The 489,742-nt window shown below is 48.1% G+C and overlaps 8 protein-coding genes and 2 long non-coding RNA genes across 26 annotated transcripts; 8 read left to right on the top strand and 2 right to left on the bottom strand.

Annotated features, from left to right (window-relative positions):
- Positions 1-4,956: 4,956 nt before the first annotated feature.
- On the top strand, positions 4,957-18,512 carry LHX4 (LIM homeobox 4). Of its 2 annotated transcripts, XM_065672611.1 has the most exons (6): positions 4,978-5,150; positions 11,575-11,746; positions 14,912-15,114; positions 15,305-15,459; positions 15,981-16,152; positions 16,243-18,512. In XM_065672611.1, the coding sequence occupies exons 1-6, from the start codon at positions 5,075-5,077 to the stop codon at positions 16,638-16,640; spliced, it is 1,176 nt and encodes a 391-aa protein (XP_065528683.1). In that variant the 5' UTR covers positions 4,978-5,074; the 3' UTR covers positions 16,641-18,512. The 2 variants fall into 2 exon arrangements, with proteins under 2 accessions (XP_065528684.1, XP_065528683.1); XM_065672612.1 differs by having other exon boundaries at positions 4,957-5,150; positions 15,981-18,512.
- A 1,497-nt stretch (positions 18,513-20,009) lies between these two features.
- ACBD6 (acyl-CoA binding domain containing 6) lies at positions 20,010-109,528 on the bottom strand. Of its 3 annotated transcripts, XM_065674046.1 has the most exons (8): positions 109,294-109,528; positions 102,929-102,993; positions 102,340-102,436; positions 82,873-82,955; positions 73,265-73,370; positions 66,808-66,897; positions 26,529-26,559; positions 20,010-22,362 (listed from the first exon to the last, which is right to left on the bottom strand). In XM_065674046.1, the coding sequence occupies exons 1-8, from the start codon at positions 109,486-109,488 to the stop codon at positions 22,208-22,210; spliced, it is 822 nt and encodes a 273-aa protein (XP_065530118.1). In that variant the 5' UTR covers positions 109,489-109,528; the 3' UTR covers positions 20,010-22,207. The 3 variants fall into 3 exon arrangements, with proteins under 3 accessions (XP_065530118.1, XP_065530120.1, XP_065530119.1); XM_065674048.1 differs by lacking the exon at positions 26,529-26,559 and having other exon boundaries at positions 22,234-22,362; XM_065674047.1 differs by lacking the exons at positions 20,010-22,362; positions 26,529-26,559 and adding an exon at positions 37,373-37,522.
- Positions 109,529-121,557: 12,029 nt separating this feature from the next.
- XPR1 (xenotropic and polytropic retrovirus receptor 1) lies at positions 121,558-234,021 on the top strand. The gene is made up of 15 exons (XM_065674045.1): positions 121,558-121,832; positions 129,072-129,123; positions 192,490-192,591; positions 198,180-198,403; positions 202,194-202,343; positions 202,715-202,798; positions 203,063-203,144; positions 206,690-206,877; positions 207,111-207,290; positions 211,188-211,353; positions 213,048-213,239; positions 225,626-225,792; positions 226,074-226,213; positions 226,974-227,195; positions 228,440-234,021. The coding sequence occupies exons 1-15, from the start codon at positions 121,764-121,766 to the stop codon at positions 228,498-228,500; spliced, it is 2,079 nt and encodes a 692-aa protein (XP_065530117.1). The 5' UTR covers positions 121,558-121,763; the 3' UTR covers positions 228,501-234,021.
- Positions 234,022-235,237: 1,216 nt separating this feature from the next.
- On the top strand, positions 235,238-244,263 carry KIAA1614 (KIAA1614 ortholog). Of its 6 annotated transcripts, XM_065674037.1 has the most exons (10): positions 235,775-235,992; positions 236,761-237,384; positions 238,002-238,065; positions 239,248-239,397; positions 240,031-241,280; positions 241,357-241,483; positions 242,196-242,400; positions 242,900-243,003; positions 243,108-243,292; positions 243,642-244,263. In XM_065674037.1, the coding sequence occupies exons 1-10, from the start codon at positions 235,800-235,802 to the stop codon at positions 243,833-243,835; spliced, it is 3,096 nt and encodes a 1,031-aa protein (XP_065530109.1). In that variant the 5' UTR covers positions 235,775-235,799; the 3' UTR covers positions 243,836-244,263. The 6 variants fall into 6 exon arrangements, with proteins under 6 accessions (XP_065530113.1, XP_065530109.1, XP_065530107.1 ...); XM_065674041.1 differs by lacking the exon at positions 235,775-235,992 and adding an exon at positions 235,238-235,257 and having other exon boundaries at positions 243,108-243,730; XM_065674035.1 differs by having other exon boundaries at positions 243,108-243,730.
- An 891-nt stretch (positions 244,264-245,154) lies between these two features.
- STX6 (syntaxin 6) lies at positions 245,155-259,559 on the bottom strand. The gene is made up of 8 exons (XM_065674042.1): positions 259,452-259,559; positions 256,987-257,156; positions 256,294-256,388; positions 254,523-254,585; positions 252,256-252,378; positions 250,846-250,952; positions 249,129-249,223; positions 245,155-247,505 (listed from the first exon to the last, which is right to left on the bottom strand). The coding sequence occupies exons 1-8, from the start codon at positions 259,484-259,486 to the stop codon at positions 247,429-247,431; spliced, it is 765 nt and encodes a 254-aa protein (XP_065530114.1). The 5' UTR covers positions 259,487-259,559; the 3' UTR covers positions 245,155-247,428.
- LOC136011756 (uncharacterized) lies at positions 247,392-254,860 on the top strand. The gene is made up of 3 exons (XR_010611460.1): positions 247,392-247,545; positions 250,863-250,987; positions 254,543-254,860. It is a non-coding gene; the product is annotated as an uncharacterized LOC136011756 (long non-coding RNA).
- Positions 259,560-259,672: 113 nt separating the features above from the next.
- LOC136011755 (uncharacterized) lies at positions 259,673-262,738 on the top strand. The gene is made up of 2 exons (XR_010611459.1): positions 259,673-259,969; positions 262,192-262,738. It is a non-coding gene; the product is annotated as an uncharacterized LOC136011755 (long non-coding RNA).
- A 5,998-nt stretch (positions 262,739-268,736) lies between these two features.
- Positions 268,737-270,297, top strand: IER5 (immediate early response 5). The gene has a single exon (XM_065674043.1). It carries the CDS (start codon positions 268,879-268,881, stop codon positions 269,623-269,625), a length of 747 nt encoding a protein of 248 aa, XP_065530115.1. The 5' UTR covers positions 268,737-268,878; the 3' UTR covers positions 269,626-270,297.
- A 28,644-nt stretch (positions 270,298-298,941) lies between these two features.
- On the top strand, positions 298,942-437,238 carry CACNA1E (calcium voltage-gated channel subunit alpha1 E). 4 transcript variants are annotated; one of them, XM_065674034.1, is made up of 49 exons: positions 298,942-299,016; positions 323,553-324,003; positions 340,642-340,908; positions 349,202-349,307; positions 349,752-349,891; positions 360,342-360,445; positions 361,190-361,342; positions 361,645-361,826; positions 375,939-376,042; positions 390,451-390,566; positions 391,197-391,250; positions 391,625-391,759; positions 392,062-392,271; positions 393,520-393,632; positions 393,894-394,006; positions 394,114-394,245; positions 394,583-394,655; positions 395,025-395,142; positions 395,468-395,535; positions 396,917-397,014; positions 400,000-400,056; positions 401,296-401,904; positions 402,001-402,275; positions 402,877-403,036; positions 403,553-403,682; positions 404,240-404,299; positions 405,427-405,533; positions 411,297-411,393; positions 412,525-412,685; positions 413,110-413,247; positions 413,807-414,008; positions 414,208-414,372; positions 414,787-414,897; positions 415,918-416,001; positions 416,085-416,210; positions 416,412-416,477; positions 418,458-418,549; positions 418,995-419,160; positions 419,316-419,443; positions 426,623-426,719; positions 428,450-428,555; positions 429,702-429,809; positions 430,286-430,386; positions 430,672-430,778; positions 431,296-431,404; positions 432,673-432,801; positions 434,337-434,517; positions 434,628-434,821; positions 435,395-437,238. In XM_065674034.1, the coding sequence occupies exons 2-49, from the start codon at positions 323,585-323,587 to the stop codon at positions 435,932-435,934; spliced, it is 7,311 nt and encodes a 2,436-aa protein (XP_065530106.1). In that variant the 5' UTR covers positions 298,942-299,016; positions 323,553-323,584; the 3' UTR covers positions 435,935-437,238. The 4 variants fall into 4 exon arrangements, with proteins under 4 accessions (XP_065530106.1, XP_065530104.1, XP_065530103.1 ...); XM_065674032.1 differs by lacking the exon at positions 400,000-400,056; XM_065674031.1 differs by lacking the exons at positions 400,000-400,056; positions 426,623-426,719 and adding an exon at positions 422,027-422,123.
- A 33,221-nt stretch (positions 437,239-470,459) lies between these two features.
- On the top strand, positions 470,460-483,806 carry LOC136011750 (zinc finger protein 501-like). Of its 6 annotated transcripts, XR_010611456.1 has the most exons (6): positions 470,460-470,785; positions 471,485-471,590; positions 472,975-473,048; positions 480,581-480,633; positions 481,911-482,038; positions 483,138-483,806. XR_010611456.1 is itself a non-coding variant. In XM_065674030.1 (2 exons), the coding sequence occupies exon 2, from the start codon at positions 477,652-477,654 to the stop codon at positions 478,828-478,830; it is 1,179 nt and encodes a 392-aa protein (XP_065530102.1). In that variant the 5' UTR covers positions 474,520-475,772; positions 477,552-477,651; the 3' UTR covers positions 478,831-481,339. The 6 variants fall into 6 exon arrangements, 1 of the variants encoding a protein (XP_065530102.1); XR_010611455.1 differs by lacking the exons at positions 470,460-470,785; positions 471,485-471,590; positions 472,975-473,048 and adding an exon at positions 474,520-475,772 and having other exon boundaries at positions 477,552-480,633; XR_010611454.1 differs by lacking the exons at positions 470,460-470,785; positions 471,485-471,590; positions 472,975-473,048 and adding an exon at positions 474,520-475,772 and having other exon boundaries at positions 477,552-480,666.
- Positions 483,807-489,742: the final 5,936 nt, after the last annotated feature.

Below are 489,742 nucleotides of genomic sequence, written 5' to 3'. Positions count from 1 at the left end.
TTTTCCAGAGCTAGGGCTGGAGCCATCTGCTCTCCCAGCGCTGCCTAAATCCCCCTGTAACAAATTCATTGGGATTATGCTGCCCTCCCTTAATCCCAGCCCTTCCCCCCACACGGGGGATTTAAAAGGATTAAAGCCTCGCCGATAATAAACTTCATTAAGAGGGAGGGGGGGTGTCAATCCGATTTGGAGCCTTTTTCTTGATATCTTCACTTTGCCCAGGTGGGAGGCGAGGGCTGGCAGGATGGGGAAGGAGGGCAGCCAGCTCTGCTGCTGACCAGACACTGCGATCTCTGGCTCCTCTGGCCCTTCCTTGCTCCCTTACCTGCTCTTGAAATAAATTGTCTTGCTCTGGCTTTTCTTCTTCCTTGGTGTCTGTGCATGGTCACACCTCCATGGGACATGGGGCTGGTGCCCCTGCCCTGCCACTGGTGACCCACTTGGCCTTGGCCACATCCCTTAGCCAGGTCCTCAATGGCCTCAGCACAGCGTGGAGGGGGCCTGTGTCCCCCCAGCCGGGTGCTGGTCCTGCCCACTGCTGCGTGATGGATGGGGAAGGTCTCATTGCTGCAGCCCTGCTGCCTCCTTCTCCTTGATTTCCCAGGGGGGTCTATCCCCAACATGAATAACCTCGCATGCACACCCTCCCCACCAGCTGCTCCCCTCTGTGGGCTTGTGATGAGGGGCTGCCTGCTGCTACTCCAGCCCCAAAATCTCTCAGTGGGCTGCTGAAGCTGTGGACAGGCTGGAGGATGTGTTAGGGAGATGGATGCGGTAGGTGGGTGCATTGGGGGGATGCAGCAGGAGGGTGCAGGGGCTGGTGAGGAGGAAGCTGCAGGCAGGGCTGCCCAGATTAGCATCTCCGACAGGCCCGCAGCCTAAAGCTGCTGTGCACACAGGAAAAAGTCCAGTAAATGGACTTTCTGTAATCCTGTTTGGTGCAGTCCAAATCCTCCTGGCCCTGGCTCTCCTGGGCTGTAGCACCAGGGTGTGCCCTCAGCACCTGGGGAACACCAGTGCAGGGCACAGATGGGCCAGAGCAGGCAGCAGTGCAGGCAGGAGGCTGCTGCAGGGCTCGGTGCTGCCTGGGGAGGATCCTCCTCATCATATCCCGCAGGATGGGGTCTTCGGGATAGGCCCGCAGACAAGCCCTGGCACAGAGGGAGCATCAAACCGTACCATGGCCACACTCATGGGTGGGATGGGCTGTCTAAGGTGGGGGACACTCCAAGCCCCCCGAGGTGCCCTCCCTGGTGGGGGTTACCCCTTCCCAGCAGGAGCCTGGGCGTCCCCGAGGCTAATTACCCAAATGGCCTGGGGCTGTGTGCGGCGGCTGCTGTTCCCTAATACAATTTACCCTCAAGTGCAATTCAATTTTCCCCGAGGCCGGTGGCCGGCCCCCCGCGCACCAGCCACCTTCCCACCCCTTTGCGCTCGCTCCCTCCCGCCTGGCCCCTCTTCCCTTTCCCTCCTCAGCACGGGCGAGAGCCGTTCTCCATCGGCATCCCCCCTCTGCCCGTGCTCCGGCCATAAAAGCACCGGGGGTTCGTTCAGCAGCCATTAATTTTCAATTACAATTAGCAACGCCCCACTCGGCAGTGCCTGCGAGGGGAGAGGCTTCCTCCGGCCGCTGGTGAGTACCTGGGTCTCACTGTGCTTGTCCTTGCTCCAGGGGACCGCTGGCAGTAGGGGTGTCTGTGGGATGGGGTCATGCTCAGCTATCTGGGTAATTAACAAGTGGGGAGCAGTAGGGGCTGTGCACATGGGCGCTTGGGGTGCACTGCTCAGAGGGTGGCTGTGGCAGCTTTGGCCCCATAAGGATGTCCCCACCTCGGGCTGGGCGAGCTGGTTTTGTTATGCGAGGGGACTCTGGGAGCTGGGATGAGCCCCAGCAATCTCGCTGCATGGGGGCACAATGCCTTGCTGTCAGCTGAGCTCCTGGCACCTCCAACCCCGCTCAGGCTTTGCTGATAAGGGACGTGGCTGGGCTCACACCCACCAGGCATGAACCAGGCATGGGTCTTCCTTGTATTCATCCCCTAATTTTGCCTTGGAACCCTGCTGTTGCACCTGAACAATGCACTGATGTCCCCCTCAGTGGCATGCTGCCCAAACCAGCCGCAGTTCCTGCATGCCTGGGCTGGGGCACACCAAAGGGGGCTGGGTCTCAGCAAAGGCCCTGGGGTTTACCTGGTTTTTTATTATTAATACTGGTGGGGAAGGTGCTGGGAGCACTATCCCTGCTTGCCTGTGGGGTTTGCATCGCATTGCTTGTGTCTTCATCTGGCTGCAGAGGGGGTTCAGGCAGTACCAAGGAGAGAGCAGGATATCTGTATGGTGCCAGAGACCCCCAAAACTGCTCCAGAAATAGAACCTGATGAAAATCGTGGCATTCACCCTTCTGCAGGCTGGTCACCGCCGCCCCTTAGCTCTGTTTTAGCTCCGGGAGGAGGAGAAAGCCTGGAAGGGGATTTCACACCAGTGACATGCAACCACCGGGTCTTTGGGCAGCATCTTGGGTAGCACAAAGGGTGTTTGCTGGGCAAGAGGCCCATGCCCACCTCCCCACGTGCCAGGATAATGGGTTGTGATGGAGAAAGTTAACCTAAAAGAGACCAAAAAACCACAAAGCAACCAAAAAGAAACCCCAGAGATTAAAAACAAAACAAACAACAACAACGAAACACACACACACAAAAAACCCACACCAAAATGAGGAACAGAGAGAAAGCAAGAAGGATGGAGGGCAATGCCACAGGGGATGAAGGCTCTACTGGGAAGATATGACAAGCCAAGAGTGAGCGGGGAGGAAGATGCTGTTGAGGGTTTATTTTTAGTGGACACTCGGACACTCGTGGTGGCAGCGCGCTGGCAGCACGATGCTCCCCGAGGTACAGGCTCAGCACTCCCTTTGCCTGCTCGTCGCTGCCCTGAGTGAGCAGGGCAGTGGGGCCTGGATCAATCTGGTAAAGCAGAAAAATGAATGAAAATTGAATTCCCCAAGGAGAAGGGATGGGGGGAGCTGTTATCCCAGCTGAGAGATAAATCAGAGCGTGCAGGAGAGCGGGGGATGGAGACGACTCCTAACAGTGGCGGAATAATTAAGGAAATAGGTTGGAAAAGCAAAGCGGTGGGGCAGGGAGGCCACCGGGCAGGGTCCGTCTGTTCGTCCGCACATCCGGCTAAACTTGTGTGAATGGGCCTTAGGGACCTGCCTTCCTGCACGCTGGGAGCCCCGCTCCGCGCTGCCGGCTGGCTGGGGACCGAGCGGGGGGACGGGACAGCGGCCCCTGCCCCAGGGGGCTGTGGAGCGCAGGTGGCCGCGGCAGTGGGGGCCGGGTTGTGCTTAATGCACTTAAGAGCTGGTGCTTGATTTAGGGGAGAAGGGGAGGGGAAGGGTTGGGATTCATCTCCCCCAGTGGTGGGAAGCCGATTCTAGCGCTTGGTGGACTGGAGGGGGCTCATTCCTGCAGTGAATGTGCATTGATCTCTGCCCAGAGATGGGCTGGGGTTTTGCCGGTAAAATAAAACTTTGGGGTTAAAACCTGGCAGCTTATTGACAATTGTAGTTTTTTTCCTGAGCAACCATCGGGCTTAATACATTTCTTAGGTTTTATCACTTTTATTTTTAATCAAGTGGTTTTGTTTTTTTCCAGTTGCTGGTGTGTCCCACCTGCACATTCCTGAGGGGACAGTTCAGGGTTTCTTTCAGGTGGGAAAAGCTCCTTCCTGGTTTGCATTTCGGTGCGGGTATGAAGGCACAGAAAGGGCATAGGTGAGCTGATGGTGTCTGAGTGAGCATCCTGCCATTCCCTCCCAGTGCTGCCTCAGAGGCGTCACCTTGCTTGGGCAGGCTCAGTGCTTAAAGCGCTCCTTACCCAGGCAGCGTGGATGTCACAGCCACATCAGGGCCATTTGGCATCGTTGTCCCCGAGCTGGGTGATGTGGTGACTACGAGGAAGGGTGATGCTCAAGGCACCCTGGCTGACTTCAGCTGCATTTTGGTGTGCTTCACTCAACCCTTTGCTGCTGGGTACTGTCAGATACTGCTGTCTCTCAACACACTGGCTTCACTCTGGTGTCACAGGCCAGGTTGCCCCAGTGTTTTCCCTTGGCAAAACCCATGGGGATCCTTCTGGAAGCTGCAGTCACACCAAGCTTTTTGACTTTGGCATCACCACCCTTGCGCCACAGCAGCCCGTGGACTGCTGGACCAGGTGTGCTGCAGCACTGCAGAGTTGGCTTGTCTCTTTCCATGCCCAGATGCGTCCGTGGGGGAGCTGCTGGTGGAGCGGGCCTTGGGGCATGGGTGTGCTACAGCGCCCTGTTGGAACAGAGCTTGCTGGAGCTGTGCCTGGTACTGGGGCTGACCGTGGGGATTAACAGCCACTGGGAAATAACTCATGTCGCTGTGGCAGCAAGGGGATGGGGACATGCTGGCTTCTGCCAGAACCAGGGAAGGAAGCCGCCTGGCTAGCCCCCATTCTCAGTGGCAAGAGGGACAGGAGGACTCAGTACTCGATCACACGGAGTAGAAGAAGGTCCCAGAGATCCAACAGCGGAGACTGGGGCCTTTGAGTCTTCACTCTCCCCAGCCAATGGCAGAGTCGGACAGCGCTCCCTGGTCCCGGACAGCATCCCCGGTCTCGACAGCACTATGTCGGGACAGCTCCAGCCGCTCGAGGCCGGGCCGGGACCCGGCGCGCTGCGAGGCCGCAGGACGTCCCTAAGCCCCGCCCCTTCCCCGCAGACCCCGCCCTCAGGCAGCAAGCCCCGCCCATCCTGCACTCAGGCCACGCCCCCTCCGTAGCGAGGCGGGCGTCGATTGGCCCCGGGAGGTCCGCTCCGCCCCCGCCCCCCTGCGGGCAGTGACGTCAGGCGCTCTCCCCGCAGGGTGAATGAATGGGAGGCGGGCGGCGCTGGTGGGCACAGCTGCGGCACCGCGCCCGGGCCGGCACCGGCACCGGTACCGCCCGCGGGACACGGCGCTGCCTCCCGCCGCGGGGCTCCGCCGGCCCGGGCCGCATCTCTCCCTCCCCTCTTCTTTCCCCTCCGCCGCCCCCGGGCCAATAAAATGATGCAAAGCTCCGCTCTCGCTGCCGAAGGGGCTGTCAAGGGGTTTCCCGAGATCCTCGGTGTGCCGGTGCAACGTAAGGACGCTTTTCTCTTCTACCTCCTTCGCTCCCTGCCGCAAAGGCGTCCCCGGGCCAGCGGGGCAGGGCGGGCAGGGGCTGTGGCGGCAGCGCCCTGAGGGCTGGGCAGGTGCCTGCCGCTCCCGCCCGGGCGTGTTTTTTGTTCTTCCTTTTATTTTTCCCCCGTGTGTAGCGGCGTCAATGGACGTGAAAATCCGGAGCGCACGGAAGGGGCAGCGGTGCCCCGGGGCGGGCGGGCGGGCGGGCGGGCGGCGGGAGCCTGGCCCCGACGGGGAAGTCGGCGCTGCCGCGGCTCCGGCTGTGCTCGTGCAAGTGCGTGTGTGTGCGTGTGCGTGTGGTACCCCGGTCCGCCTTACTCCCTGCCCACAGCGCACGACTCCCCGCTTACATCGGTTATCGCGACAGGCAGCGCCTCACGGGCTACCGGCAGCGGTGGGAAGGGACCCACGGGCGTGCGGACGTGTTACCGGGACGGCGAGCCCGGCTCGGCTTTGCGCGGCCAGTGGAGAGATGCCGCCGTCTCTGCGCCTGTCCCCCGAATCACCTATAGATCTATACGTGCACATACATGCTCTGCAGCTACAGGTAGCATGTTCCTGCGAAAGCACACGCTCGCGAGTGCTGGGGGTGTGCGCAGTCCCGTACGCGGGTGCGCGGATCCCAGCGGGTCTCGGCGGAACGCACCTGCCGGCAGCCGGTGGGGGCCGTCAGCCTCCTCGTGGGGCCGAGCTCCTGTGCTCGCACACCTCTATGGATTCGGGTACCGGTGCTGGGCGGCTGTGCCCCTGTGGGCTCCTGCCCAACCGCAGCGCTGAGCGGCCGGGCCGCCAGCCGCGCCGGTTGTGTTATTGTTATTGCTATTAGTATTGTTGTTGTTGTTGTTATTATTATTTTCTCTTCGTTTACAAACGGTTCCCAAGAATCGCGGCGTCCCTGCGGCCCGGAGATGGGAGGAGCCCGCCGGGGGCAGCAGGGCGATGCTCTGCACCCCTCCACTCTTCCCGGAAAGTTGAGGGGGGGGAGCCCCGACGGGGGGGGGGTGAGATGGGCCCAACTCCAGGGAGAAATCGGCCGGGCGGGCAGCAGTGCCTGGGGGTTGGTAGCATTTTGGGGGGCACACCAGAGTAAGGGGGGGGGAGCACCCGGGCGCCTACCCGCTCCAGGCCAGGCCTTGCGCCCTCCCCCCCAACTCGTCCTTGCCCCCAGGTCATTCCCTGCCGTTCCGCGCCCCGCACCAGCATCCGGCCCCCCCGGGCGGCTGTAATTCGTTTTCCTCAGGTGTTTCTGCGGGGAGCGAGGCAGGTGCCTGCCCGCTGCTGCCCAGTTTGGCGAGACGCGGCCAGTCCCCATCCTGCTTGCGGGGGTTGTCCCCGTTATCCCCCGTTTCTGTCCATTTGCCAGTGGTGCAGGAGGGCGCCTTTAACAGTGTTTCACTGAAGGAAAGGGGAAGAAAAGTCCCCGTCGGGAGCGCAGAGACAGGTGGGGGCTGTCCCACGGCCGGATCCTGACCGTCCCCTGCGACTGAATAGCGCGAATGTCGCCCCTAGTTCTCAGCCGTGGGGCCACTTCGATGGCCCCGAATCCCGGGGATTTAAGGAGAAACGAGGTGCCTCAAGCACCCAAGAGCTGCCGTCGCCCTAGCAAAGCTCCGTGGTTTGGCCTTTCTGGGGGCCGCCAGGCTCTTTGCCGCCCGTGACTTTGCCATTTCGGTACCGACTGACGCGTATCGGGAATTATTAGGAAATAATCCAACGAGGTACGATGAATATTTATTGGCGCACAAACATTAGTGGCAGGAACAGAATATATGAAGGTGGCTGTTGTCAAAGTTCCCACCGCCCCGCAGTCCCCCGGCGGCTGCGGCCGGGCCCTGCCGTGGGGCCTGATCCTGCTGCGGTCACATATCTGCCCGCTCCCCAGGGCCAAGGGGAATTGCCCCTGGGCAGGGAATGCCTTCTAGAGGGGAATTCTGCCCGCAGCCTGCGCCGGGGTCACCCTCCCAGCAGCACCTCGATATTTCATCGTGTGTGCGATGAAGATGCGTGACATTTTCATTTCTAATGGCTATTCAATGAGAGCTTTCCTTCTGATCAAGCACTGCACAACCTCCTTGTTTTAGTAGAGACCGTGTCCTGCAGCATCCCCTTCAGCGAGGTTTTGGGGAGCAGAGACAAACCTAGCTACAGCTCAGCTTTGCAGACGGGATTGTTAAAAAATATAATTCCGAGTATTATTTACGAATATTGTTTTACAAATCTCACCGAAGGAAAAACTTCTGCCAAAGCCTGTGGGAATGGTGCCGGGTGCCGTCAGCCTCTGGCCAAGGGTCTTTAGTGGGGGTGATTAATCGCCGCTGGGAAAGTCGTTTGCACGCTGCAGATAAATGAACAGAAGAGGTTTTTGCATGTGAAGGAATGGGGTTTCCTCCCCGCAGAAATGGATATTTTTAAGGAGTTCCCGACTTGGTGCTTCCCTCGGGGCGGGTGTTTGGTGCCGGCTCCGGTACTGGGAGGACCGGACGGTCTTTGTGTTCCGGCTTCCCACCCGCACTGCCGAGACACTGATTCTGCAGTGCCTTCGTCTTCGTGGCTGGCGATCCTTTCCTCTTACAACCAACCAAACCCCAGACCCCGGAGAGAGGCTGTTTGCCAGGGGGTGCCCGGGGCTGGGCTGGGGGAGCGCGTCCTCCCGACCGCTGCCCCCGCTCTCGGGTTTGGGGGTTTCTGCTGTCTGAGGGATTCCTGAGGCCACCCGCGAGTTTCTTTCGTTTCCATCGTTATTTCTTTATTTATCCGTCGGGGAGAGACAGGGACGGAAGGATGGACCCGGTGCCAATAAATCACGGTAACAGCGGCCGGCGGGGGCCGGAGCTCAGCGAGGCTTGCCGGGCCGCCCCTCGGTTCCCCGGCATGTGTAGGGGGTGGGGGCGGGGAAGGAAAAGGGGGTAATGCAAGACGACACTGCAGATTTGGCTACGGGTTTTAATGGGATACAGCCAAATCCTGCCCGGGCTGCGCCGGCGGGAGGCAGGGATGCGCTCCGCTGTGAGGTCCCCTCTCGGGCACATCACCACAGCGGGGGGACCCCAGCCTAACACCCCCCACCCGGGGAGCGGCTTGCATTGAGGCTGCTGCGCCAGTTGGGGGGGATTCCGGTGGGGGAGAAGAGGGGGCCGTGGGGCTGGGCCCCCCAGGAGCACCTGCCAAACTCCCCTGCACACAGAGCCAACCTCGCGCTGCTGGCGGGCAGAGGCAGCGACGCCGTTAGCATCAGTCCTGTTCTAGCCAATAATTTAGTTGAAACAAGTGAAATAAACGCGAGGCTTTCCGTAGGCAGGGAGGCAACGCGGAGCCGGCCCCGGCGCAGCCGTCGGCGCTGCAAAGCACAAAGCAGAGGGCAGAGATTATGCTTGGGATGTTTTCTCTCTGCACGCATAGGGCAAACCGGAGGGTTGACTGAGACATCTCCTGGTACCCCGGCAGCTCGTCGTTGTCTTTATTATTATTATTATTATTATTATTATTATTATTATTATTATTATTATTATTATTATTATTATACAAAGGGGAAAGCAGCCAAGTGGGTGCGAGTCCTGCATATTTGAGTGTGCACACACCAACCTGTGTGCGTTCGGTCCGTGCCGTACATCTACAGGCAGATCAGAAGAAAGGAGGTCTCGTTAAAAAAAACCCCAACTGAATCTTTTTTTCTCTGGAGATTTGGAGGAAGATATTGTATTATCTGTTGCGGTTGTTTGCTTGTTGGAATGAAGCTGTGTTGCTGTCTTTAAGAAGGAGAAAGCTGTATTGGTTAGCTTGTTAGTATGTGTATATACGTATATATGCGTATGAGTACGTGTATATGTATGTATATGCATACACGTGTTTATATAAATAACCATTTTTACATAAAACAGGCTTCACAAACGTTCACGCACGTTTGTGAAACAAATGGCAAGGATTTACTTTGCAATGACACCGAAGGTAGCTCCGCTCGGGCCCGATGCTCTGCTGGTGCCGTCGTCTGTGCCCGCGGCTTCCACGTTGCTCTAAAATAGGTTTAGCGAATGAAATGTGGAAAATGTGGCCAGTGCCGACCTGCAGCCGTGGTGCTGCTGGGAGAGGGGAGCAAAGCGTCCAGGTGTTTTCAGAGCAAGGAGAAGCAGAGGGACCTATGGAAGCTGTAGAGGTTTTTTTGGTTGGTTGGTTGGCTATTTTGTTGTTGTTGTTTGATTTATTCTACTCTTGTTAATGCTTAAATGCCAGCAATAAATACGGTCTGAAGGGCACTCGGATGGCAACTGCCTAACCTGGAGAATGACAAGCTGCGTTCACCTGAGATACGTGTCAGTACCCCGAAGAATATTTAAATAATGTTTAAGGCTGTAGCAATGCGGTCCTCTCCCATGCTCTTTTCCTCTTTCCCCTCCTTTCTTTCCTTCTTCCCCCCCTTCTTTCCTCTTTTTGTTGAGCTTTTTTTGCTCTTTGTTCCCTTCTCTTTCTTTCGTTTCTTCTTCCCCGCTTTTTTCCTCCTTTCCCTGCATTTTTCCTCCTCTTCCCCCATTTTTCCTCTTTTCCCCCTTTTTCTCTTTTCTCCCCCTTTCTTTCATTTCCCCCTTCTTTATTCCCTTTTCCCTTAATTTTCTTTTTCCTTTTCCTTTCCCCTTCTTTTTCCTTTTCCCTTCCCCTTCTTTTTCCTTTTCCCTTCCTTTCCCTTTCCTTTTCTTTTCCCCGTCATTTTCTTCCCCCTTTTTCTTTTTTCCCCTCTTTTTTCCTTCTTTTCTTCCTTCTTTCCTTCATTTCCCTTTTTACCTTCATTTCCCCCTTTTCCTTCACTTCCCACCTTTTTCCTTCGTTTTCCCTTTTTTCCTTCGTTTCTCCTTCCCTTTTTCCTTCTTTCCTCTCCCCTCTTTTCCTTTCCCTCTTCGCTTTTCCTTTCCCCCTTCCCGGTAGCACCCAGCCCAGGTGCAGGGGTCCCCTCTCCCCCCGTGGCCGAGCCCCCGGCAGGCCGCCTTCCCGGGCAGGGCTGCTCCCGGAGCGGGCGGTGGGAGCAGGTTTCCAGCCGCCCCGGTCCTTTGGTCCCTGACCCGGGGCAGCCCGGCTGTGCCGCGCCGCTGCGCGGGGGGAGCGTTTTACCGCGGGTCAGTGAAGGATCCCCCCACTCGGCTCGGCCACTTCGGCTGGGGACAGCAGAGCCCCCGCTGAGCCCCGCACTGCGAGCAGCGTAGAGAAACACCCCCCACACACACACACAACCACCCTCTTATTTACTGTCAGCCCTCTCTGGCAGGAGAAGCAGGCAGCAGTCCTTGTGCATAAACATCTCTCCTACTCGTATGCTCCAGCTACGGGCATGGCAGTGCTTTCTTCGGCCTCCCCGCTCGCCCCCCCAGTCAATCTGCTTTCATGCTTGTGTGTCCGCAGTGTGTATCTCGCTTTTACCGGGCACTCTCCTGCAGACTTCTACGGCATCTCCCATTCATTCGAACTGTGGGCAGACAGAGACAGAAATATCCAGCTCTCCAGATGGACAGAAGCTGTCCATCTATAGACAGATATTGTAAAAGATGGCCAGGGGTACATCTTCCCTTAGGAAAAGCCCCTAAAGCATCCCCCCACAGCATGGGGGCTGTTGGGGGTGGAGGGCTTGATGGGGCTGGACACACTACTCCTTGTTACTACTGCTGCGCTCCAGAGTGGCTTTGCTTCAGCCCATTTTACCCAGGCATTTCCAGTGACGGGTCTGTAACACCCCAGCTGGATTGGAGGAAGTGGGCAGAAACCTGCTGCTCCTGGCTATCCAAAGGGGCTGTGGGCCACGGGCGATGCAAAGTCACCCGGTGCCCTGGCACTGCAGCTGCTGGTGGGCCACAGGGGCTCGTGGTGCTTGGGATCCAGCGGGAGCAGATGGGAAAAGACATTTGCCCGTGTTGAAAATGCCTCTGTGGGTGGGGTAGAGGCAGTTGGTGTCCTGCACCCCTGGGTCACAGCCCGGACACCGTGGGTGACCCCTGGGTCTTCCCAGCAGCCTGGCCCTTTGGGGATGGAGAGGCTGCGGGGAACAGCAAGCCATGCCCCTGGCTGGGGGTTGCAGGCTGCCATCCCAGGGGGACCGAGAGGCAGGCAGGGGTATGGGTGGCAGAGAGCATGACATGGCCTGATTCGGCACGGGAAATCATCACTGTGTACAGTGCCTGGAGGAGCCGGTAGGGCTGTAGACTCAGCTGTCCTGGAGGATTTTGGTGAAGGTTTGCGAAGGAAGATGTGCCGAGAGCGGCAAGGCCAGGGGTGGCAGCTAATCACCCGCGAAGTGCCAGCACGGGGCTTGGCCGGTCCTATCAGCCGGGTGGGAGCACGGCCGGGATGAGGCGGCTGCCGCGTTTCACACTGCTCTTCCGTGCTTCTCTCTCCTCCCGGCCCAGAGATCCCCCAGTGCGCCGGCTGCAACCAGCACATCCTGGACAAGTTCATCCTCAAGGTCCTGGACCGGCACTGGCACAGCTCCTGCCTCAAGTGCGCCGACTGCCAGATGCAGCTGGCCGACCGCTGCTTCTCCCGGGCCGGCAGCGTCTATTGCAAGGAAGACTTCTTCAAGTGAGTACCACTCGGGGGCACAGCCCCCCAAAAGCGGCGTCTCCCCCTCCCACCCCGCACCTCCACCACCCCACCCCATCCCCTCGAAGAGACAAACGAACAACCTATTTTTAAGCGTAATTTCTCCAGACTCTTCATCTAGCCCGTTTGTTTGCTGTGGAAATAAGGGAAATGCTGCCGCAGGCTGGATGCTGCTCGTGGGATTAACTTCCTGAGAGCTCCAAATCTCGGCGATGCTCCTGTCCCTCCCCGGGCTGGTTTCAGCACGGGATGGCAAGCGGCGGTGGTTTGGCAGTGGCCCTGGCTCTGCTCAGAGCTAGAGGGCAGGAGAAACCCGTGCAAGGCAGCGGCAGCTCCGCCTGCCCCTGCCCGAGCCCCGCTCGCCGCCCGGGTTTGCTGATGCCGGTTCGCCCCCTTCAGCTCTTTACATTCTCTTTAATTATTATTATTATTATTTTCATTTTCTCCCGGTGCTGTGAAAGCCTCATTTGGTTCTGCTGTCAGCTGCCTCCGAGCTGCGCGATGCCCCAGCCCCAACGTTTCCCTGCTCCAGCAGGATACGACAACCTGCTTCCCGGCAAAAACGGACTTTTCAGCGGGGATGATTTAGCCCCAGGCTGCTGGCGAAATGTGGGCGTTTTCCCAAGGGATGGAGGGAGCGTTGCACTGGGGCTGGGCACAGCTCTGCCGGCGGCGCATGGCTGCGGAGCAGAGGGGTGCTGGAGGGGTGCTTCACCCCTTCTGCAGAGAGGAGGGCCAGAGGAGGCACACGCCTGGCCTGGAATCTCCCTGCCTGCCCACCCGCAGGCTCTCGGGCCTCCTGTGCCCCCCCCTGCCAGGCTTCAGGGCCGAAGATGCTGCTTGAGTTTCTCCCTCCCAGCTGCGGAGGGTGCAACAATCAAAGCGGCAGCTACAGCCTGAGTAATAACACTTCACTTCTGATATTTTCCAGCCTATTAATCTCCAAGTCATTTAAATAGTCGCCCAAAAGGTGCGGGTAATCAATGTTAATTAGAGTTGAAAGATCAGCGACTTTCTTAGATGAGGTCCTGCCTGGATTATTTGGTGCCAATCAATAGCATCTCGGCGCTCGCTGGAGCACTCACCTCACCTTTCTTTCAACCGCTCATTGATTTCAGGGTAGGTAACCTGCAGAGGACGTGAGGATCTAAGGCCAGCTTCACGGGCAGGTTTGCAAGGCAGGAAAGACCGGATTCTCTGATTTTGATCTTGTTCTTCCTCCCACCAGTTGCAGCCCTCGCTCCTCGGCTCCTGGGTCTGGCTGTCCCCAGGTGGTGCAGAAACACCCCGGGATGCTTTGTTGGGGGGGGGGGGTAAAATTGCCTTAATAGTGTTCTGGAGGGTGGTGAATGGGTGAAGGGAAGATAAGGGCTGCAGAGCCTGCACTGGCTCAGCCTTGGGCACAGACAAGCTTTGTTTGTTAATCCGTCCTATCCCTCTCTGTCTATCCCTACATCCTCCATTCCCTCCCTCCCTCCTTTCCTCCTTCCATACCTCCCTCCAAGCTGATTCCTGGAGAGCTGAGATTTCCCCAGCAGATCCAAGGACTCTCCCTTTAGGATACCAGCCCAGAAAATGAGACAAAACACGTTTTCCTCCTTGCTTTCTGTTTCCAGCACCTCTTTGGGCAGCTGCTGAAATTGCACCAGCACCACTCGTGCCCAGTACCTGTTGCCCACCACTGGTGACCCCTTTGTGACTAGGTGACCCAGCTTTGGTGGCCATGCCCTGGCTCTCCGGATGGTGTGAGGTCAGGGGCAGCCACGGGCTTTGTGGTAGGCAGATGTTCAGCCCTCAGGGGTCAGTGGGAGGTGTTTGGGGTGGCTGTACCCCCTATGCACCTGTCCTGCAGCCTTGGGGATGGGGGCCAAAGGGTTTGGGTTTTCCTGAACTGCCCCCTTCGAGGCAGATGGCTCTGTTTAAAGTGTAGGGGAGAGATTATTCTGGTAGCTTTGCTGCCTGGGCTGCTGCTGCAATGCTAGGATGGCTCTGTGGAGTCCCAGCACCCCGCTGATGGGGTGTTATGGGGTGCTGGGGAGAGCAGGGGAGACCCAGCAGAGCCCTTGTGGTGCTGGTGGGAGGTGAGCATCTGCCCCATGTCAATCCTGAAGCTCACAGTATCTGTTGCTGAAAACACCCGTGGAACGTCCACTTACTTGCTTTTTACTTCTTCCTGTGCTGCCACCACCTCCTGCAACATGCTGCCTTTCCTCCCGTAATTCAGTTTCTACCGGGGTTATCCGGGTGTTATCTGAGCGTTAGCCTTCATGTCTGCACAGGGCAACTGCACTCCACCACAGCTCGTGGGTGCACTCCAAGAGATGGGCATCCCCGAAGCTCTGCATCAGGGTGGCTGTGATCCACGGGGCTCTGGGTGGGACACACACTCCTCGCATGCTCCTTTTATGCTCCTTCTAGTCTACTTACTTACACCGTTCTTACATGCTCCTTTCCACGCTTCTTGTCCCATTCCTGCATGTTCCTTGCGTGCTGTTTTCACACTTGTCGCATGCTCATCACAGAATCAGCTAGGTTGGTGAAGACCTTTATGATCATCAAGTCCAACCTTTACCCCAGCACTGTCAGGACTATCACTAAACCATGTCACTAAGGGCCTCATCTGCATGGTTTCTGAGCACTTCCAGGGATGGTGATTCCATCACTTCCCTGAGCAGCCTGTTCCAACACCTCATCACCCATTTGGTCTTTGCACGCTCCCTGCAGCTGTGCTGGAGGGCTTGCTTGGCCCCATGCCTGCCCCAATCCAGCACACCCACTGCATCCATTGCACTGTCATTGTGATATAAGAGCCCCATCATTCTCCATTAATCTGGGATTCACCATGCTAGTGAGGAGGTGTAATTAATTTATTTGGTATTAATGTGGATGAAATATGTACTGTCCTTGCAGGGGAAAATCAGGCAGCCTATAAGCATTAGTTAAAAGAACCATTAAAATCAAACCTTCCTCAGCTCCATTAGGCCACTCTTTCAGGCTGAAGAAGATAAACCCCTGCCGTGTGAAGTGTCATGCATAATAAGGTTGTTTGCTGGTTTAAACTCTGCCCTGTCTCCCGGGCCCCACCTCATCTCCGGCAAAGCCCACCTAGCAGAGGGGCTCAGGGGTCTTTGATTCTCCTCGCAGGCGTTTCGGGACCAAATGCACGGCCTGCCAGCAGGGCATCCCCCCCACCCAGGTGGTCCGCAAAGCCCAGGACTTCGTCTACCACCTCCACTGCTTCGCCTGCATCATCTGCAGCCGGCAGCTGGCCACCGGCGATGAGTTCTACCTGATGGAGGATGGGCGGCTGGTCTGCAAGGAGGACTATGAGACTGCCAAGCAGAACGGTAGGCACCCTGAAGGGGTTAAGAAGTGGGACATCACACTGAGGGGTGGCCATGGCTCGTGTCCCTGGCGTTGTACCTCTGGGCTCTAGGCAGGTGGTTTTGGGGAGCTTTTCCCCGGTGGTGTGTGCTGGCCGTTCAGGGCTGCTCATGCTGCTGCGGTTGGGGCTGGTACCGTCTCCTTCACTTGCAGATGACTCTGAGGCGGGTGCTAAGCGGCCCCGGACCACCATCACGGCCAAGCAGCTGGAGACACTGAAGAACGCCTACAAAAACTCCCCCAAGCCTGCCCGGCATGTGCGGGAGCAGCTTTCATCTGAGACAGGGCTTGACATGAGGGTGGTGCAGGTGAGGCCACGGGGAGGTTCCTCTTCACCCTGCCCCTAGTGAAGGTGGATGCAGGGGTCCCACTGGGGTGCTAGGTTGCAGGGGTACCGGGCTTCAGGGGATGCAGGGGTGGCAGAGGTATTGGGTGGCATGGGCGCTTGGGAGCTGGCTTGCAGGGGTGCTGGCATGCAGGGTTTTGGGGTGCTGCGTTGCAGGGGTGTTAGCATGAGGGGTTGCCGGGGTTCCTGGATGCTGAGTTACAGGGTGCTGGTTTGCATGGGTGTGTGGGAGCTGGGTTGCATACGTGTTAGCATGATGGGTTACAGGGGGACTGAGTTGCATGTGTGCTGGCATGTGGAGTTGCAGGGTGCTGGTGGTGCAGAAGTACAGCAATGCTGGCATGCTTGGACGTAGGGGTACCAGGCTGCTGGCGTGCTGGCCGACTGGATTGTATGGGTGCTGGTGTGCTGGGTTGCAGGGGTGCTGGCATACAGGGGTCCAGGGTGCCACGGTGCCCTCAATGTCCCCGCTTCCTGCCCCAGGTGTGGTTCCAGAACCGCCGGGCCAAGGAGAAGCGGCTGAAGAAGGACGCGGGGCGGCATCGCTGGGGGCAGTTCTACAAGAGCGTCAAGCGGAGCCGCGCCGGTGGCAAGCTGGAGAAGGAGAGCTCAGCCGAGGACTGCGGCGTCAGCGACAGCGAGCTCAGCTTCCGTGGTGAGCGGGGATCCGGCACAGGGCAGGGGGGCCGCGGGGCTCCCCCCTGCGCTGACGCTTCCCCTCTGCTCTCCCTCCTCTCCCCGGCAGAAGATCAGATCCTCTCCGAGCTCGGCCACACCAACCGGGTTTATGGCAGCGTGGGGGACGTGGCAGGAGGACAGTTGCTGAACGGCAGCTTCCCCATGGAGGGGACGGGACAGTCGTACCAGGACTTGCGGGACGGCAGTCCCTACGGCCTCCCCCAGTCGCCGTCCTCCATCTCCTCCCTGCCGTCCCACCCGCCCTTGCTCAACGGGCTGGACTACGCCATGGACGGCAGCCTGGGGCTGGTGGCCCACGGGGCGCAGGGGGTGAGTCAGACGCTGCGGGCCATGGCCGGGGGGGGGCCCACCTCCGACATCTCCACGGGGAGCAGCGTTGGGTACCCAGACTTTCCCACCAGCCCGGCCTCCTGGCTGGACGACATGGATCATCCCCCTTTCTAAGCGCCGCTCGCCCCCCCGCTCCGGCCCCCCTCGCTCCCCCCCCAGCCCGCAAGCATAGCACTGAGGGCGCCTGCCGGCAGTTGACCTTTCCAGGATTTCCCATGGGAATCTGCCCCGGAGGGCTGGAAGGAGAGGGATCAGCATCCGCGATGGCCCTGGGCGGCTGCGCTTGGGGTGTGTGTGGGGGGCACAGATGCCTTTGGGTGTAAGCACAAGAGAGGTGTCGGCGCACGGGATGCATGGCGAGGACCCTGCGCAGGGCTGGGCACAGCGGGGTGCTGGTGATGGTGCGGGCCGGCGGGAGGGAAGGACAATCACGGATGGCAGAGTCCGTCCCGGGGCCCGCCCAGCCCCGCACCCCTTCTTTTGAACACCGCTGCTATTTTCAAGAGTTATTTTTCGATATGGAGTTGAAACGCGACTTGGCGCTGCCCGGAACCTCAGCGGAAAGAAAAGTCTATATTGTAGAAGGGTTTATTTTAGCGAGGCCGGGGACCTGTCCAGGCAGGGCCACTGCCCTGCTGCCCGGGGGTGATGCTGCCGTGGGCGGCTGTGATTTATCCCCGGCACACAGGAGCACTTACAGCGCATCCCTGCGGGGTTTACCTCGGTCATGTGGCAGGGAAGGAATTAAAACAGAAAAAGCCTCTCCCTGGAGATGCTCATGGCCAAGCAGCGCTGTGCCAGGGCCTGCCGTGGTGCTCGGGGCTGGCACATGGAGAGCACCTGCAGGTGCTGGAAAAGGGTGGCAGGGAGAGGTGGGGAATGTTTGCTCTCAGGGTATTGCAATTCCCCCCCAAAAAGAAGGGAAAAAGGCATTTCATCAGCTGCAGAAACACCCCCGTGGTGGGGAACGGAGGGGATTGTGCTGTGACACCCCCCTGGCATAGGCCAACAACCTCCTCTGGTGCTGTGGGGCTGACTGGGCCGAGGGTGGGTGCAGGCAGCTGGGACCCCACGAGGTCTGCTCCTGGCTGGGTCCACCCAGCACCACCCCCTTCCTCAACCCCCCCACCCCGGGCGTGCAATGGCCACTGCCCATCTCCCACACCCATCCTGGCCAGGCTGAAGGCATTCAGCCCGGTGACAAATCCAGCTCCACGCTCATTGCCCAGGGTGCGTGGCTCTGCCCCAGCCCCACAGGGGTGCCCTGGCTGCGGGGTCCCTCCCCGCCATCTCCCCCCAGCTCTGGGGTGATGGCTGATGATCCCAGGCTGCCCTTCCAGGAAGGGTTGGTGGCGGATCCAGTTGAGTGGCTGCTGCCAGAGGCTGGAGGGGAGGCGGGGGAGGAAGAGCTCCAAAAGGAAAGGAGAAAAAAAGAATAAAAATGGGAAAAAAGAAAAAAAAAAAGCCACATAAGAAAGCACATCACTGGTATGTCCCTGTCCCTCCGTGCCCCCCAGCTGGGTGTGTTGGTGCTGCAGGAGCTGCACCCATGTGCCTCCCCTCCCAGCCTTGGGTGCTGCTTTGTGCCAAGCTCCCGGCCTCGCCGGGTACCGCAGGCAGCTGGTGGGGAGGTGAGCAGGGGGAAGCTATGCCTGCTGCTCTCCATCCCTCTTTCACAAGGCCAAATACCCCCTCCCCTCACAGTGTAAATTTTGTACAGTTCCAGAAGGTGAGAGTCTTGTTTCCTGGGGGAAAAATGAAAAAAAGAAAACCCAACAAAAATAGTAATTAAAAAAAATATCAAAGAATAAAACCTTATTTATTGCCATGTGTCTGGGGAGAAAGGACCCCTCCCTCCCCTGAATTTGGGCCCAGGGCATTGCTTTTGTATCCTGCCTCCGGTGCATTGGCATGAGATGTGTACAGTCACACCCTCCGCCTTGAGGGAAAGCGATGTCTAATAAACTTGGGATGCTGTTTAGCCACTGCTGTCTTTGGGATTTTCTTCCTTAGGGAGGGATGGCAGCAGCCACCACCAGCATCGCCTGCTCCAGCACCATCAGCTGTTTGGGATCAGGATCCCCTGCGTGTTGTACGGATGGAGGAGCCAGCATCCCCCTGGGGTGGGGCAGGATCATTATGCGCTGGCTTTTTTCGGGCACGGGTGTGGGGGGTGGGTTTGGGGTGGGTATTGTCATCCCTGCCACATGGCACCCCAAGATGCCAGCAGCTTTCCTGACACCATGCGGTGATGGTGGTGCCGCTGCCATTGCCTGGCTGTACCACCACAGCACTTGGTAGGCACAGGTGAGGTGGAAGAGCCATGCCAGGGGGCCCAAGCTCCACCACGGGCACCGGTGTGTTGGCTTTCAATATTTTAATCATTTTAACATTTAATGCTTCTCAATTAAAGTGATTTCCTGGAGTAGATGCCAAGCTTAGAGCAAATGCACATTAACCACTTTCTGTATCGGTAGTTAAAGGCACCAAGGGATTTAAACAGCAATCCGCAGGGCTGCTGGGGAAAGGTTTGGCTGAATAAAGCAGATTATAAACAATAATATATGTCTTTCTTTCCCACCCCCACCCTCTTTTTTTTTTTTTCATTTTTTTGGAAAGGCTCCAGCCTCACAAACAGACCTAAAGTGCTATAAACATCTCCAGGGCTGAGCGCTCAGCCCCCAAATGTGCTCCCTGAAAGCACAGGGATCACAGCTACCGCTTTTCATCCCTGCTTTAAGAGAGATCTTTTATTACCCAACATGTCCATCAAGCCAGGCAGTGGCTGTGCATTATAGCACTGCATAAGGGTGGCCTCGCTTGTCCCTAACCTTGATGCCACCATGTCTCTGTCCCAAAACGAGTGGAGTGGCTCCATGCAGAGCACTCCAGCACTGGGGTTGGCATCTTTGCTTCATTCACATCTGGGTGCAAAAGTGACCATCACTGCTGTCAGCACCCATCACATTTTGACTGCATAAGCCGTGTTTGTGGTGAGACCAGGTACTGCCAGCCTGCAGGTGCCCTTGGCAGGGTGAAGGTAAGCAGAAGCCATTGCAGGCCCTTGCTCAGGGGTCAGGGGGCTGCCGCATTGCTTCCATCAAATAAGCACTGTCCCGCAGGGACCCTAAATGTTGAAACCTGACATTCTGTATAGAACATTGATGTTTATCAGCAGCAGCTTGCTTCACACCACTAAGGAGACACATCTCTATATCCTCGGTATTCAGCTCCCTGCCAGGCAGCTGTCAGCTTGTTTCACCAGCCCCTTGTCACAGCTGGGTAGCAAAAGCGCCGGTGCATGTGTGGTGGCTGCAAACGGATGCACAATGCGTATTTTACTTTTGCCATCCACTCTCCAGCTAGTGTCGTGGTTTAAAGCCAACCACAACAGCTTGTTCACTCCCTCCCCCCCCCTTCTTGCCCTCCCCCTGCTCCTGGAGGGACGGAGAGAAGAATTGAAAAGAATGCAACTCCCACGGGTTGAGATAAGAACAGTTTAGTAACTAAGGTATAACACAAACCACTACTGCTACCACCAATAATAGTAATGATAAAAGAAATAACAAGAGGAAAGAATACAACACCTCAACACCAGCTGACCAATAACTCGTCCCACTCCCCACAGGCGAGCACCGACCAATACCTCATCCAACCCTGCAGTCCCCAGCCCTTCCAGGGTAACTCCCCGTTACATCCTGGGCATGACGTGCTGTGGTATGGAATACCTCTTTGGTCAGTTTGGGTCAGGTGTCCTGTCTCTGCTTCCTCCCAGCCTCCCCTCCTCCCTAGCAGAGCATGAGGCTCAGAAAGTCCTTGGCCAGACCAAACATTTGAGCAGCAACTAAAAACATCAGCGTTATCAGCTCTCTTCCCAGGCCAAAAAATGAAAACACAGCACTGCACTAGCTACTAAGGAGAAAAATGACTGCTACTGCTGAACCCAGGACAGCTAGGAAGGCAGTTTCTTTGGGACAGTCAGAAGAAGCAGGCTTAGAGCTCGTTTCCTACCTACTTCACAAAAAGCCCTAAAGGGCTACTTTAATTTTTTACCCAAAAGCACAGAGACCACCGCAGCTCCCCAGCCCATCAGACCTTTCCAGTATGAAGGTAATGGGAAATAATTTAGCCCGGTCAATCTAAATATGACCTAATAATATAAATGGTTTAGTGTGAGGTGTCCCTGCCCATGGCACGGGGGTTGGAACTAGATGATCTTGAGGTCCTTTCCAACCCTAACTGTTCTATGAGTCTATGATTCTATGATTCTAAATGCCCGTACAGTCCATTAACTTGCCTACTACTGAGCTTGGCGTGTGAGCTATGCAGTAGTGGTGCTGTGGCTGCTGGTGGCATTCAAGCCAGTGCAGCAGACTTAGTATTAGCAAATGCTGGCAGGAGTCAGCTGCCATGAGGGGCTGAAATACACAAATGCCTTCTGTCCAGCCAGTTCTTAGTGGTGGGAACATTCCCATTTATTTTCCTGAGGCTGGAAGGACTCGATGGCAAGTAGCCCATCACAACAAGGAGGTTTCCTATGCTTTCCCCCAAGCTGTAGATCTCCTTCTCCAAGGAAAAGCAAGCAGCATGGCAACGCCCTGCGGGGAAGCTACAGTCTCCTCTTGCTGTGTACACCCACCCCATGCAGCAGTCGCCCTCCCAGACAGAAGTTTTAGCCCAAAGCACAAACCCATGCCTGGTAGCCTCCCTGTACGATGGCTGATCCACTGGAATAGCCCAGTGGGGATTCCGATAAGCAAGCAGTAAGCCCCATCACCATCCCACCTCACTCCAGCACCTGAGCCATCCCTACAAGGCACATCTTTCTCACCTCTTAGCATTTAGTCAGCTGAGCCATTCCAGAGACCAGCATGCAACAGGAGGACCTGGAGCTGCTGATGGAGGTGTGGTTTTAACACCATTTAATTCAGCAAAGCAGTTCTGTGAAGTGGTAAGAGTCCTGTTGGCTTGGAAAGGTTGGTTAGCCATAAAGCATTTACTTGTCTTATATATGTTAGGTAAGAACTCGAGGGATGCACAAACAGTTGTACGACCCCACTGTTTGCAGCCTTCTCCCCAGGACGCGAGCTTTAATAGAGCTTTCCAAGGGCTATGACAGTGCTGTGCTGCCTCCCATCCTTATTGCTTCTAAGGAACTAAGTGACTCCCATTGAAAAAAAAACCCCACGACACTCTGTCCCCACGCTGTGCTTTTATTTATGACATTTTGCTTGGACCCAGGAAAGAAAACCCAAACAACTGAAAACAAACCCCCAAAACTCAACCCAAACGGCAGAGATGAGCATCTCACCTGGCCCAGCAGCCATCCCCTCCCCATGGAGGAGCTGACCAGTCAGCACAGGCTGCTCTGGTGAGACATCCAATGCAGTAATTGTATTTAATACATTAAAACAATATTTGAGGCCTTCTCCAGACTCTCTTTCCCCTCCCTTGCTCCCTCCCCCCCAATACTGATAAATGTCAGAGCATGCAAAACCCTGATCCCATCCTGCCCAGGATACACTCTTGGCCGGCCAGCCCTGGTGCTGGAGAGCCCACCCAGACCCTGTGCTCTAAAAGTTCCCCTTCAAGCCCCCAAGGCCTTTTGGCAGGCACCAGGGGAAGAGAAGGGGCATTGTTGCAGAGCGTCTCTGTCCTCCCTGCCACGTGTGGCTGCGGGGTTAGGTCTTGCCAGCGGTGTGCTGCTGCAGAGCTGAAGTGATGGCTTTACAGTCTGTTACCTCCTCTGGCAGGCAGCCCTCCTGGTCCCGCAGTGTGGGGTTGGCACCCGACTTCAGCAACAGCTCCACGATGTCCAGAAATTCACAGGCGGCAGCTGGAGGGCGAAAGCAAAGGGTTAGTCTGGGTATCCTGACCTGAGGTGGTGGTGATGGGCATCTCTGGAGCAGTGCTGTAATTGGTGATTTCCCATGCATGTACCAGAGCAGGAAATGCTGTCTCAGCACCTGGCCAGGCAGAGCAGATAATTTTTCGGGGCTGTGTTCTGTACTCAATGTATTATATGCCTTTGGATTAAATAGTGCAAAGGAAAGAGAAAAGACAGAGAGACGAAAAGCCACAAATCCTGTGGGAGTCCAGAGTCTGCAGCCCAGCCATGGAGCCACTGGGAGATGGTGGTTTGTGGGGCATCACCCAGGATGATGCACAAGGTACCTAAGAGCAGTTTGGTTCATGTTTCTTCACGTCCAAGACTGGAGATAAACCCAGAAATGGCTCCAGACCTCTAATGCAGCACCACACAAAGCCCCAAAGTGCCACCTGGGAAAGCATTCCCTGCTTGCTTTTGTACTCAGAATTTATAATGCATTTATCATTTATAACACATTTATAAGCCCCTCACCTGCCTCCTGAACCTCCCAGGGCTCCACGCTGCTCCCAGGCAGCATGTCCCAGGCAGGACATCATCAGCACTACCTTGCACCTGGCTTTCATTTATCATTTCTCCTTGCAGAATATTTGGGTGGTTTTTATCTGCCAGCTGGCCCTTCCCTGAGCACCAGCTCCAGGGCAACGTGCCTGTGCCCATGGACAGCCGGTTACAGCACACTTCTACGCACCATTATTTCTAACTCACACCTCTAGCAACTATTATTTCAACCCCGATTTACTCTGCCAAGATAGAACCAAGTTTGACCTGAGCTCTTCTCTGTCCTGAGGATGTAACAGCCTGGCAGCTTTCAGCTCCCCCTCCAATCTTGCCTAAGGATGTTAAAAAACCCAAACAAAACAGAACCAGGAAAACCATTAAAGCTCTTAACACTGAAGGGCAGGGCTCAGCTGACGTCAGCAGAAGACCCTGGATGTTTCCTTAAGCCCACGCAACACAAATCCTAGTGAAGCCAAAAAACTGCCTCAGCCCCCATCTGCCTTGAGACCGTGAAGTCATCAGCTACTTCTCCCACTGGCAGTGATTGGTTTTAACTATATTTCAGGTGCTTTTACAAAATAACTAGCTCTTTTTTGCTGTTAAATGTCGTAGAGTGTCTTTTGCATTACTCTGCAGTTTCCTACTGACCCAAAGGGACAAGAAGCAATGTTTAGTTAAAATTAATTTGATGTGTGATTGGAGCTTATGCAGAAAGAGATAAAAAAAGGTGAAAAAAAGTGAAAAAAGGAGGAAGGGATTGGTAAGGAAGCAGGTGGGGGTGTGGGTAAGGCTGAGCTGAAGGGCTGGGAGGGCACGTCCTGGGGATGGCACAGCACCCTTGCAGAGAGCAGACATCCAGGGGTGCCATGGAAGCCATGCTGGCAGCTCCTTGGGATGGGGAGGTGGTGCCCACACAGAGAAAGGTGGCTTCCTGGTCTGGTGCTGCTGGTGGGCACAGCCCATGACCTTGAGCGGGCTGGGGATGTCCCCAGGGATGAGCACAGCTGCTGGATTTATCGCACCCTGGGACCCTCGATTTGTCAAGGGCCGGAGCGGCAGCCCTGACACTGGCACGGGTGAAGATGAATTTCCATTCAGCGCAGTTTGCCTTCCGACTCCATTAATCCTCAGGGTTCGGATGATGAATTTCTTTTCTTTCTTTTTTTTATTATTTATTTTCCCTCCAGCGTCCCCTCCCACTGCCCTGCCACAGCACAGACAGAGCTGAACAGATGGTGCTTTGCAGGGGAGTTGGGGCGCCCATGAGGACACAGAGCCTGCCCACTCCGTGGCCACGTGGCCACCAGTGCTCAGAGAAGCCTTGATTTCCTCTGGGAGAGGCAGTGGCAATGATTTTAGTATTCCCTGCGGGTGAGTGGGTGGATGGATGGATGGAGAGGAGCTGAAGACTAACAGGCCATTTAGTGGGGAGACCGTGTTCATACTGATCATACATGGCACTGACTGCTGCCTTCAGTCCGGAGAAGAGGGGTCCGATGGCAGCTACCACTGGTGAGCCAGTGCCTTTGGACCACGCTGCCGGCTGGCCTCCACTTAACCTCCAATTAAACCCGGGTTGGCGCTGATCGGAAAGAGGCAGGATTTATAACCCGCAGCAGGATGCAGTTTGACACCAGCTGTAATCAGGAGAGCTGTCACCACAAGGACAGCTGTCTGGCCATGCCAGCTCATAAAAAGGGATGGAGAAAACCTAAAAGCAGTGGCTGCCTTGCTCATGGGATTTAACCCTTCCCTGAACAGCTTGTTACAAAAGGGAAAGCCTTGTAAAGACACTGCTTGGCTCAGCACCACCAGAGACAGTTTTCATATGAGCTCTCACGCCTCTCCACTGCAATTAATGGCTTGGTTACTAAGTGATAACTGAGACGGCATCAGGAGATTTTCAGTGAGTTCCAGTTCCAGGCCAATAGCCACTTGTATCAAAACCATTCACTCATTTAACAAGCTGTGTTCAAGATCAGAGTGATTTAAGTAAGCGAATGAGGACAGCCTGGGTGCAGCGATGGTTACCCAGGGACAGCAGGGCACCTGTGGGCACATCAGACCTGTGTGCCAGTGTCCCAGATAGGCTTATCCAAAGATGATGGAGAGGGAGGGGATGTAGGATAACGCTCAAGGGGAAAAAAAATTTAAACTTAAAACATTCCATAAAAAAGCCCTGGTAAGCTGTCAATTATTGAAACATCTGAGCTGGCAGGGTGGATCACAGAAACCATTTATGATTTAATGCTAAATGAATTAGTTATGTTTGTTTGCTTGTGTTAAATAACTCACTTCTGTCACCAGCCAGAGGGATCCACCTGCACATAGTTTACACTGAGGTGATGCACGCACCCTTCACTTCTGTACAGTGGACTTGCCTGAAATAGTGCTCTTGGACAACTTACATGTATGCTGTGTTTTTGTACAATCAGTGACAATCCTACCCTCAATAGGCAGATGCCAGTGCTGGAGCTGGGGACAGTGTCTTCCCAGGAGAGAAAAGGTCAAAATGTGGAAGGATCTGGGCAGAGAAAGCAGCAACGTGGCACTAAGTGCTGTCACTCTGTGGACACTGCTGCACTAAGCAGCAGATTTGCTACTCCAGTCAGAATGGTAAGATTTTGAAAAATAGAGTATCCTACAGGAAAGATCATATGGAGAGAAATAATACATTATTGTAATTACAATCCTGGTTCAGGGGCTCTGGAATCTGGTGGTTTAGATCCAGATCCAAATGCTGTCTGTGGCTTGGACTGATGTTCTGTAAGGCAATTTTTCCATCCTGCTAAAGTCCTTGTGGAGAGATCAGAAAGAGAGAAAGATACAAACACTTTGGAATGACAATTGTGCTCTTAATTACACAGTGACAAGCATTGAGAAAGAGTATAAAACAATAACTGGATATGTCTTAATTTTGGAAAAAATTATGATACAGAGTTAATCAATACTTTTTTCCTATTCCCCACACATCAGTACCGCATGCGTCACTTTAGTCTCTACTTTTCTCATGTGGACATAGAACAATTTTTCTACTAAAGGTTGCTACAAAATTGCATACCTAATTAGCATGTAATTGTAGGAGGGACACGAACTGTCACTTTGTTCTGCTGAATTTGGTAGTAGAGAAGCTGCTGCTCTCCTAGCTGTGATCAATGTCTCCAGGACATATGGAGGTGAAGACCTTGTCCCCTTCTCTTCACCTGTATAATCAGTTGAAGCTAGTACAGGCCCTCCTCTAAAACCCCTGATGTCTAGGGGACATCCCCTAACCAGAGCCATTCCTGGGTCTGGAGATAGTACAGCTGTGTCCCAGAGACACAGAGGTGCAGAGGAAAAACTCTGCAGGAAGTGCAACATTGGTGGAAAAGGAAGGCTTTAAGGTGATATTCACAGAGGAGAATGAAGGGAGAACAGCAGCCTTCTTCACTGCTTCTCCCAGGGCTCCTATTCATACTGTGCTGGGACTTGCTAGTGGAGGTAGCCGCTGGTTAATCAAATCCAGTTTCCCTGCTCATATTTCTGCTGAAATTTGCTTTCTGTACATAGACCATTTACTCCAGCTGCAAATCCATTCTGTTAAAAGGGAATAACCAAGCAGAAAGGCAGCTTACCGTAATGGAGTGCAGTCTGGCCTTCCCCATCCTGAAAAAGAGACTTTATTTTAGAGGTATAGGAAACGTCATGGGGATACAAGTAAATCCCAGTTTAAAATGAGTAAGCTGAATCACAACAATATTTTAATTGACTAGATAAACAGCCCAGGACATGCAGGTGCCTGGCAATTAGGCTTTGAATCATCATCCACCATCAATCAGTATTGATTGATAATCAATATCCATCCACCCATAAGAGTGTGTGGATCACATAATGACATGAGTATAATTCAGTTCATACCGTTATCACTTCCAGCCCATAAAAATGAAGAATTTCCAATCCTATGGCCTTACTTTGGAACCTTCACTAATCCTGAAGCTTTAGTGCACGATACTTCTGTGCAAGCCCATCCTTGGCCCCCATGCTTTACTAAAGACAAGGGAAAAGCACAGGGATGTTGGTACAGCTGAGTTTGCTGCACTCTTCAGCACACGGGAGCACATAGGGGAAAAAAACAGCACTTTTCTTCCACCTGAATAAATCTTAGGTCCCTGCTCTTCAGTACTGAGGTATGACCAAAGGTGGACCCAAAGCCCAGTTAAGTTGTGTTAGGCTGCTGGCATCCCTGCAGGATGAGGGTGAGGAAAGGGCTATGTGCAGTGCTTGGAAGTGAGAGCTGCTTGCCAAACTCATGCTTGTGAAACACCTGCAGCAAGGCAAAGGCAAAGCAAGCCACATGATTTGAAGATGTTGGCACACAGCTCCCTCTCCAAGCTAATACATATGCCACTGCGTTAGCTGCAATGGTTTGGGAAGCGTGTCCTCTTCCCAGACTCTGCAAGCATGACCAGGGCTTTGCTAGTGAGCAGTTGATGCTCATCCATCCACAAGGCACATCCCAGGCACCTCCCCATGCTGCAGCCTTGTCCTGCCACAAGAACAGGTGAAATAACAGAAGGGAAGAATTACCGGCCCCTTTGCTTTCACTACCCCACCAGGATTAGCCTCTAATTCAGTTCTTTGCCTCCTTAATTTATTTGCATCTGTTTATGGAGACTTAGGTTTTTAATTACCATCATCTTTAGGATTAAGGTGCAAATTCTACAGTCTGCTGTGGATTCTGGAGCAGGCAGAAGGGAAAAGAAAAGGAAAGCAGGTAGAAACCCCACTCATAGCTGTTTGAAGACTTATTTTGAACCTTTGAAGGTTTCCCAGCCTGTTATTCTGTTTGATATCAACCCTGTTGAGTTGAGGAACTAGGAATGACCTGTGTTTCAGGGTGGGAGATCCCACGCTTTGCTCTGGGACATCACACCAACAGGATAATCACAGGAGCAACAAGGACAAAAGACAAAAGCCAGATAAAGCAGGCATTTGCTGCCTAAACATCCACTTCACATCTTTTCTGAGCAAAAGATGGGGGGTTGAATTTTCCCTTCCATGCGCTGCTATGCCTCGTTCGTGGAACTCACACCAGTGTTTTTGGAAGTGCCTCATTTTCAGGACTCTATTTCTGCCAAAACTGTGAACAGTACAATGCAAGTGGGTATCATTAAAAGATACTGCAAACTAAGGAACTGAAGGAATCAGGGACAGCATTCATTGATTATTCCACATTAATAAGGTAACAGACCTGAGCCAGAGGCCCTGAGCGGTCCTTAAGCACATGCCTGCTCAGAGGAGTGACAGGGCAGGCAATGACTTCAGCAAAACATGGAGCAGGGCTGGGGAAGAACAGGCGTGAGTGCTATGAATGAGTTATTGGAAAGGCAGGCTTTCAAATATGCGGGTTGTGTGTGGGATGGGGGATGGGAAGCCAGCTCCCCTCTGCATCACTGCCTTCAAAATTGTAGCTGACAAGAATGGGATTGGAGACATGCGGCAGAAATCCCTCTTCCCTTGCTGCAGAACTCCTTATAAAATACATAAGACTGCTCCAGGAATAGTGCAGCCATTTGTTCCTCTTCCAAACGCCTGTGTAAAGCACTGCTGCTTCAGCAGGAGGCTGGGGGCTAACGAGACCTTTTAGTTCCCTTACATGTACTTTCCGGCATTTATTGGGCTAAGAAGGGAGTGCAAGCCCCAGCATACGAAATGTGTCTCTTTCTTCTCCAAGTGGTTTTTAAAAAGAACTGTTAATCTAATGTTATGCAAACATTGTTTACCCTTTATGTGGCTTGTTTTTTCCGCTTTCGAGCCTAACAGTTGGCCAAATGCTATTTGTTATACTTCTCAGATGCTGTGTTATTTGCTTGCATTTTCTCTGTGACAAATTTTAATCCAGGTAAATTGAAAAAGCTCTAGTGTGGTCACTCACGAGAGGCCTTGAAATGTCCTCAAGATGCTGCTGATCCCAATCCCTCTCTGATTTGGCTTTTTAGAGCACCATGCCTAATCAGAGCCTGACGTGCCCGGCTTGGCTCCAGGTTTGGCAACACTGAGCCTTCAGCGTGAAACAGTCACACCTGGAAACTAGTCAAAGATGGGCTGTGAAAGTGAGGATTACAGCTCCCGTTGTGGAAATTACGTGCAATGAATACTGCCTACCACGCACTGGAAATGTTTGTTTTGCAATGAAACAAGACATGAAGAAGTGCTCTTAAGATGAATTCTAGCTGACCTTGGTGAAAGGGATATTTCCTTTTGTGAACAGAAAGCAGCAGTTTCTGGAGCACACTAGGCAAGGTGTGGTGTGTCCTTCTCCCAGGACGTGCCTCTGTTGGGATGAATTACCCCAAAGGGCGAGTGGACAAGAACAACCTGCCACAGCCTGTTCTCACCCCACTGTACCCTGCCCAGGGCATGGTAAATGTCACCGCCCAGCCAGGGATTACTGGCACCAGCCGGGAGAGGAGCACCCAGAGCACATCCTCTGCAGCCAGGAGAAATGCATTGATGCCACTGGTGATCACGTGGAGTGGTGATCAGATGGACCATTTTGCTCATCTGGCTTGCAAGCAGGGGCATGTCTTGGCTTAACTCCAGCCAACAACTAAGTTCCATGCAGCTGCTTGCTCACCCTCCTGCCAGGTGGGATGAGGATGAGAACAGGAAGTAGGTAAAACCCGTGGGTTGAAATAAGAGCAGTTCAATAACTTAAATGAAGTAAAATATAGTAATACTAGAAATAATAACAAGTATGATAATAATAATAGGGAACAACAAAAAAAAAAAAAACAAACCAAAAAAAAGAAAAAGAAGAAATAAAAATTCTGAAAACACAAGTGATGCAAAACCGAGTTGCCCACCACTCACTGATGCCCATCCCATCCCCAAGCAGTGATCAGTGGCTCATGGCCAACTTCCCCCAGTTTCTGTCTTGAGCATGACATGCTGTGGTATGGAGTATTCTTTTGGTTAGTTTTGGTCAGCTGTCCCGGCTTTGTGCACTCAGTCACTAGCAGAACATGAGAAACTAAAAAGTCCTTGATTTAGAGTAAGCACTACTTGGCAATAACTGTGCAATAACTGCTGTGTTACCAACATTATTCTCAGACTAAAGTCAAAACGCAACACTGTACCAGCTACTAGGAAGAAAATCAGCTCTATCTCAGCCAAAGCCAGGACAGGACAGCTAATATGAGCTTCCGCAGCATGACAGAAGCACAAAGGTGTTGAGTAGGGGAGTTGGGGACTGCAGAGGAAGAGATAGATAGCTCTGGAGCCAATGCTGAGCTCTGCTCTTTGCAGGATGCCTAAGAAAAAAGCCCTTTCATCATAATGCGTTAGTTGGAATAATGTCAATGTGACATGTTAAAAAGGAGGAAATCAGTGCTCTGACGCAGTGAACTTCAACACGGAAGTGTGGAAAGGCTAGGCCCAAAACAGTAATACATGTTTCTGTAAAGCTTTGCTTTTGGCTTGCAGGCACTGACAGGTACCTCTCCCAGAGCCCTTTTAGCAATACCCTGCCTATAAAAACAAGGAGTTCATGGAAATGGCAGAACCTGTACAGGCAGACAAAAGACAACCAGAAAGGAAGGAAAGACCATTACACACTCAAATGCACGAGTGCTCAGTCCCATACACATAAGTTACCAACTAACAACAGATCAGTTGCAAGCTTTACTCTTGCCTCCTAATGGCATGCCTTTTACAGCCTCCTGGCACATCTGGCCATGGTAGGATGACAGCCAAGCTGTATGGCCTTCAAGGGAGATGAGAGCGTTTCCTCATACTTCAAAACTAAACCCAAACGTCCACATCTACCAAGCTCATCAAAACTAAGGTGCTACAAGATCACTGGTACCTCCTACATCCATGGTCTGCGACAGATGTCACTCAATGTAAATCCAGCTACCAGTGGGTAACTTATTGGATAACAGGATTTTGTTCTGCTCCTGAGAAATTCAAGCAAGAGAAATGAGAGAAGATGGACCGAGCGCAGATGGACCAACTGTCTTATCCGTTAAGTGGTACTATGGCTACTGCACATCAATTTTATCTTACAAGTGATAGGATTATAGTGGTCTTGCCATCCCATGTTCATTCCTTGGGAATTTCTGTACCCTGCTTAACCTACCACAAGGTTTCTGGACCGAAGAGCAGGGACATGGAAATAGCTTGGCTAAGCTGAGCTGAGAGGCTGCACATGCTATAAAATATGACTGCCACTGCCCATCATGGCAAGGAGACCTTGACATACCAGTGTTTGACTGTGCTGGTTTCATTGGGCAGTTTTTAAACCAGAATATATACATAACACTGATCTTCCAGACCTGCATCATTTGCTCTCCAAGCTGCACACAGAAACCGCTGTGAGTGGGAGAGCAGCCTTAAGGGGAACATTGTTTCTTCCTCCATCTCACATGTTTTATTTAGTAGAGAAAGAGGAAAACCAAAACCATGATGGTTATCTGTGTGAGTTTGGTCCAGCTAGACCGTGTATCGGCAATGAAACTGGGGCTAGACAGCCCTCCACACCAGCTCCTTGAGTGCTGGTCCACACTGAGACCTCATCTCTGTGCCTTCAATCACATTTCCAAGCAAAGACATTGTGAGTGTGAAAGGCATAGCAGAAAATATATACCCTAAACTTGCTCTTTTGAGGGATAGCACATGCAATCTTTATTTTAAGGTATCTTCCCCTGTGCCACCTCTTCTTTCTGTTCATTTTTGGCACCTTTTAAAGTGCACGCTTGCTCCCATTGACAGGCTCCAAATGTTGGCAGGGATCACAGGAGATAAGACCGATGAAGTGATAAGAGTGTTTAACAGTGCTGGATCCTGGGCAGCATGGATGGGCCGGAGGGAAGATAAATATTTACACTACATCTTTATAAGGCGAGTGAATAAAAAGGGCTAGAATAATACAGCCTCTGAACAAGCAGTAGTGCTTAGGAGATATAAATATAAATCTCTGTAGCCTCATGACACACACTCACTCAAGCCAGGAATATGAAAAATAGCAAGAAAATACTTCCCTCCACTTTTAAAAAGGGTTTTATTTCTCATTTTTTTCCACTTTAGACTTCAACTTTCCAACAATTTACTTTAAACTCATCATCTTCTTTTTCTCTCTCTGAAATTTTATCCCCAAGATGACTGAGAGTGAGACTACAGCTAAAAGCATATCAGAATTTACATGCTAATGCCCACCAACACATAAAACCAGGCAATGCGGGCTAATATAACCAGTCTGAACTCTACCAGATACTTCAGTAGATTCTCCCAGTACAGCCTTTATTTTCATTGACATGCTGCTTTTGCACACAGCAGCTTGGGTTTGGACACATACATTAATATATGTAAAATGAATGCATGTTCAGTCGAAGCAGATAGATGAGTGGACTGCTGTGTCTGCAAATGCTGGCATAGAAAAGCAATGGTTTAGTCTGAATGTGATCCTGTTCTTTTAGAAACCCTACCTTAGACCTCGGATGCACCCACATGCACACAGACATTTGCTTTTAGTTGCCTCCTGAGCTTTAAACAATATCAACAGTGCACCTGAGAAACAAGACCATCTAACAGCTTTGTGTCAGAAGAATCCAGAGTCCCAAATAGTTCTGACCCTTGAAAAATAAAGCAAATCTTTACGTTTTCTCCCCACTTTTTAGCTTTTTATTATGCTAAAGCAAAATACACTTCTGACTGTTCACCTTTGCCTGCTATTTTAGATAGTGTGGCCCATACAAAGGTAATTAATTAGCTGATGTTTGTGAAGTGCTTGTAAAGTTATGATTGTTAATGCTAAGTGTAGGCTGTTGTGAGACATTACCCAGTGCACCCTTGGTACTGAAACAAAGGATACAGAGCAACTTCCAGCAGAAGCAAAACCAAATTCCATGCATTGGCAATGGGGACTGCAGATAGCCTAGATTGAGAAGTACAGGGCTTGGGTATCCTGTAAGTTTGGTTCCTCAACTAACTCTTCCACCTCCCTTGCATGTGGGTAGGCTTGGCAGGGACTCCTCTGTTACTGAGCCGTCCCCCTTTAGGAGCTCTCTCCTGTGTCCTCTTCTTCCTATTCAGACCTTTTCCTGCACTTTGCCAGGCAGATATCCACAAGGATGGAAGGTGCTAGACAGATCTTTATCATCACCTCTCAGGCCCTTCTCCAGAGCCCACTGCCAGGCTATCATTTGGCCTATCTTCTAAGTGCCTCACAGATAAATTAGATCTGCACAGAGAAGCAATTATTACATTTCTAATGGCATGAACCCTTACAGCACAATCTGCTACTGAAAGGCAAAGAAAATTGCATTAACTTTTGTTTGATTCAAAATTATGATCAAGGGAAGAGTGATGCTGAAGCCCTTTAAAGCCAAGCCTCTGAGCTGGGGATCTTTCTGTCTGGGGACCTCCCTTTTAATTTTTGCTGCCTGAGCTCATACTCAGTTCATTTAGGTGCAGTAATTTGGAGGAGCCCTCCACTTGCAAAGCTGCTGTTAAAACCAGAACTAAGAAAGCTCAGAGAGAATATGATGCCCAGGAGCCACTCATTCCCTCACAAAGCCTGCATCTGCTAATGCACTCAAACGCCACTGGCCTGAGGAGTTCAGTGTGCCAGGGTTACGCTAATCCCTCATCGCCCTAGTTTCTAACTGGTGGTGTACCTAAATTTCCAAGTGCAATTTCAATGGGATTTATTACATCTACTGTCATCAGCATGTAGTGCTGCTGGCACAGATACAGACTCTCAATATTCCAGCGCAGACATGGCTGTCTTTAATTGCAGAACAAACTGATTTCTGAATTTACTCAGTGGCTCATGCAGCAACAGCAAAACTCTCAGGGCTGTATTCCTGTTGAGCACTGTCACCCCAATTTACAGCCGGCATTCTGTGCACAGCTGTGTTACTTGTACATGCATATTCATAGGTTGCTCCAAGAAATATTTGCTACTGCCTGTTACTTCCAGCACCAAGTATTTTTCTGGTCATCAAACAAGTGTGTTGATGCAATATAAAAGCTGCCAGGAAGCTGCAGGTTTCCTCAGGCCAGGGATCAAAAGTATGTTTGGAAAGAGCCAGTGCCGAGAGCTGTAACAAGTGTTAGAGCACTGCAGCTGAGCCAGCCACCAGTTTAACCATGCAAACACAATCCCAAGCTGCAAATAGGACAATATTCCTAAGGGCAAGACACTAAAATCTCTCTTTTCAGGGTGCTTCCCTAGCCCCTCCCTGTGTAAAAGTTAGTAGCTCTTGTTCTGCTTTATTATTTTAGAGTGGCTGAGGCAGATACCTGGCTATTTAAGGGGCAGGATAAATGGGCTGAGATAGCTTTCCCATCCCAATTCACTAGGGAATGCTTGGAAATTCCACCTGACACCGGACCGTGCTGTGCTCTTAAACAATCTCCCGTCTGATCCGATTGTTCCCCAGTGGGGAGGCAGGCTGCAGCTAGCTCAAGAGTCATTGATTGGATTAACAGCCTAATTCCCAACAGATGAATAGAATACTGATGTCTTGTCAGCCCACATCATAGAAGGAAAACACAATCTGCTTCTACAGCCCCGAAATTTAACCCTTTGTTTCCACATTTCCCCCTCCCCAGGCACAGGGCTGAATGCACTGGTCCAGCACTTTCAGCTCAAGATCCTACCCTTTTGAATGAGAAAAGATATATTAACCTTTGGGACACTTTGCCTAATCACCTACATGCCATGGGATCATATGCTATTTTCCATAAGGTTGGTTTTGTAAGAAATAATCTTTTTATCCTTTCTAGACAGAACAGATTTATACCAGGGACCTTAATTTTTCTTCTTCTTCTCTATTTTACTATTTGCCTTTAAAGGAAATACTGCAGGCTTCACAGCAAGCAGCTGAAAATTCATTAGCTTAACAATATTTATTCTGAAATATACAGATATTGAAGGTTTTCCCAGTCTATAATTTGATTAGTAGGACAGATCTTCCTAGAGAGGAGCATCCAGTCGCGTTGCAGGAGAGGCACTGCTGCAATGCCCTCTCCCTCCAGCAGCTGTTGGCAAGCTGTGGGGCAAGGGAGAAAAGCTGGGCACATCATTTGCTCTCAGAGATCACCCATTCTCCACCTCCTAATGGAGACACTAATGTTGTCTTACCTCATAGAAAGACTGTGATAAGAAATTAATTGCTACTGGTCAAATGTTCACTACTACAGAAGCAGGACCGTGTGCATATTAAAGAGATTCCCCAAGAACAAAATTTATTTATGGACTCCTTGGCACTGTCTGCATTTATTTCCTTGCTCAGGAGACAAGAATAAATAAAAATAATCTGATTTTAAGGAATGTATTCAAAATTACTTATTTTTCTCTCAGATCCATTGGGGTTTGTTTCCTTCTAACAGCTACCTTTTATACTTGCATTTACAAAATAGGCAAATACACATTTGAATAGTATTTTTTTCAGCAGCAATCCTAGAATACACACAGAGAGTTACAGCACTCAGGCCAGGACTGTAATCCATACTGAGAGGTGGCCTCCATTATTCCTTAACTCTAAAAAACTAATTAGCCCAGCACTAACTAACATGACGAATAGGAGAGCAAGCATGAAAAGATGAAGGTGCAAACCCTTCCCTCCGCCCCCTTTTAACAGTACCTGCTAGCCATGACAGTTTTCCAGACTCCACATTTTCACAACATTAATACTGATACAAAAAACTTGCTAAAAAACTGAAAGAAAGAAACAGACCTTCCCTCTCCTGGCTGACAATACATCACCTCTTCAGGGAGCCCTGTCTTCAAAGAGATGCATGGTGCTCCATGTTCAAAACACCATCAGTGGGCAGGCAACAGTGTGCATTAATGTCAGAGCTGCCTTAACAAAAACAATTAGTGAGAGATGCTGCATTGACTCAAACAATTCAATTAATGCAGTGCTAGTGCTAGTATTTTAAAGTCATTTGAATTATTAGCTCCTTTTACAATTTGAAACCATAACGTTTCATTTTCATTCCAGGTGTGAATTGTTCCAGAATGGCAATAAATAAATAAGTCAAATGACCCCTGTCCAGTCCATCCGCTGTCCTGTAATATGGCTGCATTGTATATTCATGAATCCAGGTTAAGAATGGGGACTGAGGCAGTTGTGCCCTGGAACTAGCAGACTGCAGGTTTTATAAATACATACAGAAATAATTAAAATCTAAGGGGTTTAGAAGGGTTAATCTCCTTTAAATAATCTCTGCCACAAAGCCTGTAAAGTCACTGCTGGCACCATGCCCGCATGGGACCGGCTGTCGGATATCAGGGCAGCACGTGTGGATGGGAGCAGAGAGATTAAGTGGAAGCACTGCTGTGGTGGCGTATCAGACATGCTGCTTTCCTGCATACAGCTCCTCTGGTCACTACTGAGGGGCTGGAAATGCTGTGAGCAGGATCAGATCCAGCATCAACCAGCAAGTCAGCATGCCACTTGCTCCACCTGATTAAAGAGAGAGAAAGAAGCTTGATCAGGATGCTAAATTTAGCAGGTTGGATGGGAGACAGTAGGAGTCAAAAGCACTGTGGCCACTGCTCAGTTCACCTGAATCCTTTCTGACTTCAAGGCAAATGCTGGCTTATATTTATTTAAAGGGATTCAGGACTTTGGAAATAACCTCTTTTCCTACACTGGCTTTGAACTCACAGGCCTGGGTGGCCAAAGAGTTTTTGCACTTTTAATTGTCAGCTGCAATGGACTCCAAGCTGCCACTCCGCTTTTCAGGACACCCTCTTTGTACGAACTGTCATTCTAAAGCCAACAACTGAGTGACCATTAGAGGTAAAGATACTCAAAAGAAAGCAGGGAAACCACCCCTGTGTGGGCCAAAGCAGTGTGCCCCACCCATGGCTGAATCCATGAGTTTGATTTCCACTGGTCTGAGCAAAGGCAAGGTCAACTGAAATGCCCAAGAACTCTGCTGTAGTGGCTGGAGCACTGGCAGGGAAGCTGCAATACTGTGACAACTGCAGGCATGGTTTCAATGCGGCACAAGAGGAGCAGAGGTGCTGCTAACAGCCCAGGGATATTTTTCTCTTTTAACTCTAGTGAGGATGAAGACTCTGGAGACTCTGTTTTGGTCTCATAAACCTTCCTTGGCCTGGTGTGCAAAATTAAAACTTTCCATGTTGAGATGGTCTGAACCACCCTCTGAGCTCATTAAATGAGATCTGGATTTTATTAAGCCAAGCTTGGGGAAGCCTGGGCTAGCAGGGGAGCTGAGTTTTAGTGGTCCATGGCCCTCATCTTGAAAGACACTTTATTTTCCTCTTCTTTTACAAAAACCCAATACCTGGGATATCACAAAGCATCTCAGGATAGTGCTGCGCCCTGCAGCCTCCAGACAGCCTTTTCTTCCCAGGCATGACTGTTTCTTAAGGACAAGGACTCCTCTTTGTGGCTAATCTGGAATTAGAGAGATTGTTTGCACACTTACAGACGTCTGCCAGAGGGGGAAGGCATCAGAGCCTGGATCCTGCCCCATAGTGGACCACTGCCAGGGAGAAGCTGACTGCATGTGTTGACTTAAGAAGCTCCGGTCTCATCACCTCAAAGGGTGGCTGTTTTTGTGACATCCAGCAGTCTTTCAGCAGCCTCTGTGAATTGTATTAGTAGCTGATTTACCATTTTTTATTTTATAAGGAATGAAGAAGCTACTCTTTCATTTGATCAACCACCACCAAGTACAACTACACATCAGACTCTGAAAACTCGCCTCTCAAGTCTGTGATTGTTAAGGCTGTTTCCTGATGGAAGAAAGGAGAAATAAACAGAGAGGGAAAAGGCTTATTGGTACTGCTTATTCACAGACAGTCAGGTTTCCAAACAGCTATTAATAAAGTGCCAATGCTAAAAAAGAAAAAAAAAGGAAAAATGTCTGGAGGAAACTGCCTCAAGACATCAAACTACATCAGTAACTGGGACTTCTCGATGGAGCCACTGTGCTATTAAAATAAAGCTGAACTAAGTACTTGCAGTTTGATCTGTCATTACTTATTTAGTGAGATGCAAAATTGATCTTTGCTTTGAAGTGCTCTTTCGAGTCTAGAGGCAGCACTTTCTCTCTTCTTGTGCTCTGTAATAGAGGTATTCCTAATGAAATTCAGCAGGAGTTGGAGGCAACCAGGCAAAACTGTGGCCAACTTTATAACAGACAGATTTATGTTCAGGGGTGTCCTGCTTTTTGAATGAGTTATTCTGCACAGGGCAGGAATAACTGGTTCACCATTCATGGGTCATGCAAGCGCAGCAGAAGGTCAAGTTCCCTGGTGGTGCTCAAGCTGAGCTGAAGGCTAGGGCTGCTGTCACGTCTGGGGCTGAGCTGAGTAGGTCCATCCCATTTCCTACTAAAGCAGCCCAGGGAGTCTGCTGGGACCTGGACATCTGTCCTCAGCACTCAGAACTGGACCAGCCTTTTTGCACTGGGCGGATGTCTGGGGAGGAGCAGATGGCAGGTACTGGTGGCAGTGACCGACGTGGGGCAGAGCTGAACCAGTGACCTTGAGGTGAAAGGCTTCCTATTTCCCATTATCAATCCCCAGAGCCCCTTCCAAAGTAAGTGTTGATACATTAATCTTTGTGACTGATGGAAACAAACTAAAAATATAATGTTCCATAGGGGAATCTTTATTTATTTTGAACCAAAATTATGCCTAAAATATAAAGTTAAGGGCATGCTTAGGTTTTCATCAAAAATATTACTAGTTAAATGCCATCCTTTTTCTCTTCCACGTACCAAATCTGAAGAGCACATCATCACACATTAGTCTCTGAGCCCAGCCTGACTGTGGATTGCTGCAGTAAATAATAAACTTTGTGTTTCCTGCTGTGCTGCTCTCTTCCTACATAGTTTAATAACAAAGGAGTATATTTAGAAGTGCTGCTGGAGTGCCTCGATGAAGCATGTTGTGTAGGATAAATACCTCCACATCAGGACACTTTTCAAAGCCATCAAGCAGAGGGGTCAGTCTGTTGCCTTTTTTGAAAAAAAAAAAACGAAACAACAAACCTGCACAAGCTAATGCTTTAAGAGTGTCTTGATGGAATCAGGGAAATTGGATTGTCCCCCCATTTGCTGGCCTAAAACAAGTCTTTTTTTTTATTTATCCCATTAGAGGAACACAAGAGAAACCTTTTAAATGTCACTAAAATTTTCCCTGAATTGCAAAACCCAGTCGAAAGGGTTTTAATTTTCCCGGAGACCTCTTAAGTAATACAGTATGTCAAGGTTTAATACACAGCTTGTAAGGGATTTTCTATATTCTGTGCTGTTTCACCAGGGTGACCCTGTAGGGTCGGTCCTGTTTGCTAGGTTCAGTCCCTGCCAGCACTGAGCTGCTCAACTAGCCCACACCACTTTAGATCATTTTTGTTGAAACAAATAGAGGCAAGTGATAAAGAGATGCAGCTTCCCCTGGATAGGTCTGGGATTTTCAAAAATTCAGTTGTGCCGGTCACTCTCCAGTAATTTTATTCTGTGACTTGGAACTCTGTTTTTGTGAGAGCCTGTAATTTATAGGCTTTATTTACTTATATATAGGAGGACTAGAGAGACTTGGCAAGAGGCACCTATGTACAAAAGGCTCTAATTCCCCTTGAGTATTGAGTATGACAAACACAAGTTGCATACCAGAGGGGGAGCCCAGCATTTTGCATGGAGCCCATGCAAAACTGGCAGCACACAAAGCGCTAAAGCACACTAGCTAAAGACAGCAACACAGTCACACACCCTTTTAGGGCTGGGCTAGTCCTCACTCAACCCTTGTTGTCCCAGTGGCTGAGGGTATTAATGACAAAAAAGCTTCCCCTGGACCACCTTGCTTGTCAGCCAGACTGTAAACTGGAAGCCATGGGTAATCTGTTCTTCCAAGTAATCCCAACTAGTAATGTTTGCTACTAAAATAAACCGTTATTTTACTTTGATAGGATAAGGGAGATCACTATCTATGCTGCCCCTGTTTCTTTTTGCAAATAGTGAACACATTGTCATACCACAGCAGAAGAGGACCTTGGATGCCAAGTCATTTTAGCCTGACTGCATAATTCTCTCCAGTCCTGGTTTTGCAGGGACAGAAGGAATTGGAAGGCGATGAGCATCCAAGCTGGAGTACATCAGTCCTCAATCTCTTGTTCCTGAACTCACATGCACACTAAGAACAGGGAAAGGTGCAGAGCCAGGGAGAGCTAGGAAGAGGAGCCAAATCTTAGCCTCTCAACTAGTTACAATAAAACACAGCCCTGAGACTAAGACACTGTCTCCTGATCTTCCCTACAGGAGTATATAATCTATTTTACAAAATGTCAAAATTCAGTATGAAAATTGGAAAAGCGGGGTAAAAGAAAAAAAAAATCTGGCTGGTTATTGGACCAAGGGCTGTGTTAAAAGGATCAGGAGGTGGTGGGCCAAGTGGTGGGGGAGGGAATGGGATAAAGTAGTGGGTCTAATCAAATCAGTTTAAAAAGCTGCAGCCTCTCCGAGTTAACCTTGCCAATCAGAGAGTGAGCAGGAGCATGTCTGTGCACATTAAAGCAGGAGTGTGTCCTTGAACCCACAGCACACTCCATCCTCCCCCCAGCAGCCCATGCAGGCTGTGTACCCAGCTCTGTTGGCAGACAGCAGGAGAAAACCCCAGGATTAGGCACCCTCCTTAGCTCCGCTCAAGTGGAAGTGAACACGGCAAAGGCAGCTCGGATGCTTCCTTGTGATTAGAGGTGAGCTCACGGGATTAAGCCAGCAGGAGTTGGAGAAATGTTAAAAACAAACAAAAAAAGGAAACAAAAGGAGAAACCCTCCCACTGACAAATGCTGTCCTATTGAGTCTGGCAGCTGGGAGATGCATTACTAACCTTTGCTAATGACTAAGGGCACGGAAGTCACTTTAAAATAAATGTTCACTAGGAATTACACGGGTAATCTAAGGGGATTATCCTGTTGCTTTAACAGGTCCACAGGTCCATAACCTAAATGCTAAATGGTCTACACAAGTGCTCGCACTAATTTTGACCCAAATCAACCCTTCTGCTAACAGCTGTAGAAAGCCAGATTCAGTTTTGGAAATCAAGTATCTGCTTTGATTTAGCATTCTTATAAATTCTCCCAATCCTCTGTTTTCTGAAGGAAAAATGGGACTGAGCTCTTGGAAGCCAGAAGCCTGCCAGCAGCCAGGGAAAGGCTTTAGCAGAAACACAGGTTCAAAACATGAGGCAGCAGGCACAAATCCAGTCTGCCACATAATCCAGTCCCTGTGGCAAAAGTATCCATGTTCAGAGTCTGAGCTCCAGCCCTTCTTAAAATGAGCTCAGCCATAAACAGTGGCCAAACCCCAACCATTCCGCACCTCAAGTTTCCTCACCTGTAGGTGGTGAGGCACTGACACAGGCTGCTCAGAGCAGCTGTGGCTGCCCCATCCCTGGCAGTGTTCAAGGCCAGATTGGACAGGGCTTTGAGCAACCTGGTCTAGTAAGGGTGTGTCCCTGCCTGTGGGGTTGGAACTAGATGAGCTTTAAGGTCCCTTCCAGCCCAAGCTTTTCTAGAACTCTGTGATCTGAAGAAACCTGAAACTGTTTAGGGTCTGCTGTACAACTTCAGAAAAAGAAGAACCAAACACAATGGGAAGCTGGCAGAGAAAACAGAGTCCAGAAAAAGTCACTATTTTAAAAGCTCACTTTTAGTGATGAAGGGGAAAAAAACATTTGCAACCTTTAAGCATTTTTAAAGACTTGTGACAATGTTCAGAAGTTCCTGCCTTTTATTTTTCTTAAGATTAGAAAAAGCCGTGAAAGTCTAACCTGGCAAAACCTAATTTCAAAGGAGATCTTCTTTGAAAGCCTTGGCAATAGGAGTGGAAGTGCTGTCTATCACCCACTGAAGGCACTGTAGGAGGAATGCCCTAACAAAAGCATTTTAAACTCAAATGCCAGGCAAACATTAACAGCAAATAAAGCCACAAATTTACACGCTCTCAAATGAAAAATCATTCTGCTAAATGAGATTTCTTCTCTCTGAAATACATATTTTTATGAGCTCCTAAATATATGCTAAAAATCAATAGATAAAAACTAAGACTTCTGTCTTTAAAGAAGATTAATTCTCTCCTTTCCTTTTTCAGTGAACAAACAGTTCCAAAGTTTTCTTCATCTACTGTAAAAGAATGATAACGGTGAATAGATCAACATCCTCCTCGCTCATTTCCATCTGCTAACAGTGACCTAAAAGATTTCTTGCTGCTGAAGGAGTCCTGATCAAACCTGGAAACATCTCTTCAGTCTTCACTAGGACAGCTCTAAACAAAATACTAGTTGCCATAAAAAATGACACAGTTGCTATTTTCCCTTCCTACCCCAGCAGTTGCCATAAAAAATGACACAGTTGCTATTTTCCCTTCCTACCCCAGCTTGACTAGCACTGAGATAAGAAAGCTTTTAAAGAGATGTCACACAGACTGATAGGGTAAACCCCTGTCGACAGGATTGTCCCTGAAGGTGCAGGAGAACTCACCCATAGACACCAGCTCTACAGATGAGCCAGCATCGGCACTTTCTCAATTGATGGATAAATCACACCAGCGAATATATTTGTAGTTACCAATGAGTCCTGGAGCTTTAAACAGAGATTGAGAGCACCAGGTTCACTGCAGATTTAAACTAGTAGAAATCACATCTATGTGTCTATTAACAGGGAACACCTGTGGGACTTGCTAATGTTAACTGCTTTGCGATGCAGCTACCAAGGATGTGTAAATGGAAAGAGAAACCTCTCAGCCATTTCTATTGTAGCCCTCCTCAAAATAATGTGAAGCCTGCTAGCTGTATTAAATATGGATATTCAAATATTGGCTGCTTCCAGAAAAGCTCCTCCAGAAAGCTGTCAATCTATTCAGGATAACTCACCCTACTGCACCTCCTGGTCATATCACAAAGCCATCCAGCACTTAAAGCAGAATGGAGATGACAACTCAAGAGGTTCAAGTTTGTGCCGAACACAGCAGCCCTATGTATCGAAATCTACCAAGAGCATACAATGTTTATGCAAATAAAGCGCTTCTGTGGGCTGCATCAATGTCTGATGCCTAATGAAGACTGAATTTGGAAATGGAAATGCACTGATTACTGTATTTCTCTAGGCTGATACAGGCAGCAAGGTAAGGAATAGTCCTGTGCAATATTTGGGGTCAAAGCGTTGGTGTTTGACTGGTTGGTTGGTTTTTGGGGTTGTTTTTTTTTTTTTTTTCAGAATACCCACTTATGGGAGATGCTTCCTAAGGAGAATAGGTGAATATGGACTTTGACCATCCTTCCCCTTCAGGAAACCCTTTCTGCTGTAAGCAGGACTTCTAGCTTAAACACTCCTTTTGTTATCTTATTGCTTGCTCTGCCAAATCTAACCCCTCTCTCTGTGACCCTGTGAAGGAAGAAGTCCCAAAGACCCCGTGCTTTTATGCAGTTGTAGCTGTCATCAGAGCAACTGTGCAACAGCATAAAATTCAAAGATAGATAGCCTCACTTGGTGGCTTTTCCACACCTTGAGTGCTCAGGAGACAATACCCTTCTCCAAGAAGAGGCACAGTACTATAGAGTGAATGGTACATATTAATTTCTAAAAGAGGATTTTAATCATGCAACGTCCTCTGCAGTCGCACAGAATTTAATCTCATTGCTGACAGTGGGTGATGGGGGAGCATGTTAAGTGGAAAAGTTGTATTCAAGACCTTCTTGCAGATATGTGCTACAGGCTGTCCCTTGGGATGAAGGAAATGACCCAAACCGGTCTCTCTTGCTGCTGCCCACCCCAGTGCAGGGCCCTGGCATATCCTAGCCACTTGCACAGCAGAAATGCAGGCACATTCCCAAAGTTCTGCACAAGGTTCAAGTACATGTAGTAATACAGTTAGCATTTATCAAGGCTTACTTTACAAATATTGATTTATTAATCTAGGCAAGACCCAGGGATATATGCACATCGTATTCCCATGTTAGTCACAAAACAGACACGCAAAAAACCCCACTGTCTGACTTACTCAAGGTCAAACAAGGAACATAGTCCACAGCCAGGATTAGTTTCAGCATGTTGAGTTCCCAGCACTATACTGTGACTATTAGGACATGCTGTCCTTTTCCACACTAAGTCTTGTAGGACCTGTCTTTACCTAAGCCTATATTCTGCCTTCATTTAGTAGTATGAGAAGAAAAAATAACGAGGAACCAAAAGTTGAAAACCATAAGCTGTGACCTGAGACTCTCCCAGCTGCAAAGGAGACCCACCACAGCTGGTTGGCATGCTGGCACATGTCTTCTGGATGGTTATCTTCAGTCTTCCACTTTTACTGAGGACTGCTTGCTGGCAGCTTTACAAGTCTTGGTCAATTAAACAATTAAGTGATGAAGACAAAAATCCAAAATAATTTTTACACCAGTTTTAATGGGACCTTAAAGCTTATATGAGAAGTTGTATGGAATTGTGAAACAATTCTCTTTTAGAAGCTTCTATGAAACCAAAGTCATGTTAGTTGCAATCACAGCCTAGGAGGCATGAAATTCAATGTAGGGCTTTATTCCTGCTAAAATAAAAAATATTCCCCTAATACGTGAAGTTAGGGCAACTTAAGCAATGGCTTACTAGAATACAATTCCATACATCACTACACTTCAATGAAAAATGATGCATGTTTTCAAGCAGCACACATCTGATGCCTACTGTTGTTAGAAAGTCAAACTACTGAGCAGGTTAAGTCACTTTAAACTCCTGTAACCATTCTTCTGAGGTATTAGGCCAGCTTGGGTCTACTAATGGATAAAAATTAAGTATGAGACAACAGATCTACTAGCTTTAAAATCCTGAGGAAAGAATGACCATATGCTTTTGTACATGATAGCCATGTCTGTAGCATGGGAGCACTGCAAAAAAGTGTCTGAGTGACAGCTACACACTAGGTTTGAAGGAATAGCTTTTAGAAGACATGAAATTCAAAGCATACTGCAGAACCCTGAAGAAAAACCATGACAATGATTACGCACGCTTCTGTATGTCACTGAACACACGGTATGTTTTTTCCACTCTCGGTTTGTCTGGAACATGGGAAATGTGCTGCCTAGGCAGACAGTCAAGCCCAGAGTCTCAGGGTAGACAACATACAATATGAGAAAAGAGGATAAAACTTTATGAATAAGAACTGAGTGCTTAAAGACAGAATTAAAGCCTATGTTTGGTCCTCATCTTTCTCCAGCTGCTCTTTCATTTTACTCCTAAAATCCTTGTTTTTTTTGCCAACAGAATTTGAGCAGGAAAGTTGACCACTTGAATGTGCAGGCATCTCCTTTAAGTAGTGTGTTATTCATAAAAACAAAGAAAATGCTATTTATTTTTTCCCCTTCCAAAACCAAACCCATCCTATTTATGGGATTTTCTTTTTCACAAGTGTTTGAAAAATTCCTTGTAAGGATTTTTTTAAAAATTAAATTATAATTTCCATTCAATGTACTCAGGCACAAGAGAAATCTAATGGAGAACTAATAACCTAACAGAGAAGAATTTTTCATTTGCTGTTTTCCAACCTGATTTAAATGTAAAGATTAAGAATGTGAATAAACTAGACTAAACTACATAATTAAGTAAACTTTGAAAGACAGTGCCTATCTGATTAGCAAAAAGAACTAAATTTACTATAAAGGCTATACTTAGTTGCAAATGAACATATTTTTAATGGCTACTAACCGATGAAAATCAACCTTTCCTTAGTAAAATAACCAAGAACTAGATTTAAATTGATTATTAAATCAATTAAATCAATCCAACCTGTCAGAATCTCTCTTGTTAGAGTCACTGTTAGATACAAAGCTGCTGCCTATATAGCATGCCCACACAGGCAAAACCCTCCATGATGCAGTGCCAAAGGTATAGTGAAAGCATAGCACCTTCACAGCACATCCACCCAAAGTTATGCCAGATGCTGCCGAGTCCTAATGTGTGCACAGACCTCACCCAAACTGAGTGCATCCATTAATACATGGAACCCATCAATGTGTCCTATTTTCTTGCATTAACCAACCAAACGTAAAAAAGTGAGTTCCTGTAGCAGCCTGACCCATTTTGAGTGCCCAGTGAACCCAAACTGACTTTTATTTCTTAGGAAAAAAATAAAAATAAAAAAATGTGCTTAAAAATAAAGCAACCAGTTGCAGCATTGCAGGATTAGTTGGATGAATCCTTCAGCGGATATAATCAGCTTAATGGCAACAAAGATCACAGTGCAGTTAGTGCAGCTGTAACACACAGAAGCATTTCACTGAAGGGGAAGGTTTGTATGCGGCTGGAACAGTCCCTTTATTTCCAGCCTTTTTGCCTCTCTCTCTCTCTGTGCAGTCAACATGCCCATCAGCTCCATTAGCATGAAAGAATTAAGGAGGGAAATGGGTAGGGTGGAGCAATTTACCTCTGTGGGTCAGCATACTTACACAGCATCATATAATTCAATTAAATGGACAAATAAAGTGGTACTAGTTGTTTTCCAAACTCAGGTTAATTTTAACTTAATTCCCATGCTGCTGTGGGCTAAAGGGCTGCCTGCTGTCTGAGGCTGCCTGATACGCAGCTAAATGATCAGCTATCTATTATAGAAAAGAATGCTGTAGAAGTCCTGCTGCTCTTCTCTCAGGATACTCTTCAGAGTATCTTTACTCTGAGGATATTCCTCATACCCTCACCTTCTGACAAAAAAAAAAGAAAGACTAAAAGTATAGACTTGATTCCCCTAATTACAGCTCTGTTTTCACCATCAAGTCCATTGCTTTAGATCATACCTTTTCACACTGTTACATTGCAAAAAACCCACGATAGAATATAATAGATGTAAGGAGATTTTAGCCTGCCCTGTTAAGAAATTAAGAAACGCTGTTTTCTAGTGTTTCTTAATGTAAGATTTTTATCATCAAATCCAGTGACCTACCTCTCAGATGCAGTGTTAACATACACAAAAATAAGCACATAAATCCTCATCTATTTATTACTAACTGTTCTGTTTCTGGATTTTGCTTCCTCCAGAAAAAACTCCCCTGTGATGCAGGTGAATTGCACTAATGACTGAAAACAACTGAGGATAAATACATAAGACCGACAAATCTGGTCTCTGGAGGAAACTGGTGGATAGATATGGCAAAAGTACAAACACCTTGGAAACAAGCCATTTTCTGTAGAGCTTGCTAAGGTCTTCTGCTCTCTGAGCTGGTAAAACTCCAAAATTCCAAAGCTGTACTTTGGAGTAAGAGGTCTGAAGGAGAATTAATTCCTAGTTGCAGAATAAAGACTGTTTTCAGTATCACAATGTTTTGAAGCCTTTAAACTAAATCAGTGCTTAAAGATCCACAGCACTTTCCATAAATAATACAAGTCTGTCTTGTATTCCTCAGCCCAAACTTCCCTTTGCTTTCCCCAAAACAGTTCAACACCCCACTGTCATTCTCCCCACCACAAATACTTGCATTTCAGCAGTTCTGCATGGATATAATTTGTAAAGTGCTAGGCAAATAAGCATACTCTGAAATGGGAAATGTTATTGACGGACTACCTGGCTTTCAAAACCCACCAGGAACATCAGGAGGACAGATTTGCACATGTCAAGTCCATCACCCTTAGGAGGCTTTCAAAGTTTTGCTTTTTGTGACTTTACAGAATGCATCTCTGAAACCATTATACAAATTAGTTGGAAAGGGTCGGGGGGGTGGGGGGTGGGTGTAGGAGGAGCAGTTAAGAACAGCAGTACACCCCTATGAGGACATTTAGAAGTATCTGGCTCAGAGATATTAAGAAAGGAAAGAAAAATTAATCATGCCGGCTAGGAAAAAAACCCCTGGCATCAGCACAGCCACCTTGTCATAAGGCAGATATTAATGATGTGAACCTCCAGGGAACACTCAGACATCTGAGAGATCCACTTGTTGGCTATCACAGATCAGGCAGGTTTAACTGATGCCTCTTTGAAACATGCTGAATCTTACACTAAAACATTGCTAAGGATTTATTTTTTCAGTGAAACAAACCCCTTAGTGCTAAAGATCAGACATTTATTGCATTTCTTTCTTATCAAAGAGAGTGCACAAGGGAGGTCAATGCACCTTGGTGTTTATAATTATGTGAGATTTGCTCCAGCAGAATGGAGCAATGGCCAGTAACTGAGTGCAAAAATATCAGATGCTGAAGCTGTGAATATCAGATAATTAGAATGTTAGGAAAAGGAAAACAAAAGGATTAATTCCTGGGGATACCTAGGCACCTCATTCCAACAGACATTGACAGCGGAAGGCCCAGTCAGGCGTTAGCCACTTAATGTTTTATAGACCTGTAGCTTAGCTGCTCAGTAGCTGTGAGGGACACACAAGAGAAACAGAGGTGAAAACTGGCTATTTTAGAAAGAGAATAAGCAGAAAGGATCTTGCCGGAATGGAAGACAATGGGAAAAACCATGCCTGGCCAAGACACTGCAGCAATGGGGGTATGTCCTGATACTGCATCGCATCTCATTTCATCTCAAATATAACTCCTCAGGGTTAATGTAGGACATAAAGTTGGTGGCAGCAACAATAACTACAATTTACAATTTCAAAAGAATTTATTTAGCCAACAAAACATGGCAAACCCCTCCTTTTTATCTACCTAGTTACTTCTCCAGAGCCACAGCAATCTTTCCTAACACACTGAAAGGAAACACAATAAAGGAACCACTAATCTGCTTGTACTTGGAGTGTTGCTAAAAGCATACCAGACACCCCCAACATAAACTTGCATGTATTTTCTCATCTCTTGGGCCATCTGTGACTAGCTACAATTCCAGATTCATGGGACACACAGCTGACTCACTGAAATATAGCAGCAGCTATACAAACTAAGTGTCTCAAAGACAAAATGATGATTGAAAAGCCCCAAGCTGTTTATATGCTATATGATGATGCAGGAAACACTGCCATGGGAGCTAACAAGCAGTCACATCAAACAACAGGGGTTGTGGCTGGCAAATTTAGATGGACAATTCTCCAGTTAGGGAATGTTGCTCAGATATTCTTAGTTTAGAAACAGCAAACTCTCACGCTTAAGTGTAAGATGACACCCTGGAGACCAGCACTGTACCAGAGGTTTTCAGTAGCTGGACACAAGGTTGAAAGCATCACGCATCCAGAAACACAGTGCTACTGTCTGCCTAAATCAGAAACAATTTTGCAGCTGGATGACTATGTTTTTAAACCACCCTATCCCAGAAGGAAACACTTCCTGCACTGGGTACAGCTGTGATACATTCCAATGCAAATGAAGCAATTTTCTCTTTTTCTCTATGGAAAGTCTCCTATTTCTTCCCCATCACTGAATTTATCTCCCAATGGACCTGATAAAATATAGCACTTGCAGGTTTGTTTTTTTAAAAAATTATCACGGAAGGGGACACATTCAGCCCTAAGATACATGGCAATAAAGTCCCATTGACTTAAGCAGGGAATTCAAGTGTTTATCCTTCGACAGAAGTCCTCAGTAATGACACATTACCATCCCTTAAATCCTCAGACTACTTCTGCCATGACTCTGTGTCACCACTGTCTGGCATTGCTTGGGGAAGTGAAGAGGCAATAATACCATTTTCCTGCTGATATCTGTTTTGTTCTCTTATTTCCATTCCCTCAACCTTTCCATTTGTGCTACCTGTTAACACTGCAATTGATGCCAAGATGATCTCTTTGCTTGATTACTGACATTTCTACTAGCCACAAGAGACAAAATAAGGTAGAAGAGCTGAGGGCAAAATTAAACCTGCTATTACGTATGTGCTAGTTTACAGATGTGCCTTGCTTGGTGTATGGAAAGGCACTGCAGTCACAGTCACTGGTCACAGGCATCTAGGGAGAGAATTGGGCACAGCAGTGAAAACTTACAGTTCAGTAAATGTTTTAAAAGCTTGAAAAGATTTTCTTTTCTACTTATGCTGGGCTTTCCTTTCCCCAGGCAAAACAAAACAAAACACTTTCTTTATGATTTCGTAGTTATTCTCACGTAAATTCAGAGAGCTGTTTCATATTATAATTTACATGTGCACAAGAGGAACACTTGAGCTGATAGGCAAAAAAGAAAACACCAATGACTTAAAACAGGTCTAAATGAATAGTTTATATCGTCTTTAATTTTAGACACAGTGCACATTTATAACCTGTCTTTACATTGCGGTTTATCCCAAGTGACTGGGCTCCCATGGCTTTAGCGTGTTGTTTCTTACCAGCTGATGAGTGCAAACTGACCACATCTGCGCTTAACTTTTCCATCTGAGAAGTAAACTCAATGATTTAAAGTTACCATAGCTTTGAGTTTTTCTGCTGCTGTGCAACATCCAGATTGAAACTGTCTTCAAGGTTTAAATTAACCTCATTTACTTTGCAATTAGGACTGGAAGTAAGGCTGTATATGATCACTTCCCGTCATTCAGAAAACAAGAACTTGGTTATTAAGCTATGAAAAATTGATAATTAGCAATTGCTGAGCCATAACTTTACAAATCTCTTCTGAGTTTGACCACTGGAATTTAAAGTGCAATTCTCAATTTCATACCACTTCAGAAGCCAAATGACCATGTAATCTGTGAGCACCGCTTGAAAATATCCTAACAATAGCAGCAGGAATAGGCCATTACAGAGAAGGTAACCAGGCGTCTTTCGCAGACCTGGCTTCTGACTGAGATTCCATTTGCACAGTCTGAGTGTGATTAAAACTTGAGGTTAAAAAAAAAAAAGAAGAAAGAAAACAGTAAATTGGAATTTCCTGCACACAGGTAACCAGGGCTCTGGCTGAGTCCAAGCACATGCCAGGGTTTCTCTGCAGTGTATTCCAGCCTACTGCTTTCAGAAATACTTCACTTGTCTTCCTTCTGTGTTGGAGAAAGTCAACCAGTCAGAACTCCCTCTTTACTGTATTCATTAATCACTACCTTGCTTTCAAGGCCACACTGAAAGGGAGACATTTCTCATCTGATCACCAACCTAGGGAAAGAAAATGTCTATAGATAGAGCTGGTGATTTCTTCCTCTCTTTCAAAATCTCACACACAGACAAAGCTCATCACCGTGCTCAGCCTCGCTGTCAGCAGCAGGGATGCATGGGGTTTTCCCCAGTGTGAAGCAGAGGAGTTGCCTGGAGGTACAGCCATCTCCAGCCACTTGGCTCCATCTCTGTGCTACCCCTCCCCACAGCTGACAGGGGCATATGCATCCTATGAACCAGAGCTCCAAAACAGTTCTGGGCAAGAATAACCTTTAGGCCATTCCCATTCCTTTCCCCTGCCTCACAAAACCACTGCTGGACATAATATGAAAGGGGAAAAAACAAAATCAATTAAAAGAAATTTGCAAGCCATTGTGTGAAAAAGCATCTCATTTAGAGCAGCCAGTTTTTATCTGTAGGGCGAGTAATTGCTGTACTATCACAGCAGTAACATCATGCATCAGAGAAGATGACAACATTTTTAGGGGTATTTATTGTATGCATACTAAATTCAAGACTGTATCCCGCAAATTAATTTTCAAGGGTGACAGAAGTCAGCTGGCTAGAGCTGTTACTGCTAATAGGTAGAAAAGACCCACTTAATCACTTCGCATTTTTATTTGTAGAAGATAAAGAAACATTTCTTTCACTAATAGTTTTGTGCTTGTTTTGTCTCATTTTATCTGGACTGCAAGATCTGTTTAATTTCATTTGATCGGTTTTGTAAGGATCTTAGAACTACCATATTTTTATAATCTTGTTACACCCATAAGATAAAAAACGATTATTTGCTCCACCATTTCCCAAATGGGAAACCAAGACAGAAAGAAATCAAGTGACTTGTCCAAGGTCACACTGGGATGCTGCAGCAAAAATGGAGAATTAGAAACCTGAACTTGATTCTGAAAATAGCCAAAAAAGGAAATTTCCTCATCAAATCCACAGGGATTCCACAGACCTGGACATCTACCGCTATGTTTTTAAATAACATACAGAACTGTGGATAACCCAGCTCTGAAGGGGCAGATCCTGCTATTTCTCTCAGGTGAAAAACAACAAGCAACTTCTCTCACTAATAAATAAAACCAGCCTACCACTACTACCAGATGGGAGGAGCCTGAAGTTTAGCAAAAGCACTTGAAAGTTTATCAATTGCAAGTTTTGAAAATTTCAAACAGCAGATCTGCATCACAGCTGTGTCTCTACGAAGAGGAAAAAAGTGGTAGTAATCATATTTTAATTTTTTTCTCCTAAGCCTTAGCAGAGCCATAATAGAATCATAGAATCACAGAATAGTTACGGTTGGAAAGGACCTTAAGATCATGTGGTTCCAACCCCTCTGCATGGGCAGGGACACCTCCCACTAAACCGTCTCACCCAAGGATCTGTCCAACCTGGCCTTGAACACTGCCAGGGATGGAGCACTCACAACCTCCCTGGGCAACCCATTCCAGTGCCTCACCACCCTAACAGGAAAGAATTTTCTCCTTATATCCAATCTAAACTTCCCCTGTTCAAGTTTGAACCCATTACCCCTTGTCCTATCACTACAGATGGACTAATGAATAGTCCATCCCCAGCATCCTTACAGCCCCCCTTCAGATACTGGAAGGCTGCTATGAGGTCTCCACGCAGCCTTCTCTTCTCCAGGCTGAACAGCCCCAACTTCCTCAGCCTGTCTTCATACGGGAGGTGCTCCAGTCCCCTGATCATCCTTGTGGTCCTCCTCTGGACTTGTTCCAACAGTTCCATGTCCTTTTTATGTTGAGGACACCAGAACTGCACACAATACTCCAGGTGAGGTCTCACAAGAGCAGAGTAGAGGGGCAGGATCACCTCCTTCAGTCTGCTGGTAACGTTCCTTTTGATGCAGCCCAGGATACTGTTGGCTTTCTGGGCTGCGAGCGCACACTGCAGCCGGCTCATGTTCATTTTCTCATCAACCAACACCCCCAAGTCCTTCTCCGCAGGGCCGCTCTTAATCTCTTCTCTGCCCAACCTGCAGCTGTGCTTGGGATTGCTCCAACCCAGGTGTAGGACCTTGCACTTGACATGGTTGAACTTCATAAGGTTGGCATCAGACCATGTCACGAATGTCTCAAGGTCCCTCTGGATGGCATCCCTTCCCTCCAGCGTATCAACCAAACCACACAGCTTGGTGTCATCGGCAAACTTGCTGAGGGCGCACTCTGTCACCGACTGTCCACTCTCCACATCACGGACAAAGATGTTGAACAAGACCGGTCCCAACACCGATCCCTGAGGGACACCGCTCATTACTGGTCTCCAGCTGGACATTGAGCCATTGACCACAACTCTTTGTGTGTGGCCATCCAGCCAGTTTTTTATCCACCGAGTGGTCCGTCTATCAAATTGATGTCTCTCCAATTTAGAGACAAGGATGTCATGTGGGATAGTGTCGAACGCTTTGCACAAGTCCAGGTAGATGACATCAACTGCTCTACCCCTGTCCATCAGTTCCGTAGCCTCATCATAGAAGGCCACCAAATTGGTCAGGCAGGATTTCCCCTTAGTGAAGCCATGCTGGCTGTCACCAACCACCTTGTTGTTTTTCATGTGCCTTAGCATGCCTTCCAGGAGAATCTGCTCCAAGATTTTGCCAGGCACAGGGGTGAGACTGACTGGTCTGTAGCTCCCTGGGTCATCCATTTTTCTCTTCTTGAAAATGGGGTTATATTTCCCTTTTTCCAGTCGTCGGGAAGTTCACCTGACTGCCATGATTTTTCAAATATGATGGACAGTGGCTTAGCAACTTCATTCGCCAGCTCCTTCAGGACACGCGGATAGATTTCATCAGGTCCCATGGACTTGTGTACGCTCAGGTTCTTAAGATAGTCAAGCTAAAGGGAAATATCCATCTTAAAGTTCTGTACATTTGAGACATGCTGCTCACAACATACCACTGTTAAGTGGCGAGTTGTTCAGCACTGTGGTACACCTGGATTTTTCTGTTAAGTTTTTATATGCATGCTAAATAAATTACTCAATCGTCCTCTCCCTCTGATAATGGGAAACAACAGTTGTCAATGCAGTTTTGTTTGCAACTGTGTTTAACAGCCTTAGGGACTTCATTTTGCTCCTGTCCCAGATGGGCAGGAACAAAGCAGGAGTGCACAAACAATGCAACAGAAGCCTGCAGAATGAATCCACCAACTTAAGGGAAGGAGGTTGAGGTTGTGCTGGGAATGGGACATGAATGAGGAAAGTAAAGTAGAATCTAGTAATAGCAAGTATATGCATGTACTGAACTGCTGCCTTGTTAACTACATTCTGTCCATGTGAAGCAAATGTCCTGCAGCGGAAAACATGAGGTGTTTTTCAAAGACAGTTTCAAAAGGCTGTGAGAGTACAGCAACTATTTATACACAAATATCAACAGCTGCTTATTAGATTAAAACCTGAAAGCTGACCTGACAAGGTGTTTGACCTAGACCTCTACACTTGAACAGGGAAGCCAAAGACATCTGAACATTTTTGACAAGATGGACATTAACAGAAGCTTTAGACTTATGCAGTGCTAATGTGAAGAGCAAGTATGTCAAACTAAGTCACTGGCTGCATCCAAGCTACAGTTTCCATCTCTCTTCCAAGCTGTGTTGAAGTACATTGGCAGAACAACATCTATCAGGCATGTATCAAATGCTGACCACAGCAGTATTTGTCCTCTGCAAAGATGATACCAGCAGAACAGTCAGATCTGCATAAACATTGCATTAATAACAGACTGGGTGAAGACTGCATTTTAATATTGAACTGCAGTTGAAGTACTGACTTATTTGAAAGTTCAGAGAAGCTTCATCAGTTGCTAGCATCGACAAATACTTCAGTACCTACTTCAAGGGGATGCTGCGCATACACTTTAATGAGACAAGTCTCATGCTAGGACATCCAGCTTCTTTCCCACCTTTGGAGTGAGGGGATCAGTGTTGTAGTCAACACCAAAAGTTATTACATGGTTAGGTAAGGGCTTGGGAAACCAGCCATCGCCAGTACATACAAACCCCCACAAACAGAACGTTTTGGAGGTCAAAGCAGAGACACTGACTGCTTTTCTGAAGAACAGGCAAGACCACATCTGCCTCCACTGGCTTCTCTCACACTACAAATCTACCTTAATGATTATTTACACTTCCCTCTTCCAACCTTCCTCCCTCCTCTTTATGTAAACATGCTATAAATACAGACTTGGCATACAGCCCACCAATCTACTACTCAGTTTCCCCCTGTTCTAAAGGTCTTTCTCTGGACAAGCTATGATTTAGCTCCAAGTTCCTGTAAGCCTGAGCAACTTCTTCCAACCTCCATCACCACTAATGTGACACATGCCCTTGTGATACTGGTGAGACACCCATACCATGAGAAAGCAAATCCAAATTTCATCATAACTCACATGGACTTCTTTAGGGGCGTCCTTCTGTGGCTCCCATGAGCCCTTTACAGGTTCTTCAGAGTTTTGGAGGGAACACTGACAGAAGTCACCCTACACTGTACATGCCATCGGACTTTGCCCTGAACAAGACCAAGACCTCTGGCCAATGTCAGATAATCTGTCACTATAAGCTACTTGCATCCAAGCCAGATATTTATTGCTATTGATCTGCCTGGTCCCAGCGAAAGACTTTTGTTCTCCCAACCCAGGACTTTGACCTCAATTAAGTTATGAATTTCAATCCGATAGACTGCTCCACTTACCCTGCTGCTCTCCCTGACTGGATTAATTAGAATTAGCTAGGCTGGGAGTCACCCCGAGTGCCTCATGGATCGTGTTATTTTAATAATAAATAAAGAGACAGCAGCAGCATACAAGGAAGGATTTTGAAAGATTGTTCATCCAAGAGCATCATTCAGAACCTGCCAATACTAATTTCTCTGAGTTTGATTACCTCATTTACTTCTTTTTATTTCTATTCATTAATTGAGTTTTATCCCCCATTACTTCAGCTCCCCAAATGTGCCCTTCCTATAAAGGAATCAGACACACACTTTGCTGTTACAAAGTTTTATTACTGCAGCTCATCAAAAGTATAGTTAGCAGGAATGGAATAGTCATTAAGCATTTAATAATCTAATAGTGCTGAGGAAATATATATATAATAGGGGAGGGGGAAGGGAAAGGAAAAGAAAGGGACAAGGCAACCCTGTCTACTGCCATAAAACGTGCACTGAGGGCTCTTTATACAGATAGCTAATTGGCTGGTGGACAACACCAAGCATTTTCAAGAAGGTAATATCTAACACTGGAGAAAATGCATATAGCCATCAGGGTGTTTTCTGACATCACAACAATGCCTTTGGAACCAGCCAAAAATGGGTTGAATACCAAAGATATTTGATTGGCAAGGGGAAGTTTCTGAACCAGTGAGTCGGGGCCTGATAGCTACATTATCCTTATTACTTCTCTTTCCTTATAAAAGCAATTACATACTTGAAGATGTCAGGTTGCCCAGGCCTGTACTGAAATGGATAGTCTTGGCCAGCCATGTCACAGACATACTACAGAGTTATTGACCCATAAATGAACACTTATTTGTCATGCTCATTTTAATGTTTAATTGGTTGGAACAGCAGAAGCAGGTTTAGATGATGGAAGTTTACCAATTCTTCCAACACTGATGCCCAGCTTGAAGACAGCCAGCTCCTGTGCTGAGAACAAATGCAGCAGACAACTTCAGTGTGCTTTCCACCTTCATGTAAGTTCATGCCATTATTTTGCGAGAAAACCTTCACAGGACAGGGTGATTTATTCCAGCCAAGATGAGCCTTGTTGTAAGATGACAGAAGACCCATTACAACATGGGATATCTAAGCTGGAACAGGTCTGTTAGATAAACCAGAAGGTCACTCCAGGATAGGATTTATTTGTTTTGTTGCAAAAGAGAGCAATTGAGCAGTCTCTCTATGAGAGACAGAGGGAGAATGGACCACCAAGACTTCTGCTATCCTTCATACCAGCAGAGATGCCTGTTCACATGGATTTCCAAAAGCCTTTTGATAAATTCTCTCACCAAAGGCTATTAAATGATACTGTCACAGAGGAAGAGGAAAAGTCTTTGCATCCTTGATAACTGACTACAAAAGTAAAGATTGAACAGGAATAAACAACCAGCTTGCACAATTGCTGGTGATCACTGGAGTCTCTGAGGGATCTGGCAAAAGCCTGGGTTGTTCAACCCACAGAAATGAACAGGGGAAGCAGGCCTGAAAGTGAAGCATCCAAGCCTGTTAAGCCAAAAGCTGACTGTAAGATGTTACAAAAGGATCTCAGAGTGACAGGGTAAAAAAAATGCAGATGAAATTTTGTCCTCATAAACGCCAAGTAACGCACATGTGAAAAAACAATCTTTAGTCTAAATCCACAGCAATGGGCTCTGAACTATCTGAACCAGCTATTACCTCTGCAGTAATGATCATGAGTTATTATAGACAGCTTTGTTATAACACCAGTTCCGTACTCAACGGTAGTTAGTAAAAGGCAAACAACAAGGAAGCATTTGGGTAGGGGAAAAAAAAAAAAAAGAAAATAAGAAAACATCCTTGTATTGCTTTATTAAACTTCATATTGCATTTACAGCTTGGGCACTAAGAGAAGTGCTACTCCCTTCATCCGAAAGGAAATACAGAAGAAATTATTCAAAGAATGACAAGGAACAAAGTTACCAAATGGGGAAGTTTCCAAATAGGGTAGGATTAAATAGATTAAACTCCTCAGTCTGACAAAGAAGTGATCAAGGGAAATCAAGGCCAATAAAGTCAAAAGCAGGACAGAGAAGGTAACTGGGGGAACAATTACTGTTTCTCATTACACAAGAACGATGGGCTCTCACATGAAATGATCGTGGCAAGTGCAAAGCAAATGCACAGTTAAACTACAGAACTCCCGCTGGCATAAAAGGTTAGAAATCCAAAGAGGGATGAAAGAAATTTATCAAAGAAAAATTCAGAGCACAAAGATAATACCAATGGTTCAGGAAGCCTCCAAGCCACAGACTCTGGGAAAATATATGAAATTATCACTGCATGCTTACCCTACTCTGTCCCCTAAGCATTCACTCTTCCCTGCCACTGGGGACATGATACTGAGCTAGAAAGACTTCTGCACTGACAAGTATTCTCATGGATGCAGAATTAAGATGTACAAGTTGAGAAACAGGAACCTCCTAAATTAGCTTTGCCATTTCAAGTGCTGTTTTGCCACTTAAAATTCATGGAATCAAGAAACAGCTATGATCATAAAAAAATCTTATTTAAAATCTAAACAAAATAAGCATAAAGAATTATTTCCCTGACATCTAAAGAGTTAGAACAATCTTATTTAGGAAAACTACCAAAAGTACTTTGAACCAAAGCCTGCAAATTCAAGATGCCCCAGTGATGCACTCAGAACTGTGTTGATTTGGTTTTTTTGTTGGGTTTTGTTGTGTGGGTTTTTTTTCAGTTTTGTTTTTTAGAGCAAACTGAAAGAGACAACTGCTGACAACAGATGAATACAAAATTCCATTTGGAAAGAAAACCGAGAGTTGCTCAGATTGAAAAGTCCTCAAGGAGAATGTGAGTGGCAGAATTTAACTCCTTCAAAAAAGGGAAAAAGAAAAGGTGTTCTAGGAACCATGTCTCCTGAGCTACGAGTGGCTGATTGGCAGTTCCTCTGACAGGGAGAGGTGACACAAAGGCTATAGGAAATGAAGCAAGGCTAGAGACCATTCCTATGGTGATTAGAGATCATTCCAACGGTGATTCATTCACCTGAAAAACCAGCTTGACTGTCAGTGGTATCCTGTTTGTGAAGTTAGCCAAACACCTTAATGAGGGGCTAAAGCATTTTCAACAATGACTTCACGAATTACAGGTGTTTTAGCACATGCTTATTTCAGAGAGACAAAGTGACATGAGGCCATCCCAGGTCCTCACAGAGAGGCATTCAAGCTAAGGCTCTTTCCTGCCTCTGCAAAGACATATGAACACGGTAGGGAGTAAAACACCTGTTTCTTCTCTGCAGCAGAAGATATGCAGCACCATGATGCAATTTGCACTGACCTCAAAGCTCACTGCTGCTGGCCTCTGTACTTTGAGTATTGGCAGAGATTGCAGCCATTATATCACAAATGTGCTGGTCAGGCATGGAAACAGGCACAAGGCTCCCTGATGCTGAGTTAAGACTGTATGTCTACTGCCAGGCTGCATTCCCCCTGCACCAGCAGGGTCCATGGAAAGTGCATCCCCCTGCACAACACAGCCCTCAATACCAGGTGATGCCCACAAGCCATGCACTCTCACAGCAATCCACTAACACTGCTGTCCTCAGTCCCCAGCTTTAAACCCTGCATTTTGATTATCCTGAAAGAAGCTTTAGATCTTGAGGGTACAGCAGCAAAGACCACTGCCTGGTTTTTCCAGGACCAGCCCTTGGATTTTTCTTTTCAAACAGTTTTTGCATGTAGTGGTTGAAAGGACTGTGCGCAGACCCTGAAATCACTGCCGGAACAACACAGAAGACTGCAGTTGCTTTCTCAACTGGTGAGCCTGCTTTGCAGGCAATGCTGCACGCATACTGCCTGAACAAGGGTGCCAACTGCTTTGCTGCACCAGCAATAAAGCAATGATTCATATGTCTACAGGGAGCAGAAGAAACAAAGACTGTACATATCAAGCTAGAAGATGGGAAGAAGCAATGCAAAAAAAAACCAACACCCTAGCCTGCACAAGCAGAAGCAAGTATCATCTGTACAACCTACGGTTTCTGTTGATGAGGCTTGAGGTGTCTTCAGAAGCTGGAGAATAAACTGGGGATAAATCTCTGCATCTCTGAGCGTACATTCAGAGCTGCAAATATTTTGCAAATGTTTCTGCTGAAAGGGACTTTTCTCCTAGTAGGTAAAATCAGCATCTGCTGAGTGGTGACCATTTAACATTCAACCTGCTGCCAATCTACATTCCACAGAGAGACCCACAGGAGAGACATGGAGCTGTGCCACTTCTAATAACTGTGTGACTGGCACCATGTCAATGCTTTAATGTAGAAAGCTACCCTCTGTCACTAAGCAGATCTCTCCTTTCTTTTGGCTAATGGCTTTCACACCCATTGGCAACAATGTCAAGACTGAAGGGGTATGAGCCTGCAGTCTTTTGAGATCTGCCTGGCAAAGCTCACTACAGAAATACTGAGACAGGGACTGGAGGGAGTGGGTATAAGGAAAGAAGAAAACTATCATGGTTAATAATTCTGCTCTCATTGCTTTGCATTTCATCTTTGCTTAAACAGTGTCTCCATTTATTTGACACTCTACCTTCCTACTGCAGCAATGGTCAATTCAGCAGCACCTGCAACATCTTTGCTTACTGAGAGCGTAACTATGCCAAACCCTCTGCAGCAATCATCAGATCCAGGACAGGATCCCTTCTGGCTTTATGAGCCAAGCTTTTAGCATACTTAGGGGAAAATTTATACCAGGGACATTAGCTGCAAGGGCACAAGGCTCAGACATTTTCCTTTTTAATCTCAGCCAGGTTCAGAGAATGGTCATAATAGCAAAGTACTTTGGCAGCTGGCATCCTACCTACAAGTGTGTTTGTGCTGATCAGCTTGCAGCAGAAATGGCAGGCTGCATGGACGCACACAACATATTCAGTGGGGAGGGGGGAAGCTGCATAGATACAGCCTTGGAACTTTGGTCCTTGGTCAGAACAGTCAAGATGCCCACACTGCTGCAGCATCTCCCTATAGATACAGAAAAATGAGGGCATGACCTATATTTGGTGCGAGAGGCAGGGAAGGGATGTGTGTCTGCCAAGACCAGCTTGATTTTTAAATGTCTATGCAATGACTCCAACACAAGGCCCATGCAAAGACTGAAGCAGTTTGTATTCTTGCTGTGAAATCAAAATGAGCAATGCTGAAAAAGGCAGGCAAGCAGCCCTGACTTTTCCTTCTTTTTTTTCCTTGCTTTTCATTCTATATAGACACAATGCTTTTAGAGTCATGCAAGAAAATAGAAAAAAAACATACAAATAAAACCAACAGATCACCAATCTTAGCAATCTTCAACATACCCATAATTTTGACTTCATTTTTAGCTAATGGTGGAAATTAGTCTTTGGATAGTTGATAAAAACCAACCTGTCTCTGCTGGGTTAGGACCATGATCTGTGGCCCAGCAACTACTTCTAGTACAATTGATTTTCCTTTTTGGCAACCAATAGGCCAGTCAATAATAATGTTGTTTGAGAACGATTGAGTCATGAGGGAGATGAACCCTCCCTGCCATTTATTATGTTTGTATTGTCTTCATTTGAAAAGATTTTTTTTTCCTTTTTTTTCCCCCCTAGGAGGATGTGAGTGAAAGTATTTCTACAGGAATGGCTACTCCATGTCCCCATCTTCAGAAGTCCTCTGACTCATGAGTGTGTTAGCATGCAAATAGACAAGAGGAAAGTGGCTATCTGTGAGCAATGTGCTGCAGGGGACTGGGAAAAAAGACAAACTGGGGAAGCAACCACACTCTGCTACTCTAGATGTCTGTCAGGAAAAAAAAAAAAAAAGAAAAAAAAAAAAGGAAAAAATCCAGCTAACTCAAAATCACACACCAGAAAGCGTGACTTCAGACAGCTCTGCAGCCTTGCATCAACTGGGACAAGATACAGATTCGTTAGCACCAAAAGCAACCAGGTCTTCTCTGCAGACAGCACAGACACAGGTGCTTTTCACTGAAATTACTGGTGTACATTAATAAAATAAAAATAAAATAAATAATAATAAAACTAATATAAAATAAAAATCTGCATATACTAGCAACAGATTTTCTAATCTGATGGGCTTCAGCTTCCCTTCTCAAGTTGCCTTGTCAAACCTCTGAGGGTCCATGGGCGACCCTTGAAAACTTGTTGACAAGCGGTTGAAAATCTCAGTACAGTGACCTGCAACTTTACTAGGAAAGTGAAAGGTCAGCAAATAAAAACTGAAGACAAGTTATAGCTTTTTTCATCCTTGTCATAGCACAGTTTTAGCATACACAGATTATTAGCATAGCACTGATAAGATGATTAACAGAACTGTACAATGATATAGTTTAAAAATCATAAAATAATATCTAGATACAATTTTAACTCAGCTGTTCTACTACATAGATATGTACAGAGCTCTCAATTATCTATCCTGTGCCAAGAGATAGAGTTCCACTTAAAAAAATAACAGTATTTATTTGAAGACTTGTTCAAGTGGCCAGATAGGCTTGAAAATCTTTTTCAAAGTGAACTGATTTGTGGCAATCACTCCAGGATAGTTCTGCATGCGCTCCCAAGGGCACATCCTGAACACACAGATTATTATTTTGGAGCAGAGTACCCACAAATGGAACAAGGTGCAGCCACAGCAAGTCCAGGAGGAGAGCCTATGGTCTTCTCTTTTGATGTCCTTCTCTCTCTCACTGAATAATCACCACACTGTGATGCCCTTCATCTTTCTTAAAAGAGCACTAATAATTTGTATACCTGCAATGCTCCCTGCATAGGACAAGCAATCACGTGGGACTTTTGCACCAGAGGACAAAATCCTCCTCTTCAAGCTGCCTTACTTGCCTTGCTCTTGCAGGAGAAGGTGACCAGACAGACCCTGCCCTAAGAGAAATCTGCCACCTAACAGTATGTAATCAGTACACTGTGGCTAAACTTCCCCTAAATACACTAAAGGAACCCCCCTGAAAGCCTGTTGAACATCCAGGAGCAGAGCCGAGTTCTGCTCTCTCCTCCACACTGGCACTGCACCACCAGATACAAATGAAGGCGAATAAATTCTCCAGCTAGGCCAGGTTGTTCCTAGCAGGGGGAGCCCCGAGGATGCCATGGTACAGCTACAGGGGAGCACAAAGCTGGGATGCGGTCCTGCACAACTTGCATTCAGTAACTCCCAAGAAATCTCCTTTCCAAGGCCAGAGAAAACACTGCAAGGAATATCTCTCCCTGTAGGGGAAAAAGGTTTTCCTTTGTTGCTCATCCTCTGCAAGTAAAGCTTATCCACGTCTTCATACATTTTAAAGCTAGAAATAGATATTACAATCATGTTGAGCTGCTTCATAACTGGTATGAATATATTCCCCTTCCCTTTTGTCCTGGGTTGAGCAGCAGCAGTCATTTTTCTCCTTCTTAGGAGCTAGTACAGTGCTGTGTTTTGATCTTTTGGCCTTGGAACAGTGGTGATAACGCCGATGTTTTCAGTTGCTGCTCGAATGTTTGGTCTGGCCAAGGACTTTGTGAGCCTCATGCTCTGCCAGGGAGGAGGGGAGGCCGGGAGGAAGCAGAGACAGGACACCTGACCCAAGTTAGCCAAAGAGGTATTCCATACCACAGCACGTCATGCCCAGGATGTAACTTGGAGTGACCCGGAAGGGGGGTAGAGGGACTGCAGGGTTGGAGGAGGTATCGGTCGGTGCTTGGCTGGGGGGAGTGGGGTGAGTTATTGGTCGGCTGGTGTTGAGGTGTTGTATTCTTTCCTCTTGTTATTTCCTTTAGCACTATTATTATTGGTGGTAGCAGTAGTGATTTGTGTTATACCTTAGTTACTGGGCTGTTCTTATCTCAACCCGTGGGAGTTGCATTCTTTTTGATTCTCCTCTCCGTCCCTCCAGAAGCAGGGGGAGGGCAAGAAGTGGGGGGAGTGAGTGGACGAGGTTTGTGGTTGGGTTTAAACCACGACACCTTTTCAATTAGAAGCCTACATTTTAGGCAAATGGTTCCAGTGGTAGGAGGCTGTTTTCAGACTGAGCCCCAAGCTCTGGGTACTTCCAGCAGAGCTCCAAAATACTGTATCACCACCCACTTTGAAATGGCCTCTGGCTCTGAAGATTTAGGTAATTCAATTACACAAATGCTCCTTTTTTTCTACTTTTCAACAAAGTAGAGCAGCCTATTGCCTTTCTGTATCCCCTTGCCCATGGCAATCGCTTACCACCTCTTTTCAAATGTGCTATTAGAGTTAATTATGAACAATCAGAGAACTCAATGGCTGTAGCTTTTCAGTGACGTTAGTGAACTACCCTTTTGAAACTGCAGTACCACTGTTTAAAACAAAAAGCACAGCCGCTAGACCACTGCTGTCCACATTGCAGTGTGTGGTTATTCCCAGAATTAAAGCAGTTTCGAGCACGCTACTTGAACGAGGAGAGCCAAGCAACCTCTCCTCCTGCTCTCAGGCTGTCCGTTTAATCAACAAAGAGCAGTAAGTTGACTCTTGCAGAGCCTCTTGATCCAGAGGCTGCTAGTACTTTGACAATAGATAGTACAAAGATAACTAAAATGAAGCAGCAAGGAGTGAATAAGGCACATCTACTGGCACAATGAACTGGTATTCTTTGCTCCAGGTGCCCTAGGAGAGCACCACCGTCACAGTCTGCTTAGGGCAGCTAAATCCTTTAGCACATTCTGAGAGCCAAGATGGAAGAGCATTTATTAAAAAGGTAATGGAAGAGAACATAAATCTGTCATGCTGTTTGACTAACTTTTAAGAAGCATACTAAAACCACAGGCAATTTAGAAAAAATAAACTGGTTTATAGCATTTTTCTCCTTCGCTACCTGCTCATAACCAGCATAATCCCAAATTCATTCTGTATCTTTTACACTGCCTGCATGTACATACTGCTGCAAAATCGAACAAGACAGAAAAACACCTGAAGAGCTCAGCAGTGGGTAGAAACTGCAAAGGCTGCTTGTATGCCCTGGGCCCTGGCAGAGATGCTGCATGCAGTGTGTGAAGGGAACCTCTACTGTGAGCACGTTGCTCTGAAGTAACAGTGCCACTGATTCAAGTCACCAGAGATTCCCTTACACTTAACCCGCAGGTACTGTATAATAACAGGCACTGTGGTGTTTATGACCTGTTAAGAAGCCAGGCTTTTTCCCCTCTCCCTTTTTCTTCTGGTTGCTCTTAAAATTCCTTCTGCTCTTGCTTTGGATGAGTTCTTACAGGGTAAAGGTCAAAATAAAAAAAGAGAAATAAACATTAGGTCACAAAGTCTTGAAATGTTATTGCAATTTATATATGACTGAGAATAAAAATGCGTCTGCTTTCTCTGGGAACGTACCTACATGCAAACAGAGACCTTTCTAAAAATTCTCCTTTATTATCTTGGTGGGGGGAAAAAATAAAAATCAAAGATTGATTTTCTTTTTACGGCTATTATTAACCTTTTGTTACTGGCCAAAAATCATCTGGTTAGAAAATGTGCAATAGATCAAAAAGAAAAAAACGATAAGAATTTAACAGAAAATTAATACTCAGGGAAAACCAAGATGACTCTCCCTTCAGCCTTTTCTTCTACGAGTCAGACTTCACCTCCAAAGAAATGAGACAAGCGTCAAAGAGAGGTGACTTTTCAGACTGCTGCAGTGGTACAGCATCCAAGCAGACCCATATCCCAGACTGGCAGGGCAAAGGAGACTGGCAGGTGTCCTACCTGACTTAACCCCGATTTCAATGCAAAGCTATTCCCTCATGTATCTGACACATCGCTCACTTGCTCCAAGTGAAAGGCGACTAATGTCTCAACAGTGAGGCATGTAAAGCTCATCATTTGTGCCGGCTCCACTGCCCCTCTTCAATGTAAGGGAAAACTCTCATAAAATCCATTGCAACTGAAATCACCCAACATCTAAGTATGAAGATATGGCTCTCCCTAGCTACTGTGAAGCCATGCTTCCTAATACAAGGCAAAGGCAAGAAAGACTTCTTTTTACAACAGTTCCATGTGTGCTAAATACCAGCACAGCTATTTCTAGCCCATGAATCCTACAGGTCTGCTGACAAGTCTTCAGATTGCAACTGTGCATAAGGTTCACCTCTTAGAAATTCCTGAAGCATTTATCGCAAGGCTCTCTAAGATGTCACTGGTAAGAGCTAGCAAATTTGTTACCAGAGGTGTATCTATGTCCAAACTGGGCAGGAGAGCAAAGCCAGCAGATGCCATGCTAGTAAACAGCCATCAATCATAATTCAACAGAAATCTGTTGGACAATTATTTCCAAACACGATCTCATTTATACAGGTCAACCCTTAACTACAACAAGCTGACTAGGAGCATTGACTCATGAACACAGGCAGACTCAAGCTGGCTGGCTGGAATGAACCACTTGCAAAGCACAATGCAGTTCACAGCCTGGTCTATTAAGGCACCAGAAAACTGCTTCTAGTTAAACTCAAGACACATGGGCTGCAAAGCATAGTGGCTAAAAAGCTGCTTTATGTTAATTCAAATTGTGCTAGAAACAGTAACCCCCAAGGGGGTGAGGTGGGTATATGAGCATGGAAATGGTATAAGCTGTTTGATTTTGCCCTCAATCATTACTTAGATCCTACCGTAGCTGTCATACACCCACCATGTTGTGACATGAAGCATCACTTCCTCCTGTGGCACACTCTGCCAAACCCAGGCACTTATCACATACTTTTCTGCTAGGCAAAGCGGTATTCTCTTTCCATTAGTTTACCAAGTTCTGCTGAGAGTGTAATGTTACAAAAAATACACTGGAAAATGCACTTTCTGTAGGAACCTATCAAACACCTCTTGTGCGGGAAATCCCTCTTGCCATCAGTACCGCAAGTCACATTGGAAGCCACAGCCAAGGTGTTCAAACAATTTTACTGCAAGGAGAAGTTTCATCAGGAATGGAAAAAGGCCCCTTATTACTATGTACTTTGTGCAACCAAATTCTGTTATTTTTCTGAGGTTACCTTTTTCGATGTTCTTCTCTGTGATAAGTACTCAGAGAACTTGCTATGGAGTTCTGGGAGAATTCCATTTCATGTGAAACATTTGGTCAAGCGGCTACACAACACATTGATCAAATTAAACTTCATAGTCCTTTCTTACCTGGCTGTTTATGTCAGCAGCATGTTGTAACAGTACTGAAACCAGCTCCTTGTGTCCCCTGTCACATGCCCAGTGAAGCAGTGCCCGACCCTACAACATCCAGGAGAAAATTAACAAAGCCATCCAAAGGAAGCACAGAGAATTACAGTCTTGCTGTTAGGTATTGAGCACCAATAACAAAATTAACAGACTTTTCTTAAAAAAAAAAAAAAAAAAAAAGAGCTACACTAGTATTAGTATGTAACATATTAGTGCTCCTCATTTGGACTTACAGAATAATTACAGAAGTGTTAAAAGTGACACACAGTTCAATTTTTATTAATTTAGCATCAAACCCACAAGTCAGCATAAAAAAACCCCAACAAAAAACACCAAAAAACCCAAACAAACAAATAAACAAAAAAGAGGGAAAAAGTAAGCAAGGAATGAAAAGCAGGAGCCATGACAAAATGGCTTGTTTTCCTATACAGACTTGGGATTTTGACCCTTCTGACTTTTCTGGGAGCAATGACTGACACTGTAAAGATAACATTTTCAATGCTGCCTAAGTCACCTGAACGCCAAGTGCCCAGAAGCTCCTTTCTCTGGCAGGTCCAAAACACTCAACCCACAGCCCTGCTCTGCTGCAACAGAAGAGTAAAACTGGGCATTTGAGCAGGCATCACCCATGACTGTCCTATTTCCAGCTCTGCAACATGGGCTGCTGTCTCCGTGCCTCCAGCCCCCCACCAAACCTCTGCAGTTTTCTTCCCATCCCCTTTCTACAAGTCTCTGCACAACTGAAGTCTCACTGCATGTCTCTGCCACCACAGGAGGACATGCAATGGAAGTTCAGATCTTCCTGCCTGTAAAGGACACAGGAATGAGGCTTAGGACCTGCCTGAGGGCAGACACACAACTGAAAGCCCAGATGGCCTCAGAATGGGCTAAGGAAGTAGAGAAGTGAAGCCAAGCTTTTGCGGTTGGGTTCATGGGTGCCTCTCTGAGCTAGAACAGCAAGTGTGGCACACTTAAAGGGAATTCCTTGGAATCATCCTGTAGATAACCAGGAAATCATTCCCCAAGCTGTGACACTGTCAGATTGACCTGTGTTTTCCATTATGCTACAGAAAACAGTCACAGACCTTCACAGATGAAATCAGTTAAATTAGCCCACGCCTAGTTATAAATCTCATGACAGAGCAGCGGGGAACAAAATAAGGAACTAATTTATCTGCTAATGAGAACTATGAGACAATTTTCCAACCACAGTGCCAAAACAGCAGGAGTGGCAGAAGAGACCTGCAACCAAAGCTCACGCTGCTTCTGCTGGATATTCTTGGGCAGGGCAGCAGAGGAAGAACATGTTTTTAAAGTCAGGAAATGCATGCTTTTCTACCCAGGAAGTAGTTAATTTTTGTAACACATAATTTTAATGTTACATTAATTAACCTTGAGTTAGAATGAATATTCTGACAATGACTTTCTATGAAAGTACTGATTACATCCATAGGCCATTTAATGATTAATGTTCTTGTACTCAACACCACTATCAAAGTCTAAAAGGAGGAAAGAATAAAATTTAAAACAATTGCTAAACATAGAAAGATCTTTAATTCATGTTAAGCATCCTTAACTCATCTCTGACTGGCAACTGCTTAGGATTTCAGTACGACAAATATCAACATTTTTGTGCCACAGAGGTTTATTTCAAAAGAAAGAAGAGCTATCTGCAGTAGGCACAACAGCAACAAAAAAACTTCAACAGATTATTTCTATTTTGCTTTGTATATCTAGGGGAATAATACTATAATTACACGTGTATTTACTGTGCAATTCACAATAAGACATTTCTATCCTCTATAGCAAAATTCACGTTACAGATTAGTGGCTATAATAGGTTGGTTTACATTTCTCTCTGGACAAGCAGAATCTTATTTTATTGGTGCTGAAATTGGCTGGGACCAATAAACGTAAACCAACAGGTTGTGAGAGACAGTGCTGCCAATGCTGCCAGCTCAAGGATACTGCAGCACTGCGCAACTGGTTTCTTCACATGACACTGGAGGCTGGTCCTGCTGCAAATGTTGCCTTTTGAACAAGACAAGAAACTGAAGTCTAATTATCTATAGTCATTAAAAATCTCCTTGTGCTATTTGCAGGAGTATGGATTTCAAGTCTTGGGCCAATTCCACTTTGGGTAATTACACACTGCTTACCTATATATTTTCTCAGTAATTCTAAATGGATACAATATTTTCCAATTAGTGGCTTAAATGGCCCTGCATTGTAATTGTGCACTATTAAAAAGATGACACGTTCCACCCAAGAAATGTCTGCATCCTTGTGGCATGCTATACCTTAAACACAGGGTATAAGGGACTTTGGAGACCTGTACAAGAGCACACCATCTGATGCGTAAGTAAAAATACGTGCAGAAGAATCTCAACCCACTCATTGCATAACAAAAAACATTACTAAGAGACTTGTATATAATACTCATTACTGTGTGCATAGTATCAGGCAAATCAAAATGCTTGGGAGTTCTAGCCAATGTACTTAAGCAACTATACAGCTACAAAGCCCACTTGTTTCCCATGTCTTCCTTCCACATTCTACCCTTAGCAGCAAGATAAACTGAATGTGCAATACAACTCTTTGCATAGCATGGATATTGCCTATGATCATTGAAAAATTCTTTAGTCTGCACAGCTGCTGCTTTATATCAGCATATAACTTGTGTTTGCGTTTTTAAATAACATGGCAGAAATCTTAAAAGCCACAGATTGCGCTTTCCCAAAACACTTCCCATATGACCATTTCATTAAGCAGTGAGACTCAAAGCAGTATGAATAATTTCATACAGGAAATCACTGCAGTAGTGAGGTCTAGACTAAATGCAGGCAACATCAAGGTACTCCCTCTGTGCATTTCAAACAACAATTGTTGCAGAAGTTACTTGAGAGGATGCATTTCCTCCTGCCTTTGAATTGTTTAATAAAAAAAGCATAGAAATAGCCCCACTGCACTAACCCTGCCTCTTAAATCTTCTATGCTTTGCTTGGATAACTGCTGCCAGCTTGGCCAACTTCTGCAGCAGTTTCTCAAGCCAACAGCACATCAATTTTGCTCAGCTCCAAGTCACAGGCTGTTCACAAACAAAGCACAGGACAGGGATTTGTCTCCGATATACTGAGTCTCAGCAGACAAACGGATGGGAATGATTTTCACATCAATTAGCCAACACAGAGAAAGAGGAGAACAAAGCTAAACTGAATGATGCGCTACAATATTAAGCTATACTTCTAGGCATGATCTTTGCAGCTGTAATGGCTGTATGGCAATGAAAGCCACTCTAACTTGCAGCAAGTGTTTTATTACTGATAATTAAGAAGAAATATATACAGAACAGCTGCATCCCACCCTAATAGGAAAAAAAAGTGAACAGAAGGGCTGTTGTTGCAATTATAGAGGTAAACTTCAGATTTGATTTGGAAGTCAATTGCTTTCACACCTTTGAAACATTTGGGGAAGTCTTTCTAATGGGAGTAAGCCTGTAAACCCAGAAGTATGTGATCCTTCTTCAAATCCATTTTTTTCTCCCTTGTCCTTTCCTTGGCAAGCTGGCACCAATTTGGCATTTGCTATCTCAGAAGCACAAGGACTGGGGACTAAGCAAGCATCATTTCAGATGCCTTTCATTAAGGTTTTGGCAGTAGCTTAAATATTGTACATAGGTAACATGTTTGCTTACTCAGATTTCTCTAACAATTAAAAATAAATTATCTGTCTATACCTTCCACAGCTCTTGGCACAAATAGCAAAAGCAACTCATCTATGCCTTTGAGCAGTTTCTGGTTTGTTATAACTTGAACAAATATTCTTCTCAAAAAGGCAGCAAGCAATCCGTACTACCAGGATGTGCCTGTGGTGACTTCACAGCCACAGTCCATTTCTTATTTCATTAGTCCTGCTGACACACACAAGAGAAACAGGCTGTTTTAGTCAGTGCTACTTCTAAGTGAATGCAAGCTATTCTGTTGAACTCTAGGCAATTTAGATACAGTAAATGGAAGCTTGTACATGATTACTGTCATTAGATTCTTTGTTTAATTCTAAATTGAAGATTATTATATCCAAACTGTTAGCAGGTATGCTGGCTTGAATGCTGCACATGAAGATCTTTTATTTCTTGTGAGGAGAAGACCACTTATGCTTTAAAGTTGCCATCTATCTAAACCCCAAAGGTTTCTGTTGCCCTTTCTGAAATCCTTTTTCTTCAAGTAAGTTGGTTTGTCCCCATTTTAAGTTTTTATTTTTGATTCCTCTTCTCCTTTCACTAACTTGTTTGCACAAATGAGGGGATACAATTAGGTAAGGTACTAATGCACCACATAGAAATAAAAATCTAAACACCTTACAGCCTCAGTCAAGCCTTTACCATACAAGCAAAGGCTGAGCCTAGTGTCGCTGCAGTTTAGCACCAGACTGGCGCTTCAGTAGATTTGGTTTCATGACAAGTTAACTCTTGCATGTATCTATCCCTGATGCCATTTTAAACTTATATGCATTTAAATCAAAGGATTGACAGTGTGAGTTATGGTCAGAGGGCTAGGAGAGGCATCTTTGGATATGGCAGGATGCATTTATACAGTAACACTAAAATAGTTAATAAAAATGACAAGATTATGCTTGCATACACTTCACTCTACCAATGGCTCAGTCTGGGTTATGTCTAGTCTAAAATGGGTTCTAAAACTTCAATCAACCTGCACGATGCTGGAAAATAAGCTACCCTCCAGATTATGGAAACTACGTTTGGATAAAAAAAAAAAAAGAAAAAATTTCTTACTTCCCTGTTTAAGCATTTGCTGGGGTAAGCCAAAAATCACCAAGGCTGTGAGAATTTCATCTACAGGGGAATTTTGCACCAGTAGGAACCTTCCCATGAGACATTCACAGGTAGGTAGGTTTTCCAGCTCTTACCTGTGCTGAACCAATTGCATACTCTGCAATAGTCATGTGCTAATACCCATTAGTTCAGAAGTAGGTCTTCACTCCTATCAGAGACTTGTGGATAATTCCCAAAGACGACATCACTTGGCTGACTTCAGGTCTGACCCTAAACATTTATGTTGTTAGAACACAAAAATATTGTATCTTTCAACTTCTTATTTTTTGGTAAATATTTTGGCTGAGAACAAGCACATCTGTTGCACATCTGTTGCTTGAACACAAAGGAAGGTACCAGCTTCTGAACACTGCTAACTACAAATGAGCATCTTGCCAGTGGAAATGAAGTAGTGCTAACATAATGTTATTATACAGTTATTGCAAGTGTGTGATCTCCAAAAATGAGCTTTTATTAATGAAAGGGCTTCAGTCATGTTCTGTGGAACTGCCCTGGACATTTACTTCCGCAACCTGTGATCAGCAGAAGGAGGGATGAAGCTCAGTAATGGCGCTTGCAGCGACTGTGTGGCACATGACAGTTTCAGTTCATTGAATTTATGATGCAAAATTGCAACCCTGATCATAAACACCATCTCTCCTCTCCTCTGAAAATTAATTCACATGAATTCCTGATTAATAATAAAAGGCCCTGCCATCAGCATTCAGAGCCCCAGCCGGGGCTGTCATGGCTCAGAGGGCAGAAATCTGCTTAGAGCTACTGCAGAACCCAACTGAATTTGTGGCGTCTCAGTCTATGAATGCGTAAGCACTTCATCTGTTCACCAGAACAGAATGTGTTGGAAAGCAGCAGGCAAAAGCAGCATGGACCACAAGCAGGGCTAGGTGGCAGTATGCAAGCATCAAAACCAAGACGATAAAGCCAGTGCCACTACATTTTCTGAAGGATATAAACTGTCCACACCAGGTGTCTACTTTCACCAAGAAAGAGATCAAGCTAATTCACAATTTCAAACACTTATTTTCTTGAGGTTTCTGACAATGCCTGCACTACCCCCCCTTATGGGGAAACAGTGTTTTGAGCTTGATGAGCAGAGAAAGTCTGGACAATGTCACTGTTTTTGTGAAGTTGGCTCATTTGTCCTCCATCTTGGAAACAATTAAATGCTGATGGCATGGCAGAAATCCTACTTCAGCTGTGAATAGTTCATCAGTCAAAAAAAGCTATTTGCCTCACATCCTACTTCTGTTTGACCACATTTAATATACAAGCTGAGAAAAGGGAGATATTCAGCTGATGTTATCTTGCAAGTGACTGTTGGCATTGCTGAAAATAATATAGAAAGCAAGTTTCTGATATGCTAGTGTCAGTTAGTACATCCACACTACTAGAAACACAATTGAAAGCTATTTTCAAATAGATTAATCCTGTCTCAATGACCAAGTACTTGTTCTAACAAGATACTACAGCAGCTGGACAGACCAGAGAATTTTGTAAAGGAGTAGCACTGAATTAACACACAAAACAGTTAAAAGATTGATGGTCATTATCTTTTTCTCTCCATACCTCCTCATCTGTAGCATTCACATCCACTTTTTTTGACTGAATGGCTTTGGTTACATAGTCAATGTTGTTTTCTCTGCAGTAATCAAAAATGTTCTTGTCCTCTTCCCTAGTTAGGAAACAAAAGCAAAAGAAGCACTGTGTTACTGCACAGGACAAATGTCACATATACATCATATACTCTATGACATATCAATACAATCACTGGACTGAAACAGACATCTACTAGTGCACATGCAGTATGTTTTTTTTCCCCAAGTTAAGACAGGATTCCACTTCCTAGAAAACAAAGTTTGTTTTTAAACAGCATTACGCTATGACAAAAGTCAACTTACTCCTGTGAACTGGCACAAGAAGTCTATGAAGTTAGCGCCAGCAAAACCCACATTCAAGCCCTGTAAATCACTGCAATCCCACAGAAGACAACTGCTATACAAACTTGTAACAACCACTGTGGGTCAGACCAAAGCCCCTTTCCAATGCCATCCATCTCAGACAGTAGCCACTAATGGTAGCTTGGAGAAAAAAAAAACCAGAAGGAACAGGACACATTCAAAGCAATCTGTCCCCAGCATTGGATCCTCCCAGATTGAGTGACCTAAGGATTTTTGTAGCTAGAGGCTGCATCCAGATAAGCGTATTTATCAGCCTTTCCCAAGTCCTTTTTCTGCTCTACTCTGCTCTTTAACCCATTCAAACTCTTGATTTCTCTAAAGGATAAGCTCTACAACTTGGCTTTCTGTATGTGAAGGGGTGAACAGTGAGCAACTACTTCCTTTTGGTGGCTTTAAAACAGGTGCCGGCTATTACCAGGTACTCTTTGGTAAGTAATTGTCAATAGATTTGTTAAATTTTTGGTGTTTGTCTTGGAATCTGACCACAAGGCTTGGGTTTTATTTTATTTACCAGCAAGTAACCCAATTGCAAGTGACGCAATTACACTCCTTTTTGTAATTGACAGTGTTAAGAGAAAGCTTGACCATGATCTCTGCTCAGAGCAGCAGGCTGGCATATGCAGAGTGACTAGCACATGTCTGTGCTAGGATGCCAGTGCATGCTTGCTTAGGCCTGCTTGCAGGTGGGAAGATCAAGTTGTGTGATGTCACAGGTGCTTGAGTTACCTCTATAGCTTCTTCTAGAGGTAAAAGCAATACCCTGGGCTACAGACATGATAAAACTTCTGTCCAAACAAACCAAACAGAACCTCTAATGAAGTTAAGATATTTCACAGATTCTCAAAACATCACAAAAGAGCTTTGTAAGAGTGACTGGAAATAGTGTTTCATGGTAGTTGAAAAAAAAAAAAAGAACAAGAGCTAGGTGCCCCACAAGATTTCATGTTTAGGTCTAGGGATATTATAGAAGTCTTCCAGTTTCTTAACCAGTCTCCCATGAACTCAATTGTTGGAGGTCTTGTCCACTCACTACACACAAGCTCCTGGGAAACAGATCACTGCACGCTTTAGATGCAATTACTTTGAATTCTGAGGAAAAAAAAGAGTCTCATGGTGGGATTAGAAAAGGCAAAAAGCTTATACTGCTCAAGATGGAGCTTGACAGATTCATGACGGAGGTCATGAGACATGCCTGCCCCTACTAACTAGGGCTGATTTGATATGCTGGGAAGTCCCTCCAGTCCTACCTTGTTAGTCAAACCTCTCAAACACACCCTTGGCTGCTGAAAGCAGCCTTTTGCGTGAAGCTACTTTTCAGACGACACTGTACAGTAATTTGGTTCCAGCAGTTTTCTCCCCATTGAACATCCACACACACATTTTATTACAGATCATTCTTTCTTCTGTAAGAAAGTGAAGCTCAGTCTCTTCTTGCTACAGAAGTCCACAATCATAGAATCATAGAATAGTTAGGGTTGGAAAGGACCTCAAGATCATCTAGTTCCAACCCCCCTGCCATGGACAGGGACACCTCACACTAAACCATCCCACACAAGGCTTCATCCAACCTGGCCTTGAACACTGCCAGGGATGGAGCACTCACAACCTCCCTGGGCAACCGATTCCAATGTCTCACCACCCTAACAGGAAAGAATTTCCTCCTTATATCCAATTTAAACTTCCCCTGTTTAAGTTTTAACCCTTTACCCCTTGTCCTGTCACTACAGTCCCTGACGAAGAGTCCCTCCCCAGCATCCCTATAATCCTCAATCATCCTCAATTACTCCCAGATGATTTTCTGCATCACAACCATGAGCTCAGGCTGTGAGCCTAGCATCCTTAGCAGTGATGCCACCCAGTCAGCCTGGGCACTGGCATTTCCACATGCTACAGCACCTGGGTGGCTCAGCCCTGCCAGACCTCACACAGCAGCACAAGAGGTGCCAGAAGGTACATGGCAGCGATAAGGCAACTGACTGTGCTCCATGGCGAGCGTGCTGCAGGATCTGTGCCAGTGGAGAGAGGACACATTAAAACTGTTGTACCAAACCCAGGTGATCTTCCTACCAAAGCCTCTAGATAAGACATCTACAGTCCATTCCCAAGGATATTATTGCCTGTAAGGGGGAATGGCTTGACACAACTATCTGGATATCATTTAGGTTTCCTGAAATAACCACCTCTTCAAATGCTCTATATATCCCCCTTTCAAATAAACACTTTTTTTTTTTTTTTCAGAAGTCTCCAGAAAGGAATTAATTCAGAATAGCAATTTCCCCACCTGAAAATAAGATTTTGGGAAATTTAATCTGTTTACTGCACATTTATTTCTTAAGCTTTAAATCATACCTCTGTACCTGATGCCCCTTTTAGAACAAAAAAATAGCATATATTATCTCCAGCTTTCCTGTATATATTAACAAAGAGAAACAAGCCCTTTCCTGAATAGGTTTGAGAAGTCCATGCAGTCAGACCACAGACATTTTACCTGCCAAAAAAACCAGTCATGTGAAGCTGCACTCCAGATATCGTCAGCATCAAGGCCCAGAAACTGGCAGAAACAGCCTAAAACTAGATAGAGGCACATCAGAAATCAGAAGTAAGTGACGCTCTAAGATATTGCTCAAATAATGTTGGGGAGCTGGGGTAGGTAGGGGAAGAACCCATAGCATTTCTATTAGTGTTAGGAAAATATCAATTTATGCAAAAACATGGCATTCAAGTTATCTTCAGATGGGAAAGACCATGAAATTCAACCTAACAGAGATGTGCACAATTATTTAAAACTTGTAGCTAAAAAGGAAGACTCAGATGCAATTTTGTTTCCATATCAGATTGAGTGATGTACAAGCACTGGCTCTTTTTGTTGACCTTAAAAGGAGTCAAGACCACTTGATTGTCAGTAAAAGCAGGGAATACATTTACATCTATTTCCTGAAGATGGCCAGAAGGGTTTCTCTCTTCCCTACTGACACATGTTCAACCCCCCCAAGCTATTTCCTTCTGCTCTCCCTCATCCCCAGTAAGAAATGCTAGCTCTGATTTAACATTGAGCTGAAGCATATCTGTTGCCTGCAGGTAATACATGGACAACTTTATCTTTGAATAAAAGTACGTGGAAGAATTTAAACAAAGCCATCTTCTTCCAAGCTTGCAAAGCTGAAGCCTAAAAAACACTTGGTGAGTGACCAGTTTTTAAACATCTCACAGAAAAGATCTGTTGCTAGATAACCAGGCTTCATCTCCTTACCTTGAGTGCTGTAAACACTCCTTCTTTCTAAACAGCTACCGAGACTACCAGGAAAAACAGCACAGAAAAAACCTGAAGTTCAGGTATTCTACCCTCACACAGACAGCATCCTCCAGGTTTGCCCCATGCCCTTCCTCCCCCCTTGCAAGTTACCTCCAGCACAGAGGGCTGTGATCAGGTGCTACTTTGGGCATCCTCTCCCCTTTTCCTGGGGCTGGTCCAAGCCATGTCCCAGTGGACCTGCTGTGGAGCGGCCCTGGGTGCTGCTAACAGGTGGCTTCTCCCATCTGCTTGGCAAGGCGCTGCTGAGTGAGCGGGAGTGCGGTGGAGCGGAACACAGCGTGTGGGGAGCAGAGAGACATTCGCAACACTTACTGTTTTTGTCAAGGCCCTTGGCCCCCAAGGGACCCATTTTCACATAATCTATAATTATCTCTTCGCTTTAATCGCCTCCTCACTTCTGAGGCTCTCCTGGGCACAGGAAGAGGAAAAGCTCATTAACTGAACCTTTTCTCCTCTCTCCAGCCACCCATAGCTTTTAATTGCTTGGTGTTGTTATTACCTATCAGTGCAACTGGGATCATTTTCATAAGAAAGGGTGGTGGGAGGGAGGAAGACAGGAGTGGGTCCCTGAGGTATGCACCACAGACAAACCTTTGCTTTCTCAATTATTTATGCCAGCTGAGGTATTACAAGCTGAATAAATCCATAACTCAAGTTTATTTTGATCCAGCAGGCTGTCTCGGGGGAAGTGTTGCCCACTTGCTGGCACACTCGTGTGCTGTCCTCTGAGAGCAGCCGGGACATAGCGAGACATGTGTCATCCAATTCCCCACCCGTCGCTGCACCGTCACACGTACTTTGTTAGATTAGTGGCAGCACTGGAGAGGAGGCTGAAGTGAAAACCCTAAAAAGGAGCCACCACTGAAGGATGCACTCTCCCAAAGGGAAGGCAGGCCTGAGCAGCCAAGCTACCCCTTTGCACAACAAAGCAAAGCCCCAAGGGTCACCACTCCAGGGACAATAAAAAGGGAGGGAAGCAATAAACTTGGCAATCATCTTGAAGTCAGAGACTTGCCCACTTAACATCACCAGAAGAGCATCCATTTCTTAATGACACTGACCTGAAAAACCCCAAACCCCAGCTGCCTGGACCTGCAGGCATTTTGTTTCAGATGTGCCATGGCTGAGCACACTGCAGGCTGCACAACCAGGAAAGTTCTTCCGCAGGGATTGCCAGCCCAGCATCTATGTGAACAACAGACATCTGCAGCGTGGCTACCCAAACACACACATAATACCAGCACGAGCCTGTAATTCCCAACACAGCAAGGATTCTGGCTCCTGCACCACTGCAGCTTTGTGCTCATTTCCAGTGCTGGAGTTCCTGAAAGCAGGGTTAGAGTGAGAGAACAAAACCCAAACCATGCTCCAGAGTGCTGGGCTCGTCTCAAAAGCCATCGCAACTCCAAAGTGGCATCCCTGCAATGGATGCTGGAAGCAGCTCTTTAAAATTCAGCAGCCTTTGTGCCTGACCACACGCAGCGACCTCTGGTATTTTCTGCCAAAACAGTTCATTTGTCTCGCACAACAACTAATCAATTCCCAAGGCCATCCATCACAGGGGCTCGCACGAGCCGGCCCAGCAGCAGGGCCAGATGGCGGCTGCGTTAGTGGGATTAATACAATTCTGATAGATTACACGGCATCAGACGGGCTCCCAAATGAGGGGTGCCTGCTCCACACCGTGAGCCTAAACAGAGCCCCGCTTGCAACTGGGGTTATTCCTAAATGTTACAGGAAAGGGTGGAAGTTTCTACCAGACAAGGGTTTCTACAGCATCTTTTGGGATGGCAGAAGTGTAAAAGAGAGTTCAGGGAAACCTCCATGCCAAGCAGTGGATGTCATCCCCAAGCTAGCATGCTGAAGCCACGTGGGAGCAGCCCACGGCAGGGTGCAGGAGGGCTCCTCTAGAGGAAAGGGACAGACATTTTGCAACTTTTTTTTTTTTTGCATTCTCCATCTTCCAAGTCAATGCTTTCATGTGCTGGAAACATAAACTGCCTTGCCCTTGCCTCCACTTAAAATAAAAATGCTGCAAAATAAAGTTGCATTTCCAATGCCATGGTATTTTTGGCATCTCCCTCAGTTTGTGTCTTAGATTAGATTTATATTGGTGATACATCAGTCAACCTCGTCTCACTGCTCATTTCTCAAGTTTGTGAAACTAATTATAGCTATGTGATCATGAAAGAGCTCAACTACTACTGCTTTTGTTCTGGTAATAACACCAAAAAAGAGACAAAGCTTTATGCAGAAGTAAAAACCCTACCACTACACCCAGCCTGAAAGTGCAGATAATTTTTGCATTCTCCCTTCCAGGGGAACCTCCAAGTCCTATCATCAGTCACCAGCACGCATTATTTTTGTGTAATGCCTGAAGTGAGGTAAGTGATTTGCAGAGAAACACAGAGGCAGAGCACTATGCTAATATTCTGCAACTGCTCCCTATTAGTCACTGGGGGTACTTGAGCTCTTTATTGCCAGCGTTTATTAATGACCCCTAATTGATGACCACGGACCAGCACCCCAAAGTAAATAACTGCTATGCCTCATTAGCTCAAGAGACCTCTGGATGTGAAGATTGATCTCCAAATACCCAGATTGCACTGATTTAACCAGTTCTCTTTCTAAATTGATTTAAATAGATCAGTATAACCTGTTTGTTTGGATGCTCTTGAATTTATTTGGAATCAGTGCAATTATTTGGAATCACAGTGCTGTACTTCTGTGAGCCAGACTGACCATTTTTCTATCTTGTTCTCAAAACAGAAACATTTGAGATTAGTGATAAGGCAAAATCAGTCCTGGCACAATCCCAGTTCCTCCTACTTCTGATCCACCTGACTTCAGAGTAGGGTTTGGTTAACTCCACTTTGTCCAACATGTACAGATTTGCATCCTAAACCCAAAGCATTTCATTTCACAAAAGGAATGTAAGCATTATTTATACATAATTTTAGACACTCAGTTTGAAAGCAATAGCATTGCTGCTTTGCTTGGTTATTTACTGCTGAGGGTAAACTAGCGATTTACACCATTTAAAACAAAATCTCTCATCTCTCTATTACACAGCAGCAGACTAGAGCATGTTAATTGTTCGACAAACTGTTCAAAGCTTCTGGCAAGAATAAAATAAGTGAACCTTCAAAACCCCACACTTGCACTCTCATCTATCTCCCAGTGCCAGGTGAGGTTCTGAGGATCCAGATAAATTAAACAGCCTTTTCCTGCCTTTGGATCAGCAGAATCCTAAAGGGCGTACGGTAGGCTGTATTTGGCAGAGTAATGCCTGAGAAACTGCTTTCAGCAGTCTGTCAGTACCCGGGGGCTGATGAGGACTTGAGTTTTCATTTTTAATATACAAAATACAGGGTTGGGTTTTTTTTTCTTATTCTGGGCTTCCTTACTATGATCCTGTAATTAAAAAGTATTTATCCTATCAACAGCCCTGGGAAAGAGAGACTAAAGTGCTTTGACTTGCATCTCAATTTTTGTAAACCTGTTGTAAAGCTTCAGTAGGTCCAACAGACAACCGAGTCAGTAAAATAGCCTCCATCTAAGTTCTTCTCAGATCTTAGGTTTTAAGGTAGCATACACAATATACACTGAACTTACAGCAAGGGACTTACCTACAAGTATTAATGTATTTAAATATAAGTATTTAAGCTATTTAGTTTTCTTTCCTCTTTAAAGATTTTCATTTTCTTCCTCTAGAAAAAATACTGCAATTTCCAAATACTGTATTCTATTTACAAATGCACTGAAGTACTACTGAATGCTAACTTTATGCTCTTGTAAGTAGCCACTGACAGCCTCAGTAAAAGTCACCTTTCTCAGGAGAAGCAATATTACTGTAAAACCAAATCACACCCTGCTCTAGAATAACCTTGTATGCCAAACAATGTCTGAAGTCACCCTTCTCTGGCTCATCTGCTTGAGGATTTGGTACCAGGGCAATTTTGCTGTTAGGACTACGCTTTTGCTATTATACTTATCACCATTAGAGATGTGGTTGCGCACATATATTTCCTGTTCCAGTAAGAGAATGAACAGTAGACAAAAGCCATAGTACATTGGCAACTCCGAGAAAATTGAATCTCTACAACCTGCACGTGGGTGAGCACTTACTTCCTATCTTGCACTGAAGGCACTGTATCCTATGAGCCAAGCTGTGCTAACAGACCAATTCCATTCTGACAGGAGTCAGGAGACTTAACTTTTAGCAGAATCACCCTATTCCATCTGTGTCAGAGACTACATCTGCCTACAGCCTCATTTTGTAAAGGCTGCAACTATGCTATACTGAACATGCAGCAGCACATATGCTCTCATGGTATGCTTGAAAAAAAAAAATATTTGGAGCGGTACTTATTTTCAAGACCTGCAGAAGTCATGTTCTCATGGAAATAAAAACAAAAATTTGACAGAATTTAGACTGGTCAAGCCTATCAGAGCAAACTTGGCTTTGCAGTATATTGTGCTGTATTTCACACCCAAGAAGGGGCACAGGCGGTACTTGGGATAGCCAAGACTCAAACTACTGTAGGACTAAGCATAGCTCATACTTCACACCCAACACTGGGCAGCACTGATATGCTCCACTCCTAAAAGAAGAGCTCCAACAGGATTTAAACCACAAGGTCACAAACTGCCAACAAGGATGTTGGCTGAGACATACATTGACAGAGCAGGGAAGAAAAAGGAGCCTGTGGGTAGCAAAGTGCTATTCCCCACACAGTGTGATAAACCAGGGTCATATCTGAGTACCTCTGATCAAGGCCCAGGGGCAAGTTAAAAAATGTGTTGGCTCTCCATGCAAGGCAGAGAAGGCTACTCCTGGCCAACTGCTCTACCTCACTAGAAAGTGGACATGCTACTGCTGAGCACAAAACTGCCACTCCATTTGCTTACATGCAACAGCCGTATCAATTTCTACCTGAGCGCCTCGCAAAGGGTTTGGAGACATCTCCTCATGATTTATTTTTCATTAGTTTGTGACAACAAGTCAAAGAACTGCTGTGTTAGAGATTTAACACTTTGGGAAAGATCTAGCAAGCTTGGGAGGCTGTGTGTAGAGGAATCAGTGTTTATCTTTTAATTTCCTGGGACTAAAATGATGCGAGACATTAAATAAAACAAATGGCATCACATACACATAAATGGGTGACTGCTACGCGACAGCAAACACTGCTCAAAAATTTACTCTTCCTTGACTGTTCATTTTAACTAAAAACACTATTCTGAAAGATCCTTTCCAGGCAATCATTTAGGTATTGGAGTTAATATTATACCCATGATTAGTAGTCTGGAACAGCAAAAAAACCGACCAAACAAAACACCCAGCTGTCTTTATTCAGTAGCTAATGTCACTTACTACTTGCACTTTGACAGTTTTTAAATAGCAGCCATTCTAGTTCAGTAAATGCATTTCTGCTATGCTAGCTGCAGAAGCTAGAAAAAAATTAATTTGATATAAGGTACAAACTCTCCCTGAAGCCAAACATTGTGCAACATTAAAATCTTCACTGAACAATCTTTAATGAATGTATTGGTAAAGAAATAACTATTTGAAAAAGATAGTGTCTAAATAGCTTTCTATTAAAAATATCCAATATTACTTTTTTTAGCCATATAACTGAAAAATGGGAAACCTTGCCCTTCCTCCACATCTTGTGCTAGGGAAAGGTTACTACCTGGCAATGATACAGGCAGTTATTGATTTAAATGGTTATGGACCTGAAAAGTTCTTTCCTGTCATTTATTATCCTGTTGTAGTTGCTACCACACTTGTGCAATATTAAAAAAAAAAAAAGAAAAAAGAAAAAAGGGGGGGCTTAACAAAATTAAATTAGAAAAATAGAAAAATACTGGTTTTAACTGTATTATCCAGTGCAGATAATCACCTGATTGTTTCTTCTTGATATAATGAGCTGACAACTGGGCCTCCAAATGCAGTTTTGCTTTCCTTTCCCCTCTTCTCTGTCATCTGAAAGAAAAAGAAAGATTGGTCCAGCATGCTGCCTCCCAGCCCATTCCAGCCTGTGCCATCCCCATCTCCCATCCATTCTCCTGCCCCAAAGACAGGACAAGCCCTCTGGAAGGTTCATCTTTATGGCAAACAGTACCTCACAACCCTGCTCCATCAAGAACAGGTGGATGGATGTCTCAGCAAATCAGATCAATGTTCCTCTGAAGGTGGCCCAGAAGGGTCACCAGAAAGGTAGGCTTGGCAGCCTTGCTGTCCTGCTTACAAGGAGCCAAAGCTTTGCTTCTGCAGCACTCCCAGCTGTGGCCCCTTAGGACCCAAAAGCTGAGCCTCTGTGAGATAGCATAATGTTATGTTACCAGATTACAAAGCTTGCCTTTATAAATCTATTTAATATAGATTTAAAATTAAATTTTATAATGGGCAGCATTTCTAAATGATTTACTCCCAGGAACTCTAGGATTCTGAATGATTCCCACCATAATAGAAATGAACAATTAGAATAATGATTGATCGATACGGAGCCTCAGCCCTACCTTTTCAAAAAAACATCCTGCAGCTTGAGATCTTCAATTGGCTGACTTTACATTGATGCCAGACTTCCACAAAGGAAAAAGTGGCCTGCTGTCTGAAAGTCTGACCCTATTAAAGGGCACAAAGTACCAGAAACCCTAACTCTTCCATAGCACCTAGTATCTTGGTCTTCAGGTACACAGTCAAAACTGGTTTGCAGTTCACAGCAGTAATTCCTTGTAAAGCCAGCCCATTAACTTCAACATGCTATTGTCAGTGGAACAGTTCTGTGGCTTTCTGTGATAAAAGACTGGTACACCCAGGGTGAATAAGATCAGAAGCCAAGGGAAAGCTACCCTAACCTCCAGCAGTCCCAGTAGCTGCAATACATCGCTGCCTCATCAGAATTGTACCTAGAAGGATGTTAATTTTTTTAAAAAGTGAACCATGTTTACATCTGTCTTCCTTCCTTAGGTCACTTCTGTTTTAAATCAATTTACTGTTTCCCCATAATACATTTACTTCTACATTCTGCCCAGTCTGACCCAACCAGTTCCACCTTTCAGTTCTCTCTTCTGTACCAACCCAAAGATTTAGGTTTACAAGTATCACAGACTTTGCGTTTTTTTTTTATTTAAGAAAAAAACAGAAAGGAAACTGGTTTCCCAAACTATTCCTAGTAGTTCAGGAATACCAGCCTAGGCAGGTAGGCTTTGTCCAAATTACATAGTTAAATGTGACACAAAGTTCTTTCCTGATGGGAAAGGGCTTCAGCGTTTACAGTGCAATGCTGAATAATTTTTTCAAGATGCGCAAAGAACCTTACTGTCCACCAGTTATTTCCATACCACTTGTAAAGAAAATTAATTTCAGATCATCTGCTAGTACATGCCAGAGTTATTTCTATAAAACAAAGCTATACTCACAACTAGCCTATCTTCTTTGGTATTGAGGGGCAGTGGTCATTCAATCAATATTTTTTAATCTATATTCTTTCATCTCTTCCCACTACAGTTTTCGGTTGTTGTGTCCCCCTGTCCTGTCCTCCCCCCCCCCCCCCCCCAAGTCAGAAACAACACTTGAGAAAATACATTTCGTCTTCCTAGAGGCAGAAATTGTAAAAAAGTTTTCTTGGATTAAGTTCACCTTCTTTGCACAACCAATACATTTCTACCAAAGATTAATCATATTGATTAAGTAGATACATATGGTCATTGGAAAACTTAGCGCTAAAAGCTTTCTCAAAAATACTCAGGCAAAAACTTCTCTTTTATGTGGCTTTTAATCCATATACAGGTTACTTTGTCCAAGTAGTTTTTATCTCTTTCTCATAGAAATAGGTAACTCAATATTCAGCTTATGAATGTTGAACCAAGTTTATTCCATCACAGTCCTCAATATGTAGAACAAGTTTATGAAAAATGTACAGGAAAAGTCTCAGCTCTCAGGATTTAATGTGTGCCCCTATTCTGCAAAGCCAAGAAAGAAAGCATCAAGACTCCACCATTCATCACCACTGAACTTCCCAAGGGGAATCTGCTCAGGATATGAGGAATGCTTCTTCCCAAAAATGTTAACTCTGCCTCGACGCAGATACAAACTGGTTTCTTTCCAGCCACCCTTGACAACTTGCCTATACCATGAGCTCATCTGCCCGCTTCCAATATCTGTACTACCCAGCCTGCCAGGGACTCGCACGCAATATCTGAGCACGACGTACCAAACTGGGTAATGAAAGAGGTGAGACAGCAGTTGCTCCTTCCAAACCACGTCACAGCTATTGTACTAACAGGAACCAGTGTTTTTATTTATCGCTCATACTGGCTGAAGTGATCAGTAATGTGCAGATGCACTTTCCTCCTTAAATCTCTTGATATTTCTACAGCAGAAAAGGGCTTAAGCTAGAAAGATAAAGCAAATGCTACATATACACAGATAATCACCAGTAAGTTTAAAGTTACATTACCTAGGATAACCGCAATGAAATTAAAAACTGACACTGCAAATTTTCTTTCTCCTCTGTTAAAAAAGGCACTAATAATTAACTATGTGGTTCTCAATTAAGCCAGCTCAATTTCTTTCACTGCTGGCAGCACCATCCAAAAGCACTGCAGATGCACATGTAACTAATGATAGTTAAGAAATAACATGATCCCAGGCTCCCATAACTTGCAACCTGAATCTAACAGAGACGACAGCAGTATCAACCACAGTCAGGGCCAGGTGAGAGCATGCTGTAGGAAAGGCAAAATTACTGTGGGCTCCATGAGCATGAGAGGTTTGCCAGTTAAAAACTGTGGGAATAAAGGAGAATTTGTGACAGCATTAGAAGAAACTCTGGAGGACTGCACTCAAGTGCCAAAGCACACACAGTGGCACATAAAAGCTCTGGGCCTTAAGAGGCACTGGAATTCCTCCAGGTTTTCCCTAATTCTTGCCCACTGATTCTTTGTTGCTTGTGTACAATTAAGGCTGATATCAAAGTCACTATTAGTCTTGACAGTTAACTTTGGTAGGTGGATCTGTTTGACCAAAGCTAGCATAAATCATGGGCAAATACGTGCTTCAGTATGCAGCATACGTACTCATTAAGAGACATTTTCAACTCCCCTGACACCCAATGTGCTCACCGCCTGGTGCAGGGGACTCCACTAAGCCCAGAACCATCCTTCTCAAATGTCACCAGGAATGCCAGGAGAAAAGCTACACTCCTGGAAAAGTCAGCAGAGCATCCTCATCCCTGCCTTAGTGCACTGTATTTGTCAATAAAAGAACAGCTCGATTCAAGGTACAATCACATCTCGACTTGCTGTCACTGACAATGTTGCTCCAGACAGCCTCAAAGCCTGACAACCACTTTCTGAACAAAATGGAAATACAGGGACTAATATTTGCTAACATCATTAATTCTTTTTTTCCCTTCCACTCCCCCTTCTTCCTTTATCCACGATGTCAAGATGTATACTTTTAAATTGTTGTCAGCCATAAAATAGACGTTGTGTCCCAGTTCAGAGGTTAACATATAATGACAGACACATTAAAAAACCCTGTCCAATGCCTCACTGAAAATTTCAGGTCCATCTTCTCTTCAACAAGACAGTAGCTCAAACTCACTTATAAGCTTTAACAACATTAAAGCCTAATCATGATTGAAAAAATAAAGGAGAAAGAGAAGATAGCTTTATCATACTAATCATTATGGAAACAAAAAACAATTAAGACAAACATTTTCTTTGTGAGGCTTTCAAGTTCACCTTCTATTCTGGTCTTAAAAGCTTCCCATAATCACAGCACGACTCATTTTTCCTCTTGCACTTTTGGAGAGCAGGATGAAAGTTGCCACCTAAGAGGAAAAGTGGTAGCTTCCTGTCAGGGTTGGTTTGGTGGGCCAGCCTCTTGCTATATCCCTGAAGACAGGACAGGGATTTATTATTTTTAATTTCCAAGTACAAGCTTTGTTCCAATCTACACAAAACAAGCTATAAAAGATTTAACGAGATGGCACTTGCAAAGGCCCTTCTGATGACTCACTTCAAACTCATGGGCCAGAACTCGTTATAGAGATGCAAGTGAATTTATCTGTGATTAGCTGGGACTGAACTGGACCGAATGGTATGCTATTGGTAAAATGGTAAGCTATTTTATGTGGAGGGCGTATTTTATACGCATGACACATATGTTATGAGTCTGACAGAAAGGTACAGAGAAGTTCTACAAAGATCCCACAAAACAGCAAGAATAACACAGGTTTCAGTAAACCTTAAAAAAAAAAAAATCCACCCAAAATACCTCATATCACTTGGAATTAACAAAAGAGCTAGATCTTAGGCATGGGTTAAATGTAGGGTATCCCAGTTTTATCCAAAGCAAAATGAGAACTCTGCTTGGCTAGTTCTGCGAGTCTAGACAGCCAGCACACAGCAGCAATAGCTGTTTGGCAAGGCACATGGCTGAGTTACACAGCACATCTATCATCCCCCCAACCCCCTCACATCTCACTCTGGCTTTTCTCCACATCCAAAACCTTTACAGTAGCTTCACATAAATAGATATTTAAGAAAAACAGAAACCCATTAGTAAAAAGGTTCCTGTGATCAAAATACTTATCTTTGAAGTTATGCTGGCTAATGCCTTAAAACGGTCAAGACTTAAGTTCTTCATCATCAGGCATCTTGGAAACAGAAAAGTAAGGCAACTTAAATGAGAGCTATACATCAAGATCTCACACCTGAGCCACTACAGTGCATGGAAGAAGTTATCTCAGGTTGTTTTCAGAGGCTACTTATTGCATTATTTTTCTCTCCCTCTCAGCCTGAGGCAACTTGAGCCACAGTAGCAGCTGTATCCAACTTTATGGGATGGAGACAAGAAACACTCCCAACAAAACTATTACCATCAAAACTTCTCAGGTGTTTCTGCTGCAGAAAATACATAGTGCAGATTTCAATCTGCATTTGTTCTGTGTAATTCACCTTCCTATAAGCTCACCCATTCATCCAGGTGCAGGTGTCTGCATGGCACACTGACCTTCCTGCGTAGAGCCCAGCATTGCTCCAGGGCCACACATTACCTTGCCCCGTGCCAGTCTGCAGAAAGATACATATAACACATCAGCAGCACAGTGTAATGCCCTGCTCAACAGCAAAGTGGCAGCCTTCTGCAGCCACCGGAGAAGCAACCAAAGTCTGCCATGGCCTCACAGGATGCCCTCAAGGCTCTGGGGTGCAACCAAGGGTCCCAAGTCACCAAGCCTGGAGAAGCTGCAAGCACTGGATGTTCAGAGGTCTGCTTGGCACCAGCAGGAGAAACCCTGGCCCATGTCCCAACTCCCCAGACTACAGCTGGGAGATGATAAAAACTCCAGTCTTTACTGCCATGATGGGACAGGCAATGAATGTCCCGTAACCCTGTCAGGCTCACATGGAGGTACAGGTAAATCCCTGAAGTGTGCTAACTGAATTGTAATTAAGCTGGTATAGTTGCAGGTGAGAGATTTTACAGAAGACACTTCACAGAGTTAACCCGACATGACTGCAAGGCCTTGCTTTGCTGGCCACCATGTCCCCTCAATGCTCTGGATTAACATTTCTGGACACAATTTGAGGAGTGGGGATTATTAGGAAGGCAACAAGAAAACAACCTCTCCTAAAATTTCAGACCCTCCCCCTTCTCCCCCCCCTTCCTCTGTGCTGTGGCCTGTCCATCCCCCTGGGAAGGGAACTTGGGCAGACACTAATTGTATTTGACAGCAGCAATTACACACAAGGCTGGAGATTAGAAGCTCGTTAATTGTGTGTGCCATAATTGCTGCTGTCTTTTCCTTTGCTAGTTAAGGCCAGTGCCAGGAGAACCAAGGGGAGGAGGATGCTCTCCACCCCAAATGCAGGTGGTCCAAAGACCAAAGCCCTTGGACAGGGAGGAGATGTCCTAGCACTGTGGGGGGCTCCTGACCCCACAGCAATGCAGGAGAGGCCCTCAGCAGGGCAGCTAATGAAGCATGAAATGAGGACAAACAATGTCCCCTTCCAAAGGTATTTTCCACCTGCATCTTACAGCTCAGCTGAACTTCACACTACCTGCAGCAGGAGGGAAGGTAAGTATTAACCCTTCAGAGGTGATGCTACCAAAAGAATTTTTTTAAGCCATCTATGAAACTAGGCACTGTATTAAATACTTGAGAGGGATTCATAAAATACTCCCTTCTCTACTCAAATGGGTGAGCTCAGCATTTATTGCCACTCTCTACAGACTAGCAGAGGCCAGTTACATCCAAACAAGATGAAAACACACCTTGGCTGAGAGCAACCTCCCCATTGCACCGCGATGCAAAGCCACCTTTCACGAAAGGCCACTGCAACCCCTGCACCAGTCATATTAATGGCTATCATAAAGAGATTATTTTAATATTCCTCTCTCAACAATCCTCCTTGGCTCCCAGCAGCAGCTCAGCCAGAGCGTGTACATGACTCGGCACCAGGAGCCTTTTCAAGAGACGACGGGGGGGTCTGTACCATTGAGCACACTGTCCTACCAAAACAGCAATACAGCTCCATGGGATAATGGGGGGCTGGGGCTTTTTTGGTTTAAATATTGCAGGGACTGTTTATTGCCATTGTGTTATATTGCCATTAATGGCTACATAACAATAATAATAAAAAAGTTTCTGATTCTTTTAAATCTCATCACAGAATTTCCTCTAAAAAAACCAATCTAAGACAGGGAAAATATTTTTGAGATTACATTCAAAAAATAAAACCAAACATACTATAATTGACGTCATAGTTAAACAGTGGTGTGATCTAGAACAAAGCCTTGTAGATTACTCACTTAACCTACAACGAGTTAATTAATAACTGCACCATAATCACATTTGGAAATTAGTAGTAAAGACAGTCAGGGGAGCGGAAATAAATGTAAAATGCTTAACGTAATTCTGAGCAAGTTCTATACTTGCTAGTAGCCATGATTTCATGACTCACTGTATACATCAACATATGCATGGAATGGAATAATATGCTCGATCAAAAAAATCCTAATGGAATGGCTTCCAAGTTTTTTGATTTTTAGAGGGTTTTGGTTTTTTTGTTTTGTCTTGAAATTAAAACAGATATAGAGGTGGCAAACACAAGACCACCAGCAGACTCCTGTTTCCTTATGTCCCTTTTGTGGACTCTGTAGTAACTTGCAGACTCCCAGTGTCTGTAGACCAAAGGATGAAGCAAGTGGCCTGCTTGCACTCTTCCAGCTCAAGGCAGCTTACAGAAATTGAGAGCTTTTATGAGGGGAACGCAGAGCATTGCATTGTCAGTCCTGGAAGCAATCAAACACTTCTGTCACATCTCCATATGAAAATCCACAAATGCCCAGGCAGAGGAGACCGAGCTGTAGCTACAAACACAGCCTGTACTGCAATTGCTGTTGGTTTTGGTTTTTTGTTTTGTTTTTGTTCTTTTTTTTTGTGGGGGGGCATTGTTTTCTTTTTTTTTTTTTTGTGCCAATCACAAGATATTAATTCATATAGATTTACAAAGACATTTGTACGAGTAGGAAATGTTTTCCAAGCCAAACTGAAAACACCAAAGAGCTACATAGCTTGGGGTGAAACATTCCAGCTCTGAAGCTGGAAAGCTGAAGGCAGCCCTAATCTTTGAGAAATAAAGAAAGGACATCTGCCCCTACTCCCAGCCTGTCTGTTGACATATTGTCATCTACTTGCTGGACTGACACTGGGCCAACACAGCATCAGCAAAGGCAAAATTTCCCCATTTACAAAAGGAAAAGCTCAAAGGCTGCTTGACCAGTGCCACTGAAATTTGTTTCCTCCAACAGACCTACACTGTGAAGGCAGAGGGTGAATTTATGAGTTCTGCAGACAGAGAAACAGCAGAATGAAGAATTCTTCTTCATCCCTATCCCCACAGAGGCAAGGGAAGGTACAGAACATCCCAGCAGGAGCAGGTTTCTGAAGTTATGGTGTAACCCTTTGCAGGCTCAGCCAGAAGGATGCAGTAGGATCTGGAGACAGCTGCCTGCTGAACAGCCTTCAGCACTGTGCATTGCTGTGTCAGAGCCTTAACGTGTTTTGCGTTATTTAGTTCAGCTCAAAATAACTGTAGAATGCTATAGACATTTAAGGAGTGCCATCTTTGCTTACAATAGGAGTAATTGGGTACAAAAGTGCCCAAGTGTCTAAGTACTATAGACAACATGCTCTTCAAAGGATACAACTTGTTTTCCACTCTTAAGAAACAAATTGCCTTTACAAGATATTAACCAATGCCTTACCAAACATCCAAACAAAATCTTAATCTCCAGTAATTACTCTCAATACCTCCTTCATACTTTGTGTGAAGAGCAAGCTAAACATAACCACTTAACCTTTTTCTTACATGAAAAGCTGTATTTTCACTACAGAAACAGCCTAATTATGCTATAGCTTATTTTACACACAAACAAATTAAAGCTATTTCTCCTAACCAAAAGCATATGCCATTTTAAATTAACACATTCTCTCTTTTAAACCAGCCTTTACATAGCCATGTGAAGCAGCAGGGTACATGGACCCTTCCTGTGTCTGAATACTACCAAGTACATGCCTACAACTCCACACCTAAAAATCAAGCCGTTATGTACTCCACAGTGAGATAAATCCATAATTTCTACATAAATTCCTAATTTTAACAGCCTCTGACACAGCAGGCTGAAAATTCTGCAACAGCTTACATTACTTTGAAAAATTTAAGAGGTTGTACCCTTCTCCATTTAAAGTAGTCAAACTGCTAGCACAGCTTGATGGGTTTCTCAACAAAACAGGAGCAGGAGTTTGACAAGAGGCTACTGTGAGCTCCAGGATGAGCTGCAGAGCAACTCAAGCCCATATTCTGAATGCCCACCTCATACCACAAGCAGAGGATACTGTCCTCCCTGCTCCTCCCACCCTCACTGACCACCTCACTTTGCTATGCAGGGTGACAGGACTTGAGTGCATTCAATCAGGCTTTTCTAGGTTTCTGGGAACCCCCCAAAAATATTGGGGTAATGGATGTCAGGCAGGCTCTCCACTGCTTGGGAAGTGACCTGGCCAGCAGGAAGCTAAGACTGAGTAGAGAAAGGTCCTCTTACCCTCCTGGTCTTCCTCACCTCCCCTTGCAACTTCCTATTTGGTTTTCCTCGCCTTCTAAACTTCCTGTTACATCAGGCTGACTCAGCCTGCTCCACTTTGTGCCTCTGCCGCAAGCTCCTAACTGCATCTCACTGCCTGCTTACTTCCCCTGATAGCCCACGGCAGCATCCTGCTTTGGTTCAACACCTCTCCTCTGTCAGCCCATGCTGCAACCTCCCAAGACACCAATTTTTAATGGTGCTCAGCGCTACCAAAAGCTCAATTTTCCAATTTGTTTTAGCTAGTGGAGTTCCAGTACAGAAATTAACCTAACACAAAAGTTTTGATTGCTGGTGGAGTCACTTCTCATGCCACAACACTGGTCTTTTCTGCTTCCAGCCTCACACAATTGCTTCATAAAAACAAGCTTTTCAATATTTCTGTTACCCACATTTCTGTTGCCGGGGAGAAGCAGTACTGCTGCTAAAATGTGCAACTAATGAAAACTGCAAATGGCATTTCAAACACTTCCTTACCCTGCCAGAAACTGCCACCTCAAGGCCAAAATGGCAAGGGCCAATACCTGGTTACATCTCAGCCACTTCAGCTTTTGGTCTGACATCCAAACAAATTCAAGGTGGCAATAAGTTGCCACCTCAAGTTAAGCCAAGATCTTGGGCTGCCCCTGGAAGTATGAGCACCTGCCCATTTTCTGCCCACTCAGCCACAGCAGCAACTACCTTAAAGGATCTCATGGTCCTTTGCTGATATGATTTCTCAGCTAGGAGAGCACTTGCTCAAATAAAGTTTTAAGATCCCAGAGTTAAACTGTCCCACTTGCCTCCAATCTCACAGCTGAAGGATCACAGAATAGCCAGGTCCTGTGGAATTGCTACCTGTGCACTAGGGCCATACAGCAAACTCTGTTACTTATTGGTTAAGTGGGAAAGAAAAAAAGCAACTGGGTCCCTGCTGCACAGGAAGTTACACAGTAAAGTACCTTGCCTCATTCTATTACCTCCTGTCATAATTGAATGTCATTAATTTGATACATATATTAAAATTTTACCTTTCCCCCCCTCCCCACTTGCCTTCGGTATATCTGGCTAGCATGCGGTGTCTTAATCTTAAGGAATCATGACACTGGGATCCCACACATCACTGTGCTGCAGCAGCACAAGCAGCATCAGCAGAGATATATCTCTAATTATTCTTTTTTCAGAATATTTTCCAGAGAGTACAAGATACTTTTTTGCATTAGTGTGGGATGATAAAAATGAATTGAAAAACTCAAAAGGAAAGAATATTTCATCTTTGCTTAAATATTTAAACAAAAATCCCTACTTTGACAGCCAAAACCAACAAGTCCCCCGCTGTTTTGTTTGAAATTCTAGAAAACAACTACTACATTCAAGTAGCTGTGAGAGAATGTATTATGCTGTTCACAGTACACTACCACGTAGTGCATCAGCACTGCTGGCTCCCACCTGAAAAAATGGAGGCTAACATTGGTACAAGCAGAAAAAATTAACCCCTGGAGAGCTAGTAAGATTTGCTTATTTAACATACAGTATGTTTTACCAAGACCAGGCAGGTTAAAAGGAGCAAGAGAGAAGAGGTATAAATCCTTATAATCATTTTTTACTTTAAAGAAGTTTAGAAACAGAGAAACATGGGCAACCACTGTCCAGGATTCCAGTCCAGTTTGCAATATGCAATTGCTTGCACTGCTGGCCTGCTTTCTAAGCTTCAACCTTTCTAAAATACAGGCTTACAGCTTGGCACTGTTGTATTTCAATCAATTGCTTGAATGAGGATTGCAATGTCGTAAATAAAAGGAGCTGAGACCATAAATTTCTTCAGAGATGTAAAATCAAAGAGAACAATCCAACAGACTCCCAAGGGGTGGGAGGCTGACACATATTCCAGCTGTTTGTATTTCTACTATGAGACACTTGTTCACTTTAACTTTTTTACTTCTGCACAGCTTGCTGGAAACACGGTTTCAAAAAACTGGAAATCTCACTCTGGATGTGGCATTTTGTTTTGTGCTCTACAACAGAATGCAGCTGCAGAAGAGAAAAAGCCCTATAAATTATCAAGCCTGTCCACAGGCAAAATCCCAGACCACCACAGACAACTCCACCAGCACAGCACCACATTGCCTGGCATGTGAGTCACTTGTTTCAACAAAGCATCCTCTAACACCTCCATTTCAGGCCATGGGTTCTTGGCAAACAACCACCAGCTCCCATCTACGCTGTCATCATTATAAACAGAAGCTACACATACTGTTTTATTAATCCGCTTCCTCCCTTAAACAACAGCCAAGGGATGTCAGTGTTACCCTCACACAGTACCGCAAGGACTTGCACTGCCCGTGAGCCTGTGATGCTTTTAAAAAACAGCAAGTATAAGTAGGAAAATGAATTTGATTTGCTGCTCAGAGAATAACAGTCAACACAACAAAGCATGTAGGTAACACACTACTTTCTACTTGGTTTGCCAAGGCTGAGCTATCTTGTATGGAATAAAACTGATAAGCAGTTACATGTGCAAAGAAAGGGACAAAAATTACCTATGGACAGTTTTGTTTATGAGTATGATTTATATCAAGTACTCAAAGCATTAAAGCATTTTCCTCACGAGAAGGTACAGAGAAGCAAAGGATGCAACATCATCCGCCTTTATTGCGGCAGTACAGGGAAATTCAGTTCATCTTTGTACTGTGATATCTTACTGTCTTACACAAGAGGAACAACAAAATACCCGCTTGCTAGTAAGAGAAACTGGTTCTGACAGCATGCTTCAAAAGCAAAACATTCATGGCCTAACTTGTGCAGCCACTAAACCACCATTTTCCCAGCTTGGCTAAAACAAGGTGGGTCACTCTGCCTGTAGTCTTGCATGTATAAATAAGGTGCACACAAACTGTGAGCTTTTGTTAGCCATGCACAGCACAGATTACTCCCTCCCACAGGAAGGCTGCACCTACCATGAACTCTCTATTTGCATGCTAGAGACTGTCCCTCACACTGGCAAAAGGTAGCAGGGCAGAAGAATCCATCTGTGTGCTAAGATCTAGTCCTCTTAGGACATACTCCAAACTACCGCATACCCCAAATGAGGTTCACCAAAATGCCTACTCTGCAACTTGCCTAAACCCAGAGGACATTGCCGTTTTACATGCCCCAGAGCTAGAAGCCTGACATAGATAAGTTTTGGGTTGGTTTTTTTTTTTTCTTAATTTCTAGTGCTTCCTTTTCTGTTAAAAAGATAGAAACTAAAGAAACAAAAAAACACTACCAAAAACCGAGGCTTGCTGTTTGGTTTGTTTTAAAGGGTAAGAGCCTGATTAGAGGATGAATTCTCAGTGATTTGTTTTTTCCAGTGTGGTCATCCTTTGAAATAGGAGCTTATATATATATATATATATATATATATATATATATATATATAAACAGTGCAGTTTGTTTTCTGCATTTTGTCACGATTTTTAAGTACAATTATAAACCTTTAGGTAAAAATAAACAAAGTCAAACACAAAATTCATTATGGGAAAGTGACACACAAGGATCTATACAAACCCAGAAAGAAAGGGGAGCAGTGAAGAGCAAAGACCCTGGCAGCACTGCTGTGTTGCTCACAAGAACACAGGAGGCTCCTCATCCCTGCATGCTGCATTAGCACAGCACAGGAAGGCAAGCTTTACTGGGCAAAGCAAGAATTCTATTAGTTCCCACTTTACACGATGCAATTAAATTGCTTTTATACTACAAAAGAAACAAAGTCATTATTTTCGAAGTTTTTGACTTCCCAGTATAGCAAGCCATAAGTTGAGATATTTACCCAAACTAACTGTACAGCAGGTATGTGAATACACTGCTGCTCACGACAGGCAGAGACCTAAATGGGTCCTTTACTGTCCTGCTCCTCCCATCCCCCTTGTAATCCTGCCCACACCACTCTGCTGCTCTTTCCCAACCACAAAGAGTGGCTGCTTGGACAGATTGTCAAGGGAGACATCTGTTTGATGGATAGACAAAACAGGAAAATATGATGGGTGCACTCATTTTGTTTACAGACCACCGTTATTTCTAATGCATTTCTTAACTTCTAGAAGAAATAACGTGGACCTGCAGTACTAACCAAAAAAAAAAATTCAGAGATTTCAGCCTTAAACTAGAGCATGATTTATCATACCCTAATGTAATTCTTAGAAGTTGACTAAATGTAAAAACCGTAAACTGTAGAGCACAGCTTCTTGCTCCAGACATGAAAAGGCCAGATTTGAGCAATGAGTCCAAAGTTCAAAAAAAAAAAAAAGAAAAAGAAAAAGAAAACTCAGGTTTGGTTTTCTGAATTCCTGTTTTAACTGGATACACAGTTTGTATTTGAGTTACTACAGAAATTTTAAGTTGGCTTTGAGACCCTACTTCAATACAAGAGGCTTATCAATTTAAATCAATTGTTAAGAATATTTCCGTAACACCTGGTGCAACCTACAAAAAGCACACAAACTCGGATCCTCCGCAAGTCTGGAAATTGTTTCTCCTGGTTTTCACTGTATCCTCAAACTGAAAATTCGCTTTCCCACATTTTAGTTTCAACTTGCTTGTCACATTTAAAAGGTGATAGAAAAACGCTGTTTCAACAGAAAGAAGGGGGAATGGAGCCCAGTTCTTTGCACAGGGTAACTAGATACCCACCTTATCAAATATTGCCCCCTGCAGTTCTTCCTGCAAAAACACCCATTGGCCACCAGACAAATCAATTTGCTTTAATCTTGCAGGTTTTCCAGTTTACTGGACTGCTCTGACCCTGCAGCAATACAGCATTTGCTATTTTATTCACTCTGAAGTTTTGTTTCTTTTACAGGAGACTGACTGTCTCTTCCCCAGCTATCCTCTCCCACTACCCGAAACAGCACAACTTTATGCTCCCACACCAACACAGCAATAGAGGTATTTTACTCCCATTGAATATTGGTCCAGAGTACAAAGGAACAAACCCTCCTCTACTCAAAGCACAGAATAATACTTGGAAAAGGAAAACAAAAAAAACCCCAACAACAACAACAACAAAAACCCTTCAAAAACCCCCAAAACCCACAAAAAAAAAACAACTCCAAACACACAAAACAAAATAAAACAAAACCCACCCCAAATCATACCACAAAAAAAAAAAAAAAAAAAAAAAAAGAAAAGCAAAAAAGAAAAACAAGCCTGGCAACTTTTTCCCTGGAAGCGTCTGATGAATGTCTATTTTCTTTGAACTCAAGCTCTCTTCCTGCTTTGCCTTAGAGACTGGTCTATGCTCTTCAGATTCCTAACATGCAACTTCTCATTACACAGCAGAAATCTTACTAAGTGCATTATTGGTGAAGTTGAGTCAAACAACTTAGAATGGCAACTTTTTTTTTTTTTAATATAGGAATAGAAAATCATTACATCCTCCTGCAAGTTTCAGCAGTCAAAGCAAATACAAAGGAGGACTAAGTGTTTGCGGAAGGATGGCACTGAAGTTAGTAGCATGACAAGCTGTTGAGACTGGAACTGGTAAGTGTGCAATATAAGAAATAGGAAAAGGAAATATTTAGAATCAAGAGATGCCAAAACTGCAATCAGCAAATGGAAGTCTAAAACTGATGAGCAAATCTGGATGCTTTTTTTATTCTTTATTTTTATTGTTTAAGCTGTGCCATATAACCGCCTTGTTACGAGAAACAATCAATAACAGCTCCTCCTAACCCCCTCACTGCAGTGCCGTGTACCCACCTCCAGCCACATCCCTTGCAGCATGAACCCAGTTAGAGACATGTTCTATGCTGCTGAGCAAAAAAGGTGCTGTCCTGCCTCTGGGTGGTCAGTCCCTGCAGATATGAACTCCCAGGCCAAACTGAATGCTTAAAGCCGATGGGAATTTGTGATACTGAATACGTGACACAGATTAGAATTTTAGGCTTTTTGGGTAAATGGAAATACAGCTACCAAGACTGTCTCAAAAACTGCAAGGACTAGAAGTGCCCCCAGAGACAGTCATGTACATGAGAACAAACTTAGAGAACAAAGATGCAAGACAGCCTGTGAAGGTGAACCTCCCTAGATCTACAGTGGCACAGTGCGGTAGTCCAGAGGCACAGTGTGAGAGAAAGGGTCAGAAGGATAAGCATACATAGGCAATAAGCTGCAGGTGGCTGGTAGGGACAGCAGGTAGATAGTATTGCCAAACTTACATACACATCAGCAAAAGCCACCGAAAGCAACACATCATTTGCTGCCAGTAAAGCAGAAAGAGAACAGGTGAACATACAAGAAATGAAGCAGCCAGGACACAGATACCTGTCCAAAGAACTCAAAGCAGTGGGAGGTGTTGATGGCATAAAGCATTTTTGTTTAAGGATAAAGAAAGCAAAAGAATTGCTTCATAAATTATTCTCTGTTCTGGAGGAAGAGTGAACAGACTTGAAGGACAGGTGATGTCTCTGAAATATGCAAATAGAGCTGAGCTGGTCCAAGCAATTACCTTTCCATTGCCTGGAACTTCAGACTCAAAGGAATGACTCACAAGAAAGAACAAGAAACAAAAGAATGTGCTAAAAGGTAGAAAATGACAAAGGAAGACTGCATCAAGAAGAGATTGGAGACAAGCTTGGGAAAGTATAGTCCTGACCTCCTACTAACACCTGTACTAGGGAGAATGAACAAAATAACCTATGACACAAAACCCAATAAGACCAAGCCAACACAGGAAGACCTAACTGCAAAGCATCCACAAAGGCAAATGTGATTATCAGTTCTAGACTGCTGGGTTCAAAATAAGTAGAGCAAGAAGATTCCGGTAGCTTCATGACTGTAAAGACAACAGACCTCACCTCAATATCCCTTAGGTTATCTGCTATTTTAAATATTTCCTAGCAAACAACATTAAAAAAAAAAGGGGGGGGGGGTATGATAATTTCTTTCCCGGTTTTAGACAAAGCCCTGAAAGAAAAGATTAGGCATGACTATCAGAGACCCTGCTAGCAGCAAGGGTAGAGAAGTAAAACAGACTGGAAACAGCCATGGAAATAAGCCAACATACATGCCTCTACTGTCAGAAGCAGTATACCAGCTTCACAGAGCATCGAACACCTGTGCCTTTGGCCTCTACACATTCAGTTGTCTCTTAAGAAAATGTAGGTACTCTAGACTCCATACAGGAGTAGGAAGCAGGAGGTCAGATTTTGGCTGTTACTGGTGCTCCATTGCCTCTGAACACAAATTCAGGGTGCATCAGAACACTTTTACTTTGGGTTTTTTCCATCCAAAACAAGCAAAGATTACTAAATTATAGCAGTCACAGTCTGACGCTGAAAATGTACTAATACAGAAACTGCAAGGTCAATATGAAAGAATGAATCAATGAAGAATCAAGAAAAAGGAATGAGGAAGTAGATCTATTTGGACTGCGTAAGAAATACTGCATTTAGTTCCATTTTATTTATTAAGAAAAATACTGACAGCCTGAAAGCTGTGGAACAGCAGCATACTTGCTGGGAAAAAAAATGAATCTATGAAAAAGATAAAGTGTTTCCAAGTTTTAATTTTTGCATATTTAGTACTAAAGGATCAAGACATTACAAACCTTTCTCAAACATATGAAACAGGAGAATGAGGAGGATTTAAGAGAACAACACAGGAACAACTTTAAGGGATGAGATGAACTGTTGAAGAGAAAATATGTAGATAATGTTGAGAAAACTTTACAATAGCAAAATTTATGCAGCTGCACAATGAGTAATTCAACACCTTTATACTGTAATTACTATTTAAGATCCATAATGCTCTGAAAGCTGAACTTTTCAAATTCGTACCAAACACTTAATATTGTTTTTAACCAAGTACTAGGAGTACTTCATTCATGATCTACTGAACATAAGGAAACTCAAAGGAACCCAGCAGATGAGTATGTAAAGGTGACAATGACAGTGATGAAGCACCTTATAATGTACCCACAGATCTTTTCTATAAATCTAATTTGAAATTTGAATACTAAAATAGCTATTTTATCTCCATCTCCTGACACATGCATCTCCATCATTTTAAAGAACAGAGCTCCCTCTCGTGGCTCCAGAAAGTGGATGGGGGAGGTGTGGTGGAGTACAGAGTAGAGAGGACTTCCGATAACATTTTTGTCATATCAGAGTGGATTTAAAAGGACAGTGTAGTAGCAAAGACAGGTGACTTAAATATACGTTTTAATGTTAATTTCTAAATTACATTCTCTGGTAACGTAACTTTATCTGCTAGGTCTTTCTGCACCTGAGCCCATTCCTTCCACGGCAGGCACTCAGATCTCTTCACAGGTTTCTAGCTCAGTCACAGCCAAGGCACAGGAAGACGAGGACAAGAAACATGGCACATGTGCAGCGGTGCAGGGACAGTAAATCAGGTAACACTCTACAGATTTTCTCCAGCTTTATAGCTCTGTGCACTGAGACCACACAGAGGAAAAAAAAAAAAATAACTGGCTTCAAAAAGCCAGGAAATACATGCATAGCTACATGTGCAAGCAGCACATCTATTGAAACACTGTAATGAAGCATCTGAAAAAAAAATTAAAAAATCGTATTTCTTTAAACCACTCAAACTCAGCTCTGCCATCTTCACAGAAACTGCCTTTCAAGCTCCAGCACTGCTCTCCTGCAAGCCCACACTTCTTGCACAAACTATGCAAAAAGAGAGGATGGAGCAACACAGGAATGAGGAAACACACTGGTGCAACAACACTACCCAGGACAGTTTAGCTTCTGCAGAGCCCTGGGGACAAGCTTATGCAAGGACAACAATGGGAAGAAACATGCTCCTAAGGATTCATTCTTCACCTTCAGGGAAGAGGGGAGGAGCAGCATGGCAAAGCATTCTGTTTGTTATACAGCTGTTGTTGGTTTTTTTTTTTTTTTTAACTAACAGATTATCTCCCTTTCTTAGCTGACAACTTTGTAACCTGAAGGTCACACCTGTGGCAGTATTTCTCTGAGGCAAGAAAGTGAACGGAGTACCTAAAGCTACGGAGTACCTAAAGCTAAGCTTGTTCCCATGCATGAGAAGCCCTTCTATGAACAGCAGCTCTTCCTATAAACATTCAGGAAAGTGTTGGTGTTTTGGTGGTGGGTTGTTTGGGGCTTTTTCCCACTATTTAATGAATGTTTCTGTGTTTCCCTTTACACTGCTGGACGCTTTCTTGGATTCTTTTTAAATTATTTCTGTATGAGAATTTCAGATTGGACAAGCATTTACGCAGCATACAGCCTGCTTCGCTAACTGCCCTGCACAGCATGTAAAACTATTTTCCCCAAGGGGAGAAAAAAGGGTTGCCTCTAAGTTACAGTACTTCTTTGCTGCAAAACCAGCATTAACACCATGAAACAAGAACTAGTAAAGAAAAAACAATTACCCTAAAGTCTCTGGAACAGCATCAGAAGACAACTGAGAATCAAATTCTTGATTCATTGGCTTGTGCTCACACAAGATTATGCTTCCAAAGCACAGGACCAAAAAAGAATCAATTTTCTATCATGAAAAAAAATTACCATGCCTTCAGCATTTTGCTATTAGTAAAATACCTCCACTCTATCTCCAATCAAAGGCAATACTTTCTCTAAAGAGCAATCCTCTTTAAAAATTGTATAAAATTCAGTCTATAAACAGTGGGATATCTTTAAATATTCAATCAAGTAACAAACCTGGTAGATGAAAGATTAATTAATATGACAGTAGAGTCTCCCTATAACACCCATATAGGACTTACAAATATGCTTGTTATGTTGAAGTACCTAATCATAATCAAATTTGGTAATTTGCTGCACTGAAACAAAAAGGAAACACTTTTAGAATTGATCATTCAGTTCATGTCACTTTCATGGAAATTACTTGGTATTGATCAACATTTAAATAGTAGTTGAACAGAGAAAAATGAGAAAAGGATAAAAAGTACCTTTACATGCTAAATACAGCATGAACTAATAAAAGCAAAATTAATTAGCTCATTATACCAAAAACCAACCCTGTGCATGCGCTCGCTGTAATGAAGATAATTGTGAATGAATTATATGGTTCTTCATGTTTTGGTCATAACAAAAGAAGAGTTTTAAAAAATTAATTTAGACTTTAATCTGTTCAAAATGAAGCTTGCCACGCAGCAATTAAAATCTTTGTGAAGCTGGACCACTGTTAGCTTTACAAAGGCGAATACTGGTTTATTCTCAGAACAGTATTTGTTTCCTACCTGTGGATTCCAACTGGGGTCCAGTTTTTTCACTGTAGCAACATACTCCTGCATAGCTTGATGAGGGCTGGTATCTCCGAGGGCTTTCCAAGCCTCCCTAAGACAGAGAGCAAAACATCAGCAAGCCACTCGTAGACAACACAATGTGTTTTTATACCAGTGGAACACAGTGAACAGACTAATCTAAATACTTCCAGAGAGTGCAAAGCCATCTTTCATTCAGTTTGAAAGGGCCAGCTTTTCTCCAAAGCCATGAATGGCCACTGTCAGTTACAGCACACCATTGTGAAAGGATCTTTCAAGACATCATGGTCCAGGCTGGAGCATAGGTTGTGTTCACAAAGTAAAGCTGTTTGTAATGCTGTAGCTATTTTCATAATTTTTTGTCATAAGCAGGTTAATTCTGGGTGAGCAAGGTGAACTCAGGAGCCTGGATTTCACATTTGCATCAGGCACAGCAGCAAACATTTCCCTATTAAAGAGACTCTGAGCTGACATCTTCTAGGTCCATAGTCTGTCAACAGATGAAATAGGACATAACAAAAAGTAGAGCCAGAAATTGCTAGGAATTACAATTATTTCCTCTTACCATTTCTGCTTTCCCTCAAAATCAAAGAAGCTTGGCTTGGGAGTGTTACAGGTTCCAAATTTCACCTAAAGAAAAGAAATTTCCTTCTGTTAGAACAAAGCAAACGGAAGGAGACTTGCACAAGGGAAGACTGAGTTCTGATGGTCCAGGGTAAATTCAGAGGAAAGGTTTTTGAGGGAAAGAAACTACACAACTCAACCCCATCTTACCCTCATTTTATCTCTCAGTTATTAGCACCTCTGCATTCCTGTGTTTTCTTTGTGTGATGCAAGGAAAGCAATTTTGTTATGCAGTTCATTTCTTTTGCATGCATTACCCAACAGGGACAACCAGCAAGTGATTTCCTTAATGTTATGTTTATTACCCAGCCAAATGTTTCATCCTCCACCAATATAAAGAAAAATTCTATTGATTAGAGTTTCTACAGAGATGATTCTTTATTAAGGCTGAAATTCATCCACTTTCGCACAAAGCTCAAGTAAACAGTCTTTGCTTAATTATTTTCAAAGTCCTCTGGAAGGCAAGGGGACAATCTCAGAGCACAGGAAAGCCAAGCAGCTTCTGAATTTGCTCTGAGGCACCTGGCTGCATAGGAAGCACTGCATGAGAGACGAGTCACGCTCAAGTGCCTGAGATAAATCAGTCTGTCAGAAGCAAGACAAAAATTAAGATGTGGGGGGAGAAATAAGAAATGCAAGAAAGCAAAGGAACAAGCCAGAACTGGCAGACAGATGTATGGGGGGGTGTGGTGGTGGTAGAATAATCTTACATCCAATGTAAAATGGACTCGGTACCAGTGAGATTCAGGCAGTTTTCTATAGGCTAATGTATTGATGGAAGAAATACAAAGCCCTTCCTCTAGCTGCCATATCTCCTCTGTAAGTTCACCCACAAAGGAGACTGACAGAAGCTACTCCTGCCCAGGGCTCCAAAGGCACAACCATGTTCCTGCAATGAGGCCAGCACTGAGAGTTGCCTCCATAACAGAGCAATTAGCAGGCTGAGAATTGGGTAACAGATATTTTTTTGAAGTCTGCTCAGGAGAATGTAAACGTGAACGTGCCTCTGTCCCTGCCTGGAAGAGCCAGGGAATATACAGGTCAGGACCCACCAGATCTGACTGTTATCAGAGTCCCTTTCTCACAAAAAAATAAAACCCCTTGGCACACAAGTGTAAAATGAATCTAACTGAACTTAAACTACCATTATCATAGGAAATTAATTTACACAAAACATGGTTTGTTTGGGGTTTTTTTTTATTATTGTGTTTTGCTGTGGGTGTTTGATTGGGGTTTTTTTGGTGTTTTTTTGTTTGTTTGGTTTTAAATTAAAATGCTATATACCCCACAGGGTTGACAGATGAGAGACTGTAGATGCCAGAGCAGAACCACAACTCCAAGTACAACAGCCCTTAGGAAGCAGTCATCATAGCCAGTCCCCATAACACAGTGCACAGCCCAGTGCAAAGAAAGCCCAGAATAGATGGGCTAGTATTCAAACAGACACCAGGGGGAAACACAGAAATGCTCTGGAAGTGGGCAAAGGCTGCTGGTTGAACATTTTGTTAACCAAGCAAAACTAAACTGCATTCATCAAATGTTTTATGAAATATGCTCAAGTGTTCAGGCAGGTGAAGTGCTTAAATCAACTAACAATTCTTCACCTTAACAAGGTGGGGATTTTATGCTGAGGGTAGAATCATTAATCAGGCTTTAAAGAGAGCATGCCCATGCTGAGAGATATTTATTAGTCACACTATGTTTTCATTTAAAATGTTAGAGGATATGAGTGACTGTAACTGAAATTAATTTTCTGTACATCTGACTGTCTCCCAGTGAGCAATTCATTCCAATTAGACCAGCTTAGCTGGCCTTTAATACAACATACCGCATTTCATGGAGAAATAGGAGAAAAGAGCTAGTAACAGTTAAGTCCTATAAATCAGTCACAATTCATGTAGCATAAATGTTTTCTCCCACGCTCAGAGGAGGATTGGACCACTTGTTTTAAAACACAAAACAAGCCTAGAAATAAAATACAAATTCATTATCTGTGTGGAAAATGCCTGCTTGGCAGTTTTTTAGTTCAATATCCAACCTGCAAAAAATTGGCCAACTTGGATAAGAAAAATTAAATCTGGTTTAATATTAATTTTCACCTGCCATCATCAAAATATGACAGCAGTTTCTTCTCTTTAGATTTGGCATTCAAAGGCTGTTCTAGCACCACGGAAGACTGTTAGTAACATTAATAGTAATACAAATCAAGAAACAGTAGTTAAATGTCATCCATCAAGAGGGGAAAAATATGCACTTGTGCCCTGTTTGCTATTTTAAGATATAATAAAAAGGCTTGCAGTGGTTTTGTTGGAAGGAAGAATATAAAGGTTTTGGCTTCCCTCCTTTTTGCTGCAAGACTCCATAATGCATCAGAAACCAACCAGTAATCTAGCATTAGAGGAGACCTGAGTCCAACAGCTGAGAAAGGGGAGTTTTAGCTAAATATGCCAACGCTGACAAATACTGGTAGTGAAATTCTGTGAAGGACTTTGTCCTCCTGTTACTTCCCTGGAGGGCCTCATAACCTGAGGGCCTCAATCTGTTTTTCTGCACAACCAGCAAAAAAACAAGAGCCCATATTAGTATTTCAAGTCAACAGTTTCTCATTCAGTGTCCACAAATAATTACTGATGGTCTCCAGGGGCCTGACTGGTTACTTGATGCTTAACTCTCTTCATTTACAGTTCATCAGATGCATTAAAAAAAGATGACAGCCAGAACACATTAAATATTTTCCTAGTATTGCTTCTGCATGCAGAGTCACATTAGACTCATGAATTGTACAAAGATGACCCAGGCAGGTCCAAATGGGAAACGTCTGCAGACATCTCCATTTGTGACCAAAATGGAAATTTAGAAACCTCAGACAAAGCCTTCACCTGAAGGTTGCAACATTCAGAAGAGTGCTTGGATAGACACATGCTCAGAGGTGCATTAGCACTGCATACCATACAACTTCAGCTGCTGGTCCAGACTGTGAGAAACCTTGAGACCCCTCACAGAAATCCTTACACATTACTCCAAAACTGATCTCCTCCCTCACCCCTGGTGGTGCTGGGAAAATGGTCCTTTGCTGATTTTTCAACTAATGAATTTATACAGCACAGAGTACCAGCCAAATATTCTTACCTGATTATGTATCTTATAAGGTGAACTTGCAACCATGAACAGTAAGACTAAGCTAACTACACAGCCCAAGTAAGCTCAATTTCTTTGGCAAGACAGGAAGTCCTGACTGTTCCTGCCCAAAGCTCTGCTCCTTTAACCTGCCCCAACCTGTGGGAAAGCCCTGTACTCAACTGATTAAAAGTGGGGCATAAGGAAGAACAAGCAAACATCAACCACAGAAGGCAAGGGGTCCCAGGCCTGATGACCAAGGCGCTTTATGTCCCAGAGACATAACTACTGAGTCAACTCCATCACTGTTCCAAGCAAGAGGAAGCTGCAGGGAGAAACTCCCATGTTCAGGGCAGACATCATGCAAAAATGGGATTACATTCTTGAGGCACTAAGACAGTGTAAGTCCCACTTTGGCAGCATCACTGAGTTTCCAGCTTGCCTGCACCTCTCAGCATTTACATATGCACTGGTACATCCTCATCCCAGCAGGGCAGTTTTGTCAGTCTGATCATTTCCGGCAAGTTCTGGATTCCCTTCCCTCTCTGAATGACTACAGTTCCTGAACCTTAGTTTATTTGAGTCCTCAACACACCAAGCAAGCGCTATCTTCATTTCATCATTACAGACTCAAGGCACAGAAAAGTGATTTACCCAAAGCCATAGAGAAAGTAGGGGGAAAGAAAGAAAATCAGCCCTAGTCCAGAGCTCTACCGACTAGTCTGTTCTTCCTGTTCTGGGGCAGAGTCATAAACTCAGCAACATCTTCTAAAAACCTCACCGGAGATGACAACTAAGCAATTCCCTTATTTTCAAGTCTCTGACACATAAACAAAATCAGAGAGAAAAGTAATAACATCCTGAAATGGCCTCCAATAAAAGGTAATAAAATTCCAGGAAAATGCCTATGTACACAAACAGTTTGAAATAAATAACATACAGATTTTAACAGAGAGCTCAGCTGTTACTGTCACCTCTTTTATGATGGTGCTGTATCTTAAATCAAAGCCCTCAGTGACATAAAGCACTAAATGGAGGAAAGACAAGGGTGCCAAATCAAGGACAGTGGACAGATCTGAGTCAGCACCTTTTGTGCACTAGCAATACTACTGTCCACCCGGGTAATATATTAGCAGCCCATTATGCATACTGATATGGGCTGCTATAATTAAATAGAGGAAACTTGCATTAAGCACCCTCATTTTGATTTAAAGCACAAACTACTGCAAACCTCAAAGTTAGCAGAGCATAATCCTGTAGTAGCTGTGCTAGCAAACTTCTCCCATCTCCACTGCCAGCACTATCCTTCTAGGTACTCTGTAACAGGGATGGCACATTTTTGGATCTCACCAGGCAGCCAAAGGCATGGAAAATCAGGAGCCAAGCACAGCCTGAAATCAGGGAGCACAAAGGCACTTGCTGTTGCATCCTGTTTGACCAGGGACAAGAGGGACAGAGCAGGACAGAAGTGCACTGTTCTACTCAGCTGAAGGCAACTGGAGATCTGTGCTGACAGTGTTAATTACCAGCTTTTTTTCTGACTTGTACCAAACTGTTGTGAAATAGCTTCCAATTTAAGTAATTTTTAACATTAAACACATTATTGGTCTTACATTGCTAACACCAGGAAACCCTCTAGAGTCTGTTGAGAATCACAGGGCTGACGCGCAAGCAATGCTTTCGCATTTCCACTCAGGACAGTTATTGAGCATTTGCAACAGAGCGAAAAATAAGAGGTTATTTGTAAGAAATCTTCTGAGAACGTGGACAAAAATTACAGAAGTGAAAAACACTTTATTTTCATCTCATCCTAGGCATGATCTTGTTATTCTTAAAAGTTCTTCTAGTATTTTTTTCTGCTCTCCTTTTTCTTAAAAGGGAAAGAGAAACCTGAAGGTATGTTCAAGCTCTAGAAATATCTGAAAAGAAAATCTCATGACCAGTCTACAATTAATGGTCCACAAACCACAGCCTAGAAGCCACCAGCTTAGAGGATAACTAAATTTTGCATTAAAAAATTAATGCACTTACAAGTAGCAGTAGTAGGACAAATGTATTCCATATGGGAGGAGAATCACAGGGAAAATACACACACCAAACTCTATTAATCCAAATAGGTGGGATTCAGTTTTCAAGTCAAGGCAGCATCTCTTGCAAGACATGAGTTTTATTTTTACTTTTACTCTTCCACATGTAACAGTTCCTCCAGGTTAGATGATTATAAACGTCCTTTGTATCTTATTTGGTGCTTGTTTGTTTTACCTAACTTCTCCCTCAGGAGCAGAAAAAAGTTACACTGTAATCCCACAGGATGCATCCTACAGCTTGCTCAATTCATAGGGATTGAATGGGAAAAGAAACACTAGAACTAGAACCAAGCAGTTCAGTTTCCTAGGCCACTCCAAAACCCTCCACAGACAGATCTGCACAGGCACCTCCTTCATGAGGTCACATCATAACCCTAAAGATTTAACGCTCAGACCTGGGTCATTACAGCAGATCCCAAATGCCTCTAGAGGGGAGGTGAGCACCAGTGCTAGCCATGCACTATAAACCATTTGATCACCATTCTCTAACCTGTGGCATATGCTTCATCACCCAACACACAGAGAGCCTGGCAAACACAGGCGAGGCAGCTACTCCACAAAGACTCAGTGGACACTCAGACAAGCCATCAACCCACCGGCGACCTATCCCAGCCAACAACAAAAGCCAATCCCCCACACCAACACCCAACTTCAGTCTACCACGCAGTCCAGTGGAGCCAAGCCGATGTCTCCACAGCAAGCAATGCAGCGTTAGGGCTGATCACACCGAGCAAGGGGGAGAGCTGAAGAACAACTAGCGTGATGAATTTAGCGGGGCGCTGCCCCCCCAGACCTCACCTACCTTCACTACAGGCAAGCCCAGCGGCACCAAAGTCGGTGCCGGACGGGGAGCTCCCCGTAGTCCTGGTTCCCGCACCTCCAGCACAACTTTTTCCCACTTCCCACCGCTACATTTTGCTCGGCAGCCACGCAGGCCCTCGGCAGGTGGCCCCGGGAGAGCTCCAGGCCCTCGGGTACCCAGGCACCGGGCCGGCCCCCGCCCTGCTCCTTCGCTCAGGCCCCACGGCCCGCTCGCCGCCAGGCACGGCCCGCGAGGTGCCCGAGCTCAGGCGGGGGCCGGGCCGCCCCGCTCCCGCCTCACCTGCTTGAAGCGGGCGTACAGGTAGAGCAGCTGCTCCTTGCTGGCGGTGGGCAGCAGCGCCGGCAGCCGCTCTGCCGCCTGCTCGAAGAGCGCGGGCAAATCGCGGTCTGGCGGCGCCGTCCCTGCCTCCTCGGATCCCGAGCTCGCCTCAACGCCGCTCCCGGCCGCCGCCGCCGCCAGCGGGGGCGACGCCATGGCGGCCCGCCGCCCGCCCAGGTCCGCCCGCCTCGCCGGTCCCCCTCACGCCTCGGTACGAGCGGCCGTGTGGCCCGCGGGAAACGCGCATCGCGCCTGAGGGTTCCGGGGCGATCGTGGGCCCGAGAGCAGCTTGCGGTGGAGTAGGAGACACGTCTGCTAAACCGGGCTTTATAACCCATCACCCGCAGAGCTGCCGATGGCGATTAAACAGAAACACCTGAGGACGGGGCTGCCCGTACCCTCAAACTTCTCTAACCCTTATAACATGAGCCCTCCACCCCGAACACTCCGCTGCCCCAAACCCCACCGGCGCTTGGCTGGGACCTGCGCCCCTCGGGGTCCCGTGCCGCGGTCAGCAGTCCCTCGGCGGCAGGGCCGGGGGGGACCTGCCGCGTCCCCGCTGCCGCTGGAGGGCACTCGCAGGCCACCGCCGCAGCTCCGCTTCGGTCCCGGCGCAGGGCAGGTCCCGGCTCTCGCTGGCGGCCTGGGCTGTTAGGCGGGTGCGGGATGGCAGCCAACATCGTCCTGGGAGGTGGGTGCAGAGTGCCACCCCGAGAGCCCCGGCCAAGCGCCAGCCCAAAGGCGGGTTATATTTAGCCCGGTATCTACTTGGTGTGGAAAGTTCCCCCCTCCCTGGCACAGCTGTCGAGTCCATCTCTCTCCTCCACGCCCCGGCCTCCGCAAATGGCAGCCCTGAGTGCCCCAGGGAAACCTGGGCTACCCCAGCAGCGTCCCGACCCGCTCCTCCTCCGGCCACCAGCCGCCTCGGCCGGGACCGCCGCTCCCCCAGCCAGCTGTGTCTTGTGGGGGGCTGCCCCACTGCGTGACCCCGTATTAAGGGGGGCACACTGAGGTGAGGAGGGGTGAGCAGTGCACCGTGACTTTAGAGGTCCTGTCTCACCCTAAAGCACAGGGTGTTGGGTTCACTCTCCTTCCCCCAGCCACGAGGATGAGGATGAAGACACATCTTGTACATCACAAGGTCCATCTGCATAGCTCCTTGCAGTCTCCTCGCCACGTTGCAGGCACTCTAGACTCATTCGCGCAGCCGCCATCTTTCTATCCTGGGTCTTGCAGGGGAGAATGCAGGAGCTGTGGAAAAAAGACCTGCCTTCAGAGCCAGAAATAAGGTGGCTTTTTTAATCTTACTGCCTTCACAGCCTCACTGGGTGAGGAAGGTTTTACTTAGGGAGCAAAAAACCCCAACACAGCCAGGGCAGCAAGCTGAAGCATCACTGAAGCACCTGGACATGGCCTCGCAGGGCCACCACCATTCTCCCACCAGGCTACCAAGCCATGGCAATGTCTTCATTCCTGGGCTGTTCATCCAAGAAGGAGGTGAGGGTCCAACTATGGGAGCACAGCTACACCATAGCCCTGCAGGGAGCACAGAGACCCCTGCATCCCAGACCATGTGAGAGGGCAGTGGGGCTCCAGTCTCTGCTCAGTTCCAGAGCAAGATGGGCTTGGCTGTCTCGGTGCCAGGAATATGCCTGCAAGTGCCAGCTCTGCCCAGGGCTACCTTCTGAGGAGACTAAGGTGTCCTGAGAATGGGCTGAACCAGGAAGGGGGGAAAGGCAGAAACAGCTTGGCTGTGCTGCTAATAAATGCAAAAATAATAGTAGCTCCTCTCCAGTGTGTGATTACCTCCCAGCCTCATAAACAGACTGCAATATTTACAGTGAACTTGTCCTCCCTGCTGCTCTCCACCAGAAGCCATTCAGCTCCATCCAGCTGGCTGGTTCACCCTGGATAGTCCTGCTCGCCATGGAGAAGCATTGCCTGGTCTGAGCCTGCCGGCATTCAGCTAGGGACAGACAGCCGGGTAGGCTGGCAGGGTGAAACCCCTCTTGAATAGCTTGGAAAAAGTACTCTCAGCAAATTAAGTGAAGCTCACAGCCTCCGCATGCTCTCTGGCTCGTCTCCATGGTGAGAGAGGCCTCCCTACCTTGCTGTGTTCCTTTGCTAGAGCACTTACAGCTCCTACTGGATCTCTCTCACTTTTTCCTTGCCTTTTTTTTTAAAGAGCAACTGCACCGAGGGCCTGATCCTTCCTTCCACCTCCTCTCTTTGGCATGAGTGGGAGCAGGTTTGATACAAGACACCCATGGATGTGTTTGAAGTCTGGCATGGAAACAGTGAGGATGGGGATGTTGGGATCAGCCACGCTGTGCCTGCTCTGTAGGATGATGGTTATTTAGTTGCTGGTCACCAGTCGCCTGGGAGAATGCAGGACCAGGGCTTGGGGCACACCAGTGCCAATGCCCTTGTGCCGGATGCACCAACCACCCCCTGCAGACGTGAAGTACACAGCGCAGTGAGAGCCCCAGTCATCCCACTATGAGCTGGGGCAAATTTGTCCCATTCTCTCAGTCCCTGGCTGCAGAGTGCACAAAACCAGAAGCATTATGGGCACCGAGCAGTGGAGAAAATCATGCAGGGCCCTTGCGTGAGCTGTGCATGTGGGTCAGGCCCAGGGCTTGTGCTGGAATTGCAGAGATACAATAACAGGCCGTGACCAGCAGTGCCGAGCAGCGAAAAAATATCCCTGTATAATTATCATATCCACCCTGCCGGTCAGCCTGGAGACTTGTCATTGTCCCTCTGCAGAGGGCAGAGGCCACTTCACACAGCAAACCCTGGCCAGCCGGAAAGGAACATCTGAAGGGATCCCCGTGAACTAAGCTGTGACTACTTTTATTTTTTTTTTTTTTCCACAACAAGAGGAGAAAGAGACAATTAAGAGCGGGATTGTTTGTAGCCATGCATTTTACTGTGGGAAACACCTGTCTATGGAGGAGGAGCAGGCTGCAGGCTGGGGATGCTTGTGCCCTCCTGAGGGTGAGGGGCATGGGGATAGGGGGAGCTTGGGCACCCACCCCTCCCCTGGCACAGCCCCCAGCACGCCTCGACCTGGCATACATCACCTCTGCTAAAGGCAGAACTCTGCCTCTGGTTAGTGAATGTTCCCTCCAGAGTTACTCCAGAACACCCACTGTGTGTGTTCTTGTTCCAACACAAGGGGTGCCCCTCCTTCTTCTCCCTCATTGCTTCTTGGGAGATTTGCCCTTGAGCCCACATCCCATAAGAGAAGCTTCCTCCCCATCGTGCCACCCATTGTGCCATCCCTATGAGACAGGGTGGCATGTGTCTGTCTTGAGCCGTGTTTTCCATCTGGAATATGGATTTTTTACATGACACCTGGCTTGCCTTCATCCCTGCAGTGGGAGAGGAGACAACCAACTGCTGCCCCTCTGCTCGGCATGCTCACTTCTTTAGCAGAGAGATGAAAAAACCCTGCTCATTTTTCACCCTGTGCATGTGTCCTGTTAGCAAGGCAGAGCAAATGCACACCCTCAGTATTTTGGGGAGCCCATAGATGCCATAGCAGCCAGGAGCCCACAGTGTGGCTGCAAGAGCTGTGTTCCCCTCTGCCTGACAAGGGAAGTGATTTCTGCTAAATGGAAATGGAGTCATAGGCTACAGGAAAACAAAATTCAGTGCTGGTCAGGGAAGAAGCTAAACAAAGGGCTGAGGTCTCTGCCCTGGCATAAGCAAGGTCTCCCTTGCACACATCACCTCCATGGAGTTCAGCTCTGTTGCATATTTTACCTGCATTCATTATAGCACCAGGGCCATTCATTTGTGTGTAATAAAGGGGGTTTGGGTGAAAAGCATGTAATTAGCACATCCATCATACAGGTTTTTTAGATATCAATAAAACATCGATTCCCTTCTTCCATAAATTCTTGCACTCTGGTGAATACAAATCAGTAGCTGTGATGGAAAAGGAATGCATAACCCCACACGAAAGTGCATAAATCTCCCCTCTCCCCAGCATATCATTAAACCGCTTAAACACTGAGGGGAAAACTCCTCTTCCAGGTGTCAAGTGCTGCTCCCCAAGCACGCCTGAAGCCTTGCTGGACTGACATTAGCAACAGCATGGTTGCAACACAGCGGCTGGCCAGCAGTTCAAAGGTTGCAGCCAGAGCTGTGCAAATAGTGGCTCCTTCCATGGAGAGAGATAATTCACCACAAAGTCTTTTTGGTTTGGGGCAGTCAGATGAAATTTTATATGGTATTTTCTTTTCTAAATTCAAATGAAAAACAAGGAGAAATTTCATTCTGTTTGACCTGGAGTGTTTTGCTTGGTGCGAAACAAACACAAAAAGGTTCATTTTTGTTTCATTTTACTCAGCCTCCTGCTCTATCCATCATTTCCCATCCAAAAACCACAGCAGAGCCCTTAGATTTGAAACAAAACCTTAGGTGTTATTCCTGTAGAACAGCAAAATAAAAAGTCACTTTTTTTCCCCCCCACCTAAGATAATTATGAAATTTAGCTCAGTTTTGGATGTTTCAGTTCCTCTGTAGCTGTGTAGAGAAGATAGAGCCAAGGTGTTCAGTACGAAAGCCAGGCTGAGGTTTGGCTGCTGCAGTGCTGTCACCTCCACACGCTCCTCTACTTGCCAGCTCCCCCTTATCTCACATCTCTGCATGGCAGCAGACAGTGAGTAATGGCTCCATTTGTCACAGCCCTGTCATTGCAAGGCCACAGATGTCCCTCATTTTGCTTTCCATCTCCTGCAGGCTAGGTCCTCTGCATCCCTCTGGTGCCCAGCTCCCAAATTCCTCCTCAGCTCTCTGGCTGCTGTGCCTAATGGCACCCCAGTGCCCACCGGCCTGACATGCACCAAACTTCTCACATGCAGGAGACCTAGACTGTGGTGTTGGAAACACATGCCTGGCAATGATGCTGCCTTCACCTGCAGCCCAGCTTGGGATTAGCTGGGGCCACCAGCAGCATTTCACCCCAGTGATTGCTTGGACCTGCTGTCTGTCCCTGCACAGCCCTGGGGCAATCCCCTGTCCCACAGGGGCGAGCACCAGCTGATGAGTTCAATGAGCTCTCCGTACTGGGGAGCATCCTGCATCCCTTCCCAAACCCATTTTACTGGGGGTTACTCCTCATCTTCCATTCCTCCCTGAAGCCCTCCCTGAGCACTGTCCACATGTGACAAGGTCCACTGGAGAGGGGATGCAGCTCCAGAAATGCTGCTTCCGATCCTTTCCCTGCTCTGCCGCTGGCTCTGCTCTTCCCCAGCGAGGAGCAGTCAAAGGGAGTGCCTGTAATTGCAGCTGTCAGCAGTAACAATCATGGCACTGCCGTTATAAATGGCTCCAGTCTGACTTTTACTTACAGATTTCCCCCACGTGATGCTACAAGTTGTGCGAGGAAAAAACCGTGTCGCAGAAAAGCAATTGCACCTTCCAGCTCTGTGGAAGGAAATTTATGGCTTATTTTGGCCATAAAATAGAATGGGCAGGGCTCAGGTTGCAGGTCAGTGTGTCCTGACCAGGCAAGCTGGAGGGGGGCTTGGAAGAAAGGAACACCCGGCGTTCCCTCCACATTGCCCGCCTGGGTTTGAGCCTGGGTGTCAGAGCCTCTGTCCCTGCCCGCTGTTAGCAAGGGAAGGGTTTTAGTCTAATTCCTGCCAGACATGTAAAATCGCAACAACATCTGGAGCCAGAGAGGAACTGTGGCAGACAAGTATCTCTGGCTGTAGAGGGGACCCTTGCTGAATCTGCTGGCATTGAACAAAGGCACTGAGAAATGCTGGGTGTCTCTGCTGCGTACGTGTGGTTTGCAGCACTGGGGCTAATTTCTACAGCAAGGACAAAGCCAGGCTATGACCAGTCCATGGCTGCTGTCAGAGACCAGAGCGCTGTTTTCCGAACAGCTGGCTGGGAACAGCCAGCACAAACCCAGCTCAGCCACTCTCCAGCCGGGAACACATCTGCTGCGTGGCCTCTTGCTCTCTGCCCTGGTAGCACAAGCACCTTCAGGACATGTTCCTACTTGCTTTAAGTGATTCTTTCCCACCTGGCATCTGTCCTGAGGCTGCAGGACCTGGAGCTGTGTTACAGCACCTACAGACAGTTCACACTCAGCCCTGATGTGTGAGGGAGTGACCTGGAAGCGCATGATTCCTTCCAAGCCAAGCAAGACCCCTTATGGAGAAACAGCCTAACCTGGTGATGTCCCAGAAGATCACCAAATGGACTTGCTGTGAGCAAGGTCTGTCCCCTGCAGCACACTGGGGCATCAGCAGGAGTTGGCCACGCTAAGGATGCTCGTGATGTAGGGCTCAAGTCAGGCAGGGTCAAACCAGGTTTGGCAGGAGCAGCTGTTGTTTTCCTAATGTGGCCCTTGCAAATAGGAAGCCTGTGGCATTTTGTGCACTTTGATAAGGTTCAGAGGTTGTTAAAGAAAACACAAAGCTATGGAAGGATTCCCAAAAATTCCCAGAAAGTCCAGCTAGCTTTGGAGATTTCTGCCATAGCTATCACCACACACTTCAGTCTTGCCTGCACTTAGTTTTTTGTTGACATGCTGGAAAAGGGACACAGGTTTAGTGCAGAGAGTCACAGTGACATGTCCTCCAGCATGTGGTTACACCAATGCATCATGTCACGCACAGTTATGGTCTACTCTTCCTGGTGGGGACCACTTGCCAAACATAAAGCATCTTCATATCAGCACCAAGGCACAACCCCAGCAATTGTCCACCTGCAGCCCATTGACTATGGGGGTGGCACAGAAAAAGGTAGTTCCTCGAGCCCTACCCCATAGCCCCAAATCCATCTGGCTCTGGAGCAGAGGGAGGGAAAGAACAGCTTGCTGTGAGCTCCTGCCTGGGCAGTGGGAGGGAAGGACCTGGTCAGTCACACAAAAAGCACGGTTCCACCCCTAGTGCCACCCCACCGCTTTATTGTTCATGGGGCAGCTTGGGGCTTGCACCATCGATACACCAAGATGTGCTCATGCATTGTGTTTAACTCTGTGACCTGCCACAACTTCAGCATGGTGGTGGCATTGGCTGTGCGAGCTGGTAGCAGGAACTCCAGGGACACTTTTTTTCTGTCCCAGATCACATCCCTTCCCATTGTTTGGCAGGGTACTGCCCCAACTCCCTCCCTCTCTTCGCCTGGTATATCCTCCTGGACAGGCGGCAGCAGTCAGGATGGTGATGGGGAGGTAAGAGTGTGTTTGAGGAAAGCAAGGTCGGGGTAAACAGGATGGGGACAGTCCCAAGGCCACCTGGCACTTTACCAGCCCATCCACTGGAAAACATCCCAAAGGGATAAGGGTCCATCCTGATCCAGGGCATGGTGGGGCGATGCTACAGACATGTAGACGTTCTGAGTGGATGGAAACTGCACGCCACCCAAGACTGAGGCAGTCCTGGGGCCAGAGCAGGGGTGTCAGAGGCTCTTCCCAGGGCTCTTCTGGAAACAGCCCAGGCAGCTCTGGGGCTCGGAGGAAGCAGCTCTTATTTCTTCTCTAATTTTAGACCTTTTCAGGGTGTTCAGTTTTCTTAACCACTGGTCAGCTGCTGTCTTCTCACACAAAGCAAGCGTGCATAAATTAAACCAGACACATATATATGCATTGGAAACAATCCAGGAGCAATCACTTACATGCCAGTGAAGGGCGTGAAACCCCCCATATGCTCCTGGTTGTAAGACAGCACAGTGAGTCCTGTCCGAGCCACCACCAGGACTCTCCCTAGGACTTGTCCCTCTACTGTGCTGGGGGGGCACTGCACCCGTCGCAGTACCAGAACGTGGCTGAAAGCAAACTGGCAGAGGTATATTGGCCTAAATTGGGCGGATGAGTTTTTCCTTATTCCCTGGCTGGGTTTCCAGGAAGAACACCCCTGCAATCTCAAGCAAAGTGGAGGGGATGTGTGCAAGCAGTGAGGAGCTGCTGTCTGCACACAGCCGTGCACAGATTGGTTGTGGGTTAGCCTGGGGAAGGTCAGCCTGCTCAGGGGCACTGGGTGATGAGTGGAGAAAGCCCTCCTACACCTGTGGGGCAGGCTCCCAGCAAAGGGAAGCTGCAGCTGCTTGAGCTTTTTGCTCCATGTTTCTGCATCTCTTGCGGACGGGGTAAATTGTTGCCTGACCTTGGGATTTTCAACATCAGGCATGCTGACACTGAGCAATGTATGGGCCAAATCCTGCCCCAAAGAGTGTAGGTGAGGTGATACGTAAGCTCAGTGGGGCATGGTTACTACCCACAGACCAACATGCCCATGACCTGGCGGATAGCGACAAGACTGCCCCATCTCTGTGGCTGTCTATTGGAGATGTTGAGTCCTAAATCCAACTCTGTGACAGGCTCAAGTCCTGATGGATCAGATTCAGCCACAGGGCTAAGTGACCCACATGCAGCCAAGGTGGAGGGAGGCATGTCCCCTCCTGGCAGGCCTAATCCTGGCTCCCACCAAAATGGGGACGAAAGCATCATCTTACCCCACTCGGAAGAGCTGCAAGAGATTGTGGCTGCTGGGACAGCCCTTGGAAGGGGCCAGATCAGTACCAACGTCCCTGCTGCTGGAATCAGGCCCATCCAATACATTATTACTGCCTGGAAACCACAGCTCCAGGCATCTTGCCTGGATGTGCAAGTGCCCTGACAATTCCCAGTCGATTGGGCTGTGCTACTCCTGGTCTGACCCTGTGCACTCACTGCCTCTGCCCTGGGGACTGAGACCCCCTCATGCTCCTAATGCTCATAATCACACCCTCGTCCTCTGCCAGCACTGGATGGGGAGGGGGAATATGTGAAAAATCAATAGCTCTAGCTCAGGCTGCCGGAGGATTTGTGCATTTTGCTCTGCTGTCTCTGGGAAATAATATATTGATTGCATTTCTCAAGACTGGTATTGATGAAGCAGATAATGGGAGGGTTCGAGGCTGGCCAGCAGATGCCGAGGGTGTCCAAAGCCCAGGGCTGCTGCTTTATTGATCCTGACAGGCAGGGCAGTATGTCTTATTGTAATTTACTAAATCCTCTCCTCATTTACATCAAGCTCGCCCCTGACCTGCTTTTGCTTCTGTATTTATTTATTCCCTGCCTTCCTTTCCGAGTGGTGGCAGCGAAGGCCCTGGTCCTCCCTTGGGAGCAGGAATCACTGCCCTGGCAGGGCAGGGCAGTGGAGGATGCAGAGAGCAGCCATTTCCCCACACGATGCTCCTGCTGCCTCTGCAAAGCACCTCTGGCTGGTGGCAGAGAGCAGCTTTGCTGTGCCAAGGTCCCGGGCTCGCCTGGGCTCAGGCATTATTTCTTCTGGTTTCAATGGGGGGGAGATGCATTAATCTTCTTGGCTTTCTCTGATGTTGACCCACCCAGTGGTCCAGGCTTAGCACATCCTGCTTTGCTCGTAGAGGGTTGTGCTGCTAAAGCATTCCTTTCCATGACAAACTGAGCCCCTACATACCCAAGCATCTTAAAAGTCAGCTGCCTGAAAAGGAGGTGGGAAGAAGGGTGTGGGAATGGTTGTCTGTGGGTGTCCTGCATTGTCTCTTGCTGTGGAAAACCCTCCTCTTTGTGATTCTATGAATGCCATTAAAGAAAATTTTCCCTCTGCAAGACTCTTTTTCTGAAGTCTCTTTTGAAGACTCCCTCTCCCCAGCAATGCAGGATCTTTAAAGTATAATTATATTAAAAAAACCCAAACCACCATGCTATTTATAAATTATTCTATACACTCTCAACAAAGCAAGCGCCAGACTTCACTGGCGGATAGCCCACTCCTGACTTCTCCTTGCTTGGTTTAAAAATGCAAATAACACAGCTTCTTTTATTTATTCCTAGCTACAACAGCATGGGGGAAAATCACAATGCAAACTCTTTCCCAGTAAAGAGCAAGAGAGAAGAACGTGGCAGCCTGCTCAAGCGAGGTATGGGGACCAGGATACATACCTGCAGTGAAGGGACTGGGATCCAGACCTGAGACCAGAAACAACTGGAGTTGGCATTCCTCTTCTGCTAGGATCTGTTGAGTGCATTCCCCCTGCCTGCTCTCCAGCCCGGCCATGGGCATATTGAAGCAGAGGCAGTGGTGGCCTTTCATTTAAGGCTTCTCCTGCCCTCTCATCCTCTCTTCCCCAGCCCCTGGATATGAAGAGCTGGGAGTTTTGAAATGTTTCAAGGGGTAAGAAAGCCCCAAGTCCCAGCAGAGCAGTGAAACACTGTCAGGATGCTAAGCATGGTCTGAAAGCACACCTGATAACAGGAGGCAGGGTTTTGTCAATCAGATATTTAAACAGAGCTGTTGCTAGAGAACATGGGAATGGTGAGTAAAGAGTCCAGCCTCTGCTCTGCCTCCCCTGCTATCATCTGTCTTTGTTTAATACCAGTAAATAGCATTTATTGGTATTAAATAAATAAGTAGCTTTTACTGGTGGGTAAAAACTCTCTGAGGGACAAAGGGAAGGGGGGATCACTAGTTGTTTTCAGTCCCTGATTTTGCAAGCTGTCATATCAGATGATACTCTCTCATCACGGTACGTATTTCATGCAATGTATCCACCAAATAATAAAGACAATATTTATTCCTTAATCTGCTCTCCTTCTGCATGTTGCACGTTATCCCTGGAAGCCTGACAGCATTCAAAGCGTTGAAGCTGCAAAGATCCTCCTCTTGGCTGCTCCCGCTGAAGTCAGTGCCACTGATCGTGGCGGGAGCAGGCTCAGATCCTGGGTACAAGCCTCTGAAGGTAATGCATTAAAAAGCCAGTGACCTGCTAAACGTAAGTCAAGCTGTGGCATAGTGGTTGGCTCACACTGAGGTCAGCATAGGGCAGGTTGCTGAGTGTGAAGTTTCAGATGAAGGCCACTAAAGCTCTATTCATTAAATGGTTTTCTGCAAACATAATTAAGAGATGGTATCAGTGAGCATCACTGCTGCATGCGCCGCTGTTGCAGCTGGGTAAATCTGAGCCCATGTAAGAGCCCTCGCAAATCAGAAGACCCCAGGCCTGCGACAGGATGCCAATAAATCACCACAGCAAACAAGCTCTGCTACTGCAGATGTCAGTAGGAGCGATGCTCCAGTGGTTGCCTGCAGTGGTGGGGAGGAATATTGCTGTTCTGAGGGGCTGGCAGCTGTGACAAGATTTGCCCTCGTGTTGATACAAGCAAAAGCTAAAAACTGTCATGTGAAGTTGTGCTGCAGGTTGGGAGGCTTGAAGGAAAACCAAAATTAATCCCAGCTGTAGCAAATTCCCAAAGTATGGGAATTAGGGAGGGGCAAGATTAGGGCCACTGTGGTACCTGGGGATAACCAAGGGCTGCAGCCCCGCTCTGAGCATCTCCAGTTTGGTCTCTCACGCTGTAAGACAGTGGATACCGAACCCTCCAGCCCCTGGGGTGTCTGTATTCCAGGGCTGCTGTGCCCCCATATGGGTGGGCTCGCTCTTAGAGTCGCCCTGGGTTTCCCTGCTCTCCCTTGTTCAGCCCCGGTGCGCATGGCATCCTGTCAGTGAGCGTGACAGTGGTGAAAGGGCAAGGGCTTTTGTAATTGTGCAACTTTTGGAGAATCCTTTTCCTTTCTCTTCCCCTCCTCCTTTGCACTGTCTTCTCTTTCTTCTCCTTTTCCCCAGCTTTCCGTGGCCTGTCAGCCCAATTTCCCTCCTCCCTCAGTTCTTATTCACCTTTATTGCATTTTCTCCTGTTCTTCCCCTCTATCTCCATCCTTGCTCTCTCCTTGGCTGATACCTCCCCATCCCCTCACCTCCTCCCCCCCTCACACCGTGCTACACTTCTTCCCATCCTCATCTCCAGCCCCATCCCCTTCCCCATCCCAGCCAACCCCAAAGAGTTCAGGATTCAAGCTGAGGCTGTCCCAGAGCTGCCATCACTTACGGGGGCGCTGGCCGGGAGATCTAGAGGGGCGGAGGCGACACGTTCGGCACCGAACGGACCCCAGAGGAGAGCAGAAACCGCAAACCGAAGCGGGGCGCCCTCCGCTGGGGGAGCCTTGGAGCCACCGCACCATCCCCTACCCCCGGCGGCAGGGGCGGGGCTAAGGCTCGGCCCCGCCCCCCCGCCGGTGCCCGCCCGCCCCGCGCGGCGGTGGGCGGTGGCGGTGGTTGCCGTGGCGATGGCGCCTTGCCGGCGGCCGGTTGGCTGTTGGGCCGGCTGACGGCTGGGAGGCGGTGGCGGGGCGGCGGGACGGCGAAGATGGCGGCGGCGGCGGAGGAGGTGGAGGCGGCGGTGGCGGGGCGGCGCTGAGGAGGCCCGAGGCGGGCTGAGGAGTGGCGGGGCGGGCGGGCGGGGGCCCATGTGTTGCGGCGGCCCCCCCCCGCCCCCCACTACCGGCGGCGGCGGCCCCTTAGCAGCGAGGCGCCGCTGAGGCGGCTCCGCGGGCAACGAGCGAGCGCGGCCCCGGCCCGGCGGCGGCAGCAGCAGCAGCAGGATGAAGTTCGCCGAGCACCTCGCAGCGCACATCACCCCTGAGTGGAGGAAGCAGTACATCCAGTATGAGGTAAGGCCGCGCCGCCGCTTCTGCCCGCTGTCCTGTGCCGCTCGGCGGGGTTTGGATGTCCCCCGTGCCTCCTCGGGGCAGAGCGGTCGGTTCCCGGGAAGTGCCGCCCGAGCGGCATGGGTGTCCTGCCGCACATAGCGGCCGCCGGCCGTGCGGGGCGGTGCGAGGCAGCTCCCCTGCCCGGCGGCGGTGCCGGGCGGCCAGCAGCTTCCCGCCTGTCTGCTGGGCTGGAGGACGGTGCAGGGAGAACGCGTTTATCCGCCCCGAGGAGAGGTTCCGGCTCTTGCCGCCCCCCAGAGCCCGGGGCCGCGCGAAGGAGAAGCGCTGGGTGGCCGGTTAATGAACTGATTGGTGCCGGTAACCTTTCGGTGTGGGGCGAAGGTCAGGAGGGATGTGGAGCCGGAGCGACCGCGGTCGGGGGCTGCGCAGCGCACGGGTCCCGGGCGTCTCCGGCGGGCCCGGCCGCAGCCCTCGGCGCAGCCCCGCTGCTGGCAGCGCCGTTTTTCAGCACCACCGCCAGTTCTCCGCGCCGGCAGGCAGAGGAGGGGTGACTTTGGGAGGCGGCTCAGCCTCCAACTGCGGCTCCAAGGGCAAGACCCAGGGGCGAGCTGGCGGGGCAGCACCCACCCCCTCGTAGCCGGAGGCCAAGCCTTCCTTTCCTGCAGGCGTTGCCCTGCGAAGGGCCACAGGCTTGTCTGGTAATGCTGACAGCTTACCTGACTCAGAACACGGCAGTAAACCTGGCATCGACCGCCTTTTTGTTTTTTAAATACGGCTAGTGAGGCTTTGCACCTCGCTATTTCGTACTTGCTTTCAGGTGAACCGCGCGGATCGGGACATTTATGAACGCTGTTTACACAAAGTTCTGCTGCATTAAGCATGAATTATTTGCATAATTCAGCTTTTCAGGTTTTATTATGCCAACTACGTAAAGGTCACAATGTTTCAGATTTATCATAACGGTGCTTGACTTCAGTTTAACTAGCTGAAGATGAAGGTGGTTATTTGCAGCAAAGCCATTTCCTATTTCAGCATTAGCAGTAAAAGGGTTTGGTGCTAGTGATGTCGGTCTTTTCCACAAGTAATAATTAAACCTAGACAACAGAAAGCTGATTATAGCAGACCCATGATCAGCAAAACTTCTTGACTAATTGAGTCACTCAAAACCATGCAATATTTGTTATCATTTGGAGGCCTGTATTTTCTCTCTAGAACTATAATAGCAATTTATTTATTATATCCCTATTAATCTCTCTGCATTTGCAAGGAAAATCACATATAACTTACCTTGCTTTGTTATAATCCTGAACTTGAAAAGTTTATATCTGCTCTTTTGACTGTTCCTTTGTTTTCCTTTACCTGACTGCAAAGGAACAGATGTTTAGATTAAAACTGCAGCTGGATTTGACTTTAGAACAAAATTGCAATTTCTTTGAATTATGTGGAGAACTAGATGACCAAATAATGCATCAGTCTTTGAGAGGAGGAAAACCATTGTCTTGATAAAGTACCAGCTTAGCTCTGCATCATGTCTTTGATGCATTATCTGTGCAATAGTTGTTTTCTGTTCCTGGAAATGGAAAGCTTGCCTATCTATCTAAGAGAAGATTTAGTGGTGGGTTGGAGGTGAAGGAAAGGAGGAAATAGATGGGCAAAAGATTTGGCTGCATGCTGACCGGGCAGGTGTAGAGGGAGGGTAAAGGAAACCCCAGTGGATTATAGCACCTTGATTAATGTGTGAAGAACTCTGCTGCTTATCGGTTACTGTTTTCATTTTAGGAGGTTAATTATCAGATGTTTTAACTAGGGCAGTATCATGATGTCATTCTCCTTTCCCCCATCCCAATACAAAATAAAGGCAGATTTCAGTAAAAACTTCCTTCAAGTTGTTACTCTTTCTAGACTTCGAGTAATCTCCTTGAATAGGTAGCTTAATGTAGAGTGAATGAAAATTTAAAACCCACCCGCATTTTTAATAATAAGTTTCAAAACTCTTTGTTTCCCTTGCTGCAGCTGGCTGAATGTGAGTCAGCCTGCTCCTCATGCATATTACAGTGATGGAATTGCCTGGCATTTATTATTCAATAACTGGTGGTCGTGAGGGTGTGGTGTGTAGAAGGCTGGCGCTACCCTGGTTTACTTGTTGATTATACTTGAGGTAAAACCATACAGCCCACCTTTGTCAAAAAAAATCGGGGTTGTTGATTAGCAAACGTAAAGGCAATAGCTGTTCGTGCGCAGTATTGCTTACAGCATGCCTCATAGTAAAATTAAAAAAAAAAAAGTATATTTAGTAGTATTACAGTGGTTTTTCATCTGACAGTTTGTATCTTTTCCCTCTTAATTAAAACGGTAACCAAGCACTGTTTCAGAGGGGGATCTTGCTGTGTAGGATTTTAACTCTGAAAAAATTATTCCTGTTTCCAGGGACTTCCTGTGTCAAGTTCAAGATGCTGGTAAAAAGACTACAGGATGGCATAGAGGTGGCTTTCTTTAAGTCATTCTGCATCATAAAGCTTATATGTAGTCTTCTTATTTTGGTGTTATTTCCACTGGAGAGCAAGTAACTTGGGCAGTCAGACAGCCCCAAACTGTAGTAAGACCCAGGTAACCTCTGAGATCCTCACCAAACTGTCTTTGTTTTGATAGGAAGGACTGTGGCTGCAAGGAGCTTTGCCTCCCATAAATTGCCATTTAGACTAGGAGTGGGGTGTAATGTTTTGCTGATAATGTTGTGTTTTGAATACATAAAAACGTAGTTTCATTTTCAGATGGTCTTTAACAATTTACAGTCTTCAGAGTTCTTACCATTAACATAATCTTTCTCTCCACAATAATCTGTTTAAGTATTTTATAATTGTGCTAGTAGGAGGTATGGAAGTTGCCTGCGCTCAGGGCAGATATTTGGTCAGTGGAAGTGCTTTAGAGAGAGAGAAATCTACTAATTTTCTCTAAACTGGCAAAAAGGAGGTGTATTTTGATAGCTGTGGTTTAGATACTTTTCTTTCAGCCAAAGCTCAGCAGTAACCATTACTGTATGCCTGCTTTTTGAGAAAGAGCACTGGGCCTGTAGAGGAGAGGAAAAATGGTGACATACTCTGTTCTGTTTCATTCAGCATTTTGCAAAGGCATTTGCCATGGCTGAGTCAATGTTAAGATGGAGCTTTACGCAAATTTTGACTTGATTTGACTTTCCATTCCAAATTTCTATTCTAAAGATTGTGTGAAAGCATGCAAATTGTATGTCACATTTACTACACAAACTCCATTCCCAAGCAGTGTTCTTTGAAACCTAAGATAGTACAAGTGATCAGGAGGGTTTTATATAAGAACTAGTGGCAATAACATAATACATGATCCCAATGTAAAGGAGCATTTCTGCTGTGGAAGTACTGAGTGTCATTATCAGAGTACTCCCTGGATGTGATTAAAACAATGTATTGACAAATACTTAATTTGTGGAAATGCTTGTTAATTATGTTAAATGCTAAATATGCCAGTTTTAAGCAACTTTTGTCCTAATTTCAGTGGCTGTCATCAAAAAGCTTCCTATTTGTTAAAAGTAATGCTTCAAGTTTCTGTACTATCGTCTCTGTGCAAAGACCGCAGTGTGCCCAGCCTGTGAAGTGCTGGCTGCCACGCACATGCACCTGGGCACTCTGCTCCCCCAGCTGCTGTGTCTGCAGTGTGGAGCAGGCATGTTCTCACCATGCAGCTGAACAGTGACACATGGATGTGCCCTGACCTTGGCAATGGTGAGATTTGCTCACCTTGTTTTAGGGGATCTGTCAGCGTATCTTCTTCTGTAAAGTCAGTAGCATTTTCCTAGAGAAATTATTGCTGCAGTGTGCACTGCTTCTATGCACTTCTTGTCTTAAAACCTTCAGTTTTGGACTGTTCATTTGCTCTTCAGTTCTTTTGGTGTAAAGATAACATACAAAACCAAACAAATTCCCATATTTGTCTGTCAGACAACAGAATTCTCTTTTTCACATAGTCAGTACCGAACAAACTCAGATAATTCTCAGATGAATTTCAGCGGATGCTTTTTTGCCTAAGAGCATGTTTCACTGCATTTAATGTGCTTTTTTTTTGGTTACTAGTTCTTTGTTTATCCACCAGCCATGCTGCAGATTTCCTTTGCTCTCGTGTCCATCTCTGGACTGCTTTTCGGAGAAAGAGGAGAGCATTGTTCCATCTGCTCAGACTTCTAAATGGAAGCGTACGTCTGCATGTCTGGCTGATGGAAACTTGGTGGAATTTTACAGTTGCCAGATGGCAGTTTTGTTTCAGTTAATCTGGCCTGAATTTGCTTATCTGGATGCAGAAGTCTGATGGTATTTTCAAAGAAAAAGTGCTTTATGTCTTTGAAATTGCAGCATCTGGGAAAGAAGGAGGATCAGAACATCAGTTATTACAGGTGCAAAGTCCATGGGAGAGATGGGTAAAAGGTACAAGCAGGTGACTTTTATTCCTTTTTAAGGAGACTCCAGGCTTTAAGTACTTTTGCCTTTGGAGAAGAGAAACAGTTTACTAAGTTTCAGAAATTAATTTCTGAGACGCAGCCTCCATCAGGAAGTAGGAGGGGAAAATGAAACTGATAGCTGAGGTAGCCTGCTTGCCTTTAGAGTCTCTCTTCCAGAAACAGGCTTTCAGTTTCTGGGAGGTAGCCAGTTCTGCTCGTCAAACCCTGCTTCATGATAGGCAGTTCACACCCAGGCTTGCCACCTCCTGACACAAATCTGTTGTGCTATTTCACTATTTGTCCTTCTGGGTGTTAGCGGACGAGCTTAGAAGAGCATAAGCAGTTTGAAAGCTACTCATTTAAAACAGCATTTTGTTTGAGTGCTTTAGGGTTTTTGTCCTTGAATTTATTCACTCTTAAGGTTTGTCAGGTGCATTTGTAAGTCTGTTTTCTTTCAGCCTTTTTTTTTGTTGTTGTTGGTATTGTTCTCTGATACACGTTTATGCAAGTTTACTGTGAGTCCTAAGTGTATCGCAGCACAACTTAAAATAAGGGAATAATCCTTTTTTGTCTGGTTTTAGGGCAGAAAGAGTAAATCTTAAACTTTTGAAGTTGTCAGTGATAGTTAACTTCTTGGAACAATAATTTCTAAAATTCTGTATCTAGAGGAATAAGTACTTTAGGTGTGAAGGAATACTGAACCTTTCACTTGCGGGTTATTGGTTTAGTCTCATAGGTCAGGTAAGCAGTAACAAAATCTGCTGTCCTGCAGCTGTCAGATTGTAATATATCAGTCTGCATGGGGAGAGGTCTGTGGGGTAACTGACACCTTCAGCTTTCAAGATTGTTTAGTGGAGAACCTCTGTGCTGTGATCCTTTTTTATTTATTTGTTTATAATGGCTGATAAAACCAGAGATAGGAATTAACCTAGGAATAGGAGATAGGAATAAAACCAGAGATAGGATAGGATAGTGTGAGTTTACCTCTGTCTGGGTTAAGGAACGGCATTCTTAGTACAGTGACTTTCAGCTTGCTGTCTCTTCAGGTTTGTTTATCCTATGTTTTGTGGTTGTGGAAAAAGTTACAGGTAGGCAAGGGTGACAAGTGGGATGACAAAGGCGGAAGGATTTTTGACCACTTGGTGCATGGAGGCAAATCATGAGCTGCTGACCAGTGAGTGAGTCACGGGAGGGGAAAAGGACTGAAGTGACTAGTGTTCGAGAGGCATTTTAGGAAAGAACCAACGGTGGAGGAGAGCTGTGCCCCTGGAAGGAGGATCGTTTAGCAGAGGCTCAGTTGAGAATACAATTATGCAAGTGACCTTTGTTGGGACCTCTGTGGACTCAGGAGTCAGACCTTTGAGAGGTGTCTGAACTGCTGGTGTAGCTTGCCACCTAGGATATCTTGTGATAAACAGACGTGTCCTTTAGACCTTGTATTTACTTAACAGGATTGTAACCACCATGTTACAACAGAGCTGAGTTTTCAGCTGCTGAGTTTGTGGAGTTATTTGCCTTGAGGGTATTAGGGTATTTGCTGTTTAGGCTCTGATGTTTTGACCTGGGGCATGATGACACAAAAGATGGTAAATGCAGAGATGTAGGAGTATAGAAATATAGGATATGTTGGGAAGCAGACAGGAGAGAAACAAACTAAAAAGACCTGAATGTCTTCTGCTAGATTTCTGCGGGCTCAGAAGTGAGGGAATAAAATCTAGTTTTTGCAGCAGCTGCATGTGAAGCACGCCATGTTCAGTATGTGCATTAAGATGCCTGTCTTTATCAGATGATGCAGGGTGAGTGTAAACAAATAACTTTGCAATAGGAGTGGGTCCTTCCTGGTGGCTTCTAATTCCAAAGTTATTTAAAGTTACTTGTTCAGCCATTGATCTGAAATCAGTTTAATTCTTGCTTGCACTTGTGATGTGTGAGAGAACAAATCTTTAGTCTGTGACTGGAATAATAGCAGCATCTTAATAACTGTCTGAAAAGAGGCCTTTGGAAAAGGAGCTGTAAGTGATAAGGTTTTTGATGCGGTGCCTCACTCCTGGCTCTGGTAACAGGAGTGCTCAGTATTTAGCTGTAGGACCACTTTGCCTCCTAGTCCTGCTGCCTGTGCTGCTCATCTCTTGCAACCAGCAATCTGAGTGTGAGTGAGCGGCTTGTTCTGTGGTATCTGGGAGGCAGCTCAGCCTGCCTCCAGGACCTGAAGATTTAGTTAATAATTTTGGCTGGTGTTAATGTTGTCATTTAGTTTCCACCTCAAGAGAAGGCCAGCACCCATGGTTCCCTAATCTCCTTCATCATGCTGTCTTCAGTTTTTGGGATGTATCTGTATTTCTGTACTTCTATATAATGGTGATAAGAAATCCCTGAGGCTGTTTTTCCTCCATTTGCCTTGACAAACTCCTTTGTGTCATGCAACAGTTTTGTTGTTGTTGTGTGTATTTTGTTTTGTTTTGTTTTTAATGTGAAACCTTTTAGGTCCTATCAACCAGGAAACATTTTTCCGAAGGAAGATATTGATACAGTTACAGTAATTTTTATAGGTTAGTAAGGTATCAGGCTTTAGTCAGTAAACATGAGCTTGTGTTTCTTTCCTTAACAAAAGAACACGCGATAGCACTGGCATCACATACCATAGTTTTCTGTGTAAGTCTGGAGGATAAAAGAGCATTAGTTGCATTTGTTCTCAAGCAGGCATATAAAAAATGTTATTTGTTTGTTATTTTAAACTTTAACTGTGTTCTTTGTTCTTTCCCTCTCCCTTGCAGGCTTTGAAAGAGATGCTATATGCAGCTGTGGACCAGGCCCCTTCTATAGAAGGTAAGGAAATTGTAACAGAGAATCATGTTTTTCTTGGCATTGGGTGCTGGACACATAGTTTTGCTACTTTCCTGTCCTCAGTCCTCCTAAACTGGTAAACTTAATACAGTGATGGGCAAATGCCTGGCCTTTCACAGCCTGCATGCTATTTTTGTTTGTTAGAACTCTTTGTCCTCTGTCATTAGGACAATAAATGACTTTGTATAGTTCGGGACTTCAACAGCTGGATTCCTCCTGCTTATAAGGGCATTCACTGGTGGAAGCACTTTCTTCATCATTTGAGAATAGAGCTTTGTTTTCATGTGACAGCTAGCCACTTTGGGAGATAATTGTGCTAGAGAGATACTGGTTTCTGGTTTGTTACTGGTGATTTCAACTGTAGGAGTCTCATCCTTTTGTTCCGTGTCCTCCATGAATGCTGTGCTACCTCTCGTACGTACACGAGTATGTTTTCTTGTTTGCATGTGTTTATTGCCACTGATTTCTCCAGATTGTTTTACTACAACATTTGGTTTTAAGCTCACTGCCTTTTGAATAGTTTATTTAATTAAATTATGATCTGTGCAAAATGTCTCAATAGAGCCCTTTATCTATCTTCTTCTTTTCATTGTCTTTGAAGTACTGAATAGTTTTTGCCTTTATGTTGCTTCACTCCGTATTTTCTTGCCCTTCGTGTGGTTTTCAAGCTGGTTTTTTTAACCTCCTTACCTTTATTATTTTCTCTTTGATAGTAGTGCAGCGTTAATATCAGTAACCTCTTTGGATGGAGCTCTGGGCTTCTTTCTTGAATATTTATAGAGCAGAAGAACAACTGCTGCCTCTAGGGTAGTCAGTTGGCTAACATCAGTACTGATAGTCAATGTTAACTTACTAACTACTTTGTGTTGACTGGAATTGGGAGATGAGGTATGACACTTATAATAATGTGGATTTTTTTTTTCTTAATTTAACTCTACATTGTCTTTGATTAGAATTCTAAAACAAAAACTGCAGTAGTTAAAGTGTGTGTGTGATGGAACAATCTGTCCTTATACTCTCTAGAAGTGCAGTCTTAGCTGAAAACTTAATTGAAGCTGTGCTCAGATGAGTATAATCTTTAGGTATAACCTGACACTTAGTTGCTCTCTTGATTCAGCCTGCTAATTTTGTTAAGTCTATCAATCTTTTCTCTAAAGTGCAGGTCCTAGAACTAGATTGCCGAAGGTTACGGTCCAAGCATAATCTAAAATATGAGTTATCTTTGGAAAACTGAGGAAAACTTGCCAGAAATACACTGGCAAAAGAGGAAAATCTTGCTTTTTTTTTTTTTTTTTGAGTTGCAAAATTGCTTAAAACCCACCCATGAACCTTTTTCCCCAACAGTACAAGACCAGTTTTCTAGCTAAGAGGAACTAAAGTGTTTTGTGTGGGCCAAAGTGACTATTAACCAGACACAATTTACTAATTTTGTTGAAAATCCAGCATTAGTTTTATGGTAGACTGGAGCACTTAAAGACCTTTTTTTTTTTTTTTTTCCCCTTCCTTTCTTCTATCCATCATTATATTATTGACAATGGGAGCAAATAGTGTCTGTGCTAATAATTTTTTTAGTCAAATGTCTGAATGTGACTTACTTACTAAATTTTGCTTGTGGTACCTAGAATTTCAAGGCAGGATTTTTGTTGCTAGGTGTCGAACTCTGAAGTGTTGTCATTCAGCATTTTGATTTCTTGTTTTCAGTGCTTGTGGTATGCTGATGTTCTGTAATGTGCTGTGATGTCTTTGTGTAAACATATTTGGCAAAGGAAGAAAAGGTGAAGAATAAAATGGTACAATATTATAGTTACGCTCTTTTAAATGTGAAAAGAATTTTAACTTGTGCTTCTACCTCTTGATGGTTTTAAAACCTCAACAAAAGGAAAGTAATGACTTTACATAAGTAGAAAAATGTTCTATTTATTTTTGGGGGGCTTTGTTCTCTTCCTCTGTACAGCATAAAATGAAGTAATCCAAATTGTTTTGAACCAATCATATTAAACTGTCTTCCCTGACCACCTCTAAGTAGAGAGCAGCTATACTGATCCCTTCCCCTTTTGTTCATTAAGAGAATGTGAGTATGTGCATAGCAGTTGGATTATTTTTAAAGTTTTTTTCAGTGTGCTGCTTCCCTCTCTTTCTCTCTGCTGAGTCTGTTTTGCTTTGTAGTCTCTGGGTCCCTCTCTGAAAATTGTGTGTTGCTTAGGATGGGACAGGCTATTTGCTGGAGTGGCTGAGCTGTCTGTATATGGGCAGGTCTAAGCCAGTGGATTCTTCTACTGTTGCCTATAGGAGTGCAGAGGTGAGAGGGAGGATGGATGGCTTTCCATGAGCTGTAGCTTTAAGGAAGGCTTGTACTGGAAATGGATCAAGATCAGGCATTTCTCCATGCTTGTTGCTTACTTCCTTCTTCTTTAAGCCCTTCTGTTCTTGTTCATAGAAGCCTTAGGCCAGAGTTAGTGTACGACGGCATATAAACTGTGCCCAAAACACAGCTCAAGTCCCTATCAGAGGAGATGGAGCAAGTTCCATGAACTTTGTGGGGGATGCAGCAGCTATTGTTGGGGGCTGGCTGTTGGCCTGCATGTTTTCATTTTAATATGGATTTTGCAATGGATGCTTCTATGTCAATTTAAGCTTAGCGCAGAAACTACCTGAGTGTGCTACTGAAAACCAGTTTATGAGCCTAATGTAATCTCGCTTTAGATTGGTCTAACTAACCCTGCTTTCTAGTTGATTGCAGACATCCTGTAGACATGCACAGTTGATTTTGATTTACCTTACATGTATTGTAAAGCTGTCACATTGGACCGTGAAGAAAAGGGAACTTTGTATACCAAAGCTTAGTTCTTACTCTGCTCAGCTGGATGTTAAATTCAGTACTTGTGAATGAGTTTCTTAGATTTCTGTTGCAGGATGCTTATTATGTCGGTTGGTAAAAATTGTATGTATACAGAAATGCTTTGTATTGCTTAGTAGTATGTTGGGAGCATTTTGGAAAGTCTTTAAAATAAAAAGTGCTACCCAACCAAGGCATGCTGTAAGTAGTAGGCAAGGCAGGTAATAGGCAAACCATCCATCATTAATAGCTTTCACTGGGTTTGTAGTTAGGAATCTCCTGTTTGTGGTTGGGATGTGAATAAACAAAGCTAACTTCAGAATGACTCTTAAACTCCGCAACTGATGGCGCTAGTGCTACTTTAGTGGATAAAGTGTTGCTGGGAAGAGGATTTTAGTTCTAAATTGTGCAATTTTTACTCTGCTCATTGTTTAGTTATATGGTGACTCTTCTCTTTGTGCTGCATTGAATTATACCCATGTCTATCTGATTTTTCCTATTTTCAGGTAATAAACATAGACTGTAATGTTAACCAGAAACTAGGTAGAGATCAGTAAACAAAACCTGTCAAGGCTGTGTGATAGGAGATTGTTTATAGCTGTCCCCTGACACTACTGCAAGGTGCTGTGACTCCCTGTGTTTCATGAGAACTACACCAGACTGTATGCATGTCTGTCTGGCAGCTGCTAGATGTACGCATAGATTTCTTTAATCTGTTCGAAGATACAAAGTAGTCAGCCAGGGGGTAAGGGGGGAGAAATGTAACAACAGTTTTTTGTATGCTAGGGTTATTCCTCCAGATGCTCATAATTTTTTACAAGGCTTTCCCCTGGTGAAACTTGCACCATCTTTCCACCTGAGTAACATCTGTACCAAATTAGTGTTTAGTCTGTTAATTCAGTCTCATACACACCAGTGAGAACAGTGTCAAATAATGCTTGATTCCCAGCTGTATGATGGGACTTGAATTTCTGAAGAATTCTTTGATGTGTGTTTGCTTTGTTCGCTGTTTGTTACATGCTGCTTTGTGTGACTAGAGCAATCTGGATGAGCTGATGCTGCCATGATGTTATTCTCAGCTTCTGAGTCTTCATGGCATGGCAGAAAGGCCTGCACGCAAGCATGTCAGGTCAGTGCGGGCAGGCACTGTTCCTTGCCTCTGGACTATCAGAAGAATTTATGACAGTTTAAACCAAGCAAGTGCTTGTTTTCTCCAAAGTAGAATGTGCAGCATTGCAAAAGCATAAAATATCGACCTCAGCTTAAGCATGTTGATTTTTTTTGCATTCATTGTTGCTTCCTCTGCTTCCTGTCCCATTTGTCACCGAAGTAAAACAGGTTACTGGACCACTGTTGCTTGGAGTCCTCCTGATTATTCCACTTGGTGAGCAGATGTGTCGGTATTTCCCCAAGCTCCTTACGATGCGGCTCTTCTCAGCTGCAATGGAGATGAAAGTGTGGCTGTAAATTATTCATTCTGATTATCTGCTTGAGTGGGCAAGGTCCACTCTAAATATTATTTCCTAGAATTATTTGTCTTTCATATACTGAAATTTAACCTCCCTTTAATACTTATGTAAACAAATGTTTCAATATCAGGTGGTACGAGAGTATTCTGTTGTATCCTCTTATGATGGAGTTTACCTATTCCGCTTAACCCTGTCCTGGGTTCAGCAGTAGCAGTCATTTTTCTCCTTAGTAGCTGGTGCAGCACTGTGTTTTGACTTTCAGCCTGTGAACAGAGCTGATAACACAAATGTTTTAGTCTGACCAAGGACTTTCTGAGCCTCATGCTCTGCCAGGGAGGAGGCAAAGCTGGGAGGAAGCAGAGACAGGACACCTGACCCAAACTAGCCAAAGAGGTTTTCCATACCACAGCACGTCATGCCCAGGATGTAACGGAGAGTTACCCGGAAGGGCTAGGGGACTGTGTGGTTGGAGTAGGTATCGGTCGGTGCTCGGTTGGGCGGTGTGGGGCGAGTTATTGGTCAGCTGGTGTTGAGGTGTTGTATTCTCTTCTCTTGTTATTTCCCTTATTACTATTATTATTATTGGTGGTAGCAGTAGTAATTTGTGTTATACCTTAGTTACTAAACTGTTCTTATCTCAACCCATGGGAGTTGCATTCTTTTGATTCTCCTCTCTGTCCCTCTGGGATTAGGGGTAGGGCAAGAAGGGGGGAGTGAGAGAGCGACTGCGTGATTTATGGCTGACTTTGTTTAAACCACAACAAACCCCAGTCCTGAATTCCAGTGGCATCTTTTGAATGAAGATCACTGCCGGTTGAAGGGCTGTGTGGGGCTGGAATGGTGTGACAGTGTAGGAGTGGAGAGTACTGGTGCTTTAAGGTAGAACTCAAACCCCAAATTAATAGGTGATGTTTAAATAACATTTGATTGGTAGGGGGCAAGCTTTAGTGGTAATGGAGATCTGCTGCTGGTACTTGTGAACATATGACCATATGGATTAATTGCGCTAGATTAGAAAAGCAAGAGGTGCAGTCTGGGACATAGTGAGAATGCCAGCACTGTTATTGTGTGGTTACACCCTTGTTTCTGCTTTCATTTGCAATGCACTTACCATGTTAACTGACAGCTACAAATCTTTAGTTTGGATTTATTTCTGTTTCTAAACAAATAAAATAGTATTATTTAGGGTGATAAGTAATCTTGGTGAGTAAGCAGGGTGTGGGAAATCACATTCTTTTTTTCCAAAGGAAGTTATGAGGCTGACAATTTTTGTTTGTTATATGCAGACATGCCTTATAGCATTGATCAAAGGCTTATGGCTTGTATGAATATGTACAGATGTCCTCTTTTATTTCAAAATAAACATTTATTTCCAGTTGTATAAGCTTACTTTGTAGTGGGTTAAGGTTTTGTTTATATGGGAATGTATAAGGCTTAACGGAGTCTTCAAGAGAGCTGCTTCACATCAACTACTGTGAAGCAGTCACAAGCAGATTAATGCTTTGTATTTATTTCATTATGTTGTTGCACACCCATAAAAGACATGGGGATCATCAGCATCCTTCTGAAGCATGCATGTGGCTGAAGGCTGGTGTCCTGCACTGTAGATGCTGGTCCTTGAATCTGAACAGTTTGTAGTTCAGCCTGGAGGCCTCAGTATCTACAGCTAATCCTTAAACTTGAAAAAAAAAAAAGAAAAAAAAAAAAGAAAAAATCCCATGACAGTCCTCAGTTGGAGACCTGATGTCAGGAATAAAGGTCAGGTTAGGTACAGAGCTAGAGTGATTGGGAGTAACTTTTTCATAGTGCAGACAACTGGTCAATACAAGTTTTGTTTTTTATCCCTGTTGCATGGACCATCAGTTCTTAAGTTGTGCCATAAGAGTACATTCAGAGCTGTCTTGGCAGCAGGGAGCAGCCCCTGCTGCTGTTACTAGGGCCTGGTGTGCTCAGGGTCCTGGCCCACATGCAGGTGCTGGTTCCTGTGGGCTGCAAGTTTGTATTTTTGTACCTGGCTGTGAACCCTTTCAGTTCTTAGAAACCACTTGCTCCAAGAAGTCTGTGGGAGAGTACCCCTGGTGCAGATGGGAGCTTCCCTGGGGCTCCCTGGGCTGGTGTGGGACCATGCAGGGTAACAAAGAAGGTTTTGGTGGGGAGGAGTTTAGCAGGTTGATCATATAGATTACTGTTTCTTTCTGAAGGAAGCTTGTGATTGCGGTTGGTTGAAACACTGGACTTCCTCACATTTTCCATTTACCCCATGGGCTGATCCTGGACTGATACATCACTTCATCCATGTGCACAAGCCGGAAAGCTCGTGTTGTTACTGAGCAAGCTTTTTTTCCTTTTCCTCTATCTTCTGAAGTGTTCTGGGTGACTTCCTCAGCAGCTCAAAAAGCTTTCAGGCATTCACACTGGGTGAAGAACTTGAGTCCTAAGTGTACCATAGAGTACAGCTTCAAGGCTTAGGGACAGGCAGTTAATTGTTTTGCAGTTTTGTTCTGTATCTTTTTTTTCTCTGTTCTTAAGCATCCTTCGATATTGTGTACTAAGAGGTGTTAAAACCAGGATAATCAAAGAGCTGTCCGTAGCTCAGGAGGTAATAGGAAAAGCTGGGCCTGGTAACCAAGGCTGGCCCATATGAAAGGGCTGCGCCTAAAGACAGTTTTCGTTTGCAAGTCTGCAAGCTGTATATTGGTTCACCTGCAGAAGGGCTGTAGATGATTCCTTAATGATGTATGTAGAGTAACAGCAACATCAGAAATGCTCAGCTGTGCCTTTTTTCTCTTTTTCCTTCCTGCATTTGCTTTCCAGTAATTTAAAAATGGCAGTCTGCTACCTCTTCAGTGGTTAGAGGAATTAACAGTGCTTGTAATTTAACTGGTGTGTGCCAGGTTACGTGTTAATGGTCGAAACCTGAAGATTGGAAAATAGAGATTCATAAAGCTTGGAAGATTGACAGACAGCTGTGCTTTCAATGAAGCACTCCTGAGACAACAGTGAAACATCAAACAACATTTTGGCTGTAGACATGAAGAAGCAGTGCACATGTATATACAAAAGGCCAGTATTTATTGCTTTGTTTCAAAAAAGGACTGCACTAGAGATCTTAACAGCAAGATTTAGTGTGCGTGTGGGAGGCAGCCTCTGGGTTTCTAGTTATCCTTTGGAGCTGTACTTGAAATAGGTGATTTGAATTATTAGACAATTAAGATTTTGGATGAGACTATAGCTACTTGGTGAATAATGCAATATGAATTAAATTTGATTGGTTTCTCTTCCCTCTTTAAAAATGCATGCTGTGGGCAAGGGAATGAGCAGAATATCCCTGGAAGGAAATCTGATTCTTCTACATCACAGCTGCTTGTAAGATGCCTTGGAAAAATGGCCAACCTGCCAATACCCCATCCTGACATCTGCATGATGCAGTGGAGGAGCAAAGGCTGTCCCTGGGCACCCTAGAGTAGTCCTTTCAGTTGTGCTACCTTAATCTTTTGTAAGGCCACACCATGCTGTGGTTACCACAATAATAGTCTCTGAACATGAGAAAGTTTTGTGTTCACTTATTGGTTTGGTTTTTTATACAGTGTATCTTGCAGCTTGCAGCTTGACCCCTTTCTAGTAAAAGAAGATAATGAATTAGTCTTAAAATGTAATCGTGCTTTTTGTAAATACATAATCTTTAACTTTAGTTACAGTGTAAAACTGCAGAATTACAGCATCTTAGTTTTACAACTCCACAGTCAAAAAAGGAGGTTAAAAATATATATTTTATTCCATTTATTATATGGCCATTTAGTTAATGTATTCTAGATTGTTTTATGCTACTTTTATTGAGTTTGATAACCTTTTTTCCCTGAATTAGTACAGCTGAAATGTAAAAGTCCAATCCTATGGTTCTGTTTCTCTGAGCAGCTTCAAGAAAATTGCAGAAAGGTGTATATATAAAGGATATTTTACTAACATCATATGACAAGAGTACCTACAGCTCATTAGTTGTAAGGCAGTAGCACTTTGAGAGTTGTGTATATTCAGCTAAAAATCACAAAGAAAAATGCAAGAGAGTACATAAATCTAATTTTAAAAATAATTACTGCTCTGTCGAGGCAGGTGACTGGTTATTGCAGCAGGCACAGAGTACCACTGGAATGGTGCAAAGCCTGCAGGCCAGCACACCCCATTCTGTCTGCCCGCGGGCACTGGTCCTTGCGTTGTGCACTCAGCAGCTCAACTTCCCCTCTGCAGAGGGGGAAGCCTTGGTTATCTCCTAGGAATGGAATACTAATTTCTGCTTCCTGATGAGAAGCTGACAAGCTATTTGACTTAAGGAGAGTCAGGCAATGTGATTGGTAAGAGGGGAATTGCATGCCATAACATACCAATATAAATGCAGTTTATTTTGCATGTGCCATATAGCTCCAAGCACACATTTAGAGTGTGTGAGAATTCTTTGCATGCTGAAATATGAGCTCTAAATAGCAAAAAGAGGCAAATTTAGCATCCAGACTGTTTATAGTCTTGATTTTATTTTTACTGTAATCGCTTAGCATGCTTTTATAAATGTTCTGAATGTATTTGTGGGGCAAAGTGCAGAGAAGCTGAAAAGATCAGTGTGAGCGAGCTGTTAATTCGGGATCTATCTTGTCCCATGGTTGCAGACTTGTCCTGACATTTGGCCAAGGCTGTTATTGTGGTAGCACCTTTGGTGGTGTCCTGTCCCTCACAGCTCTCCGGAACAGCTCTGCGAAACAGCTCAGTTCTGAGATGGAGCAGTTCAGTATCGTTGGGCCTGCCTAGTGGTCAGTCCTATAGTGTGTCAACTATATAGAGAAATGGACATCATTGGTCTAAACCGCTATTCTTTGTTCTCCTTGTTTCCTGTTCTAGCTAATTGATCACTTATAGGAGTTCAAATTATTCATAGTTGTGAATAATTTTGTATTTTTAATCCTGTGTGTTAGGTTATCAGCAGTATTTACAGTGTGGTTGTTAATCTGAACCCAGGTATGCTTTTTAGAGGCAGCTCCCTTAAGAGCATAGCTGTAGGAGTGAGCCACAGACAAGGCAGTAAAATGGGGTAATAAAGAGCAGGATTGGCTAATGTACTTACAAGGTAACTTCTGTAAACAGGTTAGTGGAATTTGGCTTGTACTTCAGTGTTTTGGTATGACAATGTCGTCTATAATCAGAGGTAGCAATTAGAAAGCAAGGAAATAAATAATCTGAAAGCCTGATAAGGCATTCTGTGTTACTTCATAGTCCTTTGTATATGCCAAATGGTCCTTGAGCTCTGCTCAAGTCAAGCCAATAAGACTTGTTTATGAAAACTTCGTGTTTCACTGGGTAAGTCAGTAAAATATGGATTGTGAATGAAATTTTGAGCAGCTGGAGGCAGAAAGGTTAGAGACAGGATGTCGAGCTTGTAGGGTTTGCCACACTTCATGAGGCCCATCTGCTGTAATGATAGTGTCTGTAAGGTAACTGCTGGTTTTGGTGAGCGCTTCAGATTCTGCAAAAATACCCCATATTAGGTGTGAGTTTTAGCATCATCAGCAGTGGGGAGCCTGCCACAGCTTTGATACTGTTCTCTTCAGCAGATGTCATCTTCATGGTGAAGCCTCAGAAAGTGACAGACCGGGAGGGACAGTGAAGTGAAAAGGTGAAGAGATTCATCTGTGTTCAGCCAATCTGCCAGGAGTGGGCCAGGGCCTGGCCTCAAGCTCTTGGAGGGGCTGCAGTGTGCAGTGGAGCTTGCCAGGCTGCTTTTGGTTCCTGGCTTATGTTTCTGTGTACATGTGGACAGTATTCTTCCCCAGCTGGTGTCTTTGGCTCTAGTGTTAGCTGTACCCATGTCTTCATACAGTGGAAGATTATTTAGCTACTGCTCTAGTCTCTGAGGCTCTAAAGGTACTGACAGAACCTGCCCCTTCAGTTTTAAAAATCAAAATGCAGCTCAGCTGGAATTGGTCTGTACCAATTTCCCATTCAGTTTCTTCTGCTTTCAGCTGGCTCCTACAGATTCAATTCCAGCTTTTGTTCTTGGCTGATTGAGCTGGGTTGATGTGGCTGTATGCTAATGCAGTGTTCTAGTTGGAGCAGATGTGCACCCGCTCACTTTCTGGCTGAGGAGGAATTCAGTGTTGGAAGGTGCACGATCTGGGTTTGGACTTGCCTAAGCACAAATCCAAGTAATGAATTAGTCATCAGACACGGAATTCATTTCCCTGGGGTCATGAAGAAGGAGGCTGGTAAGCCCAGCTGTCAGTCAGGAATTGCTGATGCAGGAGCTCTCACCAGCTGAGAAGGTTCTCCCCACCCCTGATAATATAGTAAGTGTAGGTTGCCAAATCCTTTAGTTTGGTATTTCAGAAGCAACACAAGTGCTTTGCACTGTGTGCTTAAAGTCTTTGGTCTCTTTACCTAACTTAAATAAAAATGTTAACTGGCTGTTTTGCAACCAAAGGCAGCAGACCTTAATTGTAGCAACTCTGCAGTCTTCTCTTCTACATGTGAGGCAAATTTACTGAATCCTATTTATATATTAAGCAGGGTCTGCCTGAGGGGTTTGCCCTCTTCCATCTGTTTCAGGAGTGATTTCATGGTTACTGAGGTATACAGGTGACAATGGGACAAGGTTGGGATTTTTCTGCTCCACCACCTTATGACCTTGGCTACCATTCTCAGTTTGGTTTTTTTTCCTCTCTTGTTGGTGTTCAGCTGTAGCACATAGCTCAAGGTGGCTGGTCTCATGTATGATAATAATTTTCTGAGATATTTTGAAGCTTTACCTGTCAAATAACGAAGATGAATTATGGCATTGTGTGCTGTTTTGTACATGACTAGCTCAATATCTTGTTTGAGATTTTCACTCATATGCAGTGTTTTACTCTTCAGAGTAAGTAGAAAAGGCCGGTGTAAGCATTCTTTTCCTGCCTTATGAATTTCCCTATTACAACTTCTATGTATGCTGATCCCTTGGAGAGTTGTTGTTATGGCTCCTAGCCAGCCTGTCAGTTTTTTCTGTTACCTTTGCTGGACAAACACCATATGCAGCAGCAGATAAATGAGTGATTCTCTGCTGTAGTGAGGGGAAGTGAAGTAAGAACCTCAAGATTATGGTTAATGCTGTGAGCTTTTGAATGATTGATTTATTTTAAAAAATACTGAATAACAATGCTAAAGCTTTCCAAATATTAGCTTTAGTTTGCCTGAACTTTCTGGTATTGGAAGGGCTTGATTTTTATCCAGTGCTATACTGAATTGTTCTGGAAGTGCAAAAATTAAAATATTGCAGGGGGATTTATTATGAATATTGCAAGAAGCTGGCATTAATATGAAACTGCACTTTATACTTGCATTCTTTTCTTTGAATATTTTGCAGTTACTGATTATGTTGCAGTTTGAAAACAGTCTTTTTGTCAAAGTGTAGGCTGGAGAATGGAAGTGTTCAGTTTCCAGTGCTGTAATGTTGTATAAACTCTATACCAATTACAGGAGGTCCCACTTGAAATATTCTATATTAAAATAAAAAAGAATTTTAGTGTTAAATATCACAACTTCATTGAGTTCTCTTACAAATAAATACCCACCAGATCTTAATCTTCACGTGGCTCTACTTTTGTGAGATTATTTTAAACAGAGGAAGTAAACCCCAAACTTCTCAGAGTCTTAACTGATGTCAGTACAGGTTTTCGTCTTTTGGGAGTAACTTGTAACTATAACCCGAAGAGGTGGTATTATTTCAGGTGATTTTTTTTTTTTGCAGATGACAACTTTTGGTTTTAGTGGAATGGAGAAAACTGCCACTATGAGTTCTCTTCCAATTCTATATTTACTCTTTTTCCAGCCCTTTGACTAGGCTAAGCTGGTATGCCTTGGACTGCTTAAGAACTGGTGTTTTGTCATTCTCTGCTTTTCAATTGTAAGCTTATTTTCAGAAGTTAGCATAAATGAGGAAGTACTCGAAGTGCTACGCTTATTTGCTTGTGTTGTCTATGGTCAAAGTTGTCAACTTCTCTGTTTAAAATGTTTGAGTCTTATTTGTGGATTCAGATTTGCTTTTTGTTTTCATTTGGTCACACTATTCTGTTTTTAATCTTTCAAGACCTACATTGATGAGTTTGTTTTAATACTGAGTCCTGTTTCTGATCTGTTAAGTTAGAATTCTGCTCTGTTGTGTTGGGAGTGAGTGCAGCTGCTTTGCACTTGCAGCTTCTGGATTACGCAGTGCTTTCGGTTTTGCATAGTATTGTACTGGTCTTTGTTGGACTTAATATATCTAGGCCTTCAGTTTTCCATGTTGGAGGGTGAGGAGATTATTTGAATGGAAAACAAAGGCGCAAATGGCTATTGGAAACATAAAGCAGAGAGCATGCCATCCAAGAGTGCATTTGCTAGTTTTTATCCGGTGCCTCTCTTGTACACCATGCTTGGTGGAATTATTTGTTGATGGAAGGTTCACAGTTCAGTTGCAGAGACTGTGGCTGCTTCTGAGAAGAGACGGAAAAGAGGAAGCAGTGTTCACTCTCTGGTTTCGTATCTGTGATGCACCATGTTTTCCCACCAACCTTCAATTAATCTTCTGTGCTTTCCTTCAGTGTGTGGTCAGATCCTAATAAAAATTATCCAATTTAATAAGCGTTCTAAACATTTATTTACAAATATTCTTGATCTCTAAGGAATCCAGTTCTGTTACTTGCTGCTTGGTGCTCACTTTCAGGCTGCAAGATGACTGACTGCAGAATTTGACGGCTCTGTGGATCTGTCTGTTTAAAACAAGCACTTTTGTAGCTGATCAAAGCAGGAGGATTATGCTGCTGCTGTGGAACTAAACTGGCGAGGTGGGAGAAATGGCAGTTCTGAAGCACGCCTACCTGAACTGATGGGCTCTTTGGTGTCAGCAGGATAATGTGAATAATTTGCTGTTTGTTTTTTGGTTTAGGTTTAGTATTTTTTGAGATGTTGATCATTCTGTTGGAATATTTATTCTTACATTTCAAAGCCTAAGCAACTGGGTTACTTCTAACAAAAATCTGTATTGTGTATAGCTCTATATGCAGTGTAAAGTTAGTCTTTACCTAGCTGTAAGAAATATAGGGCATCCTCTGTAGATGTGGCTTTTCAAACACTATTCTTATATAGAAAATAGGGATTTTGTTTTGCACACATGTATTCATACTCTGAATGTAAAACCTGGAGAGTTATGTCTTTTTTATTAAACAGTGTATTTATCCCAGAAATGGAGATGTACATGAAACTAGTGACATGTTATGGATTACATGTATGGATTACAGTTGCCTTCTGTGCTACAGGTAGGCAGTTGGGTTCTGTCTTTTCTTCCCATATATTTCTGGTTTTATAATTACCAGATATCCTCACCTAAATGGTGTGTATTTAGGTAACTATATTCAAAGGCAGCCTTCTGCTTCCTCTCTAGTAATGCTTTTTATTCACCCAAAGTGCACCTGGATGTATGGTAAGAATTTGCTATCAGCCAATATAATCTTAATGTAAAAAGAAATAGCTTAGAGCAGGTAAACTTTTCACATGTTTTGCATTTAAGCATTTTAATTTCTGGTGTGTTTGTTTTACAGTTACTCTATGGATGTAAATTTTAAATTATTTGCAAAATACAAAGTATAAGTAGTGTTTGTGATATTGGATCATTTTTAAAGGTAGATTCTATTTAATAGCTTTCTCTTGTATTTTTATTATAGCTTTCTCCTTACTGCATAGTGAAGGATTTTATGACTGAAATAGGAGTTGGTGTCTCATTTGTTTGACAAGCTGGTTTTGAGTCTGTATCTTGCTTTTATAGACTACAATATTTCTTTTGTATTTTTTTTGGTAGCTAGTTTAGTGTCTGGTAGATGAAGATGCGTGTATATTCCACAGAACTTTAGTGCAAGCGTTTGAACTTGGATTATCTCCAACTCCTGGGGAGTAGAGGAGGAAGAGGAAGAACAAAAAAAATGTGGTTTTGTTTCTGGACAAGGAGTGAGTGCCTGAAGAAGGCATGGTGCTTGGCAAGGGGAAAAAGCAAGACTAATGGTGTTGTGCTGTTTCACTCCTTGTGTTCATTAAATCTTGTAAAACTGTTGGAACCATGACTCTCTTACAGAGAAAAATAAGACAATGTGAGTAAACTCAGAGCCTTTACTGTTCTCCAGTACATTGTTTATATATGATATTGTTTTCCTTAGAATTGTTAAAATAGGTCTACCTCTTAAATAACAGCCAGATTGCACCTCATTCCATGATCCATTGCTGTAGCTTTATTTGGTGTCAAAGTTTTCTTATAATGAACTTAATTTTAAGCTTCCCTAGCAGTTGGTGCTGTCAGAGAGCGAGGACATGATAGTCTGCTTATTAGAGATAGCAAGAGGGAGTTTTGTCTTCCTGCTGCTTTGTGCTATGCATCACAGGTTGCCTGTGGTGTGAGGCCTTTAGGTTTTACATCTCCCACTCTGCCATGGGTCCAATAGAATTTTAGATATTTCACTGTGTATTTGGATTTAAAGTTTTTGTATTTAACCTGTTTAAGGTTTGACTTTACTCATTTAAAGCACTTCCTTTTGGGGGAGGGGTGGTGTTTAATTTGGACTCCATAGCTAGCTTTAATCAATAGTGTGGCATTAAGAACTTTATCTGAGTACAAGCTTGAGGATTTAAAAAAATCTTTCTGGCTTCTCTCTGTTCTTGCCATTTGTGTATGAAAGTCTGTTGGAGCTTTCTCTGATGATGCTGATACTTCATTTGAATATCTTGGAAGTGATTTCTTATTATAAGTGAATTTATCCTGTGGAAGAAATTTTAATAATACAGATTTATTATGGCTTTTTTCTTCTTCATACCTAGTTGGAAGTTCATGAAATCTGGTAGCTTTTCCAAGACCCTTAGGAACTTCCAATGTTAAAATGAGTCATTAACTATTCTAATTATGTGACTTCTAGGGCATGCCTGAGTGCTTCAGGGCAAATAGGTATAATAACAGATACGTAACGCCTGGCCTAAACGAAGGCTTCTCTTTAAATGCACCTGGGCAGCTGGTGTGACTTAAAATTTTTATCAAAAAGGAAAAACAAAAGGCACAAAATATAATGATTGGTCAGATGATGATACACAGCCACTATATATGGGTGTTTTTATTTGACAGCTACTTATTTGAAGGGCTGAAAAACTTGCCACAGAGCTTTTTCCCAAGAGTTAATGGAGGAATTGGTTTGTTGATGCTCTGAGTGCTCCTTTCTCTTATTGACAGCAATAGAGACAGTTTAATAAACTTTTTTATTTACAGCTCCAAAGGCCAAAATATTTTCTCTGTGAAGCAAGCAGATCTATATTTTCGTGTGATTGATGTAAGCTGATATGGGCAGCTTTTGAAATTCAAACTGCAGGCAGCTTCTGACATCTGTATTGCAGGTAGCTTCTCTGAGGTGGACTTGTAGATAAGGCTGTTGCATAGGCCCATTGCAACATTTAATGTCAGAAGGCTGAGCTAAGATGTGTTAATTTTATTAATGAAAGTAAGTTCAAGCAATAATAAAAGGAGTGGTAATTTGTAAAAGTGTATTTTCAAGAGCAGTAGACCTGAGTCTTTCCATTTTATCTTTAGTTTCTGTACAGGATGGGAAAATGTCATTAGCTGAAACGAAGAATAACAAAAGTATAATTTCCTTACAGTAGAAGAGAAGCTCTTAATCTTATGTCTGGCTTGTCTTGATGGTAATCGTGCAAGAGTTAGGCAGCTCATTGCTATTTCTAAACAGTGGTGGAGTAACCTGTTAGGCTCAGGTGGTAAGTGGCTTTCAACTGTGCTTTGTCACTGAGTGCTGAAAGGAAGGCATGCTGGCACTTTAGAATTTGTTTGGATTTGCTAAAATGGAAGTTTAGTGCACATTATTAATTTGTTGTAGGATGAAGCATGTCCTTTGAAAACGCTTTTGGAAGGTTTCCTTTTCAAGTCTTGAGTGAGGAGGTAGAAGTTATTGATACATCTGTAAACCGAAAATAAACCTAAAATTGAACCTAAAAGTAACTTTCTGTCTGGAGGTGATCTTTTGGAGTCTTGAGTGGTGCCTACAGGGAGCTGGTCCCATTGGAACTAGTACAAAATTAGAGCTTTGCAATGCAAGTAAGATCTAAGGACTAAATGTTGCACCACCACTGCTCCCCCCCCCATGCTAGTGGGTTATTTTATTTGTTCCTTTTTTTCCCTTTTGCCACCCTGGAATAGAGAAGTCCACGGTGGCATTTCTCAAAACACAGAGTGCACTTAAGAAAAATGCTCCTGTTAGAGGTTGTAGGATTCTGGAGTGAGCCATGTGTTGTTGCAGTTTAATAACCACAGGATACTTGAACAATACAGAGAGGTATGTAGAAAACAGCTCACATTTTTCAGTTGTAGGCAAGATCTGTTTTTCTTGCATTTCTTTCAGAGAAACAATTGGGCTCATTAAGATGATTAATTAATGCAGTTTTCTGCTATTAATCTTTCTGAACACCAGTATATGTAGCATGCAGTAAAATCCATTAACATGCCATGACCCTGTGCCAATTGTTAAACTCTGCTCTTTGAACAACTTAGAACTGAGGCAGGTGCACATAGATTAGTGCAGTAAGAATGATTCCCTTACAAATGAAAAGATTTAATTTGATAAAAACAGATAATAATGCTAGCTCTCACTCTTCAGTTGTTGATTTACTTGAGTATGTCATTAATGGTATTAAAGGTTATTAAACAGGAGTGAGGAAGACATGATACGGAAAGGGAGAAAATCAGTGCATCATCATCATGTAGAACATTGGCCCTGTGTCAGGCTGATTCATAAGAGAACTCATTTAAAACTTATTTAAACTATTTGGCATACAGTTCACTGACTTTGGTAAATGAAGATGGGGCTAAAATGAGCACATTCAAGTTCTCAGGTAAACCATGGGTTTCACATGACTATGGTTTGACTTACTCCAGTACAATGGCAGTAAGTGCCCAACTAGACTTGCTAAAACTTAAGGCAGTCTTTCAAAATCTAGTCAAAAGCCTAGTGAGAACTACATACAAATAAATTTTACAGAACTTCTTTTGTACTGTTTTATAGTAGTAATGTGAATACCTGCTTGAACTAAAAATATGATACATCTGAAAAGTTCAGTACCTGAACTTCAGGAAGAATAAGATGGAAAGTTAAGATGACTACAGTGACTAAAACATCGATGGGAGGCAATGCTCATCTCTGGAGTGATGGATAAAATCCATGCAGCTTTGTTTAGAATACATTTCTATGGTGCTGGTTTTGGGTCATGTTGCTGGACATCCATGAAGACAGAGATCTGCTCTTGCCATGGCAGGAAGCCTGATGTTGTGATACAATACTCTGAATCTCTGTTGCTTTGGATGCTTTTGGTCGTTAACTTTCAGGAAACTTTTTTGAAACTTCTTCAGACAGCTCTAGCTTCAATGGATATTGAATATTATTTGTCCGATGCAAGCCGTCTGTTATCTGTTTTGGCAGACTTCAGTTAGTAGCATTCAAAGGAAAAAAAAATGCTTTCCTCAGTGCTGCAGTTTTTTGCTTTACCATCTTCAAACAAGGTAATTTTGTGGTGTTCATCCACCTGCCCAGCTTTCTTATCTATGCAATCCAGGCTTGAGGATTCACTTGCAGACCTAGTATTTGGGGATTTGGAAGGGAGAGGTTGAGGGGTGGAAGTAATTTTATCTCGACTATTGGTTACTTTTGCATTTCTTTCATTAATCTTAATTTATACTATAAAACTGTTTAAAACTATATTGATTTTGGTGCTATCACGAATGATGGGCATTCTTATACCTTTTGAATCTGGTTGGAAGAGGCAGTACTTGTGATAGTGATGTAGGCTTATGCAGGTTTAATGATTGTGTTCTTTGGATCTCTGCAAGTGTGACCAGGCTTATTTAATAATCACAGTTATTACTGATTAAAAATTGAGTCTGGTGGAGAGCAAGCTGATCTTTCCAGTGTTGTACCTGCTGGATACTGGTGTGTGCCAGCAAACAATAAGGAGCTTTTTGTCTTGTGACCGCACTTGCAGCCCAGCTGAGTCATTTGAAACTAATAAGAAATGTTACCACTGAGAAGAGGATGTTGGGTCTTTTAACTTATGGTATTTTCATATTTCAGATGAAACAATTGAGGTTTCTATTAGTATTGTGGGCATGTTTTGGCAAAAGCTCTCTGAAGTACTTGGGTGGTGCTAAACTTCTGTTGTATGTTTGCAAACAACTTGAACTGCTTACTTGTCTTGTAACATGAGAGGAAGAGTGGAGTAGATAGCTGCCTGAAAGGTTTTGTGTGAAGTTAAATTATTCGGCTTCTGTAAAAGTGTTATTTGAAGAATGTGTAGACTCCTTCCCAGTCTAGGAAGACGTGGGATTTTTCTCTGCTCTGCACAACTGAAGGGACTTTGTACTTGAAACCATGGCTTGTATTAGCAACAGAGCATAGGAATCTCTGTAACTCTGTAACATTCTGAAAGTTTGGATCATGTGAGAATTCAGTAAAACTGATAAATTTCCAGTAGCGGTTGGACCATCTTTCACTGAAACCCCCCAAAACTGCAATAAACAACACTTCCAATGGGTCACCTGCAATTTTAGTAACATACTCTTATTGCTAAGCTGTTGTGTTTTGGTTTTTGTTTTGGTTATTTGTAGGGTTTGTTTGTTTGTTAGGTTTTTTTTGGTGGGTTTTTTTTTTTTTTAAGTTTAAGGGGGAAAAGAAATAAAAAATAAATTCAGAAGCACTCGACATGCTTTTTTTGGTATCTGAATTCCAGCATTTAAACTTAGAATTGAGGTATAATAAGAACTCACTTTCTTTTTACATGCGGACCACGTGTGCAACTGTGTACAAAATGAGTGTGAAGCTAATTACCTTCAAATGAAATACAACACTGCTTTGTGTGAGGGTTTATTTCCTGCTTTCTTGGCAGTATGAGGTTCATGATTGAACTCTCTTCCTCAGTTTTTGAGCATATGATCTGGTTTCAATAGAAGGATGGAAGGCCTTAGTATTACCTAGTTCCTACACCTTTTTTTGCAGAAAGAGGCTGTTGAGAGACTGGGATTGGTTTCTTCATTGCTGATAGCTGGGCCTGCATGAGAAAGCAGAAGTAACCTGTGGTAGTTCTGGAAGATGAGTTTGGCTTATTGCATTGTGGTGCTGGAAGGAGGTAATAGACATCCATCAGGAACCTGCTTCCATTATTACTTTTTTTCCTGTCTATGTAACAGCTTATTTACTACTGAATAATTGCATAAATCTGGGAGTAAAATATGTTCTGATTCCAGTTCCTTTGTGAATTTCTTGGTGGTTATTCACATATCCAGTAAACTTTCTGAGCATCAGCAAGCTAATCCTACTGGAGATTAATTATCTTTGTGAAATGCTGTATAGTCAGAGAAGGAATTTACTTCTGAGATATTTGGGCTGCTCAGAGTTGCCAACTGCACAATCAAAGAGAAATAACTGGTCATAGGTCTAGTGCAGGCAGATCCACAAGCTGTTTGTAGCCTCAGAGTCTGGGACTGATTATTTAGAGTAGTTTCAAACACAAGGAAATTTAAATCTAAACTTGATTCCTACATAGAAATTAGATGCCTTTGGAAGTCGGAATGCATTCTTGTGACAACTTTCATGTTATTTTGGAGGAGCATCTCATAAAGTCCCTCCTCTTTCTGTTTTGAAACTCATACTGCCGCAACAACATAATTAAATGGGATGCATTTTCTAACTTTAACATGTATTATTTGATGTGTTTTTTTGAGACATCAGGAACCTTAATTTAGAATGGTAGGAGAAAAACAGATTGCTATTCATTGAAAACTACAAGAAATTAAACCAATACTTACTCCATTTTTATAGCTGGTAATTTGTTTCAGGTCCATGTCCGAATGATCAGTGGTAGCTATCTGTCTTCCAGTTAAAGAAAGCTGCTGACATGATCTCCAGTTAATCACTGTGATCATTTGAGACTTGATAGCTGCTGAAATAATTAGAACATATGCTCTTTGTTACTACATTTGTAGTGATGGGTTTTTAGTGTGTATTGAATATTGCACAAGATACTAAAATCTTGTAACATGTCATTTAATGTTGCTACTTATTACACAAGTCTTAAAAAAACCCAACCCAAAACAAACAAACAAAAAAACAACAGAAAAACCCAAACCAAAAAAACCCCAACCAACGAAACCCCAACAAACAAACAAACAAGAACCTATTTCAGGAGCAAGCTGTTTCCTGAACTCTGGAGCTGAGATTCCCCCCGTGCTTTTCAGGTTGTGATTTTGCTTTCTGAGATAAGTACCAGATCAGTCTGAAAATTTTACTTTAGAAAAAACTTCATGACAGTAACTGCCCTAAATAGGCTTCCAGCAAGTTTCATTCTCTTCCCTCTACCTACTGTTTTGTCTTATTTGGGGAAGCTGCTGATGGGTTCAGAGGCATTGGGATGAGGGGTGAGAGAGGTAATATGGGAAGGCAGATATGTGGAAATGACTCAAATGGTTATGCTTCCTGGGGAAAAAAACCATCTCATTTAGACTCTTAAACAGTTCTTTGTTCAGTGTCCCCATACCAGCTTATCTTCAGATCTGTGTGCTTTCATGCTGTGGTACACCTAACATACTAATTGCTGCATTGATTGATTTCTAACAGCTAAGATAGCTGAAGCAGCTTGATTAGCAAGGAAATAGGTTGTTAAAGTTGAGACTTGCTGAAGGGCTAAGCATTGATATGTCACCACCTGTAGATGCCTACATTTCTCTAAGGAGATACCATGAGTGATATAAGGTGCATTTTGTGTCAGTGACAATCACCCAATTAGGATTTGCTTTGTCAAAATGACAACTTATGTGGAAAAAAACTGTACAATTAGGGTTCTATTTTTTTCCCCGGAAACATCCTATTTTATTTCTTTACATAACACATGATTCTGTAACATTTTTGCAAGCATTTATTTTTCAGGTCACACACAAATAACATTTTAAACAATTGTACACTGATGAAATAGAGTTTAGACTATTTTGCAAAGTGAGCCGTTGGTTTTCCTGTGATAGTTCAGAGGGGGTCTCTGAACTAGAGAATAAAAGCATTTTGTGGGAGGCCTGTTAGTGTCATCTGAAGTTTTCAAGCTTCCCCATTTATTTCTCTTCAGGGTTTTCTTTGTTCTTGATTTTTCATATTCTAACCTTACAAATGCTCTCACAGAATGAAAAGTACCTGTGTTTTACAAGGGGAATTCTTTCTTTAAAGAACTGACACAGGTGAGTGAGCATCACCCAGATTTGTCTCCTGCTTTCATGTACTTTCTGATGGGTCACTAGAGCTTGACCTCACTTATGCTGGCCACTTGTACTTCTAAAAAAATAAACGAAGGCATCTGAGGCAGTAGCATGTTCTCCAGGGAACTTGTATGACTTGGAGGATGAAAAAAGATTCAGATATGAAGTTGTGTCTTTCTTTAAACACCACATCTAGGCATCAAACAGTTCTGCAGTCAGGATTTAAGAACAATTCATGTAGGATAAAAGTAAAGAACAACAGATTTCTAGAGGCCTTATTTAACCAGATTAATTCAACATTTTGTAGACTTTTAGAGGGGCTGTTAATTCTGGCTCAACTCCTTTGTGTAGTAACCTCCCAAGCCAGACCTGTATTTGAGGCTAGTTGTGACTCTGCCTCAGATTGTGGTGAGGAAACATTCCCCCTTACTGAGACTTGCATATTCAAGGTAATGGCCATATCTGTTGTGTTTGATATGCCAGGCAGTACAACATGACATAAAACAAGTTGTGAGTTTCACTGTGATGCAGATCTGTGATGAAAACTCAGATTATTTATTTTTATAATTGTGTTGTATTATGCACAGAAACACAATGTAAAATGATTACTGTGACAATACAGCATATTAAGAAAATTTATAGCTTTTTCTTTTCTTCCCCAATCTTGCAGAGGTTTCTGTGAGACTGGAACACAGCATTTCTGAACTGAAGCTGTGAGACCGGATGCTGTCAGAAAGGTGCTGATACGGAGCAGCCTCTCCTAGCTTTGTCAAGTTTTTGTTCTTCCTGCCTGAGGATGTCTGACTGATGCTGAAAAATTTCTATGTAGGGTTTTTTAATTGTTACCCCTTAAAAGTTGGTGACCTTATATGCTTGTGTCAAGATACACATGCACTGCTCTTTTTTCTTATGAACCCCTTGGGAGTGGGTTATCATGAATAATAATAAATGTAATATTTCAAGCAAGAGCTGCTTCTTGGTCAGTATTTAACTATTTCTTCTTGATATTCTCCTTGTAATACTACTTTAGAGGTTTTTCTTAAATAGGGGTGAAATAGAAGTAGAAAAGAAGTAATTTTCCTTTAACTTACAATGATGTTATGCAAACTGAGCTGCTTCAGAAAAATCTGTGTGCTTATTTCTGAGAAGCAGTTGGTAAAATTCCAGGCCAGTGTGTTTATTGCAAAGTTGTTTCTCTGGTGTGGCCTTTAACTTCTGAACATCCCTGGCCCTGTAATGTCATCTTGTTACTGGTGCCAGCTTCAAAACTGTAACTGCCCGGTTTGTCCACCTAAGTCTCCCACCTAGTAATTTTGCTTCACTTAATTGGTAGAATAGAGTAAAAGTTCTCTATATTTGACTCCTATTTACTTTAATTATAGTAAATTTTGTCAGAAATAAAATGTTATGAAGCTCATCACAGTGAGCTTCATGTTCTTCTATGGATATAAGTCACTGTTCTCCCAGTTAGCTGTGAAGTTGAATGAAGTCTTCTGAAGCCTGTACCTGTGTTAGTGCTGGGACTAGGAACCAAGAAGATGCCTTGAGAACTGGCAGTGCAGCATGGTTTTCATCTGCCAAATGTGACTGATTACAGCATCTGTGAAAGCTTTTAGTGAGATACAGTTATGAACAAGTATCTTTTTGAGCCTAGATCTATACTTTGTCCAAGCAGTGCTCTTCTCATAGTTTACCTTCTCCGTGTTTATCTTCTTTGTGTCTTAAACCCTTGGTGTTTATCACATAGTAATTTCTTTAGCTCTTTAGGGAATTCTTAGCTGTCAAGTCAGCAGTGTTGTAGAGATGCTGTGGACATAGGTTGATAGCCTTTGTAAAGGATGAGGGTTGTTCTTAATTGCAGTTCCTTAAGGTTTCTTTGCTCACAGCTACAATCAGTTTGTTGCCATACTTGAGCATGCTATGTACTTTTAACAGTTGATTCAGTAATGAATATCATGTGTATCATTGTTCTGACATAGTTTTGTATCATGCCAGGTCATCCTCAGAAGTACTACCATAGCAGACTAGGTCCAGAATACCATTACCCTGAGTTACTCTTTCATGTAGTAACTGGAGGCATAACATTTGCAAGTTCCACCTGCAAAATACGATTGTGTAGCAGGTATAAGCATGCCTCTTATGGTCCACTAAACATGAAGAACTCCAAGCAAGCTGTTTGTCTTATAAGCCCTCCACTTTGACACAGCTATTGCTGCTTCTGGCTTTGGCTAGTTATATAATTGTGTAATGCTGTTGTGGCTCGCTGGCTTACCTCCATAACCAAAATGAAGGTAAATTATAGCATTCGGCACAGAAATGGATCAAAAGTTAACAATGCTTGTGTTTATAATGTAGTCTGAAATTTATATTTGAGATGTCATGGTAATAGTGTCTTATTGTTCTAGCTTGTTTGTGCTTCTCCTGTCATGTAGGGGTACTGTAACTGGTACTATACTAGAAGAAAAGTGAGGCAGGAGGCTTTTAAATAGAATATATGTAATAATTAACTGTTGGAGTGGAGGTGGATTGTGACTCTAGTAGAAACTTTGTTGGTTCTTTTGCACATCATTGCAGTTGTCATGGGTAGAGGTCCATTTGGGAAGATAGCATTTTTTCCTTTATTCCCCCCCCCCCCCCATGGTAAGATAGGAATAGCTATGTCCTTGAAACATATCATGACTGTGTATGTCTGTGGAAATGATTTCCTTAAAGCTTTTAGAACTTTGATTCAGCAACAAGAAAATGTAACTGTAAAAAAAGGAAGCCCTTGAGTTTGAGATGGGAGGGATGGAGTGGCAGACCAAATTAAAAAGCAGGGATATAGCTATAACAACACCCTGGCAGCAGCACACAGTGTTCTTGCTGTCCTTCAGCTCTCCTTTGTGGACAGATGAGAGGGGCACAGCTTTTGGGTACGGGTGGAAAAGCAATGTCTCACTTCTTGTTTTAAACTATTTTCCCATGACTATTGAATCAAGTGCTGTTTAGCCTTGAGTCACTGAGCCTCATGCACTGTGGAATTTACTGAGGCAAATAGCTACGACGTGCTGCTGTTATTTATAACATTATCTCATTGTGGGTTACATGAAGCTGCATGGTATGAGGATTTGAAGGACATGGGTTCAGGGAGGCCCTTTAGAGTGTGAAGCATTTCAAAACTTTGTGTTTATTGCTGTAGCATAACAGCAAGTGCAGTTACCCTTGCAGACTGCTGCCTGGTGTCCAGGGCTGATGGGTAGGTGATGAAGAGGTGCATATGAAGATCTTTAAGTAATTTTGTCAAGGCTGAGATACTAGTATCTTGAGGTAAAAAGACTGTTTACTCTCTTTAAACCTCAAAATTGGGCAAGAAAGATAAGGGAATATCCAGAAACTATGTTAAACTGTGACCTTTTGAAGTAGGCCTTCACCAGACATTTCTTCATAAAGGTTTTTCAGTAAATTGTAAGATGAAGGGGGCTTGTGGTATGAAGCTCCTGCAGACTTCTACAGGGCATGGAAGAGGGTCCTCTAAATTGGCTAATTTTTTGTTGTTTGGTTTTGCTGGCGTGTTGTGGGTATTTATTTTTTTTCTTTAAAACCACTTTTGGGAGTGTTACAATGGATGTCCATCATCCAGATATGTTCCCAGACACCCAAGATGGAATGGTGCTAGGGAAGGGATCTGATGCAGATAAGTATGTGACTTGTCTGGAGAAGAAGTGTGTGGAGTTTTCCTACTTGCATTAAGACTTTTTCTTTAATAACAGCATCCAGCTTTTCCTGCCTCTTCTCTGGCTGATGTAATTCTAGCCAGAAACGCATATTCACACTTTTATCCATAACCTCAGGCTTTCCTCTGATCAGGACGCATCAGATTTGCTGTTTTTTCAGAGCATGTGGGCAGTAAAAAAAGTGGCAAGTTCAGTGTTTTTTGGGAAGCATCCTACATGTTGGCGGCAACTTCTCCGAGACTGCTGGTTATCCTGGGAAAACGCATCTTCATTCTACTTGGACAGGTTTTCTAGAGTAGGGGAGAGAATGCTCTGAGGAGCATGGCATGTATTTGTGGTGCTGTTCAAGCATCACAGTAGCCCTTCTTGGGGATTTTCTTGAAAGATTTTACTGGTAATCTTGGGAATGGGTTCTTTTCAAACACCCTAAACTTTACACAAGGACTCATTATTTGAAACCATCCCATCAGCTCTCCTTTTGACCCAGAAAAGTCAAGTTCTTAGCAAAACAAAAAAAAAGGCAAAACAAACAAAAGTTGTAAATAGGTTGATAGAGCTGTCACTGAAACCTTCCGTAAAAGCGGATGTGAAAGCGGATGTGAAATGGATACGTACAAGATGCCTTCAGCTCAGATGCAAACAAAGCTTATTTCTGGATCTCAGTCTTTTGAATTGGCTCCATAATAGTGGAAGGGGTTGGGAATGGGGAATTTCCAGCTGAGTAAGTTTCACTGGGATGCGAGACAGAAGAAATACCTTAAGAAGCCAGCCTGCCGTATGCTAGCAAGCATGACTATGAAATATTTCAACGTGATTGTGTTTTCCAAATATTGGAGAAAAAAAAAAAGTAAATGTGAAAGACCTCATGGAAGCCAGCTTCAGGAATGGGACAATGCCTTTCAAAGAACAATTCTATTGGAAAACAATGGAAGAATGTTATACTTTTATTTGGCTATGTTCCTAGAAAATTCAGGCTTTGTTGGTGAAGACATAACCTTAGGAGTGGTCTTAAAGATGCATTCTCTGGAAGAAAGCACATGCTTGCATGCATGTATGTACTGGTTCACGTGTATGTGCGCACACAGCTGTGTATAAGCCATCTGATACTGTCAGAGGGCAGAAGTGTAGTTTGAGGAAAACCTGAAGAACAGGAAGACTGGGATTTGTCAGAAAGAGTTCTCTCTCAGTAAGGCTGCAAATGCAAGATACCTGGCATGAGAATTCAAGGTCCAGGAGAAGCTTTGGACTTGCATTCTTTAGTGCTTTGCAGGTATGCTTGCTGGTAAGTGGCTGAAATTTGCAGAACAGCTGGAGTAGGAGGTATTTAAAAGAAATTAAATTGAACTAAACATGTTATTTCTGTCACTTCATAATTCTAATATTTTTCAGTTCAGAAGGTATGAACTCTGAATCTTCCAGCTAGGTAGCAGGAAGCCAGATAGCATTTGAGGGCCACAGATCTTCCTTTTTCTTCTGTTTATAGATGAGGGTGGCTATATCTAACTGCTATAACTAGAAACAGTTAATGCCAGAAACTGAAGAGACTTCAGGTATTATAAAATTTTGCAACTAATAATCTGATAGAGGGGAAGAGGGAAATAACTTCTGTTTTGTTATATACTACCATGTGAACCCTATGTAAGTGGGCCAGAAAGAACATCTAATAGAAGAGCAGAGAACTATTTGTGATACTAGAGATAACTTTGTGAAGGGGATTTGGGGAGAGGCTGGGAGTAGCTAATTGTGTTGTCCTTTGCAGCGACTGATGTCTTTGAGGGAGGCTGTCCTTCCACCTGAACACTTGCAGGAAAGTGATATGTTGGGACAACAATCTTGTTGGAGTTGGCATCAAAGCTAAAATCTTTTTACCCTTTGAACATGTGCTAAGTGTTTGGATTTCCTCTTTTGCACTAAAGAGTTGAGTTAATGCCTTGGCTTTCTCACTTTACTTTTGGTTTTGCAAGTGCAATATGAAAGCATTCACTATACTCTTCTTGTTACCATTCCTTAAGGAAGAGGCTGTAGGAAGTCTTTTAATAGCAGCTAGATTCCAGGCACAGGTAGATTTTGAGGATGACATTTGTGTGGGTTGAAGTTGGAGTCTATTTTTCTTTTTTTTTTTTTGATGTGTCTTTTGTTACAGATTTGCTCTCATCTCCCTGGAAACCAAGGAATTAGAACAGCAGTCACAGAAGTGAGAGGAGGAGGTTTTAGGAAAAGGAAAATCTTATTAGAGACTGGGATAGTTACCTGATTGCCTACCTAATATACACATGAAAATGAATATACTTTATTTCCACTAACCACACATTAAATACAGCACTTGCTATTGCATTTTTTTAATCTTTGAGGTCATAAAGGTGAAACTATCTTGAGCTTTACAGCTGATTGCAGAGTTCTGTGTTGCCTCCCACCTGTGTGAGAGCCTGCCATGCCCTTGAATTCTCCTTGCTGTCTGAATAAGCTAGCAACACTTTACTGAAAGATCCAGGCTTATTGCGCTTTAGATGTGAGAATGTGTGTTTGGTGGCGACATTTAATGTTGTGCTGTGTTGGTTATTTGAATACATATTTTTTTAATAACTCTGAAAGTTGTCCTTCCTATATGCCAGATGAAGCTGTTTCAGAAAAGACAAGAACTCCACTTGGAAGTATAATGATAGACTTGGGAGGCTGCTACAGCTTTGTAAAGCATAAGTGCTTTGTATTGATGTGCTGAATGTTCAAGGTGTGTGTGCATGGGGAGGCTGTGAATAATTAACCAAATCTGTGTGTTTCATTTTCTTTTGATTGACTAAGCGTGAGGATTCAAAGTGGGTTCAGCATTCTGTCTGCTTGCTTTATGTTGATTTACCGCTTTGATTATTAATCTTGCTGAGCTGAATTTTATGCGAGTTGTCTCTCGCATCCCCATGAAAGAACAAAATGTTGCTATAATAGCTACCCAACTGTTGAAATTAAGATCAAGAAATGATATCAACTTTCTTGCATATTATTTTCACAGTTTTGGCTGAAAATATGATGATTTATCAAGGACAGGACACGCAGATGACTGAACAAGACCCCTAGAAACTGACAGTACATGAGGAAGATGGATACCAAATAAATCCCTTCTGGTTTATTTATTTGTTTATTTTCCTGACAGCATTTTGGATTGAATGGCTGTGTGTCTCATCTGTCTTGTCTTTTGTGTTGCATGTAGGGTTGTAATGAAGTCTGTAAATGCACAGCTGTGGATATACCTGAGCTCTGATTAAGGGCTGGCCTAGATGCACAGTCCTTTACTTTATATCTGAAGCAGACACAGATGGTGGAAGGGTTGGAAAAGTGAAATCATGTGAAATCAAGGCTGCTAAAAAAAGATGGTATTTTTTTTATCAGACCACTTGTGTGCAGTTCTAATGTTGCTGCTCTTCCTCTCTTGCTTATGTTCTTCAAAAGGCTTTTAGTAAAGCTGGAAAAGGTGCAAAGTAGGGCAGTAAAGATATGAATGAAGGTGTAGGATGGCTTCTGTGTGATTGTGTTCATTAGCACTATTCAGCCTTGAATAAGAGATCTGACAGAGGTTTATGCGATTAAAAGGATGAAAGATTTACTCTTTCTTCCAAAACAAGAACTAGGGGACATCAAATGGAAATAGCAGGTGCCAGATGCAAAGCAAAAGGAGGAATAACTAACTTCTTGTCATAGGTGTAGGGGATGCTAGGAGTTTGTGAGCTCAAAAAAAGATTCAACAAATTCCATAGGAGACAAAAATATATTTAAGCTCCAAACCAAAATCAGGAAGGCCCTTAAACACAGATGGCTACATCTGGAGAGGTTATTTAGAGGAAGCTTCATTTACACAGTTGTCTTTACATTCTTCCCTGGATAGCCACTTTTGGATGGTGCTGGGGATGAGCTACTGAACTAATGCACTTTTTTGCCTACCTTGGTATGGCAGTTCTTGTAATACAGCTGACAAAATGGGCAGAACTTTCATGAGCAACGGTGCTTTGTTGAAGTTTTTCTTTTCTTACAACGTTATAATAGAATCATGAATGGCTTTTATTGGAAAGGACCTTAAAGATCATCTAGTTCCAATAGTTATGATAGATCTGTAAATGGATCTGCTCTGGATTTTTCAGTTAGACACACTGTTAGACAGAATTGCTTTGTTGCAGTGGAAACGCAGAATTTGGTTAACCTTTGAGTTTCTCTCTGAAGCCAACATTTTCTTGGCTTTCTCAAGTCAAAGCATAATAGTTGTAAGAAATCTGTATTAATTACTGCAGAATGACTTATAATAATCTTTGTCGAGCCTTTAGTGCAATGTTTTGGATAATTTGTTAGTGCACTTAACACTGTATGAGAGCATGTATGAACTGGAAAATTTGCTTGTTATTAGTGTCCTGGCAATGCAGACCTCTGGTGATGTCCCTTTTTGCACATTAATTTATATGCAGTCTTCCTTTCACCCCTCAAAAAGGAGTTCTAACTGCATCTGTTTGTTCAAAACAAAAAAACCTGTGTAGTCAGGTTGCTTTTCAGAGTTACTGGAAGTTAACGAGAAGGGTGGGATTGTTACAACTCCTTTGCTTGCTTTAATTAAAGAGGAGTATGGTGGGGCAGGTGTCAGTCTCTGCTGCTGTAAATGGTGCATTAATTCTACCCTGTCATTTGGCAAAGCAACCAAATAACATAAAGGCATAGGAGGGTGGTGAGGCACTGGAATGGGCTGCCCGAGGAAGTTGTGAATGTTCCATCCCTGGTGTGTTCAGGGCCGTGTTGGACAGAGCATTGAGTGATGTGGTTTAGTGTGAGGTGTCCCTCCCTGCCCATGGTAGGGGGCATGGAACTAGATAATCTTAAGGTCCTTTCCAACCCTAACTATTCTATGATTCTATGATTTGTCTGCAGACAGTGAGGTTTACTCTGGGATGGTTTGTGGTCTGCATTTAGTGTGCCTTATGCAATCAGAAACAAGAAAGCTCATCTTTTAAAAGGCATATGTTAAATACTTTAGAAACTCTCTGCTAAAGGTCACCTGACATAGTAAACTTCTCTACCTTATGGATTTATGGAATATGGCAGTCATTGTGAGGTGTGGTGTCTCTGTTTTTTGGGGTTTTTTTTTGTTTGTTTGTTTGTTTTTTCTTTCTCCTTCTAGCCTGAAATGGAAATTCTTTAACAAAAGTTTGAGTAATCTTTGTACTGGCAACTAACAGGCAAAACCGATGCTCCTGTTTTAACAGCAGTCCATTTGTGTTTTGCCTCTGAATCCAGTAGTGAAAATGAATGTAGGGCTGGGCTGTCCTGGAAATGGATGATGGTCAGCTGCAAGAAGTGGCAGTAAACACTGCATATTTAGCACCATACTCCTTTGGTTTTGGATTGATCCAGATTGCATGTGAAAAGAACAGGGATAGTGTAATGAACCCTTATCCATGCTTTACAACTATTTAAGATTATATATCTCTGTGTCATCTTGTCCTGGTTTAAGCGCAGTCAGTAATTCAGAAAAATCAGATAGCCATTTGCTCTCTCCCCTTGCGTCCTCCACCACCACCACCCCCTCCTCTGCTTCTGGAGGGATGGGGAGGAGAATCAAAAGAATGTAACTCCCATGGGCTGAGGTACGAACAGTCCAGTAACTAAGGTATAACACAAATCACTGCTGCTACCGCCAATAATAATCATGATAAGGGAAATGACAAGGGAAGAGAATAAAACTGCTCACCACCCACCAAGTGATACCCAGCCTGACCCCGGCAGTGATCTAGCCCTTCTGGGTAACTGCCTCCAGTTCTACATCTTGGGCATGGCATGCTGTGGTATGGAATACCTCTTTGGTTAGTTTGGGTCAGGTGTCCTGTCCCTGCTTCTTCCCAGCTTCCCCTCATCCCTGGCAGAGCATGAGACTCAGAAAGTCCTTGGTCAGACTAACCATTACTAAGCAACAACTAAAAACATTGGTGTTATCAGCACTGTTCACAGGCCAAAAGTCAAGACCACAGCACTGCACCAGCTACTAAGAAGGAGAAAAAATGACTGCTACTGCTGAACCCAGGACACATCTGTACTGAAAAAGTATATTATATCCAAGTGTTTTGTTCTTTCCTGATCTTTGTAAATGCTGTTCAGAAATCAAATGCACCTGTTTCCTCAAATCAGAATATTTTAAAGGTTGCTTAATAAGTGCTATTGGAAGCCCTTTGTTTTGGTAGAGTGGTGATTTATTTTACTACAACATCTGCTAAGTGGGATGTTGTCCATCACTTAAAGTAGCACAGTTGACCCAGCTGGTTCTCTAGCTCCTTTCCATCCCCAACACAGGTCTTGCTAGCCAGCCATTCTGTATGTTGTCTTAGTGAGATGTTAAACACTGACGGGCTGCTGGTAGTCTTTGTCTGGTCTGAAAAGCTCTCTTTTAATGCATTGGGCAAATTGTAGGTGAGATGGCATGCCTGGCTTTAAATATTCAAAATAAGCCTAAGCTTGTCCCTAACAGCTGTTACAGCTCTTTATTTTAATGATGTAAGCCTGGGTGCTTCTGACTTGTCTAATCAGCTGCTTGTTAAAAAGCTGACTGCCACCAGGGTAGTAGCGGCTGGCTTCAGGAAGCGTGAGTCTTGATGCTGACTTATATGAATTAGGTAGTTATAATTCAGTGGCACTGACACAAAGAAATTAATGCGTGCTCATGTCTCCTGCCCAGCCCTTTGCAGCTGTTTGTCAGGTTGGAAGCTGCACTTGGTGAGGATGGTCTCTAGGGCTGGTCTACACCTATGTGTCAATTGGGATGTTGTCTTATCTGTTTAAAAGCTCATTAAAGTTGCATATCCCTTTCTTAATTCTTTCCTTATCTTCCTCTGGCTAGCTGTCCAGACTTTTGTGAACAAACCAGAATTGATTATACCAATTAGCTAGGCCCAGGGGAGATTTTGAAATGTATATATTTTTTCTTTGCTATTAGATAGCTCTTTGCTACTCCTAATGGTTTGTGCATCCATGCTTTGATGCATTTGTTTTTATTCCTTTTAGCTGTGCTCAGTATACTTGTTATTTAGGTAACATAGTTACCTAAAAATGTAAACATGGTACCTAAAATATGTTACCTAAATAACATATGATCCTTAGGTAACATAGTAGATGTCAATGTTTAGCTTGAAATTTCTAACTTAATATTAAATTGGTGATATTTCCAGCTGCTGTTAAAGTGCTGTTTGCCTTTTCCCCCCTGAATTGTATGAATCCTGCATGAAAGATGAATTAAATGTCACTTGCTGTGCTTCTAGAAGTTGAATGGTCCAAATAAAGACCTTGTATACTCAGAAATAAGTCAAACTAAAAGCTGTTACAGGCTTTTGAAAGAGTCAGGTTTGAGCTGTTTCTTGGTTATAACTTCCTTATCTTGAAACAAATCCAATAAAATAGAAAAATATGATTTGGTTAACTGGCAGTGGGAAACTGTGTTTGGAAATGTAAAGCTGTGACTGTTCATGTGTGTCTTACCAAACACAATGCATGCTACAGCACATAGCTTTCCTTTCTTGCAAATGTTTGTCTTTTTTCTAGAGAAGAAGCATATGGTGTCCTTTTCTGACCAACTTCCTCTTTCTTGACAAAAGTTCAGTAGTAACCTATGTTGTGAAGAAATGGAAACTCAACAGAAAGTTGACTTGACAATTGAGAATCTCTACTGTTATGGTGGTTTTGTAGTATTGACTCAATATGGCTGTTCTAATAAAAATAAGCACATCTCACCATGTGAACTGGATGCTAACCTTGGAAAAGAGGATAGAAAGAAATCACAGCTTTGTACTTTTAGTTGTTCTGTACAGCACTTAAGCAGTGATCGTAGAATCATAGTATTGGGTTTGGAAGGGACTTTAGAGATCATCTACTTCCAAACCTCTTCCACTAGACCAGGTTACTTAAAAACCCATTCAACCTAACCTTGAACACTGACAGGGATGGGGTATCCACGACTTCTCTGGGCAACCTGTGCAGTGTCTCAACACCATCACAGTAAATAATTTCTTCCTAATATGTAAATCTACTCTCTTTCAATTTAAAGTCATTCCCACTTGTCCTATCACTACTTGCTCTTATAAAAAGCCCCTCTCCAGCATTCTTGTAGGCCCCTTGTAGGTATTGGAAGGCTGCAATAAGGTCACCCCAGATCATTCTTCTCTTCAGAAGAATGGGGGTTTTAACAAGCCCCACTGTCAGCCTGTCTTCTTCACAGAAGTATTTCAGCCCTTTGATCATCTTCATGGCCCTTCTCTGGAAGGATGTTATGTTGTTTGTTGTTGTTGTGATGTTATGTATTCAATCAGTTTTCTCTCCTGAGTACCAGAAGTAAGCATGTCTTTTTTTAGGCTAAGCTGAATTTTTCCTCTTAAGATTAAGTATTAAAGATCTTTCCCATATCTGATGTTGGTTGAAGGCTCCAAATGCTCTGTATTTAAGCATGTAGAGACATTTCACACCAATACCCTTCTTAGATTAGTTTTGTTTTGGAAGAATACCATACCACCTTGGTATATTCCCAGTTCATACCTATATCATCATGGTGCTCTGTTAGCTAGTTTGCTGAACTATTACATATTTTTGCAATGTGAGTTTGTGGATATCCAGAGCTTAATCCTTTCTACCTTCATGACTAGACCCAGTTTTACATGATACATTTTTATAGCAAAATGGGAAGGTAAGGTGTTCCTGCTCTCTTTGTGTAGAACTAATTCTGGAATGACCTCTGTACCCAGTCATTTAGTGCTCTTATTTCAGGTTACATCTTTTTCATGTGAGAGCAGGTATTTTAACTTGTGAACTTTTATTGTTTAGGTCATGGCTTAGGTATGTGGCTTGTCTAACTCAAGTTTTCAGGGCACCCCCAGTCTTGTTCTCTTTTCTTCATCCAAACACACAAATACAAGTGCAGCTGACAGGTTGGCCATGAAAAGACCCTGCCTGTGTTGCCCATGATTCATTCCAGAGTGACGCTGGATTCTGGAGGAAAGGTCTCTCCGTGCATGCAGACTCATGCCTCCTTCTCCCTTCTCTGTATTAGGCAGGCTTCTTGCATGCCAGCCCTAATTTGGAGATTAAAAGAGCAGCAATGCTTAGTAAGATTATCGCAGGTTTGAGTCAATGTGTTAAAGGCCAAACCAATGGCAGGGGAGGAGGTGATGGTGACCTTGATGGTACCTAGGAGGACCTAACCCTTACATTGCTCCTTGTAGCTAAGTGTGTTTTTATCCTCTTTTCCACACTTCCCTCTCTCTTCACTCCAGATTAGTTCTAATTCTTTCTTCCTTTTTGACTTCTAGCTGGCGTCATCTACCGTTCAAACGTAGACACAAATACCAAATTCAGTGTTTGTATATGGAGTGCAATCTTCTGTGACTATCACTTCCTGTGTTGCCGCAGAATTAGGACTTTAAAAAGTACTCTGAAAGCATCAGAAGCATCCTCTGTAATATATTAAACCCATACTTTCCAGTATGCCTCAAACACATACATTGTTCCAACACATGACATTGTGAAAATAAGATGACAGCTTTAAAACATAGTGCTTTGGCTAAGCCTTCTCCTTTCCATCTATCTTTTTGGTTGTAGGGGCTCTTGATGTTACAGCCTTCATATGGCACATGAATTCTTGGCAGAATTTCCTCTGCTTTCAGTCCAGACCTTTACTGCTGCTCTTCTCACACATTAATATGTTGGGGGGTTTATATTCAGTTTCTGTAGCCTTGTTGTCCCTTGTTACCCACAAGAGATAAATAATTCTTGTTTTACAAATTCACAAGACTCTAACATAATTCCTGCATTAATATTGCTTGGTTGTGTATCTTTTCTCCTTCAGTGATCTCTGGAGTTGTCTTCCTCACTATGAGTGAGGCCCTCAGCTGTGCGTCTTTCTTCCTTTCTACCTCACCTTCAGGCAAATGGGTTATCAGTTTTTTCCTGAAAAAGTGAAGTCTTCCTCATTGGCTGAAGATACAAACAGTAACTCCAGAAGAGCCTCAGTTTTGCTCGTAGTAATGTGGAGTGTTTTCTCTGCAGTAGGGTGCAGATGGAGATCGCAAGGTGCCCGTGAGATAGAATCATAGAATCAATGAAGTGATAAAAGTGCCTGTCTTCTCTGTATAACTAATTTAATTGGCAGTTAGCTTTCCAGTTGTGATATTGAAGGCACTAGATGAGTTGGGTGCACCTTCTTCTGGCTCTGAGGCCTCCAGCCCTCAGGATTGGTGCCATATGCCTTGCTGACCCTGTGGGTGGATGTGTGCTGTCTGGAAATGCGTGCAGCAGAACAGCTCATCATGGAAGGGTAACAAATGAATTAAAAAATGCCCAACATAAAGGTTACTTTGGGATTGGTGACTGTCAAGCAACTTGCAGAAAACTAATCAGGTTTGGGACCAATAAGCGTGGAATTGATTGCATTCATTACAGCTTTTCTTAGGCTCTGAGGCCCTTTCGGTTTCACCTCTCTCCCCACAGGCTATAGATCTATTACCAAACATGTTGCTACTCAAACCTGCTTTTTTGCAGAAACATAAGTGAGATTGAACACTAGGTTTCCTCCCATTGCTGGTTTCCATCAATGACTTTGTAGCCTGAAAAAATCTTTATTATCCTCAACGGTAGTTGAATGGCCCCCAGTAGAAAGTTGGCAGTGACTTGCCAGTGAAATAAAGTTGTGCCACTCATACCCGCTAAACACTATTGACACCTGTCTTCAAAGCACAGCTTTGTGATCCTGCTGAATCACAGAATCCCAAGGGTTGGAAGGGACCTCAAAAGATCATCTAGTCCAACCCCGCCACAAGAGCAGGGTAACCTACAGTACATCACACAGGAATTTGTCTAGGCGGGCCTTGAATATCTCCAGTGTAGGAGACTCCACAACCCCCCTGGGCAACCTGTTCCAGTGCTCTGTCACTCTTACAGTAAAGAAGTTCTTCCTGATGTTAAGAGGCAGCTTTGCCTACTTCTAAAATATAGATTGACTTGCTGCTCTCAATTTTAGTTGGAAGTTGAGAGATATTTTTTTTCTTTAATTTTCCTTTTGAAATGCCCCTCACCGCTGGGTAGTGCCACACTACAGGGGAGATGTACTCCTCGTTCCTCTCAGTGGGGCTTGAGCTAACTTTCAATTAATAAAACAGATTACTCCTAATCAAACTAGTTTTGTGACAGAAAAATAGGTTTGTATGCATCCAGGGATTTACTCTTAACTGTGCTCCCTGGGCAGAGACAAGGTGCAATTTTAGGCTTTGAGAGGTAGACTTAGCCAGGATTGCTGTAGGTACTGTAAACGTAAACTGAGTACTATAAACGTAGGATTAAGGATAATAATGTATTTCATGATCATTCATCTAGATAACTACTTTAAAATATATGGGAGGGTTATTTCTGTAAATGAAAGCAATTAGATTGTGACTTCCTGCACGGCCTTGCAAATAGGCTGGTGAAGCCTTATCTTGGTACCACATATGTTATCTCAGTGCCACTGCAAAGTTTTTCTGTCCTGGAGATCCACAGGCAGTTAGAATTCAGCCTTGCCAGGAGCATGGTGAAGTACTTTCCCTTCACTTGTCCTTACAAGAAATTACCCTTCCATACAAGGGGTTTTTATTTGTTTAAAGTTGTGTGCTGGCTTTTTTCTTTATGCTGTAGGTAAGCATTCTTAATCATTACACTGGTTATGATTTAAAACATTCAGCTTGGATTTCTGAGCTACAAGTTTGGATCCTAAATGCACCCATTTTTCCTCCCCTATTTGGATAAGACACTTGAAGTCAAGCAAATGCAGTTTAACTTTGAAACCAACAATGACAACACCGTTCATGACTACAGTGGTACTCCAGGTCCTTTTTTGATAAGCAGAATGACATTTTTAAAGATGGTTTGCTGCTTTTTCTTCTGCAGGCTCTACAATATGTAAAGAAGTTACCATGGAGGGCAGATTGGGGAAAAAGTATATAGTTTTCCTTTCTGCTTTAATTATCTTTGAGCTTTGAGACTTCTCAAATTACACCTTTTCCCTTTTTTCTTCCATTTCATTATATTGTGAGAAGTCATAGAGATGAGGCATATCCCTTTTCTGTCTTTTTTTTTTTCTCCTAAACCTTGATACCAAGACAGTTTCTTAACAGAATAAAACTAGAGTATCAAGCTTTTGTTTGATAGGAATGCTTGCTGGTTTTGGGTTTTGTTTTTTTTTTTGGTGGTGTGTTTTGGGTTTTTTTAAATTTCACTTTGAGATTTTGCATGTGACACTTTCCGTGAAAGAAGATGCTCCTTGCAGCTTTGTAGAATCATGTAGGTGATACCTGTTTGGTCCAAAGCCATACTCAAAGCAGCTCCAATGAGATCAGGTAGGCAAGCGCCTTGCCTAACAGAGTTTTGATTATTTCCAATGATGGAGATGCCACCACCCCTCTGGACTGAATGATCAGCACTTCTCCATCATTGCGGTGAAAACGTTTCCACTAGTTGGGTTTTCCTGTGTTGCAGCTGTCCATTACTTCTTGTGTACTGTGCAACTCCAAGAAGAGTCAGACTCTGTTTTCTCTGTACCCTCTGATTGCCTAGCTGCAGATAGCAATAAGGTTTTGCCATTCTTAATATTGAATAAACCCAGTATTAGTTTCTCTCAGCTCAGCTATCTTAGATGTTTTGTAAGAGATGCAGATGATCTAGAGGACTTCTGGCCTATCAGCTGATTTCTTGCTTTTTGAGGTGGAAGGAAATATTCACTGGAATAGTACCAATTGGTGAAAGACTGCTGAGACTTTCTCGCATGTTCCAGATTACAAGTCTCAACATCTTTCCTTTGCAGACGTTATATACCTTGTGTCAGACTTTTATTTGTAAACAAGTCCAACTCAAGAGGAGCTTGCTGACCTTCTAGACAGATGGTTTGTATCCAAAATGGTTGAGTTTTGCCGCCTGATTCAGTTAGAAATTTGGCTGTGCTTTCAGAAGAGGGTATTCCTTGTAAGTTCAGATAGATTTTTAAGGACTTTTTTAGACTTTTATGGTTTTGACTGTATACTAATGTGTCTTTCAGAAGTAAAAGGGGGATGCTGAATGCCCAAAAATCTTCCCTATCTTCTCCTGACAGATAAGGTATGCTTATTTATTTGTTAGGAAAGTGGACAGCTACTGAAGTGACTCCCCATTGCCAGTGTGTGGGTCACTTCATGTGAGCTTAAGAAAACCCAAGTACATAAGAATGCATTGTTCAGTCTGACACACTTGCCATCAGAGAGCCCATTTTCATTGTAAGCACTGCAAGAAGGAGCCACAGTTTCACCGTACAAAGCAACAGCAACATTGACTCCAGGAAAGATTTTCCCTCTTTACTCTGCCGGAGTGAGGTTATTCCCACCACTGTGTTTTGGCACAGCAGGCTATGCAGCTGTGTTGTGCACTGAAGCGAAGGACTGGATCTGGTTTAAGACTTTAACAAAACAAAAAAGGCAGTAGTTCTGGTTTTTAATTTTTTGCTACAGAAGCAGGAGAGGAGGGGAAGGAGGAGTGCAAGGGTCATCTTTGTTGGGTCAGTTCTCTGGTTAAGAGCTCGGCCCTGTGAATAATAGAGCTGAAGTAACAAGGGCAGATGCTGGACTGCAGTGGGGGGAGGACTGGAGCAAAGACCTGGGGTGTAGAGGCAGGAAGGTCAAACTGGTGGTTTTACCATCTGCTTTGTAATGGTTGCTTTTTCAGAAATAACCAGTTCAGACAGCTGCCTACCTAGAGGTCCTTGCCAGTTATGTTGTTAATTGTATTTGTTTAAAGTTTATAATACAAGTTTGTTTGCAAACAAGGTGTGGGAGTTCTAGTATTTGCTCATGGCATTTTTTGCAGCTCAGAACACTGTACTCTTTTTATTTATTTACTTATTTTTAATTGAGCACCTGCCCTTAAATAATACTGCTGTAGGAAAACAAAAACAAAACCCCAAGGCAAATCTGGTTAAATTTTGTAATTGAATCAATTGAATGCAAGTTTTAATCATTTTTTGTGTTGAGGTACAACACTGCCATGGAAAAGACCTGCTCTAGCATAAATTCTTTCATAAATAAGTATTTCTGTCCCTGTGTCCATTTTTCTTCATAGTTTAATATTCAAGAAACTGGCGTCACTTCCTAGGGGGTTCTGGTTTTCTTCAGACTGTCTTGCAGCATGCTTTGTTCTTGTTGCAAAAGCATAATAATTTGCTAAGCTTACCATTATACTCCTGTATTCTAATGTCCTTGTTTTTTACCATTTAATGTGCTTAGTAATGTCAACTTAGCTTTGAACCTATTAAAAGATTGCATTGCTTTGTTTTTAACCTTTTTTTCCTCACTGTAATGTCAATATATGCTCAGTATCCACAATGCTTTCTTACAGTCCTTGTATGTCTCACCTATTCTCTTCCTTTGAGGACTGGTCTAAACTATTATCTGACTTCTTATTAAAAAAAAAACCAAAACAAAACATGAAAAAACCTGTATGTGTATCTGTCTATCTTTAGGCGTTTATTCTAAGTGATCTTTTGTTCCTTATACATTTTCTTGATCGGGATGTCAAAAGGATACTGAATGCTATTGACAAGATTATTTGACTTATTTCAAAATGAAATCTATTTAACTGAAGAAATCCGTATTTCCTGTGGAACCTTCCCTTTTGTATGTGTAATTTAAGACTACGGCTGCCAAAGACAGAGATGACTTGCTTAAGAACTTACCCTGAAACACGGATAACAGCACTAGTGTAGGTTTTTTTTCACTCAGTGTTCTGGCAGAAAAAAAAAAAATTTTGCACATAGTTACTGTAGATAAACCAGGATTTTTACTCATATCTGTAGATCTGGTTAGTCAATTTGGGCAGCCAAATTGAACTGCGGTAGCATCAGTCTGCTTCCTTCCCAGGTATGAGAATGCATTGGATAAATGTTCTTGATAGCAGAGGTTGTCGCTTCCATTTTTGAGGTAGTCTGGTATCCTATGATATCTAGCAAAACATGATTAGGATGTCACAGGGGATTTTCACCATTGCAGCCCTTTCCTGATCCCCATTTTCCTTTTCTCATCTGTCAGTGCTGTGTTTCCAGCTTACAGCTTCTCTTTCAGTGTTCTGCAGGAAATACGAAATTCAAAATCAAATGAGGTTTCTAGAGTTAGTACTGAATGTCATTTCTTTTCTTGTACTGCTAGGTTTAGATTTTTGCCATTAAGTATTTTACAGCAAAAACAAACACTGGCCTCATCTGGTATCCTTGGTTTTGTAAAGCTTTGTAGGAATGACTCTTTGAAGAAAGAATAGTTCTGCAATTAGTAGGGTTGTGCTCAGTGTTAGAGGTTGAAAATCTTGCTAGCAAAGAAACTGGGTCTGTGCCAGAACATGCTTTTAAATATCTGTATTCTGGATCCCATTTCCAAAGGCAGTAATAAGAAAGCCCAACCCCTGTACTCGGCTGCTGGGAAGAAAGTGTGTGCTGGAAGGAATCCATCTTATCAGCTTGTGCCATTTTCCTTTGAAGAGGAGCTCTTTGTCCTTTGCCTTTCTGAGAGCCTCCTGCCTCCCTCTTACAAGCAATGTTTCTTGCCTATTGTGTCCTTCTTTGAGCTGCCTTGTTAGTGCACGGCTGAGGTGGCCTTTATGCAGGGGTGAGCCACCATCAATGCCTCCCTCCTCCCTCTGGTACATGAGAGCGCTTCCTGCTCCTGTCTGCTCCCCGTCCTCCCTTGTTCAGCTTTCAGAGCCTCTGTGTGGCCTTCTCATCCATAGGGATAGGTCATCTGCCTAATCGTGAACAGGTGTTGAAACTATGTGCCTGGTTTTCCTTTGTCAACCCTGATTCTTACCAATGATCTTACATGTGATCACCAGATAAAGAGCTGCATGAATTTGTAGCTCCCCCCCCCCCCGATATGTTTATGGTACTTGTAAGTATGTCCAGGCATAAATAATTTCTGAGAAATAGGTGGACGTAAAATGGCATCAGGGGACTAGAATTTTATTAGTTATCATTGTTCTTGTGCCTTGGAAAATGCATTTAATTTAAGATAACTAATGAGAAAGTAGTAGGGGAGCCTTTCCAGTGGCAGCTTTGCTGCCTGACTCCCGCCTGCGGCTGTGCCTCTGCAATTGGCTAGGCATGTTTACTTTAATATATCCATTAATGTGAACTTCTCTTGGACTGAGCAAGCTGCTGACTGCCAGTCTGCTCTGTCTACTGCTGTCATTTGTCAGATTTTGAGGAGCATGAACCTGCGAGCCATTATGTCAGTAACAACCATAACCCTCTTTTTGACTGCTTGCTCCTGGTGAGCAGCCAGTTTTTCTGTAGACTTGGAGAATAGGAACGACATGGGGGGATTAGCTAGGTTGCTTGCACTTGCAGGAGGCATTTTTTCATGCCCTGTAGGACAAATGCAAGTATGTGTAGTCTGTACATGTTTATTTTCAGCTGTACAGTAGTAATCCTTGCCATATTCTAAAAACTGAGTCTGAGTTGCTATGTATTGCAATATTGATGTCTTTCAGTGAAAGCTGACAGAGGAAGCTGATCAAAGAAGAGCAAAGAGAATACACAAGCTTGGAGCATTTGCTTTTATTGACCTCATTACCTTGCCTCCAACACTTAAAATTAAGCTGTTCAGATGACAAAATTCCATTTTACTGAGACTGAGAACCGGTTTTGATGAGTGTTAGTTTTAGCATACTACATTTGTTGTGTGTCCTACCTTCGGCCCTCACTGCAGAGATCATAATGTCATCTTCACCTAAGCCCTAGTTAAACCTCCATTTAAGTTTGGTTTTAGCGCTATTTACACATTCTGACCAGAAGAGCTCTGTTTTTGTGCCAGTGTCACTGTTTCACATGGATTTCTGAGCAGGGAGCAAACGGATCAGCTCGTGTCCTTTCATGCCTCTATTTGCCATATGATTTTTTTTCACTGTTACCAAGGCAACCCTTCTACCCACCCCCCCAAGAGGCGAGGTCTCAATACAATGTAAGTTATTGTCTGGAGCAATTATTAGGCTATTATTAAAGCACCATTGAAATATGTCGGTATCCCGTAGGAATTTTAAACAAGTGGGAGCAGAGACAATAGCGAGCATTAGAGGACTGCAAATTTATCTTTCTGCTGGTAATCTGGGGAGGATGCCTGTAGCCCTCCTAACAATGTCTCATAGAAAGTATGAGCAGCCTTCCCAAACTCACAGAAGTCAGGACTTCCCAATGTGGAATAACATTGAAAGGTAAAAGAAGGGAAATAGCTAAATCAGTGCTCTTCAGCTGTGTGCCGCTCCTCGTGTGGCAGCCGTGCGCGCCAGGCATCTTTGCATGCATTAAGGGCAGCCCACAGGGGTGCACTGTAGCATTGAGAATGTTTTTTGGTTTTGTTTTTTGTTTTGGTTTTGTTTTTTTCATGGAAACAGTAGTAAAATGTTCCCATCCCATGTGGATGGGGGAGTGTTCTTTGTTAGAAAGTCTTCTGCATTCACAATTCCTATTTGTGTGTCCCGAGTTTAAAGATGAATTATTCATCATTGATGACAGGATATGCAAGAACTGGGCAACAAGCAGGTAAAATAAGAGGAAAGTGACCCTTGAAATTATATATTTTATAGGTTACAGTGCACTGTTACCTTTACAAAAAGAAAGCTCTTTTCCCATTTCCTAACTGTGGGAATTGAGGAGATGTAGGACCAGGGTTTGCCTTGCGGTCTCCACTTACAGGACATGTTTCCTGCAGATGCCACTGGGGTTGTATTCCAGAAGCTGCCACCACTCATGCAGCCCTAACAGTTCAGCTTTTTCCATACTATCCTGTATCCTGGACTGAATTCTCTGTCACTTTTGTCTTGCTAATGCAGTCCTTCTGTTGAGCGATAGCAAAACTGACAAGGTTTTATAGCACTGTATCAGTTTCATCCAGGAATTTCCTTCCAAGAACCTGCAGTGTTGTCATGGGTCAGAGATGTCACCAGACTGATTTGGCAATTCATTTCTGAAAGTTGCCAGAAGAGGACTGCAGCTCCCCGGGAACATCTTTGTTCTGGGCTGTGTGAATGTTAAGATCAATTGTTGAGTGCAGATGGAGAAGCCATTAAAAAAGGCAGGAGAGTTTTCAAGAACCATATTTCTTGCTGTTAGAAAGTGAGAATGTTTTTGGTTCTTTAGAAACTAATTTCTCTGGGAGGATTATTTTAAACTCATGTGAAGATCCACCTCCATGATTTCACCTTCCTACCTCTTACGAAAGGTCTTTTTCTCCATCCCAGACTTATGGCAGAAGCAGAGGGTTTTGCCTCATTCCTCAACGCTGTAATGTGCCATGGTAAATATTACAGGATGTGTCTGTATGCCCCTCATTTGTTGTTTCTCTTAGACTAGAGCACAGTATCGTAAGGCTATAATGCTTAGCCTGATGTATAACATACTTCTTGGTTCTTATTTATGGCTTTTCTGCTCTTTACTTCTCACACAGATCTTGTGTCCACAGATAACAGCAGTGAGGGATTCCCAGCTAGTGGAGACCAAGTGCATCTGAATTCATCCGCTGCCAGCATCTGGCAGGTAAAGCCTGGAGTGGGGTTCAGGTTTATAGTTCCTGAGTCATTTCAGTGATTGTGTCTCTCCTGCTTGCTGTTTTCCTGATCTCTGGTGAAATAAGCAATGTGAATTTTGTGAGCTGTCTAGTTGTCCGTGAGTTTGTGGATAGCAGCAAAGAAGACAGACGCAAACACTTCCACTACAGTTGCTCAGAGCTTTTCTGTATCTTAGTGGTGTTGGAGGCAGCTCACTACTGTAGCCTTTAGTGAACCTTGTGGTGGTATGGAAGTTGTTTCATTGAGACATTGTTAAAGACTTGTTAAAGGAAGTCAGATTTCCTAGTTGATGGCACTGGATTATATACCAGCATATGTTTTTGTCAGGGTTACAATTTCAGGCTCTGAAAATGATGTAACTATTTTACTATAATAAAATAATTGCAATTTTTAGAGGAGAATCTAGGGCAGTAGGCTGTGATTCATAAGAAGTGCTTGTTTTGGCTAACATTTTATCACTCAGTAAAAAGCAATTATTTAAAATTATAAAATCTCTTTTTTTTTTTTTCCAACATTACAAACCTTTTCTTCAGTACTGGCAGCATTCCTAAATGTGTATAGCTTGCTTGAATACACCATAACCTCTATGGAACATGAATTAATTCTTGTCAAATTTTCCTATTTGAAACCTTACATTGTGAATATTTTAAATGCATGCACGTGGGCAGTTGCTGTTAAATCTTTGCCATTAGTTTTTGTAGAGGTGGCGTGTATTTATATTGCATTTTCAGGGAAGGAGTTTATTTTCTGTCTTTAAGTACTAATGGAGCTGATCATGAGGAAATACACATAGTTTGTGGGCATCCAAAGAACAATTCACAGATCATTTCTTAATGCTGGGTCATGCATTAGTGAATCTTTGGGTTTGCTTTTGCATTTTTAAATTAAAATTATGAAAGTCTTTACAATAAGCTGCAAAGATACTTTGTCATAAAATGTCACTAGCTATACATTTCCTAGATGTGCTCATCTACAATAAACACAGAAGCAAATATATCCATTAGTTCAGCAGCAGCCACTCAGATTGGTCTTTTGAAGCTTGTTCTTAAAAAGCAAGACCGATTTAATGATCAGTGACTTTTTGTATAGAGGCAGCCTGTGTGTAGTTGTATTTTGTGCCTTGTGGGTGTTCTCATGTCCCTCAAAACAATCCCGTGTAATTGATAGTGTCAACTGAGCTGTGTGCTCAATGGCTGCAGTGCCAGTGCTGCTCAAATGCTGCCAACAGAGGACTTGGCTTCTGGGTTAGGTTCAGCTTATGTCAGTTTAAGGACAGGTAACCATGCAGCCCTCCAAAAGGGAAACCTGTTTTTTTTTCCCCTAATAAATTATTGCAGTTCTCTTAAAATGTTTTTACATTTTATTGTGCACCTTTTGTCTTCACTGCCTTTGATACCTTGTGTTCACATGTTCTCCTATAGTCATGTGATACAAAGCCTGTAGGTCTCATGAATATCTTTGCTTTATGGCTGTTGCACATAGTGACACCAGATGGACCTTTCAGATGATAGGGTGATTGTAGCAAATGCTCAGCTTGGTCCTGGCAACAAATCTGAAATGTTATTTAGACCCCTTGTCTGTGTAAGACTTCCCAGAGGTTTTTCAGACTTACTTCTGCTGTCTCCAGTGTCAAGTATATGTGGCAGCCTGTAAATGCTTGTCAGGTAAGCTCTAAAGTTGGATTCTTTCACCAGAATGGACTGCGTGTGCTGCCTAAATCTGTCTGCAGAAAACACGCTATCTTAGCCTTCAGTGCAGGCTATTTCTTTTGTGTCAACAGCTCCTCTTGTAGTAGTGTCAAAATTTGTGGTGACTTCTTTCTGCATCTGAGAGCTTAAGACACACATGCCAACAGATGCTTGGCTAAGTTTGCATCTCAGACCCAGGGCACTCCTTTGGTCTTCAGTGCAGTTCTCCTTTTATTCAAGTGAATTTGGGATTGCAACAATTGTGGACATTATTACCCCTGGAGAGCAAAGATATGTCAAACCTTTTGTTGCAGCAGCTATCAGTGTATTTTTTACAAAGAGTTGTTGGCATCCTTCTGGCAAACCCATCTTGTATTTCTACTGAATTCTTACTGTTTTGTCATCTGCATGCTACCTGCCATGTGGCACATTTCATGTACTTGTTTGGCAAAAGAGAGGAAAATACATCCATGTTCTGATTAAAAATAGTGTAGCCGTCTGTAAGATCATTTGTGTTGCGTTGTGGGATTGCTGTAATAACACTGTCTCTTAAGCCAGATTGATAGCTACAGAATTGCAGTTTCAGGGTGTGTGTGTGAATCAAGTGATAAAACAGCAAAGGAACCTGAAAATTAATTCATATGTTACATGTGAGTAACTTAAATCTTTTGGATTACGTTTTGGTTAAAAGTTACCGTTATTTCAGAGGTACAACAAGAAGCTTCCTGTAAAGATGAGCTGACTACAGTGGTTCAAAAGAGGTGGCTGAGACCTGGCGGTCCTTGACATATTTAGCAGGAATAGGGGCCATGTTTCTAATTTGGGGTGATGGGGACCAAACCAGAAGCAAATAGCTTGTCAGTGTTTGGAACAAGTGCAGCATCAGCAGCTTCCCTTTGTATTGCCACAGAGTGAAGGCATACAAGTAGTATTACTATCATGTACATTTTTCTGTATAGCCAAAGCCATGGTGTTTTAGTGTTGGCAAACTTTAAGGTTTTTCAGTTTGAGAAATTTCTTTGAGGTTAGTGGTGTACCTCTCTCCTTTAGGAAGTTCTGCGTCCATGGATATTGACATCTTGCTTGTGTCTCTGGCTTAAATTTTCACTTCATTCCATCTCATCCCTCCAAAACCCCCTCATCTTTTTTTTCATGACTGTAATGAATTAATGATTTTATGTAAATCTGGTGTTTGATGGACTTAGGAGGTGTGCCTTGGGACTTGTTTAAGCTATCACATAGGAAATGCATCATCTGCTTCATGTTTTCTGCAGTTGCAGTCAGTTTTATTTTCCCTTTATTACTTGTGCCTGTTTTCTATTTATTTACTTTTTTTTCAAAGCAGCTCTTTAAATGTTTAGGCCATTTACCAGGGTTTAATGATTTTGTTCTTTTTTCCACTCTATCTCTCTGCCTCCTTCCCCCTCCCCCCCACTTATTTTCCACCTTAAATGGGAAGAAAAATGTAACCATCCCTGCATTACATACCTGATTGCTATTCAGTTCCCAAGGGAGAGTCACTGAAAGCTAAATGCAAGGGCTGGAGGTCTAGACTCTCTGGTTAGATTCACTGAATGTCACTAATTAGAGTAGAGTAGCCACTTACATATTTATTCATGTTTCAGAACAGTTGGTGAATCAATTGAGTGAATGAACTGGGGCAGCTTCAATGCTTCTTGTGTGTGAATATACTTAAAAGAAACCTCCAAACCTATTTATATTGGTTCTTCATTGCTTGCTGGTATAGACCAGCATGGCTGTAGCAGAACTTCCTTTCCATATGACTTTTGTGTGATGCTTTTTCCATTCCCTCTGTCTTCTGCTTTTGAAGAGAGCTGATTCTAGCCTGCAGGATTATTTCCCCCCAGGAATACTTCTGGTGAAAATACTGTTACCTTTAAGGCTGTCCTTACTCAAATTGTCATTAATGGAGGAATTTGCTTAAAGCTTTAATTAAAATCCTTGCAGGAAATAAAATCAGGGCATTAACAACTTGTGCCTAATGCATTGCTGACAGATACAACAGCACAGAATAATCTTGCAATGAATGGTAGGTTTGTTTTAAATGAAGCAGATTGATTCCGCATAAACACCTTGAAGTGTTGCCTTTCACCAAAATTCTCTCTGAATTTAGCTCCTAATTGATAATAGCTCATTTACGTTTTCGGAGCAGGATGGTGACAGCCTCCTGGTCCCCCTCGCTGGGAGACTTGCATTCCATCTGCTCTGACTGTTGATTAGCAGCATGCCAGCTACATGAGCAGTGTTTCTGGATGCTACGGTCATCTGTTGCGTTAAAATTTTTCTATGAGGAAACTACCACAAAGCTGAAAGCATGGGTAGGGGAGTCAGAATAATGACTTTGGGGTTTGCTGTTGTTAGAAAGGGAGTGCCTCGTGCAGTTTGGCTTGAGCGTGCATCATTAGGTCCGTATTTCCTGGAGCCTAGCTGTCCTGGTTTCAGCTGCGATAGAGTGAATTTTTATTCTTAGTATCTGCTGCAGTGCTCTGTTTTGGCTTTAGTCTGAGACTGATGTTGATAACGCACCAATGTTTTAATAATTGCTAAATAGTGCTTGCTGTTAAGTCAAGGACTTTTCATTGAGGAGGTGCCCAAGAAGCTGGGAGGGAGCAGAGCCAGGACAGCTGACCCAAACTAGCCAAAGGGGTATTCCATACTACAGCACATCATAGAATCATAGAATAGTTAGGGTTGGAAAGGACCTCAAGATCATCTAGTTCCAACCCCCCTGCCATGGGCAGGGACACCTCACACTAAACATCCCACCCAAGGCTTCATCCAACCTGGCCTTGAACACCGCCAGGGATGGAGCACTCACAACTTCCCTGGGCAACCGATTCCAAGTGTCTCACCACCCTAACAGGAAAGAATTTCCTCCTTATATCCAATCTAAACTTCCCCTCTTTAAGTTTTAACCCATTACCCCTTGTCCTGTCACTACAGTCCCTGACGAAGAGTCCCTCCCCAGCATCCCTATAGGCCCCCTTCAGATACTGGAAGGCTGCTATTAGGTCCCCACGCAGCCTTCTCTTCTCCAGCCCGAACAGCCCCAACTTCCTCAGCCTGTCTTCATACAGGAGGTGCTCCAGTCCCCTGATCATCCTCGTGGTCCTCCTCTGGACTTGTTCCAACAGTTCCATGTCCTTTTTATGTTGAGGACACCAGAACTGCACACAATACTCCAGGTGAGGTCTCACAGGAGAAGAGTAGAGGGGCAGGATCACCTCCTTGGACCTGCAGGTCACGCTCCTTTTGATGCAGCCCAGGATACGGTTGGCTTTCTGGGCTGTGAGCGCACACTGCAGCCGGCTCATGTTCATTTTCTCATTGACCAGCGCCCCTTCTCCGCAGGGCTGCTCTGAATCTCTTCTCTGCCCAATCTGTAGCTGTGCCTGGGATTGTTCTGACCCAGGTGTAGGACCTTGCACTTGTCATGGTTGAACTTCATAAGGTTGGCATCAGCCCACCTCACAAGTGTGTTGAGGTCCCTCTGGATGGCATCCCTTCCCTCCAGCATATCAACCGGACCACACAGCTTGGTGTCATCGGCAAACTTGCTGAGGGCGCACTCAATCCCACTGTCCATGTCAGCGATGAAGATGTTAAACAAGACCGGTCCCAACACCGATCCCTGAGGGACACCACTCGTTACCGGTCATGCTCAGGTTAGAAACTGAGGGGCAGTTGTACAGGAGCCACTAATCACTGATGGTTTGGGCATCAAGTCAGTGAGAGGTGAGCAACTGTATTGTGCATCACTTATGTTTCTTGAATTTTATTCCTCTCTCTTTTCCCTATTATTATTATAATATTTTACTCAATTTTGATTATTAAACTGTTCTTAGCTCGTGGGTTTTACCTTTTTTTACTGGGGCACAGGGGAGAGCAAGTGAATCCTGATATCCTATGTGTAATTCCCCACTCTCCTCAGTGTCTTTAAAAGTAAGTCCAGCCCTTCATCTAGAACAGCAATACAATAAAATGTTCTAAATTTAATTGTTTGGGGTTTTTTTTATGTGGGATACTACAGAGTAAAGCTGAGGTTTGTCATCCTAATCCTGAACTTCTGTGTTGTGACTTGGCTACTTTGAATGGCTTATAACCTACACCGCAGAATGTTTTAGTGTGTGTATGGCTGGTGTCACCTGAGAGGGTGCCAGTTTGTAGGTAAATGAGGGAAGATATCCATAAATTATTTAGTGTATTGAAAATATTGTTGTTCTGTCCATTTGCAGAGCTGATACTGCAACTGGGACTTACTGCCACTTTTTGCCACTGCACAAATAGGGGTAAAATAGAATTAATTGTGTTGGCTCTGTAATGCATTCTTTGAAATGTAAATAAGAAGTGACTTAGGAAGTTTGGCCATTTGCTTTTTTCCCCTCAGCATACTTAAAATTTGTGTTCAGATGCAAAACCGTTCTGTTGGCAGTTACTTCTGCAGTTTGTGTATTCCCTTCCCACCAGGTTTTGTTCTGAAAGCAATAGAAATTACTGAATGGTTCCTTTTGCCTTTTTATTTACCAAGTGCCAGCAGTGCTGTGCATTGAGCTTGGGGAAAGTGTGTGTGTGGGGGGGGGGGAAATCACATGCCTCTGAATCTTTCTTCTCATTTAGGGTGTAAAAATCCTTTTCAAAAGGATTCCCGTTCAGTCTGGCAGGGATGCTCCAAGAGGAGATACCCAGCCCTTGTGGTTTCTGGCTAGAGACTTGTGCTGTGCAAAAAGAAAGAGATTGGCTTGGAAGACAGACAAACAAGTGCAGTCCTGGTCTCCTCTGCATTTTAATTTTAAACTAAAATTACCCCTTGAACACAGTAGCTCTGTTGAAGAGTTGAAGTGGGCATAGACTTTCAAATCAATTCCTTTGAAAGACATTTTCTCTTTCCTTGAAGGAAGGGCATTTGAACTATAGCTTATTCCTTCCATGTATTTAAAGGATAAAAATTGCAGAGTGGCATCTGAGAAATGCTACTTTTACTGGAATTGGATTTAAACAAGCCCTTTAAGCACGGGATTGAGAGTAAGGGAAAGCAAGGGATGCTACTTAAAGGTGTGTTTAAAAGAAAACAACTCCGAACATGTGGAGACCTGCACTGGAGAACTTCTGCTTATCTTGAATTTACCGCAGTGTTTCTGGGCATGCTTCAGTACATATTTTTTAATGAGCAGCAGGGTGGGGCTCAGCTGGGTGGCTGTGCTAATGTGTGAGTGAGGAGGAGTCTAACCTTGGGTAGGCTTTGTAATGTTGTGAGGATCTTACAACATCTGTCGCTGTAATAGTGTAAGAATTAAAACAGAAGAATTTCTGCCTTGAGCAGATAATGTTAAGGTAGCTGCTTATTTACTGGTGTTTGAGCTAGGCTTGTATCATTTAGAAAGAAAAATGATGTTTTAAATTGGGCAAAACATTTAGGAAGACACATGTAAACACTGATGAGAATTAAAAAGCTCTTATGTTTCCTGAACATGGTCTGACTGTAAAAATGTCTCCTGGTAAAATCTTGAGGCCTGTGTCGTTTCTCTGATACACCTTGGAAATGTGTTTTTCTTCATCTGATAACTGCTCGCTTATTATCTTCTTGCTGTTTGCTCTTACAAGTTGGTAAAATAAAAAAGGGAAAAATGAATTTGAGTAGTGTTCACTCCCCGGGGGGAAATTAAGCCATTGATAGCGTGTTTAAAGTAGGCTTGTCTTTGTACTGTGTGTTCATGTCCTCTGTATGGGGAGCCTGTAGTTGGTTCTGCATCATTTGTTTTGTCTTTCTGGTTGCTCTTAATATTAATTGAAGTCTCTCCCAAGACACAGTTCTGTTAATCTTCCTTTTGTCATTTCCCTCCTCCCCCCACCCCCGATATCTACAACAAAAATGCTCTCCTGTGCCTGAGAAGAGCTTTAAAAGTAGCATTGTTTTTGGGGGTTTGGGTTAGTATTTTTTTTTTAATGGTGGTGGTCCATTTATTCACCTGTTTTTTACTACCAGTATTAGTGTACCTCTTTCTTTGCTTAACTTCTGATACTTTGTATATGCTGTAATTGTTATAAGGATGCAAATAGTTTCCTGGAGTGATGGGTATAGGTCTATTATCAGTTCCAATTATGCAAAATATTTCCAATTAGCTGTAATACCCTTTTCTGCTTTCCCCAGACAAACACAACCAAGCAGGGTCTCTCCTGGGATGCCAGTGTGCTGCACAGGACAGGCTTTCCCCTTTTACATCGTGTCCTGTCGCAGCAATGTTAGGATCAGAAAGCACGCTCTGCTACCCCTTGTATTTGAAAAAAGCTATAGTGATCTTACTGCAAATCTTTAGGGAAGTGGTGTAATTATTGCTGGTGACAACTTAAAGGAGGAGACAAGTAGCTTCATCTTGAGATTCTCACAATTTTATCAGCAGCAATGGAAGCAAATCATTGTCCTGGACTGCAAAGCTTTCTTCAGCTTACTCCTTTACTATGTAAAGTCATAGCAGGTAGCAAAGTGCTTTGTCCAGTACTGGTAACTATTGAAGTGGGATGCTTTGTTAGATGGATTGACAACTTACTGTGAAATGGCAATTCCTGTGGTGCTGCACAAGGCAGAGAACAGTTGCCACAAACTGAGCAAAATGTCCCTGTAGGCTCTGGGGTGGTTCTGGCTCTTTGGTTACCACCATGTGTAGTGACAGAGGAGAACAAGGAGAAAGCAGAGGAGTTTCCTGACAGAAACAGTTGTTGTATGGAGGCTTCATTGGAAAAGTCTAAAGTCCTGTGGATGTGGATTGTGTTTGCTCAGGTAACGCAAAGAAGAGGTCTTCTGCCTGCTATGGAGAAGATTCCCCTTTGCAAAACAGTGCTGACTCTGGTTTGCCAATATACACACTGAATTAGCAGCAGCAGGATGAAATAACTCTGAGTTTAAATAGCTTGCTTCCTCAAAAGAAATATTGTGATGCCCTCTAAATGCTACCTCTGTAGTTGGAGCTTATTCTTCTCCCTGTTCTGCTTTAAACTGACCTTGCTGCTTGGTTTAGGCCTTATTTTGGCCCATTTTTCATACTTCCACTGCTATTTTCACAGCTGCCTGACAGAGTCCATAGGGGAACCGAGGAAGGTTGAGAATAACCTTTTCCAGCACATTGTCATTTGGTTGCACAGTTGTACCAGAGCATCTGAGATTACTGGGTGGGAGAACGGGCTCTCAAATCAGTGCTTGAGTCCAAAGGGAGGTTTTATAAAAACTGATTTGATGCCTCTACTTCTGTGTTACTCATCAATCCAGAAGAAGTGATGTGGGTCCAGTTTCTGCAGCTATATAAGCACTCTGATAGGCAGGCAGCCTTTCTTGCGGAGTGGGCTGTTGGACTGTTGGGCTTGTTCTCACAGCATGCACGCAGAAGCCTGAATGGGGCATGGTTTTAATAGTGAAAGACGGCATTTCCGAAAGCTCCTGGAGTGTGTATCCTGCTGGTGACTACCTGCAATCCTGACAAAGAGCAGAACTGCTTAGGTTATACAAGTGTCAATTTGGGGCAAGTGTGGTAAGGGTGTGCAGGCTGGCAGTGCAGCACAGGTGATTGGCTTGTCAGGTTGCATTTGCAGTGATGGCTTTATCACTGTGACAGTGTTGATAGTTTCTGGAGCTCTTATTTCAGCATAAATTTTCTTGTAGGACTTGCTCATGCACAACCTGAAGAATAAAGGAAAAGAAAGAAAAAAATATATACATTGTAGAAGTTGATATTTGATGGAGGGAAAAAGAAAGAAAGTGGGGGAGAAAGCACTGAAAGAGGACGACTTAAATTACCTTTCAAGATGATTCTGCCATGCATTTATCTCATTCTTCAGATGAGTGGGTGACAGGATAAGTCTGTGGTGGTATGCATGTATAAACTTTGTTCAATCGTTTCAGTTCTTTTCTGGGTAGAAGATTTTCTTTCTACTTTGTACATCAGTTGCCGTACCAAATGTCATCTGCACCATGGGGGCTGTGGACAAAAGGAAATGTCCACAAGGGACCATATGGAAGCTTGGACCTGTTGCTTAGCTAGTCATGTGCAGAGCATCTTTGGTACAGATAAGACCTGTGATCACAGATGTCTTGGAGAGGCTCATCAGATCCAGCAGAAGACATCCCTGTAAGAACATGTGGAGGGGATAGTGAGCAGCCATCCTGTCCGAGAGTACTTTGATCAAGGTGTTGCCTGTTTCAAAGGTCCCAGTACAGCTCCATAGCAAAATGTTGCTGCAGTCATTTGGTTAACACCACGCTGCAGTGAAATTTTATGTTACTTTATTTTCTAACTTATTTCTTCTTTCAAGCATTACATTTTTAAACTAAAATAACTATTTTTATTCCTATTCAGAATAGTTAAAAGTATTCTAAAATATCTCAGAAGCATTTTAACATTTGCCCTGGAGTACACTGAACTAGCCAGCTTGTATCCAAGGTAGGGAAGGCTTTTTGCCATGAATGCATCATTACAGAGTTTGTAAAGAAGGGAAGACTAGAGGCACACGTGCAACTGGAGTGTTGGCAGGAGGTTAGGTGCTGTTGAGAAAAAGACTAAAGCTTGAACATGTTCAATCTGTTTAACTAATAATCAAGACGTTTACTGTGTTCATATCAAGGGTATAGTGATTTCAACTCAAGTGAGTTGTGTTGGCTTTACCAGCATCTCCTTGTCAGCTGAGCTGTGGGGAAATGCTTTTAGTTGTCTCTCATCACGAGATAGACATGTGTTGAAGGGGGGTGATTTGATAATTCAGTTAAATCAGTCTAACAGGTAGTTGCTGCCAGAGGGGTAATCTCCTCACTGCTTCCTCCCTTACCTGCAAGGAGCTCTAAACCGCAAGAAACTAGTTTGTTGATCAAATAGGTTTTAAATGCTTTTCAGTTCTAATGCTGAGTAGTACTCTAGATACTGGATTAACTTTCTGAGCTGGTTCACTGTGGACTTGGATGAGCAGCAGTGAAGAGGAAAGGGAAGGGGCATGCGGTGTGTGTCTGAGAGAGGGCATAAAGGGCAGCTGGAACTGCAGCTGAAATGCCACATCTCTCCATCTTCATGCAATTTTTGTGGGAAGACTTATCTAATAATATAAGATTTATAAAGTCTTTATCACCACTCCTTTAACTGGCTGTAATTACTCAGTTTTGTTTTAATTCCTATCTTGTGGTTTAGGTTATGTCAGATGTTCTGAAGGTTTTTGTGCAGTTTTAATGAGAAGGTAATTACTGTTGCTTAGTAAAATTCTGGAAATAAAACTATTAAAACTGGAAGCTCAATAAAAGGAGCATAAACAGTCATTTTATTTGAAGTTTTATCTCCTTACAGAAATAATTTTTTTCTTGATTAAAATATTCACAAGATTGAATGTCTTAATAAATATGAATGCACATTTAGGAGATTGGAAAGTTTACTCTTATTTCTCTTTGCGTGCTATGAAGTATGACCTTCGTTCAGGAGGTGGGGCAGGGAAAGGGTTTTTGCAGTTTAGTGTGAGGGATCTCTACTATATTCAGCACTGGAGCATTTCAGTTTCCTTTAATTGCCCCTTGCTGCTGTTTCCAGTCCCCATGGTAATTTCTTCCATCACTTTGGGGCTGGCCCAAATGCCCAAAGCTATATGACTGGGATGATCTTCCCCTCCCTTTCTTGGAGCTTACTTATCTGTTTAAATGCACTTGGCTTAAAAGGTCAGGAGCTCTAGCACTCATAATCAGCAGAGGATTTTCTTCATTCATAGAATCATAGCATGGTTTGGGTTGGAAGGGACCTTAAAGATCATGTAGCTCCAACCCCCTGCCATGGGCAGGGACTGAGTTTTGCCAGGCTGAAGAGAAGTGTGGGGTGGGTGAGTATAAGCAAAAATTTCAATTTTAACTCCAAGCTCCTGATTTTAAATCAACAGTTCTGGTCTTGGTTTTCCATGTGTGCTTTTGTGACATTCTTTGGTTTCGAATGTTCAGTTGGGTTAAGGACCAAGTTGGGCAGCTTAGGGAAGTATCCTTATTTCCATCCATGTGAATTAGTAGAAGGATTCCCCCCCGCCATGTTTTATTTTGGTTTTGTACCCATATAAAACACAGCTGTGCTTATTTCCTTGAGGCTCGTTCAGTGGATCTTAACAACATGAGCAGATACTGGTAATTTTTTAGTTTGGTGGCCCCATCATTGAGGAGAAGGAAAAACTTTCAGATGCAACATTGCTCAGATTAAAGGCTAATGAAAGATCTCTCTTTGCAGAAAGAGCGGATGGCAGGGCTGAACTCTTATCTCATGTAGCATCTGTCAGAGGTGTACAGGCTAGTTCAGACCTCTTGCTCATAAGAGGCTGGAGTATCTCAGCGTTACTTAACCTCAAATGTATAAACTGTGATATAGGGTTTTTTTGTGCAACCATAATTGCTGCTGTATTGTCTCCTTTAAATGAAAGCCAGAACTCAGGGCAGAAGACCAGCAGCTTGAGGAATGCACAGGTGTGTTGTGTAACCAAGAACCATCCCACTGTGATCCTGGTAATTCCACAGCACCACAGTATCTCTGTTTGCATTGCCATTTACTTGCCTAAACCGAGCATCCATGACCGTTATGTCTGGACAGGTCCTCATATGCACTGACTGAGTAACTTAATACTGTTATTCTCCATTCTCTTGGAGTCTGGTAATGGTCAATGTGAAATTTCATCTGGAGTCTTAGCTTTGGTTGACCATCTTTTCTTCACCCTTAAGTGCGTGGCAGTATTTCTGGTCTAGCTTATTGGGAAACTTCTGCAAAAGCACATAGTGAATCTTTATTTTCCTTCTTGAAAGGGGTAAGAATTTAAAGGTTGTTCTTAACAAGGGAAGGCAGGTATTTAGAGTGCTGTCACTGTACGATGTCTCCTGGCATCCAGGTCTGTCCTACTGTATTAACAATATTTTTTGTGGTAGGTTTTAAAATATTATTGGGCATTTGTGCTACTGCTTCCCCCCCACCTCCATCACAAGCTTATGCCTTGCTGGCCCTCAGATCTGAAGTACCACATAGCCTAGGTTCTGTAATTCTCCTGGGCATATTGATTTTCCTAATGGTTCAGAAGCAAAACACTGTAAAATCATTGAAGCATCATGGTCACATACATGGACAAATGGAGGTATAATCCCAAAGCTGAGACAGCACTAGCAGTTTGCAAATTCAGACAACAGTGGTCAATTATAGCAGCAGAACAGGGGACAGCTGGGAGGTAAGCTTACAGAGGCTTGGGGTCACCTCTGCTCCAAAGCTGTGTCAACCTAGTTGGGCTTTTTGCACTCCTCTTGCCACCCCCCACTCCAGCTACTTTGAAAGTAGTTATTTAGATCCTCTTCCAGGTGCACTAGCCATGCTTTTACATATCCACTGAAGGGGTAGAATCTTTTTCCTCTGAAATAAGAGAATTTGGAAAAGGTCAGGTTTGAAGCATCATTGCGCAGATGGCCTTGTGGAGCTCTTGTCACAGTAAATGCTTGTGTAGCTATGCTTTTACCAGGAGATTCACTCTCACATTAGTGACTTCTTTGTAATAGCTGACAAAGTCTGGTGCTGGCACCTTTGTTTGCAGGATGACTTCTTACGTGTGCTAGGTACTTGCCTGAAGAAGTGAACCTGTAGAACAGCTGTGCAGCTACCCTGCAGACTACAAAACCTGACACTTTGAGCTATAAAGCTGATAGCCAGCCAGCTGGGCTACAGCTGTCTTCTCACATCCGGTGCTGCATTGCCTGCTTTTTCTGCACCTGAAGTTCGTACCAGGATGCTGTTATTCCTTTAGAATCTATGTTTATAGAGTCACAAATATAAATATTTTATAGTAGGCACTTGGTTGGATATCTAGTGTGTGCACAGGTTGTGGAGGTTGCTTTTTCTTTCCAGCTAAATAAACCATCTACAAGAATACTTCATGAGATATCAGCGATACAACCTAAAAATAAGGATGTAAAAATTTTACCAACCTGAAAACCATAATTTCTAAATGTATTTTGAAATAGATTCTATTCATTCTGGGTCAGTTGGTAAAAACAATAAAATGGGGAACCAAAACCTGAAAGGACTTGTGTTGGTGACTGCAGCCGTTCTTGTCTTCTCCTTCCCCACCCACACATAAACACTGCGTGTACAGGCAACACCAGCCTCATCTGCTACCTGAGTGGTCATTTTTTATTACTAGATTTAGGGACATAATTTAATAACCAAGTCTAATCTGGTCTAAAGCGGTCATTAAGTGGAGAGCTGACCAGCTTCTCCGTGATGGTTTAGAAAAGTAGGTATAGCCTGCTATGAAATTTTTATTTTTTTTTAATATTAACTTGTGCATAAACCTTCTTTCTTGCTGATCTCATAGTATTTTAATTTGAGGTCCACTTTTTGTTGGTGGAATAAATTTCAAGAGAGATGCACACCATTACACATGTATGTACAATTTGCAGCTCAGAAGCTAAGTTGGAAGAACATGAATGGAAAAGTTCCTTATTTGCAAGCAGAGCTGGCTTCTTTCCTCTTCCTATAGCAAGAACATGCCCTAGAAAAGGAATTTCAGTATCTGTTCTTTAAGCACTTAGAAGTCTTCTCATAGCGAATTTTATTTGCTACAAGATTGGACATGAAAATACGTGGTGAGTAGTTAATTTATTGGAAGCTTTCAGTGAGTGATCCAATTTGCAGCTGACCCAGGTGTGGCTTTCTGTCGTGAGGAAGGGAGTTGCCTTGCGGAAGAACCTTTCCTTTGGAAAAATACCCCTGTAAACATGAGGATGACGCATTAGTGGTGTAAAGGTAATTGTCATCCTTGCATTTGTGTACTACACAGTTTGATTCTAGTTGTAAATTTTCCACTGCTCTGTTGAAAAGGTTGGAGAGCTGTATAATCTTGGTGCTGTAGAACTGTCAAGAGTATTAGAAAATTGTCATGGCTGAGTAGTCTGACAAAGCTGATGGGGTTTGGAAACAGATACAGGTTTCATTATAGTGACCCACTTTGCTAGAATTTTGACTGGTAATGAAAGTGGCTTTTTTTTTTTTCCCCTATGTGCCGCTGAGCCTCCAAGTTATAAGCAGTTACTGTCCTCACAGACCTGGGAACAAGAAAGCTGTGTTTTAAATCTCATTTTTCAGAGCACAGTTTTAGGCCTATTTGAGCCCTGTGTACAGGGCTTTTAGATAGCAAGGGGCCAAGGATGGTGTGGAAAATGTTAAAAGTTTAGCATATTCAAAATGGTGTGGATGTTAAACTTAAGATCACCTGTTCAGTATGATTTGATGTGTTTAATGCTAATGTTGAGTTTGACCTTTTTTTTAACTGAATAGGTGGCAGAGTCCTCCTGATAAGTAAAATTGCCTCCTCTCTAGTGGAAGTGTTGAAATAATCTTACTCAGATAAAATAGAAGGTGGTTTTGAGAACTAGACCTGTGCTGATCTATTAATTAATACTTTTTAGTTAATGCCCCTTAAAATTCAGCATGATAGACTGAAGGATGTTTTTAAATGAATACTTGTAGAGGGTGCAGCTCTAACATAGAAAACTTTTACTGTGTGTTTTCTTGCCTTGAAGTAAGTAAAGCTGATCAGGATGCTGATCGTTTGTTTATACACTAGATCTGCAGAAAATGAGAAATTGAATGAACAGTTGACAGATGCACTGAGAAATGAGTGCTTGGGACAGTGTCAGAACAGAACTTGAATGTTAATTTTTAACTTCATGTTCTATTTAAGGTGTGCCCGTGTCTGAACTCTCTGCAAACTAGGAAGTATGGTGATAGGGGCGTACATCCAGATCACTGCTGGTTCACCACTTGACTTTGCAAGGAAAAGCAAGAGCCTTTCAGGCTTACTTTATTCGCAGCAGGAAATTGCATAGGAAGATGGGGTTGTGGAGCTGCAATATTGATCAGACTATCTTCTTGGCAACCTTGTTCATGGCAACTTCGTGGAGCTTAGGGTAAATGGAGAATTAGGGCTATAGAGAAAGAACAAAAGGAAGCTTACCACTGGCCCTTCTTGGCAGCAATAACTGGATGCCTTTTAAAAACAGCTTCTGTTGTCATGGAGCTTTTGCATCCAAGGCCGGTTTCTGGCACTGTGATTTTCTCATGGCAAAAAACGTTGTCCTGTCCTAGCCTTGGAGGGAAAATAAATAAATAAAGGCAATAGCCTTGGCAGCACTTGTCTATTATTGCAGCTAAATGACTGAACTGCAGTGGGAATGGGACCAAAGGGAAAGCTTTTCTTCACAGAGAATCCTGATTTTTAAAGCTGGCATCCACCATGGTCTGCAGAATCTTTTGTAAGAAGGTGTTTGACATTTGGAGAAGGGTTTTGAATAGTTTGTATAGAACTTGTTTTCCTCTGAGTCAGCGATGTTTTGAGGTTGAAATAGAGACCTGAATTCCTGAGCTCAAGGTTTTTGGAAGGTCTTCCGGTAGTGGTTGGTTTGTGTTTTAAAGCCCATTTTCCTTTTCCAGACTTCAGAGATAGTCAAACTACTTAATACACTTAATGATCATTTCCTGAAGTGGTCAGTAATGTACAAAACAAGATGTTAATGTGTTTGGCATTGATTATGTTAGTTTAACAGTATGTTAATTTGCTGAGATTTTTCTTATTTTAAAAGGTGATATTTTGACTGCATAGAACTTCCTGATAATTTTTTGTTGTTGTTTGTTAGTTCTTGGATAGTTCCAGTGTCTGAAGTTTAAAAACTTCCTTGGTTTTATTTTTGCTTTGCAAATTTACTAAAACCTAGAAACCAGTGATGACGGAAGCGGTTTGGTGTTTCTGAAGCAGGAAAACACTGTGTGCTTTTATTTCTATATGACTTATTTTTAAAGGCAGGAGACGCTGACTACCCTATGTCAGAAAGCCTGTATAGGTAAGATTTTCTGCTAGAAATATGTAAACTCTTTGGACTGAAGAATTTGCCCTTCAGGTCCTTCCTTTAGAGTCAGCTCTGTTTTGTTACTGCCTGGTCACTGTTACTTGAAAAGCTTCAGGCAGCTAGTGAATAAAATCTCTGCATATTAAGTATTGCATAGTAATTTCTGTTGCCTCACTGCCTGTTTGTGTTTTGTCTGCCGGCACTTGAGGCTGTTGGGTCAAGTATTAGAGCTCTTGCAGGCAAGTTCAGATTGGCCTTTCAGGGCTCCAGGGTGGGATGTCGCAACTGCTGTGACTCTACTGTTAGAAGTTACCAGCCCCAAAGCAAGAGTTATTTTCTGTCCTTCTGGTTTTAGGCTGCCCGCAAAGAGGGATCTATGTTGAAGCATTGGGCTGAGCAGGAGCAGTTGAGGCACATGCATGTTCAGTTCTGCAAAGTCTGCATCAGGCCAGTGACTTCGAGCAGGGGTGTAATGACACTTTGGGGCTGCCCTGGCTTTTCTTCAGCAAAGAAGAGTTGGAGCCCTGTCATTTCAGGGTTTGTTTGCATAAGGGAGGGAGCCCTCTCCCTTGGGAATAGCTGTGAATCTGCAAGTATAAGCATCAGGTAATAAAGGGACCCCAGGAACCTAAACCTGGAGTTTGGAACAGCCTTTGCAGCCCTTGCAAATTCTTTTCTACAAGCCCTTGGACAGTGGAGTTGTAAACACCCATCATTGGTGCAAGACTGTTGTCTGGTTTTTTTACCCCTCTCTGTTTCAATTCTTTAAAGCATAGTCAAACTCCAAAAGACATCAGACTTCTTCCAAGGTTGCCCCTGCAGTCTTGTGTTGTGTTATTTGCCCTTTCTGTACAAACCCTTAAAAATGATACTAAAGTGTATGTAGGTTTATGGTGTTTAATATCAGAGCCACAAACATAAAAACCCAGAAAATTCTGAATGCTTTAAGTTTTGTGTTTAAATATTCTCTTGATTAATACTAATTTGAGGTGATTTTTTACCTAAAAAATTAATGCTGAAAGAAAAAGTTTTCTTAGTTATGACAGTCTAGAGTATTTATCTGCTAGTAAGTGAAACTTTTCTGTAGACACTCATCTTTTCAATTTAATAACATGTATTTCAAAATCTATTTCTTGATGTTATTAAAGCTATAATAAAATCTTATTTTTCCTCTCTGTAATAACACTAACTTTTTCAGACTGTAAGACTGAAATTCAGGAACTAACTATGGGGGTTATGAAGAGTGCTTATTTCAGCATTAGGAACATTTGGATAGAACAGTGCTAAAATTTGCAATTATAGTGTGGTCTTTAATTTTTTTACTCATTAAACTAATTTCTTAATTATTAGAAAATTCATTCTGTCTTTGAAATTCTGCACTTCTGGAGACGCTGTGAAGTGATTTTATAACAAAGTGACCAAATTGCTACTTTAATATCAGATTTTTACTTTAATTATGGAATTGTAAATTGTGCATAACTTTTCCAAGAGTTAAAACAGTCCCAGAGCAGCAGGGAGGGAGGAGTGTGGGTCTGATCATGATTGCCATAATTTAGGCCTCTTCCTTAATCTGCTTGTGAGATGAAGTTTTTCTTTTCTGGGAAGGAAGAAGATACTTTCCACATAGTTTCCTATGTACTTGTCAGGCATATTTTAGTTTGCTGTGATGCTAGGTTTGTATTTGAAGGATTACAGTGATGAGAAGGGGGCAATGGTAGCTGAACCAGCAAGTCCTCCTGGGAGGTCAAATGAAGCCTTTAGTTAAAAACTCTGCACTTCTAAATGCCTTTTGCTGAGTTAGGATGAATACTTTTCATGGGCAGCTTTGTTCTTCAAGAGCAAGACCAGTGCCTGTGGTAGGTTTAGGTCCCATATACATGTCCCAGTGCAAAGTGTGCTGCAGTGTTCTGAATGGTGGCGAATCTCTGGGGGAAGTGACTGACAAGCTGGAAAGGGCATGGCATGAACATGCAGCACTGATGGTACTTGGCTTTCTGTTGCAGTATATCTAGGGGAGGAAAAACAAACCACATCATAAACCCTAATCTTTGATAAAGAGGTTTGCTTTTACTAAAGCTAGTATTGGAGAACTTGCCAGTGCCCTAGACTGGAGAGTAGAACAACTTCTGGGTGGGTAAATGTAACTTAACCCTGACATATAGTGGTAGCATGTTGAGAGTGGTTATGCTGCTGCTTAATCTGCTTTTATTTTGGTTGGAAGATCTTTCCCTGATTTGGCTTACCACATGGTTGGAGAAGTGGTGTGGGAGGGAGGAAGGAGACCACCCCTGCAGTGGCTGTGTGGCTTCGTTCTGGATTGATGTGGCAGATGAGGGGTGGCTTCAGGATGCTGGAGGCAGCAGAAGTGGGCAGGTGGGGATGGGGTATGGTGTTTCCTTTCCACTGGTGTGCAGCTTTGCAGTGGGTGACTTTGTGATGGTAGGTAAGACGCCTTTTAAAAAAGTTTCTGTAGATATAAAGAGCAGTCTCGATCCAGGATGGCTCTACAGGTGCAGTTGCACAAGCTGGGTTAGGAATTGGAAATGAAGGATGTGAGATCTGCAATAACACTTGAAGGATCAAAAAAGATGATGAAAACTTTGGCCAAGATGCAGTTACTGCTTATGAGTTTTTACCTCTTAATCTTTGTATAATTCCTTTTATAGGCAAATATGTGTTCCCTCAGAGCCTTTAGGGCCTTATTGTTCTTCCTTCTCTATATAACAAGGAAGGTGGATTTACTCTGAAGAAATATTTCCATGGCAGCCACTTAGAAAATTGTTCTTATCTTCTTTTGTTAAACCTTTTGTTTTATAGACACAGATGAAGACACAGTGAAAAGATGTTTTGCCACGTTTGAAGAGAAGTTCTTCCAAACCTGTGAGAAAGAACTTGCCAAAATCAACATATTCTATTCAGGTAAGGTGCTTATTTGTGTATATTTGTGGAAAATACAGCAACACAAAAAGAGTCCAAAGCTCCCAAACTTTCAGAGTAACCACAGTGGTCATGCAGGTCTACCATCAGGTAATTACAGGGCGGGTTTATGTGGGAAACTGCTCTGGTTTAATCACAGATGTGAAGCCTAAACCGTGGTATTTGCATGGAGGGAGAATGAAGGGCAGGTGATCTCCTTGTCTGCAAAAGTGTTCTGCTGAACTTCAAGAAGATGCTCTTATCTCAAGTGGTAGGGCATAGGGAACAGTTTCTCAGTTTATCCATGGTGACAGTTTCCTGTGCATGTTTTAGTTGTGCTAAGTTCCTTAGCACTAAGTTCCCTGAGCTTGTGCAGGAATAGCTGTCATGGACTTGCCCCTGTATCATAACTTGACCATCCTGATGTGTCCAAGATTTTAAATACTTTCACATAAACTCTTTAAACTTTCTGGAGTCAGTCAGCCAAGTAGCAGTTTGTCATTGGCTGTGTATAAATTCCTGTTTAGTAAATTGAGTAAAAATGTAATGGTAAGAGTAGGGATTCCTAGGGGTCATGTGTCAGAGTGCTGTTGTTTGATATTTTCCCGGAGAAAGTTTGCTTTCCCATCCTGTGTTTTCTTTACAATGGGATAATTGGAAATTCACCGTGTAATATTGCTGCAAAAAGCTTAGTATTAGTGTGATCCAGTTCCACCCACTGTTACACTTCAGCTGGTTTTCTGCCTCTTTTGGTAAAGTTTAAGATGGGTTTTCAACTAGAAAAGCATTTAAATATGAAGACAGTGATGCCTTGACTTCTGCTATACTTTCTCTTAACATGTTGATTTACTAACTTGCTGCTATAAACTGGCTTTTGCAGTACAATATGGTACCCTTTTCTATTTCTGACTTTAATCTGGTAACAAAGGCAGTTGAATTGTGCAAAATATTTTAATAACCATCAGGCGATGGCTTTATTGCTAGCTATTCTATTGCTAGCAAAATCTGGGTTGTGAACATGAGAAAAACTGAAAGCATAATAGATGCAGTAACAGTGCACTACAGCTTGCCTCTGTCTAGCTTACATCTACGCAAGTAAATCTCTTTTGGGCTGGCTATGCCTGCTCTCCTGGCTCCCTGGAGCCGTGGTGTTTTCTGTAGCCAGAGTGGAGTGGGTGTCAGAACAAGGGCAAGGAGCATTTTGTAGGCATAAGTTATATGTTTTACTAGGCCAGCTGGGTTTTATACTTTATAGGAGTTTTCCTACATGTAATTCATACATACCTAACTGAGAACAATTGTTCTGCTTTGTTTCCCTGTGGGATCTTTTGTTTTTATCCCAGGTCTGAGGTAAGGCATCTATGCTCAGAAACTTGTCTTTCTTCTCTAGTTACATCAGATCCTGTGTACTATGAGCTAGACTCTGTGAAGGAAGTTCTGTCAATTTAGATGCACAATACAGATTATAATTTTCCCTAACGGGGACCTGCTAGCGCACTTGCACCCACATGTACATGTGCACCCATTCCAGCATTGTTTAAAATGGCACTAATAATATAGGATAGGATTTTTTCCATCTTGCTGTCATTTCAAAAATGTTATAGGTGAGAATACATGTAATTTGAAAATCTTTTGTGATAAGATTAAAGTAAGTCTTTTATTTGCAGAAGTGACGTGACTTTAACAGTATGGAAACCCCTTATTAGGGTTATTAACGTTAAGCTATATCAAGAAATGTTCCATCAGTGGTTCTTCTTCTTGATCATGTCAGAAATTTGTCACGTCGGGCCCTATTGTAACTCCAGGTGTGTGTTAGCTTGGATTGTGACCTGATACATCCTGTTTGTTATATGTTTATCATGTTTTATTACACACTTGGCTTTACAACGATAAAGATTGCCCATTTTCAAGAAAGCTAAGCTTTCTTTTGATCCCTGCTTAATTTTGTCATCTTGATCCCTGCACTGAGGGATCCTCAGTGAAGGTTGCCAGAGATTGCCACAGCATGGACAACCCTGTCCTCTCAGGATAGGCTGCTCCTGGACCTCAGCTCCTCCCTGGTGTGCTCAGGGTCAGAGTACCTGCTGCATAATGCTGTATGCTCAGGCTGTCGGCTCTTGTCAAACATAGCCTTAATTCCCCAGACAATTATTCCAGCTCAGTAGGAAGGAAGACAGCCATTAGCTAAATCTGATTTGATAAACAATTTGTGATTATTTGGACTACGCTCAAGAAAATCTATACTCAATTGAAAGAAAAAAGAACATGAGTAATATTTTCAGATGTTTCCAGTAGGGAATGCCTATTCAAGTGCTGGAGTTTCATTTGTAGCCAGTTTTGGTTTGTGTTTGGGATTTTCTGGAGGGGAGGTTTGTTATATTTTCAGTTAGTATCATCAGGATTTGCTTGGGCTACAGTGTAGCTAGTAACATTTTTGTGGCTAATTTAGGAGGTGGTTTTGTTATTTGTAGGCTTTAACTTGGTAAGCAAAATAGTGAACATAGTAAGTACAAGTAGGAAAAGGAAGGAGTGCTGAAAGAGCCTGCCTAAAATGCCCAGACTCCTGAGCTGGGTAGCTGCAAGGAGGTATGGGCTTGTTCGATTATCTCCTCTCTGGTGAAACAGGTTTTGATCACAACCATGGCCGTATGAGCTGGAACTTGAGAAACTGTACTAGCTCTTTGGTGTAACAGCTTTTTTTCATGATCCTTATGTGTAAACTTTTCTTTACACTTGGAAAATGGAGTCAAAACAACTTGGAATCGTATAGTTGAGAGGCAACTCTTTAGACGGTGGTTTTAGTCAGCATCTTGAAGCATTTTCGAGGCAAACCTGCTTCTTTATTGCAAGTACTTTTGTTGAAGTCTGCCTCTGGTTTCAAATTTCTCCTTAGTCTTTGCTCTGAGGTTACACTTGAGCGAGGAGTTAGTGGGCATCATGTCATGCAGAATGCTGCTACACAACAAGAGTGCTTCCAGTTTCCACGTGTATGCTGCTTTTTTCTAACCTTTTTGAGTGGCATATTTTTTGAAAAAGTCACTTTCGGGAGTGCCAGGTTAGTGGTAGATGACTTCTCAATCGTTTTGGAGTGTGTTGTAAACTGAGAAATTAGTTTGTACTCTGCTGTTTCCCTAAGCAATTCAGTATGAGCTTTAGCAGCACACATTTTGTCTTATTTTGCTTCTGCAATGAATCTCCATGATAACTTCACCTAGTTAAGGTATGATTTTATTTGTGGATTGTATAACTGGGGTCCATATGAGAGAGAGCAGGAGGGAGAAGAAGGTGCAGGACTGCTGTTTCTCAGGAGTGAGTTGGTTGCCTTTAAAGCCTAATTCTTAGAGAATGTGGTCCTCCCCTACAGATGGGAGAGGGCAGTGCTAATTAAGAATAATATTTGTGTTTGGAGATGATGCCTTCTTACTGGACATTGCTTTGCAAAGAAGAAAATCGCAGCAGCAGTTTTGGGACTATTTCAGTGCATTGTCTTTTCTTTAAATATTGTTTTGTTAGGCTTTCAGTTGGCTTTTTTTCTGGACACAGAGAAAATGGAACATGGTTTCAATTTAGAGATGTGATTTAAACTCTTGCATATTTAATAATTTGATCCAAAGAAATCTCAGTGTATCACAGACAGTTTAATATGGCATTTTGAATATAGTAAACTTGTGAGTTTTTATATGAAGGCTTTTGATTGTAACAGTTGCTCTAATAGATATCCGTTACTTCTTCCCGAGAGAGTTCCCGAAGTGGGGAAAGATTATTTTTGCAGTCTGACCTTGTGTGTGTTAAATGTTATATAATTGTAGGCTGTAGGCAGACAATTCTCACTGTGGGCAGACAGTTCTCACTGTGGGCTACATTGCCTCTCTTCAGTGGAGTCCTTGAAGCTATGGAAGTTACCAGGGAGGAGTTATCCTTTCGTGCCTTTTAAAACATCTTACTTTTAATAAAGCTTATAATCAAGAAAGTTAGAGGGTTTCAGGCTCTTCCATACTTGAATTTTGTATATTGATTCTAATTTTCCATTTGGAAAGGCATTCTCCTTCTGGAAAATACTTTATGCAGAGCACTGTATAATTATTTACAGATGAGGTTTGCTCTTAGAATTAACCAGAATTGAATAAGACTGAGGAGAAAGTCAGAATTGCTCCCATAAGAGTAAATCTTACTTTGAGGGAGGTGCAGCAGCAATTGAAAATTACTATCAAGTTATGTAAAATGCTAATGAAGGGGAATTAGATTGACAGCCAGGAGACTGTTGGGCAAAGTTTTGGGTGGTGGAGGGACCATGGGGCTCCATGGTTTCTGTTGCGGTGGTGTGTGTCCTGCTGGGTGGAGGTGGCTCCAGCTTACAGCCTCTGCTCCAACACTGTGAACCTGTTTGGTGCCTTCCTGGCCAGCGCTACTGCCCATGGTCCACGATGGGGCTTATCAGCAGAGATGCCAAGGCTGTGACTAAAGCCGTAGGGGAGGGAAAAAGACTGGAGGGAACTAGTTGTACAGAACAAAGAAAGATAATGGTGTCAGTTATGCTGGTTTTAGCATTAAAAAGATTTAGCCAAAAATTATTTTTTTCTGAAAGTACATAAAGCAGCATACTTAAAGGAACACCTTTTTCATACTTGAGATGTGAGGAAGAGAAGCTAACTTCTTCTGAATACACATCAAAAATGATATTTAAATTCAGGTTGGCTGTTCCTTTAATCAGTAAATAATGAGGCAATACTTCTAACCTGCATGAGCCTAAACTGAGGAAGAGAGGGGTATGTTATTACAGCAGTTTGTGTACAGCAGCTAGTAGTGTTGTAACTCCTGATCAAAGCAGAAGCTGTGTTTGTCTGTCACTGGGAGCTTGGCAGAAGGGTAGCGTTGCTCTCTGAGCAACAAAATTCAGCATCGCATTTGAAGTGCGGTTTGTTTCCTTTGGGTTTTTTTTTTCTCCTTGGATTCCTTACTGTCATATAAAAAGATAGTAAACACATAGTTAGTAGTGGGTGCACAGATATGAAAAGTGCTTTGTTTACTGAACTGTCAAGTTTCATAACATTGTCTAGCAGTGTTTTTTTTTTTTTCCTCATTTGCTTTTTGTGCATTTGATTTATTTGAGAAAGGCGATCAGCTTTCCTTTGTGTGCAGAGTAGACGTGTGGTCACTGCTTTGGTATTTGGATGAGACCCTATCTGCCTGGCTGCATCCAGCTGTGGCTCTGCCAGTGTGGGGGGGCCTAACCCTGCATCCTTGTGCTGGTTTATAGCCCCTCGGTACAGGCAGCAGCTGAGCAGGTTGGTTATCTTCCATACCATACAGGTATGCGTACAGTCCTGCAACAAGCATCCTCTAGAAATCAGATCTTGAGTGGAAGTGGAGAGGTCTGAATTCATGTCTTTAACTAAAAGGAGCTTCATAGAAGAGAAATACTCAGAGTTGTGGAATTTAATGCTTAGCAGGGGAAGACATGCTGTAGGTTATTCAATGCAGTGCTTTTTACCTACAGGCATGTTATTTGAGGAAAAGGTATAGTGCTTTTTACAGTCTCAGTAGGCAAGGTGCTATCCTCTCATCTGACTTTTTCCTTTCCTTGCTAACAGAAAAGCTTGCAGAAGCTCAGCGCAGGTTTACTACTCTCCGGACTGAGTTACAATCAACTTTGGATGCACAAAAAGAAGCCAGTGGGGTTTCCACACTTCAGCGGCGCAGAAAGCCAGTCTTCCACCTGTCCCATGAAGAACGAGTCCAGCATAGGAATATCAAAGATCTGAAATTGGCCTTCAGTGAGCTCTACCTCAGCCTCATCTTACTACAGAACTATCAGGTACCTGCAAAAATGTGGATTTACAAAGCCCTATATGTAAATATATGCTTTGTGTATCCTTCAGTTGCCTCATTCAAGTTGTTATCTTAATTTCTTCCTTAATTTTGGGTTCCCTAGCACTTAAGAGAAGGCAGATGCCTAGCAGCTAGCAGTGTAATGTCTTGTCGCTTTTTGTTGAAATATAATTGCTAAGCTGACTGTCAGAAGGACCTTCCTTCGTCTTCCTTTTCTGGGCTGGCTGACCCCAATGCCCTTTGCCCAGGCATGGCCAGAACATGAGGTTATATCAGTACCTCCTCCTTCTGTAATGTGTTGTTCCGTGCAGGGCTGGAGCTGGCACACTGGGGAGGAAAGAAGCTCTTTTATCTAATATTTGTAATGAAACTTGAAATGCTAGCATACTGTTTTCTCTTGGCGTTACCATGGTAGTGACTGTGACCTTGCTATATCAGAATTTCTTGTTAAAACATTCATTTAAAAAAAACCAAAAGTTTTCAATTCTGTAGGATACAGGCTCGTTTGCCTTGAAGTATGAGAAAACCAAATCTTTACTTGTACTAGGGTTTCTGGCAGGAAAGGGCATGGTAAATATTGCAGATGTTGATATTGTTCCAAAAATCTGAAACTGTTACGATCTTTTTTTCTGGGATAGCTCTTTTGGTGTTAAGTATTCTGAAATGCTTTTATGTGTCTTACTGTGAGGGTTTTTAGCTTGTTAAATAAGAATGTTTGAGTTTAAATTTAGTGCGTCTGTATTTAGATCTTTACCAGCGTTGTACTGGAGAATTTTACTGAACAAAATTAATTGTTAGAAACACTACCTGCAGTATGGGCAAACGTAATTCTACCAAAATTCTGAGTATTCGTACCATTCCTAAAGTGATGTTATGTCTTTGAGTCATGTCTGGAAAGTATGAGTTTCTCAATAAAGCCCTTTAACTGTTAGAGGTAATTTCTGGTTCAAAATCCTGGGAAAGGTACAGTGTAGCTTTTCAGGAATGGAATGGAGCAGTATCACATGCTGTGATTTCTTCAAGTTTTGGTTTGGTTAAAAAAAAAAAAGTTCTTGGTTACAAAAGTCACTTCTGAGGCTTGATGAAGAATTTAAATAGTGGTGACATAGGTCATTAATTTGTAAAATCTTTTCCTACTACTCATCAGTGAAGAAGGGCATGTTACATACCTATATTTTTGCTACCAAGAGTCCATTGTACATGTAGAAAATGCTGATGTAAGTCCCATCTGGATTTGATAGCTTTCACAGTATCCAAAAGAAGCAGAGCTTCCTTCTACAACATATTGAAAATGAGAAAAATTAGTTCAAATTGGTCTTGAAGTTTAGGAAAATGAGTACAAGTACTAAACCAGATATAAAACCAAATCCCAGAATACTTCTCTTAATCACTTTTGATCTTAGAGTATAAGAACTAGGAATATTCTAGCTCTTTAAGTTTTGACGAGGAAAAACAGTAACCTGGTGGGAAGATGACATAACTGAGGCCTTCATGTAGGTGGTAAAGGGAAGTCAACAGCGGCATTATAAATATCAAGCTATGACTCTGATGAAATCCTAAAGTCTCGAGGTGCGTTACCAGGAAAGAAAATGCATTCGAAGCAAATCCTAATCTGTTAGACTGAAGCAAGAGCAAAAGCAGCATGCATTCGTTTCTAAGGTACACAAACCAAATATGAAGTGGAACTGTCACTTGTCTCCAGGGCAGCTGATATTTAACTTGACAATGATTAAACTTCTGATAAAATTGATTTGTTATTAACAGTAATACGTAATTCTAGAGTGTGTAGATCTATAAATAGATCTATTTCTTTGAAATACTGTGTTTCAGAACAAACAAATCTTAATTATTAAATACACAGTATTCACTTATACTGTATATAATGTAGTACATTAATCAGGCAAATAATGAATACTGAATCAGCCTTATTAAGCTGCTGTGTGTTTGTCTTGCTGGTGCATTTCCTTATGCATTTGTATATGAGCAGAGATTTTTGGGTCCACTGATTCTACTTGATCTTGGATTACATTATTGCATAAGTTGTGCTCTTTGGTTTTTATTCACCTTCAATGGACTGAATTAGTATCCAGCAGAAGTGGAAGTCAGGCTTGGAGAAGGCCCCTTGCCAAATAAAAGCATCACGAATAGCAGAGCATCTGACTGTGTGAATGATGTTTGACTGTTCCATCACTCTATGTTCCTTGTCAGAAGCACCACTGTAACCACCAGTATTTTTACTGTGTGCTTTGGGCTTGCAGAATTTTTGCAGGCAGAGGATGAAGTGCTGCTGGAGAGGTTCAAGGGTGTCTGGTGTAACCGTGCCCAAACTGGCCAAGGCACACCAGAGTTAGGCTGAGATTGGACACATGGCAGATAAAGTGATGTTAGTTGAGGCTACAGAAAAATCTCTGACCAAAAGTGTAATTTTGTTGCATATTTTAATTTCAAGATTCTGAAATGGTGGTCTCCCTGGGTGGAATGCTGGCTCTTCCAATAGAAAACAATTAAAGTCTCTTGTCTGCAATAATGCAGAATGTTAACTCATTGGCTTCCTACTACTGTCTCCCTACCCTCATTTCCTCACCTATATGATAGGAGTCTTGTATTAAATCACTGATCATACTTAGATTGAAAATATTTCAGTGAGTAGATGGCACCTCTCCCTAGGGCATGGGATTTTGCTATTTTCTTTCTTTTTCTTTCCAAGCTCCTTTCTAAGTTGGTTTGTTGGGTTTTTTTTTCAGAGGTGAGTCTTGCCATGATCTTTCTGTGTTCCTGCCGTTGCTTGAACGAAACGTTGAGTGTTTTGAGTGGTGTTTTCTGCGTAATGAAATGCAGGATTTTGGATACATCTTGTCACAGCAATTGCCTGCAGTGTGATGAGCTTTGCCCTAAGTTACTGTGCTTTAGAAGAGTATTGGGTTAGTCTCACAATAACTTGAAAACGAACAATTAATTCTTGTTTTAAGGCACCTCTGCATACTAGGGAGTTGCATCTCCCACATATGCAAGTCTAAAATAGTTTTGCAGGCATTGTGCAACGTACGCTGTAGAAAAGGATGGTGCTGTGAGGTTGTACATGTCTGGAGCTAATCTGCAGCATTTATAAATTTTGTACAAGGATTTCCCTTCTGTAATAAATTTATCTGGACAACTTGATTTGAAACCAACAGAGTTTAAAGAAACTAGAAGTTAGTAGCTTAGCCTTTTCAGAAGGGAAAACTGTTGAGGGGTTGGTAATGACTGTGATAGTTTTGATAAACATGTCTTTCTGTAGCTTTATATGTTTCTTAAGAGCTCATTACAGCTGCTTCTAATCCAGAGACCAGCTGCCAGTTTGCTGTACCTGGGATATATGCAGTAAGGTATACCCAGAGAGAGGGAGCATGTCTTGAAATAACTTCAAGCATGCAAGTTTTGAGCATGTCCAAAGGTTATTAGTCTTCAGGGAGGTTTCATCAGGATTGTCATCACTTCCTGCATTAAGGAAGAAAGTGGAAGTAATTAGGCTTTTCAGGAAACATGAAGTTTAGGTAGTTTCCTGCAAATAAGTTATATGGCTTTATGCCCCTGAGTCCCACATTTTTTCTGTTATTTGCGAGGGATATGTGTGTCTTCTAATATAGTGGTAAATCAGAAACTTCGTGACAATAGATGCAATGATTTGTTGGGTTTTATTAACTATTCCTTTTTTGCTAGACTGAAAATACAACAATTTAACTTTCTTGGGATCTGACTGAGGTTAAAAGCCAGTAACTCTTTTCCCTTGTCTGCAGAACCTGAACTTCACCGGCTTCCGCAAGATCTTAAAGAAGCATGACAAGAACTTGGAGACAGCACGGGGAGCAGAATGGCGGGTGGCTGAGGTGGAGGTAGCACCTTTCTACACTTGCAAGAAGATCAACCAGCTTATCTCCGAAACAGAGGTAAAGATGCTAGTCTGGATACTGTTCCTCTTTTTAACTAGAAACAGTGTTTTCTTGTTCACTACAGATTCCTATAATGTTTTGCCCTCTCTAGCTTGTATTTGCCACCAAGACTGTGGTCTTGGCACTGCTTACGTAATTTGGGTATTTCTCTTCAGCTGGTAACTTTTCACTCTGAAAAGCCAGTGCAGTGTTAGCTCGTATTGTGTAACTTGATGCATGGTGAGCTTCTCCTATCTTTGTTAATGTGTAAGTATTGGACCAGGGCTCAAATGTAACTTGGAAACCAACTGTTATTTTTGTTTTTTAATGCAGTACCATGTGCTTATCATTAGAATGAACTTCTGTGATGTATATCTTCATCTCCTTAGGAAGTGGTGACCAATGAGTTAGAAGATGGAGACAGACAGAAGGCTATGAAACGTTTGCGTGTTCCACCCTTAGGAGCAGCTCAGGTGAGAGATCAAGCTATGCAGCAAAGATGCTTCTCCAACTTGTTAAGGTGCCAAATTAGATTCAATGTCTGAACAAAGGAGTGCAAATAATTGATGTGAGCATGCTCTGCAAATTGTGAGGAGGATATCGTCACATAATCTGCTTTAGTTTGGAAGATTTGGAAACGGCTTACTTTTCCCAATTTTAAATTTATTCCGCAGATTAATCTGACTTTGCTGATAACCTGTTTACTCACCTTAATTCCACCATTGCTTTGTTCACAGCCTGTACCAGCCTGGACTACATTCAGGGTTGGATTATTCTGTGGGTTGTTCATTGCACTGAACGTCACTGTCATACTTTCAGGTGGGTATCCTTGACTGGACTCGCTGCCTGCTATACCTTGGTTTGGATATGTTCTCATCATTTAACGGGGGTCTGGATCTGAACTGGGTTGGTCAGGATGTTCTGGATTGAATCAGTCTGAGTCAGATCACACTGCTGTAAAGTATTAGTTCCGCTCAGTAATAGATTGTGTTTTTTCATGTTGTATATGTGGATTTTGGACTTTGAATATATTATGGTTTGTTCTCCTGGTTTCCTCCCTATTCTTGGAATGATGTTCTGGAGGTGGAACCTCCATCTATAAAGACAGATTTCTGTTATGGTTTTGTGAATACACAGACCTCACTCACTTTGAGACAGGTACTCCTAGAACTAAAGTTTTTCATTATACTAACTCCATACAGAGAGTGAGACCAGAGATAGAGCCATGTAAGCACCATGCCACTTGGGACATTTTCATGTAGAAATTTCAGGGATTTCAATGCCTGGTGCCTATTAATTGAATTAATTTAATTTTTCTTGTTGGCAGATTTTGGCAAGATTGTTTAACAGCTACAACGAATTATTATGTATCTCAGACATTGGTTTTATTCTGCTTTGTGCCTTCTGAGTTTGAACTCTGGGTAGAGTAAAAGCCATGTTAGTACTGTAGATCCAGACACAGCGTTTAATCACAAGCAGCTTTACTAATTGTGTGTGTGATTTCAGTAGTGGTGTAACTTGCTTAAACAGTAAAAAGGAAAAGGCTTAACAAAGCAACGTGTGAACTCTTGCGTTAGGGAAAGCCCATGTCTGTGGTTATGACTTAAAAGAAACTTTTAATCAGATGTTTCTGTAATTGAATCCAGTCATCTCTTGGGATAAAATGTCTCTGTTTGAGAAACTGTTTGCAGTGCTTCCCATTTGGTCTTCCAACGGTAGAAGCAGAAGCTTGACCTGTCTGTGGGAAGGGCCTGTTTAATGTGTAGAAGCTGCTCTATATTCATTGTATCTTTTTTTCTGTTGCTTATATGTTTGATCTCTGTGTGAGTTGCAAATACGGTTGAAGCCAGTTGTGTTTGCGTTATCTCTCACTAAGTGACACAGTTGTGAGGAGGAATTCATAAAAACGATTATACCTCCAAAGCAGATGTTACTAACTTACTGTGAATAATAGGTTTGTTTGTTATCAGCAGACATGATCTGGTATCTGTAAATTACTTCAGATATTGGGCAAAACCTGTATTCTAACTGCAAAGTGGTTTGTGGTTTTTTGTTGGGTTTTTTTTCTTTTATTTGGATATGAGTCTGCTAACCTCTCTGCTATATTTGAAAATTATGATTTGATTGACTGAAATGGGATTTAAGTATTGTATGTGTAGAATCTGTGAAACAGCATAGAACTTCTACTGGAAAACCACTTCTTTATTAGCTGACTTTACAACTAGAACAGCAGCATTTTACAGATGAATTCATAACACCTTGGGGTCTGTTAGAGGCTGCAAATGTTAATTTGGATCCCAGGTAAGTGTCCTCCTAAAGAGTACGAATTTTGAGGCATCGCTGTTTCTGTATTAGCTTTCCTAGGTGCCAAGCCAGTATATAATTGAAAGTTCATGGAAATGGGCATATGTTTTATTAACCAGAAACCTGTGAGATTTCATGCAAAATCTCAGACTCTTGCTGCAGCAGTGCCCTGTTTCTTGTTTGAGAATTAGGCTGCTATGCTGTTGGTCTTGTAACCAGGGACATCTTCCTCTCTGAACATCTTGTTCAGAGTTTGCATTTGCTGAAGGAATGAGTTGATCAGGTGTCACGTACCTGCTGTGACTCTAGCAGGTGACTTCGCTTGTATTTCATTTAACTGGATATGTGTGGAAAATCTCTCTGCCTTAGGGCTTGTAGTATGGAGGAGCCCTGGACTGGGTCGCACCAGTTTGAGACCACATACACCTTTGCTGGACACTTAACTGCAGGTTGGTCTTTGGGGGTCTTCAGTCAGACTGCTCAGCGGTAGTGAAGAAAATAGTTCACTCAGGACACATGAAAAGGAAATCAAATCTAGCCATTACACTGCGGAAGCTAAACTAGATAGGGTTTTAGTATCAGAAGAGAGAATATACAGAAATACTCTTAACTTCTTTGTGTTAGTATCTGATCTGCTTATACTGTTGAGTACCTGTTTTTTTTCTCCAGAACCAGCTGCTCTTCAACCTGCAGTTATGGTCCTGAGCCTAGAAATAAGATTAGCATGCATTAGATATGGAAGTCATATGCTATACTCTCATGAACCGTGTTCGCCTCAGGGGATAAACCTTTGTCTGAGTGTTTTGTCTTGAATAGCACACAGCATATCTGTCCTATTCTGTCTAGTCATGTCTTATTCAGTATTTTGGGGGATGCCTTGTCCTGTTTGAAAGCACCTGCTTTGGTTTTCAGATCAAAATTTGAAATGCTGCTTTTGCAATTCCATATTTAAGACTCATTTCTTTCAGCTTCTTCACAGTGTCTGTCATTTCTGTCCAAAATTTGACTGTCTTTTCCCTGAATCCAGTAGTCTCTAAGTTATACATTTAAAGTAGCAGTTCTTGAGTCATTGTTCCTTGCACAATTTTCCTCCATAATTTTATGTAGTATAAAGTACAAATGCTGAACACATGAAACTTCTTATGGATATGTTTGAGGAAAAAAAAAACCAAACCAAAACTATGAAAAACTCAGGGTTGTAATTTAGACAGGAAAATTTGTGCAAGTAAATTCTCAGCATCAATTCTGTAAAGCTGTATCCTTTTTTCTTTTCCTTTTTTTTTTTTTTTTCCCCTCTTAAAAAGCACATAGGTAAGAAATACTCAATGGAACTGAGGATTCAAGTAACCATATTTCCATATTTTACTTGTGCTTTTCTCATGAAACCTGTATTGGGCAACCAGGTGACAGCATTTTGCGAAGAGGCTTATGCTGGAGAAACCTCCTGCTGTATAAGGCTGCTCATTGTTTGAAATTAAGTGAATTTGTTTCCAAACCCCTGAAGACTGAACAAAGGAAGCAACAGGCTTTCCAGTATTGCTTGTGTTTGTTTTTCTGTTTGGGTGTGGCTGGATATTATATTGCTAGTTATGAATATGTATTACATTACAGTTGTATTGAGTTCAATGATTAGGCACAGTTTAGCATTGTTTTAAATGCTGTAAATTATGCTTCTTGGTTTTGTGGGGAGCTGAAGTATTTGTGTATCTGTCTGTTGGGATTTCATCTTCATTAAACCAGAACATTGAAGTGCTTATAGTCACGATTTATGCTAGCGATGTCCCACGTGCTGGTAGTATGACACAGGGGACTTACAATGCTGCTAATGACCTGACTACACCAGCTGGAGAGTGAATTTTTCCCAGAATACTCCTAAATGCTCTGACAGGCTGGGTAAAAACTCCTCTACTTGCTGGAATATGCAGGTGCCTATAAGTGCACCCTGTTTTCACAGGGTACAGCTGAGCATCTGAGAATGAGCATAAAGCAGCAGAGCACAACTTTGTGTTGTGACATAACTTGTGCTGTTGCTAAGGTCTTTCCTATTTTTTCTTTTCCAGGTGTGGCTTTTATAAAGGGACCAAATGTGTGGCCACTGGTGAGAATCTATCGAGGTGGCTTTCTCCTGATAGAATTCCTCTTTCTCCTGGGTATCAACACATATGGCTGGAGACAGGCTGGAGTGAATCACGTCCTCATCTTTGAACTCAATCCCCGCAGCAACTTGTCCCATCAACATCTCTTTGAGGTAAACAGAATAGATTGCAGGAGTGGTTGAGCTGTGTGGCATATCAGGAGGATAAATCCTGCATCATTTCCTGGCAAGGAGTTCTAATACAATTAGAAGAGGAAGTTGCTGAAGTCTGATTAGATTACAGGATTGAGCACTGCTCTCCCTTTTCTTATAATGAGAATTCATTGAGGATTTCAAAGCTATATTTTCATAAAGTATCTATGTGTTTTTTTTCTGTTGTTCTGTAGATTGCTGGTTTCCTGGGCGTTTTGTGGTGCCTGAGTCTGCTGGCATGTATATATGGTAAATTCACCTACATTCCTATGCAGGTGAATCCACTCATCTTATACGGCTTCATGTTGCTTTTTCTCATCAACCCTACCAAAACCTTATATTACAAGTCCCGTTTTTGGCTGCTCAAACTATTGGTAAGTCTCAAACCTGAAATAAATAAATAACTTATAAAAAATGCTGAGGCTGAGCAGTAGCAGTTCAGCATATATAAATGTTACTAATCTTCAGGAAAGTGGGATGCTTACACCACTGTGCGTTCATAGAGCAGACCTGATAAGGTATTGACTGCACATCACTGTTGAGCATTATTTTACAGAAGCAGCTTCTGCTTGTACCAGCCTATCATTATCTTTGTATTGCAGGTAGCTACTAGCTAATCTTCCTGTATACAGCTGTACGCATACTTTTGCACATATAGAAACACTCTGATGTATTTATTTTTTTGTTCCTAAACGGAGTGAAACAGTTTGGTTAGGGTTACAGTGCTGTAAGGCAAGGTTGCATGGAAGCTTCTCAGCCCAAACTGGGTGAGTGGCAACATATTAAGAGGATTCACTGATGAGTGGGAACATTTGCAAAGGTTACTGCTTATAAAATGATGTTCATAGGTGGGCTTTTTTTCACCAAATCTGTTTGTGGTCTTAAACTATTTATTTTAGACCCAGCTCCCATTTTCCAGGTAAGATAAATCTGGTAAATTGAATGTAAATGTGCGTGCTACTTCAGTGTTCTATTTATAGGTGGGAGCAACAAAAGAACAGTTTTCAAACTTGTATGGATCATCAGTTTCTTCCCAAATGGCTGATTCACACTTTCAAGCCCACTGTGTATGCCCTTTTAAATTGGCTTTCATCAAGTTGATTCCCTCAATACCTTATTCTTGCTGCAGCTGCTCGGAGAGCATTGGGTGTAAGAGGGTTTGGCAGGCTGATGTTATTTGTGGAATCATTTTAATGCCAGTTAAAACAATTCACTTTGTCTGGAACATGACAATGACGAAACATAGAATCATGCTTCAAGCATGCACATGCAGGTGTACACACAGCTACTTAACCTCTGTGTGCTTACCTCTGTTATTTTATTTACTAGCTTACTACTATTTCGGTTTTTCTTTTTTGCCTTCCAGCATGCAGCCATCTCTCATAGATGTACCTTTAGTCCCAAGCCTCATTAGTCTTGCTGCTGTCCCTTGGTGCTAGGGGAAGCACTGCAAGTGCTTTAACCATATGAGCAATATCTGTGCTAATTTACCTTAATATCTTAACAGGATAAGATTTTCAGTCCTCACAGACCTCTTAGGCAGTTTCCAGTAACTGCTCTGGCCCACCTATCTCTAGACTATGCTGCAGTCTGTGATAGAGGCACATCTTTGAGTGTGCAGAGGCCAATTCATCCCAAGGTCTCCTGGGGAAAAATGCTTCATCAAAATGCAAGATCACCTTAATGGTGGAAAATGACACAGTACTTCTGACTGTGTGTTACGCGAAAGGGGAAGAAAAAGGCCAGACAAACCACATAAAGAGTAGCTGTTAGGCTTTTCTAATTTTTATTGTGTGTAATTGGCTGGCTGAGTGTACTTTATTGCTCTGTGCAGTTGCCAGCAGCTATCTGGGTGAAAGGAGGTTTAAATAGTGCAATTCCTAGAGCTGTGCTGTTCACACAAATTTTGGTGAGCATTTTTCTTCACATCCTTAATATGTTTAATTTCCAACCATAACAAAATACGACATAGCGGGTGTAGCAGAGCGTTACTGGCACCTTCAATTTTTCTAGAACTGAACCAGGAGCATACTTCAGTGTGTTGTAGCATTTCCTGATGGATCTGGGGGGCTTGCTGCATCCACCTGTGATCATCAACAGCTGCTTGTTGGTACTTATGAGTTAGATCTCTTGATAATCCCTAAGGGACTGTAAGATATATCTGAATTGATCTTCCTCTGAAAAAAAAAAGTTTAATTCCCACACCAGCTCTTCTTTGTCGCCTGAGTACTTAGGTGAGTGTTCCTTTGCTGGCAGATGAGAAGGCCATGAGTGTGCTTGTGTAGGCTGAGGGGAGCAGCTCATCAGGAGGAATCCGATCCAAGTACAGGGGATGGCACAGCATCTGTATGCCCACACTCTGCAGGGAACCAAAATGGCAAAACAACTGCAGGGAGCCTGTCTGAGAGAGGTGAAAATCTAGGAAGTGTTTAGCTCCAGCTCAAATATCTACTGTCTCAGCACTTAGTAAAACCACAGCACCAGGAAGTCTGCTCTGACTGTGGAACTATTGATAATAGTAACCAATTACTAGAAACTGAAGTTCAACTCCAGCTTTTTGATGACTTTACTCTTGCAGCCCATCTTCTCTGGAGCATGTTGCAGACGCTTCTCAGCTGAGGATTGAGGAGTTGACTGTGGTACCTACCAGCAGACAGTGCCCTCCGCTGCCAGCACCCTCTGGTAGCTGGGCTGCAACTCTAGCTGTGCCTGGGCAGCATGTGGCAGCAGCCAGAAACCACAGAGCCTGACGTGCAGTGTTAGGAGGGTTCAGATGGCAGCTCAGGTTCTTAAGGATAGTTCACTGAGCTGCCAGTGCCTTATCTAGGTCATGGACATATCTGCTGACTCCTCCTCTGCTGTAGCATTTAGGTGGAAAGCTTCTGCTCTCAAATTTTATGTTGTCATCTGGCATTGCCTGAGTGTCTTTCTGTGAATTAATTAAATAACAACATGGATTTTATTATTTTCTTCTTTGTTTTCTCATTTAATTTGTTTTAGTCAGTCTTTGTTTATAATAAAAAAGGCCAGATGAAACAGGTAAAGATAGTATCAGGGAATGTTGGTAAAATGGAGGAAGGACCTTTTAAAAAGGAAGGCTGGTGTGGCTTCTCTGACCTCTGCAGAAGCTGTTCTGCAGCTGGACTGCTTTGAGGACAGACCTCCCTAGTGGCTGGCCCTGTTTTGAGCCTTTGCAATAGGTTCCGTCCTTCAGCACAAGTACTTTCTGGGTCAAGATCCATATCTGCTTTATGCCACTAAGTCTTAATCCCCTATTTGGCTTTGAAATTTAGGACCAGAGCCTTAAATTGGCATTAAAAGCCAATGGGAATGTGTCAGGCCGTTCCCTGTAAGGTTTCTGTAACTGTGTACCCTTCAGGTTAATAAAGAGAGCAATATAAAAGATGAGTGTTAGCCTGTGCTTTCATTAATTTAAAGATTCATAAATCTCTGAACTACCGGATGGTGCTGGTGCTGTCTTTTTTGAGAAATTGGCCATTAGTAACTATAACTAACTGGGTAGAGAGAGTTGTAATCAAAGGTAATGGACCATGAAAACTGTCTGGTTTGAAAGTAGCAAAACTGCTGTTAAGGCTTAGAGGGAAAGTGGACTGGGATTGAGAGGAAGTCTAATTGACAGTCAATAGGATTTCCTCTACCCTTTCTTTAACTCTTTCCCTGCTAGAGGCATGGGCAGATTCAGCAGTAACAATCTTTGCTTTTTCAACTTCTAACACCAAACAACAACTAATGTGTTAAGTAAACCGAACCGTGATCATAGTTAATGGCCATGCTGAGGGTCTATAATCTAACTGAAATATTAAGGGTGAGGGAGAAGGTAAGTGTGGAAGATGTCAATAGACATTACATAAATGCCTGAAAGAAAGCACTGATCAAAATGAGGAGCAGCAGGAGAAACGGAGATTGGAAGTTTCTGGGAAAGAGCTTGGTTGGAGGAGACTAGGCTCTTCTGCCAGTGGGGAGGGAAAAAAAGGACAACCCCCAAAAAACCAAGCCCAAAACAACAACAACAAACACCAAAAAAAAGCGAGGGGACATGAACGGTTGCATGCAGAGAGGAATGCAGGAATGTTACTTGTACTAAAAGTGAGGAGACAGCTATCTTTTTTGCATCAGTAGGAGCAAAAGGTCAGCAATTAATCTTCAAGCCTTTCTGTGATATCCCATATTTGTTCAATGCCATGATGTCCTGCCATTGTATTTAGATGTATTTGACACTGTTATGAATTATTCCTTATTCTTCCTGACAGTTTCGAGTATTCACTGCTCCCTTCCACAAGGTAGGCTTCGCAGATTTCTGGCTGGCTGATCAGCTCAACAGCCTGGTCGTAATACTCATGGATCTGGAATACATGATCTGCTTCTACAGCTTTGAGGTTCAGTGGGAGGATAACGCTGGACTTCTGGCAAATACAGGTAGAGTAATGCTGATGACCCATGCAAATGCAGTCAAAATGATCTGAAAAAAACTGGCAAGGCAGCTTCATAATTATCTGTCTTTTTGAAGAGGGCTACCAAAGACATAGGGAACTAAAATAATTCATGTTTCTTGTAAACACAGTATTGGAGAGATTCTCCCCTTTCTTAATTACATCCAGAGAAATTGAATTTCGCATCAGTGTTCATTTCCTAATCCAGTCATATGGCCTGACATGTATATTCATCAAAGAATTTAGATGCAGCACTTCTTGATTGGAAAAAGAAATCCATTTTCCTGGCATTGCTGTTTTCTTTCGTAGTAGTTTAACCATGTATTTGCTTTTAGCCAGTTCCTGTTGCTCAGCGTCAAAATGAGTTGCATGAGCTTGTTAACCACAATTTTCTATCCTGTAGCCTGCTTCTTACAGGCTCCATAAAAGTACCCTAAAGCAAGAGAGAGGATGGAGAAACGTCCTTGTTAATGTCACCTCTTACTCAATTAGAGTTGATGCTGTGATGCCAGGGTTGTGCGTGCTCTCTCTCTTCTTTCTAGCCAGAAGAACCACAGAGTTGGCATATGAATTTTGACTTTGGCCTTCCCGGTGGCAAAATTGTACCTGTCTCCTCCTGGATCAGGCTGTTGTCTTTTCATTTTAAGCAGTGACTGCTGGCAAATTGTGTTGTCTGATGGTTTTGACACTTGCTGAAAGAATTTGCAGTATGCTTCAATAAGCATTAGTGTTCACTTTGTTCTTCAGATCTGCTTGATCTGTCTCTTCCCTTTAAGACAGTGTTGCAAGTAACTAAATATTTATTTATTAAGAATAAATAAATAGAGCAACTGTGTGGATATCAACTTGTCCTTTTCCAGTTGAAATAGTAGAATGATAGCACAGTGCTTTGGGATAAATATCAGCTAATAACTTGTCTTCATTATTCCGAATAAGATGTTTGTTAGTGGAATGTTTGGTTAAGATATGCTGAGCAAGACAGAAAGAGAATATGGCATGCTTGGGGATTCCAGGCAAAGCTGGGTTTTCCTGGTCATTTTCTCAATAAAAGGTTTTCAAACTTCAGAACGTATGCCAAATACTGGCATAGTCATATTGGCATAGTTGTCTCTCACCTCAGTTGTTGAAGCCAGGGCTTAAAAAATAAAAAAAGAAAGAGGTAGCAAAACCACATTACTGAAACATGTTTTGTCCTATTACAATATAAAAGAAAAATGGGTCAAGGACATCTTAGTCAAAGTAGCCTTTTTGAGCTGTCCCACAGAGTTTGGAAATGTTTTCCCATTTATGCACAAAAATTCAGTGTCGAAGGCCTTTTATAATTCCATTCTTAATTGATTATTAACAGTACTGCCAACAGCACAAAATAAATTTAAAAATAGATTATTTCTGATCTTGTTGCATGTTAGTTACACCGGCAGCAGTGAAGGAGTTAGGTGATGATCTGTCTAAATGTGTTTATTCATGTGACATGACATCAATACCTCTGAGATGGAATAGAGCTTTAGGATACTTCCTGGTGATGAGGAGCTTCTCACTGTTCTGGATGTGTGTGTGCCTAAATATGAGACATTGATGGGTAGTTGTTCTCATATCAAGTGATAATATTCTTACAGAAGGGAAGACAATAGGAGTTCTTAAATTTATTAACTCTTTGTCCCTGAAACTTTTTTCTTGCAGATAATCAGATTTGTTACAGCTACTCCTACGGAGTGAGAGCGGTTGTCCAGTGCATCCCTGCTTGGTTGCGATTCATCCAGTGCCTGCGCCGTTACCGTGATAACAAACGGGCCTTTCATCTGGTTAACGCTGGAAAATATTCCACCACCTTCTTTGTGGTGACATTTGCAGCCCTCTACAGCACTCACAAAGGTATTGATTATTTTGGAAAATCCTTTGCAAGTCATGGGATTTGTGGTTTACACGGGAGAAGCTCAGAATTTGGCATGCCATTGAAGCATGAACTTTTGGCACCTGTGAAACATTTCAGTGGAAAGACAAAGTCCTGCCTAGCTTGCAGAGAGTAATTTAAGATCTTCTTTTAGGTATTTTTCACATACCTGGTCCTCTTAGAACTGCGTTTCTGGAGTGAGAGAATTTTGAGGTTTCTCTCTCAAAAGGAGAAAATGGAAATACCTGTCAGTTTTTGTTGTCAAGGGAGGTTGAATAGGAGATGAATATGGAAAGAGAGAACATAGGAAAGACTTCTCCCTTAGTATTCATGAATAGCTAACCTGCATCATGTAAATAAAGCTGGTCCATCATTCCTGGATGTGGAGAAATGTACACAGTGCCGTGAATTGTGCTCTCTGGATTTTCCGGTGTGTTTCTATTCATGCTTTATTCTGCAGCTGTTAGGGAGTTGTTTCCAATCCATTTAACTGCAGATTGAGCTCTGATCCCTGAAGTTCCCCATCTCCCTGGAAACGACAATTACTCGATTCTACTCTTGTTCTGAAGGAAAAAGCTTTTAGTTTCTGCACTTAAGGCAGTCACCCTGCGTTTCATTGTTCTGAAGTCCTAAAAGCTGTATTCTTTTATTTGAAAATATGTGCCTTCTGTATCTCCAGAAATTAGCAGCTGCACATGCTCGTGACCAGTTACTTATCCTGAACTATGATTGTGGCAGAGCAGGGAAAAGTGTTCAAGGCATGCTGGTTTTTCGATGGGTGGCAGGGTTATTAGAAACCTTCCTGTGGTCAAGAAATGGCTGTTTTGACCTAGCTGGGCCTGATGATAATGTTTGCAAGCCTCGTATTTTAATGGCAGAGAAGTGCATTGGTGCAAGCTGCCTGAAGGCTGGAAGTCAGGCACTCTGTCTGGAGGCACACACAAACCTAGTGTGGGAGCATCAGTTGTGGATGCAGTGCCTCGCCCCTCTGTGCATCTCCTCCTCGCTGCTGTGCCCCTGGAGCTTGTTCCCATTTTAACTTGTTTGCTCAGTGACATTCCGCAGCTCTTCATTTCTAGCCCTGCAGTCCAGTTAGTCACCACTGCCAAACCCCAAGATGAGACAAATACAGATTGCCTGCCTATAGTCACTGCTTATATGCTTTTATATGCAGTGCCTGCTTTGGGGAGGCTGACTAATGCTTCTCCTTCCTGGGGGTGGACACTCTGGCAGAGCCTTCTGTGGGAAGGTTAGGGTATGTTTGGAACCAAGCGGAAAGCCAGCATCTGTCAAAATGTCCTGATGAGGAGTCTGACCTCTTTCTGCTTCCTGTGAGGTTTGCTTCCTGCCAGCATCACTGATCCTTGTTCTCATTGCTGCCATACATAACTGTTGTCTGCTCTTCAAGTCTGGCAGGGAGTGGGTTGCAATGAGGTGTTTATGAGGTAGGCACAGGGCTTGCTCCAGTTGCTAAGAGTTCTTCGTGACTCCCAGCTTTTGCCTGTCCAGTTTTGTTAGTGGAAGTCAATAGCACGTAGTTGTTGGTATCATACAAAATAAATGGGAAGCTTTGTAGCCTTTGGAAATTACACATTAGCACACATTTTGTCAGTGTTAATGTGCCTGGGCTTGTAGCCACTTTTCAGAGAGCTGCCTAAAAACTTTGCTGTGTCCTTTCAGCCCTGTAGGCCTATTCCCATCCTTCCATAAATGCACTTTGTAATACTCTCTACCAGTTAAGAATCCAATTTAATCTATGTGCTTTACATAGATCCCCGGTTCTTTCTGAACTTGGAATCAGATGGTCTATCATCAAGTTGTTATGATATTACTGTTGAAAATAGACGCACTGCTCGCCCACACCTTCTGTATGCCTGCCTAAGGATAGCAGAGACAAACACCAATCCTTACCTACAGAACATCTGTTGGGGGCTAGCTGCTTGCTGTCAAGAAAGCAAGCACTTCCCAAAACAAACGTCAGTTGGTAAAGATCCTTGCTTCTTAAACCTGTTCTAAATTACAGTAAGCAGTGAACTTGTTTATTGGCTGGGGTAGCAAAAGTTTTATTTCAACCGTCTTTAGTGCCTGTGTTTGCAAGCCTATGACTTATACCCCCTGGAATGACAGCTTTGGCTGCCAGGACAAGAGGGTAATTGGCAGGCTTTTCTTGGGACGTCAGGTAATGCACACCAGTGCCTGTTTTCCACTTGGGAGTCCTGGGGACATCTCAGCCCTCTGAAAATGCTTGTCCTCCTCCCTTGCTTTGAGCATTGAAAAGCTTTCAGCTGGTCTGTAAGTTTTAGCCTGCATCTGCCAGCTGTGTGAAAATGAATTATGCGGGTAGGAGGGTTTGTTGGCATTGAAAGCCAGCTAATTCTCATAGAGTGCACTTACAGCATTCTTGTGCTGTGTTTTCATATGCTTGCTGGAAAACAACCTGAGCTAAACAAATGTACAAATGCCACCTTATTATGTTACATGATGTATGGTGGCTCTGGCCATATGTGACACTCCCTTCTCCAAGCCTCCTGTAGTGAAGTTCCGCACCCACCCCCCCCAGCCCCCACCCCCAGTAACACAGTGTGCTATGGGCTCTTGATGAGTATCTCTGTTTCACCAAAATATCACTGTTTAATAATTCATAGCGCTCAGGCAGTGCATAATTCTGATTCTTTCTTCCTTCAGAGATGTCATTTCTTTCCTTTTCTTCCTTTATTTAAATGCAGAATGCAATTTTCTCTGCTAATTGCAGTTGGAATGTTAGACTGATAAGACATAGAGGTAAATTCTGTTAGGTTTTCACTCCCAAAGAGCAATGTTATTGTGCTGGGACAAGACTAGTTTTACAGAGTTAACTCCAAGCTATCATTTCTATATTCGAATATCATTTGAATTAGTGAAGCTGAAGTGAGTAGCTGCCCCATAAAATAAGGCCAGAGCAGGCAGCAGCAGCATGGACAAGTGTCAACTCAAGCTGCCCACTTCAGTACAGCTCAGAAGCACCACCACGTTTCAGGGATGACAGCAGCAACCCAAGGGCAACTGTTGCTGAGCTCCCAAAGGAAGAATTCTCAGTATTTTTGTATTGCTCAAAGGAATGAGAAGCAAAGGCCGCGTTCTGTAAATATAGTCCTGCGGGGTGTGTTTGCACAGGCAAATGAGGCATATCTGTAACTCTAAGCTACCTAGCAACTGGAGTGCATGCTGCCGGTCCCTTCCCGCTTGCAGCATGGCCGAGCAGAAGCCTTTGACTCAGCTCTTTCCCTGACTTGCTTTGCACTAAGCAGTTCAGTGCTGGCTTTAACTTCCCTGGCAGTGCTGAGTAGCTGTCCCCAGAGCTAGCCAACTGAATATTACATTGCCTTATTTAAGCCATATGGAAACCTACCTGGTGCTGGGGAAACAATTATGCCTGAGTCAGCAGCAGAATATTTACCCCAAGTGCAGTGCTATTTTGACGCACAACTTTTTGCAGTGCTTTCACTCTGCCAAAAGCAGATGTGCTTTCTGGGACAAATGCACCAGTATAACTGCTTCCACTTCAGACCAGCTTATCCTATCATTCCACAGGAATCCCCTCTTGTATAAAGTGTGTTTGCATTTAGGGTGGTACACTGACATACCTAGAATAGCCAGCCTTGGTTTCATTCCTCATTCAGACTTGGTTCAGGCTTTGCAGGAAAGGATTATTATATTCAGGTGTTCAGCTCTTATGAGAGTGTAACTGGAGTTGTGTTGTACTACTGTAAGAGTGAAAATCGTGTTTTAAGCTTTATGCATGGTTTATGCTACAACTTTATTCTTTACAAAATGAGACAAATCTTGGTTTTGCTATTGTCTGCCAATTTTCTCTTACCTTGTTGCCTTTTGCTTACATGGTGTCATCAGAAATATCTGGCTCACATAGAAAACAGATTTGGCTTCTGTGCTGGAAGAACTGAGCTTCTTGAGTGCTTTGTACTCTTCCACCACTTCCTGGTTTTGTGGGATTTGCTGTTTCAGCATGAGCATTTGTGTGTTTACCTTGTTTTTTTTCAGGAATGCATTACTGAACTTAAGTACTAGATTCAGATTGGCTATGTGGGAGTTTATCTTTTGAAGTTTTCATTGTCAGCTTGATTTACACACCTTGTTCAATGAAGTACTTGTGGTCTGGGTAGTGTCCAGCTCTTTATTATCCTCTGAATTATACAAAAGGTTTAATCCACATGGCCTAGAAACTTGAGTAAGCATCAGTTCTTCCATATCACTTCCCATACCCTTTCCAGTTATTCCATGTAGGACTGATGAACACTGGCTGTCATCAGCTTGGAAGTGCTGTGGCAAGAGCCTTAGGTTGGTCTAAGATAATGTAACTGCCATGCACTTTCTCATTAAATGGCCCGGGAAATTGATAGTGATTAAAAATACAGAAGTTAACTAAATAGGGCTGTCTCTAAAGAGTAGTGCTTCTGTGTTCTCATCATTGCTTCAGAAGTAGGCTCCTCTGATGAAATGGTGCGTAATTTGTTTTGTTTAAAGCCAGTGTAAGAGAAAACTGTGAAACTCCTTGCTTTGCCACGGAATAGAGATGTCAACTGCTTAAGACAAGAGCCATCCTTCGATTAATGGGCTTTTGCAGGAAGGTGCTGGACCATGCCTCACTAACAGGAAGGTTTGACCAGGTCTGACCAGATGAAGATGAATGGGGAATGTGCTGCTGCTTGAAAATACAGTGAAAGATTCCCAGGTCTTGTAACTGCTGCCCATTCCTCATTAATCATAATGGCTTCAGTTGTTACCAGGGGTGATACCGGCTGGCGTAGCCAAGTTCATGGTGGAGCAAACCACTGGTTCTCCTGCGGTCTGTCCTGCTGTAGCTCCCTGAGGAGGGGCATGACTTCCAGATGAAGGATGGTGATGCACAGCAGGAAGGGGGGTGGGGGGAGGATGGTGGTAACATCAAACTCGCACTGGTTGCTGCAGGAGGGTAGCTGATTGTAACTTAGCTCTGCCGGCTGAAGTACTGGGTAGTGGGTTGTGTCACTGAGCCCTTGTTGCTACCATATTAGTAACTGTAGGGTGCAACCCCTGTGGAGTGAATTTGCTGGTAAGTGGAATAATAATTAACTGTGATCCTAAATGATTACAGCAGGAAAAGAGAACAAGTTGAGAGAGTTGTGAGAACTGGGACTATGTAAAATGACTTTTACACAAATCGGACATCGTTGCAATAGCTTATAGTACTTCAACGGAGAATTTCATTTCTAGGGAATGGGATGTGGGGCAAGGTAAAATAGCTGGACATTCAGAATTCAAGTAGACTTTTATTTTTAAGTACAAAATTTAAAAGCAAAACAAAACCCAAGCAACATTCACAAAAGAATTAAGCCAGTAGCGTTTGTGAGATCCTGTTCAATAGCTTATCCCTTGTGTGCTGGTACAAGGTCTTCCATCTCTCCACCTCTTTCTGGGTGCTGGAAGAGCTGTCAGCACTGTGGTAAGCAAATAATTTGATTTAGGTGTCAGAAGAGCCTTACAGAGTGCCAGGTTGACCTCTTGAAGTAAAACAAACTTTATAATGGGATTAACTGGCTTTTTTCTTAATACTTGCAGCTTTTTGCCTTAGCACATCATACTGGCAATTCTATCAGGATGATTATTTGGAGCCAGAATGTGCAATGTCTGTCACATTGCTGTGAGCTAGGATGAATTTTTGTCTGAAACCCTGTCATCCCATGCCCAGGAGGCCTTCAGTAATGAGTTGTGTTCATTAGCCAGTCTTTCTGATCCTTTCCATTGGAGCAGCAGCAGCAGTGTCATTTAGTGAAGATTTGGAGGCATTGCCGTGGGCAAACATTTCCATCCTGGCCTCTGACCTCCTCCCAGCTTTGACATGGGTCTCTGCAGCACCCTGAGCAAACCCTGTTTCTGCATGCCAGCTTGTTAGCTCCTCTAATTGTTTAGACACCCATCCCAGCGATGGTGCTTCAGAGTGGAGCCAGAAAGGGTGAGGAGCACCCGAGCAGGGCTGTGGCAGGACCACCGTGGCGGAGGTCCCGGCAGAAGCTTCCTTGCTTGGCAGCCTGCGGTGAGTGGGGAAGGCGAGAGGAGACGGCAGCCTATGCTTGGCGGGGAGCCTGGGAAGGGGTGTTAAGTTTCGGGAACTGACACCACACCCTGAACGTCAGCACAAATGAGGCATGAAATCCCACCGGGAAATCTTCCCGTGCTTTGTAGCTCTGCAAATGTCAAGCGGGACATTCCTGGTGCCGGCAGCCACGCTGTGGGGGAGAGGCAACCTCAGCACCCTGCTGCTGCATGATTCATGCATTTGCTTCTCAAGATTGCAGCTGAGAAATGGATTTTAATAGCTGGGATTTGGACAGTGAACTAATGGTACTGTTTGTGTTGTTTAATATACTTTTGTGTTAAAGATGGCAGGAATTCTAATGAATAAGGTGTTAAGTAAAAAGGGTGGCACTTAAGTGGGGGAAGCCTGACTTTTTTTTTTTTTTTAGGAATATTTCAAGAAAAGCAAGTGACTGTATCAGGAGCAATTTTCCAGTCCAATGTGTGCAGGTCTGGAGTTCTCTGGTGCTGCAGAAATCTAGATGTGATCATCTAACATCTGTATTTTTGATTTTGATCTTTTTTCATTGCTGTTACGTTTTGAAGGAATCTGCTTTTGGATCTCAAGCACTATAGAGGCAGCAGATGACGTTGTGTCCCAGTCCCTAGATTGTCTAAAGAAGGCCCTGGTTACCATGCTATTTATTTCTGATTGTGAATCCAGATAGTCTTATTAGTGAGACTGCTGGCAAATGCTTAGGTTGGAAATTCCATCTTTCTCAAGGTAGCAACTGAACATCCCCTGAAGAACACTTAAATGCTAGAGAAGCCACCAGATGAATCATATCAAATCTGTCATGACTTGATACTCTTCCTTCTGTTTGCAATTAAATCACATTCTTTTGTTTGTGAGATACAAGCAATTAGATTGCTGTGTTGTCTTGAAATTAGACACAGTTGTATCATCCTATAAGCCCAGTGCAAACCTACAGAGTATTTTTAGTCAAAACATGATTTGGGGTTTTCTCTGCTCTACAAATGTAGAATCTAACTAGAAGAAGAAACGAGATTTTGCCTCCTGACTGTTCTTCACTGTGCTGTATCTTGATATTTCGCTTTAAATTGTGCCTGGAGGCTAGAGCAGAGGTTTGCAGAATCTAATGGGAAGGTTGTTCGTACAAAATGGTTGGTATTTGAAAAAATCCATCAGCACACGATGGCGAGTCCTCCATGTGCTCCTCCGGGTTATTTGCCTTTTTATTGCATCAGGTCCACTGTCATGTCATGGTTGTGCCATTGATCAGTATTAAATAGTGGTGCGTGCTGGCTAAGCAGAAAGGCAGTGCTGCTGCTATTCCCTCATTAAGATGTGTAATTACTGAGGAAGTGGTGATACTGCACTTCAGTAAGGTGTTAGACAAATGCTTTGGGGTGTCATTCTGATGACAGTTCTTATATAGATAAGTCACTTCTGCCTGTCACCTCTCGTTCTGTGCTGGGATGGAGTTAACAGGCAGATGTCATCTCCAGGCTAATTGAGTGGCAGAAAGTATATGCTCAGTACTCTAGTGTCTGTGCTTGGCTAGCCTACTGTAAATATATGTATTCTTGTTTCGGTTCTGTTTAAATCTGTGATTGAGAGGCTGGTCACTAAAGGAGAATGAATTTTGTGTGCCTTGACCAAGAGGTTTTTAATTGACGCTGGAGGCAGAACTCCTCTGGCTGGATCTGTTTTGTCTGATGTAGCAGGGCTTACCTGACTGTGTTTCCAGATAACCTCATGCTTCTTACAGCTTTTATCACAGCTTTCACCATCAGCAGAAACCATGCACCAGGACTGCTTATCGAGGGCCATTGTGCTTTTGTCCAGATCTTCAATAATACATGGCATTGATTTTTTTCTGTGTTGAATACTATATAGTGTTTACATTCCACAGAATAATTCAGCAGGGTAAACAGATAGTATTATTTGGAAGAAAAGTCAATATTAACTGCATTCAGGATAGTATTTGCTGTCTACCTTTGATGGAAAGCAACCTTTCTCTTGCGTGTGTTTAGAAGGGGCTATAATTTCTGTGGAGTAGTATTCTCTTAGAACACTAGTCAGATACTGTGTCTGCCGGGGCTGGTTTTGTGATCCAAGATATTGTCTATCAGCAATTTTTGCAGGCAGTAAATTCTGCTGCTGCAAGTGCCTCTGGCTGTTTTCTGGCACTGTGGCCATTCACAGCTTCAGTTCAGAGGTGGAAGTCTTCCATTATTTATCTAGTTGACCTGGAGCAATTTGTAGGTGTATTTGTGCAGTGTATCTAGTGGAATTGCCTTTAATAGGGTAAGCTGAGAATGCTAATGGGAATTCTGTGGTGAAGGTTGCAAATGGCTCCTGTGGTATGCTGCCTTCCATCAACTTTGCAGCAAGTGGAGATGGCAGGGCACTGTGAGCTTGAATAGCCTCCGATGTCACTGAGCACCTCCAGGTTGCAGACATGGTAATGTGAACATGTACTGAAATCTGCCCATCAGCAGGGAGGGTGAAGCTGCACCTGCAATGTTACATACAGAGGTTTTGTGCTGGTGGGGTTTCATCCTGCATGTGCTGTTTTGAGTAACTCTAGCTTAGGAAGCTGCTAGATGGCAGCGCCCTTTGGAGCATCGAGTAGAAAGGTCCTTCATGCACCTCTTGCTGGGTGGACTGGCTGTTATGCTGCTGAAGGATTGCTGCAGTCCCTGGGATGTGGAAGAGTGTTGGGGTTTTTTCCCTCTTGGAGAGGTTGAGATCTACCATGTGTCCAGAGTGCTTCCCTTGTCCTGAGACTATCCGTTGCTAATGATTTTTGGTGGTTTCTGGCACATCGTTAAATGCAGGATGAAACAATTCCTGCTTAAATAGACCCTGGCATTATCAAACATATGCACAGCTATGAATTGCTTCTGAAAAACTGGGAGGCCAGGAGTAGATGGTGCCTCTGGACAGAATATGAATGCCTTGATTTTCTAGCCCCTTGAGCAGCAGTGAAGAGGGCTACTAGAACCAGCCAGTGGAGACTGAGATATAATTGCTTGCCTAGAGCAGTAACATATTTCTGTACACCAGTTGAATACCAATGAGGACAGAAGGAAGGAAGGTATCAAACAGAATTGCAGGCAGGAGGAACAGGAGGATAAGTGATTAAAGGAAGGGACTCCAAGCCCAAGGCTGAAGACAATGGGCTAGTTCTGATTAGAGCATTTTACCAGGGAGTGATTTGGATTTTTAATGATTTTTTTTTCAGGAGATGAATGAATTGCAGAGACGATTGGTGAGAAAGCGAGCAGGAGCAAGGGGCAAGCAGCGTGACCCCAGGTGCCACTGAAAAGACTGCTGCAAAAGGGGCAGGGAGAGGGAGTTGACACCAGGATAACCTAACTAGAAGCAAGCATGTCCTTCTGAGTTTGATGAGGTTAATGTCACAAGGTTTCTTACTTGGGCCTTTTTCATCCCCATACTCCTCCTTTCCGTAATTGCACACAATAACCTTTAGGCAATTTAGGCTGAAGTAGCATGAACCTTTGTATTGTGGTTTAAGCCCAGCTGGCAACTCAGAACCACACAGCCGCTCACTCACCCCCACTTCTTCCTGCCCCCGCTCCCAGAGGGATGGGGACGAAAATCAAAAGAATGTAACTCCCACAGGTTGAGATAAGAGCAGTCCAGTAACTAAGGTATAACACAAACCACTACTGCTACCACCAATAATAATAATGATAAGGGAAATAACAAGGGAAGAGAATACAACTGCTCACTGTCCGCCAGCCGATACCCAGCCTGATCTGAGCAGCGATCTAGCCCTGCTGGGTAACTGCCCCCAGTTTATCTACTGGGCATGACGTGCTGTTTGGCTAGTTTGGGTCAGGTGTCCTGTCTCTGCTTCCTCCTGGCTTCCCCTCCTTCCTGGCAGAGCATGAGACTCAGAAAGTCCTTGGTTGGAGCATTACTTAGCAATAACTAAAAACATTGGTGCTATCAGCATTGTTCCCAGGCTGAAAGTCTAAAACACGGCACTGCACCAGCTACTAAGGAGAATAATGACTGCTACTGCTGAACCCAGGACACTTTGAAATCACCTGCCTATGTAATTGTTACCTTAGGATACAAGTTTGATAGCTTCTTACACAGATGATAGTCAGGGCCAGACTGACCTCTCCGTGACCAGAGAACTCCAGAAGAGTGCCCAATAATGCCAATTCACTGTTCTTCAGCCCAGTGCCTGTGGGGCATAGCTCATGCCAGGGATGTGGCCAAAGGCATGGCAGTGGATGGTACTGTCTGTGCTGCCTTCTGAATGTCTGCTTCATGATGATGTTGAGTAAGACTCAGTTTGCTTGAATTAGGAAAAAAAACCTCAAACCAGACAGCATGACTTATGTCTTCAAGCCTAAGCTTCTGATAGGAAACATGCAGCTTCACTGGGTAGTTATTAAAGCACTTAACCCATTAATAGTCTCTGAATTGTCATTTAGGATCTGGTAGTGAGAACTAAACATGGAGATCTAATGAGCTAGAAATAATGTTGGAAAGAACAGGCTTAGTGTCTCTGAGTCACTGAATGTCAGCATCTGCCTTTTCCTGAAATAATGTAGTGGGGGCTTTGGAGGGGCTGATGGGGGAGAGTGAAATCTTGCAGTACAGCCCTGATTGCTGAGCTCTGAAACCTCACCTCTGTCCTGCTTTTCTGTAGGCAGCTGCACTTTAAAAATGGATGGGAGAGGTGGTTTCAAAGCAGCAGCATTAAGGTACCTGGGCATCAGAGCCCATATTCTGCAGGACTTGCGTGCCTGCTCCCAGGTGACGTCATGGCTCTGCAGCAGCAGTGATGGATGATGCGATGCTAGACATGTCACTGGGTAAAGCCAAGCCACGGGGGTATTTGAGGTACTGCTCAGAGGATTCCGACCCTGCACAAAAGCAGGGAAGGTAGTCAAGCCTGAGAGCTGCAGCAGATCCTGTGTCATTTTCTTCTGTGATGGGAAGCTTCAGTGCAGACAGGCTTTGCTGCATAAGTAGCTTTAATAGGTTTGCTTTAGGGGGTGTGTTTTGGAAGGAGAATGAGCATGTGTATTTGACCTATATCCTGCACATCATGTCCAGAAAGCCTAAAAGGCATAATGGAAGGAGTGTACTCTTTACACGATGCCTTTCATTTTCACCTCCATTAATTTTATTGGATTGCTGCATTACATTTATATCGTCATTGTCAGAAACAAAAAGGGAAGAAGAGGGCAAATTGCCTTGTTGCTCCCTCTGTGATGAGCTTCTGGGATTGTGTCGCTATAAGCCACATATATGGAAAACACTGCTGTCAATTAATGTGGCATCAGGTTTGGACTGAACATGTTACAGCTTTTTTTTTGTACTGGAAGCGTTATTTGCTTTGTTAGAAAGCATCGGTGAATGAGCAGTTGCAGTAGCTGCATAGAAAGGAGAAAAGACTCCTGATAGCAGCGAGATGCAAAGTGTCTCAGCCTTGCAAAGCATTATAATGTGGTTTAATTTTATAAACTTTGACCCAGATTTTCTAATTAAAAGCAAACAGAATTATCTGATCTGTTTGTTTTTACCCAGCCAACTGATGCAGGGAAATTTAGCTGAGTTGAGCAGTGTAGCCTTTTCAGGAGGGAATGGGAAACAACTTAGTTGTGAAAACATATCCACAGGTGAGCAGACGTTGGGCCCATAGACCTGTGTTTCACGAAGAGGCGTTCTATATGAGTATTTAAAACTCCATACAGAGATTTCTTCAGGATTTATGCATGTATGTCAATGTATTGCCACCTTCTTGCTTATTTTCCCCTGCCACCACAAATGGCTAGTGGAAATTCCTATGCTGCCCATCCTTTTTTAGGCTCTTAGTGCGCTAATTCACAGTTGATTATGCAAACCAAAATATTTTCTTACAAAACCCTCCCAACTGAGCACTGCCTCATTGCTTTTTTCCTTTGTACAAGCCTGTCCTATGTGAAATACAGCCCTGAGCTTCCACCTGCTGTTCAGAATCAGAATGGCAGGTCTACCACTAGTTTCAAGAAAATGAAAATATTAGGGCAAATTTCAATCCCAAGTGCAAAATGTTGAATTAGATGAAAGTAAAATATAAGTGACAATATCAGGCTGGTCCTGTTAAGGCTTTTGGTTTGATTCAGGCTGGCTAGCCTGATTTTCCCAGAACTTGAATAAAAAGGGTGTTATTTCCACTAACCAAATCAGCCAACTTGTAGCTGTTTTAAGAAGCAACCTGCTTTAAGTTGTACAGAATTATACTGTTCTTCTCTTTTCCAGCTAAAAACCACAGTGACACCCAAGTGTTCTTCTACCTGTGGATTATCTTCTATTTCATCAGCTCTTGCTATACCCTAATTTGGGACCTGAAGATGGACTGGGGTCTCTTCGACAAAAATGCTGGTGAAAATACCTTTCTTCGAGAAGGAATTGTCTACCCACAGAAAGTGCGTATACTGCCTGCTTTTTACATTGGGAAGGGCTTTAGTATTTTAACAAAACTTATGGAGTTTAGACCGTGTTGCAGTTAGCCACTGCTGTTTCTGAATGCTATGAGCTGGGGTTTTCGAGCAGTAGAGTTCTTTTGTTTCAGAGAAATTGTTTCATAATGTAAACTTTTCCAGCACTTGACCAGCAAGTTCTGTATCTTCCCAAAGGCCTGAAGAGGTCTGTCTTGTATGCAGAACATGTACGATGAGCTGTCCTGTTTGTCTGTCTTGTTCTTCAGGCATACTACTATTGTGCCATTGTAGAAGATGTGATCCTGCGTTTTGCGTGGACCATCCAGATATCCCTCACTTCCATGCAAATCTTTCCGTACGCCGGGGATATAATTTCTACTGTATTTGCCCCACTTGAGGTATTCCGGTAAGGCTGCCTGACTGAACAGTTCATTTACCTTTTCCATTTGTGTTATTTGTATAATAAGATCAGCCTGATGGGAATTGCCTTGGACGTGGAAGGTACTGGTCCTTGAAATGGAAGACTAGGTCTAACAGGAATGTTTAATCCCAAAGAGTGAAGAAAACTGGAGGGCTCTGTTGCAATGTGGGGTGGGTCCTTCATAACTGCATTTGCAGATTTTTCTAAACTTAGACCTAGCCCTGAGGGGTTTGGGGTTTTTGGTTGTTTGGGGTTTTTTTTACTGAATTTCTCCTTAAAAATGACCTGGTGAAAATTCTCAAGGTCACAATTTCAAAATCTCTGCATCTTTTCCAAATGAATTTGGATTCTGCATCAGTCTGGATCCTGCAAGGTTCCAGGGCTCTTTCCATGTACTCTAGCTGGAAACGCACCTCCAGAGCTTCCTGGCAGGAACAAGGAAACTTGAAGCTGAGTCTCATTTACCTAGTTGGTGGAGATTGCTTTAGCTTGTAATGCCTGGTGCCTCCATGCTGTCCAGACAAGGTCTGTTGTCATTAGGACAATCAATAAGCCTGTCAGAGGTGATGTTCTCAAGAGAGCTGGCAAGATGTTGTAGCAGGTGCTGCTGTTTTGCTGTACTCCCAGCATGTTCCCAGCACCATTTTGATCAGTGAGAAGAGTCAGTGGTATCCAGGTGCTTCACCAAACAAGGGCAATGTAAAAATGGAAACAAATGGGTAATTTTGCTTTTTTCTCCATCCAGGCGGTTTGTGTGGAACTTCTTCCGTCTGGAAAATGAGCACCTGAACAACTGTGGTGAGTTCCGTGCTGTGAGGGACATCTCCGTGGCACCACTCAACGCTGATGACCTGACGCTCTTGGATCAGATGATGGACCAGGAAGATGGTGTACGAAATCGCCGCAAGAACAAACAGTGGAAGCGCAGCCAGAGCGTGTCTTTGCGCAGACCTCGTCTTGCTTCACAGTATGTTTTGCCTCTCCTCCAGTGCAACAAACCAGATCATACATTGCAGCTATTCTTAATGTGTGGGGGCCATTTATGGCCTGGGTAATCATGTGAAGATCTCAGCCAAAATAGTTATTCAAAGGGAGGACAGGTCCAATTAGTAAATAAGTGTGCCTCTGACTGGGGGTCGATCCATCCTTTGCATCATCTTGGAGTTCTGGTAAACCACTGGAAAAGGGAGCTCCCTTTACAAGACTTTCCTTCTGCAAAAATAGCCTGTAGCAGTTGCAAGAGGTTATAAATGCAAACCTAGAAGAGAGGTTCTCTTCAACTGGCAATTTCCATCCTTCAGACCATCCCAGCATTTCAGTTGTCATTGAGGTTTCATATGTGAGATCTCAGACTCCTTCCTCTCTCAAACCTGAACCCATGCATTTTTTTTTTCTTTCCACCCATCATTCTTGCACCCTAAATTTTCCCCACCTTGCATCGCAGCTCCTGAGCCTGTTGACTGCATACTTTCACTGCAGTGCTTATGCTCCGAGCATCACACGGTGCTCCAGTATCCAAGTATTACTTCTGTCCCAGCAGCATAGCTGCAGACGCCTGCCCTTTGGCCAGGGGGCAAGCTTGGGCTCCCCGGGGATGCTGAAGCAGGGCTTGTCAGGAGTGTTGTGCAATCCCTGCAGCACATCCCCCTGTTGCATCACCGCATGGGAGGGGTGGATGGGAGGAAAAGGAGGCCGTGGCTGTCACACAGAGTGCCCTGGCCTGAGTCACAGCCCTTGGGCCATGCTTGTCTTACATCTGTGTTGGCTCAGAGTACATGGATGTGACCAGTACCAACCGGCAGAGACTGAAAAACTTTATGCAGAGGGGATGTGGGCCTGCTGTGACAGTGTTTGTGGCATTCTGTGCCGAGGGGTGGGTGGGTGCAGTGCCACAGCAGACCCGGCCGCCTGTGGGTGCAGCCCGGCAGAGGGCATTGTGCGCACAAGGCGTCCCTGCGGGGTGGTGTGAGCGGTGCCACCGGAGGAGGATGCTGAGGGATGAATGCGGCATATTTATAAGGCCCTGCTATTCGCAGGGAGAGTGGGAGTGTGAAACAGTTCCAGTAGTCTGCATATTCCCTCTCTGTGTAAGGAAGACTACAACACTCCCCCTAACCCTCCCCAAATGCACTGTGGTTTTACTGTCTGCATGTAGTAATGGATATTACTTCTCTGCAGTGAGTATTTTCTGTTTTTCTTTTATTTCCCCAGATCCAAGGCTTCTGACACTAAGGTATTGATAGAGGACCTAGCAAATGAAGTGAACACATGAGATGGCCACGGTCTCTTATTCCGCATTCTTTGTTTTCTCATTCTGTTCACCTCTTCCCCAAGTAACCCAATCTCTGGTACAGTTACAACTGAAAACAGGAGAAAACACTGAACATGTTTTCCGAGCTCTTCCAAACCAGATCCTATGGACTCCAACAAGCTCACTGTGTTACATTTCTTTTCTTCTGGGTTAATTTTAATGTTCTATTTTAAAAAAATAAAATATTTTACTTTGTTTTGCCAATAAAGAGGACAGTTCAGGAAAGAAGGATTGTTTACAGTCTCAACAAGGACATACAAACCTATCTGGATAACAAAGCATCATAGGGACTCCCTCATGGGACAGTGCCGAGAGCACACTCGGTTTCTGCTTGGCCCGGTTTTGACTGGTTGAAACCGGACTTAAGTTTTTAAATCTGATTTTGTTTGGGTTTTTTTTTTTTTTCCTTCATATCCAGCGCTGAGGCACTGGCTGCACTTGCAGGGAAAGTGCACTTAGAGCAGTATCTTCATTCATGAAGCTACTTTTTAATTTGATGTAACTTTTCTTATAATTTTTTGGGAATATGATGTATCTGTTGCATATAGCTTTCACATTATTTATGAAACTTAACAACCATACGAGAATGATTTTGAGTCCTGTGCAATGAAGGTTGTAATGGGAAAACAAAGCTGGGAATATCGATGTAGATCTCCAGGGCTGTGGAGTTATGCCCTGCAAATACCCTCTCATGAGACAACTTTCACCTGTGTTTTACCTTTTCTCTCTTTCTTTCTTTTCAATTTTATTTTAAACCAAAGTTTCTGATTTTTTTTTTAGTTGCTGCTACTGCTTCTGGGCATGTCTTGTGCTGGTTCAACGCCAACTTTCCATGCAGCTGTGTGGAAGTAGTGCAGATGATGCTAAGGCCCTTTTGAAAGGAGAGTTGGGTCTTACCAACAGTGCAAAAAAGCTAGGTCAACAAAGGCTTCAGAACTTCATTCTCCAGATCAGAAAGTATCTTTCAAAGCCTTAATAATCCTTAAATGGCACGGGGGCATCCCATACTGAGCAGAGGGCTCTTCCAGTGTTCTCCTGCAGCCCAGTGCAGCAAAGTGGGACAAGGCAAGGAGGAGATGGTGGTCTGGGGGAGCTTAGCAGGCTGGGGTTCAGGAGTGCTGGCACGTTAGAGAGCTGCTGCGGAGCATGGGAAGGACTGTGTTGTGCCCACCTGAATGGGGAAGGTGAAACTGAAAACAGCTCTCCTCATGGTTTCTGGTTTGGCAAAAAGCCTCCTTTGGGTGCTGCCCTGTGGCTTGGCTGCTACTTGTGCCCCTTGCCTTGTCTCACTAGAGCCCCACTGTCCTTCCCCTGGCACAGTGTGCACTCCCTGCCCTCTTGCAGCAGTACTGGTGGTGGAGCTGGAGCTGGGTTGGGTTGACATGCCCGAGGTCCCCAGGACTGCTGCCCTCCCCTCAGCCCGGCTCACAGCTAGGACTGCAAGGCAGGGGTGAAACTCTTGAAGTAGAATCCTCATACTGATGTCTGTCTGATGACTTGCCTCTAGTTTGGGCAATGGAATTTTAGGAATCTCTGCTCAGTTGCTGTTTGGCGGTTTGTTTTTTGATTAGCTAATAGCATGGTTTCCCACACGACTGGTACATTGCATTTTTTCAGTTTGCCTGCTGTGCCTCTTACCCAGAGGAACTGAAGAAGGAAACTTAGCTCTCTTCACTTAATTGGAAATAGATTGTTAGAATTCATTGGTGATGAACCTGTGCCCCACACCAGGCAAAGGGCAACACTGCAAGCCTGTAACTGCCTACACTTCTGTGATGTGCTCGCAGCTTACAGAGAAGCTCTGAGGGACCTGCTGGGAGATGCCTCTGTTCTGTCAGCGGTTGGGTGGTGGCGTAGCTGCTGTCCGTTGTGGTGCTCCTCCTCGCATCTCCTGCCACGTTGGTCTGCTCCAGTGGGAGGTCAGCTGGACTAGCTGGGGTTGTGCTGTTCCTCCTTTCTGTGCCCAGGAGCCTGTTTCACTGTATTTAACTCCCTTAGGTCTGTTGTTCATACTTAAACAGAGGGTTCCTGTTCATATGGAAGTGGAGTCTGAGATACAAAGCCCTTAAAATATTTCCGAGTTTGTGTTGCAGCAGTTGTTGCCATGTCCAGACTTCGCATAGGTGTTTCCAGTGAGGATGGTGGGAGATGAGCGAAGCCGTACCTACCCAGGAGAGTGTTAGAGGAGGGCAGCTGCACCAGGGGAACAATCCAAAATAAGCCTGTGGCGTTATTTAAGCACGTGGTTCTTTATAAACAGGAACAGAGTTTTATTGGCAATTCTTCCTTTCAGAGCGAAGGAAAAATACAGAGAGAGATTTTGAAGTGATGCCAATCCCCTGGGAGCACTCTGCCTTCCTCAGCTGGGCTGGGAGGAGCAGGCATGGCTGGGTGGCCTGCGTCCTGCCTGCCTGCTGCTGCACTGTCCCACCACCTGCTTCCCAACCTGGTGGGGAGGGTCAGGTTGCAAGTAATTAAACTCTTATTCTGTAGCTTACCCAAATCCCTATGGGAGACAAGCATTCCGTCCGCCTGCTCTGTTCCTTCCCTTCCCTTTTTCTCTGTCTTTGCTGGCAGGAGAAATCATTAAAAAAGGGAGGGGACGTGCTACAGCTAGCAATCATTATGTCCTGATGTAAAACGCCATCCCTTTTGGCAGTGAAGATGTTCTCTCAGGGGAGAGTAGCCCGAATTCCCAGAGGCAGGGCTTGTAAAAGCTCCCAGCTCCCTGGCGCTGTGTCTGCCTGTTCCCTCCCTCCCAGAGATCTCTGAGATCCAGGCATGCAGATTCCTTCTGAGAGGCAGTGCTAAAGCCGGGACGGCTCCATGTCTGCGAGAACATCTGGCCAATAAAGGGAGACCTAATGAAGCAGAGCAGATGGTGAGAGAAAATAGCCCTGTCGCTCCTTGTGATCAGCCTGCGTGAGGATGGCGGGGACAGTCCAGGGTGGCTTCACTTTGTGACCTGGCTTTGCTGATGGGTGCTTGGAAACACTCCTGGAGGGAGAACAGCAGGGTTGCAATCCAGAGTTATGGAGAGCACAGTTAAAAGGAGCTGTTTTGGGAGTTTTTATCCAACACTTCAGTTGCTGTGATATAGCTGGATGGAAATTGGAAGCTGAGCCAGGTCTGTGCTCTGGCCACCACAAAGCAGTGCTGGCCTTTGGCTGTTGAGCTCTCCCTCTTTGCTGATTCAGTGCACAGGTTGCCAGAGGTGGTGCCTGTGTGTGGCTCCGGGAATGGTGTGGAAGCTGCTTTGGTCTGGCTGAAACCCTTGCAGATGGTACCGTCTAAGAGGAGGAGTGTGGCTGCTGACTTTTGGAGATTCCCTTTGGACTTAGGTCTCCATGCTCATTCCCTGCTGCATTCCATCCTTCCTGCTCTTCCAGGGATTTTTGGGTTGCAGGAGGGTAGGATTTTCAGCATCCAGTGTTTTATTTGCTAGCTGGAGTTCTCTGCATGGCTTTGAGAGTATATCTCCAGAAACTCCAGGCCCCCCTGCTCAGAGAAGGCAATGCCATGTGCTGGGGGTGCACACTCCTGGAGGGGCAGCGGGGAAGGCTTGGGTTTTATGGACTTGGCAGGCAGGAACAGGAGTTGCTCCATCAATGGGAACCAAGGCTGTCTCACCACAATATAAAAGAAATGCATCTGCGGCACTCATGGCTGCAGCCTCTATGATTGAAATAAGCTCCTACCTCTCAAATTCAGGCGCATTCCCAAAGTCAGCTGTTGCTCATCCTATGCCTTTCCCAGCCCTGCTGCTGGCCCTCCTTGTTCTTTCTGTGTCTTTGCTTTTTGTGTGAACCCAGTGATATGCAGGGTGTGAAGGGGTGACTGCCAGCAGCCTTCAGCATGAACATGTTGGGGAAGGGAAAAGTCTCTTGTGGATCAGAGTTGGATCTTGCTGCTCTTCCCTAGTAATAACTTGTGCTGCTTGCCTGCCTCCTAGACGGTGCTCAGCCACTGCAGCTGTGGGGGAGGCAGGGAGGGAAAGCATGGTCCTTGGCTCAGGAGATAGCAATCCCTGGGGATTTTACTGTGGATCTTCCAAGGAACAAGGGAGACGGTGCAATGCCTTTGAGTTTTGTCTGTTTTGAACAGCCAAATGAATTTGGCCTCATACTGCAAGGATGCTGCTGCATACTGCTTGCCATGACTCGGAGTGTGCTCCAGACTTTGGGGGGGGGGGGGGGGGTTGTGGCCCTGATGTTGGACCATCATGCTGGGATGTGCCCTGGGATGGGGCATGGCTTGGCTCCCATTGGGAACACAACAGCCACTTTGCTCATGCATTGCATCCTGGCCTTATCTTCTCCCTCCTCTCTTCCACTGTTCTGCTTTGCACTCCCAGGGGGAAGATGATCTTCTGCCTTAAGCATATCTTTTCTAACTTACACTTTTATTCCAGAAGGTGATTGGAATTTTTTTGTCTCCTTGGAAACGAGAGGCTGAAGCTTCTGGGGGGAAGAGTGGAAAAATCCCTGCAATAACTGCAGCAGTCACAGCTGGCCTCAGCGGCTGTCACCTCATCAGACCTTGCCTCCTTTACATGACACCATCCTAAATACTCCACCTTGGGATGAGCTGTCATCCTGCCACTACTGTGCAGTTAAATTGATGTATCAGTATCCCTTGGGGGCCTCAGTCCCTGCTGCTGCAGCATCCTGGCTGCAAGAGAAATACAGGTTTTGCAGGGGGAGGAGAGAAAAGGGATGGTCATAGTGGGTGCACTCAGATGCTGATGCTCAAGCCCTGTTCCTAGTTGGAAGCTGCTCTGGCCCCAGCACAGCTGTGCTGCAGTGGGCAAGAGGTGCCAACCCTGCCTGGGGAGATGCCCCATGGCCTGACAGCCCCCCAAGCTCTAGAAACCAAACTGCAAACTCTGCTCCAGAGGAGAAATTGGGCAGCCTGGTAGAACTTGTGATGACCTCTCCGTCCCATAGGTCCTCCTGGTGAAGGACTGGCGTTTAGAAGGGGCCTGGGGTGGAAACGCTGAAGTTCCCCCCGGTCCTGCTGCCGCCTTCATCTCCCCCTCCCCGCTGTGTTGGTCAAAATGATCTTTCTATGAAGCCCTGTAGATGTCAAAAGTAATTATGGAGTGTGATTAGTCCTCTGTGGGTGCTTTCTTTCTTTCCTTCTCCCTTCTCTTTTGCTATCCCCTTCTCCACTCTTCTTTTTTGGCTAAGTGGAAAAGGTGAGGACAAAGAATTGCTGCTTGCTTGGACTCATGATGTATCTGTGACTGCGCTATTAGCTGTCTCCTCTTTCCTCCCCAAATGGATATAATTTTTGAAGTGTGGAATACCCTTCTTGATAAGTAGGTTTTAAAAAAAACTTAATGCACAATGTGATACTGTTTCATAGTTTCTAGGTGGTTGTATAAAGCAAAGTTACTGTGATTGTGTTTTTCAAAGGAAAAAGTGATTGGTTACTAAATCTGTCCTTTTTTCATTATTACAAGCTCTTTGTTTTCCAATGATCTGATGGCTCTTTTGTCCCTGGTCTGTGTGTGTGTTTCTTCTCATGTCCCGTGCCTGGTGCCACATTCACAAAGCGTTTGCTTCCACTGCTCTGAAAAGATGCTTCTCTTGCACCCTTGGGAGCTCTGGGCTGTTGCTGGTGGCTGGAGGTGAGGGACTTCTGTGCCCTGGGAAGAGGGGAGGTGCCTGGAGAAGGGGGATGTTGGAGATGGGCTGGAGGTGGGCAGGAAGGGTTCAAAGGGAAGCACTCAGGGCTCAAACCCAACATGTCAGGGGATGGTGCTGGAGGAAACCTGTCCAGGCCGTGCCACACCAGCTGAAGGCTCTTGGTCCTTCTGAGAGCGTTCAGTTGCCTCTCTCCAGCTTGTCTCTGGTCTAAGGTGTTGTCCTGCCTGCACAGTGGATGGCCAGAGGCTGAGCAGCCCAACTCTGGGTTGCCTGGGGTCTGTGCTTTGATTTTGCTCTCTTAAATCTCTTCATCATCTCGTGCAATCAGTCTTCCTCCAGAAGAGAGCCCAGCTCCTCGAAATCGCTCTAAGCCTGTTGCTGCTCACGCCAGCCGCTTCCCGGGGTTTAATCCTGGCTGCAGCCCCCTGCCTGGCTGGTGGCAGGAGCCCGGGTTTGGCACCTCACTGGGCGGTTTGTTCCCAGCTTGATGGGGACAGCATCTCCCAGGTGCGTTTCGCCGCCCCAGCCCAGGCAGGGGAGCAGGGATCCCTCTCTGTCACAGAGGTAAGGATGGGTCCTGGCATTGCAGGGGAGGTTGGGCTTCAGGGTGGGGTTATGGGGTGAGGAGGGTCTCCCTGCTCTGGGCTCTTCCACCCAAAGCTGCCAGCGGTCCCCTCCTGCCTGGGAGCAGCTGGGGGAAGGTCTGTCCCCTATGGGCAAGCCATAGTCAGCCCCGGTGCGAGGAAGCATGGCCAGCCCCTGCGGGGAAGCCCTGGGGCCCAGGTTTGGCTGTGATGGGGCCCTGGGACCACTGCAGTGGTGGTGAATGTTTTAGGAAGATAAAAATGATTGCTTGCTGCTCACACTGGTGGGAGCCGGTGTGGCCAGAGCCGGGAGGATTAAAACAATTTCATAATCCTGGTGATTTCCTTTTGATGGGGATTATGAAACCAATCACAAATATCAAAAGCCGCAGCTTAAAGCGGCAGCCGGAGTGGGGCCGGGACGCCCATGGCCCCCTTAGCACCCCTCATGTCCCCTGGAGACGGCAGTCCCAGCACCTCCAGGTAAGCGATGTCCACGCAGGGTCCTCATCCTGTGGGATGGGCTCTGTGGGGTCTCAGGGGAGGTGGGCAGGGGGTTTTGGTGCATGGGGAGTAGCGGGTAGCTCCTCAGGGTGCATGTTCCACCGTGGGTTTGTGGGCCTGGATGGATGGACCAAGCGTGACTCTCACCACCCTCCTGCCTGAAGGTGCCTGGTTGGCCCTGGCTTGTGGCCGGGTCGAGGCAGGATTTGGCCTCCGGGAAAGCAGGAAAATTGATCACATCTGCAGCCGTGTGTGATGGGCACGGGAGGGTGCCCACAGCACAGCTGGAGGCTGCCAGAGGAAACAGCCCCCTCCCGGGGGCCCTCCCTCCCCGTCCTTTTGGCCGCTCCAGCCCGCCGGGGTGAGGTGCCCCCCCGGCCGGCCCAGCCAGCCGGCCTGGCTTCCCCCCCCGCTCGCCTCGCAAGCCCGCGGCCCAGACAAAGGACGTTCCGGGGCCGGCCAAGGCGGCCGCGCTCCCTCCGCGCCGCCACGGGGCGTTGGGCGCCCCCGGCGCGCCGCTCATGGCCACGGTGGCGCTGCCCTCCGGGACCACCGGCCGGCGGCGGGGGGACGCGCTTCGGGCTGCGTGCCCCGGCGCGGGGGGAGCCCTTCGGGGCCGCGCTTCGAGGGAGGAGGAGGAGGCAGGGCCAGGCGCGGCCCCACAGCCCAGCCAAGCGGCTGAGCGCGGCTCCGGGAAGGGGCCGCGATTTGCTGGTTTGTCGTCTTTTTTTTCTTTTTAATTTGTTCCCCTCCCCTGCTTCCTTCCCCTCTTCCGCCTTCTTCTCCCGCTTCCCAGCCCTCTCTCGGTGCTGCTCGGGGGTAAGGACAGCCCTCGCCTCCCGCCCGCAGCCCTAGCCCACCGCTGCTCTGCCCCGGGGCAGCGAGGGGCTGTGGTGAGCCGGGGAGCAACGGGGCCGGGGTGGGTGTCCCGGGGATGCTCCTGCCACGGGGGAGGCTTCTCCAGGGGCACCAGCGGGGACGGGATGCTCCCAGTGGGGTGCAGGGGGGCCGCAGCAACTGGGTGCCACCGGGACTACGAGGCCAGTGCAGGCCGGGTGACACGTGTGACCCTGGGGGCCGGTGTCTGTCTGGTGGCACCTTTGGTGAGTTGCAGCCGCGAGCGATTTCTGTTCTGGGGAGTTTGGGGGCCCTGATTTGGGTCAGAAGAGTGCTAATTCCCTGCAGGGCATCTTGCCGGTGCCCCGGGGCACCAAAACGGCCCGCGTAGACACAGGCACTCCCTCTTCGAGGAACCACGGCTCCCCCGTTCCTGAGCGATGGTTGTACACTGCCAGTGCTCCGGGAGGGTGCGTTTGCCCTGTCGGGCTGTGCCACAGTGGCACCGCAGACGTTTGCCCCCGGGCACAGGCATCACCACGTGTGCTGTCCCCAGAGCCTCGGGCGGCGGGGGTGATGCTCTCGGGAGGAGGGTTGCGAGGGCGGCGCAGGGGCTCACCCCTCCCCTGGGTGTTCTCCCCGCAGGGCGCATGGAGCGGGGCTCTCCTGCTGAGACGCGGCGGGGCCCGCGGCCCCCCAAGCAGCACAGCCAGAGCAGCAACCGAGCCTCTGCCCTGCTGGAGCACCCCGAGGCCTCCCGCGGGCCCCACGCCACCCTGGAGAGCAAGGTGAAGGCGCTGAAGGAGAAGCGGGGGGGCGGCCGGCCGGGGACCCCCGCAGCTGCCGCCGAGCGCCTCTCCCCCAAGAAGCCCCGTCCCCGGCGGGGGAAGCCGGGAGCAGACGCGGCGGCAGCGGAGCCGCGGGCTCAGCTCCGCACCTACCTGACGGACGGGCTGCTGGACAGGGAGCCTGCCGCTGACAGTACCCCGGCACCCCGCGCTGCCACCCCGGGGCTCTGGCGGGTGCCGGCACCCAGGGACGTGCCAGGAGGCACCGAGCTCCCCCGCGGTGAGAGCAGTGGGGCCAGGGGCTCTGCCTGCCCCCGCGAGAGACGTCCCCTGGGAGAAGAGGCACGAGCCCCACTGCGGGCCCGGGGGAGTCCGTCTGTGTCCCCCACCACGGCCGAGGGCTGGGAGAGGCTCTCGCTGGCCGAGCGCGTGGAGAGGAACCGGCGGCTGCTGCAGGAGGTGCTGGGCCTCGGTGCCCCTGGTCTGTATTCTGGGCAGGTGGCGGCTGTCTCGGTTAGAATGAGGGGGAGCGGAAAGGAAAAGCTTTGGGGTGAGGGAAGGCCCTTGGTGCCGTCCTCCAGCATCCTACGGTGTGGGCACAGCTCCGTGCTGGTTCACACCCCAGTGCTGCCCAATCCCCTGTGGGTGTTGTGCCCCCTTCACCGGCAGCTGTGGGAGATGCTCGCAGACAACATGGGGTGCTTCTTCCCATGGGTGCTCTGGGTGCTGCTGGTCCCCCTCGACATTTTGGTGAGGAATTTCACTGCTGAAAACAAAAAAGCCCTGCTTTCTGGGGCACTTGAGGTCGGCAGGCGTCATCTTCCCTTTGCAAGCTGCCACCAGAAAAGGGAATTAATTTCTCCTTGGAAAACATCTGTCCTAATGACCCTGTGGGCACACCCTATGCTGGGTGCTGTTGCCCCATGTCCCACTCCCCTGGAGCCTCTCCAGAGCCAAGCAGCTGGGGTAGCCCCCAGAAGGGTGTTTGTTAGGATGGACTGAGTGGTGAGGCTGGGGATATGGGGGTGTTATCGAGAGGGACCAGGGTGGGGACCGCAGCCCAGCCAAGCTGATGCCTTTCCCTGTCCTCCACTTCAGAGGTGCCAGCCAGCGATGGGGACTGGGACTCAGGGGTCTCACTGCAGGACATCGAGGGCTGCAGGTAGGTCAGGCCCAGTGCGGCAGAGCTGGACATCGCCCTCTTTCCTGTAGTGCTGGGGCTTGGCAGGGCTGTGGGGAAGAGCTGGGGCAGCAGCCTGGTGTGGCAGCCAGCGGGGCGAGTGTGGATGGGCTCCAGGGATGCTTTGGTGTGAGCAGGGCAGGGGCGTCAGGCCAAGCCGGGTGTCCATGTGGTGGTTGGGCACAAGGGGTCCCTGCCAGGACCCCAGGCTGGGAAGGGAGCTGGAGAAGAGGAGGGGACAGAAACTTGCTCCAGGTGCTTAAGAGGATCCAGGCGGCAGGCGTGTGTAATCTTGTAGGACTAACGATAAACCTTAGAGGTATGGACTAAAAATACTTAGGTGGGACTGGCAGGTGAGCTGGGCAGCAGCGTGTTGGCTGGGGAGCAGGGATGGGGGCTTGGGGGCTGCATGGGGGGAAGCAAGTGAGTGGGGAAGACCCCCATATTTTGTGGTTACTGGTTCTGCTCCCTTGGTTAGGGTTGATCAGTGGTGGCTGGGTGCAAGGCAGAGCTGGGGATGCTGCGCTCCCAGCGAGCAGGGCAGCCAAACCCCAGGGGGAAAGCTGGTTCCCCCATGGTGCTGCACAGGAGGCTTTCCTGGAGGCTGGTGTTCTCCCATCCTGCTGCTGCAAAGACGTTGAGGCCATGCTCCCCAAAGCGACTGCCTGAGCTGATTATTTTAATCAGGGGATTAGGGCCATGGCCAGCAGGGAAGGCAGTGCTGGAGCTGATGGATCCCTGGCGGGGCCGGGGTGGGGGGGTGTGTGTGCAAAGGAAACCTCCCTGCAAGGAAGGGAAGGCAGCAAAGCATCTGGGTGAGGTCATCCCAAACCTACCTCCGTTCACATTGTGTGATTTACACTGGCAGGGATTGGAGGCAATGCCTGCCTCGGTTTCCCCATCCATATCTGGGATGCTGGTGATGCAAAGCGCTGCCTTGGCTGAGCCTTTCCCCAAAGCATCACCGGTGCAGGGTGTTCCCCCCTTCCTCCTGCCTGGCACTGGGGCTACAGGGGTTCCTGCCCTGCTGTCCCCCAGCCAGCCCTCCCGTTTGTGGAAGCCAGGCCCCGCTTTCTCTGGTCAGAGCAGCCGCGTCGTCACTGTTAAACCAGGTCTAATCCCTGTTATTTTTTCCTAATCCCGCTCCCCGCTGCGGGGCTGCAGGGCCTTTGTCCCTGGGCAGGAGCTCGAGCTGAGCCCGCGGCATGAGCAGGCCAAGCAGCTGCTGCAGCGTGCCCGCATGAAGGCTCGAACGAACCCCCTGCGCGCCAGCCACGACATCCTCCTCCTCTCCTCTGCCGTCCCACACCACAGGTCAGTGCCAGCCACGCATCCTTCTCCCCCCCTCCCTCCCCCCCATGCCGTGGTGCTCTTGGGACGCATCTGGATTTTGGTGCATGTGCAGAGCCAGGGTTCGATCCGCTGCGGCGTGTGAGCAGCCTCATACCCCTGCATGAGCAGCTCCCTGCTCGCAGGAGCATCCCCCTGCCAGGCACGTGTGAAGTGTTTGTAGCATGGTGTCTGGGGGTGGTTGGCTGCGTGTGCTGGTGCTGTGGGGGCACCAAGGCTATGCTCCTGGCTGGCCGGGAGGACCGGTTTCCCAGCTGATGGGGAGCTCGGTGCTGGAAGGTTGTACCAGAGCCAACGCTTGCCATGCGTGTGCCAGGTCATGTTCAGTTCGGTGTTCCTGGACTGATTAACTACGCCCTATGGTGCAGGGGAGAGGTGATGGAGGTCGAGCTGCGGCAGCTGGGTGTTGCCACAGCCTCTCATGAGCTCAGCTTCAGGCAGCCCAGGCAGAGGGCTGCACCCTGCGATGGGGCACCAGGTGGATTTTCCTCCTGTCCCATGTTCTGCCCTGGCTTTTCCCCCTCCTGCCCTACTTCCCCAAAGGAGCTGGGCAGCCCTTGCAGCTTGTCTGTGCCCGTCTGTCTGTCCCCATGCCAGGGAGCCCAGTGGGAGGCCGAGCGCTGCCCCACATGATGGCGGGAGCCTGAGCGACTCGTCGAGCGGGGAGTCGAGTTGTGGGCAGCCGCGGCAGCCGCGGGGGCCCTCCCCATCCCGCGTGCGCTTCGAGGACGAGTCGGCCCGCGACGCCGAGGTGCGGTACCTGGAGCGGCTGCAGCTGCGGCACCGGCGGGCGCCGGGCTCGGCGCTCTCCTCTCCAGAGCCGGCCGGCGGCAGGCAGCCAGGGGACGGGTCCGGCCAGCCCAAAGCCCGGAGCAGTGACCTCGCAGCTGGGGGCAAGTGCAGCGCCTGCGGCTCCTTCATCAGAGCTGCGGCCGCTCGCGGCACGGACATGCCAACAGCCACCAGCAAGGCTGGAAGTAGCCCTGCAGCACAAGGAAGCATCCCAGGGGATAGCGGGGGACTGAACGCTGCCCAACCGGAGCCCAAAACCAGGGCTCTGGGCCCCCGGGGGTCACCACTGTGGATTCTCCCTTCCCGGCAGCGCATCCACACCGAGAAGATCAAGGAGACCTATATCGGGGATGTCACTTACATCGACGAGGTGGACTCGGCCCTGGAGAGCACAGACACCTCTGATGGCTGCCGGACCGACAGCGAGGAGGCGGGACCCCGCAGCCCCCGCCTGCACGGGCACCAAGGCCCCCATGCTGGCGGGCACGGGACCCCCTGTGCCACCCCACAGCCGGAGGCGAGGACTGAGAAGGGGCCGTGTGCGGCCAGTGGTGGTCCCCGTGCAGGGGGTGGCTCTCCAAGTGGTGCCACGGGCCGGACGGGGGCTGTTTGCCCCCTGCCACCGGGGAGAGCCGGCAGCCAGGAGGACAGGGACCCCTATCGTCATCCGGGGAGCGGCAACGGGGTGGGAAACACCGCTCACACCCTGCAGCAGCCCAGCGAGCCCCCGGAGCCCTCCTCGCAGCCAAAGGCTGGCACCACCGTGCCAGGCAGCCATGTCCCCAGTCCCCCCCACACCAAGAAGGCCTGCTCCCAGGTGCCTTGCAGGAAAGCCCTCTTCTCTGGCGGCCTCCGCCGAGCATTGAGCCAAGGAGCCCGGGGCCCGGAGCCCGATGCTGGAAGCCCTGCATCCTCCCAGCCTGGAGGCACGGTGGGGCCAGGGGAGCGTCGGGGCTCCTGCAGCCCCAGGTGGCTCCCGGGGAGCCCCCTCCGTGCCTTGTCCACCAACAACTGCAACAACACCCGTGGGCAGGACCCTCTGGAGACAGGCAGAGGTAAGAGACCCACGCACTGGGATGCCTGGGGGGTCTCTGGTGGAGCAGGGATGTGATGGGCTTGCTGTGGTTGCAGGGGCACCGTCACATCCCACCGCCAAGCCCATCACCCGTGTGCCCCAGGAGGCTTCTCATTCCCCTGGGGAAGCAGCCGGGAAGCCGGGAGCGCAGCAGCAGTGCCCAGGCAGGAGCGCAGCACACGGGTGAGTGAGAGCGAGGGGCTGCTCACAGCCTGCACTGCACGGTGGGTGCTGCATCCCTGAGCATCCCTCCTTGGCACAGCAGGGTGCTGCCAGGCTGAGCTCCCAAAGGCTTCCTGGTGGGGCTCCACCTCTCAGCACCAAAACCCTCCCAGGAACCACGATGTGAGGTGACAGTTTCGCGTGTGTGTTCAAATGGGTCTGTGGGAGCTGTGTGTCACCCTGCATCTGGTTCCAGCGGGGGTGTAGCAGCAGATGTGACTTGCGGGCAGGCGTGGGTGACCTTGGAGGTGTTCAGCCCAGTGCCAGGTGCTTCCCTTTTGGGGAAAATCGGCTGCTAAATGCTGCCAGCCCCGGGCTGCCCTGGGGCTCACTGAACATGCTCCTGCTGGCCTCAGCCTGGCAGTAGGGTTTGGAGGTGGCACTGGGTCCTTCAAGCCCCTCGGCAGGATGCATTCCCGTCAGGCAGAGACTTAGGGGAGTTAATGGTGTTAAACCGCTGAAACTGGGGGGAAGATGTTAGGCAGCCCTTCGGGTCTCTGGCTTGTGAACCCTGCTCTTGTGCAAGCTGCTCTGTGGCAGCACCCCGGTCTCACCATGGTGCAGCTCTCAAGGCTGCAGTGGTGGGTGCAGGATGTGCCCCCAGCCCTGAGAGAGCTGCTGGCCCTGCTCCCCCCGTGCACAGGGTGGATGACAGTCACCCCTCTCCGTGCAGGGAGCCGGGGCAGCCAGTGAGCCGCAAGGGGAGCAGCGCTTCGGCATCGGGGCTGAAGAAGCTCCTGTGCAGCCTGAGCCAGAGCACGAAGCAGCGCCTTGGCCGCTTCCGCTGCTACAGCATGGAGCAGCTCCCGGCCCCCGGCAGCACCGCCCCAGATGGGTCCAGCATGAAGAAGTCGCCCTCCCTGCAGTCCCTGCAGCTGGTGAGCTTGAAACATCAGCCCGTGTCGGGGCTGTCTGCAGGGAGCAGAGGGGTCCCTCAGGAGAAGAGGTGCTGGGCTGGGCTGAAGCATTCCTGAGCCGTATCTTTAGGGTCCCACAGGAAGAATTGAGGGGGCTGTGTGTGGTGGCATGGTCCATCCCAAACTTGGGAGTTTGAAAAGCCTGGAGCCAAATGGGGCATGGAAGGGGAAGGAGGGAGCAAGGGAGGGTGGAAAAGCAGCTTTGGGGAGAGGAGATGGGGTAATTTGGTTTGGGGTCATGGCAGCAGTGAGATGCCTCCTCAGGAAGCATCAGGGGGGTGTCCTGCTCAGGGAAGGGGACGCTGGCTTATCCCTCCTCAGCAGCAGATGCAGGGGGTGGGGGGGAAGGTGTAAGGAAGATGCTGTGTTACCCCCTGCTCCCTCGGCATGTTGGTGCATGATGGGCTGCAGTGCTGCACAGCTTTTGCTGTCCCCATCTCAATCAGGTGCTTTTCTCCAGGTGTCACCCTTCCATCAGCCCCAAAAAGCCGCCTCTGTCCAGAGCCTGCTGGGCAAGGCACCCCGTGCCAGTGCCTACCTCCTGCCCCAGGCCACGGCTGACAGGTAGGATGGGGCCCTGCACATCCACTGTTTCGGGGTGCTCAGACACATGCAGTGGCTCGGTGCAGCCAGGGGCCCCGCTCACCCCATCTCCCCTTTCCCTGCAGGAAGGGGGGCTCAGGGCCACGGCGCTCGCTGAGCGTGGAGGACATTGGGGTGCCCGGCCGGCTGCGTGCAGTGGGGCGTGTGGTGGAGGTCTTCCCTGATGGCACCAGCCAGCTGGAGCTACAGCGGCCCCCCCAGGGCGCCTTCGGGTTCTGTGTCACCTCTGGGCATGGCCGGCCTGACAAAGGTACCGTGGGGTCACCCCAAAGCTTCACCCAAACCCTAGGGGAGGCCTGGCATGGCCCCTCCACAGTGGCTCTTCTTCCTTCACAGGGGCAAGCTTGGGGAGAGGTAGAAAGGGCTGCTCCATCCCTGCTGAGCCCCGGAGGGGTGATGGTGGATGGGGAGATACTGCCACATGTGTGGCTTTGTGCACACAATCCCACACGTCCATCGGCCCTTGGCTTGGGACACACAGCCTGTCCCAAAAGCCATTTACAGTATTTACGACTGGGCAGCCCTGGGCACCCCCATGGGGCACAGCTCCAGCCACAGGGTGCAGGGTGAGGGCTCACCTGTCCCATCCCTCTCCATAGGTGTCTACGTGCAGGAGATGGTGGACGCCGGCACGGCCAAGCTGTATGCGGGGCTCCTGGGTGTGGGGGACGAGATCCTGCAGGTCAACGGGGCAGCCGTTTCGGGGCTGGGGCTGGCCCGCATCCGCGAGCTGCTGCTCCAGGCGGACACGCTGTCGCTCCGTGTGCTCAGGCACCGGCCAGCACCCCGGTAGCCCCAGCACAGCCCTCACGGTGGGAGGAGGATGACATCCCACTGGTGGGACGTTGCAGGCTGGCACAGAGTGGACCAAAGTGCCCTGCAGCACCAGGACCTGCCCTGCTCCGCGGCGACACTTGGCTCCCCGCTGTGGTGGAGGCCCCCTCCCTGGGAGACAAAGTGGGACCAAGGACTCCCCAGTGTCCAGCATCTTGAGGAGCTGCCCCAGCTGTGGGGACAAAGGACGCCCCAGCCCCACCATCAAGCCAGGCTAGGTCTGGCCTGCTGGGCATTGGGGTGGCCAGAATGGCAATGCCCCATTTCTGTGACCCCAGAAGATACAGGGCTCCCTGCCAGTGCTAAATACCCGCCCGCATGGCCTGGTGGGTTTCTTTTAAATTATTTCGCACTGCTGAAAACATTAAAATATGTACATATATGTAATACTGCCACAGGGTGCCCTTGGCTTACAGGCGGCATGGGGAGGCTGGGGTGATGCTTACTGGGGTGGGCTGGCCGGGAGCCCCAGGTTGTGGGGCTGTTGATGGGTGCAGGGAGCGTGTGGGTGCTTTCCCATGAGGCTGAGACACCCCTCTGCCCTGGGCCACTGTAACTACAGTGGGGTTTACTGCGTCAACCTAGGGTTCTGAACGTGTCCTGGCATGACAGAGAGCCCGGATGCTGTCATCTAAAGCCAGCAGAAGCAATTGGGCCTACGGACCTGTTTAGTCTGTGGGGTGGGGAAATGGCGATGGGGGTAAGAGGGGCTCCCCGGGCTAATGCCCCGCAGAGCTGTGCTGGGGGGTGAGTGTATCCCCCCAGCGCTATTCCCAGGCAGGCTGTGTTTTGTGAGATCTGCAGCTCCTGACCGTGGGGAGGTGCTGGAGGGCCCTAAGCAGGCAGACGGGGGGGCTCAGCCACCTGCACTGCTCCTTGAAGAGCTGAGCAAAGCCCCTTCCGCGCCCTGACGAGCAGCACTGTGGGCTGGAGGAGCAGGGGGTGACGGCTCCCTCTCCCGGGTGCGCTGCCTGGGACAGCGCTGGGGACGTGCCCGCAAGTATTCAGAGCTACCAGGGAGTCCGCTCCTGCTGCTTGCTTGGGGTTTGTGTTTTTGCAGCCACAGCAGGGAAAACTTGCAGGGTGGCACCAGGGTGTCTGCGCCCCAACAGGCCTCTGCTCTGCAGTGGGCGCTGGGCCAGCCAGTGGAGGAACCAGCAATGGCTGCCCTCTGCGTGCTGGTGCCCCACATGTGGGCAGCATCTGCCAGGGGCTACCTGGCGCCAGGAGAGCCCCCCGCCTCCAGCTTGTTCCTGAGCAAGGGCCACTGCGAGAAGGGACGGTGATCTTTGCCGCTGCCCAGTGTGGCACAGCAGCAGCAGTGAGTTTATTTAGTGTTAAAGGGAGCAGCACCACCATCAACAGAAGCAGCTAATGTACACAGAAAAGGGACTGAAGGCTGTTTGATGCCTCACGGCAATGGCAGCAGCTGGGCCAACCTCCAGCACTGTGACAGACTAAAGGCGGCGCGGTCCTGCATGGAGCATCAGTTGTTCCTGAAGGATGCAAAACCATGCTGAAAATAACATCAAAAGGTGTGCAAATACCGGCCAACAGTGATCCCCGCTCTCTGGTTAGACTCACGCTCCTGGGAACCTGCTCTTGGAGAGGTATTAAGCCCAAGGAGCCATGCAGATGCTGTTATAGGCAGCCCTGGAAAGGAGACACCACATATTTCTTGCAACGACACCAAAAGAAATGAGGTTCTCCACAAGGACAAAGAGCAACTGCTGAAACCATTAGTGCGGGCTGCTGCTCGGGGCACATGTGCATTGATGAGGGAAGCACCCACCCAGGTGTGTGGTAGGACAGCTCCATCTCAGACCAACTTATCCCAGTCTGGCTGCTACGGAAGGCACAGTGCTGCTGACCATCAGCACCCAGCACCTGTGGCAGGGCAGGAGCGTCACACAACTGCTGGAAGGGAGCCACAAACCCAGTGGGGAGAAGTGTTCAGCCCACGCATCCCGGAGGTAAAGCTGTCTGGTGGTGAGCTTAACCCTCTGGGAGGATGATTTCCAGGGCTCAGTTGCAATTTCAGCAGAAGTATTAGCATCAGCACCAATTAACTTCCTCCCCCAGCCCCATCTGAGAGCCAGATGAGAGGTGTAAAGCCAGCCTGGCCGGAGTCTTTTGGTGTTTCCAACTTAAATATGGGAGTATGACTTTAGTAAGCAATCGCTTTTGTTTTTCTGAAGTCACCCCGTACCCTGCAATTGGTGTTAGCAGCGTAACCCCCTGGCTGCGTTTCTCCCCTGTGAGACTGCCAGGGTGAGCTTTATTCACGTGCTGGTATCAACCACCTGGCTGACTTTTAATTCACTGACCAAGGGAGACAACTAGACTATCCAACACTGCTGAGACAACTCGAAGGTAACAGGACTGGGAAGTAATACAGGAATGTGACCTAGCTTTAAATCTCCTGCCTTTTAGTTGCTCACAATGGAGGTGTCAAAAAAATAGCAGTTGGGAAAATTAAGACATCCTATTTACAAGTTCATATGCACTTAAAGTACATAATGGAGCCTCACTCCTCTGACAATGCATGTTGTGCACCCACAGAGAGAATGGGGCTTGAACGGTCATCAAAAACATCTTTAAAGTTTTTTTTTTTTCCTTAAAAAAAATAAGTTATTTTAGACCTGACAAATCACTTGCCAAAGGGAAGCAGCTGTTAAACAGAAGCAGTTACTCAGTTATACAAGGGCAAAGAAAGCATCAGTCAATGAGCTTTAGAGGCTTGTATAACGAAGGAGGCAATTTTAAAAGCTTTAAGAAATTCACTCTCTGGCTAACGGTTGTTTGCCAGCTTTCAGCGTGCAGCAACCCAAGTTTAAAGCTCTGGGTTTCTCATCGCACCCAGCTGGCCGATGGCAGGACAGGACGGGACACGACACCCTACGGCTCACCTGCATGCAAGCTTCTGCCAAGCAGTGGTGGCTGTGAGCTCAGCTGGAGACTCACTGTGGTACCTCGGCAGTAGGTCAGCAGCACAGAGCCAGCCCATGGGAGGAAGGCAGTGTGGGGCAGCGGGAGTTCAGCCGGGGCTCCCCTCCCTCACTGGGGCTGCATGGACTTCCACACCACCACTCCTCCCAGTAATGCCTTTGGCTGGCAAGCACTGGAGGCTGGCAATGCGGTTTGTAATGCTCAGTGAATCAATTAATTCCTCCCCAGTCCTGTCTTCCCCAGGGCTTGCTGCACTGTGGTCACATCCGACCACAGGCGGCTTGGGACCGCTGCAACCGGCTCCTACCTGCACAAGGTGGAAGGGTAAGGGGTCAAGTCCCCCTCCAGCTGCCTGGGTCCAGACCTGTAGGTCAGGTCCAGATCACACTGCACTGGGGGAGGAGGCAGCTCCAGTCCTGCACCCCCTCTCCCCAGGTCCTGGTGAGACACCAGCAGAGCAGAACCACGGTCCTCAGAGGAGAATGTTGAGAGCCGGGGGCAGGTTTCTCTGTGTGCGGACGGAAACGGTGAGAGATTCATTTCCCCGTGACACCGGGGCGAGGGGGCAGGGAGGGGGCATCCGAGGAAGTTCAGTTCAGTTCGTCACAGCACAAAAAGCAGGATGAGCACCACCAGCAGGATGATGAAGAGGACGACAATTGCACACCACTGCCGTCGATCTGGAAGGAAAAGGACGTGTCAGTCTTCCTGCTTTAACAGGTAAGGAACACTGAGGGAGAGCTTTTCTTTGCTCTACTACTAGGAGCCCAGTTTAAGCTCAAGGAAGCCTGAAAAAGCCAAAGCAGCAGCTCCTTTGGCTACGGGCTGACACCATTTCTCCTCCAGGATACATCCGTTTTCAGGGACAGCTGTGGGAACTTTGAGGCTTCTCCCCAGCCAAGTTCAAACAGATTTAATAAGCTGGTTCAAAAGCAATCAGGGAGAGTAAGCAGAAAACTGCTGTTTGTTGCTGCTCATCCTTGGAATAACCTATTTGTTGGAGGAAAAAGAAGGGGTGTGGTGAAAGCTGCCCCAGAAGAGCTCTGCCAGGAAGAGCCTACGGCAGCTCCCTGGAGGAGAGTGCCAGGAATGAGGTTTCCCCTGGACATCTTCACACCTTGCTGGCCTTGTGCATGCTCTGCAGAAGCTCAACACTGCATTGCCTCTGAGAGCTACTCCGTCTATGGCCACATCTGCATGCCAGAGAGAAAGCCCCTGCAAGACAGTGGTGGAGCAGGGGGAACAGGGCTGATGCCACCCCCTAACTTCAGGGCACAGCAGGGAAGAACCCTGCTGGTCAGCCCCAGCACGTACAATGCCAGGGACAGCAGAAATGCTCATTCACAATTATCAGGAACACTGCAATGCTAAAGCATTTTTCGCAGAGGAATGGAGAGATATGCAAGGTCTGCCAGCCGTCATGCTGCCACTGGGCTTACTGGTGATCCAAAGTGCACTGTCAGCACCCCAAATGGTCTCCGTACGGCCGTATTTCCACAACCTCGTAAATCCCCTGTCCAGCCTAATCTTGCAGAGCAGGGACACTTCTCCTCCTGCCTCGCTGCTGCTGCCTCCACATGCTACCCCAGCACCCAGGGGAGAGGGGTGACAGAGGAGGCGGCCATGGGCGCAGCGCCAGCACTCAGAGCAGTGAGCTGGCGGCAGGGGACTTCCCGGCAGGCATGCCGGGCTTCCTGTTTGCTCTGCCTACAGCGCCCTGCCAGCCCACCGGCTTCAGGCACAGCCTTATAAGGACTTTTCTTGTGGGTTCAGCCTCCCCCGGTGCAGAAGTCGCCTTTTTCCTCCACCAGCTGAGTGATATATCTGACTGACAACAGGCCTGCAGCCCGAGGGCGCCAGCAGCCTGAGGGCAGGTGGGATTTGGGAAGGGGCTTGCTGCAGGTGTTTGGTGCTGGGAAAGCCACACACGGTGGCGAGTGTCTTATGGCACCTTGAGAGCTTTTGTTCCACAGGCAGCCTGGGAAACTGCAGCAGAGCAGGAGGCTGCAGAGCTTCCCCTCCAACCATCTAGGGGGGACTTTCCCACTGCAGTGGTAGCAGCATAAATAGAAAGGCATCTGTAAATGAAACAAAGGCTAAGAACAGGCTGCGGAGCAGAGTCTGGTCAGGAGCGGCTGCAGGGCTTGGAAGTCTTCCCCCTTTTGCAAGCAGTGAGAGCTGCTCCCTCCCGTCTGCTCGGCTCTGGGATGGCTGTCAGTGGGTGGGAGCACACAGCATCCCACCGAAGATCTGAGAGCTTGTCTCTCCCTTCCCAAGATTGGATCCCACTTCCCAGGATTTACCACTTGTCATGTGAGACACTTTGGCGAGCTTCTTCATGACATTATCAAGCCGGGACTGAGTGCTGTCTAATTCGTGGGAGAAGTCATCCAGCATCCTAGGGACAGAGAAGCACAGCATTCGTCAGCAAGTGGCACGTCGCATCGGGATTTCTCAGCATGCTTACACACTGATCAAAAGGCTTGATGTGATCAGTGCATCACACCTTGGCAGAGAAAAATGAATGTGGCCTGGTCTCCTGAAAGCACCCAAAAGGGGGAAAAAACCTGCTGAAGCAGCAGGTCTGCTGCTGAGTGGGAAGTCATTTGGGACTCCTGTCAGACTGGTCTCTCTGCACGCCCACAGCTGAGCTCTAGGCACCTCTGCAAGGTGAGGAATGGGGTTTTTCATCTTTTTAAGGGAAAAGCCTCATTTATAGTGCGTGATTAGCGGACACCAGTTAGATAGATCTAGGTGCCAGCTTGGACTTGAAATCTCTTTTCTTGTTCAGGGCTTGTAGTTAAAGGAAAAATCTTGTTTCAGTCATATATCAAGCAGGAATGAAAATTGTAATTGCTTTTAAGGTGCTTTCTAAGCTCTGCATGGAAGTTACCTCTCTACTTCCTCCATACTAAGACTGTAATGAATCTCAAAGCCTTCCTGAAGCCATGCTTTGCCAATGCCAAGCACCTGTTTGAAAAGAGCACCTCCAGAATCAAGATACCAATCCAATTGTCTCCAGCCAGCAGGACTTTAAAGCTTAATACATTTAAAAGGAGAGCTTCCTTCAATTGGAGTTTTAAGGCACTTGTTAAACCTTCATTCAGTGGGGAAAGAGTTATAAAAAAACCTCATTGCAGTAGTCATCTGCTACTGCCTAGCAAGCACTGATGGCTTATGCAGTGATCTGGAAGCAGACACACCACACTGATCTGCTTCCTGAGAGCAGGAGAGTCTCATGCTGCAAGGCTTCAGCAGGAGGTGCGTTTAAAGCTCCTCCTTTCCATCAAACAAGACATCACTTCACAAGGGGCACAGCCTTCCAGACTCCTATCAGCCAAACAAAGAGGGTTTTCAGGCATGAACCCCTCAAGCCTCCCTGGAAGTGGCAGTCGTCAGCCTGCATAACTGGAAACTTTATGCACTTGTTTGCAAAGGACAGGAACTGGGAAAAAATTCTAATTTATATGTAAATGATGGATGCAAATTACTCTGTGAGCTACCCTTTAACCTTTAGCGTGGGTGAGGGATATTTTTAGCTTTAACTATGAATAGCAGCTCTGTGCTGCATGTTTCAGAGTGGCAACGCAGAGCTGAAACCTCCTGGGTCAAGCAGTTATCCAGGGGCAGCAAAAAAAGCCCATGGAGGGGTAAAGTGCCCAGTATTCCCATTACACAGTACCTCCCTCATCTTTTCAGCAGTGCTGGATGCCTGAAGCCAAGGAGCTAACTGTGTGTCTTAGGGGGAGTATGCAGAAAGGAGAGAGAAGGAAAAGCAAACTGGAAGCTAAGCCTGCCCTAGGTGCAGACTTTCAAAATGAACAAGGCTGCAGCTGGATCCTTGCAGGCTGCAATAACAAATGCTTTCCACTGCCTAAAATCGAAGGCCAGCTAGGAGAGGCTGCCTCAGGGACTAGTAAATTCAAGACCCTAACAGGGACAGAGATATGTGTGTGAGAACCTCCAGCTGTGCTGCAGCCAGCCCCATACTGGGTTTTTGGTGCTGCATCTAACACTTACACTGCTTGCTCCTCCAGCTCCCCACCAATGCGCTGGGACATGTTCTTCAGCACTCCAATGCTGCCAGAGACCAGCTCCAACTGCTCATCTTGCTGCTCCACAATCAACTGGGGCCAAAGAGAAAGGAAACAGGCAATTATAGGTATGCTGCATTCTGCAGTTGGGTCAGAGCCAGCTGATCTGCTGGACACTCACTGCTCAGCCAACATCAGGTGCAGAGCCTGCATACAGATCTAAGCCACAAGGAATGAGGACCACATTCCTAAGTGTCCTGGGTTTAAACCACGACATTAAGAAATGCTGGAGAAGTGACAGCCACAGGAAAGCCTCCTCAGCATGGCATTCCTGTGGCACAGCAGGCTGCAGCTTCTTGACACCCCTGCAAATCCAGCCTCAGCTCACCTATGCCCCTGCTGTTCCCTGCTGCACCCACCACTAGACTCTTGAAAGCCACAGGAACTGGTCACCAAAACCTTCGAAAGCCCCCCTGCTTGTAGCAGGTATGGGAAATGCAACCTGGAACATGCTGCAGCTAACAAGGGGTTAATGTGAGTAAAAGGCTTTTGCAGCTTCTACAGCTAAAAATAGCAAGCCTGGCTCTGAATGTGCCAAAGGAATAGGTCTGCTAATGTTTTAAGTCACTTTCAGGGCGCTGTCACACTGAGGATTAGATTTACCCTAGTTACCTATTTCTGAATCTATTTATCTTCCCAGAGTCACTAGGTAAAACTCGCCTGAGAGCTGGGGTGGCGGTGTGGGTCAGGAGCTTTAGTAGAGTTTGCCACCCTGCAGAAGCTGCCTGTTTAAAGGCCTGTATTTGGGTGGGCTGCTGCACGCTGCCTGGCACTTCCACAGGCGAACTCCCCTGGTGTCGGGAAGTCCCTCACCAGGCGTTCTCACAAAGCCCTCACGCAGGCTTTCTCACAAATCTCATGTTGACAAAGGCAGGAAAAGGAAGCAGACACGTGCTCCTGCTCCCAGCCCGTTCTGATGAAGATGCACACAAACAACAGCAAACATCAGCTCATTTTTTAACACAGGGAAGTTGCGTAAGAGAAGCAGGCTCTTTTCTCTTTACAGTATTTCTACTCTTCCAAGGATTTCAGCAGTCCTTCCAGTGTTAAAGCTTAGTGAGCTACATCTTCCAGGTCATGCTGATTGCCTTCGGTACACAGCAGAAGACCCAAGCCTCAAGGCTTAAAAACTCTGCACCAAGATGCATCCAAAGCTGTGATGTACCGGAAACACATGCACAGGTATATGCTGCAAGCAAAGAGGAGGGCTATCGAGCACCCGGTTCCAGGCCAGCCAAGGACTTGATTTTTTGGCTCTCTCAGCCCATACCTCATCCCCACAGCACCCATTATGGCAAGCAAAGCTATTTAATCCACGTGGTGCCAGCTGCCATACCTGTTGTTGAGCTTGCTGCTCTTCAATGAAGTGTGAATTTGCTAATTGCAGGTCCCGGTCCAGACGGCTGTATTTGTCAGGTCCAGTGCTCCAACTCTGACTCCCACTTTCTCCCAGGAGTGCCTAAACAGATGCATAGAGCCCTTAGCAACATCCTTGTGTCTGCTCACAGTCTGCCTACAGGGTGTAGTGGGAAGGCAGACAGGGCAATACTTCTGTACACATGCATACAGCATCATTTTCCTCCTGCTCTATCACTACTCAGCTAGAGTGCTGTCACAACTAAAAGAACACAGTGCCAAAATGCCAGCCTGGGAAGTCTCTGCAGCCTGATTAGTGAAGATAGGCCTCTCCAGCAGCAGGAGACCTGGTATACGATCAAGAGACGATGCACACAGGAGGTCTGCACAGTACAAAGGACTACAAAAGGTCTGCTCAAGAGACAGCACTGTGTGCTAGGACATGTAAGCTGGGAAGTGTCCAGATACATTATGTTAAAAGATACACAGCTCAAACTGAACACTGTGCTGCCAGTGACAGAGGCGTAAGAGGGTCTGGATAAAGTACTTAACCAGTTGAGCTAAGTGTAAAATAGTGCACTATGTAACCACAGCAGTGTTGTATGCTCATATTTTTTGATTCAGGCTACCTGTGCTAGGAAAGACTTAGTTTTTCAGCCAAGTCTGGTGCCTGGAAGGGGTGTAACATAAGGAGAAGATGCTAGAGAATGAGTGTGGCCCACAGGTGAGGAGCTACACCCTGCAGCACTACCATGGGGTAGGGAGCTCTGCCCACCAGCATGGAGGCAAGGCCAACTTGTAATGAGACAGTCTTACAGCTTCCAGACAGGAAGAGATGACCAAGTATTTGTGAAGAACAGCAAGACATCACTAGGCTGCTCTGGCAGGCTAAAACCAAGACTGTCTCTATGGTTCATTTGCCTTACAAAGTTCAAGAGGGGTAAGGAAAGCTGATGGACCAACAGTGCAGGAAGCAAACAGGACATCTGGCTTTGCCCCAAGACACTGAAGAAGCTCCTGGTTCTCTCCAGTTCATGGCAAGTGTAGCTACCACTTATTTAACATGGTGCACTAGTTTTGCTGCAGAAGGGCCTGTTTGGCATCCTTAGCCCGTGAGGGTCAGATCGCCACCAGCTAGTCTTTCAGACATAGAGGCACGTTGAAGAGTGGCTGCAGCCCAGCTCAGCACAGGCTTTGTGGCCTGGAGGAAAGGCGAGGAGCTGGGGAAGGGGGAGGAAGACGGCAAGGGGAAGTCAGTTTTCCTGACCAGATGTCACCACATGAGCTGGGCCATATGGTCTCCTGCAGCTAGCAGGAACTTTGCACAAAAGAAAGCAGCAAAATGCAGAGACAGCTACAGACTTGTTTGAGCAAGAGTGTAAGGGATTTTGCTTCTTCAATTGTTTACCAAGCACATCAACTAAACCTGTAACAAGCTCAAGAATTAGCTCTGTCCTTCAGTAGCTTGTTGCAGTTTGTAATTTTTGCCACAAGTTACTTGTATGAAGTGCGCACCAGGTTTTACTCAGGCAGCTCTGGAAATCAGCTCTGAGATCTCCTTACAGCCTCCCTGTCAACCAGGAAGGAGCAAAAGCTGCACCCACCTATTTCTATTCCTTAGATTACATATGCAGACAACCTGAGACTCCTTGAGCTTTTTCCATCTTATTACATGGCTAACTATTACGACAGGCAGCTGTGTGAAAGGATATTGCAGCATCTTGGCTCCTAAATACAGCAGAGTGCAGGATTACATTCACTGACATGGATTCTGAGTCTGCACCCCTAAGGAGGGATATTCCCCTTTCCATGGGATGATGCAACACTGACAGTTGTACACAAACAGATCTGAAGACAGAGACAGATGGTGAGTGCTGACTTTCTGCTTTGAGAGACTGGCTTGGAAAAGGCAGCAACATGCCTGCAAGACCAGCTCACTCAGGTCAGAAAAACACACACAGTTCAAACACACAGCTTTGCTGTAGCATGCAAGTCCCTTCCCAGAACAAAGGTTTTTATAGGGATGAACTACAGACAGGATACATCTTGTAATTACAGCTTTTATACAGTTTTAATCAATGCTATACACTCTAACTTACAACATGGAGCCTTGGAGTAAGTGAAAATAGAAGCTTCCCCTAACACATGCCTTAAGACAACGGCTGCTAGAGCTGATAAACCCTCCTCATTCCTTAAAGTACCAAACAGCCACAGCATTCACTTAACTTGCCTTTTTCTGTTTCTCACCTGCCTGTTTCTTCTTTCAGCCAGTGCTTGCATGGAGGAGTTTGACATCTGATCCTTCATTTCCTGTTTGTTCAACAGAAGATGTAGTATGTGAGCATTGGATTTGAGGTGACAGGCAGTTTCACAGTGCAACAGAAGAAGGGAGATTTTCTTTGAAAATGTAAAATTTTGAGGATTCTGGAAAATACTGCAGAAAGCTTCATTGCAGTTCATCATTTTACTAATAATAGAATCAAGAGCAATGAGATATTTCGGTATTAAATTTTACTATTTGTTTTGCTCTGCTACAGCCAGAAACACTTCTTATTTGTATAATATTAAACTAACGTTTCCATTGATGATAGACTGTACAGAAGAATCATGTTCTTCAAGGTTTTGGGAACCTGTAACCCCCTGCACTTTATTCCCAGTCGCATCTGGGTTTCTACTGCATAGGACAAGATAGATTTCCTGTCCTGTGGCCATCCTCTCTGACTATATGTATGTTTTCTCCTCTATCAGTTCTGTTTTGCTGATGAGTACTTGGAAAGATCACTAGCCACAGAAGGCTCCCCATTATAACGGTCTAGTTTTTACAGGACAGATTAGCAAGTAGTCAGTATGATCTAGTAGAGGTTGACTCACCAGCAGAATTCTGATGTCACCAGGACATTTAGGTACGTTTTACTGTTCAGAGGTGTGTAATACATCACTTAAGAGCACTGGATCCCACTCAGTTCCTTTCACCCGCTGCTGTGCACCATGTATTCCCCCACAGAAACTGGAAGTCAGCTGCATAATGCCTCTAATGAATCTCATTGAACAATAAGAGACACTGCTCCAAAACCCATTAGCCAGCAGTCTTCAGCCAGAAAAAGAGGACCACAGAGTGGGCTTGCATGATCCTGTCTGGGAGTGGACTACACTAAGGGCAAAGCAGTCAATACACACCTGCTACATGGGGCCAGTGTGGCTTAGCTATCAGCTCCCAGGCAGCAAGCCTTAAGAACTGCATCCAGATCACAGGTAGAGTAACAAGCTTTCCACCAGCCACAGCAATGCATTTTGTGAAATAGGAACATCAGAGTCATGAGGGGGAGCAGAAACTAAGCTATGCTTAGTGTAGCTATTAATAGGAAGAAAACTTCCCAACTAGCAGCTTGTTACCAGGTAGTGATGCTTTTAGGAAGATGCTCCTTCTCTATTTGTTACCACCAAGTTGTTAAAATCTTCCTTTTGCTTCTGAAGTGTGAACTCAAACTAAAAAACCTGATCTTTCTTGAGTTAAAAATAAATCTAGTGGTTGGTTGGACTATGTTGTAGGGGTAGGAAATTGAAGTCACCACGTCAGTAATGCTAGGCTTTAACCATCTGTCAGTGTTCAAAGTGGACTCTGTTTTGAAAACTAGTGCTACAAAAGCACAGAACAGTTGCGATTTCCTTCAACTCTGAAGGGAGGCTCCAGCCTCTCCTGCATCACAGAAGGTCTTTATTCTTCCCCTCCAGTTACTATAGGCTCAGGCTTACTGTTGTAAGAGAGTTGTGAAGACTTAGAAGAGGTAGCAGCAGCAAAGGAGGATATGCCCCAAACCCATATGGGCAGCCCCAGGAGGGAGCACAAGGAGAAGAGAACGAAGCCTGAGAGAGAGCAGGTATCAGGTTTATTCTCTGCTCTCCAGTTCATCATGGAAATGGCCACAAGACTTCCTTTATTTAACCACCTAATCACGCTCCCTTTCTTCCTTCCCCATGCTACCTCCTCATGCTCCCACCCCAAGGCCATGTTCCTTACCCTGACCACCTGCCGTGTGCTCGTGATGAAGGCTTTCCTGATACCCAGCTCCGTCGCATCAAGGTTGAATTTCCGTGGGTTTGCCTCAACAATGCGTAGGCAGCGAGTCAAGGAGTCCCCATTAGCTGCCTTGGGTATGCACAGACACACAAACCCACAGGGTGCCTCAGTGGGGGCCGACCAAGCGGCCACTGTGCCGTGCCTTTTCCCAAAGTTGTATTTGCAAAGTATGACACACTGGAGGAATAAGCAGGCATGGCAGGAACGTACTGTGCAGTACATGCACCAGTGTGAGGTTTCTCTCCTACGTTTTTTTTGGTTCTCTGATGCTGCACAGTGCTTTCAGGAGTGTTCAGATGAACACAAGGGAAAAGGAGTATTTCTGGAAGCCAGCCTAGAGTATGACTGACTACACAGAAATCCAAATTCATACAACACAATAGGCTTTCTAGAACAAAGCCTTAAAATATACCTTGTCAAAAGGAAAATGAAAAGGCAAAAGGAAAATCCTTTTGCTGCAGACGTTTGCATTAATTTCTCATTTCCAGTTTGAGAAAAGCCAACATAAATGCAAAACTCAATCCCAAACAGTCCTTTCTGCAAAAAGTAACTACTGGCAAGCACTGGTACTTGGCTATTTAGTACAACCCATGAACCACAACCCACATCTCCAAAGAACCACAGAAAGGATATTAATTGTTTCATCCAAGTCTTCCAGGTCCCACTCGATGCTCCGCAGGTTGTTCCTGAGCTCATTAGTGGTCCAGTCGATTTCTTCTCTTGTGGCAATGGAGGGATCTTGCAAGAGCTCTGTCCACCTCTGGAAAAGCCCCTGGGCAGTATTCACAGCTTTCTGCACCTCCCTGCAGCGAAGGTGATTAAAGAGAAGTGAAGGGATTACCATCAGTTCCTCTGCAGCAGTCACACTGGGACAGACCCATATCCAACTGCACGGGGAAGCACAGCTTTCTCCCAAACAATTTTTAGCTTATTTTGTGAAGTAAGGACTTGCCCTACCTACTCGACAATCCCATCTCTTGTTGCAGCACCAACTTACATGTCAGCTATTAATGAAGGGACATATTTCTTTAGAGGTTTCTGTCGAGTGTCACACAGGCAAGTCAGGGCAGTGTCTGAACAAGGCAACTCTTTGGCAATTAATGTTCTGCATTCCTCTCAACAGCTTTCCTCTGGAGACTCCTGACGACCTATGTAAGATCCCCTAGGGCACACAAAATTACAGGAACTGTCCCCACAGTACCAGCCAGGCAGACTGTTGAGTGCAGCACTGTTTATTTTAATTCAGCATTTAGAAAACACACAGCTCTACTACACGGGCTTAGGGAACCCAAGTCTTTTCTGCTGCTCTAAGCTTTTTGGAGATGAGCGTGTTTACAGCTTTGCTGACAGCACTGAATGCTGCTTTGATGGTTTGGGGCAAATGGGTCTGTAAGTTTGGGTCACGGTCCATCAGTGTGGTTATCTGTGTTTACAAACTCTGCAGTCCTGAGCTGTGAACTGCTTCCCCACATTGACAAGAACCCAGGGTGAGGGATGCAGACAAGACCAGACTTCGCTGGTGTGAAAAGTGGCCACCACAAGCTCAAGAGCTTACACACAGCATCTATGTAAGATGCTGGTGGTTTATCCCCAGTGAAGGAAAGCAGGTTATCAGTAGGGGAAGCCCAGAACAGATGATAAGAGACTGCACTCTGCAGCTCTCTACACCACGGCCTGAAGTATACAACCGTGCTAAACTGCAGTCTCTCAGCACCCTGATGGGCGTTCCCTTCTCGTCTCGCAGGCCTACAGTTCCAAGTCTGCCACATCTAGTGCCCTAAAGGCAGCAGCCCACACTGAGGATCTGTCAAGCTTTGTTCCCTTCACTACTTGCTAGAATAAGTTTTGGGGTATTTTTTTTGTTTGGGTTTGTTTTGGTTTTTTTCATTTGATCATACCTGGGGAGGTACCCACAAAAGGAATTTAAAGTAGAGCTGGATGTCCTCCGATGGGAGGCATTAGAAACACCAGGAAAGCAAACCAAATGCAACGCTGGTGGCTCCACCACCACCACCACCAGCAGCCCTTTCTACCTGCTGGGTAATAATTAACACTGGGAGCGGCAGCACATCCCTCTCCCCTCCCAGCCCTTCCCCGCACAGCACAGGAACCTCTCCGAAAAGTTTGACAAGACATTTGCTCCCCACCTATGGAGACTTGTATTTTTCCCCCTTTGCACCAGTTCAACCTGACAGTGATTTGCTTTCCCTGGCAGCACCGGCATCCCTTCCCACACCTCTTATGCTCATATGGCTTTCCCCACTGCTCCCCTACAAGCACCTCTGCTGCTCTTGAGTGCTGTTTCACCGTGACATGGGGTAGGAGACCCACCTGCAGCAGAAGCTGAAGGTGGCCCCAAGGTAGTTTTTAAAGACTGAGGTGCTTTTATCCTATTAATTTCCTCCTGCCTTGACTACCTTTGTGGTGGCCACCTTTGCAGTCACGGCAGGTTTGCGTTTGCCTGTGTTCTGGCTCTTCCCTGCCTGCTTTTTCTCATGGCCACTGTCCGTACTGCAGTTTGTTTCACAACTCGGTCCCCTCCCCTCTCCATCCTCCCACCCGTACACCGCGGCCCTCGTCTTTGGGGGATGCCATCCACAACCAGCCCGCCCTGCTCTGCGTGCTGCAGGGCAACACTTCCCAAGCCCCTGCCACCTCCCTCCGACGGGGACATCCGGGCACGCTGCCCCCAGGCTGGCCCTCCCTGCCGGGACCGCACCTGCAGCCACGGCCGCGCTGCACCTCCCGCTTTACCCCGGGGTGCATCTACAGAGTTCGGGCGTCGCTGGCCCGGAGAGCGGGAAGCGCTTCGTGCGGGGAGGCCCGGGCGCGGCCCGGCACCTGCCCGGCACAGAGCCTCGTCCCGGGGCCCTCCGCGCCCGGCCTTCGACGTCGAGCAACCCAGCGGGGCCGGGGCCGAGCCCGGGGCCGCTCCAGCCGCAAAGGGGGGTTTCGGGAACGCCATTTTTCCCCGTCCCGAACGCCTCCAGAGACCCCCGGAGGGAGCTCAGCCCGCCCTCCCCGGGGCGGCTATGCCCGGCCCCGGCCGCGCCCAGCGCCCTGCCCGTGTCTGGGTGTCCCCGAGGGCCGCCGCTCACCCCTTCACCACGAAGAAGGGGTCCTCCATCGACATGGCGCTGCCACCGCCGCTGCGCGCCCCAGCCGCCGCACGCCGCGCGCCACGCCCCCTTCGCCGCGCCACGCCCCCGCCGTCACGAGCGGCCCGCATGCGCACTGCGCCGGTGGCGGGGCGGGGGTGTTCCGGTGGCGGCGGTAGGGGTCGGTGTGCTGTGGCGGTCTGCAGAGGGAGCGGGTACGGGGCATGTCCCGGGAGCGGGGGTGCTGTGGGGCTGTTCCTGCCCTTCGCTGCTTGGAGCACAGCGGCCCTCTCCCCCCTTTGCCGCCGCGTCTGCTCCTTCCTGCTGCTCGGCACTGAGGAGGCACGTCCTGAGCGGGGCTGGGGCGGCCCGGCTACTGGGCCGTGGTCCTGGTGGGGTGCTTTCCCAGCCGGCGAGGGAGGAAGAAGGAGAGAGCGACAGCCAGTCTGCTCTGCTCCCGCTACCCTTCCTGCCCCGGGAATGAACAGGCACCGCTTCCTTCCTCCTCCCTTCTGCGGGTGAGAACAGCCCTTTGCTTCTTGGCTTTTGTCCTTCTCAGCGTCAGGACCTCCTGTTCCCTCCTTCCCCCCTCTCAAATCTCGGCTCCCTAGTAGCCTCTCTCAGCTGCAAGCACGGACAGCCCTACCCTTAGGAAAGCTGGCAGGAGAGAATGGTGCCTGTGCAGCACCAGGGGATGTTCCCCCACACACAAGGCAGAGCTTCCTCCGTGCAGCACTGTGTGTGGAGTGTCCTGTGTTACTCCTATGGGACAGGCAGGCAAGATGGTCAGTTTTGCAGAGGTATGGCCAGGAGCAATCACCCAGATCTCTGGCCTCTTGATCGGGGTGCATGTCCCTGCCTGCGCTCTCTGAATGTGGCTGCGGTCCAGCATCCCTAGCAAAAGCAGTGCCGATTCACTGAGGGAAAAGGTACAAGAGATGCCTCCTCAGCATGTGAACTGGATACCTCAATTTTGCAATCACAGCAGCTTTACTCATGAGTGTGGGGTGGGAAGGCTGTGGCACATGTAAAACCGGTTTCTGCAGTTTTGTGGGGTGAGAAAGCTGCCTCCTGCTCCGGCCAGCCCCATACCAGGGAAGCTGCAGCTTGCCGAGTGTGGTGCAACAGGCCAGAGACAAGCTTTAGGGTTTCTGCTTGCTGGCCCTTCCTTGCTGCACCTTGGATGCTTGTTTCCCATGCTGGGGTCCCAGTGAAATGCACTGTGCTGAGCACGGAGGGTTCCCTCCAGGTGCCAAGGACTCATTAGGACCCAAAGACCTTGTACTCCCCAAAACCCCACGATCCTCCAGTGATTTCCGCTGTGCTTTACACTCTTCAGAGCTCCCACCTTAACAACTTGCATATCGCAACCGAGCTCAGAGGTGGAGGGTTGTTCCACAAAATGCAGGACACCATAACTCACCTGTCCCTCAATGGGGACATCGCTCTGAAGCAGCTCAGCAAATATTGCTTTGTTGCTTTGTCTTCAGAGCCTCCATGGGATTTGGCTCCAGTAGTTAGAGGGTGCTTAAAGACATGATATATTCTGAGCAGCCCACCGAAGGTTATGAGGGTTAGATTTGTTCAAACACTCATGGAAGTCTGTCAGAGGCAATTTGCAGTGCTCCCCTTTTGGTGTGCCAAGACTGCGCAGTTCGGCTTGCTCTCGTCAAGCATCCCCTGAAACCTTCACTATGATGGGAATGAAACAGAGGAAAGCTCCCACAGCCGCTCAGAGTTACTAGCTAGGAATTTCAGAAATCCTTTAATAAATTCTATGAACACTTCATTCACTTAATTGAAAATGGTTTTTTTTTTTATGCATTTGCTAAAAAGTGTGAAGCTCTGCAGGGCTGTTGAGGACTGAAAATAAGGAGGTGTTACTGAAGTGTAGGGAAGTTGCAGACTTTCCAGGAATAACACAGACAGTCTTTTCTTTGATGCTGGAAATTAATGTACATGATGCAGTCAATGTTTAGATTCAACAGCACTGCTATGGATTTTTTAGAATGGAGGCATTTTTGCCGTATCTTGTGGAAAGCTCTGATTTTGGGTTTGGAAACAATGGGAAGTGTTTTGGTAGCTTTCTGGCATGCTCAGCTAACCGATTAATTCCTCCCTGGGAGAGGAGTGCTCGGTGCATGGCACACAGCTGCAGAACTGGTCAGGAAAGATCTGATTAAACACTTCTGTTCCTAAAAGCACCAACTCATCAAAATCCCAACTGTCTGTGGGGAAGAGCTGGGCTTACTGAGGCTTTTATCAGGGAAAAAATTGCGGCATGTGTGTGCACGCACAGGGGAGTGTGTGCGTCTGTGTGTGTGTGAGCCCGTACTAGCCCAGTACAAAAACATGCATTTGGCGGGAAGAGATGGCTTTTCCTCTCGGGGAAAAGCTGGATTGATTTGAATTTGGATTTGTAAAAGCATAGGGGATTTTTTTTTGCCTGCAGAAAAGGTTTTACAGCTAAAGGAAGAAGTAATAAAGCTAATGGGTTTCAGATGCTTCGGTGTTTCTCTTCCTCATTTGCATTTTTAGTGAAAGTTGCTGAATATATCTATGGTTGTACGAGGAGAGATAAGGCAATGATAACTTGATAAAAAACACTAGTTTGTGGCTAAACAGTCAGTGTTGTGGTGGGCAGTGAGGTTTTCCATCAAATCCCAAGTGTTTCCAGCAAATCCTACCCACTCATGGCCCTTCTGTGTTTGTAACAAGGTTTCCTGATCCTCATTTTCAGGAATCAGTGGGGACTTCCCTGTGAAGCACCAAGGGCACAGGTGACACAAGGCCTCTACCATGTGACAGCATGGTGACCTGACAGCGGCAGCTCTGAGGCGTTAGAAGAGCAAGATGCTGAGAGGTGATTGCTGCTTTCCAAGAAGGTGGCTTGGCTGCTGGATGCTCCTGGTTACATGCTAGAGCCAATGGAGCAGGTTTCCTTGGACTCACAGTTGTCTGGGAAGGAATGAAGCCTCACCAAAGCGTCTTCTGTGGTTGGTTGTGGCTTTCCTCCTGTTGCTGTCTCTTGTGGGCTTTCACTGTCTACTGAGAGCTGGTTTCATGCCATAGCCTTACCCTTGGGTAGGTTCATATCAGTGCAAGGCCTGTGTGCAGTAGAGGCTGCAATCCCTGACTGGACAACTGGCCAGAAATGTCAAAGATGCAATCAAGTAAGAAATAAATGAGCAAATGGAAGGTAGGATGGTATTCATGGTAGGATGTGGGATGACTATTCAGAATAATGCTGGTTTTGAAAAAAAAAATCCCCTCTTTGTTGTGCATGAGCAATTGATTATTTAATGAGGATGAAAATGGGAAATGAAATTGAGCAAAAGCAGCATTACTGTCAGCAGGGTGAACCTCTGGGACTGCCTGCCACAGGATGCCAGGGGTGCTGAGAGCTTACCTGCATCCAGAAGGAGGTTAAATTACATGAATAGCAATGTGCTGTACTGCCAGAGTCCTTGTTACTTTCTTATGTGGGTGAAATCAGAATGAACTTTTCCCTGGCAGCCTTTCCCCATAACCTTCCTTGTTATCCCTGTTTCCATGGATGACCTCACCAGGGCTCCAGGCTCTGTCACGTTGTTAGAAGGAATCTGTGGCTAAATGATAGTCTGCACGAGAGGGAAGGGGCACAGATCAGAGGGAGGAGTGGGAGTCAATGCCTGCTGGCAGGCACAGATGTTTTACTTTGCAGTTTCCCTTGATGGTGGGAGGAGGGATTCGACACAAAGAGGATCTGCTCTGCCCTTGGTGCCCTCCTCCATGGTTGCTACTCGTAGGACTCAAGGTTGCCTCCTGGCATGCCTTTGGACTTTGTATAAGGACTGTGTGTGGTGTGGTTTGCTGGCAAGTCCCAAGGACCTTGGTCCCCCTTTTCGTTAGCAGGGAGCAAAGCAGGCATCTCTCCTAGGATAACAGCTCCATGGCTCCAGAGGATCATTATGAATCCTCCCCATCATGCCTAAGCAAAACAGTCACACAGAGGACACATCTGCACTCTGGGATGTGCAGAGGGCTACAGTTGTCGTTTGCCTGCCGGCTAAAAGGAAGGTGACATTGAGATACAGGGAAAGTGAAAAAATAATTAGGCAGAGGGTCCTTTGGGCAGGAGACCTACCCCGCCGTTTGCCCAACTGAGACTTGGTTGGCTCTGCAGAGTTTGCATGATTAATTTGGGATGTTTAACCCCATACTGGGCTGCAGGTGAACACCACCGAGGCTGCCTTCTTCTGTAGCAAAGAGTTCGCTGGGGAGCCAATCACTCCAGTGAAAAGCATGGGCTTTGCTGGGCAGCCAGAGGGTTGTCTGCTGGGCTGCATCCCAGGGCTGTCCTGCTTCTTTTCCCCCTGGACACAAGGCAGCCTCTGTCTTTGGAAATGGCACAGGACCCACTGCAGGCATATCAGAGAGGGGAAAAAAAATACAGGAAGGTGGATTACAATGGAAGGGTTGTCTGATAGGAAACCCTGGACAAATAAATGCATTTTTTTTTCCTCAGGAAACCCAAACTGGTTCCGTAAAACACTGAAAGATGTGGGGCCACATTTTTCCAGGGGAAATGGCTGCCTGAAGAAGCTGATAGCTGGGAGTGGGATTCCACCCCGACCCCCTTTGTGCTTGGAGAGACAGCTGGAGGAGTAGCAGGATTTCTGATGAGCAGGGAGTCCAGGTCACGGGTCTCCAGGGGAGGGAAGGGAAATCCCAAGGCTCAGAGTAAGGCAAGGGAAATTTTAAATCATTTGTGAAAGAGCAAAAGGGGGAATCCCAGGTTATTGGTGAAAAAAAGCCTGTAGGAAGGAGTCCTGCCTGCCTGGGCTATCTACACTATCATCGCTGCTCATGGGTAGGAGGTTTTTAACCCTGGAAAAACCCTTTGCTTTCTAATATGTGGCTGTGCTTTCACGGGTGGGAGTCTCAGCCCTTTCAGAAGAGGAGGGAGGGAGCTGCTTTCTCTCCTTTGGCTTTAGGTTTTGTATTGATTTGTTTGTGTTTGTTTCACTTGTGCATTGTGTTTAGTTTCATTTGGCAGTGATTAGTGGTTAGCACTCCGCTGTTTTGGGATGTTTCCCAGCTCTTCTGACCTTATCTCCAAGCTTGGATAAACCAGAGCAGTCGGGAACCCTGGGGAATTTGTTACTGATATCCGATTGCAGCAGGTCCAGACCACATCCATGCGAGTCATTGATTTTTCTGAGGAAAAAAACCCAAACAACCCCAGAGAAACCTCCTTCTTATCCTGAACCCTGTGTAGGTCCCTCACAATTGAGATGTTTATTATTCCCATCTAGAAATGAACTTGGGCTGCAGATGAATCACATTTGGAAATGATCCTCCCTGCGCTGTTTTGCTTCCGTCAGCAATCTCTTGGGATGTGCCTGGATCTCCCTGGGGCTTTGGCTGTCCTGAAGCTCTGTTCTTCCTGCAAGGCAACTGTTGGAGCGAAGGCTTTTTTCCCAGCCTCAGTGGTGGTGAGGGAGGTTTGGGTTCTTTGTTCCTGTCTTCTTCCTGGGAAGGCTCTTACTCATGAGTTCTGGTCTGAATTTAATAGAGAGGGGACAGTGGACTGCAGTGGTGCTGAGGCGGCCAAGAGAAGTGATGGATGACTTTAGTCTGTGCTTCGAGGAGACCCTAACTTCACCGTCTGTCCTACCCACAGGGTTCTCCACCTCTTTGCTGCAGTTGGCTTCTCCCTGGGGCCTGGGCTGCACATTTGGTGACAGCGAAGGTCTGGCGGGGGGTGGGGACTGGGACAGGCGCCGCGGTCGAAACAGGACCTTGCTAACCACATCCTCAGCCCCACCGCCGCAGGTCTTGCGGCTGTGCTGGGTGCCAGATGGCTGTGCTGGTGCGGCCCCAACCACGACACTGCTGCGTGGGCTGCAGCGGGGGGGCGGGAGGACCCGGTCGGGGTTTTGCTGCCATAGCAAGGGATGCAGGCATCTGGCACACAGCCCCACGCTGCGCCCAGCCAAGATGCAGCCGCGCGAATCCCAGACGAGCTTCCCGGCGCCAGCCTCTTCTGCCCACTGTGGAAGGCGAATTTAAACACCTCCAAAACTCCCGGTGGTGTGCGCAGCCCTCTGCAATTATTATTTGTACCACAAGCTGCTTCCTGCCCCGAGCTGCTTTTATCTTGCATTGTTTTCCTTTCCTGGTGGGGCCGCAGGCTCCCCGCTGCTCGGCCTCCGGGGCTGCCTCCGCCACTAGCTTGCCGGCCACGGTGCCGGCTGCAGCTTGCTGGCGGAGAGGCCACCTTTGTCTGCCAGCCCGTCCGCCCTCCTCCTCCTGCCAGAGCTATTTCTGGAAGCAGCAGCTGAGCCCGAGGATTGTTAATTGTTCATCAAACCCCTTCCAGCCCAGTTAGATCACATGCGGAGATTAGAGCACCTCGTCACACCCTTTCCTCCGCCTCCTTCTCGTGTATCTCCCCCTGACCCGCAGGGATGGGGGGTAATGCCGTTCTGCAGGCAGACGGGGAGACACGAGGCGTGTGCGACCGTCCGGGATGCCAGCCTCACTGAAGTGACGGCTCCCACGCTGTGCCCAGCCGCGGGTATCACGAAGGTGCTGTACCATGGGTATCACAGAGCTGGCCTGTTCAAGGGACAAACCCAGCAGCGTCACCCAGCAGCAGGGACCGGCTCGGGTGCAGGCAGGAGCCCAGGGCAGGCAGGCAGACAACAAAGCCACCCCAGCCGCTGACCTCAGGAGCTGCCATGTGACTGTCTCAAACTTACTAAAGCATGACATCAGCCTGGGAGGGAAAGGCAGGGCTGCCACCAAAATACCGCCTGGCTTAAACGGGCTGCCTGAGCGCACTGCCTGCATGCTGCCGACGGCCCCTGCCTGCACTGGTGCCGGTCCTCCCTTGTTTTCCCCTTGCATGTCACCCCCCAGCCGGGAAAGCAAACCACTGCCCCATGTCTTAGCGAAGGGTATGAAGTGTAGGCGGGGGCTGGGCTATTTTGTTCTGGGAATAACACATGCCAGTGGTTATGCCTGACAGCAGACACGGTGTTGGTGTGTGATACTGGGCACTAGCTCTGCCACCTGACTGTATGTGCCTCTCTTCCTCCCTGCCACTCTTGAAGGCTCCTGTCTGAGCACTAACAGGGATGAGAGACCACTGGGTACCCATTCCCATTGTGCTTAGCCCTAGCCAGGGCAGGGGGGAGGCTGCTGGCCCACCTACTCCTAGGCAGGTTAGGTAGCTAAAACACAGCAACTGGAGAGGAATGGTGCCTCATGCCATCGGGGTGAGGCAGTGAGTGGCAGAACAGGTCGGTCCGCTCAGATCCAGGCATCTTCACTCAGCAAAGCTCTAGTGTTGTGTCTCCTACACCTGCATTCAGCTTTTTTCAGCCAGTGGGATGGATTTGCACCACTGCTCTTCGCCCACAACCAAGTCGGGAATATATCCAGCTAAGATGTATCAAATCTGCCTTTATCCTTCTAACTGGGGTTATTTCTGCTGAGGATGCAGGTGCCCAGATCCTGCAACCAGCAGTCCCAGAGCAACACACCTGGTGATGGACAAGCCATTTTGCAGGGGCACAACTGAATGCTGTGTCATGGAGTGGGGAGGGCACTGGTGTTGGGCAGACATGCGGGCTGAGGACGAGGAGGTGTGACTGCAGTCCCAAACATCCAAGCCTAGACCTGCTCTGGCTGGTTAGACTGACCCGAGGGCTTAGGCCAGGGTGTTGCCGGCCCTCCAAGGCGCGGGAGCAGGTTCTGCGGGTCTGGAAACCCTCGGTTCCCACCACTGGGGCTCGCGTCCCTCCAGCCTCCCACGCTGGGTGTGGGTGGGACAGCCTTGCTCCGTGTGTCCGGGAGAGGCTTGCCCTGGCATGGGCAAGGGACAGCTGAGGCCGGCTGCTTTGGCCAGTGTTTTGGCTGTGCGGTTGAACATGCTGTGGTCTAGTTGTTTAAGATGGAGTGTGGCAGGTTTGTGCAAGAGGAGGTGGACATTTTGAGATGTCAGTCCCCAGGTAGAAATGTGGTGGTGTTCAACATCCGAAGAGTGGCACCTGAGGTTTTCTAACTGTGCTTGAGCAGAAGGAAAACTTTTGTTTGGTCTGAGTGTGGGGGGATTCCTGGGGGAACGCTCTTGCTGTCTCAACTGTGTCTTGATGTGACTAAATCTCAACCTGTTTTTTGCTACCACTATGACCAGCCACCCCCTTGTCCTTCCAGTGATCCAGGACATGGTGGCAGGTCTTGCCAATAAGACGTCATCACAGCCTCCAGCTCTTCTTCTGGGGGGCCTGCAGACAAATCTCTTGGAAAAAAGGGATGAAAGCAAGTTGTCACATGTGTCAGCTGGGAATGGAAACTGATGCTCCAGGGCAGCACACTGAACTTCCTTAATTTTGGGTACTTTCACTTCTTGTCTCCTTGCAGATGGTGGTTGCTCCTCGGTGGAAGGAGGGTCCCCACTACAAGCCCTGAAACACCCCCTGAGCTTTCTTGGAGGCTGCCCTGGTGCCTGGAGCTGTGTCTGGGGGGTGGGTTACCTCCTGCAGCCACCAGCCTGGCCCTGACACCGTGTTTCACAGCTATGGCAAAGCGAAGTTTCAGTTCCCAAAGAGCTGCCGCAGACCCCATCACCCCTGGAGATGCTGGTGGCAAATTGTCCTCCCCCATCCTGTCTTGCAGCCTTACCCGACCCCATTGTGGATCTTCATCTTCTGTCCTGGGCTCTCTGTGAGCTTTGCTGCAAGACCCCTGGGTCAGATCTCTGCCTGGCACTGGGGCAGGCATGGCTTTTTGCTCCATGTCAGGGCAGATATTTCCTGAAGTACTCAAAGCTGCACTTCCCCTCTAGCCAGCACGGTCTCTAACACGACAAGATCTCAGAGCCCGGTGCTGAAATTGAAACATTTCTAACCTGAAAAACCGAGCCACTCTTGGTTTGGTTTGTTGTTTCCCCCCCTCCCCTCCCCTCCCTAAATGTTTCAGTTGTTTTGGCCAAAATCCCCACTGCTGCCTGTCGGTGTGATCAAGCCAATGCGGGGTGCAGTGAAGCTAGGGCTCTGCCGAGCCCAGGGTGCTGCCGCAGTCCTGGCCGCTGTCCCGCAGCGTCCGCCGGCGAGAGGACCCCACTGCGAGCACCGTGCTGGCGTTGCCGCTTTAAGAGCCTTCTCCGCCGGGAGAGCGTTCGAACCCGCTCCCCTGCGTCGCCATTGGCAGGCGCGGGCGCGCGGGGGCCAGCCGGCGGTTGGAGCGGCAGGCGGGGCGCCCTGATTGGCCGGGGCGGGGGCGGTATAAAGCGTCGCTGGGCGCGTGGGCTTGCCTCAGTCGGCGGCGCGAAGGAGCGGCGGGGGCAGGTCGGGAGCGGGCGGCGGCGGGAGGCTCGGCGCGGCGTCCGCACGGCCTGGGCTCGGCTCGGCGCGGGGCCCCCATCGCCCTGCCCGCCATGGAGTTCAAGCTGGAGGCGCACCGCATCGTCAGCATCTCGCTCGGCAAGATCTACAGCGCGCGGGGCCAGCGCGGCGGCCTCAAGCTCCACAAGAACCTCCTGGTGTCGCTGGTGCTGCGCAGCGCCCGGCAGGTTTACCTCAGCGAGCCGGGCTGCCCTCCTGAGCCGCCCCCCGTCGCCTGCGGGTCCCCCGAGGAAGAGCAGCCGCCCTGCACCGCCGGCTGGCCGGCCGGCGAGGCGCCGCCGCCGCAGGACGAAGCGGGTCGGGGCGGCTCGCGGCTGCCCTGCGCGGACTGTGAGGGCCCCCGGCCGCGGCGCTGTTGCTGCGGCTGTAGCTGCTGCTGCGCGGCGGCGGGCGGCGAGGCGAAGCGCTCGGATTGCGCCGCTGAGGCCGCGGCCCCCCCGCCGCCTCACTGCCCCCGGAAGCGCAGCGCCGGCGAGCGGGGCCAGGCGGGCTCCCCAGTAAAGAAACCCCGCCGAGAGGTGGAGGAGGAGCCGCCGCCTGGCGAGCAGGAGGACATGGAGACGGGCAACGTCGCCAGCCTTATCAGCATCTTCGGCTCCAGCTTCTCGGGACTGCTCAGTAAGGAGCCCAAGGGCCGACGGCGGGCGCCCCTTGACGGCGGCGAGGCGACGGCGGCCGCGACACCCACCGACGCGTCCGCCGAGCCGGGACAGATTTGCTGCGACGAGCCGGTGCTGCGGACCCTCAACCCCTGGAGCACGGCCATCGTGGCTTTTTGACGCGCGGGCCGCAGAGACTGGCCCTCCGCCGCGGGCATGGGGGCCCTGTTGGACGGACGGGCAGCTGGACAGAGAGGTGATATCCCCCGCCCTCCTCCCGCACCCACGGCCCGGCGGAGGAGGGCGGGCAGCGCCGCGGGAATTCGGCGCCGGCGAGTCCCGGGGCTCACGGGGAGGGCCGCGGGGCAGGGGCGGCAGCAGCAGCACTTCCCCGCCGGCAAGCTGGGTCTCGTCTGCCGGCATCCGCCCTGGAAGCGCCCTCGGCCCTACCCTCCCGGAATTCCCCTTCCCGGCCGGACCGCCGCCCTCCCCGGCGCCCCTGGGAGGCTGTGCCGCAGCTGCCGACACCGGGGGCGCACCCACCGGGTAGTATTTTAAGCTTGGAAAGTATTAAGTTTATTAAATAAAGTCTCTATTTTGGGAAGGTTTAGGTCAGAACTATTACACGGTGCTTTTTAAAAGTGTTTATTGAGAGAAACGAAGTTTACAGACGCTCTGACGGCAAGTCCTTGAGCCTGTTTGTTAGGCTTGGTAACTCCTGGTCTTTGTTGTATAAAGGCTTGGGGCTCCCGTAGGGATTTTGTACAGTGTTCTCCTTCAGTGATGTATCTTGTTTTGTATAAAATGTAATTCTACGTGTACAACACGTATTAAATATTTTTAACTGTACAAGCCTCGTCCTCGTGTGTGCCCCCGCTCGGCTCCGGGGGAGGAGGTCGCCGGGAGCCAGGCAGGCAGCAGCCAGGGTGTGGTTGCTGCGTGTCTGTGGCTGGATCCACCCTGCTTCGCCAGAGGCTCAGGGTGGGCTGGAGTCCAGCTCCTCCGGGAAGAAAGGGAAGTTCTCTCTGGGCGACTGGAGTTCTTCCCAGGACCTTCCAGGTGCTCTCCCTGCTCCTCAGGCTGCAGCTTTTTCACGGGGCTGGGGCTGCTGTGACATTCGAGTTCTTGCTCAGAAAGTACCCAATGTGCAGAGTCACACTCCGTGGGTGGAAACCAGTTGCTAAATCCCGGCAGAGCGGCTGCGTGCAGTCTGGCCCTGTTGCTGTGGAAGGGTCGGGGGCCGGACTCCTGCTTTGCCTGGCCGGAGCTCCAGGCTGGGGGTGTGTGTGTGGATCTTCCCGGACATGGGCTGTGCTCCGGCCCTCTACTGCTCTGCCAGAAGTGTTTTTTAGTGCCTCCTCCTTGCTGTTACTTGTGCAACAGTTAAAGTGATGAGTATCAGGGCTTTTTTCTTTTTTTTTTTTTCTTTATCTGTAGTGCTATAACTGGGTTAAAGTTCCTGCTCCTAGGGGTGGGGAGATAAGTTTGGCCTCTGCTTCACAGTGACTGTGGAGTGCCCTAAGGCCTTGTAATTAAGACTGAATTGTGGCTTTTTTATTTATTTATTTTTTTTTTTCCTTCTCGCTGGGAGATTCACTAGAGGCATTTCTGCTCCTAATTAATGAACTTTTCAACTGAGGATTGCATCTCTTGTGAGTCAAGGAAAATTTGTGTGCTCCGAAGTGCAGCGTGGGATATCTAGCTGAACCTCGGGGAGCTGGCTCGGGCAGGAACAGTGTGGAAGATGAGTAATGACCAATGTGAATCTCTTTGCTCTTAGCTTTCTCTGGTGTGGCTGACACAGACGTGTCAGGAGGCACCAAGGTCCCTATGTGGGGCCCTGGATTTATGGGCTGGGGGCTTTACACATTGTTTCAGTGAGAACCGGAGAGGTGATGCTTGGTCCTCTCGAAGTCCTGAGAAGGCAGCGAGGGGAGGACTTGTGGTGGGGGAGAAGCTGTGTGGTCTGGAGGGCTTAGAGGGATCTCTGCTAGTATTTGTGTAAGTCAGTAGCTCCCTATTCTCACATAAAAGTGAAAGTCCCACCATCTTAATTTTCTTGATAATTACACTTAATGGTGACAGACAACTTTAGTTTGGTAGACAACACCAAGGAGATCGCATGTGATGAGACATTTCTTTCCACGTGATAACCTTTGAGAGGTGACAGGAAGGACCTGTCCCTGCTTCACTTGTGCAAGTGCTCTCCAGGAGAACCCTGGAGTTCAGCAGCATGGTTGTGGAACAGGAGATGAAGTCATCTCCCAGACCTTTCTGAGAGGAGAAGGAAATTGGCTATAGAGGACTTTCCCCCCACCTCTCCTGCTCCCTTGCAGGACATCCTGCTGGGAGGGCACAGGTTGCTCTTAGTCAGAAGCTGGGCTGCGGGGTGGAAATGGCCTGCTGCTCCCATATAAACACAGCTTCCTTCCCAAGAGAGGGGAGGGAGAACTTCAGTCCCACTCCTTGTTCCCCAACAGTATCTCTGTGTAGGTGAATGGTTTTGCCCAGGGCTTGCAGTCAGCTCCTGAGTGCTGGAATGGGGTGGGGGCACTCCTCTTGGCTGTCAGGGAGTTGATCAGGAGCATCTTGGCAAACCTTAAGGCTTTCAGGGCACCCAGCTGCTCTTCAAGCATCTGGTCTGGTTGGTTTACATGGCTCTGGTGTCCCTCTGCAGACAAGACCCAGCCTCCCCTTGGTGCAGATCACCAGCAGTGCTCTATCTCTTTTATCTTCCAGAGAGGAATTGTGCAACAGCATAATTGCTGTTGGCCTCTGAAAATACAGCAAAGACGACTCAGAGGTGCCAGGGCAGCTCCCTCTGGCTTGTGTGACCGCTCCACAGAGCTATCTGAGGCGAGTAAGTTCTTGCTTACCGGCTGATGACCACAGTGCCATGTCCCCAAAAGACCCTGTTCAGCTCCATTGGCTGCCGGAGCCACCTCTGCTATGCCAGTGCAGAGATGTTGCTTGTTCCTGTGGCTGTTTTCCGAACATGTGGGGTTTGCTCCCTGGGATGTGTGTGTCCTCAGGGAGCTACAGGAAAAAATAACCAAGGCATGATAGCTGCCAGTGAGCTTGGGTGCGTCATAGAGGAGTCCACACTCCACTGGAGTATGAGTCTCAAATCGAAAAAGACATGTAATGATGATCCTGCATTCCATTTGGTATCAACTTTTCTGCTCTTTGTTTTGTTTTGCTCTTCCTCAGTGTCTTTCTTTTTTATTCCTATATTCACTTTTACCTAAGTGAGGTCTGTTTTCCTTAATTCATCTGTCCTGTCATGCTGCTTTGATCCCTGGACTTTTCCTTCTGCTCTTGGTGCTGCCTTTAGGTTGCTGCAGAGGTGAGGTGATGGGATGGGACAGCTGAGCAAGAAAGGCGGAATGATCTTGAGGAGAGGCTAATGACCCAAATCTGCTGCCTGGGCCAACACTGACGGAGGGAAGAGAAGTGCTTAAATAAACCAGATAAAAATAAAAGCTTCCATCACTTGGAAGAGAGGGTGACTCCTGTGGAAACTGCCTCACTGGGTCAAGGAGGATATGACTTAATGGCAAGATGGCAGCATCCTCACCTTCCTTTAATAGCAATGAGCTATTGGAAGTGCTCACCTAGCCAGCTGCTTTTTCCCAGCTCAGATCAGGTCCTCTGGGAGCCTGGCAGAGGAGAGGAGTTGGAAGATCCCTTAGTGCAGCTGAAGGGCGGGATATATGCCGGTGGAGGGGCAGCGGGAGTCAGGAGTCAAGGCAGCCAGGCTGCCTGGTCAGTGCTCAGGGAGGAGGGTGAGCAGCAGCCTTTTGCTTTTTTCCTGCTGTAATCGGCACGGAGTGACTGTAGGGTGAATGAGCAGCAGCTCTCATCAGGGATACCTTCCAGAGACAGGGAATGATTTAAAACTGGTTGTTGCCAGTTGTCACTGGTGTGAGTTGTCTCGGCCGTTAAAGGTATGGCCGGCTGTACATGTGTGCGCCAGGACCGGCGCCAGCTAGAGGCAGCCCGCCGGGGTGGGAGGCGATGGGCAGCGAGGGGACGGAGCTCACAAGAGGCTCCGGATTTCACTCCGGATGCTCCCTCCTGGCCTGATGTGACCCGGTATTACCGCCCGTCCCTCCTGTCCCGGGGCAGGGGAAGGGGAGGAAGGCCCCGCACACTCACTGCTGCAGCATCCTGTGTCAGCGCTCAGGAATCCGGAGAGCTGCTGGGAGGGAGGAGGGAGGGAGGGAGGCCAGCGCTGCGGGGCTGCGCCTGGCGGGGCCTCTCCCGCCTGGGACCGGAGGCACCGGAGCAGCCCCGGGGGCGCATGCTTTGCCCAGGTCTAAACCCCAGGGCAGGGGTTTTGCGGGGGAGGGAGAGGAGCAGAAGCCTTGCGTCGCGGGACTTCTTGCTTAAATGATGGCTCTAAAGGCTGATGAGGCACGTCTGGATCCCTGCCTGCCCTCACGCTGCTGCAGGGCTTGCATCTGTCTCCAATGTACTGTGCTTGCGGCGATACTCTGCCAATTTGTATTTAGGGTGGGTGGAGGGAGCCCCCTACCCGGTCCCGTGCGGGCTGGGGAGCACTTGCAGGGGAGAGGGGGCTTGTCGCCGCTCTCCCGGGGCAGGGTGCTCCCACCCCAAGGGGAGGCGAGCAGGGGCAGAGGGAAGGCGCCGAAGCTTGCCGGCAGGGCTGAGCCAGCTGGCCAGGCTCAGAAAAAAACCCGGGGTTTCTTCCAAGGAGCATCCAAGCGCTTTTGCCAGGCTGAAGCAGGGAAGAGAGGGGGGTCAGCACTGAGAGGGGATGGCTGGCGGTGGGAGAGGCTGGCTGGACGGTGCCTGGAGCTCCCTTGGCAGGGGGGGACCCCAATGGAGAGCTGTTCCAGGCCAGCACAGGTCCTGGAGGCAGGGTCAGCGCCAGGCGAGTGCTGGGACATGGTGACAAACACAAACAATTCTGTTCTCCTGGTCTTCTGGTTGTGATTTCTGCTCCCGACGTGCAAACCCCGCAGGGCCCCCCCTCCCTGCTTCTCCCCAGCTGGGCAAGAGCTGGCCTGGCTGCGGTAATGAAATGCAGAGCTGCTAGGGGGAGCGGGGTGAAGGGGGGGAGGAAAAAGCTCTGTTTGAGGTTTTGTGCCTCCGGTTTCCTCTGGCCCACTCTCCCAGCGGGTGATTTGCTGGTGATGGAGCCTGGGGAGAGGGGGAGGGAAGGGCTCAGAGCTACAGGCAAATAGTCATCATGTATTTCCCAGGCAGTCACACAAGGTAGAGGGGGAAAACTGGATGAGGGGTAGGTAAATTGCCTGGGCAGGGGGCGTAGAGCATTGTTTGCTGGAGCTGAGCTCTCCTGACCTTGTCCTGGGTGCTCAGGGATGGCATTGAGCACTTTGCCCTCCAAGGGCCTGGCTTTGTGTTGGATGCACTCTCCTGCCATCCCAGTTTCTCCAGCTTCTCTCCATCCCAGCTTCCCTGCCGGGTGGGCAGTGGAGTACTGAGACCTGCCTGCAGGCAGCTGTTCCACGACTGACCACCTCTTGTAGCCCTGCCCAGCCTGCAGGGCTTGCTTCTCTGCTGAAGGCAAGGGGTGTGATTCATCTTTTCTCCCTTTCCTGCAGAAACAGCCAAGGAAGACATCCAGACCTTTCCCAGGCTGGTGGAGAAGTGGAAGTACTGGCTGCTGCTGACCTGTTTTGGGGTACCTGTGTGGAGCAGCTGTGCTGCTGGAGGGACTGCCAGGCTGCAGATGCATTTGCTTCCTGCAGCTACTTCAGCTCAGCCCAGCTTTTCCTTTAAGCCAGGCTTTAGGTTCTGCTGTGTTCCGGCACTGCCAGCAGCGAGCTCCTCTCCTGTGTGGGATGCTCCGGTGTTCTGTGGCTTTGCAGGGTGACCTCCAGCTTGGGAGAAGCAGGCAGGGCTGCCTATTGTTCAGGCTCACTGCTCTGGTTGGAAACATGTATGGTTTCCTAGGGGGAAGGTCTCTTCCTCCTCCTCCTCACCTCTGTTGACAGCATCTGACCTCAGCTGTCATCCCTGGTGGTGCAGGGGATTAATCTGAGCCTCGGGACAGGTTGAGGCATGTCCAAGGCGGAGGAGAGCTTCATGCGTACAGACACAGAGGAAGGAACAAAAACAATTCCCAGGGAAATATTTTCCTGCTGCTTTTCCTGGCAGCAAGCAGAGTGGGAGGAAAAGACCTCGCTATAAATTGTTTGCAGGAGACTCAAGCACTGGATCTACTTTCCCTTGGCCTCCAGGACCCCATGAAGCTCAGACCCACACATGGAAAACCACAGAGGGTGCTCGCCCCCCAGCCTGCTGCTCAGCATCCCCAGGGCTCTGCTCAGCTAAGGCATCGCCTCCACCACACATTGCCTGCCATGTTGCAGGGTGCATGGAGCCAAGTCAGAGCATTTACAAAGCCAGGAGAACCTCCCCACCCTCAAGCAGCAAGGCATGGTCTGCTGGTGGACTCTGCCCTTTGCCTGCTCTGGCCTTGGCCGCCCTCCTCCTGCTGCTGTTTGCTTTGGCAAGCCGTGGGCTTCTCCCTGCCTGCACAGCTCAACGGCCCTGGGTCAGGCAGAGTGGGATGGAAGCCAGAGGTGTGGGGCAGGGAGGGAGCCTGTGGGGAAGGAGAACAGGAAGGGAAATGAAGAAGTAAATGGCTGGCAGGGCGGATGAGGCATGCCAGCCCTGCCATGAAGGGCAGGAAGGACACAGCTTGCTTGGAAATCAGGAAGGTGGGCTGGAAAAGGCAGGAAAGGGAAGTGAGGGGTGGGAGCCTCAGTACCACACCAGGTTTGGGCTGTGGGAGTCCCATGGGTGCCTGCTCTCCTTGCCCCTGGGCTGGGGGTCTGCATGCCATGATGCCCTGCTCCCGTGCTGGAGCAAACAGATGGATGTGCACAGCATGGCACAGGCAGCCCCGCAGCAGAAGCCTCCCCTCACACCATTCCCGTGGAGCTGGGGTCCCAGCCAAAGCATGGCTGGAGCATCACTAGAAAAGAGGGACAGAATAGGGGCTGATTTGGCAGTAGGAAGCAAAGAAATCCCTCCTGGCCTCATCCCATCCAGTTTCCAGGTTTACTCCTGCAAGCCCAGGCATGGAGCAGCACAGGCAGGTGGGCTTTGCTGGTGCTTGTGGTCCTCCATCCCAGCTCCCTCCATCACTTGTCATTCTGGACATGGTAGGAACATGAGGCGATGGAAGTGCCAAGCTGGGAGCAAGGGGAGAAGGCAGGTTTCTGCTGTGGTGCCGTGCTGGATTAGCAAGCATCCCTGCCTTGCCTTGGCTGGGCAGAGGGGGCCACCGGAGCAGTGCAGGGTTATGTCTCCATGGCAATGGGGCTGCTATTTTTCAAGGCAGGAAGAATTTATGTGTTTTCTCATGTGATACCAGCCCAGGGCAGCAACATCAACAGGCAGCCGCAGTCCTGCGGGGATGCGGATGTGGAGGGGCCATGGGCCATCCTCACCTCTTTGGGGTGAGGGTGAGACCCCCAGACCCAAATCTTGCCCTGACCCAGGGCTGAGCACATTGGCAGCCCCAAGGGCAGGGCTGGCAGCGGAGGGCAGAGCCCACTCCAGCGGCTTGCTGCTGCCCATTCACAGCCCTGTTTGCTCAAGGGTTGAATATCTGACCCCGTGAGCCTTTGGCATGGTGGAGAGGCTGGGAGGAGTCACATCCGGAGGAAGGCACAACTCCCGTGGGAAGGCAGGAGGGACAGAAGGATGGACAGGGAGGGAACTAGGGCTTTTCTTCCCTCTGGTGTGGTGCAGCTGCCTGGGGAACGTTGCAAAACACTCACTGGTGCTTTCGAGCTGGGATTTACCCTGTGCGGGGCAGGTGGAGCCACGCTCCCCTTTCCAGCTCCAGTGCTTGGTGAGGGCTGGTGGCAGTGCCCATTGGCAAACAGAAGTGCCACTTTAATCACTGTGGGGGAGAGTGGCCTTTCCCTGTGGCTTTTGTGTTAATGGAAAGCAAATATCAGAGGGATGTGAACACTGGCTGTCAGGAGGAGCTGGGTAAAATCCCCACTGGATATTCATAGCTTTGTTCTCCCACCCTTTCTTGGAGCATCGTCTCTAAAGGATAGTGCTGGTTACCCTTTTGCAGGTTGGATTTCTCCCAGCCACCTTTCCAAGGTTTTCCGGGGGAACTGATGCATTTTGTGTTAAAGAACCACTTTGCAGGGAGGTGGCCAGAGCCATGCACGCCTCTTGCTTGACCTTGTCTTTCTTTGGCCGGAGCAGTGCCCCATGCACTGGACTTGCACAATTCCCTCCCCGCAAAGGGCAATGGAGTGAGCGTTTGCCTTCAGCTCAGGACAGTGTGATGTGATGTCCCTGGTCTGTGACCAGGCAGGGGGGGCCTGGCTGCCCAGCATTCAGGGTGGTGGTATAGGGCTGACTGGTGCTGGGAGAGCACCAGGAGATGCTTTCCTGGGAGGGAGTCATGTCTGAGCAGGAGGGAGGGCTGTTAAACAGGGTGACAATGGCAGGAGGAAGGAGCCACCCCTCGAGTCTCCACAGCCCTCCCTGGGGAAGGGGGAGCAGCTCTATACTGGCGTGTGCTGCCTGGTGAGCCGAGCATGGAGCCAGGCTCTGATCCAAAGCCTGCTATGGCGGTGAGGCTGGTCCTGTCCCAGGTCACCCCAGCGCCTTGCAGCCCTGCACTTCCCCGTGCCCCACACTGGGATACAGACATCCCCTTCTGCTAGATGGTATTGGTGGAGAGCACTGGGTGGGCTGCTGGCAGAGGATGGACAAACCTGAGCACAGTCTATCCTTTATAGCAGGCACATGCTGTCAGTGACAAGGCATCAGGTGGTGCAGTGGTTTGGGTCCCCCCTTGCCACCACCACCAGATTGGAGGCTGGTGGCAGGGCAGCTCAATTCCTTTTAAGACCTGAGCTGGGAGTCACCACAGTTTTGTGCTTGTGGCAGCATGATCCTTGGTCACTGGAGATGCGGAGGTCCTGGTGCCATGGACAGGCAGAGCTGTCTATCCATAGCTGTCCTATCCTTGCAGAGCTTTCCAGGTGGGGAGAAACTCCTGAGCACCAGGAGGAGGTGGGGAGGGTGGCCGTGTGCTCAGCTGTGGCTCGCTCCAGCACTCTTTCCAGAGGAAGCAGCCGGTGCACAAAAGCAGCCTCTGTGTCTCCCTGCGGCTCCTGCCTGCCCGGCTGTGTGTCGCTTCCTGTTAGATCAGGGGGCTAGGAGGCTGGAAGTGACCTTGAGAGATGATGTGCTCCTCTCTTACCCTCAAGAGCGTCTGGAGATTGCCTGGCAAGGGACGGCCAGGCTTCACCCTTGTGGGAGTAAAACCCCATGAGATTAAGGGGCTGCCCTACCCCAAGTCCTACTGCTTTGGGGTCATTGACAGTCAGGGACCTGCTCCTGGGAGGTCTTCAGTTAAGGCAGTGCTACCCAAAACCAGCTGCATCAGTGCATCTGTTCAGACAAGGGGGGGTTGTGTCTGTAAGGGCTGGTGGTGGGTGGTGTGCTGTTGTCTTTTACCAGAGCTGGTGGCCTGCAACTTGTACCTACAAGTACCTACACCGTGATTCGTGTCTCCTGCTAAAGGCCAGCATGAGCACGCACAAAATCAGGGTGAATACTTTTGGTCATGCCAGGGGCAGAAGATTCATCTTCTCTCCTGCTCCTCCTCTGCCGTGTGACTTCCCACGGTGGCAGTCCAACAGGCGCTTATCTCTGGGGATGTGCTCATAGGAACAAGGACACTGCCCCATCTGTCATCAGATGTGCTTCAAAGCCTCGGCTCTGATGGGAGGGATTACAGGTGACAGCCCTGTGCCTCCCAAAACGTGTTGGCTGGCTCATTTCACAAGTGGGTGCATTAGTGCTGAAGGCTGCATCTTGCTTTGGGGACAGGTTTGGTGCCAGAGTATGCTGGAAAAGTTGGCTCAGCCCCCAGGATGCAGCTCACCCGGGAAAGAGAGGCTTCAGGAAATAAAAAAGGTGGCTGTTTCCAATGCTGTCCAATTCCAATGCAATATGAGTACTGCCTTTGGGTGTAATCCTTGGCGACTGTGTCCCACTGCTGCCTGCTAAGCCCTCAGTGAGAAGACGTGGGGAAAAGACACGACAGAACTGGAAGCCCGTTGTGAATGGTGCTTCTCTTCGTTTCCTTGTGCAGCAAAGCCCTCTCGTGGAGGTCGGCAGTAGCTTGCCAGGGGGAAAGGTGGCTGCTGCGATGTGCTGCTTCTTCCCAGGGAGACCTAATCCTCTCCCTGGGACACTGTCCCCTGGGGTCCCATGGGCAGTTATGAACACGGCTGTCCCATCGCCCCAGCCTGAAAGTAAGTACATGGGACAGACCTGAATGTACCGTTGCACCTTGAAGTTCCTGCCTGCATGTCAGCTTTGCATGTCTGTGTTTCATTTCGTGGGGATTCTCGGGCTTTTTCCAGGGAGCTGCTGAACCTGTTCCCTGGCTCTGTCAGGAGATGCTTGGCACTTGTTGGAGTGGTCCAGTCCCTCAATATGTGCCTCCAGAAAATGGGAATGGTTGTAACTTCGGCTTTCCTTATGGGCCACCACTTTTAAGGACACCACAAGACCCCAGTCTGTAGCATCTGTCACTGGGATCTGTGATGCTGCGATGCTGGGCTGGGACAGCATGTATTTGCTCAGGGCTGGTGCTGGCTGGGTCTGCTCCAGACCCCCATGCACGTTGCTACAGTCCTGGCATGGATAATTCCCTGGAGCTAACAGCAGGTGGTATCAGTCTCTGCAGGTTGGCTTTTAAGAAGTGCTTTCTTCACAGCTCCCGGTTTGGGAGGGCCAGGGCAGCAAAAAAGAGCCTGTATAGTTGTGGGGTGGCTTGATATAAAAATACCTGAGAGATGAAGCCAAACAAAGGTATTTCATAAACACCAGCAAAACCCTAACCCTGCTGGTGCAGATGTGCTTCCTGGGAGAAGAGAGCAGGATGAGTCCTTGCTTTGCAGCAACCACCCCTGCCTTCCTACAGGCAGGAATGCCAGTGGCAATTACATTCCTTCTGGAGGTGCAAGGCTCTTCAAGAGGGTGGCCACAGCCACAGAGGTGACTTCATGTCAGGGCCCCTGTCCTGTCATCTGTCCCTTATTAACAGAAGTGTACCTTGGTTCACCTGGGAGCATCACAGCTAACAGTGGCATGTGTCCTCTGGGCTGCCCACACAAGGTGTGAGCACTGTCCCATCACTCAGCATCTCTGCTCCTTCACCCAGCCTGGGTCACCTCCTTGCAAGAAAGCTGTTTTTCCCCAATGCATACACTCTGTTTGGCTCTAGCAGAGATGAGCTGCTGCCTCACCTGCAAAGCTGGCTAGCTGGTGGCAGTGTCCTAAATGGCCTCACCTGGGTGTCCCTCCACTCCCCACCCTATACTAAAGGCTATATTTAAGCTTAACCTAGGGCTCTTAGTTCTTGCTTAGGTTATTTTAGGGGTTATGGGCTGTCCTGTTCACATGAGGTTCCCCCTTGGTCCCACCTGTAGCCTGATGCTTAAAGGCAGAGAGCACAGTCAGATCAAAACAGCATCTACTGCACTGCTTACAGCTGATGTCAATGTGTTCAGGTAAGGTCTGATTCTGCAAAGCATAGGGTATGGGGCTGGTGGGCTCTGTGTTGAGCCCTGAGGGTCTTTCCCTGAGTGCAGTGCTGCTGGAGCTGTGGTCCTGTAACTGTTGTAGTGTATAGCACTGATTGCAGAGCAATGTCATTTGCCTGGCTATATGTAGTATTTAAGAGCCTGGAACAGCAAACGGGTAGCTCTAAGGGATTATTTGCATTTATTTTGAGACATTATTTTGTGGTCACCTCATACATATTGCTCTTTTATGAGCCCCCAAGTCCCAGTTTAATTCCAGTCCCAGTAATTGCATCCTGATGCCATCAAGTGCTTCCCTCTGCCATGGCCCTCACTGTCCTGCTGTTCCCAGTGAAGAGGGTACTTTCTACCCAGGAACTCCTTTGGTGCTGCTGACAGCAGCTGAGTGCTGTTCCACCCCAGTCCTTGCTCTGGTATGGTGGTGGGTGAGGGCTCCCCTTGTGCTTTGGGGGCACCAGTACCTTGTGACTACTAAACCCCATTGAATCCCCAGAAGCTGTGCTTTTTCTTTGTACTGCCCAAACACTTGATTCCCTTTGTCCTGACTGAGTTTAATTCCCTACATTGGGTATGTTTAAGTAATTTTCTTGCATGTCTAGTTACACAAAAATTGTTATGCTGGTTGCATTGAAATTGTACAGTTGCTGCCTTCTTGCCTGGGGGCTGATGGCAGGCTGTGTAAATATTTAGTGTTTCTGCTCAACTGACATCAGCCTTTTGGTTTCTCCAACCCACCTTCTCTGCTGGTGCTTTGCATGCTGTGGCCCTGAATGGGGTGTCAGCAGGGGCTTGTTCTTCAGTCTCAGGGGCCTGACTTACACCCTGTTGGGGGTGATGGGTAGAACCTCACTAGTGCATCTGTATGAAGATTGAGTGTGCTTGTATGCCTGTGTGTGAGGAGCAAAGCAGTCTGCAGCCTTACGGCAACAGTGGCCAAGAGAAGGCGGCTGCTGGGTAAGACTCTGGTGGCCTGGTAAGGCTGGTTTGCGGTGGGCTGTGGGGGGAGCGCGGCTGTCCGCGGGCTTGTCTCCCGTGGAGCATCCCCTGTACCGGCCCAGGTGTTTTTGAGGGAGCCGGGGGGTCCCGCGGCAGCGCTGGCTCCTGAGTGCGCTGTGCCTGGTGATGGTCCCTCGCCCCGCGGAGCTGGGATGTGCATCCTCCGTGGCCAAGCCGGCAGATGGGGCTCCTGCCCGCGTTGCTGCTCGGGAGGCTGCTGGGGAGCTGGGCATCCCAGGGCAGGCGGCGCTGGCGGTGACCCAGGGATGCTTGCTGGCCCCAGTCCCTTGTAAAGGATTTTTGGTCCATTGCACAGGCTTTCATTTTCTTTTCCATCCTAATTATCTGTCAGCAGGTGAACTCAGTGTTTCCTCAAGGTTTTCCTTGCAGTCCTCATCCTGGGCACGTGTGCTCACTTGAGGCGAAGGAATCCTCAACCTCTGCTCAGCTTCACCTCCCGTAGCCTGGCCCAAACCCTACCTGCAGTAAGTTGGTGGGTCTTGGTACTGTTGGATGAGTGTCTCCAGCCTTGGCAGTGTCACTGGCTCTTTCTGCTGGGCTGGAGGCTGAGCTCTGGGGAAGACTAGATTAGAGGAGAGGCACAATGCTCCGTTAGCTCCCAGGCAGGCTCTGCTTTTCTCTGCCAGCACTGGAGCATGAGTTTGCTATCTCTTTGGCATTTTCTCCTTGACCTTTTTAAGCTAGAAGTGGTCTGCATCCAGGCACTTGCGGTGGACCAGTGTAAAGTTGCTCTGTGAAGACTTTGGGAGGATCCTGTGACTGAATGCTCACAGCATGAATTTCCCTCTGCAGCTGCTGTGTCTGAGCACCCTTGTGCCACTTCACTGCTTGTGGCCGTATTGGATGTCCCACCAGCAGCAGCTGTGTTCTTACCTGCTATAAATGTGTCCAAAGCCATCTCCTGGTACTGTGCTCTCAGACCTTTGCAATTCCAGAAGCCCGGTTGGTGCAGGGTTTCCCTGTTCCTCTTCCCTGATGGACCCTGGCACCCTCCCACCCCTTGCCAGCTGTCCCTCTGGCTCGCATCTGTGAGCACCCAGACACAGCATTCATTTTAATTGTTCAGCAACATCTCCTTCTTTGATCGATAAATTACCCTCTGCTGTTTCCAAAGTAATAAAATAAAAACCTCGTGGGTGTAGAATGAGTTGATTGAAATTAATGACTTTCTCGTTGTCTTGCTTGAGCTGTTAAACAGCCTCTTCCAGCCGCTGTCACTCCTGGTTCCTTGCTGCTCATGTCCTGCTCTGCACCTCCTTGGGGAGATCTCTGCTCCAAGGGACTTGGTGTCTTGAGGAAAAGCCTGGAGCATGTGTGTCAGGGGGATAGGGCCACCAGACAGCTGGGTGATGGTAGTTAGCATCATTAACTGCTGTGCTGCCTGGAGAGAGCTGCTGAGTTCAGTTATCCTCTTGAAGGGGGATCAGGAGTGCTATATGCCCCATCTTAAACACCTCTTGTTGGCAGGTGGAGGATGCCAGGGATGCGTCTCCTTGCCAGGTCCTATTACCTCTGGGCCATGCTGCCAGAGCTTCTTCCTGTCATCTGCTTACCTATGCTTTCTGAGATGAGGAAGAGGAGGTCTGGGTGTAACAGAGGCTGCTTTGCTATAAAACCACCAGTGACCCAGACAGGGTGTGTGAGAATTACTTGGTTTTGGACTCTGAGATCTAAGGGGCTACAGCTGGAAGCAGCAGGGTCCAAACACGTAAGCTGTGTGGAGTGGTGGTAAGCAGGGGGACTTGTTGCTGAGTGTGCTGTGGATGCTTAAAATAAAGTGAAACTGTGCTCAATTTGTGTGGAAAAACTCTGGAAAGAAAAAAACAAGGAGGGCTCCTTATTTAAAGATGACTGCCTTCTGAGCCTGGGAGAGCATTCTGGGGAAGCATCACTGCGTGTTTGCCCTCGTCTCATCCATGTAAGCTTGATGGCTGTAGCAGCAGGTGAGGTGGTGGCTTAGACTTGGTCCAGCTTGCACTTCTGGGTATGAGGATGTCAGGCCTTTTGCTTTCTGCCCATGCTGCTAGCATTGATTTTGGGCTTGACAGGAGTGTTTGCTCTGCCACAAGGTTTGCAGGCTCTGAGATCTGGGGTGTCATCGGAGATGATGGCATTGCCCTGCATGGGGCTGAGGAGGCCGGGGACTGTACTGCTGATTCTGCAAGGAAGAAGCAACTCCTCATTTTCATTAGCTAGATGCAGGTTAAAGGTTCCTGGTGATGATATAGCATGTGATTGGGCATATTAGAGGAGGTTTATGCCTTTCTGAAGCATAGGGGATGGGATGCAGAGAGGGATGGGCTTTTGAGAGACAGTGGGTCATTAATCCATCTGGTTTTGCGCCTGAACAATTCTCCTTACTGGCAGCAATTGCAGTGGATTTGAGTAGTCATTTTCCCCAGCTACTATAGGTGGCAGGTGCTGCTTTGCATGGCGAATTTGGGGATTCTCTCCAAATACATCTGAGGAGGTCTGCTTCCCTTATCATGGCAGTGCTTGGGGTCTGAGCTGGGACAGGCTGCTGGTGGAGCTCTTCCAGAATGCTGAATGGTGGCAGGTTTGGGGTTTGCCTGATGATGCCCCTGCAAAAAAGGGGGGCTGAGCAGATCCACAGACTCAGAAATGTGGGTCTGAGGGAAGGGGATCTGTGCAGTACATCAGCCTGCTCTTAAGCTCCTGTTATTTAGCCTTGAGGTGGCCAGTGTGGTACTCTATGGTGGGTACATAAGCCAGCAGCAGTAGGTTTTAGCCAGGAAAGACAGCCCTTCCTCCCCTTATACTAGCCCTATGAAGAAAGCATGCATTAAGCAATTTTCCTTCTTCCCTTTGTGCTCCTCAGCCATAAGTGATCAGAAAGCTGCTGGAGCAGGAAGCAGATTGCTCCATGAGGGTGATCTCGGGTACTTTTTTTCTGATTATTGCTTTCTTTGAGACATGGATGTTCATAGATCCTGCCCGAGTACCTTCCAGGGCAGCATCCCAGCACACCAGTCCTCTGGAGAGCAGTGCTGTGCTAGGCACAGTGTCTGTCAGCAAGGGAAACTGCACATGCATGCACTGGGAACATTGCTGTTGGACTGGGAATGCAGTGCACTAAGAGCAGGCTGCTCACCTGGGAAGCACTGGCAGTTTTAGGACGCAGACCTCCTGCTCATGAGTATGGTAAAGTCTGCTTGCACTGTGGGGTTGTGAAAATGGCCTCAAAATGAGCACAGTATAAAGAAAGGTGGAAATAAAGACCAAGTCTTGCTGTTGTCCCGGAGTGGTCTATACGCTGTCGATGGACATCGCTGGGCTGGGAGGGACCTTGGCCCAAGGCTTGTTCCACATGTGATACCTGGGCCATCTCTGCTCTCAGGGTGACTCATGACACTCAGTGCAGTTACTGGAGCACAGAAGAGTTGCTGCATCTCCTTGGCTTCCCTGTGTTCTGAGGAAGCAGCAACCAGCCCATGTCCTTGGTGAAGATGCCCGAGTCCCTGGGCCGCGGCTTGCTGGTGAACACTCCTGTGGAAAGCCATGGGTGAAGAGCACCCTAGGGGATGTTTTTGCCACCCCCAGCCAGCATGGGTGCCCTTCACTGTATATGCCGCTGCTTTGTTTGCAGCTCCCTTGAGTCCTTGCTCTCAATTAGCTGTGTGGTGATGAGTCCCACAGGTTAATTGCATATTGTATCTAAAAAACAAAAGGGAAGATCTGTCTATTGTTCTAAATTCATTGTGCTTTGGTATGAATTCAGGGCTGTTGTTGTCACTGGCTTTTGTTGCAATGGAGACAGCATAACCACTCTGAGCTCCCTATCTCTCATCCCAGTATTGCTCACTCCCGAGTCCCTGCTCTTGTCAGCCTCACCACGGCTGGGAGCTCTGCAGTCTCTTGTTGTCCTGATGCCTTGGTCTGTTGCTCCCTGTTCCCATGAAGCTCGGACAAGTGCTGTGCCAGTCCTGTTTAAAGCTGAGGCTTCCCCAAGCACAGCTGAGCCCTCCTGCAGCTGATCCCACCCCAGCATCTCCCAGCCAGCAGCTTGCAGAACCCAGCACTGTGCTTTTGCTGCATGCTGCTCTGGGGACCTCTGCAGCCCCTTTGGTGATGACACTGAGACCTCCTCCATCTTCTCTCCAAGCAGCTGCAATACGTGTAGTGCCCAGCAATGTGTGTGTGAATCAGTTACCACCTTGGCTACAAGACTTTGGTCGTCTGTCAGTAAGAGATGTCACCTGCTCTTACACTTCTCACATTCCTGGTGTGGTCTCTATGGTCCCAGCTAGAGTCTGTTCCTCTGGTTCCCCTACAACCACATCTCTGGGCTCTTAATGCCATCAGATGCTAGGGCAGGTCCCCTGGTGATGAATTTTGGGCGTGCTGATTGTCATTTACTCCTATTTTGTATTGGATAGCCTCATTGGTTTCTGATGGATGAATTCAGTTTGTGGCTTAGGAGGCTGATGATTTGGTTTTCTTAACCTCTTAAGAGAATTTTGGGCTGAAGCATTTGACAAATTCAGATAAATTGTAATGTTCTGTCTCTTTCTTGGAATTCTCTCTGTAAACTAACCTGCATTTTGAGGAAACATTTGAAATGCAGGACGCTGTCTGGTATACATCTTGTGGATTCTTCTCAGAACATGTAAAATCCTACTTTTATGATTAAATCTGCTTTTATTGCTGTGATGAAACTGTCTGTTCTGTGATTACTTGGACCATTCTTAAAGATGGAGGTGATGCCTGCTCTGACATAATCTTCTGGTGCCATGGTGTGAACCCCCTTTGTAACTGAGAAGTTGGGCTTTTTCTGACATAGCTATCTATGGATCAGGGCAAAAAAATATTTTGCTTGGCACCGGAGGCATGGGAAGCCTTGCAGCCTGCCTCATGATGGGCACAGGAGGAGCTGGAGGGAGCATGCGTTTAGGGGAGGTGGATGGAAATTCAGGTTGCATCAATTTAGTCTTCCTTGAGCTGACAAAACAGTTATCTCCATTAGGAAATTGCAGTGCTTCAACACTCAGCTGTCTCAGATGACAAATAAAAGGTGATTATTCAGTGTGGATTATTCAGTTGCATTTTGGAGTGCTCCCAGAGTTGAAAATCTTGCCTTGAAGGTTTCTCAGATGCATTGAAGTGACCTTAAATGCTGGACCTGAGCAGGCACAGCCTAGAGCTGCATCTTTCCCAGCAGCAATTGATGTGAGGGAGGTTTATCTGGTGGTTCATCCCTGCTCTCTGCCTGGGTGATGCTTTAGCAGAGAAGCGCAGCTTCATTTGCTGTCACAAACCTTTAGTGCCCTTCTAGGTTGACACTAAAGTTCCCCAAGCAGGTAACAAATACGGCCCTGGGGGGTACCTAAGGCAGTATCTGCTATTGAGATGAGGAAGGGTCTGTTTCTCCTGTGCTCCTGCGTGCTTGGAGTGGTCTTGGTCCCTAATAATCAAAAAGGGTTTTGCAATCTTGATGCTTCATGTTGCCACCAGAGCCTGGCTTAGGGCTCTTGCAAGCTCTGCACCCTTTGCCTTGTCAGAAGAGCAAGGAAGGACAGACCAGGGATTCCAAAGCAGGAGGAAGAGCTGGTACCGAAGCCTTCCCCCAATGTGTTACATCTCTAGTCTGTGGGCAGAGGGTTTTAATGGAATTTTAGGTGGTGATGGCTGCATCCATCTGCATTTCAGCTATAGCAAGATGTGCTGTCACTCTCCATGCTTGCCAGGCTTTCTGTTGCTTTGGGGTGTCCCGCTTGGCTCATTTCTCTGGCAGCATCTCCCTGCCGGGAGTAATTAGCTCTATGCTGGAGCAGTCAACACTGCAGGCAAGGTATGAGAGGGGAATGCCAGGGGAGGGGAGTGTGATGCTGCCATGTGCCATCGGGGTGGGGGATGAGACCCCTGTGGGAGCTGGCTAAGCTAATCCTCTCTGCTGGTCGTAATTACAGGCTGGCCTGGCAGGAGACGCTGCGGGCAGGATTGCTCCCAGGGCACAGCCACAGCTTTCTCTGTAAATGAGCCTCCTTGGGGCCCTAAAGAAGCTGTTCTTTGCTGTGCTGAAGATGCCCTGGTGCCAGGCTGGGGGCGAGCTGGTGGGAGAAATGGCCTTTTTTGGCATGAAAGATTGTCCTGAAAGCAGTGTGCTGTCTGGTGCCCCTGGAAGCTCATCGCAGCAGAGTGGCTGTGCCCAGCTGCCTACAGGGAGGGCTGTGATGTGCTGAGAGGCCTCAGAGTACCTGTGCACCCATCCTCTGGGAGCAGGGCACTTGAAGGTTCCATATAGAGCATGGGCTTATATTAAAGAGCCTTACCCAGGCTGCAGCAGGAGAGGGAAGATGAGGGTTCAGTCAGGGCTATAGCTGCCTTGTGAGAGCTAGAGGGGCTCTGGCTCCTGCTAAAGCCATCCAAGGGGTTTGCTCTGTCATGTGATGGAGAGATGGTCTTGGGAGCACTGGCACTGCTCTGTGGCTCTCAGGTGAAAATGGGGAGAGAAAATGTACCCCTTCAGTGTTCATTGCAGAGTAAGGAGGAAAAGGAATATTCTCCACGGGCTTTTTCTGAGGGGATAAGAGAAACAATAGGAGCAAGAAAGTCCAGGAAAGGAAGTGATTCATATGTTTAATTCACTCTGCAGTTGCTATTATCACATTTTATTTGTGCTACATGGCAGCATTCAGAGGCCCCAGCTGAGATCAATGTCCCACATGAGTGGCTGTTGCTTAGCCTGGGGTGGGAGATGCAGTGAAGAGGGTGATGAGCATCCTTCATCTGCAGGAAAGCCAAATTGTGGGGTGGGGAAACAGCTCTGCTGGCTTCATTGGGCTTTCCTCCCTATTTCTTTCAAGAAATGGACAGTGAAGAGGGGAGGGGAAGCAATTTCCAAGGGGACATGGTATAAATTGCCTTCGTATAAATTGCTCTCCATCTCTGGATGTTTCTGCTATATTTGGGTCTATCTTCAGCTCTCTCCATCACATCTGTTGGGCCCATGACAAACACGTGGATCATCTGCTGCCGTGAACCTCAGAGGTTTGTATTTCAAAGCTCAAACAATTGTAGCCAAAGTTCCCCATGCTGGCTAGCATTGAGCTTGCTGGGCAGCTGCACCCCAGCTACATAACTGCAGGCTTCAGAGCAAGAGAAGTGATGTGCCCTTCATAAGCTCAGTATCAGGCACTTGGGGAAAAGCATAGAGCTTAAAAAAACCCAAACAACCCTCAAGGCGGTGCCTTGTGGGGCAAGCATTCGTTTAACCATCTGCTGTCTGTGCTGAGCTAGTTTCCCACTGAGCAGAGCTGGCAAGGAATGAAAGGCATTTGTCTCCTGGAGACAGCAAGCAATGCCTTCTGTGGCAGCAGGCTGGAGATGGGTTGCGCTGGGTTTTGGGGGCAGAATTGCACCCAAGTGGAGGTGAAGCCCTGGGGATGCCCTCACATGGGGTGGCTCTAATGCTTTGGTTGCAGGGTTGTTTGGTTTTTTTTTAGTGTAGGAAACAGTATTTCCTGTTAAAGGAGGTTGTAACTGCCTCCTACGTACCCCTTTTGTGCTTAGCCTGTGTTGCTGTGTGTCCCTCTGCAAAGCTGGGGCTAGCCAGCAAAACCCCTGAGTGCTGCAGTGCAGGCAGGTAACACCATGTCTCTCAAAAGCAAAACTTGTTACAGGCTCTAACATGTTCCCAGGGGCAGGTAGGAGAAATGTGCCCACTTTACAAGGTAGCAATTTTGTCTCTGGTCTGTAGAATGAAAAAGAGTGGTACTACCAACCTTATGGAGGCAATGAGACCTGCTGTCCCTGAGGGTAGGGATCTAGTGCTCATTGCTGAGCCCTGCATCTAGTGGATCCACCCTGGAGAATACCCAGAGAGGAGAAGGTGGTCCTGGCTCCTGCATCTCAAGGAGGAGCAAATGCAACTCGGCACCAGCGTGGTTTGAGGGGAAACTACTTCTGCATGAGCACAGACAAACCTTTAATGGGATCCAGTGGACCATGGTCGATCTTGCTTAGCAGACATACTGTTCTAATTAGATTGGATAGTCTGTCCTAAACAATTTGCAACTATCTGGGCTGGGATGAAGTGGATGATCTGCCTGGATACAGGGACCGATGGGATCACCGCGTGGCTGTTGCTCTCGCCAGCCTGTGCTGCTTGGGTACCGTCAAGTCTGTGTTTGTAGGTGCTCGTCTAGCCAGGGTTCTTGAACAGTTTCCCGGCAACAGTTTCCTCAGCTCCCTGCTGCCTTCAGCTCAAACTGCCCAAATGTGAGCAGCAAGGGAAAGTATGGGGGGAGAAACAGGCAGCAGAGCAAACCGGCTGAATCTTCTGACATCCTGGGATTAAAAGCTGAAGCTTCTCACTGCCTTCCTCAGAGCAAGGCCATCAGCTCTTCTGTGACAGCTCCCTGAGTCTAATGAGTGTTTTCTGCTGTTTCTGTGGCTTCTCCCTCCACATGCTCTTGTCACCCTTGGGAGTACTGTTTCCATACAAGATGGTGCAGGCAGCCCTGGGCACCTCTCTAAGGTAGAAACCCAAGAGAAATATGGAAATATGGAGCATCTTTTCGTAGTCCTGCCCAGGTGAGGTGGGTTGGTGTGAGATCAGCAGGTCTTGTAGCCCCAGTGGCTGAAGAGGCAGAAAGGGAGGCGAGAGCAGAGAGATCCAGCCGGGTTCAGCTCTCGAGAACAACTTACTTTGCCCTTGTTCATGGCTCAGTCCAGATCTGAATTTCTACATTTTAGAAGTACTACAGTAACTCCTGCTCTCCATCAGCTGGGTAACAGGCTGTGCTCAAAGCTGACACATGCAGGGACCCATCGTTTCTGGTTTTTCCCCTGCCCTCTTAAAAATCTTCATTCTTTGTGTAGTCTGGAGACCCCAAGCCACATCGAGTTTTAAATCTGGACTTCGTCACACCAGACTTGTCCTAGAGCAGTGTGCATATGTTAGCCCTGCCTGGGGGGGAGTTCAGTGCCCATGCACAGGATTTGCCATAGCCCAGGCCAACTCATCTCTCCATGTCTGGAAGCAGTGTACTCTTGCACTCTGCCAGGCCTGCCATTACCTGATGATGTGCTATGTGCTTTCATCCAGGTACCTTGTGCCCTGCTGATATCCATGAGGCAGCCTGGGGCTGGCGCAGGAGGCTCTCTGCCATACCTAGGAAGTTGCGCTTGGCCCTGGGAGGCCTGATAGCACATTCCAGGGTCCTGCTGGTCACCTGGAATGCTTGGAATCTGGCCTGGCATACTGACCACTAGCTGAGGAAAGCTCTGGTGCCTATGTGTCATTACAGCTGCAGGCTGATGCCTTTTCTCAGTGGTTATCAGCTTCCCCTGGATTTAGCTGAACTGATGCTCCTCAATGCTCCTTGAAATCTCATTTCTACTGACACACATACTGGGAGAGCTGTATTAAAACTGATAAGAGCTGGCTTGGAGATTCCAGCTTTCATAAATACAGTAGCTGACAGCCGCTTCTGTAATGCTTTAACACCTATTGTAAATAGCTCCCACAAGGAGAAGGGTAAGAGCAACGTATAATAGCTGTGGTTTAGGATATGTGCTGGTTTAAGGTGAGCAGTTTGGGGATTAGATGGAAGCACCGGGAGCCACAGCTATGGCTCTGCAGGCGGTTCTAGGAGCGCTGCCTGGTTAGGCTGCTGCAGATCCTCACCCATCACTCCCCTCCCTGCTCCTGTCTGCTGTGGGTGATCAAACCCACCCCCTGCTACAGCACCCTGGTCCCTGAGCGGTTCTGCGTGCCAAGGACAGAGGCAGCATGCAGGATTTGTGTGTTTATGGAGCCTGAGTCTGGGCTGCCTGAAGTTTGGGGTCCTTGGGGCTGAAGTACGAACTTCCCTCTGGGTAGGTGTGGGAATATAGCAGGGGCTTTGCAAGATACCCGTCTTGTAGTATGCGAGTGTGCATCCACCAAAGTCCTGACTATCCCACCAGCAGTGTAATGCAGAGAGAAAGGGTCTGTTCGGTGTAGAGAAGAGAATGCTGAGTGACTGGAGTCGAGATGAGCTTCATCGAGAGGAGAGATGTCAAAAAAGCTGCTCACCATTATAAGCTATTTCCTTGTCGTTCGTGCACGTCTCTGAGTGCCTCCTGCAGAGAGAAGTCCTCCGTGCCTGCCTGCTGGCAGGAGAATGCCATTTGGATCTGTTTAGACATCATTTCACTAATATTGTTGTTTATCATGTGTTGGATCTGTGCCTCACAGCCTGAGCAGCCCTGGGGGGTGCCAGCTGCCTGGTGTGGTGCGTGCCTCTGTGCTCCCTGAGCAGCACCAGCCCTCATGAAAGCATCACTGGGGCTGCCTGGGGAGAGCCATCACCTGCTTTTGGCTTTGCTCAGAGGGTCTTTAGCTGTCTTGGTGTCTTTACATAAAGCTGGGGCAGGCTGGTAGTGTGGGGTTATCTAAGAACCTGGCACGATGGGTGTATAGTCCCTCCCACTGCAGTGTTAAGGTCACTTTGCAGCCATGTGGCCTCAAATCCATGGGGGCTAGAGCCTGCTGGGTGAGCCATTGTCTCTCAGCAAATCCCTTGGTTAGAGGTTTGGAAAATAGAATCCAGTTTGTTTCTGGATGTCAAAGCAAATGGAAAGGATGCTGCATACTAAATGCCGTCAAAGCAGGTGAATTATTCTCAGTAGCAGTATGTGATGAAGAGGACAGGAGGACAAAATGCTGCTGCTGCTGAGTAACCTGGACCCCTTTCTCTACAGTACTCAGGATGGGGAAGCAGTGGCCTGGAGAGGAACAGGGGCTGCTTTGGAAAATCCAAGTCAGGGCTGAAATCCATCTGGGTGAGCCCTGGGGCTGGGGAAGAGCAGCCAGCAGGTGTTAAGGGGCTCTGCTTCTGCTTTTATTTATTCTCCTGGAATAACACAGCCCGTTCTGGTCTGCAATCAGGGGGATGCTGAGAAGTTAGCTTGGAGCAAATTCAAAAGCATGATTAAAGGTTTATTGAAAAATGCTGCACAGCTGGAGACCTGGTATATTTGCACTGCCATGGGGAGGTAACTAGATCTCTGGTTCTTAAAAGCTGGCAGCAACCCTAGGGTGAGGACTTGCCCATCCTGCCCAAGCATGAGGAGGATGGTGTGTATTTGGGAGAGATGGGAAGATGCCATCCAGATGATGGACCCATGGGCGATGCTGCTGGGCTGCCCACCCAGGGACTGTGGTTCTGATCTTTCTCTAAACCTTCCTGATCAGCTGCAGCTTTCAGATACAGAGCTGGGGTGGATCTGGGGGGGTACCTTGGCTGGGGTGTTGCTGTAGGCATGAGCTATGGGAGCGGGCAAGAGGAGGTAACTGGGCAGTGCAACAGAAGCATCCTTGGTCTGGTCCAGAAATGACACCCCAGGGCACTTGTTTGGGTTGGCTTTCCCCCATGTGTGGACACCAAAGAGCTTTGCAAGCACAGGCTATTGCAAGGAGCTAATTGACTTTCCATTGTATCCTCCGGTCTTTTTGTGAGTGAAATGACTAAAACACAGCCGCAGGCTTCCCAGTAAACAATGAGCAGTTGGTTTCACATGGCTCCCTGTCAAAAATCCCAAACTGGAAAGGCAGGAAAACAAACAGATCAGAAAGAAATGGTTTTTTTGGCACCGATTCCTTCCATGTTGACTGGGCTGTAAGACAGACCCTGTGAAATGGCTTAGTTTTTAAGTGAAACAGCTCAGACACAAATAAGGGGCTGGGAGAAATGGATGAAAGTTGTGTGCTTAAATCCAGGTGTCTGCAGTTGGAGAGGAGCAGGGCAAAGGTATGGGTTCCTGCGTGCTTTCCAGATAGCAGATACATTTTAAATACAAGAGACATAGTTATACCCTGGGTACTGAAGCAGAACAAGTGCCAGGAAAATACATACTTCAGCTAAAAGGTGGGAGTTTGGAAATTGAGAGCAGCACTTGTTTTGCAACTGAAATAAAAACTATGGGTCTGGGGTGGAGCAGCAGGCAGGGTAAAGGCGTCCCCTCCGTGGGCTCAGCTTTCCCAGTGACAGGTCAGGACTGTCATCTCTCTGGTCATTTAATCATTGATCAAAAACTGGCCAGAGCATCCAGGGGGAATTTGTTCATACCATTTCTTGCAGTCTGCAATAGCCGATGTTTCTTGATCATCTCATTCAGACTGCAACTTCCCTGCAATTCAGCTGGCCAGAAGAGTGGTCCCAAAAGGGAGAGCTTCATGCTTTTGTCTGCCTCCCACTGTACTGTGTTATTTTCCTTTTTCTTTTGCAGCACAGTCCTGGAAGTTTCTGTTACTGGGAAGTTTTTTCCAGGGAGGATTATCTGGTTTTGGAAAGTTCCTACTTTGGAAAAGTTTAGTTGCACTTTATGTAAACACCCGAAGATTTAGGCCATTTTTCTTCCTTCTATCCTTGTTACAGTGCTCACATTATTGCAAGAGTACCTATCATTAACCACGTTTCAAGTTTCACAGCCTTTCCTGTTGCTGAACAGAAGTGCGTAATTTGGCATATGCGGGTCCTTGGGAACAAACGTTAACGGGGTATCAGTGCAGCACCGGGAGCGTGTGGCACTTACAGGGAAGTGCCTTTGTTCCCACCCTGAGGCAGTTTCGCAGGTTTCTGTGGCAGTCACAGCAACCCTTACCCAGTTTCTCTTCCCCATGGCAATTGCAACTTCCTCTCTCCAGGAGAGCAGCACTTGCTCCCCGTGAAGGTCCGTGGCTTGGTGGGTGTCTCCAGCTCTCACCTCTTAATGGGACCAGTAGACAATTTGGCAGCTTGCATATATGCGCTTCCAGCAGTTGTCCTCTGCTGAGTTGGAGGCTTTGCTAAATACATGTAGCTCCTTTGTTTTTAAAGATGCTTTCAGGTTGCCTGTGCTTCATGTCCTCTTGTCTCTTTAGCTCTGTTTAAAATACACACATGCCTATTTAGTAGAAAAATACACAGATCAACTTGAAAGCTATGGGCATGAAACTCAAGAAATTAGGCACATGTCCAACAAAACAAGGAGCTTCACTTTCTGACCCAAACTAGTCAACTTTAGAGACACTGACCCGGAGGGAGTGCAGGGTTGTGCCACACCACCAGTCCTTCGTGCGAAGTGCAGGGTGGGTGATGTCCTCACGCTGCAGCTCCCCTGGGAATGGATGTGGTACTTGCACAACAGTCCCTGATGTGCTGTGGGTCCTAAGCACAGGAGACGGACAGACGTAGGACAAAACCTGGGTGCTTCTTACCCCAGCACAGCCCCAAGCCTGTGTCAGGGAGGGCAGGCTGAGATGCTCTATTACCTGCAACACTGTGGACACTGCTGAAAGCGGAGGCAGAATTAACCTGGGTTGGGGGCATGGTGCAGGGCTGGGCAGGGGCTGGTCTGCATTACCCACAAAAAAGCTGCTGCTCCCCTTACACTTGGCAGAAACCAGTGCTAAAAACCTCTGGCAGGAGCATCCCTTGCAAGTGATCCTTTCCCTTGTCTCAAAATGGGAACTGCTTTATCCAGCTCATTTCATCAGTGTCGACCTGCTCTCAAACTGCAGCAGCTCCCCAGCGTCTATCCTGAAGCTTAAATAATCATTGCTATTGAGGTTGGGTTTTTCTTTTCTTTTTCTAGTGTCTAAACTACAATTTACAACCCATTACTTCTTGTCCTGTTCCCTGTGGGGATGCAGTGCAATACATTCCTGCACCCTTTCTAGCAACCTTTTACATAATTGAAGACTGCTATCGTGTCTCTTCTGCTTTCTGATTTCCAGACTACACAAACACAGTTCTTTCGGGCCCTTTTTTTTTTCCTAGCAGGTTGTGCTTTGCTGCCCTTTGTATGCTTTCTTTACTGCCCTCTGAACTGTCTCCAATTAGTTCACATCTGAAGGGTTTGTGGCTACACATGCAGGAAGGAGGAGGAGTAAAGCTAGTTAGGCTTTTGTGCTGCATGGGAAGAAAGCAATATTAAAAAGCTAAAGGTCCTTGGGGTTACTTTACACAGTGCTGCTATACAAGAATAATCGGTTAGCAAAAGAGCATTGAACATAAATCAAGTCCAGGTAGAATCTGCAAATGAAATGGTGCTGGATTTGAGCTTAGGTGTCTCTGGATGCTCCAGCGAAACCTGGGGTCGAGCCAAGTCGGGTGCCCCTGAAGGTACAAGATGCTTGTTTCTGTCTAGCTGGGCTTTGCAGTTCTGGATGTTTCCGGTTCTCCAGCCAGTGCCTTGGGCTCCAAACCTGCACGCCGCTGCTTGCCTTGGTTGTCTTCGCATGCTCGCGCGGCTGAGGGATGCTCCTGCGAGCGGGCGCCGCTGCCCCTGCCGCTCGCTCCCCCGAGATGACAGCAGCTCGGCACAGGGATGTCGGCGCTGCTCCCGATGCCTTCTCTCCATGTTTCATTCCTGTCTAGCTGGGTGGTGGGAGGAGGCGCGCGGCTTTGTCTCCGTGCCGATCAGGATTGTCTTTTCTTTTGGGATGAGGAAGCTGATCTGCATTCGTGTCTAATTGTCTGAGGAGCTGACAAAATTATTCACGTAGCGAGCTCTCGGGGAGAGCCTTGCTTCTCCTCCCCCTCCGGGGGGAGCTGGGAGCCTTGTCACTTGCCTAGGAAGGCAGAAGGGCTGCACGGAGCTGTGGGGATGGGGAAAGGGAGATGGGCTATGAATGGTGAACCCCCAGAGTTCAATTACCCCCAGCTCCCACCACGAGCAGGTAACCATGGAGACATCTGAATCCAAGGCATTACCAGTCCCCAAGTAACAGCATATATATATTTAAATGAAGTCCCTAGGTTTGTCACTGAGAAAGCTGTCTTGGTGTGTTCAGGCTGACTGCCATGCTGGGGTCACCTGAGTTGCAGGGAGGCCATTCAGGACAGGATCTGGGGGTACCATGTGTGCGGGGCAGTGTGTTAGAGGGTGTCAAAACCTTTTCTCTCGGAGGACAGAGGAATGCACTCTTCTAGTGTGTATTTACCTATCCCTACCAGTGCCAGATCCTAGCAACATGGGAGAAATGGTGAGAAATGGGGTTGCTGATGTGTGTGGGCCTTCTGGCGGTGCTTTTTCCCTTCTGCAAATGCCAGGATGGCCTTGCTTGGGCTGGATTTGCCAGTTTGGTGTGCAGTGTCCTGGCAGTTGGTTGAGGAATTTTTATGCATCCCAAAGAGAATGGGTATTTACAGCTTTTTCTCTGTGCCTTTTCCCCAAGGTGCTGGCAGAAGTGTGCTGGGGCAGGAGCATGCTCATCGAGCATGTGAATGAATGGGAGTGCTGGAGGAGACATCTAAATGAAGCACTTCTCTCCAGGATTTTCTTCCTTTAGCTTCATTCAGATTTAGGGATGAAGGTTTTAAAGAGACAGCACTCATGCTGGGTGGCACAGGCAGGTGCCCCTGTGAGGGGGAGGCTGGGTGCCTTGTTCTACTGCTTCCCCAGCCCCCGGCGTGCCGGTGTGCCACTGCAGAGCCATGCAATGCCTTGGTAGAGCAAAAGTAACATAAACTGTCCCAAACATTTGGTGCCCTGGCTCTCTGGGGTGATGTGCGCTATGATGCCAGTAATGGCTGCCCCATGCGGGTGAGGTATGTGCTGGGGCTGGAGTTGTGTGCCATGTGGCAGCATATGCTGGGAGACTCAGTACAAGCACAGGAACAGAAGAAGCTTCAGGGCAGTGTTAGCAACACTACTGGTCCAGCTCTGGAAGTTTCTGAAGTCTGGAATGTGGTGTGGGGGCATCCTGCCCACCCAAACAGCCCCCTGGCCAGTGGGCTGTCTCCCAGTGAAGCCAGCAATGAAAAGCTTTTGGGGACTCCTGTGCAAATCAGCTGGGCTCATCTGAGCCATGCCGTGCTAGGACTTCTTCCTGTGCATGCCAAGGGGGAATATTAAGAGCTGTGCGCTGCCTTAGTCCAGTGATGCTGCCAAGGGGCTGCTGTCACTGCTGTGACAGTGCTGTAGGTCTTCTTGACTAAAATATGGAGAGCCTGTGCCACCTGTAGCTCCGCTACCCTGCACCTTCAGGTCTAGTTGTCCACGGGTGCTGCCCAAGGTGCCAGGAAAAGCAAAATGGAGCCCAGGCAGAAGCCGTGGGCATGCAGCTCTGCAAAATGGGCTGCAAACATGATTGAAGTGTTGAATACAACCCCTTCTTGCCAGCAGCCTTCAGATGCTGTCGGGTAAATCTCCGGCTGATCTGGAGGCCCTTATGCCCCCATGACTCTCACCACCCCCGAAACTGCCCTTGCTTTTGGTGCTGGCTAAGAGGAGGTCTCGTGTCAGAGAGGGAAGGGAGTGCAGGGTGATATTTCACTTGGATAGCTGGTGGCTGGAAAACTCATGCCTGCTTTGTGTGGGAAGAGCTATGGAGGTCACCAAGCCCTGGAGAAAGGAGGAGACCTGGGCTGCAAAAGAGGGTTTTGGGAGCACCAACGCTGGCTGGTGGGGCAATGTGGGGTCCTTTGACAGCAGTCCGCAGACCTGGCGTGGGTCTGAGCTGCCCAAATCAAACCTCCTGAAGCAGGCACGGTGCAGGTTTCTGGGTGCTGCTGCTGGGCGGGTGTCTGATCCCGGAGTGGCCGAGCTGCGCTGGTGGGCAGCGATGTGCACCAGTCCTTACCCCTGGTGCGTGTGCAAGGGGGGTGTGCCCGGACAGTTCCTGCTCTGTTTTGGTGGAGCTCGGCTCCTTCCTCCTTTGTTATCCTCCCTCTGCCCCCTCTGGTGTCTGTGCGAGTTCCCTTTCTCCGATTGTCAGAAATTTCTTTCCCACTGTGTGGGCAGGAGACAGATTTTAACTGTCTCTATTCCCCCCCCCCCTTTCTTTTTTAATTTCATCCCCCCCCCCCCTCCTTTTCCTCCCTCCCTGCTCCTCTTGTCTCTCCCTCCCCTCCCTCTTTTTCTCCCTCCCTCCCCCCGGCTCTTTTTCTCCCTTCCTATAACAAATAATGCCTCTGGAATAGTATCCCGACCTCACCCAGCTCTCCTGCAGAAGCCATGCCTCTATTTTCAGGTAAGCTGTGCCCAGCGCTAGCTGCTGCCGGGGATGCTGGCCCTGGGGAGATCCCACTCGCCCTCCGAGAGTAAAGAAACGCTGTCACCGTTGGGGACATCGCGTCCCCCCGCTCGCTGCTACCTGTTGGAGACGGCCGGGAGACGGCAGTCCCCGCCAGTTGAGGCTATCTCCATCCCCCTCCTTCTCCTCCTCGCTTTGAGCCATTCAGTCTCAGTGAACACCTCCTCCCCTCCCTTCTCGGCTGCTTTTGTCTCACCCCAGCCGCTGGGGATGCGCTGAGCTTTGGGCGCACGTTGCGCCGCCGCCTCGGGGAAGGAGGACGGGGGGAAGGAGCCGGCGGCAGGCAGCGAAAAGAGGTAGGCTGGGGCCCCGGCGGGCTGCGGGGCCGGGGGGCTCTCCTCCTCGGACGGGAGGACGGAGCTGCGCTTTGGGAGGGCACCCCAAGTTCGAAGCTCGACTCCCCGTTTCGCTCCTTCCCGAGGGGTGCTCGGCGGCTGCGGCTCGGCCGTGCCTGGGAAGCAGCTCTGCGCTCACAAAGTTTTTATTAAGGTAGCCTCGGAGCGGCGAGTACCTCGGCTCTCCGCTTAAGGTGGCTCTCCGCCGGGCGCGGGAGGGGGCCGGGGGCGGCCGTCAGGGTCCCGGGCTGCAGCTGCCGTGGCCGTGCTGCGGCTCCGGGCCGGGCTCGGCTGGTGCGGCTGGGGGTCCCTCTGCCCTGGGAGGCAGCGGCGTGTGTGTGTGTGTGTCTGTGCCGGGGGCTGCCCTGCCTCATGCCCCGGGTGAGGTGGGTGAGGCCGAGGTGGGGTGTTAGCCCCTTCTCTTCCCCTGCCTCGGCCACCTGAGAGCTCTGAGCGCTCTGAAGAGCCCATGCTCTGGACAGGGGCAGTGGTGGTGACCTGCCCTGGGCTTGTCCAGCTCCAGTCCTCCTCTGCTAGCCCAAGGCTTCCCAGATGTGCAGGATTTCCTCTCCTCTCTGGAAGTGCACAGGCTGCATGGGTGTCCCCAGCAGCCTCCCCTGCCTGCCCTGGGCATCCACCGGTTTGTGTGGTCTCTCTGCACCCAGTCCCCACTTTGTATGGGTCTGGGTGCTGCTTCTAAGGTTGGTCCCTGCCTGGCTGTTGTTGGTGGCAGTGATGAACGAGTGGTCCCCAAAATCAAGGTTTGCTTGTCTTGTTCCTGTAGCTCTCCTGCCTGCTCTTGCATTGCAGAGTGTGTGTTTTGGTGCTTGTGCTTCCTGCTGGCCTTCTGCATGGCCAGGGTAGCTCTCACCCACGATCCTGAAACAGACAAGTGCTACTTGTTCCCTGGACCACCCTCATTTTCTTTATGGGCTGAATTCCCCTGGGTGGGTGATCTCATGCCTCTCTTCACGCTGACATGAGGCCAGGCTTGGTCCATGCTGCAGATGGGGAGGTCTGGGCTCAGAATGCCGTGGGATGTGGTGACACTCTCAGCTGGTCCGTATCCATGGCCAAGGCTGTTTGGCAGATGAGACACAACGTTATGGAAGGTGCTGTCAGTGAGATGAGACACATGATTGCAGCCTCGGCTGCTGCTGCTGGCAATTTTGGCAAAGACTGGGACATAGCTACCATCCGTTGAGTAATTCGAGACTGAGCACCATCCAAATGGGAGTGTTTTTTGGAGGGGTTCTCTTCAGCTCCCTCTCCCCAACGTGTCTGCACAGTATTGCTGGCACATGGCAGCAGCAGGATGACGGGGAATTTTTGTCTGAGGTCCTTCTAGTCAGCAACTGGGGGGGTCTCTGCAACGCAGCCCTCCACCAGCGCAGCACAGGCAGCATGGCAGGGTCACAGGGCAGGTCTCAGCCCTGGTGCTCTCCTGGGCGTGTGTCTACAGGCTTGAAGGCAGAGAAGATGGCTGTGGCAGCAGGCTGTCCCCAGGCACTAAGCTCCCCTCTTGTCTCTCCTTCTGCACGGCTGAATTCCCTTGCTTCTCATTGGTCCTGGAGTACCTGGAAAGTTTGTTCACTGTAGTTTGGGAGGCATTTGCACCCCTTGAGCACCTGGGGGTTTCCTCTTCCTCTGCTATCACACAGGCAAGAGTATACCTTTCCCCAGTGAAAGGCCAAATGAGAGCGTGGACCATCCCTGCTGCACTTTAGCACCTGTTTTGCATGGGTGACAGGTTGATGCTGAGATGTGGTGTTTCCTTGGGCTCACCCATGCTGCTGCTGATCTAAGCATGTCTGTGTGATCTCCTGGCTGATGGTGCCTTTGCCCCTCTGCAATAAGGACTTTCCTGTGGCCGTGTGAGGCTGTAGCCCCCTGCGCCCCATCGCTGGCGTGGTTGAGTCAGTGCACCCACCTACTGCATCCAGTGCCTGAGTCAGGCTTTTTGTACACTGGTGTGAATCACTCACAGCCACACTGATGACTTTAGTGACAGCTGAAAAGAGAAAACAATCCCTTCACCACTACTGCTGTCAACTGGTCTCCTTGCTCACAGTGACCCAAGAAAACTTCTGTGAGTGGCACTCTCGTGATGGCAGGTGGAGTTTCTGCTAACTTTCTGCATTCTGCGGTTGGGTTGATCCATGGATGCTCATGGCTGAAGTGGGTGTACAGTGGGTTGGGATGATGCAGCCTGGAGGACTGCTCTTCTTCCTTGGTGCAAAGAAGGCTCTGCTTGCTAGGTTGGAGTGAGTCTAGCAGTGTGCTGAGCCATCCCTTGGCTCTTACCTCAGGGCAGGGTGCATTTTGGGTCAGTTTTCCCAAGGCTGCTCCACTTTCCACCTCTGTCTCTCTGGGGATCACATGTGGAGATCTGGATCCCCAGCCAGGCAGCCTGCTCTTCCCTCTCCCCCAGCCTGCCGGGGTGCAGCAGGACCATCTGAACCCCAGTGTGAGCAGCTGGTGTTGAGTAAAAGAGCTGTCAGGAAAAAAGCCAGTTCCCCCCCATGGCTTCGGCTGCTCCTCTCCCCGGTGCTGCTGGCTGGCAGATGGTCTCAACCAGCAGCTCAGCTGGTGGCTGGGATGCTCTTTGCTCCCCTGCCAGAGGCTGGGGCTATGTCTCCACTGACCCCCCTGGGGCCGGAGGTGACTGTTTTAGCACAAGAAAGATGTTTGTTAATTAACCTCCCCAGGGGTCCCTATCTCTAGCTTTCCTGGCTCTGCTGGAGAGACTGAGGCTGGTGGCATTGCCTTCTGCCAGCCTGGGCAGGGGACCGGGGCAATCCCACATCCCTCAGCACCGGGTACATGCTCACTAGGAATTATTGGAGCATCCCTGTCTTCCCATTCAAACAGTGAAACTGCAGGGTGAGGGGAGATAAATAAAACCAGTGCCTTGTACCTCTGCATAGCTTCAGGGGAGGCACAGGCGAGGAGCACATCAGACAGGCTTCCTGGGTGTCTTCCAGGTCTCAGCCTGCCCCTCAGCCATCTCCTGCAAGTTTGAGACGCCGCTCTGCTTTCTTGTTGCCTGGTGCTTTTGCAAAAGCTCTTCCTGCTCCTCCTTCCCTCTCAGTGCCGGCTCCCCACCAGCATGTCCCCTCCTTCCTTCCTGCTCCCTGCGGCTGAAATGAAGTGCTGGAGTATTTCAGGGATGTCAAAACATACCATTAGTCACAGCCGCGAGGCCTCGTGCCCAGGGAGAGGCTGCTGAGCTCTCTGCCAGGCTGAGAACTGAACAGGGTGGGAGATGGGGGGATCGGGGATGAAGGCTTGGTGCAGCCCAGTGAAGGCTTTGGGATTTCTCCCTTTCTGGTGTCTGTGGCATCATTCTGAGTTTGCTCTGAGCAATGGGTTCGATCAGAGGTTCCCTGGCATCAGCTGTTCCACAATTCCTCTGAGATGTTGAGATGTTGCATCTGCAAAATGAGGAGCTAGGTTCCCTCCTTGCTTTGTTGGGGGTGCTCCCCAAAAATACTATGCCAAGGCCGAGGGGACCCTCCAACTGTGTCCAGCTCCTATGTTAGTTATTAGCTCAGAGGAGATGTTTTCTTCCTCTTCAGCCCAGAGGGTTGTTAAGTTTAGCACTTTCCATGTTGAGTTATGTACCCTCTGCCTCAGAGGCCACCTCTAGTGGATTTAAATCAAACATTGGACTTCCCAGGCAGTTGTTTAAACAAGGCAGCACAGGCACTAAAACACCCACTCCCCGCAGAGGTGCAGAGCCCTGCTGCCCTGCTCACCATCCATAGGCATCCATGCTTCTCAGCCTGGCTCAGGTTTGTTATTCTATTTCTTTGGTACCAAAATACTCTTATTTCCGTTCATTTAGCAAGCAAGAAATATAGGATCCTGTTAAAAACACACCGTGTGTGTTTTTAAACCTGTGTACTGGCACAGGCAAGATGCCAGAGCCTGATTTCTGCTCCCTCCAGCGCTGCTCCCCTGTCCCCCCACTTAGCCATGCAGCAAGAAAGCTCAGCGTTGTCAAGCTTTCTGTGGAAGAGGTTGAGCTTCATCTCCTCTTGCAATTCTCTGAGGACTGCTGCCTATAAATAAGGACCAAACCAGCTGGAAAGGTGCCTTAGAGCATGGAGGTGTTGGCAGGCCTGGGTGATGATGAACCTTACCCCTGCGAGCAGATCCCTGGAGAGGGGCAATTAAGTTGTGGCTAGTACTTGGTCCAGCAAAGCATTTGCATTTCCCCTGCCTTGTTTTTCCCAGCTGCAGGTGGAAGGTGAGGTTTAACTCCCTGTTACTCTGGGTGCAGAGAGGGGTGCATCTGCTTCATGCCCTCCAGCTGGGACTAGTTTTGAGTGCTTTTATGAAACTGATCCATGCTGGGCAGCTTGTTTGATGCTGACCCGTCCTTGGGGCATCCTCTGTGACTTTTAGGGATGGGCGCTGGAGGGTGAAGGGCTTTGTGCAACCTGCTCTACTGTTAGCAAAGAGCTCTGGAGAGTGAGCTTCTTCCTGCAGGCAGTGAGCCTGCTCCCCAAGCCCCTGTGCCACCCTGCCCGGGTGTGAGTCTTTCTGGGAGTGAGGGTTCATGCAATGGTGGGAGCATGTGAGCACAGCTCCAGAGAGAAACCCCGGCTGCGGTCTGCTGTTGGGGCACGCAGCTCCAGACCTGGTGGCCTCTCCAGCCCTACAGCATCTGCTCTGGAAAGCCGGCGTGCATTCACTGAGGCTTTCCAATCAGGGCTGGGAAATGAGACCCAGTTCACGATTCATTTAAGTGTGTCCTTCAAGGAAAGGAGCACCTCCTCTGCATGTTTCCATGACCTGGATGAGCCCCACAGTGGGCCAGGGTGGCTACTTCCAAGTTGGCTGTGTGGTGTTTTAATTGACATCTCGTGTGCTGACTGCCTGAGAAAATCAGGCTGTAACTAATGGGAGTTGCTCAAGATGGTGGCTAATTACCATGATTAACTGAGGAACAGTTTGGGTGACTCTTCCTCCTGCTCTGTGCTCTCCCAGTCATCCCAGCCCCTGGGGGGTGGCTGCAGCCCTGCAGGAGCTTACCTGGGGGCTTGGGGAGGAGAGTGGGAGCTGGTACACAGGCAGTGTACACAGATGGTACCCAGGCAGTGGGGTGGTCTGTCTGGCCATCGCTGCTCCTCTGCTTTCTGTATAAATAGGGTTTTTCCTCTCTGGAGGCAGCTGGTGAGGGGGCTTTGGTGCTGTGGGCATGGCTGGAGCTGGGACCCCTGTTGTGGGGCAGTAAGGGGTGAGAAACTCCATCTTAAAAGTGTGAATATAGGCATGAGGGACATGCTGGGAAACGGGGTCCAGCTCTTGAGTTTTCTCTGTCCCATCCTCCTCTGCAGGATTTTTCCCTGTCTTTGGGTCCCCCTTCATTTCTGCCACATCAGACAATGGTTTTGGCTGTTTGATCAGCAGCTTACTAAGCAACCTTAAAAAAATCTGTTTACAAAACACATGTCCGCTGATGCTAAGTGAGTCTGGTTCCGTGGGCTGCCGCTTGCCGGCTCCGCTCAAAATGTGTCACTTGCACCGATGGTTATTTTTAGAGCTGAGGTTTGCAGAATGCAAAGGCTGGGCAGGTTTTTCCAGGGTGCCAGATTCCTGGGAGGAGGAAGGGCGGTGATCTCTCGTTCTGTGCCGGTGCGTAGCAGCTGTTGCTTTCACCAATGTCCTCCTGGGGAGACGATGCTCACGTGGCTTTCCCATCTACATGGGGATTTATAAATTCTTTGTGTATCTCTCCTGGTTCTCCTTGCTTTGTGCTCAGCGATATTCCTGCCTCCCTACTCCATCTTTGGTGGCTGGTGCTTCCCTGGAGGCTGTTTCAGGCTCCCAGTCTCTCTGCTGTGGCCAGCTGCAGTGCAGCCCTGCCTGTCCTGCCGGCCTCTCCTTGCCTGTGCCTCCCGTTTCCACTCCAGGAGCAAAGGACCCTGCCTGCTCTGCCAGTGGTGCGAGCTCAGGCTGTGCCAGGGTGAATCACAGAATCACAGAATCCCAAGGGTTGGAAGGGACCTAAAAAGATCATCTAGTCCAACCCCCCTGCAAGAGCAGGGTAACCTACAGTACATCACACAGGAACTTGTCCAGGCGGGCCTTGAATATCTCCAGTGTGCAAACAGCCAAGGAGGCAGCGGGAAGGGGTTGGAGGAGATGGGGAGCCCAGCCCAGCCCCTCTGCTCACTCTGGCAGCTGGGCTGTCTCTCCAAAGTCAGTGTCAGGATGGAAAGGCAGGAGGAATGGGTTGGATGTTGGCCCTGCTCCCTCCCTAGCCACTCTGGGCTGGATGGCTTCAGTGACCCCATGGTGGTCTCAGCAGGATAGCATTGCTTTGTTCATGTTCACCTTCATACCTGTCTGGACATCTTCTCTACCCCCTTCCAACCTGCTTCTGACCCAGGCTGGAAAGCCATTGCTGTTGCACCCTAGACCCTAATTACAGGCTACTGCTTGGTGTCTCTTCAACCTTCTCTCTGTCTTGACTTGTTGCAGCTGGGTTCTGAGCTCCAGGGGCCACTTCCCCTTCCACCTTGGCCTGTCCCACAGTTGTCACCCCAGCCTGTTGCAGGTCCATCTCCTCAATAGCTCCTGGGGTGGAGCTGGTGTGCCATGCAGAGCTAGACTGAGCGCATCCCTAAGCCCTCATCCTGGCATCAGAAGTGATACTGGGTCTTGGAGTGCTTTATGATCAGAGGGCAGTGTCATGGAGAATGAGGGATGCTCTTGAATGCCTTCTTATGTTCGGGTGGTGCTGAGCAAGGCAAGGAGGAAACCAACTCCTCATGGTGCAGCTTGGTGTCCTGGGGAGTCCATGGGCATCCTGTGCATTGCAGTGCAGCCTGGCAGCCACTCACAGGGTTTTCCCTGTCCTCGGAGACAGCACTTTGGTTGCATTTTAAATGCTTCTGTGGAGTGAAGCTAGCTTGCACCAGGTAAATTCATGAGAACAAGTAAAAGGGGTGAGGAGAGGGTAGAGGCTTTGAAAAAACCTGAGTTAATGTTGCCTGTTGGAATAGGAAGTTGCAGGTTTGAAGGCTTTAGGTTTGAAAGCCATCTTTTAAATCTGGTGGTGTTTTTCTTCTGGTGGATGTGATATAAAAAGCAAAATTGAAACGAAGTGTGTCGTCTGTGGTGGAGTAGACAGTTTCCACCAGCTACAAATGACTTCCCCTCCCCCTCTTCCCCCCTCTTTCCCTTCTGTTGGCACTTTTTTCTCCCAGCAACTTCTGTCTGGAGCTGACACTTTCTTTGCTTAGCAGGTGTCTCCTGCCCTGGTTCCCCTCCTGCACCCTGGGCTGGCAGCACTCACATGTCTTGTTAAAGGTCTGAGAGGGAGAATTTATTACTCTGCTGCAGAGTTTTACCCTTCTGCCAAGGAGATACGGCAGTGCACATATATTAGCCTTGGTCCTTGCTCTCGTGTAGGACCTTTAGAGAAGTGTCGCTGCTCTTTCAGCACAGCGGGGCTGGGTTACAGCTGAACATGGAGCTGGGCAGCAGGGATGCTGCAGTTGCTCTGCCTGCTTTCTTTTCCACTGCCTATTTCCAGCCAACTGCCAAAACTTACTCAGTTGTTCTCATGTCTCACTCAACTTGTGACTGTCGTGACTTTGTTTCAGTCACTTTATCTGTTTTGCTCATGCAGAAAGCTGTTAGTGTTGCTGGGAGAGTTTATTAGTCTTGAAGCTGTCACCTGTTTCCTACTTGTTATTCCTGGTAGTTAATTTTCTTGAGAGCTGGAGCTCGTTTTCCCCATGATAACCTTCCAGAGGAAAGCAGCTTTCCAGCCTCTGCCCTGAAGAGGGCTGCTGGGGTGATGGAGAGGGCTTTGGTGCGCTTGGGGATGGGGCTGCAGCTCAGAACTGGGCTCAGACATACTCCTATCCACTGTTGGGATTTTTGGGTGACTTGAGCTTGCTTGGCGCAAAAGCTGTAATCTGAATTAATGTTGTTCTCCTTATTTTTAATTTTGAAAAGCCTTCATATGTGATCTGATTCCTCTCCCGCTTCCATCATCTATACTGTGCAGCTCACCCTAGGAAGTGAGCCGAAAAGAAGGATGCTTTCTCTGGTATGAAACACGAACTGCTGCTGGGGGCTGTGGAGCAGCTCCTGGAAAGCAGGCAGACGGGCAGCTGAGGCACCGATACTACCAGGGCTCCTGCTGCAGCCTCTGTGTGCCAAACCAGTCGAGTTTCTTGGCCCAGACTTTCCAAAGGGGCATTGGGTAATGAGATGGGGAACTCCTGCATAGTGGATAACCTAAAGCAGCTTCTCCCAGGTGATAGAGGAGGGTGTGATGCATTGACTTGAAGGCATCACCAGCTACTTCAGTAAAAGGGGACCTTTGTATTCACTAGATCTGTAACCATAAGGGGTGTGGGTGCTGCTGGGGTTCTCTGTGCCCCAGGGAGTGGCATACAAGGTGCAGAGGATAAAGACAATTCCCAGGGTGGCTGAACACCATCACCTCTGTGCTGAAGGGAAGAGCGTGGTCAGTTCTTAGCAGTGCTGTGCCCTTCTTTACAGGAGGGTGCACAGGCAGGTGAGGGGGCTCTGGGGCACTGCTGCTTGTTTCTCTGTGCCTGTAAGCAGTGCCAGCACAGGAGAGCTGGGGTGAGGTGATGATAAGGAAGGGTGAAGCTGCTCTTTTGGATCAAATATGTATTTTATTAATAAAAGGCTTATGCTGTGTTTGGGGTGTCCTGCAGCAGGAGCGGTGTCGATTCAAAGTAAGGAATTAAATGCTTTTAAAAGAAGAAAACCCCAACAAGTTGGACAGATATGACAGAGCAATTTACAGTGTTTTCATCTTGCTCTTATTCATCAGTTCCCTTAATAACGTGTGCTTTTTTCTTTTTTTTTTTTTAAATATATGTTAGACATAGAAAATAAGCAAAATGTGTCTCCTGAAGCTATGAAGTAAGTACTGAGGCTTGATAGTTCTCCCTTTCAGTTGATATTGGATTCTTGCTATTAGAATACACAAATACACTGCACCAGGAACTGATTATCCCCTCTCATCCTCTTGTAGCACATCAATTTTAATGTTGCTTTATGGGATTGTATTGAGAAACGCTTAAATCTGCCCAAGCTCCTTTGCTGTTATGGTCTAACTGTCACTGGGTGTGGGGAAGACCCTTGGTTCAGAAGCACAAGTGAGGTCTTACTCATATGGTGATCTTGGCATGTAAAATGAGGATAGAGGGAGATCTTTGAGTGTTGACTTTCCCGTCTCCTGCCCCAGTGTGAAGCTCCTCTAACAGGCTGGACTGGGTGGACATAGTCAACAGAAACAGCTGCTGCCTGTGTGATGCTGGCATCTTTGTGCATGTCCTACATTGCTGCTGTTAAATCACCTGGGCTGCCAGCAGCTATTGCTGTGCATCACTGGGAGGAGGAGACAAATAGCCCTCCTCGGGCTGTGCATGGTTCCCAGCGCAATATATAAAAGCTGTCTCGAGGAATGTTTAATGCGTTTCCAAAGGGCTGGGGGGGTATAGGTGGCTTCAAAAGGTCTCTTTACGTGCTGGTTGCATTAGATGTATTTACTTGGATTTTAGCCCCTCTGTTCTTTGGGATCTCTAGTTTTGTGGATTCAAGGGTTGAATGCTGCAGGCTCTGGGTTGCTGGATCCTGCTGTTTCCTCCAGCCAAGGAGATGCAAACATTGCATTGGGATATAGAAACATGTAAAAATTTTGATTTGTGATCTAAAAAATGAGCTGAAAACCATTAGCACTTCTTATATTCATGTTTTCAGGTCTGTTTCTGTTTTCTGAAGCTTTGGGGCCAAAGAAGAAGAGGAGGGAGAACTGGAAGGGACTTCTGGTCTTCTCCTGTTTTGGCTGGGGAACAGTTTATTCTGGTGGCCTCTCAGTGATGCTTAGTGTGGTTGAGGATGTTCTGTCTCCATTTCATCTTGATGCCAGACAATTGTACCTCTTCACATCTTTTCTCCAAACTAATGATTTTTCCAGGTCGTGTTTGTTTCCTGGGCTCCTTTCAGTAAATCAGCATCTTCCTTGGAATGTGGTCTCTGTTTTGATTTCCCCCTCACCTCTCAGAGGCCTCAGTGGCTGGGCTTTCTTTGGGGATTGTCAGACACAGCTGCTTATCTAGTGCTGAGCTGAGCTCTCCCTCGTTTCCTGCCTCCAGGCCCCTGGGTTTTCAGAAATAACTGAAGCATCATTAGATTTGGAGGATCCCTCAGGCACACTGCAGTGGATTGGGGTGGCAGCCTTTCCCTGGGGAGACCTGAGGGCTGAGCTTTGGTTGGAGCATCCTTGCCCTGGGGCTGGACTAGTTGGGATGCTGCAGCCTGGGAGGAGCAGGGTGGTGGGTGGCACCACCAGGATGCTCTCCCAGCCTGGGATTGTGCATGCTGGCAGGCTCGGTGAGACACATGGAGAAACCCTGCGGAGAAGAGGGGGTAGAGGTTGTTCCAACCAAAACACTGTGGCTCTGCAGCCCACTTGTCCCTGCCTGTGCTGCTGGGGGCTGTCTCCCTCCCCAGTGCGGGATGGGGTGTTGGTCGCACGCCGCTGGCATTAGTCACGCTGGGAGGTGTGCTGGGGCCATGGTGATGTCGCCTGTGCGACCTGGGAGAGTTGTAGGTAGAACCTGTTTTTAACAAGGATTGCTTTGGACCCAGAGGATGTTAATCAGTCCTGGTGTGACAGCGGCTGCAGGGTCCCAGCACACCACGATGGTTGGGTGAGCCATGGCAGGAGCTGCAGGAGACATGGGTGGGTGCAGCCCAAGGTGAGCACCCAGGAGCTTACCCCTTCCTGCACTGTATGACAGGGCTGTGCCATTGCTTTAAGGCTGGCTGGGGTGAGAGGCTTGCTGCTTACGACTTTCCTGGAGGGAAAACTTCAGCTGAGTTAGAGCCAGCCTGGGGATGCTGAGGAGCACCAGTATCTCCATACAGGTTTGGCTGGTGGATTGAACCCCTTGTTCACTGCCATGCACTGCTGTAAGCAGGCGCTTGGCACAGGAGCAGGTCTGAGCCCTTTGCATCCCTACACATCACACTGAGGGGTTGCAGTGGTGCCTGGGGTGAAGCACAGCAACAAGTATGGGTGAAATCAGGCCAGGTTCTATTGGGTTTAGGGTGTGAGCATTTGTCCATCCTGCCACTACTAGGTAAGTCCCTTTAGGTGACAGCCTGGTGGCTGAACTCTTTCCGCTCTCCTCAGGCAGTGTGGGCCCAGCCTATGTTCCTGTACCCTGCTTAGGACCCAAGGGCAAAGGTGTGGGTTTTCTGTCTTAAATAACAAACTGCTGAAGTGGTCAGCAGAATATGAAAGCAGCAATGAGAGACCTTGGTTAGTGTTGTCCTTTTGAAAAGAGACACGATAGAAATCTCCCATGGAAGGGTTTTTTTTGTTTCTTCCCCCCTCTTCTTGACTTACTTCAGCATTCGCAGTGCAGAAAGTTTCTGGGAGATGGTGTGAGGCTGGTTCTACTATGGGGTGTTTTGGTGGGTGTTGTTTTTTCCTTGCTGCAGTGGCTTTAGGAATTCATCATCACTTCTCTGGTTTTGGGCTTCCCTCCTCCCCAGTGTATGGAAGTAGCAAGCTGGGAATAAACGTGATCCATTAGCCGTTTCAAGCAGGCTGTATGTACCGAGTGCTCCATGGCTCGCACCAAACTGGGGTTTTTATAAACACTTCATATTGGCCTCATGTTAAAGCTCCTGTGGGCTGCAGAGAGCACCCGAGCCTCTTTAGAAGATGCATTGCTTGGTGTGTAGCATCCTTGGTCAAAACCTGCATAGGCGTTAGGGTATGCAGTGGGTCTGTACATGTAGCACTGCTTCCTGGGCTCCAGGTGAGTTGGGCCACGTTTGGACCGAACAGCACACTACAGTTACGTACATAGTGCTGCGCTTCTCATCTAGGTTGCTCACTCTGACTTTCAAATGGGCTGGGGAAGCCAGTTGGCAAAAGGAGGTTCACCTAGAGATGCTGGTCTAGTTCCTGGCTGTTTGCCGGGGTGGCATGGGAGACCCTCAGCTCCTGGCAGTGGGGTGAATACCTGGGCTTGCTCTTGGCCCTGCACCAGGGTACAGCTGATTCAACAATTTGGCTGGAGATCCAGTGTGGCTGGAAGGAAACTGAGAAGTTTCTGCAGAGGGGTAGCTTGACTGCGTCGGGCCTGTGTCTAGAAGTCCCTCAGTTGCTGCATGTGATCTGCAGCCAGCCTTGCCTCCCTGACATGTCAGGGATGCTGATTGCTTGGGAAGTTTTCTGTGGACAGCTTGAAAATGTCTTTGTGCATTTGCTGGTGTTATCGAGCTTTGCTGCTGAATTTCTCAGGCCAGGTTTTCTGTGCAAAATAAAAATGAATGTGGTGGAAATGAGCCACAAGCGTGCTTGTGGGTGTGAGTGGGTGCTCCATGAGTCTGACTTGCAGTCAGTGTTGGGTGACACAGAGTAGCTTGGGAGGCACAGGAAGGGTGAATACTGGGAGCACTGCAGATGCGTATCCCCAGTGAGCGGCTTGTCTTGCACAGAGCAAAATGTGGTCTGTGTGCACAAGGCTGGTGACAGATGGGGAGATGTTCTGAAGGTGTGAGGGATGTGCCTGGGAGGTGGCTCGTGTGGGGTGTCTGCTCTGGTCTGTGCTTTGCTGGTGAAGGGGGTGGCCCATGTGTAAGAGTGGTTTTGGCTTGAGGGTGCTCAGTGCTGGACTTGCAGCTTCCTTCTTCCTCTGTGCCTTGTGTGTGGTGTGATGGGGTTTTAGTAAAGCTCCAGACAGACCAACAGGCACTGGAGGAAGGCTGGAGCCTTCACAAGTGGTTCTGTTGGTGGCTAACACATAAACAAGGGTTAAACCAAGAAAATCACCTGTTTTGAACCCTAGATATTATATGGGAGTCATGTGTCAGCTCCAGCCTGGGAAGGGAGGATGTGTCAGTGTGGTACCCTGCTGGGAGGGATGAATTTCAGGTGCCACTTGGAGGAATGGAGGTGTGGGGCTGGGAACCATGAAGGATGGTTTCTTGGATTGCCCCAGCTTGCTGGAACATCTTGTTGGTGCTCTGAAGCCTGCCAGCAGATGGTGGATGGCTGGCATGGGGAATTCAATGGCATTAAACTATTTAGGAAGGAGCGAGTGGGCAAGAGGAGAGAGGGGGAGTGACACTGCCAGAAATAGCTTTGCCCATTTCCGAGTTGCCAAGGTTCTGAAAGCAAATGGTCCCTGCTGGTGTCCAGCAGGAGCATGCATGGGGAGTGATGGTGAGGGGGGACAGTGCTGAATTACATGGCTGTGCCGGATGGCCATGCCATGCTGGAGGAGAAGCTGGGTGGCTGCATGCTGTGTGACATACGCCGGCAGTCTCGCACTGCCGGTCCTCAGCCATCCTTGAGATGTCTACCGAAATTACAGATGGCAGTTTTCTGGTGTAAAAAATGTTGTGTGCTGCCTGCGGAAGAGCCTTGTCTGCCTTCCTGGAGACAGAGAGTGACGGATGGAGGGCCACCGATTAGCAGCCGCTCGCACGCTATCGCAGTGTGATCCTTGATGTTTGCAAATATGGTAAAGTCCAAGCTCCAAGCACACACGCTGCTGTAAAAGGGCCAATTTGAGGATAGATTTATGAGCTTATTCAGCTCTCGGGCATCGTTTCAGTAGAGAGAGATGGGGCTGACAAGTGAAGCAGTCAGTTTGGGTCAGAGCAAAGTTCCTTCTAGCTTTGTGCCTGGTCTGGCTGCTCAGTGAGGACTGTGGAGGATGCTGAGCTGGCCTGGTGTGCATCTTAAGAAATACAAAGAACGGCGTAAGAAATCAGATGTACATCATTCTTTCCCTGCTGGATCTTCCGAGGCTCTGGCTATTGGTAGCACAGAGCTTGGAGATTGCAGCTAGGCTGTTATCCCTGGCTTTACCTGCCATCCTCTCTTCCATGAATTAGTCTCATCCTTATTTTGAGCTCATTTGCAGTGTGCTTAAGGTCCCACAAAACAGCTATCTGGAAGGAAGGTTGCTTTGGTATAAATTATTCTGAGTAACATGCTTCAGAGGGATGAAACAGCAACGATGAAATAATGCCACAAATAAAGAGGGAAAGAAGAGGAGGCAATCGCAGTATTAACAGCTCAATGCCAGCAATTGTAGCAAACTGATAAAGGAAGGGAAAGCAGAGCTGGATGAGCTCTCGCTGAAAGAAGAAACGTTTCGAGGAGGAGAGGGAGCCCGCTGATGAGGTGGTGGCTTTGGGCCAAAGGGAGGTGCTGAATTGCTGGCGTTAACAAAGCAAGGCAGACAGTGTGGGTGCTAAGCGCCACTGTTGCTGCGGTCTGGGGAGGGAATCTACACCAGGAATGGGGGACAAAGCTGCACTGCTGGAGGGAAAGGAGGCCACTGGTGGTGGCTCCGGTCCAGCTGGGTGTATCTGAAAGAGCAGTGCCTAAAAATGCCATGCCCTGTGCCTGTCCGTGCCCAGATGGTTTCCAGAAGCGCTAACCTTTCACTTGGCACCTTAGTGAAACGGCTGGGCTTGTGCCCAGGCTGGCTTGCCACGGTGCTCAGTGGGGTCTGGGAGTGTGGCTGCCTTTAGGAGCTGGAAGGAAACACCAAGGCTTTCCCAAGGGATTTGGTAGTGTTCCCTAAGGAAGAGAGGGGCCCCTAGGACCAGACATGCGTAAATTTGGTGGGAGGTGAGGACTGGGTGCTTGCTGAGTCCTTGGTATTAGTCCTGGTTGAAAAAGCAGGATTGCTGAAATGGTCTTTTTAGCTCCCCATAAACATTTGTTTGTTCTCCTCCCATCTCCCATACTGTAAGAAACTGAAGAGAAACAGCTCAGGGGATGAACTCTGTGTGTGTTTGTCAGCTTGGGGTGGCTGAGGGTGGCAGGGACAGGTAAGGATGAGGAAGCACAGGGACTGGTGCAGGCTTTTACTCCTGAGCAGCCATGTGTAGGACATGCTCTCCTACCCAGAAGGAAGCAGGTTGGGGGTCCACAAGGCCTGATTTCTGCATCTTTTATGTTGACAAGAAAGAAAAATGTTTTTATTGTCTGTTTATCCTGACCTGACTCAAGCCAGGGTCTCAGGTAAGGGTAAAGTAAGGTAAAATGCAAATCATAAACTCAGGGTAAGGTAAAATGCAAATCTGCTTGGGTCGCCACAATGTGCAAGGTAAAAAGGGTTGTAGAAGCCATGAGTGAAGGAGCAAAAAGAAAACCTGCCTTTCCTCCTTTGAGGTTGAATCACGAGGGTCTTGCTCTGTTTATCCAGTGATACAGGCTCTGCCTTGTGCTTGTGGCTGAAGCTGGTGAGGACCTTTCAGCAGAGGATGCTTGGCAGGGTTTCTTCCCCAAGTCTTCAGCACAGCAGGACATACTTATTCTCTATTCCCTTTCCTTCTTCACTGTGCAGTTTGTGCAAGAGGCTGTCTTTTTTTTCTTTCTTTCCCCCCTCCCCAAACAATAATACCTTTTCAGTGACTCTTCACACGTAATGAGAACAAAGTCAAAGAAGAATAAACCCTGCCGTCGCTCACCTTTAAAGCATCCCTTTGTTTTAACCTCTCAGGGGTGCTATGACTCCTTGTGCCAGGAATCTGATGTTTGCATGATCGTATAATTGCCTTTGCGGGTCTATTAAGTAATGACACACATTGTGGTTTGTGAGTCACCTTAGCGAAGGCACCGCTGGAAATGAGAACTTCTCCCTGGCTTTGCCAGGTTAAACAAGAATTTTGTTGGTATTTTTGTTAAGCTTCCTGGCTGGAGAGAAGGAGGGCAGTCTGAAGGAGCTGCTGCTGGGTCCAGTGCAGTGTGAAATGCAAGGAGAAAGCCCAGAAGGCTAGCCTGAGAGATGAGTGTGGAGTGTTGCAGTGTGTCCTTGCTCCATTCCAGCAGGCAGTTCCTGGCTAAGCCAGACATTTTTGGAGAAGCTATAAGCTGTAGCATGAAGCCAGAATCAGGGTATGTGCTGGCAGTGCCTGGGAGGCATCGGGTGCCATTCAGACCCACAACCCCGCAGCCCAGACCAAGCGGCTCCCAGGATCAGTGTCCATCTTGGGATCACATGTGTTCAGCCTGCCTCAGTACTGAGGAACAAACTTTTCCTGGGGTAGTGCTCAGGAGGCCTGCGTGTTTCATGTCTCCCCATTTTTCCTGCTGTATTTACATCTAATCCTCTTTGCATCCATGGTTTCAAGCTGACCTGGGTTTCTGATCTCGTACATCAAAAGCAATACCTTGTTCTCAGGCTCTTCCCGTATGCTGCCTCATTTCAGGTGCTCTGGAGCAGGGAGCAAGGGCTGGCTGCCAGCAGTGTTTCCCAGAGACCGGTCTATTTATTTTTAAAAGCATTTTCTTTCTCTGTTGCACAGCAACTCTAACACACCCTGGCCGGTGCTGGCAGCTCCTGCTCCTCTCTATACATCGGCAATTCTTGCAGCTGCTGAGAGTGATGGGGAACGATGGCAAACCCTGATGTCACTTGGGGTCAGTTGTCCTCTTTGAAACAAGCTAGCTCAGGCTGAGTTACAGGGCTCAGCAACACAGCTTACCACAGCTTTGGGTGCTGGAGCAGCTGGGTGTGATGTGCAGAGCCAGATCTGCTGCTGCGTGCTAATTAAAGCATAAATTCAGGCTGTCCTTGGGGATGGTGGTGCTTTGTCTGTGACTACCTGCGTGTGCTGTTCTTGGCTCACCAACTATCCAGAGAATGGCGGGCTGGGATGTGGAGGCACTGCTCTCCCCATGCCTGTGGCTGGGTGAGGGCACAGTTCCATACATGTACGTCATGTTGGTGCTGTCTGTCTGTCCTGCACTGCAAGAACAATAGGCAACCCAGGGGGATCACTGCGCCTTTCCGAGGAAAACCTCCTTGCGGTGGGAGCCGGAGGGAGGAGGGCAGCTTGGAAGCGTGACTGCTTACACAGTTGTGCAGGAGCAGAGTTGTATTCCTGGAGGGTGGCCCGGTGATTGCAGCTGGAAATTATCTTAGGAAGTCCTGTCTCTGCCCTTCTTTGGAAAGCAAACTCTTAAGGGCACGCTCTCTCGCTATGTGTATGTATAGCTTCAAGCACTACTTGTTTCTAGACACTGCTGTTGTGCAGATCACAGCTTGCTTTCTTGTCCCAAATTATTCCTATTGCCAGATTTGGTCCTGTGCTGTTTGCAGAGCAGCAGTGCTGTGCTAGGTGAGCCCAAGCCCAGCAGTTGCCCACCAAGGTGGTACCTTTCTCCTTGGCCCTGCTGGGTGGAAGTGAAGGAAACACTGTGCAAGGAAGGGAAATGCTGAGCTGTGTTGGGCATTGTCCCACATTCCCATCTCTGCCCACAGCCAGTGGCACACATGTCCTCAGATCTGCCCATGTTGACTTCCTCTGCCCTCCGGGGAGCTGGGATGCCAGTGTGGGTAAGCACTGGTGTGGGTCTGATATTGAGGGTGGCATGTTGCAGGCATGAAGGGCATGAGATAAGGGTTAACTTGCTTTGAGATCCAGAAACATCTGCCTGTCTGGTACTGAGGGGCACAGGAAGAGGTGAACATATGAGACCGTCTCAAAGGTGATGCTGGAAGAAATTTGGGGGTTGAGTGGTTTGTCAGGACAGGCATTCCCAGCCACCCAGACACCTTGCTGTCCATGCCTGGTGCCACCCTATCAGTGAAATGTCAGGCTAGCCAGAGCCCTGTCTCTCGCTGCTACCCCAGCAGCATTTTGCCTGCCCCTGACCTTGCCCTGAAAGCATCCTCGGGGCTGGGCTTGCTGCCTGCAGCCAGCGTCAGGGCCAGGTCCTGCTTCTCTGGCAGTCTCTGGCTCTCCTGCCTCTCCGCTGGAGATAGAGGGCTGATTTCTTTGATGTACATTTATATAAATAATAGTGGGGTTGTTTAACAGTTGCTCTTAAAGGAGAGATGGGATAATTTAATGTTTTGATATTCTTAAAGCTGATGCCCCTGGGAGCAGGGCTCTGCAGGAGGGCTCCTGTACATGGGCTGTGCTATCCCACTGCTGGCACAGGGAGAGCCCTCGTACCCACCACGGGCTCGCTGGCCTTTGAGATGCCTCCTAATTGGGATGGGATCTGAGCGGCAGCCTGGCCCCATCCAGGCTCAGTGTGGCTTTTCCTGGGAAGCAGAAGCAGTTCTCAGGCCCTGGAAGCTTGCTCACCACTGGAGCATCATCCCGGTGTGAAATCCCTGGTGTGGCAGAACAAAAGCTGCTTCCCAGACAAAAGGTTGAGTGATGTCTAGAGCTGAGGCATCTCCCTGGCCTTAAACAGCCCTTGGGTATTTGGAGCTTTGCTCTTTTCTCCATCTGATCTTTGCAGTAGTTCCAGGGGTCTTTGTTGTATGTAGTGTCTTGACGGGGTGAAGGCCTTTATTGCATGTGAATGGGAGATGAGAAATGAGTGTTTTCTGAGAAATGAGCCGAGTGGCACTTCTTTGATTGCGCCATGACTGCCCCAAACACACTGGAAGGCCATGTGCAATGCTGCCTTCCCCCTGCTCTTCTTTACTGGGATGTCTGACCTGACGCTTCCGCCTGCGTTTGTTGCTGAAGTAGGAATAGCTCTGTGCAAGGGGCATTTGTCTGTAAATGTCTCTTTTATTTTCTTTCTTTCTTTCTTTCTCTTTCTTTCTTTCTTTCTTTCTTTCTTTCTTTCTTTCTTTCTTTCTTTCTTTCTTTCTTTCTTTCTTTCTTTCTTTCTGTCCGTCCGTCCGTCCGTCCGTCCGTCCGTCTCTCCATTGCTGGTGTTGTACAAAGCTCCCAAGCATGGGATGCAGCTCTGGCTCTTGCTGGGTACTAAGCAAGTACCGAGGCTGCTGGGAGCAGCTCTTCCCAGCAAAGCCACAGCAAACCTGCTGGTGGCAGGGGCGATGGGAGAGGGTTTAATCCAACAAACTTTTCCCCAGTAATAACTGACTCGACTTAAAATAGCTCACCCTCACCATCTGGCTCCTGCCGCCACTGTGCTGCACAGACCCAGCCGCTACATTTGCTGCAAGCCAGAGGAGCTGGAGGACTAGGGGGATCCAGAGCTGGTTTGAGCGGTGCTCACTCACCACAGCATCCATGCTGCTGTGAGGGGAAGTGCACGTGGTGGGAGAGGAAAAGGCCACGAGGATGAATCAGTCACTTTTGCAGCCCATCTGTCTCTGTTTGGAGGGGCCCCACGCTGAATTTCTTCCTGGCACTCTGAGGTTTCATGCTCTGCTTAGCTGCACTGCATGAGCTCTCCTTCTACCCTGGAGCAGGGACTAATAATTAGCAGCTTGGGGTAAGCACAGCTCAGCAGAGAAAAGCAGATAGTATTTGATTGTCCCGAAAACCAAGTGGCCTCTCTGGCGTGGGACAGGCAAATTAGTGAGCCAGAGGGAAGGAGTGGCAAGGATTTGAAGCATCCGTATGCCCCATGATGGAATGGGGCTGAGATGTCTGAGCATTGAGTTCCCAGGGACATCATCCAAGCTTAGGGAAGAGATGTCCCCTATGGGCTGGTGAAGCATAGAAATGCCGCCTGACTCGGGTTGTCCCCAGGATGCTTGAGGGCAGCATCCTAGATGCTCTCCTATATATACACATCTTCCTGAAGGGTTTGCTCTTGTCCCTTTTGTGCTCTCTCCTTGCTCATTCAGCAGAGAGGAGGGACACTTGCTCACAAGGGGAAGCAGCAGCACCAGAGCAGCTTCTTACTCGATGCTGCTGTTGAAATCATCCCGCAAATCCCCAGGGAAGGCTGCTGGGCTGATGGACCGCGGCCACAGGACTGGCAGCTTTGCTGCTTGTTGCATTCACCACAGCCAGGGTTTGTCCATCCTGGGCTGAGGCCTGTGTCCTCTCCAGGAAGGCGTTTCTGCCTCCCTGCTCAGCTGGGGCTTGTGGCAGTGCTGGAGCTCAGCACTGAGGTGCTGGACCGTTGTGCTTCCTGGGGAAGATCAGTCCCCACAAGCCAGCACAGCATTAAGCCTTTCTGCTTTATCTCTGGGGGTTTGGTGAGGGTTATTCAGATAATGGAAGAAAAGAGCACAGCCAGCGTCTTAAGTGCTCAGTGTAGTTATTATGGTAATACATAGTTACTTGGCTAAAGGTTTGATTGCTGCCATTGTAACACAAACACATACGCTGAGAAGACCCCTAAAAGGAATTTCCTCTTTGTAGGTCAGCCATGCTGCTGGGAACCTGCTTCTCACTGCAGCTCTTTATTAGTTAATCAGCTACTAGAAGTTAAAAATGAAGTATGGTGTGGGAGTCCAGGGTCTCCTGCCTGCAGAGGCCGTGTGCCTTGGCTGTGGCATGTGGTTTGGGTTGAGATAATGGAGTTGAGTCACTTGTCAGTGTGTGGCTGTCTCTTGAGGATGCTGCAGAGGACCTGTGCTTGTCTCCTCTTCCATCACTTGTCCTCTGGTGCAGATGTCTTGAAAATGCTGTTCTCAGTGGTTTGTGGGCTGGGATGCTGCTCTGGGTTGTGTCCCGTTTCAGCCCATGTTGCCAAGGGGCAAGAGATGCTCACTGCACTGTTTGGCTGTGATAAGACCAGTGTGGGAGGGGATGGATGGATGCTGGGTGCAATCTCTCTAATGAGATCCCCATTAGACAGGGTGAGCTCCGGCTGTGCACTGGCGCAGCTGGGTGTTCTGTGTCCTCAGATGTGCCCTGGGTTCTGCTGGAAGCTGTGTGCTGCTCCCAGCCACCGTGCAGGTGAAAGCACAAGTGCCAATGCTTTCACAGCTAAATATCCACTTTAATTCAGTTTGGCTGCTCATGGTGCCCTGTGGCCATGGTTTTATCTGGATGACTTCCCTGCTGCAGGAGTGAACAGTAAATTTCCTGACTGTTACTACTTTTTGGGCTGAAATTTGGGAGATAAGAGCCTCTAGAAACTTCATTTTCTGGTTTTGAAAGCCTGCTGTGTGTCACAACAGCAGTTGTTTCTCAGCTCTCCTGTATCAAAGCGCAGCATTGCTCTGCAGTAATGTTCTCTGCTCGTGCAGAAGTTGGGTGAGTAGAGGGGCAGTGGGGACTGCCCAGAGCCCTGTGTGGGTCTATGCCATGTTCTTACCACATTCTGGTCATGCAGCCAGGGATATGGATAGCGAGCATCAGCCAGAGTCACCTGTGGGAAACCTCATAGGGGGGGTGTGTGTGTGTGTGTGGGTCGGGCAGGTGGATATACTGTTTTCTCTTTGGTTTTTTTAATTATTGTCACGAACGAGCTGCAAAGATGTCTTCTGCCTGGCTGTTAACAGGGAGCTGTGTGGCAGCCTGGGTTCATTCCCATGCAAAGGCTGATCTGCAGCTGGAGGGGTTCAGAGGCAATGGTATGCACCCTAGTTGCATGTTACTAAGCAAACCTGGGGTGGAGATATGTCTGCTGGCTGGCTCTGTGGTCCTAGCTCTGGTCATGACCCATTCCCAAGCTGTGGGTTTCCACTGATAGGATCAGAAAATAACTCTGTGTTTTCAAAACCAGCCATGTGTTGGCTTGCTGTAGGCTTTTGCCCTTTGCAGGAGGCAGGGCTGGCAATTAAACAGCAAAAACTGACAAATACGGTGTTTTTACCAATAATTCAGATTCTGTGTAAAAATGTAGCAGGTTTGTTTTCAGTGTAAGGGGGAGACCAAAGGCTAGAAGATGGGCAGACACCCTGATGTCAGATGCTTTGTACGTGGTGCGTTGCATCCTGCGAGCGTTCTAGTTAGCACATAGCCTCATCAGCTTTCCTTAACAAAATGTTCTGGCATCCTCCCGTCTCTGCTTGTCACTTCTCTGGAGACAACGTGGCTTGTTCTGTTGGCAGTGCAAGCCTTGTTTGCTTAGGTGGAAGCAGAGCTAATGATTTCTATTTATTTCCTCCAACTTTCTTGGTGTTTCATTTAAGGGCTCTGCTTGAGCTTTTTCATTTGCCTCCAAGCCTGGGAACCACCGGTGTCCCTGGAGCAAGCCTGGTGGGAGATGCGTTGGTAGGCATCAGAAGAGCCAACGTCCACATGTATGCTGAAGCTGCTCTTGGGATGTGTCCTTATTTGCAGTGAGCTAATTGTCCTTGGGGCTATGCTGTAGCTGAAACCCAGAGTGCTTGTGCTTGGTATACAAGAAAGGCTCCAGTCCTCCCCAAGGAAATGCTCAGGGAAGAAACAGGGCTGCAGAATGGCTGTTAAAAAAACCCCACAACAAACCAACAAACCAAACCCAACCCAACCCAAACCGACAACCACCACCAAAAAACCCCAACCAACCAGCCAAACCCACCACCGACAAAAAAAAACCCACCCAAAATGCAAAATCAAAAGATGCCCAAACCCCAAAGGAAGACTGGTGTGGCTGAATGAGGAGTTAAACGTTAGCATTGAAAATGAGCAAAGCAACATGAAAAGAAAAGGCAGAAGTTGGAAAAATTATACATTATAAAGAACTGATTGAAAAAGTAATTAATGCTCTAAAAAACAAACCTCACGTGGGTAAGCAAAGTAGTGAAGAATCTGTTCATAGCTTTCAGTGGGAGCAGCCAAACTCTTGTCAATGTGCTAATTAACTTGCTGAGGCTCTTACTGGCGGTTGCCTTTTTCTTTCTGGAGACCTTGCTAAGGGGTGAGTATCCCTTGGGTTGGTTGGGTTTAAATTCAGGGGCAACTTTAAGCACTTCATATTTGTCATGCAACGCCACAGACTCGAAGGAGGTGGGATGCTTCCATAGCTGGGCTGTGCCCCTCTTCCTCTGTGGCACGGGGATGTCAGGCTTATTTTGGCTCACATGGGGGCCGTGCTCTGTTTTATCCCCTCAGTTACTCTTCATTTTAATTTTTTTCCTATGTGTAATTTACTTGTACTCCTGATGCGGTGATTTCCCAGCCTTTCTCCTGACTGCCATTCTCACCTCCCTGTTTGTTCTGGAGGAGGAGTTCAGATGTCTCCAAAAACCCTGCGGAGGGGTTAAGATGAGGGATCCGCACAATTTGTTACATTATGTACCTCGTGGGGGGTTAAACTCTCTTTTCCCTTGCTGGGTTGTTTCCTCCTGTGTCAGGGTTGTGGTTAGGAAGGGCATGACAGCCCTGCTGTGAAGCACCTACTGCCTTGCTCTTTTCCATCATCCCCTCTTTCACCTCCATTGTGGGTAAGCACTGGGGGAGGAATTTGAAGAACTGCTGGAGTGAAGCCCTTCCCATAGCAATAACATGCTGAATGGCACCTCTCTAACATGAGGATAAAGCATTTCACCATGACAAGGCTTTGGGTGTATTCTCAGATACAAGCATCTCATGTCTGTAAAGCACTATCTCTTTTGCTTAGCCAAGGAGTGTTGCTCGAAGTGGTGTTGCTGGCAGCGTTCCAGCGCCTTTTGCTCCCGTATGCAGCTCTTGAGTCAAAGCCACTCTAATATTTCCATCCCGTCTCCTAAGCTGCTGCCTGTCCTTGCCAGGCTGCCTGCCCATCTTCCCTCCTGCGTGGGGTTGCACAGGGCAGGTGGACCCCCCAGCCACGGATGTTCCAAAGCTGTGCCCCCCCCCAGCAGGCAGCGTGCAAGGGCACTGCACCCTCTGCTGGCAAGCGTGCCCCTTGCACGGCCCCTGCCTGCGCAGGCAGCCGAGAGCCGGCAGCCCTGGATTCCTGGTGGATGCATGGCTGCCTGCTGGGCTGGATGGGGAGAGCCCTGCTCTGTGTTACAGGCTGTGTTTCCAGCAGGGCTGTGCCATGCCAGTCCCTTTAATCCCTCCCAACCCTTCACAAAAGCAAAAAAACCCAGCAGAGAAAAAAAACCCCAAGCAAACAAAAGCAGCACAAGGGTGGTTTGACCCAGGTCTGCCGAGTCTCCTCTTTTCCCATCTGTGAGACAGCATGGGAGCTCATCATATTCTGGTCTGGCTGCATGGAGCTGTGCTGCCGTGGGGTCCCCAGGGAGGACAGGCTGCAGCGTCAGAGAGCTGCAGGTTCAAGAGGTGAAGAGCACCCAGATTGGGAAGGAGGAGGAAGGCAGTAAGACAGGAGGTGCTGTGCCGTGTCCTAGCCTTGGGGATGCAGTATTGTGCGCCCTGTGCCTGATTTGAGAGCCCAACAAACCCAGGATAAATGGGACTTCCAGCTGATGTGAGAGGAAAGGGGGGAATTGGGGGGCAAATGGAGCAAAGCCCTGAGCTTCCCTTCTCTGTCTTGTGCCCCTCCAGAGTGATGAGCTGCAACAGCAACAGCACCAAAGATGCTGGGATTCGGCACATGCTCCGTCAGCGCCCCAGCGCCGGGCAGGGGGGCTGAGCTGGACACTGCCTCCCCCCGCTACATCCTGGCCCTGCCCGAGGAGGAGACGTGGCGCAAGCACCGGCTCGGCCTGATGCAAACCACCCAGTCCTGCAACCTGCTGGAGCCCGAGAGCCTGGCCGAGGCCCTGGTCTCGCGCGCCGCCAGCTTCGACGCCCTCTATGACCCCCGGTCCCGGGATGCTGATGCCGGCACAGAGACTGGCAGCACCTTCGACCTGGGGCTCGGCCAGTATGTCCCTGTGAGCCCGGATGTTATCAAGCGCCGACGGGGCGGGTTGATTGAGCAGAGGGACATTATCAAGGCGCATGAGGCGCACAAGATGCAGAGCACGCCGCAGGCGCGGAGGAAGGAGTGGGAGTAAGTACTGGAGAGCCCCCAGCCCAGGTGGGCAGCCAGGGGGAGTGGGAGCATTGCCTGTCCTCCATGGGGCTGGTGGACATGGTTGGGGGGTGTCATGTCAGCATCACCCCTGTGGAGCAGCCAGCTCAGCAGTGCTCAACCTCCTGGCACTCTCAAGCTGGGCTGCTTTTCCCCGTTGCATTTGTTATCCAGGGAGGATTTTTAAAGATAAGCTAAAACTTGAGACACAGGGAATGAGTTTTGCTTTTAATTTGGGGATTTTGGTTGGTTGGGTTTTTTCCCCCTACCCAGCCAAACCTCTTCTGGGTCCTTTCTTCTCCCTGTGCTCTTAAAACTGATGGGATGTGTGGTCCTGCCTCCAGTGCTGGGACCTCATGCAGCACACATCCTGCCCTGTATCGCAAAGCATCACACAGGTCCTGCATGGATTGGGCTGGTCTGAGCCAGCAGGAGCACGGTGTTTTTCTGATAGGGTGATTTTGTGGAGTGTGGAGAGAGAAAGTGGCATGCTGTGTATGGGAGGTGAGTGTTTATCAGCTGAAGTGGTTGGAGATGCCTCTCTTGGCTCTGAGCTGGAAGGTGGCATTTGATGGGAACGGTGCAAAGGGGCCTCTGGATGAGGTGTTTCACCAAATTGTGCAGGGGTTAGTGGGATGTAGAGGAAATTTGGAAGTCCTCAAGACAGTTTTGCTTGTCTGCAGTGGGGATTTTGGATGTGTTTGGGGTCACTGCCTTCTGCATTTACGGTAGCTTCTGCCCTGCCATGAATGGATTTGTATTTAATTCTGTGTGGCCAAGTACCCCTGAATCAGGGCAAGCTGGAGACACTAATGAACTTGGGAAAATAGAAGTACTTGGGAGGGCTAAAACCCACTCGGTTTGTGAATTAATTTCCTTTAATTAACTTCATTCTATAGTTTGCGTTGGTGCTGTGAGAAAAGCCAGCTCCAAGTCATCTAATGTGAATGCCCCATCCCTGGAAGTGTTCAGGCCACTGCTCAAGTGTTTGAGCACCCTGATCTAGTGGAAGGTGTCCTTGCCTGTGGGAAGAGGGTTGGAAGTAGGTGATCTTTAAGGTCCCTTCCAACCTAAACCGTTCCGTGATTCTACGAAGCCCTGGATTATTCTCCCCTGCCCGACATTCACTGTGCAACTAAGACTGCAGCCATGTGCTTCAATCCTGCATTTAAATTACAAGGTTCCCCCCCTTGTGTCTATTCAGCAGAATTGCCTGGGCTAAACTGGTGCCACGCATCCTGCTCTAGTATCACTGGTCTGGAGCTCCCTGCCTCGAACACTTTATTTTGGGAATATTCGGTGTATTATAAAACACCTGAAGGAGGTGGGAGCCCCTGTATTAATTAGATGTGGCATGTTGCTTTGGTGAGATCCAGGTCAGTGTTCCGCTTGTTTGAAGCTAGTAGGAGTTCTCTGGGATGCCTTGCATGATAAAACTGCTTGTTGTAACACTGAGGCTGCTCCTGCCTTTTTTTGGAGGGCAGCCCATCAGTGAAGCTGGCTTTCCCTGGCCCTTTCAGCTCGGTGCTCATCCCTTTGTGCCCAGGGAACCTCCTGGCTGGTGACTCAGGGAGCCTTGCACAGGGGAAATAAATTGACATATGGGCTCAGCAAGTGCTCTGTGCCTTGTTATCTTTCGTGACCCACCAGGGATGCCAGATGAATAAATCATGGCCGGGCAGGAAGCAGAGGGATGGCCTCGTTAATTGTCGGCTGGCGGAGAGAGTTCCTAGAACGGCTGCTTGCTAATTAACTGCTTGGATGACTACAGCTCTATTTTGTGGCAGGGAGATGAAGCCGGAGCCCTTCCTGCTCATACTGTGTAGGATGTGCCCCTTTTGCCACCCTCATCTGCTCCAGCTAGCAGTAATTCAAACACAAAGCCTAATATTTCTGTCTTTAACACAGTGGGAATATGCAGATGGCCATGACGGCTGCTGCCATCCCAACCTGTTTCCCCAGGCTGGTAGGGTCCAATCTTTGCATTTCCCAGTTTCTGAATGCCTGGTTTCGGCATTTCAGCCCACTCTGCGATAGTTCTGTGGATGTGCATAGGAAGTCATGTCTAAGGCGGGTATCCCTGAAATTGGGATGGGCTGCACCCCTCTACCCACCTGGGCTCATCGCTGCTGGGGTCTAGGCATGGGGCTCTCTCCTTGCAGACGCACAAGCCCACAGCCTTGTTGCCATGCTGCAGGAGGTGGAGATGCTGACGGTCTACAGGAGGCCCCCAGTGCTGGGGAGAAGCTGGGTTCTAGTACACATGGCAGCCCTTGGGCTTTGCAGACCCTGTGTCTCTGAGGACCAAAGAGCCCCACTGCCTGTTACTGCCAGGTCCCTTTCTGGGGAGCTGGCAGTGTTGGCACAGCAGGCTGAGCCCCGGAGGGCTGTATCTGTGTCTGTCCCAGAGTTGGGTGCCCTGGTACCCCATTAGCCTGCACAACTCAAGTGCTAAGGCTCCTGCTTAAACAGCAGGCTCATCAACCAGTGACATTTCTCCCAGAACTGTGCCGAAGTCCAGGCCAGTGTGCAGAGCCAATAACCCTGGTTCCATGGATGCTCCCTGGGACTAGCTGGATAACATGTAGGGGAGAAAAAAGCAAATTAATTTCCATAGCTATAATTTTATTAGTAATAATTTAATTTCCCTGCGATTTAATTTTCAGAAGGGCCCATATTGTATGCTGTCAATCACCTTAGCGGCTTTTGCCCTTGAGGTCCGGCTCTATCCCTTTTGGTGAGCAGTGACAGTAGTATTTTTCCGTGCCCCAGTGTGGTGGCGGACAATGAATGGAATATGGGGAACCTGTAAAATGGGTTTCCTGCTTGGCTTTGAGCCATGGTAGCAGACCTTGAGGAATGGCCCATGATGTCAGGGCAGCCCCACAATAACTGATGGCTTTTTTGTTGTTGTTTTCTTTTTTCCCCTGGGTTTTTTTTCCCCCCTTGTTACCGAAACTTGATGATTTGCACCACGGTACTCCTGGGGAGTTACTGGTTAAACGTGGTGCTCTGAGTGGTGTCTATCTTGCAGGACTGAACTGCTGCATAAGAGACCTCTGTTCCCCTGCAGTCGTTTTGTCCTTGCAGATGCAGATTCCTGGTGTGCAGCCAGAGTTTTGTGTGCAGCTGCACTTTTGCTGGGTTGCAGTGGGGGAAGAGAAGTGAATGCTTTTTCTTACTCACCAGTGTTAGCGTCAGCAGGTCTGACCCTTACTGAGCCTCCATCTCTGCTGCCTTTTACCAGTGAAAAAAGAACACAAGTAAAACGTGCTTTATCCTTACTACAATGGAACAAAAAGAGGAGGGGGGGAAAATGCTCCTTTCCCTGTTCTTTATTTTAGGGGAAACTGAGGCAGGGAGCAGAAAGCACCATCTGCTAAGTGCATGTGGGGCAGTGGCTCTGTGGGAGGCTTGACTTTACGGTGAAGGAAGCGTGTACCAGCACACCTTGTTCTTGACTAAGGGACTTAAGCCCAGGGCAGACACTAAAACCTGTTTCCCCGAGTCCTGGCCTGATGTCCTTCCATCGCACTGTTCACACATTGGGGTCAGTGGTGGAGGTATATGGAGGTATCTGCTGCACTCCAAGGCTTGGTGTGCTGCAGCAGCGTGGAGTGGTCACAACTGAATCACTGGTGTCTTTGCCACATACACGTGGCAGCATCATTTGGACTACATCAGGCTGAGAGAGAGCTCAAAAGAAAAGCTCCTTGTCAAAATAAGCAAAGAGGGAACCTCCTGTGGCTTCTGTGGGCTGAGCAGCTGATTCCTTAGCTGATGGTAGGGACAGGCAGAACCACCCAGGGAACATCCCAGAAAAGCCTCAAGCTGAGTTTGCAGCAGACAGGACCCAAACTTGCCTTGCATGGCTTAAAACCATGTGTGCATGGATATTTGTTGAGTTTAGTTTGTGTAATCTGGGGAATGACAGCTGTGCCCTCATTTTGGAATATCTACAGCAAGGATGCATGGAAAATCTGGATTCCCAAATGTTGGGCAGGGATTGAGGGAGCAGAGAATACCAGCCAGAAAGTAGCTGGACCTTGGTGCTTTGTGGAGGTCAGATTCAGTGTTGGAGTACCTGGGTGATGTGTGGCAGGTTTCAGTGTCCTGCGGGAAGCGATGCGCTTTGCCCACAGTACAGGACAGTGCTCCTAAAGGTCATTAAAAGTGATCTCCTGCCTTGTAGTGTCTTGGAGTTAATGGCTTTGATGCTATGATTTTGCTAGGACTCCCTTGTGCAGTGTGATCCGCAGTGAAGTCCTTCTAGCCCATTTGGGAGCCTGTGGTCCCTGGAGCGTCAGGACAGGAGAGCTTTCTGCTGCTTGTTCAGATCTGTACCCACAACACAGACCATGGGGAGCCTTTTGGGCTGGAGTGTAACATCATTGCAGCTCTGCCTTGGTGCGGCGTTATTGGAAGAAGTAAGAGAACAGAAGAAACTGCAAACGCACAGGGTGTTGCTAGCAGATCTCTGGCTTTTCCTAACTTGGCAGTCTGTCTGGTTATGTGCACGCTCTGCACCCCAGATTATTAATGGGGCTGACTTTTTTTTTTTTTTAATAATTTTTATTTTCCTTGGTGCTGAATGAGACAAAGGCCCCCCGTGGTGTGTGCTGCGCTGCCAGCTCCATCGCTGCTTCCCACCATATTCCCCCAGTGCATCTGGGTTTGATTGCCTGCAGAGATGGAGAGGGCAGGAGCACACATGGAGTGGCGCTGCCTCTTTTGCCCCTCATGCTGGTGAGGCTGCCTGGGAAATGCCCCCAGGCTGAGGCTGCTTTGACAGCAGCAGCCCTGGCTGGACCAGTGGTCATCACGCTAGTCGTCCTCAGGTCTGCAGGGAAGGGACAAGCCCCAGGCTGGCTCTGAGTTGCTGTCACTAGTGTTGGTAGCTCTGCAGCACAGTTTCGGGAGAGGTGTTGGGTTAGTGGGTATTGCTGCCATGCTGTAAGCAGCAGCCCTGCTCCCTACCCTGTGCAGCAGCTCCTGTCCACCCAAGTGGGCTCCACGGGGGGCTGCTCCATTCTGTCCTGCCACAGTGTGGGACTGGAGGAGGGCACTGGCTCTTGGCTGCAGTGTTGATGCTGAGAGGGACCTGTGAAACAGCAGCCCTTTCTCCTCTGGGGGTGCTGCTGGGGAAGGGAGAAGGTGCCCTGGCATCTCCTCCTGGTCTCAGCTCTGGCACTACTATCCAGTGCTTGTTACCCTTCCTCATGCCTTTGTCCCTGGCTCTGTCCTGGGAGGTCAGTGGCTTTCTTCCTCCAGCACCTCTGCAGTATTGGTCACTGTCAGAGGCAGTTTATCCACATCCTTGTCTGCCTTGGGCTTCCATCCAGACATCTGCTGCCACGTGGCCGGGAGCTGGGCAGGAAGGTGAGGCAGCTGGCAGGAGCTGCAGTGGCCCTGCAAAAGCCACTGAGATGTCTGTGACAAGTGAAGCCACGGATCCCGTACCTGGGAGCATCCTTCGTGGAGATATAACCATGTCTGCTATGCAAGCCCTCTGAAAACCAGAGCAAAACAATTAACCTCTCTGAGACCCTAATGAATGTGTCTCCGTCAAGATGATTTTCCCTGCTTATGTTTTACCCTACAAGAATAGCAAGGCAGGTGGTAGAAAAAGCCTTGGATTTACTAAACCTGGAGCATTGAAATACGGCTTTTATTATGGTAGCTTGGCCTTGAGTATCTCTCCCAGAGAGATCTGCTCTGGATCAGCCTCCCTGTGCTCTCTCCTCTTCCTTTCACTGCTAACCAAGGTTTGGATGCATGGGGAAGAGATCGTTTTCTGACCCAAGGTGAACTTGAGTTCCACTGAATATCCTGGCAACAGCATGAAAATAGAAGCATCTTCCCCTGAACTTCCTTGAATGCTGGGTTTCTGGCACACCCTGGGTGAATTCCCTTTCTGAATTAATGCAGGTGACTTTGCAAAGCTTCCCAAGTGCTGCTGGGAGGGTGAGCGGTTGTGGTCAGTCCCAGCCTTCCTGCACGGCTGAGGCCACTCTTTTGGGGACCTGCGCTTGTTCTGAGCTGGTTGCTGAATATACCGGACAAGGTGGTTCCAAGCAGATGCCTCTGCCTGGGAGCTGCTGCCCCATATTTTGTCACTGAATCCTGGCATACCTTTTTCCTGCTTTCCTCATTGGAGTCTCAGCTGTGGGTGTCAGGAAGCTCTGTTAGCACATCTTGGCTGTGTCAAAGCCTTGCACTGTGCTGGGGCTGGTTGTGCTTCCCAGGATGCAGCCTTCAGAGAGGGTTTGACCTGGGGGCTGGCCATGGCTTGGAAGCCCAGGATTGCTGGGAGGTGATGAGGTTGGAAAGAACCGAAAGCAGAGTCACCGAAAGCAGCTGCCCAGGACCGTGTCCAGGTGGGTTTGATTATCTCCAAGAATGGAAATGCCACCCCCTCTCTGGGCAGCCTGTCCCACATACTCTGTTCCTCTCACAGTCAAAAACTTTATTCCCATGTATATCCTAGGGTTTCTTTTATTGCGGTTTGTGCCCATTGTCTCTGGTCCAGTCACTGGATGGCACAAAGAAGAGTGTGGCTCTGCCTTCCCACTGTCAGGTATTCATACACACTGATAGGATCTGCTCAGCCAGACCAAGCAGCCGCTGTTCTCCCAGCATCTTTGTCGGGCAGTTGCTCTACTCCTTTAGTCACCTTCACTGGTGTTGTTCCAGTGAGTGCATGTCTCTCTGCAGGGCTTTGTCTGCCAAGCTGCTTTCCAGCCAGCATGTACTGGGTTGTTCTTCCTCAAGTGCAGGACTTGGCCTTTCCCCCAAAGCTGAGCTTCATACTGTTCTTCTGCCTGTTTCTCCGGGTTGCTGAAGTCCCTCTGGATGGCAGCACAACCCTCTGCTATATCAGTCCTGGTTTTATCTTCTCACACTGTGAGGGTGATTCAGTGCAGCATGCACACAGTGAAACTTCTGGTATTCAGTACTCATTTACACCCTTGTCCCTTCTCTCCCTGGGAATAATCCAACCTATTCCTCTCTCCCAGGCAGCCCCCAGCTGTCCCTATGTAATTCTGGTTGGGAGGCTGTCTGCTGGCCAGCAGATATTTGTGGGAGAGGTGCTTTCCAGCCTCTCAAGTGTGTGTGGTTCACATACTTTCTATTAATTGTTTCTAAGGTGTAGTACACCCACTCCCTTGTATTATTTATACTTAAGAGATGTCAGGGTAAGAAGATAATTCAGGATGGAAGGGACCTCACGAGGTGTTTAGTCCAATCAGACTATAACTTACTTTTCATTTAACTCAAGGTTTAACATCTTAAAACATAGATGATGTCTCATTGCGCAAGCCCAAAATGGCATTTTCTTCATTTCAGACCACATAGTCTTCAAACTTGGGAAAGGGTTTTGAAAGTTTGGTGAAAACTTAGCTGTGAGGATTAGTGCGCAACCTGTCCCCAGAGAGACTTGCTTCCTGCAGTCTTACTTGTACCTTCGAAATGGCACTTCCTCCTAAGTGCGCAAATGAATGCAGCAACAGGGGAAACTCCTCCTGTGCGTGTGGGACCTGACCTCAGTTCAGCTGCTCTGAAGGGTTACAGGCTTTTCTGCACTTGCCAGTTGGTCCCTCCTAGTTCAAAAGGTGTTTGCTGTGTTTGTGCGTGACAGACATTAATCCCTGGCTTGGGCTGCTTGCACGACTTGAGAGCTGAAAAAAATTTCATGTGGAAAGTTGAGAAGGTCCCTGAAGCTGTGCTAAAGCAGCTTGCAGTGTGGCTTTTGATTTCCTAAGGTGGCCTCTGAAACATAAGAGATCTTTCTTTGAAAAGCATAGAGGAGATACGTATTTCTTCTCTCCTCTTACCTTTTGCATGCTCAATGGGGAAGTTCCACTCTGATCCTTCGGTGCAGGGTTATTGGTGCATGGGTCACCCATATATGTTGCTGTTTCTTTGCTTGGCTGGTTTTGGGCTGCGTCTCTGTACACCAGCAAGGCTCTCACGGTTTAACTGGGGAAAATGTGCTCGTGGGGGACCATGGTGTTGAAGGAGATCAATATGACATCGTCCTTCCCAAAACACACCTGAAATCACCAGTGTTTTGCCTCGTCCATCATGGATGATGCTAATCAGTTGTATGAGGGCTGTTTGTGGGAAGCAGCTTTCCTGAAGGTTTGGGGCACGTCACTGTGGTGGATGACGCTGTAATGAAACACGTGTTGTCTTTGTGAGCTCTGATAATAAACCACGAGTCCTTTATTTTTGTCATCAGAGAAGCTTCACAGGGGTAATTTTTTCCCCACTGCTTCTTATGAGACAGCAAACCAGCAGGTAGCGTGCTGAAACTGTCTTCTCTGTGCGTTTGCTCGAGTGGAAATAAGCCAAAAAATTCTTCAATGAACTTTTTCCCATTGAGGAATCGCACAAGACATACTCAGCTGAGCTTTCCCGGGGATGGGCGAGGGTGTTTGCCTTCACAGAGGATGTCGAGCTGATGACTGCCTGTCGCCGCAGCAAGGAGGATGGTTTTTTCACACCTCCCAGCATTGAGTAGCTTTCGGAGAGAGGTTTTGCTCTTTGGCCTTTTCTCTTTCACAGGTTTGGAAGATGCAAGCAGCATCTCCTTCCTGGCTGTGCGCCAGGGATGGGGCTTCTCTGGCTGTCTTGAGCATCAGCTGCTCAGTGCCAGTTCAGAACTGCAGGAAAAATTTTACAACAGCTCCATCTTCTCCTGGCTCTTGTCCTGACAATTTAATTTTATTGAAGCTACCCTGTTTGCTAGCAGGCTGCTTCTGAGAAAGCTGAGCCTGTGAATTTGGCTTCATTAGATTGCGGATGGAGGTGGTGGGTTTCTAGTCCAGCTTTCTTTTTATTGCAGGGAGTATTTGCAGCCCAAAGGCAAGAGGCTCTTCCATCATCCTGCTCACTGGTACCATGGTTGTGTTTGTCTGAGTTGAGTCTTGAAGGGCAGGCAGAGGATTGGAGAAAGAACAGGATAGTCGTTGGGCATGGACCTGCCTTTTGTGGGGGTAAAGAAAAATCTAAAGGAGAAAAATCACCCACAGGCTTTGGCAGGAGCTAACACTGCTGTTCCAGAGAGCTCATGAGGATGCTGGTGGAGAAAAGGTAGGGATCTGTTTTGCTTTGGGTAGTGCAGAGGTTGAAAAAATGCTTTTAAAAATCCATCTCCAACCCTTTGGCGGGCCAAAATAAAGCTTTGTCCTGTTGAATGTCTATGGCTGGCCCTGGGATGTCTTTTCTGAGCTCAGTCTCCTTGTTCTACGCATGTGTAAGGCTTGGCAGCTTGGTGTTTGGCTGTGGCAGGATCTGCCCCTCCGAGCCCTGCACTCACAGGGATTTTGTGGCAAGAAGGGGGATAGTCTCCCTGGCCCGTGCTTCTGCCTCCCTCTCCCTTCTTTGGTCTCCTCTTATCCTTGCTGCCCAGCCTTTTTGGCAGGGTCATTCTCAGATATCCCTACTTTTACCCTATGGATTCTCTTAGATCAGCCTCTCTTGGAAGTGCAGCGTCCAGAATTGGACCCATCTGAAATGGAAGAGGATGGAGAGGTGTTATCTCACCTGTTGCCAGCTCTTGGTTAGCGTGGGGCTGGGTTGCTCCATGGCTCAGCTGAGGGGAGATGTTGTGCAGAGGGACTTGGGAGTTGGAAGCAGAGATGGAAATTTGCTTTAATCTAATGGAAAAGCAGGGGCAGGCGGATGGCTGTTCTCTGGGAGGTGGGATTGCTGCATGCCTGCCTGGAGCAGCTGGGATGTGGCTGTGAATGCTAATTAGAGCCCGACTTGCAAGGCTAAATAAAGCAGCGGGGCACTCCAGGCAATTTATTAATGGGTGACTATTTCAGGCCTCTTCAGCTGAGCCACAAAGCCTCCCAGCCTAAGGCAGAGTGAGTTAGCCCAAGGAGCACTGCAATCATCACCCCACCAACATGGGGTAATTTGATAGGAAATAGGAGGATGGGCAGCAGCAGGACAGGGGATGCTTGCCTCCTGCATAGCATTACTGAAAGCCAGCAGTGGGGCAAAGTGATGTTGTCCCTTGACTGCAGTGGTTTAAGGATGGTTGCTGACAGTCCTACCTCTGCCTGAGCTGTCAGCAAACCCTTTGTGCTTTTTTTGTGTGGTGCATGCAGCTGCAAAAGCGGCTGTTGGTTTTGGTTTGGACTTTTTGGAGAGTACAAAGACCCGAGCAGCCTGTGGGGAGACAGGAAAGTTCTGGCACGGAGCTTTATAGTGGCAGAGTGAGACCAAGCACCAAAACCAGCTCCTGTGAGTTTTGCAGGGCTGGATGCGCAACCCTCCTGTGTCCCTATAAATGCACAGAGCCAGAGGTTTCTTGTCTGTCTTTTAAACCTCTCCCAGCCCTTTCATCCTGTGATCATTTGGTTGCTGAATCCCTCTTTGATTCAAGATGCATCATCCTTCTATTTTCTCGGTAGCTCTGATATGTGAGCTGCTCCGGTCCCATAGCGATGCAGTGTGGGGGAATATCCAACTTCAAGGCTCTGTGGTGCATATGGGCACTTCTGGTGGCTTCAGGATGTACAGGAGGAATTTATCTTGCGGTGTTTGTGATCCCAGGGCACTGTGGGTGGTGGTGAGCCCCAGGTCTTGGGCCACCCAAGCAGGACCTGGTACCAGGCTACCATGCCAGCACCTTGGCATGCCTGGCCCGTGCCGAAGAGCACTCAGGAAGAGCACCAGAAGCAGATTATATACGCACCTGATCCCTGTTCTGGCATCCTGCCTGACTTGTGGAAACACCTTTAGTGTGTTTCTCCTTTGCTTGTGCAGATGGATGTCACAACAGATCAGCCACTGGAAAGCATCTGCATGAAAGCAGTGAGAGGAGGAGGAAAAGGGATGGTGGCTCATGGGTTTTCCTCCAGGCTCTGCCTGAAGCTCCCTGAAAAAAACGTGGCTAATGCGTGCAGTCAGCTCTGGCATCTCACCCCTGAAGCAGCTGGGGACTGGTGGGCCCTGCTGGGGTGTGGTGAGACGTCGTGGGTTTGGCAACCTTGAGTGGAACCTTCTGGGAGCCACTGTCGCGTGTGTGGCGTTTTGCTTCAGGTTTGTGTTGCGTTTTGCTTGGCAGCTGAGAACTCACAGGCATTTTAACAAACGGGGCCGAAAATGCTCTGGGCTGAATTCTTTTAGGCAAACACTTGAAGAGAGGTTGGGAAAAGAGATCTTCTAGGGTGGGAATGCAAGGTGTGCTGTGTCTCATGTCTGGGGAAGGAGCTGTGGTGAGGAAGGCTGGGTGGGAGCTGCTATGGCACCGCTTCTGCACTGCCGTCACCTGTGTTCCTGCTTGTGAGAGCTTGCTGGGGGGAGATATAGTGATCAAAATCCCCGTTTCCAGAGGGTTATTCCTCCAAGCCAGGGAAGAGAGCTTTACAGGGTTGCTGTCCCATTGATTTTAAAGGTACCAAGACTGGATGTTGGACTTACGGGTCTTGGTGATTAAAACAAGCAGTGGTTTTGCCATGTTTTATGCCAGTATGCTTCAAATTACACTTTCAGCTTGAATCAGTTTCAAATTTTAATGCCACCGCTGCTGAGTGACACCTGATGTGGCTGCTTCAGCCAAAATGACCATGGGGAGTTCTATGGCGCAGTGCTAGTTGCTTAAATCTGGATGCATAGGTTATAGCTCGGTGCGGAGTTCGCTGGCTTTCGCTAGTCTTCCAGCCGTCTAATTTCTCAGTGAATAAATTATGGTGCTGACCCTGAGAAGTCAGCCCTTTGGGTCTGTGATGGGAATGTGCCCGGGGAGTTTTGCAATGAGATTCTGCTCGTGTTGGTTAGTGCTGGGGAAGGCATGTTCTGGTGAGGCAGGCACCTTGTGAGGAGCACTGTGAGACAGCAAGGTTGTCATCAAAAAGAGTGATCAGACAGCAGAGAGGAAACACTTGCCCTGGCTTCTGTGAGAGTTTCCTCTCTGCAAGGCAGTGCAGAGTCTCTACAGCACAGCCAAGGCTGTTGTGCCTGGTGTGGGGTTTTGTTGGCAGTAGAGATGCCAAAAGGGCTGTTGTGGCCTATGCCACAGCTGCTAACATTTGCACAGATGAACATCAGGCAGGGACTGGTGTGGTACCTCCCTGCAGAGATGTCACCCTGGAGCTGCTTGGACCTTGCTCACCTGCAATCCTGGGTGTCCATGGGTGAGCTGCACCAGCCTGGGGTTCTGCCTCCCTGTTGCAGAGGTGCTTGGCAGGGCTTCCCCTTTGCAAATGGGGAAAACATCTCTTCCTAATCAAGTAGGTAATGAATTTGTTCCTGGAAAAAAAATCCCAAACTTCCATTCCTGCATGGTTATAAACATGCTTCTGAGTCACAGCTACCCAGTCCCAATTTGAAATTTGGCCAGAGCACGGTGGATGATTCTCATTTGGTCCTATTTCTTTTTTTTTTTTCCTCTCAGCATTGCTAAAGCCTTGCTTAAAAAATAAAATCAAATCAGGATGCCAAAAGCAACTTTCCAAGATGAATGCAGCCTATCTGAGCTCTTGTAACTATCCGTCATGGAAGGAGAGTCTGTCTCCCCTCTCCATACCCTGCCTGGGCTTTATCAGGGATGATATCCCTGAGACGAGGAGCAGCCCCTGGCTTTCCGAACAACCTGGGGCTCGGGAGAGGATGCGTTTAACAGCCAGCATTGGCGGTTCTTTGGGCGCATAGCTGGGAGATTTTGGGTTGCCTGGGCTGAGCCGGCGGCTGCTGCAGGGGCAGAAGCGCTGTGCAAAGGGATGCAATGACTGCGGGGCGGGAGGAGGCCTTTGTACTTGCCTCAGCGCCCGCCGCGGGTAGGGCAGGCAAAGGAGGGGCTCGGCTCCCGCGATCGCAGGCGGAAAAGCGAAGCCGAGCGCAGCGCCCGCGGCCGGGGCTTGCGGGGAAGGGCGGCGGCGGTCGGTAGATGGCGGTGCCGGAGCGGCGGCCGCCCGGGCGCGTCCCCGCTGCGGGTGTGCGGAGGTGCGGGGGGCTTGGGCTGTGTTGCGGTGATGCCCCGCCGCGCAGGGGTAACCGCATGGCTGGGAGCGGGGGCAAAAACAGCCGGCAAGGAGGAGGCTCGAATGGCAATACCAGTGCGAGGAGGGTGGTTAGTCTGTCGCTGTAAAACCCAGAGCAGCCCAAGTGCCTTCCTGTGCCGACACCCACTGTTGCCCTGTCTTCCTGGATTTCCTTCGTTCGCATAAGAAAATCAAACCCAAAACCAAACAACCCCACATAGCTGGCTCTGAATCTCTGTGCCACGTTGAATCATAAGTGGGCATCAGCCACGCTTCTCCCTGACTCACCGATCCCAGCGTGCTGGGGTGAGGGTCAAGACGAGAACAGCAATAAACATCCTGGGAAACTGAGCCTGCATCTCTTGGCATAGCTGGGGACTTTTTTTTTTTTTTTCTCATCATCTTTAAATCTTCTCTGAAGAAGCTGCTCTCATAAATATCCCATCTTTTAGCACTGCCTGAACACGAGAGAGGCTCCCTGCGGGGTCATCTTGGGTTCTGCTCTGCAGCAGCAAATATAGAATAGAGCTGGGAGTGATCCCTGGGGTACAAGGGATAGCCTGCTGCCCCAGCAGAGGTATCAAGGTAAGGTGTGCATCCCTGCTTCGAGAGGGCAGGAGGAACGCTGCCTTCCTTCCCCTTGGTCCCTTGCAGGAGCGGTGAGGCAGGTGTGGTGTCTCTGAGGCAGGCAGAGGATGCAGAGGAAATGCTAGGTCCAGCCTTCCCTATCAGTTGTTGACCTGTGGGTACCAGCCAGAGCCTGAGCATTTAGTCTGGGTGGAGGCTTGTTTGCTGATTCAGAAGGATGGGGGAGAGGCCTGGGGGGGACAGAGCAGAGCTGAGGAAGGAGCTCTGCAGGGCTGAGGATCTGCTTCTGACAATTGGCCCAGCCTTGGTCTTCGTTGACAACGGCTTAAAGGGTTGAAAGGTGGGAAGAGTGGCATTGCTCCTGGTGCTGTCCTGCTGGTGGGGAGAAGGGAAAGGGGATGAGCCACAAAACATAATTGATTTGTTTAGGGCAGTGTCTTGCCTGGAATAATCAAAGGGGCTGTAATTAGTAGGTAGCTGGCATGGCCTTCTCCCTGCCTGTTGTTAGTGGAAGCCCAGGGTCACTCTGGCTTTCTGGCTTGCTCAGGGGCCAGGGGACTGTGAAGCATTTTGGGAGGAATCTGCCCACCCCTCCTCAACTTTGTGCTGCAGTGTGGTGGTGACAGAGGTGAGGGACTTGCCGAGCCTCCCCACTTACACCCACCTCACTTATAAGGCTAATCGGAGGAGCAAAGTCAAGTAGGGATGGGTATCATGGTGAACTTGTAGGCTCTCGGTGTCTGGCTGAGGTTGAGGGAATGAACCCACAACCTTTTTTGCAAATACTCCTCTGTTATCTTGCTGAGGAGGCCCTGATCCTCCTCCTTCCTCACCCAACCAGCCCCAGGGCTTCTGGCAATGCACGTGTGAGAGCCTGGGCTAAAAAGTAAGCACTATGGCCATTCGGTCACGGTAGTGCCTGCAAGGTGGAGAAGTCTGCAGTGAGGTGCTGCCAGGCTGCATTGGTGGAACAGCCCTTACCCAAGTGAGTTAATGATTTATGTGACTTAGGGCTTGATTGTTGTAAAATTTCCTTTGATATTTCTTTTTTTTTTTTTTGGGGGGGGGGGGGGGGCTGCCCAAATGTTCCACACAGGGGACAGGGCTGCAGTGGTTGTGTTTGCAGAGCAGGTTGCTGTTAGTGGGATGGATAGGGGAAGAGCACCACAGGGATGCAGGGTGTCTTGTGATGCTGGCTGGAGCTGCAGGTACCCTTCCTGCAGGAAGGGCAGGTAGTAAGTGTCCAAGGCCATGGGGAGCCCTTCAGATGAGGGACTGAATGGGAGGGGTTGGGGAATTCTGTGTGTGAGCAGCTTGCAGGGTGTGCTGAGCAGTGAGGCTGATGCCCTGCTCTTTGGATAAGGAGGACATTGGGAACACCCCTGGGGAGCCACAAGTCCCCTGTATATGCTAGGAGGGCAGGGTGTGTTCCCCAAAGGTGGGTTGGCAGGCAGGGCACAGTGCAGCCCAGGGGACCCTGAGCATCCCTGTGTGACCTTGGCACCCACATGGCCGCAGATGTGAGGGTGCAGCACCAGCAGTGTCCCAGTCCTCTGCCCTTGGTGGGTGGGGCAGCAGGGTCGGAGGCCAGAGTGGCCCCGTGGCCGGGCCAGCCCTTCCCACCTTCCCCACTGTGGCTGCTGCTGCAGGGTCACATCCAGATCGGGCTGTTTACACCTCTCCGATGAGTCGCTGCTTCTTCTGGCCAACATCAAGTGTCAAAAAGGAAATACGGAGGCGGGGGGGTGCTAAGGCGGCTGATCTGCATGCGAGTGAGCAGGAGGGCTCTCCCCGGGCACCCCTGGCATCGGGGCGGCTCCCGAAGTTTCCGAGGGAGGGGGGATGGTGCATGTGGCCGGAGAGATGCTCGGTGCGGACTGATACGGGGTGAGCCTCCTGCCTCCCCTGGAGGCAGGGTAGGGGCAGAGCCACCCTTTCCCCCCCCCCCCCCCCCCACCTTGGGCACCTCAATTTAGCCAGTCACCTAGGGGCACCCATGTGCTGGGAAGCCCTCTGCAGCCGGGCGGAGGTGCGTGTGTGGGGTGCTTCTTGCAGGGTGAGGGCTCCCCCATTGCCTTTGTTCCCTTCAGACCCTCCCCTCGCCTCTGATGTTCCTTTGCGGCAGCTCCCGTGCTTGCCAAAAGAATGCACCGGATGGAGCGAGGGAGCGAGCCGGGCGGGTGTGCGTGTGTGCGCGCTTGTGTGCGCGTGTGTTGCCACTGACTTCATTAAAGCGAGCTGTCCCCGAGCTGCAGAGGCGCGGCAGCCTCCAATTCCGTGCTCCGGCTCCTGCGGGAAGCCGGCGTCGCCGTGCTCGCTCCTGCCCCGGCAGCGAGGGGCTGAGCATCCCTGCCACCGCCGGTGCCTGCCCGGGGGGGCTCTGCCCGCTGCCTCGGGGAGCCAGTGGACGGGTGGCCGGGCTCCCGCAGGCTGCTGAAGATGGAGTCGGGAGGAGGGAGTTGGACACTTGGCTCCAACTAGGCTGGACCACGCTGCAACCTGTTTCCCCGGCCTCCGCTGCGCTGGGTGCTGTACCAAATTGCGTCTTCCTTTGCGCCGGGGCGGATGGATGGATTTGGATCCCAGCCCCTTCCCTGCCTGATCTCAGCCGGCAGGCAGACCCTGGGCTCGCCTTGCTGGGGGGGGGGGGGGGGGGGAGTTAAAGGGGGCTGGTTGGGGCTTGCAGGCAGAGCGGTGGGAAGAATGTGGCTGGGTTTAACCCCTTGCTTCGTGGCGGAAGGTGCTTAGGGAGCGAGCCGCTGCGGCCTCGGCCGAGCACGCCGGCCGGCCCCTGCCTTCCTGCCGTCCGCGTGGCCGCTGCGGGGTCCGGAGGCGCTGCTCCGGGGCGTGCGCGGCAGCCTCTCTCTCTACACGCGGGTCCTCGGAGGGATGCAAAAGAGACGAGGCTGAGCATCACCCGGAGAGGAGGAGGGGGCTGTGGTTGGGACTGCGCCCGCAATCCCCCTCCCTCTTCTTCCCCCCCTGCCGCCTCGGTGGTGCTGCTTTGGCTCACCTGTGTGTTTTCTTCCAGGATGGCTTGTTTTGGGGAGGCGGTGGCCGGCAGGCTGGGCTCCGGAGATGGGGGCTCCGACCAGAACAGGAGCCGGCAAGGACCTCCTGCCCCTGCGGGAGGCTCCCCAGGAGGCTTCAAGCAAACCAAAGCGCAAAGAGCCCGGACTATGGCTCTGTACAACCCCATTCCTGTCCGGCAGAACTGCTTCACTGTCAACAGATCGCTCTTCCTCTTTGGAGAAGAGAACATAGTCAGGAAATATGCCAAGAAGCTCATCGACTGGCCATATCCTTTCTGCGCCCCCTGCGAGCTCCCCCTTGCTCCCCGGATTTGCCTCAGTGGCTGCCCAGGACACGTGTGTGGCACTAGCGGGCAGGTAAGCACCTGGTTCTGCTCTCCTGAGGCGTGTGGAGAGGGGTGCCCTGTCCCCCAGGGATGCTGTCCTTGCCCTGTTGCTGCTTTCCCGCCTATGCTCTTTTTGGCAGCTGGTGGAGAGCTGAACCCCTTCTCCCTTGCGGGGAGCCCCCCAGCCTCTCCTCAGGCTTGGATTTGGGAGCTCCCCGTGCTGGCAAGGAGGGGTGCTCCAATCCTGGTTTAACCCTGCATGCTTTAGGATGCTCTGTGCGTGTGTGGCTGGGGGAGGGGTTGTGGCCTTTCCTTCTGTGCCTTGATGTCTTCCTGGAGCTTTGCCACCTTACCCTGCCTGGAGCCACCCAATCCATCGGGGGATGGACCCAGGGAGCCCATGAATCTCCAGTCCCTGCTGGGTGGTGGCTTTGTTCCTTGCTGCACCTGCCTGTGTGTGTTCTCTTTGTTGCTGATCGCACCTGGCAAGGGTACAACCATGCTTGGCCTGCAGCCCCCGGCCCCCCATGGTGGCTCTCGGAACTGGTTGCCCCTTCCGTGCAGCAGAGGGGAAGATTCTGCAAACCTCTGGCTGTGCCGTACAGCCCCTTGGGGGCTGGCGCAGGGGACTGTGGATTATCCTAGAGACCCTCCCTTCTAGGCTTGGGTGGAGGGTGCGGATCCCCCCCTTTCTTCCTCTGCACCTCCATCCTTTCTTACACCCCCGCGCGTGTTTCTCTCCTCCCACCCTCACTGTGGGTACCTACGGTCACCCTGGCGAGTCCCCAGCACCACAGCACTCAGTTCCCCATCAGCGCTGTGCTTAGTGCCCTGCTGCCCCCCGAGACCCCTCCTGGGCTTTGCCTCTATGGAGGAGCCAAGCCTGAAAACTTCAGCGTGGCTGTGCTTGGGCTTTAGGACCCTCCCTGTGCTGTTTTCTGCAGTGGTGATTACATGCAGCTCTTGCCGCTGCTGCTTTCTCTCCCTGTAACTTGTTGGTTAACTTGCCGGCTCCTCCGGCAGGCGCAGGAGAGCTTGCCCTGGTGCCAAGCAGCAATGCTTTGTCTGGTGCAACAGGTACCTTAGGGAAACCATCTGGTGAGGCACAAGGATGCAGGACAGGTCACCCACCCTGCTGAGCATCCTTGGGAAAGTAGTCCCTTTGCAGCTCTGACACGTCAGGTTGAGGCTCTGCCAGGCATGAGCTGGTCCTGGCTGGAGAGCCACAAAGCTCTCAGGCTTGGAAGTGTGATGCGGAGGTGAAGGGGCAGCTTGCGGGGGCTGAATTCCCCGCTGTATCCCTAAATCTGCCCCTGCTGACAGCACCCGCTTGGTGGGCGGCTGCAGGAGATTTGGTGCGGTAGTGAGGATGGGGACGCAGCAGCTCAGCTTGGAGCCTTGCAGGGCAGCGGCCAGGCCGGCCTGCTTGCTTTTCCAGAACATGCCAAATTATTCATGTGCTTTTTCTGCACAGTGTGGGAGGGCCCTCGCCTCTTCGGCTTTCATTTGAAGCAAGAAGGAGCTGGGGTGCTGCCGCTGGCCCGGCACTCCCCGCGTGGGCCGGGGTCCCGTGCCGGCATGATGTCTCATCTCTAGGCAGCCGCTGTCTCCTAGAGACTAGAGCTTCACCACCGCGCAGCAAAACCTCCCCAGCGTTATTCTTTCCTGGAATTTGCAATGCATGAGGGAGATGGGCTCATTTTATATTTTTTTTGCAGAAGTAGGTGACATATGCCTGTGTGAGCGCTGGGAATGGGTGTGCTCCAGGCGCGGGAGCTGAGCTTCCCTGGCAGTCCCCCGCCTGGCTGCCATCTCTTTCTAAGAACTCATCCACCCCAGAGCTCCTCTGCACCACTTGAGCTCATAAGGGCTTGGGGATGGGCAAGTTTTTTTGGTAATGAGCTTGGTGAGGTTGGCCAGGTCTGTTGTTCCCGTCCTCGTAGTTGTAGCCTGCCGTACGTAGCTGGTGCCTTTTGGTAGGGCCAGAGAAAATGTGTGAGCATCTCAGCTGCCTGGCCTGGAGCCCATGGCATCGCTCCTGGGCGAGGGTGGTTTGAGGAGGTAAGCACTGGATCTTGGCCACAGTCAATGAGAGCTGCTGGCTTTAGAGGGGAGATGAGCTTGTTCTGGTACTGTGGGTCAGAGTGGGCACAGCACCGAAGACAGATAAGGGGGCTGGGTTGGAGCGCGGGGAGAAGTGGAGGCTCTTCTTCATCCAGCTCCAGTTGACTAGGTAATAGGGCTAAAAATAACTGGTGATTCAGGCCTGTATATCTGCTGGGTAACCGTATAATTATAACCAGCAGCCTCTGCAGTTCGGCTTCCCAGTGTAAATAGGGATGATGCATGGAAGGAAAGGAGGAGAAATACGAGCAACTGGGACTGGGATGCAGCTCTGCGGGGAGGCGAGTCTTTGCCGAGTTCCTCACTGGAAAGTTCAATGCATTACCTCCACTGGAGCTGCGCTTTTTACTGGTGCTGCCCAAAATGTGAGGAAGCTGCTGTTCTGGCTGTAGGAGCAACTACTCTTCTTCAGGAACATAGCCTCATCCTGCCTTCTTCTCCGCCCACTGAATGCCAGGCCTTTAGCCCTGATTTCATTTGTTTGGCTGCCTGGAAAGCTGCAATTCAGTTAGCACATGAGATGGGCGCAGCTCATCTATATTGCTCCGTTCTTCATCTACTTAATCACATTTGACCTGGATAAAATCCCTTTCCCGCCCCAGATATACCAGATGACATTGTGTGGCTCTGGTTATGTCCCCAAGGACAGTTTCCAGCTGCAGGCGCACACTGGCCTCTCTACCTGCCTCTGGTTTGGCATGGGAGAGGGATGTCCACCAGTCCTCTGGGGACCTAGCTGTATCCTACAGTGGAGGCTTTCTCCTATCCCGATCCCTTTGAATACCCTATCTGTGCCGGTATGGCCAAGAGGAGCTGGTGTGTCTGCAAAGCCCTAGTGTGCATCCCTGGCCCAACACACATGGAGGATTTGCTCCATGGCGTGCACACCCATTTGTCCCTGACCTGTTCTGCTCATGATGACTTCCATTTTGACCCAGGCATCTCTGGTGCTGCAAGGGCACTGCCCCTCAGGGACGATGCCAGTGTTATGCCCCACTTGGGCAAGCACCTTCTGCCCCTTTGCTCTTGCCCAGCCAAGATTTTGGCTGGTCTCATCTCCCTGCTGGAAGAGCTGTGCCATGTTGTGCCATCCTTGGGCAGTTCCCTTCTTGCGCTACCCAAGAATGTCTCTTTTTTCCCTCTAGGGCTGTTTTCTGTGTCCTTCATTCATCAGATGATAATTTATTTCATTTTTTTGGGGAGGGGCGAGTAGGTGTAATGGAAGGTCCATCTTTTTTGACAGCCGGGTAGAGTGAGGCTGCCTGTCAGATGGTGAATTTAAACAGAGGCAGCTGTTGTCATGGTGACGCCAAGTTGCATCCTGTTGCTGTGGCAACCAAAGTTAAAAAACTGATGTTAAGGCAGGAAAATCACATGATGTAGTTCTTTTTTGTTCAAAAAAAAAAAAAAAAAAAAGGAGAGGAGTGAGATTTGATTTTGAGTTTTAAGTGTAGGGTGAAGTGGGGGAGAAGGAGACATTTTTCCATGGAGCTATTTGCACGTGGCAGGCAGGCATCCTGCATCCCTACGGGAACGGCACCAGTGTAGGCAGCTCTGCTCTGACTGGCTTCTGCATGGCACTGCCTTTGGTTTAGCCCCTGATGGACATCAGCCTGACGCATTTTGAAGTTATAATCAGCAGCATCTATGGCTGCAGATAGCCAATAGCTGGGATGTGGCAGTACAATGAGATTTAGGCAGGCTGAGCATCTTGTCTGGGTGCTCCCTCAAAGTTGTGCGGAGACACAAGCACAACCTCAAGCCTTTGTCTGCTGGGGAAGGACCCCTCGTGTCTTCAGGGAGAAGCCAGGGAGATGTTGCAGAGCTAGGGAACCGCAGGGTTAAATTAGGACCACTCATGGTCTTTGCCCCATTTATCATCTTGGGCTCCTCTTGGAAAACCGCATTGGAAAAGAGGTGCTCACTTTCTTGCAGGGATCTGGAGTTCAGAGAAGGGGGCATCTGGGCTTCCTAGGTGTAGGAATATTGAAGAGGCTGGCCTTTCTTCCTGCCAGGCCACATCTGTGTGGAGCAGGAATCAGGAGGGGGGTTGGGACGAACAAGATGAAGTGCACAGATGTAGGAGCTGAAACTCCTTACTGACACCTGGGAAGGAGGAAAAGCCCCTCAGTGCAGCAGGTCCTGGGGGGAAGCCTGGGGAGCAGTGGGAAATGTAGACTTGTAAGTTTCTAGGAGATGTTGGAGCTGGCCTGGATGATGCAGGCAGCACAAGGGGTTAAATTGTCCCTGCCCTTCTCCCTGGCCCTCTGAGGTAGGCTTCCCCAAGAACCCTTTTGAAGATGCCCATGCGGTCTCACTCCTTCAGCTCTTCTGGGCCTTCCTCTCCTGTCTGCCCAGGACAAGGGAGAAGGCATGGTCAGCAAAATGGGGAGATGGAGGGGGCTCTCTACAGCTGCCAGCCCATGCCCACATCCGGGGAGGGATTTATCTTGCACCCCTGGGGAGGTTGCATCAATGTGCTATCAACACCATAAATCTATCGTCAGGGATTGGAGGTGCGCACACTCTCTGTGTTAGCAATACAGATGTTCTGGGTGGCCTGGTTTTGGCTCCTAGTTGGTGATGGAGGTGAAGAAAGGGGGGGTCACAGCTGGAAGCAATGATCCACTGGTGGCTGGACATCTTGCTGCTAGTTCCTGCCAGACACTCCAAAGAGCTCCAGCTCCAGTCATGGGGTCATCTGCAGTGCCTGCTCCGGTGGGCTTGGCCTGGGTATGGGGGGAGGTCCACGTGGCCTGGGGGAACCTTCTCCACCTCAAAGGCACTGGGAGGGAAGTGTGGAGCTGCAGGTGTGGTGTGCACTGGGACTGGCCAAGTTGCTAAGGAAACAAGTCAACGGTACAGGGGAGAGAGTGTTGGGTAAAGGAGATAAATCAATAAGAAAACCTATTTTTATCAGCTCCCTAATGATCCTCCAGGAGAAGCCAGACGAAGGAGGAGGAGAAGGCTGGAGGGAAATGGGCTTTCATTACTGGGCTCGCAGGGAAAAGTGTGCTACTCTGTGTTTCAGGTGGTTGGAAGGTTGTGTAGTTAGACATATAATGAGAGAGTAAACAAGGGAGTGACGGAGCATTGTCCAGTGGTCTCCAGCCCCAGCCTGGGGGGGATGCTTGCTTGGCAGAAGTGAAATGTGTAGATAAAATTTCCCCTAGTTCAGCCAGGTGTTCCTGCTGTCCCCTGGGGAGGGTTTTCTTACCCTTGGCCTTGCAAAACTTGGCACAGCTGGGGCTACTGGGGTTTGTGTCCATGGGGTTGATGCCTTGCAGCTCTTTCCCAGCTCCAGATGTGATAACCCAGGCTCTGCTCCTTGGAAAACTGGGCTACCAGGGCTTGGAGAGTCAGTTTTGGCTGTGACCTCCTGCTTAGGTTGCTGCTTAGGTAGCAATTCCCTGTTTCGCTTAGGCTTGATATCTGCCAAACCATGTACCACATGCTCACCGGAGGCGGAGCGGGGATGTGGTCTCTTGCTGAGGCTGTGACAAATGTGTACTGTCCATGCACTGTCAAGCCAGATGTTAGAACCAGCAAGGAAATGTAAGTGGTCCGTTAGAGGTGGTCCTGAGCCCCCAGCCACTGCCAGGCTGGGCTCTCCCACTGCTGGCTTTGAAGAAATTGGGTTTTTCCCACCTGGGCGTTTTCCCTGTGGGACTAGCAGCGACAGGAGGGAGGATGCAGGGAGAGATGCCCAGCGTGTTGGGAAGGAGCACAGGCTGCTTGGCAGGGTAGATGCCCTGGGGCTCACAGATGGACTGTGCAGTTCCCACACTTCTCATCTAGGCAAATGTGCCTGGTGCCTGGGGAGCTGGCTGCGCCGCCCCACTAACACTCTGTTTTCTTCTAAGCCTGTGCTAATTGCTTGAACACTTTCAGGAAAATGAAACAAAAAGACCCCAAATAGGCCAGTGGCTTGGGGCCAAGCGCTGCAGTCTGGGTATCAGCCGAAGTGTGCAGCTAGAGGTGGGAAGCCAGGAAAATACGCGGCTTTTGCAGGAGTTGTGCGATGAAATCCCTGCTTTGAGGTCTGAGCCCACATAACTGAGCTTTGTAGCACTCTCTCTTTTGGTTTGCCTCTAACTTATCAACCATTAATTTCACTGAGTGGCCTTTTAAATGCCTTGGCTGAATCCTTCCTGGCTCTTCCTCCTACTGGGCTAAATAAATCCCAGCTCCTGCAGGCTCTCCTTGGCTACCCCTCCTGGACAGCCCTTCGGGGAACTGCTCTGATGCCCAGCCCCACTTCCACCTTGCCCATGTGCCACAGGGTAAACAGGGTTGCTGCTGCTGGGGTTGCTGCCTCCACGGTCACTTTGTGCTTTACAGTTTCCCACACTCATGGCCAGCACTGGGATGTTTTCTCTTGCACACAGGCTCAGGGCTGCTGGTTTAAAGCATCTGGCTGTAGTCAGTGGCTTCAGTGCGCAAAAAGTAAGGTTGAAAAAACCAAAATTATCTGTTTTCCCTGAGGTGATGGCACTGGCATTTGGCTCCTCCTGGCCTGAGAGGTGTGAACCTGAAGCTGATGGGTCTGGAAAAGCCCAGTGCCATGTGAAAGAGCTCACCCGGGGTGCCGTTCCCTGTGCCCGCTTGGGATGGTGGGAGCATGGGTGATGTCTTTATGGAAAAATCCATCCCAGGTGGGATCACATCCGACTTCCACAGACATAAGCCTTGGGATAGTGGCAGTTCCATCCTGGGGTGACTGCTGATGCCAGTGGTGACAGTAATATAGCTGGGACTTTTTGGCATGGAAAGAGTGGAAAAGGGGTGTGCTGCTTGCTGATGAATCTCACCTCATTTTGTTTTTGAGAACAATAGGGCTTTTATTACAGAGGTGTGGTAAAGATGGATGGGAAGTCAGAAAGACGTGTCCATTCTGTTGCTTGGAATTGCTTTGTTTTTAGGGCTTGGCAGTGGGCCAGGCAGCAGGAGGGAGCTACATGCCCCCACCTTGCTCCCAGCAGATCCTGCGAATCAAAAGGCAGGAGGGGGCTAAGTTTTGGATGCTTTCCTGGTCATCAGCCTGCCCTTTTCTCTGCCCACCCCTTCCCACTCATTCAGGTCCTCAGATGCCAACTCCTGCAGAAGGGTGTGCAAACCCTAGACATGGCTGTAGGATTTAGGATGATGCTCGTAAGGGTCCAGCCAGATCCTGGTGATAAGGTACTGCTACTCCTTGTGGTCTCATGAAGTATCGCTGAGCTGGGATGTCTCTTTAGGGAGTTTCCACCCTGCCTGAATTGAAGCTCAGACCCAGGCACCCTCAGTTCAGTTGTGAATGCTCAGCCTGGTGCTCCGCAGTTCCCGAGCACTGCCTGGTTTCACCCTGCCACCTGCAGCGTGCTCGGCAAGAGACCCTTGGTTCCCAGGGCATGACCACCTTGCCAGTGCTGGGCACGGGGTGGTCTGATCCACCTCAGATCCCCAGGACTTGCTAGGGGAGCTCTGTCCTCCCTGAGCTGTGCAGATGATTTCTCCCACAGGGATGCTTTAGAACCAGAGCTGCTGATAGCCTGTGACCTGCCCTCCTCCCCTTCCTCAAAGCCCCATCTCCTGCTTCTTCATGGTGGAATAGAGAAGGCTGGCAGCAAGAACATGTAATGCAAAAAGAAGCTGACCATGGCCACCACCATGCCATGCCAGGGAGGACTCTCCTGATGCTGTCAGGGACCATGCCAAACCATTTTCAAGTTGAAGCCCTGTCTGGTCAGAGCCTGGCTGTCCACCTTCATACTTGTGTCCATCCTCTGGACTCTCAGCACAAGCTGCATCTCTCTTCCAAGAATGTTCACAGTCCCAGCAAAGGTTAATGTCCCATGAACTTGGGAAGAAGGTGATAAGGCTCAGTGAGGAACGTCTTGGGGGCTCTCCGTTCTTTTGTCACCCCTCTCACTTCCAAACAGCACCAATGGGGGCTTCACCCTCCTGGCTGGGAGCAGCAGGAGGCAAAACCTGGGCTGTGTGTATGCATGTTCCTGTGGGAAAAGCAGTGGTGGTGGCTAATGAGCAGGTGAAATGAAGGGTGGGCAGCGGTGGGCTGGTGGGCTGGGGACTTCATCTACCTCTTCTTTTCTCCTTAACTCCCCTCCACTCCCTTTGAGTACATGATCCTGGCAACCATCATTGCCAACTGCATCGTGCTAGCCCTCGAGCAGCACCTCCCCGAGGATGACAAGACACCCATGTCACGGAGATTAGTAAGTACCCGTGTCCGTTCCTCTCCACTCTCTGTCGGGGGATATGGAGGATGAGCAGGGTCATCACCCAAAGGGAGCCAACCTGTTCTACTAGCCAGTTTTTTCTGGTTTCAGGGTGGTATGGTGGGAGGTTTCCTCTGGGACCAGATCCTCCAGTGTTCCTGGGGCTGCTGTCACATACTCCTCTATGGGAGGGGTTCAGGAAGGTTTAAGCCCCTAAAAAAGTGGGATAGGGAAGGGGGACTGGGAAACTTGTGTACGTCATAGTCACCCTATTTTTATTTCCAAGGTTGATGCTGGCTGAGGAAGGGTTGTGAAAGCTCCCAAAAGAGGATGGGGCTGGGGAAGGTGGGATGGGACGTGAGTTGGGTAAATGTGAAATGGCTGGTGCTGTGTTTGCCCCGTCTCCAGCTCTCACTGTGTCACTCTGTTTCCCTCTGGCAGGAGAAGACGGAGCCCTACTTCATCGGTATTTTCTGCTTTGAGGCTGGGATTAAGATTGTGGCCCTGGGGTTTGTTTTCCACAAGGGCTCGTACCTGCGCAATGGCTGGAATGTCATGGACTTCATCGTAGTCCTCAGTGGGTGAGTCAGGGGTGTGGGGCCTGTGGTGGGGATGGGCAGCTGGGCATGGGTGCTCGTCCTAGTGGGGATACGAGCTTCAGGATGTGGTCCAAGGCTTTGGTTTGCTGTTGTTTCTTCATCCCAAAGAGGGAGGGGAGGATGATTCCCTGTGCTGGACGCTCCTGTGTTGGCTTTGCCGCGGGCAGCTGGTGGAGAGACATGGTTCCCCATCAGATGATGAGGAGGGCTGGCTCTGAGGGTATCATGTCTAGCTTCCTCAGTTGGTGGCCTGGCATCCGTCACCTTTCTGGGCATGGGGCAAGGTGAGGACAAGGTAGGAGCATGGCTTGATAAGCAACTGGATGTAATCTGGGAGAGGTTTTGGTCAAACCTTACGTGGTGAGGGCAAAAATATCTTCTCTTCTTGCCTTCCCAAGCACTTTCCAGCCTTGGCCTGATGCTGGAGGTTTGGGAATGAGGTCTGGGTGGGGCCATGTTCCCAGGTGATGCTCACTCAGTGTCCCAGTGTGCAGCAGTGACGCTGGGGGTGATAGCACACAGAGCTTCACAGGTGCTGGTTGTGTCACTGGTGGTGTCATTGCCAGGGACGTGGCCCAGATTTGAGTCCTGCTTGCAGTGTGATGGGCTGTGCTGGTGACACAGAAAGAAGCAGAGGCATTTGGGCTTGAGTTAGACAACAGCGGTATTCGCCTTGAGCAGAAGTCCCACAGGGTGACTCCCCTGGGCCCCTCACTGTGTGGAGGGAGCAGGTGGGTGCCTGCAGCCACCCAGGGGCCCTGGGAAGGGATGCCTGGATTGCGGCTGTTTCTTTTTGCATGCTAATGATCACCTTCAGAGGAGCTAGTTTGCTGCATACACATGGAGCCTGTAGACACCCAAGCACTTCATGAGCTTTGGGAGGTGCAAAGAAACTGCAGGGATGTCTGGGAAACTGAGGCATAGGACTCAGGCAAGATACCTGTGCTCTCTCCCAAGTTGTTTGCTGCACAGTCCTGTCTCTTGGCTTCCAGGGTGGTGGCACCATGCGAGACAAGATACCTGTTCGGGTATCTGGAGGAGGAAAGGGGATGCTGAGCCTGGTGTTGCCAAGGATATAGTGATGGGTGCTGCTTGTCCATAGTGGAAAGGTTGAGGCTGGGACTGTGCCTGAGAGTAGGCTTGCTGAGAGCATGACTGGGAACACTTTGACTTCCTTGGCCCCTTGCGGATCTGGATGGGCTTGCTGGGAAGTGGGACCATGTCTGCCTATGAAGGCAGGATGTCTTGGTGTGCTGGTGGTGGGGTGATGCTTCTCAGTGGGTGGCAAACTGGCTGCCTATGGTTGGTGCAACCATCGCACAAGGTGTAGCTGGCTCTTCTGCATCTGCAGAGTGCCTGTCAGGGGACAGCTTCTGAGGGCAAGGCAGGCTTGTGGGGAGAGCAACCAGACACAGCTCCTGGGCTGGGCAAAAGTGGTCACATCTCTGGGAACAGCATGGGGCACATGTCACCCACGGTGAGCAACAAAAGAGGATGTTCTGGCCTCACTGTGCAGCTGTGGTGCTGGACTGAGTGTAAGGAAAGTGGTTGGGTGACTGGGAAATGCCCATTGACTGTCTCCTGGCCTGGGCATCCTTTAGAGCCTGGGCCAAGGGGAAGCACTGGGCTGTGAGAGCGGGTTTGCCACAGACCTCTCCCTGCCCTCCCCACAGCTCTGGGTGAGCTGACTGTAACCGAGCTGATGCTGAGTCAGCGTTCAGCAATTACTCACTCATGAAAGCCTCGCCAGCTCCTTTCAGTGCCGGGCCCAGCCGGGCCCTGTGCCAGGGAATCAATTGTCCATGAAGGACTGTTAGCACCGTGCCAGCCATCCTGCCAGGAGGTGCCCTGGTCCCCCTGATACTGCCAGTTACAGGGGGCAGTCCTCTGGGGTCTGCTTCACTGCTGTCCCTTCACATCCTAATGTTTTGCCAGCAGGATGAAACCGTCTCCAAGAAATGCCCAGCTACCTGCTGGCTTTGCACCAGAAGTGCCAGTACCCGCTGGCATGAGCTCACTGGCCTTTTGGGACAAATTCTGTTGTATGATGGGCAAAGTAGGCAACCCACAAATATTCACCCTAGACCGGTTTTGGGGAGGATCGGGTCACTGGGGAATCAGCTGGATGAGGGCATAGGCTCCTCTGGGCTGTTCAGCTCCTGCTTTTGCTGTGCGGTGCTGATAGAGCTGCTGTTCTTCAGTGCTGTGGTTGTGACTCCCTTGCAAGAAACCCTTGTCTGTTTGATCTGCTGAATTATTGGCAAATTTCTTGAGCAAATAATCCTTGGCTGGCAAATGACTTGCAAACAGCTTGTGGGAGAGGGTTTGCATTTGGCGGTTCATGCTGTGTCGGTTGTGTAAGGCGGGTGGTGAAGTCTGCACGGGGGATGTGTGCGGGCGACCAGTGGGTTCAGGATCATCTTTGTGGACTAAATCTTTATGTTTGATAAGTATGGGAATGTCTGTATGGGGACTATTGAGCTGGAGAGAATTACGTGGTTAGGATCTTGTCATGACTTAGCAAGAGGCAGTGGTTGTGGTGGAGGGGATGTTGTGAGCATCTGTAGTATAGGGTAGTGCTCACCTTGGGATGTGCTGACCTGTTAGGGATGCTGATGCATCCCATGACGATGGACCAGAGGATATCTGTGTGAGCAGGATCCCATTCCAGGATCCATCCCTAATGGACCCAGAGAGACCCAACATCATGCTTGCTGGGCCTTGTCCCTCCAAGAGTGACAGAGGGATTTTTCCTTTCTGAACTTAATTTTTATGACATGCGTGGTGTGAGAGGTGCTTAATGCAGGTGTCATCATGGTCTCCAACACTGTGACACTGTGTTGGGGTTTCCACTAGCAGTGGGATATCCTGGGCATGTATATAAGCCGCATGAGGGGCTACTGCTGTGAGCAGGTTCTCAGGACCCTGTGCAGGAATAGATGGCACTGACTTGGGTTCAACTGGTGTTTGCTTCTTGTGTCAATAAATCCAGATTTTTGCGTCTTAACGGAAATCAACGCCCACCTAAAACTCCCTGGTGCTAAAGCTTCCACTGGGGAGCTAATAGTCACATTTGTAAACCTGCTCTGTTTATAACCTGTGGTTTCCAAATCATCATTGCTGCCTGAAAAAACAGCCTGTTCTCCCTCAGCTAAAAATTTTTATCCAAAAGCGTGCATAAAATACCTTCACTCTTTTTGAGGTAGAGCCAGGGAGGGGAATGTTTCCCCTGGGGCTTGGGGATGCTCACCTTGCCCAGTCATGAACCAGAGCTGTCCAGGTGCTGAAGCTGTGCTCCTGAAGCTGTACTCATACATGCAGCATGTCCTGGACCAAAAAGTGGAAAACTGCTCAGAAACAGTCAGAAAGGGCAGTGGGTGCTTGGAGACCTCTTAACTGGTGGTCCTAAGAGGGTGAGGTTGAGGGAGCTTCAGCCATCAGCAACTAAAGCATCAATCAGCTCCCTGTTCCCCAGGTGCCATTAGCGTAATGAACAGAGAACGAGGACCCCGCAGCAGCCTGCCTTGTCCCACACCATATTTGAAGGCGCTTGTGGAAAAAGGAGGGTTAAAAACTGCCACTGCAAGTATCCAGGTGGGTGTGTGCTTCACACACTCCAATGCCTGAGCATCATAGCACCGAGTTCGCTTTTTTATAGCAGTTGCAGCAGTAATACAATAATACATTATGTGAGAGGTGAAGGGGTGGGGGAACACTTCTCACAATGGGGAATAATCAAAACGTGAATCAAAAGAACCTTGTGAAGTTGTGCTGCTCTGAAGTCAGGGAAGCAGTCGCTGTAAAACCAGGATAAATACACCAGGGTCATTAAAAGGAAGAGCTGGCATCAGGGTTTTTTGGAGGGTTTAATAATAGCTGCTACACCTGGATGCCTTTTGTGAAGCCCTTGGGCACTGTGGTTTTCATTAAGGGATTTTGTGGGGTGGAGCGTGGCCAAGGGAAGGCAGGAATGAGTGATCACAGGTGGTGCCTGCTGTGCCCTTAGCAAACGCAGAGCTGACTGGACGGGTACCAGCCTGTGCCAGCAGAGGAAAGCCTGGCTCTCCAAGTCTGGACAGCTGTCCCAAAAACCTACAAATGCAAGTGGCAGTCATGAGCCCAGCCTCTCTGTCTGACCTCCCACTGAAATCCTGCGCACGCCCGTGCCCTCGTTTTCTGCTGTGGCTGGGGTGAAGCAGGAGAGCGGTTCCTAGGTGGCTGCTTGCCCCCATGCTGCAGGGCTGCAGCGTGAGCATGGGGACGAGGAGGGCAGGTTGGTTTGTTGCTTGTTGTGGTGCCGTCTGGATTTTGAGAATACTGTCCTGGAAAGGGCCTTGATGCCCTTTTTGTAGCTCCCCTGAGCTCCCCCATGGCAGAGGCAAAGATTTACCTGTGGCAGTTAGTGCACCTCGCGCAACCCAAGTTCTGTGTGTCTTAGGTGGCGGTCTTTTCATCTTGGTGGTTCAGAGGTGGAGCAGGAGATGCAGTAAATGAATATTCCCTGTGGTTTGGGGTGCTGCCCCCCAGCAGTGTGCCCGGCACCCCATGCATGTGCAAGAGCACACACATGTACACATGCACACCTGAGGTTGGAAGAAGCTCTTCTCCCATTGCTGACGCCTATTTTCCTAATCGAGGGAGTACAGCGCACCTCCAGGCAAGGAACCTGGGGGAGTAGATATGAGGCTTGGAGAACAAGCGTTAAATCAGAGCACAAGTGGAACATCCTGACATGATTATTCTGCTGGAGCCTGTACCATTACAAGGAGTGTTGTCCAATAGGATAAGCCAGTAAAGAGACAACCCCAGCTCTAAAAGTGGAGCACAGTTTTGATCACACCCAACAACCTTTTTCTTCTTCCCTTCTTTTCCTTTCATAAATGGTGCTGGTTTCCACCCTGATGTCTGCCCCATCTCCCACCTCCTTCCCAGCCCTTTCCTTCCAGGACAATTAGTAAAATGTTTGGTCTTTCGTTAGGATGAATAATTAATTCCCCAGCTTTGTGCATGATTCATGTGCCATATGCCATGGTGACGGGATGTGCCTGACATTGGTACCTTGTACAAAGGGTAGTGCTGCTTCCCCAGCCAGTGAGGGGATGGGGTGGGTGATGAGGGGAAATGCTTTACCTTACTGAGAGTGGGTGGAGGAGGTGACATGGGGAGACCCCTGGGCAGGCAGATCCATGGCTCTGGCTTTGGGGAGACAGGCATCCCGCCTTGCCCCGGCACAGGATCCAGCTTGATGCTGCTCATGTGCTTGGCCCTGTCATTCCCAGCTCCTGTCGCCCAGAGGCTGGTTTCCTGCAGCTGTCTGTTGTGCTGTGGAGTCAGTCAGTCTCTTCCACAGGCTGCTGGTCCCTGTGGGCATTGCCTCCCCTCCGGGGCACCCTTTGCTCCAGGCAGTCCCTAGGGGCTCCTTCTGCACCCCAGCATCCTTCCTACAGAGCTCCCAGGCTGGGGTGAAGCCCTCAGAAGCTCAGGGGGCAGAGCATTGGGCTGAACTACAAAGTCCCTGTGCACCATTACTTTGCGCTGCCATAGATCTTGCTCCAGGAGAGGAGTTGTGGGGTAAAAGTCTGGCTCGAAGGAAGAGGAAAGGAGTTATTTTCCACCGCATCCTTATGTGGGGAGGAGGTGTCACCCAGGCTTGGGTGGGTATCCCTGGGGTCTCAGACTTCTCCTTTGGCATGAGTTCCTACGGGTCCTGCTGTGGTACGTGGTTGCCAGTGCTATGTTTCTCTTGCAGGACTAGCTCTCCAGCCTCCTGGCAATGACTTTAGGTTTCCACCAGGTCATGTATATGCAAACGTAGTTTCATCAGCATCTCTCTCTGCCAAATCCTTTATCCACTGAGAGGTGTCGCAGGGGCTGGAGGCAGGAGGGAGGTACAGGATTTGGCCAGCTCACAGGGTGCAGAGAGGATGCTTCTTCATGCACCATACCCTGAGGGCTTCTCCAGGAGGAGATAGCCTTGGGAGGTCATTTCATACCCCAGATCAAAGGCTAGTGAAGGCAGTTTTTGTCCTTCATCCTCATCACACCTTGCAGGCTGTCGTTGATGCTCAGTTCGGGGCTCTTGAAGCTGCTGGGAAAGACAGGATCAGCGGCTTTGCAGCAGTGCAATCCATCTGTGTCATGGCCCCGAAACCTAGAAAGAGCAAGCAAAGATGATGGAGGCTTTGAGGTCCTCTGAACTCTGCCTAGAGCAGGACTTAGACCTGGTGTCCCTGCCCCTTGGCATCCCCAAAGCAGGACCACTTCATTGTGCTGGGGTGGATGTCCCAGTCCCACTGGCCCTGCTTTGGGCAGGTTTGGACCCAAGAGCCTAGAGTGCATCCTACTACTTGTGATGCTGTCTGCAGAGAGGAAGGGATTGATTCACCAGCAGAAAAGGGCAAGAATGGGGTAAACTCACCAGGTAACTTACTTTTCATCAGCCATTTGACCAGTGTATTAATTATGAAGTAGTCTCCCTCATAAAGTCAGGTGGCAGTGCAAGCCTTCAGGGGCCTTTCCACTTAATTATAAATATTAATTTGCACGTCAGCCAGCCAGCCAGCACCCTCCCTGCCCCAGATTTTGAGCTGAGATTAGTCTGTCTGAGCTGATCTCTCCCTCCTTCCACCTAGCACACCCTGGAGCTGCCCTTTGCTGGGACAGTTTGTCTGCATGTGACTCTGCAGCAGTCCCTGATGCAATGGTCAAGGGATACAATCAAAGGCTGATCTGATTATTTGGGGGTTCAGCCTTTGCTTGTGGTCCCTGGTGTGAAGTCCTCTGCAGCATGCCCTGAGCTCTGTGTGTTGCCCCCCAAGGGCTGAGGCTTCAGGGTTGCTGGTGCTGCTCCTGATGGGAAGACTGGGACTGGAGTGGGTGCAATGTGCAGCCCCTGGCATGGGCAGTGGAGGCACAGTGGGTGTTGTAGTGTGTGATAGTGTCCACATTTGATGCTTGCTCTGTGCTAGTAAAAGAGCTTTGTGCAGTCAGGGTCTTTGAACATAGCTCATGGTTTACTCTGCAAAGTCCCATAGAGCAGAGAGTAATTTTAAATGTGATTTATCCCATTTTCTGTTCCTCCCCTGGGAAGAGAAATCCATAGGTGCAGGTCTTCAGCTGGAAGAGAGAGTGTGTGCTTTGCTCAGCTGCTGCAAGCTGGAGCAGTGCCTGAGGGCTGAGCAATGCAGCCAGCCCAAAACCTGCAGGTGCGTTTGGCCCAGCGGGAGCTCACTCCAGAACCCGTAAATAAATAAAACAATCATCCTGGTTGCAAACACAAAGCATTGCATTCCTCCCCCCCCCCCCCCCCCAGCATGTTTTTGTCTGCCAGTGGTTGCTCACTATTCAATTATACTTTTGGGGATTTGCATATATTTCCCATCCTGCCTCCTCTCTCATTTGCATTCTTCCAATAGCTCCTCTTTTCTCCACCTGAAGTGTCTCTTCCCCCTTTCCTCTGAAGAAGTAAAACTAACCCCTTTGCCTGGGTGACCTATAAAAACGCCTTCACTTTTTTCCCCTTCTTTTTTCTCTAGTACATATGATGAAAAGCATGAGATCATTGGGATTTTTATAGCCCAATCTGGCAGCTTTTTTCAAATAACTTGGATGGTGAGATGTAATTTTAGTTTGGGTCCTTGCCTAAAAATAAAGAATAATTATTAGCACATCAGACATAGATATTGTAAATGATCGAAAAGGGTTTAAATTGTTCTACAGATACCGGAGCTGCTGCCCTGTGTCAGCACAAAGGTCTGTCACAGCCCGAGTCTCACCTCTGTGCTGTGCATCCAGAGGAGCTACAAGTAAGCCTTAAGATATGTCAAGAAGTAAATCAGAAATGGGTCGTGCAGGGTGATATGGGTGGCGCTCTGAAGAAAAAAACCCAAACAACAAACACCACCCCCCGCCCCCCAAAGCATGCTTATAGTGTTAATAAGCTGTTAACGTGTGAGATGCTGAAGTCCAGAGCAGGTTTGAGCGTTGTATTTATTATTAGCTGCTCAGTCCTTGAGATGCCTTGTGGTTCTGGGATGGATGGGTTTGCTGGGATGGATGGGTTTGCTGGGATGGATGAGTTTGCTCCAGCAGTGTGTGCTCCCAGTGCATCCGCCCTCACCAGGAGCTGCGAAAGGATGCGCAAGCACCTGTTTCATAGCGGTGGGTCCTTGGTCAGGAGACACGTCTGCAGTGCAGCCACCTCACTCTGGTGATCTGTCCAAACCCACTTCCGAAAGAGCTCATGGTGTCCCTTGTCCCCCAGCAAGGACAAGGAGCATGTCACCTTGCCACAGAGGAGTCCCATTCTTAGCAGCTAATTTAGAGCGCTGGGAAGCAGTGCCCTGAAATCGCCTGAACCTTGCCTGGAGGCTCAGCGGGACAGCTCCTGAGCCCTTCAAACAAATCTGGGTTAGTGGAGGACTTTGCAGCCAGGGCACTCTGCTTCCCGCTGCAGCGCTGGACCAGTAATGCCTCAGGTGGTGGTCCTGCCCTGGGCAGGAGATGTGTTGTAGGGCTGAGAGCTGTGAGGGCTCCACCTCTGTCACTCTGCCTGGCTGTCTAGGACTGTAGCTCATGTTGCTCTGTGGTGGTAGGAGAGAGCTGTCAATACTGCTCTGCTGCCAGGAGCCTTCTAGCTGGGCTTGTATTGGCAAGCCCTTGGAAGAAGGGTTGGAGCCTGCATCCTGCCCAGGGGTATCTTTGGGCTGGAGATGCTCAGTCCTGGCTGGAGTCAGTGCAGGGACTGCAGACACCTTTCCCCCCCTCTTTGGGAGGCTCTTTAGAGCCCAGGTGTTGGAAGACAAAAGCTGAAGGAGGGTCTTGGGGTCTCCAGCACAATGTTGGGTACTGTGTGTCCTTTAAGCTGGTATTTTGGGGAGCGCTGTGAAAGAGATAAAAGCACTTGTGCTCTCTCCCACATGCTGTGGAGTGGCCATGCTTTATCATACTTATTGATTTTGATCTTACAACCAATTTAACAACGCAGCTCTCCCCAGCCTTTGGGAGCTCCTGACTTAATTAAGTCCCTTTTCTGCTCTCCCATCAACTCTGTGGGTAGTGGGGGCTGGTCATGGGCTGGGACATGGGGGAAAGGGAAAGTGCTATTAAGGGTGAAAGATCCTGCATATATCAGGATAAGCAGCCTGATACACGGGGACTTGTGGATGGTGCTGGAGTGATCCCAACTGCTGCTGGTGCTGGGCTTTGCAGCTGACCCCTTGCGCTGGGGCAGGGAGGAAGAGGAGGCTAGGAAAAGGAGTTAAAGCAACCTGGTTTGCAGATGAGAGCATCTCTACTGTCAGGGTATCCTAGGAAACCCAGCCGCCTTTTTGGAGGGGCAGGTACCTGCCATACCTCAGGGAGAAGGGAGGAGAAAGTGCTAATTGCTCAGCGTGCCAGAGAGCTGCTCTGGCCTGTAATTAGATGAATTAGTGGAACAATGACCCAATTTCCCTCAGTTTTAAGATTATTGCAAACAACCCTGAGGTTGCTGCCGCCTCCTGTCCTGCTCTCCTCCCCATCGCCTTCTCTCTCATCCCCTGCTCCTCTACTGCAGTCCTCACTACTCCTCCTTGGCCAGCACCTGGAGACTGAACCCAGATGGGAGAAGAGGCCATGAGCTCTAGCACTGCTGTCTGTGCTCCCGCAGCTCTGCCCAAGCTTCAGCGTCTCCATCCCTCCAGCAAGTTCAGGGGCTCTGAGTATTTCCACTGCTGGACATGGTGTGCACCAGCTTGCTTCTGCCCCAGTTTGTTTTCCAGAGATGGGCTTGAAAAAACTCTTGTGTGTTAAAAGAAAACCTCTGGAGTCCTTCCTGTGCCTGCTGATTGCCTTCCAAGGTCATCAAACTTTCATTACTATAGATTTTTGAATGTGTGTGAGGTTTTCGTCTTCTCAGCAGTCCCAGAGGTGGAATTCCAAGGAAGCTCCATGTGTGGAAAATGCCAGAGCAGTTGATGGATAAGGGTGCTGCCAGGGGAGCAGGGGTGACCATCAAGGGAGCAAACCCCATCTCTGGGGTACCACCTGCCTGGAATGGAGGTTAAACCCATGCAGCTGTGATGAGCTCACCATTGGCAGTGTTGAGACCCCAGAGTGCGATTTCATGGCATGGGTTATGGCCATCACTGTGGTTTAGGGCTGTCCCCAGCCATCCTGGTGTGTAGGGGGCATTGAAAGGGAGCTGCCAGAGCTAGGTGGCCCCTGGGTGGCTTTGGCTGACCATAGTGTCCCATGAGCTTTGGTGCTAGCATCAGACAGGGCTCACTGGCCATGTGGGCTTTGGGAGGCAATGAATCTTTGTACTTGCTTAGGAATATGGTCTTCCTTGTGGCTTCCCCCAGCCTAGTGTGAGAACGGAGCTCTTGGCACCACCAGGGTGGCCGAGGCCTTTGCCCGGGCTAACTCTTGCTCTCTCCCTGTCTGCCTGCAGCATCCTCGCCACCGCTGGGACACACTTCAACACCCATGTGGACCTGCGGACGCTGCGGGCCGTGCGTGTGCTCAGACCTCTGAAGCTCGTCTCAGGCATTCCCAGTAAGTTGGATACTCCTGGTCTCCGTCCTGCGGTGTCCACATCCATTCCTGACTTCCTTCAGCGTGAGAGGGGTCCTTGTGCCACCTTGGAGATGTAGGGTGAAATCAGGGAACAGCAGAACAAACCTCCCCATGAGGTGGGAACTCTAGGGTGGCAGGATTTGGTGTCCCCGGGTGGCATTTCCCCCTGCCCAGCCTACTCTGTGCTGGCACAAGGCTGAGCTCAGCAGCTCTCCGGGGCCTTCCAGCAGCTCCGCTTCCCTGGCCAGAAGGCGGTGGGTGGATCCTTTCAGGACTGAGGTTTATTCAGGGGAGATTTCAGTTTTCTGCAAGATTTCATCTGCTGGCACGGGGATAAATAAAGAAACTAGGCTGCTGCCGGCACCGGTCCTCCCGTCCCTCCTGCCTTGGGCACTGGTGAGGCGGTGTGCTGGATCCATGCCATGGGGCAATGAGGGAGGAGGAGCTGCAAGGGGCATGTCCCACCAAGTCCAGAGCCAGGACCAGGTCCAGAAACCAGCTGTCCTGGAGCCTTGCTCTGCAGCCTGGCCCTCCCTGCTCCCCCTTGGGATGGTGCTTTCCTCCATAGTCCTCAATCCTCCAGGCTATGCTGGCCTCTTTGCATCTGTCATATGACTGTCCATCCTCTCTGCTTACTGTTCTTTTGCCAGAGGTGGTGTGGACATGTCCCAGGCAGGGGTTTGCATGACCATGCTGAACTGTGCCCTTTCTTTCTCCTTCCAGGCCTGCAGATTGTGCTGAAATCCATCATGAAGGCCATGGTGCCTCTCCTCCAGATTGGCTTGCTGCTCTTTTTTGCTATCCTCATGTTTGCCATCATTGGTCTGGAATTCTACAGTGGGAAGCTGCACCGAGCCTGCTACACAAACAATTCAGGTGGGGAAAAGGGCTCTGCACTTCCTTTATATCCCACGGGTGGTAAACACCTGGGACAAACACAAGTTGCTACTGTGGGAAGCCCAGGGCCGAGAAGATCCTTTGTTTCATGCACACAAGGTATCACCCAGTTGTGTTCAGGATGTCCCATTTTATTATGGGAGCAGTTTGTGTGCAGCCAGGGCTAGTCTCAGCAGGGTCCCCTGCTCTGCCCCAATCCCATCTGTCTTCAGGCTTTTCACCTCACCTGTCCCCTGCTTCTCTCTTACTTCTGCCTCCTTTGGCTCTCTGTGTGCTTGCAGGTGAACTAGAGGAGTTAGACCCCCCCCATCCATGCGGGGTGCAGGGTTGCCCCCCAGGCTATGAATGCCGGGAGTGGATAGGTCCTAATGACGGGATCACGCAGTTTGACAACATCCTCTTTGCTGTGTTGACCGTCTTCCAGTGCATCACCATGGAAGGGTGGACCACAGTCCTGTACAATGTAAGTAGTGCTGCTCTGGTGTCTCAATGGGCAGTTGCACATGGGGATAGGGGGCTGGAGATGGTATTCTATGTGCTGGAAACCTGTAAGATCCTGAGTTCCCTTTGTGATGGGGATGGGGTTGGTCCTTCCTGTTTGGATAGGAAATGAGGGATAGAAAGGTGTATGTTACATGTCTCTGGGCAAAGGGAGCAGTAAGGGTTTGGCCTCCCTCTCTGGACTGGTTATACAACCCATGGCAAGAGTGAAACCTTGTGGACATGGGCTGCAGCAAGCCTCCTGCTGGAGGGGTGTCCCTGGGAAGGTATCCTTCCTTCCGTCCTCCTCCTCTTCTTCGGGATGCGGTTACTGAGCACTGCAGACCAGGCAGTGGATGTACCTGCATTCCTGGTTGCCTGGGAAAGCACTGGAGCAGGGATTGGACACCCTCCCTGAGGCAGAGGCAGTGTTTCGGTGGCTGACAGGGAACTAAGATCTTTGCTATTCGTGCTGCCAACATCTGTCGGTGCTGAAGGGGATGACTGGGCTGGGTTCCTGTGGTTTGCAGCTACTTGAAGCTGCCAATGCCCAATCCGTTGGGGTGCCCAGGGAGCAACTTTGGGGCAAAGCTGGAGGCAGGAAAAAAGCTACAAGCGATCACAAAGTGCAGTACCATTGTGGGTGACTGGCCATATGCAAATGCTTTAGTTTATGGGCTAGAAACAGCCATGCCAGTTCTGTTCCCAGCCTAATTTCAGCATCAATTTTGGTGTCATTGCACCGGGAATGTTTTTATACCATGGTTCCCATAATGCCCAGGGATTTGCAGAGTGGCATTGCTCTGCAGGAGGTAAATTGGATGTCTTGTGGTGGGGAAACACGGTTTGATAGTTAACTTTGTCATCAGCAGAAAGGCTGGCTTTTCACCCCAGGTGAAGGCACTACACTGCCAGTGTTGGGGTCCCCCTCCTGCTCAGTCTATCTCAGCATCCTTCTTGGGGTACAGGATGGCGTGTGCAGGCAGATAGACTGTGAAACTGAGACTGGGGTAGAAAAGGAAGAATTCATGGCAAGGGTTTGACCTTACTATGAGTATTTGGTTTTCCTCTTCCTAAAGGAGATGGTGGTGTTAGGATCTTGCTGCTTCTGGAGGTGAATTAGGGAGGATTGAACCACCTGGCTGTTCAGGAGGATAAAAGACCATTTCTTGGCTGTTTCTGGTGTATCAATGGGATTAGAGATTTAACTACAGCACCTATTGCCCAGGCATAACTGATTATAGCATGAAAGGGGATTTGTACTGCCTGGCTTTTCATTCCCCTGCTTTTAGCATGCTGGGCAGCTGCTGCCCGCTCACACCACCCTATGGCAACCTGTGCATGCCCAGCAGTGCCTGTGGCTGGTGCCACCAACCTGCCCTGCACCTTGTTTCTTGTGCTAATGACTGTCTGCAAAAGCCAGGGGCTGCTTCCATCAGTGCTCTCCATGTCCCCTCCTCATCCGCTGGTGCCTGAAGCAATTGGCAGCAGCACTCCCTGTGCTAGAGCTCCAGCTGAGGTGTGCGAGGAGCCTGTGAGCTACATGGACAGGCAATTTATGGTCTGATTGACCTTGAGGGTTTGTACTGGCAGCTCCTGAGAAAGTCTGGTGACCTTCCGTTTGGGATGTCCTTACCGGGAAAGCTGAAGCCGATCCATTCGGTGTCTGGGAATTGCTGATCCAACATCTGGATCTTATTGGAGGGTAGGAATGGGAGACGTTGCTGGGAGCACTAAAAACCATGCTCTGCAGGACCTACCCTGCAGGATCCCCTGTTTACCACTACAGCTGCTAAACTGGGGGCTCTCTAGGACATCTGGGGGGCCCACAGCCCTGGGATCCAAATAACCTTCCCAGCACCAGTTGCACTGCCAGGCAAACATGCTCCGTCATGGCCAGGACCGTAAAGTGCCTCCTTTTCCTGGTCCTCTGCAAAGAACCAGCTATTGCTTACCTGTAATGGAAAGGATTAAGGATGTTCCTTGGCTTTTAATTGCATAATGATTGGGGCCTTGGTATAATAAAATGCTGCTGATTCACTTTGGGAGGTAGTGAGGGACAGACACTGCTCCCAGCACTGTCGGGTTGTGCCTCCTGCCCTCCATGGGGACACAAGCTGTCTTTCCTCTGGGTTGCAAAGGCTATGGGTGGTCAGTCCTTTCGCTGCTTGGAGGCAGCAAAATGGGCTTTTACCTTTTTTTTTTTAATAGAGCAATGAAGGATACGCATGGGGGATACGGTGCCTGTGGGATGCAGGGATGGAAAGCCACTGGGATGTTCTGCCCTCACCTTCATTGCTCGGAGCAGCAAACCAGAGCAGGCTCCCACTGCTAGCCAGCATGGACCTTGCCCAGCACATGCCCCAGGGTTGGGGGAATCAGTGTGCGACTCTGCTTTCCCACTGGAGTAAAGTGATGGGAGGCTGCATCCTTGCAGGTTAACACCACACAGGAGAGTGAGATAGTAGGAAAACCACTTTAGCAGACTCTCAAACAAATTGCTTACTATAGTATTCCCCTGTGTTACTGTATCGTGATTTTAAGATTCATTTTTCCACTATTTACCAGGTCTAGAAGCATGGCTCCTGGAATTTGTAGATATCATTGCAAAAATCTAATTGGACCCATGTTCCTTTCCATGTGTGTTACTTCATGAATGTGCTTGCCTTCAGTCTTGTTTTCATCAGCCTTGCCTGCTGTATTGCTAGGTAGAAATTACACTATGGGTAAAAAAAAGAGAAAGAGCCTCAAATTATGGGGTTTTATGGCTTTTCCATCTCCCATTCCTGGAAGCCTGAAGGAACTAATTTCTTTTGGAGGGAAGGTTCAGATTTGTGGTTCCTCTGGCTGTCTCTGTGGTTCAAAACAGGGTCTAAGGAGTATTTTGCTCCTCTTATGCTGGAGCAGATGCCCCTTCCCTGGGCTGGCTTGAGATCAAACCTGATTTCTGTAGGGACCAGAGGGAAATACAGTGCTGGCACAAAGGCTCGTTGTCCTACTTCTTCACCTCTGCAGGCATGCCAGTACAAGGCAGGGTCTGGGTGGCAGTTTTGTCATTGAACAGTGATGCTGGGATCTGGAGGGGGTGGAGGGGTGGCAGGGCTGGTGAGGGGCTGCTGGTGTGTGCTGTGGGGCTGGCTGGACACAGCACAGGCACTCAGTGGTGCTGGTGGCTTCAGGTGCTCAGCCTGGCTCCCCTGGTCCTAGAGAACAAACAAGAGAGGAGTTTGAAATCATTATTTCCTCAGAAACTCTGACTCAAGGGGCTGTATTTATTTACTGAGATTGTTTATTTGCTTTTCCATTTGGAAGCGCTCAGCCGCTATGGTTGCAGGTAGTGAGGAGGAGATTAGCTTGCTGGAGCTGCCATTCTCCAGTTCCCCCCACGCTACTGGGAGCTGAGATGGGAGGAAAAACACTGGTGGCAGGCATATGCTGGGGCTGTGGGCTGGCCCGGTGGCCTCTGAAGGGAGAGGGGTCAGCCCTGCCTGTCCTGGCTGGGGCCCTTGCTGGAGCACTGCTCTGTGCTCTCTGGAGCTGGACACCGGCCGCACAGCACAGGTACTACAACCCTCAGTGTGAGGTTAGTGCGGAACACCACCACAAGTCCATGGCAAAAGGTGCTGTTTATAGGTGCGGGCGCAATGCCAGTGCGGATGGATGCCTGCAGGGGAGCTAGGGCTGCCTGCTTGTCCTGCCGGTGTTGCTCGCGGGGTCTGAGGCTGCTTGCAAGACGCAAGCAGTTGCAGCTCTGAGCAATTGCAAAGGAACATGGGTACAAGCATGGGCACATGTCTGGCCGTGGTCCTGAGCACCCCTCGCTCACATCAGGAGAGGCTCCAAGCACTTCACAGGACCAGCATAGCCAATGCAGAGAATCAGAGCCTGCTGATGGGGAAAAGCCTGTTTCCCTGCATGGATCTTGCCATCAAGTTGAATTCCTGTTGATCCTAATGTTGTGGCTCCGGTAAATTCTGAGAGTTGGAGCAGCCTGCAGACAGGCAGGAGTGCCTGCATGGCAGTGATAACCAAGCTGCAGCTAGGCCAGACAAAGAGCTGGCTTGACTTTGGACAGGACCGTGGCTATTAGCAGCGATGGGTAAACATTTGCCTCCTAAGCACACACATTAAAGCAGCACTGGAAGAGCATCCATGCTGCTAATTACAAATGCATGGCAAGGCCTAATGGGAGCTAGCTGTCCACAGATGCCTGCTATAACCCCTAAAGGACTCTTGTGGCACAAGGGGCTGGGACTGTAGGGAAGCAGGAGGGCAAAAAGTTACAGGGAGCCGTAGGAAATGCCAGTGCGAGTGTTGGGAGCCTTCTGGGAGCTTTTGCAGCAAGAGGAGAGTGTTTGCTGAGGGAAGGGGAATCAAATCCTTACCAGCGTCCAAAATACCTTCTAAAATGCAGTGGTTGTGGGCAGATCTGTGTGCTGTAGCCTCAGGGGAGGTGGTGTGTGCAGGTCCTGTAGCCCTGTGCAAAGCTTAACAGCCGCCTGCAAGCAGCCAGGCAGTTGCAAATGTGCTGGTTAGGTGCGAAGCACAAGCTGTGCATGCAGAGCCGGCAGCAGAGGCTCTGCAAGAGCCGCTGTAGAATGTGAGCTGCTGCAAGGAGCAGGGTTTGCAGCAAGCGTGACTCAACCACCACGTGTGGCCAGGAGGATGCACGGGAAGGACATCCTGCAGGAGTGCTGGTGTCTGGTGCCACCATAGTGTGTGGGATCCCCTCTAAATGTGGGGCGGAAAAGGACCAAGAGGAATCTTATGCAGAGGTTGGGGTTTCATGAGCTGGGTGTTCAGAAGTTGGCTTGGACGGGGTTTGACATCTGCTGGAGCTTAGTTTTCAGGTGTGGTGAAACATCTATCCTTTTTGAAATGGGGACTGTTCAGGTAGCCTTGATTTGGGGTGCTGGGAAAGGGAGATGTGTTGAATCACCGGGTGTGCTGGAGCACATGGATCAGAGATGGGTGTAAGGCTTGGCTGTCCTGCTCCCTGACAGCTCCCCAGCTGCAGTAGTCGTGTGGCCTCGGGGAGGCTCAGGGGAGGAATCTGTTGCAAAGCAGTTAATTTTCACAGTGTGTGTATGTAGAAAATTGCTCGTTGTTCATTGGCATAAATTCCCAGGGTGTCATGGTTGTCCCTTGGGATGCTCAGCATTCAGCTGCTCTCCCATGCTGCTTCTCACATGAAGCACCTACATGTGAACAGTGTGAGCAGGACCTGAGCATTGTGCATGTCTGGGCCTCTTGCCTTTTGGAGAGCAAGGGCAGTGCCTGGCAGTGCCTGGGGCAGCCAGGAACCAGAGGGATTAATGACTTGGCCGGAGAGGAATTGCTCCTTTTGAGGTTTTCTCAGACCTGAGATGAGCTGGGAAACCTCCCTGAGCCTCAGTGCTTCCAGGTGCTGCTGCAGTTCCTCTGGACATTGATTCCTGTCCCCCGGGGTCCCTGGTCTCAGGGCAAGAGCTGCAGCAGTGCCAGCCATGTGCTGAGGATTATAGAGACCCCAGGAAAGGCTGGCAGTGCAGTGATCCCCCCAAAACAGCACCTGCCCTGACACCGCGGTGATGGGCAGAACACTGGAGGAGCTCAGTGTGGCAGTGGTCTCACAGCTGGTGGCTAAGCCTGCTGTGCTGCTCCTTTGGGCACTGTGGAGGGTGAAGCTGTGAGTGTGATGGGTAATGGTGGCTCCTAGCGAGCAGCAGCGCTGGCTAGAGGTGATCTCTGGGGAGAGTAGGAGGAGGGAGAGAGGCTGGAGAGCAGAGGAGATGGGAGAGACGATGAAAGAGGGAAACCACTTGGCTTTTTAGCCCTTAGTGCCCTGAGATGATGCCAGGCTCTCAAGCTGGAATGCTTGCATAGGGGAAAGGAGTCCCTTCTTGTGTGTTTTAAATTAAAACGCAACACACACAAAATATCCTGTTGGGGAGGTATGAAAATTTAATCAACACCCAGTGCTCTTAGCAGCTCGGTAGCAGGCACAGATCTTAATGCCTCTGCAGCTATTCCTGGCAGCTCCTGGCCATGTGGGCAAAGCAGGCTGTGCTCTGTGCCTGGGGGGGAACAGGGGCATCCAAAAAGTCCCCAGCACTCCTGTCACCACAGGACAGAGCCCCTTCCTGCTTACTTCTCTGAAACAGTAGACGCTGCGTGTTTTAGATGTGACCAAGTTAGCGAGGACTTCAGAGAGAAGACTTCAAATTCCAGCCTGAAGGTTTAAAACCTTCCTAACTTTACGAAATGAGATGGTTTTCCTCAAATGGCTCATGTTGGTGCCCAAGCTGGCAACTCGTGTGCTGCCAGCCGTGGGTGCTGGAGCCCATCCCTGACAGGCACGAGTGCGGCAGCCAGTCTGCTTTACCCTCTTCTCCCTTTGGAAGGAATGGCTCTTTCTCTGCACTCAGCAGAGCCAGACCCTCGCCAGCTTGCCAAATGTTTCAGCCTTTTTTTCCCCCCTTTTCCCTGTGTGTGTGTGTGTGTGCTGAAATGACACAGCAAGAAACAAACTCTGTCTGCTGGATCCCCAGCTTTGCAGGCATGTTCTAGCGAGAGCTCCATGCCCACCCCCTCCTTGCTCCTAGACCATCTGCTGGCAGGAGTTGGGGAGCCAAGGGGCTGTTGGAGGCATTGATGCTTTGGCCCTGATGCTCCAGCGCTGCCCAGCAACTCCAGGCTTAAGGAGGGGAGGTGGGACGGGGGTCTTGGTGCTGCCTGGTCTCACATTGCTCATCTTCATTAAGCTCAGGACCTGTAATTTCATTAGCAAGTTTGGTACTGGAAACTGCTGGTGAGGCTTTGCAGAGCTGTGTCCATGCCTCTATTGGTGCACGTGCTGCTGTTCATCAGGGCTGGACTGTGGGGGGATCGGGGTCATTTGGGGTCCTTGAGTGAGGTTGTGCATGGGTCTCATGCCTTGAGCATCACAGCTGGAGCTGGGAATGTCCCTTCATCAAAGGAAGCATCATGGGGCCCAAGCTGCCTCTCTGGGCTTGCAGCATACTCAGAGCAAAGCAGGGATCCAGCCTGGCAATCACCAACCCCCACAGAAAAACAACCACAAGGCTGATCCCATGAAAACCATGCCCTGCTGCAGCACCAAGCTCTGGGTCCAGGTGGGCATGGACTGAGCCTGATGCTGAGGGTCTTGCACAAGGAGCACTGGTGCTGTCTTAGCCAAGCACCGGGTCTAATGAAGACTGGGGAGCTTTGCAAATACTCCATCAGGAGAAGTTTATCCTACCTGTGGGGCAGTTAGTGGGTGCCCACATCTGTGGCTGGAAGGCTGAGGAGGAATCGGGTTGGGGAGAGGGTGGGAGCTCTGGAGCAGAGGTGGAGGCAGCTGAGGGGTCACAGTGAGGGATGACTGGGGTTGGGGGGGAAGAGGAGGAGGAAGCATGCTTGGGGACTGGGTTATGAGTCAGTACTGGGGCAATTTCTCAGTGGATGAAAGGAGAACTGAACCAACATTGTTCTCTGCCTATTTCAGATGCCTTGAAAAGACTTTATTTTAGTAACTCTAGCAATGTATTTATTGCATTCCATTTAGAAAGCAGAAAAATGCAGTATTTTGGTATTTTTTTTCCCGTTTCCTCATCTGTTTGCCTCCCCCCACATACACAGACACAAGCATGCCTTTGGGCTTTGTTGAGCTTCGTGCTCCCCTCTGCTAGGGCTCCTGCCTGCTGCCTGTCCCCAGCGCCGCAGAGCACCACAGGTCAGCGAAGGGCACTGCTGCAGGCACCGCCTCGGGCAGGAGGTGCCCACCTGCATGGAGACTCCAATACATGCCCATGTCAGGATGTGTCCTGCAGTAGGCCAGCCCTGCCCCTGCAAAGGAAATGTACCAATTTCCTCATTAACCCGATTCGGGAAAGCAAAGCGTTTTCATTGAGATGTTGTCCAGTGCCGGGGTTGCTGATGGATACCAGGCAGGGCTTGTGGGGAGTGAAGCATGGCCCTGCATGCAGAAGATTATATTACTGCTATTAAAGGAAAGAAACAGATCTGTTACTGTGCTGGGGAGAGCAGCAGCAGGTGTCAGGGTCTTGAGGGAGCTGGTTAGGCCAGGGAATCTGCTGTAAGGTATATTTTTAATTATCTTTTTTTCCCTTTTTGCTGGGGTATGGAGATCTTATGGCTGTTCCTGCTGGCCTGCGTGTGTTTCTCAGCTGGATGCAGCTGTGGTTTGCAGGGAGGAGCTTGTCAGGGGCTGCAGAGATGATGCTGGGGGGATGCCATTACATGTGGCAGGGGCACAGAGGGTGTCACCACCAGGCAAAGAGTTGCCAAGCCAAGATTCTCACGTACAAATTGTGGAAGTTGTGGATGTTTTGTGTCCGCTGTCCAAGCAGGGCTGCTCTGTCCCCACACCAGGTAGTGAGCCATTGGGAAGTGCTGGGGAAGCCAGGCACGGTGCCCAGGGCAAAACCTTCTGAGATATTGGCTTTCACCTTCATCCCCACATCCCTTTGCTGCGATTGCAGCCTGGGGGAGCCGACAAGCCTCACCTGCCCAGCCATGAGGGTTGAGACAGTTTGGTCACCCCACCCCTGCCCATTAAAGCCTGCCTGCAATGCAAGCAAAGCCGCTGTCGCTGTGGGAGCTGTCCATGGAGTAGGAAATTCCTGGCAGAGGACAGTGATGAGAGCAGGATAGGGCCACCTGTGCTGCTGGAGGTCCTGTGGATTCTGCACTGCAAGCATGTTGCAGCCAGTTGGTAGCAGTAATGTATGTGTATTACCCCAGTCTAATTATGTGCTGTTTAGTGTGTGCCCTTGCTGTTAGCCAAACTGGACATGGAGGTCTCCAGGACGCATCTCCTGCTGGGAAAGCCAGAAAGCTCCCTTCCTCTCCAGGGAAAGCCTGAAGTGGGAACCCAGGCCTGTTACTAGACACTAGAGAATCAACGAGGGTGGATCTCTTTGTGAATGTAGTCCAGTACCTCCCTGGGACCTGCTGCTCTCTAAAGGACTTGGATGCCCACAGCCTCAGTCCCCTGTCCCCCTTCCTGAGCTGGTGGGCAGTGAGTGGCCATTAAAGGCACCCTGCACAGGCAGAACATGCTCTCTGTTTATTTTTAGCTAGGAGAGACTGAATTTGTGCTGGTTTTGGTTCCTCCCCCCCCCCCTTCCCCTATAGCAAAGAGATCCTAAAGTTTCCCATGCAAACGCAGCCCGAGGGAGGGTACGTGTGGGCTGCGAGCTTGTGCTTTGCATTTGACTTGGGTATATATTTAGATTTCTTTAGATTGCTGGCCCCCTGAGTGAGACCTGCTTCTGCAGCTCCCTGTGCCTTTTCCCGCCCTTTGGAAAAAAAAAATTCCCAACAAAAAATCCACAAGAGCTGCCAAAAGAATAATCCTGTGCTGGGGGCTGAGAAATGGGAGCTGGTGGGAGCTCCTTCACCAGGTGGGGACCCACCGTGCCAGCTCTGTTACCCCAGGAGGGTCCAGCTCCCACGTCTTGGTGGAGCCATTTATATAGGCTTGGAAGCTTTTTTGGCTGCAGGATGCATTGTGTCCAAGATGTCACTGTGGTGGTTCAGCTCCAACTGGGAGTCTCCGCCAGAGCTTTGACTTGAGGAGCACCCTTGGGTGTGTAGTCCCTTGGGGAGGCTGTGGCTTTTTAGTCTTCACCAACAAGCTCACATTAGTTGTGTTTGTGTCCTGTGTATGCCTGGAAGCAGTAGCAAATGTGTTTCTTGGTCTTGTGGGCATGGGAGAGTTTGGGTGGTGGTGGTTTAGGCTGGTGGGGTGCATAAGGAAAAGGTGGTTGTCTTAAAGGGAAGGGAAGAAGCAACAAAGCTAGGTGTCAAGTAGCTCCTCTGTTTCCCAAAGTGCTTGGGTGAGTGGTGAGACCTGGTCTGCTGCACTGGGAGCCTAGGGCAGGAGTCAGGAATTTCTTCATTAAAGGAGTTGTGGTGTCTGTGTAATTCAGGGATTAAACTCCCTGGTCTACCCTGACTTCTGCATATGATGACCTCCTAGTACCTTCAGCAAAGGGGAAAAAACGTCTGGGAAGACACAGTGAACCAAGGTGATGAACCACGGCCTACAAGGGATATTAACAAAAAGTGATGCTCCAAAGGGATGGGGTAAAGGGCTGTTCAGTCAAGACAACTGCATCTTGCTGCCAGAGAAGCTAGGAGGTGCTATGGGAGCCACCAAAAGTTATGTTGACACAGACCTCATGAAGGGTGCTCAAAGGGACAACGAGCAGTTCCCTACCTCTGCAGATGGAAGCAAGGTGCATAGCGAAGCAGTGGCTGGGGAGATTTGGGCATGGCTTTCGGTCAACACAAAGGCTGAGGCAACAAAAGGCTGTATGGTGGGAAAGGACAAGGCCACGAGTGCAGCCAATGGGGAAGCCAAGTGCTGAGACCCCATCATCCTGGTGCTTGGGATGGCTTCCCCCTCCCCATGTTCAGAGGGAGCTGGCACATGAAATGGCAGGTCTGGTAACAAGTATTTTTAACAACTCCATCAAGTTGGGGGAGGCACCATCTGACTGGAGAATAGTGAATGTGATGCCTATATTTAAAAGCGGGGGGAGGAGGGGAAAAAACTAAGGCAGGCAGGAATAGGACTGTAAGCCTGACCTCGATTACATGCCTTTTTGGAACAGATTTGGAAAGCAAAAGAGGAAAATGAATCATGGGTTTGCCAAAGGTAGGTCACTCCGGGCTAACCTGGCATCAGAGTCCTGGAAACATGTAAAGCTGCTCTTTGTAGTAAAACTTTTGCTCTGGAAAAGTGTTAATGAAGAGGAGCTCTGTGAGGATGGCAGGGAAGTGAGCAGCATTGGGATGGCGCTGTGTGGTGTTGAGGGGATGTGGTGACCGGTGGGGCTCCTCGGGGATGAGTCATCGGCTTTCCATGCTGGCTTCCCGGCACTTCAGGGACGGAGGCTGCCACCCTGGGCTGGAGGAGATTGAGAGCTGGAGGAAGAGATGTGGGATGCAGTGTGAAATGGAAAGCCATGTGTTTGTTGTGGAACAGCAAAGATATCTCTTGAGAGCCCAGGTCTGTCTGATGGGAAGTAGCAGTGTGGAGGAGGAGGGGATGAGCGAGTGACCACAGTAGCAGTGCTGGAAGGAGAAGGGAGGTTTGCGAGCAAGGTGGCAAAGTCTCATTAGCATCATGCAGGGATGGAGTGGGACCCGTCAGAATTGCTCCCTTGGCTCTCCTGTGTCCAGGGAAAATGAACTGAGTCTGGACTGTAGTAGGAAAGGGGCTACTAGTTAAAATAGGGAGGGAGAGCCAATCATGCAAGAGAGAACAGGAGGAACCTTGCTTTGGCTAACAAAATAGAGGCTGGGAATAGCCATGATTGTTGTCTATAAATACATCAGAATGGGAAATGGGAAGGAGAACTGCTATTTCAGCCAAAGGCCAATGCTGGCAAAAGAATGAATGGTATATAAAATAACCACAAATAAATTTAGGCTGAAAATTGGAGCAGCCATTAGAGCATTTGTTTGAGGAGCCTTCCAGTGGGAATAGTGAATTTTTAAGGTAGAGTTGACAAAATCTGGGGGAGATTGCATAACGTATGAGAGGGAGCATGGTGTGTGTCAGAGCATTGGGGTTGAGAAGACGCATGGCCAGGTATGGTGGTTCCTTTGGTTTCCTGGGCAGATGTGCTTCAGCTTTGAGAGTGGAGAGATGGGAATACATCCACTTATTTGTGTATGTATGCACACGCACGTGCTCTGCTGTGTTCTGATGCCCTGCTGCACTGGGTGCTTTGTGGTCATGCTCTCTGCCACAGGCTAGAGAAGCAGTGGAAGATGCAGGGCCTGTGAAATGCCAAGCCCCTCACATTTCCCAAACAAGCCCTCTTGTGCCTCCCTGGCTGGGACCTCTGCAGCCTGGGAGCTGCAAAGGCACTGGAGCAACTCTTCCAGCTCCATAGGGAATAAGTTTTGGCAGTCAGAGCAGCTGAGGAGGTATCAGATGATGGGCTGGAGCCACCGCAGCCTGGCTGGGCTCACTAGCTCCTGGTTTTGTAGGGAGTGTTGGGATGTGCACTGGGAAATTTTGTCTTGGTGCAAAGCTGGCACCAGGGAGGGGTACTTGTGTGGCTGCTCAGAGCAGTACTGTTCCTGGGGCCGCTGGCATTGTCATGGGTGGCTGGGACCATCCCTAAGCTCACCGTGGCCAGTTGTATGTGGGGGTCTATGCAGAGTACTCAGCTCCCCATCCCTTCCCCTGCCTCAACAGTGCCCCTCCTGGTATCACTGACTGATAACGCCGGGGGAATTGCCCTCTGGTCCATCACATTGTCCCTGTCTCTCCCTCCATCTCCTGCTTGAGCACTGCTGGAGAGGATGCCAAAGGAGGAATGGCTGTGGACTGGCCCTGAGGAAGATGTCTTCTTCACTTGTAGGAACGAAGTTCATCTGTCTTGCATCCCCTGTACCAAGGACCTGGGGGAAGGCCTGTGTTCTTTTTGGCAGGAGCCAGTTTCAAAAGCAAGCAATCCTGACATGGGTGACAGGTACACAATGGCATCTTGGCAAGGAGCTGAAGCCAGCCAAGGCTTATGGGTTCATAATCCTTGAGGACTATTGCCACAGCAGAGCATGGTGGCCTGGGTGTCTTTGGAGGGTGATGTGTTTCCCACGCATCATTCCCACCTCCCTGTGCTCACTGCTCCTGTGGCCCTGAGGAAAGGGGCTGGTAGAGAACTGGGGCTCTTGAAAGTGCAGGACTTTGAGAAGATGGTTTCCCTGGTGCTGGAGGAGGAGGGTGGCGAGTCTTTCCAGATGCCTTCCCCAGCCTCAAAGCCCTAATTGCTGTGGTGTGCCAGGCACTTCTTGGCACTGAGGCCTCTGCCCACAGCATCCCTCTGCCAGTGCTGTGATCAGTGCCTGCAGAAGGATGTGCTGGCATCGCCCTTCCTGTGTTGGGCTTAGTGTCAGGGTGGTGGGGACACCTGACTGAGCCTCCCACTGGGCCTTGGTGACCAGAGCGAGACTCCAGCATGGTGGTTTTCTCTCCCCCTTGGAGATACAGTTCTCCCCTTGCAGAGCTTCTTCTCAGCTCCTGCACTGGCCAACCAGGAGATGTGGTGCCAATGACTCAGACGAAGATGAGGGCTTAATTAGCACGGGGAGAGGGGGGAAGAGAGAGAAAAAGAGAGTCTTTCATTGCAACAAGATTGATACCACCTCCCCCAGACAGTCACGTTCTGCCGCATCACCCTCCAGCCCGGCGTCATGTGCACTGTGCCTGACACCAGAGGACAAATGGGGCCTGAGAAGTGGCTGCAGGGTACAGAGGGGCACTGCTTTATTAAAAGACTCAGTGAATAAATGTCTGGAGGTACTGAGCAGGGCTTGACAGCAGCCTTTTTAGCTGTCGGACTTCGCCCTGCAGTTAGAGCTCTGCTCTCAGCCCCTTGTGGTTGGGATAACGTACCTGGGGCACGAGGTACGTCTCCTGCATGCTATTAGAGATGATGCCATGAGCAAAACAGCCATTTGAAGGTGTGGGGCTTGTCCACACCAGCCTCTTTCCCACTGTGCATAGGACATGTATAGGCTGCAGCTTCTTTAGCTGCCAGCTTCCCTGACCCTGAGGCACCTTATAAATCTTTCCCTCTTAACCCATGTTTGCTCAGCAGGCACTGCTGCTATGGGGCTGCTTTGCCATGTCTCAGCGGGCTGCACAGGGGAGCACTGAATCAAGCTGCTGGGAGGCATGCACAGGATGGCCCCCACACCCTCAGCATCCTGATTTCGGGCCACTACACCTCTCACTATACCACTGTCTACAGCCCCTGTGTCCCTGCAGGGATGGTAGGAGAAGGCAAAGGAGAGTGGTTCTGCCCAGTGAGAGCTGGAGATTGTGGATGTGAGTGTGGCTGGGGCAGGATGCCGAGGGGCATCAGAGCACTGCTGATCGGGATCTCCCTGCAGGCATGTCTGCACAGGCAGTGCCTGCTGCCCATCAAGGCTTGGCAGGCATGGCTGCATCACCCTGAGGAGCCCGGTGTGGTCAGCCTGGAGTGAGAATTGCCACCGTGCTGCATCTAACACAGCCTCACCCTGCCCCGAAGATAACGTCACATGTGTTTTCTTTCCCCTCCAGACCAACGATGCCTTAGGAGCCACCTGGAACTGGCTGTACTTCATTCCCCTCATCATCATTGGATCCTTCTTTGTCCTGAACCTTGTCCTGGGAGTGCTGTCGGGGTAAGTGAGATGCCATCCTTCTCCTCTGGGTCATGGTTGTTGCATGTCTCTCAGCCCTGAGGTTGGCCTTGTACTGACATGCCCCCCTGGACCCTAGTAGCTGGTTCCTCTGTCTCTTCCATGCCTGCCTGCCCCACAATAACATATCGCTCCCTGCTTAGCTCCTTTGTTCCCTCTGGACCCAGGAAAGGGGCAGACTTGACGATGCTTTCTTGTTGTTTCACCTTGCTGAAGAGATTGTGGGTTTGGTCACCTGCAAGAAATGGCCAGTGTTGATTTTCTGTCTGCTTGGAACTTGCTAGAGGGGAGAGACATGGTGGGGCCTTATGGAAGTGTGTTTGAGTCCAGGATATGTTTGTAGCGGGGTGCATATTTGCTGCCTGATGGAGTGTGGTGGGCATGGGTTGGGATCGGTTTGGGGCAACTGTGGGAGCAATGCAGGGCACCTCTATGCCGTGCAAGCCCCGGCTGCAAGATTATGCTTGGCATAGTGGGGAATACCCATTGGTGAGGGTAGGGGTGCCTGGGTTGCACATGGATGAGCCAGGGATATAGGGACAGCACAGCTGCCCCTGTTCTGCTCTTCCCAGGGGAGAGGAGGTTTTAATCTAAGCCATTAAAATCGGTTTGGAGAGCAACAGGCTTCTGTCTCCATGACAATGAACTGTGGTTACATCAGCACATCCTCAACTGCTGGTGGGGGTTGGTGCATGGGGAGAGCATGCCCTCTCCTGCACTGGGAGGGGGATGTGGCTCCTCCGCCCTTGCTGCAGGTGACAGTGGGGATTCCATGCCCAGCAGCAGGTCATTTTGTTCCTAATTGCCCACTGTGAAAAAACAAAACAAAACAACCTCCCCCCCAACACTATAGCACTGGTTTGGCCAGCTGGAAAGTGCTTCGATGCAGGGGTCAGTATGGAGACTGTTCCTGGTCCTCTCCCTCACTGTCTGAATTGCTCCCATGATTTCAGGTGTGCTGATAGTGGTGGTTTCATGAGTGCTTTGCTGTACTTCAGGGTCTGTTGGTGGGTTGAATTTCCTCAGTTTTCAGTCCAAGGGCTCCGGGGACAGGCTGCAGGAGGGGATTCACACCGCCTTGCAAGGAGGGATCTCTTACGGAAGATGAAGGTGTCCAAGCAGCATTAAGTGGCTTTTGAATTTCTTATGCCCCATCCAGCTTGGGGATTTGAGCAAAGCCCAGCTGGGTGTCAGTGTGAAGCAGGCGCTTTTCTACAAAAGCCCAGAGAGGAAAAGTTAGGTTGGGGCCAGGCTGGTTGATGCAGTATTGAATCATGCCAATATAATGTTTTGTGTGGACACTGAGGCTTTTGATGCTAGTGTGATGCTGAGAGCAGGCTGGGGACACAGTAAGGTAGCAGTGCTCTAGCCTACAAGCCAGCCACCGACAGGAGGACCACAGGGTGGCTGGTGGGATGCCTGGTGTGTACCCTGGTCCATGGTTGATGCTTACCTGCTCTGGGACTGTTCAAGGCAGCTGTTCCTGCACCTGCTGAATGGGATGCAGTTGTCTAGGGCTCTTCCCAGGCACCGGCTGGCATTTCGACTGTTTGTTTATTGCTAATAGGGTTTGTATTGGGGAAGGATGCAAGTGGGTGGGTGGCCTAATTGGCAATGGAGATGCTGTCGTGGAGTGCCAGATATCTAGGGAAAAGCACGACTGCTCAGCTCCCTGGAGGGCTGAGCAAGGTGAGTGGAGGCGGCAAACTGGGCTCTGCCACCCAATGGCAGAGCCATCGCCTGTGCGCTTCTGCTTGGCCATGGTCACAGACATCCTCTGTGGCTCAGTGCATGCAGTCCCTTGGCAGTGGTGAAGCATTGTTTTGCCAAAGCTGCTGCCAGAGCTGCAGAGGGTTATGACATAAGGTGGGAGAAGGTAGTTCTGCACACAATGTGTGTCCTTGAGGGCAATAAAAAGGACTTAGTTGCTTGCTTTGCTTGGTTAATTTTTATTGTTTTTACTTCTTGCAATCCTCTTGTGCTGGAAGAGAGCACTTGGCTGTGCTGTGGGAGGGGAAGTGTGACCTTTACATCCCTGGCCTCTGAGCTGGATGAGAAGGCAGAGTCTGGCTGCATCCTCTTGCATGCCCTGCAGTTGGGCTGAGCTGGGAGGAGAAGGTCACTTTGGGGATGAGCTCCATGGAAACATCTCCATGTGAAGGAGACCTTTCTTCAGCATTCAAACACTGCTTTGAGGGAAGACAGGCAGCTGTGCCCCGCTAGCTGAAATTAAGGTCACTCTGTTAACCTGGGACACAGAAGTGAGTGGCGAGCCATGGTAGCCTGCTTGCAGAAACCTGCATGCACGTTGTTTGCAAACTGCACCATCTGCCCTGGCAAATAACGAGGTCTTCTCAGGATTTCCAGCCTTCTTCTCGAAGTTCACACTCAGGAGCTGCTGCAGAGCTGCCTCTCTGCCCTTGCTTCGTCTCAGCAGTGGTTTTTTTTGGGGAAACAATCAAACACCCAAAGCAGGTCTTGAATGCAAAGAGGCTGCAGGAGGACATTTGTATGTTTAACTTGCCACCAGCAGAAGTTTGCCGGAGCCCAGATTTAGCAATCTTCTGGTTGCGATGCGCATCTCTCCCAACAGTCAGTTCCCCAACTGTTAAGCTGAGGCATGACCTCCGTGATGTAAACAGCCTGGATCCATCTGCTCCTAAGCACAAAGTATGTGGGAGAGGAAAAGAAATTATTTCCATCATACTGAGGCTCCTCGATTTTTCTCTCTAAATACTTATGCGCACACATGCGCTGGAATTGCATGCAACACTATTAAGAGGAGATAGAGTCACTCCAGGCAGGGGCTTGGAAAGCCAGTTCTTCTGGGGCTTTGGCATTTATGACTGTGTTTATTAACTTCCCCCCTCTGTGGGTGCAATTACAGATCAATTAATTCTAACTGAAAGTGGGAAAGGAAAAAAAAAAAAGGCCCTGTTCCTCTTTGAGAGCAGGTATGAAGTCCAAGGAAATGTGACTGCTCAGCTTTTACAGCTACGCAGGCTACTGAAATAATCCTGGCAGAAGAGAGTCAGTGGGAGCAAGCAAGGATGGAGCAGCAGCTGAAGTGCCTTGTTTCCTGCCATGTGGCAGCCAGTGGATGTTGGAGCTCAGGAAGTTGCACAGACTCATATCAAGCGTTGCCTGCTGCTATGCCATGGCCTGAGGTTGGTTTCACCCAGCACCATGCTGTGGTGTGGCAGGGTGCACCTGCAGATCTGCATCTCTTCCTTGCGAGAGCTGCTGTAGTGCAAGGAAAGACTCACATGCTGCAGGAGGAGCAGGAGGGATGGATGGGACCTCCTCTTGCCCTGGCTGACGGCCCATTGCAGGCAGTGCACTGCAGCCAGCTGGCTCTGAATCAGGGGTTGCAGAAGTTGCACGTGCCCCATGCAAGAGCTCTGCAAAGGTCTGCCCTCCATTCCTTGTGAAATTTTTCAACTTTTGGTTTTCTCTCAGCTGGTTCTCATGTAAAACAATTTGGATCTGTGTGTTTGGGCTACAGAAGCAACAGAGACCCAGTGAGAGCCGTTCTGCCCTGTCCCTGCTGCCTGTGGCATGCATGGTGCTGCAGTGGCAGTAATGCCATCCCAGTGATGAATGCAGCTTACCACTTGTCCTGTCCTAGCCACTGCAGAGGTCCTGCCTTCTTTGCCCCTGATGGCAATAAGATGGCTGGTGTCTAGCTTGTTGCTGGAGCAAGAAAATGAAAAAGTGAAGATAAAAAATAAGCCATGCTTGGAGGTATAATGTTGAGGACTCACGTGGAGTTTCTGAAAGTAGACAGGCTGTGTTTTGACTCTTTTCCACCTCCCTTTCACCAGCCCCTGCAGAGAAAATCTGGGTTGAAATTGCTGTCCTCCATTCATTGTAGCATCTGTCCTCCTGTTGAGGGCTGGTAGACTTCTTTCCCCTATCCAGTCTCATACTTTCAACCCCTTTCCAGGGTGACAAACCTGCTGTAATCACTGGCATTCATGGTCCACAACAATAACTGTGTGAGTGCAGAGTGGAAGAGGATGCTGCCTGACCTAGCAAGGCTGGGTCCTTGGGTCTGCAAGGAGAAGACCTTTGAAGCTGATGGCAGAGAAAGATGTTGAGCATGATGGCAAGAAAAATAAAATCCATCTGCATTGTACCAAACAAGAGAGTAATTTAAATCCTCCTAATTGCTTCCACTCATCCTGGTGATGTTAAGTCTTTTCTCCCTTTAAGACTTTTCTGCCCCCACCCCCAGCTCTTGCTCTAAGCCTTTGAAAGAAATGTCTAATGTTATAATTAAAGGATCAATTTGGCAAGATTTCTTTGTCTTAAGATCTTCTTTCTTTCAGGTTGGGTTAGTGCTGTGTTCCCAGTCTCTGGAGAGTTTTCTCCAGCTCCTTCAGGAGCCTTCTGTACAATCTCTGAAATCTTTTCACTTCACTTAATTTGAATTTTTTTCCCATCCAATTTTGAGGCATAACAAATGATGAATAAAATTAAGCTTTACAGCAATTAATAATAAGGGCATTGAAGATACGAGTGTACATTTTCAATGGAGGCAGGGTTGGTTTTTGTTGGGTTTTTTTTTGCTGGCTCTCTGCAAAACCTGGGCCCCGTGTATTCAAGCTGGATTGGGTAGTTTGAAGCCAAAAACACTGGAAAGACAATTAATGTCTTGGAGGTAGGTGGTTTGTGGAGGGGAAATCAGGGGGATGTGTTGCCACAATGCAGGAAGGCTTGCGGGGAGATCATGAGTTGGCAGCAAAATGCCAACATGCCCGAGAAATATTGCACTGAAAGCATGAAAGCTTGGAAGCATCATTTTTTTGTTTGTTTAGTGATTGTAGCATCTCAGAGAGTAGCTCAGATGAAATGCAGATTGTCTGTGTCCATTGTGTATTTGGGAATTCACTCGTTGGAGCTGCTCTTGAACGGAGGTGTGGGTGTAACTACGAGGGGGGACCTTGATGCCTCCTGCCAAGTCCCCCAGCACCATCATGGGATGCACATTGGCCGGATCATGTTTGATGAGAAATGGCCACACTTGTCACTTCATTCTGGGGAAGCTTTTGTGTCATCAATGTGGTGTTTGAACATGAGCAAAGCAAAGGAGCCTTTGAGATCTTCTATGTTCAGCAGCCAGGTGGGCATCCATATTCAATGAGTGCTTCTCTGCCTTGCTCTCCTGTACCACCTTTCTGTGGAGGGCCTCCAGGCCCTTTGCAAACAAGCTGCCTGACAAGAGATGCATGTGTCTGGCATGCTGTATCCTCTGGTGTTACAGGGAACAATAACTCCTTTTACAGCCAGCTGGACGAGATTAAAAAAAAATCCAAACCAAAATGATGACTCGATGACTTTCCCCTTTGATTTCTCTTTGCAAATTATTTACTAGGGTTTCTCAATTGCTTCAGATTTGCTCTTATTTGTGCCTTCTTGCAAATCTGCTCTGTGGACTGCCCATTGTCTGTGGGTGAAAAGGCTTGATTTTGATCCTCTCGACAGAGCGCTTGACAGATAGTTCTTGCTTACAGATTGCTTTCGGAGTTGTTTGTTTCAGAGCATCTTGTAGTTTCTGTCCTCCTGGTTCATGACAGCAATCATGTGGCCATGGTTGCAGCTCTTTGACTTGGCAGACGGCTTTGGAGATGCCCAGTTCCTCCATGGCTAACTCCATCCTTACAAGGGGTAATGGACAGTCCTGCTGGGTGAAGTAGACAGGATGCCCCAAATGAATCACGCAGCGTTATCACTTCTTTGTACATCATAGGTGGCTGGCTGTTTGTTTTGCAGTGGTGAAGTGACTTATCTGGCAGTTGCATTGTGGATTTCATGTTTGGCAGTTGGTTCTGAATTCATTATATTTGTGTGTTGAAGGTGTCAATTAGAGTGTTTGGAAGTTCCTGGGAAGTTAGTGTGATGAAATGTTGGAAATTGGTGATTTTTTTCCATGCTATAACTCACTTTGCAGTACTGGCCATGCACCTTTCATCTGCAGATCACTGTCACTTGCAAAGGGGGACTATAAAACTGTTCTCTGCTTACTGAGGATAAAAACTGGAGCATAGGAGGGAAGGGAACAAGTAACATTTTTCCAACGCTGCATGAGCCAGTGGGAGTGATTGTGAACAAAGCCCGGGGCTCTTCAAGCAGTGAAGCTCTGCCTCTCATACCAGCCCTGCCTGATAAGAGCGAAATAAAATACAGAGCTTCCATCTCAGCTTCTTACTTCTGGGGCTACCAGACCCTCTGCCACCTTTCTGTAGCTTTCTTGCAGATAGCTTGACCATATTATTGCTGTCCTTTGTGCAACATTGCAAACCACAGACTTCTTTGAGCAATGGGGACAGAGATGTGAACCTCAGTGTTGTTACCCTTGGAAAAATATTGACCCTGAGACTCTACAGCTGCAATGTTGGTGGCTCCCGTACCTGCTTTTGGATGAATGAGAGCCTGTTGATTGAAGCTAAGAAACAGGAATTACTGAAGACGGGAGGTGTTTAAAGTCTTTGCTGTTCAGTCTGGGTTCTTGCTGTCCTGGGCTGGGTTCCCCATCAGCAGATGCAAAGTCTGAGCTCCCTTGTGTTTCTCGCTGCTTTGAGTAATTTCAGTGTCTCCACTGCTGCTTTGGCTCTCCCTCATATACCAGTTATTTGACTTTTTGAGCTTCATGTTCAGTGCAAAGCCTGGACCCAAGAGATCGTATAACACAGCTAGCTAACAGTGACCCTGTCCCTGCTGCTGTGGGCCCTGTATGGAGCCACAATGGCCCATGTATTTTTGAGGGGCCAGTTTATAAAAAGAGCAATTTAGTGCTGGGAGTCTTGGCTTTTCTTCTGGTAGCTCCTCATCTTGAGACGTTCTGTCCTTTCTCCACTTGTGGAGACAGTTTCCGATTTGGGCTGCCTTTTTCCTGTGTCTTCATGTTGTCATTGCCTGTGCTTTCTGCCTCTATTTTTGTTCACTTCTCCTCTTAGTGTGGGGTGTTAATGGAAACCAGCATGACGAGGTCTTTCTGAATTGTTCACGCTGATAAGAAGCAATCCTGTCTAATGCAAGCCCGTTTAGGACCTGGTGGAAGTGACAGACATCAACGAGTGTTTTTAATAAAATCTGATTTAAATCAGTCATAGAATTATAGAATACTAAATTGGAAGGCACATAAGTTTCATTTGGCCCAACCTTTCTTTGCAAAAGCATGGCATAGACAAGATGGCCCAACATGCTGTCCAGCTAAATCTTAAAACTGTCCAATGTTGGGAAATTCACCACCTCCCTGGGGAGATTATTCCAGTGACTGATTCTTCTTATTGTGAAAAATTTTCCTTGTGTCCAATTGGAATCTCTCTAGAAGTAACCTGTACACATTACCCCTCGTCTTTTCCATGTGACTCGTTGTAAAAAGAGAGTCTGTCTTCTTTTTAGCCACCCTCTGAACGCTGGAATGCAGTGTTAAGGTCTACCCTAAGCCTTCTTTTCTCAGTGCTGAACAAACTCGGTGTCATGGTTTAACCCCACCTGGCAGCTAAGTGCCATGCAGCCACTTAGTCTCTCCCCCTGCCTTGGTAGGATGGGGACGAGAATCAGAAAAAGGTAAACCCAATGGGTTGAGATAAGAACAGTTTAATAATTGAAATAAAGTAAATAATAATAGTCATAGGAAATAGAAAGAGAGAATAAAACTCAATAAACACAAGTGGTGCACAGTACAGTTGCTCACCAGCTGCTCAACAAAGCCCAGCCTGACCTGAGCAGTGATCGGTGGCTCCCAGGCAACTCCCCCCAGTTTCTATACTGGGCATGATGTGCTGTGGTATGGAATACCCCTTTGGCTAGTTTGGGTCAGGTGTCTCGTCTCTGCTTCCTCCTGGCTTCCTGTGCCCCTCCTCACTGGCAGAGCATGAGAGGATGAAAAGTCCTTGATCAGGGTAAGAACTACTGAGCAACAACTAAAACATCAGTGTGTTATCAGCATTGTTCTCAGACTGAAGCCAAAACACAGCACTGCACCAGCTACTAGGAAGAAAATTAACTCTATACAGGCTGAAACCAGGACATCCAGTTCTGTTAGCCTTTCCTTGTACAGTTCTTTGATCATCTTTATGGCACTTCTCTGGATCCTCTCTAGCCTGTCCACATCTTTTTTATATAGCAGGGACCAAAATTGAGCACAGTATTCTAGAGATGGCCTGACAAGCACTAAGTAGAGTATGATTATGACTTCGTTATCTCTACTGGTGATGCCTTTGTTGGTGCAAATCCTGTTGGCTTTCTTTGCCATAGCAGCACATTGTTCACTCATATTGAGCTTGCTGTACAGTAGGAACCCCCAGATCCCTTTCCACAGAGCTGCACCCCAGCTGGGTAGATCCCAGCCTGTGCTGCACCCTTGAATTATGTTTTCCCAGGTGCAAGACTTTACATGTGTCTTTGTAACTTCACAAGATTCTTGTTAGCCCACTTTTCCAGCCTATCCAGGTCATCCTGCAGGGTGGTTCTCTCTTCTGAAGTGTCCACTGCCCCACTCAGTTTGCTATCATCAGCAAATTTCATCAGGGTCTATTTGATTCCAACATCCAGATCACTTATGAAGATATTAAACAGTGTTGAGCTCACTGTTGATCCCTGAGGAACCCCACTTGCAAGGTACAAAAACCTCTGCAGAGGGAAGACGTGCTTCTTAGGTCTGCTTTGAAGGAGGCAACAAGTTTTTGAATACGGGTAAATGCTTGGTTTAAGTTCACTTGAATTGCCAGAAGAAGTCAGAGAAGATACAAGGTCAGGCTGGACAGGGCTCTGAGCAACCTCACCTAATTGAAGATGTCCCTGCTCATGGCAGGGGGATTGGACTAGATGACCTTTAAAGGTCCCTTCCAAGCCATTCGATGATTCCTCAACGAAGCTGGATTGTCTCGAGAAAGTCTTCCCATGAAGCACTAACTGGTGAAAAGAAAGAATACCAGAAAAGGAAAACAGAAACATCCGATTTCTTGTATTCCCTTTTAGCAGAGGCTTTGATCATCCCCCTGTACTACGGCAAAATACACATATTTGCCACGTTGTGACAAAGCTGCAGCAAGAAGCAGAGCACACAGCTGATGATGTTGAAGAGAGCACATTTATAGAGCGCTGGCAGACACACAAGTTGGGGAATGAAAAGCTGACAAGCTGTTGGTGACATCAAATTGTAACCCAGGAAGAAGCTGGGAGATACCAGCCCGTTACATCACCGTCCCAGGGGCAAATGCTGATGGTTACCTTCTACCTTAGAGAAAACTTGTGACTTTCTACCTGGATTTTTCCAAGGCTTTCAACACATTATGGTCTATGCAGTGGATGTGGAACTGGCTGACCAGCCGCACCCAGAGGGTGGTGGTGAATAGCTCTTTTTCAAACTGGTGACCATAAATGTATCAGTTCCTCAAGGAGAAGGCTGTGGGAAACCGTGTTGAAAGCCTTGGAAAAATCCAGGTAGAAAGTCACAAGTTTTCTCTAAGGTAGAAGGTAACCATCAGCATTTGCCCCTGGGACAGTGATGTAACGGGCTGGTATCTCCCAGCTTCTTCCTGGGTTACAATTTGATGTCACCAACAGCTTGTCAGCTTTTCATTCCCCAACTTGTGTGTCTGCCAGCGCTCTATAAATGTGCTCTCTTCAACATCATCAGCTGTGTGCTCTGCTTCTTGCTGCAGCTTTGTCACAACGTGGCAAATATGTGTATTTTGCCGTAGTACAGGGGGATGATCAAAGCCTCTGCTAAAAGGGAATACAAGAAATCGGATGTTTCTGTTTTCCTTTTCTTGTATTCTTTCTTTTCACCAGTTAGTGCTTCATGGGAAGACTTTCTCGAGACAATCCGGCTTCGTTGAGGAATCATCGAACGGCTTGGAAGGGACCTTTAAAGGTCATCTAGTCCAATCCCCCTGCCATGAGCAGGGACATCTTCAATTAGGTGAGGTTGCTCAGAGCCCTGTCCAGCCTGACCTTGTATCTTCTCTGACTTCTTCTGGCAATTCAAGTGAACTTAAACCAAGCATTTACCCGTATTCAAAAACTTGTTGCCTCCTTCAAAGCAGACCTAAGAAGCACGTCTTCCCTCTGCAGAGGTTTTTGTACCTTTCGGACACCCTGCTCTAGCCTTTGCTGTTGGTTCAGTACAGTAATCCCCATCTGCAGTGCCAGTTCTGCTCCGCTTGCTTGCTACCGTCTGTTTAAGTTGAAGCACTACGTTACAGACTGCACAGTTAGTTCAACACTCTTACTTTAGTTCCTTTACACCTCTTGGGTAAATACCATCTGATCCCCTTGGTTTGCACCTGTCTCATCTGTGTTTTCCAAACCGTCTGTTGCCAATTCTGTCCCATAACCTTCACCTCATGGAGTCGAAGGTGTTTTGTCCTCAAACTGTGATGCTGAAACCTGAAACAGAGTCATGAGCTGAGACCTTGTGAGTGCTGAAGAGAGCAGCAGTATTACCTGATGTCTTCAGATGGTGTTCCTTGTTTACATCCCATTCCATGTGTTTTTTCACAGCAGCATGGTACTTCTGCCTCATCCTCAGTATCCTTTTCTTACACCACCCTTTCTGCTGCCTTGGGTTGTTTTAAGACCTGCTTGGTCACTGGTTTGTTGGAGGCATCTTTAATGGTGGTAAAAGGTGACAAATTGATAGGTTTGAAGTTGGTTGGCTTGTTATTTCAAAGCACTGAAGCCACAGTATTGTGACCAGTCCTATATATTCCCTCTGGACTCAAAGAAATTCCAAAAAAAGGAGAAAAGTGGTTTGCAGTATCTGTAATTTATATATATATTTTTTTTCTTAAGTGTTTTTTGGTTGTTGGTTTCCTTGTGCTTCGGTATTTTGTTTTGGATTTGGTCTTCACAAAAGGCAGGGCTGTTTTCAAGCTGAATGCTTCCACATGGACTCTTCTCCCATTAAAACCAGACCTAGGCTCTCCAGTCCTTCAGAGTGCAACAGTGTAGTGAAAGGATCACTGCCCTGGTGTGAGTGACGGTGTGGGGGCCTGGGGAGGAAGGTGTGGTGTCCCCCAAGGTTTCTTGGTGGGAGCAGAGACACTCTCAGGCCATGTGTGGGGAATGCCAAGGCTGTAGAGGAGAATTTGCAGCCAGAGGAGGAGCGAACCATCTGTGCTTCAATTGCCCCGTCAGGCTGGGCACAGCGTGTGAATGGATGGTGCCCTTGTGTGCAGGAGGACAGATGGCACGCTGCTCTCCAGCTCCCACCGCGACCTTCGGTGCTTGCCTCCATCACACACTGCATGCCTTTGGCTTTATGAGGCTGGATAGAGAAGGACTGCAATGACACAGGGTAGGCAAAAGTGTTGCTCAGCTGTCATGGGTGGATGTTTTCAAGTTGGAAGCATCAGGATTTGGGGCCAGGAGACTCAGGTGGACAAGCAAAGCTGTTGCAGGTAGAGACACTGCTGCCCCCCTTTTCAGGGACCTAATGGGGCAGCGTAGCCCTGGGCTCTTTGCAAGGCAAAATTGGGCTGTCCCTGGTGATGTAGCACAAACACACTGGACAACAGAGCCCTTCAATGAGAGGCAGGGACCTAACTCTCTCAGCATTGTGATGGTGCCCTGCCTGTGACTTGGAGCCTCCCCAAGCAGCTGTCAGTCACCATTGCTGGCCCTGTTCTTGCTCACATACAGTATTATCTCTACCCGCTGCTGCAAATTGGCTCTGAGCAATCCTTGATCTGTCAGCATCGCCTACCCACTCTCAGATGTCACCAGCCCCCGCTGCTGCCCTGCTCGGTAACGTATCACTCTGAAATGTAATAATTCATTAAGTTGAGATTAACTTCCCCCCCCCCCCTCCCCTCTCTGCCACCCCTTCCTCTTTCTAATGGACAAAAGCAATTAAGCTCCATTAGGGATCAAGCGTGTGGGAAGTGTCTCCCTCGGAGACGCTGCTGCAGCTGCACAGACCTTGTCCCTGGATGCGTGTGGCACCAGCTTCTTACAAATTAGGGCCCCATGAGCAAATGGTTGGGTAGGAGAAAATGCTGTTTGATAAAGGGGAGTGCTGGAAAAGATGCTCTGCTCCCTCCTCTGGGAAGAAGCGATTTGAGGCTCAGCTGATCCTTCTGGCTGGGTTTTATTGTGGACACATGATGATGGCTTCTGTTACCATGCAGCAAAAGGAGCACTAGCCTCAGCAGAGGAGGAGCTGGAAGACCGAGGGATGGGCAAGCAAGAGGTGGCAGAGAGGGGCCAGATTCTCAGCTGGTGTAAATCAGGGCAAGCTTTGCAGGTGCTTCCAGTTGCAGAATATATCTGCAGGGCCCGGCTGGCAAAAGTTCTGCCAAGATGCTGGCTGGCATGAGGTTATGGCCCACGGAGCAGGGGTTCAGCACATAGGAAGACCAGTGGACCAAACCAGAGGGAGAAAGGCAACTTCCCCATTAACTCTGGCTGCAAATGGCATCTTCTCATATCTTGGCATTTGAAAATTGCTAACAGAGGCTGGTGAGCAGTGATAGCACAGCCAAAATGATCCTGCCTTTCCTCCAGTTAATGCAAGGAGGGTTATTTTGCATGGCATATCCAAAACTGAGAGTGTGTTTCACTCTTGGTTGTGGGAGGTCCTTCCTTCTCCCCCATCTCCTCCCACCCTCCTTCCCTCCACTTAGGCTGCTTTTCTCTTCCTTGTCTTTTGTTCTCTCCCCCTTCCCTGCCCTAGGAAGAAAGTCTCATTTCAGTCTGAAAGCTAGCGATGGAGGGGGAGAGTCATTTGATGCTTAATGCCAGAGCGGCAGGAAGCTTCACCTTCCTGGGGTGGAATTAAAAATGCTTGAATTGTCTGCGGATCTTAAACAAGAGATGCAGGGAACATTCAGGGCTTTTCACGCAAACACACATACACACACACATGCAGAAGCCCACACAGCATTAAGGGTGTAATAGCTCAGCTGGGGTAATGCACTTGAACTCTCTCTGCAGCAGACAGACCAATTCTTTCAGTTCTTTTGAATATTTTTTTTTTTTTGAGGCTGGAGATTGCTGCTAGTCTCCAGGGAGAGAGACGTTTGTCTTGCAGAGAGAACGATGCCATTTGTTCTTTGCAGTCACTCTTCCCTCAGAGCACCCTGGAACCAGGAGGGGGTTGAGGGCACGGGCTGTGTTCCTCCGTGTTCCTGTGGCTGCTGGGGCTTGGGATGGGAGTGCGAACTGCAGCCAGCATATTGCATCCCCTGGTGTTGTTGCAAGGAAGGTGTCCTCGGGGGATGTCTGGTGTGAGAGATGCTTTCTATGTGTAAATGTGATCATCAGTAGAAGTGCAACTTGAAGGTCAAGATGCCCAGAGTACATGGTGTGTGCAAGCATGGGGTGTGGGACCTCCTAGAAGCAGGTCCAGCTGTGTCATCTTACATATGACCCATCTTACACCCATGATGTAGGTGGGAGGTTGTCTGCATTGCCACCCCTCTTGTTTCCTGCTCGGTATTTCAATTTCTCTGTGTGTGATGGCCTTTGCATATCTGCTTAGGGCTCCGTGTGCTGCTTCATACAGGGTGGATGAAAAATCTGCCTGGGTCTTCTACATATGGCCACAGGTGTGTGTAAAACAGAAAGTGGACCATGCCTACCAGCATGGTCTTGTGTTTTAACTACATGTGAGAAGATGTATATAGCCCTAGCCACATATGGGTGTCTTTGCCCAGCTCTGGACTGAGCTTTAGGTGAAATCATATGTCTCAGGTACTGAGGAGTGTGTTTATGTGTATCCCTTGGGGTGCACATGAGCATCTGGATGCTAGCACATCTGTGCACCACATGTCTTAGAGGGTGCATGAGCAGGGGGCACAGCATTATCTCTGGCCAGTGTTGATCACTTTTTGACATGCCTTTGCTGGCACAGAGCCTGTGAAGTGCTGCCTGCACTCCTGCCCACTGCAGAGCTGTGCCAAGCTGTTGTCCTTCTCTGGACTGGTCATTACATCTGGGCAGTTCATGTGAGACACTGAAGTCCAGAGAAAATACTCTCAGGTCCTGGGAAAATCCTTCAGGGAGAAGCCGGAAAGAAAAAGGATTCAGATGAGGAGGTAGAAGTGGCGGGTAGGACCTGCCCTCTTCCACCCCATTGCTGCCTACCCACAGTGCCCAGTTTTAATTCCTACGGGACATGCAGAAGCTGAGCTGGTCCTGGAGATGGGTGGCACTGGGAGCACTCTCCCTGAACAGTAGTGGCTCCTAGCTAGGGCATGCAGGGCTGAGTGACCAAGCAGGGGGTTTGCTCACATGCACCCATGCCTTTCCTCCTGCAAAGAAGCCTCTCCACCTCTCTGGTCGTTCACCCATCCGCTAGCTATGCTTTGGCTGGGGATGGCTGTGCATCTCTCCAGCCCCAACTCCTCTCACGACCCCCTTCTGCCCTTTCCCAGGGAGTTTGCCAAAGAGCGTGAAAGAGTGGAGAACCGCCGAGCCTTCATGAAGCTACGGCGCCAGCAGCAGATCGAGCGGGAGCTCAATGGTTACCGGGCCTGGATAGACAAAGCGGGTAAAGGCTGCTGGGCCACGGGAGGTCCCTGCAGTATGGTGGGCACTGCATGCTGCTGGTTATGGGTGGTGGGGCATGGGAAGGGATCCCTGAGCATCATCCAGTGCAATCCCAGAGTTGCACAGGTGCTCACATGTTGGCATTGGCTTCATGGGTGATCTTGGTCCCAGAGGGTGTGATGGTCCAGCCAGGCTGCAAGCAAGGACATCACCAGCAAAAAACCTCATGTTCTGTTGCATGAAACTGTTGTATTTTGAACGTGAGGTGTATTACATCTCGGGGGGGGGGGCTGTGAGCATCATGGCTGTGAGCTTTACTCTGCCATGTTTTCCTTTCTCTTCATATTTGCTGGAGTTCCCTGCAGTGGTGGGCAGTGGGAAAGCAGAGCAGTGAACGGTGACTGTGGTTTTCTAGCTGTACCTGTACTGGGAGCAGTCTGGAGGGGATGCACTCACCAGGGCCTGCTTCAGGGCTCCTGGACCTGGGTGAGGGCTGGGGGTGGTGGAGCTTTCCAGACTTCCTGCTGACAGTCCATCCAGGCATGACAGCCTATGTAAGTAAGGCAGTAAGCCTGATGTGTTCAGCTGATGGTATCTTATCTCCTGATGCTGAGCTGTGTGTTTTGCATAGAGGAAGTCATGCTGGCTGAAGAAAACAAAAATTCTGGGACCTCAGCCTTGGAAGGTAAGACAAGCAATGCCCTTCCTAAAAATCTCACTACCCTTCCTTCTACCTGCCCATAGCTGGAGATTGAAACCCTTCAGCTGTGATGGGAGGCCTGGGGGTACCCCAGTGGGATCTTCAGCCCAAGAGAGCGGTGTGGGGGTGTGAATCAATGACATAACCTCTGAGACAATGTGGAGGCCAGGAGGTGTCTGGTTCCATGAAAGGGAGCACTCTGGACTAGGGTCACCTGAGTATCTCTGCCTTACTACCAGACCTGAGATAGCTAAGTACTAATCACCACGTCCTGGTCCAGTGAGCTGGCTACCAACAGAGTCGGTAGCCACATAGTTGGGCCACTATGGCTCTAGCACCCATTCCTCTTCCCTTCCCAGTGCTCAGGCGAGCGACCATCAAAAGGAACCGGACAGATGCCATGAACCGTGACTCGAGTGATGAACACTGTGTTGATATCTCCTCTGTAGGCGAGCGGAGGCTGGCACAAAGAAGACCCCTTCATCCAACCTTGGGTCAGTAAAGTTTGCAGCTTGCTTCCTCAAAACTTCTGCCAGCTTAATGAGTTGCCAGAGTCATACCCATAACGTGGAGACTATCATTGATCAGCCATCTCTGCTAGTTTGGCAGCAAAGGGCGAAAATCATGTGCTGCCCACTGTGCCACACAAAAACCACCTGAATAATTCTTGTCCCATAAAAGCAGTTTCTGTGAGCCATCTGTCTTGTCTCATGTTGCAGGGCAGGCTGAGGCATTGAACTCCTCCTCTCATCTTGACTGGAGCACCCAACTCCTTGTCCCTGCTCTTTTCCCTTAGGTAACCCCTTGAGTCATTCTGGTCTCAAAGGCGCCAGAGTGGACGGTGCCTCCTACTTACGGCACAAGGAGCGACTCCTGCGCATCTCTGTTCGCCACATGGTGAAATCCCAGGTCTTCTACTGGATCGTCTTGAGCCTGGTGGCTCTCAACACTGCCTGTGTGGCCATCGTCCATCACAACCAGCCAGCCTGGCTCACCCACTTCCTCTGTGAGTCCCTGGGCTTTGTGTAGGTGTGAGAGCTGCTCCTTACCCTGGGCACGTGGGGATGAATCTCACCAGGGACACGCTCGTGTGGAGCTGGGTGGGGAATAACATGGACTACATTTGTTCACTGCTGATAACAAAGGACCACGTACAGTGATTTAATTCAGCTTTGCTTTTGGCTTCATGGCCACTGATGGTTGTTTCACCCCAGCGAATAAACGTGAAGGGGTTGTACTGGCCATATGTTCTTCAGGTCTGGCATATTTGTCAAGAGAGTGGAACAGATCTGAGCTGGGTTTATCCTAAAATTGTGAACAGTGGTGATGGAAAGCTTGCTGGAAATACATCTAGCAACTGCTGAAAAGGTGTGAATTTGCAGAGATGAGACTGGTTGTGGGAGAAACCCTGGTTAAAGATTTGGTGCAAAGCACGGTATGGAGATCCCAAGCTTGAAACCACCTATTGGAGCATACCCCAGCCCTCCGTGGGCTATAGTCAGGTCTCAGAGGCAGTACACCCATGTCTGTTCTAGCGTGGTGCTAACTGCAGTGCAGTGTGGTCAACCCCACAGCAGCCATGTTTACCCCTGAGCTGCTGCAGTAGGGACAATGCTGCTTTCTCAGCCATATTATTCTTACTCACCTTGAAATTGTCCCTGTCAAGCAGTGGGCCTGCCCAAATCTGTATTTGCATACTCAGGCCTGCTGGGATCCCAGCATGCCACAGTGTGGTATGGCAGCTGGTCATGGTGAGAAGCATCTTTTGGACAAGGTGAAGAGCCAGACTCTTGCCTGGTAATTTTCATAAAATAGCTGGAGAAGCTTTTCACTGGCTCTTGGCTGTTTGGCTTTGTTTCCCTGGCCATGTTCCAGTTGTGCAATGATTTAAATCCAGGTTGCTAATATTCTACAGTGTCATGTAGTTAATATCTTTGCAGATGCCACAAACACTGTCTATAATGCTAAAGAGCTGCTCTCCTCCATGGTGACTGTCTCTGGTCTTCTCATACCCCTTGTACACTAGTGCACCTACCCTGAATGATTAACTTGTGTGGTTGATGCTCTGTTATATGCAGCTTAGCTTCTCAAAGACAAGCTTCCCTCATCCCAGACCCTGAGAGCTTGGGGAAGAGCATGGCCCTCAATTTGTCCCATCTCTGTGGTATACTATATGGGCCGCTGATGGGTGTGTGCAGGATGCTGCATGCAACTCTGTGCCCCAAGGGTAGCATGTTTGGGTTTTCTCTTTCAGACTATGCAGAGTTCCTGTTTCTTGGTCTCTTCCTCCTGGAGATGTCATTAAAGATGTATGGGATGGGGCCACGCCTTTACTTCCATTCTTCCTTCAACTGCTTTGACTGTGGGGTAGGTATCCCCAGAGATGCTGTGGTTATGTGGGGAGATGTTTGGAAAGCATCTGCAGTGCATAGCACTAAGGGGAAGAAGAATGGGGTAACCCTTGCAGTGGGCAGGGGAACCCTTTTTACCAGGACAGCCTCCCTGTGCCAGACTGAGACACCAGGTCTTGGGCAGGGTAGTTGGTGCTTCATCTTCAGGCATGTGCAGATTTCCTGCAACAGCCTGTCCTGAGCCTGTCTTTGACTTATGGCTATGTCTGCTTTTCAGGTCACAGTGGGAAGCATCTTCGAAGTGGTTTGGGCTATCTTCAGACCAGGAACCTCTTTTGGGATCAGTGTCTTGCGAGCCCTTCGTCTCCTGCGAATATTTAAAATAACCAAGTATGTACTGACTGTACATGCCTGTCACCCTTCAGACTGTGGCTGCAGCCAGATCCTGCTTTCCTGTTGGCATCACTGCAGGTGCTCCAGCAGTATCTGTTTTCTAGGTATTGGGCATCCCTGAGGAATTTGGTGGTCTCACTGATGAGCTCCATGAAGTCTATTATCAGCCTTCTCTTCCTCCTCTTCCTCTTCATTGTAGTCTTTGCCCTCCTGGGAATGCAGCTGTTTGGAGGCAGGTAGGTCATTTCATGTATGGGGAAAAGGAATCTTTTGGTGTTAAAGCCAAGCAATGACACCCTCTTAGGTGCCTAGGAAGATTGTAGCCTTTCCCCTCAGCCTTCTGCTAACAGTGCTACTTCTGTCAAACAGAAGTCCCCTGCTCAATGAGTGCCTTTGGGCTCTGTGAGCCCTTCTGGCCAGTAGACCTTTTGGGTTCCAGCACCGAATGCTCAGGAGACCTTTATAAAGTGAGGAAAGGTCCTCTTAGGCGCAACAGAGCTGATAGCACAGCATTCAGGGGTTTTATATTCTTGGTACTCCAGCCCATTTATGTCTTCCCAATTCCACCTCCAGGTTTAACTTCATCGATGGGACGCCATCAGCCAACTTTGACACTTTCCCTGCTGCCATCATGACAGTTTTTCAGGTAGGAGCTAAGCTGCAAAGGGATACAACCAAAGGAACTTGGGACCCCTGGTTTGCTCCTCCCTGGTTGGAAAGGGTTCTTTAAACCAAACAAGTTCCCCTCCATCAGCTGTTAGGATATAACTCACTTCATCCCCCTTTCATCCTGTATGAGTAATTAAATGGAAAGAGATGGAAACTCTTCTGAGGAGACCTAAATCCTCATCACTGTCCAGCATCATCTCCCTAAAGTGCTGCAGCTGCAGAAGTCAGTTATCCACTGCACAGGGCCTTTGTGCTTGGCTCCTGCATGTTGGTGGAATAGATCAAGGGGACTGTCCAGGTGGTGGGAAAGTGTGGGTGACAGAGCTGCTGGTTTGCTTTCCTGCAGATACTGACGGGTGAGGACTGGAACGAGGTGATGTACAATGGCATCCGCTCCCAGGGAGGTGTTCGCTCAGGCATGTGGTCCTCCATCTATTTCATCGTCCTCACCTTGTTTGGAAACTGTATCCACCTGGCTGCTGTGCTTTTAGTGGAGACAACCCCATCTCATCACTCTCTCTGGGGGCATCCCCTTCCCCACCTACTGCTCCTTCCTCCTTTCCCAGTTGAGGGAGGCACATCATATGTGCAGCAGCCCTGTGTATCCCAGACGCAGAGAAGGAGCTGTCTGGAGGTGCAGTGAGGGCTATATATATGGGATGTGTGAGGATTTTGTCCCTTTGGCTGCTTCTCACCAGCTGGTGAGGAGCCATCAGGGCCACTCTCATTTGGTGGCTGCAGGCACGCACATCCTTAACACATGGCTTGTGCATCCTTAGCTGCTCACAGATACTCTGCTGAACGTGTTCTTGGCCATTGCAGTGGACAATCTGGCCAATGCTCAGGAGCTCACCAAGGTATGTTCCTGTTGCTTTGCTTATTTCTCTTGTGCAGAAAGTGAAGGAGAGGGCCAGCAGGAAAAGCACCAGGAACAGTGCCTGTGACTGCCCTCTCTCTAGAGCCAGGGCCAGCAAGTCTCTTAGCTCAGCCTACCTTGAAAAGAGGTTGGGTCAAATTGGCAATGGAAGCTCTTTCTCCAGGAACGTACTTAGGGTGCTCCCCTGAAACACAAACCCATATTACTGGGCAAAGCCATTTAGACTTTGATTTAGGAAAGTGCTTAAACCTTCTAATATCTCCAGGAATACCTGTATTTCCCATCAAGTGTGGCTTAACTATTTCCCTGTTAAGCTCCCCAGTTTTGTTTGCCTCCGGTCAGACCATAGTAACTCATCTGTCTGATGGGGTCTGATGCAGGGATGGTTATTTACCAGAGTGCTCTGGAGATGTGGAGTGGGAAGGCTTTCCAGTAGTGCCACAGGGCAGTGGACATGATTTAGGATGCTCTTTGGGATGGTGCTTGAGAAGGTTTTTGGGCTTAGCTGTTTTTATGACCATGCTGGGAAATATTTTGGGAATGCTAAAGTGTTGGGGCACCATCTAGATAATGGTGAGTAGGTGAGAGCTGCAAGGGTCATTGCCACTTTTTGGAGAGCACCAGAGATCCTGTGGTGCCTGATTTTTTGCAGAGCCCATGCCTATTACTAAGGTCCCTAAGGCTCACTGAGAGGTTTTCACGCTGGTGCAAATTCGACCCGCTAGCAGCAAACAAAAGAGGGCATGGTGCTTGTTGGCTGGAGGGGTGTGTGTGGGTCCCTGCCCTCCCATGGTGGGTGCAGGTGGCACTTCCAGGGCCTGCTGGCTGCGTTGCAATGAGAGGGCTGGGGGACCCCCATGGTGTACCAGCAGCATCAATTAAGAGAGCACTGAGCTTTTGAAAAGGCTGAATTTGTGCTAATGACTCCTAATGACATTTTTTGCTCCAGAGACACAACCATATTAATTAAAGCAATACAGTCTCTGCCGGGGTCATTTGTGGATGCCTTGCCTTACACTCCATTGGGGGATGCCTGTCTCACCCCTGTGGCCTTGAAGAAGGCAGGGCTGAGCTAGTCTATGCTGCCTGGGGCTGTTCTAGTATGCACAGCCTGGCTCTTGTCTGGAGTGGGCTGTGTTCACTTGTTTAAGTAGTGCTGATGCCTTCAGTAAGATCTGGTGTAGTGGGGAAATTGTGTCCCCATAGCACAAGTTAAAGGCTGCCTCTGGAAGCACAGGTACCCTTTCTCCTGCAGGCCTTGGCATCTAAGGTAGACCTGTGCATTCTTTGCTGCCTCCTTTGCTGTACTTTCCCTTGAAACCCTAACATCCAGCTAAACACGTCCCCTCCTTCCTCTGCAGGATGAGCAGGAGGAAGAGGAGGCGTTTAACCAGAAGCACGCCCTTCAGAAAGCCAAAGAAGTCAGCCCCATGTCTGCCCCAAACATGCCTGCTATCGAGTGAGTGACACCCCCAACCCCTGATTACTCCAGTGCCCCTGCAAGCCCAGCTGGGTTTCTCTTCCCAGTGGAGAGCTGAAGTGGAGCCTGACATGGCTGGATGTGGGAGCTGCCACAAGAAAAAGAGGTCCCTGCACAGGGTGTCTTCCTGAGGATGGATGAAGATCTAGGAGCATGCTCCTTGTGAGCAGCAGTGGCTTCGGAGAGCTGTCAAGAGTGGGGTCCAGGTCACCTGATAGGACCTGGAATTGCCCACCTCAGTGCTTGAGTGTGGCAGAAATATGCTAAAAGAGGCTTTCTGCCTCAAATGTACAGCTCAAACACTCAGGGCTGCTGTTAGGGGTGGGAAAGGAGGTTGGGGAGGAGGAATGTATCTCAAGTTTTTCTTGAGAAGGGGTGATATTTGTTCCTGTTTCTTCATGGCAGAGCTGCGGGAGAGCAGCCAGGGCTGGGGGAGAAGGGAGCAGCAGTGTCACAAATCTCCCTCAGGCTCTTTCCTTGGTAGTGAATGCAGTTATGAGAGATGGAGCAGGTTTGTGAAACCAGGTCTGATCACACAGAAATTTGATCTGGGCAGGAAAACATAGCCCCTAGCCACATAAACCCCCAGCATGGTGTTAAGAAGCCTTGTATCTGTGTTTCAGCAGAGGAAAATTCTGTTTTTTTCCTTCCTAGACACATTTTTCCCTTTATTTTGCAGTGTCATATGGTCTAAATCACATAAAACTTTCCAAGTCAACATTGGAACAAGGCGTTTTGATTTGTTTCCCAAAACAGTACATTTCAGTACAGCTGAAAGGATTTTTTTTCCCCCCTTTTTTAAATAGAATCCCTTCCCAGGGAATTTTAGATTTCGTTATGCTCTGAAACTCAGCCAGGCTTGTACACGGCAGAATCGCTTGCAGATTTATCGAGAGAAACTGCTGTCTTCAGGGGAGCAGTTGGGAGGGGTTAGAGGCAGCATTGGGAATAGCCCCATCCCTGGCTCATCTGTAGTGGCATGTAATGGTCCCCCATCCTGCATACATCACCCATGGTTTTAGGGGCAGCAGGAGCTGGGGGTACTTGTAAGCCCTGCCTGGTCTCCCAAGCAGCTGCAGATATCACCCTGTTTTGGGAATGGGATGTTCATAATAAATCTGTTCCTAGCCAAGTACTGGGAGGGTTACAGGAGAGATGGCAGAGTTTGCGTGTTGGGACTGTCTCTGGCTACCAGTGGGAACATGTCAGATAAAGCAAGGGAATAGAAGGCTTTAGGATGCAGAAGAGGCTGGAGAATGGACAGATAGGAGAGAGGAGGAAGTGGAGATGGAATATATTAGGGCACTAAAGGACTTACCTACACTGCACATCCCTGCTAGCATTTTCTAGACATTGTCAGATACAGCTGATTAGGAAACAAATCTCTTTAACCTTTTGTTGTTGTTCTAGTGGCATTGAAATGGGAGGTATTGATATTCACAGATCTGTTTTCCAGCTCCTCCCCTTCATCAGGATGGATACTGTCAGGGGCAGGGAAGGGAGTGTGATGCCACAGGGGGCAACCATCTCCAGCATCAGGTCTGATGTGCTTTTGTCGGTGCTATACTGATGCCAGCAGCCAAGGAAGGATGGTGGGGACATCACAAGAAGGGACAAGCCAGAGCAGAGCTGGTACTGAAGGGCTGTTGGAAACTCAGAGTGGTGAAGCCAAGCTGGTATCTGTGTTTGGGTGTGTGCAGACACAGATGGCTTCATTTCTATGTGGGTACCCGGCACACGCAGGTTTGGTACACGCGTTCCTGCCTGCAGAGAGGTCCAGTGGCACTCAGGGTTGAGTGCTCCCACGTGGCCAGGTTGGCGTGGGTAGCTGTGGTGCCGATCAGAGTATTGTATTTGTACATGGGTGCCGTTGGTGCAGATGGCTCGGGGCTGTTTGACGAGTGGGTGGCCAGATGGACGCATGCGGATGCTGTCATGTGTTGGTGCCTAACGCGGTGCGTGGATTCATTTGAAGGCGCGGCCACTTGCTTCGGGTGCCTGCAACTCGCTCTCTGCCTTGAGCGTGGCACCAGGCTGTTCCCATGCACATGGCCATAAGGAGGCAATCACCAGTGTGACTCACCTGCGGGCTGAGGGTACCGCAGGACAGCAGCGAGATGACCGCCATCTCGCCTGCATGTGCTCTGCGTGCACGCAGGTGCTTGGTCCCATGTGGTTGGAGAATATATTTGTTTGCATGTCCTGCGCACACACATAGCATTTGCAAAAAGCAAAACCTGTAAATCACTGCATGCACATTTGCATATACTCAGGGCTGTTTGCTTGGAGCTGTGCATATTTGAATCTCTTCTGAGCTGATACAAAGGATAAAGCTTTCGATTGCCCCAGCTGCCTCAAATCAGTGGGATTGAAGGGCACCAAGAGCCCCATTACAGTTCTCTGTGTTGGGGCTGCTTAGGTGATGGGCTCTGTGGCGTCTCAGCCTTGAGCTCGTGCATTGCTTTTCCTGGGGAGCTTCATGTTCCCCTCTGCAGTCTCAGGGCAGCATCAATCCACAGCAGTGGCTCTGAGCAGCTCGGGGCTGGCCTGATGCATTGTGTCCTCTTTCAAATTGCCATGTGTTGCTCGGGAGAAGTGAATTTGGAGCAGTTTGAAAGAGTTAAATATCCAAGGATGTACCGGGGCTTCTGAGAGGCTGCAGCCTGCACTGCAGTGCCCGTGCCACAGCTGCACAGCTGCCTGGCGAGGGGAAGGGTCCGTGGCCCCCACGGAATGGATCGCAGCACGTGAGTGTGAGTGCCGGCAAGCCCTGCAGGCAGCTCGTTGCCGGTGTGTGAGCAGGGGGTTCACTGCTGGCTGCTGCGCCCTGGCATCCCAGCAGCCGGCGGCCGATAGGCAAAGAGATGCCGGCTGCCCGGCGCGGGGGGACACCTCTCTGTATTGCCCACACGAGTCAAAGGAGGGGTGAAGAGGGAATTGAACCCATTTGTTTTTCCTCCCCAGAAGAGACAGGCGAAGGAGACACCACATGTCGATGTGGGAGCCACGCAGCAGCCACCTGTATGTGGGCCGGGGGGGCGCGTGTCGTCTGTGGCTCCTGTGCTTCCTGTGCGTCCGCGGGGCTGGAGTGCACACTGCTCCCCGCTGGCCGCATCGGCGGGGGGGTCACGTGTGTGTGCCTGTATTCAGTGTGCTCCTTTGCACCCGTTTGTGTGTGTGCGCGTGTGCATTCATGGATTTGTGCGTGCAGCCTTGGTTTTGTGTGTGCCAAACCTCCTCATGTGTGTGCCATGCAGTACGTGTGTTGGTGCGTGCTGCTACCCGTGGATGTGCAGTCACGCATGCTCGGGGGGTGAGCAGTGTATGTACATGTGTGTGCTCATGGGTGTTTCTGTGTGCCTAGGTGTGTTGGGAAGGGCCTGTCTGTCTTCTCCAGGGTGTTTGTGTGCATATTTACAGCTCTGCAAGTTTCATGGCATAGCCCAGGCCTCCCTAGAGCAGAGCTGCAGGAACACAGAGAAGCCCAGTACAGCTCCTTCCCCTGCAGGCAGCCAAAACTGCTCCTACCCGAGCCTTGGGGCAGGCTTTCTACCTAGGATATGCTGGGTGGGAGGCTGTCCTGGCCAGGTGTATCTGGGCACAGGGAGAGAGGGAACCTCCTGCACCTGGTGAGGAGGACATCTCCCATTGACCTGAGAAAGGCAGGTCTTGTACCTGGCATCTTTTCCCCTCTTACTGCCCTGATTCCATCAGGACTGCCATTCTTGCTGGCAAGTTGGCTTTCATGTCAGAGTCCTTGCAACATCATTTGTACTGTTAGGACAGTGCTGCTCCGAAAGGGAGCCCAGCTCCAAGAAGCTGATGATGCAGAGACATCCCCAGTGCAAGGAGGGAATCCCCAGCTGCAGTGAGAGGGCATTGCCCATACTTAGGAAGGTGTCCCTAGGCAATCACACAAGAGGAAGGTGGTCATTGCCTGGCTGGGATAGGGCAAGCCAGAGTTTTGGGTGCTCCAGCAAGCTGGGCACACTATTTGAAAGCTTCAGGCCAGCTGTGGGGCTACTAGGACTGGTCCTCCATCAGCCTGATGCCTCCTGAAGGGACAGAAGTTCAGTCTCAGCCCTGTTTTCAGCCCCCACCAGCACCAAAAGGGTGCTGGAGAACTGAGGATGAAGCAGAAATCCAGCCCATAGCCCTGGGGATGGCATTTTCTTCTCCCTGGGATTCCCAAATTGAATCCAGGGTCCGTACTTCACCAGGGGGTGGCTGGGACGCCAATCTCTAACTGTCCCATTGTAGGAGGGAGCGTCGCCGGCGGCACCACATGTCGGTGTGGGAGCAGCGCACCAGCCAGCTGCGCCGGCACATGCAGATGTCCAGCCAGGAGGGCATCAACAAGGATGAGCCACCTCTCATCAACCCCCATGCCAGCATCTTCCGTAGGAAGAAACCAGGGGATGGCATCACCCTGGAGAAACGCGCCGAGGAGCAGAGTGGCAAGGCCGAGCGGCCGCTGGTTGAGGCATCTGAGCAGCCGGCCCCAGGAGCCAACCCCTGCGGTGGTGAGGACAGGAGGAGCCCGTCGCCCAGGGCCAAGCGAGACAAGGAGCCCTGGCACCAGAAGTCGTGCCACGGGAACTGTGAGCTGGGCGAGCAGGACGTGGCAGGAGGTGGCATCGAGGACAGGGCCAGGATGAGGCAGAGCCAGCGGCGCAGCCGGCACCGCCGAGCCCGGATGGAGGGGAAAGAGCCAGCTGGCACCCTGGGGAGCCGCTCAGCGAGCCAGGAGATGAGTCTGGAGGAGGTCAGCCCCACAGAAGGGGTGCAGGATGGGGACCAATGCAGGGACATGGTTGCAGCAGAAGCGCTGATTCAGGCGGAGACAGCAGCAAGCGGGGAGCCCTTCAGGTTGGTACCCAGGGAGGGCATCTTCTGGTTCCTACAGCTTCTTATCTTCTCTCCTTACCTTTGTGCACCTGTTTTTCTCCCACATCCATCCTGCAGGACAAATGGAGTCCCTGCCAGTGATGCCGAGCTGGTTGGGACCACTGAGGCGGGGGTCCCCCTGCAGGTGGCACCTGAGCCCTCCCGGGGGAAGATGGGCAGCCTGATGGAGCAGGACTGCAGCAGCCCGGACACCAGTGAGCAAGCACTGCTGGAGGCCAGCCGCACTGTCAGCCGGAGTGAGCCCGACCTCTCCTCCATCACCCCCACCACGGAGAAGGCCACGGAGAGCACTGCCATCATGATCGATGTCCACGACTCCACTGTGGTACAGAGTGAGGACCCATCTCTCTTTCCTGAGTCCCTCTCCCACCCCTCAGGGACCCTGCGGGGGTGGAAAGCTGTTTGCATGGCTTTCCCTATCCACATGCATCAACTGGGGAGCTTTCCTTGCTGCTTCTTGCAGCACCTCCCTCCAGCACCCCAGTTTTGCAGCACAATGCTGATGTGGCACCATCTCCTAGGGAGCTTCTCCTTTTCTTACCTCCTTGCTACCCACCCCTTTGCCTGATCCCTCCTTCCCTCTTCCTTTCTGCCTGGGCAAAGCACATGCATCCCCTGTTTTTCCTAACACATTCACAGCCTCCACCCAGCTTGCTGCCACTCAAACTCCTTAACCAGCAACCTTGCTGTCAAGGTGAGTGCTTTAAACAGTGTTATTAATTGAACAGCACTGTGAAAGCTGGCCTTGTTAAAACCCCTTTCATCTGCTTCATCCTGGCAGCTTGTGTCTTTTCTTTCCTTCTGGTCGTTTTTCCCCTAATGGCATGGGGACGCAAAGCAGAAACCTGGGGGGTTGCATGTGCCCAGGTGGCAGTGACATCCCAGGGTGCTGTCTCGATACAAGGCTGGGCAAAGGCTCTCGCTTTCTTGCAGTTAGCAACAAGACAGATGGTGAAGCCAGCCCCTTAAAGGAGGCTGAGACCAAAGAGGATGAGGAGGAGATGGAGAAGAAGAAGCGGAAGAAGGACAAAAGTGAGACGGGCAAAGCAATGGTGCCGCACAGCTCCATGTTCATCTTCAGCACCACCAACCCGTGAGACATTTTTTTGGACTGTAGGAGCCTGTGATCAGGGGCCTCTGCAAGGGGAAGGCCCCTAGACATCACTGAAAGGAGGGAATCCCCTTGGGAAGGGGGTTGAATAGCTCCCAGTCAGCCACGGTGCTCCCCAAGGCCCACCAGTGCTCTCCCTCTGTGCCAGCCATGCTCCTAGTTTTCTCTCCCAACTGTTGATTGTTAGGTGTGATTTTTATTCAGTGCTTTTTACATTTACCTGCAGTTTTCTGCTCCCCTGTAGCTCTTGCCCGGCTCCAACAGCCTGGAAGAGTAAGCACCCCAGTTTCTTGGGGACCATCCCTGGCTGGCCATGGGTTGCCTGGGGGGCTGGGACAGCCAAGCAAAGAGGTCATCAAGCCCAAGTTGTACTCCTGGGCTCCCTTGTTTTTCTCCTTAGACTTTGCTGCCCTGTCCTGCCCTGGAAGCCAGTGATGTGGGGTGGATTTTGCACATGGGCCATGCCAGAGGCTCACAAGTCAGGCTGTCTCCCTGCAGGGTGCGGAGGGCTTGCCACTACATCGTGAACTTGCGCTACTTCGAGATGTGCATCCTTCTGGTGATCGCCGCCAGCAGCATTGCCCTTGCAGCAGAGGATCCTGTCCTCACCAACTCCGACCGCAACAAAGTGATTGCAAACGTCCCCCATTCCCCTTATCATGCAGGCAATGCAGGCAGAGGTGCTGTAGGATTTTAGCTTCCATGGTGGGGCACATGTGGGACATGGATCAGGGGATCCAGTGGCAGCACCTGCACAGTGCTGTGGGGTCTGACTTCTTTCCCATCAACTTCCTTTATAAACCCTGAAAACTGCTCTCAGTCTCCCACACTTGGGGTTTGGAGCCTGGGGAGCAGACCAGGGCACTTGTTGGCAGTAAACTAGCGTGAACTGGGGAGATGCTGATGTGCACAGGCACTGGTATAGGTGAGCATGATTTTGGCTCGAAGATTTCAGAGCTGCTTGCACCATGCACAGGAAATGTTTCCTGTCCACCTACAAGGGCTGCATTTATGGCTGTCCCGAACTCCTAGGGAACAGACTGGGTTTGGGGCAAGCAAGCCAGCCCTCCCTCTGCACCTGCGCCAGGCGGGCCCCGATGCGGGGTGCTGATGGGTTCTGGGTGGGCACAAGTGAGCCCGTTTGCCTGGCAGCGGCTGCAGAGCACCTGTGCCCTCTCTCTGCAGGTCCTGAGGTATTTTGACTACGTCTTCACCGGCGTTTTCACTTTTGAGATGGTTATCAAGGTAAGAGCCCTTGCAGGCTGGCTGTGCTGGGGGTGCCGAGTCCTGCAGCGTCCATGCAGCAGGTCGGAAATAGCTCAGTTTTTAAGTTCTGGTCCTAAATTTGGATGATTTTGGAGTCACAGTGGGTGGGTGGAGAGTGCACGCACGGTTCCCACCACTGCTGAGGCATAGCAGGGGTGTCGGTCAGTGGGAAGGGGAAAGGGGAGATGGGGAGGGGAGAGCAGGGGCAGCCGTGAGGAGACATCATAAGGGGAGAGCAGGGGTGGCCATGGGGGTGAGGGGAGATCATGAGGGGAGAGCAGGGGTGGCCATGAGAGGTGAGGGGAGATCATGAGGGGAGAGCAGGGGTGGCCATGGGGGTGAGGGGAGATCATGAGGGGAGAGCAGGGGTGGCCATGGGGGTGAGGGGAGATCATGAGGGGGGACCAGGGTCAGCTGTGAGGGGTGAGAGTAAATCATGAAGGGAGAGCAGAGATAGCCATGAGGGTGAGGGGAAATCATGGAGAACAGGGGCAGCCATGCAGGTGAGGGGAGATCATGACAAGGGAGGAGGGGCGGCCGTGAAGAGTGAGGGGAGATCAGGAGGGGAGAGCAGGGGTAGCCATGAGGGGAGATCATGATGGGACAGCAGGGGTGGCCATGAGGGATGTTCATCAGGGGAGAGCAGGGGCAGTCATAGGCTGTGAGGGGTGGCCATGAGAGGTAGGGGCAGCAGCTATATAGTGTGGGCCACCATGAGGGGGCAGATGAGAGGTGGCTGTGACTGAAGATTAGGAGGGGCAACCATGAGGGGGGGTTTTGAGGGGACATCAGTTTGCCCTCAGTGACATGGTTAGTGGTGGGGTTGATGATCTTAAAGGTCTTTTCCAACCTAGTTGGTTCTGTGATGGTGACCTAAAGCCTGGTATTTAGGAGCGGGAGTCAAGAGTGCTCAGCACTGTTTTATCAGGCTCCAGGCTCCTACAGAATATAATGCTCATTGATATATACCCAAGGTACAGGGAGGACAGGTCTGCTGCTCCCCATCGATGTCCCTGTCCCCCAGCATGTCCTTCCTGCAGATGCTTCCACCTCATGGCCAAGCTGCTTATTCCCTGCCTGGTTTTCTCACCATTTCTCCTCTCCAGATGATTGATCAGGGCTTGATCCTGCAGGATGGCTCCTACTTCCGAGACCTCTGGAACATCCTGGATTTCATCGTTGTAGTGGGAGCACTGGTGGCTTTTGCCTTGGCGTAAGTGGCTGTTGTTGTCAGCTCCCTGCCTTCCCTTGGCTGGGGTGGGAGGAAGATGCAACTGTGTGTTACAGCTGCTAGACCCTGATTTTTGTTTTTATTTCTCTGCACCCTTCTGTTCTTCTGGGACAGCTTCTGGCAGTCGTGCGTGGCCGCTCTGGAGATGTTTGTCAATGTTTGTCAAATGCTGGTGAGCAAGCAGGCAGGGATCAAGGCAAGGCAGGGTGGAGATGCTAGGAAGTTGGTGGTGAAAGTGGACTTGCAAGAGTGCAGAAGGGACTGTTACAGAGGGAAAAAGACCTGAGGGTGGCAAAGTTATACACATGGTATGCATCCTGGGGTGCACAAAAAAAGCAGCAGCCTGTCAGGTGGATCTCCCCTCCAAAGATGTTTGTGCTGGAAATGGTCCCACGTAGCTGGTGACTTTCCCTCTGCTCTAGGGAGAGAGCATTGCCCTGGATACCTGCAGGGATGGGGAGGCAGCTAGAGGGGTTTGTGCCTGCATCCTTTGCAGCATCATAGTGAGGGCAGAGTGCTTGCTCTGTAGTATGTCCCCACTGAGCATCGCCTTGCAGTTTGGCACCAGTAATAAGGTTGTGGCACCTGCAGGTCTTCCTCTGCAGGGTGGCTTAATGTCTCTGGGGCCCATGCCATGGAGGGCAGTAGCATCCAGGGATGAGTTTTGTGCTGCTCTGCCCCCCTCTGTGCTGCTGATTGGACAGAAGGTACAGTAAGAGTGCAGGGAGAATGTGCTGGTATCCAGAGAGGGGGTGCCAGTGTGATGCTTGCAGATAAGGGGTACCCTCTCATCCCCAGGGCTGTGGTTCTTCATTAGTGCCTGTGGAGGGAGAGGAGAAGAGAGGAGAGGCTCACGCTCATTTGTCATGCTGTTTTCTCCTTGTGCTTTTGACACTGGCGGTGGTGATGTTAGTGCTGGTGAGAGGGATTGGAGCCCTGTCCTTGTCCACAGCTCAGGTATTGTGTGAAGCCCTTGGGGTGGCTGAGTCCAAGCTCTGAGGTCACTCGATGGATTACAGCCCATAATCCATCCCTCCCTTCTCACCCAAGGCCAGGTGGCAGCTCCCTTCCTTTGCTCTTACCCACTTGCACCTTCCCTGGTTCACTGCTTTTGCCTTCCTCATCCTTCTCACCCACTTCCTCTCCTGTTGCTTTCTTCCACTGATCTCTCTTTGGGAGGAGCATGGGAGATTTCAGCTTGCTCAGCACAGGGATGAACCAGCCCCTGGGCAAAGAAGGGGGGCTGACCGCAGACCCTGGCATGGGGAAAGACCATGGGGCAGGTTTGACAGCTGGGGACATTGCTCTGAGCCACCAAGGATGGATTCAGCATCTCCAGGGTCTGGCTGAGCCTTCTTTTGCCAGGACAGCCCCTCAGAGTATGCTGAGGTGGAGGGGCAGGCCCAAGGGCATCAGCAGCCTTAAGATGCCCTGGGTGGTTTGGGGAATTTCAAGAGGACAAGGGAGCCTTTTCTTTCCAAGGCTGGAAAGAAAGTCTTCCATCAAGACTTTTTGATGGCTGGAGGTTCATGGATTGATGGCTCAGCCTGCTCCTGGGTGGATGGGATGTCCTTACCACTGCTAACAGTACCATAATCTGTTAGTTTACTGTTCCCTTACCCCCACCCCAAAAAGGTAACACGATTCCTGGAGTGGCTGCTGGAGCTGGCAGGGTCCCCGTGTGCCAGTGCTGAGCATGTGGGAAAGCTGCTGTGCCCTTTCCAGCTCCACTTGCCACCTGTTCCCAGCCTCCCAAGGGAAGGACAGGTCTCTTTGGCACAGGGCAGCTGAATTCTTGAGCGTGAGCACCACCACTGGCTGTGGCAATGCAGCAAGAATCTGTGTCACCTGCTCACTCTTGCAGCTATAGCCAGGAGTTGCTTGTGTCAGGGATGAGGGCTCTTTATAATGTAAACCTGCAGTATTGTCCCCCTCCCCCACATCCAATGGTGGCTCCTGCTGGAGATGATCTCATGGATTTGGGGGTGAGGGGAACAAAGGAGCTGCAGTGATTTCTGATGGGTTTATACATTATAAAGCATTTATAAGAACACCTGCCTCTCCCCTCGGCAGCCCATCACTGCTGCGGAGCTGCAGGATGTTCTCCAGTTATATGTGTCCCAACCCATTGCTCTCCCTCCCTCCTTCTTTCCCTCCCTTCTTGGTTTCGAGAGGAGAACTGGTGGTGATGTTTGAATCATCTCCTTTTCTTCTCCCTCCATGAGCAGTTTGATACGGGGCTGGGGTGGGGGAAGTGTCCTTTCTCTCCCTCTCCTTACCTCCACCCAGCACAGTGGGCAAAGCAATGCCCACAGGGTGGCTGCAGTGATTGTGTGGTTGAGAGCAGCTGTTGACAGGGTAGAAGTACTTCCTGGTAGAAGTGTTGCTAGGACATGCCATGCTGTTTGTGTTTTCTGCCCCTCTTGCCTCCCTCTGCGGTTTGGTTTTCTCACAGGGCTCCTGGGTAGCTGTGGGCAGAGCAGGAGGTCTCTGAGCTCATCCAGTGGCACCGCCATCATCTGCTGGCTATTGATGCCACGTCAAAATCACCAATAAGTAGATGTCCTTCTGTAAAGCCATCTCTTTCTGTGCTATAGTGGCTTGTCCACTGCCTCCTCGGAGCCCATACATCCTTGAGTAATAGACTGTCTTGGCTCATCTGTAGCTCTCCATGTGGAAAGCTAATACATCAGTCCAAACGCAGCCTAAATAAAAAGCCCAATTATAAACCATAAATCTCCAAAGAGTTAAAATTAAATTAGTTAAAATAACCACAACCATAACTAAAGGCCCTGCTCACTTTTGCCTCCCATGGCACTGTCTGATAGGCACTACTCAAAGGAGTGGTGCTCACCTGCAGCTTTGCAGAGCTGCCGAGAGGCAGTGATGCCTCTGCCTGTGGGGTTGCAGCACTGGGAAAGGCTGAGTGGTGAAAAGGCTGGGTGGCGGTGTGTAGCCCTCATTTTCTTATCTGGTGAGCAAGGGCAGGTGTTTCTCACACAGAGGTACCCAGAAAAGGGGTTTCTTTCCTTGCCAAGCAGCAATTCCTTGTGCCTGTCAGCACAAATGTCTGGCACAGAAACCTGTGCCTACTGCAGAATAATCTGGGGCGAGGCTGGTCAGAACAGTGCTTTGATATCGCATCATGGAAGTGCTACAAAGTTAAACTGTCACATTTTCAACACACCTTCCATTTCACTCACATACAGCCAGAATCTTGGGTTACTCTTATGTTTTTTAAGAAACATTTTACTTCTTAGGATTTACTGACAGTGCTGAGCACTGTGTGCATGTGGCAGGGACTCAGATCAAGCAAAGGACAGAGGTTTGTTTCCAGCAAGGGACCTTGTAGACCACCTTTGCTTGTCCTGCTGGGTTGTGGGAGATCCTGCACTGCAGCTCAGGCTCTTAATCAGTGGATTTCTTGATGGAGGTGATTTAGCAGAATTAACCTGTTTGGACGGGAACTACTGTGGCCTTGCAGGTAGGTTCCTACCTGCCTTTGGCTGGCTGGGGCCAAGTCTCAAGGTGTCTCCCCAGCTCCTGGCTGAGGAGCGCCATGTGCCTGCCTGCTGTTACCCACTGTCCCGCTCTCTGCAGTTCCTCTCGCAGCAGGGGTTTCACTATGTGCCCCTTTCCTAAAATCTCAAGCAGGGTGGGCAGGGGCTCCTGGCTTGCTGGGTGAGTCCCTCCTTGCAGATAAGCCCCATCCTGGAGGACACAGGGTGATCTACTCACTGTGCCCTACGCATGGGGCAGCGAGGGCTGCTACAGGGTCCCTGCACCTGAGAGACTGCAGTCATCCCCCTGCAGCTCCCCTGATGGTTTTCTTACCTTCTTCCTCTCCTCTTTCTTTTTCCTTCTCTCTGCTGGTGCTGTTTCGTGGCTGCTGGCCTGGATCGCCGACAGGAATGCTTTGGGGTAACTATGCCAGTCAAGTCACTGCGGGGTGCTGCCCTGGGGAGATGGGTGCAGGCGGGTGTCTGTCTGAAACCTGGGCCGCATTTGCAGAGGCTGGAGTACGTTGCTCTGCATGCATCTCTGTATTGCCCTGGGATGCATTAAAGGTGGTGTGCTCTGGGAAAGTGCAGGTGGGATTTTCTTTGCAAGCAATGCAATTCCTTGCCTTCAGAGGAAGGTGCTTTCATTGCAGATTTCAATGTCTGTGTGGTACACATAGATGGTGTGAAGCACACCCAGGGCAGCAGGGCACAGGAAAAGTGGTGTCCATCTCAGAGCAGAGTGCTCTGCCCTGGTGGGGGCTTTGCCAGCACTGAAGTACCACAGGGACACATGGGATGTGGTTCATGCCAAGCGCAGGGGTCTGGGGAAGGCTCAGTCTTGGTTGTAGACTGAGCAAGCAATGCCACAGGAGGTTTTCTGAAGTCTGAAGAGGTCCTTCCTTATCAGATCTAAAGCACTGCAGTTTAATTGTCCTTGATGGCAGTTTGCACCAGCTGAGCACTCAAATCCTTGCCCCAGCCCTGAGTCAGATGCCCGAGGCTTTTACCCAGGCCCTGATACTGAACAGAACAGGAGCCGCCAGGTGCAAAGTGAGTCCTGTTTGTACAACTGCTTCCTGTGCATCTCTGAGGCTGTGCTCCTAGGGAGGACTATGAATTAGTGGTTTGTTTACATCTCTTCACAATTATGCCCAATATTGTGCTCCTTGTTGCATTAGCCTTTGCAAAGGAGCTGTGTAATTTGGAGCGTCTGTTGTTGTAAGTCATTTCATCAATGTTTTTTGAGGGTGCCTGGTGGATCTAAACTGTGCCACCTTCACCAGGGCCTCTCTATTCCATCCTGGGATCCAGTCCATGGGCTTTGATTAAAATGCAAGGTTTAAAAATGGTATTGTGGTTCAGATTAATCACCCTATTCAATAAATTAGGGTCACGAGGGGGCTTTTCTAAATAATTCTACTGGTAAGCTCTGCCTCAGCTGACTGGGGGTGGAGGCAAGTACAGCCCTGATCTGGAGAGGGAGGAGAGGGCTGAGGTATTATATGTGTGTGAGATAAAAGACCAGGCTGACCATGTTATGTAGTACTGATGGAATAAGGCAGAAAGCTGTAAGTGACAGCATTTGTGTGAACAAACCAAGCACAGAGCAGGTGCTTCCATAGCACTCTAATCTGAAAGTCAGGACCATGAATCTCAAGTTTAAACTGGGATGGAAAAGATATTGTGAGACACCTGCATGTACAGCCCATTGAGTGCATTTCCCTCATTTTGTTATGAATTTCTTGCAACCAGTAGTAATGGTAGAAAACAGTTTGCAATGGTGGTGACCTTCTGCAAGCCCCATGTGCAAATGGCACATACCTGCAGCAGGAAGCAAACCTCCTTGCCCCGTTGAGCGGCATGGCTTAGGGACACGGGGAAAGGCAGCATGCCCTTCCTCAGGAAAAGGACACCTGGCATCACACTGCTTCACACAACGAGGGATTTATTAAGGTTGCTGCTCCACAGCAAAAGGGAAAGGTGCTAATCCTGAGGAGAATTGTTTCTTTTTCATCTCTGCCAGCTGTCAGTGCGTGTGCTGAAGGAGACTCATCTAGATGGGCTGAGCACTCAGCAGTCGCACATTTGTGGGCCCCCTGTTCCCATCCTTACGTGTGCAGGAAGTGGTGGGGGAGGGGGGGTGTCATCAGTTGAAGCCCCTAGACAATCTAGCCCTGGGGCTGCAAGATTATTGTCTCTCTGTTTCATTTTTGGGTTCGTGTGCCTTCCTCTGATGCAATAGGACCAACAAAGGCCGGGATATCAAGACCATCAAGTCTCTCCGTGTGCTACGAGTCTTGAGGCCCTTGAAAACCATCAAGCGACTGCCCAAGCTGAAGGTAATGGTCCTCATCTCCTGTCTTACATCTGTCTTCTTCAGCATGGACCTGTGGGTGCAGGGACCGTGCACATTGATTTGCTTATGAGCAATGAGCAAGTAGTTTTCAAAGCATTTGCTGTTTTCAGAGCCCCATTTTCAAACACAACATCCTTCAGGCTGCTTCATATCTGAGGGTATGATGAGTTATTAAAAGCAAGCCTGTATTTCTGCAAGGTGTCAGAGTTAGTTCTTTTGCCAGGGAAACTGGGGCTGGAGTGGACATGAGACAGCAAAGGCCAGGTACTCTCCTGATAAAATAACCTGCCCTGGCTTTGGAATAGCTCAAATCTCTTTCCAAAGCATCTTGCCAAACACCTTGGGATTGTGTGTGCTGTGCTGTCTTGGTGTTGCACTGGAGGGGGATTTCCCATCTCAATAGAGATATTTTTTTACGCAGCAACAGTAGGATTATGGATTTCCCTACCTTAGCTGATGTGGTATAGAGCCAGAAAGGAGAAAGAGACCAAAGAAGCCCTATCTTTTTTTCTGACAAGAGGTTATTTGGCTGATGCATGAGACCCAGGGTGGCACCCCAGAGACTTGGGTTTTGGCCCCAGCTTTTCTTCCTGATCAGTGGATGGATTCAGTCCATGTCAGTTCATTTCTGGACACCTCTGTTTCCACCACAAAGCAGGGATAAAGACATTCCTCTCTTTCTTACAGTTCTGTGAGAACTAGGCCTGAGAGCACAGCCTGGGGAGGTGCTGCTATTGTAGGCAGAGGTATTTGCTCTGTCTTGTTATGTGGGATGATGCGAAACAATGAGGTGTTTACTAATTGGTCTATGGTTCTGATAATTACATAATTGGGATAATCCCCTGTCTGCTACCCTGGTTGCAGAGAACATTGAGGATGTAAATATTCAACTCTGCTTCTGTCTCAAGGGCTGTGTGGTGTCTGTGTGTGTGCTGGGGGTACTCTGGGTGTTAAACTTGTAATTGAAATAGCTTTTTGCCTGCGAGAAGTCCCAGCTCTTTTCTCCTTTCCCCACCACAAGTGGAAGATGTTTTTCCACATTATAGTCTGGTTTTGGTCCTGTGCTTTACCAAGACTGTGAGTTCCCCAAGGTGAGTTATGCCCTCTCCTTCAGGCTGTCTTTGACTGCGTCGTGACTTCTCTCAAGAATGTCTTCAATATCCTCATCGTCTACAAGCTCTTCATGTTCATCTTTGCTGTCATTGCTGTTCAGCTCTTCAAGGGGAAGTTTTTCTACTGCACAGACAGCTCTAAGGACACGGAGAAGGACTGCATGTAGGTGCCCTGTTCAGTAGGTCCGATGCTGCTGGCAGAGGCAGGGTGCTGGGTAATGTCTTCTGTGGTTCCCAGTTAAGTCCTTGGTCATGACTTGCTCTTGGCCATCGTCTCTTGGGGTGGACAGCATGGACTGAGTCCTGTCCCCAGTGCTGTGTCAGGACTGTGCATCCTTGTATGGGATGTGAGATGCAGAGCCCTGTATTTTGCTCCTGTTCTTTTTCTGCCTTCTCTCTTCCCATTTGCTTTTCCCTTCTCTGCTTCACCCGGGTTGTTAACCAGCCTCTCCCCATTTTTCCCTCCAGCCTTGCAGGAATAGAGGTGCCCCCCCACTGTGCACACACACTGCCCCAGGGTTTAAAGCCATTGTCTCATAGTCTGGCAGCTTAAAAAGCAAGGTCACTGCTCTCTCCCAACCTTGCAGAGGGAACTATGTGGACCATGAGAAGAACAAGATGGAGGTGAAGTGCCGGGAATGGAAGCGCCATGAGTTTCACTATGACAATATAATCTGGGCTTTGCTCACTCTCTTCACAGTCTCCACTGGCGAGGGTTGGCCCCAGTGAGTATTCTGCTTCACCTGCCCTCTTGAATGGAGTGGTTGGGTTAATAACTGGCTACATTCAGGCAGGATTGAGAGAGGAAATGCTGGTCAGGGAGGAGGAGAGGGACGGCAAGAAATTATGTCAGGACGAAAGAGCTTTTAGCTCCCATATGAAGCTGGGACTGTGGAGGGGTTAGCTTCTTCCTTGGAGAGTCAAGGATGGGTAATCCCTTAACCTGTGTGGCTCTGAGCAATATTTTAGGTCAATTTTAGTGATGACCGTAGGACTGCACCTCTCTTCATGCTCATGTGAGCTTGGGCAACTTTTTCTCTCTGTATAGAGCATAGGAAAATCCATTTTCCATTGGCGGCACAAGCAAAGCACCATAAAGCAAGCTGTAGCCACTTACAAGGGTCATCCTTATAAAGCAGATTAAGGCAGAGCTTTATCTTGTTGTTGTTACAAGTGTGGGCAAACAGAACTGTCTGTACAAAGTGGGTCCCATGAGAAGTGCCACATGGTGGCAGTCCTGACGGGCATATCTCTGGTTGCTTTTCCTCACCTGTCTGCCCACAGGGTGCTGCAGCATTCAGTGGATGTGACGGAGGAGGACCGTGGGCCCAGCCGCAGCAACCGCATGGAGATGTCCATTTTTTATGTCGTCTATTTTGTGGTCTTCCCTTTCTTCTTCGTCAACATTTTTGTGGCTCTCATCATCATTACATTCCAAGAGCAGGGAGACAAAATGATGGAAGAGTGCAGTCTGGAGAAGAATGAGGTATTGTCTGGGGAAGGGGAAAAGGGGATGTTTCCATGGGGTTTCTGCAACTTGGGAGCTAGGAGCTCCCTAGATGTTGAAAAGGTGTAAGAAACTTGTGGGCCACCTGCCTGCCCAGCCCATGAAGGAAAAAAGTGTGGCAGCTGCTGTCCCCCATGTTACCATTGGCCAGGGTCTGATACATGTTGTTTCATTCCAGAGGGCCTGTATTGACTTTGCCATCAGTGCCAAACCCCTCACGCGGTACATGCCCCAGAACCGGCACACCTTCCAGTACCGGGTCTGGCACTTTGTGGTCTCCCCATCCTTCGAGTACACCATCATGGCCATGATAGCGTTGAACACTGTGGTGCTGATGATGAAGGTGAGCTGGTCAGAGTCAGGCTGTCCTGTCTGGGGCAGTGGGGAGAAGGAGGATAGGACTGGGAGGGTATTTTGGTTGTTTCTAGGAGATGTTTTGAGGCAAAGTCTAAGCATGTGCTCCTTGGCATAGTCACTTGGAACGCCACATGCCCCAAACTGGAGGCAAGATGTTCCCTAAACAAGATGACACAAATGATCTGGACTTCTTAACTACTGCAAAAAGATCTGGATTTACTCCATGCTTCCTTCTGAGAAGGAGTGGCAGCTGGCCTGAAAGAAGCGTGGAGAGGGGAAGGATGAGATAGTCTTGAGGCAAGGAAATATATATGGTCCACCACAGGTCTTCCCTGGGACAGTCTAGCCAAAAGGCTGGCAGGCCCCCTCCTGGCTAGCAATGTCTCTCTCTTTCCATCAGTACTACTCTGCTCCATACACCTATGAGCTGGCCCTGAAGTACCTGAACATCGCATTCACCATGGTGTTCTCCTTAGAGTGTGTCCTCAAGATCATAGCTTTCGGCTTCCTGGTGAGTGGCTGCTCCTGTTCTTGATGAGGGTACTAATTTGGACTTTGGCAGCACACAGATCACAAACAGAAGGTGTTAATAATGTCGGGTTGTTGCTATTTATTTTGGGTGCCAGCTTGAGAGTTGCTTTTAGGCTGGAATCATTTCTTTGGTTTTCGTTAAAATTCTCATCGCTGGATGCTGGTGGGGGAAGCCACACCATTGCTTTGCTTTTTGCCTTGTTCCTGTGGTACTCTAGTGCCTGCACCCAGAGTAAGTTTTGTGCAGCTGCTCTGCTAAAGCCAGCTGCTGCTGCAATTATGCTGGTGGCTGCAGTCCCTTAACCTCAGGAGCTATGAGGTGCTAGTGCATTGCTGTCCTTGGGCTGTATCCATTGGACCAGACCTGACCAGCAGTTAGACCTCCCTGTCTCATTCAGCCTTCAAGTCCACAGTTGCTCATTTAAGACTTGAAGCCATCGACTGCCTTTTCTTCAGCTACTCTGCGGCCTATGAGCAACTGTTGGATTTGCTCTGTTGTATTTTCTTTCCTGTTTGTAATGCATACTGGGAAGTGACGTCCTCTAGCAGGAGGGTTTCTAGTTCCTTACTCCTAGCAGCACCAGCCATGGTGAAGTCTGGTGTTGCACCAGCTGCTGCAAAACCAGCAGGGGCTAAGGTGGGTCTGGGTGCCACTGAAGAGCAGGGCAAAGCAGCCCCATGGCTGTGGGAGTCAGCTTGATGAGCTGTTGCAGCCTGACCAGGGCTGGCTGTGGCTGCTTTTCCCACTCCCTTTCAGCAGGGTGACCTGTTGGATATGTGAGTCATCTCCCAGGAAAAGATGCTAGCCACAGACACTCTTGGGTCTGCCACCATCTCAGATGCAGGAAGGTTCTCCAGACTGTGGTGGCATACAAATGGGCAGCCAGGTCTCTGCTGCTGCTGCCATTGTCTGTGAGCAGCCTTGGTATGTGGCCCAGCATCTTTCAGACTTTCCATCCCCGAGCTCAAATCTGTGTTCCCTCTTTCTTTCCTTCTGCAGAATTATTTTCGGGACACCTGGAACATCTTTGACTTCATCACTGTCATTGGCAGCATTACGGAGATCATCCTGACAGACACCAAGGTGAAGCAGGGGCTGGGAGCAGTGGGGTGTACTGCTGCAGGGTGGGGGGCTCCCGCCTCCCTCTGACTCTCATCTCCTCCCAGCTGGTGAACACCAGCAGCTTCAACATGAGCTTTCTGAAGCTCTTCCGGGCTGCTCGGCTCATCAAGCTGCTGCGCCAGGGTTACACCATCCGCATCCTACTCTGGACATTTGTGCAGTCCTTCAAGGTAAGTCACACATGTCCTGGTCTCATCCCAGGCAACAGTGCTGGGGTGCTGCTCCCAAATGCAGGCTGTTCCCAAGGTCTTGATGACTTGTTGGCTTGTAGGAGAGATGAATGAGCACAGCTTATCTGCTCACTGTACATTTTGTACTCCTCTGGAGCTGGACCTGTGCTAAATGAGATCACTCATCTGCTTCTCTTGCAGGCCCTCCCCTACGTCTGCCTCTTGATTGCCATGCTTTTCTTCATCTATGCAATCATTGGGATGCAGGTGAGCACAGACATCTTGGTGTGCATCCCTCTGGCGCGGGCAGGCTGGACCACCATGTCCTCAGCGTTATGTATGGCAGGCAGCCTTGCGCCTGCCTGTCTCTTCACTTGGTCACTGTGTCCAGGAAGGTCCTGAGGGTGGAACGGCTTTTCTGTGAGCTGCAGAGCCATGTGCCCTGGAGGAGCTGCCACAGTTCGCAGTTGACTGAGCACAGCTGCCTTCACAGCTCATAGCCTTGGAGATGTGGTCTTGGAGACTCAGCTGGGCATCCTGTGTTGCAGCTGCTTTCAAATTTCCACCCCTTCATTTAGAAATTAATTGCTATTTCCAACTCCCTAGGAGTCCCCAGAGATTGATTTCATGCCTGAGGGACCTGGTGAGCAGCGTTCTGCCTTTCCCATCCGAATGGCTGGGTCACAGAAGTGATCTTAGCAGCCCACCATTCGCCTTGTACTTCTGCTCAGGGTTTATGTTATAGCCATGCCACTGATGGTCTTCTTGGGCTCCTTTGCTTAGAGACCCATGACGACCTACCAGGTGGTGGGAAGTCATCAGAGAATGGGAAAATGTAAGCTTTCCAGGCACCAGATGGTAAATAAGAAGCACGTGAGCTAAAACCCTCAGCTCCACACGTGCTGCGGGGCTGGCTCAGTTCTGTGATGACTAAATCCCACGCTGAAGATCTGACAAAGCATCTTCAACAGTGAACGCTTGGGATCTGGTGCTGCCTGACGAGTGAGCCGCTGCAGTATCTAGCACCATTGCCTGATGAGCACCACAGGGACAGGCAGATTCTGGGGAGGCAGAGCGCAGCACAGCGAACCCCACCCAGGCTGCTTGGCAGTGCTGGTATTCAGTCTCTTCCACCCCATCTCTCCTGCCCTGAGAGTCCCGTGGCAGGTTTTCACTGCTCTCATGTTGGCACTGGCTCCAGGTGTTCTCTGTGCTAAACAACCCATCTGACTCAGCCCCTTCCCTGCCGGGTGGTAGTATTTGATTTTTTTTATTTTTTTTTTCTTAACACCATTGTGAACAAATCCCCAAGCAGTAAAGTCTGTGGGCGTTATTTGAGCAAAATAGCTGGAGGCAGAAAATATTCTACAATTACACATTCCAAAAAACCTGTACAGGGAAAAAATACTCTGCACTTGGTATATTTTTAGGTTCACAGAAAGTGGAATAAATATTTAACAGTAATAACAGCACATTTTTCCTATTTGAGGCACTTTACGAACATTTGTTATGTCTTACTGTGGCCTTGGCTGTGGATCATTATTTAGGGTATTGTCCACATTTGGGGCTTTGTTGCCTCTTTTGGCCTTGGGGATGGTAGTTCCAGGTGTCTGGCTGTCCATGGTGGGTTAGTGGTTGGTTTGTCCCTATCTCACTGAGCCCTTCCCTACTCTGCGTTGCTGTGCCAACCCCAGCACCACAGACCATTTCCCCACAAACGGAAAAGCTCCTGGGAAGTTCCAGGACCATGGCCCAGCACCTGCGAGGGCAGTGCGTCTCGTCCCTGCGCCTCCAGCATGTTGAAGACTAGTGGGTGCTGTGCAGTGCTCAGATGATGCCCATAATATGGCAGAGGGATGGATGTCAAGCAGTTGGGCTCTTTTGATCCCAGGTCCTCTGTGCTCCTGTTTCCATGGCAGCTTGGCCTCTTGCAGCCTTTGCCGCCTACCACAAATCCCTGCCGAGGAAAGGAGATTCTCTTTCCCCAATGGTTGCATAGCACCAGCTCCTCAGTGTGCTGGCTGTGCACCAGTGTGTTTGCTGGGGTGCTTTTTTTCCATGGGGAATTGTGCAGAGGGTGGATGTTGACTGCTCTGGGGGCCAGCTGTGCTGAGGGTGGTGGACCTTGGGCAAGATTGGTCCCTGCAGCACAGGGCTGTGTGCCCATGAACGAGGTGAATGCGCAGCCACTTTACCAGCCAATGAGCTCTTGCCTGAAGAGCTGAGCCCTTTTTCTCCCTCCTGTAGGTTTTTGGCAATATCAAACTAGATGAAGAAAGCCACATTAACAGGCACAACAACTTCCGCAGCTTCCTGGGCTCGCTGATGCTTCTCTTCAGGTAAGCAACCATCAGGCTCCTTTGGTAGTGTTTTTGGGTGCAGATGTGCTAGGAGCCAGGCTGGATAGGTTCTCATTGCAGGCTGTTTGGTGGAGGTCAGCTTTTGATACTGGAGACCAGCTGGGCAAGCACACAGTTGCAAGAGCTCAGGAACCCCTTCCCCTCCCACCTCCTCTCCATCGTGCCTCAAAAAAGATGTCTGTTTTTCTGGTTTTTGGATCATCTGGCTGGGGGGAGTCAGCCCCATGTGCCTGGAGCTACACCCTGGCACCGGTGCACTCCTGTGGGTCCAGCTTAGTTGCTGCTTTCTCCTCTGCATGCCAGAGAAGTGTTTAATTTGGGCAGGAGGTTGCATAGCTCCTTGTGTGGTTTCTGCCTGGGGCATCCTGCTCTGTCTCCATCTCATGCCATCACAAGCTGCTGAGCATGGTTGTGTTGGGCACAGGAGTGCCACAGGAGAGGCATGGCAGGAGATCATGCTGTCCTGCCTGGAAGGCAAAGGCTGTGAGCCAGACACGACGGCGACATCTGGGCAGAACGAGAATGAGCGCTGCGGCACCGACCTGGCTTATGTTTACTTTGTCTCCTTCATTTTCTTCTGCTCTTTCCTGGTGAGTTCCTCCCCCTGAGAGCGCTAGGGGTCCCCTTCACCAACCCCTCAACCTGCACCCAGAGTCATCTTCCCACAATTAACTCTTCCTTCCCTCTCCTCTTCTCTGCTCCCTCTGCCCCCACTTTCCTTTTTGTCATTTTCCTTTTCACTCAGATGCTCAACCTGTTTGTGGCAGTCATCATGGACAATTTTGAATACCTGACTCGGGATTCCTCTATCCTGGGACCTCACCATCTAGATGAGTTTGTCCGGATCTGGGCAGAGTATGACAGAGCAGCGTGGTATGTAGTCAGGTCCTTCTCTCCCAAGCAGCCTCTTAGAGCTAGTTTTAAATGGGTGTCTCACCCTTCTACTACTGGAAACCAGCTGCGATGCCTAGGATGATCAGGGAAGGACTGCTCTCGCCTGTGGTCCTTACAAGGGCAGCACCTGGTTCCTACAGTGCCTGGTGGCAGAGGTGTCTTAGATAATGTTCACGGTATTACCATAGTATTTATCCTGAGCGCTGGAGGTTCCTGCTCTTCCTCTCCCCCCAGCCTCCTTCCCAGTCCCTGTGCACCAGCTGGGTGCCTCTGCTCTGAGACCAGTTCCATCGTTTGGTTCCCAACACCCACAGCTCCGCATCAAAGCAGAGCTGAGCGTGACTTGTTGTCAGCCCTGAGGACCTTGTTTCTAGCATGTTTGGGTTTGGGGAATTGCATTTCCACACTGGCCAGCCTGCTTGCCCCTTAGAGGTGAGAAGATTTTGTTCCGTGCCTTTGCTGATGAGGACCCCAGCAAATAGGCATTTGCAGTCAGCAGCCTTTTCCCAGCAATGGGACAGGTTTATAACAGCCGTACATACCCTGAATGGCTGGGCTTTGGCTCTGCTTCCGCTGCTGCTGCAGAAAACTTACTCCTCCTAAGGTGGTCTGGAGCATTCCTAAGGCAGTGTGGAGCCTTTGGCAACTTAAGTCCCAGAACTTTTATAGCCTCTTCCTCCCTCCCACAGCCCAGAGACAAGCCTCTGGGCCCATGACCCATTACTGCTGTGCTGAGGAGCATGAGCAATCTAAGTTTGAGAGCTCTTGGCAGCCACACACACTCTGTTTGGAAACTCTTCACCTCCACTGCTAATGTCCTGCACCTCGAGAGACCAGCTCCAGCCAAGATATTTTTTTTTTCATGCCTGGTATCAGCAGATCCTGGCACAGTTTTCTCCACCATTTGTGTCTGACCCTGTGCAGCCCAGTGCTGGCCAGGTTCCTCCCTGCATGCCTCCTCCAGCACTCTTGCTGCTGTGCAAGGCCTCTGTGGGCAGATGGGTTTGCTTGTTTGAGGGTGAATATGCCCTGTGCAAGGGGGAGAGGTCAGCATGGGTGAGTAGATGTCCTGATGGACAACTAGAGAAGGGAGAGGAGGTGAGAGCAGTGAAACACCCAGCTGCTCCATGTGGTGTGTCTTACCTGCAGCTTTTGGAAAGGATTTCTTCACACTATGTACTTCATTCACTCTCACCCCTTGTGTTGGTGGCCTGCGTCTCCAGGACAGTCACTCTAAAAACATACCTGACCTGTTCTATTGATGCCATGCACCCTTCTGATTTCTGAGCAAGCCATGCACTTTTGTCGTGGTATGTGGCCAGTGGTTAGGGGATGTGCACAGGAACTCGTGGTGCTGGGCCCCTGGAGGCAGCCCTAGCCCCTAGTTGCTGGATGAGGAATGGGTAAGTACATCCGAATAGGTCCCTCTACCTGAGTGGGGCAGCAATTCTGTGTTCTGACACCTAGACCATCACATGAAGGTCTCACGAAGAGACCGCCCAACACCAAGGAGACTCAGGGATGGATTTTACCTGGCTGGTTGGGTTAGCTTTGGCCAGTGATGGACAGGGGATGGAGAAAAGCAAGGAGACACCAGAAACAAAGGTGCTCAGTAGACAGGAACGCTCTTCTTTGCCTCCTTGCGTTATTTCCCTCCAGGCTTGTCTAAGGATGCCCAGGAGGCTGCAGCATGCTGCACCTCAGCACTTCCACCCCACATGGTCCTGCTTCCCAAAGGGCTCTGGTCTGGAGCAGAGTGGGGAGCAGAGCATCTGACAATCCCTGCACGGTCCTGCCAGCTCTCTGCCTTGACCGCTTTGTTATTTCAGCTGGAGCAGGAGGGATACAGGTTGTATCCTGCGGTGATTGCACCCTGCTCTGGGGAGATGTGCTTCTGTGGGCAAGAGAAGGGGTGTGTGTATGGGAGGGTTTGCTTCCAATAATGTGTACCCATGGCACAGCATGATCTGGTGGTCGGAGCACAAGACTGGACCGTGAGAGACCTAGGTGCTAGTGCCACAGCCACCGCTCACCAGCTGGTCACATTATGTCTCCCTGTGTCAGATTCCCCAGATACTAAAGATACAAGTGACTCAGCTTCCAATCTCCCTGGGACCTTGTGAGGACCAAAGAGCTGGCCAAGCAAGCGCAGGTTTTCTGGTGGTGTGGTAGGACACAACTCTACCAAAAGAGCTTGTGGTGACTCGAACCAAACCAAACGGCAGGATCACCCCATCTAAAATCCCAGCCCTCTCCTACCAGATGTAGACAGCCAGGGGCACAGTGAGAAAGGGTGATGGGGTGGTGTTCACCACCAAAACTTGTTCATCTCCATGGGGTCAAGATGGGTCAGTGTGAGGATGAGCTGACTCATAGTGGAGAAGGCAGTAGCTGATTCTCACAGCTTTCCCCTCTCTGTTCCTGACTGAGCCAGAAGGAGAAGAGCCATGGACCCCCCCAGGGTCTTGCCCCACGGATGGCCCCAGCAACCCCTGGTTAGGCTTTCCATCTTCCCCTCCACCCGCTCAGTGTCCTATTAACCCACCTGTGCTTCCTTTGCAGCGGCAGGATCCCGTATAAGGATATGTACAAATTAGTACGGGTGATCTCGCCTCCTCTGGGCCTAGGAGAGAACTGCCCCTACAGGGTGGCGTGCAAGGTTTGCCTCCCAGTCCTCCGCCACAACCTGGCCACGGGACGCACCATCCACCCCTCCTTCCCCCTGCTCCACCACCACCGCGCCTCCTGAGGGAACCCTGATGTTGCTTTCCTTCGAGTTTAAAGAGGTCCGCGGCCTCCCAGAGCCAGCAGCTGTCCCCCTCAAGGGGAGGCATGAGTGGGGCCAGGGGGGCTCAGAGCCTCCCGGGGTGGGTTTCAACAAATTGCATCCCCCAGCCAGCCCCTTGCCCCAGCTCCATCGATGCAGAGAACCCCAAAGGGTGCCAGGCCAAAAAGCCACCATCCCTGCTTGGCTCTTCAAAGTACCTTCATGTGGAAGCAGGAGTTCTGAGCAGGGGGGCTTAGATGTGCTTTGCTCCTGGGGAGGAAAGGGGGAAGCAAAGGCTTGTTTGGGATTTTGGCTTGTTTGGGACTTTGTCATTGTTTTAGGGAGTGAGGATTTGGGGGAGGCCAGGGTGACTCCTCTCCCTGGTAGAGTACCAGTACCAAACAGACCCTTCCTCAAGTGTGGCACTTGGAGGACATATGACCATATCTCTGGGGAACAGGACTCTTGCTAGCCTTGTCCTTAGCTTGTCAGACCTGCCTGGGAGGTGGTGGGACCTGGGCACATCTCTGGAGCCTAATGGGTTCTCTCACTCTGCATGAGCCAAGCTGCTGGCTGTGAGTGCACAGCAGTGACTTGATGTCCTTGTGTATCTCTGACTTGCACGTTTGGTTTGTTGGGGTTTTTTTAATTTTATCCTCGGGCAACTGTTGGGCAAAATCCTGTGCCTGCTGCCTTCTCTGAAGTGCCATGACGCCTAAGTGTCTGTGGCATGAAAGGATGAACCGCAAAGCGTGTTCTTCCTTCTGCTTCCCTCACAGCATCTGAGGACATGTACAACAGAAGCTCAGATGCCCTCAGCTCTTAATCTTGGTTCTGCAAAGGGATAGAGTTCCTTGGTGTGGCATGGTGTAACCACCACATCCTTCTTGTCGTATCAGTAATGCTTCTTCCAGCTGGCATCCCTAGAATGGGTCTGTCTCCCTCCACAGCTGGAGGGATGTGGGGATGATGCACACATTTAAAATCTTGAAGTAGACCACCAGAAGTAAAGCCAAGCAAGGCAAGGTCTGGATTCTCAGTCATCTCATTAATGAAGAGGTATTTAGGGACAGAAGACTTCTTGCAAGGATCTCAGATGACTCATCTGTTCAAGGAGGGGTTCCTTGCAGTCTTTCCACTTCTGTCTGTTGCTTCTCTGGCAAAGGATGGTGGCTTTGCTGAGGACATTTGTTCAGGTCCCTGCAGACAGAGGATACCTTCAGGGAGAATTGCTGGTCTTTTCAATTGACAACGGGGCTTCACTGGCAAATGCTGCTCTCCTAAGCTGAGTCACTTGGTGCTCAGAAAGGTACCTGTAGTTCTTCCTGGGAAGAATGAGCTTTGTGGGACTTTTTCTGATGATTCTGTGGGATGGACAAAGCAGTGAAGATTGAGAAGGAGAAGTGGAGGCAGAGAGAATGAGAGCAGCTTCTGCTGTCATGTCCCTATCTCTTCCTTGTGTTACCTTCGTCTCCTCCTCCCTGTGCATTGGGTACTTCAAGGACATGAGAGATTTTCACGGATTCCTACTGCACTGCAACAATTCCCAAAAGGCAACTGATGAAGCAAGAAAATCCACATGGTTGTTGCATTTTCCACCATGGTCCAGATCCCAAAATGCCAACCCAACCTGCTCACCTTTCTGTTTGGTGAGCCTGCCCTGCATATCGCAGTGCACAAGTTTTACCTCCCTGGAGCCCACACCCCTATCCATGTGACAATGATTTGCAGAAACAACCACAGATGTGTTTATGGAGTGATGGACAGCCTGCTCTGGAAGAGATGGGTCTGAGGCAAAGATGCAACCCAGTGGTACAGCATGGTATGGAAGCATACCCACTAGGCTATCCTCAGGTGGTCTAAGAAAGGGGCATTGACTTCCCTTGGAAGTTCAGCAAGCTCTGTCCTTATGCTGGGAGAGCAGGTCTTGTAACCACATCTTTCTGGGACTGTGTCCTGGCAGCCTGCTCCACTTCTTGGGAGTATCTCTGCCTTTCTTCACCCCTTCTGCTTCTATCAGTCATGCAAAAGTGAGCCAAGGCATCACTTTTGTCCCCCAAAAGTAGCCCTTAAGATAGCCATAGGTCAGGTGAATGCTCCACAGACATTGACATCCCTGTGGACATCACCTATTCCTGAATCAAGTCTCACATCAGTTGCTATTCTGATGCTCTAACAGCCTTGTATGGCCCAGTATTTTTTAACTAACCACAGGAAGACTGCACTTGTCCCCCATCACTTCCTCCTCCATCACTCACAAGGTCCTTCCAGAGTACCAGGATTGAGCCATTAGTGCCTGGTGGTTTTACAGGTCACTCTGGGCCATAGCCGTAGGTTGCATCTCTGCCCAGTCACAGGACAGAGGGTCAGCTCTCCCATCAAGGATGTGCCTGTGCTTGGACCAACCCCTAGGAGCCATCCTGTTTGGATGGATGACATTCCATGTGCCTGCCTGTGCTTTGCTTCATGGGGACGTGGTTTGTGGGCACTGCTGTACTGCTCAAAATGCTTTAAGATCTCTGCTCTGAGAAGCAGCAGTTTGTGCTGCCCATGTGTGAGAATAAAACAGTTCTTGTGTGGTCCTTCTTGGTTACTGATGCAAACTCTTCCTTACACAGAAATCCATTCCTTCTTCATTGTGTGGAGAATCTCAGTATGAAAGACAGTGTCTGATGTGTGCTGGGTATGCTAAAAAAAACCCTTGCCAGGAAGGGTGTGTGGAAGATCATTGTATTGCTTCCTTTTTGCACTAAGTTCGTGTATAAAAATTTTGAAGCCCTCTTCTCCCCTTTGGACACCCCAAGTTGGTGCACATCCAGCTCTGCCAAGATGCTGCTTACAGACTCTAAACCTAGATATTACTTCTTGATCATCCTACTTAATATTCTCCAGTATTGTCATCATTCCTCTTTCCAACCGGTTTAGGGGTGTCTGGTCTCAAAGGGGATAGCTTGCCTAACCTGTTCTGTACCTGCACCCCAAAAGCTCCTGTTGTGGTCATCACTGTGTTCACATCCAAAATGTCAGGACTTCTCTTGGTGAGGGACCTCTTTGGCCAGGGGTCTGCTTCAAAACAGTGGCACCCTTTGAGGAGATATGTTCTCCCCTTTCCACACTTCTCTGAGCACACGGGTAGGGAAGAATCCAAGATCCCATGGGGAGTGCTTAATTTTTTAGCAGCCACCCCAGATGAAATGGGTTCCTCTTCAGCAGCATCCTCGCAGCCCAGCTCCAAGGGTTGATGCCTTTGCGGCTGTGAGGTTGCCCTTGCCCATTAATAATGCTGGACATTGCAGTGCAGGACAGAAGCCTGGTGCAGGGGAAAGAAGAGATGGCCAAGCCCAGGATCCCTGGGAGATGGTACTTGAGCAGCCTCCTCGATGTGCAGAGAGAGGAAGACAAGTATCTCAGCCTGGCAGAGGGCTCAAGGCATCATCAGGTGGCCCATTTTGGCAGAGTTCCTCACTGCAGCAGTCCTAGGCAGGACCTTATAGAGCAGAGGAGCATGAGGTGGGGGTCCATCCTAGCTGCCTCCCTTGGGAAACCCAAATGAACCCCAATGTTGGAAGGCCCAAACAGCTGCCTCTGCTGAGACTCTTTAAACTCCAACCTGGTGGAACTTGCAGCCGCATGTGGGAGAGAGCCAGGGCGGGAGCATGGCATGTACAACTTTTCCTCCCAGTTTTGTTTTTTCAGCCAATTCAGCATGCCTTTTGCACTGGTGCATGGTGGGAAAGTGGTCCATCCGCAGAGCCAGACGGAAGCAACTGGGCATCTTCCTTGGACAAGTGACCCTGGCCCACTGCCTTCTATGCAAGATGCTGCCTCCCAATTGCATAGACCTTACGAGCTGGGGATACACAGCCTTCCAGCTATGGGTTAGGTGGCAATGCAAAGCAATACCCAGGCCCCCCCAGGAGGGAAGACGCTACGGAGGCCACAGAGCACTGTGGTGCAGACCACCATTATCTCAAATAACCCATGGCTTGAGTGCCGTGTATCTGATTTATACCACTCGCACACAGCCCTGGAACCTGTGGGACAAGTTGGGGGCTGCTGGAGGGCTTTAGGAAAGGGGTTGAGACCAGAGAAGGACCCCCAGACTGCTAGCGAGACAGGCGTTTGAGGCCAGCAGCAGAGAGGAGAGGGGTGAGTTGCTTTCTGCCAGCATTCCTGGGTCTGTGTGAGCAGTGCTATAAATCCACATCAGGACAGTCTGTCATGTATGATTTGCCTTGATTAACAGGTTTCCTGTTCTTTTCCTGTTTGTCCGTTTGTTTTTTTTCTCTCCTGTTTTCCTGTACTATTTTTGTTTGTATGTTTTCCTGCTCTCTGGGAATGCCTCCTCTCTCTCTGCATCTCCCTCCCTCCCCTCCCCCCTCCATGAGCAGTGGCCGAATCCATTACACTGAGATGTATGAAATGCTGACTCTTATGTCACCACCGCTAGGCCTCGGCAAGAGATGTCCTTCCAAAGTGGCCTATAAGGTAGATCAACCCTTCCTTCTATGTGGGCTAGAGCCGAGGAGGAGCTGGGGGTCAAGGGAGCTGTGGGAGGGGGGGCTGGGGAAGCATTTGGGGAAACCAACATGTGTTTAGCTCACTCCTGGGGAGCCTGGTGTCCTCAGAAGAGTCCTGGCCATGCTGGCTGGTCTCCATTGCCCACACATGTGACACTGCTGTGGTCAGTTGCAAGCCTGGGGAGCTCTGGGGTGGAAGAGGAGTGGCAGGATCAGCACTAGTGTGGAAGTGGGAGGTTTGGAGAAGATGAGGTGAAGAACAACCCCATAGCACAGTTAGGAGTGAAATGTCTTTAGAAGCTCATTGACCCAAGCTCTTCGCCTAGGCTTGGAACCATCCTTGTTCCAGCCAGTGCAGAAACAGGGCTAAAGCCCATGGAGATGGGAAGCAGGTGAGCAGCAAGGGCATGTCCTGTAGGAGCAGCTCTTCAGTGTATAAGGAGCCAGGCATGTAAGCGTAGCCTACCCCAAGAACGACTCGTGCAAGGCAAAGCCAGGTGTTTTCAAAAAGTATCTGAGTTTTACCCCTTGTTCCTCTTGAACCAGAGGTTGGCGGTCAGCTTATGGCACTGGCACAGCGTGCTCCCCGCTGCATAGGCATGGAGCAGGAGCATGGGAAGCCCTGAAGGACATGGGGTGGGAGCTGTGTGGCTTTGCTGAGGGTAGCAGCTGCCAGGACAAGACCAAGAGCTACAGGACCATGTGTTTCCCAGGTCTGAAGCAAACTGAAGTTTTTCTTGGTCATGGGCTGTTTCCTGCAGCCCTTTCAACAGCATTCAGAGCTAGCGAAGGGGGGATTTCCGCACACTTGCAAACACTCTGCCGCTCTCTCCAGCTCCCACATGTTTGTTCACACATGCATACATCCACCATCACACTTTCCCAGGAGAAAAAGGGAGGCTTGAAGGCAGGAAAAGGACATGAGAAGCTGGGTGAAAAGGAATGGGCAGGGAAGGGTTGACCCAAGGTATTCACAAAGCAAAATATACTCTCTGGAAAGTGGATCTGGTCACTTCGGTTTGCACCCCGCCTGCCCAGGGTGGGGAAGGAGCATGGCGTGTCTAACCTGCCCTGGTTGCCCTTCTCTCTTTCCTTCTGCACTTTTCCTACCCCTCGTTCCCTTTACCATCCTTGAATAATTTGGACCCTGTGCATGTGCTGGCAAACTTCATCTCTGAAAGACGCAAAAAGGGAGCGCCAGGATGTAGCATGCTAGAGGATTCCAGCCAATCTGAAGTCCCTGAAGGTTAGGGACCCTCCTCTCACCTGCCCAAGGTGGGAAGGGTTGAGAGCTGGAAAGCCAAACCACCCGGGGAACGGAAACCTGAGCCCCCTCTCTCTTTCCCGAGCATTTCCCACTGCTGCATCCCTGATGGATCAGATGTGTCTTCCCAAAGTGCTGGGAAGTGCCATGGCAGCCCTGGTGCTGTGGGGAGGGGGGCTCAGGGGCCGTTCCAGGGGTGCAGGAGGAGCCCTGGAAGGCAGTGAGCCGGTGTCCTGGGGTGGAAGGAGCCAGGGGGGTGGCGGGATGATCCTTGCCCTTCTTTTTTGGCTGTGCTGTTTTGACACTCTTTGTTGCTTTTTATTTTTTAATTTTTTTCCCCTTTTGTTTAATGTTTAATTTCTTTTCCTCCAGCCTGGTCGATGTGTTTTTCGATATTGTTTTCCGTCCGCTGTTTTCTTCTCTCTCTTGTGCAGAGACTGGTGATGATGAACATGCCCGTGGCTGAGGACATGACAGTCCATTTTACCTCCACCTTGATGGCACTGATACGCACAGCCTTGGACATCAAAATTGCCAAAGGTGAGGTCAGTGGGGTAGAGAGGGGTCAAAGACAGGAGGTTTTCAGAATGACCATCACTCATCCTTTGGGCAAGCTGAAGATATCACAGCCAAATTGGGGTTGGCCACCTAGAGCCTGGCAAGTGGATGGAAGTGATTACCTTGAACAGGCAAATTTCTGCTGCTTTCTATTAAAACAAACAAACAAATTTATTCCTTTTGGGAAGAGGTGGCCAGTTTTCCACTAGAAACTGCTTCTAGAGAACAGAAACAGCTTGATGTCCAAACTGTGTAATGGAGGAGAGAGAGAATTCCCCTTCCTCCCCATGTACAAAACCAAACCAAGGAGGGAAAAGATCACATGTGCTTGACTTGCTAAAGCTGTGGGGAACAGAAATTTCTCTCTCAAGGAAGATAACACCTGCTTTGTTGTTGTTGCTGGAAACACACTGATTCATCAGATGAAAAACTTTCTGCAGAAACATGCCATTATCAAGAAAACATCCCCTGTTTTCAACAGCTCTGCTTTTGGAAGAAAACCCAACCCAGGGCAAGATATCCTCAAAAGCCCAGTAATCAAACAGCTCCTTACATCCCTTCTAAATAAAGCAGAGATTTGAACCTGGGTCTCCTACAGCTTGGCTGAGTTGCCCTGGGCTCAGGTGTCTCCATTTGACATGTGTTAACAGCTCCCTTTGAGTTCTTCTAAAGCTCAGCAAACCTCTTCACCACTGGCCAGAAAGCTCTGCTTGCACAGCATCACTGAGTATTTAAGGATTTCAACCAAGTGGAGCTGCTCTTTCACCAGCACATGATCCACTCACCAGAAAAGAGAAAGTGGGGCAGCAGCAGGTGTGTGTGGGCTGGAGTAGGACTGGAGATGCAGAGATGGACCAAGGCAAGCTTGAAGATGGCAGCTTTGAGTGGGAGGGCAGGGGATGGGGAGATGGAGGCACATACAGAAGGGATGGTTGGAAAGTTTCCCTGTGAGAGCAGGAGACCAGGCTCACTGATGCAACACTGCCCTCTCAGCCCAGAGCTGTTTCTTGCTTGTGAGCCTCATTTCAGGATGGGAAAGGGGTGATTTTAGTTGAACCCTGGTGCCAGGTCTTGACGTACATGGGTCATTTCCTCCCCCCCCCCCCCCCCCCCCCCCCGCTGTTCAAGGTGGTGCAGATTGGCAGCAGCTAGACTCCGAGCTTCAAAAGGAGATCCTGACCATCTGGCCTCACCTGTCCCAGAAGATGCTTGACCTGTTGGTACCTATGCCAAAAAGTGAGTCTCTTGGCGGGGGGTGGGGAGGAGGCTGTCGTTGCTGCCGAGTTCCTATCATACCTGCAGCAACTTCTTTCCAAAGGGGCAGAAGTGGGGAAAAGGTTTGTGTTGCTACAGGCTGGCTTCTGCCTTGCTCTGCCTGGCTACTTGGGAACCCTCTTGAAAAATACCCTGCCAAACCCAGTCTCCTGTAAATTGTCTCTGGAGCATCACTTGCTCTGTTACATTTGATAATGTGATGAGGATATGTATCTTGGTGGTTTATGATGATGTTTTCAAGCCATCTCAATCAATTTTATCTCCATGTGGGGTGTCTGGGTGTTCAGCTCTCTCTTTTTTGGAGTGATGAGTAGAGTTTAAGGGTCACCAGGGTGTCCCACAGCAGGGCTCTTCCTGAGATCCACTCTGGTGCCTTCAGATTTGCTGTTTCTTTTAAGACACAAGTGTCCCCACTTTGTTTCCTCTTGTGCTCTCAGCCTCTGACCTGACTGTTGGCAAAATATATGCAGCCATGATGATCATGGATTACTACAAGCAGAGCAAAGCGAAAAAGCAGCGGCAGCAGCTGGAAGAACAGGTGAGGCTTAGTAAGGGCATATGGTAGGCAGAACAGGGATGTTCAGAGCACCCTCGCTGCTTCCTACCAAACGTGCAGCCAGCTGCATGGGATGCAGCTGAAGGATGAAGATGGTGGTACAGGTTGGGATTTGGTGACTACAAGGCATGTGTATGTGCATCCTTGGTCTTGGCTGTGAACATGAGCATGCTGTCATCCTTCTAAGTCTTGGGGGCTTGGTTGACAAAGCACTGGATGTTCAACTGCATTTCCTGCAGGTTGAGTTACTTCCTTTCTTTAATACAGAAAAATGCTCCCATGTTCCAGCGCATGGAGCCATCCTCCTTGCCGCAGGAAATCATCTCGAATGCGAAGGCTCTGCCTTACCTCCAGCAAGACACTCTCTCTGGCCTGTGAGTATTGCCATTCTAGGGCAGAAAATTCACAGCACAAAGCTTTTGCAGGATTATAGATAGCTGGTGTGTGTCAGCATCACCAGCAGCAGTGGAGGCAGCTAAGGGGCATGGCAAGGTATCTGCCTGGATGCTGTTCTTGCAGGACCATGCCAGCATTAAGTGAAAGCTCTCTTACCTAGGAGGGTCTGGGATGGACCTAAATCTTGAGAGCAGTTGAGCAGAGAGTCCCTGTGTGGTGCAGGGTTGGTGGGTTATCCCAGTAACCTGGCTGGTGGGAATGAGGTGGTGGGAGTTGCTGACACTGCTCTTGGGATGTCCCTGCTGCTGCTGAGACCTGGGCACTGGTGTCCTCTCCTGTCTGGGCACCACTTCAGAACTTCAAAGGAACATGACATTTGTCCTGGTGGTCTCAACAGCCTGGGGAGCAAGCATGGCAGCTCCCAAGCTCTGAGCCACTGGAGAAGTGATCCAGCACTTGGCTTGTGGCCTCTCTGAAGCTGGACTGTCTTTGCAGGAGCGGCAGAAGTGGGTTCCCCTCACTGAGCCCGCTCTCACCGCAGGAGATCTTCCAGCTGGCATGCATGGATCCAGCCCACGGGCAGTTCCAGGAGCACCAGTCTTTGGTAAAGTTATGCACTGCCTGGTGGGCGCTCGCCTTTGGTCCTAGCAGGGATGCTGGTGGGCACTGGGAAGTGTGGGGCTGCCAGCACAGTGGTGAAATTCTGCTCCCTGCCCCTGTGGCAGCAAGTAAAGTGGAGGGATGGCAGATGCTGGGACACACATGCATAAAGTCAGGGGACAAATGTCCCTGGGTACCTCCCAGCCATCCTTGCACCAGCTCTGGCCAGTGGGGCCAGGTTGTGGAAAGTGCTTTTGGGGCGAGAGCTATGACGAGGGTCCAGTGTCCTGCAGTAAAATATCCTTCTCTTCACAGGCTACTCTTTTTACCACTGAGTGCTCATTTCAGTGGGTTATCCCTACCCCATGCTGAGTGATGGTATCTAATGTTTTTGGATTCATGTTCATTTTGTTGTCAGTGCTGGTGTCCCCTATTCCAAACTGAGTTGTCAAACTGTCTCTAATGGGAGCACACACCCTCCAGCCTCACACACATGCTGGCGAGCAGCAGCAGTGTCTGTCTGTGTGTGTGTATATATATACATATACATATCTATATATATCTCTCCATGTCTGTGTGTGTGCATTCGTGCACCACCCTGACACGTGTCAGATGCAGTGTTGTACCACTGTGTATTTCCAGCCCGGCCCATGTCCCTGGGATCTGTAGTACTCTGTATGAGTTTCATACGATGCAGGAGGGCAACCCCAGTGACCTTGACCACTCCATCATCCTGCCAGTGGAGTGGTGGCAGATGAGATTCTCCTCTCCCCATAAAATCACTCCCTGCCCTTCTCCTTGACACTACACCATGTACAAAATTGTCCCCTACTCTGGGAATTAACCAAAATGCAAAGGTGCCATGGATGGCATGCTTTCTTTTAATAAGGATGTGGCCAGAAAGCCTTTAAAGCAAGGTCAGAGAGAAAATCCCACATGTTCATTCCTTTTCAGTAAAAGGAGAAGGAGTTAAAGCCCAGGCAGAGTGTCACCAGGTCCAGGCAGGGTTTCCACTGCCACTGAAGAGGTGCAAGATGAATTGGCCATTAGGCAAGCCTGAAGCACCACATTTATGCTCATCTACAATGGATTGTGAATAGATTATTTTTCAGTGGTGACATGATGGACAATGTGTTTTAGACTCCCTTTCTGGCCCACTTAAATTCTGCCCCCTGTTGAGTGAGTAGGGCTGCCCGCTGTGAACAGGGCAGAAGCAGCGCACTGCCCTGCTCCAATCCCATCCCACGAGCTTGGCTGTGTGTTTATTTCCAGGAGCCAGAGGTTAGGGAGTTTCAAAGAGTGCAGCCCTCTAACCGTGGCAGCTACCTTCCCGTGGACACTCAGGACCATGCTGTCTCTGGGAGGGCCTCCTCCATGCCTCGTCTCACTGTGGATCCCCAGGTAAAACCAAGCAAATCCCCCATGGGTGCTGGGTCCAAGCAAAGCCTGCCAGGTAACACTGGGGCTTCTCTCTGCACTGAGCAAGTCCCTCGAGCCCCACAGCTTCTCCAGTACCCCAATATTGAAGCATCTCCCCATCTTTGGGGTGTGCACATGTAGGAAAGTTGCTGTCCCCTTACATGGGGGACACTGGCAGCAGAGAGCAGCCAGTGAAATCGATCTCCTGGCTCATGTGGGAGATCCATGGTGGAGCGAGGTTTCAGGGTCTCCCTACAGTGGGACACCACTTCTTTTGTTCAGCCCCGGACACTGGCTGAGGTTCAAGAAGTCCCATCCCAGCTGTCAGATGATCTCCCAGGTCATGAAACTCTTTTCCTTTGTCTCCCATTGTCCCACCACACACACTTCTCCATCTGTCCAGGGGAAGCCAGGCCACATCTCACCTCCTTGTTTGTCTGCCTGGTTTCTCTGTTGTTGTGTCTTGTACTCAAGCCTCCACTGAGACACAGGCACTTATATGAGGTTCGGTTTTGCTGTTAAGTCTCTGGGTCTGCTTTCTGACAGAGGTGGCGGTGCAAACAAGAGGTCCCGGTGTCAGTGCCAGTGTGACATGGCCTGGCACTTTGGCAGGGGCATGAAGAGGAATGGTGGCTTTGTCTTGTGGGCTTTATTCTCCCCATTCAGCAGCAGGGCAGATGATCAGAAGGAGAGAATGGGAGCAAGAAATGTTACAGTGCAAGGAGAGGAGACAAGGAAAACAGTCCAAGACTGCAGAGGCAAAAAACCACTAGAATAAAGCAAAGGAACATACAAAAGAAGGTGATGCCTTCCACAAAACATGTGAGAACACAAGCTAGAAGGAGAGGAGAAGGTAGAAAGAAGAAGCATGGGAGAGGGAAAGGAAAGGAGAAAGGAAACGGGAAAGGAGAAGGGGTAAAGGAAAGGATAAAGGGAAAAGGAAAAGAAAAAAAAACCACTGTGAGTGGGGAGAGAGGGAATGAGTGCAGGGGAAGGAGACTGGGATGTGGGAATAAAGGAGGACCAGGGCAGGGTCTGGGAAAGTGGCAGCAGCTGGGAGAATAAGGACAAAGCGAGGGGCACTGGAGGATCCCCTCACTGTCAATGGTTTCTTCTTCGATGTCTCTGTTCACTCTGCTTGATCCTGATTTCAAGGTGGGGACGGATGCTGAGACAGCCTGGGGGCAATGGTTTGGTACCCTTCATGTCCCCACACCTCGGGTGGGATGCTGCTGCTCTTCTCCCAGCACACAGTGCCTTGGCTTGAACGGTAGTCACTGGCTTTGCTTGTGGAGCATGATTCCAAGCCAGCTGGGGAAGGGAAGCCCATGAGCATGAAGGCTAAATCCCACTTTCCTCCCGCCCTGATTTATGCTGCTCCCTTCACCCCAAATCTCCCCATCCCAGAGGCTGGTGTGCCAGTGATGGCGAATGAACTGGTAATTGCTTGGCTGCTATCCACCCACAGCTCTGCCTGGCACTAACCCCCTCTCCCGGCGGGCTGGGGTTGCTTGCAGGTGGTGACAGACACCAGCTCGATGCGGCGATCGTTTTCCACTATCCGGGACAAGCGCACCAACAGTTCCTGGTTGGATGAGTTCTCCATGGAGCGCAGCAGCGACAACACCTACAAGTCCCGCCGGCGCAGCTACCACTCCTCACTCCAGCTCTCTGCCCGGCGTCTCAACACTGACTCGGGTGAGCAAGGGCGGGTGGTCCCATCCCACACCAGTGCCAAACAGACCCCAAGCTAAGCATCCCCTACTCCTGGGGAGGGGACATTGGGGACTGACAGAGATGTCCTGCAGGCCACCGGTCCGATGGGCATCGCTCAGGTGGCAGGGAGAGGGGACGATCCAAAGAGCGCAAGCACTTGCTGTCCCCTGACATCTCCCGCTGCAATTCTGAGGAGAGGAGTCCCCAGGCACAAGATGAGTCACCAGAGCGGCGGCGTGAGTCCCGGTCACCCAGCGAGGGCAGGTCGCAGACACCCAGCAGGCAGGTGGGTGACAAAAACCCTTCCTAAGCACAAAGGGAGATGTAGAAAAAGCTCCTTGCCAAAACTGGGAAGATAAGCCCCAACTCTGGGAGCTTTGCACCGTCACTCCTCCCTGTGGTGGCACCTCCACTTCCCTGTGATTTGGTCAGGTTGGGGTTTCTTGGGCACCCTGCAGAGCATTTGTGAAGAGGGGTGAATCTCCACACTGATCTTTTCATCACTGTGGCATCCGCTCCCTGCCAAGGTCAAGGCATCCCAGCTACAGAAACTTGGAGATGCCAGTGCTTGACTGTGCTTGAAACCATGGAGATCTTGCCTTTAGAGATCAGCAGCTGGTGAGCTGTTAGCTCTTGCTGCAGCAGGTTTGTGGGTACTTACTACTTTTGGCCACAAATACAGATACCATCCTTGTCCCTGGAGCAGATCCTGAGGCCAGGATGGGGCAGGCAAAGATTCAGCAGGGCCTCATTCAAGCTGGAGGATGCTCTGGAGACCCTAGGCTGAGTGGTGGGCAGACTGGGTGCATGGTGCTGCTTGTCACACCTGTATTCCCCAGCGTGTCTTGGTGCATTGCAGGGAATGGGGTCCTTGAGCGAAAGCTCCATCCCCTCCATCTCAGACACCAGCACCCCTCGGCGAGGCCGCCGCCAGCTCCCACCGGTGCCCCCCAAGCCGCGTCCCCTCCTCTCCTATGCCTCCATGCTGCGGCACAGCGGAGACGCCTCACCACCCGCTGAGGAGAGCGAGGGAGGGTCTCCACTCCTCTCCTCCACCCTGGAGCCCAACACCGCCTGCCTGACCGAGTCTTCCAGTTCCCCAGTGGGGAAGCAGAGCCGACAGTCCACCCCACAGCGCTACATCTCCGAGCCCTACCTGGCCCTGCATGACGACTCACACGCCTCAGACTGCGGTGAGGAGGAGACGCTCACCTTTGAGGCGGCTGTCGCCACCAGCCTTGGCCGCTCCAACACCATCGGCTCAGCCCCGCCGCTGCGGCACAGCTGGCAGATGCCCAACGGGCACTACCGGCGGCGGAGGCGAGGGGCAGGGCAAGGCATGATGTGTGGGGCCAGCATCGATGTGCTCAGCGACACCGAGGAAGACGACAAGTGCTAGAAGCTGCCCCCGCCCCATCTCAGCTCTCCCCCTTCCCACCACTGCCCTGCCCCTCTCCAATGCATGCTCTTTGCCACGCCTGGGAATGAAACAAAACCAAAACCAAATGCAGGGGAAAAGGAGAAAACCAAACCGACCGGAATGGAGGGGGGAAAAGAAGAGGAAAAAAAAAAAGTCTTTGTGCAAAAAAAAAATTAAAATCTGTCGACTTTCATTTATTACTATCACTTTTTTTTTCTGCACAGAGAAACATTTGATGGGCAGCAGAGTGACCCAGTTGGGTGCGCATTCTCGGGGGAACATGGGATTCCCCCCAGCTGCAGCCCCACTCCCTGCCCCGAGCAGGACCCCCAGGAAGGCTTGTACGGATGGTTTTCTGCTCCCTGAGGCTGGAGAGTCCCAACAGGGGGGTACCAGGAGCCCCCTTTGCTCTGTTGCTTGGGCTCATACTGCTGTGGCTTTGAATTTCCCACCACAGGGGTCTCTTCCAACCTGGAAAAGGGGCAGAGTGTGATAGAGGGGTGCAAGGGCTGAGGATTTGGGGTGCACCAGGCAGACTAGAGTGGCTCTGCCTGCCAGGGACTTCGCAGGCAAAGGAGAACCCACCTGGTTTGTGCTGGGGCAGGCAGGAGCAGGGCGAGGGGGGCTCAGTGCTGCTGAATGTATCCTGTCTCCCACCAACATATATTTATTTATATATGGAGAACTCTAGGTGTGCCTGTGTGTGTATATACAGTATGTGTGTGTATATATATTTATATGCTGTATATATAAAGATATACACATACATGGATTTGTTTTAGTCATCTGAAAATGTTGGGGAGTCCCTTGGGAGTTTTTACTTCCTACACTCTGTTGGTGGCAGGACCAAGCCTACCCAGGGGCACTGCTGCGTACCCGTCGCTGTAGCAGAGCATCGGGAACATTGCCTTCCTCTCCTCACCGCATCCCAGGTGTTTCCAGTGGTGGGAGTTATATTTTGTCCGTCAGAGGTGGCCATGGTGAGGGGTCTTTTGGCAGCTCTACTGCTGGCTGTACCGAGCAGTGTCTGCAGGAGTGGGCTGCCCAAGGGGCAAGGACAGGGCTGTCCCTGGGGGTACGGCTCACTTGGCACCAAAGGTGCCAAGGGGGTGATGGCAAACCTCTTCGCTGTGTTTTCCCAGGAAAAGAAGATACTCGCATCTGCTGCGGAGGGAAGATGTTGTGTGTGCTTGTCTGTATCCTAAGCTCTGTACTCCTGGCAGAGTAACCTGGCTTTAGCACATCCTCTGACTCAGTTTCCCCTGCAGCCATAGCCCCTGTCTGCTCCCAGTGCCTGACGACCCCTTCAGAGGGGCTGCCATGGGGTTGGCTGGGTTTGCAAACCCTATGGCCCTGGCACGGTTGGCAGGTGGGGGTCTGAGAGTCAGTGGGGCTTTGGGGAGAGGGGTGTGGTCTAGGGGGGTGAGCAGGTTGGCTCTCTTCTACTGAAAATACTGAAAATGCAGTACAGGGCCACCTCCAGCATTCGTTATTAGTTAACCTGGTAATTAAGTGCTGTCAGCTCTAATGATCCATGTGCACCCTTGGCTGTAGGTGTGATGCTTTGGCTGCCAGCCTGGAGAGACAATGGTCGCCTCGTGGTGATGGGTGGCTCACCTTGGCAATCACTGGCATGTTTCTGCTGAGTTGTGCCCACCATCAGCCCAAGTGTGGTCCTGTGGAGCTGGAGGGTGCTGTGCCTTTGGAGCCTCAGGGAAGGGCTTGCTCTGTGGGCTGAGGGTCTGGTAGGTGTAGTTGGACCAGGCGTGGCCATGTGCGTGGAGATAGGATGTTGGGTAGGGGGAGGTGGTGCAGCTCTCGTCCTACCCTTCCTCCTGCCCGTGGCTTTGCGCTGCTGCAAGTTGTTGTGGTCTGGGTCTTTGGGGCTGCTCCAGCCCCAAGCAAAGCTTTAGACAGACTTCGCTTTGGTCCTGGATAACTAACCCATGTCTTCTCCTGACTGAAAGATGCTCTGATCACAAACTGCTCTGCTCCTGTATGTGCGGATCAGTCCCTGCCCCGATCACTTTGTGAGCTCCCCCAGAGGAGCTCTGCTTGCCAGAAGCAAATCCCACCACTTCCAAAGACTGGCAGCTCCTGGGGTCGGTCATGGACCAAACCACCTCTTTCTAGTGGTCAAGCTGCCCTCTGCACACCCAAGTAGCAGATCTTGCTTATGGGGCAAAATCTCCTACTCCCTTGATTGGTCCCCGCTGGTTGGTGGCACTTCTGCTGTCCCTGCTCTCCATGTGCTTCCTAAACAGACATTTCCAGCTGCCAAAGGATCAAAAAATTTCCCAGGAAGTTTTTCCATTGCTCTGTCTCAGCTTCAGCATCTGCCATCTTGGTGCAAGGGTGTAAGCTGTGCCCCATGCAGCTGCCGGGAAGGTCCCTGGTGCTGGCTGATGTCATGGGCATCTCCTGTCCCCTTCTGAGCATCGCCACTCCACCTCCAGCCATCCATGAGCAGTTTGTGGCTTCAAACTGAAGTTGCTGGAGCATTGCTCCCTGTGCTGGAGTTTGGGGGAGTCAGTCCTGATGGGCAGCATGGGACTGCATAGGTCTTGGGGCCAGGGGTGCAGTGGTGCTGGGGGCAAGGGCAGGCGATGCTGTACGTGCTCTAAATATAGGTGCTGCTTCTAAATTCAGAAAGGTGTCTGACAATAGCCAGGCTCTGAGTAAGAGCCTGCAGGGAGTAGAGGAGGTGGCTTTTTGTGTCTGTGCCTGTTGGGTGGGAGGGAGGGATGCTCCTGAAGGGTGGGCACGTTTCAGGCAGTTTTCAAGCTTTGGGTGTTTTTCTTTCTTTGGCCCCAGTGTGTGGCAGTGCTCTGCAGTGTAGTGCTGGTATGGGATGGAGCAGAGCCCTGTGGCATGCACCCGCATGTGGCAGTGGGCTGTGGTGTCCAAACCTGAGCTTTTTGGCATGTAAGCCCTGTGTTTTACTAATGCACAGAAACTGTATGAAGCAAAACAGCCTCTTTTTGTCCCTTGGGCGCCCAAAAATGGGCTGATCCTGTCTGTCTCGCAATAGCTGGCGGTCCTACTCCAGCAGCAAGACTGCAGGCAAGGACCCAGGGGACAAGGTGGCACCTCCAAAGCATGTCTCTGAAACCAAAAACAACCCCCAGGAGAACTATGGAAAAGACTACACTAAGGGGGAAGGAAAAACAGACCTGAGGCCCCATTGCAGCAAGACACTGGACTCACTTTGCTGCTGTACGATCTCTTGTCTGTGGCTTTTTGCACATCTCTCTCACCTCCTGGACATCAGGGATCTGCCACTTCAGTCACTGACGGTGGCTGCTGGCTGTGTTTGACCACGGGAGGGAGGATGAGAGAGGGAGGGGGACATGTTTCAGCATCTGCTTGCACAGGACAAGCTGCTGCCCAGGCAGGAATTCACCAGTTGCATGCAACTAGTTCCCAGTTTGGTGCTGGGATCAAAGCCCTGCAAAGCTCCTGGGAGGGTAGCAGAAGGTGCGCAGAGAGATAAGGCAGCACTGGAGCACGGAACCTTGCTGTCCCCTCCAGTCTGGCTGTCCCAGCACCATCCTCCTGTCCTGTGAGGCCTCAAAGGACAGAGCCTCCCACACGTGGGACTGGTGGCTCCTGTGGCCAAGGGAGGGTGGGCGGGTGGGAAGGAAATTCTCTGCCTTCATACCCCAGGCACTGGGGTGGGTGTTGTAACATAACATGCTCGTTCGGACCCAGACAGGGAACCGAACTGACTGACGGCAGTGTACAACTTCGATGTTTTTGTCAAAATGAAAGAAAAATAAAACCTTGTTGTAAAGAACTGCTGCAGACTCCACCTTGTTGTCTCTGCCCTGCACTGGTGGGGACCACTGGTGAGATGCTGGACTCTTGCCAAAGGCCTCCATGGCAGGGAGGAGGTGGCACACAGCTTGTGCTGTTCAGCCCCGTCACGTGGGATGGGGTGTTCCCCAGCACGAGCATGAGGACTGCCCCTTACCAGTGCTGCCATGGCATCCCTATGGTCCCCAAGCATGGTAGGGGGCTGTAGGAGAGGTAGGGAGCAAGTTTGGGAAGGGTTGTCTCCCTGGGGAAGCTGTGGCTCATGCCTGGCTGCTTCGAGACATGTCAGCTGGGGAGCACCAGGGGTCTGGGGGGACCAAGGGGACCGGGGACAGGAGCCTGAGGAGCTGTTAACAGCAGCACCGCAGCAAACTGGCATGGCGAAGCCAAGAGCATTGTGGTGACATTGTATTGCTGGAGAAATGCAAGGGAGCACCAGACTGTAAACCGAGGGCTTGGAAATCCTGTGGGATCTGGGTCTTTGAGGGATTCAAACAGCTTGGATACCTCCTCAACACCTGCGCCTGGAAGATGTCAAGTGGATTCAGATTCTGTTCCCTGGTCCAAAGCTCACTGGTGAGTTGTCAAGCAAAGATGCTGAAGTCAGGTCTTATATTTCTTTTTTTGCAGAGCTGTTTAAAGTACAAAAAGTTCTCCAGCAGTCAGAGGCCTGTCAGCAGCCTGTGGCAGGCTGCAGGCTGAGCATGGGTGACAGGGATATTTTATAGCCTTTCAACAGCACTCTTCCTTTTCTTTCCCGGTGGTGGGAGGGTGCTGTGCCAGGAAGAGCTCGGGGAAGGATGAAGACAATTGCTCTGCTCATCTGAACCACTTTGAGCTAAGCTTATGCTGTGTGTCTCCCATGTGCTGCTGCCCCTCTCTGCATGGTGCTACCAAGGAGCAAACCCAAATGTTATGACCTATAGGAACTGGCTTTTTGTTGCTCTTCACTTTGTGCATCTTTTCCTTTATTTCTCAGATGCTGTGAGGTGTGGTTTTCAACTCTTTGGCTCACAAAGTGCTAGAAAGCATGTTTTTGGTGGGAAGTGTACAGTTCCATAAGAACATTACCCAGGAGATGGCCCAGCTTTGAGGGCACTTGGCCAGGCAATGGATATAGTGACAACGAGGGGCTGGAGGCAAAGCCCAGCATTTTTTCAGCCTGGGAAGCACGTTCCCATTTTATAGCTGAATAAGTGATCTGCATCCCTGGCTGTGGGGAAAGCCTTCTGAAAAAGGTGATGCCTTCCTCATCACTGGGGGCTCTGCACCGCCAGTGGAAGCAGTTTAAGGAGAAGACTTTCTCCTCCTGTGAGGGCCAGAAGACCTGTATTAACATTTTTTGAAGTGAGTGGCTTAAGTATGAACTGCCCCAAAGGCTTTCAAATTGGGACTGAGTGTGTCAAGTCTCTAATGCACATGCCACGGAGCTCCGCCTGGGAGGCTGGTGCAGGATGAGCAATGGATGTGGCAAGCTGAATGCTTAACCTCCTCTGCCACCTTTCCCCAAATCCCACACGTATGTGGGGCCATGCTAACTATACCCAGTGCAATGCAGATAAGGCAGAGCTTCATCATAGGAAGGGAAACTGGTGCTGCTAAAGAGGGAGCCTTCACTGTCGGAGAGCCAGCACTCTGCCTGGCAGGCGTGTAGGCTAAAAAAAGCCCCTTGACAAACGGAACAGAAAGGTTAAAATTATCTGTACATCATCTGAATAACAATGGCAATGCAGATGTACCTGCTTATAATAGCTCCAGGAGACAGGGGATAAATTGGGAACAAAAGTACCCCAGGAACAGATGATGCTGGTGTGCGGCTGGCAGAAGTGCTTGCCAAGGCTTGGGACACTGTGGGGGACGTGGCCACCAGAAGCACCAAAACTTGTCTTGTGTGTGCTCCCCTCACCTTGCCTGTGGATGCTCCAGGACCCTTCCAGCCCCAGATCCCAGTGGAGCTGCCCAGAAATCTTGCTGGCTCCAGAGTCATAGAAGCAGCCCCTGCCTGAAGTTACTGGCATCACAGCAAGTGGTGTGCTCATCTTGCCTTGCATCCAGGTACCTGGGGGATAGGAACAGTTGTTTTTCTGGGACTGCTGCAAATCATCACCCTGTTACTTGGATCTTCTTCCTGGAAAGAGACCCTTCCCAGGAACAGGCCTCATCAGGCTTTTTTTCTCTCTCTGCTTTCCTCCTACTGCCCCCTGCAAAGCCAAATGAAGGCACATGGTGCTGGGTGCATCCGCAACTCTGTGGACACTGGCTCTTCAGTAGGGACTCCCCAGATTCTTTTTAAGGCAGGATGCCAGCAATTGTGCAGCCCTGGGGGGTTGCAAGGGCATGTATTGAAAAGTCAAAGGGGAATGGCTTTAAACTGACAGCGGGGAAATTTAAAATAGACATTAGGAAAAAGTTCTTTATTGTGAGGGTGGTGAGGGGCTGGAACAGGTTGCACAGAGAAGCTGTGGCTGCCCCATCCCTGGCAGTGTTCAAGGCCAGGTTGGATGGGGCTTTGAGCAACCTGGTCTAGGGGAAGGTGTCCCTGCCTGTAGCAGAGGAGTTGGAACTCTGATATTTAAGGTCCCTTCCAACCCAAACCTTGCTGTTATTCTATGATTCTATGTTGGAGTCAAACCCAAGCCCCTGGTGGTGGAAGGGACAAGAGGGTGAGACTGGGAAACTGGAAAGAATGAAACATTTTTCCTTCCTTTTTCCAGACCCAACAAGGTGTTGAAAATCTGTATGCGCAAGGCTGAGCTGGCAGGCAGGGGGTTGCTCCCTCTGAGAAGACAGCTGATAGCTCAGAGGAGATGCTGAGGGTGGCTTTCATCCCCCCTTCCCTTTCATTCCTCCAGCGATACTCAGAAGTGCACTCTCCTGATGCCAAGGATGTGTGGGGGCTCTGAAGTGGGGCTGGTGCTTACTCATGCTGGGAGCCACGTGGCGTTGTTGGCTCATGGGCTGTCAGCATCGATAGTTCCCCAGGCAAGCATCCCCCCACGGGTGAGCTTCCCCCATCCTCGAGCAAGCACATGCAACTGAAGCTTCTTTCCAGCACCAGCATGGCTCCCCAGGGAAGTGGGATGTGCTCATGAGGGCTGTCCTCCCTGAAGGGCTTGAACAGCCTGGCCTGGCTCAGCAACCTTACTTTTTATTCTTCTCATTTATTCGTGTTTCTTGACACTGATCTTCCTCACTCGGTGCTGTAGTGCTGCACATCTGCAGTGGCTGTTTTTGCCAGACCCCATGCGAGCAGGTGAAATACCATGGACTGCCCTGGAAACTGCCCCCTTCTAGTGCACAGAAGGGCAAGCTGGCAAATACTGTCTCCCAGGAGATTTTTGGGAGCTGCGTTGTGTTACTTTTGGCTTTACAGGCAGCAGAGAGCAAGGGATGGGCATGGCCAGTCTCACCCCTGCCTTGCCAGTGGGCTTGACTTGTCTTGGTACCCACCACCCCATCTCTTGGTTAAATGCCACAGAGTGGGAAAAAGCCCACTGTTCATTTGCCTTTGCTATTTCTGTGTTGATAATAAAATAAAAATATATTAAAAAAACCCCAACCAACAAATCAACACAATTCTGCCTTTTAAGTGAATGCAGAAAGTACTAATTGCTCCCCTTGCCCAGCTGGTATCTTTCTCTCAGCAGGGCTCTCCAGGTGCCCCTGGCAATGGGCAGTTGGGTGCTGCGAGGTCTGGGTCAGCGGCTGGAAACCCATGAGAGGTGAGCTGCAGCCAGAATCACCCAGAACGCTCAGCTTGAAGCTGATGCAGGGCTGAGCACTGGATGTCTCCTCAGTGGTCCAGTGTACAAGCAAGCTGCCACAGTGACCAGGGCATGGATGTGACAGACCTGGCAGGTTGCTCCAGCAGACTTCAGCAGAGGCATGAGTGCTGCTTGGGGTGCAAGGGAGAAGGAATAAGGAAAACGGTTAAGGATGTGCAGTTGTTTGCTAAAGCCAGGCCTAACCCAGACACTCTCCCTCCCACACGTGCTACCCTGGGACGCAGCCAGTCAATTTACGGAACAATCTGCCATAGATGATGTGATTTTCAGACTGATTTTCACACATCTGCATCATGAATGATGTGGAGCTTTTACCTTTCCAAAAGGGGAGGAGCAGAAGAAGGAAATGAGTCCAAGGGTTATACCTCCCAGCAGAGTTTAATCCTATGGTATTTGGGCAAGCACACAGGCTTCAGGCCCCAGTGTCACACCTCTGGGACTTCTAGGTGAAGCACAGAGTGCAGAACCTTCAGCCAGAGCCACAGCTCCCAGCTGCCCCATTGCCTTGGCCTCTGAAGTGTTGACAGGGGCTTGCAGATGGCCTTATTTCATTGCCAATTTTCTCTCCCTGATCAAAGGGTGGGCTTCATTTACACAGCCATAATTTTTTAAGGACCTGTCCCAGCTTGTTCCATGCTTCCTCCAGCATGTGACGTTGTGCTGTATCAGCAAGTCTCACCTCTTTTAGCAGCTAGGAGTGCATTAGGAAACCAGTGTGAGCTGTGCGAAGGAGCTGTGAATTTGCAAAGCCTCCCCTGCCCCTTGGCACAGCCTTGTCTTACACCTCCAAGCAGGAATAGCTACAGCTGCTTTCCGCAGCAGAAGTGAAAGCAGAGGGGGTGCGATGGAGATGGGGGGGCAGTGGGATAGGCCATGAATCCTTGCATTCTCTCAAGGACACAGCCTCAGGTCACAGCCGGTCTGCTACCCACAGCTCAGGCTATCCACACCAGCCCTGGGAACAGAGGCTTTCCTGTGGTCCCCATGTCCCCAGATGCCTGCTGTCTCCAGCCATGCATGTCGCATCATGGCTGCGAGGACAAACATCTTTGTCCCCAGCTCTCAGTGATCACTTAGGGGTGGAAGACAACCCATAAGGCCAGGTTGCAGGGAAGAAGAGCAATGGAAGGTGCAAGCCAGGCAGGGAAACCACCCATGACCATCTGCTCCTCTTTGTTGGTAGGGGACATTTCTGTAATGAGTATCGGCAAATCTCTGCTTCACCTGGTGCTGGTTTGAGAAGAGGGCCATCTTCCCACCCTGAGCTTAGCGGACTGGTGCTTCAGGGAACCAGCTTGTTCTTCTGTGCCTGCAACTTCTCAGCAGTGTTGGCGGGGATGAAGACCCATGGCTGACAGAGAAACAGGCAGATGGGATTATCAGTCACATGTGCTGCCACTCTGTTCTTGTCTTAGCCTCTTTTTTCTCTGCATTAACTCCTCAAGCGGGTTTCCAGCCTGTACTAGCGACAGAGATTTGATGCTTGTCACAATCAGCTTCTTCCCGCTGTCTGTGAGAAGCTGGTGGGTGTTTAAACATACCCAACGGGACATTTCTGAGCAAGGCTGGCCTTCCTCCGCATCGCATCCCAGGAGCATCACGGCAGGAAAGCCTCTCTGGGCACTGGAGAGCCCAGCAGCTGGCAGGGGAAAGACCTTTGCAGCTTGCTTGGCCACTCACCCAAGTTTATGCAGTTCCAGAGGCAGCCCACCACCATCTGCAAGACAAAAGGAGGCTGACCTGCCTAATTTCCTCTGCTGTTTTTCCCCACTCCTGCATTGCTCTTGATTTAGTGATCCTTGCTCTAGGAAGGACTTTAGAGATATGCTCCGGTGACAGTAGCTAACGGCTGGAAAGTCATCTCAGCCACAGCAGGCAGCTTTTGCTAGTCTTGCTTCTCCTTTGTGTGCACTCCCTTAGCATGCCTGCCTGAGGAAAGGGGTGATAGAGACAGCTGGCTCAAAGCTGGCGTTAGCCGCTGGCTCTGGCTGCTGCACATCAATAATAACCGGCACAGGCTTGGTCTACAACTACTTATTCGCCTCTGGCCGTAAAGCTGTCGCTGCCCTCTGAATCTCTAGCTCCATCACACCCCCCATGCCAGAAAGATCCCTTCAAAATATTCAGCCAAAGCAAGGAGGCTGTAAGAGACTGTAGCAGGAGATTTCACAGATAAAACCTGCAGCCCCTGCTGGGATTAGCTGTTCCCAGGCCCTGTTGTTTGCATTTGCTGCATGCACACACACCTTCAGCCAAGGCACACGTGGCACATCAAGGCTTGAGACATAAGAGCTGCTGGTACTGAGTGTGCCCCCAGGCTTCCCATGGGGTGCTCTGCCAGAGGGCTCCAAGCTTGAATACCCATTCCCAGCTGTGAGGGTGGAGATGCTACAGTCCCAAGCTGCAGCCTATGAGCCACTTCTGGAAACAGTGGCAATGAGGCTGAGTTAGTCTCCCTGCTTTTCTCATAGGGGAGTTGCAGCCAGTCACTGCAGAGATGGGTCTGTCTTTTGGCCAGGACAGGTCCTTGAGTCTGGTCCTTGCAGGTGGGGAAACCGAAGCACAAGATCATAGGGCTGAGAATAGCAATTGCTAGTGGGCTGGACATTGCTCCTCTGGTCTTGCCAAGAGTTCACTGACCGAATACTTTAATCATGTTTCTTAAAGTTTCCCCTGTAGAATCCCTTTTTCCTCTGCTTGCAAAGGTTATCTGGTAGGGATCAGGGGGCTTTTAACTGGAGCTGTGCTTGCTGGGGCTGAGCTTCTGCCCCCATTGCCACCAAGGCTCTTACCCTTTGGACCAGTGTCTGCATCAAGGGAAAGAGGTTAAGCCATATTTTTGGACACAAATGACTACAGCTCCAGTCAATTAACTTGGAGATGCTATTAGTGGCCATGAGAACAGGTCAGGTTTCAGTCTGGGAAGGAAGCAGATAAGTGATTTTCTACAATCATCTCCTGGCTGAAACCAGGCCAGAAAATAAGCTTTTTTTCCATATTCTGCCCTTTCCCTTGGCTCATGGTGTGGCAGGATGGCTCTGCCACCCCTGTGCAGCGCTGCAGGCTGGGGCGAGCTGGGAGGATGCTGTCCCTCACAGCAGGGCTGGGGCAGCGGAGAAGCTCCAGCAGTGCTGGGAGTGAGTCTGGTTCTTCTCCTAGCAACAAAAAACTTATTTTAGCTGGGAAGTTGGAGGTGAGGAGGGCTGGACAGACCTCCCGGGCTGCATTTCACAGAAATAGTAGAACAAGTTGTTTGATTTTGCCAGCACTGCCATAAGGAGACATATTGCAGATGGAGAATGCTGTATGCTGTTTCTGACAAACTCCTGTCATGATAGCTTGATAGCTCCTGCCCCTCTACTCTTCTCTCGTGAGACCTCACTTGGAGTATTGTGTGCAGTTCTGGTGTCCTCAACATAAAAAGGACATGGAACTGCTGGAACAAGTCCAGAGGAGGGCCATGAGGATGATCAGGGGACTGGAGCACCTCCCGTATGAAGACAGGATGAGGAAGTTGGGGCTGTTCAGCCTGGAGAAGAGAAGGCTGCGTGGAGACCTCATAGCAGCCTTCCAGTACCTGAAGGGGGCCTATAGGGATGCTGGGGAGGGACTCTTCGTCAGGGACTGTAGTGACAGGACAAGGGGTAACGGGTTAAAACTTAAACAGGGGAAGTTTAGACTGGATATAAGGAGGAAATTCTTTCCTGTTAGGGTGGTGAGGCACTGGAATGGGCTGCCCAGGGAAGTTGTGAATGCTCCATCCCTGGCAGTGTTCCAGGCCAGGTTGGACAGAGCCTTGGGTGAGATGGTTTAGTTTGAGGTGTCCCTGCCCATGGCAGGGGGTTGGAACTGGATGATCTTAAGGTCCTTTCCAACCCTAACTATTCTATGATTTTATGATTCTATTCTATAAGCAGGGGATTAGGCAGAGGGAGCTTATTTAGTGTTTTTATTTTCCCATAGATTCATGTTTCTCTGTAAATCCTCATAACCTCCAGAAGCCCAAAGCAAAGCCAGGGCTCCCATGTGCACAGCAGAAATGCCAGAGCAAACCCCGTCACCTGCAGGTTGTGACCTGTGGAAGAGGAAGCCAAGACACAGTGTGTTGGCATCCTTGTGATGTGGAGGCTGGCAGGCATTTTATGCAGTGATATTCCCATGAGGTACCTGGAATAGATGGGTCTGGTGTTGCCTGGTTCTACAGCACAAAGCCATGCCCTGATGCCACAAAGCTGAGAGGCCATACAGTAATGCCGGTGGCCAAGCCACCAGCCTTCCCATGGCAGTGTCAATGCCATGGGCCCCTGCCAAGATATGCTGCAGGAAGGAGGAAGGGCTTCTTTTTGCCAGGGTTACCAAGGGGGATCCTCTTCGGCATCTTCCTCCTGCTCAGCTCCCTTGTTCCTCACCATTTGCTCCAGCAGCCCCCCTGCACCCTCAGAGAAAGGTTTTACTCTGAACAGGGTCATTCCCTGGCAGCATCCACCACCCTACTTCGGTCCTGGCAGTTGAAGAAGCAAGACAGATGATGGCAGGACCACAGGAACAGCTGAGAGACGAGTGGTAAAACTGCATATAGATTTATTTCAAGATGCAGCTGGAATTTTATGCCTATCCTTGTGCTTTGTGCCTGATACTGTGGCATGTGGGGACAGATTTGAAACGTGGCTCCATTTAGAGCCTGGCAATAGCAAAATCTCCCTTGAACAGCCACATTTTAATACACATTTCTAGGGCTCTGGAAGAAACCTGGGTCCTGTGGTGTACTCAGCAATGGATGCACTAAATGGCCAAGAGTTTCTATATCTCTGACCTGCTGGGACAATCTGGGCAGTTGGCAGACCCAGTAGTTCTCCTGGTGTTAACACAGTAGTGCTGGTTCTAAGTAGTGGCTTGCGAACAGGGGGACGGACTAACTGGTGGGGTTTTTTAATGGGTTTTGGTCTGTTAATCCAAACCTCAGCTTGGCTTGTCTTCAGTGCCACTGGTCGAATAGGCTGCAATGCCGGCTTAAATGTCCCTGTGCAATCAAATGTGTGATGGGTGTAGAAAGGGAGGGCAAAAGCAAAACAGAGGGGAAAGAGCAGCAAGACTGGAAGTGACCCGTACAGGGCCTCTCCTGAGAGACATGGTCCCCAGGAGCATGAGGATGAACTGCTCCTAGAAAAAATTAAAGGAGGGAGCTGCAACCTAACAGCTTCTCTTACACACACCTTCACAGAGCTGTGATGCTCAGGCACAAGGCTCCCATGGTCATGGTGGCAGATGTGTGCAAGGTACTGCCGCTTTTACACCAGAAGTGCTCTCAGTGCTCCTGTGATGCTGTGTAGAAGCCCCAGGCTCCCTGCTGCCATGTGTAGCATCTTGCTTCTCAGTGGAGATGGGGCTCCTGGGGGTGGTGCCATCTGGACACGCAGGAGGAGACAACCTTTGCTCCCTGAAACCCCCAGCTCCGGGTGGGAGAAGAAAATCCTATTTTATGGAGGCATGAATAGCTTCATTCATGGAAGAAGGAGACTTTTCTAGGGGTGGTTATTGGGTCCTGAGCATCCTGGCTCTGGCTCCAAACACGAGTTACCTCACGGCATGAGGTCTCAGTGCTGGAGGGTGCAGAGTGTGCTTTTGGTGAGAGCAGATGCTCGCAGACAGCTTGCTCGCTTGCTGCACAGGCAGTGGTTGCCTGCTTTGCCTGCCCATTGCAGATTGAGCTTGCCTGGCATGGGGCTGGCTCCCTGCAGACTGGTTGGTTGCATGCCTGGTTGGCTGCCTGTGCCTTGTGTTGGCTGGTGTGATGCTCCCCGGGGCGGGTACAGCCGAAGACATTTTGATGAAATTAAAAATCTTTCCACAGATAATCAAAGTGCACCCAGCAATCGGCCCGTGCTCTGGCTTGGTCGAAACTGGGAGCAAAATCTGGACCAGATCTGGGACATCATGGGGTGTCACAGGGGTCTGCATCTCAGGAGATGCATGCAGCATTTCCCAGTCAGAAAAGCCCCGTGTGGCTTTTCTGTCACATGGAGGTTTGTGCAGCTTCCCCAGGCAACAAAAAAGGCTGCATGGCAATTGTCTCTTTTGTTGTTAATTTCAGCTGTGGCTAAAAATGATGACTCAAGGTGCTCCACATGGCCCCCGCAGATGTGTGAGCTCACCCAGTAGGGGCTTCATGGAGCAGCAGGGCAAGCATCCCCTGTAAAAGGGATTCTGGCATTTTCTAAGCTATCCAGCAGCAGCATGAGTGTCTCATAACTGGCTCTCTGGCAGGGACCCCGATAGTTCCCTGGCAGTGATCTTTCAGCACTGAGTCAGGAAGAGGAGCTCTCAGGGCTGAATCACAGCGGCAATCACAGTGTGTGCCTGACAGCCTGCTCATCCAGGTGTGGGTCCTACTGGGCTTTGGTCACTTCAGCTGAACTGTTCAAGTGAACATAATGTCTGTGTTTTTTAAATGAAACCTGTTCTTTCTTCTGGTCTACTGCACTTCCAGCTATCCCCACGTGTCTGCTAAGTGCTAGGACTGTCACGGATAGATGACCAGGACTCATAGCTCTCATCCCCTGGGAGTACTACCTGCTGTCTGGAGGACCAAGTGGCCAGAATTTCTGGTCTGATCCTTGTGATGCCACTGCTGTCTTGTGTGGGCATCATGAGCCTGCAGGCATGTGCACAGTGGCTTGTCCTTGCCCTTCCAGCAGTGATGCTCTATTGCTCTGCAGGTATCTGTTGCTGTGTGTCTACTCAGGCACTGATCTTGAAGTCTGAGCCAAGGGTGGATGAAGTTCTTTCTTTTTAAATAGAGGCAATGCAGAGGCCGCTGTGAGGCCATGCCAGAGGAAAACATCTCTTGTTTTGCAGGAATGTGAAAGCCAGATGAGTTCTCAATGTGCCCAGCTAAGATAATACCAAATAATCCTGTTTGCATTTTAATTTCCCAGCCTGTTGGGGAAAGCTGATACATCACTGTTCTCCCCCTCTGTGGGCGGTGTGTGCCTGCGAACATGCTTGTCAGAGGGTAGCACCAGCAGCAGTTGGGCTTACCCCTGCTGCCACGCTGTCTGCCAGGAGCAGTGGGATCAAAGTGACATCAAGGGCTCCAGGGTGGCTGGGAGAGTGTTGGTGTGGTGGTAGTGAAGGCTGACCCACCACCTGGAAGGCACACCAGGACATTTGGACAGAAGCCATTCCAAGTTCAGTCTATGTGCAGAGGAAGGATCTCTGCTTTGAGGAGTAGGTGTGCAAATGAAAGCAGTGTAGGTTGTGACCCCATGCTGGTATGAGCACATCTCTCCCTTGGCACATGCCTTGGCTGTCCAGCCTTGATAGCCAGGTGCCAGCATCCCCAAGTCCAACCCCACTGCCACTGCCCTGGCAATGGGCCTCTTTTATTGACTGTGTTTGCTTGCCTCTCCTCAAGACAATGTATCACAGCCTAAGAAACAATCATCTATTTAATTCTTTGCTTGTATCCCCTTATATACTTTACCAAATGTGTGGGACCCCTCTAAGTGGGGAGGGGAATCACTGCTATTTCCCTGTTTCAGCCAATATCACCTGTTGTTGGCAGGCACTGGTGTAGGGTCCCACAAGCCTTCTCCTTCCCTTCTCCTCTGCCCTGCTTGTCTGCCTTGCAACTTTTTCTGTCCTCTGGAAAGCTGTGGAAACAATCAAGTATTTGCAACATATTTCCTACAGAGCCTGTTTCCTCTGAGAGCTGATTAAAGGTGACTATGAGGGAATTTACTTGCATCTCTGCCTTTATCTGCTCTTCAGGCATCACAATTTGCCAGGAGAACAGGAATATCCTGGATTCTGTGAGGTCAAGGAAACTTCTCTAAGCTCCCTCGTTAAGCAGAAGCAGCAGCAGCCCTCACTGTGCTGATAATACCTTTGGTGTTGGCAGAGTTGTACTGGGGTGAATTCAGCCTGGCTTGCGTCAAGTATGTGAGAAGAGAGGAGCAAGGCTCTCATCAGCAGACATCCTGCAAAAGGAGAGCTGGGCAGAGATGGCCACTGATCCCTGTCCTGTCCCACACAGAACAGCAAACACAGCTGGTGAATCACAGGCTGAGCGATGCTGAGCACGGGTAAGGATGCAGGAAGGTTTCTCCCAGCAGCTGCTGTGCTGCAGCATAATGCAGCAATGGTGGGGCAGGATCTTGTGTCTGCCAGATGAGCAGGCCCTGCGCTGCCCACACTCCTTGCCGGCAGCAGCATGATGGCAGCTTTCTACTGCATATTTCATCCTCTCCCTTAAGACGTCATTTCTGCCTTTCATCCTCCTCCTGTTTTACAGCCGGGCTCCTCTCATTTACCTTTGAGCTCTGAAGTGGGTTGACTTGGAGGTATCCCCATAGAGGGTGCCAGGACCTGCCAGAAGATCTGCTGTGCCAGAAGACACCAGCTCCTGTGTCCAGTGGAGAGGGCTGGGGGTCTTGTCATGCACTCACACTCAGTCCCATCCAGAGAAGTGGAGGCTGCTGAATGCAGGCAGGGGAGACATCGCTTGTGATGCACAAGGTTTTGTTTTCCTTGCTAACCTCCATCTTTGTCTTGTGTATTTTAATAAGTAAATCTCTATGGAAACAGGTGATGTTTGTAATAATGCCTCTGTTTTTCACTTTGCTTTATTGCTTTCGAGGAAGGAGAGATGCAGAAACCTAGAAAGGGCAGACGAGGTTTAGGCAGGGAGAGATGTTGCAGCTGCCTTGGCCCTCAGCACAGATGGGAGCAGTCTTAGCAGCCCTTGGTCCTGCCCTTGCTGATGGGAGGTGGAAGCTGTGCTCGACCAGACCCCTTCTTGGCTCCCTCAATTTTGGTGAGGTCTCAGTGCCTGGCTTACACAGACTTTCTTTCAGTTCCAGCTGGATGGAGGGGAGCACTGTGGTGTTGAGTGGAGGGTCAGTCACTCTTGCCCAGAGTTAGTAACACTGATTTCATGTCTCCCCAAGTGAGCTATCAGCTCTACAGCACCCTGGCTCTCTTGAAGGTCACCTGGTGCTAGTCCTGTCTTGGCATCCTGACAGCATCCCCAGTGACATTGCTGTGGGGTACATTTGAGCCACCTCCACACTAGCTGTGGTGTGGGGGGAGCGGGAGCTACGGGATGTGATGCAAAGGGTCCGGAAACCACCATGAGACAGAAGGATGCACAAGCCCCCGCCTTTGTGGGACGCTGGAGCTCTGTCATCTTGCAGAGCTTCCTGCCTGCAGCCTGTTCCCAGGCTCGTGAGCTTTCTGTCTTGTTTGTTTATTTTGGGGAGGGAGGGTGATGGTTTAGGAGCTGAGAGAGGAATATTTTAAAGGAGAAATTCAGTGCCAAATCGGCATTCTCTGCATCAGACACAGCAGCGCATTGAAGCGTACTCAGAGCTGTAGGAAGGAGCTGTTTGTCAGCTCCTTCTGCTGCATGTCACCCTTGATATTTAGCAACTCTGGGCCTTTCCAGGTGCTATTAAATTCAGACCAACCTGGAGCAGGCTAATAACTCAGATCCTGAGCTATTTTAGGACACTTTAAGGTGTTTCTGTTTTCCACGCAGAGAGAACTGGGCCCTGACTCAAACATAACTGGCCTTTGGCACCGAGTCCATCATGGCACCTGGCACCGTGAAGGGTCTTCCACCCTGACCAGGAGTTGGTGTCCTCTCCCCCTGACAGGTAGTCCTGCTGTCCATCCCTTTAGCCAGGGGCTCCCTGGCCCACTGAGGATAGAAAGACATACTTTAAGAGATCTCTCTTCTCCCCACCCTGCTTTTCTTTAAGTAATTATTTGTGTTCTGCCCAAACCAGCTGTGTGTAGCCACCCTGCAGCTAAGGCTTGCTCCAGAGGAAATCCATCTCCAGATGAAATCCATCTCACCCATTCCCCTACCCACCCCGCCAAGAGGCACAGCCTAAGGGCTGCTTTGCTGGAGCCCTCAGGGCTGATGTTTGGAGATCATCAGCTCTAGGGCAATCCAAGCATGGAAAACACTCCCTTCCCACTCCTGTTTCTGTGAGAATTGCATTTGTTTTAAGAACAGGGATTCAGATGATAATGATGCTTTCTTCTAAAAGGAGTCAGTATTACAGTCTTTGTAGTTCTGCTGGAATTACAGTACCTGACTACTGGGGTTGAACCACTGGTTAATTACATAGTCATTTGTTGTAATGCTCCCAATTAGCTTGTGAAAGCATAGCAAATGCATTACTTCACACCTGTTTTTAATGGCTTATACAAGGTTATTCATAGATAGTAGAAGATAAACAGTGTTGCATGTCGGATTAGAGTGGTATAGCTTTCCTGTTTCTTTGTGTGTCCTTTCTTAGCCTGGGGAAGGCAGGAATTCATAAGTGAGATGAGGTGAGTACATGATGTGATTCATTTCACATCCAAGCTAATCACATCACCTTGGATGTGATACAGTCAATCACGACTTTCATGGTAGGCACTGGAGCCTGTCAAACCCCATGGCAATACCAGCAAGGCAGGGTGGTTCAGCCTGCTGGGGAAACAGGTTGAAAGGAGGTCCTGCAGCATTGACCACCTTTCTGACTCTTCTTAAGCTTAGTTATCTGGGCCTTTTGGTGTCAGGGAGTACAGGAAGGGTGTCTGTACTCAGGGAGAGGGGCCAGGCTTCACTCAGCCCCATTACTCCTTGCCTCTGTGCCGCACCTAATTCCCTGCCCGCAGGAACGCGCACGTCAGTGTTTCCCCATACAAGTGCCTGTTTGCACACACAACACATTTGTACATCTGGCTTGGCAGATTGGTGCACATGCAAAAATGGGCAAGAAAACACTGAGGCCTGGATGGCAAACTGGATCTGATTTTTCTCTCATTTCTTTGTGAAGGTGCTGCTCACTGTTACCTGGTTAAAGCTGCATTGAAGTGGGACCTTCAGGAGAGCTTTGGCTCCCAGATATTGCACTCCAACAGTCTGAATTTTGTCTCCGTGTTTGGTGCAGTAAGTCACCTAACCTTATTAGCCTGTTACCCAGAAAGCTTTCTCATAACCCTTCCCTGAACCTTGTGTCTCAAGCTACATACCTCCTGCAAAGCCTTTAGGCCCTTTCCCATGCTACCCCGAAGCAAGCTGGTCCGTCAGCACAAGATGTACAGTCCGGGGAAAGATACTAACTGAGGTTCTAGATCCAAACCCTGCATGTTCGCATGATGATGCCCTAACGGTTAGTGATTTAAAGCAAGCTGCCCTGCACACTGCAGGCTCGACCTGCCCATACAGATAGCTTTAAGCTGCTAACAACTTGCTTGTGTGTCTGGACCCAAAGATGCGTGTAAGAAGAACAGGCAACAAGGAACCGGAGCATCATCTCCAGCCTCACCGAGTGCCAGTGGCTGTTGTGGTGTCCAGCGACAGAAGCCAGGCAGGGCCAGCACTGGTTGAAAGGTGAGTGTTTCTGGACGTGGCTTTCTTCACTTACACCATCTCTCATTTCCCCCTCTTTGAAGCAGAGGTCCGTGGGCGACTGTCTGCAATAGCTGAGACAATATATGGATATCTAGGTGCAGCTCCCCATCCAATTTCTCATCTCATCAAAGACATGCTCGAGAGATTACCCCAGCACGGATGATGTTTTTTAACGACAATGGCCATGAAAGTCTCTATTATTTATCTCCAAGCTGCTTAGTGATAAAGTGGGTGGAGAAGGAAGCCACATTTCCTTCTCAAAGAGTGTGTGGGAATACCTTTTCAAATGTTAATTTCTCATGTTTTTCAAAAAGCTACCCAAAGGCAGTGGTCCGAGCAAACCGAGCATATTCAAACCAACTAGCTTTTAAAAAGTCTGAAAAGAAATTTGGGGTGAGAAGGGGGAATAAGAAGGAGCTCCAGGAAAAAATCTGCCACCATTTCCCCCACTTCAAAGTCAAAATTTGATGTGCACATTTCCCTCTTTTCTGATGCACCTCCCTCCAGGGAAATAGGTGATGCATGCAGAAGCCTGGAAGGAGCAGGATCAGCCAAGGGTTCTCATCCAGCAATGCTAGTGAACGTCCTTCTCAGGTCCTTCACCCCACAGCGACCCATCATCAAACCCCAACTGACGGGTAAACAGTAAAACCACCAGGCAGGGCTCATGTGGGCTGGCTTTGGAAAAGTGCCAGAGAACCACGAAGAGCCACACATCCTCACTTCTGTCTTGCATCCAGGGCAATCTGGTTCCCCAATATCACATTGTCCCACTGTAAAATTCATCAGCTTCCATGAATTTATTATTGATAAAACCCCTTTCTACAGGAGCCACCCAGGCAATGTGCGGCTAATTGGCTGCTGTTAATACACATCCTAGGGTTTTCTGTTGTAGCTTTTGCTTTAAAAACAAAAAAAGTCATGTGTGATTTTAATGCAGATTCGAAAGAAAAAAAAAAATCTCTTGGGTCTGCACCCACCACAAGTTTTAAAGTGCAGAATCTGTGTCTGTTATTGAATAAGAAATGCATGCTGACTGCCAAGTTTCATCTTGAAAGCAGCCAGAAGCTATCTGGGAAGAAAAAAAATGTTTTGCAAATACCTTTTATAATTGTAAAAAATAGAATAAAATAAAAAAAAATTAATAAATAAAGCAACTAGAAAGAATTCACCAGCTATTAAACATTGAAAAATATGGGATATTGTATAATTCAGAGCCCAAAAATGATATCTAAGCTGAACAAACACTTGAAAACATGAATTTATAGCTGCATCTTATTCCTCATAGCCAAGCAGTTTTATAATCAAAGTCTCTTCATCCCAAGTGCTCAAGCAAGAACAGAAAATGCCTCAATCCTGGCAGTAAGTGCAGGGAGGGTATATAGATCCCGCTGTCCCTAAGTACAAATTCCCTCATTTCTAAAGGTTTTCTTAACTTTCATTTTGGTCAGACATGGAACAATAACGTCTTGTCTTGGTGACACTGAGCTATGCTACAGGTGTGCTTGCAGCTAGGCGAGCATCCCTTTGGACCTTTGTGAGCAAGAATTTGTGTCAGGCAACATGGGTCAGGAACCACAGGGCCCTGTCATGGTCGACTGACCACGCATATCTGTAATAGCTCCTGAATTCAGAGTCAATAAAGGTAAGGGTTCAACAGGTACACCTCTTCCTCATGACAGCACCCTGAGTGGAGGCCACACGGCTGATGCTGAGATGCTTCCTTTCATCCTTGCTGTCCTTGGGAGCCCCTTCTGACTTAGTCTTGTATTTGCAACCCACACCCTGCTATCAAGTCACTTTGTACACAAGAAAATTAGCCTTCATGATGCACAAAGCAAAGTAAATCATGGGGAAAAACTCTTCAAAACACACATTTTTTTATAGATCAAGAATTTCACGACATAAGGAAAATCACAAGTAATACTGGACCAGGAATTCATAACATTTGGTGCCTAGTTTGTATAGATACTGCAGCTACTATCACCAAATAAACACTTCCGTGACTAATCCCTTGGAAAGAAAAACACAAAGAAAGAACCTGTCACATGAAACAAGATGATTTTGATGTTTGTTTTGTATTTATAAACCCAAATTTTACCTCTTGGGCTGTGTAATATGCTTCATCTGAAAACCCTCTCAGTCTCTCACCAGGTAAATATGTGTTTGCTTTCTGTCCTCATCCCATTCCTCTATCCTTCCCCAAAAGCCAGCCAAGAAGTCCTTATCCTCCTCTGTGGACTCAGACAAACCTCCACATATTTTGCGGAGGATCTAGAGGTACAAAGTCTTAAATTCCAGAAATAATTGCAATTTCATTCAATGTGATTAAACCATGGAAATTTTCTCCTTGGGAATTTTTTTTTTTTGCATAACGGCAACAATAAAACCCCATGAAGAAGAAAACAAAACCTGTTGGCGTCATCAGAACCTAAAAATAACAGGAAGATGACTGCTGGTGCCAGAATGATATCAAACTAAATCTATTATTGAATTAGATTCTTTTCAATTGTTGTTCTTAGGAATATATTTCCCTTTCCCCCTCCGGGTTTGTTTGGAGCCAAGTTATTCTGCCTGCCAGTGTCATTCCACCACTCAAATTAACAAGAAGTGATGTCTTTTACAGTAAAACCCAATATCTATTAAAATATTGATGAAGGCAAATAAGCTAAGGACTTTGCAGTGTCTGGTTTCTAGCTGGCAGTCGGGGAATAACTTTGAAGGGAGGGGAGAGCTGCACAGCCTCACCCCACTGCCACTGCCAGGATGACCCTCCTGTTCTCGAAGGATAGACCTTATGTTCCCAGGAGCAAGCAGCAGGAGAAGCCTGACTCCAGGTACTGATGCAGCTCAGTGTGTCTGGAGCACCTGGCATTCTTTCCTCTGTTTTTCCCCCACTGCCAGCGCAGCAGCATCTGTTTTCTCTTTGGTGTAGGTTTAGAGGCCTTGCTTGCTGGGGTCTGCTGTCCATTCATTTGAAAGATTTCACCTTTTATTTATTTTCCCCATCTATCATTCTAATTAAGTGCCTATCAAACCTGTTTCATTGTAGCTGAACATCTTGGTAACCATGGGACTTTCTTTTATGATGGAGAAGGGACTTGATCCAACAGGTCAGCTTTTATTGCTTACTCTACACCTCTTTCCTGCTCTAGTATCTTAGCATTAGCATCTTATTTCAGTAAGGCATTTGATACTGTCTCCTACAGCATCCTCATAGATAAGCTAAGGAAGTGTGGGCTTGACGATCAAGTAGTGAGGTGGATCGAGAACTGGTTGAAAGGAAGAAGGCAGAGAGTTGTGGTCAATGGCGCAGAATCTAGCTGGAGGTCTGTGACTAGTGGAGTCCCTCAGGGGTCGGTGCTGGGACCGGTGCTGTTTAATATTTTCATCAATGACCTGGATGAGGGAACTGAGTGCACCCTCAGCAAGTTTGCTGATGACACAAAACTGGGAGGAGTGGCTGACACACCAGAGGACTGTGCTGCCATTCAGCGAGACCTGGACAGGCTGGAGAGTCGGGCGGGGAGAAACTTGATGAAATTCAACAAGGGCAAGTGTAGAGTCTTGCATCTGGGGAAGAACAACCCCATGGACCAGTACAGGTTGGGGGTTGACCTGCTGGAAAGTAGCGAAGGGGAAAGGGACCTGGGGGTCCTGGTGGATAGGAGGATGACCATGAGCCAGCAATGTGCTCTTGTGGCCAAGAAGGCAAATGGCATCTTAGGGTGCATTAGAAAGGGAGTGGTTAGTAGGTCAAGAGAGGTTCTCCTCCCCCTCTACTCAGCCTTGGTGAGGCCGCATCTGGAATATTGCGTCCAGTTCTGGGCCCCTCTGTTCAAGAAGGACAGGGAATTCCTTGAAGGAGTCCAGTGCAGAGCCACAAAGATGATTAAGGGAGTGGAACATCTCCCTTATGAGGAGAGGCTGAGGGAGCTGGGTCTCTTTAGCTTGGAGAAGAGGAGACTGAGGGGTGACCTCATCAATGTTTACAAATATGTAAAGGGTGGGTGTCAGGATGATGGAGCTAGGCTTTTTTTCAGTGATATCCAGTGATAGGACAAGGGGCAATGGGTGTAAACTGGAACATAGGAAGTTCCACGTTAACATCAGGAAGAACTTCTTTACTGTAAGAGTGACAGAGCACTGGAACAGGTTGCCCAGGGGGGTTGTGGAGTCTCCTACACTGGAGATATTCAAGGCCCGCCTGGACAAGTTCCTGTGTGATGTACTGTAGGTTACCCTGCTCTTGCAGGGGGGTTGGACTAGATGATCTTTTGAGGTCCCTTCCAACCCTTGGGATTCTGTGATTATTTTAAGGGACTCCTGAAGTCATCTGTCACCATTTCTCAGAGTATTTCTTGCTTGCTGGCATTGCTGCCCCACTGTCACCATTATCTTGACCAGCAAAAATGAGCTGATGGCTGATACTGCGGTGAGGCCCTCTTGAAATGAGGGCTGCGCCTTCATTAGCTTAGTGGCATGCACTTCATCTGCAGTACCACCATGAATTTATCTAACCACGTCATCTTCATCTGTAAGGATTCCCTGACAATTATATTAATGGTGCTGGCATCCTTCACTCTGCCATGGCTTCTGATTTTCTTATGGCACAACATTTCAGGCCTTCCACCAGACTGGAGTTCACCCTTTGTACCTCCACTGTCACAAGTGAATTTCACCCAGCAGACATGGTAATGCTGAACAGACCTACCATGAGGGCTGGAGGAGTCCTTGCTTTGACCCAGGATCAGAATCAAGTCCCCCATCCATATTACACAGAGTCCTGTCTTGAGCTTTCCTGCACTGATGAGAGGTGCATGAGGTGACCAAAAGCTGGTGCAGTCCAGCAGTGCAGCCAGGGTGACCCACTGTTAGCATTAACATCACTGACTTGCTTTACCCTGGATGTTTTTTCGATAGCCAACGAGCATGTTGGATTTGATGCCTTCATCTCTGCCATCCAGACAAGCGCTAAATGACACAATTCAGGCTGGAAGGAGCCATGTGTTTTCTTCTGCGTTCAGCTACTGCTGTGCTTCCAAACATGTCTCTCCTCTTCCCTTTTTTTGTACAGTAACTTTGCACACAGAAATGTCAAACAGCAGCTGTTTGGCCAGCATTTTGAAAAGCAACTAGTGATTTTAGCTGCCTTAATTTCGAAGCTAGGCTTTCCACTCTACACATTAAAAAGACCCCTTTTTCTTCTCCAGTAGCTGTAGATTTTACCTGTTTCCTCTGTAAATGTGAACCGTGGAAACAGTCAGACCTTATACAGCATGAGTCTTTGAGGTTTCCCTTGTAGAAAGAAAATGCCAGGGTGCCTGTCAGAGCTAAGTTACCAAGGGCTTCTCCTACTTCAATTAAGCATGAGCAAACATACAATGTGTCAGAGCCTGCACTAGGTAAACAAGGTGCCGGATAGTTCTGGAGGTTGCTTCAGTGCTGGGTTTGAAAACCTTGGCAGGAAGCTGAGCTGAGAAGGGTTCCTTGAAAAGTCTTTCACTCCAGTCTGAGCCATCCAACCCCAGAGCCTTTTACGGTGTTTTGGGCCCTCTTGTCTTGGGCTGGAGCCTGCCTTAAAAAGGACATGTGCAGTTTTCAGAAAAGCAGACTCAAGCCAGATCAAAGCTTTGAGTCCTCCAAAATGTCCAAAGGAAGCCTGAAAAACGCAGCTGAAGGAATCGATTTTTAGGGTACAGTTTTCATCTGGTGTAGCTGAAAGGACAGTTGTTAATAGTTTGGATTTGATTTGGAGTTTTTGCTGTGGGCCCAGAACAGAGCTCTAAGCTTACCTTGCAGGGCTGCTGCTTTTCCAGTAAGTGGTTAAGAGCAGAAAGGAATCAAATTCAACAGGCGTCCCCTCAGGACTGAACCAGGAGCACTTGGTGAATGAACTGCTACTCACTGGGGAAAAAGCTGATTTTCATTTGTGTGTGTGTGTGTGTGTCTTTATTTGAAGACACAGGAATGAAACCCAATTTCTTTACCCGTGCTGGAAAGCATTAAAACAGAAGTCCTACCTGCAGAGATGGAATTGCTGCACCAAGTTAGCTGTGGACAGCCATGCTGGTGTGCTCCCACAAAAAAGGCGTGGAAGAAGAGACAAGCCTGTGTGCTTCCCAAGGTCAGGATAAAGCCCAGTGTCCCACCTCAGAGCACCTTCAAAGGGTTTTGTTGATATTCCAAAGTATAAAGGAAAGCCTGGTAATGTTGTTCACCTTTTGACTAGAACTGGCACCAGAACTAAGCTCACCAGAGATAACTACTGTGTTAGTCAGCCTCCCATGGATGGTGGCAGGGCAGCGACTGTGCAGTGAGCAAGTTTGCCTGTAAATTCCATTTGTCACCTGACACCTCTTCTTCTGTCTAATCCTCTCTTTTTCCACACATGGCTAAATGATTTCATCGCAAGGCAGTTGTTCCCGATAACGTGATAGGGGGCAACTGCCTGATTGGCTTACGTCAAACCTCAGACAAATGCCTTTTAAAGTGTTGATATTAATTTATCCACCTCTCATAAAATTCGTCTTGCTAATCCTTGCTTCTCAGATACCTTTCTTTGGTGGGATTGACTTCATCCCAAACCTAAGCTGCTCAGAGGGTGCGTTGCCTGCCCTCTGCCACTTCACTGTGGCCCAGGTTAGCAGTCAAGGAAGGGAATAATTGGGGATATCTGATAACAGACTGCATGTTTGTAAAAATCACACTCACCACACATGGGCTGGGTGGGAGAAGAAGTAGTAGACCTAAACAACAGCAAAGCAGATGCAGTTTGAACACAACAGAGGAGAGAAAGAAAAGCTGGACATGACAGGTATAGGGTAAATGTTAAAGCAGATTGTGGGAAAGACTACAGAGGCTGCATCTAAAATTTTGTGTGAGTAGCCTGTTAAAATTCTGTCTTTGGAGTGGACTTAGGTGTAGATGACCATGCTCTTGTGTTAGAGGGGTGAAATGCCAGATGTCTGCAATTCATTTCATCCCTATTTCTTATGATTTTTGTAGTACTCCTGCTGGAGATCAGGAAGAATAAAAGGGAAAGTCTGCCTCATCCTATAAAAGTAGAAGTAAATGCATAACACAGCTTAATTGAAATTACTGACTTCCCAAGAGAAGCTGAATGTAACTAGATCAACAGTGATCTGGTTAATACAGAGAAACAATTTGCCATACCTAGTGCTCACAGATCAGAGGTGGAGACACCGATTGCGAATCTCCATGGGGAAAGAAGACCATGTAGATTTGCTGCTGACACAGCAAGGATAACTTGGCCAAAAGCAAAGTCCAGTAGTTCAACCCTAGCGTAGGAAAAGGAGAGGGTGAGGAATTGGCACCACCCCTAGGGTTCTGGTTCTTTGTTGAGTTTCTTGAGCAGTTCCCTGCCGTTCTGGCCCTCAGTTGAAGCTGTAGGCTCAGTATGATCTCTAAAGCTGTAGAAAAAACTAAGCTGTCTAACAGCATAATTTGAAAATTCGACAAATCCACTGAGCTGAGCTGAGTGCTTTGTCCTTGAGATTAGCTGGAAAAACTTAACGTTTGAGGGACACACTAGAGGAAAAGAGGACTATTTAAGGAGCATCTGGAGAGATGGGCTTTAGATGCCCTTTTCCCTATTTATGCTTATTAGAGATGAAATTGAAGTGCAGCATGATTAAGTTATGCATATAAAGAAGAGCTTCTACAAACAAGAAAACATAAGCAATGTGGGAAGGAACAGAACTGCAAAGAGAACGAGAGGAGCGAAACCAAGCAGGATGCCAAACTGCAAAAGACATTTCAACAGCACTTAATTAAAACTGTTAGCATTTGCAACAGACAGAAGGTAAAGGCATTCACCAGGAAACAGAAGAAAGGGGGGGGGGGGTGGGAAATGCCCCAAACATTAAAAAGTCAACTACAGGAGATTCTGGAAAAATAGCAAGCTTGACCAAAGGCCAGTTGCAGAATTGAAATGCACTTAAAGTCGGGGGGGGGAGGAGGAGGAGGGGAATATGTGTGTGTGTTATTTCTATTTGTGCTACAGCAGAACTGATTCCAGCTAGTAATAATGAAAAATACAATGTGCAGCAGCCCCTGCCCACAGTGCCTGCAGCCTATGGGGAGCTGTCACTACTAATGTTTTGCATCTATCTCCATGCAGTGATTTGAATAAGATCACACAGCAACCAGTCCAAGACTGAGAAATCAACCCAGTTCTCCAAGGTCCTATTCCAATAACTTAATGACAAGATTATCTCCCAGCTTCTTTTGTTAATTAAGGAGTCTTCATCTTTTGGCTTCAGAAGCCATAGACACAGCAGTAATGGTGAGCCTGAAAATTCAGCATAATACCTTTGCTGGCGGGATGAACTAATAATGTTTTTTCTCCTGTGACACCTTTCAAAACCTGACACGCTCACCACTGGATTCATCTGATTTCAAATGTGTAGCAGAGCAGCAACAGTTTAAAAGTGGAATAATCGTTACAAATGAGTCCTTAACCATCTTTCAAAGTGACCAAATTAAATCCTCACTTGTGTGACAAAAGCCTGCAAGATGAAAAAAAACCCCAAAAACTACATTGTACTTGTCTGCCTAAACAAAATAATGTAAATAATTGGTGAACATGGAATGAAAAGTAGTGAATAACATTAGAAAGGCAGAAGACTGTCATGTATCATGTCTGAGAATGAAAAGAGGAAGGTATTTTTCTTTCTTGCGGCAGAGCCTTTGCTTTCAGAGCTGGCTAGGTGAGAACTGAGCTTTCTTCCTAGAGAGACTGATTTATGTGTACACAAGAAATCTCAGTATTCAGCGATAAGACACCTAAGTGGTTTGTTAATGATGGATGAAATGGCAGTCAGAGATGTAGGAAGGAGCTCTTTGTTAAGTAAATCAGGAGCTGTTAGAGACCTTTGGCAACCCACAAGTCTAGATGCTGCCTGAGATCCAGCCATTCTCTACTCATCCATCCATGATGCTACACAGAGATGTTATAAATCACTCGTACACTCCATGAAGAATTGTCATCTGACCAAAGGTGCATGTTAAACAATCCCATGCTGGGATGTTTGTGTTTCTCTTCTGCCTCTATAGGTCTCGAATAATTAGCCCTGTGTCAGTAGATGACAACCAGCAGGGATGTCTTATCCCTCCTAACCCCCAGAGCAGGAGGGTGCTCAAGGGGCTGAAGTCCTTCTCAGGGCAGTCCATCTACCTTCTTGCCTTTGGCATGTTTGTGATTTGGCTGTGAGAGCTAAGGCCAGGCAGCAATGCTCTTCCTAACCCTGACACAGAGAAATGAGCTGTGTCACAGAGAGACAAGTGGCACTGGATTGTGGCTGTATTCATTGTTGCCTCAATAACGTCATTTTTATAGGGCAATAGGAGCAGGGAGAGCAGAATCCCCTCTGGTCCGCCTCCTTCTCAGGGAGATGACTGATGAGCCTGGCAGCCTCTGAACAAATATTTCTGATGCAGAGAATTCACTTGTCAACTTGGAGGAGCCCCGAGAGAAAATTTCCAAAGCATATCTGTCGGAGATAATGACACTGCACAAGGAAGCCCTCCTTAGCAGGAATGTATTCAGAAGATGTGCAGTACTTGAAAATGCAATGCTTCTGTGTGTTCCTGTTGATGAGTTAAAATTCAGGCGACCGTGGCTGAATTTCTAATCTGTGAGCTGTAACAGGTGAAGCACAAGGAGGCAGTGATTCATTTTTTCACCTTCTCCGATGCTTCCTTGGTCAGTTAGACCTGTTCCAGACCAGAAATCTCTCTTTAGGCGCGATATAGCTCGCTGTGCTCTGCATCATCCAGATTACAAACCAGGGAATTTTTGTGCATCTGGATGTTTGTGTAATTGCCTAACACTGTGAAAAACCCGTCTCAGCTGAAGCCTCTTAGCTCCACTGCTAGATAAAAAGCAATTAACAGTAACCATAACCAGAAACACATTTAGTGATAGGACAGGCAGCAAACGGCAAATAGATACATCAACAAATCTGTTTTTCCCTTGTACTTTGCTGTTTGCAGCTAATGGGTCATTAATTTTTATCTGGGTATCACATACTTATAAGCGGTTTGGGAATCTTGAAGTTATTACCTATGAGAGTGGCTTTGATTATGTTGGCTTGTCTGCATTGCCCATGATCATTTGGTTTAAAAGTCATCCAAAAGGGTACAACAGCCAGAATCTCACCCCAAGGCAGCCCTGGGTACCCAAAGGGACCCAGGCTGCACCCTCATTACTCCTCACGCTTCTTGAATCTCTCAAATGTTTCCTCAAAATGGGCCTGGGTTTGTAAAGGTATTTCCCCTCTGAAAGCTTACCAGCATTCACACTTTGCAGGTGTTATTCAGCTATCTTTTCTAAGTAGTGGTATTTCGTCCTGACAAATATGAACTTGGCTCAGGTCAGTAATTTTGTACTGAGCTAGCCAATCTTTGTGGTTTTCCCTAATTAAATCTAAGACAGATAACCAATAGATTCTTCAGCTGAACAAAAATAATATTTATTTATCCCCCTTTTCCAGGAGGTTTCTGATCGTTTTACATTTTTTGATTCCTTACCCCAAGTTTCAGTTCTCTGGGGGAAAAGGAAAAAAAGAAAAATAGGACAACATGTATTTCACTTGGCAAGTTGATCATTTTATATAAAATCAGGTATAGTTTCTATGCAAAGTCACAGAGGCAGTTGTGGAGTATCCGTGTGCAAAATGGTGTGAATAATGTTAGCTGGGTTCATGCGAGTGATGTTTTTTAATCCGAAGAACTCTTGAGTTTCTAAGAAAGCAAATACAGAGGTGTCAAGAACAAGACTGCCTGTTACCACACTCTGCACTGGAGCTCTGCTTTGGTTATCGGCAATGTTTTAGCTCTCTCTCCCGGTTTGTTTGGTGTCAACCTGTGCTTCCAGATAATCTATCAGCAATTACCTGTTTAGTTTTAGTACGTTCTGTTCCTTTATGCACCCATTCAGGACTTCATTTGTTCCCATTTGCAGTGTGTTTTAAATGTTAAGCTTGTTTTCCTACCAGATGGAGAACTGACGCCTCTATTTCAGGTAAGTGCTTTGCGGTATCTCCCCAGTGTAAGAAGATGATACTGTGCTTGTTATACTTCATGTCAGGAAAGCCGCAAAATGCAAATCAAACCAGACCTTTTGTGCCTCATGGGTTAGAGGGGTTTTGCTGAGATATTTGTGTATTTAATATAGTTGGGTGTCCTTCTTGCATAGTAACGTGGGCATTGCAAAGGGATTTTGCTGGAGCGGTTCAGTCTGGAAAGCTATGGTGCTGGCACGAGGCTTGCCGCTATTGACATGGCCACCTCATACATGTGGGGCAGTACAGATTCAGCTCCCTGTCAAAGAACAGCTCTTATGAAGTGTTTACAGTGCTGAAAACAAAGCTTCTCTGCAGCCCCAAGTGTGCCTAGTCCCACATTGATCATATTCACTCCAGGTTCCTCTTTCAAGGGAGACAACGGCCTGCAGCAGCTAAAAAATGGCCAATCTGGGTTCAATAGCTGCCTACTGGCAAGGGATTTTTATGTGTTTACTTTTCCTGAGGATTATGACAAAGAAAGCTAAAAAAGAGACAAATGAAAAGGAATTCATACAAATGTGCAAAGACAGCCACCTTGGTCATCCCGGCAGTGACCAAAATGTTCAGGGCAGAGGGTTTCTCCCCCTTGAGCAATTTGACCTTTGTGAACACAGTTCCCAGCTCAGTCCTGAAACCGGAAGATTGTGAGAGGGATCTCTTCTGGTGGCAAAGGACTGCTTCTACTGATAAAGCTGTGGTCCGGTAGTTCACCTAAAGAGAGTTTGCACACATAGGAGAGAATGGAAAGCAGGTGTTTCTATAGTTTTTCTTCCACCCCCCGCCTTGTTTGTCTTATAAAGGGTAAGTCTGTGCTGTACAAGTTTCCCAACAGCTGAATGCAATCAGATTGCTTATCTCCATTTGCCCCCTTCTGTGCAAACGTTTCAGTCACTTCCATGCAATTTTAATGCTTTTTCAGCTACTGACACGCTCCTGTCTCCATTCTGCAATTATGAACTCATGTGCTGATGTTTTAAGTGAAATGTTTTGTTTTAAAATGTGCAACATCCAGATTTACAAAAACCACCCAAACCAAAACACAAACCCAAGCTAAAAGAGACAGCTCGCTCCCAAATTCTGTCTGATGCTAATTATAGAAATCTCAGCTCTCCAGCAGAAGCATCAGTCAACAGAGGGTTTGGCTCTTTTCAGAAGCTGAAGCTTTAGAAAAATACACTGAAAATGGTGCATACAACTGGGAGATGTGGCAGGTACATACTGAAGGTGAATGCTGAGAGTCTGGAAATGCAGACTTTGGGGTTTGCCAGGCCCCTTCCTCCAGCAACACCTAGAATATTGCATTGTTGGTTGGTCTTCATGTGTAAATCATCCAGGATTATTCTGTCAAGGCATGTGCGTTCTTTTCATAGAGTTGGCACCAGAAGTTTTGTTTGGATGTTTTTTTCAGCTCAATTCGGAGACGGGTGACAAATATTCTGGGTTTGCTCTGGAATCATTACATGAGGAGTTCCTGTGTTATACAGCGAGGTTGCACCTGCAATGAAAGTGTAGCTCTTCTGTCAGAGTTTCAGCTCGGTGGTGCTCCTGGCTGTTAGGATAAAACCCCAGCCTCTGTCCCCATCACAAGAGAGGAGTAATAATATGCTTGCAGAGTCATTCCAGTGCTGATTTTTATTAGGGAATCTTATTTGCATACTGCATTCTCTTCTTGCAGAGGAAAGCTGAAGGCTTTTTTTTTATTTCTAATGCATTTTAGAGGGGATCCGACATTTCATAATGGCTCTCAGGTATGTATAATTCATCCCATTCCATGCCTGCATTTTCCAAAATAACAGTGGAAAATTATTTGGGTTCCTGCTTTTTTTGGACAATCATTATTCTCACTTTTTTCCAGGTTGACCTATAAATGTCCATATGCTGCAGGATAATTGCAGTAGGTGTAGGTTCCTTTGGAGATGGTCTTGTGTGGGAGACAATATGACAGCTCATCTGCATAGCACAGGCATCATACCCCTGACTCGATTTAGCAGAGTCCTGGATCTGGAGTCTTCTCCCATATAGCCAGTATATCTAGGGGATGTCTCATATATATTGTGCACTCACGCTCTCTCATGCCGTCATTTCACCGTTAACTGTGGGCAGCTCAGCTGGTCTCAGAATAAATCACAGTGTGCAACAGGCATGGCAGACCTTGGCTTGGGGGCATGGCTGCTGTTGTTGGATCTCCACACTGTATCCAGACATCCTGTGTTGTTAAAAAATGTGTGTTAGTGTACAGGCAGAAGATTTTGTGTGAAAAGCTTTGCACTGACTGCGTGTAAACAGCAGTGACAAAGGCTGTACTGATAAACTGGCAGAACTGATGTTCCAGGATAATGTTCAATCTCCCAAATGCCATGCCTTCTGATTAGGAAGTACAGACCACTTGTCCTTACTTGTTAAACCTATAAAAGATTCTTGGGAGGGGGAAAAATCTTGAGTAGCTGGGATGCACATTTTCAGCAGGAAACCGGGATGAGGTGCAAGAAAAAGAGCAGTGTCACACCATGCCTCAGCATCCCTAACCCTGTTACAGTTGTATGTCAACGATTTTCACCTGGCACCCTGGAATTTATGGGCACTTAAGTGTTTATTTTAAAGATCTCCAGAAGACAAATATCCTTCTCGCCCAATGGGTGTGTTTTGAAGAAGGATTGAGCAGGCGGGCTTGAATGCATAATGGAGATAGGGCACTTTTATTCATTTTGGAGGCCTCTGTGATGCGGTGTTTCCATTGCTAAGGACCCTACAGAACAGCGTGCTCCTCCTGTGAGCAAGGTGGTGCCATCTCCTGTTGTGTTTTTTTATGTCTAGTGAGACTCCCTGTGAGCAGAGGCTGCTCTCCGGCTTCCTTGGCCCCATGGAGGAACGCGGCCCGGGCTCACCAGCTGTGTGAGAAGAGGGGACATGACAGCCATGAGGGGCTGCGACAGGTGACTAATCCCTGTCAGGCAATCTGGTGGAGTGGGAGGCATGCTAGTGCTGTTTGCTGTCAGGTTTTTGGGGCCTGCATACAGGGTGCTGATGGGGTGGTTGCCCTGGGTATCAGGGAAGGTCTGCCATTCAGCCATGCTGATAGGTGATAGTGGGAGCTGGGCTCTGGCTGGATCAGCCCTACTCGGGGGGGGGGGGGGGGGGCGGGTAGGTGGGGTGTGTGTGACAAGGGCTGGGTTTTGAGTGACAGCCTCACTGGGGGTGGTTATGTCAGCCTCATGGGACTGTGATGCGTAAGGGGAGCATGACAGTCACGTTGATGGTTAGAGCAGGAGTTGGTGTCTGGTTGTGTCCGTCATGTAGGTGTATCTGACAGCAGGACCGCCTCAGGGTCTCAGACACACTGGGACAGTGACAAGATGGTCACTGCTTGTGTCAGTCACACTGGTGGGGGTGACAGGGGTGGTCCCTGACAGTGTCAGTCACACTGGGGGTGTGACAGAGGCAGTCTTGCCGGTGTCAGTCACATTTGAGGTGTAAAAGGGGCAGTCCCTGCCGGTGTCAGTCACCTTTGGGGTGTAACAGGGGCAGTCCCTGCTGATGTCAGTCACATTTAGCATGTGACAAGGGGTGGTCCTCAGCTATGTCTGTCACACTGAGGGTGTGACAGAGGTGGTCCCTGACAGCGTCAGTCACATTTGCAGTGTAACAGGGGCGATCCCTGACAGTGTCAGTCATATTGGGGGTGTAACAGGGGCGGTCCCTGACAGTGTCAGTCACACTGGGGTGTGATAGGGGCGGTCCCTGCCTGTGTCAGTCACATTTAGTGTACAACAAGGGGAGGTCCCCGCTATGTTGGTCACACTGGGGATGTGATGGGAGCTGTTTCTGGCTGTGTTAGTCAAACTGGGAGAATAGCAGACTTGTGTCTGGGTGTCAGTCAGACTCGGGGAGTGACGGGTGATGCTGTGTGACTGTGTCAGGCCAGCCGGGGAATGAGATGGGCCGGCCTCTGGCTGCGTCTGTCACATTGGAGGTGTGACAGGGGAGGCCCCTAGTGGTGTCAGTCACATTGGAGGTGTGACATGGGAGGTCCCTGGCGGCATCAATCCCAGCGGGGGTGTGACAGGAGCAGGTCACTCACACAAAGGGTTGTGAGAGGAGCTGGCCTCCGGCTGTGTCAGTCACCCTGGAGTCTCTGCGTGTCAGTGCCACGGGGCTGTGACGGGGCGGTTCCGTGGCTGTGTCGGTCCCCGGCTGGGTGACGGGGCCACTCCCCGGTGCAGCGCGCACCGAAAGCTTCGCAGGAGCGGCTCCGGCGCCGCGGCTGGCTGGGCGCGGCAGTGTGTTGCCCCGGACAGTGCTGCGCGTCGGTTGGTAGCGGGACCTGTCCGTCAAGCCGGGCGGGGCCACAGCCGCATCATCCGGGGGCGGCTGGCGTGCTCGCTCCCTGCGCAGGGAGCCGGTTTCAGCCGGCCCGGCCGGCCCGGGGGTGCCGCTGCCCTCGCAGTCGGCCGTCGTGGTCACGCCGCTGCTGCAGGGAGGGCAGCCCCCGGCCGCGGGCAGTGTGAGCTTCCAGCCTCCGCATCGCCCTTCTGCCCTGGGAGGAGCGAGGGGAGAGGGCTGGGAAGTTCCCTTCGCGGGGTGCAGGGGTGGCCCCGGTGAAGTGCCGTGTTTCGGCCAGGGCTGCTCGTTCAGTGTCCTTGGTCAAAACAGATCTTGGAGAGAGTTTGTTTTGCTGGAGCACTGCTAGAACCGTCCCGCTTAGGCTTCATCAGGTACTCCAGTAGCAATGGTTAGTTGAGTAAGTTATCAAATGCTTTTCTGAGTCAGCCTACTAATGCAAAAGTTAGAATAAGAATCCTGGTTACAGGTCAGGTGTACTGAGAGAACTGCTCAGTAGGTAGAGATTTCTCCTTTAACTCTTAATGTACTCATTTTGAGGATTTCCAAAGCTGTGTAAGGTGCGTGTGCAGGTAAGAGGCTTCTCTAAAACTCCAGCCATTGCCGGCAGCCATAGAGTGTGGTTGGTTGTGCATATGCACCATCTTGCACCAGAAGGGTCAGGTATTGCTTTGCAGACTCCTCTACAGTGTTGCATGTCCAGCACTTGAACTGAGCTGTCAGAGTTGGGCTGGGGATGTTTGTAAAACCAGATGTTTGCAACACTTTTTGCATAGAAAATTGCTGACAGTCTAGATCAATACATGTAAAGGAAAATGCAAGTTTGAGAAACTAAAGCATGCCAGAAAGTTGTTACTTGATGAGCCACCTTTTTGCAGTCCTTGCTTAGTTTCTATCTGTTAATTGTTCTGTGTTCTTTACAGCTTGATTCTAGATTTTGTACAGGTATCTGACTTTTACTGTCGTTAGGACTTGTTTTCTCAATGTGTTAATTTTTTCCAAATGCCTTGTTCATGAGATGGCAGTTGAATGACAGATGACAGTTCCCAAAGACCTTGGCAAGATTCACAGAAAAATCATATTATGATAGCAGGCTGGAGGCGGCTAGGGATAGTGCAACAATTCCTTGCCTCGCATGTGTTGAGAGAGGACCCACCAGAGATCCTTAACCTTCTCTTAGCTGCGCTTTCAGCAGGGTAGGTACTGTTGGAGTGTTGACTGCTGCGCTCTCTCTTTCTGGCTGTAGCAGGTTGCACGTGGTGTCATCAGCTTTGGTAAGACAACACTTGCTGTCGGGTGCTGTGATGATCTTCTTGCAAAAGCAAAACACAACAGCTATTGTTACTCTTTCACCACAGTTCAGTGTGCTAAGGGGAGTCCGCTTTCCGCTGGGGTGTTAAAAGTTCAGCAAAATGGTAGGACTCTTTGAATTCAGCTCCTACTTGGAAAAAAAACCCGGGGGGATTTGCTTATGTAGAAGAGACTGAAGCTTTCAGATGTTTAAAGTTTCAGGGGAGAAAACGGTATGACTAATAAAACATAAACTTTGATAGAATGTGAATTTAAGCCTTTAATAAGATAGATTAAGCTCCCACTGTGACAGCGAGCGAGTTTGCACATTTTAGCAAATTTAATGGAAACATGGGAGTATAGAGTCTTTTTTTTTTTTTTTTTTAAGAAAAAATTAAAAATTACTCCGAGGCAGATCAAACTGACAGATACAGATGCTCGTGTGTCTTGACAGACTCCTCACATTTTAAGGACATAAAAGTAAGGTAGCATAAATAAAAAGGATTTGGCATCCATATATGTGTGTTGGGAATATAAATGTAGGATGGGTACAAAGCACCAATAATGTAACTCGTCATCATCATTATTATAATCATCATAATTACCATTATTATTATTATTCAGTAATGAATCATATACGGTAAATAGATGGGTGTTTCACTTAATTTTTCTGCCTCCTTCTCCCTGAGGATTGCAGCTTATTTTTTTGTGTGTGCTGGAATAATTCATCAATGCTGATGGGAAAGGTTTAGAGTGTAGTAAAATTGTATGCTTATAAATGCAACATATGAAACAGAAGGCAGAGCACATTTTAAATACCTTAGTATTAGGAGGAAAAAATAAAATACATGAACTTGGTAGAACTAAGTATATTTGTCTAAAGACCAATGAACAGGAAATAAGACCTCTGAATTTCCTCTTTTATTTTAGGTTAAAAGGGAAACTTTAGTAGATTGGCCTGTTCTTCATTAGTGAAAGCAAGAGGCTGGTTTTGGGACTGTGCTCATGCATTTTATGAGTGTGTTGGCAGTTTTGTCAGTCTTAAGTGTTGGAGTGTGTACGTGCTGCTTTTATCACCTTGCTGTAGAAGCCCTTTTCTGTCTCATCTTGACTCGGTAACAGAGGACACAGTGCACTGAACAGAGTTGCTTTGGGTTCTTGATCTAGCCCATGAGCCACCAAATGGAGTCTTCTGTGTTATTTATTACCACTAAAGTATTTTCAGTTAGCCTGACAGCTTAAATGCTAGCTTTGTCCGGCAAATATTGAAATTCTTGTTTATTTTCCAAGGAAGCTAAGATGAAAGAAGCCAACCACGAGAGGTCACAGGAATTTGTACTGCCCATCTCCACAATTACTAACAAGTAAGCACTATATGATATTCTAGGATGGAGATGAACTTGGTCTTTGTTAATGACAGTTGTCACACAGCTGAGGAATACTTATGTGATTTCCACAAGAGGAAACCTTTGAAACTCATTACCAGATGCGTAGTTCAACCAATGCCACAACCTTGCCTGCAGTGTGAGATGAACATTTAGAATACCTTTCCTCTGAACACAGTGAGGAACCTCAAGAAAGGATAAGGGAGGATGATGAAAGCATAATTCTTACTGATGCCTTCGAGGATGAGGATGATCTAGAGCATCTGGAGATAATTTCATCATTCCTCCATTATCCTTATGAGGAAGACTGTTGATTGCTGGCATTACACCATTGCTTGGCAGCTGCAAGAGAAAATGTTGCTGTTGTATCAGACTGAAGTCAAGAGAGTTGTGTAGCCATTGGATACAATTAGGACTGGCTGGACTCTTCTGGACATTGGTGCTTTTGAGATGGATGTGTTAAATTAGAGCTTTGGTGTGCAAGTGGTCTGTTAAGTCACAGTCTTGCTGTCTAGATCATCACCACCCTCTGGGGCTGGGTTTCAGAAGAGTCACTGTGAGGCTGCACAGCCCACTTGGCCAGAACAATGCATCCATTTCTTCTCGCCATACATCCTCTCATGTTGTTTGAATGTACAGTTCTGATAAAGCATGGTTTGTTTGGTTTCTTTTTAAATAGCCATTCATCTTCTGCACCCACACAGGCATGCTTGGCTGTGGAGATATCGGTGCTGTATGTGCTTATGTTTCACTAGAGCTCTCCTTGTGAGAACTGATGAACAAGGGGAGGGTTGTATGCTTGTCTTCCATAAGGGAGGTGGGAGGGGTATGCGATTCCATGCATCTTAGGTCCAGGTGGAAGAAGGCATTTATCTTGCCCAGCTACTGCATTGCAGTGAGAAATGTTTAAGAATTTTAAAATCAAAAAATTATAATAAAAGTAATGAAAATTATCTGAGGTCTTTTTCATAGTTTGTAAGAGTTGGAGTGGTGGCTCTTTCTCTGCAAGGTTCGCCATACTAAGCAGCATGTGGGTTTCTCATGGATTCGAGGACTGTCATTAAAGGAATGTTGCTAACTTATTTTTTTAACTGCCTACCCTGAAGGAACTGAACTGCCGCTTACTCTGCTCTCAGAAGTAGCTCACTTTTCGGTGTGAAGGGAGTAGGTACGTTTCTTTTCCTCACCCTGGATTCTCAGCAGAGTAGTTTGTTTTTTCCTGCTTATTTTTAGAAAGAGCTGCAAGATCAAAAAGATGTAGAACTTGAAGCATTCTTACATACCATATTGGCACCTAATAATATACACTCCTGTTCAATTTTAATTTCAGTTCTGTATTTGCTGTTAATTGTAGAAGCCCATTTCCAAAACTTGTAGGAGTTTTGTTAAGACGGCAAGATAGGTGTCCAGTGTGCAATACCACTGCAGTGTTAGAAATGGGAGCAGTCTCTGCAAGATTACACGGTGATGTTGGAGAGCAGTTTCAACTGCAGGAAGCACAGAACTGGTCAGTACAATAATGCGGGAACAAATGGAGAGTGCTGAGGGGAGTGGGTCAAGGACCACTGGCTGTAATTGAACAGAACTTGTTGGGAGCTTCCCAGTGGTGCTTCTCCCTGCTGACAGGGAGTGTGAACAGGAGGGAGGGCTGCAGAACCACGGAAGAGTGAGAAGTCTTCCAGAAATGGCGGTAGAGAAATGGGGACAATTTCTCTTTCAGACTGGTGGGTTATAAGCTGTAAGGGAAGGAGAGAAGTAGCCTGGGAAGGCCAATGGAATGTGGCTGTACTGTGGCTTTGGAAAAGGCAAATGGGATCCTATTTTGTCTCTGGCAAAGGACTTCCCCTAGGAAAAAGGAAATAATGCTGCTGTGAAAGGCCCTGGTGAGACAGAAGATAGAGTACGGTTCTGGGCCCTCGGGGTGAAGAAATACTTACTCGAGTTGGAAGCGAGAGGCAGAAGTTGGGGATACGGACCGAGCCTTACTTGTACGAGCAGAGCCTATTTCGTCTGCCAAAGCAAAGCTTGAAAGTGAACGCAGTCACCGCCAGGCTTCTGCGGGAGGACGCTGTTGCTGCCGTTGTGAAGCGGGGGAGAGGGGGCACAACCGCGCTGTGACTTGCGGCCGGCTGGAGCTGGGACGGCGGCTCCGGTCCCCGGAGCACCGGGGCTTCGAGCGCGCCGAAGGGCACCTGCTCGCGTGGAGCCAACGCTTGTCCCGCCCGGCCGTTTCTCCGGGTCCGCGGGCCGCTGCCGCAGCGCTTTGAATCGGGCGCCGGGCTCCCGGCCCGCCCGGGTCCCGCCCCGCTGCTGGCAGCGGCGGCCGCTGCGGGCTTCTCAGCGCTGCCATTGCGCCGCCGCCGCCGCCTTAGCCGGGGGCCTGCGCACCGGAGCGAGGGGCTGCGCGGTGGCGGGGGGGCCCGGCGGCGTGAGCGGCCCCCGGCTGCGCCGCGGGGGGCAGCGGGGGCTCGTTCTGCCAGGACCGAAATCCACCTTTTCAGTTTTAAATTACTGCTGTTATTTTTAATCCTACATCGTGGTTTAAATGTCCCCCCGTGGAAACCGGGCTGGCCTTTGTCCGGGAGTTTTCATAAACCGAGCGGTGCCAGCCTGCCGTGAAAAGTTTTTCTTCGACAAAGAAAATAGCAGATCAGTTACCGAGCTGGAGGTGTGCTGCGGGAGATGCTCGGCACCTTGCAGGAGGTGAGGAACAGTTCCTGTTCTCATACACTTGTTAGTAAATTAACGGGAATGGTTGAAGTTGGGGGGTGACTCGAGCCATTCTGTCAGGCAGTGACGAGTGAAGAAGACTCATTCAGCATGTTTTCTGTGTCAGAGCAGGAGAAAGCACAGCTTGTGTTTCATGAAGCTGGCCTTTCTGAGATGTGAACAAGACCTATGTCTTTATGCACACTGCTGTAGTCCTTTGTAACTGTTTAAACCTACTGAAACTGAACAGACAAGCTTTATATTCATGTACACATAGAAATACAGAAATGTACATTTTTGTATATATGTGTTTTATATATATATAGGTTTGTATTCAGAAATGTCTTACCTAGACAAAAGCAGTTAAGAGGAAATGAAGAAACAGTGGGAGTAAAGGGAATATGAAAAGTAGGTGTGAAGAAGATGGGGGCTGTCAAGGTATCCATCCATCAGGATGGGGAAAATGCAGTTTCTGATCTTAGATTAGCAATTTAGTGTTTAAAACAGGTGAGTGAAAGCTCCCTGTGGAGTTGCTGTCAACAGAGGCTGCTGGGACAAATCTAGAAAACCCCTTGTGACTCCATGCTTTAGTATGGCATAAACAGTAGCATCTTCTTCACAAGAAAGTTTGAGTCAGCCATTTCTGACCAGTTACCATTGCTTACATTTTCTGCTATCAAGGCTGGTCTGGAAACGGAGTTTACCCAGAGAATTTGAAGCTGTAAGTTGTTCCAGCGGGCCAGCTCTGGAGGATTACTAGCTGTACATAGAACAGCCCTTGTGCTATCACTGCTGTCCCCAGTGAAGAGTCCCTCCCCAGCATCCCTATAGGCCCCCTTCAGGTACTAGAAGGCTGCTATGAGGTCTCCACGCAGCCTTCTCTTCTCCAGCCTGAACAGCCCCAACTTCCTCAGCCTGTCTTCATATGGGAGGTGCTCCAGGCCCCTGATCATCCTCATGGCCCTCCTCTGGACTTGTTCCAGCAGCTCCATGTCCTTATGTTGAGGACACCAGAACTGCACACAATACTCCAAGTGAAGTCTCATGAGAGCAGAGTAGAGGGGCAGGATCACCTCCTTGGACCTGATGGTCACGCTCCTTTTGATGCAGCCCAGGACACAGCTGGCTTTCTGGACAGTTCTTTCATGCCTTTCCTTGCATTATGTTTTCTTTGCATGATGCTAACTGGTAGCAACACAGGGACCCCAAATATCCTCAAGACAATTATAATAATGCTGGTCAGGACAGGAGGCCAGAGGCACTCCTGAGCTCTCCAGACCCCCCTTCCATACATTACTTCTAGTTTTGGCTTTTTGACACAGTATCTGGGTCTCACTGCATTACTTAACAAGCTTCTAAAAGAAACACCTTGTGACTGGTGCTCCTAGTTAGTATTTAGCAAGGTAAAAATAAGGATTAAGCATGAATCCTCAGAAAAACAGATGTGATGGAGGCAGCTATGGTGTAGGACTTTGTCAGAAGTCTTGAATCCCGGAGTTCTGAAGATTTCTCATCTTTGGGTGAATTTTGAATGGAAATGATCAATATATATTTGTAGTGAAGGCTGGATTATGATAGAGGATTTAAATCTGGTCTGTTTCTGTTTTGTATGCTGAATGTATATTTTCTAAATATATAATAGTAGATGATTCTGTGTCTCCTACTGCCTAACTAATAGTCTGCCCCATTCTTTTAATCAGGAAAAAATCTTCACTGTGATAACTTTATTTTTACCAGAAAAATCACTGATGAAATGTGTGTTTTATTTTGTAGAGAGGATGGTAAAGAGAGCTGAGAATGAGGTGAGTTTCCCATGAAAGACTCGAAGCTCTTGGCGTACATATCATTGATGAACTGCAGATGAATACAGCAGATGCCTCAGGGGATGGATGTGCATGTGGAACGGGACTCTGAGAATAACGTTCGTGACACAGGTGCGAAGCATTCAAATTATTCCCAGAAGCCCTCTAAGCAGGTGGGCCACACATCTAGCCTCCAGAAGGAGGCAGACACGAATTACTTGGAGACATGCACTCCTTGTTGCAACTCTGCTGGACCTCCAGGTAGGCAGGAGCTTCCTGCAGAGCTGCAGTATGAAGACAAAGAATCCTATGAGATCTACTACCAGAAACGAGGTGAGAGTACAGCTGGGGTATTTGTTCCCTCCAGTACCAACTCTGACCCACAGCATGAAGATAAAGATTTAGAGCACTGTTCCCATGAGCAGTCTGAGAAGCCACAGAGAAGACTACGTGCTGATAACAAAAACACCATTCTTGTGGATGTGTTTGATGAAGACCTGGAGCCTGTCCCTGAGGAAGCTTTGCCTTATGGTTGCAAGAAGTGTGGTTCCACTTTCCAGGGTATGAGTGAGCTGCAGGAACATAAGCAAACTCACATTGTGGAAAACTCATACCAATGTCCTGTCTGTGCCAAAGAGTTCTTCCGTGCAGCAAACTTGCGAATGCACAAGCTCATTCATTCTAGTGACAGGCCACACAAATGTCCAGAGTGTGACAAGGGTTTCATTCGCACAGCTGATGTCTGGAGGCACCTGCGCAATGTGCACAAGATAGAGCGCTCCATGGTGATCTTGGGAAATGGCATGGCTAGGAACCCGTGGTCGATAGCACACCGTAACCAACACACTGTTGAATACACTGATCAGCCTTGTGCAGAGAACCACAAGCCTGAGGAAGATGACTATAAACCTTATTCCTGTCCAACATGCGGCAAAGGTTTTGATAAACCTAACCTGCTTTCCAAACACAAGGTGATTCACCGACAAGACAAACCCTATAAGTGTCAGGAGTGTGGCATGGCGTTTGTCCAGTTGCTAAGGCTGAAAAGACACCAGCAGACTCACTCTGGAGAGCGCCCCTTCTATTGCGAGGAGTGTGGAGGGACGTTCACCCGGCTGGCATCGCTCCAGCGCCATCACCGCATCCATACTGGAGAGAAGCCCTACTCTTGCAATTACTGTGGTCATTCCTTCACTGAGTCAGGTACCCTACGGAGGCATGAGCGCACACACAAATTGGATAAATCGTAATTCTTAGTTCATTTGTGATTGTGGTCTCCTTGATTGCTTCTTACCTGAATGAGGCTTGCTCAGTTGGGCTGGAGAAAGCACTCCACTGCATGCACTCTGGCCAGTACAGACCCACTTTCCAGCAGTGGCCGACAGGCAACACTGCATCATGGGGATCTCCGGAACTTGTACTTGGTAGAGATTGCACTTACTGGCTTTAAACTAGCTTTGTACGAAAAAAATAACCTAATTACCACTGAGTAATGAAATGTGAGACTTGAGAAGACTGAAATCACTCACAAGTGCCAGTGCTATCTCAATTCACTGAACTGACGATGCATCAGCTTGTGCTTTTTGCAAGGGTGCATGAGCTGTGAGACTTCTCTCTGCAGTCTTGGTCACTGGATAAATTTGCTCTACCTTCTTAAGTGTGATGGCTCTTTGGCACTGGGTTTGGAGATCTGTTGTTGCAGGTCTTTGTTAAGTTAGAACAGTCCGGAGTTGTTGTTCTGTCCCTTCTCTCCTTGCAATCTTGAGTTTTAATTTCTGTTACTTTTTTTTTTTTTCTTTTTATTTGGAGGGGAAGTATTGTGTTGGTTATTAAAAAAAACCCAAACAAACCAAAACCCCCAAACAACCACAAACCAGTTCCTGAATAAACTCAAGGTACCAGCTGTATGTCATAGATGTTTCTATCTGAGGGAGTACTGATCCGTTATGCACTTTTGTGTGATTAGTGAATGTCTGTTAAAAATGGAAAAAGCTCTATTTTTGCTATGACAGTGGACGTTCTTGCGGTGAGGGATCTGAATACATTTCTGTCTCGTGGAACTGTTCACTCTGAATCTGTCCAGCTGAGTATTACAGGAGGAAGGGTTTGAGAACACATTTAAAGAGCAGAAGAACAAATTTAAGCCACCTTTGCTACTCATTGCATAGATCTTCATTTAAGCATTTTCGCACACATGGAAGGTTCTCATAACAAAAGCGTGTTTTGTGTTCTGTGACGTGTCTGAGTACTACCCAACGTGTCTGCTAGACTCTTCACTTTGATCTAGATTCTAATGGTTAGCAAAGAAAAACTTCCATGGAAACTAGCTGAGCAGACTCAGCAGGTGCTGCCAAATACCCTAGGGCTCTAACTTCCAAAGAGGTATGTATTGCCTCAGTTATAGAAGTGGGTTTTTGAACTTTGAAACTTAATTGTGACACTTAATCTTCTGTTAACCACTGTGGTGGAGGCATCCGGTTTGTCCTTAAGTTGCAGGCTTAATTTCCTTTCCATGTCAGAAAGCTTTTCTTCATTTCCTCTGCCAGCTGCCATAATTTCACTAATTTCTTTCTAATGCATTCTGCCTTTTCAGCAGGAAGTTGTACAGCAGAGTGAAAGTAAAGCTTCAGGGTAATGTACCTTTGCATTTACTGTTAGGCTGTTTAGTGTAAAGTACTGATTGTGCCATTTGTTTGCATATTTCATAGAGTAAATATGGCGATGGCTGCTCAGCACCTTCCACCCATGTAACAGCTGAGCAGGCGTTCTGCAGTTGTGAGTACTGTTGTGTTTGATGTGAGGTCCTTGGCTCAGACCAAGCTGAACCACCCTGCACAGCAGCACTTTAGTGTGATTATGAATGGGAGACTAATTCTCCCAGCCTTACTAATGGGTCAGTTTAATTCCTCAAAGAAGTCTCCAGACTATGGAACTGATCTGCATCCTACTTCCTGGGGATGTGTTCTGTTGTCTCTGAAATGATGTCCTTTTGTAATGCAGATACCTCTGCTGGGATGGCTGGACCCTGCATACCATGTGCGTTCACTACAGCTGTGAGTGAGACTTCTCCAAACTCCCTTCTGCAGGTAGTTCCAGTACAGTTTTAGGTTTCTTGAAGGGCTTTTGATGGTGCTCCTTAGCAAAGGGTCAGTCTTACCTGAGGGCTGCTTAGCCTCAAATTATCTTTGTGTGTAAAAAGTGGCTAAATAATCTGCAGAAAGAGGTCATCAGTGCCCTTTCTGTGGGGACCATGCTGTTCAACACAATCTGAAGTCACCTAGAGAGAGGGCAGGTATCAAGGTGACAAAGCCATTCCAGAGGCTATCATGCATTAAGTTTCCACCCTCACCTAAACCTATTTTGAAGTTGTTTGCTACAGTCTCCCCTTTTCAGGATACCGCTTTTTCCCTCAGGTATGCAGTGCTCTTTCTGTAGTGGGTTTTAATATCCAATTAAACTGCACCAATATGTGTACTTTTATGTTGTGTGACTGTTCTGCTTAGACAGTTGTAATTGGGAACATCTAGTTGTTCTGCTTTTTGGTGTAAGCAGTTGGTGAAATTTGTATCTGTAAGAGCATAATGGTGAAAGTGTTTTGAACAAAGGTCTGTTTAATGAGAAGAGTAAATGGTTGGTGAAATGAAAACTACTAGGCTTAACTAAAAGGTTATTAAAAAGATACTTGCCTGGAAGGTTGGCTTGCATATAAGGTGCTTGGATGTGTGAAAGGAGTAATTAAAATGTGATGGTTTCTAGGAAAAGCGTGTTGAACCCTCTTCAAAGAAACTTCCACTAACTCCATGTAAGCTGCAGGAAATCCACTGGAGCTTAATTTAACTTAGAGATTGTCACTTCTGTCACTTAATATAAAGGTTTAGAAATGGCCCTGACACTCTTAAGAGTGTCAGACTGAGATGCTGATAGTCTACATCAGACATAGCTAGACACAGTATCTAGCTGAAACATGAAGAGAATTAGTGAGCAAATATACCTGCTCTACAGCATTGCTTCATTAGAGAGGTTTTGAAGTGTGTGGTTTCAGCAGAAGTAACTTTTCTTTGTTCAGAATAGCCAGTGTATCTGGTAGCTCATTTGTGTCTGTAAAGGCCATGGAAGTAGTGGTTCCCTTTGATGCTGTGCTGCCCAAAGGACTCCTTCACAGGCCACCATTGCCAGGGCATTACGGTAAGCACTTGGACACAAGCGTAGGGATGGAGCTCTGAGCTAGGCAGGGGACCCTGATTGTGCAAGTACTTTTGATTGCTAGATGGTGTTTATGAACAGTGGAATTGCTTTTTGCTAATTTTCCTGTCTCCTTGCTACATTCCAGAATACATTGCAGAAGCCCAACTTGTTTCCATCACAGAGGGTCAGAAAGGCTGTAGAGTAGCAGCTTTTCCTTTGTTCTGTGTTCCACATGCGGAGGCATATTTACCATGCAGTACCTTTGTTAATAAGGTAAGAAAACAGTACTGTAGCTTCCAAGAACTAGCTGGTGATTCCGGATCAGTGAGGGCCAGGAGTCTGCAGCACTGGAACTATTTCTTGACTTGGGTTGAGGTACAAGAAGACATCTGTGAGTAGTTGCAAGACCTCATGTCTTGCATTACTTCTGAACATGTGCGGATGTACAGTCCTTGCAGGCAGTAATAGACACTGAAACACTATCCATCTATACAAATACCTGGATTTGCTGGAGACCACAGTAGCATGCGTGAGCTAAAAGCACAAGAGATTTTCTTGTTTGTGGCATACATGAGTAGGTAGTACTTATTTCCAATGTATTCACTTGAGATACAAGAGCAGCTTTAGAATACCTCCAGGACAGGGGAGTTCATGTAAACAAAAAGAATATGCCCAACTTTAACTACGTTATTTCCTTCCCTGTTTGCATACTATGACACAGCATCCAGTTTGTAATGATCAGACAGTAATCATTGCAAGAGTGAAAAATAAGGCTAGGCTCCCCCCCATGCTTGGCAGCTACAATACCATTACAATACAAGCATATTTATTATAAGCACATTTATATATCATCAGTTACAGATACATTTGCATGTCTTGAGTAGCACTGCATGGCCAAGTGATCTGGGACCAGGGCTCAGCTCTTCAGCAGGTTTTTATCACCGCGAAGGGCAGAATAAGAAATCCAGAAGCAACATCCCAGCAATGCAGGACGGACATCCTTCTAAAGTGCAGAGGAGTAGTGCTGTCGGCAAGGTTGCTGTAAAGGGCAGACCCACTAAGGCAGAAGGGTGAAGGACCTCTGCTTCTCTCCAAACTGGAAACAAGGACAGCTGTCTTTCTGGATATGCTTCCTCAAATTGATGTGATTTCTTGTGATATAGAAGATAGCCAGCTCTGAGCAGGGAAAGGCCCAGCCTGATCTGTTTTGTTCACACTCGAAATGGGAAAGCAAATCTGGTGGGCTTTTAGTAATTTCCAGTGCAGAGCCTTGCTGAGTGCATTGTGCACCTGTCTTGACCTGACTTCCTTTCTGTTTCACAGTTTGCTGTAACTGGTTTGTTTTTTTTTTTTTTTTTGCTTCTTTCATCAGGAAACTTGAGGAAGAGTTTTAAATTGCTTTTCTGACCTGCTTTGTAAAGGTTTTGCTGGCCGTGTACAGACCTGTAAAACATGACCACCATTCCTAGTAGTGGAAATTATGGAGTCAGCATAGCATGCACCTTCCTTAGTCTTCCAGACTGGTCCCCAAACCCTTCCTGGAAGAGCTTGCATATGGGAGGTTGGACAGGCTGAAGCAGACTGATGTGGACTCTGGAGCAGCACACACCTGCTACGTTTCTGGGCTTCATCCCTTACCTGCTTACCTTGTGGGGAAAAGGGATGCTGGTCCTGAAACTATGCAGAACCCTGTTGTCTCTTCCAGAAGGTCAGTGCTAGACACCAGCCCAGGGTAATACTAAGCCTCTCTCTGCATGAGAGAGACTAAAATCTGGGGATACTCTGACTTGGGAAACACCAGAAACTTTCTGATGCTACTGTTGCCTTCTGCAAATGAACCCAGCATCAGGCTGCCATAGCAGGAAGGGTGGAAGAAAGGGCCAGAGGAGGGGTGCCTGTGGGTGATGGGCTACAGTGTAAGCCAAGCATGGCTGCTGGAGGTAATGATAAAGGCAGGGATGATTTGGGGTTCTGTCAAGAAGTATGAGGTTCATGCGAAGAGCATTCTGGGACTTGGATCTTGACCATACTGGCATCTGGTCAGCAGGCACTTAATAAATATCACTCTTCTTTTAGCTGATGAAAAAGGTGGAAGGAGCTTTCTCTTTTCTCGCACATGTGAGGCCACTCACTGCAATGAAGTGGTTGGCAAAGCATATCTACTGTGTCCCCTGGCCATTCCTTGTCTTTCAGGTCTTACAGGACACTCAGGTAGGGGAGTGACTCTTCCTTCCTGACCACTGTGTTTCATGGAGTTGTGAAAAAATGCTGGGAAGTCCCTTTGCAGGGGTGGCCAGCTGAGCTCTTGGGAGGAGCTGGCAGTGTGATCCTGTCTGCATGAGGATGATGCAAGGTGGGTCTTCCCATCCAGAGAACCATTTCCCCTGTATGAGAGGCTCAGATACAGTTGGTACATCAGTGTAGCTGGTGGGGAAGCAAATGATACTGGACAGTAAGAGATAGCAAAGGATGGGAGTACAGCTTCATCATGGAGCTGACCCCAGGCAGTTGATGGAAAGATCCTTCAGGCAAGTGCTGCAGACCAGAAAATGAAGACTTGAGCCCTTCATGTGAATAACTTGAGCAGGGAGATCTGGCTGGTAAAATGTTTGTCACCAAGTGAGGCTGGATAAACTAGGTACCAATCACAAATATGTCTGCCATCATTTGGTAAACCCTTCACTTCTAGCATTTGGGGATGCAGCAACAGTAGCAATTATCAAGGAAGAAAGAAGAAAGAAAAGGAAAAAAAAAAAAAACCAAGCCAAAAATACTTCTTGCCCTTTTGTTCTTTGCAACAGATGGGTGAAAACAGTATGTTCCCAGCAGTAATTTGTAATTATTTCACCACTGCACATCTCTTACACTGCAAGTTAGAAATGTCAGTTTAATTTTCTTTTAATTGCCTCAGCTATCAGGTACCTGAGAGAAACCATTTTTACCAACTGTCTAGTCCCTATTCTTGGTCTCAGAAAGCAGCTTATTGCTGTAGAAACACTCAGTGCTTCAGGAAGGGGCTCTCCCAAGAGGAGAGCGAGGGGTCCAAATATTTTGGCTGTAATTACCCTATCCAGCATACTCTGTGTGAAAGGGTTGTGTTCTGCAGTGCTCATCCCATTGGCAGAAAAGGTGGGTTCAGGCTTCAGTTTGGTTTTCCTTGTCCATTTCCATAGGGAATTTAAACTCGGTGTGTATCTGCTTAACCGATAAGGGTGATGGGTTTTCACCATCCCATGAAATACGTGGCACCTTTGCACAGCCAGGGCAGGGTGCTCAGCCTTGCCACAGGGATAGATACCATGGATACCATGCTGGGCAAGCTGGGATCCTCTTTTCCTGGAGGGAGAGGGATCAGAAATAAATAATGCATGAGTGACTGAGCTCTCCCTCTTTCCCCTGTGCTTGATCAGCCTGCATTTTGCTGACCACCTCCTCTTTCTCTGCAAACTGTGTCGGAGGCTCCCTGGGGTACAGAGAAACTTGCAACCTGGTTTTCTTCTGGCTGTGCAGCTCTCCCTCAACTGCTCATCTTTAGTCAGGGTTCTTCCATGCCGTGCCAGGGGATATGTGGTCTTTGCAGTGGGGAAGGTGAAATGGACACCTCTAAGGCTCTTATACCCCCAGGACCATTGCAGTAGGGGACCTGGATTTTGGAGCAGAAAGGAACAACAGGCATGAGGAGCGGAAAGCACCCAGGCAGCTGTTTCTTAATGCAGCTGATTTTGTCTTTAGTCGCATTGATTTATGCTTGTACCTGATGTCCTTTTCCTTTTTTTCATGGCTACAATGCTTATTTGAAAGCATGGATTTTTATATTCTGCACTTTTAAACTATTCTCCTGCTTTTCTAAATACAGAACCATCAGGAAACAAAATGCAGACATTATTAATTACGGAGGCCTTGATGCTCTGCCAGGTTTCAGATCCAGTGACTGTGTCTCTTGACAGCTAATGAGCTCACGTTAGAATGCTAAGCGAGCAGTAGCTGCTTCTTCCATTCCTGGAGGGCCCAGCAGAGAGCTCCACATTAATGCAGAATCACACAGTATTAAAAAGTATGGTTTTAATAAAGGTCACCTGGACACACAGAGCATTTCTAGAGAAATAAAAATAGCAAGAGGGTGACAGTGAGGGTTTGGAGCTGTGATGGTGAAGGTGGGAAAGCTGTCCAGCAGCCCACCCAGCTAGCTCAGCAGAGCAGATGTCCTGCTGGCAGGGATATGGTCAAGCCAAGCTCTCTCCTGCCCCCAGCCATGGAAGCAGCAGTGCAACCACATTTCTACTCCCCTCTTTCATGTGGAACATTTAAAGACAATTAGAATCAGACCCTGACAATGAGCCAGAGGCAGCCAGCAACCCATGGGTTTGCTGTTTGCGGGACACGCAGTGCCAAGGCCCTCCAGTGCTCTTTGCAAGCAGGTCAGACAGCTCTGCCCTGCTCTCAAGTGCATGTGTAAAATGTCCCAAGGAGCTCATAGTGCATGAGGGATCTGAAGAGCAACATGTTCCCCATGCTGCTGCAAGGCTGGAGAGGTGGGAGGATGAGGGCATGCTTCTCAGGAAGACAAAGCCTGTTGCAAACCCCAGCAGAGAAAGGGAGAAGCCCCATTCCTCTCACTGGCAGGAGGTGCAGTGTAATACTCTTTGAATGCTGAATTCCCCTTTGGATACTGAATTCCCCTTTGGATGCAGCTTTACTAGCATCCCCCAACACCCTTGTTCAGAGGCTGCTGAATAGTTTGGAGCCAGCTGGCTGAGCCTGAGCAAGACTGCTGCTGACAGAGACAGCACTTGTGAGCATTGGGAAATGCCAGTGCTGCTTTTATTTATTTCCTTGCTCCCCAGGAGGAAAGCTATGGGCAATGGTGTATGGCCTGTCCAGCCTGCTTCAGTCAATTGCTGTGGAGAGGCAGGAGAGCACCTGCAGGAAAGCTGCTCACGCACACGTCACAGGGGTGAACCTGTTTCCCTGAAGCCACTTTCCAAAGACAGTCATCTACCCTCAGTCTGCAAGGTGATGCCAGGGCACCTGGAGGTCTCACTGCAGAAGGGGACAGTCGACAGTGGCCTCTTGCCTGTTTCTTCTCTGGGTTCCCCCCCACCAACATTGCTCCCCATCACCCTCAGGCCTCCCCCAGACTCCACCTGGCAGAGCCTTACCTTGATGGGGCAGCCAGCCCAGCAGAAGCAGCCCACAGGACCCTGCATGGGAGATGAGAGCATCCCATGCAAATCTACCAGTGTCTGGCTTGCCCTTTGGTTTGCAGTGGGAGCAGCTGGAGAGCCTCTGGAGATGTGGCCTCTCTCCTCCCCCCAGCCTTGCTGCCTGCATTGAGAAAGCAGCCTGGGAAATGCAGGAAGGCTGCCCTACCTGCCTGCCCTGCCTGCTCAAGTTATGCCTCCTGGTGCACCCACCTGAAGAGTTTTGCCTGCTCCTGGCTTTTAGACGCTATTTCCACTTCTGCCAGGGAGAGCACCAGTAGAGCTCACTGGGTGCTTCTCCTCCCAGGACTTCATGCTGTGACCTTCAATTTGTCCCTGGTGCACTGTGCTTAACCCATATTTTTCTTCCTCTTCAAGATGTATTTCTCACTATCTAGTTGTTCTTGACCACCATGCAAGTGGTTTCTCCATCCCTCCAAGTCCACTGTGTGTTTCTGTCTCTGCCGTGGGAGCCTTCCCACAGGGATATTTCCTCCCCATTTCTCTTATAGCCTGTCTCACACACACACACACTGCTTAGCTTTCACTTCCTCACGCTGAGTATTTCTGTGTCCTCCCTGGCATCGGAATCAAACCTTTCACTTTGTTTTGAGCTGCTCACTTTGTAGGCAGTCTCAGCACTGAGGACTCTCTGCCTACAGTTGTTTTATTTGGAATTAGCAGAAATTAAATCCCCCAAAGTCCTGGCAATGTTTCAACAAAAATGCTACAGAGCAGCCTTCAGACTTGTACTGCTGATCAGGGCTTTGCACGTGCGAATATGGGAATATGATCCTGTTGTCAGGAACTGGGGGAGCATGTGGGAAGGGGTGCTTACCCCTAGGCTGCACTTGGAGCATCTTGAAGGTAATTGCCAGCACAGGACCACTAGCAAGGTGGATGCATGACAAAGCCATCGCCATCCCACTGTGCTCCCCAGGAGCTTGTTTCCTCTGTTTTTTATCTTTTGGACTTCATGCATGCAGTAAATGAGAGCATGTGTTTTGGAGACAGCTCTAGATCCAGTAAGTCAAAGGAATTAATGTTGTGGTGCCCACAGGAAACCAGAGACATATAAACCCATTTCCTTCTGGAGTCATAGCCAACTGGGCCATGAGGTTGCTGCTGTGTGACTGTGTATGTGAGTGCCCATAAGCAGGCTGCCTCAGCAGGGCACCATTGCTTGTCTAGGGGCTGAAACTATTATTTGTTGTGGGGATGTGATATAAATGAACTGGCTTCCCAAATAGTATTCTCTAGCATCCCTGCGCCCAGTAGTCTGGAATACTCCTCCCAACAGTTTTATTCCCATGCTCCTTTCCATGTAGCCTCTTTTTGCACTGAAGCAAACCATACCATACCAGCAAAAAGCATTTCCCATGTCTTGACAGCATCTCTGTGAAGCAGAGAGGTTTAGCTTGGGTTGGGGAATAGAGGTAGGATTTGAACTTGCAGGGAAGCTGTCACTGCATGCAAACGAGGGATGGTTTAAAGACCAGAGGGCAGGAGAAAGTCATGGGAAGAGATCTGCAGAGGTTGGAGGCAGGTTCAGCTCATTATGGTGAGAGAAGCATCATCACTGCGCTTGTTCATGAGCTACAAATTGTTCATGAGCTACAAAACCTCTAATCCAGGTTGCTGAAAGTAGTGCTGGGCTGGTATGGTCCTATGGTGACCCTGGCATTGCTGGTTTCCCTCCAGCTGTGCTGGGGTAGGGGGAGAGGGGGGTGGCCTTCCCTATGCGCAGCACTTTCCCTGCCCAGGGCAGGCATGCTGCTGTGGCCAGCCTGAAAGACAAATGCATCCTGCAGAAGAAAAAGGTAATTTTTATGGATATCAGCCTCCCCTTCAGACTCTTGAAAGAAGGGATAAATGTTGTCAGGGAAAAATACAATAAACTGTCGTCCCTGCTCAGGTCTGTGAGTAACGTGTTCTCCTGGACTGGTTTTTCACTGCAGCAGAGCTCTGTGCTGAAGACGCAGCCAAGAAAAAGCCTTATGAAATGCCATATACTAAGAAAGTTTACTCATATGATCTGGGTGAGAAAATGGTGATTTAAGAAGAAAAAGATGTCACAAAATCTACAGCACGCAGGTAAGTGCATTTTTTATAATTATTTTTTGTTTGTGAAGTGCTCCCTTTATCCTTGCAGTCCCTGGACTGATCCGAGATCCACCCAGTATTTTCCTTGGTTACCAGCATTAGGTTAAGGGATAAATACCATGTTGCCTGCCCACAGAGAAGCAATGGTGCCAGCAACTGGGGAGATTGGGTTCTGGGGCAGCTACTGAGCAGGCTCCGTGTCTGAGGCCACATGGCTGTAAAACATAGGAAACAATACTGCAGCAACAGCACAGCAAATCTCGGTGCCATACCTGGCAGGAGGGGAAAGTGATTCTGCTCTCAGACAAGCCTGATTTAATTCATTCACATTGTCCCTCATGACCAGCTGCAAGGTGTGTGGCCAAGTGTCTTGTCCAACAGACAGTGTGTGTCTGGTGGTCTGTCCAGGATAGGGTAAGGGACACTGGCTCCCGGCTTCCCTCAAGTGTCCCAGGCCACAGTTAGGTTGGTGATCCTGTCCTGCTTTTGGCTGTGCATTTCTGCACCCTTTAGGACCCGAGAGCAATGTGACCTCAGAGACCTTAGTTAATCTCAGCATTCTGGAGTGTGAATGTTAACGATCTCTTGTGATAACTCACGGCAGCCCTAAAGTGGAGGTGACAGATGCACTTGTTAGATTTGTGCTCACTGTTGATAACAGGAGACACATTTA

The sequence above is a fragment of the Lathamus discolor genome, chromosome 3, assembly GCF_037157495.1.
Source record: "Lathamus discolor isolate bLatDis1 chromosome 3, bLatDis1.hap1, whole genome shotgun sequence".
NCBI lineage: Eukaryota > Metazoa > Chordata > Aves > Psittaciformes > Psittacidae > Lathamus > Lathamus discolor.
This window is presented reverse-complemented; position numbering and strand designations above follow the sequence as displayed.

What these genes read in the sequence shown, in the direction of transcription:
- LHX4 (XM_065672612.1), top strand. Translation starts at nt 5,075, where the DNA reads ATGATGCAAAGCTCCGCTCTCGCTGCCGAAGGGGCTGTCAAGGGGTTT. An exon ending in TGCAAGGAAGACTTCTTCAA is followed by an intron (nt 11,747 to 14,911) that starts GTGAGTACCACT and finishes TTCTCCTCGCAG; the next exon opens with GCGTTTCGGGACCAAATGCA. An exon ending in TGAGACTGCCAAGCAGAACG is followed by an intron (nt 15,115 to 15,304) that starts GTAGGCACCCTG and finishes CTTCACTTGCAG; the next exon opens with ATGACTCTGAGGCGGGTGCT.
- ACBD6 (XM_065674046.1), bottom strand. Translation starts at nt 109,488, where the DNA reads ATGGCGTCGCCCCCGCTGGCGGCGGCGGCGGCCGGGAGCGGCGTTGAG. An exon ending in TGTACGCCCGCTTCAAGCAG is followed by an intron (nt 102,994 to 109,293) that starts GTGAGGCGGGAG and finishes TCTTTTCTTTAG; the next exon opens with GTGAAATTTGGAACCTGTAA. An exon ending in ACCCCAGTTGGAATCCACAG is followed by an intron (nt 82,956 to 102,339) that starts GTAGGAAACAAA and finishes TTTTTCTTTCAG; the next exon opens with ATGACAGAGAAGAGGGGAAA.
- XPR1 (XM_065674045.1), top strand. Translation starts at nt 121,764, where the DNA reads ATGAAGTTCGCCGAGCACCTCGCAGCGCACATCACCCCTGAGTGGAGG. An exon ending in CACCCTTAGGAGCAGCTCAG is followed by an intron (nt 202,799 to 203,062) that starts GTGAGAGATCAA and finishes CTTTGTTCACAG; the next exon opens with CCTGTACCAGCCTGGACTAC. An exon ending in GAATTGTCTACCCACAGAAA is followed by an intron (nt 225,793 to 226,073) that starts GTGCGTATACTG and finishes CTTGTTCTTCAG; the next exon opens with GCATACTACTATTGTGCCAT.
- KIAA1614 (XM_065674035.1), top strand. Translation starts at nt 235,800, where the DNA reads ATGGCCACGGTGGCGCTGCCCTCCGGGACCACCGGCCGGCGGCGGGGG. An exon ending in CAGGACATCGAGGGCTGCAG is followed by an intron (nt 238,066 to 239,247) that starts GTAGGTCAGGCC and finishes GCGGGGCTGCAG; the next exon opens with GGCCTTTGTCCCTGGGCAGG. An exon ending in CCCTCTGGAGACAGGCAGAG is followed by an intron (nt 241,281 to 241,356) that starts GTAAGAGACCCA and finishes CTGTGGTTGCAG; the next exon opens with GGGCACCGTCACATCCCACC.
- STX6 (XM_065674042.1), bottom strand. Translation starts at nt 259,486, where the DNA reads ATGTCGATGGAGGACCCCTTCTTCGTGGTGAAGGG. An exon ending in GCACACGGCAGGTGGTCAGG is followed by an intron (nt 254,586 to 256,293) that starts GTAAGGAACATG and finishes TTGAACAAACAG; the next exon opens with GAAATGAAGGATCAGATGTC. An exon ending in AGTGTCTCACATGACAAGTG is followed by an intron (nt 247,506 to 249,128) that starts GTAAATCCTGGG and finishes TTTTCCTTCCAG; the next exon opens with ATCGACGGCAGTGGTGTGCA.
- IER5 (XM_065674043.1), top strand. Translation starts at nt 268,879, where the DNA reads ATGGAGTTCAAGCTGGAGGCGCACCGCATCGTCAGCATCTCGCTCGGC.
- CACNA1E (XM_065674034.1), top strand. Translation starts at nt 323,585, where the DNA reads ATGCTGGGATTCGGCACATGCTCCGTCAGCGCCCCAGCGCCGGGCAGG. An exon ending in TTCATCGTAGTCCTCAGTGG is followed by an intron (nt 349,892 to 360,341) that starts GTGAGTCAGGGG and finishes GTCTGCCTGCAG; the next exon opens with CATCCTCGCCACCGCTGGGA. An exon ending in CTTCCAAAGTGGCCTATAAG is followed by an intron (nt 426,720 to 428,449) that starts GTAGATCAACCC and finishes TCTCTTGTGCAG; the next exon opens with AGACTGGTGATGATGAACAT.
- LOC136011750 (XM_065674030.1), top strand. Translation starts at nt 477,652, where the DNA reads ATGCCTCAGGGGATGGATGTGCATGTGGAACGGGACTCTGAGAATAAC.